At 42.3% G+C, this 576,716-nt stretch overlaps 1 protein-coding gene across 6 annotated transcripts; it reads right to left on the reverse strand.

The window, feature by feature from the left end:
- Nucleotides 1-20,500: 20,500 nt before the first annotated feature.
- Nucleotides 20,501-403,363, reverse strand: ZNF385D (zinc finger protein 385D). 6 transcript variants are annotated; one of them, XM_075586937.1, is made up of 8 exons: nucleotides 403,089-403,362; nucleotides 324,892-325,028; nucleotides 156,136-156,359; nucleotides 154,173-154,335; nucleotides 70,632-70,865; nucleotides 53,348-53,526; nucleotides 29,234-29,335; nucleotides 20,501-23,499 (listed from the first exon to the last, which is right to left on the reverse strand). In XM_075586937.1, exons 3-8 carry the CDS (start codon nucleotides 156,187-156,189, stop codon nucleotides 23,269-23,271), a joined length of 963 nt encoding a protein of 320 aa, XP_075443052.1. In that variant the 5' UTR covers nucleotides 156,190-156,359; nucleotides 324,892-325,028; nucleotides 403,089-403,362; the 3' UTR covers nucleotides 20,501-23,268. The 6 variants fall into 6 exon arrangements, with proteins under 6 accessions (XP_075443052.1, XP_075443048.1, XP_075443051.1 ...); XM_075586933.1 differs by lacking the exon at nucleotides 156,136-156,359 and adding an exon at nucleotides 212,035-212,145; XM_075586936.1 differs by lacking the exons at nucleotides 156,136-156,359; nucleotides 403,089-403,362 and adding exons at nucleotides 212,035-212,145; nucleotides 360,178-360,629.
- Between the last annotated feature and the right edge of the window lie 173,353 nt (nucleotides 403,364-576,716).

The following is a 576,716-nucleotide window of genomic DNA, read 5'->3' on the forward strand; positions in this document are numbered from 1 at the left end:
CATTGGTGCAATATTGTATCATAACACTATTATGGCATAACATTTGACTCAAATGTGAATTTATTTTACTATATGCAGAATGTTACATTCATATCAGCTGATTATGATAATTGAAAATGTCTTCATTATACTGCTATCTTGAACATTCAGCTGCACAAGCTAATGGAGACACAGCTGGAGAAAGAGCTGGAGCTTCTGGTGCAGGAGCTTCTGGTGCAGGAGCTTCATAATCTTCTGACTGCACTCCAGTGACCACTAGGGTAACTGTCACCTCTACTTGCTGCTCAAATTATCAAGACATATCCAGGGAGCTCTGTAATTTCCCTGAGGAGTGTCTGTCCGATGGTCCTTTAAAAAAATGAAAAGAATATGCAGTAATTCAATAAAACTATTTATTACAAATGTTAGGGTTTGTTTGTGGATATCGTGTCTTTTTGGAAGTATATTCTTTTAATAAAATGATTAATACATGATTATACTGTATCTTTAATGTAATTAGAATTATATGCGATAATGTTTGTTATGTAATAGGTATTTGTTAATCAAAAGTAATGTGGAGATCCATTTGAAGATGGATTCCTGGCAAATGAGTGTTACATGTTTGACATTTTAAGTTGTGGCCTGTAGTACACTTGAAGATTCAGCGACCCCCCCCCAGCCATGGGCGGGGGGGGGGTTTCATGACCAGGGGAAGCTGGCCTTCCTCCCCACTGGCCCACCCCCCGCACCACCCTCCCCATCCCAGGGGAGGGACAAGAGGACACTATTTATGGCCAAGCTGGTGGGGGCACATCCTCTTTGCCACCCACCAGCAAATTGGGAGGAGGATTTGCCCAGTGAGGGCACTTAGGGCATATTTATAATTGCAGCCCGACAACGAGGGACCATTACTCGTTCACAGTGAAGGTGTCCCATTATCCAGTTCTCGCACGTGTTCCGGGCTTGCCTTGAGCGCTTGGGGTTAGAAGCGACCAAATTCAGGACTCACTCGTTCAGGATCGGGGCCGCGACTGAGGCGGCACGGGCTGGGCTGGCAGGGGAAGTGATACAGAGGATTGGGCGTTGGGAGTCCAACAGGTACCGGTCCTATGTCAGGCCCGGGGCAGGCGCGGAACGGGTGTCGCTGGTATGATTCTCTCTCCCTCTCTCCTTCTCTCCCTCCCCCCCCCATCCCGCAGATGCGGAGGAAATGGATGTCTGGGTCATCGGTGACTCATTGGTACACTGGGCAGAGAAGCACGCGGCACAGCGGCCTTACGGAGCGGACCTCAGTTTGGGCGAGCAGGCTAGGGTTTCTTGGTGGGGCAGGAGGGGGTTGCGATGGGGACAGCTGCTACCGCGGCTCTTGGTTCTAGCTAGGGACAGGAGGCCGCCGCAGATCCTACTCATTCACACGGGAGGGAATGACGTGGCAGTGGTGTGGTCGGTCGATCTAATTGAGACCATTAAAAGGGACGTGGCGCAGATGTTCGTTCGCTGGCCGGCGGTGCAATTGGTATGGTCGGATATTGTCTACAGGAAGGCCGGCGGGGCGCCAGGTCAACGTGCGCGGTGGATAGGGCGTGGAAAAAGGTGAACAGGGCAGTAGGCAAGTTCGTGGCGCAGTGCGGGGGTTAGGGGATCAGACACCCGGATTTTGATGCTAGTGCAGGGGGGTTGTTGAGGGCGGATGGGGTGCACATGTCGGAGGTGGGGATAGACCTGATCAACATCGGGTTACAGGAGGGATTGGAGAGGGTCTTGAAGTGGGTGGCGGTACGGCCCTAGTTTAAGGGGGGTTAAATAGGGTCATCGGTGGCGGCTTGTGGGGGGTAGGTGCTTGTTCTTGCCAGACTGGGAGCTGGGCCGTTTGAGCCCGGGGGGAGCACGAGTGGGCGAGGTCAGATGTTCATGACGTTGATTACCCGCTCACGCGGATGGCAGCGGCGCGGGGGCCGGCTGACCATCCCCTCCCCCTCCTGTCAAAGGTACACTCTGGCAGGGAGTACCATTTACCCCTCTTAATTTAATAAATAGCCACGGCCATTTACCTCCAGTTCTGTCTCCTGTCGTTATTTGGGGTAGTTAGGGGGTCGAAGCGGGAGGAGGAGAGAACCGCCTGGCAATCTCCATTGTCAAGCGACCCCCCCCCCCCAAGCCATGGGCGGGGGGGTTTCATGACCAGGGGAAGTAGGCCTTCCTCCCTGCTGGCCCGCCCCCGCACCGCCCTCCCCATACCAGGGGAGGGGTCAAGAGGACACTATGGCCAAGCTGGCGGGGGTATGTCCTCTTTGCCACCCGTCAGCAAATTCCCACCCGTCCCCTTAGTTAGGATAGGGCAATCTGAGGGCAACCAGCAGCAAAATGTGAGCGGGGTAGGCTCGGGAGCAGGGACACATGTCTGGTATGTGGTGTTAATGCTTCTCTGTTCTGTTGCAGTATGGAATGCTGTTACTCTGCTGATCTTGAAAGGAACAAGGTTCCAAGCAGGAGGGGTCGTTGTACGGTTTTGCCTTTGTTGCGGCGGCTCGTGGGGCGTGGGTGCTTGTTCTTGTCAGACTGGGAGCTGGGCCATTTGAGCCCGTGGGGAGCACGAGTGGGCGAGGTCAGATATTCATGACGTCGATTACCCACTCGCGCGGACGGCAGCAGCGCGGGGGACGGCTGACCCTCCCCTCCCCCTCCTGTCAAAGGTACATTCTGGCAGGTAGTACCATTTACCCCTCTTAATTTAATAAATAGCCACGGCCATTTACCTCCAGTCCTGTCTTCTGTCGTTATTTGGGGTAGTTAGGGGGCCGAAGCGGGCGGAGGAGAGAACCGCCTGGCAACCTCCCTGGTCATGAGGCATTCAATATATGCATATTACATATAGTTTATATTGAGAAATATCCACCACATGTACTGTATGTGTGACCGACACAAAATTAATACTGTAATCATATGTATGTAATTTGGATATGGAGTGGTTTTTCACTCTGTCGATGGGAGTATACATGCAATAGTGTAATAAAAATCAAAGTAATGTAATGGAGGTTCTTATGCGGTATAGTGGTTCCTTAGCCTGTGGAGGGACTACGAGCTTTGTAAGGTCCGAAGCTGCACCTCAGTGTGGGTGATACAGTTGTGAGTTACCGTGGGAACTTCCAAAGTCATGCCACACATTGCCTTGCATCAACCCCTGCAAGGATTTGTGGGGAGTTCCTTTGGGATCTCCTGCTGTGATTAACAGCTATACTATCAATGCTGCTTTAACACAGGGAGGTGTGGTTTGGAACCATACTAAGTGATCAGGACACTATCCTTTCCAGGATTAGTCAAACTGTTTTCTTAGCAATATGTTGGTGAGTAGGCATGGTATATTAATTAGAGGTTCACAGAACAAATATTTTCTTGCAGGGGGATCAATATGTAAAAAAGTTTGGGAATCACTGCTCTATTCAATCTGAATAATTAAAACTAAATACATATGCAGCAGATGTTACTACAGCTTCTGGAATGCGTCAGTGGGTACAATAGCTTAGCAGCTGTACCCCTTTGTTACACGCAGCCATCCTTTAAAATGGCGTCTGCTCTCTCTGGCACATTGTGTATGTCCCACTGCAATGTGTCAGCATGAGCAATAATGTCTGCTACATCTGTATTTAATTTAGAAAACAAATGTATGTGTGTGTAAAAGAGGTTGGTGCGACTACTAAAATAAATAGTGCTTTTAAGTATGTACACAAAATTTATATAAATGTGACTAAATAATATGGTGCTGTGATAATAATAACTTGCAAAATACACATAGGGGCCTATGCAGAGAGCAGCGCTATTTCGAAATTCGCCATTTTTTGGAGAAAATCGCGCAGAAAGCAGCAGAAAATGGCGAGTTCCGAAAAACGCGCCAATTTTTCTTTTCTATTTGTAAAACTCGCCTCGCGGCTGGCGAGAACCTCAATCTCGCCAGTTTTAAAAATATCCGTATGCAGAGAGGCGCGAACGGCATCTAGCGGCTGTTCGCGCCAATAAAATGGCGCGATTGTCTCCGTTTTGCCTCGCCAAAAAAAACTGCCGCTCGCGGCCATTGCAAAGGGAAAAAAAAAGGCGCGAATTTGTTTTAACACATTTCTGAAGCGCGCATCTCGCCAATTTAAACTCGCCACACGCATCCATGTTAAACATAGCAGAATTCGCACTTTTCTGCATATGGAGATTAAAACTCTCCAAAAAAGCTACTTTTTAATAAATTCGCCAATTTTAAAATTCGCTGCTCTCTGCATAGGCCCCATAGTGTATGTAATATGATAATTAATATTGAATGTGAAAGGGGTACAGCAGCAGTCCAAGCTGCCTTCCCCCCTTTAATATGTACATCAATACAATACACGCAATGATAAGTACCGTATTTCCTCGATTGTAAGACGCACCATCAATTTGGCCCTTATGATCGAGGAAAATTACTTTTTCAATTTTTCACTTACCATGTTTCAGGAGAGGTCCCATGTCAGCGGAGGATGAAGCGGGTGGCGGAAGCAGGAGAGGTCCCACGTCTGCAGATGGTTGAAGATTGATAGTGGGCGGGAGTGCGGCAGGATAGGTCCCAAGTCTGCAGGTGAATGAAGATAAGAAGACAGCGGACTGGCATACGGTGGCGGCGGCGGTGGCAGGAGAACATAATAGCAGGAGAGCTGAGCAGGAGCAGAGCGGCATACGTGAACAGCTTGGGAGGTGCACACTGTAACACCGGAAATTGACCGGTGTCTGACTTCTGGTTACAGTGTGCACCTTCCAAGCCGTTCCCCCTATGCCGCTCTACTCCTGCTCAGCTCTCCTGCTATTATGATCTCCGGCCGCCGCCGCACACCCGCTGTCTTCTTATCTTCATTCATCTGCAGACTTGGGACCACTCACACCACACTCCCGCCGAACATCCGCTGCCCGCTTCGTCCTCCGTTGACTTGGGACATCTCCTGAAACATGGTAAGTGAAAAGAGGGGGTTAGTGCTATAGACACTTGTTTTTAATATTATTTTTTTAATTCATCGATTCTAAGACGCACCCCAATTTCAGACTTGTGAAAATCGGAAAAAAGGTGCGTCTTAGAATCGAGGAAATAGGGTAATTAGCTAAGTTGCCAATGGATCATGTAACGGGACTTATCCCTGTTAAGAAACGTGCCTCTGATCCAGCAGTGTGCTGGTTAATTGCACACTAGCAATTACCAACTCCACCTGCCTAATCAGAGCTCTGGGAAATAGTGTCATGTGAGACACAGGAGGAGTATTCCTGAGCTCACAATGGGGGCTGACCCAAGGAAAGACAGACCATATTATTCCTTAGCCCACACTGGACTGACGAGAGGAACATATGTCTTAAGCTGCAGAAGGACTGGACTGTATGCTGATAGCAAGACAAGGGGACTAGACCTCTACACCTAGACAGAAATTGCCTTAGCAAACAAGAGTGCTGACCCAGGAGAGCAGAGAAGCCTTCCACTACAGCTACAAGATACAGATAAGACTTTCTTATGGGACTGTTATATATCTGTATATATTTATATATATATATATATATATATATTTGAGCTGGTCATTAGCTTAGCTAACCACCCAGTTAGAGAGGTCTGGACTACATGTGTAGATATTCTCCAAAGAGGAGTAGGTTTTTCTTTGGCTTATTGTAAATGTTTTGCTGTGTTAAAGGGACAGGCGCAATAAAGCCTAATTTTAGTTTCACTTTAAATGGTCTCCATTGCGTACCTCTGAACATGTCTCTTACAGATCCGTTATCCTGTGATCGATTGCAAAGATTCGGCTTGGGGGTTCATTAAATGTCTGTCAGTGCAGCAGAAGAGGACCAAAAATGTAAAGTTCTGTGGGGAATATCATGTGACCAGGAAGTAACTAGATACATTTGGTGCACTGCTATAGAGAGGACAGGGCTCAAAAAGGGGTGTGCCAAAGCCTATTTCAGAAGACGTAGGGGATGTGACTTTGTAAATGGTTGATATAGCAACCAAAAATGCTTGTTACACTATAATACATTAAAATGTAATTTAGAGTTGTTTTTAAAAAATGCTACAAGTATTTTCTCATAGTACAGAACTTATTTATTTAAAAAAAAAAAAAAAACATGTAGGATATTGTTTGGTCTGCAGGTTTAAAAGGAGAGGGAAAAAAGGAGAGCGGAGGATGGAAGGAAAAAAGGAAAAAAGAAAGGGGGAGGAAGGAAAAGAATAAAAAAGAAAAAACAAAGAGGTGGAATAAAAATAAATAAGAGGAAAAAAATGGAACAATGTCAACTTGTAAAAACATATATAAATCTAAAAATAAAGAGTCTGTAGGTAAATCAAGAAAAAAGTATTGCAGTAAAGGCTGCTTTTCTAAAGGATGAAGCCCATCCATAAAGATTGTTTAATAAGAAAAAATGAAAAGTGCACACTACATGTATTAATAAAAAAATATTGATCTCTAATTTGTATACAAAAGACAATGCTGTTACGCCGGTGCTGCCCGCAGACCAGACCCGTCCCCTGAGCTGAAGGGGGAAGTGGTAATACACGCACCCGCAGCAAAGGGAGCGTGTCCGGAGTGTGGTATAAAGTGTTGCAAGGCCAGGTGTAGTAAGGTAGACAATACTTGCCGGTACCGGTTGTAGAGATAGAGTGAAGAATGCTTTGCCGAGGTCAGGGAGTGGAGAGCGGAGATAGGTCGTAGTCCAAGCCATGTTCAAGGGGTTACCAGAGTGAGCGTCGTCCAAGGAGTGCCGAGATCGAGAGCCAGAGGGAGTAGTCGTACAAGCCACGTCAGAACCTGTGAAAACACTGAGAGAATCCAGAAGTACTTCCATACAGAGACTATGACGAGCAAAGACTGAGAGCAGAGAGGAGCTAGATAAAGCAGGAAGGTCCAATTAGGAACGGAGGCGGGACAGGAAGAGTTACAGGGAGACACTGCAGATTGGTGCAGGCATAACAGGCCAGGTGAGTCTTGTTGGTAACCTGAGTATGCTCGTGTGGTGTGCGGGGGCGGAGCCTGAGGTCCGGGGGATGGGAAGAAGAGTGTGCAGAAAGAGCGCGCTCCGTAGCGCGTGTACGCGCGTTGACCGAGCCAGTGGATAGTGCAGGTGTGCACGCGGGAAGGTGTGGGCGCGCCCGGCGCTGAGCAGAGGAATCGCCGAGGGGAGTGATCCCGCGACGGCGGCAGGGGCGGGGAGCCGCAGAGGTCGGTAAGGCAGGATTGTTTTGTGTGTCCAGGGGCTCCCTGCGGGGAGGGAGTGCTCTGTGTGTGGAGCAAGGAGAACGCCGATTCCTGACAGTACCCCCCTCTTCAGGAACGGCCTCAGGACAGTCCAAGAACGGTTTCTCTGGAAACTTTTTCCTGAAGGACTTAAGAAGGGCCGGAGCATGGATGTCCTTTAAAGGTACCCAGGATCTCTCTTCAGGGCCAAAGCCCTTCCACTGCACCAAGAACTGGAGCTGGCCCCTGGATAGGCGAGAATCCAAAAGTGAACTTCGTATTCCTCGTTATTTTGGACAGTAATGGGGTCCGGTTTACGCGTTTGATCCGGAAAGAAGTGACTGGAGATGAATGGTTTTAAGAGGGACACATGAAAGACATTGGGAATCTTCATACTGGGTGGTAGTTGGAGCCGGTATGCCATGGGATTGATTTGTTCACAAATAGGGAAGGGACCCAGGAACTTAGGTGCCAGTTTAGGAGATGGTACCTTGAGGTGGATATTCTTAGAGGAGAGCCATACCAAATCCCCTGGTTTGTAACTGGGCCCCCGAACGACGACGACGATCGGCCTGTAGTTTCAATCTGCGGGAGGAGTCGAGAAGGGTAGACTGAATCCTGGACCATGCGGTTTGAAGGGAAGAAATGCGTTCATCTACGGCTGGTACTCCAGAAGGGATGTTGGGGATGGGAAGACAGGGAGGGTGGAACCCATAATTTAAAAAGAAGGGCGACTCCCGGGTGGCCTCGTTTTTGGCAAAATTGATGGCATACTCTGCCAAAGAAAGGAGTTGAGCCGAATCATCCTGGAAATCGGATATGAAACATCTCAGGTACTTCTCCGGGGATTGATTGATTCTCTCCGTTTGTCCATTGGACTGAGGATGATAGGCGGAAGAGAAAGAAGAAGAGATGCCCAATCTCTCCATGAAAGCTCTCCAAAATTTGGATACGAACTGAGAACCTCTGTCAGAAACAATGGACGAAGGTATCCCATGAATCCGGAAAATCTCTTTTGTAAAGATATCAGCAAGGGCGGGGGAGGTGGGTAATCCTTTAAGTGGAATAAAATGGGACATCTTCGAGAACCTGTCCACGACCACCAAGATAGTGTTCATTCCTCTGGACCTGGGTAACACCACGATGAAGTCCATCGAAATGTGGGACCAGGGGCGGTCGGGAACTGGAAGAGGTAACAGAAAACCCTGAGGCTTTTGACGGAGACTCTTGCTTTGAGCGCACGTGGGGCAGGCGCGGGTAAACTCCAGAATATCTTGAGACATCCTTGGCCACCAGAAATTCTGACGAATGAGATCAGTAGTCTTCTTAAAACCTGGATGACCTGCAGATTTAGAGGAGTGACCCCAAGACAGGACCTCTGGAACAAATTTCGAAGGTACGAAGAGTTTGTTGTCGGGAACGACCAAGTCCTTGGGAATGCGTCTCTGGGAGTGCAAAATCTTGTCAAGATTCTTGAAAGAAGATGTGGCGAGAATCCTCTCTTGTGGAAGGATAGTCTCCAAAGGTTCCTCTGGTCTCTCTTCAGAAGAATGTATTCGGGAGAGCGCATCTGCCTTTACGTTCTTGGTCCCGGGGATACAGGAACGGTGAAAATCGAATCGAGAAAAAAAAGAGCCCAACGAGCCTGTCGTGGATCAAGGCATCGAGCGTTTTCTATGTAAAGAAGGTTCTTGTGGTCCGTGAGAATAGTAAACGGCTCTTTCGACCCCTCCAGCAGGTGTCTCCACTCTTGAAGAGCCATCTTCACGGCCAGAAGTTCCCTGTTACCCACGTCATAGTTCCTCTCGGCGGATGAGAATTTCTTGGAAAAATATGCACAGGGATGTAACTTATCTTGAGGCGTGGGTCTCTGAGAAAGAACGGCTCCAGCGCCGCAATCAGAAGTGACGACCTCCAGGACGAAGGGAAGTTCAATGTTGGGATGACGGAGAATAGGTGCGGATATAAAAGCTTCCTTGAGTGTCTCGAAGGCGGAGATGGCCTCGGATGACCAAGCAGAAGGATCAGATACTTTTTTGGTGAGCGCAATGAGGGGTGCCACAATGGTAGAAAAACTCCGTATAAACTTACGATAGTAATTAGCGAACCCTAAAAAACGTTGTATGGCTTTGAGAGAATTGGGTCTTGGCCATTCAGTGACTGCTTGAAGTTTACCGGAGTCCATTTTAAACCTCTCATCGGAAATGATGTACCCCAGGAACGGAGTAGAGGTCGGATGAAAGGTGCACTTCTCCAGTTTCCCGGGCAAATGGTGTTCACGGAGACGGGAAAGGACGTAGGAGGTGTGGCGTACAGTATATGATCCTGGAGATCTTTGGAAAAAATCAGGATATCCTCCAAGTATAATATAACAAAAATATTGAGTACCTTACGAAAGACGTCGTTGATGAAATCCTGGAAGACAGCGGGAGCATTACCTAAGCCGAAAGGCATTACAAGGTACTCGTAGTGTCCACTACGCGTGTTGAAGGCCGTTTTCCATTCATCCCCCTTCCTGATGCACACCAGGTTATAGGCACCACGGAGATCCAACTTGGAGAAAATCTTGGCCCCCTGTAATTTATCGAACAGTTCGGTAATAAGGGGAAGGGGTAACGATTTTTGATAGTTATGTGGTTCAAACCCCTGTAATCGATGCAAGGCCTCAACGACCCGTCCTTTTCTTGACAAAGAAAAACCCAGCCCCTGTTGGGGAATTGGAGTGACGAATAAAGCCTTTCTTGAGATTCTCCTGGATATATTCATCCATAGCGTGAGATTCTGGTAACGACAAGGGGTAGGTCTTGGACTTGGGTAGGGAGTAACCTGGAACCAGATCGATCGGACAATCGTAAGTCCTGTGTGGCGGCAAAAGGTCTGACTGTACCTTATTGAAAACGTCCCGGAATTGGTGGTAAATAGAAGGTAGAATAACTTCGGGAACAGAGGTATTGGCCAGCAGTTGATGAGTCTCGTCTGACCTCGGCCTCCAGGAGATGGGAGCAGAGGAAGTCCAGTCAATTAGAGGATTGTTAAGCTGTAGCCAAGGAAGACCAAGAGTGATGGGTATCCCAGGAGCGTGAATGGCATCGAGAACTAAGATCTCCTTGTGCAGATGTGAGGACAGAAGCAAGGGGGCCATCTCTAAGGAGATGTGGGACGGGGAAAGAGGACGTCCATCGATACCGACGAGTGCGATGGGAACCTTCTTCCTCACGAGCGGTATGCAGTTTAACCTGGCGAATTCAAGGTCCACGAAGTTTCCTCCAGCTCCTTAGTCAATGAAAGCGGCGGCAGAAGTCTGGAACTTATCGCCTGAAAGGGAGACTGGAAATGTAAGTTTCTTAGGGAGTTCACCTTTATGAAGGGGACGTGGAGACATTACACCCAGAGAGAGCCCCTCTGTACTCACTGGGTGTTCCCGTTTCCCGTACGCAGTGGACACTCCCGAACCAGATGCTCCATGGATCTGCAGTAGAAACACAATCCCCCGGCGTGGCGGAACTGCCATATCGGTGTGCGGATGCATTGTACCCCCAATTGCATTGGCTCTGGCATCTCCAGTGCAGGACGAAGAGGTGTGGTAGCACTTGGGGGAGCAGGAGTGTTGCTGGGCGTACTGGAGAACGGAACCTGAAAGTTATGGAAGCGAGTGCGCTGACGCTCTGAGCGGCGTACCTGGATACGTTGATCCACTCGGATGGCCAAATCAATGAGGGCCTCCAATTGATCCAGCCTGGATTGGCGAGAGAGTTCATCCTTGATGGGATCTGCCAGGCCTTGCCAGAATACGGAGACGAGAGCCTCTTGTCCCCAGTTAGTCTCGGCTGCTAGAGTCCGGAATTCCACAGCATACTGTGTCATCATTCACCGTCCCTGAGTGATCTGGAGAAGAGAAACAGATGCAATCTCCCGACGAGCGGGGGAATCGAATACTTGTTGGAACTCTGCTTTAAATGCCAGGTAATCTTGGGTAAGATCAGAACGTCGCTCCCAAACCGGGGAAGCCCAAGCTAGGGCGCTGCCAGTGAGGAGGTTATAAATGTAGGCTACCTTGTTGCGACCAGTATTGTAGAGATGGAGGGCCATTTCAAACTGTACCTCACACTGGTTTAGGAAACCCCTACATTCTTGCGGTTCACCTGCAAAAGGCTTGGGGGAGGACTCCTTACATCGGAGCTGCTAACTGCGCTTGCGGAGTGGGGGCTTACAACTGGCGAGGTCGCGGTCGGTACTCGGTCTGAGAGTACTGCGACCTGGCGTGTAAGTGCCACAATTTGATCCGCCATGGCCTGGTTTTGCTGAAGCAGATTGGAGAGAAACTGTTGAAGTTCGGTCTGGTCTGCGTCTTGTGGGCTCGTTATAATGTTACGCCGGTGCTGCCCGCAGACCAGACCCATCCCCTGAGCTGAAGGGGGAAGTGGTAATACATGCACCCGCAGCAAAGGGAGCGTGTCCGGAGTGTGGTATAAAGTGTTGCAAGGCCAGGTGTAGTAAGGTAGACAATACTTGCCGGTACCGGTTGTAGAGATAGAGTGAAGAATGCTTTGCCGAGGTCAGGGAGTGGAGTGCGGAGATAGGTCGTAGTCCAAGCCGTGTTCAAGGGGTTACCAGAGTGAGCGTTGTCCAAGGAGTGCTGAGATCGAGAGCCAGAGGGGGTAGTCGTACAAGCCGTGTCAGAACCTGTGAAAACACTGAGAGAATCCAGAAGTACTTCCATACAGAGACTATGTCGAGCAAAGACTGAGAGCAGAGAGGAGCTAGAGAAAGCAGGAAGGTCCAATTAGGAACGGAGGCGGGACAGGAAGAGCTACAGGGAGACACTGCAGATTGGTGCAGGCATAACAGGCCAGGTGAGACTTGTTGGTAACCTGAGTATGCTTATGTGGTTTGCGGGGGCGGAGCCTGAGTTCCGGGGGACGGGAAGAAGAGTGTGCAGAATGAGCGCGCTCCGTAATGCGTGTACGCGCGTGGACCGAGCCAGTGGATGGTGCAGGTGTGCGCGCGGGAGGGCGTGGGCGTGCCTGGCGCTGAGCAGAGGAATCGCCGAGGTGAGTGATCCCGCGGCAGGGGCGGGGAGCCGCAGAGGTCGGTAAGGCAGGATTGTTTTGTGTGTCCAGGAACTCCCTGAGGGGAGAGATTGATCTGTGTGGGGAGCGCGGAGGTCGCCGATTCCTGACAAATGATCACTAACTGAGACAAAAAATAGTTTATTCATAATTGATAATAGTGTAACAGAGCAACAGGTTCTGTCCCACATGTGATGAAATTAGATACGATGTAACCACAATGTCCTTAATATTGTGAAATATGAGCAACTGAGTAACCAGATCTCCCCTCCGATAGAATAGTCAGCAGTAAAAGTCCCACAGAGATAAGCAGGGGGAGAAAGACGGTTCTTGATTAAAGTCCCATTCAGTAGTAACCTCAGTACTGTATATTAGTTCATGTACAGTGAAAACACCTCTAAATAGGTTAATTAATCACATCACCTCACAGGTAGCTATATTGATGGAAAGGAAACAAACTCTTCATGTTAAAGCACTGGGTCCATCCGAGATCTTTGTTATTATATAGGTAGGGGGTGTATGGAATCCCATATGCTCACTGCAATTTCACCATAAGAAATCACAGAAGGGATAGTTGGTACACAAGGTCCCTCTGTACTTGAAAGGCTCTGTGTAGCTCAGTGTGGTGCTGTATGGAGCTCGTGCCTATACAAGTACAGCAGGACCATGTGTACCAACTATCCCTTCTGTGATTCCTTATGGTGAACTTGCAGTGAGCATAGGGGTTTCATACACCCCCCTGGAGCAACCTGTATAATAGCAAAGATCCCTGAAGGACTCAATACTTTAACATCAAGAGTTTGTGTTATTTCCACCCATATATCTATCTATTTGTGGGGTGATTAATTAACCCACTGCATTTAGAGGTGTTTTCACTCTACTGTACATGAACTAATATACTGAGGTTACTACTGAATGGGAATTGAATCACATACTGCTTTTCTCCCCCTTGTATCTATGTGGGACTTTTACAGGTGACTCCATTCTATCAGCAGGGAGAGCTGGTTACTCAGTTGCTCATATTTCCCAATATTAATGACATTGTGGTTACACCGTATCTAATTTCATCACATGTGGGACTGAACCGGTTGCCCAGTTATTATCAATTGTGAGTAACCTATTTTTTGTCTGTTAGTGAACATTGTCTTTGTTATATGAATTAGAGAACATCAAAAAAATATATATTACTACATGGAGTGTGCGCTTTTCATTTTATCTTTTTAAACAATCTTTATGGATGTGGTTCATCTTTTAGAAAATAAGTCTTTACGCCAACACTTTTTCCTGGATTTACCTACAGGACGTACTCTTTATTCTTAGATTTTTATATGTTTTGATATATTGGTTACCCCATATCTAATTTAATTACATGTGGGACTGAACCTGTTGCTCTGTTATCAATTGTGAATCAACCATTTTGTCTCAATTAGTAAGTATTATCTTTTTTATACAGATTAAAAGAATATCAAGTTTTGTATTAATACATGGTGTGCGCTTTTCATTTATTTTATATATATACAGTATATATAGCAAATGGAAATATTACTGTATGCTCATTTGCATGTCTTAGACAGGTCTGCAACCCCAACTTTCACCATTATCACAGCACTTCCACTGCAGCAAGGGATTCTGGGAAATTACATTCAAATGAGCACACAGTGCCACCTTTTGCTTCAAAACCATTTTTAACATGGTTCCCTATAGGCTTAAGCTTGATGCATGGTCACAGCTTTGAGCACACCCAGAGTTAAGATGCATAGCCAGTAAACCCACCCACAGACAGACAGCTGTTTCAAACTTAATGGGTCTCATCAGTGTGGGGTTGGTTATTCTGGCTATGCAAAAAATGAAGCAATGATAATGGTGAAAGGTGGGGTTGCAGACCTGTCTAAGATATGCAAATGAGCATACAGTAATATTTCAATTTGCTACAGTATATGCTTTGCAGTGGAGGGTTTTTGTCACTTTTTTTACCCACAATAACTTAACTAAGTATGGTAAAACCTATCCTTGCTTAATTTTTGCATAGCCAGTATAACCAACCCCACACTGATGAGACCCATCAAGGACAAAATGGCTGTCTGTGGGTGGGTTTACTGGCTATGCTCAAAGCTGTGACCATGCAGCAAGCTTAAGCCTATAGGGAACCATGTTAATGGTTTTGAAGCAAAAGGTGGCACTGTGTGCTCATTTGCATGTCATTTCCCAGAATCCCTTGTTGTAGTGGACGTGCTGTGTGCTGGGTGATAATGGTGAAAGGTGGGATTGCAGACCTGTCTAAGACATGCAAATGAGCATACAGTAATATTTCCATTTGCTATATGTTTTGCTGTGGAGGGTTTTTGTCACTTTTTTTTACCCACCATAACTTAACTAAGTGTGTGTGTGTGTGTGTGTGTATATATATATACAGTATATATATATATATATATATATATATATATATATATATATATATATATATATATATATGTGTATATGTGTATATGTGTATATGTGTATATGTGTATATGTGTATATGTGGTTATATATATATATATATATATATATATATATATATATATATATATATATATATATATGTATATATGTATATATGTATATGTGTATATATATATATGTATATGTGTATATGTGTATATATATATGTATATATATATATATATATGTGTGTGTATATATATATATATATATATATATATATATATATATATATATATATATATATATATATATATATTAAACACAAAATAGATGCCGCAATCAAATCCCCCCTGCATGACTAAATAATCAAAGATAACCAAAGGTCAGGGTAGAAAATGACCCTCTGGTGGTGCTACCGACCCATAGGGAATATGTTTCACAAAGAAAAAGAAAAAGGAGGGTCAAAAAGGTGCACTCAAACAATATATAATGAAAAAAAATGGAAAAAATGGACTTTATTAGCAAAAAGTATAAAAAACACACAAGACAGACCCACACAAATCATATAATAAATTGCTGTGTGACACAATGATGGAAAATTATACACCAAAGAGGCACATGAAGTCTGGTAGGAACCAAAACAAGAAAGTACAGATATACAAAACCAGGGGAAAGAAAATTCCCCCAGTAGTGTAACTAAGATCGGCCGATCTATAGCAAGAAAAATTAAAAAAAAACGGCTTATGGGCTCACATAACCCTCCTATACCCGATACGATAAGTATCTTGACCTTAGTATCAGTGTTGCTTCTGATGGACGCATAGTCACCGATATTTATCGGAAGACGACATCCTGCAAACACTATACTACATGCAAGCAGTTTCCATCCCCCGCACCAGATCAAGGGAATACCCAATGGAGAGTTTATCAGACTCCGCCGTAATTGCTCGACTATGGATACCTTTAAAACCCAAACAACAGAGATGAGCAATAGATTCAAGGCAAGGGGCTATAGTCAATCGGCCATAAAACGGGGTCTTAATAATAGCTATAAACTAGAAAGACAAGCTCTATTACAACCAAAACCAAAATTAACATCTACTAAAACAATCAGGTTCATTGGAACTTATAATAATAAATGGAACAGTCTCAAAAACATCCTCCAGAAACATTGGGACATCCTCTTGGTAGATCAGGATCTCCGGGCCATTCTGGGTGATAGAGTCAACCTCACTAGTAGAAGGGCTCCTAACCTAAAGAATCTGCTAGTCAGGAGCCATTACACTACCCCTCCAGGAGTTACTTTCCTTAACCAAGTTAACCTAAAAGGATTCTACAAATGTGGACATTGTTCCGCTTGTAGACATATGAAGCAGAATAATGTCTTTAATAATTCTAAAGGCACCCGAGATTTTAGAATTTTTCATTTCCTTAATTGTAAATCCAAGAATGTCATCTACCATCTGAGCTGTCCTTGCGGCCTGATCTATATTGGCATGACCACCAGGGAATTTCGTGTAAGGGTTCTGGAGCACACACGGAACATTAAAAATGCAACCAAAGATCTGGCATGTTTTAAAAAAATCACCAGTGTGGCACGCCACTTCCGTGATGTGCATAACTCAGACCCTTCATCCCTGGTGGCCTTTGCCTTTGATAAAATTAACATAGGCATTTGAGGTGGTAATGTGGAGCAACTTCTCCTGAAAAAAGAATGCAGATGGATAGTTCAAACTGGGACTATGATTCCAACAGGACTAAATGACTATCTCAGCTTTGCAATGTTTCTTTAGGTTTTCATTTATCTATTTTATGCTTTTAGGTTTTCCCCAAATTGCTTTGCCTTTCTGAGATATCTAACTCTGAGTTTTATCTTTTTTTCTTAGTTCATCTTTCTTTTTATTTTTTGCTCATTTGTAATATTATCAGTCTACTTAATTTTACTTTGAGAATATCACTTCTTTACTTATTCTTTATGATATTATTATTACTCATTTAATCTATCCTCATCCATTTCTCCTTGCTTTTAAACATCCTGCTTAGTAATTATGTCTTTTTTTTAATCACATTGTTATTTTCTATGTCCCCCCATGTCTGTCTCTTTAAGGTTCATTGCCCTCTAAGTTCTTCTCGCCTTCACATAGCAACAGCTGACGCGGTTCTATTTTTCAGAAATTCCTATTGGCTGTTTGCCGCGAGTGAACTTTTGGCGCGAAAACGGAGCCCTTTAAAGAGTGCTTGTGAATGCTGACATTGTACGCTCCCGGAAGAAGCCTTTTTGGAGAAACGGCCGTCGGAGCAGAGCTGTGACAGTACCCCCACCTCCTCCTGACCCATGTGCTGCATCAGATTGCCCAAGATTTTCCTTTGTGATGTCGCTGATGCCCTAGCTTGGGACGCTGGTCTGTATTGCGGGACTTCCTCATTGCCCTGTTCACTACCCATCTGTAGTGCTCCCTGTCCCTGGGCTGCTCTAGCATAACCTCTGCTCATTATTATTGAGCTTTTACCTCTGGGGACTTGTGATGAGTGCTACCAGTGCACTATTTGGACTCCCTTCTCTTGCTTTTTATTTCATGTGTGCAGCATAGCTTTGGCATCAGCTTTTCACAGTCCGTTTGCAGCACATTATAGGGTCACATTTTTATTCACCTTCAGCTGTGTGTTATACCATTTCTCACCATTTTTAAGAGGTCAATTCATTTTTTCTGTGTTCTGGTTTGTTTTACCAATTGCATTTATATTTTTTTGAATTTTTCTTGCTATAGATCGGCCGATCTTAGTTACACTAATGGGGGAATTTTCTTTCCCCTGGTTTTGTTAAGGTATATCTGTACTTTCTTGTTTTGGTTCCTACCAGACTTCATGTGCCTCTTTGGTGTATAATTTTCCATCATTGTGTCACACAGCAATTTATTATATGATTTGTGTGGGTCTGTCTTGTGTGTTTTTTATACTCTTTGCTAATAAAGTCCATTTTTTCCATTTTTTTCATTATATATTGTTTGAGTGCACCTTTTTGACCCTCCTTTTTCTTTTTCTTTGTGTAATATATATATATATATATATATATATATATATATATATAGTGCTGTGTGCTGGGTGATGATGGGGAAAGGCGGGGTTGCAGACCTGCCTAAGACATGCAGATGAGCATACAGTTGTATTTACATTTGCATATTTGCTTTGCTGTGGAGGGTTTTTGTCACTTTTTTTACTGACCATAACTTAACTCAGTATTATGGTTGGCCCATCCTTTAGCTTCATTGCATACCCAGTTAATCAACCCCACACTGATGAGACCCATTAAGGTCAAAATAGCTGTCTGTGGATGGTTTTCTGGGTATGCACCTTAACCCTGGCTGTGCTCAAAGCTGTGACCATGCAGCAAGCTTAAGCCTATAGGGAACCATGTTAAAAATGGTTTTTGAAGCAAAAACTGGCACTGTGTGCTCATTTGCATGTCATTTCCCAGAATCCCTTGCTGCAGTGGAAGTGCTGTGTGCTGGGTGATGATGGGGAAAGGCGGGGTTGCAGACCTGCCAAGACATGCAGATGAGCATACAGTTGTATTTACATATATATATACAAACAGCTGTCTGTGGGTGGTTTTCTGGGTATGCACCTTAACCCTGGCTGTGCTCAAAGCTGTGACCATGCAGCAAGCTTAAGCCTATAGGGAACCATGTTAAAAATGGTTTTTGAGGCAAAAAGTGACACTGTGTGCTCATTTGCATGTCATTTCCCAGAATCCCTTGCTGCAGTGGAAGTGCTGTATGCTGGGTGATAATGGGGAAAGGCGGGGTTGCAGACCTGCCTAAGACATGCAGATGAGCATACAGTTATATTTGCTTTCCTGTGGAGGGTTTTTGTCACTTTCTTTACTCACCATAACTTAACTCAGTATTATGGTATATATATATGCAAATACAACTGTATGCTCATCTGCATGTCTTAGGCAGGTCTGCAACCCCGCCTTTCCCCATTATCACCCAGCATACAGCACTTCCACTGCAGCAAGGGATTCTGGGAAATGACATGCAAATGAGCACACAGTGTCACTTTTTGCCTCAAAAACCATTTTTAACATGGTTCCCTATAGGCTTAAGCTTGCTGCATGGTCACAGCTTTGAGCACAGCCAGGGTTAAGGTGCATACCCAGAAAACCACCCACAGACAGCTGTTTTGACCTTGATGGGTCTCATCAGTGTGGGGTTGATTTTAACTGGATATGATTAAGAGGCTATGGGATAGGCTATACCATAATACTGAGTTAAGTTATGGTGAGTAAAAAAAGTGACAAAAACCCTCCACAGGAAAGCAAATATGCAAATACAACTGTATGCTCATCTGTATGTCTTAGGCAGGTCTGCAACCCCACTTTTCCCCATTATCACCCAGCATACAGCACTTCCACTGCAGCAAGGGATTCTGGGAAATTACATGCAAATGAGCACACAGTGTCACTTTTTGCCTCAAAAACCATTTTTAACATGGAGCATGTGAGCATGAGATAAAAAGTGGCACTGTGTGCTCATTTGCATGTCATTTCCCAGAATCCTTTGCTGCAGTGGAAGTGCTGTTTGCTGGGTGATAATGGTGAAAGACAGGGTTGCAGACCTGTCTAAGACATGCAAATGAATATACAGGAATATTTACAGTTGCTCTCTCTCTCTCTCTCTCTCTCTCTCTCTCTCTCTCTCTCTCTCTCTCTCTCTCTCTCTCTCTCTCTCTCTCTCTCTCTCTCTCTCTCTCTCTCTCTCTCTCTATATATATATATATATATATATATATATTGGTTTGTAAAATAGACTAACATTTAGCTTTTCATCTCAATTTTAAGATTTTAGACAGGGAGGAAAATTATTTTAAATCAGCCATAAATTAATCAGGATTACCTACAGTAATAACTAAAAATCCATAGAAGACACTCAGGGGGTACGTATCATTTTTTTCAGTGGCATATGTAAAAATTATATTAATCTTGCTTCTCTTAATGCAGATATTTTCAGGGCAGACATTATCACAACCGAAATCTTACAGATCTAACTGATACAGAGGAAGGAAAAGTGCACCAAATAGGATACTCAATATAATGTTGTGCAGTTTCTTCCCTACTCTTGTAACCAGTCTCCATAATACACCCCGATGCCAGTGGAGTGAAATTGGTGCAAAGCACCCTGATGCAACAATGCTAAATACTGTAATGCACTGGGAATAACGCAATGTGCAGCTGTTTATGGAGTAATGCTACAGTTTGCCATGCTTGATTCATATGGCAAACTCCATTGACTGGCATGACATGATCGATTATAGCTTTTTAGTCCAATAAAACCAGCTACTCCCACCCCCTCCTTTGTTTCTAGCTTACCAGTTGTGATATTCGGCAATGTTCAAATAACAGAGTTCTTCGTAGAGGCCGTTTATAAACATAGTTGTCCACGTTTTTCCAAATTTCACAATGCTCTTGCTCGGCTGTAAATTTTATTTAAGTAGAATAAAGCTGTTCAAAGTTCAATTGTTTTTTGATAAACACATGATTAACAAATTCAATTTATAGGCCCAAATCAACACAAGGTTGCTAAGCTTTAGCATGCCTCAGCTCCCACCCTTTTGTGGATCTGGCCATAGAGTTTAGCTCTAGGTTTTTTTTTGGAAGGTAGTTGTAAGCAAACATCTACTACACAGAATCACCTGTAACATTCATTATCAATGGTCTAACAGCGACCACTGAAACATATCATATATCCCCTTTTGTTGCACAATTGTCTCACAAAGTAGATTAAAAAGTAGAAGCAGGTAATATGTCATTCAATCAACTTTTATTCGCAGACTACAGAATAAAGGTGGAAAACATTTAACAGTTTAAAAAGCTAATACTGTTGTAAGAGAAGGAAACACTTACAAGAAATTGCCTCTGTTACAATGTTAAGTTTTGTGAGATAATATTTGTGGACCAAGGAAAAACATTTTTTCTAGAACATTTGTGTTTTCTCCAAAAGTTTTATTTGGTGATATAAATTGCGTTGGAGCATTTAGAAATGAAGTATGTTGATTTATGTCCCAAATATTTATGTTATGATTGTACAGTCTAAAATGCAATGGCTTCTTGTGAATGAGGTAACTGGACATACAATAAGCAAGCTATGGCAAATTGCATAATTGTAAAAACAGACAAACATAAATTAGACCAGTTTTTGTGCCTTTGTATGCTGGCTTATAACTTATAACTTTATGGTGGCCATTTAAAGAAAAAACAGTGGCAGAAAAATGGAAAAATGTGAACAGGGTAAGGTGATATAAGGGGTGTAAAGACAAAATTTGTATGGGAAAAGCTAGGCAATTCATTGGTAGAAAAATAAAAAAGAGTGGTTTATATTACAGGTGAGATTAAACTTTAATACAATATTGGTAGGAGGCTGTAAGATAAATCTGACAACAAATAAACCAGTGGGTTTTGATTTTTTAGACTTGCTATCTTAGTAAGACATATGTTCAACATTTCCTGAGGAAATAAATAAAATTAAAAATGTGTTCTTGTCATTTAACTTGATATAAATGTAATATTGTAAACTGTAAATTCTAAACCACAATAATTTGATATAATATTGATTTATTTTAGGGTCAAATGCTCAAAAGTGCAGATGTAGTACTTTAACAAACACGTGATGAGAAATGGAAGGAAAGGATGGAAAAGTACAAAAAAGTTTTATAAAATGAATGCATATTTTTAGAAAGTTATTATGGCAGCATCTAAGCATTGACATGAATTGATCTTGGAAAAGTTAGATGTACAACATTAAAACCAATTAGAGTTAAGAAGTACTTCTACAATTATATATTCTCAATTCCAAGAACTTTTTATTAAAACAACATTTGACCTTATCGTACATCTGCCCCAAATGAAATACCAATATTCTCATTATTTTAGATAGTTCCTCTAAAAAAAACATTCTCTGTAAAAAATAAAGATTTATATAACATGTTCTCATTGCCTAAATTATATCTGCCAGTGCACAAATCAAAAATTCCATCAACTTGAATAATGGTAAATGATGTATTCCTGGTATATCCATGATATATCACAGTACTCTTCTCAGAAGGCTGGAATGTATCATTTTTACTTAGCCCATTGACAGTTACAATGCATTTCTACTATTAAAATATTTCAAATATTACAGGATTAATTCACACTACGGAAATTTGATTCAATAACTGTAATCGCTCTAATCGTATTATCATACTTGCTGTGTCCACAAAAGCCCCACTAGAGCATGAAATAGTTGTCTGTGATCATATGGAAAACAATATCATAAAGATATAACTAACAATTACTAACAGGAAAATAGCCTGTACATACATGGCACATATATTTCATACGGTATTCCATCCATCGCGGAATGGCACAACAGCAGTAAATATTTTCCAGATGAGTACGCATGAAACCTCTTCCAAGTTTCAATTTTGAATACATGTTCTGTACTTCCTGTTGAGTACACACAGGGATGTGTTGACCACAAAGACCTTAACAACAAGATTCCATTTATTCTGTGAGATGCTTACCAGGGTAAGGCAGGCTGTTCCGTTGTGTCTTTTGTGACTTGGTAATCAACTTAATAGAAGGGAGACACAGCACTATAATATTACAAGACATCCACCGTATCGAATGAGTTCAAATAAATACCCAGTAATTTCTGACTTGGCATGAAGATTGATAAGGGTACTATTCACAGTGTTTCTTCCCTAATCTACAGAATGAAAGATTGTATGTACATTGGAACCTGATAATGCCCTTAACAAAATGTATAGTTGTTTCATAAAGCAGGAAAGACACTGGGCCTCATGCAGAGAGCATCGTTATTGCAAAACTCGCCATTTTTTGTTCAATTTCCCTCAGAAAACGGCATAAAATGGCGAGTTGCGAAAAACGCGCCTTTTTTTTATTTCTATGTTTAAAACTCGCCTCGCGGCTGGCAAGAACCTCAATCGCGCCATTTTTAAAACTCTCCGAATGCAGAGAGGTGCGAACGGCAAGTAGCGGCTGTTCGCGCCAAAAAAAGGCGCGATTCTCGCATTTTTGCCGCGCCACGAAAATATGGCAAGATGGCGCTCGCCGCCTATAGTAAAGGGGAAAAAAAAGGCGCGAATTTGTTTTTACACGTTTCTGAAGCGCGCATCTCGCCAATTTAAACTCGCCAGACGCATCCATGTTAAACATAGCAGAATTCGCACTTTTCTGCATATGGAGAATAAAACTCTCCAAAAAAGCTACTTTTTATGAAATTCGCCATTTTTAAAATTCTATGCTCTCTGCATGAGGCCCACTGACAGGGAAATAGTTTTGTATTATCTACAGATCACCGCAATGTAACATCAGAGGAAGCTGCGCATTAAGGAATGCTTTCATTTAAGAAAAGACAACCCTTCTTGCTTAACCCCAACCTTTGAATCTACGAAAAGTCCTGGCTTGTATTTATTTCAAACTATAAATAAACACTGCATAGTTCATTTAATATTGTTGTTTTTTTTTTTTTTGGAAAAATTATTGCAGTACAATTATCTGTGCTTGCAGTTCAATAAGGAGCGAACAAAAAAGGTGTGTGGGTGGTCCGTATTGGCCCAGGAGCTGCTCGCAGTAGTGCTGGAAGTGCTGAAGTCTGAAATAGAGTAGCTGCTGGGTTGGTTCGGAGACTGAAAGGTGAATTCACTGCAACTGCGGCAGCGGCTGCAGCTGCTGCCAGTGGATTTGTTAGAATCCGTGGAGTCAATGGCTTTAGATGCTGTTTTGAAAAAGCTAATTTTATCTGCAAACACAAAGAAAAATGTATCAACTTTTCCATGTCTCTTCAAAACAGGTGAACATCCTGAGAACTTGCACATGAAAACGTTTCACAAAGGCAAGGACATTCATTTTCATTAAGAAATAGGAGTGATCATTGTGATATAGCTTTGAGAATTTTAGGCAAGACTAGGTTGGTAATTATAGAAACAAATAGTGAACTGCGCTCTAATAATCGTAATAAAGTGCTTAATGGTGAATATTAAGTGATATATAAATTATATATATATATATATATATATATATATATATATATATATATATATATATATATATATATATAAAAAACCTGTTACTTTAATTGTGAGGTTGTGCTGCTGATTTCGTGGAATGGCTCCACAGACCAAAACTAAAGAAAAAACAACAAAAGTAACAGCGCAAAGAACCTCATAGTGTAGTATATAAAATTATATTGTGATAAAACAGGTGAGTATTGCACGTACATCAGATTAAAAATTACTAGCAGGACATGTATATGGACATGTTACCAATCAGCAATAGATGGTGGGTTAGTAACGATCACCGGATGGAATCTCCTCTCGCGTCTCCCGTGAGTAGTCCCAGCACCGCTCCACTCGCCCAGATGGAAGTCAGCTGCCGCACGGCGTGGACACAGCAACCAGATGGAAGTCAGCTGCTCGCACGGCGTGGACACAGCAACTGTTGCGGAGAAGCAGACTCTCTCTCCCTGGCTCTCTGGCATCAGTTAGCGTGCACGGCGTCCACTAGGTGCGCGCATCAGTGATGTCATCAAGTGGCTCCGGTGGTTATGCAGTCTCGGCCAGCCAAAGGAGCAACGGGGGACAACGGAGATAAAAACGAATGGTAGATAGGGTAAATCCACAGCGGGTAGTGCTAGGAATGCGCCCTCTTTATCCAACGCGCTTCATACATGTGGTGTACTTCGTCAGGGATATCAGAGGTCTCTGGTAGGGCGCTTTATATACCTATCCTCCTCCTGTGATTGGCTGTTGATTTTGAGTCCAGCCTCTAAACAAGGAAAGGAAGATTTAAAAGAATAGGCTAATTTTTAGCCCTCTACATACACATTTACATATTAAAAAACTTTATTAAACACTGGATACTCCAAATAGAACATACAGTACCGACACACTTTAATCGAGTGTGGTCGGTACCGCAAGCCGGGAAATCTCCCGGCTTGCTAGTGGCCGCCCCTCGGCGTGCCGCGCGTCATAGACGCGCGGTCACGCGTCTTCGGGAGCGTGCGCCCCCTGCACGCGCGTCCAGGGGCTCCCCGAGGGAGCCCTGGTGTCCCGCGATCGCGGGACAGCGGCAGGGGGTTCCGGGGGACCCGGCGGACCCGGCAGCGGTAGGGAGAGCGCCCCGATCGGAGGGCGCTCTTCCGCTGCTTCGGCGCGCGCCCGTCACTCTCGGGCGCGCGCCAGGCTACTGCTGCGGCAGAGAACGGGCAAATGCTCGAATAAACTCTGCCGCAGCAGTACTAAAAAATAAAGAAACATGTATTAATAAAACACAATATAATGCTATGTATTAAATGTTAAACATGATATATGGACTAACAGAAAGAAAAAGAAGGAATAGAATGGAAAGGACAGATCTAACCCTTTACAGAGATATATTTATAATGAATTGTAGTGAAGGAACTAGGAATCATACTAAATTCAGGTAATTGTAAATCCAAATTATGCTTCACAATATACCAAAGAACAATTTAATAACGCTAAAAGGATTCTTATGCAAAATAAAAATTGATGTTAATATAAAGACCAGATATCAATTTCCTCTTTTAGTCCCAATGGGGACAATGTTTGTAGCTTATAGATCCATAAGCTCTCCTGTTTGGAGAGCATTTTCTCTCTATCGCCACCACGCCGTCCTACCGGAACAGTTTGGATACCCATATATCGGAGACAACCAACATCACTATTGTGTTTTATCTTAAAGTGTCTGGAAACACTATGATTCTCTAATCCCAATCTTATGTTTCTAGCATGTTCCAGAATTCTAACGCTAAGATAACGTTTAGTTCGTCCGACATACTGGTATCCGCATGGACATTGGAGGAGGTATACTACATGCGTGGATTTACACGATATGCAATCTTTTACCACAAAGCTCTCTTTTGTAGGATTCGAGGTAAATTGTTTACGTTCTAAGCTGAGCATTTTACAAGCTTTACATCTTCCACAGCTGTAATTACCGCTTGTTTTTTTTGGCAACCATGGAATCTCAAGTACAGAGATACTTGGAGGTCCAATATCGCTAGGTACCAGATAATGTTTAAGGCTTTTAGCTTTGCGGTAAATAAAACTTGGCTGTGGAAGAAGAAATGATCCAAGGATGGGGTCATTGCACAAAATGTTCCAATTTTTCCTGACAATTTTCTGAATTTGTGTACTCACTGAATTGTATTCTGTTATAAAAGGGACTTTAATTTTATCACCTTCTATATTGTCATCTATTAATTGTTTAGAATCTTTTTTTCCAAACAATTAATAGATGACAATATAGAAGGTGATAAAATTAAAGTCCCTTTTATAACAGAATACAATTCAGTGAGTACACAAATTCAGAAAATTGTCAGGAAAAATTGGAACATTTTGTGCAATGACCCCATCCTTAGATCATTTCTTCTTCCACAGCCAAGTTTTATTTACCGCAAAGCTAAAAGCCTTAAACATTATCTGGCACCTAGCGATATTGGACCTCCAAGTATCTCTGTACTTGAGATTCCATGGTTGCCAAAAAAAACAAGCGGTAATTACAGCTGTGGAAGATGTAAAGCTTGTAAAATGCTCAGCTTAGAACATAAACAATTGACCTCGAATACTACAAAAGAGAGCTTTGTGGTAAAAGATTGCATATCGTGTAAATCCACGCATGTAGTATACCTCCTCCAATGTCCATGCGGATACCAGTATGTCGGATGAACTAAACGTTAGCTTAGCGTTAGAATTCTGGAACATGCAAGAAACATAAGATTGGGATTAGAGAATCATAGTGTTTCCAGACACTTTAAGATAAAACACAATAGTGATGTTGGTTGTCTCCAATATATGGGTATCCAAACTGTTCCAGTAGGACGGCGTGGTGGCGATAGAGAGAAAATGCTCTCGAAACAGGAGAGCTTATGGATCTATAAGCTAAAAACATTGTCCCCATTGGGACTAAAAGAGGAAATTGATGTCTGGTCTTTATATTAACATCAATTTTTATTTTGCATAAGAATCCTTTTAGCGTTATTAAATTGTTCTTTGGTATATTGTGAAGCATAATTTGGATTTACAATTACCTGAATTTAGTATGATTCCTGGTTCCTTCACTACAATTCATTATAAATATATCTCTGTAAAGGGTTAGATCTGTCCTTTCCATTCTATTCCTTCTTTTTCTTTCTGTTAGTCCATATATCATGTTTAACATTTAATACATAGCATTATATTGTGTTTTATTAATACATGTTTCTTTATTTTTTAGTATGTTCTATTTGGAGTATCCAGTGTTTAATAAAGTTTTTTAATATGTAAATGTGTATGTAGAGGGCTAAAAATTAGCCTATCCTTTTAAATCTTCCTTTCCTTGTTGAGAGGCTGGACTCAAAATCAACAGCCAATCACAGGAGGAGGATAGGTATATAAAGCGCCCTACCAGAGACCTCTGATATCCCTGATGAAGTACACCACATGTACGAAACGCATTGGATAAAGAGGGCGCATTCCTAGCACTACCCGCTGCGGATTTACCCTATCTACCATTCGTTTTTATCTCCGTTGTCCCCCGTTGCTCCTTTGGCTGGCCGAGACTGCATAACCACCGGCACCAATTGATGACGTCACTGATGCGCGCACCTAGTGGACGCCGTGCACGCTAACTGACGCCAGTGAGTCAGGGAGAGAGAGTCTGCTTCTCCGCAACAGTTGCTGTGTCCACGCCGTGCGGCAGCTGACTTCCATCTGGGCGAGTGGAGCGGTGCTGGAACTACTCACGGGAGACGCGAGAGGAGATTCCATCCGGTGATCGTTACTAACCCACCATCTGTTGCTGATTGGTAACATGTCCATATACATGTCCTGCTAGTAATTTTTAATCTGATGTACGTGCAATACTTACCTGTTTTATCACAATATAATTTTATATACTACACTATGAGGTTTTTTGCGCTGTTACTTTTGTTGTTTTTTCTTTATGTTGGTATTTGCAAGATTTTATTAGATCTAAAAAATCTAGGGATATCCTCATCGGGAAAGGATGAGGTCATGTCAAAGTTGTACTATTAATTTAACTTCAGTTTTCAGCTTTTTAGGAATCAAAAATTGATTTTTCTATTAAAAAATCTAGTCAGTTTAGTGCCGTACAGAGCTTGAATAAGAGTTTGAGAAATTCCCTCTCTTCTGTAAGATTAATGAGTGAGTTAGAATAGAAAGCAACAATATCTAGGGATGAAAAAGTTCAAATGGAAAGAGCAATTAGAGGACAAATTGAAATGGGATTTTCCTGGATACAGAGGATAGAGATGAGGTAAGAGTTTATTCCAAAATAGTAAATATGCCCAAATCATCATATGATTAGTCAGGAGAAAGAGCTCGATATAAAAAAAATAATGTTGTGATATGTTAAATAAAGAAGCATGAAAAACTTTTTTTAGGAGACATGTTATATTTAGATAAGAGAAAATGCCTTTACAGAGTGCTTATCTCAATTTTACAGTGAAATACCCTGGAGGACTCAAATCCATTCTTATATGCGGTATGTTTTAATAGATGTAGTTTCTTTCATAGGATGATTGAGAACATTGCAAAGATGTTCTCTTAAAATAATAATTTCTATCAAAGGAGTTCCTAATGTGAAAATCCAAGACTGCTGGATAATTATTTAGGCTCCTGCACAGTTTATCATAGAAAACTGTATAAAACAGAAGGAAACATTGAATTATATTGACAGTAAATACTTATACAGTAGGAACAAGGACATATCAGTTTAGGTTTTCAAAAATGACAGAAAACAATAATGAATTATATTTTATTTCAGGGCCCCCGATATTATTTAAGGTATGAATATATCGTTGTTGTGGACGTAAGACTCATTAACTTCATTTTGGGCAAAACCTAAATGCAATTCCTGACTTGCAATTAATTGATATTTCTATTGAAAAACGAATTAAGTTTCTATTTAGTCATAGTTCAGAGTTATAAAAACATAAAACTCATAAAGTATAATTTTGAAATAATATCAAAAAGATCATTTAATTTGCCTTTTCCTCAGTACTCAAAGAATTTAGTTAATGACTTTTACCTCTACAACGTATATGAACGGTAAATATAAATATATTATTTACTTTGAATGGGAATATAATCTTATTTTTATACACAGTCAGTGAAATAACCTTACTGTACTTAATTTTAGTAGTATAATGAATCTGTCTGCACATCATAAAAATGTTCCATTGAATGAGGTACAAGTAAATCAAGTGACAAAAGAGAACTCAGAGATGGTACTGGTTAGCCATACAGGACTTTGTCTAAATCATAAGATCCTTACAATTCTTGTCCCCTTCTCCATTAAGAAAAATTACTCTTAGCTGCATTGGTGAGCACAGGGGGGCTTCTTCCTGCAGCAAGGGTATATGTTTTTGGATTATCTTGCAGCTTTTTCTTTAAGATAAATGCCCTTTAATATATATATATATATATATACAGTACAAGATAATATTGACTTACCCCAAGTGGAGTGGTTCCCCTTTGTAATTTATTGTAGGGGCTAAATTTGGGTTTAGGGGGCTTCCCGGCAGCTCTGTCTTTGTGCCTTCTACTACTAATGTGCTGTAACAAATATCAAAAGAAAGTATTAAATTACCAGTATGAAGTTAAACTCCACTGTCAACAAAGCAACGTATTATAATCCTGTGACGGTATTACTAGAAAACTATTGATATAAAGTATAATTACAACCAAACATACTTTCCATGCTATATTGTACTGAAAGTATAAATACACACACACATATATATATATATACTGTAAAAATTGGATCTATATAATGAATTGGAAAATGGGTTTTATAAATATTTCCATTATTATTTTATTATAAATTCTAACCAACACCATTGTAATATTGTAAGGTGATGATTGAGAGGGGGTTTATACAATTGTTTTCATAAAACTCTTTTTCAATATGCAGTACAGCTGCACCATGAAGAAAAATGTCTAATAAAACTATTTACTGATTTATTAACAACTTTCGTTTTAAGGATTGCTCTTACTGTATATCAGACCTTGCAGTTGCTAATTGTTGCCCCAGAGACCCTGTGCTTGTCTTATCCTCACTAAAGTATTTCTTGGCTTTCCCTCCCTGGTAAGAACAGTAACAGTAATACAGATAAGCACCCCTAAAATGTAACTAAAAAAAAGTCGCATACAGTATTCATTCAGTAGCAAACTTTATGTTTTTGGTCTATACAAAAACCTTAAATTGGGACTATATTGTAGCTTGGTTTCGTGTGAAAAATGTTGCAAGCATTTTTCTATTTTGTCAAAATTTGCAACATTGATCCAGACCCTGAAATACGGCTTTTGCTGGAGCGGAGAGAGTGTGTGAGAGAAACCTGTTTCCAATTCAGCTATTTTTCAGGTACAGTATCTCTGGTGCGCTCCCATGTACAGTATCTCTTCACATGTATAGCAGAGGGTTTTGGGAAGTATACAAGTCAATGAATAAATAAGACAATTTTTTTACAAGGGGGAAAAAAAACTAAAATTGTCACAAAAACACATCTCAAATTAGGACAATGTGAATATACAGTAAAATGCAAGTAGAGCATCCAGACATAAATTAATAATAAAAGAGCTGTCAATTAATAAATAGACACATTTGAATTATTTGGCTGTATACACAAGTATATATCCTCCATTGACTGTGCCTTTTGTTGTTTTGTATTTTTTATTTGTGATATTTTTACTTTTTGGGATGCAGAGATTACTATTTCTGAAGAACTGTAAAATCCCTGGATTGGAATTTCAGTTTTGTATAATTCTGTTTTACCATTATTATTATTATTATTATTATTATTATTATTATTATCATTTATTTGTGAAGCCCCAACATATTCTGCAGTACAGTACAATGGGGGTGCAGAGTTATGTATATTACATAAGCAGTTACTGTGCATACTGTACAAGTGAGAACAAATATGCACAGACAGATACAAAGAGGCAATGAGAGCCCTGCTCAAGAGAGTTTACAATCTAGAGGGAATGAGGGACAATATTGAAACAAGAAGGTAAAGTGGCTGCTCATTGTAGGACAAGGTGTGGCTCAGGTTAGAATATGGCCCAGTCTGACAGCTGAAGCCATTATGGTTTTCTGGGGGAGATTTTACATAGGGTGGAGATTTGACGAGCCACACAGCTGGTCCCAATGGGGTTGAAGGGGGAGGAGAGTTGGATGTGGGGAAAGTAGTATGCCAACTCCTCTGCCCTGTCTATTCCCTAGTCTGAGGGTGTTGCTGAGGGTGAGACCACCATAGCAGAGTGCAGCAGGAGAGACAGTGTCTGGGGGGAGTGAGACAGATTTCTGTAATTGCTAAAATATTGAGAGAGTTGTAAATGAACAGGTCATGTATTGCAATGAGCTTGTTGCAGACAGATCGTGCATTCCATAGGGCACAAGAAAAGGGTAGGGAAGGGAGAGGTGTAATTGGGGTGAAATTAGAGTGATCAGCAGTGTGTGGTGAGGAGACTTTGGGGCAGGGTGTGTGACGTACACTGGCGACACACTTTATTCGAGCTCGGCTAGTCCCACGAATTCGGGTATACCCGGGTGTATTGAGGTTTGTGACTGTTTTCTGCCCGAGTGCATTGAGGTATTTTCCAGGCAGGGATAGAAGCATTTTATTCCCGCTGGCTGCAATACTGCACAGTATATATATATATATACTGCATTACAATTCATGAGTTTATGCCACCTGGTAGACACGCGAAGCATTGCAGCCTATTAAATCCTAATCATTATCATTTAACAGATCAGCCGCCCGTCAGCCAGGCATGAACCCAGGCTGGGAAGGCAAACGCAACGGGGCTTGTCAGAGGTGAGGAGCGGCGCATTCCAGGTATCTGCCAGGTACATACTGGGTATTTGCTCGAATAAAGTGTGTCGGTGCAGTAAATATTGGTATGGGGGTAGAGCCAGGATTGGGAGACATGTTGCCACAGAGTAGTAGGGTTTGAGGAAAGGAATTTGAATATTGGGTAGTCATGGGAGTAAGATATGATGAGTGTGAGTGGATGAGAAGTTTAAGGGGAGACTGCAGTAGGTGGAGGGGGTGGCATAAATGGTGCAGGCTTAAAATGTATAGATATGAGTGCAGAGTAGTGAGCTCACCAAAAGCTGTCAATTGATATGCTGGAAGATTCAGATAGACTGAAATCCACCTCTTGTCTATCTCCTTTATAACACTTTCAGTCCTTTTGAAATGTGCCCACATGAAATGCTATGTTAACCTAGCTGTGCTTCTCCCATGTTATCTGCAGATTTAGGCTACGACCGCAGTGCACGTGATGCGCGCGAGGGAGCACCTCCCGGTGCTCTCCACCTCCAGCAAGCGATCTGATGGACTTGCGACTGGGGGGTGTGGCGGGGGCATTGCTATGATGTCACGCGGCTGGTGTGCCCTCATTTGCTGAATTGCCGCCATCACGTGGCCAATGCTCGGCCGCCAGTCCAAAAGACAAAAATCTTGTCTTTTGGCCAAGGCGGTCGCGCATCGCGGCTTGTGCGCTCACACACGCTGACTGGGGCGTGCCCCATAGAGGACTGTGCCTTGTGTGCGGCTCGCATGTCTTAGTGCACGCCACAGCAGCCACTGGGGACCTGGCCTTATGTTGTTCTATCTGAGAGAACAGGGATTTACAAAGGGAGTTCCTACCTGTAATGCCTGTATGCCTGCAGACCTGGCCAGTCCCCAGTACTGAGGTGGGTAAGGGTATAACACGCACCCACAGCAGTGAGGGCGTGCCCGGAGTGTGGTAAGATGCGTTGCCGGGCCTGGTGAGAAAAGGGTTAACGATATACTTGCTGAGTCCGGGGTGACAGAAGTCGGAGGGTAATGTCCAAGAGCCTAGGGTCAGGGACAGGAGAAAGCAGCGTAGTGAGGTCCAAAGCAGAGTCCGGGGATAGTACACGTAGTCAAACCGAGCCGAGATCAATCCAAGGGTATCCAAACAGGGGCAGGGACAGGTACAAGAGCTGTAACAGAGAACAGAGCTTGGCATAGACACTGCACACAGGAGCCACAGAGAAGCTATGCTGAGCGACAACGGAGAGAGCAGACTGGGGTTATAAAGGAAGGAGGGCCAATGGTAACAAGGGGTGGAGCAGAGGCCTGTCTGAGTGATCCCAGGGATAGGTCCAGGTGAGCAGGGAGGGAGACAGGGGTATGATTCCTCGTAATGGTCTGCAGCCGATGGGGGGCGGCGCCAGCGGCGCGGGATGGCTGGTAAGAGGATCGGGTGCGTGCGCCCTCTGTAAGGCTGCCGTGCGCGCGCCCCGGTCGCGTGCGTGCGGATGTGGCCTACGCCGCGGAGGAACGGCTCGGCGTGGGACAGGTAAGAGGCTGAGGAAGCGGGGAACCGGGGTAGAGAGCCGCCGTGGGGCCAGAGGTGACGGGGACCCGCTGAGAGGCACGTGTCCCCTGATCCGTTAACGTTACACTACCACTTTGAAAGGTTCAAGGCTCTTTCAAAGAGTGAAGAATACATTTTATTTTTTGTAGATGTTATTGTACATTCAACAATTATTGTACATATAATTTTATACTGGGTCCAGCTCCTTACAGGAATCTGTATTTCCCACTAAAACGGCGTTGCAATCACTTGTATTGAATCTCTACAAAGGAAATTAGTTTAATCCAATGCTTTGATTTTTCTTTCAAAACCTCATGGAAGATATAATAATTGTAATTTTATTGTATTTTAGAAATATATTTTCACTGCTACTGATTGCTATTTGAAGACATACTGTATAAAAATAAATAAATTGTAGTTGATCTATTCACTGCTGGTCTGCTTACAGTAGTTGTTATTATGTTAACATTTGAACAAACCCTAACAGGATAAAGTACTTACTGAATCTAACCTAAGGACACCTTGCAAAACTCAAGTTATATAATTCTTTGGGATGTAGACATTTCCCAACACTTTAAAATAAATTCATATATTTATTTTGCAGCTAATTTTGGACATGTTATGTATTAGCTACAGCAGTTAAAAACATTCACGTTACAAGTATTATGAGCTATTTACTAAATCTGAAGTCTATGTGGCTGTGAAGGTTTTAAACCATTGTTTTCAACATCAGTATGTCCATGAATTTCATTTGTGTCTTTCTTTCGTTATTTTCTATTGCAGCATAGACTTTACTCTTAAAAAAAACCCACACACACAAAACACCCTCTAACAAAGAGTAACCATGAGTTTATTGACAATTTTGTGAAGTTCTTACAATTGAACGTAATAAAATTGACCGAAGCAGAAGTGCAACTACATTGTAACAATGACACTCAAAGGTTTAAAGTATTAAAGCGTATTAAATATTATATGTTGTAAACAAAATAAATATGGCATTGTTCAAAGATTTCATGGCAAGGAACCATGGTGCTCGTCTTTCAAACATGATGTGAAGTAAATTACATTTCACTTTAAATTGTATTTTTAGCAGATGTTTACTCAAAATGCAATCAATATCAAAAAGATGTGCAACAATTTATGAACAATTCGAGCTTAATTACAACATATGTAAAATTTTATAGCTTGAGCTTTAAAAATTGAAAGCATGTGTAAGGATGTGCATATATATATATAAAGGTTCCGCGCTGTTGCATCACATAGGCAGCGCCATATTGTCCCTGTTTTGCCAGCAAGGTCACTGCGTACAAGTTGGGCTGCGCATGCGCGAGAGAAGCGCGCGAAGGGTAACCAATCTGTAGAGACTTGGAGGAACTCTGAACTCTGAACTCCGAACTGTGAGAGGGTCAGCTGAGGCTGAGGACCAATCGGATGCGAGACTTTGTATAGAGGAACCGGATGCGTGTGGGCGGTGGGTCAGAGCAGAGAGGGAGGTGGAGGAGGAGGTTGGCGGAACCTCGTGTGCGAGAGCGGAGGGTCAGTGACCCGTCCGCTTAGGTAAGGGTATTTCCCCGGCCCGAGGAGTCTTCCCCCTGCCACAGTAGGCTGCTGCTTTTGTAAGGACGCCCATAGTTGTCAGGGACGTTTCCCTTTAGTGAGGTTTATCTGCGGAGCTGCGGAGCTGCGGAGCTGCGGCCGCCATCTTGGATTAAACAACTGACGGTGCTGCAGAAGGGAGAGACGGCGCAAGGCTGGACTAGCCCCAGAATAAGGTGTGGAGTGTCACGGTCATCGTAATGACCGGAAGGTATCATTATCTACAAGTGCACCTACCCCGGGCACCAGGCGCTGATCCCGCCTCCCACTAACTAATTGGGCTTACTGAGTGAATCCATATGGTACCATACTTTACCGGTTATACGATATACTCCTTGGGAGAGTGGCAGAGCCACCTATGTACAGAACATTACCCCTAATAAGGTGTGGCCGAGCCACGATGTGTGTGTGTAATGTTATACGATGAGTCTGCCGATCATTTGTTATTCATGTGTGATATATAAAAGGTTGCTGTTGCATACTGCTGTTGTTATGTTCTTGCTCAGGGTATAATCTCTATACTGGGGATCCTGGGTAAGTGGAGGCGCTGCACCGCAAGTGATAAAGGTATATGACCCCAGGCTCCCAATTAGCGGAGGCTCAGAGCTCCTGAAGCCACAGGTACATGCACCACCGTAGTCCCTTAGTATAGGCGTTAACAAAAAGGGCTACATTTGGAGGCGCTGCTGAGATCTTAGACCTGGGGTGCCCCCACATTTTTTTTTGTCTCTATTGTGCAACCAACCCACATCATGTCGGTGCCCTCGGCGCTCGAGGTGCGCAAGTGGGCCCAACGGCGCGGGATTCCCTTGAACCGTGTTTTCGCGCTGGGCCATGTCCCCGCCATGATCTCGTTAGGCACAGTGACCGAGCAGGTCCGAAAGCTTCCTCTCCTGGACAATGCCCAAGTACAAGACCATTTTTATGACCGCGACCAGACCTGGCGCCGGATCTTGTATGCCACTGAACAAGATATATGCCCCGAGGCTTTGCCCCGTATACTGCTGCTGCCCGAGGCCCCGGGGGTGCGCTGTCCCATAGTCCAGGCAGACACCCCTGCGCCCCTGGCCACTTCCACCCCCCGGAGAGAGTATACCCCCACCGCTGGCGCCGCGACGGGAGGCCCCGACCACTCCCCTGACCGTGGCCTGCACCCTCACTGGCCCGCAGCCCTGAGCCTAGGCTCCTCCTCTACCCCGTCCGGCCTGCGGGCTAGCCTCAACCGACTTAGCCTATCAAGATTGGACGCTTACCCCGCTGTCGGGGATAGCTTACCGGGAGACACCTCTTTGCCCGCCTTAGCTGCCGTTATCCACAATACCACCCAGTCGCTCCAGTACAGGAAGTTAAAGGCCTTCTCCGGGGAGAAACCCACGCCCCAAGGGGAAGTAGGGATAGAGGACTGGCTGGATCATACCGAACAGGTACTACCTGAATGGACCTGCACGGACGCGGTCCGTAGACAGCGCATCGTCGAGTGCTTACGGCCCCCCGCGTCCCACATGGTGCACTACTACCGAGACGACAACCCGGAAGCTGATGCGGCAGACCTCATCTACTGCCTAACCAAGGCGTATGGAGCTCCGGTGGACATGTATACTTTGATGTCGAAATTTCATGCGTTAGCCCAGAAGGAAGGGGAGATGGTATCCGATTTTCTCAGGCGACTACACCTGGATCTCTGGAATATGGTCAGGAAAGGCGTGTTGCCACGGAAAGAAGCCAACGGAATACGTACCACTCAGTTGCTGAGGGGCCTCCTACCCCTACACCCCGTGTCGGTGCGGGTCAGTAGCTGCATAACGCCCGGGCAAGCCCTGTCGTTTCACGACTTAATGGATCGGGTCCAAGCGCACGAGATGGTGTTGTTAGGGCGTGACTTAGCCACCGGGAAGAAGCCACCGCCCGGGGGTAAAGAAGCCAAGAAAGTGGACCCAAAGCCCGACGTGCCCGAACCTGGGGATCCTGATCCCGAGGATGTCCCCACCCCAGTGACACCCAGACCTCGTCCCCCGACTGGGCGAAGTCCCCCAACCAGGAGAGACGAGGCTTACCTCAGCCAAATGCAGTGTTACGCATGCGGAAAGATGGGACATTTACGGGCCCACTGCCCCACCTCGCGGAGGACGTCGTCCTGATCGGCGCAATCAATGCCGTGCCGGCCCCTGGAGGATGAAAAGGTGTTGCCATCCTCTACGAGCCCCCGAATTGGCCCCGCCTCCATTATTCGAGTGGTTATTGAGGGCATCTACGCCGCCGCATTATTGGATACGGGATCTCAAGTGACCATCGTGTATCGGCCATTCTACGACCAACACCTACACCAACTACCGTTGCTATCTGCGGATGCCTTGCGATTACGGGGACTGAGTCATGAAGATTACCCCATAGACGGAGTAGTAAAGGTGCAGTTAGATATTCTCCAGCTGAATACTGGTAAACATCACCCCATGGAAGTGGAGGCCTTAGTGTGCCCCGAGCCGCAGGACCACCCCAGCGCCCCAATCATCTTGGGGACCAACGCTGACATTGTGCGCGCGGTATTCCGCCAGTTTTTGCAGGAAGCAGGAGAAGCCCCACTGCTGGCCCTAGCGGCCTGTCCCGCCCTTCAAGAGGTCTGCGGTAAAATTGCGACCGAAGAAGAGTATGGCGTCCTTTACAGCCAAGAATGGGGGCTGACCCAAATTCCCCCGGGGGAAGGACGAATGATGGTCGCCGCTTGCCATTACCCCCGACGACGGTTAGAGGATCAACTCTTCACCGTGGAGAGCGTGGCCCAAGACGAACAACGGTTGGGCTACAAAGTACTGGCCTCTGTTAAGAAATGGCCCGGGAAGATTCCGGATCGCACCTGGGTGTACGTGCAGAATATATCCCCGTACCCCATGACTATTGACAGGCGGCAGACGCTGGGAAGGATCTACCCCGTGACTCCCGAAGAGGAGGTTCCGACGAGACAATCAAGGTGTTCATCTACTATCGTTGATTCAGTATTGGAATTTGACTTCGGCGACTCACCACTTCCGGATGAATGGAGGGAGAGACTGCAGAACGAGCTTCACGACCGAAGAAATGTGTTCTCCACCAGTGATATGGACGTGGGGTGCAGTCGCAGTGCCCACCATACCATCCGAATGAGCGACGCTACCCCCTTCCGGGAGCGCTCCCGGCGGCTTGCCCCCAGGGATGTTGAGGAAGTGAGGAGATTACTCGCCGAGATGGAAACGGCTGGCATCGTGCAGGAATCTCGGAGCCCTTACGCCTCACCCATCGTGGTAGTCCGCAAGAAGAATGGGACGGTCCGTCTATGTATGGATTTTCTCTGTGTCGAGCCCGACAGTCGGGGAGTTAGTAATGTTCTTGTGATCACTGACCACTACACTAGGTACGCCCAAGCGTTCCCTACGAAAGACCAGAAGGCCGTAACGGTGGCCCGAGTACTATGGGAGAAATATTTCATTCACTATGGATTACCAAATCGTCTTCACTCCGATCAGGGCAGGGACTTTGAGAGTACACTGATACGGGAGTTGCTCACTCTACTGAACATTGCCAAGTCGCGTACTACCCCGTACCACCCTGAAGGGGATGCTCTGCCTGAACGGTTCAATCGCACTCTGTTAGATATGTTAGGAACCTTGACGAGCCCGAAAAAGACGGAGTGGAGTAAACACGTCGAAGCATTGGTACATGCGTATAATTGTACCCGACATGAGTCCACCGGGTATACTCCGTATTTCTTGATGTTCGGAAGAGAAGCCCGTTTACCGGTGGATGTGCGCCTGCGGATATCTACCGATGGGGTATCCAATAGGACGCACTTTCGATATGTCCAGCGGCTAAGGGACAGTTTACAGCTGGCCTATAGATTGGCTGAACGGACGACTGCGCAATTGAATGCGGGAAATAAAAGGCGCTACGATCACAAAGTACGTCACAAGGAAATTCACCCCGGAGATGCGGTCCTCTTACGCAACTTAGGTGTTCCTGGGAAGCATAAATTGGCCGACCGGTGGCGGGAGGGTGTGTATGAGGTGGAGTCACAGATGCCTGGTCTTCCTGTGTACCGGATCAAGGATTCTGAAGGCCGCGTAAAAGTGTGGCATAGGAATCATCTGCTTCCCATACCTCAAGTAGGGACGGACGACTTGGAAATCCCAGCCACGCCCATAGATGGAGAAGTTGAACACACAGAGGATGGCCCAGAGACTGTAAAAATTGCCACCTCTGAGGATCCAATGGAAGGAACCTCTCAAAGGGGCCTTCCGGCCGTGGAGGCATCTCCCGAAGGAGCCACGGGTAAAGAGCCTCTTGGCCCGAACATTGATCATTTGACTCCCGCGAGTCAGCCTCTAGACCCACAAAGCCCATGTTTCACACCCCAAAGAGACTGTACTAATGCTGAATACCCCTCAAGGGTAGAGATGGAAGTACCAGTTGAGACTGGACACTCTGCAGAAGAAGCAGAGGAGAATCAACCCCGGCGAAGTCAAAGAAACAGTCAGCCTCCCATGCGAATGGCATATGATCAATTTGGGGCACCCCATTATGAGGCTCAGCAGTGGGCTTGGCATAGGATGCAAGCTATGATGGTACTGTTTAATGAAATGTGTAACCTAATCTAGGAGGGAGAGGGTTGTGTAAATAGTTATATATATGTGGGTTAGGTAGTCCAGCGGGGACGTTGGATTCTGGAGAGGGGAGAATGTAAGGATGTGCATATATATATATAAAGGTTCCGCGCTGTTGCATCACATAGGCAGCGCCATATTGTCCCTGTTTTGCCAGCAAGGTCACTGCGTACAAGTTGGGCTGCGCATGCGCGAGAGAAGCGCGCGAAGGGTAACCAATCTGTAGAGACTTGGAGGAACTCTGAACTCTGAACTCCGAACTGTGAGAGGGTCAGCTGAGGCTGAGGACCAATCGGATGCGAGACTTTGTATAGAGGAACCGGATGCGTGTGGGCGGTGGGTCAGAGCAGAGAGGGAGGTGGAGGAGGAGGTTGGCGGAACCTCGTGTGCGAGAGCGGAGGGTCAGTGACCCGTCCGCTTAGGTAAGGGTATTTCCCCGGCCCGAGGAGTCTTCCCCCTGCCACAGTAGGCTGCTGCTTTTGTAAGGACGCCCACAGTTGTCAGGGACGTTTCCCTTTAGTGAGGTTTATCTGCGGAGCTGCGGCCGCCATCTTGGATTAAACAACTGACGGTGCTGCAGAAGGGAGAGACGGCGCAAGGCTGGACTAGCCCCAGAATAAGGTGTGGAGTGTCACGGTCATCGTAGTGACCGGAAGGTATCATTATCTACAAGTGCACCTACCCCGGGCACCAGGCGCTGATCCCGCCTCCCACTAACTAATTGGGCTTACTGAGTGAATCCATATGGTACCATACTTTACCGGTTATACGATATACTCCTTGGGAGAGTGGCAGAGCCACCTATGTACAGAACATTACCCCTAATAAGGTGTGGCCGAGCCACGATGTGTGTGTGTAATGTTATACGATGAGTCTGCCGATCATTTGTTATTCATGTGTGATATATAAAAGGTTGCTGTTGCATACTGCTGTTGTTATGTTCTTGCTCAGGGTATAATCTCTATACTGGGGATCCTGGGTAAGTGGAGGCGCTGCACCGCAAGTGATAAAGGTATATGACCCCAGGCTCCCAATTAGCGGAGGCTCAGAGCTCCTGAAGCCACAGGTACATGCACCACCGTAGTCCCTTAGTATAGGCGTTAACAAAAAGGGCTACACATGGTTTATGCTAAGGATTCACGGCATAGAGGTGCAAATGTTCATCAGAACCAAAACCAATTTTAACTTTGTGAACCCTTTTATGCCCAGGACATACTTGAAAACGAGAGGTAACTCAATATATTACTTCCTGGTAAAACATTTGATAAATAAACTTACATTACTAAGAAGGCCACAAGTAGGCCTGCACGTTCCATGTAAACCCTTTTGCTAAAACCCCAAACCATTTTTTTTTAAAGCAACAAAAACCCTAATAACATAGTAATTTAAAGACTACTGCAAATTACAAAATGTACCATATAAACCCTTAGTGTGCCCTTATTACTATAAGGTATATGTATGCCATAATTGCTCGTTTTCTATTGGATGATCACATTTACTGCTCCATGGGAGTGGTAGACGCGATGGGAACTAAAATCGAGCTCCCGCCACTTCCGCTTGTGCCATTGGAGGCTGGCTGAAACCAAGTGTTCCTAGAAGACTGTCAGGAACCAAAATAGTTAAATGTCCATATACTGTACAGTACAACAATGTACACAACCTGAAAATGCCACAGGTTAATCCTAGAGGCTTTGATAACTACATTGGGCTCTTCAAGCTTCTCCCTGCTTAATTATCTAAAGCTATTAAAAGCATTTCCAAATCAAAAGCCTTTTGTGTCTGTAGTGTCAGTATCATGTGTTTAGAATAAATTGGCAAAGGCCACCGTTGAATGATCTGGGGTAATCAGTAAGAATGAACCATGCATGGTGTTTATCATATCAGTGATCCAATGTGCACTACAAATCTATATCCTTTCTTCCCAAGGATAACCGCACATTGAAACAATTGGATTGCTTCTCCCAGCTGTGTGGAAGTCTTGGTGGCCTATTCTCTAATGTCTGAAAATTCAGTTTCTGAGCAAAAACAAGCAACAGTGCTCGAAAACAAATGTCGCCATGTTCATTAAACAGTTGTATGTCCAAAGTGTTACAAAATGCATTTTTAAGGTCGAGATTTGGTTCCAGCTGTGCAATACAATGCAGTATGCATATAAGGCAATCCAAGCATAAATAAAGTATTCACATGCTATTCAAAACAAAAAGAAAGACAGACATCTCTCCTTACATATCTATAGTTAATCTATTCAACTCATGGTGAAACATACACAAATAAGAATGATATACTGTACTGTATACAGTATATAAAAAAGATGGTTCCACATCAAAAACATACAGAAAGAAAAACAAATAGCGCACAACCTCTCTAATAGTGTAATATGTATTAAAAATTGAGCAAATAAGAGGTGAGTTTATCTCGAGGGAGACTCTGCCACTTTTTTAACGATTATTGGAATCCATACGTCTCCTATTACAGAGAAAGAAAAAACACAATATCCTATGTGTTTGTAGCAGTCCAAAAAAAAGATCTCTAGATGAAAAGTAGCCCGATAATCTATTTCATTGAATGGATTAATGCCCCATAAATATATAATAAATCATAATGCTAATGATATACAGTATATGAGCAGCGCGGTACACTTGGGGCTTATCGAGACTTGCACAGCCATTTCCTTTGCCTGTGACTCTAGTTGTGAGCGATCTAATCCCCAGTCGCGTTTTAAAACTATGGATGGCGAAAATCGGTGAGGGTCCAGAGCAACGGCAGAATATGCGTGTACAACTCGGAAGTGCAAACTGTCTGGGGTAAAAATATGAAATACAAAAAACAATCAACAAAATAGTATAAATCTGTGTTAGACCATATCAAAATGCTTGGTTATTGCACCAGAGATTGTCAGATTATGCATTCTTCATGGATACTTTTTTGTATTGCTGCATGAAAATATACTGCCCCATGATAATCAGGCTTTACATATATTCAAACTTCTCATATGACCCAATCTTCCTCCAAAAAAGAGAGAACAGCTCCTCAAAAGGGAAAGATTGAAACAGGAGAACATAGTATAATATCAATTACCCAAATAGGGAAAAAAAGGATACATTTGCACTCACAAAACTTCCAATAAAATAAAAAAAACTCTGAGTGTGTTATGGCACCCAGCTCCAAATGCCTGTATCACTTTCCTCCAGCTGTTAAGCCTCAGATCAGTCTGCGTATCATGACTTCTCGATCTTCTTCATTTCTGGTTTCGGGAGTTCCTCCAAGTTCCGTATGGTGTCCTCTAAGTGACGAAGCTTTCAATTTCCATTTCACATAGATTTACACTAATTTGTCGCTAGTTTTTTATATTTCATATTTTTAGCCCGGAGAGTTTGTGCTTCAAAGTTGTACACGCAATATTATATTGAACAGAGGAGACCGTTATTTGAAAGCAGCATCTTGTATAGGGGTTGTATTTACATAGTTACATACTGTAGTTACATAGTTGATGAGATTGAAAAAGACATACCTGCTTGTTCTATCAAGTTCAACCTACAGTATGCTAAATTTGGATGACAGGGATTTCTCTTATATCCCTACTTACAGTATATTGATCCAGAGGAAGGAAACAAAAAAGCATGGTGAGCATCGATGCACGCATCACCACTCCAGTCACAGAGAATTCAACAATCAAGCGGTTGGTCATGGGAACATAAGGGTTCACCAGTCACTTTAAGAGGCAGAGTTTCCAGTTCCCTCGGATAAGCTCATTTTTAATGTCTTTTTTTTTGTACATGTGATACCCACCTTTTATATGTGTAGCCATGTGCAAAATTGGTGTACATATCTCTTTCATGCTGGCAGTAATCCTGGTAAGTATGCAGGGTTGCCAGTAACGATCATGGAGGTTTGCCCTCAAACCCTGGTGAGGTGTCATATGTCCCAAAGGAAGTGACAACATGCTTGGTGTCCACCCTTAGTGACATCAGAGATGTGCCTGTTCCTGAGGTGATATAAGACACAGCACTGACTAAAGCTGGTCTGTTCAGTTGAGTTGGTGTGCTGCCTCTGTTCAGTGAGAGGCATGTGAAGGTCTGCAACATTGTTGCATTGGTCTCATGCTAGCTGTGAGTCTGTGCAGCTCTGAGCAGAGAGACAGAGAAGCTGTTGAATCTCCCTAAGGGGAGAGGTGGAGAGCAACTCTATTAGAGAAGAAGGAACCTTCCAGATGGAGTGCAGCAAAGGAATGAGCGGCTAGACTGCAGGCTGTGAGGGGCAGCTGGCCCATACCACCATGCCAATAAAGATGCCCTGTTCAAAGACAACCCCACTGTGTGAGTGTGAAGTTACTCTCCAGTGGAAGGCACCACCAAGAAGGAGTTCCTCATCAGAACCATCTTCCTGCGAACGCAGAGATCCTGATGAGGTGGAGGCGCTGCACTGGATATAGGTAGGACTCGCACACACTACCTCAGCTGCCTGTCTGGGTTGACATTCCCCACACAACATCATGCGGGAGACTCAGGAGTCCTGTTGCCAACAGGTGCACCACCAGACACGACCATGTAATGGGGACTGGTTAGACCACAGGGGTCAATGTGAGATTGGGTGGGTCAGTCAGGTCAGAAAATCCGTTACATTTGGAGGCACTGCTGATAGACCTGTCAACAGGACAGGCTTTTGCTAGGCACACTGGGAAACAGGAGAGTGTATGCTGCCACTTTATGCTGTGTTGGGACGGAGCCTAGGGGTAGTCAGGGGGCTGATGGAGTATTGTCAGCTCGCAGGGACGACCTAGGGGCCAGAGAGGAGTTGGAGGTTTGGAGAGGGGCTATAGCTGTCCTAGTCACCTTGAGGCAGTGCTAGTGATAGGATGCCTGAAGGGATAGCCTGTTAACGAGGTCAGGAATTCTGGACAGGGTCTGCGCTAGGCTAGCCAACAGTAGGTAGACGCCCAAGTACTGCATGGAAGAGCCAGAATACTCTAGCCCATTCCAGACCACTTACCGAAGGGAGCACAGACTGGGAGGAAGGAGATACAGCAGACACAGGAAGAGTGAGCCTAGCCTGAGGTAGTGAAAACACGAGTCAGATCTACATTAGGTACACAAGGTGGTGCACAAGGCATGTTTATTGTATCGGTGTGGCAACTGCCCCGCAGAGAGGAGCTCCATGTACAATCAGAACGAACACAATAACCAAATGGCGACCGCAAAAATGGAGGATCCGCGTGGTGCGGATCCTCCATAATGGCAGACGGAGGCCGATGGAGAGAGCGCACATGGCGTGTGTGCGGGTGAAGGGCAAACTACAGAAACGACTTTTGCGAGCCTGCTGTGGAGCGGCGCCAAGGCTGTGGCCGCGCTGTTTTTGTCCTGTCTAGGACCTAGGGGTACTACCCCTGAGGACATTGAGGAGGACATTGTAGTGATGTGTGGGGAACATGATGGATTTGCTTGTCAGTCGGCGTACAAACAATCAAAAGCTACCTCAACTGTTACAGAGATTGACAGTGCAAACCAAAATGGCGGCTCCCGCTTCCCTGGGAGACCGCGTGGGCCAGTTGCAGATAATGAATACAATACTGGACTTGCAGAGAGTTGGCCAGGAGTGGCGCCAACAGGAAAACCCCACCCTGATGGGGGGTATGGCGCGAAAGCTGAAGCCGCGCCCTCATGGACTATGATTAACTCAGCCCCAGTGCTGGGTCACCCGATAAATCTATGGGATCTCCCCCTAATCTCAACCAGGGGGAGTGGTTTCCAATTATGCCCCTTGGGCATGAATCCAGCGGAGCAAGGAGCTGGTGAACTGGCCGTACTCTTACAGAAAGTAGTTCCTGTAATCAGTGGTGCCCGCGGAAAAGAGGACAAGGATTTTGCAAGCAAGGTGGCTGCAGGAAATTGGGCGGGATTGGCGCCAAATAAGGAGTTACGCTCAGGTTTCAGTGGCGTGAAATCGGAGGCCGCGCCCCCGAGGACTGTGAAAAGTTCAGCCCCTGTGCCGGGGCATCCAATAAACTTGTGGGACCCTCCCCAAATATTCACCAGGGGGAGGGGTCTCTATCTCTGCCGGGCGAGACCCGAGTTGTCTGAGGGAGGAGCTGGATATGAGCTTCCTGTCCCTCAGTTGCGAGGAGCTGGTGAACAGGAGAGACCACTGTGCAAAGTGTCTCCCGTAATCAGCCCTACAAAGAGCGAGATGGACATTGGGGTATATCCCTATTCATTGCCAGGAGGCTTCCTGGTAGACAAGGCTGGGGACAAAGAGACATTGCGGTGCCTGTGCATGCAGTGCAGGTTGCCCGGTGGAGAAGCCAGCACAACAGCTATGTACCCCCAATGTGACATCCACTACTTAGGGGCCGTGCAGCCCTTTGTACCAGGGCAGACCATGGAGGCGGGAGCGGACACAGCCAAGCTGACGGCTGAAGCCTCACCCTTGGTCAAGCAAGAACCAGTTGATCCCGGAGAATGGGGATCGCTCCTAATGATTGCGATGGAGTCTGAAGAGAGAGGGGTCTAAAACCGCGGTGAGAATCTGGAACATCACCGTCGGTCCCCTATGGGAGTGCCACTCCCTGAATCGGAGTTCGACTCCTCGGACGAGGAGCAAGCAACCCCGACGACGGTGGTGATGCGCCTACCGGCGGACCACTACAGCGGTGCTGGGAAAGAATCGGCACTTACAGTAGAGGCAACTCTTATTCGAACAAAAACCAGTGGCAATTCCCCAAAAAACCCAGGAAACACCCAGGTACATTCTGAATACATGCCTTAAACTTTCCTTAAACTAGCCCCAGCATTTCTGCATTGATTAATGGCCTATCAGATTAACAGCGGGGGTCCCTGGCAGTCCCATTCAAACTGAATTGGAATGCCAGGGATCCCTGCAGTGTTAATCCTATGGGTCGTTAGTCAATGCAGAAATGCCTTAAACGTGCCTCAAACTAGCCAGAACATACCCAGCACATACCCAGAATGTAACCCGGCTAGTTTACGGCAAATGTTAGAATAAACGTTGCCTCTACTGTACCTGTGTCGATGGCGGAGGAAGAACCATCCCGAGCCGACGGAGCGGTAAGCAACATCCTTGCCCTCCCCAGGCGGCGGTGGTGGCAACGGCGGAGAGAGGCCTGGCCCAGGCCCGGGCAGAGTGGCGAGCAGAACCATCACTTCCGGCGGCGGACGTCATTCTGGAGGAAGAGGTTCCGGTGGTGAACCCAACGCAAGATGGCGGCGAGTCCCACGAGATCCATGACATCATTTCCGGTGGGCACAGCGGAACCGGATGGAACAAGGACACGAGTGAACCGGAGTGCTAGTCCGATGGTACCGGGCAAGGTAGCGAGAAGTTGTGGGTCGTAGCCCCGCGTATGCCGGCAGTGTTTCCCTATGCCCAACCCCCGGCCATAGTTAAAACCCCTGCCCCTGTCACTTTTTCCTATGGGTCCCAGTCTAGTCAAGGGTTGTCTGGGGAGTCCCGAGCCACTTCTGAAGAACGGACTGGGGAAAATCTGGACTGGGGTGACTGTTTTACCTCTGATGAGGGATCGGGGAGGGAAATGTCTATGCCAAGAATGTCATCCAGCACTAATGATAACAATAGTACTGTTAGTGTAAGGTGTAAGCCTAAGAGCATTGGGTCCAATTCTGGGGATTTAGGTAATGTCGCTCATATTGTGCCTATTGCCCGGGGAACCCCCTATGTACCTCCAGTGTCGGCAAGAGTTGCCAGGGATTGCCAAAAGCTATTACTTTATTTTCACCATCCATGGGAGGGAGAAATTGAGTTCGAAGTGTCAGACAAGAAGTGGCGTAATCAAGAAAAGATGGCTTACATCTCCAGGAGATGCCTTGGGGAAGTGTATGGGCATGATCCTCTCAGCCCACTAGCATCCATGCCAGAATTATGGGCTGATTGTGGGTGTCCAGTATGTCACCCAGAGGGTTATATCATTGCTGCTCTAAACCCAGTGGACCATGCTGTGCCCAGGCCACCTTAACAGGGTATGGTAGTACCAGTAATGGATACTCCATCAGGGAGTAATCCTGGTTGTTACACATCTACGTTAGGATGTATCTGTTATTATGTTTATGATGAAAAGATATGTACTGTGATATGTATTGTTATGTTTTGCAGTGCTACCTGAAGGAAGGTTCCGCAAATTTAGATCCCAGCCGGGTTGTTGGGTTCCACCAGGGGGAGAATGTAGCCATGTACAAAATTGGTGTACATATCTCTTTCATGCTGGCAGTAATCCTGGTAAGTATGCAGGGTTGCCAGTAACGATCATGGAGGTTTGCCCTCAAACCCTGGTGAGGTGTCATATGTCCCAAAGGAAGTGACAACATGCTTGGTGTCCACCCTTAGTGACATCAGAGATGTGCCTGTTCCTGAGGTGATATAAGACACAGCACTGACTAAAGCTGGTCTGTTCAGTTGAGTTGGTGTGCTGCCTCTGTTCAGTGAGAGGCACGTGAAGGTCTGCAACATTGTTGCATTGGTCTCATGCTAACTGTGAGTCTGTGCAGCTCTGAGCAGAGAGACAGAGAAGCTGTTGAATCTCCCTAAGGGGAGAGGTGGAGAGCAACTCTATTAGAGAAGAAGGAACCTTCCAGATGGAGTGCAGCAAAGGAATGAGCGGCTAGACTGCAGGCTGTGAGGGGCAGCTGGCCCATACCACCATGCCAATAAAGATGCCCTGTTCAAAGACAACCCCACTGTGTGAGTGTGAAGTTACTCTCCAGTGGAAGGCACCACCAAGAAGGAGTTCCTCATCAGAACCATCTTCCTGCGAACGCAGAGATCCTGATGAGGTGGAGGCGCTGCACTGGATATAGGTAGGACTCGCACACACTACCTCAGCTGCCTGTCTGGGTTGACATTCCCCACACAACATCATGCGGGAGACTCAGGAGTCCTGTTGCCAACAGGTGCACCACCAGACACGACCATGTAATGGGGACTGGTTAGACCACAGGGGTCAATGTGAGATTGGGTGGGTCAGTCAGGTCAGAAAATCCGTTACATTTGGAGGCACTGCTGATAGACCTGTCAACAGGACAGGCTTTTGCTAGGCACACTGGGAAACAGGAGAGTGTATGCTGCCACTTTATGCTGTGTTGGGACGGAGCCTAGGGGTAGTCAGGGGGCTGATGGAGTATTGTCAGCTCGCAGGGACGACCTAGGGGCCAGAGAGGAGTTGGAGGTTTGGAGAGGGGCTATAGCTGTCCTAGTCACCTTGAGGCAGTGCTAGTGATAGGATGCCTGAAGGGATAGCCTGTTAACGAGGTCAGGAATTCTGGACAGGGTCTGCGCTAGGCTAGCCAACAGTAGGTAGACGCCCAAGTACTGCATGGAAGAGCCAGAATACTCTAGCCCATTCCAGACCACTTACCGAAGGGAGCACAGACTGGGAGGAAGGAGATACAGCAGACACAGGAAGAGTGAGCCTAGCCTGAGGTAGTGCAAACACGAGTCAGATCTACATTAGGTACACAAGGTGGTGCACAAGGCATGTTTATTGTATCGGTGTGGCAACTGCCCCGCAGAGAGGAGCTCCATGTACAATCAGAACGAACACAATAACCAAATGGCGACCGCAAAAATGGAGGATCCGCGTGGTGCGGATCCTCCATAATGGCAGACGGAGGCCGATGGAGAGAGCGCACATGGCGTGTGTGCGGGTGAAGGGCAAACTACAGAAACGACTTTTGTGAGCCTGCTGTGGAGCGGCGCCAAGGCTGTGGCCGCGCTGTTTTTGTCCTGTCTAGGACCTAGGGGTACTACCCCTGAGGACATTGAGGAGGACATTGTAGTGATGTGTGGGGAACATGATGGATTTGCTTGTCAGTCGGCGTACAAACAATCAAAAGCTACCTCAACTGTTACAGAGATTGACAGTGCAAACCAAAATGGCGGCTCCCGCTTCCCTGGGAGACCGCGTGGGCCAGTTGCAGATAATGAATACAATACTGGACTTGCAGAGAGTTGGCCAGGAGTGGCGCCAACAGGAAAACCCCACCCTGATGGGGGGTATGGCGCGAAAGCTGAAGCCGCGCCCTCATGGACTATGATTAACTCAGCCCCAGTGCTGGGTCACCCGATAAATCTATGGGATCTCCCCCTAATCTCAACCAGGGGGAGTGGTTTCCAATTATGCCCCTTGGGCATGAATCCAGCGGAGCAAGGAGCTGGTGAACTGGCCGTACTCTTACAGAAAGTAGTTCCTGTAATCAGTGGTGCCCGCGGAAAAGAGGACAAGGATTTTGCAAGCAAGGTGGCTGCAGGAAATTGGGCGGGATTGGCGCCAAATAAGGAGTTACGCTCAGGTTTCAGTGGCGTGAAATCGGAGGCCGCGCCCCCCAGGACTGTGAAAAGTTCAGCCCCTGTGCCGGGGCATCCAATAAACTTGTGGGACCCTCCCCAAATATTCACCAGGGGGAGGGGTCTCTATCTCTGCCGGGCGAGACCCGAGTTGTCTGAGGGAGGAGCTGGATATGAGCTTCCTGTCCCTCAGTTGCGAGGAGCTGGTGAACAGGAGAGACCACTGTGCAAAGTGTCTCCCGTAATCAGCCCTACAAAGAGCGAGATGGACATTGGGGTATATCCCTATTCATTGCCAGGAGGCTTCCTGGTAGACAAGGCTGGGGACAAAGAGACATTGCGGTGCCTGTGCATGCAGTGCAGGTTGCCCGGTGGAGAAGCCAGCACAACAGCTATGTACCCCCAATGTGACATCCACTACTTAGGGGCCGTGCAGCCCTTCGTACCAGGGCAGACCATGGAGGCGGGAGCGGACACAGCCAAGCTGACGGCTGAAGCCTCGCCCTTGGTCAAGCAAGAACCAGTTGATCCCGGAGAATGGGGATCGCTCCTAATGATTGCGATGGAGTCTGAAGAGAGAGGGGTCTAAAACCGCGGTGAGAATCTGGAACATCACCGTCGGTCCCCTATGGGAGTGCCACTCCCTGAATCGGAGTTCGACTCCTCGGACGAGGAGCAAGCGACCCCGACGACGGTGGTGATGCGCCTACCGGCGGACCACTACAGCGGTGCTGGGAAAGAATCGGCACTTACAGTAGAGGCAACTCTTATTCGAACAAAAACCAGTGGCAATTCCCCAAAAAACCCAGGAAACACCCAGGTACATTCTGAATACATGCCTTAAACTTTCCTTAAACTAGCCCCAGCATTTCTGCATTGATTAATGGCCTATCAGATTAACAGCGGGGGTCCCTGGCAGTCCCATTCAAACTGAATTGGAATGCCAGGGATCCCTGCAGTGTTAATCCTATGGGTCGTTAGTCAATGCAGAAATGCCTTAAACGTGCCTCAAACTAGCCCAGAACATACCCAGCACATACCCAGCACATACCCAGAATGTAACCCGGCTAGTTTACGGCAAATGTTAGAATAAACGTTGCCTCTACTGTACCTGTGTCGATGGCGGAGGAAGAACCATCCCGAGCCGACGGAGCGGTAAGCAACATCCTTGCCCTCCCCAGGCGGCGGTGGTGGCAACGGCGGAGAGAGGCCTGGCCCAGGCCCGGGCAGAGTGGCGAGCAGAACCATCACTTCCGGCGGCGGACGTCATTCTGGAGGAAGAGGTTCTGGTGGTGAACCCAACGCAAGATGGCGGCGAGTCCCACGAGATCCATGACATCATTTCCGGTGGGCACAGCGGAACCGGATGGAACAAGGACACGAGTGAACCGGAGTGCTAGTCCGATGGTACCGGGCAAGGTAGCGAGAAGTTGTGGGTCGTAGCCCCGCGTATGCCGGCAGTGTTTCCCTATGCCCAACCCCCGGCCATAGTTAAAACCCCTGCCCCTGTCACTTTTTCCTATGGGTCCCAGTCTAGCCAAGGGTTGTCTGGGGAGTCCCGAGCCACTTCTGAAGAACGGACTGGGGAAAATCTGGACTGGGGTGACTGTTTTACCTCTGATGAGGGATCGGGGAGGGAAATGTCTATGCCAAGAATGTCATCCAGCACTAATGATAACAATAGTACTGTTAGTGTAAGGTGTAAGCCTAAGAGCATTGGGTCCAATTCTGGGGATTTAGGTAATGTCGCTCATATTGTGCCTATTGCCCGGGGAACCCCCTATGTACCTCCAGTGTCGGCAAGAGTTGCCAGGGATTGCCAAAAGCTATTACTTTATTTTCACCATCCATGGGAGGGAGAAATTGAGTTCGAAGTGTCAGACAAGAAGTGGCGTAATCAAGAAAAGATGGCTTACATCTCCAGGAGATGCCTTGGGGAAGTGTATGGGCATGATCCTCTCAGCCCACTAGCATCCATGCCAGAATTATAGGCTGATTGTGGGTGTCCAGTATGTCACCCAGAGGGTTATATCATTGCTGCTCTAAACCCAGTGGACCATGCTGTGCCCAGGCCACCTTAACAGGGTATGGTAGTACCAGTAATGGATACTCCATCAGGGAGTAATCCTGGTTGTTACACATCTACGTTAGGATGTATCTGTTATTATGTTTATGATGAAAAGATATGTACTGTGATATGTATTGTTATGTTTTGCAGTGCTACCTGAAGGAAGGTTCCGCAAATTTAGATCCCAGCCGGGTCGTTGGGTTCCACCAGGGGGAGAATGTAGCCATGTACAAAATTGGTGTACATATCTCTTTCATGCTGGCAGTAATCCTGGTAAGTATGCAGGGTTGCCAGTAACGATCATGGAGGTTTGCCCTCAAACCCTGGTGAGGTGTCATATGTCCCAAAGGAAGTGACAACATGCTTGGTGTCCACCCTTAGTGACATCAGAGATGTGCCTGTTCCTGAGGTGATATAAGACACAGCACTGACTAAAGCTGGTCTGTTCAGTTGAGTTGGTGTGCTGCCTCTGTTCAGTGAGAGGCACGTGAAGGTCTGCAACATTGTTGCATTGGTCTCATGCTAGCTGTGAGTCTGTGCAGCTCTGAGCAGAGAGACAGAGAAGCTGTTGAATCTCCCTAAGGGGAGAGGTGGAGAGCAACTCTATTAGAGGAGAAGGAATCTTCCAGATGGAGTGCAGCAAAGGAATGAGCGGCTAAACTGCAGGCTGTGAGGGGCAGCTGGCCCATACCACCATGCCAATAAAGATGCCCTGTTCAAAGACAACCCCACTGTGTGAGTGTGAAGTTACTCTCCAGTGGAAGGCACCACCAAGAAGGAGTTCCTCATCAGAACCATCTTCCTGCGGACGCAGAGATCCTGATGAGGTGGAGGCGCTGCACTGGATATAGGTAGGACTCGCACACACTACCTCAGCTGCCTGTCTGGGTTGACATTCCCCACACAACATCATGCAGGAGACTCAGGAGTCCTGTTGCCAACAGGTGCACCACCAGACACGACCATGTAATGGGGACCGGTTAGACCACAGGGGTCAATGTGAGATTGGGTGGGTCAGTCAGGTCAGAAAATCCGTTACATATGCTCAATTTTTTAATACATATTACACTATGAGAGCAGTAAATCCTGCTTAAAGCTGCAGTTCATGCAATATCCGGCATGTGTGTTTTTTTTTTAATAAATCAGTTCTGTAGTAAGAAAAAATACTTTTAGCTTTTTCTGTTTTAAAAAAAAACAAATTTGAAAGACCAATTTTCTTGTATTCTATTTTAACAAGCATGTTTGTTCCTATAGCAACCATTTACATTCCCCAAATCTAAAGATGTCGCCAAACTTCGCCGATCAATAGACTGAGAACGAATTGACCGGCAGCTATGCAGTTCTTTAGGTAAGTAGAGATTGCCCACCTGAAACTATTAAAGTAAAAAAAAAAAACGGGAGCTTGAACTGCAGCTTTAAGTGTTTTTTTGTTATGAATAATGGTTGTTAACTTGCAGTAAGTTAACATCACATTAAATAGGCTAACAAAGCTTAATAAATCTGGGCCTGCATGTTACATTATTAGTCAGTCCAGGTATAATTTATTCTAATCTATATTTGTAATAAGTTTTAGCAATATTCTTATATTTTACCTAGAGAGTAACATACCTGTTTTAGTTGTGTCTCAGAGTTAACATGAACATCACATATTTCACAGTGAAATGTTTTGTTTTGTAAGCCTGTGTTTATCTTGGTAATAGGTCCTCTGCCCTTTATTCCTGCCCGGGGAAATGCTTTAATAGTTCCACTTCCATTTCGAGCTTCCACCATAGTTTTGTGCTTTGTCCCTGCAGGTATATAAAAAAAAAAATGAATAAAAATAGACCAGCAAGTTATCATCCACATATTTTTCCACAATGCAGGCATTTCTGACATTTAATGGGTTAAGTGGTGAATAGAGTGATTTATATTGCATGCAACTGTTTATTATAACAGGGCCATTGCATGTAAACACAGGCACTTTAAAGCAAACTGTAAAACTTTGGGACCTTCGTGAACCATATATATTGAAAGTATCTAACATTTTCATATACAACTCCTTTTAAAAAGATGCGAAATTTTGAACCACAAAACAGCCAAAGAACAGTTTAAAACATGAATCTATTCTATCTAGATTTGCTATGTAACTGGAACCAAATAGTCAATTGGTGCATGACTGCAGAATTCATTGGATAGGGGGAAAAAATAGTTTGCCAGCAATTTTCCTGCTGGTGAATGATCCAATCAGTTATGGAAATTTTACTGGAATGAAAAAGTGGATCAAATATGCATCCATTGACATCATCACACTGATTTGATTTCTTTGCAATTACTTTTTACATGTGAGGTAGAAAATGTGAATGTTTAAAATCTCTGGAATTTAAAGGCAAATTGGAATAAAAATAGACCAAAAAAGTGGGAAAAAAAGGTGATTTACCAAGAAAGAAAGCACAATAGATTTTTTTGATAGAGGAAATATATGGCTGTGCCATCTAACTGAACTTGTTACATTTATTATTTTCACTTACTCAGAAATGTTGGAATGATAGGGAGAAATATTTTTTGGCAGGATAAACAAGTACTTTTTTCCTTAAATAGGCCTCTAGCTGAAGTTAGAAATATTATTAATGATTTGTTCCTTAACACTGTTCAAGTGCTTGTGCTTTGAGATGGTGAAAGTAACAGTGTCTCTTTACATTTTAAAATTATGAAAAATACAAAAATGTGTAAACAAAAACAACATTATGATTTAGGCAAGATCTGCAAAGCTTATTACAAAATCAGTGCAATGCCATCAAACAATATATGTAATAAAATGCTTATGAAAGCAGCAACGAATTTGACTAGAGATGTGCGAATGTCCTCAGAAGTGCTTTGCAAAATGTTTCACATATATTCCATACATTTCGCATTATTCTCAAAATGTTTGAAAACGTTCACACTGCTAGAAAATGAGAGAAATTTTGCAATTTTGCCAAATTTTTTTTTGCCAATATCAACAAAAATAAAAAAAAAATCTGCATTTTGCAAGATTTTAATAAAAGTTCACACAAATGGTAGTAAATAGTAATAGATAGTAATGGGCCAAGTGACCTTGCACATTGATAGAAATCAGTCAACTGACACCCACTCTACCTCTTAATTAGGTTGGAAGGTGGGTAGGTGCCCCAGGGGAAGGTAAATACAAAGCAAGGAAAGAACCATAGCCAAAAAGCTTCTCCACTGGGTGGAGAAATTGGCAGGAAAGCCTTTACTCTAGTTAAGTGCACTCGGTTATGCATTTGTGTGTATTATATATTCACACACTTGTCTATCTATTTAGTAGAGACTGTTTCTTATATACTCTGCTCGGATAGAGTAGTCTAAATTAACTGTTACAGTGCTGGTGATGCCGGTGCTGGTTAAGAGTTCTCTATGTTACATGATAGCTAAAATGAGTAGTACTTAGAATGTCCACTGTTCCTGATTAAGTGGTTAAATACCATGAATGTACTTTGCCTGGTCAATTACCAGTTAATTACATGTGAAATTGAAAACAAAACAAAAAATGTCATGGCAAATTTCTAAAAATGTACAGGCATACCCCGCATTAACGTATGCAATGGGACCCGAGCATGTATGTAAAGCAAAAATGTACTTAAAGTGAAGCAAAACCTTTTTCCCACTTACTGATGCATGTACTGTACGCCAATCGTCATATATACTTGCATAACTGATGTAAATACGGCATTTTTAACAGGCTCTATAGTCTCCCCGCTTGCGCACAGCTTCAGTACAGGTAAGGAGACGGTACAGGCATACCCCGGTTTAAGGACACTCACTTTAAGTACACTCGCGAGTAAGGACATATCGCCCAATAGGCAAACGGCAGCTCACGCATGCGCCTGTCAGCACGTCCTGAACAGCAATGCCGGCTCCCTACCTGTACCGAAGCTGTGCGCAAGCGGGGAGACTATAGAGCCTGTTACAAATACGTTAATTACATCAGTTATGCACGTATATGACGATGGCAGAACAGTACATACATCGATAAGTGGAAAAAAGGTAGTGTTTCACTTTAAGTACATTTTCGCTTTACATACATGCTCCGGTCCCATTGCGTACGTTAATGCGGGGTATGCCTGTATTGCTGTTTAGGACATGCTGACAGGCGTATGCGCGAGCTGCCGTTTTCCTATTGAGCGAGATGTACTTACTCGCGAGTGTACTTAAAGTGAGTGTCCTTAAACCGGAGTATGCCTGTATAGATCAATCTGATATGTTGTTTTCTTCTATGACTATGGTTGTAGGATATTTTAAATGAAATGCTAGTCTATCTTTGAATAAACCAGAAGTGTGTAATGGCAGATGAATGAGAAACATCACCATGTCTGTAGTTAAATATTCAACGATGCAGACATAATTTTAAATGTTCAGCATGTTAAAAAATTCACAGAATTGTTACATAAAAGCATTTGTTTGCACACTGTTAGGCATTATTTAAGCAGAAATCTTTCTTAAATGCACACAGAGTTAACCCATTCATTGCCTGTGGATCCAGAAGTTCATTTGCAGCAGTGCTGTTGCTTATTGGTCGACATTTCCCTATGAAATTGATTCAATTTATGAATGGAGAAATCTTGGACCTACAAAAAGCTGACTGATACCAGGCACTAATTGATACTGTATGTTGTGCTGACAATACCAGACAGAGTTTTTTGTAGGTCAAATCATTCTTCTTTCCTCTATGCTCAGTGGCATTGGGTAATGAATCACAGTTGGTAAGAATGGACCTGGTATGTGTGTGTGAAAAACGACTTCTTTTAAAAATTGTATTATTCAGCTAAATCACCTATATTTTCTTATACTCATTGGGGGTCATTAATTAGATTGTGATTGTGGCACTATTAAATATAAAAACTCAACCTGAAGTCAATTGGAGTTACTTTGTCATAGTTTTGATCAGCACTAGAGATGTGTGACACTGTCCCAATTGTATTTCAATATTATTATATATTTGCGTATATTTACGGGGTTAAAAAATAACGAAAATTAGTCTGTAGGATTCTGCAACATTTCTCAAGACTGAGAGATCCAGACCCTGAAGTGGGATTTGAGGGGAAAGGAAGCGGGAGATGTGGAGGAAGGAGATAGAAAGTGTTCTTCATACAGAGATACATTGGAATTAAAAGTCAATTTAAATATACAAATGAGCTAATTTAAATATGAAAAATTGTCTTTTCCTAGGTATCTTTCCACATTTTGTATAGATTAGTGTTTTGGGAGGTATATAAGTTAATGGCTACTATAGTATACTATAGTATACTAACTAGGTGTCAACCTTTCCCTGTCTTTCTTCTCCCCCTACTATCCCCACTCTCCCTCTCCAGCAAAGGCCGTTTCAGGGTTTGGAACAAAAACAAATTCAGATTAAACCAAGGGTCAATTCAGCATGGTTCAAAAACCGCTGCAAAAATCTCTAATCAGTACCATCATAGCTTAATGAAAAATCTTCATAGAACATGCACAACATTTTTAAATTTTTCAAGATTCGAGATGTTTATTAGGTCCCTGTTTTTTAGAATTAGGATTTTTATGTTCCAAATCAGATTTTTATTTTGTGGTTAGTGCTCATCAAAAATTGTGGTCAAGCCTTTTTTGCCTTAAAAAAATGGTTTAATATCGCACAATGCCATACAGTATCTCTAATTTTCTGCTTTCTGCAGTCAGAATAAATATAAATTTAGACATACACATACAAAACCCAGACCCAGATATTATATATGTTATATGTACAGTATATATTTACTTATGTCAATTGGAGTTCTACTGGGAAAATGACCTTAAGTACTGTATACTACAATAAACAAAGGAGCCTCAATGCACAACCAATATGACAAATATAGTTCATTACTATATGTTTTTTCTATATTATCTAGTGTGTGTGTCAGTCAGTCAGTGTGTGTCAGTCAGTCAGTGTGTGTCAGTCAGTCAGTGTGTGTCAGTCAGTGTGTGTCAGTCAGTCAGTGTGTGTCAGTCAGTGAGTGTGTGTCAGTCAGTCAGTCAGTGTGTGTCAGTCAGTCAGTCAGTCAGTGTGTGTCAGTCAGTCAGTGTGTGTCAGTCAGTCAGTGTGTGTCAGTCAGTCAGTGCGTGTCAGTCAGTCAGTCAGTGTGTCAGTCAGTGTGTGTCAGTCAGTCAGTGTGTGTCAGTCAGTGAGTGTGTGTCAGTCAGTCAGTCAGTGTGTGTCAGTCAGTCAGTCAGTGTGTGTCAGTCAGTCAGTCAGTCAGTGTGTGTCAGTCAGTCAGTGTGTGTCAGTCAGTCAGTGTGTGTCAGTCAGTCAGTGCATGTCAGTCAGTCAGTCAGTGTGTCAGTCAGTGTGTGTCAGTCAGTCAGTGTGTGTCAGTCAGTGTGTGTCAGTCAGTGAGTGTGTGTCAGTCAGTCAGTCAGTGTGTGTCAGTCAGTCAGTCAGTGTGTGTCAGTCAGTCAGTCAGTGTGTGTCAGTCAGTCAGTGTGTGTCAGTCAGTGAGTGTGTGTCAGTCAGTGAGTGTGTGTCAGTCAGTAAGTGTGTGTCAGTCAGTGAGTGTGTGCCAGTCAGTGAGTGTGTGCCAGTCAGTCAGTGAGTGTGTGCCCATCAGTGAGTGAGTGTGTGCCAGTCAGTGAGTGAGTGTGTGTCAGTCAGTGAGTGAGTGTGTGTCAGTCAGTGAGTGAGTGTGTGTCAGTCAGTCAGTGTGTGTCAGTCAGTATGTATGTATGTGTGGGCTTCTCCCCCTTCTCTCCTGACTCCCTTCCCCCCCTCTCTCCTGACTCCCTTTCCCCACCTCCACCCCTCTCTCCTGACTCCCTCCTGACTCCCCCCCCTGCAGACTGGCGGTGGTGCGCTAGTGTCGGCGGCGGGTGGGCAGGTGAGGTGCTGCTGAGAGAGGGTGGGGGGTGGTGGGGCAGAGGCGGTGTCGGTGGTGGTGGTTGCCCCCTCCCCCCGCACGGAGCTGTGTCGGCGGTGGGTGGGGAGTTGAGGCGCTGCTGAGAGACGGTGTGGTGGGGCAGAGGCGGCTGTCAGCGGAAGTGGTGTTGTCATTCCCCCCCGTGAGGAGCTGTGTCGGCGGTGGGTGGGGAGGCTCTGCTGACAGAGGGTGGGGGGTAGTGGCTGTGGTGTGTGTGTGTGTGTGAGCGGAGGAGGCTGCTCACGGTGTGCGGTGATGGTCAGAGGCGCACGCGGTCACGATATGAGGAGGCTGTGAGTGTGCGTGTGTGTCTCTTCTCCCTGCCTGGCTCCTCCCTGCCTGGCCCGCAGGCCAATGAGCTGTCCAGCACAAATACAAACACAAACATTATTTCAGTCTTATATATATAGATTCAGATTGGTTCAGAAATTTACTTTTACTTCTTCAGTGCCAAACGGCAGGGCCAGCAACAGTTTTTTGGGAGACCCAGGACAAATTTGAAGAATGGTCCCCCTATACTTTGCTCATCGACAGTTACCATAGTTATATTTTGATCTACTTTGTCCAGTCATGTCTCTTTATTTCTCTTCCACTCCTTTATTTCTTCCTCTTGCCACCCAACTCTTGCATACATTTCATGTCATTCTAACTGTCCCCCTTATGTCTCTCTGTTCTCCCCTCCTCATGTATTTCTCTTCTCCCTCCCTATGTCTCTCACTTGTTTCCAGGTATTTCCCCCTCTGTGCTTTCTGCTGCAGCTCAAGGGTCTGTGCAAATAAATTAAGTGCAGGAAGGGGACTGGTCCCCTAATTCCACTGGGCTTGGGACAGCACCAGTTGTCCCACTCTGTCAGTGGCACTGCTAGATGGTCCTACCACCTCTGTGGCCACTGACCCTCTGGCATGGACAGAGTATGCAACTGCTCTTCACAGTGATAACGTGATCGTTTTCGGGTTCCAGCGGCTGGACTGGAAGTGAAAGGGAGGGTCCGCTCATTCAGGGTAGTTCGCAATCAGCGTTTCCAATCGAGGACAATCCCTACAAAATTAGCGAAGGCCATGACAGTAGAGTGCACGTAATTAGGGCATTTAGGGTTGCACTTTTGATAATAAACGCTGTATGCCATTATTGCACTGAAGGCATTTAGGACTAGCAAGGATAGGTTTTGCAGTAAGCATCCACATGGGAAATAAGTACATAAAAATGAAACTATATTTAAGCTTCTGGTTTCAAATAACAATGGTTTGTACCAAGATACGACTTCATGACTCATTATGGCAATTTATAACATACTTTCTTCATATCTGAGAAAGTGCCAGCAAAACCGCCTAATACCTCTCCACACTTTTTCTTTTTACCACACTCAGACACTTTAGCTCTTGTTAATTTATAACTGCCTGAAGACTCCCTGCAGATTATATATCCTCTGGATACTGAACATACTGTATAACTTTCTTCCCTCTGTCACATGTCAAAAGCTCTGTACACTATATTTTTATCTATGAAAAACTCTCATGTTGGTCCGTTAAAAGTTATTACAACAAGTTATCTTACAACAAATCTGCTATGCTCTGGGACTAATACATGTGCAAGAACTTTGAATAACTGTTATATTCAAATAAATTAAACTAGTTCAAATAAAAGGTATTTTAATAAACACTCATTGGAAAAAAATATGTGAATCACCTATAGTATTTTCAAAATATAGTACTATACTTGTAGTACAGTACCTTTTAACAAACCAATACATTTAAAGAACTGTATGGTAGCACAATACTGCAAGTGTTTAAATTGTTGCACTGAATCACAGATATGGACAGGTTGATTATCCTTTTTGGTCAGTTAATGGGAATAATTTATCTACTTGTAGCGGTCATGTAAAATGCCTACAGTCATCTCTCCTGTTGGCAGTAAGGCCTGGTAAGTGTGGGCATGCCAGCAGTAATTATGGAGGTTTCCCCTCACACCCTGGTGGGGTGCTCTGTGTATGGCTGGGACTGGTCACATGCTCTGACTCCATGGTTAGTGATGTCAGAGATGTGTCAGCCTCAGAAGCTTACATAAGGCACAGCACTGTGTTCTAAAGTTAGTTCAAGTCTGGGAGGAGTTCTAGTTGCTGGTTAGTTCTGAGTTCTGTGAGTGTTGCTGGAAAGCTCTTGTCAGAGCTGAGGAAGGAGTTAAAGTTCTATCAGAGTGTCAGTTATGTTATAGTAACTCCATGGGAGGCTGTGTCCAGGGACCTGGCACAGGACAGTGATTCCTGCGGGAATAGTGAATCCCTGATCTGGGTGACATACCTAACTAAAGGGAGCACTGGCGAGATGAGCGGCTGAAGATACTCCTTGTGGAGGGCAGTTGCCCTGCCGTGTCAATAAAGATGAGTTCAGCCAGAAACCCTCTCGTGTATCTATCAAGAATGAGTGTACAGAGAGGAGCACCACGGAGGAGTTCCTCGCCAGGATCATCCCCTTGCGGACGCAGGGACCCTGGTGAGGTGGAGGCGCTGCACTGGAACTAGGTGAGACTCAGCACACTACCTCAGCTGCCTGTCTGACGGGTTCTCCCCACACACCATCATGCGGGAGACTCAGGAGTCCTGTAGCCAGCAGGTGCACCATATGACATATCCACACTGTAATGGGGTCCGGTTAGACCACAGGGGCCAATGTGAGATTGGGTGGGTCAGGCCGGGCCAGAAATACCGTTACATTTGGAGGCGCTGCTGAGATCAGATCCGTCAACAGGACAGGCTTTTAGCTAGGTCACTTGGAAACAGGGAGAGTGTCTGCTGCCACTTTGTGCTGCGTAGGGACGGACCTAGGGGTGGTCAGGGGGCTGACGGGATATTGTCAGTTCGCAGGGACAACCTAGGGGCCTGAAGGGAGTGAGGGGTCTGGAGCGGGCTATAGCTGACCGAGTCACCTTGAGGCAGTGCTAGTTGGTAGGATGCCAGAAGGGACAGCCTGTTAACTTGGTCAGGAGTCCTGGAGAGGGTCTGCGCTAGGCTGACCAAGACAGGTAGACGCCCCAAGTACTGCATGGCAGAGCCAGCCAGAGTACCTAGCCATTCCAGACACTCACCGTAGGGAGCACAGACTGGGAGGAAGGAGTCACAGCAGACACTGAGAGAGTGAGCCTAGCCTGAGGTAGTGCAACACTGAGTCACACCTAGAAAAGGTACACATGTGGTGGTGCATCTGAGCTAATCTTTATTGTACCGGTGTGGTGGCTGCCCCGCAGAGTGGAGCCTCATGTACGACAACTGTTATGAGAGAGTGGAGGAGCCGCGTGGCGCGGAGAACGTAAAATGGCGGACAGAGGCTGATGGGGAGGGCACCCGTGGCGTGCAACCCACTGAAGAGCAGACTGTCGCTGAATTGTCCTTAACGAGTTTGCTCTGGAGCGGAGCGAAGGCTATGGCTGCCCCGTTTTTATCCTGTATGGGACAGCGAGGGGCCACCCTTGAAGAGTGTGAGGAAATTGTCATAATTGGGGGAGAACCCCGTGAGGAGAGCAAACAGACTGACTTTTTGGGCTTAAAAGCCAACCAAAATGGCGGTTCCCGCTTGCTAGGGAAACCGCATGGGCCAGGCGCAGAAAAAATGGCTGCTGCAGGACTTGCAAAAAGCTGGCCGGGAATGGCGCGAACAGCAGAGCCCCGCCCTGAAGGGGGGCATGGCGCGAAAGCTATGGCTGCGCCGGGATGGACAGTGACTAATTCAGCCCCTGTGCTGAGCCAACCGTTGAGTTTATGGGACCCTCCCCTGATTTCTACCAGGGGGAGTGACTTTCAATTATGGCCTGTGGGGATGCACCCACTGGGCCCAGGGACTGATATCCAGACGGCGCCACTACAAAAAGTAGTTCCGGCCGTGGAGGTGATTTGCAAGCAAAGGTACCTTGTGCAAAAAGCTGCTGCAAGGAGAAGGCGGGAACTAGCCGCGGGAAAGGACTCCAGCTCTGGGGAGGAGACTGGCGCGAAAACGCAGACCGCGCCCACCAGGACTGAGAGAGGTGCGGCCTTAATTAAGGGGCATGATATTCCCCTGTGGGACCCGCCCATTATTGCAACCCCTGGGGGCGGGTTCCAACTCTGTCAGAGAAGGGAGGAGCCGAAGCAGGGAGTGGCGGATCCAGCAACTTCCACCAGTCAGTTGCGAGGAACCACAGAGAAGGAGAGACCTGTACAGGAAGTGACTCCTGTACCAAGAATGGCCTGCTCCTCCACTGTGGGCACTATGGTCTCCACCCAGCCCTACTCAGTGCCCGGCGGGGTGCTGGTGGTGAGGGTGGCCAATACAGAGACGGTAGTCGGGCTCTGCCTACAATGCGGGCTGCCCGGAGGTACAGTGAATACGATGGCACGTTGCCCTCATTGCGGGACTTTGTATCTGTGGCCTATGCCCACGTTCGTCCCAATACAGCCTGCTGACCCCCTGGTGGATGTGACACGGCGCTCTGCTGAGTCCCCGGGCGCGCTGTGGATTAACCGCGCGAGTCCCGGAGACAGGGGACTGGAGACGGTCAAGTCGGCTGGGTCACTGGCCATTGAGGCGGCTGGATTAAACCCCGCGACAGGGGCAAAGAGACTTTCACCCCGCCCCGAGACCCCTAGGTCGGGGCGAGGGGACTACTCTGATGAGGACCTCCGTGAGCTGGCGGTAGCAAGAACGGAGCGGAAAAGACAGACGGGGAGAACGACGCCCCGTGGGGTGAGTGACCGGACGTCACCCGCAGATCGGCGATCCGACCGACGGAGTCCCGCCATCCCAGGACCTGGCGGAGATGGGAGAGGGACGCCTACACCCCTGCGGACGGGTAAGCCAAAAAGCCCCATCTCTTACCTGGTCACAACAGACGGCGAAGCGCTGGAAGGGCCGCGCCAGGCCCAACGCGCACGTGGAGGGACGGCATCACTTCCGGTGGCGACGGCGGAGCAACCGGATGTCGTCGTGGAAGAAGAGATCCCGCATGGGGGTCCAACGCGAGATGGCGACGCTTCCGGTTCCGGGGAGGACGTCACTTCCGGTGGCGACGGCGGAACCCAGGAAGGGGAAGCAGCGACGCTTCGGCGATTGGGGGAAGGCCCCCGACCGCTCGTATTGCCCAGAAAATGGAGAGACGGTGTCAGGACTGAGGAGGGTGAGACATCATCCTTGGACCAGTCTACGGACAGCCAGGAGCGGGTCGTAACCCCGTGGGGTCCCGTCCCATGCCCCTATACCCAACCCCATGCCCTAGCTAATGCCCCTACCCCTATCACACGGTCACCGGGTTCACCGCCCAGCTTGGAACTTGTGGACATACCTTTGGGGGGGGAGGAAAAACGGACTGGGGAGAGGCAGCTCAGTGGAGCTACGGAAGGTGATTCAAGGGGAGGAGGAGAATTGAGGGTGGCGGATACAGCACCCCAACCGGCAGTAAAGGCTCCGGGGTCCTCGAGGTGGTTCAACTCGCGATCTACAAGGTCGTCAGGGGTATTTTCGTTTGATGATGACCGGGAACCAGGGCCTAATCCCTTTAAGGAGACCCGGTGGTGGGCTCCACTATTTGAGGGGTACTCCGCATGGATGGACCGTACTCGGTTCCTCATCCGGCGGGAGGACGTGGTAGATTTCTGGTGGAAAGAGGGAGAGTTTACACCAGAGCAGAGGGACACAGAGCAGAGCTACAGAAGAGGTGGTTCCAGCTGGAGCGTAGGGACATAGCGCCCATGGGTCCGGACACACTGTCAGATCCAGTGGATCCTGATGAGCCCCTATCATGGGTGTTACCTGGGAGGGCAGGTAATGCTGATCTGACCAGGGTCAGTAGGGCAGAGAGGGCTATAATAGTCAAATATAAAAAATCTCATGGGTTGGAGTATCCCTATGTTCCGGAGCCCCTGATGGATGAAATTGAGGACAATAGGGAAACGTGGCTCCAAGAAACTATAGAGCTGTACTTAACCAATAGGGGGAGCGACATTGTAGGTAAAAAGGCGGAAGAAAGAATAGACACCCTGATGCGAGTGTGGAGCATAGGGAGAAATGTTCACAAACATAGGGTGACCTATGTGCCAGAGAGAGGATCACCTAGGCATTATTATGTTACGGTCCTGGATATGGGTAACCGGGAAGTGAGGAAACCTGACCCAGATCACTATTATTAAGGGGGTACTGAGACATTACGCGGGGTCGTGGCTGCTGGTCGGGGCGGGCTTGGCGGATGACTGTATTCATATGTACTGTATTATGAGGAAATTTGTGTGATGTTAATTATGTTTTCCGTTACAGTGTTTCCTGGAAAGAGGTATACAAATTTAGGTCCCAGCGTGGTCGATGGGATTCACCAGGGGGAGAATGTAGCGGTCATGTAAAATGCCTACAGTCATCTCTCCTGTTGGCGGTAAGGCCTGGTAAGTGTGGGCATGCCAGCAGTAATTATGGAGGTTTCCCCTCACACCCTGGTGGGGTGCTCTGTGTATGGCTGGGACTGGTCACATGCTCTGACTCCATGGTTAGTGATGTCAGAGATGTGTCAGCCTCAGAAGCTTACATAAGGCACAGCACTGTGTTCTAAAGTTAGTTCAAGTCTGGGAGGAGTTCTAGTTGCTGGTTAGTTCTGAGTTCTGTGAGTGTTGCTGGAAAGCTCTTGTCAGAGCTGAGGAAGGAGTTAAAGTTCTATCAGAGTGTCAGTTATGTTATAGTAACTCCATGGGAGGCTGTGTCCAGGGACCTGGCACAGGACAGTGATTCCTGCGGGAATAGTGAATCCCTGATCTGGGTGACATACCTAACTAAAGGGAGCACTGGCGAGATGAGCGGCTGAAGATACTCCTTGTGGAGGGCAGTTGCCCTGCCGTGTCAATAAAGATGAGTTCAGCCAGAAACCCTCTCGTGTATCTATCAAGAATGAGTGTACAGAGAGGAGCACCACGGAGGAGTTCCTCGCCAGGATCATCCCCTTGCGGACGCAGGGACCCTGGTGAGGTGGAGGCGCTGCACTGGAACTAGGTGAGACTCAGCACACTACCTCAGCTGCCTGTCTGACGGGTTCTCCCCACACACCATCATGCGGGAGACTCAGGAGTCCTGTAGCCAGCAGGTGCACCATATGACATATCCACACTGTAATGGGGTCCGGTTAGACCACAGGGGCCAATGTGAGATTGGGTGGGTCAGGCCGGGCCAGAAATACCGTTACATTTGGAGGCGCTGCTGAGATCAGATCCGTCAACAGGACAGGCTTTTAGCTAGGTCACTTGGAAACAGGGAGTGTCTGCTGCCACTTTGTGCTGCGTAGGGACGGACCTAGGGGTGGTCAGGGGGCTGACGGGATATTGTCAGTTCGCAGGGACAACCTAGGGGCCTGAAGGGAGTGAGGGGTCTGGAGCGGGCTATAGCTGACCGAGTCACCTTGAGGCAGTGCTAGTTGGTAGGATGCCAGAAGGGACAGCCTGTTAACTTGGTCAGGAGTCCTGGAGAGGGTCTGCGCTAGGCTGACCAAGACAGGTAGACGCCCCAAGTACTGCATGGCAGAGCCAGCCAGAGTACCTAGCCATTCCAGACACTCACCGTAGGGAGCACAGACTGGGAGGAAGGAGTCACAGCAGACACTGAGAGAGTGAGCCTAGCCTGAGGTAGTGCAACACTGAGTCACACCTAGAAAAGGTACACATGTGGTGGTGCATCTGAGCTAATCTTTATTGTACCGGTGTGGTGGCTGCCCCGCAGAGTGGAGCCTCATGTACGACAACTGTTATGAGAGAGTGGAGGAGCCGCGTGGCGCGGAGAACGTAAAATGGCGGACAGAGGCTGATGGGGAGGGCACCCGTGGCGTGCAACCCACTGAAGAGCAGACTGTCGCTGAATTGTCCTTAACGAGTTTGCTCTGGAGCGGAGCGAAGGCTATGGCTGCCCCGTTTTTATCCTGTATGGGACAGCGAGGGGCCACCCTTGAAGAGTGTGAGGAAATTGTCATAATTGGGGGAGAACCCCGTGAGGAGAGCAAACAGACTGACTTTTTGGGCTTAAAAGCCAACCAAAATGGCGGTTCCCGCTTGCTAGGGAAACCGCATGGGCCAGGCGCAGAAAAAATGGCTGCTGCAGGACTTGCAAAAAGCTGGCCGGGAATGGCGCGAACAGCAGAGCCCCGCCCTGAAGGGGGGCATGGCGCGAAAGCTATGGCTGCGCCGGGATGGACAGTGACTAATTCAGCCCCTGTGCTGAGCCAACCGTTGAGTTTATGGGACCCTCCCCTGATTTCTACCAGGGGGAGTGACTTTCAATTATGGCCTGTGGGGATGCACCCACTGGGCCCAGGGACTGATATCCAGACGGCGCCACTACAAAAAGTAGTTCCGGCCGTGGAGGTGATTTGCAAGCAAAGGTACCTTGTGCAAAAAGCTGCTGCAAGGAGAAGGCGGGAACTAGCCGCGGGAAAGGACTCCAGCTCTGGGGAGGAGACTGGCGCGAAAACGCAGACCGCGCCCACCAGGACTGAGAGAGGTGCGGCCTTAATTAAGGGGCATGATATTCCCCTGTGGGACCCGCCCATTATTGCAACCCCTGGGGGCGGGTTCCAACTCTGTCAGAGAAGGGAGGAGCCGAAGCAGGGAGTGGCGGATCCAGCAACTTCCACCAGTCAGTTGCGAGGAACCACAGAGAAGGAGAGACCTGTACAGGAAGTGACTCCTGTACCATGAATGGCCTGCTCCTCCACTGTGGGCACTATGGTCTCCACCCAGCCCTACTCAGTGCCCGGCGGGGTGCTGGTGGTGAGGGTGGCCAATACAGAGACGGTAGTCGGGCTCTGCCTACAATGCGGGCTGCCCGGAGGTACAGTGAATACGATGGCACGTTGCCCTCATTGCGGGACTTTGTATCTGTGGCCTATGCCCACGTTCGTCCCAATACAGCCTGCTGACCCCCCGGTGGATGTGACACGGCGCTCTGCTGAGTCCCCGGGCGCGCTGTGGATTAACCGCGCGAGTCCCGGAGACAGGGGACTGGAGACGGTCAAGTCGGCTGGGTCACTGGCCATTGAGGCGGCTGGATTAAACCCCGCGACAGGGGCAAAGAGACTTTCACCCCGCCCCGAGACCCCTAGGTCGGGGCGAGGGGACTACTCTGATGAGGACCTCCGTGAGCTGGCGGTAGCAAGAACGGAGCGGAAAAGACAGACGGGGAGAACGACGCCCCGTGGGGTGAGTGACCGGACGTCACCCGCAGATCGGCGATCCGACCGACGGAGTCCCGCCATCCCAGGACCTGGCGGAGATGGGAGAGGGACGCCTACACCCCTGCGGACGGGTAAGCCAAAAAGCCCCATCTCTTACCTGGTCACAACAGACGGCGAAGCGCTGGAAGGGCCGCGCCAGGCCCAACGCGCACGTGGAGGGACGGCATCACTTCCGGTGGCGACGGCGGAGCAACCGGATGTCGTCGTGGAAGAAGAGATCCCGCATGGGGGTCCAACGCGAGATGGCGACGCTTCCGGTTCCGGGGAGGACGTCACTTCCGGTGGCGACGGCGGAACCCAGGAAGGGGAAGCAGCGACGCTTCGGCGATTGGGGGAAGGCCCCCGACCGCTCGTATTGCCCAGAAAATGGAGAGACGGTGTCAGGACTGAGGAGGGTGAGACATCATCCTTGGACCAGTCTACGGACAGCCAGGAGCGGGTCGTAACCCCGTGGGGTCCCGTCCCATGCCCCTATACCCAACCCCATGCCCTAGCTAATGCCCCTACCCCTATCACACGGTCACCGGGTTCACCGCCCAGCTTGGAACTTGTGGACATACCTTTGGGGGGGGAGGAAAAACGGACTGGGGAGAGGCAGCTCAGTGGAGCTACGGAAGGTGATTCAAGGGGAGGAGGAGAATTGAGGGTGGCGGATACAGCACCCCAACCGGCAGTAAAGGCTCCGGGGTCCTCGAGGTGGTTCAACTCGCGATCTACAAGGTCGTCAGGGGTATTTTCGTTTGATGATGACCGGGAACCAGGGCCTAATCCCTTTAAGGAGACCCGGTGGTGGGCTCCACTATTTGAGGGGTACTCCGCATGGATGGACCGTACTCGGTTCCTCATCCGGCGGGAGGACGTGGTAGATTTCTGGTGGAAAGAGGGAGAGTTTACACCAGAGCAGAGGGACAGGGAGCTACAGAAGAGGTGGTTCCAGCTGGAGCGTAGGGACATAGCGCCCATGGGTCCGGACACACTGTCAGATCCAGTGGATCCTGATGAGCCCCTATCATGGGTGTTACCTGGGAGGGCAGGTAATGCTGATCTGACCAGGGTCAGTAGGGCAGAGAGGGCTATAATAGTCAAATATAAAAAATCTCATGGGTTGGAGTATCCCTATGTTCCGGAGCCCCTGATGGATGAAATTGAGGACAATAGGGAAACGTGGCTCCAAGAAACTATAGAGCTGTACTTAACCAATAGGGGGAGCGACATTGTAGGTAAAAAGGCGGAAGAAAGAATAGACACCCTGATGCGAGTGTGGAGCATAGGGAGAAATGTTCACAAACATAGGGTGACCTATGTGCCAGAGAGAGGATCACCTAGGCATTATTATGTTACGGTCCTGGATATGGGTAACCGGGAAGTGAGGAAACCTGACCCAGATCACTATTATTAAGGGGGTACTGAGACATTACGCGGGGTCGTGGCTGCTGGTCGGGGCGGGCTTGGCGGATGACTGTATTCATATGTACTGTATTATGAGGAAATTTGTGTGATGTTAATTATGTTTTCCGTTACAGTGTTTCCTGGAAAGAGGTATACAAATTTAGGTCCCAGCGTGGACGATGGGATTCACCAGGGGGAGAATGTAGCGGTCATGTAAAATGCCTACAGTCATCTCTCCTGTTGGCAGTAAGGCCTGGTAAGTGTGGGCATGCCAGCAGTAATTATGGAGGTTTCCCCTCACACCCTGGTGGGGTGCTCTGTGTATGGCTGGGACTGGTCACATGCTCTGACTCCATGGTTAGTGATGTCAGAGATGTGTCAGCCTCAGAAGCTTACATAAGGCACATCACTGTGTTCTAAAGTTAGTTCAAGTCTGGGAGGAGTTCTAGTTGCTGGTTAGTTCTGAGTTCTGTGAGTGTTGCTGGAAAGCTCTTGTCAGAGCTGAGGAAGGAGTTAAAGTTCTATCAGAGTGTCAGTTATGTTATAGTAACTCCATGGGAGGCTGTGTCCAGGGACCTGGCACAGGACAGTGATTCCTGCGGGAATAGTGAATCCCTGATCTGGGTGACATACCTAACTAAAGGGAGCACTGGCGAGATGAGCGGCTGAAGATACTCCTTGTGGAGGGCAGTTGCCCTGCCGTGTCAATAAAGATGAGTTCAGCCAGAAACCCTCTCGTGTATCTATCAAGAATGAGTGTACAGAGAGGAGCACCACGGAGGAGTTCCTCGCCAGGATCATCCCCTTGCGGACGCAGGGACCCTGGTGAGGTGGAGGCGCTGCACTGGAACTAGGTGAGACTCAGCACACTACCTCAGCTGCCTGTCTGACGGGTTCTCCCCACACACCATCATGCGGGAGACTCAGGAGTCCTGTAGCCAGCAGGTGCACCATATGACATATCCACACTGTAATGGGGTCCGGTTAGACCACAGGGGCCAATGTGAGATTGGGTGGGTCAGGCCGGGCCAGAAATACCGTTACATACTCAACACTATTAAATTGAGGAGAAAAAAAAAAGAAACGCAGATAATAATTGAAACTGAAAAGCTTCAAAGATTGCAAAGTTGAACAATGAATGTCACTCTTAAAGCATGCATTTTAGTACTGTACAAAAATGTTTTTCTCTTCCCTAAACCTGCAGTGTTTATGCTAGTCTCCAAGACTTGTCATTTTCTCATACAATACTTTAGTAGTTAATGTATTCTATGTAATTGCCAGTTTTCTGCCCCCTCGTTATCTCCCACTGCAAGGGACCTAATCTATTCAGGGGAAGATAATTACAGAGCTGTTGTAACAGTAAGGAAATTGCAACATCTCACCACTATTGTGCGCCTCCAGCTGTGAGGCAGAGTTGACAGCAACCTTGCATAGTGAACAGTAAAGCAGTCGTTTTGCCTTTTCCTCCTCCGTTTCTCCAGAAGGACATATGCTGCTGCTAGTGATCATAGTGATTTTCTTGTCTACCTTTGCAGTGGTCTCTGTTGTCAGAACACTGATTTTCCGTATTTCCACTGTTGTACTGGTTGATATTGCGGGTATCCCTGTGGTAATTTCTGAAGAAAAAGAAATGAAAAAAAAAAAAAATAGAAGGTTAGAAAACTGGACAAGTAAATGGTTTGACCTCTTTCAGGTTTATTGTTAGAACTACAAAGCATAACATTTTGATAGAGTTTAGCTCCAAATATGTTTGTATTACAGTATTATACTGTACTGCTATATGAGTAAAATGTTCTTCAGGGTAGTGAGAAGATTCACAGTGTACGCATGTTTTAACACACAACTAACTTCAAAACAATAAAGAATTAAAAAAACAACATAAAAAATAACAAAGAAGATAAGTAAAAGGACAAATTAAGTGGTGATAGGAAGCTGGAAAATATTGAAATATATGTATGGGAAACAGTAAGTCATGTAGTTTTTAAATAACTCACATACAATGTAAACCATGCATATTCTATACAAATTATAGAATAAAATGGCCTAGGTATTTATGGGAGTCTGTGATGGTTACCATAAAGTTTGGCACTCCCACTCCCTGATTTCTCAGTGGTGGTGTAATCCCTAGGCGTGCACACTACAGTATTTTTTATCTGAGTTGACTGGTAAATTGGTAACCCCTGTGGTCATGTTAAATTCCTATTATTTTTTTTTTTTTAAAAGAGAAATACAACCTAGGGATTCTGGGTCACCTGCTTTATTATTTGATGGAGAGAGAAAAAACAGGATTATGTTTATTATTTTAAACAACTATTCAGCATCATAGAACTCAAGGCAATGCTGAATAGTAGTCAACCAAAAAGTTTTTATTTAACTAGTTTAAAACTCAATTCTAAACTCATAAAAATAAATAAACGTAAACTCAGGTTGGGAACGCCTGCTGTGATCAGTGCAATAATATGTTTTGTTAAAATATATAGGCAACTGAACAAACGTTGTTTTTAAAATTAAGAGTAGACTGTTTTGACTGACCATCTGCTATATATGCTTTTATAATTAGTGTCAAACAGTCAACACACTAATTAGTGAAATATAATTGTATTTTAGAAGCGACACATTATTTTTAACTGTGTACTGTGACTGAGCACCTTAGACCAAATAAACCCATTCCAATAATACAGCTATCTGTCATAGGATAAATGTTAACTATAAAGATCAGTATCACCTTTACAAAAGCTAACCTAACATTTATCACGTTTCAGTTTGTTTGTCTTCTCTTTCTTTTCTATTTCACTTTTAACATTCTATTATTATAGCACCTAAAATATCACCATCAACATGTAAATGTAATGTTCCCCATATTGACAATGTAAAATGGTAACCTGTCAGTGCCTAGTGTTCTTTCAGAAGACTGGACAAATGATAGCCCCTAGCCACAAACATAATGTTGTTTTGTTAACTCTCCTGACTAAGCACACAATTTAATTTGATAATTTGAAATTGTACAGCATAAACTTTAAAGGTGTTATTCAAAATGTCGCACTTATACATTTAAACTATTCCTAGTCTTTACAATTTACCTTAAAGCAGAAAACAATGGAAGCCAAGAATTGCCATTTAGGGAATCACTGTACAGTACATAAAATAAAGCATCATGTGCAGGGCCGCTGATAGGGGGGAGAACAGGGACAAGTGTTCAAGACCCAGCGGCTGCAGGGGAACCCCGCAGCCACAGGCCCCCGCTCTCCCCAGCTGCTGTGGGCCTGCCTCTCTCTCAGGCCCAGCTTCTTGTGCTCATGGGCGGGAGAGAGGCCGATGTAGAAAAGAGACAGGCCAGCATGGGAGGACCACCAGCAAGGTGTGTGTGTTGTATATTGTGTGTGTGTGTGGGGGGGGGGAGGGGGTTGCATTGTGTTGGGGGGGGGGGTTATTGCATAGTGTATGGGAGGGGAGGTATTGCATTATGTGCATGAAAGGGAGGGTATTGCATTCTGTGTGTTAAAAAGAGGGGGGATTGCATTTTGGCTGTGGGAAGGGGGGAATATTACATTTTGGGTGGGAATATTGTGGGGGATAATTCTTGTGAAGGGGAATTGTGTGAGGGAGGGGGGAGGAAAAAGTGTGGGAGCGGGAATGAGTAAGAGGGGGTAATTAAGTGAGGTGGCTCACAAGGTGGTGTGAAGGGGTGGCTCACAAGTCTACCAACACAGGGTGTGTGTGGGGGGGGGGGGGGGGGGGGTCCTTGGCTCTGGGAAATCTGTCGACGGCCCTGATCATGTGTCTCCCTAAATAATATGTAACATGGTTAGTATTTTCTGCCTGTCTCTTTCCCCTGTCACTTAAGTCCTTAGCAGTCAAGGGCTGTGACAGGCAATCTTGTGGGTTTTCGACCCCCCTTATGTTCCTTTCTGAGTGACAGAAGTGTGGTGGTGACTCTTGGCCTGGTAACAGCCTATCTGGAATAGGTGTAGACCCTGAGCCCGCCCTTCTGGTTCAGAAGGGAAGAGCCAAATGTAATCAGTCTGTTCCCCTCCTTCCTAAGGAGAGGATGTGAGTTCCCCCTCCTCCCCTCCAGGGAGTGGGAGAGGCCAGTCAGTCCGCAGGGCTGACTGGCCTGAATCATCAAGGCTCCAGACTCATGAGCAAGCACCATCCAGATGCCTGGGATCATCTGCTGTAATGCCATCTATGCAGTGACTGCAATAAAGCCCCTTAGTTACTCTTTTACACCTGCCTGGATTGAGTCAGTGCGTGGGTGTATGAGAGATGTGCGTCAGAGGGGACTGCCTCCAATCTACTTGGAGCCCAAAGAAGCTGTAGGCGCTGATACCGAATCCAGAACCCAAGATGACACCATAAGCGTGTCCTGGTCTCCACCTCATCGCAGACCACTCAGCTCTCCTGAACCCTCACAGATATGCCACACCACAACAGCTAGTAGCCGCAACTTGTATCTCCTAGAGGGTGGGGGTACATGTGCTACAAATAGATAAAGCCTTTACTGGGATTGAATAGGAGTTAAGTATGCTAAAGCTTAGCACCTTTTAATGAATCAGGGCACAAGCATTTCAAATAAAGATTTTTCCTATTGCAAACAGAGCTTCTTAAAGAGCAATCCAAACCATTTTTTTTTCTTTTATTTTTTTAATACAGGATTAAAGCATGAGGTCACCAAAGCTGAGCCCCTTTTTTTCAGCCTTGGGGGGGGGGGGGGGGGGCTGGTTCCGGAGGTACATACTTCCATAGTGGGTCCTGTAGGAACTTCTGGGTTCACTATATGGCTGCTTTTCAAAGCTTCCAGCCCCTGCGGGCCAATAGCAAGTTGTTATGTCACCTTTTGGCCCATGTGACTGGTGGCTTTAAACTACAGAAAACTGCATGAGCTACTGTCACCCCCTGCGGAGGTAAGTAACCGAAGCAGGGAGTCCACTGAGCTTAAATTAATGGGGTTCAGCTCCGGCGAACCCCTGATTCATACCGCTTGTAAAAAAATGAAAGGAAAAAACTGCATGGATTGATCCTTTAAATCTGAAATTGCATTGCTTTTTCATTTCACTCTACAGAGCCCAAACAGAGATACATACAAAACTTGCATTTGGCTATGTGTTTTATATTAGTTACTGTACTTACAAATACTATAGCATTTGAAAGAAAATAGTTTTTAGAGCCATGAAACTTTAAGGAAATGCTCATGTTAATAATTTTAGAGACTTTGTTAATCATTTCATCTACAGTACCTCAAAAGCAGTAGATATGTATATGATTGCAGATGAGGTTTAATACAGACACATGTAAGGTTATGCATTTGTGAAAGAAGAACAAACAGGCAACGTACAAATTAAATGGGGAAAAATTAGGTTAATCCCTGATGGAGAATGATTTAGGAGTGCTTGCAGAAAGCAGGCTTAGCAATAGTGCCCAAAGTCATGCAGTAGCTGCAAAGGCAAACAAGATCTCATCTTTTATCAAACGGGGAATGGATGGAAGGGAAGTGACAGGGGTAACATCCCACCATGAATATGGATTACAATTGTGGGCACTACTCCATTATTGAAATAGAAAAAGTGCAGAGAAGAGCCACCAAATTAATAAAGTGGATGGAAAAATCTGATTTCTGCAGAGTAGCTAGCTAATATAGATATCTTTATATTAAAAAAAACGGCATCTAAGAGGGGATATGATAACAATATGCAAATAGATTTGGGGTGAATACAGGGATCTATCAAAAGAACTATTCATCCCGAGCAGTACAAATGACACAAGCCATCCCTTAAGGTTGGATTTAAGGAGATTTCACCAGCAACAAAGGAAAGGGATCTTTACAGTAAGAGCAGTTAAAATGTGGAATTCATTACCCATAGAGACTGTGATGGCAGATACAAAAGATACAGGTAAACCCCGTTATAACGCGCCTCGTTATACCGCAATTCGGTTATAACGCGGTTTTCCCGTGGCTCCCGTTTAAAAAAAAAAAAAACACACTCTCACTGCACACACTCTGCTCACTGCACACACTGCACACACTGCACACACTGCACACACTGCACACAATCTCACTGCACACACTGCACACACAATGCTCATTGCTCACACTGCACACACTGCACACTGCACACACACTGCTCACACTGACACACACACTGCTCATTGCTCACACTGATACACTGCACACTGCACACACACTGCTCATTGCTCACACTGACACACTGCACACTGCACACACACTGCTCATTGCTCACACTGACACACTGCACACTGCACACACACTGCTCATTGCTCACACTGACACACTGCACACTGCACACACACTACTCATTGCTCACACTGACACACTGCACACTGCACACACACTACTCATTGCTCACACTGACACACACTGCACACTGCACACACACTGCTCATTGCTCACCATGACACACACTGCACATTGCACAAACACTGCTCATTGCTCACACTGACACACACTGCACACTGCACACAGCACACACTCTCACTGCACACACAGCCCAAGACCCACACACACAGACCCAGCAGCTGCACTATACACACTTGTAATGGTATATCCCTGTGTGTCACGTTCTACAATGTTAAATGCAAATCCATGGGTTCATGGGTATCTCTCCTCCTATAAAGCCCATATTTCAGGGTATATTCTTCTCTTACGAAATTTGAGGACACTCACAGTGTAATAAAATCAGAAATATACTGGACTGTATATTTTTGTGCTGTGTGAAGCACAGAGTAAATTGGCAGCGCTGTATAAAAGTAAGTACAGTACTGTACTGTACCGGCTCTTACCTGTCTTAAAACGAGCAGCCTTACTAAAGCCCTCCCCTCCAGTCCACATCTTAACAGGGGATGATGCAGCAGAATGATAAGGGGGATAACAGCACATCCCGACAGCCAACAGTCTTACACAGTGATTCAGGCACCCCTCACGTTCGCCGTGCGCATGCGCATGCGCCGTGCAGCTCGTGAGGTGTGGATGTTGGCTGCCAGTTCCCTCTGCTCCTCTGCGATTCATCGTGTAATGACCCAGCGGGGTCATGTGACGTCACGGCATGGCAACGTGACCCCGCGGGGTCATTTTACACCAGTTAAAGTTGCACAAACATGACATTAAAGTTTGTTAAAAATATTAAAAATTGAATAAAAATTAACACAAATGAAGTGATCACATATACCCTGTATAATACAAAAAAAATACTGTGTGTAAAATAGAATCAAACATTGTAATAAAGTGACACGTACACACACCTCTGACCCCTCTGCCATTTTAATCATACAATACACTGTGCTGTCTGAGAGCTGGTAAAATACATACTGTACTCAGGTACTGTACTTAAGCCCTCCAGATCAGTTGTTAAAAGCCTCAGGTTTTCAACACTAGGAAAAGGCATACTGAAGACCCCTGGCAGGTAGAAATGGCGGAAACTTCAACCAAACGTAAGAGGTTTACTGTCCAAGAAAAAATTGCTGCGCTTGACAGAATAAAATCTGGAGTCACGCAAACCAAAGTGGCTAGAGACCTAGGACTGAATGAGTCTACAGTTCGCGGATGGAAAAAGAAGGAGGAGAAACTTCGTGATGCTGTAAAATCCATAGAAACAGACGTTGGACTGAAGGGTAATCGTTTGCGTGAACCTAAAGACAGCCAGTTGGATAAAGCTGTTTTTCAGTGGTTTGTCCAAGAAAGATCCGAAGGCATACCTCTGTCTGGACCCCATCTGCAAACGCAAGCCAAAAAAGTTTCACAGCCAACTTCACGGCAATGCTTCAACCTCCTTCGCGGCAAGTAGTGGATGGCTTGATCACTTTAAAAGGCGACATGGAATAAGTAAAACCGCTATATCAGGAGAGATACGGTCAGCTGACGATGAAGCTGCATGCACATACCCTGCCCAACTTCAAGAGATAATTGAAGATGGTGGCTATACCGCAGAACAGGTTTATAACTGCGATGAGACCGGACTGTGTTTCAAAATGCTACCGAATACCACTCTGGCCTGTAAGAATGACGACAGCGTACACAAGGATTTAAACAAATGAAAGACAGAGTGACATTACTTTTTTGTGTGAACCAATCTGGAAATCACAAACTGAAGCCACTTTGTATTGGCAAGTTTAAGTCGCCACGGTGCTTCCACCATGTGAACATGGGTACTATGCCTTTTGCGTATGACTTTATCAGAAATGCCTGGATGACTGCCAGTATTTTTGAAAGGTGGTTTCATCAACAGTTTGTATCAGAGGTCCGTAAAAACTTACGTCAACAAAGGCTGGATACAAAAGCTTTGTTGTTACTTGACAACTGCCCTGCACATCCCCCGGCCGAAAGACTAATAAGCCGAGATGGAAAAATAAGGGTCAGCTACTTGCCCAAGAACACGACATCCAAAATACAGCCGCTTGATCAAGGCATTATTGCAACCTTTAAGATGAACTTTCGGAAAACAATGATACATCGAATAATCACAAGTGAAGATTCTGTTATGTCATTTTTAAAGAAAATGAATCTAAAAGTTTTTTATATTAGTGGCGAAGCTTGGGAAGCGGTCACACAAATGTGCATTGCGAAATGTTGGCGAAACATAACAGGTGCACGTCCTGTGCCGGCTGCCGCCGAACTCGCCAGTGACAGTGAGGACGATGCTGATTTTGAGGGGTTTACGGAGGAAGAAGTCACCGCCGCCAATCTGTTACTTGCAAACTATATGAACGAAGGCCTCACAGAGCAGGAAATTGCCAATGCCGAACGAGTCATGGAACCGTTCCTTGAAACGGAAAGTGGGGCTACAATTGACTCTTGGGTCGATGGGGACAGCAGCTGTCCTACTCATGAACATATGACGGACTCAGAAATCATTCAAAGCCTTACAAGTGAAAATACTGATCTGGATACTACTGAAGACTACTGAAGACGATGAGGATGAGGAACCAGAGCCGCCACCAAAGATCACAGAGGCACTGGTGGGATTACAAACAGGACTTCAATTTCTAGAGACAGAAAACGTCGATTCAATAACAATCCTACAATTAAAAAGAATCATTGAAATCGTCAAAAAGAAGAAAAGAGATGCACTGAAACAGACAACACTTGATAGGTTTTTTAAAGTGTAATCTCCAGCTGGTTTTATTACAGTATGTTCAGTACAGTATGGTTTTTTTTTGTACAGTTGTTACATGAGCACAGAGTGCATTACACGGTTTTCAGTATGTGCTGTATCTACAGTGCATACTACAGTATATGTGTTTTTTGTGTGTTCAGTACTTTATTTACAGTACAGTATTTATGAGAAATTAACAACACGACAATTGGTGTTTTAAATACAGTACTTTATTGTTCAATGCATCAACAAATGTGTTAATACTGTGCGATTGTGCATTTTTCTGTATTTTTCATTCACACACTTACACACACTTACACACACTCACAAACACTTACACAAACACTTACACACACTCACAAACACTTACACACACTCACACATACTTTCAAACACTTACACACACTTACACACACTTACACACACTTACACACACTTACACACACTTTCACACACTTTCACACACTTTCACACACTTTCACACACTTTCACACACTTACACACACTTACACACACTCACAAACACTTACACACACTCACACATACTTTCAAACACTTACACACACTTACACACACTCACACATACTTTCAAACACTTACACACACTTACACACACTTACACACACTTACAAACACTTACACACACTCACACATACTTTCAAACACTTACACACACTTACACACACTTACACACATACTTTCAAACACTTACACACACTTACACACACTTACACACACTCACAAACACTTACACACACTCAAATAAACTTTCAAACACTTACACACACTTACACACACTTACACACACTCACACATACTTTCAAACACTTACACACTTACACACACTTACACACACTTTCACACACTTACACACACTCACAAACACTTACACACACTCACACATACTTTCAAACACTTACACACACTTACACACACTTTCACACACTCACAAACACTTACACACACTCACACATACTTTCAAACACTTACACACACTTACACACACTTACACACACCTAGACACACTTACACACACACAGCACACATATACACACACACAGTTTCTCTCCCATATACTGTATACTGTACATACACACACACACTCTCTCACTTTACACAGAAGGGGTGGGGGGGGGGTTCAATTCAGATGAAAGACCGCGACCAGCACCACCACCCGCTCCCCCCCCCCCCTCCTCCCATTCAGGCAGCGGGGACGACGGTGGGGAGAAGGTAAGCGGTGACAGGGTTCAGCGGTGATCAGCGCTCCCATCTCCTTCCCCGCGGGCTGTCATGCGGTGACAGGGGGAAACGGGGACCGGAGGGACATCCCCGCTCCCATCTCCTGTCCCGCGGGGTGAAGGGTGCTGCTGGGGGGAGAGGGTGAAGATGCGCCGATGCGGCGGCCATTTTTTTTTCCGCGACCCCGTTACTAACGGGTGGACCCCGAGGACCGCGTTATAATGGGGTTTACCTGTATTAAAAAAATATTGGGCATCTTGCTAGACAGGAAAGGTATACAAGGATATACCAAATAAGTAAACAGGGGAATTATGTTGATCCAAGGAGAAATCTGGAGTTAGGAAGGAATTTATTTTTCCCCTTATGAGACAGCATTGGATGATATTTCACTGCTTTTTTTTTGTCTTCCTCTGGATCAAAATACTGTAAATGCAAATATAGGATAAGTTACTGTCGTCTAAATTTAGCATAGGTTGAACTTGATGGACATGTCTTTTTTTTCAAGATCTACTATGTAACTATGTAATGTATACATGACATGCCAACCATGTACACAGAGCTTCACAGCAGTAATACTGTATATGAAACATAATACGGTAGTTAAGCTAAGCAAAAAGCTAAGAAAGTAATGTAGGATTGCAGTATGAAATAATATGTTAGAGATATTACTGAGTCTTATGAGGTGGTACCTAAATAAATCAGGGTGCAATGTGTTAATTTTTGGATTAACAAATGGCATACAGTATGACCAAGGAAAGTGAGATTCCACTTAAACAGCATTTAAGAATGGTTCAAAATATGATGCAACAGAAAGATAAACACAATTAACTCATTGATATCCAAACTCATTGCTCCTCATTATAATGTGCCTATAATATTAGTTACAAAGACAGGTAAAACAACTTAACTTGATTTGGACAAATATTTGAGGAGGTTAATATTTTGTTTTTATTAGCTTCTTATATTTGTTAATGTTCTGCTATATGAATTTAATTTATTACAGAAATGTATGACAAAAATCCTATATTTTTAGAAACTTTTTCTGGGTCAGATATGGTTAGCAAGGCCGCTAACAGGGTGGGTCTGCCAGGGTTGGCGTCCCGGACCCGGTGAGTTGAGGGGACCTGGGTGGCACTGCAAGTTGGGCCTGACCTCTGGCCAGGCCCGTCTGCCAGTCCTCTCACAGCGGGGCCCCGGCTCTCCCTTTGCAGCAGACTGCATGACTCTATCCCTCTGTCCCACGCTGACGAGCCTCTCTGACGTCAGCACAACAGAAGCGGGGAGGGAGGGAGTAAGAGTGAGACGCAGGGGAGAGAAATACATGCGAGGTGGGAGAGTGAGAGAGGGTGAGATGAGAGGGAGAGAAATACATGGGAAGAGGGGGGGTGAAATGGAGGGGGGGCGAGCTCGCAATACCGCAGACACGGGCTGCTTAAAATGTTTGTCCTGGGCCCCACGATTTCTATTGACAACCCTGATGGTTAGGATATGAACCGGACAAATCAGGAGTCTGATTGTGATATGAGGATATTGAATTCTCAAAAGGCCAAAAAGCAACACACATTAAAGTCTTGAAGAAAATAACGTTCATAATAGTTTGCTGTTCAGCAGCAATGAACCCTGTTTGTTTGTTTGTTTTTTTCAACATATCCATTGTGTCTCTTGGAGCATGACTGCCTACTCTTACAGTACCTCAGGGAGACTCCCTATTTAGCTGATGTCTGTCCCAGTTCTCCTGGTATGGTAGGGAAGGCATTAATCTGCTAGCAATATCACTGGCAACAAAAATAAGCAGAATTTTGTTATAAACCAATACCCTCTTTATTAATTTGTATGGCTATATGACTGTGGATGCTGTGATCACTACAGCAAGGAAACAGCTGAATCACAGATATGATCAAGGCAATCATCACATAAAAACATCTTTGGTTCAGGAAATGTTTTCAAATAAATGAGCAACACAGATCTGGAAAAGTTAAAAATATATATTATTTGGTGGTGGAAAGTGATTGCGGCATGTAAAACCATTTGGCTTACCGTTTTAAAGGCAGAGCTTCCCTTTTAAAGACATTAAAGAAATTGAAATTGCTCATTAATTTTTTTACTTATGCTACCGGTTTGATTATTAGGCTGCGGCCACGCTAGCGCTGACCATGCTCATGCTTGAGAGCGGTGACCTCACCAGCTCTCCAAGCATGAGCGCCGGGTGTCCTGCCTATTTCGCAAGCGCGTGCAGGGGTGGGGGGGGGGGTCTTTGCGGGTAATTTGAGCATGGTTGAAAGTCTTTTTTATTGTTTACGCAAGCAGCAAGCGTGTGTGAGCACCGCGTGAGCGGGGATGGGACAATTTCACTTGCCGAAACTAACCTTGCTAAGCACCAAGTGGTCAGCACGCTCAGCACTAGCGTGGCCGCAGCCATAGGAATCATCTATTATTACTATGCTATTCTATAATTCTGCAAAGGACTTTCCCTATAGGATGCAACGGCGACTGCATCAAGCCAACAATTATGAATACATTGGTCCCTATTAATTAAACTCCAATATTTGTCAAAACAATCATCCAAAATGGTTATTTGATGTGATGAAAATCTGTATTCATTAATAATTATCTGTGCTTAAAATTCACACGGTTTGACTTCTCATTTGCATGCATATTTTCTCCTGATTTGCTGCAGTACTGGACAGAAATTAATACATACAAATAACACCTCTTTCAGGTACATGTACTGTAAGAAGGTTGGGAGGGTGGGAGAGGAAGGGAGATCGGAAGAGGGGTAGAGTGGGAGAGGCGCAGAGGGAGTGAGTGAGAAAGAGAGAGAGAGAGAGAGAGATAGAAGGTGGAATTTCTGGCTGTGACTTTCCAGGCTATCTGCAATCGCGCAGCTTGATGAATAACTCATGAATATGTAATTAAGAGTTTGCCTAATTTGCATACATAATTTGCATAGTGCACTGAATTGCATAGCCTGAACCAAATCACATAAAAAAATGTCTGTCTTTAAACAGTTTAGACTTAATGAATACTGTGAGATGCACTTATCAGAGTTTAATGAATAGTCCCTATTGTTAGGAGATGATGCAGGACGACAGAACAGTGCTATTTTCATACCAAAAGCCCGGAGCAAAAATTCCTCATCCTGACTGTCATTGCTTGGCTTTGGTAAAGAAACAGATTGCTAATATTGTCTGGAATGGGACTTGAGACAGCTAATGCTTAACACTTCATAAAACATCTCTAGCAAGCACTTAAGTGCATAAAAGAGAAAACATACATCAAAGACTTATACTTAGTATTTTTGCTTACAACACAGACATGGTAAGAATGTGAAGTATAAACAGTAATACACTGAACTCTTAAATAAAAAAGGATTATAATAATATGTTTTCCCCAAATAAACCAATCAGAAATGTGTCTGACCTTCACATAAGCTTATTATTGTATTATCACAGCTTTAACAAACATTTGTAAGTATATTAAATTGCACTGTAGTTCACTGATTAGTTCATGGTCCCCCACTAAAGAACTCTCCCCCCCATCCCCCCACCCAAAGGCTGAAATTAAAATCTGAGAATTCAAAAGTTTTTCTGAAGAGCTGGTTCAGAAAAGAATGAAAGATAAGGCATGAGTAGGGATGTCTGTAAGTGCCTTTCACTTTCTGGGAGGTAGACAATTCCTCACTGTACATAGACGAGAGGGGAAGAAGTGAGACCCGATTGTGCAGAAGGGTAAGTGATCTCTCTAGCACAGAGCAAAGTGCACCAGGAAGAGAGAATATGTATTAGGTCTAGGCTGAAGGACATAGAGTTTATAGAATTAGAATTTAACCCATTACAATATTTGTACTGGTACTGTATTTACCAAAAACAATGTAATAAAAAATATATAGTAACATAAAAGGTGTGGCAGCCATTTGTTTTAAAACACAGCTTCGGGTGACTTCCAGAAGGCATGCTTCCAACACGGCCAGTACCCTGCCTGGCTGCTTACACTCGCTGACATCCTGTATTGTTTCCTCGGTGGTCCAGTGACCTGTATTAGATTCCTGCCAACTGCATTAACCATGAGCCCTGTGCTGTCAGCACAGCTTGTGCCATGATAGCCTGAACCTTGTCTTCTTCTGCCGATAAGTGTAGTCTAAATGAAACCATTTGACAATACTTTATTTCTGAATGTAAGAGAGGACAAAAATGGAGAGAAAAAAAATCAACAATGAGTAACATATTATCTTGGCACGTTTATGTCATGATTAATAAATCCTTTACTGGCAGCATGGTAAAGATCTCTAATGCAAAATCTGACAAGTCAGAAAAAGACATATTTATGAACAAACTGAAAGCATATCACAGAGAGGAGGTCTGGAGAATAATTCACTCACACAACAAATTGCTAATCAAGTACTTGACACAGCGGTGCCATCTATCACTCAGATTTTCTCTTCACTGAAAAATGATCTTGGCGAATTAAAGAATAATTTCACGCAACAACAAGTCAGTCTTCCAGAGCTGGTACAGAAACAATCTGACAATGAAGACCAACTCACTTTAAATTGCCATACATTAGATGCGTTACAAAGGCAAAATGCTCTCTTACAATCAAAGACTTTGAAAATAAGTTTAGATGCAGCAATCTTTGTATAATTGAACTAACAAAATCAGTGGATAATCAAGTTTGTGGCTAATGAGCATCCTCATCTACTTTATCAGAATAATTTCCCTTCTGCAATACCAGTTTATACACCCATAGGCTTGGTCCAGAGAAGTTACTCGTCACTCAATTTTTTTTTATTATTTCAAGATCATTCTGTTTATAAACAATTAAAAGAAGAAGAGCTTTCTCCATAACTTGTCCACCACTTGTCAAAAGAGGTATTTGTTTTTTGCTTTTCTATCCAGCTACGCTACATACGATCACTGAGGGCAAACTTTCAACTGAACTGGGGAGGTTCAATATTTTCTGCATACTGTAGGCTTGGGTTACACGATAACTCCTCTAATAAAAATTATTCCCTACATCTTCACAAGCAGAAGAAAGTTGACTCCTATCTTTTAGAACTGTTAACATTCTTGTTGACGTACCCTCCCAATATTCTTAACGATGTTTGTTCAACATAAAAAACTATAGAGAGCCTGTGAAATCATAGAGAAAGATACTAAGGGAAATATTCTATAAGGCTTCATTTAAAAAAAAAACGCTGGGCCAGTACGGTGCCAGTTTTTTGAGCGTTGCTATCATGGTATTCAGAAAGCCTCGATTACCAGTGGTAGCAAAAATCCCAAAATGGCTGAGTAGTCAGCGACGTGATGATTGTCTCTCTCAAAATGGCTTACCGGCAATTTGTTCAAGCTGCAGAGAGAGCAGCAAAGAGAGAGCCGCCTCTCCCTACGCATATCACGCCAAGGATTGCAAGATTTTAATATAAATTTTAATACTAGGGTATATGAGCAGAGGGTCTCTGAAGAAGAACCACGTTAATTTCAGGTATGGGGACCCCCTTTTTCCCAAGATACAGGCCCGTTATGGGGTGCCAGTATCTCTTATGCATTTAAATGTCTCGCGTCATGTGACCGTGGGAATAAAATGCATAGGAGATACCGGCACCCCATAACGGGGCTGTATCTCGGGAAGCAGGGTGTTCCCGGACCTCAAATCAATGCGGTTCTGCTCCGGATACCCCCTGCTCATCTACACGTATTAAAATTTATATTAAAACAGCTTCATTACCTCAGCGGCTAGCGGCTAAGGCAATGAAAGTGTTAAACCTCAATAGCTTGTTTCTTGGGCACAGGGGGTAGTAGTCCGAGGGTGGGTGCTTAGGACTGCCTGGAAAGTTGCGGGAGGAGTTAACCCCTTCACTACCATAGCGGTGGGAACTGCTATGGTAATGAAGGGGTTAACCACTCCCGCTATCCCCCGGAAGGCATAAACACTCACCCTGGGTCTACCTAATTCACCCAATCTGTCAAACCCCCCAAAAAACAAAAATAAATACAACAACCCTACTACCCACCACCTCTACCCCCAACAATCCCCCACAACACATACAGAACATTATGCAGATATGGATAAAAGCTTATTTGCCCATTATAAAATCAAGCATTAGCCAGCCAGCATAAATAAAGTAAATAGAACTTTCTACTTGTCCCTGCCATCATGAAGGGCGTCCTCATCAGCATACTCCAGGTCCATTTCAAACTCCTCCCTCCTGGCCCACACCTAACATCACCATAAACCCTGGATTACTCAAAAGCCTTGCACTATCTGCTGAATGTTGGCGGAGGACTTAAAACCAGCACACCAATCACTGCTCACTCTAATGACAAACATCACAAATTTACAACTTGCAAACAAATACTCAAATTTCTACTCATACTACAGCTCAACCCCCTTATAACACTGTGCTTGAGGTCCAAAGAATCACATTGCGCTATAAGCGGATCGCATTAGAAATAATGTACAATTGTATGCATTGTACAATAAATTATTTAAGATACCAATAATCGTGTTGTAAAATATTCATAAATACAAAAATTGGGAACCATGCTTGCATCGTGTTATAAGCGGATTCGCGTTGTAACGGATTGCGTTATAAAGGGGTTGAGCTGTATTACTCTCTTTAGAGTAATTGAAGTTAACCCAGGCCTTCCCTTTTCAACTCTGTCCCATACCCCTGAGAATACTGCCTTCAAATTCCAAATAAATCTATTTGTCGCCCATATAAATATCCGGAGCCTGTTTCCCAAACTGGATGAACTAAGGGCATGGTGCCTTATGCATAAACCCAAAGCCATCGTTCTCACAGAAACATGGCTAACCCCTAAAACCCTCAATGCAAATATCGCCATTCAGGGATACTCCATTTCAAGGAAAGATAGGTCAAAGAGAGGAGGAGGGGTGTTATTTAATATTGCAGACAGCTTACAATTTACACTATTAAAGCCCACCCTCTTGAAATCATAGCAAAATCTGCCTTCCCTTTTCTAAGCCTATCTTGGTTGCTGGCATCTACCGCCCCACTACAGTCCCAGACTAATATCACACAGTTTCTTGGCTCCATTTCCTCTCTGAATGAGAAGAATGAGCTGCTAGTTCTTGGGGATTTCAACTACAATTGCCTCAACCCTAAAAAACACAAAATCCAGATACAACTCAAATCACTTAAACTAACGCAACTCATTTCCCAACCCACGCGGGCAAACCTGACATCTCACAACCATTCCTTGCTAGACTGGATTGTCTCCTCAAATCCCAACAGAGTCCAATCCTCTGGCACCCTTCCTGACATTTTCAGTGACCATGCAATAGTGTACTGTGTAAGGAAAAATAAACCAGCCCAATCAAGCCCTAAAATTCTACTCACTAGAACATTTAGCAACTTCAACCCACAACAGTTTCTGGCTGACCTTACCAACTGCCCTTGGTACAGAATCGACTTAATTCCCGACCCTGATTCTGCGCTCGACTATTTCCAATCCGAGTTCTTAAAACTTTGTGATACGCATGATCCACTACGGAGAATAAGAGTACGAGGGCACCACCTTCCGTGGGTTACAACTGACCTTATAGCACTCTACCTTTTCAGGGAGGCCTTGTGGAAAAGCTTCAAAGTAACTGGCACTATCAATGATCGTAATAACTACTTATGCCTGCGGAATATGTTCACAAGGTAAACAAGACATGCAAAAGCACAATAATACTCTGAATCTTCACCAGAATACATCAAACCCAGCTAACGTCTGGAAGGTTATCAACAATAGATGCCAGCCTTCTAGCCATCAACAACCAAATAACAACCAAGTAATATCGCTGAGGATATTTCTCTGACAAATCCCATTGACATTGCAAATGCATTCACTGATAACTTTGTGGGGTGTGCTACTAACGTATTAGCGAAACGCAACCCAAACCACAAATATGAACCTCATTCTAAGAGTACCTCTATAGCCCTATCCTCTCCCTAAACTGCTCACAATTTTCAATTTGTCCCAGTATCCGAAGAGGAGATTACACAAGCGCTCCTCAAACTAAAACTAAGCAACCAATGTGGAGCTGACTTACTACAATCTAAGTTCCTGAGACTTGGTGCCCAACCATTGCCAAACCAATTGCTTCCATAGTCAACTCTATTCTGTCTGCAGGTTATATCCCTAAAACCTGGAAAACTGCCAGTGTCCCAATCTTCAAAAGTGGGGACAAAAACACTGTCTCAAACTACAGGCCAATCTCTCTTCTCCCAATACTAGCCAAAGTCATGGAAAGACGTGATCACTCCCAATTAAGCGATTACTATACCAAGACAAATTTTCCTAACCAATTCCAATCTGGCTTTCGCCCCAAAACACTCCACGGTAACTACCCTGCTAAACGTTTGCAATGAAATCCAGTGTGGAATGGAACTGGGACTGGTGCAATTTTCCTAGATTTTGCAAAGGCTTTTGATACTGTTGATCATGTTAGCTTCCTTAACAAACTCCAGTGCTCTGAAATAGAGAAGCATGCTTTAAACTGGTTTCATTCCTACAGTACCTATCATGTAGATCCCAACATGTGTCTATCTCAGGCTCTAACTCCAACCCCTTGGAAATCAACTTTGGTGTCCCGCAAGGCTCTGTTCTGGGGCCCCTACTTTTCTCAGTGCTCATCAGTGATCTTCCTACAGCTTGTAAGGGAGCTTCAATACACATGTATGCAGATGACACAATCTTATATGCACACAGCCCTATCCTCCCCGACCTTGAACACATACTTCAATCTGACTTTTTGAGACTTGAAAATTGGATTTCCCATAACAAGCTGTTTTTAAACACTGACAAGACTTAAAATGGTTTTTGGGACCAAGGCTACATTTTTAAAGCTTCCAGTGACTAAGCTGCAGATCAGAACCAAAGCTAATACCACCCTAACTCCTGTTACTAGTACTTGGGCATATGGTTTGACTCCCATTTCATATTTGGTATGCACATTGATATCCTAACATCCAAAACCTATGCCAAACTAGGTGTACTTTACAGGAACAAATCCTCCCTAACTCTGCTGGTCAGAAAGCGTATCACACAGCAGATGCTAATGCCAATTATCGACTATGGCAACATAGTATACGGCTCGGCACCCCAAACCCACCTTAGCAAACTTGATACTCTCTACATATCAATATGCAATTGTGATATCCAATGCAACTACAACACACATCACTGTGAAATGCTCAAAAAACTAGACTGGTCATCACTTGAGTCTAGGTGCAAAGTTCATCTTTTCTGTCTTGCCTTCAAATACTTTCTGGGCAAGCAACCCATTTATCTGAACAAGCTCCTCACCACTACCACATGCAGCACTTATCAAATGAGATCTGACTCCAATAGACTGTTCATGGTCCCAAGGTTCCGCGAAGTATTCGGCCGCTCCTCCTTCTCTTACCATGCACCCCAAAACTGGAACAATCAACCAGAGACTCTCACAGCCACCACCAGTCTTAGTTATTTCAAAACTAAAGCTGTCTCACCTTTTACTCTGGTCTGTAACTGTATATATATATATTACAAAAGCTGATGCTGGGTGCATACAAGCAGAGAACTATACTCATAAAAAAGTAATATATACTTATCAGAAATCCAGGTGCTAGCAGATAGACAAGGAACACCAACCGGTCTGTAGGATATACAAAAGGATAGAATCCGCAGCACACTCAAAATAAAAAGTAATTTAATCTTTAGAAATACATATATATATATATATATATATATATAGTTATACGTTACCGTTCCAAGGATTGGTAAACAAGAGACAGCACTCAATGTTGAAAATTAAAGTGTATTAGTGAAAGCAAAAATACATCCAGAAACCATTTTTGCTTTCACTAATACACTTTGATTTTCAACATTGAGTGCTGTCTCTTGTTTACCAATCCTTGGAACGGTAACGTATAACTACATTCTCTATATGGGATGTGCACCTGTGGCTTACCAGCACCTATTGGAGTGCCAACTGCCTTATCTGACTATATATATATATATATCCAAATGATTGTCCATTATATTCATGGGAAACATAGGGCTAACGCCAGCCAGGAGTAGGTGTTAAAGTTGCCTTATTTCTACCATTAACACCGTTCCGATAAATATCGAGATAGCCCTGACATAGTTTCCTAAATCTCCCTCTCTCCTGTTCCTTTATATGTCCACTGAGTGTGCTGCTGTTTCGGCCTGCTCTGGGTTTTCCTCTCTCTGTCTCCTCTTGGTGCTCCTGTCCATCTCTGTCTGTCTTTATAGTTTCCTGTATCTCCTGGCCTTTGTTCTGTGATCCTGACTCCTTCTCTTTCTGCCATTACCTGACCTGATCTGGCCTGTTCCTTGGTCCTGATTTCATATTAAAGGTCCTTGCTATTGAACTAGCTTGCCCCAGTCTGTTTCCTGCTAGCAAGACCCAGTCCTGTTCCTTAGTCCCAGTCCTTTTCCCTAGTCCAAGTCCTGTTCCCTATTCCCAGTCCTGTTCCCTAGTCCCAGTCCTGTTCCCTAGTCCCAGTCCTGTTCCCAGTCCTGTTCCTGAGTTCCAGTCCTGTACCTGCTTCCGTGCCCTATTCCTGCCTTCCTGCCTACGACCTCTGCCTGTGACCCTGACAACGTCACCTGCTGCTTGTCTCCGACATCTGCTTGTGAGCCCCGACCACGCAATCTGTCATCTGCCTGCGACCCTCATGAGTCTTGCCTGCTCCCCGCTGTTATGGCCACTGAGGTCCTACCCGCTCCTGGAGTCTCCCTCGTGACAGTAGGAATGCATTATTTTACTAAAAAGTGTGGAATTGTGACTATTTTTACGGTACCGATATAATTAATGCTTCTGATAAAAAATGCAATATTTTTGGTGGTGCAAAGTTGTTGCATTGCACAATAAAAATAATACACTTTTTTTGGCGATAATACTGCATTTTTTTCAAAACCAGAAGCAAAATAGGAAAATATTTGGAACCAAAACCACATCCATCGCAAAACATCAACATTTTTAGAACAGAACACGAGTGGAACTGCTCAGCCTTATTTGAAATCTTTTTTTTTTTTACTACAGTAGCACTCCAAAAATATCAGTTTCTATTTTTTTTTATAGCTCCAATGGAATAGAAAAGAAAAGTACAATGCGCTTCATACTGTAGGTAACAATTGTTTTTTTGTGTTGAAATATTACGTTTATTATTATCTTAAGAGAAATACAAAGAATAACATGGATTTCAAATTATCAAGGAATGCATATTAAAAAAAGTGATGTTATGAGTTTCCTATTAATAAAAACATCATATTCTTTAATTTCAAAAAACATTATCTAATCTGTAAGGGCTACTTTGAGCTTGTAGTTAAAACGAGTGTAAGAAAAATGCATTAGATTCTTTGGAAGTTTGTGTGTTCTTAGGGGCATAAAGAGACTTGTTGGATGAGTAGTCCTGGCAGCAAAGCTATTTGTTACAGATGTCTCTTCTTCCTCATTGATGCAGAAAACAACCTTCATTTTCAAAGTACACCCTGAATGAAAAATGTCCTGTTTATAGGGCTTTGTGGAACATCTCTGAATGAATTGCCTCTAAACACTTACTAATGAGGCCAGCACAAAAATAAAAAAAAGTTTTCACCAGCACAAGAATTTAGTATAAAGGATATACCTTGCTATTCATAGTAGGCACTTGTGAACAAATATGAAAACATATGTTTGGTTTCCACATGGTATCTTGGTTCTTCTTTGAATTTGGTGTAATCAAGAGTAGGCTGTAAAATTCACAGAAACCCTGTGTAACCTGACAGAAATCTGTAATTGACAAAAGAGTCAATAAGTTATAGTTATGCAAATGTAAACTGCCTTTTTTGACAACATTTGTACAAGTGAAATGAATATTATAAATGTGTTCAAATATAGCTTATATTTTTATTTATCAAATGTTTTACCAGGAAGTACATGAAAGACTCCTCCCGTTTTCAAGAATGTCCTGGGCACAGAGTTATAAAAATACATGGAGTATGATATTGTTTGCTTAGAAACTTATATTTGGCTTTCAACCCATAAAGACTAAAATAAATAATCCTGCAAAAGCAATAAACATACTGTACAGCACTGCTGCCCTTATTCTCAGTCACAGTATACTGTAGATTATGGCGATTCAGTCTAGTGAAAAGAAGAAGGAAGAGATACTGTATGCGTTTTGAGACGCCTTACAAGTGACATTGTGTTGTGTGTTTATGTATAACACAAACCCACAAATATACTGTTGTGTAATCTCTGGGAAGTCTATTTCTGTACTCAATGTACTGTAGTTAGAGCCATTGAATTTCAAAATCAGATACTAATTTTAGTATAATAGTTAACACAGTATATCCCCTGAAGTCAAAAAGTGTTCTAAATGTTTATCTGATATACTGAAGAAATAATTATGTTCCTATTAATAATAAAATTAGGATATATGTACAGTATGAACTGTATAGACATTCTGGGGTAATGGAGTTCCATAGGAGGGGGGCACAGAAGAAAACATATTTTAGAATGTAAAGAGAAGCTAGTAGAAGGATTTAAGAAGGAGATGAGCAGATACTGCAGAATTTTGGATATACAGATGTACCAAGACGTAGGGCCTCATTCAGAGAAGGTTGATAAAAATTATCGCCAGGGCTTTTAAAATTACGTTTTTTTGGGCACAGGTAATCGAGGCTTTCTGAATACCGTGATAGCAAAATTCCCAAAACGGGCGAGTTGCTGCCAGCGAGAGCATCGAGCCTCTGAAAAGGACTAAACCGGCGATTCATTTCTGCTGCAGAGAGAGCGGCTCTGAGAGAGCCATCTCTCACAGCGGAAATGTCGCCCGAAAATTATTTATTTTAATATAAATTTCTTTCATAGTGTAGATGTGCAGGGGGTCTCTGGAGCTGAACCGCGTTGGTTTTCTGTCCGGGGACCCCCTGCTTCCTGAGATACAGGCACCTTTATGGGGTGCCGGTATCTCCTATGCAAGGAAATGTCCCGGTCACGTGACTAGGGACATTTCAATGCAGAGGGATACCGGCACTCCATAAAGGAGCCTGTATCTCGGGAAGCAGGGGGTCCCCGGACATAAAACCAACGCGGTTCAGCTCCGGAGACCCTCTGCACATCAACACTATGAAAGAAATGTATATTTAAAAACATTTTAATAAACATCAATACACGCCCCCCCTCCCCCCTCCGCCCAAACCCATACAGTACAGTAATGGGCAAAATAACTATTATCCAGATATGGATAATAGATTATTTGCCCATTATTAAACACTGCATTAGTATACATAAATAAAGTAAATAAATACAGTTATACTTACCACAACAGCAGGTCCCTCTGTCCTCCGTAGCAGGAAAGCATATATACATAATAAAGACATTCTAATGGCCCCTAACCCCTTAATCACCTTAGCGGTTACTAACCGCTATAGTCATTAAGGGGTTAACCCACCCTGACCCGATACAAACCCGGGAGGCCTAAGCACCCACCCCTGACTGACTATACCCACCCTGTACCCATTGAGTAGTATAGTGGTACATCATACCCATATAATAATAATATGGGCATGATAAACCTCTATAGCACTCAATGGGCACCCTAATTACAATACATTAATACACAAGACACACAATAATAAAACATAACTAAACTCCAAAAAACACACTTCACTAAATAAAAACAGTAGCCAGTTAATCCAATGAATACAAACAATAACAACATCAACAATGAATTAATTAAACCATTAACCAATCAAAACAATTAAATCCTAAAACAACTCCGAATTATTTTATAAAGTAACCAATCCAACCAAATAATTACTAAACCAACTCAAAATTTATAGTAACACTAACCAATCAAACCAATTAATTACTACAACATTCATGAATTAATTTAAACATTAAAATACAAAGAAATAATTTCAAACAATATCTGAAATAACCATAAAATGCATTAGCTAACATTATACAACATTAACTACAAACGAACACCAATCGCAAACCTTGTATTATCATTAAGCAGGAAAAAAAACAAACAATGACATCCACATAAGAAACTGAAATTAAAAAAACCAACAGCAATACCAAACCGAAAATGCCCCCCAAATATTGTCATAATAATGTATTAATCTGTACCCTAAAGTGGTACAGATTAATATATTATCAGTCAATGTGCCTCCCCCAAATAATCAAAAAACACATCCAATGAAAAAACCTGTAAAAAGAGACATTTACAAACATTCAATATATTACTTATCATTAGAAGCGGTGGCCCTCCGACTCCCGGGGATACAGGAAACTCATGTACCTTGAAGGCCCCCAACAGCATCCGATGCAATCCGCCATGAAGATCCGGATCAGGTACCCAAATCTTCTTTTTTCATTCTTTAATCACCTTCTTCTATCTTCATCTGTCATCATTCTCTAGAGCAGAACTGCAATGATCAGGTCCGGGGACCCACTGCTTCCCAGGATACAGGACCTATTATGGGGTGCCGGGTGCCGGTATATCCTATGCATTTAAATGATCCAGTCACATGATGGGAGACATTTAAATGCATAGGAGATACTGGCACCCTACAACTGAGCATGTATCTTGGGAAGCAAGGGGTCCCCGTACCTGAAATCAACACGGTTCTGCTCCGGGGACCCCCTGCTCACGTACACTAGTAATAAAATTGTTATTAAAACAGCTGTTGGCTGCAGCGGTTGTCTGCTAAGGCAATGAAAGAGTTCAACTGCAATAGTCTGTTTATTGGGGGCAGAGTGGGTGGATGAAGGGGCCAGTAGCCCCAGGGTGGGTGGTTAGGCCTGCCGGGAAGGTTGCGGGGGGAGTTAACTCCTTCCCTACCATAGCGGTGGAAACTGCTATGGCAATGAAGGGGTTAACCAATCCCTCTTCACCTAATAAACAAAAATTAACACAACAACCCTAATACCCACCTCCTCTACCCAAAGAACACATACAGTACAGTAATGGGCAAAAATACTATTATCCAGATATGGATAATAGCTCATTTGACCATTCAAAATCAAACATTATCCAGCCAGCATAAATAAAGTAAATAAAACTTCTACTTACCCCAGCATCTAATATGGGCATGATTAGCCACTAAAGCAGTCAATGGCCAACCTATACAAAAAAATCAAGCACAGCAATACACAACAATTAAAGAAATACACAAGCACCTATACACCACAACAATAAAAGAACTAAAAAGCCTCAACTACACGTCAATAAAATTATTCTAACACCAAAACCGCAAACAAATAAAAATTATGTTATACCAAAATACTAGAATACAATTAAATATACAACTACAGTAACCAACAAAATAATTCAAGAAATAAAACTGCTAACCCATTCTAAAATGTAATAAAAGAAAGCCATCCAAATACCAAACAATTTAGTGAAAACAATAAACAGAAATTGAAGAAATAACAAATCAATTGTAAACAAGCATTTGCCAAAAAATGCATTGCATGTCACTGTATTTATCTGTACCCTAAAGGGGCACAGATTAATATATTATTGGCTTGTTTTTATTACATTTTAGGATTGGTTAGCGGTTTTATTTCTTGAATAGTTTTGTTGTTTAGGTGTTTATTTTATTGGATTCTAGTATTTTGATACCATCATCTTTATTCTTTTTCTGGTTGTGGTGTTAGAATAATTTAATTGATGTGTAGTTGAGGCATTGTAGTTCTTTTATTGCTGTGGTGTATATGTGCTTGTGTATTTCTTTAATTGTTGTGTATTTTTTGGCTACATGATTTTTTGTGTAGGTTGGCCATTGACTGCTACAGTGGCTTTCCATTCCCATATTATATGAGTATGATGTATCACTGTGCCAATCAATGGGTATAGGGTGGGGGAACTTGTGCCGTGGGTGGTTAGGCTTTCCAGGTGGGTAGTGGGTGAGGGTTGGTTAACCCCTTTATTACTATAGCGGTTATTAACCGGGGGTTAAGAGCCATTAGATTGTATTTTTTCTTGTACTCTTGCTGCCAACGGAGGACATGGACCTGAAGTATGGTGATGAGGATGCCCTTCATCATGGCAGGCGTAAGTAGAAGTTTTATTTACTTTATTTATGCTGGCTGGCTAATGTTTGATTTTGAATGGGCAAATGAGCCATTATCCATATCTGGATAATAGTAATTTTGGCCATTGCTGTACTGTATGTGTTGGGGGGAGGGGGGTTGTTGGGGGTAGAGGATGTGGGTAGTAGAGTTGTTGTGTTTTTCAATGTTTATTGTGGGTAGCGGGGATGGGTGAAGTTGGCATTTGGCCCTTGGTTGGTGTTTATACCTACGGGTGTGTAGAGGGGGGGGGCTAACCCCTTCATTACCTTAGCGGTATTAAAGTAATGAAGGGGTTAATGCCACCTGCAACCGTGCCGCAAGGCCTAAACACCACCAAGGGCCAAATACCACCTTCACTCACCCCCGCTACCCACAATAAACATGGCACCGGTAGTTAACCCCTTCATTGCCTAAGCGGGTAGCTCCTAAGGTAATGATGTTGCTTTTAAATGCATTTTTCATGCATCTGATTCATGCCGGGGGCCTCCAGTGCTAGTTTTAATGTGTATCAGCTCCGGAGACCCCCGGCATCAATCCGATGCAGGAAAAATTTATTTTTTTCGAAGTTCCTCTCTCACAACCGCCTCAGAAGCTTCTCACCAATTTCACGCCAACTTTTACAGGCGTGAAGAATTTGGGAGGGAATCGCCATGCTAGAGCCTCAATAACTTATCGAGGCTGCTAGACTTGCACAAGTTTCAAAACCTGCCAATAAGTGGCTTATTGTGGCTCACTTGGCGATATGTTTTTGACGAGAGCCAAAAATGTTGATTAATGCTGTCTCCACTCACTTATCGAGGCTTTCTGAATCGTTGTAGGTATTATACGCCGAAAACAGCTAAAAAGCCTTGATAATTGAGTTATGAAGGCTACTACCAGTGTTTGCAATATTTGTGCTGCGGGGGTCCATACTTCCGGATCAGACCCCTCACAGCAATAATGCTCTTGCGCTTGGGCAGCTGCTGTCATGCAGCTTGCCCCAGTGCCGGAGACAATACTGTAAGACAAAAAATTGTGAGGCCAGTAGACCTATTACTAGTAAATTACAATCTTCAAGATGGTAGAAAATATGAACATAGATTAGAGTGACAGACGAAAAGACAGAGCTTAACAATATTGTGGGAAAGGAAGCAACACGTTTTAGCCAGAGCACGAATTTGAAACGAGAATGAGAGGGAGTAAAATGTAATACATAAGCAACGTGTTTTAGTGACTATATAGTTGGACGTTCAATTTACTGTACCATACAAGGGGGTAGATCGGCAGAAGTCCATTCAATGTTTATCTATACTGTAGGAGATGTGTGCAGAGGTTTTAAAAGAGAAGACATGTTTTTAGGGGAAAATCAAAAGGCTTTCATACAACAAAAAATATGGCTTATGTTTCAGTAAAAAGGGAGCAGCAAAATAAACATACCTAGCTCCATGTGGAGCGTTGACTAACACTGATCTTAGGAGTGGAGGGCTTAGCCCCTTTACAAACCATAAAACACAACTTCAATGTGAGGTAAGTTTTACCTTTGGGCACCGGCTTGGTTTAGGCTGGGGTAGGAGAGGGGAAAGAGTCCAAGGGCTGGGTACTATTGACAGCAGTCCAAGGTGTCTTGTGTAGGGTGGTCTCTCTTGTGCAGTCCAGGTCAGGGTCGTTTTAAGAACTTCATAGGCCCTAGGCACTTTTATTTCTAGAGGCCTGTGTCCCCGATATTTTTACTCATTTTTATGCTAATTTCATTGTTTGCTTGTTTCTTTCGATACTAGCGATATTTGGCATCGATACTTTTAGTTCGATATTTAAGTAATAATCCCCTCAGGACAGGGCATTACTGGCCAATAATGCCCTGTTCTGAGGGGATTATTACTATTATAGGCTAAATGTAGACTTTTTTCATAAATAAAAGACACTTATATATAGTTAAATAGATTTTTTAATTAAAATAAAATGGTAAATACATGAAACCACCTCAATATACGCTTACACTGCAGATATCTATATCACACACTGCCGCCCTCTGTGTACACACACACACACACACACACCAGCTCAACACACACAAACTGCTGCCACACACAACACAGCAGCTCTACACACACACACACACACACAAACACACACACTGGAGCTCTAGACACACAAAACAGCACCTCCTCTACACTCACAACACAGCACAGCACATCTACACACACACACACACACACACACACACACACACACACACACACACACACACACACACACACACACACACACACACACACACACACACACACACACACACACACACACAACAAAGCAGCTCTACACACACAAACGCTGATGCTACACACACATGCTACACCCATAAACACTGCTGCTGACACTGACACACACACACACACACACACACACACACATTGGAGCGCTATACACACACATCAGCTCTACACACACAAACTGCTGCTACACATACAACAGCACAACACAACACACACACACAATAAAAATTGCAGTCACTTCCCCCAAACTCTGCACACAACATAGCACCTCTACACCCCCCCCCACACACACACACCACTGCACCTCTATACACAACACCACCTCTACACATACAACACACACACACACTGCACCTCTATAAACAGCACCTCTACACACACACAAACTGCTGCTACACACACTGAATCTGCTCAGAAAATCTCAGTCAACTCGGGAGGGGGAGGAGTCAACCCGTGGCTGATACGTCCTGTCCAATCCCCTGCCCTGTCTCAGAGCTTTTACTTCAATCAGACGAATCCCCTGCCCTGTCTCAGCTGTTCTGAAAGCCGATTGGCTGGAAATAAACCCATTGAAAACTACACATTCTGCTGCTTAAATTTTAACCAATCAGAGAGCAGGGTTTTCAATAATGCCCTGAATTTTACTGCTTTAACCTATAATTAAAGGTATCGATACTTCAAAGGCATTTTAAATAAAAATTTGCTGTTTTCTCTTATTTTGTGAATTTTTTTTGTTTAGGTATTTTTTCAAGTGAAATATTGTAGGCCCTAAAAGGTTCTTAGGCCCTACTGTAGGCACTGTGCCTAGTCGGCCTAATGTATAAAGTGGGCCTGGTCCAGGTGTAGCTGTTTCATGGACAAGAGAGATTTCAAACACAACCTGCTCTCTATAGTGGTCCAGGGTGTGTTTCTGGATCAGAGAGAGCTTTGAAGTGAGTCTAGGTTTTTATACCTCTAACCAGGCAGCTGAGAAGATTAATCAAGCTAGTCTGCTTTGGAGTTAACCTTCTCAGTGCTGTCTCAGGCTCTTTAAACAAGTTTCCCCTGTATCACTATCTGACAGGGAATCCACGCTGTAACAAATACTTCAAATGGGGTTAATGTGACGATAAGTCGTAACGCATATTCACAAAGGTGATTAGTGTTATGATGCCCTCACGTTAAACTGAAAAATATTGGATCGCTAACTTTTAACGAATGTCTGGCTTGCTCCTGTGCAAATTATATGCTAATGAGCCGTTAACCTAACAACCCAGATCCAAAAGCTCTGTTCATGTTAGTGCGTGGAAATAACGCTACTATATTTTGGTCACACCAAAATCTGCTGTAACTAAAATACAAACCATGATTATTATAGGATTATTTCTGGGAATAGTCTACTGTACGAGCAAAAAAAAAAACCAGATCTTAATTGATACCCACATGATTGTTCTGAGTGTAGGACCTTTCACCCTTTCATTATGTGTCTTACAAAGATATTTATTATGGAACATATTAATGTCTAAAACACAAACAGATGCAACTGATATTGTGTAATTTTCATGTAATGAACTATATGATTGTTTTTAGTGATTGAAGGGAATGTGGGATATATGTTTATGGCCTGATATACTGTAATATATAATATTGTGTATTAAGTATGGGTGTACAATAATGTGTCTAAATATTATAATAAGAATTACAAAGAGACAGAATTTGGGAACAAAACTTTTATTCACACTTAGGGGCCTATGCAGAGAGCAGCGCTATTTCGAAATTCGCCATTTTTTGGAGAAAATCGCGCAGAAAACAGCAGAAAATGGCGAGTTCCGAAAAACGCGCCAATTTTTCTTTTCTATTTGTAAAACTCGCCTCGCGGCTGGCGAGAACCTCAATCTCGCCAGTTTTAAAAATATCCTAATGCAGAGAGCCGCGAACGGCATCTAGCGGCTGTTCGCACCAATAAAATGGCGCGATTGTCTCCTTTTTGCCTCGCCAGAAAAAATTGGCAAGAAGCTGCCGCTCGCGGCCATTGCAATGGGAAAAAAAAGGCGCGAATTTGTTTTTACACGTTTCTGAAGCGCGCATCTCGCCAATTTAAACTCGCCACACGCATCCATGTTAAACATAGCAGAATTCGCACTTTTCTGCATATGGAGAATAAAACTCTCCAAAAAAGCTACTTTTTACTAAATTCGCCATTTTTAAAATTCGCTGCTCTCTGCATAGGCCCCTTAGGCTATTTGCCCCATGCCGTCCAACATCACATTTCTGTGCTAGCGCATAAAATTTGGCGTGATGTCCCCAAGACCTGCTCTCCTCTGCACAGGACCAGCGTGCTAAGGGTTAACATTTGCTTGTACTTTGTGGAACGTCAAACCCACCCACTGGAATGTTAATGAGCCAAGAGGACACAAAGAACTTTTTGTTCACAGCTGCATTGAAAATCAACCACCCCAGTGTACACCTGCGTTTCCCCAAAGCCGGACAGCCTTTGGCACAGCCAAAGGGCAGCCAAAGGGTGTGCCGTTTGCTGCCGTTCGCTGATGTTTAGTGATGTTAAAGCTTCTCTATTTCAGTCGAAAAATCACAAGCCCTTTATCCCCTGTACCAATTTCCCAACTCTATCTGTCCATCAAATGTCTGTGAATTTACTGTTTAACCCTGTTCTTTTAATAGGGGCTTTGCAGCCTCAGACAAGGGTCCTGGAAAAAAACAACCCATCATATCACAAAATACAATCATACAGAACGTGGGTACATTTGGATAGATTTGCTTTTCATATACACCTATTTTTTAACACGTCTCTTTATTTAGAGAACCTTTTAGCCGGACAATATATAGGGTCTGTGATCCACACACTGCTGCTAAACTTTAGAAGGCCTTTACTACCATGTACATGAATATGAGCTGAGGCACGCTACAGGTTATCACCTTTTTGAAGATTAATTACATTTAGTGACCTCTCATTTTCAAATATGTCTTAGGCATTAAGAACTTTCAAAGTGACTATTGCTAACATGTTTGCATGAAAAACATCTGAAGTCTGGAATGCATTTAGACAGGAAGTTGATTTGAGGGACACAGATCAATAGCTAAAGCAGTGGGGTGATCATTAGCAGAAGGAATAACAAAATTCATCAGTGAACCTTAAGAATAGAAGCAGGCTGGTGAATCTTAGGAAATACGTTCTGGGAATAGTGGGTGTTTAATAAGAGGATAAATCAGGTTTTACATTAGCTCTTTGAGATACTTAGGGGCCTATTCACTAAACTGTGATAAAATCAGTGCATTGCCGATCGACTTTGTATTGTTTTATCGCGCACTAAAACATGTTGGTAAAAATGGAATTCACTAAGAAAAAATCCAAGTTTTTTAAAGTTCAATAAAAAAAATGCACCATCGAACAACTTGTTCTTTTTCTAAGTGTTATCGCGAAATTGATTGAAACTGCAGCCTAGAAGAGCTGCACAGAGATGCTGCGTCGCCATGCACGGCTCTTACAGGCGATCGTACAGTTTCAATATTAATTTTAATACTAGTGTACAGGAGCAGGGGGTCTCCTGAGCTGAACCGCATTTATTTCAGCCTCAGGGACCCCCTTCTTCCTGAGATACAGACCCCGTTATAGGGTGCCGATATCCCTGCAAAGTTAAAATCCTTTGCGCCATGTGACCAGGGGATTTAAATCCTGCAGGGGGATACCGGCACCCCATACTTGTGCCTGTATCTCGGGAAGTAGGGGGTTCCTGAGGCAGAAATCAATGCAGTTCAGCTCAGAAGACCCCCTGCTACCGCATGTATGAAAAAAACAAAAACAAAATTATCATAATCGTTACGGCTAGCCGCTATGGTTATGAAGCTGCTTTAATTTTATTTTTACTAGCAGTGTACATGAGCAGGGGGTCTCCTGAGCTGAACCGCATTGATTTGAGCCTCAGGGACCTCCTGTTTCTCGAGATACAGGCCTCGGTATAGGCCTGCCATGCAATATTGTTATCTCCTGTGCGTTTAACTCTCTCGCGTCACGTGATGGCCTGTATTTTGGGAAGCAAGGAGTCCCGAGGCTGAAATCAATGCGGTTCATCTCAGGAGACCACCTGCTCAGGTACACTATTAATGAAAATGTAAAAAAAAATTCAAGCAGCCTCATTTCCTTAGCGGCTAAGGCAATGAAAGGGTTGAGGCACATTAGCTGGTTTATTGGGGGAATAAGGGGGGAGTGAAGGGGGTACTTGGCCCAGGGTAGGTAGTTAGGCCTACCCGGAAGGTTGCAGGAGGACTTAACCCCTTCATAGCGATAGTAACCGCTATGGTAATGAAGGGGTTAACCCCCAATGACCCACCTGGTAGGCCTAACCACCCGACCTGGGCCATGTACCCCCTTCACCCAAATCCCCTACCCCCAATAAACATTAAAATACCTATTACCTATCAATACACAACCCAAGCAAAATTACTCCACCCGGAGACACCTGGACACACGCGTGGACCACCCGGAGACCCCCGGACACACTGTGGATCACCCGGAGGTCGCCGGACACCTGGAGACCCCCAGACACCCACAGGGACCACTTCAACCCCTGAACACCTGCAGGGACCACCTGGAGACCCACAGACACTTGTGGGGACCACCTGGAGACCACTGGACAAAGGAGACCGTCTCCTCATCTGTAAACACCTGCTTCCATGGACAACCAGGATGCGCAGTCTCACGGCCCGTTACGTGCGCGCAGACCTTGCGGGGCCTGTCTGCCCGCCTACAGGCTCCACCTCCGCCCCTCGCCCCGGCGCGGCGAGTGTGCTCATCCAGCCTCACCTCTCACTCATGCCCCAGTCTCCGTCCCCATCCTGGTAATGGACAGGACCTGCGTGGGAGTGACTTGCGCTCCGGTCTCCGCCCCCTGACCTCTGTGACTCACGCGGGTCAGCGCGCGCTCGGTCCCGCCTCCGTTCCTGATCAAGCTGCATCATAGGGCACACCTGTGTGCACCATCAGCCTATAGGATTCGGTTTCCTGGTTCCGCCCTGGCTCCCAATTGGAGAATCTCCTCTTATATACCCTTTTGCTCCAGACACCCATTGCTGAGCATAGTCTTGTGTGACGCTGTACCTTGCTACTTCTTGTTCCTGTGTCTCCTGCCTTGCCTTGTCTGCCTTGCCTGTTGATCCTGCCGCTGCCTGACCCTGCTACTTACCTTTGACTCCGCACCTCACTACTCTTGTTCCGGCTTTGTAACTACCTTCCTCCTGTCTCCTATTCTGAACCTGGCTACGCACCCTGAGGATCCGATACTCTCAATTCTGAACCTGGATACGAACCCTGACTATCCGATACTCTCCAATCCTGAACTTGGCTATGTACCCCTACGATCCGCTACTCTCCAATCCTGATCTGGCAAGTACCCTCTACTACTCTCACATGTATACTCCTGACCTGGCTTTCACGACCAATCTACATTCTAGGTGCGCCCGTGTGGCTGTGGGTTGGTGTTACTCAATTCCCTACCTCAGCACCACGGTCGCGCTTCGTTTGTGGTGAGTTACGCGCTACATGTGGGTGATGATGCTGCCTCAAATCCACTGTTTCTCTGTTGTGCTGTTTCGGGAGCACAAAGCCCTATTGTCACGGGAGACTCCTGTGGTGGGTAGGATCTTGGTGGCCGGAACAGCAGGAGCGTAGTAGGGGTGACAAGCAGGGGTCTGAGGCAGGCGGCAGACAGCGCAGTCAGGTAACAAGCAGAGGTCGGCAACAAGGAGACTGGAACAGAACAGGGGAGCAGGAACAGGTCCGGGAGCAGGGACTGAGGCCGGGGAGCAGGGAACAAACAGGGACAAGCCAGATAGCAGCAAGGGCCTTTACTATGAACAGAATCAAATACAAGATTGGTACAGGAACAGATCAGGAGCAGAGACAGAAGCATGTGCATAGGAGTCTGACTCAAAACAAAGGCAAGGGAACAAACAGGAAGCAGAAGCTATAAAGCACAGAGACAGGAGCCACACGACAGACAGACAGAGGAACCCCAGAGCACACAGAAGGCAGCAGCACACCCGGTGGACAAAGAAGAACTATGGCTAGGCAGGAGGTCTAGGAGACCCTGACACCTATATAATTTGGAGTGGTTGTCCACCAGTCCATTAATTAATATTTCCAGCTCTTCCTCTGTAAATTTCAGGCAGTGAATCCTTGCAGCATCTGAAGCAGGAGCACTGGTTCCAGCAACAGAGGTGGATGCCTGCTCTGCCATGTCCAAAGTCGAGCTGTTTAGCTATTATGGTTTAGTAATTCAGTTTGAAAATGAATTTATTTGAAATTGCAACATGCTCCTGGATAATTTTAGGTAACACACATGCGTAATGTGTCACTAACGCATGAGCGTTAATTTGAACGCATATTTTTTTCTCAAATGTGCGTATGCAGTGTATTGTTAATGCGTCTCAGAGCAATCATAATCCCTGTGCATACAGGTAACATACTGTAACTGTTAATTTTAGGAATGGCCATTTTTTTTTGCATATCATTAGCTTTGAGGATACCCATAAATTGGAGGAAAACTAATGTTCATTACCTAACTAGGTAAGTAGCCCAGATTTAACAGAGCTTTGAGTATCTACTCCTAAGTATCTACTCCAGTGTACATCTGCATCGCTCCAAAGGCGGATGCCTGATGGGATTCCCCAGAAGCTACTTCCCTCTGCACAGAACCAGCATGCTAAAGGTTAACATTTGCTGTACTATGTGTAACATCAACCCCACCCACTGGAATGTTAATGAACCAAGAGGACAAAAGACATTGAATTCAAAGCTGCATTCAATCTGAACATTTCAGTGTACAACTCTATCGCCCCAAAGACGTAAAGCTGAAGGGCAGCCAAAGGGTGTGAGCCATTTGCTGATGTTTGATGATGTTAAAGCTTCTCTATTTCAATCTGAAACTCACCAGCCCTTTTATCCCCTGTACCTAATTTACCAACTCTGTCCATGTCTGTGAACTGACTGTATAACCTCTGTTCTTTAAATGTAACCATGTATTGTTATAACTCTGTGCCCAGGACATGCTTGAAAACGAGAGTTAACTCTCAATGTACAGCTCAACCCCTTTATAACGCGATCCGTTACAATGCGAATCCGCTTACACTACCGACACACTTTATTGAAGTGTGGTCGGTACCGCAAGCCGGGAAATCTCCCGGCTTGCTAGTGGCCGCCCATCGGGAGCGTGCGCCCCCTGCACGCGTGTCCAGGGGCTCCCCGAGGGACAGCGGCAGGGGGTTCCGGGGGACCCGGCGGACCCGGCAGCGGTAGGGAGAGCGCCCCGATCGGAGGGCGCTCTTCCGCTGCTTCGGCGTGCGCCCGTCACACTCGGGCGCGCGCCAGGCTACTGCTGCGGCACAGAACGGGCAAATGCTCGAATAAACTGTGCCGCAGCAGTATAATGCGATGCAAGCATGGCTCCCAATTTTTTGTATTTCTAAATGCTTTACAACACGATTATTGTTATCTTAAATACTTTATTGTAGAATGCATACAATTGTAAATTATTTCTAACGCGATCAGCTTATAGCACAATGTGATTCTTTGGACCCCAAGCACAGCGTTATAAGGGGGTTCAGCTGTATTACTTCCTGGTAAAACATTTTCATAAATAAATAAATAAGATGGAGAATGGGAAATGTGGCTAAGCTTCAGAGGAAATATGATTAGCTTTATTTTATTTGGCACAGGTAATGTACTGAAGCCTTTGTTTAGAAAAAGGAAATTGTCTTAGGAAATGTTCATTTATATTAACTAAATTCTTCAATTAGTTTTGTTGAAAACCTCAGCTGAAAAATGCAGATCTCAATAGCAATTCATTGAGAAATGATTTCCAGTCATTATTTTAACTGAAATGTATGTTTGTTATCATGCAGGTTAGGAATTGTTTATACAAATAGATTACGGGTTCAAAAACCTTTGAAAAACATATGATTCAATAACCAAAACCCGGTGTAATTTATCTGAACAGATGACATCTCAAACTGACAAGTAGTGAGGAGAAATTATTCACCCAGAACCTATACCAGACAGACATAGCGATTGAGAAACAGCATTAAATGTATCAACAAAGAAGTTTCCAAATAAAGTGTGTATCTACAGTGATACAATATATGTTGGTGAGTTTGACTGTTCCTTTATTATAGTTTATCCAACATGTAGTTGATTTTATGAAACCTTAAGACCGCGCTTATAGTCCTTGCTGTGGCGACGGCGTGACGTCATCCATCGCCGTTGTAGCAGCATATAGTGTTAGAGCCAAGAAATGACGACCGGGGGCGTGGCGGAGGCATGGTCGTGAGCGGTTCGCACTCATTGGCTGAACCACTCATGTGGCCGCTGACTTCATGATGTGGTTGCTGAAAAATCAATTTTCATTGACTTCCAGCGATCACGACCAAGTCGCTACTCCATCGCGCCGCTATTATAGGCACACGTAATGAATTTAATACATTTGGTTTGACGCAACGTCGCATCACTGGGACTACAAGCGCGGCCTAAGATTCCTAAATCTTTTTTTATACAGTAGGTAGACAGGCTAAGCTTCCCATGCAACTTTGGCCGGTATTGACCAAGCATCACTGCGGGGTAAAACACATTGATCTGGCATTAACTGTCTTGATTTGAAGGGCAGTTAATGCCAGATTCTGGTGCGTTACCACTGGCATTTAGTGAATTCACCCCTGCAATCAGGCCTTATAAAATCATGTGCTGTATGTATGTACACATACATACTGTGACAAACGGCTTACTCCGGGGCTCCGCCGTCTGTCCGGGACTGTTAGAACACGGTCTTTTAGGGTAGGTTAAATGATGAGGCGTCATGTGCTGTTCCTTTAAACAGGCTATGCCTGGTTTATTCAGTCCCAGGCACTGAGACTGCCACAGTGCATACAACAGAAACACAGCAAAACAAAAAGCTGCTCACCTGAGCAATAACTTAACTTAGGTTTTCCATGACTCAGGGTTGAAGTGGCTTTTCCACTTCCAACAACAAAACAAGGTACTTTGCAGTTTTAGACAAAAAGGAACAGAATGATTTAACCTGTTTGGGGAGAGGCTTTTCCCCTCTCTGCTTCCAGCAGCCTTCCTGTCTCCGGGCTCTTGGGGAGAGGGAAGAGGAACCAGGAAATCAGTCTTAAATACCTGATTTCTAATTAGCAGGACAGGTGACAGAAATCAGGCAGCAGACAAACTCTGGTCTGGATCCCTCATCCCTCAGTTCCAGCACTTGCCAAACTGTGGGATGGAGTGCATGTTTTATAAGGCTGCACTCCCAGGCCAAACAGGATAGAAACTGTTCAGTATCCTGGGAGCCCTATATATGGAATTTATTACCATCCTCTGGTTTCTGTCACAATACATACATACATACATACATATATATACATACATATATATATATATATATATATATATATATATATATATACAGTGTTCGACAAACCTATACATTTGCTTGCCCCGGGCGAGTGGATTTAACCCCCGGGCGAGTAAATATTGGCCCAAGCAGCACACGTTTGGTACTAGGTGGCGAGTAGATTTTTTTGTGTGGCGAGTAGATTTTTTGGTGATTTGTCAACCACTGTATATATATATATATATATATAATATATATATATATATATATATATATATATATATATATATATATATATATATATATGTATGTATGTATGTATGTATGTATGTATGTATGTAGATAGATAGATAGATAGATAGATAGATAGATAGATAGATAGATAGATAGATAGATAGATAGATAGATAGATAGATAGATATATATATATATATATATATATATATATATATATATATATATATATATATATATTGTATATTTACCAGATTGGGGTCCAGCAAAAAAAGAGACAGCACACTGCATGTAGTCTTCAGACAAAAAACTGTATTGAATCACAGGGCACTGCAACCAACGTTACGGTCACCCAGAGGGACCTTCATCAGGGTTGTGCAATGGTCCGACAGAAATTAAAAATGCCTTGGAGAAGGTTGGACAGATCGACAGGGACACCTTGTTAGTCTCAGCTGCTGCAGATCTTCCCAGTACTAGATTCAATATCATCAGTACCTTTAGCACAGCTTCTAACTGCATGAAGCGGTGCATACGTGACAACTGGCACATTATTGCTAATGATAATAGGATTGGCAGGATGGCTCAAGAACCACCACTATTCTGTTTCCGTAGGGGCCCGAGTATAGGGGACATGATCACCAGTGCAGACCCGATTGACAAGTATGCATAAACAAAAACGTGGCTGGCTAAATACCTGGGTCGTATCGGTGCCATGGTTGCACAAACTGTCAATTTATGCAACAGAGGCCAACGTATAATCATCCACATAATGGCACCCCTATTAAGATCAAACAGGCCCTTAATTGTGAATCTAGAGTCGTGGTGTATTTTATTAGGTGCCCTTGCGGTCTCTTTTACATCGGGAAAACCATCAGGATGTTGAAAGAGCGAATTGCCAACGATCAGGAAGGCGCTGAAGAGCACTGAAGATAGCATGGATCTTAAATGTCTCCCTGTCGCGAGACATGTCAAGGAACTAAGACACTCCCTTGCCACCTTACGTTGCATGCCCATTTTGCACGTTCCAATGCCGGCACGAGGTGGTGATAGGGGCAAATCTGTGCTGCAACAAGAAGCCAGGCTTATTATTGAGTTAAGAACTATGGCTCCTGGTGGACTCAATGAGGACCTCAAATTGGGTTGCTTTTTGTGACTTTTTTTTATAAATGTTTTCTGTTTAAAAAATTTATTTTTATTTAATTGTGCTATTTTTGTGAGAACTTTTTGACATTTTTCTGATAATATTTTTTAGTATAAGAAAGTTTTTTAGTGTGATATCTCTTTACTGTGTCTGTGTTTTGTTTATGGCTCTCTACCCTGTGCACTTCTCACTTTCCTCTTCTCATGTCATGTTGCACTTTATTATGTTATCAGCTGTTTCTAGCCCATTTTTTGCACCACCCCTTCTCTCTGATGACTGTTTCCTTACCATTGATTGTTATTATACATTCATTATCCATACCACACATTCAATAGTGAATATCCTCCACTAACTTAGGATCTCTTCTGAAGACATAGAGATTTTGCCAGTGACTATACTATGGCTGGTAATTATATTTCATTGAGTTCTGTTGTCACCGAGAATGGCAGGATAAGCTTTTTTGGGGGGCGCCCAAGGGAAATTGCAAGTTCAGGCTCCTTCTGATGAGGTCACACCGCTATTGCAGCTGTGGTGGATCATTGAGGTAATATGTTGATTTTTGTCTACTGGTACACTCTCAGAGACAGGTGGGTGCTTTGATTTAATTAAAGGTTCATTGTCCTTTTAACATTGTCTGCAGCTGTTATCACTTTAGTATGTTGATTTTCATTGGTTTGCTTTTCTTGGTAGCACTGGGTGATGGTATATAAAGAGGGTCATGGGCATTTGACCATTGCACAACCCTGATGAAGGTCCCTCTGGGTAACCGAAATGTTAGTTTCAGTGCCCTGTGCTGTCTCTTTTTTTGCTGGACCCCAATCTGGTAAATATACATTTTGTTCTATTCATATGGGATAAGTATCTGTTTTTGCCTGGTTAGTAGTGTGCCAACTGCCTTCTCTTTTATATATATATATATATATATATATATATATATATATATATATATATATATATATATATATATATATATATATATATGTCTGTGGGTGATTTTCTGGGTATGCACCTTGGCCCTGGCTGTGCTCAAAGCTGTGACCATGCAGCAAGCTTAAGCCTATAGGGAACCATGTTAAAAATGGTTATTGAGGCAAAAAGTGACACTGTGTGCTCATTTGCATGTCATTTCCCAGAATCCCTTGCTGCAGTGGAAGTGCTGTATGCTGGGTGATAATGGGGAAAGGCGGGGTTGCAGACCTGCCTAAGACATGCAGATTAGCATACAGCTATATTTGCATGTTTGCTTTCCTGTGGAGGGTTTTTGTCACTTTTTTTACTCACCATAACTTAACTCAGTATTATGGTTTAGCCTATCCCATAGCCTCTCTTGCATTCCCAGTAAATCCAACCCCACACTGATGAGACCCATCAAGGTCGAAACAGCTGTCTGTGGGTGGTTTTCTGGGTATGCACCTTGGCCCTGGCTGTGCTCAAAGCTGTGACCATGCAGCAAGCTTAAGCCTATAGGGAACCATGTTAAAAATGGTTATTGAGGCAAAAAGTGACACTGTGTGCTCGTTTGCATGTCATTTCCCAGAATCCCTTGCTGCAGTGGAAGTGCTGTATGCTGGGTGATAATGGGGAAAGGCGGGGTTGCAGACCTGCCTAAGACATGCAGATTAGCATACAGCTATATTTGCATATATATATATATATATATATATATATATATATATTACTGAGTTAAGTTATGGTGAGTAAAAAAAGTGACAAAAACCCTCCATTGCAAAGCAAATGCCTTAGACATGCAGATGAGCATACAGTTATATTTACATATATATATATATATATATATATATATATATATATTAGGGAAAAAAAGAAGAGAAAAAGCGCCCGATCCTTGTATAAAATCAGATATAAATTTTTTAATAAATCATGGACAGACAAATGCACACTCACACTTTGTCAATAAAAATAAGGCATGTTATGGGACCAGCCCATGCACCAGATCGAAAACTCCACAGTTCACCTCCGTACGATTGCGTCTGAAATGGCTTTAAATGAACGTTTGCTGTTGCTGCAATCACCGAAATGGGTTTTCTCCCTTTAGACCAGAACTTGTCTGTTCAGTGCGGCCGCCATTACTCTCACACGAATCAGGGACCAGGGAAACCTTCACTGACGTCATCAATCTGGCGTCTGGACTGCTCGACCACCGTAGTTTCAATGCCACGTAACCCTACGCGTTTCCTCCGTCTCAGCGGATTTCATCAGTATCCCGATGAAATCCGCTGAGACGGAGGAAACGCGTAGGGTTACGTGGCATTGAAAATACGGTGGTCGAGCAGTCCAGACGCCATATTGAGGACGTCAGTGAAGGTTTCCCTGGTCCCTGATTCGTGTGAGAGTAATGGTGGCCGCACTGAACAGACAAGTTCAGGTCTAAAGGGAGAAAACCCATTTCGGTGATTGCGGCAACAGCAAACGTTCATTTAAAGCCATTTCAGACGCAATCGAACGGAGGTGAACTGTGGAGTCTTCGATCTGGTGCATGGGCTGGTCCCATAACATGCCTTATTTTTATTGACAAAGTGTGAGTGTGCATTTGTCTGTCCATGATTTATTAAAAAAATTATATCTGATTTTATACAAGGATCGGGCGCTTTTGCTCTTCTTTTTTTTTCTAATAGGTTCGTTGGGAGGTTGGTGAGCCCAAGAAGAAGCAGCCTGGACTTTATTATTGTCATTTTCATGGACTCCTATGGACTTAAGTATCGACTCATTTATTCATATTTTTCATATTTTTGATGTTCAATATTCAATACCTTTTTTTTATGTAATCAATTGTTTCAATTATATAGTACATTTTCTAGTCCATAGGTCACAATAGTGTGATCATCCCATTTTTCATTTTTTACTCATTTTTTATTTTTATTTTTATGCACATTTTTTATTTTTTGGGCAATTTATTTTAACACATTTTTATTAATATTTGTTTCATACCATAAGTATATCGACATGTTATATTGCAAATAGGCATTTGTGCTGGGTGCAACATCTTGCCATATCAGATCAGGGCTGCAGCAATTTGGGTGTAGTGTGTGAAGAGCGCTGTCTATATATATATATATATATATATATATATATATATATATATGTATGTCTGCTCTGTCTACCAGAGATAGTTATTGGTGGAGGGAAGCTTTCTTGTTAAAACCTTCACTTTTTCAAATTCTCATAACTTTTGACTCACAGATAGGATTTTACTTCAAACTGGATGTTCTAGCAAAAAGTGTGGCATTCCTTTAGGTCTAGTTTGGTGAAAATTTAGTTATTTTTTTTTTTTTAATCTCCTTGTGTCCTCCAAAGAATATTTACTCTGAGGAATATGTTCACTAAAGACATGAGAGAATATTTATCTAAAGATGTTTGCATGCAAATGATGTAGTTTGCTTGCAGCAGTAAGCAGACTGCATGGTTTTATATGATAATCACCACAATAAAGTAAAACGTATATGTCATTCAGCTTTATTAAATGGTTAGCAAACTGCTTCTGCTATAAGTCATCACACATAATGCCTGCTCTCATTATGTGGCTTGACCTTCTAAAACGCACAGCTCTAGTGCAGAAGCAAAGTAAACTAATAGTGGTGAGCAGTGATTTAAAAACATAAGACATGGAACTGTAGTGGTTTTAGATTCCTTTTCTTCTGTTCTTTGTGTGTCATAACCTTTTACACTCAGTCCCCTGGGAAACAAAATACACTTTTCAAAGTTGCTGCTATAATAGAATAGTTTAAAGCAGCTGTCAGTCCTTGGACCCACTTGTTTTATATAGGTGGGAAGCAGGGGTCTCCACAGCTGAACAACAGTCATCTCAGCTCTGGGGATGCCCTAATTCCTGGTAGATGAGGTTGAAAAAAAGACATATCAAATTTAACCTTGAAACATCATCCAATGCTGTCTCATAAGGGGAAAAATAAATTCCTTCCTGACTCCAAATAATGGCAATCCGATTTCTTGCTAGATCCACATCCTTCCCATGTTTACTTATTTCGTATATCCCTGTATACCTTTCCTTTCTAAAAAAGATGACCTATATTACTTTGAAGTTTAAGGGATGACCCCGTGTTGTTTGTACTGTCCTTGGGATGAAAATATATCTTGAAACCTCCTTGTATTGTCACCAAATACAGTTACTTCCTGGTTGTTTAAAGCCCCACCGGTCAAATGGAAGGCCGCAACTGATGATGTTGCAGCTTCCTATTGGCCTGCTTAACACCGGAGAATTAAACACCACTTTGTTTCCCCTGGAGGGGATTCTACTGGTGGCATCTTCCCTGGTAAGTACCTTGTGAACCAGGGGGTCGTCGGAGCCGAAATGAATGTGTTTCACCCCCGGTTCCCCTGCTTCCTATCAATGTATACAAAACAGAGCAGGCAGAACTGCTGATTTAAAAGTAAAGTTTAAAATTCGTTAGTTTGCCTCATTTTTAAGACATCAGTTACTAACTTGTAAGTCATTACATCTACTGTATCACTTGTACTAGTTCTTTTTGTTCCTTCAAAGTCTCACTTTTCAGGTGAATTTTATTTACCAGCACTACAAATTACAGCAATAGCAATGATATGTTTAATGTGTGAACGATTGTTAATTTGTGAATTATTAATAAAGATCACACAACTGCATGCGTTTCTATATAAATTAGTGTTCCTATTAAAGTTGTGTTCCAATGAAATATAATTATCATTTAATAATGAATATTATATGTTTTTATTTGTCCCAAAGAGAAGAAGCCTACATTGCATAGCAGGTTGTGTTATTTAAAGTTTACATGAATTCTCCTAAAAGATAACACTAAACAGAAAGGATGGGGTAATATAAAGATCTCTTAAAACCTTCCTAAATTCAACTAAATGTGTTATACTAAACAGAAAGATTATAATCCGCAGCAGATTTAAAAATCTGTGTCCCATGGCACTTAGCTGTTGCAGCCGCCTCCTTGCCGCCGCCCCTCCCCCCTCCTTCTGAACCGTAGCATCAAATGACGCCGCAAACATCACCACTGTGACGTCGCAAGGTGTCGTGTTGCCATGGTAACGTGACGTCATAGTCATTTGAAGCTGCGACATTGCGTTGCCATGGCAATGGGATGCCGTGTGACGCTACGTTGGTGATGTCCGCTGCGGTTCCGAAAGAGGGGGGAGGTAAGGAGGTGGCAGTAACAGCTAAGTGACTTCCCCTCAGGCCCGATAGGCTCGAGAGCGCGTCAAAAGTATATGAAGCTGGAAATTTTTGCCGCTCCCAAATTTTGACACCTGGGCAAAATTGGAAAACTGTCACCGATTATAATACACTATCCCAGGGGTGCGCACATGTTTTCCCGTGCACACCCCTGCCTGCTCTCCTCTGCGGATCGCTCGGCCCCAGCGTCAAATGACGCCAGGTTACCATGAAGACGCGTTGCTGGAATGTAAGGTAGGTGTGTTATAGAGGCCTTGCCTGGTCCCCCGGCATTCGATTTAAATGCCTTGGTGGAGAGCACGGAACCTCTATAACTGCTGTGCCCCCCCAGAAAATCTTGCGCCCCCCCCAGTTTGTGCAGCCCTGCACTAACCCATACATATGGTAATATTCAAAATGTACTAATACTGAATATCACTTCTATACAAAAAATACAAAATCCATAGCCTGTATAGAGTGATAATCTCCTCTGGTATCCACGCTATATACAAAAGTGAATACCTCAAAAAATACATACAAAAACCCCCATTAAAAAAACAAGTATAAAATTCTTCTGAAGCAGGACTATGAACACAGTCACATATAGTATACGAAACATGTAAGATTTAACAACAAATTCATTATAGTTTTATAGTATATAAGAATTGTGCTTATAAGTAACTAGGCTACCTCTATAATTGAACATGCTAGTTCATTCAGAGATCTAGTTCATTAAGAGTGTCCTTTTTTCATTTTACCATTGCAAATTTAACCGGCAGATTATCTATCACAAATTATAGCAGATCCCATTGTAGCTAATTTGTATCCATTCATTTGAGGGACAGAGGTAACATTTCACACATTGGTTCACATGGCAGGAGGAGTTTAATAGCCACACTCGCCATTAGACTCCTTATCTCACATGGGCAGTTTGAATATGATGTTGGACTGGACAGTGACCCTCACGAAGATCCCCAAATGTCCTCTTGTGTATTCCACACCCTGGATTGTAGGGGGTATTCAGGTACTCACTGTAGAAGCAAATTAATGTACTGTATCTTCCGTTCTTAAAGAACCTTGATTGCCACATTCATTTCTGTATAGGGAGATGTGCTTCCCTCGGTCCACACATGCCCTGTGATGTCTATTGTCTGATTTTATAAGTGTCGTAGAGGTGTGCCATACCTTGTGATTTTGCTGATATACTCTACTCACTTATCTATGGTACATAACCCCACCTCCAGTGCCAAGTATATCATCTACTCCATGTGTAGGAAAAATAATTTCATTGCTGTTAAGATTTCTCACAACCTATTGGGCTGAAGTTTCCATTCCATTCACACTCTTAAAAATGATCTGCTTTAAAAAACCTCTCACATACTTTGCCTCACAAGTTATGCCTAAACCTCAGTTTTGACGTCACTCCACAAAATGGCTGACAAGTGTTTCACTCATAATCCTGAGCTTTTCCTTGAAATATTCAGAATTGTGAATAAACACCATATCCATGGCAAATTTGAATACTGGTGAATTATCCACCCATCTCTATTAGCTAAGATAGGAGGTAAGCAAGGATGAGAACAAGTAGTAACAAGAAATTACCAGGGTTAGGGGAATTCAAATATAATCTTAGAACATAGTGTTAACATGTAACACGAAAGCCAAATTGAACAGAGCTAATTAGCACATCATAAGCAGGAAAAACAGTTGAGAGGAAGTTAAATGTGCAGGCAGACTAACTTGGAACTCCAGTAAAATAGGTCTCCCTCTCACTTTCTATTAACATCTAATTGAATGGAATATTAATTTGTGTTTTTCTCCGCCTATGGGCTGCCACATCTATACATAGGCTAAAAGTGTTTTAAATACATTATTTGTGCACCTTTATTTCTGTATAATGGTTGGGCATCTGGCCTTTATTGGGTTGGTTGTGAGTGGGTAAAGCCCTGAGGAGGAGGATGGCCTCCATCCAGGGTGGGGTAAGTAACTCCATTTTTATTGCAGGTCATCATTGATAGCCACATTGGCAATCTAGAGCCCCACTGAGAGGGCCTAGGTAGCCCCACTGACAATCAATGGGTTTATGTTTAAAATTAAAAAATATATATTATTTGTAATGTCTTTTTTTTTTTTAATACATGTATATGTTTTTGTTTTCTCAAATGAAAAAAAAAAGCCCTATTAGCCCCTTGTTTGACTTAGCTACCTAAATGGCTAACTTTAATAAATGCTAAGGCTGGTAGGTAGTGTTGTTTAATGGTAATATTAACCTATTTGTAGCCCTTAGTAGTGAGCTAGTCATTGAAAGTCATTAAGTACAGTAGTTAGGGAACATGGGGCTAATGCCAGTCTCATGTAGGTGATAACAAAAAAGCAGTATTTATTGGCATTACCGTGGTTCGAGGACTTGATGCATGGCATCAACATGACTAAAAGGGCGGAATTTAGACATTTTGATGCCAGCCACAATATTTTTATCGTTTGCAGTAAAAAAAATTGTTATTTGTAGTTGTACAACATTGATGTATTGCACCAAAATAACACTTTTGGGGGTGATAATATTGCATTTTTAACTTTCCAGAGGTATCTAGACCAGGGGGGCGCAAACTTTTTTCCCTGCGCCCCCCTGCCGGCTGTCCCCTCACTCCCGCGCCCCCCCCCCCAACCCCAACTTACCCTCGCACCGGCGTAATGACGTCACGTTGCCATAGCAACGTGACGTCACATGACCTCACAGCGTCATTTTGACGCCGCGTTGCCATGGCGACGCCGGGAGGAAGCCGCCGGAGCCACGGGTAAGTATGGTTTACACAGGCCCTGCAGCTCCCCCGGCACTTAATTTAAGTGCCTTCGGGAAGCGCGCGGGGCCTCTGTAAACCCCGCGCCCCCCATCGGCAGTCTCGCGCCCCCCCTGGGGGTCGCGCCCCACAGATTGAGCACCGCTGATCTAGACCAAAGTGTTATAACATACGTCAATCAGCCCTCAGGGATGTTTTTTTTACAGTAATGGTCACTTGCCAACTATATTTATCATGCAGTTTGTATGGTGTTCAACCATATTGTAACACAAACTAATATTTCAAAAACTGGGACTGAAACCTATTAGTGAAAGTGATACTTTTCCAGCAACAATGTTTTCTACATGCACTGCAGCAATTTATTTTTTGGATAACCTCTCATCCGCAAGTGAGAGAACCACATGGTAGAAAAAAAGTATCTTACACCTTCAGCTTGCAGGGAGACACACAAAATAAGCCCCCAATAGTATGTACTCTAGACACCTATGAATCAATTGCTGGTAACCAGAAGGGAGGAAGTTAGATACAGTAAATGGATTAAAACCCATTAAGCTATTGATTGGAACATTGTTGTAGTAAGCAATACTCTCATGGAAGCAAGTAAGCTATCCTAAACTCGGGAGATGATTTGTTGTAAGTGGCCAGGTAGACATGGTGTACCTACTAATGAAGCTATGAAGTGAACATCACAAGACGGAACATTCAGTGTACCTTGGATTAGAGAAGTATCCCCAAATATAATTTTCCTGACTGCATTTTCTCAGGCTGCATTTGCTCACTTTACTTCTTTCATACACAGAGTTTTTTGCTTTGCATGCTTTATTTCGGACTCTTTAATGAGCGCAATTGCACTTTTTTCAGATGCTTTGACCAGGTTCCCTCCAACTTATGAATTGGTTCATGGTGTATGGTATATGTGTGTCTATGTTTGACTGTACTTTACCATGCACTATAAAATTATTTTGTTTGTGTATGGGTGTGACAACACTCTTTATGGTTTTATAGGGGTTTTGTCTCGTGATGTGACCTTGCAATTTTTTATCATTTACTATTTAGGTTTCTTTAGTGCTTTCCTTTTTGTCAGTCTTTTTCTTCCTTTTTATGAAGATGAGGATGGGCTTCATTCCATCAGCGGTAAGTAATTCATTTTTTTGCAACATTGATTGCCAATGTGACCATCTAGGCCCCCATTGAGGTCTTAGGTAGCCACAGTGACAATCAAGCAATGTAATGACTATTTTGTTTATTATATAATTTTTTAATACATTTTTTTTAACCTTTTTCTACATTTTGAAGCTTTTTAATGGGCAAAAGCCCCATTAGCCACATCTTGGCTAATGAAGGGGGGGGGTAGGTTTACTTGGGGGGGGATGAGGCTAGGGGGGTTGCTGATGGGAGTAGTCTACCTGGGAAGGTGTTAGGGGTTAACCTTAGCAGTTAGTAAACATTGCTTTGCTATGCTTTACTTGCCAATAAGGTAGCCAAGGGGGCCAGGTAGTGTATTTTAATATTGATAATGTATCCTATTTATATTACAGGTTACCACTGCTTGGCTTGGCTAATAGAGCTATTGGACATTACCTACAACACCCCCAAAAAAACCTACCCCCCACTGTAGACTAGAGTTGGTAGTTGAGGTTAGGGCGGGTGGGTAAAAGGGTAGTTGCCCTCAGATGGGTGGGTGGGTGGCTAGGCCGCCCGGGGAGGAAGGGTGGGGGGGGGAAAGGTGGGGTTGTCATTGCATGACAATGGTAATGTCATTTTTTAATTGTATACTTTCGTAACCACAGGCATCAAAAGGGTTATTGTTATGTCTACCATAGGGTTCTGTAATAGATATTACAGAACCCTATGGTATAAATATTATTAATGCGATCACGATGCAGTAATTAACACACTATTAATGTGTCACATTGATTCCCACATTGCAACTTCGGGTAAACTATCACACTCGGTAAATTATTACCTCAATGTTGATGTATTCAATAATAAAATTGTGGTAAAAAGACACGTTTTCTTTTTTTTTACCCGGGTGCGATATTACAGTATTGCATCTTAATGGAGGTTGATGTATCATAGAATGTTGTGCTAAAGCTTAGTACCCTTTAGTGAGTGAATGTATCTATGTCTATGTATCAAGGCAAAAGTGGAGCAAATCTGGGGCAAAAAAATCTGCACAATATTTATCAAAGCAAAAACTCCTATTTACAAGGGGGGTACCCCCAGAAGGGTGTTGAGAGAACCCTGCTCTACGTATAGGAGGGCATGGTTTGAAGTGTAAGTGATAGGACCCCAAAAATTAGAAGGGTGGTGCTAGCAGGGAGAGAAGGCAATATATTACTTGAAAAGAAAAGGGTTCCCTTTTTGCTGCACTGGAGAACACCCTACAGAAATGAAATGTATATATTGTATCTGTAGCCATGTGTAAGATTGGTGTACATATCTCTTTCTCATGCTGGCAGTAAACCTGGTAAGTATGCAGGAATGCCAGTAGTTATCATGGAGGTTTGCCCTCACACCCTGGTGAGGTGTCATATGTCCCCAAAGGAAGTGACAACATGCATTGTGCCCACACTTAGTGGTACAGAGCAGGTTTGTTCTCCGGGGGGTGATATAAGACACAGCACTGCCTAAAGTTAGAAGTCAGTTTCCTGTTGTTGTGCTGCTCTGTTCACTGAGAGGCACGTGAAGGTTTGCAACATTGTTGCAGTGTCTCCTGCTAGCTGTGAGTCAGTAAGCATACGCAGCAGAGTAAGCATACGCAGCAGAGTAAGCATACGCAGCAGAGTAAGCAGACGCAGCAGAGTTAGAGGAGCTGGCAGAGTTAGAGGAGATTACAGCAGCCAGAGAAGCTGGGGAATCTCTTTGAGAGTAAAGTGGAAAGCAGCTCTATTAGGGAGAAGGGACCTTCCTAATGGAGTTCTGCACAGAGATGAGTGGCTGAGCTGTTATCTGTGAGGGGCAGCTTGCCCATACCACCATGCAAATAAAGATGCCCTTGTTAAAGATACCTCCACTGGGTGAGTGTGAAGTTACTCAGCAGTGGATGGCACCACCAAGAAGGAGTTCCTCACCAGGACCATCTCCCTGCGGAAGCACAGATCCTGATGAGGTGGAGGCGCTGCACATGAAGTAAGTTGGACTCGCACCCACTACCTCAGCTACCTGTCCTGACGACATCCCCTAATAACACCAAGCGGGAGACTCAAGAGTCCTGTTACTTGCAGGTGCACCACCACACACGCCTTGTAATGGGAGACTGGTTAGACTACACGGGCCAATATGAGATTGGGTGGGTCAGGCCAGAGGGAACACCCGTTACAATTGGAGGCGCTGCTGAGATACCTGTCAACAGGACAGGCTTTTGCTAGGCACATGCTAGGGAAAGTGTCTGCTGCCACTTTGTGCTGCGTGGGACGGAGCCAGGGGTAGTCAGGGAGATGCTGGAGATGCATGCCGCAAAGACGCCTTGGGATCCGTTAGGGGTTAGTGAGTCTGGAGCCGGGGGCTATTGCTGTTCTAGTCGCCTTGAGGTAGCACTAGCGGGGGACGCCTAAGGGATAAACTGGTAACTGAGAGCAGGAATTCTGGACGGGTCCGCACTAGGCTAGCCAAAAGTAGGTCGACGCCCAAAGTACTGCATGGAAGAGCCAGAGTACTCTAGTCTCCATTCCAGATCACTTACCAAGGAGCACAGACTGGAGGAACGTGTTACAGTAGACACAGAAAGAGTGAGCCTAGCCTGAGGTAGTGCAAACACGAGTCAGATCTACATTAGGTACACAAGGTGGTGCACAAGGCATTTTATTGCATCGGTGTGGCAGCTGCCCCGCAGAGAGGAGCTCCATGTGCGATAACAGAGAAAAGAATGGCGACCGCAAGAATGGAGGCTCTCTCAAGCAGTGAGTCACACCAAAGATGGCGGCTCCCGCCAAGTCGGGAGAGCACCAGGACTGTGCAAGAAATTGTTGCAGAGTATTGTCAGGGTTGTTGGGTGTGGGTGCGAAAACCAGAGCTTCACCCCTGCACTGTGAGTAGTTCAGCACAGAGTCAGAACCTCTCCTTGGTAGAAAGTGTCCCTTCTCGAGAGAGCCCCGTCAGAATGGAGGATCTGCAGAGCGCAGAAGGTCCAGGATGGCAGGGGGCAGAGAGAACCGTCAGAATGGAGGATCTGCACAGAGTAGAAGGTCCAGGATGGCAGGGGGCAGAGAGAACCGTCAGAATGGAGGATCTGCAGAGCGCAGAAGGTCCAGGAAGGCGGGTAACCGAGGAACATGCATATGACCTGTGCGTGGAAGAAGAACAAGCTACAGAAGAGACTTCTGTGAGCCTGTTGGAGACTGGCGTGACAGCCGTGGCTGCGCCGGGGTTGTCCTGTCTATGCTCTCGGGAAAGTAACCTTGAGGCTAGGGAGGACGACAGTGTTGCTAGAGGGGAGGAACGAAATGGACTTTGTTATCATTCAATATACAAACAGCCAAACGCTACCTCAAATGTGATGCAGAAAGATAGTACTAACCAAAATGGCGGTTCCCGCGTTCCCGGGACACCGCGTGGGCCAGCTGCAGAAAGTCTTGCAACTTTGCAGCTTGCTAATTGTTGGCCAGGATTGGCGCCAACGAGAAAACTCCACCCCGTTGGGGAGTTTGGCGCGAAAGCTGGAGCCGCGCCCTCATGGACTATGACTGACTACGCCCCTGTGCTGGGTCAGCCTACAAGTCTACGAGACCCTCCTCTAGAGTCCACCAGGGGGAGTGAGCACATTGAACTGCCCGTAGCAACTTCTGTTTCCCCTAAGAACGAAACAGAATGCAGCAAAGCACAACCTCAGCTACAAGGGGCATGGCGGGCCAAAAGAGTGACTTACCCCTTTCTTTTGTGCCCGTGTATACATAAAAGGAAGAGGGGTGATAGGATCTTTGCCAGTTATTCATTGCCTAAAGGATTCCGGGAAGTATCCAATGACGGAATCACCAGCTTGAGGTGTGAGGACTCTGATTGTGTATCTCTGGGAAAAGAACTTGTTTGGGGAGCTACTTTCTTTGCAAAAGGAGCAATCCTGCTTGTGTCTAGCTGTTATCTGCCTAAGCGTGAGGAGTTCCAAGCTCCGATGACAGAGACGGCTCCAGATCCGGTTCCAATACCGGAACCCCAGATGATGGAACCATTCCTGACGGAATCAACGAAGGGTAAGGTGACTGCCCAGGGAGAAGGGGGATCGCTACCACTGGTACCGCTGGAGCAGGACCGCTTCAGGCCGATGGCCACCAGCGAATGCGAAGCGCCCCGACGCTGTTCCCCTGTGGAGATGTCCCTATCCCCATCCTGTACTACTGAAGACAGTAGTCAACCCGCTGTGGTGATGCGCCAGCCGGCGGACCACACAAGTGAAGCTGAAGATAAAGAGACATTTATCCCATCGGCTGCGGACCATGATGTAGGCCCGTGTGCTCTACAACAGCCAGTCCGGCCTACCACAGAGGAACACATCGCAAGCCAGCGGAGTGGTGAGGAACCTCCTAACCCCCCACAGGCGCCGGTGGTGGCAATGGCGGATGTCGTTCTGGAGGAAGAGGTTCCGGTTGGGAACCCAACGCAAGATGGCGGCGAGTCCAGCGAGATGGCCGTGTCCTCTCGGTCAAGCAGCTGTACCCGGTTGCCTGGGTCCAAGAAGAGCCAGCAGGCCCTGCGGAAGCCTGGGAGTAAGGAAGCGAGTGAACCGGAGTGCCAGTCCGATGGTACTGGGCAAGGTAGCGAGAAGTTGCGGGTCGTAGTCCCGCGTATGCCGGAGGTGTTTCCCTATGCCCAACCCCAGGCCATAGTTAAAACCCCTGCACCTGTCACTTTTTCCTATGGGTCCCAGTCTAGCCAAGGGTTGTCTGGGGAGTCCCGAGCCCCTTTTGAAGAATGGACTGGGGAAAATCTGGATTGGGGTGACTGTTTTACCTCCGATGAGGGATCGGGGAGGAAGATGTCTATGCAACGAATGTTATACTGCACTAATGATGACAATCGTACTGTTATGGTGGGATGTGATCCTAAGAGCCTTGGGTCAAACTTTGGGTCCCCAGGGACATTGGGAGTTTCATCTGGGGATTTGGGTAATGTTGCTCATATGGTGCCTATTGCCCGGGGAGCCCCCTATGTGCCCTCACTGTCAGGAAGAGTTATTAGGGATCGCCAAAAGTTGGTACGTAATTTTCATCGTCCCTGGGAGAACGAACTTATGTTTGAAATGGGTTCCCTTGATTCAGAAAATTGGGATCCTGGCGGGTTAGATGAGACGTGGTGTAGTCAAGAGGGGGTAGTCTACATCTCCCAGAGAGGCCTTAGGGAGGTGTATGGGCATGATCCTCTCAGTCCACTAGCATCCAGGCCAGAGTTATGGGCTGATGGTGGGTGTACAGTATGTCCCCTAGAGTGTTACAGCATTGATGCTCTAAGCCCAGTGGACCATGCTCTGCGCAAGCCACCTTAAGAGGGTAGAGTAGTCCCAGTAATGGATACTCCAGCATGGGGTAATCCTAGTTGTTATACATCTAAAGTTAGGATGTATCTATTATGGTTATGATGAAAAGATATGTACTGTAATGTGTTGTTATGTTTTGCAGTGCTACCTGAAGGAAGGTTCCGCAAATTTAGATCCCAGCCGGGACGTTGGGGTTCCACCAGGGGGAGAATGTAGCCATGTGTAAGATTGGTGTACATATCTCTTTCTCATGCTGGCAGTAAACCTGGTAAGTATGCAGGAATGCCAGTAGTTATCATGGAGGTTTGCCCTCACACCCTGGTGAGGTGTCATATGTCCCCAAAGGAAGTGACAACATGCATTGTGCCCACACTTAGTGGTACAGAGCAGGTTTGTTCTCCGGGGGGTGATATAAGACACAGCACTGCCTAAAGTTAGAAGTCAGTTTCCTGTTGTTGTGCTGCTCTGTTCACTGAGAGGCACGTGAAGGTTTGCAACATTGTTGCAGTGTCTCCTGCTAGCTGTGAGTCAGTAAGCATACGCAGCAGAGTAAGCATACGCAGCAGAGTAAGCATACGCAGCAGAGTAAGCAGACGCAGCAGAGTTAGAGGAGCTGGCAGAGTTAGAGGAGATTACAGCAGCCAGAGAAGCTGGGGAATCTCTTTGAGAGTAAAGGTGGAAAGCAGCTCTATTAGGGAGAAGGGACCTTCCTAATGGAGTTCTGCACAGAGATGAGTGGCTGAGCTGTTATCTGTGAGGGGCAGCTTGCCCATACCACCATGCAAATAAAGATGCCCTTGTTAAAGATACCTCCACTGGGTGAGTGTGAAGTTACTCAGCAGTGGATGGCACCACCAAGAAGGAGTTCCTCACCAGGACCATCTCCCTGCGGAAGCACAGATCCTGATGAGGTGGAGGCGCTGCACATGAAGTAAGTTGGACTCGCACCCACTACCTCAGCTACCTGTCCTGACGACATCCCCTAATAACACCAAGCGGGAGACTCAAGAGTCCTGTTACTTGCAGGTGCACCACCACACACGCCTTGTAATGGGAGACTGGTTAGACTACACGGGCCAATATGAGATTGGGTGGGTCAGGCCAGAGGGAACACCCGTTACATATCTAAACTGTATAAATATATTTATATATTGGGTCTTAAGTACAGTAGCACAGTGAAAAGAAACAAAAAATAAAAAACAATTAAAAATGGAGATAGGTGCGTGTTTGAGTAGAATGCCGTTAATTGTGTTGTGCACCACTTATGTCGTAAGCTGAACACTTTAATAAAGATAAATATGATTAGACGTGGATTTGCATATCAAGGAGAAAGGCATCTTGTGCTTGAGTATATTGTGTTGCTATATTATGAGTGTCAGTGACTCCTGTCTAATTGACTGCAGGAGCATTGACTTTATCACCAAATGTAAGCAGAGAGAGGTGGACTATATAGGTATTTCAGCTTGATTTGAATTATATTCTGGTAGCCGAGTATACCTGAAATAGATAAGTCCCCTATTTAGTATATCTCACTAAAATAATAATTAGAATGGTACATATAGAGTGTAAATATTATTGAGCGGAGCAACTTATTTCCTCTCCAGACTAACAAAGAGTCTGATCTCTAGATACCATAAAGAGAGATTATAGGATAATAGCATCCATTAACTATCTGATGCTATCCCTAGTTCTGTTAGGCCAGGTCCCCGTTGCTACTGCAGTGCCTGCTGTGACAGACGCTGCAGCGACAAGAGCCCTTGAATGCAGTCTCCTTAAGCACTCTGACTGTACCACCACACACTCCTCTCCATTGAGCCAACGTCACAATGAAGTGACGTCAGACGTACCCAACGTACGTTGCACCTAATCGGCTTCATCGGGTGCTATAGCAGCACAATATACTCTACCATGAGATGCCTTTCTCCTTGATGTGCAAATCCAGGTCTAATCACATTGATCTTTATTAAAGTGTTCAACGTTAGACATTATAAGTGGTGCACTACACAATTAACGGCATTCTACACAAACGCATCTATCTCCATTTTTAATTGTTTTTATTTTTTGTTTCTTTTCGCCGTGCTACCCAATATTTTTTATATGTTATATATCAATAAAGTTTAGATACAATATACTGTATACACTTCATTTATGTAGGGTGTTCTCCAATGCCGCAAAAAGGGAATCTTTATCTTTTCAAGCAACAAAATCCTATTACTTTAATTGGAATTATTTTTTTCATACATATGATTAAGTTACTTTGCCCCAGAATTGATCCACTTTTGCCCTGATACATAATCCTAAAAGTGTCTATTGTAAATGCATGAGGACAATAATCACCAGTTCACAAAAAATCGCCAAGCATTAAATGTCAATATGCATTGAAATTTTAAGTTATCATTACAGCAGAGACTATATATAGTGCCTACACACACCATGTAGCTTGAGCAGCTGGCATGGAAGTGTTAATACACAGTAGACAGTGAAAAAAAATATGTCTAGTTATATTGGCAAAAGATAGTCATTGTGGCGTGACAAAATAAGACAATGAATGGGACCCTGGAGAAAAGACTAGAACTGCTATTACTAAAACACCAGCAGTTGTAAAAGAGCTCCAGCAGCCTTCTATCACTAAAATAAATAAAAGCTGAAAGGTAAGCTTCATCAACATGTTTGTGTTCAGCAACAGCAGCCAATGCCACATAATTTGTCTTCATCATCTTTATCAAAAGTGCATGGCCCTGATAAAGGCACTGCAGAAAGAAGCTAGAAAATCTTATCAGCCTCAGCTGCTACATTACATAAGTGTTGAGGAGAAGTATTGTGATGTTTCTATGACTGCTGCCACACAATGAGGGCCTACATTTTTTAATAATATAAGCCATTAGGCTACTGTAACTGTTAAGCAACAGCAGCCAATGTATGTATATCTATATTTATATAGTGCCCACATTGTATTCAGGGCTTTACAAAAGAGACAATACTATACAGGAAATTATAATACAATATGTGGCACAAACAAAATCAGTCAGTAGGGAAGGAAATTTCTGCACCGGAGAGCTTACAATCGAAGTGGTATGTTGGGAAATTAAAAAGAAAGCAGGTGAGGGAATAAGTGTAGTAGATGGCAGCACTTGGCCACAATCATTGGTACGAGTGACTGTGGGTGTGGGACAGTAGCCACGAGTCTAGGCTATTGACATGCTTCATTTAAGAGGTGAGTTTTAAGGTTTGACATAACAATGGGGAGAGAAGGTGCTTGGTGTATACAGAGAAAAGACAGCATGGATTGAATTTATGAATGTTGATGAGTCAAGAGAAATAGTGTAGTTTGGCCTTAGAGAGAATTTCCCACAGAATACGCACTGTATCTTAAATGATGTCCATAGATAAGGCATCAATTGTCTTTAACTCTCAGTTCCTGTCTTTATACTACAATGGTGATGGGGAATGTGAGTGTTGATATGAAGAGGCTCACTGTTGTAGGAAGAGTACTGTCTGTCTGAACCATACAGCTCAGTACTGGTGGTGGTTGCTCTCCTTCAACTACATACTGGGTATGGTGTTGGTAATCATCTGGCTTATGTATGGGTAACAGTAGATAGTGGCATAATCAGGTCTCCCTCTGATGCAGGACCCAGTGGTTGGATAGGGCAGTAGTTCCAAGATACTTCCATTCCTTACCTCTACAGTGTCACTGCATATATTATAGTGAGCAACTGTTGAACCCTGCATATTTCCTTGGGATGGCTAGCTAAAATATGACCACAACAAGGATTATTTGGCCTTCTGCTTACGTGGAGTAGTGTAATATGCTGGTTGTTTTCCCTCTTTCCACTACCCCCTTATGTCTCCCATGATCATCACCCTCCTCATCTAGTTCAGGTCCATGATGACTAGTTTGCACATTACTACAGTAGTTGCCTGACCTGGTTCTTATTACTAGATTACATCCTTTCTGTGCTTTTCTCCTCCTCTTCAACTGACCCAGCAGCTCTTAGTTTCTCTGCTGCAACCCATACTCAGACATTGGTTCTAATGAGTTTGAGAAGAGAACCTCCACCAGTGTCTGATTCCCCCCCCCCCCCTTGACCAACATCTGTAGAAGTTTGAAAGCACTACTGCTGTCTGGCTTTAAGGGAATGAGTAGGAAAGTGCCTTCCCCACTTCTTCCCCTAATGTTGCTGTTGATGTGCTGGTAGTCTCAATATTCGTGGTGGCAGTAGTCTCACCAGTTGCATTGGTCTCACTAGTGGCAATACTGGAGTCTGTGGCTCCCACTCCTGCTTTATCCTACAGCATGGCACAGGAGAGCACATGCCATGCTCCACCTCATCTCGACCACTGCTACATAGCCTCATCCTACACTTTCCTCATCTTGTTTTTGTCTGACTCCTCTTCACCCCTGGCTCTCATCCTCCAATATGAGTAAAATAAAATAAAAGTCCAGCTACAAATATAAATAACTATACAAACTATGACTAACTATATAGTAACTCTATACTAACTATACAACTATAACTATAACAAATTACAATTATAACTCTAACTGTTGCAAGTGATACTTAAGAACATGCCAATTTTCTTGGCCAACATACACTAACAAACAGGGGTTCTTGTTCTTCACCACTTTGTTTTAAACTTGTGGTTTGTTTCTTACATGTATGTTTTAACTCAAAAAATATAAAAAACAAGTAACCTTTCATTTAAGGAGCTGCAATCACCAAAGCCTTTCTTACATTAGTATTGTTGGAGCACATTATGAGGCATTTGTCATTTCTACAATTAATATTAATGTTACAGTTATACTTCAGTGAAACAAATTAAATTGGCATGCCAATGTACTATTAGTTGATGCAGTCATTCTCCTAGTTAATATTAATTGAAATCAGAGTCAATGGAGATTAATAACTTACATGAAATGTAATTTATGGGACTTAATAAAAATATCAGAAAAAAGTAAACAATATGTTTTTATTTCTTTGATGTAATGTAGCTATTTTTCCATTAGCTAATGATAATTGTATTTGTTTCCAATTAGTTGCTTTGGTGCATATTTGTGCTAAATATTTATTTCATAAACTTATTAGTAACTGATGTTTGTACAATGTATACTTCTAGTTCAAATTGAATTGAACAATGTAATCCACCCAAAACATAACTTTATTCCCCCATCCTAATTAATACCACTCTCTACGGCAATGTTTAATAACCTGTTATTTATGTAATTACTTAAGATTTCATTTATTACATTTATTTTTAAATAAAGTGCTGCACCTTTTAGGGCATCAATGCATTATAGTCCTGCATCTCTTTGCAACAAATCAATCTGATTCATTTGATTTTTACCAATTTTGCTATGTATTTTACCTGGCAATTTGGGGGGTGTCCATAGATGGAGTCAAGGAGGAGTCTCAGTTTTTGACTTTGTAAATACACCAGGTTTGGAGAGGTAGTAAAAACAGAAACAAGTAGTGCAATATGCCCTGTATATAGTGTACAAAGAAGGGAACAGTGGCACTTATGCAACAAAAATAGAAAATAACTTGCTGTGTACGTATATTCGATACATAAAAAGCAATAGATCACTCAAACAAGAGGTCTGCAAAAATGAAAACAGTTCACAGATTCTATGATTGTTGAACATTGTATTACATTCCAGAAACCATCAACATTTGTGTCCCGAACAAAATACCTTTCTGCTTTTATATACTGTATATATTACTGTATATATTTATATACACAGATGTGGCCAGGCTCAGTGTTCTCGGTGCTGGAGGAACCTATGATCTGGATCACACGGATTCTTCTGGCAGAACAGAACCTGCACAGACAGGCATGGTCTTTTACTGTCTCCGGAGCGGCTGCGTCTTGCTTTTCTTTTTGCAGAGACAGTAAGTCAAGCTACATCTGTATATGGTTATTAACAGAAGAAACAGGAAAAATAATTTAATGGGTTTGAAAGCAAACAAAAGTCTGTGTCTGGGAAGAAATTAAAATGGGAGCAATCCGGACATATTGTAAGAACAAAAAACACCCATCGTTGTACCAGAAGGAGCTTGACTGAATTCCAAAAGATATCAAAAGATCAAAAGTATGTTGAGAGGATGAAATAAAAGACAATTGTTAGAGCAACATGGAGAAGAGAGGCTTGCAGCAACGGTAGTACCTGGAAGATCATTAGGGAAGCTTTCATTCAGCAGTGGATTGACAAGTGCTAAAGATCATGATGATGATTATATATGATTTTGAAGAGCTTGAATTAAATTCAAATACCATTGTCAACTCTCCCTGACCAAGTCACTCTATGGCCACAGGCACTAAAACTAGATTGTAAGCTTTGAGGGGAAGAGACTCATTGTGCCTGCAAAATTCTATTTTAAGTCTCTAACAAAAGTAATAATGAGATGGTACAGATACAGCGGCTGTTATTCGAACAAATCATGGCGCCGTTTTCGTATGTGCTGCTGTACTCCACGCGGCATTAATGCCGCCAATTGCCCCAAGCACTCGTGTTTATCGCGGTTGCTTTGTTTGAATTTCATGGATTGTGTGCATTTAAATGCAATGAAAGGAATGAATTGTAATGTGTACAGTACTGTGCTTCTGTGTCAATTTCAGGTGTTTAAAAGCCAGAACACAAAAATGCAATTTTCTGCACTCGCGTCTAAAGGCGGTATGGTTGGAAGAAATTACGCGCCATCACATGGGTATTCCGAGGTATACATTGTGTGAAGTGTTTCAATAATGGCTGCTGCATCTGTGTATATATGTGTGTGTGTGTAGGCATGCCTGGTTTTGGCTACTACTCTGCCCTCCCTGTCATGCAAGCCCTGGTAACAGTGAGGGCAGTGGCAGGACCAATCATGAGTTTTCTCCACAGAGGCAGCTCCCTTGAGTGACAGGGGAGGAGGTGGGACAAGGTCTGTGTTCTGCCCAATCCTGGGTTCAGACCTTGTACCTTCCTCAAACTGTACTTAAGGGGCTGCACCACTAAATTTAGACAGTTGTCTCTACCATTGAGAGAGACAGGTAACACACAGGGTTGCCTGCGCATTGGCATCCTTTGTTCCTCTTCCCCTTGAGGGAGAGTGAGTGATTACCATTCCCCTGGCCCTGCTAGAGGTAAGGGAAGAGTAAGTACTGGCTCTGGAGGCCTCAAGCCCCAGAGTTGGATGTCCAGGGACCATCCGGAGGTTGGAGGGCTGTTTTTAGCTGTATTGGGCAGAAGCCTGTGAAACTGTGTATGCAGAGAAATAAACCGTTTCCAGTTAACTATAACTCCTGCCTGATGTGCAATCTTTCTGGGGGGGAGTGGAGTACGTTTCTTCTGTAGAATATTGCCTCCACACTTCTGGAGCCTACAGCAGATGGAGGTGCTGTATCACCAGAGATAAATGTCGGGTATGTACCCCAGAATCCTGTCCAGACGTCCCCACAATCATCGGCGGACCACTCAGCACTCAGTTGCCTTGGTAATGCTCCTTTTTCTTAGTGAGTTAAGCTGTACCTTCCTGCCCCTGCTGGTTGGCACAGCCTGACTTTATTTCCTGTTTGTCCAGGCAAGCATGCTCTCTCTTTCAGCCAGCAACCATCTTGGAGCAATTACCTTACTCATCTCCTCTGGTAAAGCTATTGTAATTTACCCATCCCTGATACTAAGCCATGCTATTTACCTAGCATTATCCCACTTGCCATCTTAGCCCCCTTCCCCCTCCATTGCTCCCATGCCCACGTGTTTTCCTTCAGTACTTTTTCCCATTTGTATTGTTGTTGCCCAATAAACACTTCAGCAAATAAGAAGATTTCTCTTGCTTGACATATGGGATTGAGTTAAGCTACCTGTTTCTACTAACTTGCTACAGTGAGCTTGGGACAGAACAACTCGTGGGTTAGACTGTTTTTCTTTAGATTTTTTGGACCGATCAATTGTGGTACTACACATTTTTTACTACTTTTTCTATTAGAGGTTGAGACTTCCTACTTTATGTGGATAGCTTTACAATTTCTCGTGTCTTTGATGTTACGTTTATAGAAGATGTAGGCATGGACTTTGTTTTTAAGAATATGTGATGTGTATAATAAATTGACATAGTATATTTTGGTATGTTGTACTGCTCTGATTGGGTTCATTTTCTATTGTGATTAATTTATATAAAACCCCAATATATATCTTGCCAGCAGACCAGCACAGGTACAAATGTTGTGTGGATTTATTAAAAACTGAAAGACACCATCTTATAAACCCTTCTCCTTTGTCCAAAACAGCACAAAATCGTAATTAATGACATCATACCCCTCCAATAAAGATCACAAATAAAGCAATAAATGACATGGTGAAATCAAAACAAGTGGGGTGTCAAAAAAAAAGATGAAGTCCTAAAGTGAAACAAATGATAACACCAAGACTGTGAACCGAATACCTGCAGAAAGAGACATGAAATTGTATTTTAAAAAATGATATAAATCAGTTGTAAGCAACATGATATACTTCATGTTGTGCACAGGCAGCAGGGATGTTGCAGCTGTGGGTAGGAGATCCTCCCCACCCCCTCTGCAAATACTTAATGCCAGCTTGCTGATGAATGCTATCCTGCTCCTCTTCTTACTGGGAACTGGTGATTAGCACAGTAGTGGAGAGGGACAGTATTTATTAGATATTTTTTTAGCAGCTGAGGAAGCAGGGGGTGAAGCTACCATCCCTCACAGCAACATATCTGCTCTCTCTGCACTGGGGAGAGAGGAAAAGCAAGGTGCTGGAGGCTACAGGTGTAGCCCACAATGGCAAAAAAATCACAAATACACAAGTATTGTTACAAGGTAAATTAAACCCATTGACTTCCTTTTTTCCATTCTAGAAATTGCACAAGATATAGCACACCTGTATACCCAATGACTTAAAACATCACATGGTATCAGGCAAGTATGAAGATGAGTATGGAGATGAATACTCCTACGTTTAGGGTGGGACATCCAGAGACATGTAGTCACATGACTCTGAGATCAACATGTCTCTGTTTTATATGATATACTGTAGGATATTTTTGCAGTGACAAGAATATCAAACAATGTGTATTTAAATGTGAAGCAGGGGCCCTGATCAATGGACACCTCAGATCTTTTTTCAGTAAAGTTTGCAAATTAAACACTCATTGCATGTAGACATGGACATTTTTTGCCCCATTTTTGCTGCCACATGACTGTTAAAATAAACGTGTAAAAAAAACAAACACTTAACATGTTCTGTGTTAATATGACATGCCAAAAATATATTTGATTTGGAAGTGAGTCTATGGAGCTCTTTCTATCTTGACAGCTTAATTATGTTGTTGGGGTATTTATGGGTCTTTCAAATAAAAGTCTCCATTCTGTAGAACTGCAAAATAGCATGAAACGATTCAACAACATCAACAGCAGGGAAACTTATAAATGTCTCCTTTATAGTCTCCACTTTGCTTTGCTTTTTGTCTACCTCCCACCACCCAGTAACAACCTCAACTTGCACTTTTTCTTCTATACAGTATAAACAACTCATATTTTGTTTCCTAATCGCAGAACAGAGCACTCTCCATTAATAGATGTAGATGTGTGGTTATTATACTGTATGGTTGCAACTAGTAAAATGGTGCTTTACAAAGGCAAGCAAAAATATCAACAATTTCACTTGACTTTTAATATGCAGATATTTTCTCGTCATCTTATTTTCTTGATTGATTCAGGCTTTCTATGGTGTAGAGAACAGGTCTGGCAAAAACTTTTCTTTATTGGCAAGGACAAAAGAAACAGCGCAAAAAACCTCATAGTATAGTATATAAAATTATATTGTGGTAAAACATGTGAGTATTGCACGTACATCGAATTCAATAGTTACTAGCAGTACATGTTTTGGACATGTTACCAGTCAGCAACAGATGGTGGGTAAAGATCACCGGATGGCTCCCCTTCTCCTCTCCCGTTTCGTTCAGGATGCCGTGATACAGGGCAGCAGCCCCTCAGCATGAATACAGCAGTCCGATGGAATATAGCTGTCTCTCCACGTGTAAACCGTGGCTGTTTGCGGTAGGAGCAGGCTCTCAGTCACTGGCTTCAGGCTTGCGTCTGCACGTGTGGCGTCTGCTTGCAGCGCGCTTCGGATGACGTCATCAAGCGGCGCCGATCACTCTGCAGTCTCAACCAGCCACAGTAGTTAAATGGCATAGATTGCAGTAACGGGGATGGGGCCAGGTGACAGAAATAGGGTACTGGCACACTGCGAGTAGTATCAGAATGCGCCCTCTGGCCCCATCCCCGTTACTGCAATCTATGCCATTTAACTACTGTGGCTGGTTGAGACTGCAGAGTGATCGGCGCCGCTTGATGACGTCATCCGAAGCGCGCTGCAAGCAGACGCCACACGTGCAGACGCAAGCCTGAAGCCAGTGACTGAGAGCCTGCTCCTACCGCAAACAGCCACGGTTTACACGTGGAGAGACAGCTATATTCCATCGGACTGCTGTATTCATGCTGAGGGGCTGCTGCCCTGTATCACGGCATCCTGAACGAAACGGGAGAGGAGAAGGGGAGCCATCCGGTGATCTTTACCCACCATCTGTTGCTGACTGGTAACATGTCCAAAACATGTACTGCTAGTAACTATTGAATTCGATGTACGTGCAATACTCACCTGTTTTACCACAATATAATTTTATATACTATACTATGAGGTTTTTTGCGCTGTTTCTTTTGTCTTTGTATCTATAGCTCTGGTCTGTGGAGCCATTCCTTGAATATAGCAGCATATCCTCACCAATTAAGTAACAGGTTTTTATTATATTAATATCACATTAATCTCACATTATAACACTAATCACGATTATCAGAGCGCAGTCCACCCTTTGTTTCTACCACTTTATTGGCAAGGCATTAAAAAGAGGGGCGCAACCCTTCAACGCGTTTCGTGCAAAGCACTTTGTCAAGAAGTGCCTCTACACGATATACAGCCACTTAAATACACAAAGTCTGTCAAATCTCGCGATATCTCGTGACGTCATCGGACCGCTACTATCCAATCAAAAGGACATTCCCCGCGCATGCGCGCCGCGATCGAGCCCAGCGCCAGCAAAATCACCGTATACCACGCCTATATCGTGTAGAGGCACTTCTTGACAAAGTGCTTTGCACGAAACGCGTTGAAGGGTTGCGCCCCTCTTTTTAATGCCTTGCCAATAAAGAAAAGTTTTTGCCAGACCTGTTCTCTGCTGGATGCTGTGCGCTACACACCTACATCTCTGGAATTCGTTTACATAGCAGCACGCATTGGAAGGGAGACTCTGGAGGTGAACAGACTGTGAGTACTCTTGAGGGGCTATCCCAATGAGGTGAAGGAGGGTGAAGGAGGGTGAAGGAGGGTGTCCTAGGACAACTTCCCTAATCTTCAGGGCTTCCTGGTGCCCCCACTCCCATCATTATGGACTGAGTATACCAATGCACAATACCTTAATACCCAGTGTCTCCCTCCCTTCAGAAGCACACACACAGCACTTTGAGCACCATTGTTCTATTCTGACTTTCTATGGTGTAGGCCTTTCTTTTGTTAACTTGTCAGGGATATTAAATATGTATGAAGATATAGTTTTAAAGTTATGTGCATCAAAAGCTCTGTCCCAAATTGAACATTTTCTAAAAAATATGAAAGGAAGATCAGAAAAAAACATCTTTGCAATAAATAAAACAATTTAAAAAAAACTTCAAAACGAATGTCATAATTACCTATTCTCAATTTGTAATAGATTCAGAAATATGCTTAAAGATTTACATTTTTGTAATAGCATACAAGTCAGTAGAAAAGTTTTTTATATATATTTATTTAAATATCAAAAAAAGCATACAGTACATTTGTTGAACCAAAAGCACAGTATTATAATATGTCTGGTTTGGAATAAAATTCAGTAATGTATTCACTGACCATGAATGTTTAGGGATGGGTCAATCAAAAATTCAAAGTTCACCATCACTCACCATTCTTAAAAATCAGTTCCTCTATAATCTGGTCAATAGTGAGGAAAAAATGGGTTTCAAGTACTGTATGTATTTATGTCTTTATTTATATAGTGCCATTAATGTACGTAGCGCTTCACAGTAGTCATACACATGATAATCATATAAATAACAAATAATGCAAATAACAGATCATGGGCATAAGTGCTTCAGGCATAAAGTAACATTTAGGAAGAGGAGTCCCTGCTCCGAAGAGCTTACAATCGAATTGGTAGGTAAGAAGAATGTACAGAGACAGTAGGAGGACATTCTGGTAAGTGCGTCTGCAGGGGGCAAAGCTTTATGTATTGTGTATAGTATTAGCCACGGTGCTACTCATACTGTATGCTTCTTTAATCAAGTGTGTCTTAAAGGTGGATAGAGAGGCTGCTAGTAGGGTATTGAGGGGAAGGGCATTCCAGAGGTGCGGGGCACTTAGTGAGAAAGGTTTAAGGCGGGAGAGGTCTTTAGATACAAAGAGGGTAGAGAGAAGACATCCTTGAGCAGAATGCAAGAGTTGGGATGGTGCATAGCGAGAAATTAGGGCAGAAGAGTGTAAAGCTTTAAAAGTGAGGAGTATTGAGTGTGAGATGCGGGATTTGATAGGAAGCCAGGAGATTGATTTCAGCAGGGGAGATGCTGAGACAGATTTAGGAAAGAGTAGAGTGATTCTGGCAGCAGCGTTTAGGATAGATTGTAGGGGAGACAGGTGAGAGGCAGGAAGGCCAGAGAGTAGGAGGTTACAGTAATCGAGACGAGAGAGAATGAGGACCTGAGCCAGAGTTTTAGCAGTCGAGCAACAGAGGAAAGGGCGTATTTTTGTAATATTGCAGAGGAAAAGCATCAGGTTTTAGATACATTTTGAATGTGAGAGGAGAATATGATAGAGGAGTCGAGTGTGACCCCTAGACAGCATGCTTGGGCTACTGGGTGAATGATAGTAATTCCAACAGTAATGTGGAAGGAGGTAGTAGGGCCAGGTTTGAGAGGAAATATGAGGAGCTCTGTTTTTGCCATGTTTAAGTCGGCGCAGGGCCAACGAGGATGATATCACAGAGAGACATTCAGAAACTTTGGTCTGTATAGCAGGTGTAATGTCAGGGGTTGAAAAGTAAATTTGTGTGTTGTCAGCATAGAGGTGATATTTAAACCCAAGAGATGTGATTACTGCACCGACACACTTTATTCGAGCAAATACCCAGTATGTACCTGGCAGATACCTGGAATGCGCCGCTCCTCACCTCTGACAAGCCCCGTTGCGTTTGCCTTCCCAGCCTGGGTTCATGAGAATGTGTGTACAGAGAAAAGAGAATAGGTCCCAGGACAGAGCCCTGGGGTACCCCCACAGAGAGATCGATAGAGGAGGAGGTGTTAGCAGAAGAGACACAATGTACGATGGGAGAGGTAAGAGGAGATCCAGAATAGAGCTTTGTTACAAATACCAAGAGTATGGAGAATGCGAAGGAGAAGTGGGTTGTCCACGATATCAAATGCTGCAGAGAGGTTGAGTAATATGAGCAGAGTGTAATGACCTCTATCTTTGGCAGCATGGAGGTCATTAGTTATTTTAGTGAGGGCTGTTTCAGTCGAGTGAGCCGTGCGGAAGCCAAATTGTAGAGGGTCTAGGAGGGAATAGGTGTTGAGAAAATCATCATTCCTTATCTTTCTTTAAGGAACGACAAAAATAAACGATTTGTATGTACAGGAGTCCAGCATATGTTCGTCAGGGCCTGAACAAAATATCAGGTTGGAAAAGTATATGCTGTCAATATTCGGTTAGTGTGGTCTCAGTCATTTTTAGTTTGCAGCATTTACATTTTAAGTGGTAAGTGGAAAAAAAAGTTTTTCTAAATGGCAGAGTTTCCATAGAAACAGAAAATTACTGTGGAAGAATGGTTTATGGTAAATTGCTTGATACATTCTATGATTCCAGGTTCTGCTTTAACTATATCCTTGTATAAAAGGAGAAACTTGTCCTTAACCATAATAGAGTTAACGAGGGCTATAGTGGTTAGACAATTTGTTATGAGGGCTATGTGTATTTATACCAAGCTCAATTTAAGAGGAATATCTGCAAATAATTTCAGATACTCTTTGCTTAATATTTACCGCATTTCCAAAGTCAATGTCATGCATTTTATTAATTTGTTTTTAAAAAGTGTATACATTTAGGAATACAATCTCATAATTTCAGGTTCTGTTTGCATTCTTGAGTTTGAGGATTTTTTTTTTTTTAAATAAGTGATTTAAAAAAAAAAAAAAAAAAAAGATCTATATTGACCACTTTTGCAATGTAATTATTTTTGCTTCTGTGTCCAAGGGAGCATGCTCATTCCTGCTGACAGAAACGCAAACCTGAGCTGTCGTGCATGTAATACTGTGCCACAGGCATGATTTGAGAAAAAGGACGATAAAAATTACTACTCCCTGCCTGTCACCTCCAATTTCCCTTTCCCTTTCTTACTGCTGATGAATTAATGTTTTTTTTTTTTAAATGTAAGATTTACATAGCAATATAAATTACACAGCATGGGGAAAAAATAAAAATAAAAGGGGGGTCAATCTTTTTTTAACTTTGGTAAATTTAAGTATGAGGAGAAAAGTCATTGATGTATATAATTTTTGTTATGCCTTGAGACATTTGAATTATGCACAGTAGATGTTACAGTTCTATTGTTATAAAATATATTCTCAATCCTAAAATGAAAGGAAACATCGAAATCCTAAATTAACAGATAAAGGATGCACCATATATTCATTTTGCTATTAATGTAAAATGTGATAATAGGCAAATAGTGATACATTTATTATGGAAAGGGAAATAAATAACAGCATAGGACAATAACACATGTGTTTATTAGTATTAAGTGATCCATGCCATAACTGGCAGCCAATTAATTTAACAGTATGAATGTTGAAAGTATATATTCCACCAAAACGTTGTGCATTTTATATGAATTCTGCTAAATAAAAGTTTGAAAGATTCAGCTAATGATTGAACAGTGCGGCAAATAAAAGGACAAGAGGGGAGCAATACATAGGAACATATGATCCTTTTTTAGTATTCAATCTTTAAAAGGTTGTGTACAAGAATTCAGAACAATCTACATTGGGGCACCTAAACAGTTTGAACTGGTGTAATTGCTGTGGCTATCTAGGTAAATCAAATTGGCTGCTCCCAGATTTACAGATACAAATTAACACAAAAAAGTTATGGCAAGTAAAAAGTGACCAAAAAAACCTCCAGTGTACAGAAAACAAAAATACTACTTGTGAGCAATCACGTCTCAGATAGGTCTGCAAAATGGCGAAAGGCAGACATGAATGTGCTCACAATGGTATTTTAATTTGCAGATGCAAGTAAACACAGAAAAAAAGTGCATTCCATTTTTAAGAATGTCCTGAGACACAGTATAAAGAGAAATAATAATCAACAATAGTTAACAAGTAGAATTAAATATGTTTTAATAATGTTGATTTTCAGAGAACCCGTTTTTGAGGGAACCTGAGAGTCTAAGCAAATTAGGTAAATCTTCCAGAAGAGAGATATAACATGAAACTAAAGACTAGAATACATTTTCTATAGAAAGTCAAGCTGAGAACAATAAAGTGCTATTTTTTTGATCTATTGAATAAGCAGCACAACAACTAACTGGGTTACTCATCAATGAAGTTTGGGAAGAGTAAAGGTGCGATCCTGATACACTACTTAAAAACAACATTTTGTAAAGAATGTAACAATTGTCTTCCTTAAACAAATGTACTTTAACTATGTGCAATGCCTCCTGGAAAATGAATTTTTTACTAAGTCATTTAGGGTGGATTTTGTTCTGCAGATTTTGGGTTTGTATGATGCTACAGAATTGGCTTTAGGAAATTTCACCTACAGATGCAGCGGCCGTTATTCGAACATATCACACGTTGTATACCTCGGAATACCCATGTCATGGTGCGTCATTACTGCATGTTGACTCGTTTTTATTGAGTGCAGAAAATGGCATTTTAGTGTTCTGATTTTTAAACACCTGCAAATTGACACCGTACTGTACTGTACACATTACCATTCATTCATTTCTGCCACGGGAACGCAAAGAATTCTACCTGAAGAAATCGGGATCCATGAAATTTAGACAAATCAATCACGTGATTGGCCGCGTGGAGTATAGCAGCGCACACGAAAACGGCTCTGTGATATGTTCGAATAACGGCCGCTGCATCTGTACATTCTCAGTCTGGGAGAAATAAATACGTTTGTCCCTCTTCCAATGGTGAGTATGTGAGAGGTGGTATCTAAAGGTGTGCGTATATGAGAGGTAAGAGGAAAGGAGGCAAAGTGAGAGTGGGCACAGGTATCTTTAAAAACAACAGGGAAACAGGCACAATGGATAATGTGCCAACTGGGACCTCTTTTTAACTTTAGAAGTTGGGTTAAATGTCTGCTTGAGGTCCTTTTTCTCCCTGATAATGACATACAAAAATGGCATAGGCTGAAAGTGTGATGACAAAGTCACCTGCAGCAGTCAGGATGTTAATAAAATCCTATAAAATGCACTAGCAGTGTAATCTACTTTGTGATTCTAATGCAGTAAAAACGGTATTCTCTTTGCATTCATTTCTTGTCTTGTGTTTTATTTTCTCTTTTATCCTAGCAGCATGTATCTGTCCATTTAATAGGTTAAATAACCTTGCTAGCATACTGTATATACGCAAATTATTTCACCTAAGGCAGAGAATGGAATAAAAACATGAGCTTTACAAAGGGCAGCTTTAAGAATGATGTGAAATGGAAATGGCTTGTTTTAATCTCTGTTTTACGTTTGATATTTATGTCATGACTACTGTATAATAAGCTGTAAAAAGGAACAAAATGTATTACATTGTATATATATTTTTTAAAAGGCATCACAAAAGAATTAGCACTGTGGTAGTATTACTTTTTCCAGGGCTTAAAGATGTAAAAACATTACCAAATACACTTTGTCACTTCCATTCACAGTAACACATTTAGTTGCTACTTCATTTTTTTTTATTAAGCATTCAGTAATGCATATTTACTATATAATATGTTAGAGCTGGAGCTGAAAAGTGAAAGAACATTAAGCGATAGTAATTGCCATTTTCTACCCTACTTAAAAGAGACTCTATTGGCTGTATGGCAACAGTCAATTTTAAGCAACATGAATATAATAAAATGTGTGTATACAAAACTGCATTAAATTAGATGATTTTAAACCAAAAACAAATGCAAAAGTTTAGATCATCTACAAACACTTCCATTGATGGCATGAATAAAAATATAAAATCAACTTTTCTCAGTCACCAAAGGATATCCGAATCTAAAGACAGTGACTATCCCATAACAATTATCACTTGTCTGTAGATGTATTGCACAATTGTAAACATGGTTTAGAATGTTTAAAACCAAAGCATAACCCATGACACCTGTATTCATTAAAATTCTATCAAGTAAGGGAAGGGGAGAGAGAACGGGGAAGGGAAAAGGGGAGGGAGCAACTCTCGCTTCAGCCTAAAAAAAAATGATTAATGGTAAAACATAAAGGTGCAAAGGGAATAAGGGATAAGTAATGAAAACTAAAGAAAGCAAACCCTATTGTGAGCATTCGATATGTTGCGGATGATATGATTATTTAATTAAGATACATTTTAATGGCTTTCGCGCGCTTGGGGCGTGACGTCACCATCAAGCGCCCTCTCATCGCGAGATCTCAGACACACCTGGATGACGTCAGGAGGGACTCCGATGAGGAAGACAGGCACTTTGCAGCCACCGCATCGGAGCAGAGCTGGAGGGGAGATGAGACAGCAACATCTCTTCCTCCAAACACCCAAGACTCCCTGAGTGACACAGACACAGTCACAAACATTTTCCCCATCCCAACCAATAAAAAATAAAAATAAAAAAAAACCATCCCCAACAGTAGCCAACCACAAACCAATAAAGAGATCTGGATAAGTCTAGAAAAATTTAACCAATTTCAAGGGTTTAGCCCTTACATAATTAATATAAGCTCTTTAGTTTAAAATTAAGCTGTTTATTTATAAATCTATGTATAGGTTACACATGTTTGGGGTTAAGTGTTTTAGGTTATACAATATATACGTTATATGTTTGTTATATAATAAGGGTTGAATGAAATAGGATATAGGATGTTAAGTATAGGTTATATGATGAGTTGTTTGAGATATAAGATATACTGTATATGATATATGTTGCCAGGTACTTGATATCTTATACCTAAACGTTTTTGAGGTACTATAGACACATCGCAGAAAGTTAGTAGAGATGCTAGTTAGGGTATTCAGGTTAGTTAGATTAGGATAGACAAAAGCTAGAGATATGTCATATACGTTAGATATAGGTTATGCAAATTTGTTATACGGGTTATATAAGCTACGTACATATAGGTTATGTGATATAGGACGTATATAATTTATACTACATGAAAGTTATATAGTTGTTAAGAAAGTTTATTAGGTTAGGTTAGTTAGGTTAGATAAGTTAATTATGCGAGGTGAACAAACAATATACCTCTCAGAAGCATCAACACCCTAATGAGAGGAGTTACTTCAAAGTACATCAGGTATATGAGACAAGACATAAAGAGTATATATGTTATGTACATTACAGGTTTTACCTTTATATACATGTTATGTCATCTCAGTTGACTAACATCACTATCGTTGCTATTTTTTTCGTTAAAACTCACCAGCAATGGTCATTGATTGTTAATATGTTAATGTCACTGTCTAAAGTTTAGATGTAGTTGACTAGTTACACACTGCTTTGAAAAGTGTCGTAGGGGCTTCCCTCCTTCGCACATGTGTTCCCTTTTTCGGTCCCCAGATTTGGGGGTCCGTTCCCAAGACCCAGGGTGGTCGTCCTCCCTAACAGGAGATTGGCCCATCCATAAAATGGAGCCCGACGACCCACCCTCTGGGCGCAGGAGCTACTCCCGGGGGCTCCCGGGATACGCTCCTGTCTCCTGCTCTTCCCTTTTTACATTTTTTCTTTTCGTTTCCTTTTTTCCCCCTGCCCGTTTTAGCCCTTGTGTTGCTTCCCCTGTTTTGTCTACCCTGCCCCATCCTCTCCCTCCCCCTTCCCTCCCTAGGATGCACGGTAACCGGCTAGAACATCAAGCGGACATAGCAAGTATGGACATATCCGGAAAGAACTCCAGGAATAATTTAATGAGTAAGTACGTAGATCACTGCACACGTTAACTCTTGTACCATAAAACATGGCGTTAACATTAATCTCACATAATGTAAAGGGCTTTAATAGCCCGATCAAAAGAAAGCTTGCTTTTACGGATTACAAGAGAAGGCATGCAGAGGTGTTATTCTTACAGGAAACACACTTCAGTAGTAATAACTCTCCTAAATTTCTAGACAAGGGCTTTTCCCAATTTTACATGGCATCAGCATCAGTCAAAAAAAGAGGTGTTGCCATCTTATTTAGTAACACAACCCCATTTGTTGCCCAGACAATCAAAAAGGACACAGAAGGTCGTTTTATCATATCAACAGGAACAATACATGAGCAGCCCATCACTTTGGCCTCCCTCTACACCCCCTGTACACAGGAGGCAGCTTTCTTCGAAAGATTCTTCCGCTTATTAAACTCAGTAGCTAAAGGATATACTATTATAGCAGGAGATTTCAACATTACAATGCAGTCTTCACTAGACAGATCAGTGGGAGGCAACTCTGATAATAAAACAGCTCAAGACACCCTGCGCGGTGCCTTGAAAGATAATCAACTAGTTGATATATGGAGGGAGCTCCACCCCACGACTAGGGATTATACATTCTACTCCCACCCACATACCTCATATAGCAGAATTGATTACCTCTTCGTTTCGTGCCACTTGGTTCCTAAGGTCAAGCATATGCTGATCCATGATATTTCATGGTCTGACCATGCACCAATTGAGCTCAGGTGCAACAATATACAGGCCAATCAACCAGGCGCAAACTGGAAACTCAATGAATCTATCCTCGAAATACCCGAAATCTGCGATACAATTGGCCAAGAAATAGCTCAATTCTTTGAGATAAACACAGGCTCTGTGGAGTCCCATACAGTTCTATGGGAGGCTCACAAAGCAACCTTAAGGGGCATATTAATCAATACTACGGCCAAAAGAAAAAGAATAAGAGACTCCAAAATTCGGACGCTCCAATCCAAATTACATTCCCTGTTATCAAATCACAAGAGCAACCCGGACCCGATCACGACACAGGAACTGAAAGACACAAAAATTGAATTAAATATGTTATTGACTTCCAGGGCAGATAATTCCTTATGTTGGTCTAAGAGGAAGTTTTATGAAAAAGCAAACAGGCCGGATACGATGTTAGCTCGAGCACTAAAGGATAGGCAATCTAAGTTTAATATCCAAGCTATACGCTTAAAATCGGGTACATTCACGGCCAACCCTAAAAAGATAGTAGAAGAATTTGGTTCATTCTATGGTTCCCTATACGATGGAAAGAAAGTGGCACATAATAACAACACGAGCAGAGCACTAAGAGATTTCTTAGCCAGCTCAAAACTGGAGAGATTGACAGAGCTAGACAGAGAAGCTATGGGCGCTGACTTCACATTAGAAGAAGTGTCGCAAGCTATCAAAGAGCTTAAGCCATCAAAGGCACCAGGCCCTGATGGTTTTTCGGGGCTTTACTATAAGAAGTTCTACGAGTCACTTGCCCCGCGGTTGCTCCAAATGTTTAATGCTATATTAGCAGGAGCCCCTATTCCTGAAGATATGCTGCAGGCGTCTATATCACTTATACATAAACCTGGCAACGATCCGCTAAATTGTAAAAGCTATAGGCCAATTTCTCTAATTAATACCGATATAAAAATATATGCTAAATTACTGGCCAACAGATTAAGTCTCATCCTACACAGACTAATACATCCAGATCAAGTTGGTTTTGGTAAGGGGAGGCAGGCAGCGGATAACACCCGACGATTTATTGATCTGTTGGAATTGGCTAACAAAAATAACACACAAAGTATGTTATTAAGTCTGGATGCAGAAAAAGCTTTTGATCGGATAGACTGGCATACTTAAAGGAGATGCTCGCGGCTTTTGGCTTCAGAAATCGGGTGAGTGGACGATTATGTTGCTGTACTCAGGCCCGACCGCCAGGGTCATACATCAGGGCTTCCCCTCGGTCCCATTTCAAATCCAAAGTGGCACAAGACAGGGATGCCCTTTATCTCCCCTCCTGTTTGCCCTATGTATTGAACCCCTGGCGGCACAAATTTGAGATAGTCCGGATATCTCAGGGTTAAATGCTTATTCCCAATCACATAAAGCGGCCCTGTACGCTGATGATATCCTATTAATCATTCCAAAACCCCTCAGATCATTACCTAACCTGTTTGACCTACTAGATAAATTCTCTAAGGTCTCTGGGTTCAAGATTAACCAGTCCAAGTCTGAAGCTCTGAATATCAACCTCCCTAGACATACAGAGAAACTACTTAAACTGAATTTCAATTTTAACTGGCAAAATAATTCAATAAAATACTTGGGGATCCATATCACCAAAGATGCAAAAAGCATTTTTAAGGCAAATTATCCCAACTAATTTGGACTCTAAAACAAGACCTAATCAGATGGTCTTCCAAGAAGATTTCTTGGATTGGAAGGATACATAGCGTTAAGATGAATCTACTTCCCCGTATCCTATACCTCTTCCAGACATTACCTGTGCCACTCAAACTGAAGGACATACTCTCCTTTCAGTCTGGAATATCTAACTTTATCTGGGGAGGTAAAAAACTGAGAGTAAATAAATTGAATATGAAGAGACCTACTTTAGCAGGGGGCTTAGCGGTACCCTGCCTGTTGTCATATTTTAAAGTGGCTCAATTAAGTCAGCTCATACAATGGCATTCTGACCCCAAATTAAAAATCAAGGAAAAACACTATATTACCGCTTACCTCAATGGCTAATTCCATTTCTGTTTGGGAAGTATCAAGATTAAAAAACTCACTCACCTCAGCAAGATCTCTGATGTCACCCATTTGGAATAATCCTAGCTTTGCACCGGGTCTTATTGGTCACAATCACTCAATTTGGAAACAAAAAGGATATAATAGACTCAAAGATCTGGAGGGCTATAATCTAAAAATTAAATCATTTGACCATCTCAGACTAGAAAAAGACATTCCCCACGCTGAATTCTATAAATACCTCCAGCTCAGAGCATTCTATAATAAATTCGCCCCATACCCCCCATTGACGAACTTTGAAAAGCTCTGTCGGGCAGAAACCGACACTAAGGGACTCATATCTACGATTTATGGAGAGGTAATCGAATCAGCAGTCTCAAGGCAACAAATACCATCATTTCGTATTCAATGGGAAAGAGACCTAGGGGAGACCCTGGAAGACGAAGAGTGGAACACTATATTCCTGGGAGCCGCAAAAAGTTCGATATGCACCACACTAAAGGAGAACGCATATAAAGTTCTTATGAGATGGTACCTCACCCCACTCAAATGATCTAAGTTTATACCAGGGTCCTCCCCACTGTTCCCTAAACAATGTGGAGGAACAGCTGACTTGTTACATATGCTGTGGTCTTGCCCGCAGATATCCCCGGTGTGGGAAAAGATCAGAAATTGGATCCAGAGAATATTTGATCTCACTATTCCCCCAGACCCTTGGCTGTTTCTTCTGAACAGACCCCTAAAGGGCCTATCAAAGTCACACAATAAACTAATTGCACATTTTGCATTAGCCACGCGGTGCGAGATCGCAGCATTATGGAAACGCCCCGATATTCCAATTATCCCAAAGATTCGGAATCGTATTTGGTTTATCTGCCAGATGGAAAAGTTAACGAGCTTAGTTAACGACACTGGTGACAACTATCTAAAAGTCTGGGCTCCTTGGCTAGCTCAGACAGACATCCCTGGGGTAGAGCGTAACACAATTTGGCTATAATAGTAATAAATGCGTTCTCCTTCAGGGAAGGGAAAACCAAGTCCACACTTAGAACCTCACACTCCTTATGATCAATCACTTATATTCTCACACGACCCCGTTGGTTGTTACACAGCTCTTGAACCATCTCAGTAGCCTCCAGAAGCCGTGGCATCCTCACCCTCTGAACCCCCTTCCCTTTTTCCGTCCCCCTCCCCCCCTCCCCTTTTTTTTTTTCTTCTCTTCCCCCATTTATAACAATTTTCATTTTACCCCAGTCCCTCACAATATGAATGACGATCTCCTCTCACGCGGTTAAGTAGGGCTCGAAAAACCGCGTGTGCTTGTTATGCTTATGTTATTGTACATTTTATGCTACCCTGCTCAATGTGCAACTGATTTGTTTTTTATGTATACCATGCATTTATTATTTAATAAAATACAAGTTATAAAAAAAAAGATACATTTTAATGATATTAAAGTAAAATATAACAAAGTGAATAAGTCACTATGGTGATCAAAACACATACAACAAGACAAACAATGTGTACATAATTAACAAAAACTGCAAACCAAGGTGTAACTAGATGGTGAGTACCAATACTCCAACTAAATGATAAGACTTAATAAGTCATAATGAATAGTTACTAACCCTTGGGTGCAGCACTAATATTGTGAGTTAAAAACTGTTTAAAACAAACAGGTGATAAGCAGACTGAGTCATATAAATATAATTAAATGACTGATATTGTTCCTCCAATAACAAAATAATTACCAGCAATGTTAACTACTCACATAAGCTAAAAACAAAATGTAATGCTAAGAGGCACGGATCAGTGTCCGTATCAGTTTATAGACCCTAGTAATGCCTAAAAATGAACACTGCAACTGACTAAAAAAGAGCCCACAAAATGTGTTTAAATAGCTCAGAGGCACGGATCGTAGCCATATCAAGTTATAGCCTCCTAAATAAACAAATAGTCGTGAAAAATAGTAAATGAGTAGCTATACCATATAATAAGAATACAATGAGGAACAAGGGTATCGCAAACAGGTAGGGTGAATTAATGCAGGTAGCCAGGAGTGTATAAAGCAGGAAGCATGACAGCTGCAAATGGAACCCAATACAATGAATAGGTTACACTCTGTATGATGTCTGTAAAAGATAGCCTCAGTAGTTGCTACTACCACCCTAACTAAGTGGAGCATGGCACAACCTAACATATATTGTTATATGTAGCCAGTGTAGTAATGTAGCAACAATATTTATAATATCCAGGCTCCTAGCAAGTATAGAGTATCAGACCTGCATCTCGGCGACTTGTGAGTCCTACCAGCACTCCGATCAGTTCAACCCCTTACTGTTGCGTCCCAGCGTCATGACATCAGTCTGGTCCTGCCTCCCACCTGACGTACGTTTCGCACGGGCGCTTTGTCAAAGGTGGTGACGTCTGTGTGGACTGAGAGAGTATTTGTATGCAACTAATCACCAATGAAACAGTGAGATACAGCAGCTGAGTGTAACCATCAATGGGCTATTGCACTAATGAGGACAACAGAGAGGCAGCTCAAACAAAGCAAAACCCAGGGAAGAAATAAATGCACAATAAAGTCTTATCTTAAAGACACAGTGTGGTAATTGTGTCCTGAAAGAAGCAGAAAACCCTGAGATGAAACCATTTCATAATAAAGCCTTTCTTAAAGACACAGTGTGGTAATTGTGTAAGAGAGAGAGAATTACTCATACATGCATGTTAGATGAGATAATCACAGCCAGGTAAGTAGGGTGAGTGAGATAATCAACCTTTTAGGAGAAAGGTGTATTGAAACCACTGTCAAAGTGTAGAAAAAGGGGTATTAACTTTCAAATAAAGGGAGAGAACAAAAAGCCCTCATTAATACCCCTTGGCGCTAGTGTTCCCAGGATATAAATCCATTTGGATTCTTTTTGCAGGATTAGACGGTTCCAATCTCCACCTCTCGGGTTGGGGGGAACACTTTCTATTACCAGAAATATTATGTCAGTGGTATCTCCATTGTGATTAGCCAAGGGGGTATCAAGATGGTTCCAGATAGCCCCCAGATGTTCTAAAATACGTTGGCGAAATTCTCTTATTGTCTTGCCAACGTACTTTTTATGACACTGGCATACAACCTGATAAATCACACCTTTCGTGCGGCAGTTAATAAACCGTAAAGGATTTGGTGTCATTCCAATTGGAAAATGTATTCGTTACAGAGAGATGTGAACAGGCTTTACAGCCCTGGCATTTAAAGTTGCCAATAGATCTATTAGTTAGCCAACTGTTCAGTAGAGGGGGTTTAAGATGACTATGAACCAATTTATCCTTGAGGTTCAAGGCCCTCCTACTGACCAATGTAGGGGTTGACTTTAGGACTTCTTTAAGGTCTTGGTCTTCAGTGAGAATATGCCAGTGAACAGAATATATTGCGCAACTAACAAACCTCTAATAATATCAGTGATCAATTGTGTATTAACATAAACGCTACTAGTTTCAACCAAATGGTAAAACCACAAAAAACCACTGTGTGATGAAAAAATTAAGAATTTTTACATAACCGTGTAATGTGGTACATAGAGCGTCTGCTGCTATAAATCAGGGGGTGGCTCGGCACCCCCAAACACTAAAGATACGGAGACAAAAAAACAGCGCACAACGCAAATAGTGAAGTATGAAAATTACAAGTGTATATTAAAATGAGGGATAAATATTCTGCGTACATCAAGGTGCTAGGACATAAGCATTGAGTGTGTACAACACACAAGTTACCACTCGGCAGCTTTTGGTACAGTAGTCAGGAGCTTGCATCCTTTTGGCCAGCGTCTAGGGCAGCAGCTGTGATGTTTTCCTTCCTAGGAACACCCCGGCACTCGATCACCGCCTCTATGGAAACCTTCCCTCTGGTCAGCTGGGCTCCAGGTAATCTGAACGATCTGCAGCCTGCAGTCGCACTCCGGAGGTCCCCGGATTGAGCAGTGAGGGCTTGGATGGTTCACAATGTTCTCCGGTTAGTGCAGCCACAAACGGAGACAAACTTGCTGGCTGAGAACAAAACTCCAATAAGCAACGCTACCGCTCCGTGCTGGGGCGCTGCGGAGTGACGTCACAGTCGCGATTTCAAAGAGCATAACACAGGAGTGAAAAATCGTCTCTAGAGTGCCCAATGTTCACAAGAATGATAAAATAGCAATGAAACATATAGACCAAAGTATATCCTACGCGTTTCGTAGTACAAACTACTTAATCAGGGAATAAAGTAATAATTTCCCAGAGGTAATATATACCTCTCAAACACATCCCATTGGTCAACCAATTTGGAGATAATTAATCAATCACCTGGGTAGTGTAGCAGTCAGGATGACTGGCGAAATGTGGGATTAGGTAAAACAACAACTTTATTAACAATGAAACTTAAAATACAACCTCACATATAAAAAACAGTTTAAAAAATCTGTAATAAAAGAAACACATAATTAGCATATTTAAAAACTAGCAAACAATAACAGCACAGATAGAGGAAGGGAGGAGATGTCACGTACTTTAATTAATCTGGACTACAATATTCAGTAAAGTGCCCAGATGTCAACATCCTCATTTAACCCTTTTGGGGACATTGTATCTAATTTAAGTATCCAATACGTTTCTCTAGAAGATAGGGTTTTAACCCTATCTCCACCCCTCCTATTTCCAGGAATTTGTTGGATCCCCTTAAAGGTCAAACTTGAGGGATCTTTATTATGGTGGGTCAGGAAATGCGTAGACACACTATGCTTATCAAAGCCATTTTTAATATTTCTGACATGTTCTTGTACTCGAACTTTGAGACTACGTTTGGTCCTGCCAACATATTGGTATACGCATGCACATTCCAATAGGTATACAGTGTATGTAGATGTACATAAAATAAAGTCATCAATGGGAAAGATCTCGTTACTAATTTTAGAAACAAACTTGCTCCTATCCGGGTGTAAAAATTTGCAAATTGAGCACTTGCCACAAATATGGTTTCCTTTAGGCTTAGAACCCAACCACCCTCTTTGACATAATGTATCCGGGGTTTGGTATATGTCACTTGGTGCTAACAGATTTATTACGTTTTTTGCCCTTCTATAAATAAATTGTGGTCTCGTGCTCAAATGTGGCCCCAGAATTGGATCATTGCACAAGATGACCCAATGTTTTGTAAAGGTTTTTTCTATATCTTTATGCACAGAATTAAAATCAGTAATAAAATCCACATTCAAAGTGTCATTATTTACAGTCTGCGTTTTATTTTTCCTATTTCTAGATCCACTTTGGATTAACATGTCTCTACGATCCATACTGCGTACCCTCTCAATTTCTTTCTTGAGCAGTTCTCTGGGATAACCTCTCTCTAAACCTATGAAGCAATTTGTTAGCCTGATCATTAAATACCTCTATATTACTGCAGTTACGTCTGAGTCTGACGAATTGTCCTCCTGGTATGTTATTTTTCCATGAATTTTTATGATTACTATTCGCCATAAGCAGATTGTTAGTATCCATCTCCTTAAAGAAGGTCTCTGTCTCTACGGTTCCATCCGCAAGGGCTGTAAGTCTAAGGTCAAGGAAGTCTACCTGAGCAGCATTAACCTTATGTGTAAAAACAAGATTGTAATCGTTTACATTAAGATAAGCTACAAATGCATTAGCTGACTCATGGTCGCCATCCCAAACACACAGGATGTCGTCTATGTAACGTCTCCATACTACGACATTCCTGTGGAAGGGTTTTTCTGGCGTGATAACCTGTGACTCCCATTCTCCCACGTACAGGTTTGCGAAACTGGGGGAAAATCTTGTCCCCATTGCAGTTCCGCAAACCTGTAGGTAGAAGCTGGATAAAAACAAAAAATAATTATGTTTCAATATAAACCCTATTGACTGAAGGATGAATTCCCTATTAAGTGGATGCAATTGGAGGTCTGATTCCAAAAAGGAACTCACGGCATTCATTCCCTTTTGATGGGGTATGTGCGTATAGAGGGCTTTGATATCACAAGTAATCCATAAATAGGAGCTTTTCCATTTGAACCCATTGAATAAATGTAAAACTGCAGTTGAATCTTTCAGGTAGGATGTTAATCTGCTCACTTATGGCTGGAGGAAAAAATCCACATACTGGCTCAGGTTGGCTGTCATAGATTGTATACCCGATACTATGGGGTGCCCAGGTGGATCTACTAGGGCCTTATGCATCTTAGGCAGATGATAGAATATAGGGATCCTAGGAAATTCAGTAAATAGGAAGGCAAACTCAGTTGTGGTAATAATGGACAAAGACACTGCATTGTCTAACAATACCTTAAGCTCTTTCAAATATTCAGTAGTGGGATCCTTGGACAATTTTGCATAAAAAGATATATCATTCATGAGTCTTAGTGCTTCTTTCTCATAGTCACATCTAGTTTGTACTACTACGCCCCCACCTTTATCTGCCTGTCTGATAATAAGGCTTTTATTTCTTTTCCATAGAGGCGGTGATCGAGTGCCGGGGTGTTCCTAGGAAGGAAAACATCACAGCTGCTGCCCTAGACGCTGGCCAAAAGGAAGCAAGCTCCTGACTCCTGTACCAACAGCTGCCGAGTGGTAACTTGTGTGTTGTACACACTCAATGCTTATGTCCTAGCACCTTGATGTACGCAGAATATTTATCCCTCATTTTAATATACACTTGTAATTTTCATACTTCACTATTTGCGTTGTGTGCTGTTTTTCTGTCTCAGAATATGCCAGTGTCTGCTTAGTATGGTATTGATTTCAGACCACTGATTATTATAAGTTCCCACAAAACTAATCTATTTTGAGTCCTGAGAGTTGGTTGAATTGTTACTTAATAGAGTGTTTCTATCAGTAAATTTGGCTCTTTGATATGCTTTAGAAATCGATCTATGGCTGTAGCCACACTCTGTAAACCTCTCTCTCATCTTACTTGCTTCTGTCTCAAAAGCAGTCAGTGTCGAACAGTTTCTGCGGGTTCTCAGAAACTGACCAATGGGAATACCTTCCTTTAATCGTCTTGGATGGTGACTCTCAAAACGTAAAAGGCTATTGGTAGCAGGCGTTTCGCGATGTATAGTCGTTTCGACTTTATCATCAGTTCCCCTCATGATTTTAAGGTCTAAGAATGTTATTTCATGTGAGCTGATCTCATAGGTGAGATGTAGATTAAAGTGATTGGTATTGAGGATTTTGATGAATTCAATAAACAACGCCTGTGTCCCCTGCCACAGGATCAGGACGTCGTCTATGTAGCGGACCCATAAAGAGATGTGAGAAGTGAATATCTCATTCACTACCTGAAAGACCACCTCTGCCTCCCACCAGCCAAGATAGAGATTAGCATAGGTGGGGGCGCAGGTGGTCCCCATCGCCGTACCTCTTAGTTGATTATATATGGTACCATTAAAGGTGACGTAATTGTGGGTCAAGATGAACCTCAATAGGTCCAATACCAATCGATTGTGTGTTGTATATTCGCAGCTCCTGCTACCATTGCTGGTAATTATTTTGTTATTGGAGGAACAATATCAGTCATTTAATTATATATATATTTATATGACTCAGTCTGCATATCACCTGTTTATTTTAAACAGTTTTTTAACTCACATTATTAGTGCTGCACCCAAGGGTTAGTAGCTATTCATTTTGACTTATTTAAGTCTGATCATTTAGTTGGAGTATTGGTACTCACTATCTAGTTACACCTTGGTTTGCAGTTTTTGTTAATTATGTACACGTTGTTTGTCTTGTTGTATGTGTTTTGATCACCATAGTGACTTATTCACTTTGTTATATTTTACTTTAATATCATTAAAATGTATCTTAATTAAATAATCATATCATCCGCAACATATCGAGTGCTCGCAATGGGGTTTGCTTTCTTTAGTTTTCATTCATTAAAATTCAAAAGGATCCATTGTGGAAATTACTATGGCACATTTCCCTGATATAGCTACAGTATACTTTAACTAATGCTTTATAGAGGGACATTTGTACAGACTACAATTTGAATATGGAGCACAGTTTTGGGCAACACTTCATAAAAAAGACATTATGGAACTAGAAAAAGTGCAGAGAAGAGCGAGGAAATCAATAAAAGGGATGGAAAAGCTGAACTATTAGGAGAGGATAGCTCATTTAGATGTGTTTACATTACAAAAGAGGCAAGTAAAAAGGGATATGATAACTATATACAAATATAATCCAGGACAATACAAGGAGAATTCAAAATAACTATTCATCCCAAGGGCAGTACAAATGACACAACGGCATCTCTTAAGATTGGAGGAAAGGAGATTTCACCAGCAACTAAGGAAGGGTTCTTTACCGTAAGGGCAGTTAAAGGTGGAATTCATTACCCATGGAGACTGATGGCACAAAAGATTTCTTCCAAAAAAGAGTGGAAATCTTTATAGAAAGGAAAGGTATATAGGTATACCAAGTAAGTAAACATGGTAGGGATGTTTATCCAGGGAGAAATCTGATTGTCATTATTTGGAGTCGGGAAGAAATTTAATTTTCCCCTTATTAGGCATCATTGTATGATGTTTCACTGTGGGTTTTTTTTGTTTGTCTTCCTCTGGATCAATATACTGTAAATACAAATATAGGATAAGTATCTGTCTTCTAAATTTAGCATAGGTTTCACTTGATGGACGCATGTCTTTTTTTCAACCTCATCTACTATGTAACTATTTTAAAATCCCTCAAGTAAGTCATGGAAAATGAAAACAAACTAGTTTAGCATTTTGCACAATACACTTTCTGTACATATCCATAGAGAAATGGAATTATAGCATTTGTGTATTCTAGACATCCTACAGAATTATGAGCTTCTTTTGAAGCGAAAGCAGCTGCATGGTAGTTAATTGTCTCAGTCTCAAAAGTGTATTGAAAAGAATGTGGAAATCAATACTGTAAGTAATGCTGAATCAAAAATGAATCAATGTGGTAAGCATAGCCAGACAGATACTTGAACAAGCAAACAAACAAAAATAAACAAACAAACAAAAGATTGTCGCTTAACCTGTGTTTTCAGAGCTGGTATTGATAGTATTGGGAGGGATGGAAGTGAAGATAGACTTTGCATTGTTCTTAGTAGCAACAGATTTCTGCTTATTTTTCATGGCTTCCAGTGCTTTGAGCTTCTTGGCATGTTTTGTGCCTTTGTAGTGGGATGTAGCCTGGCTCTACAAAAGGAGAACAAGATAAAACAATCAGGCTCATTTCTGAACTTTAATTTTCCATATAAATACAAATGCAGACACAATTTTACTAAAATATACCATTCGTTATTTTTAGGGGATACTAAACCCTAATATTATGAATTATACCATCTATTATATAGAGGCATTTCCTAGGCCTGTTGGTTCATTGAAAATGTGAAGTTGTTAGATTTAGCACAAAGGATGCAAAATAGTTTTTTGAGCCAATATAAACAAAAAGACAATGGAAATAAGTTGTTGACTGCAAGCAAACAAATAACCCCTAGATTTCTAGTAATTGATTTATATAGATACTGACTCAATGCTGAATAGGTTTTTTTTGTATCCTTTACAGAAAGTAGCTTGTGCAGTAGATTACATAAAGATGTGTGCTGTATGTGTTAGAAAATGCCTTGGGTAATGCCAGATGTTTTTCTCTGAGTATTGCCCACTTGAAGTGCTGCTGAACACAGTTCCCCCAGCAGACTTCACACGTCTAATGCTTTACACTATTGTCCCTTGTACATCTTCCCATTTACTTAAAAAGGAATAGTAAAAAAAAACAACACATAGCTGTTTGATTAGCCATGTGGGATCACTTCTTTTTAATATTAAATCCCAGCCATTTTCTAAGGTTATCAAAAAGTCTGGCATAGGAGCGCTACATGGAAAATGACATTCTTAATTAAATGGCTTAGATGTGCGTTTGTTTTTTACACATTCTAAAAAAAAGGCTAATAAAAAAAACAAATATTAAGTACATTCAAACATGATATGCTTTATTGCTCTTGAAGATGTGATCTTTTGAAAGATAGATTCAAGTTCAGATAAAAATGTAAGGAGCTTTATAAAATACTTGATTTCAGTATTCATTATCCTATTTATTTTAACTTGTGATTGTTGCAAGATCTAGAAATGTATAAAACAAAATGATGTTTTCTCGTTTTGACGGCTTTAGTTTTAGACTAGGAAACAGGATCTGAACAGATTCCGATAGCAACAGTATTTTGACTGTTGGTGTCACTAGTAATGTTAGATCTGAAATCAAATCATAGACATCCCAGTACAATGCCTGTAACTCAAACCAATTGTGAAGAAAAGTGAACAGTGCTTATTGTATGATTTAGTTTAGTATGGAAGGTGAAAGAATATACTAACTCAAGATATTAATTTCAAACCACAAAATATATGCTTAGGATAGTCTACATGTTTATATAGGGTGTATTTATGGACTTTATTCACCCTTACATCTCAACCTGTATTAACATCTCAGATGTTTTAGAAATATTTTTTATTACTAGATACAGAGTGTCTCAATTCCCTGATATCGCCTCTTGGATATCATATTGAGAACTATAGTAATACATAAAATTGTAGCGATGTGGAAATATTGCATCAGACAACAGCCTAATATAATGGGGCAATAAGGCTCCTTCTCTCTGAATGGTGTTTTTCAGGGAGAAAGAGCCTGGTGTAATAAAACCACATTGCTACAGATTTTTTACATGCAAGTTTTTTTTTTTTTTACATTTTATCTTTAGTGTCCAGGTTCCCACATTCAATTTTTGAAATAGTATCATTCAGGTTGTCAAGTAACAAATCAAAATGTGTACATAAGATGCTAAAAATTATGAGCTGAGGCAAAGTAGAAACTTAAGCAGCACCCACACCCCTCCCCTACTTTTTGTATATTTAGTTGGTCACATAATTCAAACCGAGAAGCCCTCCGGAGCTAAACCTCACTATTTTTAGCTCTGTAAACAACCCGGTTCTCAAGACACTTACCATTTTAGTTGCCGGTGTTCTTCCTAAATATTCAAAGATGGCCACCGATGACATTGTGGCTTCCTATTGGCCTGCTGGACCAAAGCTGACTTGGTGGCCATTTTGATTTCCAGAACCGGAGGGAAAACACCAGCAACTAAAACGGTAAATATCTCATGAACCAGGGAGGGGCCCAGAGCTTAGAATAGTGCGGTTCAGCTTTGGAGGACCACCCAGTCCGAATTCTGTGAAAAAATCAATATGAAAACAAACAAGTAGAAGGGATTGCTGCTGCAAAGTTCTATAAAAAATATATCATTGCAAAAACACTGTATTGTTAATTAAAGTTCCTGTAAATAAACATAAATTAGCATTCATGCATATTTTACACATAAACAGCAAAATGTACTGTAACATCAAACGATATACTGTAAAGTCAAAATATTAGCAGTAACCAGATAATGTAATTACTTTTAAATATAATAAAAATGTGTCATAGACAAATCCCTTTCTGAGACATTGCATATTTTCAGCTTTTGTATAATGTCTTTTTACATATCACACTTTTTTTTTTTTTTTTTTTTTTTTTTTTTACAAATAGTGAATTTTAGATAAGAAATGTCAGATGACTTCTTTTACATTATGGATAAATGCTCATTCCAATATCTTTGTAGTTTTAGTATATTATTGTGTGCAACCTTAAATGCCTGATTTTTGAGAGGAGGTATATGGCAGTAACGAATTAGAGCACAACATGAATTTAGCTGAATAGTAAATGAACTCATCATTAATCATGTCCTACACAAACCATATACCGAGTGAATGTGTATTCATTATTTCCAAACTGTAATCAAAATGTGATCTATCAGTCTTTTGGGTAAATGAATGTAAATTGTTTTAAGCTAGCATAAGCAGCAAGTTGATTACCCTTTTCGGCTGTGATGCAAAGTGATAGTTGAATAATGATCTGTACAATTATGTTCTGTCCTATTGTCTATGTGATTTGTGATTTAAATACTACACTTTGTAACCAATAATTTGTCATATATTCAAACATAATTTACATAGTATTCCATAATGTATCAAAGTAGAAGATGTACACCACCCTTTTTAAAAAACTGATCTAATCTCATACCAAAGTAGAACACACAGACAAAGGCACGTATGTATGTATGTATGTACAGGCATACCCCGCATTAACGTACGCAATGGGACCGGAGCATGTATGTAAAGTGAAAATGTACTTAAAGTGAAGCACTACCTTTTTCCCACTTATCGATGCATGTACTGTACTGCAATCGCCATATACGTGCATAACTGATGTAGCTAACGCATTTGTAACAGGCTCTATAGTCTCCCCGCGTGCGCACAGCTTCGGTACAGGTAGGGAGCCGGTATTGCTGTTCGGGACGTGCTGACAGGCGCATGCGCGAGCTGCTGCTTGCCTACGGGCGATATGTACTTACTCGCGAGTGTACTTAAAGTGAGTGTCCTTAAACCGGGGTATGCCTGTATGTAAAACCAGCACACCAACCACTGCTCACTCTAATGGAAAACACCACAAATTTACAACTTGCAAACAACTACCCAAATTTCTTCTCATACTATTACTCTCTCTAGCAGGTGATATTGAAACTAACCCAGGTCCTCCCATTTCAGCTCTGTCCCATGCCCCTGAGAATTCCACCTTTAAATTCCAAAAAGGGCTATCTGTTGCCCATATAAACATCCGGAGCCTGCTGCCCAAACTAGACGAACTAAGGGCATGGTGCCTTATGCATAAACCCAAAGCCATCGTTCTTACAGAAACATGGCTATCCTCTAAAACCCCTGATGCAAATATCGCCATTCAGGGATACTCCATTTTTAGGAGAGATAGGTCAAAGAGAGGAGGAGGGGTGTTATTTTATATTGCAGACACCTTACAATTTACACTGTTAAATTGCCCACCAAGTCCACCCTCTTTTGAAACTCTAGTTGGCAAAATCTGCCTCCCCTTTTCTAAGCCCATCTTGCTTGCTGGCATCTACCGCCCCCCTAAAGCCCTTCTACAATCCTTGACTGATATCACCCAATTTCTTGCCTCCATTTCCTCTCTGAATGAGAAGAGTGAGCTGCTAGTTCTTGGGGATTTCAACTTCAATTGGCTTGACCCTAAAAACCACAAAATCCAGATACAACTCAAGTCACTTAACCTATCGCAACTCATTTCCCAACCCACACGAATAAACCTGAAGTCGCATAACCATTCCTTGCTAGACTGGATTCTCTCCCCAAACCCCAGCAGAATCCAATCCTCTGGCATCCTTCCTGACATTTTCAGTGACCATGCAATAGTGTACTGTGTAAGGAAAATTAAACCGCCCCATTCAAGCCCCAAAGTTCTCCTCACTAGAACATTTAAAAACTTTAACCCACAACAGTTTCTGGATGACCTTACCAACTGCCCATGGCACAGAATCGATTTAATTCCCGACCCTGATTCTGCGCTCGACTATTTCCAATCCGAGTTCTTAAAACTCTGCGATACCCATGCTCCACTACGCAAAATAAGGGTACGGGGGGCCCACCTTCCATGGGTTACACCTGACCTTATAGCACTCTACCAGTTCAGGGATGCCTTGTGGAAAAGCTACAAAGTAACTGGCACTACCAAGGATCTCAATCACTACAGATGCCTGCGGAACGTGTGCACAAGGCAAACAAGGCATGCAAAAGCACAATATTACTCTGACAATCTCCTCCAGCATACATCAAACCCAGCTAATTTCTGGAAGGTTATCAACAATATATTCCAGCCTCCTAACCATCAACAACCAAGTAATATCACTAAGGGGGATATTACTCTGACAAACCCCACTGACATTGCAAATGCATTCAATGATTACTTTGTGGGGTGTGCCACTAACTTATTAGCGAAACGCAGCACAAACCCCAAACCTGAATCTCATCCTGGGAGTACCCCTATAGTCCCACCCCCTCCCAACACTGCCCACAATTTTCAATTTAGCCCAGTATCTGAAGAGGAGATTACACAAGCGCTCCTCAAACTAAAACTAAGCAGCCAATGTGGACCCGACTTACTACAATCTAGGTTCCTACGACTTGGTGCCCCAGCCATTGCCAAACCAATTGCGTCCATAGTCAACTCTATCCTGTCTGCAGGCCATATCCCTAAGACCTGGAAAACTGCCAGAGTTGTCCCAATCTTCAAAAGTGGGGACAAAAACACTGTCTCAAACTACAGGCCAATCTCACTTCTCCCAATTCTATCCAAAGTTATGGAAAAATGTGTCCACTCCCAATTAAGCGAGTTCTACACCAAGACAAATTTCCCTAGCCAATTCCAGTCTGGGTTTCGTCCCAAACACTCCACCGTAACTACCCTGCTAAAAGTTTGCAATGAAATCCAGTGTGGAATGGAACGGGGACAACTCACTGGTGCAGTATTCCTAGATTTTGCAAAGGCTTTTGACACAGTTGATCATGCTATCCTGCTTAACAAACTCCAGAGCTCTGGAATAGGGAAACATGCTTTAAACTGGTTTCAGTCCTACCTATCAGGAAGATCCCAACATGTGTCCATCTCAGGCTCTAACTCCAACCCCCTGGATATCACCTGTGGTGTCCCGCAAGGCTCTGTTCTGGGGCCCCTACTCTTCTCAGTGTTCATTAATGATCTTCCCACAGCTTGTAAGGAAGCCTCAATACACATGTATGCAGATGACACAATCCTGTATGCACACAGCCATAGCCTCTCTGACCTTCAACACATACTTCAGTCTGACTTTTTGAGACTCGAAAACTGGATTTCCCAAAACAAACTGTTTTTAAACACTGACAAGACTGTAACAATGGTATTTGGGACCAAGACTAAATTTGTAAAGCTTCCAGTGACTGAGCTCCTGATTAGAACCAACGCTAAAACCACCCTAACACCTGTCACTAGTTTTAAATACCTGGGCTTATGGTTTGACTCCCACTTAACATTCGGGATGCACATTGATACCCTGACAACCAAGACCTATGCCAAACTAGGGGTACTTTACAGGAACAAATCCTCCCTAAGTCTCCTGGTCAGAAAGCGTATTGCACAGCAGATGCTAATGCCAATTATTGACTATGGAGACATAGTATATGGCTCGGCTCCTCAAACCCACCTTAGCAAACTTGACACCCTCTACAATTCAATTTGTCGTTTTGTTCTCCAATGCAACTACAACACACATCACTGCGAAATGCTCAAAGAACTAGATTGGTCATCACTAGAGTCTAGGCGCAAAGTTCACATTTCCTGTCTCACCCTCAAATACTTTCTGGGCAAGCTACCCACCTATCTGAACAAGCTCCTCACCCCTACCACATGCAGTACCTATCACCTGAGATCAGACTCCAAAAGACTATTCATGGTCCCAAGACTCAACAAAGTATCCGGACGTTCCTCCTTCTCCTTCCGTGCACCCCAAAACTGGAACAACCTACCAGAGACTCTCATATCCACCACCAGCTTAAGTTCTTTCAAATCTAAGGCTGTCTCACACTTTAATCTGGTCTGTAACTGTTTCATACGCTCATAATATATATTTTCTTTAACTGTGCATGCAATGTCTTGTATATAAATGTATACCTTGTTCATTTATGTAACTGTATTTGTAACCATGTATTATTTGTTTTACTCTGTGCCCAGGACATACTTGAAAACGAGAGGTAACTCTCAATGTATTACTTCCTGGTAAAATATTTTATAAATAAATAAATAAATAAATGTATGTATGTACAGTATGTACGTATATACATATAAATATATATATACAGTATATATGTAGAGACTCCTTAACAGGCAGACCGAGAATCCTAGGACCACGTAGCAGGGACAATGGCACAATCACCAACATTTTGGTCTTACAAACAGGACCTTTATCAAGGTAGTACTACCTTGATAAAGGTCCTGTTTGTAGGACTGAAATGTCGGTGATTGTGCCAGTTTTTACAATATATTTCTTTGGATTTCTTCTTACTGAGTGTGCTGTCTCTTCCCTGCTACGTGGTCCTAGGATACCCGGTCTGCCTGGTAAGGTAAGGAGTCTCTACATATACACTCGATGGGACAAGCACCTGTTTTTCAGCTTGTGCCACCTGCCAAATAAATTTCTTGCAGTGCTACATTTTCCTCATTCATTTACACAGTGTACACTATATTTTTTCACTTTTCTGGGATGATCCTGCTTCTTCTGAACTTTGGAGGAGTGACGTTTGAATAGTAAGACTTTTGGAAACAAGTCCTCCCGAGAGGTTGTGAACAATTTTCACACCTAGAATCTATCACCTACAACTATATATTGTTTTCTATCCACTCTTATTAATTTATATGATCAGTGTGGGAGCGCCGTCCATTATTTTGGTGTGTGGTATATACATACATGACTTTGTCTGTTTTCTACTTACATGTATATGAGTGTGTGTATATATATATATATACATATATATATATATATATATATATATATATATATATATATAGTGCAGAATAAATGAGTTCTTCATTATTAGGTGATACCTTTTTTATTTGGACTAACAATTTATGTCAAAGGGCAAGCTTTCGAGAGTTTTCCTCTCTTCCTCAGGTCTTCCTTGTCCTATGACAAGCTTATCCTATGACATAAATTGTTAGTCCAAAAAATAAAAAAGGTATCACCTAATACTGAAGAACTCATTTATTCTGCACTATCGCAACTAGACTAACACGGCTATTTCCGTTATATATATATATATAACAGGGCTCGACAAATGTACTCGCCCGTGCAAATGCACTTGTGCATTTTGGCCGCTGCTGAGTACTTACCTGCAGCAGGGTTCAGTGGCGTGGTGCAGTGATCTCCGTCTTCTCCCCTGCAAATTTTCCCCCTGCATGTCCTGAAAAAATTACGCCACGTTGCCATGGCAATGGGACACTACGTGATGCTGTGACGTCGTGTGGCTTTAGGTAGCATGGTGGCGCAACGTCACGGCATCCCATTGCCATGGCAACATGGCGCTAATTGACACCGCACTGCCATTTTTTCATCACCTGCAGGGGAAACATTACAATTTGCAGAGGACAAGACGAAGATCGCCGGACCCCGCCGAAGGTGAGAGTTGTTAGGGGGGGTGAGGGTGAGGGTTACTTTTGGGGGGGGCAAGTGGGTTTTGCCCTTGTTTATCGAGCCCTGTTTATATATAATATATATAGTACACACATACATATATATGCTTGGCAATATAACACTTGCATTCTCCTCCCCTGACCCAACCAATAATAACAGCAGACACTTGCTTTATTTTTTGGATGAAAAAGGCCACAGCTTTATTGAATGCATCAACCTTAAAATATTGAATTCCTTAACCAACCCCCCCCCCCCCTCCCAGCATAGCACTGGCCCGTGTCTCCTGCATAGCACAATTGCCAATCAGCATACTTCCTAACCAACTTCCTTATGTTTGTATACATACAGGTCTATCTTTATTTATATAGCTCCATTCATGTATATCGCTCCACATAGTAATACAGGTAAAATATTAATATCACATAATCAAAATAAGCGCTTCAGACATAAAAGTAACAATAGAAAAGGAGTCCCTGCCCAGAAGAGCTTACAATCTAAGTGGTTTCTGGGCTCCCAGCATGGCAGGTCAACCCTGCTGGCAGCTGTGGTAAAAACAGCCCAACCTTAATAACCAAACTAAATGTACAGTATATGTATATGTATAAATCTTTTTTTTTATCAAATTTAACACCGAATATATAGTAATACATCCAAGCCAAAACACAGATGGGAGGGGAGGCGGGCATCTTACACTTTGGAGGGGCCATGAGATAAGAGTCCCCCTCCCTTCACAACCTTCCTTAATCCTGCTTTCTAGCACTCGTCCACTAGGCAATTCTCCCCAAAATTAACACCTTCCTAGTCCTAAGGCCTGCCTAACTGCAACAAACTGTATAGGGAGAAAGGGTTATTTCCTTTTTGCTTTGGTATTACACAAAATACAACACCTGCCAGTAGAATTACATTGGCTACAATTTAATTTAAGAGTTTTTGTTTTCCTTCTAAAAAATATTTACATGCCTAATAAACAGGCACACTGTCACAGCACTGGCCAGATGACATCAGTAACATGATGGTTACGCATCATTTGTAAAAGGATATGTTGTGAAAAGGGCTGCACAATAACAAGCATTCACTCTGGCAGTTGGTTTGAGTCAATATATCATTGTCTGTTGCTTCAGTGGTTTAGTAGCTGTGGTGGTATTGGGGTACTCCAGACACAAAAGCAAATATATTGGCTTGTCTGAAGCAATTAGAGCAGGAGTTGCCATCTCAATTCCTCAAGGGCCACCAACAGGCCAGCTATTAGGGATATCCCTACTTCAGTACAGGTTATTTAATCAGTGGCTAAGTCCTCCTGACTGAACCACTGATAGCCCCCTGTGCTGAAGAAAAGATATCCTTCAAACCTGGCCTATTAGTGGTCCTCGAGGACTGGAGTTGGCCACTGCTGGATTAGACCAAGAGTGCATGACAGTAATCTAATTTATAATTATTCTAACACACATAACATGAAGTTTATTTCCCCATAATTCAGATGCAGCGGCCGTTTTTCGAACAAATCACAGCGCCGTTTTCGTGTGCGCTGCTGTACTCCACGCGGCATTAACGCGGCCAATCGCCCTAGGCACACGTGTTTATCGCGGTTGCTTAGTTTGAATTTCATGGATTCTGTTTCTTTGGGTGCAATGAAATGAATGAATTGTAATGTGTACAGTACTGTGCTACTGTGTCAATTTCAGGTGTTTAAACACCAGAACAGTAAAATGCCATTTTCTGCACTCTTAAGGCGGTACAGCTGGAAGAAATCCCGTGCCATGACATGGGTATTCCGAGGTATACAACGCATGAAGTGTTCGAATAACAGCCGCTGCAGTGAAAGCATTGTATGCTGGGGATAATGGTGAAAGGCAGGGTTGCAGTCCTATGGAACGAAATCAGGGGAGCGTCAGTACCTGGAAAAATATATAAAAACTACCATAGTGTATACTGCTTACAAACAAAATACATAAAACGGTAGGGCTCCAAGGAGCAACAGAGTGCTGGATAAAGGATTATAGTCCATAAACAGCATATAGTTAGGGAGAAACGATATCCCAGAAGAGTGAAAGCATTGTATGCTGGGGATAATGGTGAAAGGCAGGGTTGCAGTCCTGCCTAAGACATGTGAATGTGCTCACAAGTGATCTTTTTATTTGCTATAAGCAATACGGGGGAGGTTTCTTGTTGCCTTTTTCACCCACCATAACTTAAAACGTGATGGTAAACCCTATAGTCTTGAAAATGCAAAGCCTGCGGTACAACCAACTTCACACTGATGATACCCATTAAGGTTGAAACATATCTGTGAATGTTTTTTCTGGCTTTGCATCTGATTCCCATGCTGTGTTTTTAAAGCTGTGTTAACAGCGAGCATTAGCTTATATGGGCTCCATGTAACAATGTTTTTTCAGACAAAAGGTGACACATTGTGTGCTCATTTGCATGTCATTTCCCAGAATCCCTTGCAGCAGTGGAAGAACTGTATGCTGGGGATAATGGTGAAAGATCGGGTTTCAGACCTGCCTAAGACATGTGAATGTGCTCACAAGTGATCTTTTTATTTGCTCTCTCTCTATATATATATACTGTATATATATTCAAATTAAAACAAATTTGATCTGAATGTCACTCTGAATAACACAGTAATCTACTGCATACACTGCTTTGTTCTATTATTTCTGCTTTTAGATGGAAAATCTGAGTAGTATGGTTTATTTTAGCACTACATGGAATGGGAACAAAAACATTATTAAAACTGAGGTCACGGCGGCAAGCAGCATGCAGGCACCAATAAATCAAGGTATCATCAAGATCTGTTCTTGGATCTGCTTAGAACCTTATATGGGATTTAAACAGAATTTCTTTATTAGGCAATGATAAGTATGGAGATGTAGTAGCTGAATTACACTTTATGCCAACTACAAATACAAGAAAATGTTTCTAAGTAAAAATGATGTACTAAATAGAAACTTCTCTTTAATAGTCTATATTATTAACACATTTAAAAATTGAATGATTGCATGTGTGAGTTTGGGCAAGCAGGTCACAGATTAGTGTCAACATAAATACAGTATTGAACATGTGAACATACTATAAATAGATAATGGTGTTAAAAGGAGCAATAAGGGACCTCATGGGAGCCAAAGAAGAGAACATTAGTTTGAAACATGTAGGCTTTTTTTTAAATAAATATTATTGATTGCATTTTTTTTACTAGAAGTGGATTTTTCCATATTTTAGTTTTTTGGTGATATACTCAAGGATAAAAGGGTTAAGGTGCCTGACAGATGTGGAAGTACTCAGTAACAGATATACACTTTGAAGAAAGAGAAGGGGAGCACAGGGATAAACATAGTGTATTAAAGTTTACTAATAAAAACATATAAAACCCTTGAACAGTAATGCCCTTTCAGAAAAAAAACATCTTTTGAGCAATATCCCGGGATTCCGGTGCTTGTGAAAGCGCGGTGTTTGTCCTGCACATCTATCTGCAGGCATTGGAGCAGCTGGGAGTTCTGTTTTGAATTTTCCACATGGGGAAAAAAAGATGGTCGTCATATACTATGTCCACACTCTGTGTCTCGCTCAGCGGAGGAGATGCCCACAATGGGGACAATAAAGACTCCCAAATTCCTTGAGAGAGTAATCCTTGTGTCACGCTTAGGTAGCCAGCTGCACAGACTGCATAGATCTGCAGCTTCTGTGACTGCTGCGTCACTACGAGTGTAGTCCTGGAAAGTTTTAGATACTGTAAGGCTCTAGGGATCAGAGATAGGATATCCCACAATACCCTATGTGTTTCGTGGAACCAGCCAACTTCATCTGGGGTGTGCTTAAAAGACACTATTTGGAATGCATGCACAACGTGAATACTATGTCTGGAATGGACAAGCTACAGCACTTGGTGATGCCATTCACAGAAGCCAGAGAGAGGGACCACATGGAGTAAGGTGTTATCACGCCGTAGGCCCAGACTGAGAGAGAACCCCAATAATGATGAAAAAAGATGACTAACTGAGAAGTGCTGAACTTTTAACAGGAATGTATATCCCAAACTGGAAGGAACAAAAGAAGATTGGGAGCTGTATGGATTGCTGCTTTAAGATGAACTGTGAATCTATGAATTAGAGTATCTAGTCTAAACATGCCAGCTCACTCATATTGATGTTCCTTGGTCCTTATTCTATAAAGTGCGAGATCGCTGATCCATTTATCTTTTTACATAATTGCAAGATCTCAATGGGAATTTAAATTATAATGTTGACCTATTTTTTCATCACAATCCAAGTATTGGATGGACATCAATACCATCTGAATTAAACAATGAGGACCTCAAGTGACCTAAGAAACCCTTTTTTGAATCCCTATTCACCAAGGTATTACAGTATATGCTTTTCATTTTTTTTAACTTGGTATCTAATAATTATATTATGCAGAGTGGATATACTGTATTTGTCTTTTTGTCCTACCAAGATTGTCCAAATACCACTTTTTCTATATACAGATTATTAATTGCGTTGGGACAACACTGTCAATCAATGTAGAAGTAATAACAAATATTCAACATTTGGGTAAAAGTGATCATAACATGGTCTCATTTGAAATACATTATCAAAAATCATATTACTTGGGTTCAACAAAGACTAAGCTTTAGAAAGGCAGATTTTAATAAACTGAGGACTAATCTACAAGGAATACTGTACATTGGGATAATATTTTTACAGGGAAAAATGTAGAAGATAAATGGGCAGTCTTTAAAACTATTGAAAAAGCACACTTATCAGTGTATACCCTTGGGTAATAAATATAAAAGAGAGAAGTCTAAACCAAAGTGGCTAAATAAACCGGTAGGGGAGGAAATGGAAAATAGGAGGCAGGCATTTAAATACTTAAAGTCAGAAATGACAGAGGCAACATATCATAATTAGGAACATAACAAAAATTGCAAAAGGGCAAACAAATGAGCAAAAATAGATAATAAAAAAAGGATTGCATTAGAAAGTAAGATCAACCCTAAAAGGTTCTTTAAGTACCTTAATAACAAAAAAAATTAGAAAAGAAAATATAGGACCCTTTTAGTGTGAGATGGGCAGGCGGATTATTGTAGATAAGGAAAAAGCAGAGATATTAAACAAATTATTTGCCTCTGTATTTACCAGGGCAGAGTCAATTACAACTATATTAACGAACAATTCATTACCGGTAACTGAGGAAGAAGTTCCTAGGCGGCTTGATAAAATTAAAGTAAATAAGGCAACTGGCCCCGATGGCATATATTCAAGAGTTTTTAAGGAGTTAAGTTCAGTGACAGCCAAACCATTACATTTAATATTCAAGGACTCCATTTCCACAGGCTCCGTACCACAAGATTGGCGTAAAGCAGATGTGGTGCCTATATTTAAAAAGAGGGCTAGTTCACAAATGGAGAAATACAGACTTGTAAGCCTGACATCAATGGTGGGGAACCTACTTGAAGGTTTAATATGGGACAATATTCAGGAATACCTAATTCCCCAAGAGCTTCTCTACTCTGCCCAGAAGCACTGTGCTAAGGGTTAACATCTGCTTTTGCTTGTACTATGTGGAAAGTCAACCCCATCCGCTGGAATGTTAATGAGCCAGGAGGACAAATGGCTTTGAATCCACAGCTGCATTCAATCTGAACCCCTTCGTTCTAGATCTGCCTGGATTCAGGCTATTGAGCTTGAAAATCCAGAAGCCACAATAAAAACACAGAGGGACTAAATATAATAGGATTAGAATATATCCCTCCTTCAATCTTGGCAGGATTCAAGGTTCTCTCCCTTGGGGAGACCTTCTGGATTTTGAAGCTTAATAGCCTGAATCCAGCAGGTCTTAACAAGAATTTGTACACTAGTACTATTGTCTAATGTCCAGATTCTTCGTCGTGAGCCTCTCCATTTCATTCCCTCCTGGATGAGTTCTGACCTTTTTCTACTTGTGGTTTACAGTAAATGCATGTGTGTTAAACACACTGCATTTTAGGGTGTTTCATAAATGTAATAATGAAATATAGTCTCTCCATGTTACCATTTCTTTTTAAATATCATTACCCCTATTTCATAACAACATTATTGCACATGAGTATTAAACCATTATTCACATTTTTAAATGTATATTTCTACTTATTTCATGAATGCACAATTAATTAATTCTATGATAGTTTATGGCAGCGGTGCGCAAAGTGGGGGGCGTGACCCCAGGGGGGGCGGGAGATTGTGCTGGGGGGGCGCGGGCAGTTGCAGAGGCCCCGCACTCTTCCCCCAGGCATTTAAATTAAATGCCGGGGGATCGCGTGAGGCCCCTGCAACTGTTTACTTACCGGGATTCAGCCGTCTGTGTTGCGTCGCCATGGCAACGCGGCGTCAATAGACGCCGCGGCACCATGTGACTTGACGCTGCGTGGGCGTGTGACGTCATCTGACGCGAATGAAGGTAGGCAGGGGGGCGCGAGAGCCGGGGGCAGAGTGACAGGGGGGCGCAGCACAAAAAGTTTGCGCTCCCCTGGTTTATGGTATAGATTGAATGTTGAATATATTTTTTATTCATTCATATTATTCACTGGGTTATTTATGTAATTGCATAAGATAATGTTGGTTTAAATATATATATATACAGTATAGTTTGATAAGAAATATTTTGTCAAGGATTCCTATAATTTTTTTTAGAACGTACAAAACAAAATACTTGTTGAAAAATGTAACCAAAAATAAACACCAAAACAGATACAGTATCTTAATCCTTAAGGTCTGTTTTGGGTGGATGGGGTGCACTAAGAAGAATTCTGTATAATCTGTGTTGCTACAGATGTAGCTAGCCGTAACGATCGAGGCCTGGAAGGATTAATGCTGTGTGAGATCCCATTGAAAAGCATGAACACCCCTGGCTACATCTGTAGTTACTATATGCTCACTTAACATTTGATTATTACTTATAAATATATTAAAACCAGATGGACTAAACATTAGTGAATAGTCCTCTAATGACATATGAAAATACAGAGGGGTACACATAGTGGAGACATTCTGGGACCAAAAAAGTGCACAACATGTATCAAAGAATAAAATCCTATTGATTTCAATGGGATTTTTCTCTTTGATACATACTGTGCAGAGAGTGAGAGAGGAAAGGGGAGAGAGCGCAATAGAGGGAGAGGAGAGAGAAAGAAAGAGAAAGGGAGAAGGAAATATAAATACTTTTATTTGGTGTTCACTATTATCAGTCACTGGCCACGTGTTTCATGGGCTGGAAAGATGATAGTAAGTCCATGGGACAGGGGGACACTGCATAGGGTCCAGCATTTGCTAAAGCTGCCCCTGAGTCCTCTGTCAAATTATATGCTTAAAATCCTAAAAGGAAATTCCTTCCGGTAATAAAACTCTGACTTTCCCATGAATGCTTTCTTACAGTGGTGAGAAAGTTTGTGAATCCCCAAGGATTTTGACATATTTCAAACCTAAAAATGTATTAGATCTTATTCTGAGTCCTAATAATAGATAAAGATAACCTGATCAAACAAATTACACAAAACCATAATACTTTTGCAACATTTATTTATCTACAAATTATTCGATATTGAATATCCATGCATGAAAAAGTATGTGAACCTTCAGATTCAGTATAGTGGCACCCCCTTGACCAGCATTTTCTTCAAAAAAGTGTTTCCTGTGACTGCTGGTCAGACTCTCACAGTTTTGAGGAATTGTCGCCCATTCCTCCTTACGGAACTGCTTCAACTCTGTGACATTTGAGGGCTTCCTTGCATGGACAGTTCGTTTCAGGTCCTGCCACAAAATGTCGATGGGGTTTACATCCAAACTTTGACTTAGCCTTTCTAAAATATGGAATTTCTTCTTCTGCAGCCATTCTTTTGTACAGTAGATCTGCTTGTACCGTATATTTAAGATCATTGTCTTGCTGTATGACCCAATTTCGCTTCAGCTAACGGACAGATGGCCGGACATTATCCTCTAGAATCTTCTGATACAATGCAGAATTCACGGTTGTGTCAATAATGGCAAGCTGTTCAGGCCCTGAAGCATGCTTGACGGTTGGGATGAGGTTTTTCTGTTTGAATGCAGTGTTTGGATTTTGCCAAACATAACAACATCTCTCATTGCGGTCAAAAAGTTCTACCTTTGACTCATGTGTCCAGAGAACATTGTTCGAGAAGTCTTGTGGATCTACTGTACAGTATGTGCTCTTTGGCAAACTTCAGATAGGCAGCAATGTTATTTTTAGACAGCAGTGGTTTCCTTCTGGCTCTCCTTCCATGAACACCATTCTTGTTCAGTCTTTTGCAGATTGCTGAGTCATAAACAGTCACATCAGCCAAGGTGAGAGTGGCCTGCAGATCCTTGGATGTTACTCTGGGTTCTTTGTGACTTCCTGGATGATTTGCCAGTTTGTTCTTGGAGACATTTTGGTAGGGCGACCGCTCCTGGGTAGAGTGACTGTGCTCTTGAACTTTCTCCATTTGTCTGACAGTGGATTGGTGGAGGCCCATATCCTTAGAAATTGTTTTGTAACCCTTTCTAGATTGATGAGCACCAATAACTGGTTTTCTGATTCTTCAGAGATTTCTTTTGATCGTGGCATGACATTTTTCCACACATCTGTACGGTGAAGACCAAACTCACAAAGTTCCTGATCTTTATATACTGTAGGGTGGGGCCTCCCAAACTCACACCTGAAGATTTACCTAATTATTTAAACAGCCGATTCTAATTATCTCCTTTAATTTAGCTGCTTTCACTTACTTTTTCACATACTCTGACTCTTAATTACTCATTGTTTGTCTAATTCATACATCATTTTATTTCAAAGGCATGGAATTGGTTAATATAAACCCTATTGGATATTTAAGAAAAGACTGGTATTGATTCAAGAAGGTTATCATGGAAAAACTGTGGAATTTCTGTAATTATCATTGGTGTTCACAAAAGTTTTCTCGCCACTATACATGTTTGCTTGATAAAACTAATTAAAACCTACTGTTAGATTACTCATAAATGGCCAGATTTAAAGTATGAAGCCACGCAAGCAGTTTTCCTAATGCTACAGTACTTGCCTTGAACTGAACAGAAATAGCATTAACAAGAATGTTTGCACAGTGTATCTGGCTGTTACAGTATTGAACAGTATAGGCTAAATGCACTTTTCTGGTTCACTGAATTAAAGTATCAGAAAAAAGAGAAGCATTATGAGTTGGAAAATTATTAATATGGGATTACTGTCTTTTGGTTATAGGTCAGTAACTGGCTTCCAATGGTTAGTTAATATGTCATGTGAAAACATATTCTTCTTTGTAGGGCAAATACATAGCAATAGATCTTACCACAACTGCATTCTATTATCTAATCTAAAGCAAAGTGAGAAACAGCCCAGACAAACTAAAAGTATGATTACAAGCAAAGACCTTTTGCTTGGTGACTTTTCATGATTTTGTTACCTTCTGGTTTCAAGATATTTCAATATTTCCAGACATTAGGGTTATTAGAGATAGCATTAGTTGTAGGCTATGGTGGTTTTATCCTGCCAGTTAAACGTATGGCAGCTTGATTGAATGTTAAGTGCTTAATTGCACACACTTATGTTAGATTAATCTAACAATAGCAAATAATCTTAAAGAATTTGGTATTCAGAAAAACCCAGAAACAGAGGCAAGAGTGCTTTATAAATATACGTAGGGAGTTGCGATGGACAAAACCTGGTTTTGCCATCCAGACCCTAAAATGGGAAGGGAGGTTGGAGGGACAGAGAAGGAGGGAGGGAGGTGAATGGAAAGGGGAGTGAGAGGGAAAGGAGGAGGGATAGAGTGAAAAGTTAAGGGGAGGAGAAGGAAGGTAAGGGAGAGGAGGCAAAGGAAGAGCGAGAACCTACAGTATACTCCATGTGGAAAGATACCTGTGAACACACCTGAGAAATATGCTTATTTAAATCATTTGAATGTATTTTGCATATTTAAATTAGCTTATTTTATGGTATCCCATGTGTGTTTACAGGTAGCTCTCCATGTGTATAGGTGACTCTATTTGGAGGTATTAGTCAAAAGTCGTATTTCATAGCGAAACAAATTTTTGATCATTTAAAATTCCAAAAGGGTATAAACCAATTTTGAAGATTTTTGCACAAGGAGGTAACCACAAAAAAAATATCTTCTAGAATAAAATGTTAAGGAGTTCTAGAGGCCACAAGGTCACATCTGCCAAAAAGGTACAGGCAGAAAAGAAAGAATTATAGAGAAGGCCAACTGAAATGGTCCAGGGATTCTAGCAAGGGTCATATGAGAAAAGACTGATAGATCTCTAAACTATATATTCGTACCGTACATTAAGTTACAAGTTAATGCAATGTAATATACTGTAGGTATACAGTATATTACATTAACGTATAAAATTTACTTCAAATTAGTGAGAGGTAAGAGGAAATCCAGAATAGAGCTATCTTATGGATACCATGTGTCAGAAGAATGTGAAGGAGAAGGGGGTTGCCCACAGAATCAAAAGATGCAGAGAAGTTGAGTATTATGAAGAGATTGTAATAACCTTTGTCTTTGGCAATATGGAGGTCATTAGTTATTTTCGTGAGAGCTGTTTTGTTGGAATGAGCAGTGCCAAAACCAGATTGTAGAGGATCTAGGACAGAGTAGGTGGTGCTAAAATGGATATGTAAAACCCAAACGATGTGATAAGGTCGACTAGAGAGGGTGTGCAGAGAGAAAAGATAAGAAGTCCCAGGACAGACCCTGGGTTACACTCAGAGAGAGACAAACAGAGAAGGTGTTAGCTAGAGATGGCAAAACCTTTGCCAGTTCATTTCAGCTGCGGATTCACATTAATCAATCTCAGAAAGGATTTTTTTTCCGATCACTCGTAATCCGCCCAACAAATCATATTACATATCTGTTAAAATAAGCCGCATCCACAAACGTAATCCGAATATGTCAATTATAACGAGGAGTGTATAAATAGAAGTGCAGCGTTACATTTAAACCATTGTGTTGTAGTCATGTTTTGGCTGTGGTAGGGTGGTTAGGGATGTTACTTCTCTAGTACTATAGTTTAAACTTTTAACATTGTTTACGTAATACAACTTGTACCAGTAACCTGTGAGTAACTGGGCTGCCCCCTGTCTGTGTGTTTCCACTGTCCTGTCTATTCTCTGGGATGTGGCCTTCCTGGCTACAGTGGCCACTGGCCTATGCTTTGGGAATATACGTTACGGATATCGATACCTAAAATGGCGATAACGTAATGCGAAAAATTTAACACACTTCTGAGGATCAACACCTAAGAGTACTTATGGCATGCTAGAAATGCTAATTTTCCTTTACTTCCTTTCACATCATGCTCGTGGCCACATGATCACTATACCAAGCGGTCACGTGGTTAAGATCTGGAAGACTGGTGGCACTCAGATGACACCAGTATTCTGGCATTCAAAGGTTAATGAAAGTAGGGGAATTACAAAATAACGACATTGTTTGTGTCAGGACTTTGATTCACTGGCAACTGCTCTATAATTAGCTGTGAGAACATGTATTTTAGTTTGGCTATTTATTTTTAGGCATAACATTTTCAGAGAGTGTAAATGGTAAGCAGTGGAATTTGTCACAAATAGCTGTTTTACATGAATATGTGCCCACTCTGTTCAGAAGCAAAATGAAAGCATCACATAAAAATACATGGGAATTGCACAAGACTTAACATTAGAATTTGAGTTACAAGGATTTTCTTTTCAGTTTTACTGTCTTTATATTATCTTGATCTTTATTATGTGATAATAAGATGTTCTTTTAACGACTAAATAAAACACATTAATATCAGATACTATCCCATCCTGAAATAAATAGTTACGTACTGTTAATCCCCGAAATTACACATATTTGGCTAATATTGCTATATTAAACAACGTTTTGTGGCGTTATAGCCACTTTTGTCTTATTTACAAAATGTCCACTTAAGAAATAAGAAACAGAAAGGTAATAAAAACAACTGTGAAACATAGAAATAGTGATCTAGTAAAAGATATAGTAAAAAGAAGAGATGTTGCCTTTTTTTTTTTATATGCAATGACCTTTACTCGGTTTTCTAAAAGGATGACATATAGAAGCAGTTGCTAAAACATCTTAATATGTATCCCCTATTCCCGCTAAAGATAAAAACATAGCAATCCTAAATTGTCAAAAGTCTTAAAAAGGACTAGTCTGATATTGGCTTAAAAAGCCTAGTATGCTATTGTATCCCTGCAACATCGCAAATTTAAGCATGAAGAAAGGGTAAAAATTACATAAAAAATTAGGGAACCTATTATCATATGAACAGAAAATGCATCTTACATAAACTGTGTGCAAGGTAAAAAAATAAAAATGCAACCCGTGGACGTATTAGTAGAATCCAATCCACAGATTCAGCAATCCGATGGCGGATTCTTAAGAAGGGTAGCGGAATCGTGGAGTGTATTGGCAATAATAATAACAAATCTAAAAACACAAATCGCCTTTTTTCAAATTGATCCGCCTAAAATCCATGGAACAAAGGAACCAGTCAATCCGCTGTGCACCCATATCTGCCCCCAAAAATTGCCCATCTCTAGTAATGTTTCCCTGGTGCACAAATTATTTATCAAAGTTGGTGTGAAACTTCAATAGATCTTGATAAAAAAAAAAAATTATCATTGCTGTTCCAAAATGATATGTGCTGATGCAAATAACTATTAGGGTTCTTCTGAAATTTTAAAACCATCTGGGGTTGAGATTCACATTTTATGTAATTATAACGGGCACCACTCAAAGTGGGTTGGAGAGAATAGCCATTCATGAGACATTAAGGACACATTGTTACTGCTAGTGTGAATGAGATGGAAGTGTTGAGAAGGTGTTGAGAAGGAGGGGAGTAGTGAGGCTTCAGCTTCTGGGAACCGTCAGAATCTCATACTCCCCTTTCGCCTGTGCAAGGCACCTCCAATAAATTCATATTAACCCCTTACTCAATTGCAATCATATCTATACCCTTCCACCGCCAGGGATATGCAAATAAGAGATGTCAAATTAATATTTACAAGGGTGCCAGGTCACTGTTTATGATAGAAAAAAACTATGCACTTTAACACACAAAAACCCAGTGTAGCAAAATGTGTTTAAATACTCTCCCCAGAGCGTGCAACAGTTCATTCAGAGCCCTAAGCATTACTTAATAAATGTGTTAATATATATATAAAAATACAGAGCTTAGGTTACAGAAAAAAGGATTACAAGAAACATACAGTTACAAATAAATGCAGAACAGCTTCTTAACATAAAAGGATAAAACATCCAATAGAAATCCCTATATACTGTAGTACATTACCCAAATGCTATAGGTTTTCTCCCAGAGAGGTCACTGGTACAGAAGATGAGATCTCATGTATTTGGTCCCAAATACAGCTCTGATGAGATCTAATTTTCATCATCTTCTCCCAGACTTAAATACATTCTTTCCTCATGGAACCAGCATAAGACCACCAAGTCATAAATCGGCTGTTCGATTGACAGTTTCATGAGAGTGAAAAAAACTTTTACAAACGATGTTTGAATCTTTTCTCAATAGCTAAATGTATTCATAAATTTCCTTAACTAACACTTACCCACACGTGTCACATCAATACATTCAGGTGCTCATGGTGGACTCAATAAGACTAAATGTGACCATCTTAATCCTAAAGTTAAGTGGCAAATTAATATCTGTCCCTTACTACCTCTTAAACATGCCGTGCGTGATGTGAGAACGTGCCATTCGGTGACATGATTACAGATTTATAACTTTTATTATGCAGAGGAGATTACATCACATGATACTCATTTTTAAAAAAGTCACTCTTGGATTGATTCGTTCTTAGCCACGCCCCCTGGCCATCCATAAACCCCCTCCAGAGATTGCGTTGAAGCTCGCTCTTAAAGAATCGTGTTTGGAAAAGTTATCACAGGGGCTATATTTTATTCCCACCTCTGCCCTTTTCTTGAGACTATCAGCAACCCATCTGACATATTTAGTGGGCCATATAGGATGGAACCCACCAACTTAAGCTCCCTTTGAAGATAAGCACACACCCAGAACAAGTCCTGAACTGTTACGCGCCCAACATGTGGTATTTTAAAATACAACTTTAATCACATTAACCTCTGAAGCACCAGATGGATTAAAATACCTAATATCTCATGATATTATCATAACAGAAATGTTTACTTTCCATTGTTTATACAAAAGGATCTGCAGGTTATTGATAAGCTCCCCCCGGTGTGACAGAAATACATCCTTTTAGTTTCCTGTAGATTATCAATTGGCTCATACTCCCAGATAATCACTAGGAGGGGGCACTGAAGTGCTAAAACAAATGAAGACCATAAAGAGAACCACAGGATGTAGGGCTAAAGAATACTTTACCCCTAGGATAAAGAATGCAGGACCAATCAGCTCTAACAAGGTAACTTAATAGGCAAGGTGCATCACTATTGTGTTTACCATGAAGGGCCATTTATTTAAATATTGTACAGTATATTTGATCAGACCCTGAAATATTGTATGGAGGGCCATATTCCTATTTTATAAAATGACTAAATGCTATATATCCCCTAAACACACCATTATACAATATGCAGCGCTTTTTCAAAGAGTGAATATTCTTGGCGTCTTGCCTCCTTACATAGAGATCTGTACTGGAAGTGACACAGTGCACAAGACACGTCAGCAGCAAAAACCGAAAACCAGTTCAGCAGGTGGCTGTACGTAAAGATGTATACAGCGGCTCCGCTATTTGACAAAGCGCTGCATAGCGCAAAACGGGACAGTTTATCTGCTCCATATTGCATTCCATGATGCCACAAGTTCAATACATTTTCTTCATTTCACCATATTTTTGTGCTTAGCCCATTGTTGCAGTGCACCACTTTTTTTTCTTCGGTGGATTTATCTGCGACTATAAGCAGGAAGCACACTCTTGCAGTTCATCACCGCGTAAGCCGTGAGTATGCATCTCTGTGGCATTTTATTTACCACTGGACTGTTTTGGGACTGAGTATCAAGAGTTTACATAAACAAACATATTTTTCCAGGGTCTGTGGTTCATCAGAAGTGAGGGGATCCGTCCCACGCGACCCTGACCATCCAGGTTGGATGCCGGTTCCCCTCACACATCCCTTTGAACCCTGCACTCTTGCATTGGAGCTTCTCATTGATCTATTACATTACAGTGCCTCTGTTTGTTCATGGTGATCATCATATCATTCTCCCTATGAATTTCTATCTTATACTCAACTTATACCTACACATTTGGGTTTTTGTTTGTCAACCAGGTTCTGCAGCACTGATCATGGACTTTGTTGTTCTATTTGTTTAACCCATCACTCATACTGCACTGCCAGTGAGGCATGCACAGACATTAAATCCATGTTGGTAGAGTGCTTGGCTTCTTCTATGTATTTCTTAACTTTTTAACCTCCAACACAAGTGCAAGGGAGGGCCCAAGGAAATACAGTATGCCTGTGATTTAAATTTTTCCCCTGTGAAAAACTTGCACAGTAATTACAGATGTAGCAGATGTTATTGCAGCTTTTAAAGGTTAATGCATTATTTAATAGTAGTGCTATTGAAAAAAAATGGTTAAAGAAGCACTCTGACCTAACTTACCTCCATATATATATATTTTATTTTTTTAAGAATTGAACTAGGGGAAGTAGGGGAGAACTGAACAACACTATTTTCAGCTTTAGGAACCCCCCAGTTTCTCGAGATACTTCCTGTGAAGTTACCAGTGTTACTTCATGATTTGTAAAGGGGATTTAAATGGGCATCCAAAAAGAAGTGACAACCAATGATGTTGCAGCTTCCTATTTGCTCAAGATTTTGGAGTAATTTTATTCACAGGTAAGTATCTCAGATATCGGGGGTTAGCTGGAGATTAAAATAGTAGTGTCTGACTCAGGAGAACCTCCCGGTTACCACAGTATAAAAACAAAATAGAAGTCAATGGGGCTTTTTAGCTCAGATCAGCAGCTTTGCACTATAAACAACCCCAAGATATGAGATTTGTACCGATGTAGCAGGACATATTGTTTCCGCCACCGGGACAAACAATGTGTGACCACGGTTGCCCCAGTGCCAGAATAAAATTGCTGTGGGGGTCCAATGTGGAAGAATTGACCCCTGCAGCGATGTAGTAGCAGCACTATCTCCAGAGACGCAGCTTTAACCTTTTTCAGCTGTTGCTCCAGAAAACATAAGTCCTGCTGCATCTGTAGGGGCTCAGATAAGTCCAAGACTTTGTCATTTAAATTCAATTAGATTGCTCTCGTTTCAGTATGTTAGACTGTAATTTGCACAGTCATGAAGTATGCTGATTATTTAGTAGAAGGTTACAGTAGTAGAAATCAATATTTACGAAGTAACATAGGACTTTTCATTATTTTATTTTTTCCATGTGATTGGGGTAGGAGAATGCATGTTTGTGTGGCACTATTGCACCCTTTAAAACATTGAATATCACTGCATTCATGAATTGTTACAGAAATATTTCCACAATTTTGCTAAAGTGAAAATAAAATACATAGAAAAACATAACAAATTCTGTAGAACTTTTCACAATAGTTGTGCCAACACCACTGTGACAGCTGAAAATGGATGCCCAACTATAATAATACAAATATAAGATATGTTTGGTGATTTTAAATATTGTGATAGAGGATATTAAAAACCTGCTAATAGCCTCCTACAGTACGTATTTAAATTGCTAAGATTCTCAGTGACAGAGAATAGGTACACTGATATATCTTCTGGTATCATTTTAATAATCTGTGGTATACATGTAAAAGCATCAATAATGTCTAACATTCGTTTTTAGAAATAAAATAAAACCCTCTGAGAAACTGATCTTCAAAACGGTATGATCATATTTTATGTGTTAAATGCATCGCTATAACATATAAAGTAGAAATTAGGAATTTCCAAATGTACTCTTAAGTAGGGCAATGAATTGATTTCTGGAGAAATATTATTTAATTTGTGAATCCATTACTGCATTATGTATCACAAGGGAAATATCTAATCTTAAAATGTATAATTACAAAAATTCCTTCTCAATATTACATCTCTAAACTAATTGTCTAGCAACACAGGTTGTGCCAGTGTCAGAATGCTTACGCAATAACTTCTGAGTTTTATTTTCAATTCACAGGTGACTAGCATATTTCACAACATGTGTTCACTTCTTTGAATTGTTACCATTGATTACCCACTAATGAGCATCAACATGATTAGGACAAATGGTAAAACAAGATGATTAGCAGGACATCTTCTACAACATTGTGTATGTTTACATTGTTGGGCAAAATTTATCATTGCTGTGTAATTATTGTTTCGATCGGGACTATGAGTAAATTTAGATAACTGTACCCAAAAAGTAAAACTCCAAGTAGCAATGCAAATTAATGGTATAGATGTATATATGTGTGTGTGTGTGTATATATATATATATATACAGCTGAACCCCATTATAACACAATGCTCGGGGTCCACATAATGAGACAGCGTTTTAACCGGAAACGTGAAAAAAATGGCCGCGGCGATCAGGGGTTCCGCGTCCATTGGAGGGAGAGCTGGGATAATCTCCCAGCAATCCCAGACCTGCGTGAGAGCCAGCTCCTTTAAAGGGACCGTGTGTCTATGTCTGTGTGTCTGAATGTTTGACTGTGTGTGTGGCCCGACAGGTCCAACCTCATGCCTCTGCTGCACAGAAATCAGGTTAGCGCTAAGGCTGACACTGATTAATTGGGGACTTGTGTTATTTGCAGAAAAAGTAATGTACATCAATCAAGCAAAGCCAGCCAATCAATGACCAGCACCTGCACTAAATGAAGAGGTGGATGTGAAAGGATGTCCAGATGGAGAGATACCGTATGAAGAAGAGCACCCAACTCAAGGCCCCCTGGTAGGTGAATTATGTAACCTACCCAGTGACAACAGCATGGGGGAGTGCACAAAAGAATGAAACAGAGCCTTTACATGCAAGGCAAGCCTCATCAGCTAAACACTGCCTCCTGGATTTATAGATAGACAGCTTTGCTAATGTCAGGAGCAGGTTAATGAGGAGCTCCATTACAGAATAAATAGTAGGAAATAATTTATCTCAAAGTTTTCATGACTTACCAACTCCAGTTTAATACAGCTAATTCTCTCTTTTTTTTCCCTCAAAAATTGAAAATCAATGGTGACTATGAATTTTGGCCAATTAGCCAATTTATCCCTTATATTAATTCTAATTCCCCCCTGTTGAAGTTGGTGCAAAGTTGTGAAGTGAGTTTCAGCTAAATCATTGAAACCTTTGCATTTGCAACTTGCTACAGGCCAGTTGAATAGAGGTGTTATGCCTCCATTTGTCTGCATAGTGCTTAAATACTCCAAGCAAGGGGGTAATTGTTTCACGGCATATAGAATAGGGCTTTCAGGACATATTTTGAACATATCAATGTCAAGTCTAATTTTGCTTTCACATTCTGTGTCCCATTTATGGTGAATTTATGAAGAACTATAGGGGAAGTTTTGGGTTGGACATAATAGGATTGGTCAAGTTTTGTTACTGGAATCAACCCTTCTATCTCTTATCTGTGGCAAAAATCTGTCAGGTGTGACTTGGTGTAAATCTCAGCATACACAATAGACATGGACCTTTTGAATAAGGTCATCAACCATGTGAAATTGGCCCTTTTTTTAGTCGAAAAACAGCTGCAGCTCAGTCACGGTTTCGCAGACACTTTGCCAAGTTAATGTGCATTGCAATTTCATTTATTATGCCAATTTGCTAAATTATTTATAAAACACTAAATTCACTTACAGCTGCGGCCGCCTTTATCCTAATGCGTCCAGATCCGCGGCGCTCTGCTAACCGCGGCCAGATGCGGTATATTTTCTTTTTTTCTGTAACGCTATCCGGTATGTTAGCGCTCGGATTTTTAGCGCTGTCCGCTATACTGCAATAACGTCTAAAAACACAGGTGGGCGTTCGCGAGCTGTTGTCTTAAAAGTCTAATAAGTCTAATGCATGTCTAATGCATTATGTCTGTGTGTGCGTGCGCAGTATTTGTAAAATGGAGTATTTACAGTATACAGTATTACAAATACGTCGCGTCTTCTTCGAATATAAAATTATCACATTTCTATTCAGTACTGTATGTACTGTATTATTTTGTAATGAGTACTTTTACTTGTTTTCATACTCTTTTTATACAGTATTATGCGTGTACCATACATTGTTGAAACGCATAGGCGTGTTACAGTATCACATTTCGGCGCATACAGCGCTCTCCCTCTCGCCCCCGCACACACACAGCTAGAGTACTATTTCAACTTCTTATCTACAGTTCAGTACACCTCTCCCAGCCTGATGGCTTTCTGACATCAATCATCCCGAACCTGTCATCACATTCCTACGTGTATAACGTACATAGCCTGATGTCATATTTCAGCGCCTGCGTGTAAATCATGTGGAAGTTGAAGTCTGGAAAAAAAACATCTTTCTTATTTATTTTTTTATGTTTCGTTTCCAGACTTGTGCCTGCATAAAAATTCTAGTTATTCTGATATTCTATCGGTACTGTAGATTTTTAATGTTACACTGGTCATTCACATGCTTTATGTAATTTTTATTGATTTGGGGGTCTGGGGAACAAAACATTATGATGACCTGTTGAAATATGTCTTTGAACTACAGTTCACTACTGCTAATCCTTCATGCAGCTTTACCCCCCTCCCCCCTGCAGACACACACAAGGCTCAAGTATTTCAATTTCTTATCGACACCTCTCGAAAACCATTAATTTTCAAAAGCTTGGCTTTGTGCTTTTAATCTTCCCGTGCCAAGCGTCACATCTCTGCGCCTGCGTGTAATCCTCTTTGGGAAGGGACCTAGTTGATGATTAATGTGCATGCGTATATAACTTCACAATCATGTGGAAGTTGAAATCTGTAAAAAAATATATTTCTTTTTTTTTTTTTATGTTTCGTTTCCAGACGTGTGCCTGCATAACAATTCTTGTTATTCTGATATTCTATCGGTACTGTAGATTTTTTATGTTACACTGGTCATTCACATGCTTTATGTAATTTTTATTGATTTGGGGGTCTGGGGATCAAAACATTATGATGACCTGTTGAAAATATGTCTTTGAACTACAGTTCAGTACTGCTAATCCTTCATGCAGCTTTACCCCCCAACTCCCCGCAGACACACACAAGGCTCAAGTATTTCAACTTCTTATCGACACCTCTCGAAAACCATTTTTTTAGGATAAGTTCCATCAATAATATAAAAAAAAACAACTCACCAGGGGATCCTGAATAGGTGGGTCAGACAGGATGTATGCCCTAGATGCCTTAATGCCTGTGTTATGTGGAATGCTGTGTGTATAACCTGGAAGCATCCAGCATCACTAAGATCGTGTCTGGTGCAATATCAGTGAGTGTTCTAATGTTATTAATAAATTGAGTCGAATCCTTTAAATAACTAGTTATTTTGGATACAGCTGGATGACGAACAATATCAACATATTGAGAAATAGGGGGGTTCAATGAACCCCTTGCAGAAATTATAGGCCTACCAGGAGGAGCCACCAATTATTTATGTACTTTGGGCAAGGAGTACAGAATGGGCACAATCGGATGTGTTTCGCTTAAGAAGGATTTTGTTTCGTCTGAAATCCCTCTATTTTGTAAACCCATTAACAAAATGGAGTCAATTTCTGTTTTGTATTGCCAAGTCGGATCAAAGTTCAATTTTTATAACAGTCACTTAACTGCGCCTAAATGTCTGCTCTATTCTGCCCATAGTTCATAACTACTATCCCCCCCCGTTTTTGTCAGTAGCCGATAATCTCATCAGACTCCGATGAAAAAGACACAGCATTGTAAAGTTGAATAACAAAATGCCATCTTTATCGTCCAAAGTACAGAAACCAATGTTTCAGTCCTGTATGGCTGACTTCAAAGAGAGAGGACATACTTTGGCTGGAAGTGTATGACCATCGCACATGTAATACGTCCCCAGAGACATGCACCACGTCCACAGAGAGGAGGTGATCAGGAAAGGTTACCGTAGGTTACTGGAAGCAAGACTGATTTTCAATTTAAGCACCTTGTCCCCTAGAGGCCTGAATGAAGACCTTAAACGGGGGTGTTGCTTATATAATGATATGACATGCTGTAGTTCCTCAACTGTAACTTTGCAAGTCAAATAAAAGGTGAAGACAATAGAGCTGAATTAAGGAACGTTGCCAATATTACACTGATGGCAATACTACCTAAAATGTTATCCATGATCATGCAGGATTGGATGTAAGAGAACACCATCGTGATTTCGGTTGGGCAGTACAGCTACTCTTTTATGTGGAATTGATGCTTGGATTTCCATCAGCAGCATTTATCTAGAATTTAAATTGGCTGTCAGGTCACACATATGGGGAACAGCAGACTTTGATTAAGATTATGTTTTTTTGAGAACATGACCTGTACATACACTGAAGCAGCTGTGTACTTTGAAAACATATCTGGACGTTATAATCATGATTAACAGTGTGCGTGACATGCAGGAGTAGTTGCAAGAGGATACCATCATGATATCGGATGGGCAGTACAGCGACTCTTTTTAGGTGGACTTGACATCTGGATTCCCAACAGCATTATGGAAGAATTAAATTGCCTGTCAGGCATAAGGGTAACAGCAGAGTTTGATCAGGATTATGTTTCTTTTAGAAAATGACCTGGATATTTTTTTAAATAGTTGTGTACTCTAAGAATGGACACTGGATGCTATAACTATGATCAGATCAACAGTGTAAGCACTGAGATAAAGTGATGGACCAGCAGAGACTGGGTATTCGCAGGATTGGTGGATCTATGTTATACAGAGTACTCAACAGTAATACATAGATTGCTCTGTGACATGAAATTTCATCAGAAATGAATATGACATATTTACAAAAAAAGGAAAGATATTTAAAACATCATATGAGTGGACTCTATAGAAATAGCGGATCGCCAGAAATCAAACAATTCAATTTGATATGGATATTGCTTTGGTCTGTTTGTGTGCCAAGTGTCTCAAATGCATAATATTACACTGTAACCGAAATGCTATATATAAATTAATGTATCTTTTTAAACGGTGAAAAAATGCAGGTAGAGCCCAGCCTCAGTATAACATATATCTATATATATTATACAGTATAAAAATATATAATCTTGTTTGACTGTGGGTCTGCCACGCCTCTCACACTCATTGGCCTGCGGGGTGGTGTGACGCCACGGCCAGAGCTACGCAGACCGTCAGACTCACACCACCCTCACGCCGCGTGCGCCTCTGAGACAGGAGACAGTGGCGACCCACACGCCTCCAACCACCTCACACTCTCCACCACAGCCTCACACCCTCCACCCACCCACTGAGCGCGCCGGGGACTGAGGTAAGCTAAGTTACTCACCACACTCTCCTCACCCCGCGGGACCTCCGAGACAGAGGTGAGGGCTCACTAAGCTAACTCACCACACTGCTGCCCGTTTTAGGAGCACCAGGGGGGGGGAGAACGAGGGGGGGATCGAAGTGAGCACGCTGCCTCACACCCTCCAGCACAAAATCACACCCTCCACCCCTCCACCCACCCGCCTCTCCTCCTCACCCCGCAGGGCCGCCAGAACAGAGGTGAGGGCTCACTAACCTAACTCACTCACTACACTCTGCTGCCCATTTTAGGAGCGCCGGGGGGAAGAACGAGGGGGGGACCGACATGAGCATGCCGCCTCACACCCTCCAGCACAAACTCACACCCTCCACCCACCCGCCTCTTCTCCTCACCCCGCGGGACCGCCAGGACAGAGGTGAGGGCTCACTAAGCTAACTGACTCACTGCACTCTGCTGCCCGGGAACATTTTCGGAGCGCCGGGAGGTGGGGAACGAGGGGGGAGACCGACATGAGCGTGCCGCCTCACACCCTATGAACTTATTCTTACGCTATATATAATTTATACTACCGATTACAGATTTACATCCCGGGCAGCGCCGGGTCTATCAGCTAGTATATATATATATATTCACTTTGCACTTATTTAGCTTCAGCTAAATTCAGCTATACAGTATAGAGCTCAAGGTATCCACGGTGAGATGATCTGTTGTTATAACACTTGTCTGGTAGTCAGGGGCATGATTTTGTGACTGACAGCATTGTGGGTATTTGCCGTGGGCTGTCTTTTTTCACTCCGCGTGAAACTAGTATATATACATAGAATCCACAGAAGCAGCCGGCACTCCACTTGCAAGTAAAAAAAAATGGGTGCTTGTCCCATAAAGCAATAATAAACCATACGATATTGTTTGAAGCACGAGATCAGGAGACAGCACTCTGGTAAGTTTGATCACAAGTTTTTGTATTGAAAAAGACACATAAACCGACGTTTCGGTCCCTCAGTGGGACCTTTCTCGTACCACATTGAGAAAGGTCCCACTGGGGGACCGAAACGTCGGTGTATGTGTCTTTTTCAATACAAAAACTTGTGATAAAACTTACCAGAGTGCTGTCTCCTGATCTCGTGCTTCAAACGGTATCGTATGGTTTATATATATATACATATATATATATATATTTTTTTTTTTATTAGTATATATTTTATTTTATTGATATTTTCTTTGTACTCTTTGCTTTTATTATCACTGAATAACATGTATCTAGATCAACAGTTTCTAGGCAGCAATGACTCTTTGTTATTAGTGAGTTGACAAAGATGGGAACTCTGGCACAGGAGAAGCCGATTTACTCTCAAGGTACATCCCAATGCACAATAATGAGGAATTGAGTGGAGTTTTAGACGGTTTTTAATGTAAAAGTCTTAATTATAGCCCTGATGAAGGTCCTGTTGACTCTCCGATCATGCTCTGCAATAAAATATGCTGTTTTGCTAATCAATAGTGTGCCTCACTACTACTGATTGATTATCCCATTGAATTCTGCTTATGGTGAGCTAGGCAACCTGCTGTGAGGAGTTTCTCACATATGGTCTACATATGCACTAGTTTGTATCTTTTTCCCTCTTTTAGGGTTTGATATTTTGTGTGCAGTATTTCATTTTACACTTAATGAAAAAGGTTACAGTAATTTAGATCGACTTCAGAGGAGCTTGAAAGAGAACCCATAACCTCCTATTTTTATTTTTTTACCCCCTTTGACAATTGAGCCATACAGTTAGAATAACTAACAAAAACAGTACAAGTAAAAAGATATTAGCACATATAATAATTACAAGGATCAATAGTTGACAAAATGAAGTGAATTACTACCAGATTTATGCCTCAATGATTGATTTTGATAGTTTCTTCAAATCAAAACACATCTGGTGACAATGGAAATCAGACAATCTCATCTATGCTCTAAAATAACTAGTCTTATATTTCTATGTGTGTATTGCAGTAGATTTTAAATCCTAGATCTGATGGTGAAAATATGCTTAGACAATAAAACCACAATGAAAATCAAGCTCAAAATGATAATATTATTCTCCAGAGCATTATGACATACTGTAGCTTAGCTGTGAAGAGATATTTTAGCACATGCATAATTCAAGGATCATAATGAAGGTTATAACAATACCAGGTGCATCCAACTATTTTAAACAATCCTTAACATTTCATCTGATTTGTCATTGGGTAAGTACATTTTCCGTTAATTGTTTTTAAAAAATATTAAGAATATATATTGTGACAAGTCGGCCACGTTGCAGAATCTTTGCTCTCATGTTAAAGGCAAGAAGCATATGAATCTAGTTTAGCAGGTTTATTGTTAAAGGCATAAAACAAAGCAACAATCAAACAAAATGCTTAGCTCCTCTCTGAGAACTAACTACACAGTACACATCTTGCCCTAACTACCCCGGATGGCTACCCTGCTTATCGGTTAAACAAAACTCAGGGATAGCTGAATCACAGGCAGTGCAACAAAGCAGACTAAATTGTCTTTACTTTAGGCTCCTGAGGTAAATCCATCTCCTCGGTCAAGCACATCCTCTGGGAGCTTCACTTCCTCCCGGCTCACCTCATTCACGGCTTCAGAGTCCTGAAGTTCCCAGCTATACCCTTCTGGGCAGTCCTCATAGCCTCTTGACCTGTCTCTGCAGGTTCTGGAACAGGTAGCAATGACAGGGAGCCACTTCCTGCCTTTTAAAGCCCTGCTCTGGAGCTAATTGTCCACATCCTAGCACAGAATACATATAGGGTGTTGCCTGCCTGCCTGCCTGCCTTCAGAGTGAGGGAGTTTAACCATTCAGTCCATCACAAAATATAAACATATATATAATATATATATATATATTATTACAGTGTTCGACAAATCACCCAAAAATCTTCTCGCCAAGCAAAAACTCTACTCGCCACCTAGTCCTGCCCCCAACCCCGCCCCCAACCCCACCCCCGCTTTAAAATAAAATATATAAATAAAATACATTTAATAAATTCCTAGTCAGAACAACATTCGTTTTTGACATAAATGTATTTATTGTATTACATTATACTACAATTAGTCCTTGTTACGTGTGTGTGTGTAAGTAAATGTTGGATCTAGAAATAAAAGCCAGATGTGAATGACTGGTTTCCTGAACCCCTTAACCAGTGTCTGGACGTCCCCGCTTCACAATATCTAAAGCAGCAATCCCGCCTGGGATCTTACCTGATCCGCAGTCCCTCAATGTTTAGGTACTCGCATTCCCACAATGTTATACATTAGAGGGGATGTGTTCCCTACCTGTCTTCTGGGTTAGGGGGGTTCCGATGTCTTCCGTGTGAAGCTTGAGTCAGATCTGGAAGGAAGCAGTATAAGTTATGTCGGTGTAGTATAGGGCAGTTAAGATATATAGGGTAAATAAGATATCCAGATCCAGAGAGTGTGGGTGAGAGACATAGAGAGTGTGGGTGAGAGACAGAGAGAGTGTAGGTGAGAGACAGAGAGAGTGTGGGTGAGAGACAGAGAGAGTGTGGGTGAGAGACAGAGAGAGTGTGGGTGAGAGACAGAGAGAGTGTGGGTGAGAGACAGAGAGAGTGTGGGTGAGAGACAGAGAGAGTGTGGGTGAGAGACAGAGAGAGTGTGGGTGAGAGACAGTGAGAGTGTGGGTGAGAGACAGAGAGTGTGGGTGAGCGACAGAGAAAGTGTGGGTGAGAGACAGAGAGAGTGTGGGTGAGAGACAGAGAGAGTGTGGGTGAGAGACAGAGAGAGCGTGGGTGAGAGACAGAGAGAGTGTGGGTGAGAGACAGAGAGAGTGTGGGTGAGAGACAGAGAGAGTGTGGGTGAGAGAGACAGGGAGGAGAGAGAGACAGGGAGGAGAGAGAGACAGGGAGGAGATGGGGAGGGGGGCCGGCTGATGGGGGGGAACTGGGTGGGGAGATGGTGACTGACTGGGTGACTTTGACTGACTAGGTGGGGGGGGTGACTGATTGGGGGTACCTCTGGTGTCCTACACACACACCCCCATATACACACACACACTCCCATATACACACACCCACACTCCCATATACACACACCCACACTCCCATATACACACACCCACACTCCCATATACACACACCCACACTCCCATATACACACACCCACACTCCCATATACAAACACCCACACTCCCATACACACCCACCCACACTCCCATACACACACACCCACACTCCCATACACACACTCCCATACTCCCATACACACACTCCCATACACACACACCCACACTCCCATACACACCCACACCCACTCCCATATACACACACACTCCCATATACACACACACACTTTCTCTCCCATATATATATACACACACACACACGCACTCATACATACATCACACACTCTCTCACTCTACACACACACGGGGGGGCGGAAGAGAGGAAAGGCCACGACCAGCACCACCACCCCGCTCCCCCTCCAGCACCAATCTCCTGCCCTGCGCAGGCAGCGGGAGCACCGGGCCTTGTCTTCCCGCTCCCCCCTACCCCCCCCACCACCACCGCACGTCAGGCAGTGGGACCGCCGAGACGTGGGGAGAAGAAACCCCTCCCCCGCTAACACCTCCATGCAAGCAGCGGGACCGCCGGGGATGTGGGGGGATCGGGGTGAAGCTGGGACCTGAGGGACATCCCCGCTCCAATCTCCCGGCCCCGAGGGCTTACATGGGGATCGGGGTGAAGCGGGGACCTGAGGGACATCCCTGCTCCAATCTCCCGGCCCCGCGGGCTGACACGGGGGGAAGCGGGGACAGGAGAACACCCCAGCTACCTCCTCCATAACTGCGGGCAGCGGGAGTGCCGGGGACAGGGGGAAGGCACATATGGTACTTACTGTGTCCTCCATGGGAAAAGAATGGCCGCTCGTTGGGGGCTGGCTCATATAGAGCCTGGCCGCGTGCCCATAAAGCCTGGGAGCGCGCGCCAATCAGCAGTCAGGTAGGGGGAGGTTTTTTTTCAGCGCGAGCAGGGAAAATTTAGCGCGAGCAGGGAAATTTAAAAAAACAAACACGTGTGCTGCTTGGGCCAATATTTACTCGCCCGGAGGTTAAATCCACCCGCCCCAGGCGTGTAAATTTATAGGATTGTCGAACACTGTATATATATATATATATATATATATATATATATATATATATATACTGAATCATAAAACAATATGGGGACAAAATAATTGTATTCTTTTTTACATTAATTATTTTAGTATTTTATTTTGTACCCTCTCCCAATGTATTTCTCTCCCCCATCTCACTCTTACCCCTCTCTATTCCTCACTACCTCTTACACCCCATTTCCCTCCCTCCCGTCTGCAATCACTCAATTATCCCCCTCTCACTCAATCCCCCCTCCTCACACTCATTCCCTCCTCCTCCCCTAGCAACAAACATAATTCCCCTTCACAAAATTCCCCCCCAAAAAATTAGTCACCCACAATACCCACACAATCCCCCCACAAAATACAGTCAACATTACCCCCCAATACATACTTACATTACTCCCTTCCCCAAAAAACATACATACACTATCCCCCAAATACATACTTACTTTATCCCCCCAAATACATACTTACACGAACCCCTCCCCTAAATACTGTCCATACTTACAGTACCGCCTCCCCCAAAAACATACTTACACTATCCCCCTAAATACATACTTACACTACCCCTCCCCCAAACACATACTTGCACCACCCCCTCAAATACAAACTTACACTTAACTGGGGATGGTCTCAGGCCGCCGGGCTCGGGCCCTCTCCAACTGCTGTGGGCCTCCCTCACTCTTCGATGCGCCGAGCCTCCTAGGCCGGAACCAACATCTAGTGCCAGCTGGGCCCCCTATAGGTTCCGGGACTGTGACATTTGTCCTGGCTAACCCCCCTGAGTGTGAAGGTTTTTGGGGAGACATTGCTCATTTTGAGAGCCCTGTGCAGAGGTAAGTGAGTCAGCAGGATAGCTGGATGTATTAACCACTTTAATATACACAAGTCACATGTCCACAGGTGTACCATACGAGACATACTTTTTTTCAAAGAATACACGCAAGTATATTATTTTTGGCCTAAGGAAAACCTACATTTGTTTAAAAAAAAAACCCATTAAATTGTTTTAAATATATTTTGCCAGTTAAGTTGCTGGACCACTTTAACAGATCACGCATGTTAATTTAAACAGACTGTTATCTTTAAGAAACTAGCCATACATCATTTAGAACTGTTGCCCACCATTTTAAAGCAAACCCTTTTCTCTTCTACACTTTCGTTTTTTAATGAGGCGACAATTAATAGTGAACTTGTCTTTTATGAAAGCATTACAGTTTTAGTTATCAATTTAACACAAAAATACATCATGTCCCAAATGGTAAGTATCATACCAACAGTATGTTATTTGAAGGTCAAATTAGTATTATGCCTGAGTATTAAAATTACCAACAACTATTATTTGTTTTAAGCCGTTCTGTCCAGTAATCGTTTGAAGAAAATGTTATCTATAAAATAAGAAAAATCTTGCATTTGTTTTAGCAGACATATAATTAAAAACAGATTTTACACTGTAATGTTAATGGAGTATTCTTAATCTCAGCTAGTTCTAATTTATTGATAACAGCTGGTTGACACTGCTTCAAGAATAAAAAATATGCTTGCAAATATGTGTGATAAGGAAACTAGATTAATTTGATCAAAAGTACATTGGGACGAGGCGGAGCTACACCGAGGTGAATGGAGTCCTGATCCCAGAGCTCCTCACCCGTCGGCATTCTTAAACATAATAAAAGCGGCAATTTCAATCACTCCCCGGCTCACTATACAGCAAAAGTTTTATAAACCTGCAGAGATGGCCTCAGGCAGAACTGCCCGCACCAAAAGCCAGCCAGTTTCTACATATTTTAAGCGGAAAACAGTGCCCCCAGCAGATAAGCAGAATAAAATGGTGTCTCCCCCCCACCCTGCTATGGATGACCCGGAGGCAGATCCCTTCACGGAAGATGAAGGAGATGAAGAAGTGGTTCGCAGAAAGGACTTAAGAAAGGACTTAAAAGAATTCTGTTCACATATGAAAAAGTTTTTCAAATCTGAACTTTGGGCCCTCAGGAAAGACATTGATGCCCTGGGTGAAAGAACTGACACTCTTGAAACAAAGGCTGATGAATCAATGGCTGCCATCTCCCATACACAAGAACAAATATCCTCTCTGACTGACAAAGTTAAGTACCTGGAGGATAAAGCAGAAGACGCAGAGAATCGTGACAGGAGATGCAACATTAGATTACGTGGAGTGCCAGAAAGCATCAATAACCCAGAAGATTTCACCCTCAGGTGGCTAGAGCACCTCTTCCCGGACAAACAGGAGGCAGAGTTAAGGCTAGACCGCTGCCACAGAGCTCTCCGTGGGAAACCGCAGAGCGGGGACCCCCCCAGGGATATTGTCACCAGATTTCACCACTTCCGCACAAAGGAAGAAGTGTGCAGAATTGCCCGAGAGGCCAGGTCACTGGAGTTTGAAGGAGTTAAGCTTCAGGTATACCAAGACCTAGCCCCAGCTACCCTTTTGAAGAGAAAAGCCCTGGCCCCCACCACACGTGTAATGAGAGACAACAACATTAAATATAGGTGGCTGTTTCTCTGTGCCCTTCTTAGCATCAAGAACGGAGTAGCCCATACACTAAAGAATCCGGAGGATGGGGAGAGTTTCCTAACCAAATTAGGCATCCCCAGAACCACCCGAAGCACACCGGGTTCCCCATTACCAAACCCCCCTTCCACATCTACCAGCCCCTCCTGGTCCAAAGTGGGAACCAACAAACCTAAGGGGATGACTGCCCCTGAGGCATCAGGATCAGAATAAACCAGCTTCCCTGATTCCTGATACAAATAATGAACTGTTGGCGCAGAATACCCCTCCCCGCCGCTGTCCCGACCTACCTACGCTCTCAAAACCCTGATCGCCGCCTGGAGCTGAGCCGCACACCACTTTCGAGCGGCAGCCATCTTTCCCTGGTCCTCCCTGGTCCGGCGCGGGAGCTGCAGTGAGGATGGCGCGAAGCCAGGTATGACGTCGCCGTCGCGCTGCTCCCTCTCGCGGGATCAGGGTTCCCTTGAGTGATCAGACGCCACCACCAAGATGGCTGCCGCTGGATGCCGCTGACGTCACCGAGGACTCGCGGGATTGGAGTCTCCTTAAGGGATCCGACGCCACCACCAAGATGGCTGCCGCTGACGTCACGAGGTCTCGCGAGATCGGAGTTTCCTTAAGGGATCCGACGCCACCACCAAGATGGCTGCCGCTGGATGCCGCTGACGTCATCGAGGACCCGGATGCAGGAAGAGCCCAAGCTGAAAGGAGGAAGCCGGATGCCAGACGAGCAGAGAGAAGAAGAAATTCAACATAGCAGCATTCTCCCCAGTATCCACCTCACTCACACCTACACTGTACACCACACACTAACAAACTAATAAACTAATAATCTAATACATTACATAGTTATATACATATGAGTGTATGTGGGTGTATGTATATATGCGTTCGTATATAAGTATGAGTGCGTGGGTATGTATGCATTTGTGCATATGTATGTATATGTATGTGTATGAGTATATATGTTTATATATATGTGCGTATGTATGTATGTATGTGTGCACGTGTATGTTTATGCATATGTATATATGTGTGTATATGTGAGTATATGTGTTTGTACATATGTGCGTGTGCATATATATATGTGCACATATGTGTTTATATGTATGTGTGAGTATATATATACCTGTGTATGTGTGTATGTGTGCATGTATGGATATGTATATATATATATGTATGTACATGAGCGTATATATGCGTTTATATGTCTGTATGTGTATGTATGTGTGAGTATATATGTATATGTGTAGGTGTGCCTATGTATGAATATATATGTACAGATGTATGTATATATGTGTGAGTTTGTATGTTCGGGGATATATGTGATGTGTGTGATGTATATATGTGGATACGTATGTACGTATATATGTGTGCATGTAAGAGTGCATTTATGCACATATATATGTATAGATATATACTTTGATTCTGGCTCATCACCACAATATAGCCGAAACATCTGGCTTTTACCTAGCAGGGAGAGATCCGAGGAGGCACACTCTCTCTTCGACTGCATCGCAGATGGGTTGGGAATCTCTTCATGAACTATACTCCCCAAGGCTTCCAAAATATATAATCCAATCCTTAACTCATTACTTACACAATAACTACATTTTCTATTGCAGGAAATTTTACTATCTATACTGATCCCACAATAAGCAGCTATCACTATATTCAGTCCTTAGGTGTCCTCCCTCACGTTCGTTCCCCCATACTTTAGTATGTATACACATGCTTGTTTATCCAGCAGTAGGTTTATGTATACTTAGGCGGAGCCAGATGACAGACAATATACTTTAATACATTCTCCAGTTACCTAGGCTACTCTCCCAATCGGGATTAATCATAGCTGTAGGAGGTCTGGGCTCAAAGACTCTGGCGGGATCTGGGCGGTTTTCGCAATACGCTTTATACTCACCTACAGAAAGAGCCAAAATTCTGTACTTACAGTTCACAGTTTAGGGTATATAATCTGTTTAATACCTGTTTAATATGTTCGAGCTATTTGCCGCAAGTTTGATTTGTTTTCCCAATAGAGGAGTGCCGGCGGGCCCAGCCTCGTCGTGGCATATGCCTTCTCTAACCTGGTCCCCTAGTTTACGGGACCAACCTCAAGACCTAGGGAGATCTGACTCCATTTTTGGAGGCAGGCTCATCCAGGTGATGAGACCTGAAGTCCCTCCCTCTAGGCGCAGGAGCCGTCCTCGGGGGCCCCCGAGGCGAGCTCTTGTCTTCCCTTTTTTCCCCTACCTTTTTTTACTTTGCATATGTTGCACATTACTTAATTTATTTTGCTCTTTCCCCCATGTAGCTTTCCCAGTATGTTCAACCTCTCCCCACCCCCTCCCCCCCCCAACCACACTCCTAAGACTCAAGGATCCAAGGGTCACGCTCCAGACGCGGGCAGAAAAAGACAAAGCTAAGACCACTTCGGGCATTGATAACAGTAAGTACCCATCATACGACACATCGTACCTCCTCCATATTGCACAATGGCATTAAACTTAATCTCACACAACGTTAAAGGCTTTAATAGCCCAATTAAAAGAAGACTAGCCTTCTCTGATTATAGACGAAAACAGGCTGAAATATTGCTCCTCCAGGAGACACACTTTAGTAAAAACAATACACCTAAATTCCTAGACAAGGGCTTCTCCCAGTTCTATACAGCTTCGGCGCCCACCAAAAAAGGCGGTGTAGCTATACTCTTTAGCAATAAAACTCCATTCGTAGCCAAAACAGTGAAAAAAGACGCGGAAGGACGTTTTCTAATCCTTGTAGGTACACTGGCGACACACTTTATTCGAGCTCGGCTAGTCCCACGAATTCGGGTATACCCGGGTGTATTGAGGTTTGTGACTGTTTTCTGCCCGAGTGCATTGGGTTATTTTCCAGGCAGGGATTGAAGCATTTTATTCCCGCTGGCTGCAATACTGCACAGTATATATATATATACTGCATTACAATTCATGAATTTATGCCATCTGGTAGACACGCGAAGCATTGCAGCCTATTAAATCCTAATCATTATCATTTAACAGATCAGCCGCCCGTCAGCCAGGCATGAACCCAAGCTGGGAAGGCAAACGCAACGGGGCTTGTCAGAGGTGAGGAGCGGCGCATTCCAGGTATCTGCCAGGTACATACTGGGTATTTGCTCGAATAAAGTGTGTCGGTGCACTACTATACACGAACAACATATCACCTTAGCATCCTTATATGCCCCATGTGTACAAGATGCTGCATTCTTCAATAAATTTTTCCGAATTCTGCGCTCAATATCCCAAGGCAGCATAATCCTCGCAGGTGATTTCAATATAGTAATACAAGCTTCCCTAGATAGATCAAGGGGAAAGGACTCAGACAACAAAAAAGCTCACTCCTCCCTACTTAAAAACCTAAAAGATAACCAATTAGTGGACATTTGGAGAGAGACACATCCGACAAGTAAGGATTATACTTTTTACTCCCATCCACACACAACATATAGCAGAATCGACTACTTCTTCATTTCGGGTCAACTGGTCCCTATGGTCGCTCGTTCTGAGATCCATGATATTTCATGGTCCGACCATGCACCTATAGAGCTACGGTGCACTAAAATTCAGGCCTTTAGACCAGGGGCGAACTGGAAACTAAATGAATCAATCCTAAAGATACCCGAACTCTGTGATGCTATAGGTCAAGATATTGATCAATTCTTTAAACTTAACACAGGCTCTGTGGAATCCCATATTACTCTTTGGGAAGCTCACAAAGCTACACTGAGGGGTCTACTAATCAGCATCACCGCTAAAAGAAAACGGGAGAGAGACGCTAAAATTATTATTCTCCAAGACAAACTCCACTCTCTACTAGTATCTCACAAGTCTCACCCAAACAAACAAACACTTCAGACATTAAAAGATACCAAAATTGAACTAAACATGTTATTAACTTCCAGGGCCGACAACTCACTAAGCTGGTCAAAGAGGAAGTTTTATGAAAAAGCTAACAGGCCGGATACGATGCTAGCCCGCGCGCTAAAAGATAGACAATCTAAGTTTAATATCCAAGCTTTACGCTTAAAATCTGACATCCACACATCCAACCCCCAAAAGATAGTAGAAGAATTTGGCTCTTTCTATGGCTCCTTATATGATGGGAAGAAAGTGGCACATAACAGCAAAACGAGCAAGGCTCTAAGAGATTTCTTAGCCAGCTCAAAACTAGAGAGATTAACAGAGAGCGAAAGCAACAAGCTGTGTACTGACTTCACATTGGAAGAAGTGTCACAGGCTATCAAAGAACTCAAATCTTCAAAGGCACCAGGTCCGGATGGCTTTTCAGGGCTCTACTATAAGAAATTCTCAGAATTACTTGCCCCAAGGCTGCTCCACATGTTCAACGCTATCTTAGCGGGAGCCCCAATCCCCGGAGATATGCTGCGGGCGTCTATATCTCTCATACATAAGCCTGGGAAAGATCCGTTGCATTGTACAAGTTATAGACCTATATCATTAATCAATACGGATATCAAATTATTCGCTAAACTCCTGGCCAACAGATTGAGTACAATCCTACCCAGACTAATACACCCAGATCAAGTCGGCTTCATAAAAGGAAGGCAGGCAGCGGATAATACCCGACGATTTATTGATCTGCTAGAATTGGCAAATAAAAATAACACCCAAAGTATGCTATTAAGTCTGGATGCAGAAAAAGCCTTTGATAGGATTGACTGGCCATATCTTAAGGAAACGCTCGCAGCATTTGGATTCGGGGATCAGGTGAGCAGAGCAATTATGTCTCTATACTCAGGCCCAACAGCCAAGGTTATACATCAGGGTTTCCCCTCTCTCCCATTCCAGATTCAGAGCGGCACGAGACAGGGGTGCCCTTTATCCCCTCTCCTGTTTGCCCTATGTATTGAACCTCTGGCGGCACACATCCGAGACAACCTAGATATCTCAGGGTTAAACGTATATTCACAAACTCATAAGGCGGCCCTGTACGCAGATGATATCTTATTAATAATTTCAAAGCCCCTCACTTCCCTCCCAAACCTATTTGACCTACTTGACAGATTTTCCAAAGTCTCTGGATTCAAAATCAACCAATCCAAATCAGAAGCTCTAAACATTAATCTCCCTAGTCACACCGAGAAATTGTTAAAGCTCAACTTCCAGTTTAATTGGCAAAAGAAATCCATAAAATACCTAGGTATTCAAATTACAAAAAACGCTAAAAATATCTATTCCGCAAATTATCCCAACCTAATTCGTTCCTTAAAAAAAGACCTCTCCAGATGGGCCTCCAAGCAAATTTCATGGATAGGTAGGATACATAGCATCAAAATGAACCTACTACCCCGTATCCTATACCTCTTCCAAACCCTGCCAGTGCCACTCAGACTGAAGGATATACTCTCACTTCAGTCTGAAATATCCAAATTCATCTGGAAGGGGAAAAAACCGAGAGTCAATAAAATAAATATGAAAAGATCTGTGTTAGCGGGAGGCTTGGCGGTACCCTGCCTGTTATCGTATTATAAAGCGGCTCAATTAAGTCATATTATACATTGGCACTCCGACCCTAAATTGAAAAGATGGGTGGAGTTGGAAGGTGCTGCTAGTTCCCCATTGGACCTTAGCAGTTTAATTTGGCTACCTAAAAACTCAAGAAAACACATAGGTCTGCCGCTCACCTCAATGACTAACTCGTTGTCGATCTGGGAAGCTTCCAAAATTAAGAACTCTCTTACATCAGTTAATTCCCTAATGTCCCCCATATGGAATAATCCGAGGTTCGCACCTGGTCTAATAGGCAGTAATTGTTCAGTATGGAGATCAAAAGGATACAATAGGATCAAGGACCTAGAGGGTTTTGATCTTAAAATTAAAACATTCGAACACATCAGATCAGAACAAAATATCCCCCACTCAGAATTCTTTAAATATCTCCAGATAAGAGCATTCTACAACAAATTGGCCCCATACCCCCCCCTGACTAAATTCGAAAAGCTCTGTCGGGCAGAAACCGACACTAAGGGACTTATATCAACGATATATAAAGAAGTAGTCGACCTCTCAGCATCACACCAACACACCCCTGCTTTTAGAAACCAATGGGAGACGGACCTAGGAGAGATTCTAGAGGAGGACGATTGGAACACCATATTTTTAGCCACAGCCAAAAGCTCTATTTGCACCACACTAAAGGAGAACGCATATAAAGTACTCATGAGGTGGTACCTCACCCCACTCAAATTATCTAAGTTCGTGCCAGGTTCCTCCCCCCTATGCCCCAAACAGTGCGGAGGAACGGCCGACTTGTTACATATGCTGTGGTCTTGCCCACGAATAGCCCAAATATGGGACAAGATTAGAAATTGGATACAGAGGATTTTTGACCTCACTATTCCCCCAGATCCTTGGCTGTTCCTCCTGAACAGACCTCTAAAAGATCTAACAAAATCCCAAAATAAATTAATTTCTCATTTTGCAATTGCAACGAGGTGTGAGATCGCAGCACTATGGAAACGCCCCGACATACCAAACATCCCAAAGATTCGGAATCGATTATGGTTTATCTGCCAGATGGAAAAGTTAACGAGTCTGGTTAACGACACTGGTGACAATTATCTAAACGTCTGGCTGCCTTGGTTAGCACAGACAGACATCCCCGGGGTTGAGCGTAACACAATTTGGCATTGATAATGGTAGATGCGTTCTCCTGTAGGAGTGAGCGATTTCAAAGATCCCGCTCTATCTTATATACTTCAACACTCAGGCACCAGCTTACTCATTCTACGACTGACAACTGGAGTATCTCTCGTGACCCGACGATACCAACATCTAGTAATCAATTACCTCCTTTCCCTATCCCCCCTGCCATTTCCTAACCCTCCTCCCCCTTCCCCACCTCCCCCCCCCCCCTTTTTTTTTTTTCCCCCCTCTTTTCCCCCCTCAACCCCGGTTCTACCCCATTTTCCACGGCTCAGTAGGGCGCGAAAAGTCGTGGAACCCCCACTTTATATACAGCACAATGTTTCAAAGATTGTATTTATTTTACTACGATGCACAAAGTAACTATGTAATGTATGTTTTATTGTATTTCTTACGCAAAAAAATATTTCAATAAAATACAAGTTATAAAAAAAAAAAAGTACATTGGGACAGAGAAGATAGGATATACCAACATTGCAGTATGTAATACTAAATGTAAGAATGGCTACTGTATGATTCCTATAATGAGATACTATTTAATACTCTAGAAATACTTAAAAAATTATGGTGAAAAGTTAATATTGTTAAATCATTAAATAAACACATTTGGGAGATCAAAGGGTGAAATTTAGCAAAACACCCCTTTAGATACACAAGATAATTGGGTTATGGAATTATGTAAGTGATTAGTGTCCTTACAGGATGTCTGATCACAAAAGGAGATACAGATTAATTACAACCTATAATTAAAAAAGTAGTAGGTTCCTGAATATGATCTGGGTTTTAAAGTTACAGGTCAGAAAAGTACTGTACAATATGTAACATGTTCTTGACATAAATTGTAAGAACGAACCATAAGCATGAATGCAGTTTTTAATAGATACCTCGCTGACACCAATTGGAGCAGAACTGTTAATTTGCTTCTTGCCATAAACAATTTCACGGCGACCTTTTGGTTATTTGCAGGAATCACTGTGATAACTGAGATGCAGAATACTTAGTCCCAGATCAACAAAAGGGTGCTAAGCTTTAGCACACTTCAGTTCCCATTCATACAGTATGAATGGGAGTAAAGGCATGTTAAAGCTTTGCACCCTTTTGTGGATCTGGGTCATAGCTCTCAGTAGGGCACATGTGATCAGAAAACTGTTTCTACGCAGCATTGTATTAAATAGGTGAAACATGGATAGAAAGCTATGCAAGAGAAAAAGAAAAAATATATCAAAGTTAGAGGTACAAATATGAAGAAAAGTAACGAAAGGCAGAATATATCTAGTGTATATATCTGCTGGAATTTCCCCATATGGGGACAATTTTTACTAGTCTCCATGTAATTTATTGTCTAGACCTATGAACTGAGGGATTTATGGCTGGGACCAGACACTTTATTATCTAGTGTGATGGAGTGCAGACGGTAACTTATTCTGGAATGGACCAAATACATTCAGAAATGTCCTTCTAAATAGTTAAAGAAAAAATAACATTAATGCTTACAGTATGAGTCAAACATAATATATAAAATTTAACCTGTTTTACCATTTCGTTTTTTTTTTCAAATGCTAAATCAGGTTCAGGATACAAACTGTTACAGTGTAATCCTGCTAAAATGTAACCCTAAAGATAAGGCATGGTTATTTGCTGAATCTCACAATCTTTATAAAAAATATGTTTCTGTTGAAACCGAACAGCTAATATTACTTTGTGAAAATTGCATGCAAGTTAAAATGGTAAATAAATAGTGAAGAGGACTTTATTATTATACTTTGTCATTTAATGCTAACACTTTATATAGCCCCACATGAATAACAAGTATTGCCAATATAGTGGTATTATAGTGGTATAATAACACATATAAGCTCCAACATAAATATAAACATTGTGAGATAGTAATTCCAGCTGAATGGGCATCGAGAGAAACCGAGACATGATTACATGGAAGTGCATTTAGCGTATCAGTTAAAGAAGGTAAACAAAGAGAGAGTGCATGAAGACTAACTGCATTACATTTGCCCTACAGTATGTAATTATAATGTGGCCAACAGTATTCATCCGAACATCACTAATCAGTCTTCACCTGAAAAGTGTTGTGTTCAAAAGGGACTGATGATATGTAATTAAAAGGGAGCACCAAATAAAGAAGCTGGTAATGAAAACAAAAAAAAGGTTTCACTTAAGAAAACATTATGAAACAGATAGCAGAAAAGAGATTGGCTTGTGCAAATGTATAAATGTAGGTATTGAATGTCAGCATAAACTGTGATTTCAATATTGTAAACTCTCTGACCATACCACACCACGCGACTCTCTTTGAGACTTTGTTCCCCGTGGTTTTAAAGGTGCTTAATTGCAGCACCTGGCTTGCAACGTGGTGTGTAGAGAAATCTGTCCTGGATGTTCAAAACTCTGACTGAACTTCTTATCTGTAGCCCCAGCTGATGTCCCTGATGGCCACTGGCGCACTGCCACAATATATATACAGTACTGCATGTTTCAGTGATTGCATTTGGAAGGGAAAATTGCTTATATAACCCTGAGGAAATCAGTTTAATCTATGTCTGGGTGTAAAATCGACAAAGAAACTGATTTTCAAAAGCATCTCATTCATAAAGAAACTGTCATCCTCCGTCATTTATGCGAGAAACGAAATTTCAAAGTAACTAAGCAATAGCTGTATGAGCACAATAGGGCTATAAATACTTGATAGTGGTGGATCGCATACAGTACAGTACAAGCTTTTCCCATCTAACCAGTTGTCAGTAAATGTTGAAATTAGCTTGATTGAGGAGGTTTTTCCACTGACTAATCGGAGCTTTACACATGGACATCTGCTGGGAAAGTGACCCCAAACCCAGTATAACACCTAATTAGGGAATCTCTAAAAAAAGAACAGCCCCAGAAACACAAGAGCCCTAAAGAGAGAGAACGGCCCTAGGGAGAGAAGCTCCAGAGGGAAGTAAGGATGCAGTGAAGGAAGTTTCAAGTACACAAAAGACATGGGCAGGAGGATATGAAGAGCAATTTTTAATATGCATCTTTATGTAATCTGTAATTGTATAATGAATATATATATTTTTTATTTTAGAAAAATACAATATTTTTATATTCACCCGTGTATGTGTTTCTATGTTATGCCTCCCCCAGAAGACCCTGAAATACATATGGCTGTATTTCTTACAGCTTTGGTGACCCAAGGCACGGAGAAGGGTAGTGATGTCAGACAAACGCATTTATAAGCGAATGGTATAGTGTGATAAATGAATCTGCTGTTCAATTAAGCTTGAAAAACAATTTGAGTAATAGTTTTAATTGATTAAATAATGGAGGGTCTGATAAACGATTGCCACGGTCACAAACCCTGAAGTGATTATTAAAAGTATATGGAAGGATTCTCAGATCCATGGTTCCTAGCTCAGGATTATGTGACCACGGCCAGAACAGAAAAGCACCTTTCCAAATACTACATTGGTTTTTGATCCCCACTAAACAGCAGATCAGAATAAAATCCTAAATATACAAAAACTGGATTTAGAAGGAAAAGTGCAGGATTTAAAGAACAAAATTGAATCACTTAAACTTGCTGCTAACACTGCTGCTTCAATGGAAGTAGGGAACCATCACACACAGTTCGAGAATAAGCACCTTCACAAGTAAAATGGGCAATTTGTAGAAAGGCTGAAGGATGCACAGGGAGCAATTACGTCCCTGGTGACATCTTCCAGCAATACAGAGGCAGATCACCTCCACTGTACAAAGCAAATAAATGGTTTAAAACAACAGCTGAGACAGGTAAATGTGTGACTGCTTTTAATGTGCTTGAAATAGAGGAAATAAATCTGTATGAAATGGATTGGGATGTGTTAGAAAAAGCTGAAAGAAATGTTGAGTACAGGACAGAGTATGACTGTGGTATACCTGTTAGAATGGCCTCAATTTCATCTGAGCACCAGATAGATGCACAAGGACTCATAATTTCAGATACCACTGTGTCTCGACTCTCGGCCTCTATCTAGCACTGAGATTGTTGCATTAAGGCAAGAACTTGGGCTCACAGAATTTGGGGATGACCCAGTGGATGTTATGACGAGAATCGGTCAGTTTGATAGTGTCCACAGAAGTTTAAATGATAACACGGATAAGTTTGATGTGATGGAGGCTTGTTTAGACAACTCTTTAAGGGCAAGTCTACCCCTCGTTGTATTTATAGATCCCACAACTAAGCAGAACATGTTTGCAGAAGTATTTAAAAACACTAGGTTTAGACGAGGCAAATCATCATGCAGCTTTTGGGAGCCGTACACAAAGCAGGGGCGAGAGTATGTGCACTGATATTCTGAGAGATTATTTGCTCTGTACAAATTTACTTTACCAACTGGAGCACAAGAGAGTCAAAATGACAATTTACAAAAGAGCATTATTGAAGAAAACACTATCTGATATTCTTTGGTGGAAATTTACTGTGTCCACTAATGATAATTTTGCAAAGGTTTTTGTCCTGTTTGTAGAGGTCATAATCCATTTTAAAGGAACAAGGCAGAATAAGCAAAGGAAACATGTTTGCTGGCCTCCCTCTCTAGCACAGTATGATCACTATAAGCCATCTAAGAATTCTAGAAAAGCTGAAGTGTTTAAATATTTCTCATACACGTCTGGCCATATTGCACTCCCATGAATGCCTATGCAAGTCATCTTCAGAGTAGGTAATAGAGAAATGAGTGGAGAGGAAACCAACATAGTTAAAGAATGTGGGACACAGACGACAGACAGTAAACTCAAAAGTGAACAAGGTTAAAAAAAGAAATAAATATTCTGAAATCAAAATTATCTACAAATAATAATAATAAAAGTAAGTGAGATTAGTGAATCTACAGCAGGATTGGAATGAAAAAATGCAACTCTCCTTGTCAATTTATTTTAGATTGTTTTTAAAGATAAAATTATGAAGTCTACGAAACCACCAACGATGTACTGTGCATCCTTCCAGAAGAAGTAGCAAAAGCAATAAAATCCATGACGATTGTGAGTGAAGGCTCCCGGGAAGATGGAATTACATTTCAAATTTTGAAAGCTGCTGGGGAAGAAGTAGAGAAAATCCTTGCAAAACTCTTTACATGCTGCTTGAAAAAAAGGAAATTTCCATAACAATTGAGTACATCAGTATCAGGTGATACCTTTTTTTATTTGGACTAACAGTTGATATTTTAAGACAAGCTTTTGAGAGTTCTCTTCTCTTACTCAGCTCAAGCAAATCCGACATAACAATCTAAGACAGGAGATTTGGAGAATACATTGCGGAGGGTAAATAAACAGATAGGGCAATAAATGGATGCAAGGGTTACTGAGATATTTGGAGAGCATGTAGGACCATATATCCATCAGCAGTGTGAAGATGGTGTACACCGGAGTAGAAGGGTTTGGAATTAAAATTATGGCGGTCGGGAGAAACATTACAAAAAATTCAGCATTGAGTCCTCTTGTTTTAGTGTGAAAAAGCATTATCATTTTGAGTTCAAATGTTTTCCGTTCTTGAGTGCTTCTAAACATTCCATTAAGAATTTTGACGTTTAAATCATTTATGAAATGATCTGGCTGTGAGAGGTGGTGTCACACTGGAGTGCAATATCTTCCTTCATCATGGTGTGTTATTGTGTGTCTGTCTAGGATAATTCTGGTTTGAAGTTTTTGGCTGGTTTCACCAATGTGGTACCCTTGGTCACCTAGGTCATATTTGCTGCATTGAATCATATATACTGTACTGCATTCCTGAATGTGCAGTAGTAGGGTCCTTTAACATTGAATGTTCTCTGTTTGTGACTGGTTGTGGGATCTTGGCATATATGTTTACAAAGTTTGCAGCGTGTGTTTATGGACGGTTTTGTGCCATTCTCAGCGTCCTTGAGTTCGTTATAAGGTTTTCTGTTGACTAACTTCTCTCAATGGTTTGACGATTGCTGGAATGCTACAGTAGGATGGGACGTTTGGGGAAGATGTCTTTTAATGTTTCATGCTCTGTCAATATAGGTTGCAGATCTTTGATTTTTTTTTTGTATTCCCTCTATGGCAGGGTTGTATGTAGCCACTAGTGGTATGAGTGTGGTTGAGCAATTGAGCGATGCCATAGTTATCTTCAAGCAAGACTTACTGTCTGGTTACAGTGTCTGCCATAATGGAGCTGCGGTGGGTCCATGCTCCTGAATGGGACCCCCTGCAGCATTAATCCTTTTGTGCCACAGCCATATGACACGCAGAACTGAAGACAAAGGATTGCTACATCTGTCTGTCACACTATCCCAAAACAACCGGAAATATGTAAGATTGAATTTCGTACACAAATGGCTTTAGTGCCATTAAAGGAATGTGGTGCATGGGATGGCAAATGCGATTGAACCCTCCATTACCCTATAGATAAACAGAGTACATAATGAAGGGTGCACCTTGGGACCCTTATAACATATGCTGTTCATCATAAGGGTTTGCTCATTTCCCAGGAATGGCAAACAAAACAGAAGGGGGGGGGGGGGTGGGCGCTCCTCCCATTTTATTTACCTCAACAAAAGGAAGAGATTGAGCAGGTCTTCATATGCCTTCAGTTCTACACCCAGAAAAATTGTTTGCTGTAGCAATCCACCGGTTTCCCCTCCTAATTATTTTAGCCCTAGAGATCCTCTGGTTCCCGAGATTTACCTTTTTTTTTGTACCGTATTCCTTCATGTAAAATCCAATATGGCTGCAAGGCTTGCTGAATAGGAAACTGCAACTTCATCCCATGATGACTTTGTATATTCCTATTGGCCCGTGTGAGAAGTTGAACGGCCGTTTTGAAATAGATCAGGATCAGTAATGAGTATATTTTTAGGGAGGTAAAAGAGGTGCAGCAGAAGATAAGGGGGGGATATTTAGGTGGTCAGCAAAACCATGGGCAACAAAAAATGATGAAGAACATACAGTAATGAATGAAGAAAGATGAATGAAAATTATATGATAATTTGGGGAGATAACTGGAATGTAGAAATAAATGATGTTTAAGTAAAGCCACCAATTATACACATTTACTCATTAAACATGTCACTATTCCATTGGTTATAGGTGGACTGCTCCCTTAAGTGTATTTATTTGAGCAAGGATTGCACAAATTACACAAGCTGCATGATGCTTACATATTTGTAAAAATATTTATTTTCATGTTAATTTCTAGCCATTAATAGTTAAAAATAAAATTGTGCACACCAAAAGCTTGATTACAACTTAGAATAATAAATCAGAACATATGTCTACACCTTGTTTAATACAATATAATTTCTATATAATTTCCAAGATGATACTGTAAATTCTCAGAGCTTTTGAAAGCTGCACTTATTGTTCCATTAAAAATATTAAAGCAAAAAGTACATTCTTTGTTTCTCATTGCCAGAATTACATGCTGCGTGACCATAGCAGATCCAATAAAGAATAGCAGCAAATAACTAAACTTAGTATAAGGATTTTAAACTGGGAATAATAAAGGACACAAATTGTGTTACAACATTTTTTAACACTGAGAACATAAACTGTTTGGACATAATATGACCGTGAAGCAGTTGTAACAGCAGTAATATTTATATGATAGGAATATTATAACCAGTAGTAAGATTGTTTTTCAGCTGATCTTCAAATATGTCTAGGCCCATAGTCACACAAGTATCCCAGGAGCCACTTGTCTCACATTTTATTGCAGTCCCATTTTTATGTCCACATTTATAAATTGTAGTCAATTCATTCCATTCCACATTGATGTGAACATCTGACCCACAATCTGCTTTTATGTATCAGGTTCTCCAAGTTTTAATACTCTTTTGAAAAAGCTTCAGCAGGCAGGAACTTACTTTACATAGCCCAAAATTATGTGGGCGGCAGCATTTACCAGGTGGCGTGGCCCGCATACAGTACATGAAGTCCATCAGAATTTGTGGAGAGTGCTTCAGTGATTATACCTTCAATAAAGTATGTACAAATGTATATGTTAATTCCCACACCCAAAGGAGAATGCAGAAATCAGTAAAACCTTGTAACAAAGTAGTTGAACATGCCTTGGAATGTCGATCCAAGCGGGATCACAGAAACTGCCACTGAATTCAATGGCAGATTCCATGAAACGCTTTAGGTTCGGCCAGAGGTTGTACTATACAGTAGTTTTTTTGCATGGAATATTTGTATTCCAATAGAAGTATGAATATATATCTCCTTCCCTCAAATACTTATCTCACTACCTCTTCCCGGGGAAGATGCCACTAAAACCTTGAAAGAAGCTGGGGAACAAGTAAAAGAAATCCTTGCAAAAACTCTTTACATGCTATTCAAGAACAGGGAAATTCCAGAATAATACTGCCATAGTTATCCTCATCCACAAGAAATGAGACAAAGAAGACATCAAGAACTACAGGCCAATCAATCTACTTACAATAATTTACAAGGTTTTAAGAAGATACTGCAGCATTGGCAACAGGATAACCCCCTGAGGAAGGTCCCATTTTGGAGGACCGAAACGTTAGGTTTCTTGATGTACCACCATTTTCACTAATACACTTTGTGAAGTTTTCTACAATTGAGTGCTGTCTCTTGTTTTACCAGACCTTGGAACGGTAATGTATGTCTATATTATCCATATGGGACAAGCACCTACAGTCAATCAGCACCTATGGAGTGCCAACTGTTCTATTTGACTAAATATATATATATAAAGAAAGCATATATATAAAGAAAGCAGTATTGAAAGGTGAAAACAGCACAAACATGACCATGTTTGTGCTGTTTTCCCCTTTCAATACAGGTTTTTTCACTTACCTCTGAGTGCTGTCTTGTGTCTGCTTTTGCGAGGGTTGACTGCTTTCTTTATTTATCCATATAGGACATGCACCTCAATTGTTGTTTTGTATCTGGAGTGCAAGCTGCCCCCCATTTTGTACCATATCTAAGTCTATATAATTGAAAACGTTGTATGTTTGCTGTGTTTATGGGCAATCTGATTGGTCCGTCGGTCTGTCACTCAGCCTCTGGCCAATCAGATTGGTCCGTGGCCCGCCCCCACCCACCTCTCATTGGCCTGCATGGTTTGCTGACCACACCTACCCATCTCACACACTCTCAGAAGAATCAATCCAGCAACACTTTCCAGCCTCTCCGCCTGCTTTCACCGTAGAAAGCAGCCAGAGTGTTGCTTCAGTTTCCTTATGGGCACTATGTGCTAATAAATTTGTATTATTTTTGACTTTTGATCCTGCCTACAGTTCTCTTTTTTGCTGTGCTTCATTTTACTTTTTGTACTCTTCTGGATATGGCTCGACGGGACGCACGCACACAGGGATGAATAAATATTGAAAAAAGCAGTGGTACCGTGGTATAGTTTTCTCATTCTCTGGCTATCTTGCCTTTGAGAGCTGCTTTGAATGCTCAATTGGATCTAGGTTGCTGGGTCTTCCTGTGATTCCTAAAGTTGTCTTGGCTATCTGCAGGGCTACAATTGGTTTCTATCCCAGCATACTACATATAGGATCCAGCATTTATACTATGAACTTCATCCTACTATATACTAAGGATTATATCTACAGCACTGCCTTAAAATGGTTTGATTAAGGATAACCTACAGCACTACTTGGAGATTCACTTCTCCTTAAATCTACATTGCCCTGCAAATAAACCCTGTTCAACAAACCTTTAGGTTTATTGCCTTTAATACGGGACAAAAGACCCTGCAGCGTGACTGAGGCATCACTGTATGTATGTACTGTATGTATGTACAGTATGTATGTATGTGTGTGTGTAACCCCTTAGGTATTACTGAGAGCATAAAGGGTTATATAATGCCCAGGTTTCCTCTCTAATATTTTATCTAGCCAGACAGAGTACCTGAGTATGATATAGTAGCACTGAAACAAACAAACTCTGTAGATTTGTGTAGCCCTACTCCTGCTGCAAAGCACCACCAGATTTATCAAAGAAATGGGTCCCATAGAATACAATGCAACTTTTTGCTTTGATAAATACTGTATGGTGCAATTTGTTTCCTCCAGTTTTTAAGCCAGGAGACTTTGATATAACTCCCATTCGCATAAACATAGGAGTAAGTTAGTCCTTGCTCCACTGCCAAAAAAATAACTTTTATTTACACTTACTGTCACGTAACAATGTCCCATTTCATGTTTATCTACAGTATATGCTGTGTGCCTGTCTCATGTGAAAGCAATTTATCTAGATTTCACTTGTGAGGTTCACGATCAAACAGACATAACTATATATAATACTTAGACACTATTTTCATACTGATCCAGACAGAGATTCACAAATTCCAAGAATCTGACTTTAGGCTAGCAGCAAGACATTTCCCCCAACAATATAACATGGCCAATCTTGAAAGGGAACTCAATGTATTGTCTTGTAAAGCAGATGTACTCCCTTAAATTTTATTTTTTCAATCTTATTTAATTTTGTATTTGCAAAGGCCCGAAGCTTCCAAAACAGTGTTGACATGGTAATCTTTTATAATCACACACTCCAGCCGGCCAGGCAAGACAGACCTGATTTTCATATTTTCTTGATAAGGTTGTTTGAAGTCCAGTGATGTATGTAAGTCCAGAAGCCCTGTGGAAGTTGGTTTAAGGCTTATTCTTTTGAAATAAAACACACTGTTTCAAAATAATACTTGTTATGATCTTGTCGGGAATACGAGCGATACTCAGCTTTCCATATTTGCCTAATATAATTGAATTCACTATACTATGAGAGTTGTGGGCTGTTTGTTTTTTCCTTTTACAAGTTCAACTTGTATGCTGAGACATCTTGATGGAATAGCAGCAGACTCTCTGATTGTATACGCAAGATCACTTATTGCTGTCTTTTTTCTTATTGTATTTCACATCACCTAAGTACATTGAACACTTTAAATCACTCACGGTTGAAAGGTATACAAATATTTATCATATATATTTTTTAATATTGCACTTTATGCTAATTATATTATATTACTGAATAATTATTCACGTATGACTTGCACTGCACAATTTGATGCCCAGATTTTCACATTTTTCTTTTCTTTTTCAGATATGAAGAAGTTGAATAAATACAATCATAACTAATGTGATGGTTAACTCAATGGTTTGGATGTACAGACAGTTTCTATTTTTCTGTTTTCCAGTTGTTTACCAAAGTTCACCCTTACTGTACCCTTGCTTTCCAATTTGGCATATTTAATAGCTAGAGATAGGTGAAATTGTCCAAATCCGATTCCCGGAATTTCCCGAGCTTTCCATTCAAAATCCGTTCTGTGGTGACAAATCCGTTGATGGATTGCTCCAGTTTCAAAACTGCCGTTGGATACAATCCTCACGGATTTTTAAGAATCCAATCTGTGGATTTGCTCAATCCGTTAGATAATTTGTTAAAATCCTCCAAAGTATTGTGGAATCCGCGGATTGGATTGAGAGTGATTAAAAATAACCAAAAATACGAATCGCCCTTTTTGAGATCCAAGGCAGCTCCAAATCCGCAAAACAAAATTGCACATCCCTCCTAATAGCACCCTCCCTTGTCCTTCACAGCCACTCCTTTTATAACAATAGTTCAATTGTTATACTTAAGGGATGAGTGAGCAAAGCCAAATTAGCCATTCTGCATCTGTTATTGTATGTTGCATCAGTTCTAACAAGGCACACATAATAATCCAAAGGTATGTAGCTGTCATGCGCTCAGGTATCCCACTGAATGAATCAAACACTTAATTGTGTGTGTGTCTATTTCAATAAAGCTTCTTTTGTACAATCCTTGGAACTGACGTCAGATTTGCTGTTTGCTGTTTGCTGTTGCACCGGATACTCTCTCTTCATTCCTACACATGATAATCCATGTTATGTATTTGCTAGAGAGGAGCCTGTGATGTTGCCATCCCAAATTGTATGCAATTGAATTAAATATTACAATGATCTGCCTCTAACTTTTATTGTGCAGTGTTTTAGGTATGGTTTAGATTTAGTTTTCATATGTATAATAACTTCATAAGAAATTATTGCAGGTCATGTGTATATCTTTATTGTAGCTGTCAGCTTGTTGTGACAAGCAGATGTTTATATGGCATGTTATAGTGAGTGGCTGTTTGAACTAAAATTGCAAGTAACTTCCTAAGTGAATGTACATGACATGTTGATATTGATGATCATAACATAAATTTTAACAAGGATTCCTTAACCCCTACAGTGTCCTTATGACGTACAATATTTGGTACCGCATGGGGTCTGGCATGCCATAGGCCCTTATGGTGTACATGCATTAGGTATGTCATAGGTACTTTTGGTTTTCTAGAGGGTGATCAGGCTGATGTTCTGATGGAGCACTCTCCATTTCTGTTTCCCGCATCCATGCCTGGTTATTTATGGAACAATCACATGACATGAAAGTGATGACGTTCCGGCAGCACCAAACCCAGCACTCCAATGGCTATTAAAGAATCTTAAATGCTTTCTGTTTACTTCTTGCAAATTGTTAAAGAACTTTTATTTACAGCTAAATAAGTTATTAAATAATCTTATGTATGTGCTGAATAGCCTCAAAGGAAACATTTCAATGTTATCTGGTAAATATGGACAATGGATTTGTCCTCTTCAGCAAAACATGATAGGAGATTTGACAGACAATAAAACTACATTAATTTTGTGCCAATCTGCACTATTGCAGTTTCTAAAAGATTTAATGTTTGTGTCGAAGCAACAGCGACTATGATTGTTCTATAGAAATTAATTAAAAAACAATGTCCTTCTAAGTAAATCTCAACATGCTTTATTTACAGTATGTTGAGTCACTATAAATTGAACTATAGTATTAGTGCCATTATTTTGCAAGTGAAGACCAAAAATTGGAACACTTACTTCAGAATTAAATCTCAGTTGGCAAATATTGCATGATGCGATTTGCTTTCTTCGGTGTGGTAGAGGAACCCCAAAAGTATGATTTATGACTGCTTTTTGAATTGGGTCCATCTGCAATAAAAAGATAGAAATGAGTCTTGTTTTATTCCAAATTATCTTCATGTGATGAAGATGATTTTACTGGCACACCATGCCTTTTAAACTTTCCAAATTGTTTAGCAGAAAGCATGATTACATGCCTTTGTAAATATGTCTATGTTTTTTTTAATATATTCAGCTTTAGGAAAATGTAAAAAAAACAAAACATTTACTTAATTTAGTAATAATTATGTCATTTTAAAAAACAATTCTTATGATTTCCTCCACCACTCTATTTCCTTCTTTTTTTTTTACCATAAGCCTTTCTGAAGACATTTTCATACTATAGTTATTTGTTTTATAGTTATAGGGCTTTCCCCATGATAAGGCATTCATTTTCATAAATTAAGGTAGCAAGAAGACCTACTTGTCCATATATGTATATTGAATAAAATGAACCGGTCAAAGACTTATGTTTCTTGTTTAAAGGAATTCGGGATGGGTTAGGGCCTCTACTCTACACTTTTCTGCTACAATGAGGCAACAACTAATCCTTCAGATGTGTGTGCTGTGTCAAGCTGCCCTTGATACTGGATGTTCTTCATAAGGAAAGACAAAGGATACCTATTGATTTAAGCTTAGACACATGAGTCACTCAATCTCAAATGTCAAACAGGCACATTTTGCTATATGTTGTATACCAATTATTCTTGGAAAATGTGCCAGTATAATATTATTTGTGAAGCAATAATGTCAAGCACTGGTGGAACTACAATATATGCAGCCCGTTCCGTTGCCCCATGTCCTGACAGGTTAGGGGCCCTTCCTCTCAGCTGTTCTGCAGGGTTGCCACCTTGCCGACTCCCCCTCTTACTCCAGGCTCTGATTTCATGTTGGAGGGGGATGCCCCTGCAATGCCCTCCAACTGAGCTAACCCCGACCGGAAGTCGGAACAACATCTGCTTATGAATGTGGCCGCATTGTTGGGCTCCATCAGCACTCTGACCGACCATCAGGTAGGGCGCCAGGGGTGAGAGCATGATGAAGGGGAAGTGAGAGTATGGTTGGTGAGGAGGGAGTGAGAGCATGGTGAGGGAGGGCGGGTGCAGTGCTGTACGGTAGATGAGAGAGCAGACTTTTTTTTTCATCGGGACACCCCTATCACTAATTCTGCCTCTGATGTCAAGTGTGATTACCAGATGTATGTTACCTTAGAGAACACAAAGTGCTTTTGCTTACATCAATGGTTGATTAAATCCCATGTGAGATTACACAATTTATATGTTACATTTTCTACCATTTTCATTATTTGTTGGGGTTTTGGTGAGATTTGTCAGAATTTTCAGCATTGATTTATCGAAGCCAACAGCAACAAAATTGAGCTTGATGATTTAATTCCTATACAGTAACATTTGTGAGTCTGTCTTCTCCATAAGGAATTCTTATGTTTTACCTGTGCAATCTGGAGGGCTGGTTTACTTTATAATCTCCTATATTTTAGCATACAAAAGTATTTTTAATTACATGGTGTCAGGATTGCACGGAAGCCCCGCTTCCCTGATGTGTCACGCCAGCTTCCCAGACACACGGTCCCCTTGCTAAACGTGAGCACGGCCCCAAACAGACACACGCCGTGATGATGTCCCCTCGCCCAGCTCCACCGGCGCATCTGCTGTAGGTCACGCACCTTCCACGCGTGCACATCGCACGCCTCCCGCATGTGAACACCGCGCGAGATCTAAGAACAAGAAGACTCTCAGCAGCTGTGCCACACCTGAGTCACAGGTAACATCCTCCTATCGGTTATCCACTTACTTCTAGTCCACTCCTCCCTGCTCCCTCCCCCCATTGGTTGCCTGTCCCTTCTTATGTCCCCTCAGCCCTCTGCTGGTTGCTGAGCATAGACTGTTGTTTGTGCACCATGCTCATTGCAGCCTGAGTACCTGTTCCTGTTGTCTTAAACTTTGTTGTGACCCTGCTTGTGCCTGACCCATTCCCTTTGTACCCTGGACTATGGTTTGTTATCAGATTTCTGCTCTCTCCCTCCCACGACCTTGGCTAATGGACCACGACGATTCTACTCTCTCCATTCCACGACCTTGGCTCAAGGACCACGACGGCTCTCCTCTCTCCAACCCCGGATCACAGCAAGTACCTTAGTCTATCTACACTCTCCTACCCTGACCCGACAACACGTCCCTGACTCTGTTATCCGGACCAGTCCCCGTGTTTTAGGGCGGTGGTTATACATTCCCCACCTCAGCCCCGTGGTCTAGTCCAGGTTGTAGTGAGCATCCGTGACACATGGTAAATAATCCCTCAATAACTCCTTATTAACAAAAGAAGATTTTGAGCTGTACAGACTCATTAATTGCCTTATTTTTAAACCTTAGCATGTAAATCATAGTATCGGTATGTTTCTTACCTGTCATTCACAAGCTTCATGTCAACAGTTGGCAGTATTTTACAGTATATAGTATCTGTACTTTTTATGCATAGTGGTCAGATTATTTTGTTGGCAGGGATATAGATTATTTATTTACAAGTTTGAATAGCGGTGTTACTAAGAAAATCCTAACTAAACTGACCAAAGCAATTAAATACTAGACAACACCTGACTTTGTGATTAGCGTATTTAAGGTATTCAAAGGTCAAACCAGTGTAATGATAATGCAGAATGCAGAAAACAGACTAAGAAAATACACAATGAAGAGCAAACAAAATTGTCAAAGAACACTACACAAAGGTTACAAATGGCATTCTAAAACCTATATTGATTTTGGGCATAGAAAAAATAATGGCTATGTTGCTGGGATTCATCAAGCTGTGATGCAGAGGACAAGCACCCTGATACAGCAGTAACTGCCACTGATTTGAATGGCAGTTAACATTGGATATACCCTGCATCGAAGCTCAATAAATCCCAGCCATAGTGTCACAGCTGAAATGTAGGCACAAAGTCATTATTTTATCTAAGCCCGAGTGTCTATATAAATCTTAGTTCCATCATTTCCTGGTATGTCTGCATCAGTCTCCAATGAGATTAGAGAGTTACCTTTGCAGGGAGAGGGAGTGGCTCAGTGAGTAAAAGGCACTGACTGGCACTGACAGTTTGAAGCAGGGGAGCCTAGTTCAATTCCCGGTGTCGGCTCCTTGTGACCTTGGGCAAGTCACTTTATCTCCCTGTGCTTCAGGCACCAAAAACATAGATTGTAAGCTCCACTGGGCAGGGACCTGTGCCTGCAAAATGTCTCTGTAAAGCGCTACAAAAACATGCTATTATTATTATTATTTTGGCACAAAGCTTCGGCTTACATTACTTTTATAGAAGTTGGTTTTCTCTGACCTTAAACTTAAACCTTGACCTTTTCTCTGACCTTAAATGAGCCTCAGTAATATTTCTACAACAGTAGAAATATGCGCGTGTGTTGTGCATAAAGGCACAACTACTTCTTGATACATTGATCTCATTATGTGATGCTAAAATAGCATGACGACATGGAGGTATTCACTCGTGTTACAACAGCAAAATGAATTATATTTTTTTTCTCGGAAGGACAAGAGGACATTAGATAATCGAGCACGAGGTAGGAATCTGAAGAAGAAAATGCATGCTATTTTTAAAATTGAGGTTAATTATTTCATTAGAATATGACTCTTGGGAAACTGACAACTGAGGATGAAGCAAAGATGGAACAGCTAATTAAAATCGAAAAAATTAATCTGTACTCTTGTTGTTACATATAAATAAGATGCCAGCTGTGATTTATAGAAGTTAATGCTCTTTAGACTAAACTAAACTAAACTCCCAATACAGTATCTGTCTGTTATGATAACTATAACGTTAACTTTATTTCAAATTAGAGATAAGCCAAAGCAGATGTGATAAATCAGAACCTACCAGAACCTTAACCTCCCAAATCAAATACGAAACCAAACCCCGTAAAAGGTGCTTAAATCAATTACAAAAAAAAACAAAAGCCAAGTGGGGTGTTTCCCACCGTACCATCCTAAATTATATTACATTTTTAAGATATATTATTTTCATTTCCTAATTGTTTTTAGGACACTTAATTTTTACCTAAGTGTTTACTTATTTGAAGCAGTTCATGCTTTATTAAGCTTTTGTAGCATTCTCTGGCAGTTTGAGTATTTTTTCCATAATTTGTCAAAAATCCAAACCTCAGTTTTAACAAAAACCAGAACAAAAACACAAACATATTTGGAAACAAAACACGAAAAAAGTTTTAGAACTGAAGTAAGGGAAAGTTTTTTTTTATTTTGCAGTGACATTCAAAGTCCTTCAAAATTACAATCTAACACGCTGTACGTATGTAGAATTTTACAGGTAGAGTCTCCTGACCTGATAGTCTCTGGTTGGTACCTGAGGCACATGGAGATAAAGTGACTTGCCCAAGGTTATAAGGATCCGACATGAGGTTTTGAATTAGACTGCCCCACTTCAGTCAGTATCACTGTTTTTAGAGTTAGTGTCTTTATTTACTAAGCCATTCCATCAGCCCTAAATGATCTGAGTATAGTTCATTCATGAGACATCCAACCAATGTACCTATTAGCAAAGGTTACATTTGCATGCTTTAGTTGTCTGTTTTCCTGAGTCACTGGGATATTCTAGTAGCTGCAATACCGATATGCACGTCCGCATATTCTGAAAGCCCTTCTAGCATGTCCAAACCTGTGCGAGAAAGGCTTTTCTGGAAGTGGTTTAATTCTGGCTCCGCAAATCGAAGCAGTATGACAAAAAAGTCTCAAACTTATAATTGTTGATGGAATTATAGTAGCTCTGTTAACTCAAAAAAGGCAAAAAAAAAAAAAAAATACAGTAATTTGCAGGTTGTTTCTCACCACCTCAATGTTGGCGAGAGCCTCAAAATATGTAGAGCCACACCGCCTACAGTACTGGCTAACTCCAGATGTGCATTGCTGAATTTTTTGGAAAACCTATATAATTATTATTACAAACAAATACATACATACATATGAACTACCTGGGCCTCATTACATGCCTGATTGTCTCATTAACGCATGCAAAAACACAATATTACACTGTCTTCACCAGAATACATCAAACCCAGCTAACTTCTTCAAGGTTAACAAGCCTTCTAACAACAGAACAAAACAAAAATATTAAGGAGCGCCTATTATGACAACCTGCCTAACTGTGAGTGAGTATGCTACTGTGTTGATACAACCAATGGGGTGGCTAAGGGGGGGGTGATAATAAAAAGTGGATCCTATGTTGCTAAGTATAATGCATATAATATAAAGTCTTTTATTGAAAAATTGCTGTAAAAAATATTTTAAAAAGTATATTTAAAAAATATATAAAAATAATATTAAAATTCTAAGATACCAAAACAAAAACCTTAAAAAACATAGAGTCCCGTTCCAATAAATTGCATCCAGGTACAGGCAGCCCGTTTGAAAGGGATCACAACTCCCTTGGAAATACCTATGAGAGAAAAAGAGAAAAAAACAGGCGCACACCTAGTGCATTAAAGTAAAACAATGATTTTATGGAACATTAAAAAACAGACAAATGCCCACTCACAAATCAAACGGAAATAACAAGCAGTTATGAGATTGGCCCTCATAAGCCTCCGGTAGCGTCTGGAACAGCAATCGAATCTTCTCCTACACACGTGTTGCGCAGTCTCCTTCACCGGAAATGACGTCCTCCCGGCGTGTGCCCCGCAACAGGACAGGAAATCCCTCCGGGAGCCTCAGACTTCGCCTCCTTCGTTCTGGCTGCTGCACCACCAGGAATAGTGGAGATCTGCCCGCTCCTTCTGGTCTGGCTTGCCGCTCTCAATACTGCATCCGCAGTGCACTGAGTTCAGTGGGAAAGTGCCTCCTCCGTCTCAGCCACGCCCTACGCGTTTCGTCATCAGGATGACTTCATCAGGGGATACCCATTGGCTGTAACTCCACAGTACTGATAGACAAGTTAATTTGCATACATGATTGAAAGATACCTATTAAAACGTTGATTACATGATTTTGAACCTTTCCAAGATGTGGTGTTTCCTTATTACATAAATTATTATGGAAAGGTTATGAGGACACCACTGTTTTTGCAAAAGATGAAACATAGCTCATTTATATATTATATTATATATTATATCCTAATTTAAGTACTAATTTAAATATTGCAACATATCCCATCCCCCTCTTTTTATCATTTTTTCATTTTTTGACTATCTATTGCAATATAGTAAAACTAAGAATTCCATATAAATGAGCTATGTTTCATCTTTTGCAAAAACAGTGGTGTCCTCATAACCTTTCCATAATAATTTATGTAATAAGGAAACACCACATCTTGGAAAGGTTCAAAATCATGTAATCAACGTTTTAATAGGTATCTTTCAATCATGTATGCAAATTAACTTGTCTATAAGTACTGTGGGGTTACAGCCAATGGGTATCCCCTGATGAAGTCATCCTGATGACGAAACGCGTAGGGCGTGGCTGAGACGGAGGAGGCACTTTCCCACTGAACTCAGTGCACTGCGGATGCAGTATTGAGAGCGGCAAGCCAGACCAGAAGGAGCGGGCAGATCTCCACTATTCCTGGTGGTGCAGCAGCCAGAACGAAGGAGGCGAAGTCTGAGGCTCCCGGAGGGATTTCCTGTTGCGGGGCACACGCCGGGAGGACGTCATTTCCGGTGAAGGAGACTGCGCAACACGTGTGTAGGAGAAGATTCGATTGCTGTTCCAGACGCTACCGGAGGCTTATGAGAGCCAATCTCATAACTGCTTGTTATTTCCGTTTGATTTGTGAGTGGGCATTTGTCTGTTTTTTAATGTTCCATAAAATCATTGTTTTACTTTAATGCACTAGGTGTGCGCCTGTTTTTTTCTCTTTTTCTCTCATAAGCCTTCTAACAAGCCTTAAAGCAAGCCTTCTAGCCATCAACAACCATGTAATATCATTAAGGAGGATATTACTCTGACAAATCCCACTGTCATTGCTAATGCTTTAAATGAATACTTTGTGGGGTGTGCTATTAACTTATTAGCGAAATGTAAACCGAACTACTACATGAACCTCATTCTGAGAGTACCCAAATAGCCTCAACCTCTCCCAATACTGTCTACAATTTTCAATTTATCACAGTATCTAAAGAGGAGATTAAACTCTAAAGATGAGATTGCTCCTCAATTTAAATCTAAGCAGCCAATGTTGACCTGACTTACTGCAATTTAAGTTCCTACGACTTGGTTCCCTAGTCATTGCCAAACCACTTTCTTCCCTAATCAACTCTATTTTAAGACCTGGAAAACTGCCAGAATTGTCTCAATCTTCAAAAGTCAGGACAAAAACAGTGTCTCAAACTACAGGCCAATCTCTCTTCTCCCAATACTATCCAAAATCATGGAAAGATGGGTTCACTCCCAATTAAGCGATTACTATACTAAGACAAATTTCCCTAGCCAATTCCAATCTGGCTTTCGCCCCAAACTCTCCGCGGTTACTACCCTGCTAAAAGTTTGCAATGAGATCCTGTGTGGAATGGAACTGGGACAATTTACCACCCCCCCCCCCCACCCCCCTTCTTTCCTAAAAAAAAGATTACACATTCATATCTACGGGAACTACAGAGTGTGTCAGAATTGGATTGAGCTAAGCTACAGTAGCTGTTTACTTTATCAATATTTACTTGCATTAGTATAATAATTACATATGTAGTAGGGGACTGATAATAAATGGGCTAATAACTGCAGAGAGGAATCCAGCGGGTCTAGGGATGGGTTAGGAACATTATTTATGTAAGTAGTTTAGAGAATCAATTAAATTGTGTATATATATATATATATATATATATATATATATAGTATTTTAGTATCATTTGTATTACATATGTTCTGTACTGTATGTTTATTGTGTTATTTGTCACAGGGGGGTGTCATTGTCCCCTAGAGCATATAGTATGAGCTATATGGGAATTCTGCCACAAGGTGGGGGGCATGGTATAGTGGCAGTAACGTCATTAGCTTTGCAGCTTGGGTTTCACATTAATCTTTGGTTGGCTATTGTGTACATGCAATCTTGGCCTGTAGGGTCAGTGGCTGGCATTTGATGCTAAAATGGTATTGATAGGTTAATGGTTGTTAACTGGCAACGTTCATGTTTGTATAACTTTAATAAAGCTGTGGTAATTTTCATCTAAATAAGTGTATGTGTCTAATTTCAGATCTGGGTGGGATGGTGGGAAGAGGCTGGTGATGAAGGAATCTTGCAGTCATGTATGCAGTGCGGTTATCTCTACGTGACATGTTATCTTCTGATAAAGAACAAAGGGACCATCAACAGCCACACAGTATAAAAAATACTGTATACAGGAATCCTTTAATTTGACAGAAAAGAAATACATGAATATGTTACCTAGACGCTTTTGATTTTCCTCAGTAATTGCAAGAGAACGAATATTACATCATATTTGATGTACTTTCTCTGCTCACACAAATTGTCTGTCAAATATTAATTGAGACACACTTTATTGTACTTTTTATACATATGTGCCAGATATTAGATTGTAAGCTATAGAAATTGTTTCAAATTTAAAGATGATGTTAGAGTTTACTTACTAAATTGCAACCAAGCTTTGCCTGGTGGAAATGTATACAGACTAACCCATATCTATAGCACACATTCTGCATGATGTAAGCCTCTTTCTCTGGTAGTTTGTGTTATTGGCTGTATGTCCCTTTCTGTCTGCACAATCAGCCTGCATTCATGATAGCAAATATTCCAAACCTTTAATGCAGATTTTAAAGGGTAAAAAGATGCGCATGCAATAAGTAATGAGGTCTCATTAAGAAGTTCATAGAAAGTGCAAATGCATATTGTGTACATATGTTATTTCTGAACTGTTTTTGTCCTCACAAGGTGAATCTCCCTAATGTGAGTTTATCTTCCAATGATGTGTTCATCCATATTGCAGTACCCTCTGAGATGACAACCTTGAAAGCTGAAGGTGATACACTTTAAAGCATGACTAACCCACATTTTATTTTTTTCCTGGCTGTAAACTGTTTTCAGCTTATTTATGTTATCTCAGCTAACTGTCGAGTGAAGTCATAGAAAAGCATATTTTAATTGTGAAAACGTATATCACTCTGAGATTTATTTATGAGTTCTTTAGTAACTTAAAATCTATAAATCACCCACATTTCAGCAATAAAACATCTGAGGGTGATTATTTTACTTTGATTGTTGGAGGCACTACAGGACCTTGAGTGGTGATCTGACTTGTGTACTTCAGTTGTTACAGGTCCACTGATGTTGCACTGTCACAGACACTTGAAAGGGAGACTAAACCTTAGAGTGTTCCACATGCACTACTGTACATGGGAGTGCATTTTTAAATCTTCTATGATTCTTTATCATGAACGTTATAATGCTATTGTAGTGTTTCTTTTGGGTTTTTTTAGAACACAAAACCATTTCCACTTTGCTACATTTATAGATCACAGATATTTGCCTACTATACCTCCTATGACTTAAATTGGCATGAAACCCTGAACCCAATTCTAGTCTTAAATCTATTTTAATATTCAACTATCTGACCCGAGCCCAAAAGATATTGTATGGCATGTCACAATGTTATCCAATTCCATGCAGCTTTTATTGAACGCAGCAATTCCGGCTTGCTCGTTTTTTCCTCCCATTTGTTTATTATTATTATACAAGATGGGAACCTTGGGCATCCTGGAGCTGAACCGCTCTATTTTCATCTTCTCCATGGAAACCCAGGTTCCCGAGATACTTACTGGTAAAGGAGTTTCAGTTGCCACTAGTGGAAACAAAATGACGGTTTAAATCTCCCATGTCACGTGGGCCAATAGGAAGCAGCAATGTCATCTGTGGCAGCTTCCTATTGGTCAGCGAGATGCAGGAAATTTAAATCTTAGTGCCCAATCAGGCAGTTATACCTGCAACTTGTCAGGAAGTATCTTGGGAGCCAGTGGGTTCCCGAAGCCAGAGGTAACAACATTGCACAATTCTCCCCAAACGTTAATGTTGAGCAGTAACATCTGCTACATTCGTACAGTTACATTTGATCCACGTTCTAATTGATTGTCCACCTACAGAAAGTACACTAGTTCCTGGTGCCCTCCCTCTGTGAGACTGAGGATGGATTTTTCAACAAACTCAGCTAACAGTGTAGGTAGAACAACAAGAATAGCAATAGATATACAGTTGCTTTTTCTGGTGCCAGCAGTAGGAGTAGCCTACTATTAAGGATATAAAACATATTGTCTGGTGAATCAGGTTGATGAGGAGGTCCCTGACTCCATTGTTCCAGGTCACTGTGCGGCAAAAAATAAGTGTGAGGGGAGAAATGCAGCCAGAACTATAGAAGGAGGCTCCTCAAGAGTGACAAGAGGGGCTTCTGTCTGGCACATGCAAAATAATGATGGAACATTATTCTTCTGCGGCAAAATGGGAATGCGGCCGGGGAGTATCTGAAATGGGCCAGTTATTCTCCCATGTTCAGTACACTGTGGAGCACTCTCCACCCTAAATCCTTGGTAGGGGGAATGCATTGCAAGGGTAAGTCCCCTAGCCTGCTGAGGCTGGGGACAGGAAGAGCCTAATAAGGTTGGCTGGGCTATAGGACTCACGCATACAAAAGGAGGCAGGGGGGGTCGAAAGGTGAACATGGTGTTGCAAATATTGCATACCCACGAGCAACACCCACAGAGACCCTATGCTTTCCCATCTAAAGAAAGTCAAGCAACTTCTGGATTCTGCTAATAAATTCAGGTGTTGGACCAGAGCTAACAGGCCACCAGCTGATTGATCACCTAAGGGAAAACTTTTTTGTCAGACCCTCCTACGATCCCAATTGTCTGGAAACGGAAGCTCGACAGTGAACAGAGATAGCTTTTACCTCCCACAAGATGTTGCAAAACGTGGGACAGAAAGTGTCTACCGGTATGGGACCTCAAAAGCTTGAGCACTTGGACCAGTTAATTTGAGCCACACTATAGACCATTACAGATCAAGTAGGTCCTGGGCCACAAGGAGTATATAGTGCATAATCATCATAGGCTGAAAAAAACACCTGCAAGTCCGGTTCTCTTAGCACTAGCTCAATGAGATTTTTCCTTAGCAGACAGGAAAGGCTTGTTGGTCAGTGCATAGAGTTGACCAGACACAGGGCAACCTTGGCACACTCCTCAACCAAATGCCAAGGACGAATTAATCCTAATTATATGCTCTGCAGAGGGGTACAGAATGTTCAAGTAGCTCACAAAACGTGGGCCAAAACTGTATACATGCAGAGTGGCTTTAAGGTACCGGTGATCGATCCTATCAAACACCTTCTCTTGATTGAGGGAGAGGAAGGCGAACGACAGACCAATCCTGCATTCATAGTGCAGCAAATCCTGGACGAGAAAGATATTCAAAAAAATTATCTGTTTAGGGATCATATAGGACTGGTCTGGGTGAATCCCCTCTGCAAGTCTGTACTAAAGCATCAGTGAAATTGCTTTGCCCGTAATCTTATAGTCTGTGCATAGCAGCGAAACTGGTTGCTAGTTCTTAAAATGGTGGAGATCCCCCTGTAAGGGCAGCAAAGCTAGAACTGCAAACCTATAAGAAAGGAGCACCTTACTGGCTTTGAAGGCTTTCTCGAGGACCTGCTGGGAATCAGGCCCCAGAGTCTCCCAGTAAAATTAGAAGAAATCTACATTTGGGCCATCTAGCTTCGGAGATTTCACATTGGGCATGAGATGGAGGGTGTCCTGGTGCCAGCTGTGCCTTCTTGTGAGCATGCCCCAGTTCCTTACACAAGAAGCATCTTCCTCTATATAGTAAGTACAGTAAAACTTTAAAATAAATTGTAGAAGAATTAAAAAAGGAAAAATCAAATGACTACACGTGTCTATATTATTGTTTATGAAAAATGAAAACAAAACATACATTTAGCCTATAGTAGAATAGTAGAGTAGATGATGAGGTTGAAAAAAAAGACATTTGTCCATCAAGTACAACCAATGTTAAATTTAGACGACAGATACTTATCCTAGATTGATCAGATGAAGGCAAACAAAAAACCCTAGTGAAACATTCAATTAAGTCTTATTTTTTCCTGACTCTTTGAAGATATCCGTTAGCATCTGTTAACATAAGTTAGCTCATCTTTAAGTCAATAACAGCGCTCTGTGGATCTGAGCCACAGTTACCAAGAATAATGAATTCCACATTTTAACTGCTCTTACTGTAAATAACTCTTTACTTTGTAGCTGGTGAAATCTCCTTTCTTCCAATCTTAAAGGATGACCCTGTGTCATTAGTACTTTCCTTGGGATGAATAATTCACTTGTATTGACCCTGAATATATTTGTAAATAGTTATCATATCCCCTCATAGACACCTTTTTTTCTAAAGTAAACAAATTTGATTTAGCTAGCTTTTACTCATAAGTCAGACCTTTCGTCCCATTTATTAATTTTGTGACTCTTCGTCAGTTCAATAACTGTATTTTTCATGGAGTGGTGCCCCAAACTGTATTCCATTTTCAAGGTGTAGTCTTACTAAGGATTTATACAGTGGCAAAATTATGCTTTCTTCTTTTCCATCCATACCCCATTTTATGCAAGATAATATATTATTGCCTTTGCAGCTACTGCCTGACATTGAGCACTATTGCAAAGCCTGCTGTCTACAAGCTATTTTAAATCTGTCTCCATCAAGGATTGATCTAATTGTATTGCATTTAGTTTGTAAGTAACCTGTAATCTTGCTTCCCAAATGTATAACCTTTAATTTATCTGTATTAAACCTCATCTGACATTTACCTGGTCAAGTTTCCAGTTTATCAAAGTTCTTCTGTTCCCTGCTAAGGGCAGGTTTCCAGGAGTTATCATGGGATTCTGCTCTGATTTTATTACCTTACATAATTGTGTGTCCTCATCAAAGATAGAGGCTTTGCTCTATATGTCAACCTCAAGGTCATTAATAAACAAGTAAAAATAGATAACCTTATGTCTATAATAATAATAGCATGCTCTTGTATAGTGCTACTAGTTTTACATAGCGCTTTATAGTGACATTTTGAAGGCACAGGTCCCTGCTCTGTGGAGCTTACAATCTATTTTTTTGTGCCTGAGGCACAGAGAGATAAAGTTACTTGCCCAAGGTCACAAGGAGTTGACACCGGGAATTGAACCAGGTTTCAAACTCAGTATCAGTCAGTGTCTTTACTCACTGAGCCACTCCTTCTCATCTATAATAAGTATGGGTCGGGGGGTATTCCATGAATCCACCATCCCATTACGTCCACCTTCCAGCTTCGGAGCAGGACTTCTGTATCTATCTTTTCTTTCTGGCACTTTTATAACTATCTGTATCTATCTCTCCACATGGTATATACAGTACAGTAAATAACTTTAAACAGCTATACTAAATAAGTCAATGTGCTAGGGATGGATTGAACCTCAATGAAGCTAGGTTGGAGAATGTTAAAAAGGTTGGAGGAGATTTTAAACTAGGATGGAGAGGGGAGGGGAATGAAACCGATAACAAACTAAATAGAATAGATGAGGAAACAAGGGGTTATGGAGGTAGAATGGGACAAGTGCGAGTTTGACAAGCAGCGAGACACTCATAGTAAATACAGATAACACTAGAAAACTTCTAAAGACTAAACCAAGTTGGCACAGAAAGGAAGAAGCAGATAAGATAATAGTACAGGCTGAAAAAAAAACTTAAATGCATGCTTGCTAATGCAAGAAGCCTGACAGATAAAATGGGGGAGCTTGAATTAATAGCTGCAAGGGAGCAGTATGATGTCATAGGTATTACTGAAACATGGTGGGATGAAACTCATGACTGGGCAGTTAATTTAGAAGGTTATTCCCTTTTTCGGAAGGTTCGAGCAAATAGAAGAGGAGTATGCTTATATGTTAAACAGGATCTAAAAACTATTATAAGGGAAGAAGTTTGTGAAGGGAATGATGAAAATATAGAGACCTTGTGAATAGAAATTGGAGGTAAAAGTATAAAGAAATGTTTGTAGTGATATATTATAAACCACCAAATATCGGTGAGATTGACAAAGCTAAAATACTTTTGCAAATGGAGAAGGCATCAAAACTAGGTCATGTTTGCATTATGGGTGATTTTAATTATCCAGACATAGACTGGGGCAATGAGATTAGCGTTTTTAGGGGTGCTTACAGACAATTATATGACCCAAATTATTGAGGAACCAACCAGGAGAGGGACAGTACTGGATTTGGTAATATCAAACAATGTAGAAGTAATACCCAAATGTTCCAGGACTTGAATATTTGCTAACAGTGATAATAACATGGTCTCATTTGAAATAAATGATCAAAAAATAGATTACTTGGGTTCAACAAAGACCTTAAACGTTAGAAAGGCAGATTTTAATAAACTGAGGACTAATCTACAAGTAATAAAATGGGATGATGTTTTTGCAGGGAAAAATGTTGAAGATAAATGGGCACTCTTTAAAACACTGTAAGAAAAGCACACTTAGGGCTGTTCTATACAGCATGCGGCCGTGCGGCCGCACATTCCTATACGAACGCGCGTGCACGTGCCGCATGCTTTTCATGTATATAGAGCCGGGAGCTGCAGGTTAGTGTATATGTGTGCATATGTGTGTATATGTGTGTGCATGGGTTGTGTGAGTGAAAGGAAGTCCTAGAAAAAATTTTTAAAGAAAAAAAAAAAGTTTAATAAATATTTTTTTTTGTTTTACAATCCTTGACACACACACACACACACACACACACACACACACACACACACACGCACGCACGCACGCACGCGCACGCACGCACACACGCACGCACGCACACACACACACACACACAAACACGCATACACGCATACATAAATACACACATACACACATATACATACACTTGAGCGCAGGTAGCGGCGCGAAAAGATGAATTTCTTCATCTTCGCCGCTGTCTGTCGGCTCCCCTCTCCCTGCCGTGCACACGCGCGGCCCTTCTATAGAAAGGCTTACTAACGTCAGCCAACTGAAATTCCGCGCGCACACGGCACTATAGAACGTGCCTTATCAGTGTATACCCTTGGGTAATAAGTATAAAAGAAATAAGTCATAACCTATGTGGCTAAATAAACAGGTAGGGAAGGAAATGGAAAAGAATTACCTTGAGGTTGCATCGAGAGCAAAGTCTCCATCTTTGCTGATGACACTAAATAGTGTGTAGCCCTGGTAAGAAATGGGGCTATAGTTCTATCCTCCTCCTGGTATAATCCCTGCTAAGGGCAGGTTGCCAGGAGTTATCATGGGTTTCCCCCACTTCAAGCACTTGCTCTGAATGGTGGAGGTAGGTCACCTGACCCTGTGTCCAATCAAGAGACACAGGGGCGGTGCCTGCTGAGATCATAAAGAGCAGTGCATTTCCTATTTAGAGTCAGTCTGACAGTAAAGAGTCAGGAGTGAGAGTTAGTTTTAGGGAGCAGAGGAGTGAGCAGCTTATGAGTAGAGCTGATAGGATATAGTGAGGTGGACCAAATACCTCTCACCCTGCTTAGGGGGTGAGGGAAGAGCTAGCCCCACTCTGGATGGCCCTAAGGTCCAGAGTGGAGGCAGGGACCATCACTAAGGAGAACAGCTGGTGGCATTGTAAATCAACTGTACCTGTCTGCTGCTGCGGGAGACTGAGTAATAAAGTAGTCTGCTGTTTAAAGAGAACCTTGTGTGAGACTGGAATCTCTCATCCCTGGGAGGGGGATTTCTGTGGTAGGGATTCCACCCCGCGTCCCTGGGGCTTACTACAGATGGAGTAGCTGCACCATTGAAGGAGAACGAAGGCATCCACCCCAGTATGTAAAGAAATAAGGTGCGCAACTAATAAACCATTTAACCACAAAGTGATATAATATCAATAGTGAAAAAGATAGTTACAACCCTTAATTCTTAGGGTGTAAATACATACAAATTCTGTAAGTACAGTGGCAGCTGCAGCTGTTAGATGGTCAGGGTGGCTCAGCACTCCGACAGCACTACAGACAACAAACACAAAAAAACAGCGCAAACTGCATAGTGAAGTATATCAAATATTATTGTTCCATAAATAAAGGTAAGTATTAGGCATACATTAAGTAGATAGAACAAGCGCATTGAGTGCTAAAAGCACGATGAGTTACCACTCAGCAACAGGCGTTATGCAGCTCTTGGTGTCGCAGCAACAGAGATTCCTGTGGTCATCAGCACGTCCTCGGTTCACGATCCTGGAGAAAACGACTCGATCCGGTGGGGCTGTCTCTTTCGGAGGTGAATTCCTCCCAGCGGTGTCGTCAAGCGTGTTCCCGTCGGACTTCCGGGTCGCGTCTGGATGACGTCACAGCGACATGCGTAAAAGTCCTCGTGGTACACGTAGATCGTGTAATGAGTCCGGTATGTACCAGAGTCCCGATACACCCAATCAGTGGGGATAGGAGGTCGTAGCACCAAAAGTTCGATAAGCCACCAGGCAGTATAACAGAAAGGCAGTATACCACCAATAGAAATAATTAAAATAGAATAATAAAATCAGCTAATGCTACGCGTTTCGTAGCTCACGCTACTTCATCATGGAATAGTTTGGCAATGAATTCAGTCTGCATTAAGTATACCTCCCTCTGTCCGTATTGGACAGTGATTAATTAGTAGCTCCCAATCAGAATAATAATAAGAAGGGGGTGGAAAAGAGGAGGGGTAACCCAAGCAGATCAAAAACTCACTGGCAATCAAATCACATTACACATTATTTTATTAACATAAAAAATCCCAAATCTAAAATATCAACCTAAAAATGAAAAGAAAACAATATTAATAACAGCATCTTAATCCATAAAATGTCAGACAAATTTTCACATTAAATAATGTAAAAAAGATGGTAAAGATACCAAAACTAGGATCAAGCTAGAGATAGAGAGGCACACTCCTAGTGAATCAATACAGAGCCCAGACATCTATGTCCTCGTTCAATCCCTTAGGGGACATTGTATTTAGCTTAAATATCCAAAACGTTTCTTGAGTGGAGAGTTTCTTAACTCTATCACCTTTCCTCCTTTCACAAGGTATATGTTGAATACCAATAAATCTCATGCCTGAAGGATCCTTCCTATGGTGTAACAAAAAGTGTCTGGAAACACTATGTTTCTCATATCCACTTCTGATGTTTCTGATGTGTTCCTGAATTCGGATTTTTAGGCAGCGCTTAGTCCTGCCTACATACTGTAAACCGCATCCACATTCGATTACATATACCACAAACATTGACGTACAGAGTATAAAGTCATCCACTGATAATATTTCATTATTACTTTTCGAAATGATCTGTTTTCTATATGGGTGCATATATTTACAAATAGAACACTTCCCACAAATATGGTTGCCACTAGGTTTACTACTTAACCAATTACTGGGGATTACATTACTAACACTCCTGCCAATGTCACTGGGGACCAAAATATTTTTTAAATTTCTAGCCCTTCTATAAATAAATTTAGGTGATTTCACGAGATGAGGGCCCACATCATTGCACAAAATACCCCAATATTTGCCAATAATGCATTCAATCTCTTTTTGAGCTACGTTATAATTTGTAGTAAAAGGCACACTAATCTCACTATTCGTGTTGGTTTCTTTCCTCTTTTTAGGTAACAGCATGGAATCACGATTCATATTCCTAACTTTTAGAAGTTCTTTCTATAAGATGTGTGCTGAGTAACCCCTCTCAATGAACTTATTCATGAGTTTCCCTGCTTGCTGATCAAAGACATCAACATTATTACAATTTCTCCTCAGCCTTGTGAATTGTCCCCCGGTACATTACGTATCCAGGAGGCTTTGTGGCTACTATTCGCCATTAACAGATTATTCATATCCACTTTCTTGAAATGTGTTTCGGTATTGACCGTGTTGTTATCGGAGATCGTAAGTTTAAGATCCAGAAAATCAACGGTTTTAATATCAGTTACACAAGTAAATTTAAGGTTATATTCATTTTGATTCAGATGTGTAAGAAACAATTCCATAGACTCAAGATCTCCATCCCAAACACAAATTATGTCGTCTATATACCGACGCCATATAATAACCTTCTCTGAAAATGGATTATTAGTCCAAATCACATGGTCCTCCCAATCTCCCACATACAGGTTTGCGAAACTAGGAGCAAACCGTGTGCCCATCGCTGTTCCACAAACCAGTATGTAGAAGTCGGAGAGAGGAACATGAAATAGTTGTGTTCAATTATGAACTGAATTGAGTCAGTGATGAACAACCCATTGAGATTATGCAAATGTGGATCTTTTGAAAGAACACTTGAAATAATTTCAATGCCTTTCTTATGAGGGATATGTGTGTATAATGCTTGAATGTCGCAGGTTATCCATCTGAAAGTGCTCTTCCATTTGAAGTCACTAAACAGAGTAAGAACGGCAGTGGAATCTTTCAAATATGAAGGAATATTTAGTACATAGGGTTGGAGGTAGCAATCAATTAGTTGTGACAAATTTGCAGTAAGTGATTGGATTCCCGATACAATTGGTCTACCGGGGGGATTTATAACAGATTTATGCATCTTTGGTAAGTGATAGAAGACTGGAATGGTGAGAGAGTCTGAATAAAGAAAATTAAACTCATTACTCGTAATCACAGATTTAGAAAACGCATCATCTAGTAATACCTTTAATTGCCTCAAAAAATCATGAGTCCGATCTTTTTGTAATTTACCATAGAAGGAGGTGTCCTGAAGTAGTCTATGTGCCTCATTTTCATAATCTAACCAATTCTGTAACACGACACCTCCTCCCTTATCCGCTTGTCTTATTAAAAGGTTATCATTATCTTTTAACATTTTCAGTGCAACATTTTCCTTTTCAGTAAGATTTTGTTTAATCCTTCCAAACTTAAAGTCACGTGACAATGTTGTGAACTCATTACAAACCATATTAAAGAAAGTGTCAATGTGATGGCCTTTAGAATTTGCCGGGTAAAACTTAGATTGTGGTTTAAATGGTGCATGCTTAATGACAGGAACAATCTCCACATTCATGCTTAAATCAGATGGCATATCATTATTTGCAACAACATCCAGTGGAATAACATCAGAAACATCAGAAGTAGAATCCTTTTCACACTTGAAAAAATGCCTTTTTAAGGTTAGGTTTCTTGTGAATTTATGAAGGTCCTTAAACAATTGAAAAGAGTTGGGGCCACAGGATCTAGCGAATGTTAAACCCCTTCCCAAGACATTTATTTGGTCATTGGTTAGGATGGTTGATGAAAGATTAAATATTCCCGTCTTTATTGGGGAGATCCTTCTTGCCCCAGCTCTTTTCTTTTGAATTCTGGTTCCCCCTCTTGTCCCTCGTCTGATAGTGCTCTTTTTTTCTTTGAGCCCTGAGGTGTATCCTGAATTGGGCCCAATCCCTTGTCTTTCTTTTCTCGTGGGGGGCTAATCTGGTTTTGATCAGCTCTAAAAAAGACGGGGAAGAGGAGGAGGAAGGAGGTGGACGTTTAGGAGAACGTTGGGGCGTTTTTTGAAGTGTGAAAAGGATTCTACTTCTGATGTTTCAATTTTGGGCACCAGCCCTTAGAAAACACATTATGGAACTAGAGAGAGTGCAGATAAGAGCCACCAAATTAATAAAGGGGATGTACAATCTAACTTATGAGGAGAGGCTAGCTAAATTAGATTTATTTACATTAGAAAAGAGGCGTCTAAGAGGGGATATGATAACTATATACAAATATATTCCGGGACAGTACAAGGAGCTTTAAAAAGAACTATTCATCCTAAGGACAGTACAAAGGACTCAGGGGCATCCCTTTAGGTTGGAGGAAAGGAGATTTCACCTGCAACAAAGTAAATGGTTCTTTACAGTAAGAGCAATTAAAGTGTGAAATTCATTACCCATAGAGACTGTAATGGCAGATATAATAGGTAGCTTCAAAAAAAGGTTGGACATCTTTTTTAGAAAGGAAAGTCATACAGGGATTTACCAAATAAGTAAACATTGTAAGAATGTTGATCCAGGGAGTAATACGAGTTTCATTTCTTGCAGTCAGGAAGGAATTTATTTTTCCCCTTATTAGATATCATTGGATGATATGTCACTGGGGTTTTTTGTTTACCTTCCTCTGGATCAATAAGTAGGTATAGATATAGGATAAAGTATCTGTTGTCTAAATTTAGCATAGGTTGAACTTGATGGACGTACATCTTTTTTCAACTTCATCTACTATGTAACTATGTAACAAATTACATTAACTGAATGAGACTGCAGGGACCCCAGCTTTGTTAATCCGATGGGCCATTTAGAATCTCACAGAAATGGTGAAGCAATGTTGCGGCATTTACTGTGAGACTGCCCAGAACTCACCAAGGCAAGAGTTCTAATACTCGTGGCTGCATCTGTATGTCTTTTTTCAACCTCATCTACTATGTAACTATGTAACTATGTAATGTTCCCTCTACTAAATGAGTCTCTCTTGAAATCTGAAAATACAATCAGAAAAATATTTTGAGAACACAGTTTGGACACTTTTGCACATCTCTAATTCAATTACAAAGTTTATTTTTGTAAAACCCTTCTGAATTGATTTTGAAAATCTTCAAGATAAGCATCACTCTAAAAATCACCCAAATGAAAATTGGTTCATAAATCCTGGAACATTCAGTAAAGATCCACATGAATGATAACTTTTGGAGCATATATGTTTAATGCATTTAAAAGGTCTTACAGTAGTTGCAGGTATGCTTAGAATAGCAATGATTCACATCACAAATGACATATTGGGTTATGGGGAAAGTATAATTACTTTCTGTCTGAACTGTACTTTAGGGCCGGTCAGTTGTTGATGACATGTCTTTCTCTTCAAAATAAATATATCCTATCACTCTAAGAGGAAGTCCAGGCCAATACAAAATATTCACATTAAGGCATAAAAATGTCAACTTCAATAATTGCGTGAATGTTTTTTCTTTATTTTCTATAAACAAGAAGATCGGAATTTCCTGTGCATTTTTAAAAATTTACAAATTACAAAAATACAGTTGAGCAACATTGTATGTGTTTAAATAGATATTAGCAACAACAAAAAAGAATTTAAAGTCATATTCCAAATCTAGAATGCCAAATACATGGCATCCCGCTATAACAAAGTCAGACTTTTTTCCCTTTTTATCTTGTCAGAGAGATGATTTTACAATAAACCCAGTCTCAGACCACATAACTGTTTTTTTCCATATACTCCTTTTTCCTAATGTTACTTTTATGCCAAAAACGCATTATGTGCTGTATTATTCTGCCACAAGTATTACTGCTCTGAAGCGCTATGTACATATATATATTGTGACATAGTCCAAAGATGTTAGGCAGCTTTCTGCCCCGTTTTAGGTCAGAAAGTGCAGGAATAGTTCAAAATGATCCATTCCACAGCTTCACATTAACTCAGACTGCTGGATGGAAAATCCAGACCACAGATTACAATGGGTCTAGTTCTCCCTCACCTGCTCTTCTAATCACTTGCACAGGTATTTAGAGCAGAGAGGTTTGCATTTCAGTCTCTCTCCTTAGAGCCTGGAGGCTGGGGGTATCGCTGCTCCCCTGTTTTCAGTTTCGGGTGGACGGCCCCTCCAAGTATCACAGTACCAGAGGATTTGCCTGGACACTTGGGACCGTGTTCCCACCACGAACAGATAAGACAAAACAAATGTTTATTGCTGTTGCTAAAAGACTGTGCTGTATCTAGTGACCCTAAATGAGAGGGCATTGTTTTAAGCTGGGGAACCAGGTTAGTTGGCCCAGTTAGTTCGCAGTTAGAGGCTGATTCTGATGTGTAGTTAGTTCCCTGAAAGGGATAGGATTTCTTTATATGATTTGGTTTTTATTTCTTAAAAGTGACACTGTGTGAAATGCTATAACACTGATATGAGTAAACCGCTGAAGGTTAAATGTCTGAGTACCTCCTGCCTACACATGTTAAAGCTGCAGTACCTTACTTGGATGAAAATAAAGCAGGCAGAAGCCTGAGTTAAGCAACGTAATACTTTGCATGTTCCTGTTTGTTGTATAAATAACCCTAGAAGACTGTGTCGGGAAGAACCCAGACAGACGTCAGCGCTACAAAAGAGGGGCGTTTGTCACAATATATATATATATATATATATATATCCAATAAAGAATCACTTGTGAGCACATTCACATGTCTTAGACAGGTCTGCACCCCTGCCTTTCACCATTATCACTTAGCATACAGTGCTTCCACTACAGCAAGGGATTCTGGGAAATTACATGCAAATAAGCACACAATGTGTCACCTTTTGCCTGAAATCCATTTTTACATGGAACCCTTATAAGCAAATATTCTGCTGTTCACACAGCTTTTAAACACAGTATGGGATTAGACACAAAGCCAGTCAAACCTCTCACAGACAACTGTTTCGACCTTGTGGGTCTCATCAGTGTGAAGTTGGTTGTACTGGCTTTGCGATTTTCAAGGCTGGGTAGGTTTACCATACACATTTTAAGGTATGGTGGGTGAAAAAGGCAACAAAAAACCTCCACCATTAGCACCATTCTCCACCAATGAAGAATATAACTTGTGAGCACATGCACATGTCTTAGACAGGTCTGCAATATACCTATAGATATACATATAAGAAAATAGCAGGTGAGTCCAGGTAAGCGACTATGGCCCAGGTCCCTAAAAGGGTGCAAAGCTTTAGCATGCCTCAGATCCCATTCATAAAATTAGAAGTATGTTAAAGCTTAGCCCTCATTAATGGATCTGGGCAATGGTGGTGCAACCACTAGGCGACATAAGTGGTTGCCTAGGGCAGCACATTTTGGGGGTGGCAGCAGAGGAAGCATGTGGGAGGCCAGTAGCTGAGCAGAGCAGACTGCTTTCCTACGCTGCTGCCACACTCCACTGTGGAGCAGCTACGACTTGCTCACTCTTCTGCACACCACTATTCACGGTAGGGGGGGGTGCAAAAATGGATTGAGTTTTCAAAAATGGAGTGGTGGAGTGAGAGTGACAGAGGGGTGGGTGTAGTAACAGATGGGTGGGGTGAGAGAGGGAGCAGTGGAGTGAGATAGAGAAGAAGGGTGCGGGGGAGTGAGAGAGGAGTGGTGAGAGAATGGAGTGGTTTGTAGTAAGAGAAAGAGAGGGGGTGGGGGAGTCAGAGGTATGGGTGGGGGGAAGTGATAGGGAGGGGTGGGGGGGGAAGAGAGAGGGTGCGAGGGGGGTAAGAGAGAGGGGGTGAGGGGGGAAAGAGAAAGTGGGGTGAGGGGGAGGGAAAGAGAGTGGTGGGGGGAGTGAGAGAGAGAGGGGTGAAGAGGGGAGCATGTGGGGAGAAGATGTGAGGAGGCAGAGCGGGTGCAACCACTAGGCAGGCTAGGATCGCCCATCTTTGAGGAGGAGGGGCAGAGGGTGAGGTGGGTGATGGCGGCAGTGTGACTTGTGGTAGGCCAGGAGCAGAGCAGTTACAGAGTGAAGGAATAAGTGTGCACTGCAGAGGAGGAGGGCAGCGGCATCTGTGGCGACAGAGGGAGGATGCCCCAGTGCTCCAACCTCAGTGACCCAAAAGAAAGTTAGAACCTCCACAGCCAGGTAAGGTGTTATAACTGGGGGGAGAAAGGATGAAGAGGGTAAGAGGACCTCCTCCACTTCCTGTCAAATGAGACACGACAGGCCTTGTATAAGGCCTGTGACATCACATTTGACAGACACATGGTACATCCACCATGTGAACAGGCAAAATGTTTGGCAGAGATGATGGAATCTCATGGTACATCCACAATCCAGTTGGTGGATGTACCATGTGATGCCTTCAATTTTGGGGGTGATGTGACATCCCCTTAAAGGGAGGGAAGCATATGGTACCTGATTGGTTGTGCTTCCCTTCCTTTAAGGTAACGTCACATCACCCAAAAAAGGGAATTCATCACATGGTACTTCCACCTATCGGATTGGTGGATGTACACCGTGTCTGTCAAATGTATGTATGTATGTATGTATGTATGTATGTATATATGTATGTATGTCTTTATTTATATAGCGCCATTAATGTACATAGTGCGTCACAGAAGTAATACACAAGACAATCATATAAATAACAAATAAAACAAAAAACAAGTCATGGGAATAAGTGCTTCAGACATAAAAGTAAAATTTCAGAAGAGGAATCCCTGCTCCGAAGAGCTTACAATCTAATTGGTAGGTAGGAAGAACGTACAGAGACACTAGGAGGGCATTCGGCTAAGTGCATTTGCAGGGGGCCAATATTTATGTATCATGTGTATAGTGTTAGCCACGGGGCTACTCATATGCTTCTTTAAGCAAGTGTGTCTTAAGGTGGGTCTTAAAGGTGGATAGAGAGGGTGCTAGTCTGGTATTGAGGGGAAGGGCATTCCAGACGTGCAGGACAGTCAGTGAGAAAGGTTTATGGTGGGAGAGGGCTTTAGATGCAAAAAGGGTAGAGAGAAGACATCCTTGAGCAGAACGCAAGAGTTGGGATGGTGCATAGCGAGAAATTAGGGCTGAGATGTAAGGAGGGGCAGAAGAGTGTAAAGCTTTAAAAGTGAGGAGGAGAATTGAGTGCGAAATACAGGATTTGATAGGAAGCCAGGAGAGTGATTTGAGCAGGGGAGATGCTGAGACAGATTTAGGAAAGAGTAGAGTGATTCTGGCAGCAGCATTTAGAATAGATTGTAGGGGAGACAGGTGAGAGGCAGGAAGGGCGACAGCTGGAGGTTACAGTAATCGAGATGGGAGAGAATGAGGGCCTGAGTCAGCATTTTAGCAGTCGAGCAACAGAGGAAAGTGCGTATCTTTGTAATATTGCGGAGGAAAAAGCAACAGGTTTTAGAAACGTTTTGAATGTGAGAGGAGAATGTGAGAGAGGAGTCGAGTGTGATCCGCTAGGCAGCGTCTTTGGGCTACTGGGTGAATTATAGTACTTTCAACAGTAATGTGGAAGGAGGTAGTAGGGCCAGGTTTGGGAGGAAGTATGAGGAGCTCTTTTTTGCCATGTTAAGTTTGTCGACGGAGGGCCATCAATGATGATATTGCAGAGAGACATTCTGAAACTTTAGTCTGTACAGCAGTGTAAGGTTTAGGGGTTGAAAAGTAAATTTGTGTGTCGTTGGCATAGAGGTGATATTTAAACTCAAGAGATTTGATTAGGTCACCTAGAGAAAGTTTGTACAGAGAAAAGAGAAGAGGTCCCAGGACAGAGCTCTGGGGTACCTCCACAGAGAGATCGATTGAGGAGTAGGTGTTATCAGAAGAGACACTGAAAATATGATAGAGGTAAGAGGAGATCCAGGATAGAGCTTTGTTACGAATAACAAGAGTATGGAGCATGTGAAGGAGAAGAGGGTGGTCCATGGTGTCAAATGCTGCAGAGAGGTTGAGTCATATGAGCAGAGTGTAATGTAAATGACATCATTACATTGATCACAACCCAAATACCAATACATAAATCTGTGATACCTTAACTCGTTGGATGCCCCATGATGTAGTCACCACATTATGGGGCACACCAGGGCCCATGACGTAACCACTAATTCTATTTTTTTTTTTACAGGAGATTGCATTCTGTGCTCCGGTGGAATGCTGAATGCGATCCTGCCAGCAGAGGCTAGCACTTGGGACTTGGGTAAACTAGGACTCTCTCTCCTCTCGATTCCACTCCAGCAAACACCAGAGCTCAGGGTTTTGACCTCTGCCTGGCTACTCTAACAGGACTCTCTCTGGTTGGTGATCCTCTACCTCAGCCCTGCGGGTCCACTTCCTATCAGTGACGAGAATCGTTATAACCAGGTTTTAGGATTATTCAATGCACATGCATACAGATATGAATAGAATGTTGGGTGGTTGTCCTGGACAATTGGCCTATCAAGGCCCTGAGGAGAGGATTGAGAACCACTCGCCTAGTGAGTTTAGGGATAATGCAATCTGCTTATGCTAAGCCCTGGAAGATATTATTGGTCATGTCCATTTGTACATTTGCTAATAAATACTTAACAAAAGACAAGAAGCCCAAAGCTACATCCAATATGACAAAAATACACTGTTAAATACCCATATATTCTCTTGAAAAAAGGTAATTTAGTTAAACCCTTTGGCCACTGCAAGCCATATCAAGGCTATATATATATATATATATATATATATATATATATATATATATATATATATATATATATATATATATATACAGTGTTTGACAAATCTATACATTTGCTCGCCCCGGGCGAGTGGATTTAACCCCCTGGCGAGTAAATATTGGCCCAAGCAGCACACGTTTGGTTTTTGGTGATTTGTCAACCACTGTGTATATATATATATATATATATATATATATATATATATATATATATATATATGTGATATGGTTTGGGGTTTATTTGAGCTTGCTGGGATTCTGTGTATTTAATAAAAACCTGTTATTAAAAACCTTGTGTTGGTGTGATACATTGATGATACTGCATGCTGACTGTTAAAATATGGGATCAGAGGTGGAATTTTTCTGATTTGTGCAAATATACACTCACTCCAAAATGCATTTAGCGGTAAGGTCAAGACAATAATATATTACGGAATTCATATTATTTTCACTCCATTTGACTTCTTTGGCTTCCCTGCCAATCCAAGGTGGTTGATTTTATCTATTCAGGGAACGACTTTCTTCAGGGTTTTTTATCATAGGGATGGAAAATGCCAGGAGGGTACTGAAAGCAATAGAATGTAACAAGCTGTTTTAAAGGATACCAGATAAAATAAACACACTGTAAATACTGCTGCTTTAATTTCGACTTCATCATTAAATGATCTCTGCACTCATTTGGAGAACTGCTTAACTGAGAATAAATGTATGTAATTGCTTGAAATGGTGACATTTTCTCTTGCAAATGTGCGAGTGGATATTGGCTTTCAGTTACCAGTTCATGAAGGGGTATAAGCTTGCACCGACCAAATGTGCAAATGCAAGCTTAATAAAGAAGCACAAAAATACATAAGTCGGGAGAGGCATTAGTTGGCACGTGTTGTTGCCTAAGTTTAAATTGCCTAAACTAGAATAAACCTTGTCAAAATAGCATGTGAGAAATGTAGCAATCTTCAGATATTTAACATCTGATTCACTCACTCCCTTTATATGCTCTTAATAACACATTTTTGTACCAATCACTTTGATGTTTAGCCACTATTATATTGTTTCTATTGAACATTTGAGGGTTTAAAACAAAGATAAATTCCATAAAACCTTTAAAAAAAATTAAGAATGCCGACTAATGGCTTTGTAAGTTAATGCCAGTCAGAATTCTTTCAGAACAATGTAAGGAGATGGTTTTCCTACTGAGCTTAAGCAGCAGAATAATAGACACTAAATTCAGTCATCTCAATGACATATACATCGGGTGTACATTACTCTAACAACTCCCACACCACATTGATATGTGGTTATTTGTACACATTGGAGAGGTGCCAAGTAACAGATATAATGCTACTTTACAGGAGTTAAACAATGTATAAGTGTATGTGTGTGTGTGTGTGTGTGTATGTATATAAAAGCATTTCATTAGCCACAGAACGGTATCATCTATTTATTTTTTGATTATTGAAGCTCGGCTAACACGGTACTGATACCTCTACATGTATATATATATATATATATAGATGTAGCCAGGTTCCCCTTGCCTGTCACCCCCCCACCTTGCTGGCGATGGCGGGGGCCGCCGAGCCCAATGGCGGTCCCGTCGGCCGATCGCAAGAGTGGGAGCGGTGAGGATCTTGCTTCAGGGGGGTTGCCGGGGACGCGCGCGGCCGGTTGCCAGGGCCGTGATCGCGTTGCGAGGGCTCCCGGCGTTCCCGAAGCAGGGCGGCAGGGCGCTGCCATTCCCTATGCGCAGTGATAGTGCGCGAGAGGCAGCCAACCAGCAGAGGGCTCTAGAGAGGGACTACAAATCCCATGAGCCTAAGCAGCGCCCCACATGACCCCAGGGAGCCAATAGGGCTACAGCATCTCCCTGCAGAGGAGATTAGATACATTTTGCGGGCTCTGAGCACGTTAGGGAGTCGGCGTCAGGAGCAGCTAGGGGAAGGAGGTAGGGTGCAGGAGTCAGTGACTCCCTGCACTAGGCCAGCAACCCCCTAGGCCCCAGATAGCCCTGAGTCACCAGTAGCTTTGTGTGTTTCAGGGACAGGCCCCAGGTTAGAGACCCTGCCCCTTATTATCCAGAGTCAGTTAGGGACACAGCGGATGCTGTGAGTCCATCCAGAGGTCTGGGCTCAGACCTTTGCTGTCGCTGCAGCAGCCATCCGGGTGGGATCGCCCCGGACGGTAGTTCCTGTGGTCAGCTGTCATCGGATCCTTTGTGAAGCTCCTTGGCAAGCCCGGGCACTGGAGTGCTCGGCAGGTAACCATCACCAAGTGCACCAACTATACTATATTATACTTACACGGGACTAGTGGCTGCGCAGTCACACATATCTATCTCACGTGAAGGGACATATTGTGTGGGGTTACTGGACACGGGGTGGGATCACCCGGTGAAAGGGGGTAGCATCCTGCGAGACGCAGTAGTAGTGTCTCCTCTAGAGAGGGACACCTGTTGATATATATGAATAAGTACGTTTGCACTAGTAAAGTCATTGGTTGTTTACATGCCGTGTGTGGAATATATATATACTAGCTGATATACCCGGGGTTGACGGGATTTAATTTTCCAGCTCCCCCTCTGTCTCCGCTCACCCCCTATCTCCGCTCCCCCTCTCTCTCTCTGTTCCCCCCTCCCTCTCTCCCCATTTCCATCTCTCTCTCCCCCTTCCCCTTTCTCCCCCCTTGTCTGTTTCTCCCCCGTTCACAGCAATCTGGCCCCCACCCCCCCGTTCACAGCTCCATTCTCCCCCCCCTTCACAGCTCCATCGTCATCCCCCCGTTCAGATCTCCATTCCCCTCCACCCCCGTTCACAGCTCCTGTCCCCCCCTTCACAGCTGCGTTCCACCCCGCCTTCAAAGCTCGCCGACGGCGGGTCACTTTAGGGTTGGGATTCCCCCCCTCTTCACAGCTAGGCGGCGGTGGCGGCTCACTGGGGGGGGGGGGGGGCTCACTGGGGGGGGTGGCTCACTGGGGGGGGTGGGTGGGCAAGTTGTAAACCCCCCTTCAGAGCTCAGCAGCGGTGGCTCACTGGGGGGGTAGCTGGGAAGGTAGTGATCCCCCCTTCAGAGGTCGACGGCGGCGGCGCAGGGGGGGAGGGGGAGACAGTGAGCGAGGAAGCGGTGTGCGGTAGGACGGCACCGGTGGCAGCATCTTAACCTGGCTCTCCCAGGCTTTCCCTCCCCTTTTCTTCCCCCGGCTCTCCCTGGCACTCCCTCCTTCCTCACCCCAGCTCTCCCTCTACCCCCCGGCACCCCCTCCCCCCGACTCCCCGGCTCACTCTCCCCCCAAGGGCCCGCTCGCAGCCACTCTCTAGCAGTGCGGCACTTCCGGTGGGGAGTGGCGAGAGGGGGTTGAGGGTGTGAGTGGCTGTTCGGTCTGGCCCGCGGCGGCGTGCGGAGTGGCGAGGGGGGGGGGGGGTGTTAGCGTCATGTTTGAGGTCTGGCGTTGGCGGTGTAGGGTAAGTGTGTTGATCGAGGGTGTTGTTAGGAGGGTAGATCTTGCTCGTTTTCGAGGACACGCGGCTGAAAGTGCCGCATGGTGTAAGAGCGTAGCAAAGGGGCCGTAGTGGTGATAGGGGGTGGTTCAGCGCCGGGAAGGGTGGAGGGTGGATGGTCAAGGGCGGCTAGCCGTTGAGGAGGGCCAGAGGGGTGATAGTGGGGTGGGGGGAGTGTTGTACTTACTTTTGGTGTCCTGTTGAGCGTCTCGTCAGCGTCTCTAGGGGTGTGTGTGTGTGTGTGTGTGTGTGTGTGTGTGTGTGTGTGTGTGTGTGTGTAGATATATCCTTTAGCCCGTCACTCCGCCTCAGGCCAATGAGAGGTGTGCGGGGGCAGGCGGGCCAAGGGACCAATGAGATTTCCCCTAGGGACACAGGAGATTCAGACAGGCATCACAAATATAGTATAAGATTGTCCTGCGACGAACCACTCCCCCTATGGTAGGAGCCATCGCAGATGGAGGCGCTGCACCGAGTACGAAGTTACTCCTATTATTTATACGTGCCCCAGGCTCCCCGTGGCGGAGGTTTAGGCCTCCTGTGAGCCTAACAGGTAAAGCACCACACCTGGTAACATTAGGTTCCCCGCACACACTATATGCGATTGGGTGGGGGAATACCCGTTACATTTGGAGGCGCTGCTGAGATTCTACCTGGGGTGCCCTATTCCATATCAAATTGACTGATTTAAACGCCATCATGTCTGTGCCGTCAAAGCAAGAAGTCCATGACTGGGCCTTATAGCGCGCCGCATGTCCCCAAGACGCGTGGCTGCAGTGGCGGGAGTATCAAACGACACGGACTTATTCTCAGTGTGCAGGCAAGTAAGAAATTGTCTGGGACTGACCACCGCCCGGGTGGTAGACTATAAACTTGATGCTGACGGCCGGGGGACCATCTACCTCCTGGCCACCGAACGCGACATATGTTCAGAGACTGTTCCCCATGTATTAAACCTACCAGAGCCCTCCGCAGAGGACTGTCTCATGATATATCCTGACACCCAGGCTCCCGAAGAACCGTCCACCAGTACTCCTCACAGGGTAGGTCCCCCTAAGGTCTCCTTCACTCCGAGCGGTGTAGGAGGAGTTAGCAGTTGGGCGGGGAGGCAGTCCCCCAACCATGCCTAGCGTAGGAACTGGAACCAGTAGTCAGCCCCTTAGTGCAGGTCTTTCCTTGAATATGACAGCCTCCCAACTAGTAGAAGCCATAACCATCTCGTCTCAAGCACAGAGCTACTGGAAACTAAAAGCCTTTTCTGGGATTCTACTGACGCCTTCAGGGGAAGAAGGGATCGAAACATGGCGGGAACATACTCTCCAAGTAATAGCGGAGTGGTCGTGCTCCGAAGCCAGCAAAAGACAGAGGTTGGTTGAGTGTCTTAGAGCCCAAGCCTCCCAACTGGTATGGACGCATCGTGAAGTGGAAGGAGAAGTTACAGCACAGGAACTGGTGGAAATGCTCACTCAGTCCTATACCCGAGAAGACGACGAGGATGAGCTGATGGCCCAGTTCAAAGCTCTTCGCAAAAAAGAAGGAGATGATTTGTCTGCCTTCGTCCGCAAACTACAGCTGTCGCTGGGGAACCTCCTGTCCAAAAACATCATTTCAGTCGCCGAAGTGGACCGGTACCGACTCAAACATCTACTAAAGGGGTCGTTGCCTAGCAACTCCATAGCGATAATGATGCGGGCCGCCCCGATCGCTGCTGTACCGCCCAGCTACATGGAATTGTTGCGTCACATCAGAGGACATGAGGTGCAGCTACATTTTCATGAATCCAAAAAGACCAAGGAAACCATCAAGGTTGACACATCTGTCCCCTCCGCCTCAAAGGGTAAGAAATCTTCCAACCAGGAGGAGGAGGTGACTCACAAATCGCTTGCCAGGAAGGGCCGTGCCTCCGATAGATCATCTTCCACGTACAAGGGTCATCCTGAACGCCGCGAAGTCGTTTGCTATAACTGCGGGAAGAAGGGCCACTTCTCCAGTGATTTTCCGGAGAGGGAGGATCCTCCAGAGGAAAAACTACCCGATAGAGGAGGTAAGGACGGATAACAATCCCCTCACGTACATCAATACCTCGGCCAAATTGGATGCAGCAGGACACCGATGGCTGGCAGCTCTGAACAATTACCGCTTCTCCCTGAAGTATAAGCCGGGACCCTTGAATGTCGGGGCTGATGCCCTCTCCCGACGGCCAGGGCTAAGTGCTACTCAAAATGATGAGGAATGGGAAGAACTTCCAGGACACGGGGTGCGAGCTATGTGTAGCACCGCCGCCATCATCAACGATCAAGTAGCCTTCTCAGAATTACGAGTTGCGGATTCCTTGGGATGCCAGTCGCAGGCTGTCCCAGCCGCCTACTGTGATCCAAAGGGGATGAACATAACTCATGACAAAGTGCTACGTTGGAAAGATCTGGTAGACTACCAAATACGAGATCCTGTCATTAGTATCATTAGGCAAGCCGTTGAAAAGAAGAATCCAGCCCTTCTGAAGCATGCTCCCAACGACTTGGTTGCCTCACTCATGCGGGAAGTGGACAAATTGGAAATTGATAACTGTTTACTCTATCGGGTGGTGCGATATCACAACCACCCGGACAGACGACAACTAGTCCTCCCTAGGAACTTACAGTACATGGTGTTAAAGTCCCTACATGATGAGCATGGACATCTCGGTGTAGAGAAGACATTTGGGTTGGTCCGAGACCGCTTTTTCTGGCCCAAGATGCGAGAGGCCATAGAACGCCATTGTCGCCATCGTTCGCTGTGTATCCAACGCAAGACCCTGCCTACCAGAGCAGCGCCTATGGGCCATCTGAAAAGTTCGGCTCCCATGGACCTTGTGTATATGGACTTTCTGTGCATTGAGGTAAGGAAAAACTCGGCGGTCACTGCTCCTTTGAAAAACTCCAACCAACCGCATTGAGCCTGATAGCCGAGGAATATGCAACGTGCTGGTCATCACGGACCATTACACCCGGCATGCCCAGGCCTTCCCCACTAAAGACAGAAAGCTATCATGGTGGCAAAGATATTATAGTAGAAGTACTTCGTTCATTACGGTCTTCCAAATGTTACAAATGTGTTATTTACAACAGTTATGCACGTATATGACGATTGCAGTACTGTACATGCATCGATAAGTGGAAAAAAGATAGTGCTTCACTTTAAGTACATTTTCGCTTTACATACATGCTCTGGTCCCATTACGTACGTTAATGCGGGGTATGCCTGTAGTTGCTTAAGTATGGCCCAAGCGAGGCCGTTGGGGTTTTTACCAGGGGGAGTGTATAGCCCTGGGCTCCTTCGTGCTCCGTGACCCCGCCTCGTTACCTCCGCTGTCGGGAACGATGGTGAGTGCTGCCGGAGCCAAGCGGCAGACCCGCTGGAGTTTCTGGAGGGTGGGGGCCGAGCATGGAACGCTCCAGTGCTCCGGAGGCTCCGCGGCGGCAGAGACATTTCTCCCCTCAAGGGAAGAGGTTGAGCCTCAGGACTGTGTTTATTACTCCCCCAAGGGAGTTGCAGAAGAACAGCTCCGAAGGAGCCAAAGAGTCAAGTACCCTCCAAATCGGGTAACCTATGATCAAATTGGGGCACCTCATTATGAGGCTCAGCAGTGGTCTCGGAGCAAAATCCAATCTGTGATTGTGATGCTCACAGAATTGTGCAACATCGTATAAAGTCAATGCGAATGTGCTAAGTTATATATTGAACTGCATTTTTATTATATCATTTCTGTACATGGTTGAGTTGTGTCCCAAGCAAGGTCATTGGGGTTTTTACCAGGGGTTTTTACCAGGGGGAGGATGTAGCCAGGTTCCCCCTGCCTGTCACCCCCCCCCCCACCTTGCTGGCGATCGCGGGTGCCGCCGAGCCCAATGGCAGTCCCGTCGGCCGATCGCAAGAGTGGGAGCGGTGAGGGTCTTGCTTCAGGGGGGTTGCCGGGGACACGCACGGCCGGTTGCCAGGGCCGCGATCACGTTGTGAGGGCTCCCGGCGCTCCAGAATCAGGGCGGAAGGGCGCCGCCATTCCCTATGTTTTCGCGCATGCGCAGTGAGTCCCCGCATGCGGCAGCCAGCCAGGGACATTGCACATGCGCGGTGATAGCGCGCGAGAGGCAGCCAACCAGCAGAGGGCTCTAGAGAAGGACTACAAATACCATGAGCCTAAGGAGCGCCCCACATGACCCCAGGGAGCCAATAGGGCTACAGCATCTCCCTGCAGAGGAGATTAGATACATTTCGCAGGCTCTGAGCACGTTAGGGAGTCGGCGTCAGGAACAGCTAGGGGAAGGAGGTAGGGTGCAGGAGTCAGAGACTCCCTGCACTAGGCCAGCAGCCTCCTAGGCCCCAGATAGCCCTGAGTTACCAGTAGCTTTGAGTGTTTCAGGGACAGGCCCCAGGTTAGGGACCTTGCCCCTTATTATCCAGAGTCAGTTAGGGACACAGCGCATCCATCCAGAGGTCTGGGCTCAGACCTTCGCTGTCGCTGCAGCAGCCATCTCTGATTTACCTTTCTGAGTGCATTCAAGGAGGAACTTTTTGTCTGTTTATGTTGTCACTATAGTATCTATCCTCTATTGCACCAGTTTGTGGTTTTACTTCATTTACATACTATCCATATTTTTGCTGATGCGGGAGCCTCCCTTTCCCCTTCCCTTCTTTCCCATTCCTTGATTTGTTTATATATACACACACAGTTTTGTGAAAAAGAAAGTACACCCTCTTTGAATTCTATGGTTTTACATATCATTTATTATTTATTCATTTATAAAATATTTTAACAGGAAGTAATACATTGAGAGTTACCTCTCGTTTTCAAGTACGTCCTGGGCACAGAGTCATGATGACATATACATGATGCATACTTTAGTGTACTGTACACTACACAATTCCTTATCAATACCAACATGGTTACAAATGAGCAGGGTATACATTATATACAAGACATTGCATGCACAGTTAAAGATAATATATATTATGGGCGTATGAAACAGTTACAGACCAGATTAAAATGTGTGACAGCCTTTGATTTGAAAGAACTTAAACTGGTGGTGGATTTGAGAGTCTCTGGTAGGTTGTTCCAGTTTTGGGGTGCACGGTAAGAGAAGGAAGAACGTCCGGATACTTTGTTGAGCCTTGGGACCATGAACAGTCTTTTGGAGTCTGATCTCAGATGATAGGTGCGGCATGTGGTAGGGGTGAGAAGGTTGTTCAGTTAGCTGGGTAGCTTGCCCATAAAGAATTTGAAGACAAGACAGGAAAGGTGAACTTTACGCCTAGACTTGAGTGATGACAAATCTAGTTCTTTGAGCATTTCGCAGTGATGTGTGTTATAGTTGCATTGGAGAACAAAACGACAAATTGAATTGTAAAGGTGTCAAGTTTGCTAAAGTGGGTTTGAGGTGTCGAGCCATGTACTATGTCTCCATAGTCAATAATTGGCATTAGCATCTGCTGTGCGATATTTGGTTGTCAGGGTATCGATGTGCATCCCGAATGTTAACTGGGAGTCAAACCATATGCCCAGGTATTTAAAACTAGTGACAGTGGTTAGGGTGGTGTTAGTGTTGGTTCTAATCTGGAGCTCAGTCGCTGGAAGCTTTAAAAATTTAGTCTTGGTCCCAAATACCATTGTTACAGTCTTGTCAGTGTTTAAAAACAAGTTTTTTTGGGAAATCCATTTTTCGAGTCTCAAAATGTCAGACTGAAGTATGTGTTGAAGGTCGGAGAGGCTATGGCTGTGTGCATGAAGGATTGTGTCATCTGCATCCATGTGTATTGAGGCTTCCTTACAAGCCCAGAACAGAGCCTTGCGGTACACCTCAGGTGAAATCCAGGGGTCTGGAGTTAGAGCCTGAGATGGACACATGTTGGGTTCTACCTGATAGGTAGGACTGATACCAGTTTAAAGCATGCTTCCCTATTCCAGAGCTCTGGAGTTTGTTAAGCAGGATAGCATGATCAACAGTATCAAAAGCCTTTGCAAAATCTAGGAATACTGCACCAGTGAGTTGACCCCGTTCCATTCCACGCTGGATTTCATTGCAAACTTTTAGCAGGGTAGTTACGGTAGAGTGTTTGGGGCGAAAGCAAGATTGGAATTGGCTAGGGAAATTTGTCTTGTTATAGTAATCGCTTAATTGGGAGTGGACACATTTTTCCATGACTTTGGATAGGATTGGGAGAAGGGAGATTGGCCTGTAGTTTGAGACAGTGTTTTTGTCCCCACTTTTGAAGATTGGGACAACTCTGGCAGATTTCCAGGTCTTAGGGATATGGCCTGCAGACAGGATAGAGTTGACTATGGAAGCAATTGGTTTGGCAATGGCTGGGGAACCAAGTCTTAGGAACCTAGATTGTAGTAAGTCAAGTCCACATTGGCTGCTTAGTTTTAATTTGAGGAGCGCTTGTGTAATCTCCTCTTCGGATACTGGGAAAAATGAAAATTGTGGGCAGTGTTGGGAGGGGTGGGGCTATAGGGGTACTCCCAGGATGAGATTCAGGTTTGTGGTTTGGGTTGCATTTCGCTAATAAGTTAGTAGCACACCCCACAAATTAATCATTGAATGCATTTGCAATGTCGGTGGGGTTTGTCAGAGTAATATCGCCCTTAGTGATATTACTTGGCTGTTGATGGTTAGAAGGCTGGAATTTGTTGTTGATAACCTTCCAGAAGTTTGCTGGGTTTGATGTATTCTGGTGAAGATTGTCAGAGTAATATTGGGCTTTTGCATGCCTTGTTTCGGAGGCATCTGTAGTGATTGAGATCCTTGGTAGTGCCAGTTACTTTGTAGCTTTTCCACAAGGCATCCCTGAACTGGTAGAGCGCTATAAGATCAGGTGTAACCCATGGAAGGTGAGCACCCTGTACCTTTATTCTGCGTAGTGGAGCATGGGTATCACAAAGATTTAAGAACTCGGACTGGAAATAGTCGAGCGCAGAATCAGGGTCAGGAATTAAATCGATTCTGTGCCAAGGGCAGTTGGTAAGGTCAGCCAGAAAATGTTGTGGGTTAAAGTTTCTAAATGTTCTAGTGAGGAGAGCTTTAGGGCTTTATTGGGGTGGTTTAATTTTTGATTGGGGTGGTTTAATCCTTACACAGTACACTATTGCATGGTCACTGAAAATGTCAGGAAGGATGCCAGAGGATTGGATTCTGCTGGGATTTGAGGTGAGAATCCAGACAAGCAAGGAATGGTTGTGCGATTTCAGGTTTGTCCGTGTGGGTTGGGAAATGAGTTGCGATAGGTTAAGCGATTTAATTTGTGTGTGGATTTTGTGGTTTTTAGGGTCAAGCCAACTGAAGTTGTAATCCCCAAGAACTAGTAGCGCACTCTTCTCATTCAGAGAGGAAATGGAGCCAAGAAACTGGGTGATTCAGTCAGGGACTGTAGAGGGGCTATATCAGGGCATAATAACAATCATCTGTTCCTTAGCAGGTCTTAAAATTAGGTAAATACAACCTCAGATGAACAACAACACATGACATATTACACTGTGTCACGATTTATTTAACAAAAATAAAGCCAGAATGGAGAAGCTATGTGTGAAAACTAAGTACACCCTTACTGCTTCCATAGGAATTAAGATTCTAAGTAGCAGACAGGTGCTGCCAATCAAATGCCCTTGATTAATTGATCATCAGTAAGTGTGACCACCTCTATAAAAGCTGAAGTTTTAGCAGTTTGCTGGTCTGGAGCATTCAGGTGTGTGTTAACACAATGCCACGGTGGAAAGACATCAGCAATGATCTTAGAGAAGCAATTGTTACTGCCCAACAATCTGGGAAGGGTTATAAGGCCATTTCCAAACAATTTAAAGTCCATCATTCTACAGTGAGAAAGATTATTCAAAAGTGGAAAACATTCAAGACAGTTGCCAATCTTCCCAGGAGTAGACGTCCCAGCAAATTCACCCCAAGGTCAGATCGTGCAATGCTCAGAGAAATTGCAAAAACCCCAGAATTACATCTCAGACTCTACAGGCTTCAGTTAGCATGTTAAAATGTTAAAGTTCATGACAGTACAATTAGAAAAAGACTGAACAAGTATGGTTAATTTGTAAGGGTTTCCAGGAGAAAGCAATGTTCCCTCTAAAAACAACATGACAGCATGGCTTAGGTTTGCAAAGTTGATCTGAACAAACCACAAGACTTCTGGAACAATGTCCTTTGGACAGACGAGAACAAAGTGGAGATGTTTGGCCATAATGCACAGCGCCACATTTGGCGAAAACCAAACACAGCATATCAGCACAAACACCTCATTGAGTCGACCATGAACTCCTCTGTATACCAAAGTATTCTAGAGTCAAATGTGAGGCCATCTGTCCGACAGCTAAAGCTTGGCCGAAATTGGGTCACGCAACAGGACAATGATCCCAAGCACACCTGCAAATCTACAACAGAATGGCTGAAAAAGAAAAGGATCAAGGTGTTGCAATAGCCCAGTCAAAGTCCAGACCTCAGCCCGATTGAAATGCTGTGGCTGGAACTTAAGAGAGATGTGCATAAACAAATGCCCACAAACCTCAATGAACTGAAGCAACGTTGTAAAGAAGAGTGGGCCAAAATTCCTCCACTATGATGTGAGAGTGATAAAGTTGTACAGGAAACGATTACTTCAAGTTATTGCTGCTAAAGGTGGTTCTACAAGCTATTGAATCATAAGGTATACTTATGTAGCCAGGGTTCCTGCGGTCCCCCTGGTTCACGGTTCTCTTCCCCCTTACCTCCAGCTTCGCAGGTGCGCTGCGGGGGTGAGCGCGTCACCGGGGGCTCCTGTTGGCAGCTGTGGCAGGGCGCCACCATGTTTGGTGTGTCCGCTCATGCGCGGAGTGTCTCGCGTGCGCAGAAGTTGTTCGGTGGCCATGTTGGAGTTGGCGCGAGGTTCGAGCATGCGCAGTCAGTGTGTGGAGTCCCGGCGGCCATTACAGATTGCGCAGGAGCAGATAGTGCTAGCGGCGGCCATTAGAGCTTCGGACATGCGTAGTGGAGATCGCGCACGCAGCCCCAATGCAAAAGAGGAAATACAACTCCCAGCAGCCCCAGGGGCTGGAGCACAGGTGACTCATTACAGCCAATAGGGCTCTAGGATTCTCTGCAGCTGGATAGAGATACCGTGCTGTGTGATGTGTGTGAGGAGATGAGCTGGGAGTGAGACAGGGGAGGTTGTGTGTGCAGGGGTCAGGGACCCAGTGCATTAGGCCCGTAATCCCCTAGGCCCAGCTAGGCCCCAGTCATTGAAAGGTTGAAGCTGTTACAGGGACATGCCCTAGACAGGGAATGGATCCCCTCAGCAGTAAGGTGTATTCTAAAATAGTCAGGGACACAGCTGTGTGCACGTGGCCTGACAAGTTTGGTTTGGGAAAATACCTCTTCAGGAAAGAGACTGTCTTCATGGTGGGAGCGTCCGGCGGGACACCATCCCACACGGAGGCGGATTCATCGCGGGATCAGCGGATCCTTTGTGAAGTTTCATCATACCTCGTGTAGACACACACGGCAGGTACTGTCACCAAGTGCACCACCATTACCGGTAACAAACAGGCACTGATCATGCCTAAGGGGTGGGTTGCAGAACACTTGGGACTCTGGGAATAAGGTGTGGGTACCAAGCCCTGTGAGGTGTGTGGGTAGTTGTGTCTTTAGTGGGTAGAGTGATATTACCATAGTCATTACATTAGAGTGTTAAGAGATATGTTATATTCAGTAAAGCCCTTTTCTATTTTACCAAGTTCATTGTAAGAGTGTCCTGTGAGGGGCTGCTCCCACTCTGCTGGGATCTCTAACAGGTGGAGGCGCTGCACCATATAGTAGTAGTAAGAGTAATTCACCCCAGACTTCCAGCGGCGAAGGCTTAGGCTCCTGCGAGCCAAACAGGTAAAAGGGCAGCACCGGTAGCTAATTATAGTCACCACCCCCTGATCTCACTTAGGGGTGGGGGAAACAGGGCTATACTTAGTTTTTCACATATGGCTTCTCCATTTTGGCTTTATTTTTGTTAAATAAATCATGACACGGTGTAATATGTCATGTGTTGTTGTTCATCTGACTTGTATTTACCTAATTTTAAGACCTGCTAAGGAACAGATGGTTGTTATTATGTCCTGATATGTAAAACCATAGAATTCAAAGAGGGTGTACTTTCTTTTTCATACCACTGCGTGTGTGTGTGTGTGTATATATATATATTAGTTTTTTAGAGTCTCTATTCTGTCCCTCTCTTTCCCCTTTTCCTTAATGCCAGCCTCCTCACACACACACACACACCAACCCTTTCCCTGCTGACATGAAATGATGGCAGGGGAAGGGAGGGCGGCTGTATAGGAAGGGGGAAATACCACAAGATCTTAACCGAGTGAGAAATTAAAATTAGTTTTGTCTTGTCTTTGGTTCAGGCCCAACACAGGCTAAAATGAGTCTGGTTCGCAGAAGTTAAGAGGGGCATAGATTTCTGCATTCTGTAAACACTTATCCCTAATTGTAATCTTTCATGCCCGAAAGCAAGTACTGTATTTCACAAAACATACATTATTCTACACAAACTATACGATATTTCCAAATTCCATGTAATCAGAATTATAAGCACTAACATATGCTCTATGTATGTGAGTACTATGACCATCACTTGTGGCCTCTTTGACTTCTTGACCCAGTGCACAGCCTTCCGCTACATAATAAACATAGAGTACTGTCAGCTTTGTTTATAGTAAAGGTAGGCACATTCACTTGTGATTTGGTTTTCATGTTTTGGTTTTGGATGTAGTCATAAAAAAAATAGGAAACGAAAATAATATAACTGAAAAACTTAAAATAAAAAGATAACATACGAGGAACATAAAGAGATGGTGGAATGGGACCTTTTGCCACCACCACCACCACCACCACTCTGCCATTGCTATTATTACAAGAAAATACAGCGACGCTGAATGCAGAACAGCAACTTAAATTAAAAGGATAAAACAAACAGAAATCCCTATACAGTACATTACCATATGTCATAGGTCCTGTCCTGGAGAGGTCACTGGAGTAGAAGAAAATTCAGGTGTCTGATCCCAAAACACACCTCTGTTGAATTCTGATTTTCATATAACCTTGGTGAGACTATTGTACTATTTCTTCCCAATTGAAACAACATATGCCCACCCCTGTCGTAAATCAGCTACTGAGTTGTCAGTTTTACGACGTAGAAGAAAACAACAACCTTTCTTCATGTTTAAAGTCTGCCTAAATATATGAAAGACCTCATATCTTAATTTATCTAATACATATAAAGACGCCATCTTCATTTAAATTTTTGACAGCATAACATCTATTTTTGCATGAGAAAAATATATGTCTTTGACAGCCCTTAATCATGAAGAGTGTGCACGAAACAGAGAACAGAAACCCAACTTGACGCACTCTTCCTCCTGGAGCTGTGTGATTGGTAAATTGGTTAAAATAAAACTTTAATGATCATAATTACTAAAATAATGGGTATTTTCGCTTTTCTCTTATTTTTTACTTCCACTTTTGCTCTCTTGATTTTTTTTACTTCCCATTATTTTATTTGAATTATTTTAAATATATACACTGTAGGCAGTTCTAACATTGAAACTAAACAGCCAATGTGGACCTGCCTAGTACAATCAAAGTTCCTACGACTCAGTGCGACAGTCATTGCCATAACGCTTGCCTCCCTAATCAACTATTTTATCTTCAGAACTGCCAGAGTTGTCCCCCTTCAAAAGTGGGCACAAAAACATTGCATCCAACTATAAACCAATATGTCTTCTCCCAATACTATCTAACGTCGTGGAAAAATGTATCCACTCCCAATTAAACTATTACTATACAAAGGTAAATTTCCTTAAACAAATCCAACCTAGTTTTTGCCCAAACAACCCCATGATAACTACCCTCCTAAAAGTTTACAATAAGATCCAGTGTGGAAAGAACTGGCACAACTTACTTGTGCATTATTCCTTAATTTTACAAAGGCTTTTGATACTGTTGATCATGTCTACTTGTCTACTTGTTAAACATGCTCCAGTGCATGCAATGCACAAGTCTAACCCACGCCGACTGTTCTCTGTCTTTGATACTCTACTCAAACCACCCTCAGCTGCCTCTCCTTCCTCCATCTCCGCTCAGGATTTTGCTGACTATTTTAAGGAAAAGGTGGAATCCATACGGCAGAACATCCCCTCTGTTTCTTCCTCCCATCCTACACCTCTTCCTAACTCTCCTCCTGCCTTCCTTGACTCTTTTTCCACTGTCTCAGAGGAGGATGTGTCGCTTTTGATCGCCTCCTCTCCTTCTACCACTTGCCCTCTTGACCCCTTTCCCTCCCATCTCCTAAAACCTCTAGCTCCTACTATAATCCCTACGCTCACACACATTTTTAACTCCTCCCTCTGCTCTGGAACCTTTCCATCCTCCTTCAAACATGCAACAGTCATACCATTACTCAAGAACAACAAGCTTGACCCTACCTGTCTTTCTAACTATCGACCTGTCTCCCTCCTGCCTTTTGCCTCTAAACTCCTTGAACGTCTTGTATTCTCTCACTTGCTCCATTTTCTCAACACCTATTCTCTCCTAGACCCTCTACAATCTGGCTTCCGCTCTGCTCACTCCACCGAAACAGCCCTCACTAAAATAACTGACGACCTCCATGCTGCCAAAGACAGAGGTCATTACACTCTGCTCATATTACTCGACCTCTCTGCAGCATTTGACACAGTGGACCACCCTCTTCTCCTCCACATTCTCCATACTCTAGGTATTCGGAACAAAGCTCTATCCTGGATCTCATCCTACCTCTCCCATCGTACTTTCAGTGTCTCTTCTGCTAACACCTCCTCCTCTATTGATCTCTCTGTGGGGGTACCCCAGGGCTCTGTCCTGGGACCTCTTCTCTTTTCTCTGTACACACTCTCTCTAGGTGACCTAATAACATCTTTTGGGTTTAAATATCACCTCTATGCCGACAACACACAAATATACTTTTCAACACCTGTCCTTACACCTGCTGTACAAACCAAAGTTTCTGAATGTCTCTCTGCTATATCATCCTGGATGGCCCTCCGCCGCCTTAAACTCAACATGGCTAAAACAGAGCTCCTCATACTTCCTCCCAAACCTGGCCCTACTACCTCCTTCCACATTACTGTTGGAACTACAATCATTCACCCAGTAGCCCAAGCACGCTGCCTAGGGGTCACACTCGACTCCTCTCTCACATTCGCCCCTCACATTCAAAACATTTCTAAAACTTGTCGCTTTTTCCTCCGCAATATAACAAAGATACGCCCTTTCCTCTGTTGCTCGACTGCTAAAACTCTGACTCAGGCCCTCATTCTCTCCCGTCTTGATTACTGTAACCTCCTGCTGTCCGGCCTTCCTGCCTCTCACCTGTCTCCCCTACAATCTATCCTAAACGCTGCTGCCAGAATCACTCTACTCTTTCCTAGATCTGTCTCAGCATCTCCCCTCCTGAAATCCCTCTCCTGGCTTCCGATCAAATCCCGCATCTCACATTCCATTCTTCTCCTCACTTTTAAAGCTTTACACTCTTCTGCCCCTCCTTACATCTCAGCCCTAATTTCTCGCTATGCACCACCCCGACTCTTGCGTTCTGCTCAAGGATGTCTTCTTTCTACCCCCTTTGTATCTAAAGCCCTCTCCCGCCTTAAACCTTTCTCACTTTCTGCCCCACACCTCTGGAATGCCCTCCCCTCAGTACCCGACTAGCACCCTCTCTATCCACCTTTAAGACCCACCTTAAGACACACTTGCTTAAAGAAGCATATGAATAGCACTGTGGATATTCTGAACACGATACATAAAGCTTGGCCCCCTGCAGACGCACTTACCAGAACTCCCTCCTACTGTCTCTGTACGTTCTACCTACCAATTAGACTGTAAGCTCCTCGGGGCAGGGACTCCTCTTCCGAAATGTTACTTTTATGTCTAAAGCACTTATTCCCATGATCTGTTATTTATATTATCTGTTATTTATTTGATTACCCCATGTATTACTACTGTGAAGCGCTATGTACATTAATGGCGCTATATAAATAAAGACATACAATACAATACAATACAGTGCAATTGAATAGGGAAACTTGCTTTAAACTGGTTTCCTTTCTACCTATCGGGTAGAAAATTTGTGTACAGTATATCTCAGGCTCTGACTACAACTCTTTGGATGTCACCTTGGCATCCTGCAAGTCTATTTTCTATGCCCCCTATGCTTTTCTATCTTTATTAATGATCTACCTACAGCTTTTAAGAGAGCTTCAATGAACATGTATGCCAATAAGATGACACAATCTGATATGAACACAGCCCTTGCTGACCTTGGACATGCACTGTACTTGAATCTGATTTTTAAAGACTTGATTACTGGATTTCCCAAAACAAACTGCTTTTAAACACTGACAAAAGTGTAACAATGGTATTTGGGCCTAAGGCCATTCTGCCCCTGTCACTAGTTTTACGTATCTGAGCATATGGACTGAATCCCATTTAACATTTTGGTTTGCATATTGATACACTGACATCCAAAACCTATGCCAAACTAGGTGTACTTTACAGGAACAAATCCTCCCTTAGCCTGCTGGTCAGGAAGCACATCGCACAACCACTGCTAATGACAATTATAGACTATGGTGACATAGTATATGGTTCAACACCCCAAACTCACCTTAGCAAACTAGACACTATGGGGATATGGTCAATATGCTGCTTTGTCCTACAATGTAACAACAACACACATCACTGCAAAATGCTCCAAGAACTAAATTTCCCTTTAGTCCAGACACAAATTATGTTTTTCCTGTCTTGCATTCAAATACTTTCTGTTAAACTACATGCCTATCAGAGCAAACGCATCACCCCTACCACACGTCATTCTTATCACCTGATATCTGAATTCAAAACTTCTCATGGTCCAGTGGTTCAACAGAGAATATTGTCACTGCTTCTTCTATTACCGTGCACCTCACAACTGGAACAACTAATCAGAGACCCTCAAATCCGCATCCAGTTTAAGTTATTTCAAGACTTTAGCTGTCTCACATTGTAATCTTGTCTATAACTGTTACATAAGCACATAACATATATTATCTATAACTGTCCATAAAATATCTGTTACTGTAATATAATGTATAATCTCTGTTAATGTAATGTATTGTGAAATCAAAACAGCTAAATATTTGTTTTAAGCAAGTGGGATATGATGGAGGGGGGTGGAGGCCTGAGGCAGCGCTGGAAGGGTTGATTATCTTGGATACATTTGGTCAGAGCTAAGGGGCTGGGCATAAGGAGAAGGCATATGGAAGGTTAGGAGTACTCACCCTCTTCACCTGCTGTTCCTGTGAGGATCAAGAGATGCTGCCAAACAGACTATCCCATGCAGCCTCACCTCATGCTTCTGTGCTGAGCCAAGCAGTTCCAGGCTTTCCCCGATGTCAGAGAGGCTGCTTCTGGTTGCCATCCAGGAAAGATCCAGTGTCTGCGGGTCTGGCTGGCTCTGGGGAATGCTTGAGGTTCCTGCTTCTGCTGCGTACTCTACTGCGACTGCTGCTGGGAGAAAGAGGAGGGATGTTCCAGTTGGGGAGGAGGTAGTTCCTTTGTCGGACCCACGGTCTGTACATGAGCCGGTAGCGGGGCCTTCCAGCACCAGGAGTGCTTATCACAGGGAGCTCCAGCAGGACGAGGGTGAAGAGATTAGTGGAGCGCCTCCCAGATAAATGGAGATAAATGGAGAGATAAAGGACCGGGTATGGATGGCAGATTTGAAAGGCATGAGAATAGGAGGTTTGGACTAGTGTTTATGTGGATATTTATACATTGCTCCCGGAGTATAAAGATCTGTTGGTGAGAGTGGACAAAAAGGGGAAGGCTAAAGATAATTAAAAAATGTAATTCTTGCTAGCCTGATCTGTTTAAATACCAAGATACAATTTGGGAGGCTTTCAAAATGTACTGTATGGGGGAGAAGTCAGGTGGAAGTACAATGAGGTATTTCCCAACAGATGTCTGTGCAAATGAAGACTCAATGGGGGTTTAAGGACATGCAATTCATGGCTTTCACTCATGGTGCTACAGCACCTTCATCCTTTCAGAGAAGGGTCAGTGGTCTACTACACACCAGGCAATCGACCAGCCCTACAAAAGGCATGTGCTGGTCCTTCGATAAGGGAAATTGTAAGTGGGGGACTTTGTATTGATTCAAGCATGCATGTTCTGGGTACGAGTGAATCACTTCTCCCAGAGGTGTTATAAACAAGGAAAAAGTTGGATGAGCCGGTACAACTAAGGATGCTGCAAAGAAGGGCGATGTCACCAGTGAATGCCAATGCAAAGGAGGAGTGGCTCGCCGGGTACCCCATTGAAGACACAGCAAGGACATTACGACAGTTTTCGGGAGGGGTTCTGGATTCCATTTACAGAGTCAGTCAGGTCAAAGAGACAGGAAGTCAGCGTCAGAACATTGGGAGGTGGTTCACAGCAAGTTTAAAAAAATACTGTAAGGGAATCTGAGGCGGATGGCAGGACTATTTGTGACTCCTCCATTTGCAAACCTCATGTTGTCACCATAAAGCGTGGTTTCCAAGAAGGATCCTGGTGCCTTATACACCATCTGTCATATCCATAAGGCGTGTCTGGTAATTATGTTAATTATGAAAATCGACAAAGATATATGCAGAGTGACATTTGCCTTGTTTAACGGGGCTGCGGAGCGGGTGAAAAGGTGTGGTCCAGGCTCGTTGCTTGCCAAGATGGACATTGAATCGACCTTTCAGTTGCTACCGGTCCATCCTGACTGCTTCCCCCTACGGGGTGAGAATTTTGGGGGTCATTTTTCATTTACCATTACCTGCTAATGGGTTGTTCAATTTCGTATTTTTATTTTGAACTATTCAGTTCCTCTTTAGGTTCTTTGGCAACTGGCAGTGAAGAAGGAGTGCAGCACTACCATGATGATTTCTTATTTGTCAGCCCAGCAGAGTCTGGGATGTGGGAAAAGATTCCAGGAGCTGGCGGATAGTTTTGGGGTGCCACTGCAAAAGAGATTGACATGGTTGAAATGATATGTCGATTGCCTTGGAGAAAGATGGTGGAGCTGCAAGGGAATATTGAGGGAGCAATGATGGCCTACAAGATAACACTGCAGCAACTGCAGTCGCTCCTGGATATCTGGTGTTTGATTGTAGGGTTCTGCTAATGTGTAGGGTATTTAACCGCAGATTGGCTTTAGCTTCAGCGGGGGTTAAGAAACTGCATCATTTCATCAGGATGACAAAAGCATTACAGAATTATTTGGTAGTGTGGCAGGTTTTTCTTGAGAGGGGATGGGAGGACCTTATGGCTGGAGCTGGAGGTGTCAACTTTTTACGGATGCGTCTGGGTCTCCAGTTTGGGGGCATTTTTTCATGGTCGATGGTATGCAGATAGCTGGACGCAAATTTGAGTGGCGGAAAGTTTGGTCCATAAACTGACTTTTGAGAATTCTTTCCAGTGGTGGCCATGGAGCTGAGGGTTGTGCTGCTGCATAACACAAGGGTGTTATTCAGATCTAATAACATGGGGGGGTGGAAGCATTGCATGGGTTAACAGCCAGCTCTCCCCTTTAGAGCGGTTGCTGAGAAGATTACTGCTAATCTGCCTAATGGTGAACATTTATTTCAGAGCTAAACATGTTCCGGGGCTGGAGAATAACATAGCTCTCGTTCCAAGGTGGAGTTGTTCCGGGAGCTGGTGCCAGAGGAAGTGGTGCATATTTTTTTAAACCTTTGAAATCACAATGGCTTATGAGGAGCAGGTTGGGGGCATGGTGGCATATTTATGTGGGTTGTTGGAGCAAGGGTTGTCTCCCGGCTTCATGGAAAGGAAGTTAGTGCGTATATCATTTTTCTGTAAATTGTACAAGTTAAGGGATGTGACAAATAAGTGAATGCTGCTGGGTTGGAGAAGAATAATACCTTTAGGGGAAAGAAGGCCGGTGTCAACAGGCCTACTATGGCTATGCGAGGCACTGGCAACAGTGCGCTTTTCTAGTTTTGATCTTGGTTTATTTAAAGTCTCCTTCATGTCAGCATTTTTCAGGGCATTGAGGGTTGGGGAGTAAGTTTTGGCTTCCTGTTTAAGGCCTGGAGAGTTATGGTGGAATGAGGTGGATGGTGAATAAGACAGCAGTAAGGTTTTTAGTTAGGAGATCCAAGACTGATCAGCCGGGTAGTGAGTTTTAGGTCCCATTAGCATCTATTGATAAAGAGGTGATCTGCCCTGTGAGCATGATTATGGACTTTATAATGAATAGAACTCCAGTCCATGGACCATTTTTTGTTCATTTTGATTGGTCACTTCTTACGCGATTCCAGTTTACCCGAGTTTTTAGAAAAGCTTTCCAGCATTTGGACTTTGACACGGCTTGGTTTGCAACTCACTCTTCTAGAATAGGAGCGGCCACAGATGCGGCTAGCCTGGGCCTAGTGAAATTGATAAGGAGAATTGTCGGGTGGGAAATGCAGCGCTTTAGGAATTACATTTGTGCTGGCTGGGAGGTATGCTAAATCATGTCATCATGTCCTGGACTGTTCATAGGCCATATAGAAAGCAGCTTGAGCTATCAGGGTCAGTGGCTTAGGTAACTTGTTGGGCCTGCGGCGCAGCCTATGCATTGGGTACAAATGCTTCCGGAGTTGTTGACAATGTGAAGGTCATTTGCCGAGCCAGCTGTGTTAATTTTTCATTTCAGGGGACAAACAATCTACTCAACGTGAGGACAATTGATCTGTTTTTTGCAATAAAGAGAGACATACAGTATATCAGATATATTTGGCATTCAGTTTGACAGTGTTGGTCTGGTCTGAAGTGGTGGTAAAGAAGGTTTGGCCGAGAGCAAGTGATGTCAGGGCAGTTGAAAAAAGTAACGTAAAGCTTAATAAAGGGGAGGTGAGCATAGGGTTTGTATAGGGAGAATGCGTTCATTTTTCAGACATAGCCCTGCACATCTGTAATATGGGTCTTCAGGATGGGGTAGAGAGAGCTCTGCGGGGTTCGAGGCAAATTTTACGGGTTAAATTGCCCAACTTTTGTCAGAGGTTAGTGTTCAAATGGCACGTGGTAAGGATGAATCAGTGATCCCGTTTAAATAAGGGGGGAAGGTGTTGCCGGGCTGTGCTAAGGCAGCTGGATGGGTGATATCTATCCGGTTTGGATGGTGGAATATTATACATTTTCTGCTTGGCTGGTATGGTCGGTGGGTTCTTCGGCATCATAGGTGACGCAGGTGGATCATCATATGTGAGTGTAATCTGATGCTGCTATTTGGTTAATGTTGTTTTAATAAACGCTGTAGCCATTTTACCGCAATTCTGGAGTCTGTATTTTATTGGGGGTGGTCTAGGTACCGAGGGATAACTCGAGACCTCCTGATGTGATGATGTGTACAGGAATAGGAGCACTCACAGTACTGAAGTTCTTCCATGGGTGCACATTCAAGTAGCCAGCGAAGGAACTTATAGCTCAGAAATTATATTAATTAAAAGAAAAAGTATCCAGGAACTCTAGTGGTATTGATAAAAAAAAAAAGAGATGACAAAGGTCCGAGGTTAGACCAAAACATTGATTCTGTTCTAATAAAACCTTTATTTTTATCAAGACCACTGGAGTGCCTGGATACTTTTTCTTTCCCTTGCTTTAAGCATGATAACATTTATTTTAGGAACACAATTACATTATGTTTAAAAAAAAAATCTTTTTTTTGTAAACCAAGAGAGATTGCATCTTTAGCCGTGTATCTGAGTTTGTGGTGTTGTTTTTATCATCACAATGCTACTTTTTGTTGTTTTTTTAAATTATGATTTTCAAATGCAAATGGTATATTTTGGCAATAAGTACTAGTCTGTAAAGTCTGTATTAAAAGCATACAGCTCTTTGAAGGGCACAATAGCACAAAGTACTTACTTTAATGCACCATAAGATGCACGCACACAGCGCTAATGATGCCCAATTACTATGCAAATACACTATAATTGCACTAATCAAAAGCACAGCATAAAACAGAAATACAGGGCACATGTAATATTTTTAACCAAATAAGAAATTGCTAATGTGCTAAAATAAATGCAAAAGAAGAATTTATTTTCTTTTCAACTTTGCCATTAAAATATATTTTTGAGTAAAAATACTGAAATTACTGCAAGCCATGCTTTTCTCAAATTTGTCTTTTACTGCCTCAGATTAATCAAGCAAGTTAATGATGCAAAAAATTACATTTATAATCCAGCCTGAATACAGCATTACTGGAAACTCGGCTCTAAACTCTAGAGGTAAATTGGATTAATGGACTGTCCCTAGCAATCTTTAAATCTATTGGTTACTAATTAACATATTTCTGTAAAGAAGAGTTAGTGAAAAAAAGCTACTGGAATAGAAGTGCTAAAATTTGCAATAGACATTGTCATTACAGGCTAGTCATGCAAGCGATAGGCTCTACATTGGGGTCATTACAGCAGTGAATAGGCAACTGCCAGCTGGCACTATAAGCACTGAACTCTCTTGTTTCACAATCAGTAAAATCTTTAATGTCAAGTCATTTGTTTCATGCTACAGCAAATTAATAGTAACAAGCATGCAGTTTAGATTAAATACCCACTTTAGCTAATATGTCGAGCTGAGAAGAACAAGCAATAAAACTATGTTGACATTAGTGGGATGTTATAAGAGCTATGGAACAAAAATCTCCCTACTTTCTACATTGTGAACAGTGGTACATAGTGGTTACATGTGAAGATCCTGACAAGCCCTACAATACCATGTGGAAATTGTAGCATGTTGCATGTTTTGTTCAGGCCTATCTTAGTTAGCATTTATTACAGCTAGTTTTTTCTACATAGTGATAACATCTCAATAACTCCCACTACCATGTCTTCATTGGTAATGTTTGCACTCTACGCTCCTAAACGGAAATAATTAGTATTCATTAATATTAATGCATAAAATGAAAAAAAAAAATGCTTCAACTCGCATCACATCTAAGAGTCCTATGTAACTAAGTATGTGCTTATTTTATGATTTGTAATGAGAATTGGAAAGAAATACACTGTAGATAGGTTTGTATTTCCCCAAATAATGACCACTTTGTTAAATAAGAAAAGCAGTATTCACTTCTTAAGATGTGCATTTAGGTCATTTGTTAGGTGAGGAACCTTGCATACTGTACATGTACAGGAAATTAACGAAAGAGAACAGTAACAAAATTGTAGAATATACAAAGCTAAGCCCGTGTACTGCCATACAGTATATATATATTTGCTAAATTCTTTACTAAATAAAATAAAAATATCACTTGTGAGAACATTCACATGTCTCAGACAGGTCTGCAATCCTGCTTTTCCCCATTATCTATTACCATACAATACTTCCACTGCAGCGAGGTGTTCTGGGAAATAACATGCAAATGAGCACACAGTGTCACCTTTTGCTTCATGTCCATTTTAACATGGACCCCTATAAACTTCTGCCTGCCGCATTACACAGCTTTTCAGCACAGCCTGGGTTAAAGAATTGCATAGCCAATCAGCAGAATGATGGTGCAAAACCTTTCATTGTAATGAATCAGTCCCTAAAAAAGCAGAAATAGGAATTGCCAAACAAGCCAAACAGATCTGTTAAAAATTAGAGATTGTGTTACAACAGAAAAAGTAATCATCATAAAATAAATGTAGATCTTATCTTGCATTAAACAGGCTGGAACGGATGGAAAGGAAGTTAACATATTTATGCCCTTTTATAAAGCATTAGTAAGACCACGCCTTGAATATTGTATTGTATGTCTTTATTTATATAGCGCCATTAATGTACATAGCACTTCACAGTAGTAATGCATGTGGTAATCAAATAAATAACAGATAATATAAATAACAGATCATGGGAATAAGTGCTTTAGACATAAAAGTAACATTAAGGAAGAGGAGTCCCTGCCCCGAGGAGCTTACAGTCTAATTGGTAGGTAGGGCGAACATACAGAGTCAGTAGGAGGGAGTTCTGGTAAGTGCGTCTGCAGGGGGCCAAGCTTTATGTATCAGGTGTTTAGAATATCCACAGTGCTATTCATGTGCTTCTTTAAGCAAGTGTGTCTTAAGGTGGGATTTAAAGGTGGATAGAGAGGGTGCTAGTTGGGTACTGAGGGGAAGGGCATTCCAGAGGTGTGGGGAAGTCAATGAAAAAGGTTTAAGGCAGGAGAGGGCTTTAGATAAAAAGGGGATAGAAAGAAGACATCCTTGAGAAGAACGCAAGAGTTGGGATGGTGCATAACGAGAAATTAGGGCTGAGATGTAAGGAGGGACAGAAGAGTGTAAAGCTTTAAAAGTAAGGAGAAGAATTGAGTGTGAGATGCGGGATTTGATCGGAAGCCAGGAGAGGGATTTCATGAGGGGAGATGTCGAGACAGATCTAGGAAAGAGTAGAGTGATTCTGGCAGCAGCGTTTAGGATAGATTGTAGGGGAGACAGGTGAGAGGCAGGAAGGCCGGACAGCAGGAGGTTACAGTAATCAAGACGGGAGAGAATGAGGGCCTGAGTCAGAGTTTTAGCAGTCGAGCAACAGAGGAAAGGGCGTATCTTTGTTATATTGCGGAGGAAAAAGCGACAGGTTTTAGAAATGTTTTGAATGTGAGGGGCGAATGTGAGAGAGTCGAGTGTGACCCCTAGGCAGCGTGCTTGGGCTACTGGGTGAATGATCGTAGTTCCAACAGTAATGTGGAAGGAGGTAGTAGGGCCAGGTTTGGGAGGAAGTATGAGGAGCTCTGTTTTAGCCATGTTGAGTTTAAGGTGGCGGAGGGCCATCCAGGATGATATAGCAGAGAGACATTCAGAAACTTTGATTTGTACAGCAGGTGTAAGGTTGGGTGTTGAAAAGTATATTTGTGTGTCGTCAGCATAGAGGTGATAATTAAATCCAAAAGATGTTATTAGGTCACCTAGAGAGAGTGTGTACAGAGAAAATAGAAGAGGTCCCACAGAGAGATCAATAGAGGAGGAGGAGGTGTTAGCAGAAGATACACTGAAAGTACGATGGGAGAGGTAGGAGTACAATTTTGGGCACCAATCCTAAGAAAATACATTATGGAACTAGAGAGAGTGCAGAGAAGAACCACCAAATTAATAAAGGGGATGGACAATCTAACTTATGAGGAGAGGCTAGCTAAATTAGATTTATTTACATTAGAAAAGAGGAGTCTTAGAGGGGATATGATAACTGTATACAAATATATTCAGGGGCAGTACAAGGAGCTTTCAAAATAACTCAATAATTCATGAAAAATGAAAAATAACTGAAAATAATTCATGCCAAGGGCAATACAAAGGACACAGGGTCATCCCTTAAGATTGGAGGAAAGGAGATTTTACCTGCAACAAAGGAAAGGGTTCTTACAGTAAGGACAGTTAAAATGTGGAATTCATTATCCATTAAGAGTGTGATGGCAAATACAATAGGTATCTTCAAAAAAATGTTGGACATCTTTTTAGAAAGGTATACATGAATATTCCAAATAAGTAAACATGGAAAGGATGTTGATCCAGGGAGTAATCTGATTGCTAATATTGGAGTCAGGAAGGAATTTATGTTTCCCCTTAAGAGGTTTTTTTCTTTGCCTTCCTCTTGATCAATATACTGTAAGTACAAACATAGGATAAAGTATCTGTTGTCTAAATTTAGCATAGTTTGAATTTGATGGGCGCATGTCTTTTTTCAACCTCATCTACTATGTAACTATGTAATCAGTAGTTCTGTGTAGCAAAAAATAATTAAAAGATAAGGTGTTTAATTAACAATTCTGTTTTCTTTTAGGCTTCATATAAAAGTCTCTGACCACAAAAGTATGATACTGTAAGTTGCCTTCTGCAAGCTACGGTCTCATTTCATACACGAAAGTACAGGTACCTTCTGTATATGAAAATTCTATGTAAATTTAAAGGGCAGAATGTTGCAGCAATTGAAAATACTTATATTATTGTAAAGAAAGTGAAAATAGAAGTTTGTTTAAACGCATTGGTCCATTTTCTGGTCGCATGTGCATAAGATATGTGAAAGTGTCACCTTAGACCTGTCAGATTTTTTTGACGCAAATACAAAATAAAAACGTGATGCACAGATATAGAGTATGCTACATCTCACTACAGTCTGTGCACCATGTAACTACTCCCCCTATTGCCCCAAATCATACGGTGGCATAAAACTTAGGGCAAAGACCTTGATAAATTGATGCAAAGAGTTTCAAGATGTAAAAAGGATGCAATTTGCATCAAGCTTTCTTCAAATTTGCTATGATACATTATCGCCATGCTACAGATGACGTCTTCAGTTTCCGACCCGTGCTCCAGGGACGCTCCGTGTGCTGTTCACCGGCTGCTGGCGGGGGATTTTGTGCCCCCCTGCGGCATGCGTTCACCTTCTACTGCATGAAAAAAGCCAGGTGAAGCGCGTGAACACTTTCCGTGAGCGTGGTGCGGTTCCCATGCGGTTGCCGCATGGAGGCTAAGACCGACCCGGAGACCTCATCGGTATGGGGTAGATTCATCAAGCACCAATGCCGAGTTTCACACCCCTATCTAACTGCCATTCAACTCTAGGGCAGTTAATGGTGGTTCAGAGTGCAAGCCCCCATCTGAGCTTGATGATGAATCCCGGCGTATGTGAGGACCAAAGTGAAAAAATAGACTGGCGTGTTTTTAGTAGGGTAAATGCTTAAGTCAGGTGACCTGCTTGGGAGCCACCGTATCCATGGGCTTGGGTTTAGCGTAATATGGCTAAAAAAGTGATTAATAAAAGCTGTGGATTTGTGTCTCCATTTCATGGTTTTGTATCTTCATTTTGTTTGGGGGAGGAGAGGGATTAGTTATGGAACAGTAGTTCAGTTTGTTTGGGGTGCCCCTTAGTAAGCCCAAAGTTAAGAATCGGGATCAGAGATTTGTTTGTTGTCTTTCACGTAGTTAAGCAAGTACATCGTGTCCAACTTGGTATTTCTAAAACATGAACACATCTTTTTAGCTTTCTGCAAAAAGAAAATATATTTACACGTTCAGTGTAGTATTTCTAGAAATGATGTCCGAGTGTAAGATGTTTTAAATTACACTGAATCCATAGAGCTTTATCTGCTTCAGTGTTACAGTGGCTTTGCAAATGTGAATCTTGAAGTGACAATCTTAAAGGCAACTTTTTATCCAGACATTTCTATTTCAGTACATTTTAAATAATCTTTGTCATGCTGTCAAGTCTCTTAAAACAATAGCTTCTGTCCAATTTTGCAGTCAAAATCCCTTTTTAATATATCATTTAATTGCGTAACACAAGTGAATCCCTCTCCTAGAAATTGCATATAGGCAAAAATGGATGTTTTGCCTAAATATAGGTAAAATAAATTACATGGATCTAGAAGCAATTTTAAAGCCTAAGAAATAAATCTGGGACAGCTGCTGCATATACTTATTGTACTAGTGAGACCCAGACAGTCAGAGATCCTTCACAACAGGTATCTTTATTTCCTGTCTCACACTTTCCTTCCTTCTTGGCTATTTCTCTTATACTCAGTGTCTCTCCTTTCCATATCTTATAAACGTTAAAAAAAAAAGAGGCTCCAAGAATTGTGCTCCACTGTTCACTTATCAACTTGACATTCTGTTAATTTACCAAGTATTGATATGCTTTCTGAAGTCATTTCTACATTTGTCCTTCTTCCTTTAGAATATTGCAAAGTTTTTCACTGACCATGCTCAGTTTGCCGATTTTCAGACTTTTAGTGACATGAAAAATAACAATGTTTTTTTGATAATGCATACCTAATGTTTAGCACTTGGTGAATGTAAAAAAATATGATAAGTGTGAGTCAGGGACACTTTGAAAACTGGTTGACCTAGACAAGCCGATGTTAGAAAATGTAATAACACTGAATCTGAATTGTATGCATGTCTGTATGTATAATGTTATTTACACAGCGCAAATAATGTACGCTGCACTTTATAAAATGACAATGCAAGGTAAATACTTGACAAACAATGTGGGTAAGATCAACTGGTTAATGACGACATGAGGCAAATGAGACCCTGTCCCACAGAGTTTACAATCTAAGCAGTATGTTGGCAGGATTGCAGACATAGTAGGCATAAACGTGCATTATTAAAAGTGCAGTCAAGAAGGTCAAGTACATCAGGAGTTCAAAGTAGAGGCGTAGAAAATGTAATGAAATGCTTATTTTAGGGGTGGATTTTTAGCTGGGCTTTGAATGTGAAAAGTGAAGGTGCTTGATGAATTTTGAGAGGAAAAGCGTTCCATAGGTAGGGAGAGATTAGTGAAGAAATGTAAGACAGTTGAGCTGTATAGTTAAAAGAAGGGAAAACGTCCCGAAGGAGAAGAACTGGAGCACAACTAATCAAATTGACTGGCAGGCAGGATACAAAATAAAAAAAGTTTATTAACTAAAAAATAGATACATAGATAGTCCTGGCAGGTATTCTGACGCGTTTCACTCACAGGGCGTTTTATCAAATGCCTTTGTGTGAAACGCGTCAGAGTACCTGCCAGGACTATCTATGTATCTATTTTTTAGTTAATAAACATTTTTTATTTTGTATCCTGCCTGCCTGTCAATTTGATTAGTCGTGCTCCAGTTCTTCTCCTTCGGGACGTTTTCCCTTCTATTGCGCATGTGCATGGATGCACGCTCTACTGAAGATCATCACTCATTCTTTATCTGCTGTGCCTTGCGGACGGCGCAGTTTATACTACATCAGAGAAGCCGTGCAGTAGTCAGCTGTTCTCCGGTGTTCCAGTCGTAACGGCGTCGCACACATGGTGCTTAAGAGACGAAGATGGAGCCCAGACCGGAGGGACTGACGGACATTTGTCAGTCCACTGAAGAGGTTCACAAGCAACCAGCTATTCTCTTCATCAGCTGTTCTAACAGCCTGGAGCTGCAATGTCTCCAGGGCTTCCTTCTCCTTCTCCCTCCTTTCCAGGACTTACAAAGGGTCAATCGTGAGTACCTTTGAGGCAAGCTATTGGTGCTATTGAGATTAGCCAGTTTCCTTTCCTGTGACTTTATTTATATTATCTTCATTACTGGATAAGAGGAGTTATATATATTGATTATATGGACACACATTACAATATTTTCTTCTACAGTTCTCCAAGTATCAAATTGGCTATTATCATATGTTCTCATTGAGCTCCGATATATTTCTTCAGGGCTGACATCAGCACTGAGCACAAACTTCTACTGTATAGCTACAGTAAAAGGTGCAAAGATGAGACAACCTTGGGTTAAGTGTAAGAGACATGCAGGGATATAACAAAAGATATACAGTATGGAGTTGCAGAGGAGTGTAGAGTTTTAAAATAATGTTGGAGTTTATATGGAGATTAATAGGAAGCCAGCAGAAAGAGTTCAGGAGGTCAGAGGCAGATACACGCCTAGAAGAGGTGGGGATGGTTCGGGCAGCAGCATTTTGAATAGATTGTAAAGGAGAGAGGAGTGAGGCAGGGAGCCTAGATAAAAGAATATTGCAATAATCAATACGGGAGAGAACAAGGGCATGCTTTACTGTTTTTGTGATAGTGCAACATAGTGTTTATGTGAGGGGAGAAGGAAAATGGGCAATCAAATGTAACCACTTGCGAGATTGGGTGGATAGTGTGTTATTGACTGCAATGGAGAAAGGAACAATGGGCCTGGTTTGGGAGGGAATATGAGAAGCTCTGTCTTAGCCATGTTAAGCTTTAGGCGATTAAGGGCTGTCCAGGCTGATATTCCTGATACTGTAGACACGCTGTCCTTTCTGACTGGACTGCAGTTGTAAAGGCAGATGTAGGTAAATATAGTTGTGTGTCATCAGCATAGCGATGATAGCTGAATCCAAAGGAGTCAATGAAGTCTCCCAGTGAGAGTGCATAAACTGTAGAGATAAAGTAAGGGGCCTAAAGCCGAGCTTTGAGGTACACTAATAGAGAATTCCATAGCGAACAGAGAGCAGTGGGAATAAGAGACACTGAATAAATGGTGAGAGTGGTAGGAGTGGAACTAGTAGAGGGTCAAGGGATGCCAAGAGAGTGAAGAATGTGTAGGATAATAGGGTGGTCAACTGTATTGCAAGCTGAGCAGGTCAAGAAGAAACAGAATTGAGATTTGGCAATATACTGTAGAAGTTATTAGTTACCTTTGTGAGTTTGGATTCTGTTGAGTATGCTGTGTGAAAGCCTGATTGGAGAGGGTCAAGTAGGTTATGGGAATTAAGAATGTAAAACATTCGTAAATAAACAATTTATTCCAGAAGTTTAAAAGCAAAAGGCAAGGAGAGGTAGGGTCTAAGGCAGGGGTCGGCAACTTGCGACTCCCAAGCTCCCAAGCTGCAAAGGTGGCTCTTTCCGCATCTACTTGCGGCTCTCATCCGCAGGTTGCCGCTCCCACACTGCCTCTCTCCCTCACTATCCTGGTAGTGGATGCAGGGGGGGGGGCGGCGGGTGCTGGTCAGGCCTCTTGTTGCCACAGGGCCCGGCGTCTCCCCAGCTGCGGCCCTGCCTGTCTCCTGCACTGTCCCACGCTGGGCTCTCTCATGCCTGTGGATACTGGAAGTGTGTCGCAGCTTCCAGCATGTGCCGTCACAGACAGCCCATCTTGTGACAGTGCAGAAGACAGGCAGGCCAGCAGCTGGGGAGACGCCAGGCCCAACAGCAACAACAGACCCAACCAGCGCTGGCCACGCCCCACAGGAGCCACCATCAGGACAGTGAGGGAGAGAGGTCCAATGTAAGTGCGTGTGTGTATTTGGGGAGGGTAGTCTGTGTGTGTATTTGGGACGGTAGTGTGTGTGTGTGTATTGGCGGGGGTAGTGTGTGTGTATTGGGGGGGTAGTGTGTGTGTATTTGGAAGGGTAGTGTGTGTGTGTGTGTGTGTGTGTGTGTGTGTGTGTGTGTGTATTTGGGAGGGTACTGTGTGTGTATTTCTGGGGTAGTGTTTGTGTGTGAATTTGGAGGGGGTAGTGTGTGTATTTGGGGTGTTGTGTGTGTGTATTTGGTTGGTAGTGTGTGTGTATTTGGGGGGGTAGTGTGTGTTTATTTGGGGGATTGTGTGTGTGTGAGTATTTTGTGGGTAGTGTGGGTGTGTGTGTATTTGGGGGTAGTGTGTTTGAGTGTATTTTATTTAGGGTTAGTGTATGTGTATTTGGGGGGGTAGTGTATGTGTATTTGGGGGTAGTGTGGGTGTATTGGGGGGTAGTGTGTGTATTTAGGGGGTAGCGTATGTGTATTTGGGGGTATTGTATGTGTATTTGGGGGGGTAGTGTATGTATTGTGTATTTGTAAATGACTGTTTTGCACAGAAAAACAATGAAAATAAACTAAATAAAGGAACTTATTATTGTGAGATGCATTTAATTCCCCCACATATTTTTCCTTTCCCTAATTCTGATTAAATTAAGTTTGTCATATGGTAATGCTTATACAGTATATAGCAATTCGTGTGTGTACAATTCATGCATGTGTTGCGGCTCTCTGAATATTTTGTACAGGCATTTTTTATAAAATGGCTCTTCTTCCTTGAAAGGTTGCAGACCCCTGGTCTAGGGTGTTATTCTTGAGTAGGTTGAGCAATAGCTTTCTTAAGAAGAGATCGAAATGTACCAGAACAAAGAGATGGATTAAAGATATGTGAGGATGCAAATTAACTACAAGATGTAAACCACATACAGTAGAGGCAACGTTTATTCTAACATTTGCCGTAAACTAGCCGGGTTACATTCTGGGTCTGTGCTGGGTATGTGCTGGGTATGTGCTGGGTATGTTCTCGGCTAGTTTGAGGCACGTTTAAGGCATTTCTGCATTGACTAACGACCCATAGGATTAACACAGCAGGGATCCCTGGCAGTCCCATTCAGTTTGAATGGGACTGCCAGGGACCCCCGCTGTTAATCTGATAGGCCATTAATCAATGCAGAAATGCTGGGGCTAGTTTCAGGAAAGTTTAAGGCATGTACCCAGCATGTACCTTGGTGTTTCCTGGGTTTTTTGGGAATTGCCACTGGTTTTTGTTCGAATAAGAGTTGCCTCTACTGTAGGGGGAAAAGTACTAATAAAGACTCAGAGACAGCTGGAAATGAGTGAATTAGAATGTCAAAGGCAATTGTAGGGAAGGAGGAAAAATAAATAAAGAACTCCACATAGAGAACACAGATATGACCCAAACAATCAGTGAGCAATCAATTGATCGTGGAATCCTATACAATAAGTCGGTAAGCTGAATTAATTTGCCAACACTTATTGGTCATTATGAATATATATATAGCCTGGCCTTCGGCAGCTATTGCTAATTCTGGGCCTTTCCTCTGTAGTCCTGTTAAAACAGGCAGTGGAAAGGTTAATTCCTTCAGTTAGCCTGTTTGCATTTCAGCTCTGAGTATTGTAGCAATATTCGGGGGTAGGCCTAAGCAACCTTTGAGCATGTTAATCCAAAGGGTGGATATGGGTTGGAACACCCCCTGGTGTGTGTGAGCCAATCGGTATCCAGCTTTGAGTTGTAATGATTCAACGCTAGAGACACTCCCTGAGGATATTCAAATTGAGACATGTTTCCTAAAATAAGTTAACAGTTAGGATGAGGAGTCAGTCTGAGGGGGCTATTCACTAAGCAGTGATAAGTCGTTTTAAGAGCGCAAAGTGCTCTTAGAACGTGAAGTTCCGCCGAGCGCTATGCACTAAGCCGCGCAAACGGGCACTTTGCGCTCTAAAACGGGCTTTTCATTGAAATTTTTTCTAAGTCCAACTTTTATCGTACGATCAGCTGTTTGCGCTGAATCCTGCCCTTCTGCGGGATTCACTAAGCAACGCAAACTGATCGTACGTTAAAGTTGCGCTGAATTAAGCTCACCAGCTAAAGGCGGGTGATAAAAGAAGCTGGACTTAGAAAAAATTCTTTGTTTACCTTTTTGCAGACGCAAAACCAATACAACAGGCCGGCGGGTGTCCCCAGCTGACACCGCAGGTGTCCCCGAGGGAGGCCGGGGGTCGCGCGGGTGTCCCCGGCTGACCCCGCGGCTGTCTCGGGTCCCCGCGGGAGTCCTGGGGTACCCGCGGGCCTGTGGTACCAATGTTGTGCCAACAAAAATACTAAACAATATTTCTAACTAAATACACCCCTAACACATACAGTACATTAATGTGCAAAATTACTATTATCCAAATATGGATAATAATGCTTTTGCCCATTAAATATACATTAATACAATAAATACATTACATACATGTTGTACTAACCCTTGTTCGGCACCCACGATGAAGGCCAGCCGCATCTTCCTCCTCATCCATACACTGGGGTGCTGAAAAATATACAAAATAAGAACAAGTGCCAAACTAATGTCCTCTAACAACTTAATGACCTTAGCGGTTATTAACCACTACAGTCATTAAGGGTTAAGCCACCCTGACCCGATACCCACTTATTTGTACAGTGGCTTCATCATGTATATATATATATTATATACTGTATATGCATGATTAACCAATATACAAATAAATACACTACATGGCCTTATACAAATCTCTCCCAATATCAAACATCACCAAGCTCAATCAATATCTAATACATCTAAATACAAACACTCAATTTGACAATGTGTACACGATACAAATAATCTTTGCATGATATATACTATGTCAAACAATGCTCCAAATCAAAGACACTAATCCAAACAAGATACAGATACAATCATTAAAGAAAAACAAAGCATCAACACAATTAATTTACCATCAATTAATCCAATCACCAATCAATTACAATCCAATTCAATTACACACTTCAAATCCTACAATCAAACCATTGTGTAAATTAATCTATGACAAAGTAACCATCAAACAACATCTATATGCCAAAAATAAGTCAATAAAATAATCTAGAGAAACCAGCCTTTAACTAAACATTTGCAAACATTAAATGTACATTAGCAACACATTTTTACACAAAGCAGCAAATTACCATTCAAAAAAACATCCAAACAAGGCAAGCCAACACGTTTTTATTATACCTGTATGTATGTCCATCTATAGTTTACAGACATAAATACAGGTGCAATAAAAGAGCATTAAAAACACTTTATTCACATTAAAAATGAACATACAATACAACCACTGATTTGTCCTGTACGTATGTACAGGAATAGTGACATACATACATTCAGGGCAAATAAATGGACATAAAAAAAAAATGGACGTCAGGGAAAAAAGTCCAAAAAACCTGTAAAATAAAATTAAAATACATTTTCTTTTTTTACTTACCATTAGATGAACCAATCACAGCAATCAAGGGTAACCGGAACCACTGGAGCAGCTAATCCAACAACAGGAACCAGGTAACCATAAAATAAAAAATCCATTACAATCCATAAGTGTCTTTATCTTCTTTTTTCTATTTGTAATCCATAGTGGGGTCTTCTCCGTCTTCTTCTGTCTTCTTCTGGGGTCTCCTTTCTTCTTCCGGGGTCTTCTTATCTTCATCCGCCACGCCCTGGTCTTCTTTCATCATAGGAGGTCCTTCCTCCTCGGCATCAAGCCTGAAAATGAGACGACATATGCTTTTAAAGGCCTATGACGTCACATTTTCGTCATATGGTTCTCACGGCCCAATCACCATGTGTTTTGGCCGGGAAAAAAAATGATGACGTCATTTAAAGGCAATGAAAGCACAGCCAATCAGATTTGGCTGTGCTTCAATTGCCTTTAAGATGACGTCATGAACTGAAAGATGGCCGGCCTCACATGGTACGGTAGCCAATCAGAGCGTGGGAACTCCATCCCAACTCTGATTGGCTCAAGTAGACCATGTGACAGAGGCTTTGGGGAGAACGGATGTGACGTTCTTGAAAGCCTGTCACATGGTACTTGAGCCAATCAGAGTTGGGATGTATTTCCCACGCTCTGATTGGCTACCATACCATGTGAGGCCGGCCATCTTTCAGTTCATGACGTCATCTTAAAGGCAATTGAAGCACAGCCAAATCTGATTGGCTGTGCTTTCATTGCCTTTAAATGACGTCATCATTTTTTTTTTTGTCGGCCAAAACACATGCTTTTAACGGCCCAATCAGGGCCGTGAGAACCATATGACGAAAATGTGACGTCATAGGCCTTTAAAAGCCTATGTCGTCTCATTTTCAGGCTTGACGCCAAGGAGGAAGGACCTCCTATGAAGAAAGAAGACCAGGGCATGGCGGATGAAGATAAGAAGACCCCGGAAGAAGAAAGAAGACCCCAGAAGAAGACAGAAGACCCCAGAAGAAGACGGAGAAGACCCCACGATGGATTACAAATAGAAAAAAGAAGATAAAGACACTTATGGATTGTAATGGATTTTTTATTTTATGGTTACCTGGTTCCTGTTGTTAGATTAGCTGCTCCAGTGGTTCCGGTTCCCCTTGATTGCTGTGACTGGTTCATCTAATGGTAAGTAAAAAAAGAAAATGTATTTTAATTTTATTTTACAGGTTTTTTGGACTTTTTTCTCTGACGTCAATTTTTTTTTAATGTCCATTTATTTGCCCTGAATGTATGTATGTCACTATGGGTATACATACTTACAGGACAAATCAGTGGTTGTATTGTATGTTCATTTTTAATGTGAATAAAGTGTTTTTAATGCTCTTTTATTGCACCTGTATTTATGTCTGTAAACTATAGATAGACATACATACAGGTATAATAAAAACGTGTTGGCTTGTCTTGTTTGGATGTTTTTTTGAATGGTAATTTGCTGCTTTGTGTAAAAATGTGTTGCTAATGTACATTTAATGTTTGCAAATGTTTAGTTAAAGGCTGGTTTCTCTAGATTATTTTATTGGCTTATTTTTGGCAGATAGATGTTGTTTGATGGTTACTTTGTCATAGATTAATTTACACAATGGTTTGATTGTAGGATTTGAAGTGTGTAATTGAATTGGATTGTAATTGATTGGTGATTGGATTAATTGATGGTAAATTAATTGTGTTGATGCTTTGTTTATCTTTAATGATTATATCTGTATCTTGTTTGGATTAGTGTCTTTGATTTGGAGCATTGTTTGACATAGTATATATCATGCAAAGATTATTTGTATGGTGTACACATTGTCAAATTGAGTGTTTGTATTTAGATTTATTAGATATTGATTGAGCTTGGTGATGTTAGATATTGGGAGACATTTGTATTTGGCCATGTACAGTATTTATTTGTATATTGGTTAATCATGCATATACAGTATATAATATATATATATACATGATGACGCCACTGTACAAATAATTGGGTATCAGGTCAGGGTGGCTTAACCCCTTAATGACTGTAGCGGTTAATAACCGCTAAGGTCATTAAGGGGTTAGAGGACATTAGTTTGGCACTTGTTCTTATTTTGTATATTTTTCAGCACCCCACTCTATGGACGGGGAGGAAGATGCAGCTGGCCTTCATCGTGGGTGCAAGACAAGGGTGAGTACAACATGTATTTAATGTATTTATTTTATTAATGTATATTTAATGGGCAAATACATTATTATCCATATGTGGATAATAGTCATTTTGCACATTAATGTAGTGTATGTGTTAGGGGGCGGGGGGATGTGTGTGTATATTGCTATGTTTATTGGGGGCAATTGTCCCCAATAAACATGCTATTATGCCTTAATCCCTTCATTGCCTTAGCGGATAGCCGCTATGGTAATGAAGCTGCTTTAATGTATTTTTATTAATATTGTGTGGTAGCAGGGGACCCCCTGCTCCCACACACTATTATTAAAATGTACATTAATGCAGCTTCATTACCATAGCTGATAGCCGCTATGGTAATGAATTATTATTTATTGTTATCAGATTTTTAATACTAGTGTAGATGTGCAGGGGGTCTCCTGAGCTGAACCCCATTGTTTCAGGTCCGAGGACCCCCTACTTCAGGAGATGCAGGCCCCGTTATGGGGTGCCGGTATCCCCTGCACTTTAACGCTACCGCGTCACGTGACCAGGACATTGAAATTCTGCAGGGGATACCGGCACCCCATAACGGGGCCTATATCTCCTGAAGTAGGGGTCCTCGGACCTGAAACCAACGCGGGTCAGCTCGGGAGACCCCCTGCTCATGTACACTATAATTAAAATGTATTTATTTATTGTACGATCGCCTGTAACAGTCTTGCATGGAGATGGCAAATCTCCATGCAAATGTTACAAGCGGCTTTTTTTTCAATCAGCTAGCGTACGGGAACTTTAAGTGCGATAGCAGGGGGGAAATACATTGCACGCACGATAAGCCAGTTTTGAGCACGTCCGATAAAAAATTGGCTGAGGGCCTTAGTGAATCGCGCCGCCAGCTTCATTTTTTTATCGGACGTGCTAATTTTTTTCAGGCCAGCGCAAAAGCTCGGAGCTTAGTGCATAGCCCCCTGAGAGAGAGCTGAGAGAATGACAGAGAATAGTTCTCTCCCTCTTACCCCACCTGGGTGAGAGGGAGGGAAATCATGTTGCTATGAGCAGAGGGCAGAGAAGCAAGAGCAGGCCTATGCTGTGTAGGCTGACTACTGCATGCTGTGTATGCTGCTCTGCCAATAAAGAACAACAGAAAGAAGCTGCTGTGTGTGTATCACTGTTCCTGGTGTGAGAAGGAGAAAGTATCAGTGGGGGTCCCTCCTCTGGAGACCCCAGAGGATCCCTACTGGCTGGAGGCACTGCACCACCCAGAGAGGACAAGAGAAAGGTAACCTGTCCCACACCATCCCCTGTCCCTGTCCTGGTTCTCCCCACAACACCGCAGAGCCCTCAGCCCTCCTGTTTGCCAGCAGGTCACAGCACCAGGACCGTGTACAGTAACCAGGAGTGTACCCCCCTCCCCCCCCCATCTCATGTCGGATGGGGTGAAAGAGGGTTACATATATAAAAAAAATTGTCTCCGTATGAGTTATCCTTCTTAATTTACTTAACCAATACAGGATTTCTTAGTATAATCCCTTAGGAAATAGATATTTTGTCTTCTATGAAAGATAAATAATATATTATAATACTAGAGAAGCTCACATAGCGAGATTGTTTTATGTATTCAAAAGTTGGCTTTAAAATTATAGATGGTTATTTTGTGTTAATAGTAATCTATAACTACAATCTCTGCCAGTAATTGTGCATACATACAGTATATTCTGTCTTCTAATCCATTTAGCATTTTAATCCTATCCAAATTCATGTTTGTCTCCATGTTAGACCTCTTATAAGAGTAAGTTTAGTCAATAATACTCAAGCAACTTGGAAATATTGGTCTTAAAGTAAGCAATGTGTATAGGGTGAGCAGATGTCCCGGTTTAGCTGGGACAGTCCCAGATTTGCTGCACGCGTTCCAGTGTCCTAATAATTAGTTTAAAAGCTTTCAAATGTCCCGGTTTTGGTGGCAGAGAAAAGGGGGTGGGGCCAGTATAGTCAGGGGGTGGGACCAATAATAGCAAGAATGGAGCTGCTGTGCCTGAAAGCATGCATGCTCCTCACAGGCCCTCCTGTTATAGCTGTTGCTCTAGGTCAGTCTTTGTGTATGAGTGTGTGCTGGTCAGTGGCTGTGTCTGTGCTGGTATTTGTGCGAGTTAGTTGTGTAGGTCAGTATCTGGCTGTTTGTGTCTTGTGAAGATCAGTGTCTGTGTGAGTTGTGTAAGTCAGTATCTGTTGTGTAGGTTGGGGTCTGTGTATATGAGTTGTGTAGGTTAGGGTCTGCGTGTATGAGATGTGTAGGTCAGGGTCTGTGTGTGTGAGTTGTGTAGGTCAGGGTCTGTGTGTGTCAGATGTGTAGGTCAGGGTCTGTATGTGTGAGTTGTCTAGGTCACTGTCTGTGTGTGTGAGTTGTGCAGGTAATGGTCTGTGTATTTGAGTTCTGTAAGTCAGTGTCTACGTGTGTGAGTTGTGTAGGTCACGGTCTGTACGTGAGTTGTGTAGGTCACGGTCTGTGCGTGAGTTGTGTAGTTCAGGGTCTATGTGTGTGTTGTTCAGGTCAGTGTGTGTTGTGTAGGTCAGTGTGTGTTGTGCAGGTCAGTGTGTGTGTGTTGTGCAGGTCAGGGTCTGTCAGTGTTTGTGTGTGTCTTCAGGTCAGTGTGTTTGTTTGTGTGTGTGTGCGTGTGTTTAGTTTTCAGTAAACGAGTGTCTGCAGGTCAGAGTGTGTTTCTGGGAAATACATTGTGTGTGTATGGGGAAAGTGTTGATTGTTTATTTGTATGTGGTGGAGTATCAGGTGTGTGCTTGTGTTTATGGTGCCTCCATACAGATAGAGCTGACATTGTTGCATCCATTAGTGTGATAACGGCTGCAATAATGTTGGCTACAGCTGTATGTAGTGGGTGTGTGTGGACAAGCGGCCCCCTAATATCAGGGCTGGTAGGATTCACTTACCCCCCAAGTCAAAATCCACCAGCCAGTCCCTGGGGAGAGTGGGGGAGAAGGTAGAGCAAATGGTGGGGGTGAGGGGGGAAGGGGCAGGGAGAATTGTGTGTGTGGGGGGGGGGGAGAGAGACTGAAAGAAAATGGTGGGGTGGGGAAAGACAGAGAGAGAATGGCAGGGGGAAAGACAGAGAGAATGGCGGGGGGGACAGAGAGAATGGGGGGAGGGAGACGGAGTATGAATAGTACAGCATGAATGGGGACGCTATTAGACAAATTCGTTTATTTTTTAGAGGTGGCATTAGTTTTATAAATTCCTTTTTAATGTATTCCGGTTTTTAATTTTTCAAATCTGGTCACCCTAAATGTGTACCAACTTCCCCTTTCCAGGAGGGATAAATAATTCCAAAGCATTATTGGGCACGTCGTACTCCTTTTTTTTTTTTAATTAGGAAAGGCATAATTTGAGGACAAACTAAAATGTCCCAAATGCATTAAAACTTGAAAAGACAGGACTAGGATAATAAATTATTCTTGAACTACACTTGGGAATTTAAATTGGTCATATTGGACCGCAATCTGTATCAATATAAGTGCTAACGTTTTCTACAAAGCCATTATATTAAAAATGCAAGTTTAAAATCAGGGTCGCCTGCGTTTTTCTTCTGCAAATCAATGCCGGCAATTTGAATGACAATAAGTAATCTACATTTTCAAAAGAATGTTAAAGCACCAAGCGAACAACGTATGTGCATTTCTGTGCATGTGCATTCACTGACAAATTACTCAGCATATTTGTATCAGGTGAATATGGATTATATAAACTATTCTATGCTGTCAGCTTTAGAGTAATAAGCAAGGCAATATGCCAGGAAAAGCAGCAGCTGCTTGAAAGTTTGAAATACCCTTTGGGGCCTATGCAGAGAGCAGCGCTATTTCGAAATTCGCCATTTTTTGGAGAAAATCGCGCAGAAAGCAGCAGAAAATGGCGAGTTCCGAAAAACGCGCCAATTTTTCTTTTCTATTTGTAAAACTCGCCTCGCGGCTGGCGAGAACCTCAATCTCGCCAGTTTTAAAAATATCCGTATGCAGAGAGGCGCGAACGGCATCTAGCGGCTGTTCGCGCCAATAAAATGGCGCGATTGTCTCCTTTTTGCCTCGCCAGAAAAAACTGGCAAGAAGCTGCCGCTCGCGGCCATTGCAAAGGGAAAAAAAGGCGCGAATTTGTTTTTACACGTTTCTGAAGCGCGCATCTCGCCAATTTAAACTCGCCACACGCATCCATGTTAAACATAGCAGAATTCGCACTTTTCTGCATATGGAGAATAAAACTCTCCAAAAAAGCTACTTTTTAATAAATTCGCCAATTTTAAAATTCGCTGCTCTCTGCATAGGCCCCTTTATGTTTGTTCAATATAAAATGTATCTAGAAGGCCTTCTCTCATCTGAAATGATATTGATATCATTGTAAATAAAAGTCTATTGGATAATAATAGCATGTTCTTGAATAGCGCTACTAGCTTTACATAGCGCTTTACAGAGACTTTTGCAGGCACAGGTCCCTGCCCTGTTGAGCTTACAATCTATTTATTTTTTTTGGTGCCTGAGGCACAGGGAGATGAAGTGACTTGCTCAAGGTCACAAGGAGCCGTCACCGGGAATTTTACCAGGTTCCCCTGCTTCGAACTCAGTGCCAGTCAGTGTCTTTACTCACTGAGCCACTCCTCACTGTACTGTATGTGAATGTAACTTTAAAGTGGCTTTATATCTTTTTTTATTTTATTTTATACTGTGAGGGTAGAAAATATTATGTGAATATATGTTTATCCATTATTCCGAAAGTTATCCAACTCAGCAATGCAAACAGATATTGTACAGTAAAGATGGTGCCTGTATCCGGGAACACACCCTGAGATTATCCTGTAATGGAGACATCCGGCTGATGAAGAATGTGAAGAATGTACAAACAACTGGCTTATCAGCACGAGCTGACTCACGAGCTGATCACGCACCCATGCATGAAGGAATGTACACCAATGAGAGATGAAAGAGTGTCCCGGATCAAGATATAAGCAGCTTAAGCCCAACCCTTGGCTCGCCCCATTGCTATGCTACATAAACTTTGTGAGCTGAATAATAAAGCAGCAGTTCCTGTGTTACCCCTGGGATGACGCATGTACTGAGATTGAAGCTGAACTTTGTGTCAGAGTCTTTCTTAGTGAGCTAGCGCATGCATGACTGAATTCGGAGCAGGTGACTGAAGAGAGAGACCCTGATATAGTGAGATTCACGACCTCATTATTTGGCGCCCAACGTGAAAGGGGGGAGCGTGACTCCGGCTCACCACGAGAGACTGACCTGTCGCTGATTTTGCTGCAGAGACCGTGACACACCGAACCGAGGATTGATCACCCTCATTGTCAAGGTAAGCTCTTGCATACATTTTGTGTGTTATCTTGCCTATGACAAGTCGGTGGGTTGCTGCCTAGGTAGTATAATCTGTTTAGGTTTTTCACTCACGTTGATGTGATACAACGGTGTGATCTTTAGAGTCGCGCTCTGTTTAGAACTGTTAAAAATATCATACTCTTCAGTTGCTTGTGGTCACCTATAAGTTGCTAAGTTGTACGAATGTTTACATCTTATATATGCTAGTCAGTGCCGCAAGTGGGAGCCCGAAGTGGAGTGGGATTTTTGTCGACTGACTGGAGTTCGTATATGTAGGTGTATTAGTGCATTAGTGTTGGGAATTTAAGAGACCGAGTGGGTATTAATGGGAAATAGACTGCGGGTTGTCTGATTGATTTTCTGATAAGTAATTGCAAAATCCCTGAATGAGAGTGCAGGCTGTCAGCCCAGTAAAGGGGAACAGGACAGGCACCGAGAAGTGCAGGCTGTCAGCCCAGTAAAGGGGAACAGGACAGGCACCGAGAAGTGCAGGCTGTCAGCCCAGTAAAGGGGAACAGGACAGGCACCGAGAAGTGCAGGCTGTCAGCCCAGTAAAGGGGAACAGGACAGGCACTGATGCTCTGAGGGCGGTAACCTGGAAAAGTGGTTCCCTCGAGACGTAGAAATAGTACTCTGTCTCCGGTACCGGGTGTCTGGGGTCCGGGACCCAGCGTCTGAGGGCGGTAACCTAATAGTTGTTCCCTCGAGACGGTGACACAGGACCGGCCACGATATATTGGTGGGACGAACAGAGAATTCAGAGATGTTGCACTTATTTAAGAAAAAACATGTGTTACCCAAAGGGGCACAGACAGCACTAGATTTAGTCCGCACTCGAGAAGGAAAGAAATATACCAAACATGCTACTAATCTATATAAACTGGCTGGAGTCCCGCCTACGGGAAGGTTACAACCCAGCATATGGTCTAAAATGATAACCGAATCCCGGGGAATGCTGGAAGACAAAGGTCTTTTAGAGGTAGCACAGGCTCATCTCCGGGTAGCAGGAAAATTGTGTGATGAGGGTTATGAAGAAGTACGGGGGGAGGGTGGAGCAGAAAATACTGATCCCCTATATGGATATATGAAGCCTGTTAAAACTGAGGAAACCCCATATCCGCCGCCATACCAAGATGGCGCCCGCCCTAGTCCAAAGGGGTGGGTCTGTCACCATTGTGGTGTGCAAAACCCGGAATGGCGAAGTTTCTGCTATAATTGTGGTGTGCCCCGTCCCGGCCCACCGCCCATCTCATCCGAGAAGTCCGCCCCTTCCGCTCCCGCCCAGACGCTCCCTCCCGCCCCTCTATATCCTATCCTCACCCCTTCCGGTTCCTTTTACCAAGGCCCGAATGCAGGAAAAGGACCTAGTGACACGCAAGGCCCTAAGCCTGCTGGAACGCAAGGCCCGATGGTCAGTGGAACGCATGACGCTATGTCTGCACTACAAGTACTTTTCCCCATGTTTCCCTTCACCTCGCTTCAAGAATTTATTAATACCCCAGAAGCAATCGCTGCGAGTCGGCAAAGGCGACAGGCAATACGACCTGATAGTAGGTCGGAGTCCGAAACATCGGATCTAGCGGAATTTGACCCTTTATATCCATACTCTGATCCGCCACCACCCCCCCACCCACAAACCCCATATCCGCACACCAATCCGCATACATACTCTAATCCACCACCCACCTCTACGCCTAGGGCTCCGCCGCTCATAATCAACCCCACGCCAGTAGTTCCTATCAGACCACCGCAGTCCCTCCCGCTTTCTGACACACTTCCCCGGGCACCGGAACAGTGGTTTCCGGCACTATCCAAACCGTTTGTCACACGACAAGGCAAGCAAGTTATTGTCACTATAGGAATTGGGAACATAACGACAGCGGTGGTAGATGTAATAGTTAACCCTGCTAACTCCCAACTCCAACACGGGGCTGGATTGGCCCGGAGTATCTCTCATGCCGCAGGCCCCTCCATGCAGCGGGATTGCAATCTAATCATTTCACGCACAGGCCAAGTACCCCCGGGACAAATTGCTGTCACTGGCCCCGGCAACTTGCCTATAGCCCTTATAATACATGCCGTAGGTCCCCAGTATGACCCTAATTTTGCCGAAGTATGCGAATCTCAATTAAAGTCCGTCGTCTGGAATACCCTTATTCATTTGTCGGACCAGGCCTGTGCTGAGCGCGGAATCTCCTCTGTTGCTTTCCCCTTGGTGTCCACGGGGTTATTTAGGTACCCACCCGAACCTGCTGTAAATACTATCATATCTACCATATTAGAATTTGTGGCCACCCAACCTACCACACTCTCAGAGATCAGAATAGTCACTGATGATCCCGATAGAATACCAATCCTTAGGTCAGCTTTGCAATCCAAGGGCCCACTTTCAGATATAGTGCCCTCGGCTGTGCCCCCACTTCCCAGTTCCCAGATTTATCATACCCAAGGGATATCAGCTATAAAAACGGAGCCCACGGCAGAAGGCCAAACCAATAATGCGACACATAACACATCCAAGCTTGGTCTTCAGTATGTTACGTTCAACCCTACACAAGTTTCCACTCTGGTGTCTGGTCTACCTGACCCGGAGAAACAACCTATGCCATTCTACAGACGAATGTGCCAGATACAGAAAACCTACGGATGCACCTGGCAGGATCTACAATCTCTCACGGAGATTAAATGCACAGACAGTTTCCTGCCACTGATGGCCCCGGCATTTGACCAAAGTCAGTCACAACCTACTGATACATACTCCTCGGGACTCACTTATTGTCAACAACTCAAACTCTGGGCCCAGGAAGCACTCACAGAGTTACAGGGCTCACTCCAAGAAATTACACAACAAACGGATGAATCTGTGGAACAGTACGGCTCCAGGATTAAAATACTGTTCGAAGATCTTGGCTTTGCCACTCAAGCCAAGGCTCACCGTATGATCCTGACTAAGGCTTTTATAGATGGACTCAATGAACAGCTGAAAGACAAGATTATGTCAATACGCCCAGATTGTATTGGTGGAACATTGCAGGACGCGATATTAGTCGCTAAAGGGTTTGCCCGGTCACAAGCGAAGGAACTCAAAGACAAAGATAAAAAGAAAGCACTCGCGCTGATGATGCAAGAAAATGAATGCACGGATGCAGTTTTATGTCCATCTCTTACTGCCTCGCCTCCTGCACCTGCATCCTTCCCTCCACAGTCCGCCCCCGCCCCTTTCCAAACTCCCAGTTATCCATACCCACCCCCTACTTTCCCCCCTTACCCACAGCCATACCCTGCCCCTGCCCCGGCCCCGGCCTACGCACCTTTCTATCCACAACCGATTCCCCAACAAGGATATTACCCATATAATGGGCCTCAACAAGACAGGAGGCAAAATGGAGGAGGCCGCAGCCAAGGCAGACTAACTTGCTGGAACTGTGGAATAGTTGGACATATCAGGAGAGACTGCAGGAAGCCCAGACCAGACCAACTACCAGAGGGACCTCCGCCCCGGTCCTGAAAGGGGGGACAACCTGGGACCGCCATGGCAGCAGTGGGGCAAACTGCTGTTTGTGGGAAAGTCACTCTCACAGTAGCAGAGGTCCCTATGGATTTCCTGGTGGACTCAGGGGCGTCCACGTCAGTTATATCAAAAAAATTGCTCCCCCCCACTATAGAACTTTCTAATGATTGGATGACATCGATGGGGGTAGAGGGAAAACCGCAAAACAGCCGCCTTACTGTTCCTGTACCTCTCGGACCGTTCTCAGAAGTCGCTGCTAGATTTCTGGTCTCGAACACCTGTCCCCTAAATTTACTGGGATCCGATATTTTACAAAGATTAAGGGCCAATATCTCCTACGATGAGTACGGTATGCAACTAACTCTACACCGTCCCGATGGTGAGGACACACCGGCGGATATCTGTGTTCTCAAAGCTCTACCATTGATGTTCCTACAAGAACAATCAAACCCTGACACTGGCTTCCCGAGCCATATTGAAGATCACGTTCCTTCAAGTTTATGGTCTGTGGGACCGGAAGATGTGGGACTTCTCCCTGTTCCCCCAGTGGTTGTACAGTTGAAATCTGGAGTCCCTTACCCAAGAATCCCGCAATACCCTCTCAAAGCTGCACAGGAAGCCAGTCTGAAGATACAAATTCATGCATATTTGGAGAAAGGGGTGCTCAGGTATTGCACTTCACCTTGCAATACTCCTCTGTTTCCTGTCAAGAAGAAAAGTGTCAAAGACCAACCTGATAAATATCGATTGGTACAAGATCTGCGTGCTGTCAATGCAGCAACCATATTGGAAACCCCTGTTGTCCCCAATCCGAATACTCTCCTCAGCGGAGTCCCTCCCGAGGCCAGTCTCTTCACAGTTATAGACCTGGCCAATGCTTTTTTCAGTGTTCCCCTTCATGTGGACTCCCAATTTTTATTTTCTTTTACTTTCCAAGGAGCTCAACTGACATGGACAAGAATACCCCAAGGGGCCCAGAATAGCCCTAACCAGTTTTCCCAAGCTTTGAAACTCTCTCTTACACCATGGGTGTTAGCTCACCCTAAAGCTACGCTACTCCAGTATGTTGATGACCTTCTACTATGTGGCCCAATCGACAGCCAACAGATGGAATCACTCTCCGTCTCCCTGTTGCAACATCTGTTCTCCATCCAATGTAAAGTCTCTAAGTCAAAACTCCAATGGTGCCTCCCTAAGGTCGTTTTTCTGGGGCATTGTATATCACAAGGAATCAGACATCTGACAGATGAAAGAAAACAAGCTATTGTATCTGTCTCTTATCCATCCACAATCAGCCAACTGCAATCATTCCTTGGACTTATCACCTACTGTAGACAGTGGATACCTGATGCTTCCAGGCTTATGCAACCGCTGTATGATGCGCTGAAAACTGGCCCCAAGGAAGACGATGTGGCCGACCCAGTTGCCTATCAATTATATCAACGCTGTTACAATCTTCTGAAGGAAGCCATTTCAAGTGCACCAGCACTGGGCCTTCCAGATTATACCAAGCCATTCAATCTATATGTGTCCGAGCAAGAAGGCCATGCTTCTGGAGTTCTTACACAATCCTATCGGGAAAAACAGCGCCCTGTTGGTTACTACTCCTGCAGGCTGGATCCGGTCGCACGAACTTCTCCGAGTTGTCTCAAAGCCGCCCATTCCGCCCAAGTACTGCTGGATAAAGTGGCGGACATCACTCTCGGACATGATGTTGTTATACAAGCTCCACATGACTTGGCTGCTGTTCTCTCGCTGACATTACCTCGACATCTCTCGCATCAACGCCATTTGAGACTTCAGTGCTCATTGCTTCTTCCGTCTTACGTTTCTTTTCAACGATGTACCACTATCAACCCGGCAACTCTTCTGCCACATATCCCAAAGGGGGGAGAGGAACCACTGGAAGAACCGAACCCCCCCCCCTCAACGATGTCCCCCCATGACTGTTTACGCACCTTACAGCAAGACACATCGGAACCACAGAATATGTCTACTACTGCCATCTCAGGTGCTGACCTAGAACTCTGGACAGATGGCTCAAGGTATGCCGATGATAGCGGCAGATTTCATACTGGTTTCGCCGTCACCACGGAGAAAGAGATTCTCTACGCTGAAGCATTGCCACCAAGCAGGTCAGCCCAGGAGGCGGAATTGATTGCGTTACAAACAGCATTAGAGATGGCAGAAGGAAAAAGGGTGAATATAAGAACAGACTCACGATATGCTTTTGGCATTGCCCATGATTTTGGTACCATCTGGAGAAATAGAGGATTCATAACCTCCTCAGGAACACCGGTGAAGCATGCCACCCTTATCCAAGGACTTATGCATGCTATGGGGCTACCTATCCAGGTAGCGGTTCTCAAGGTCAAGGCACATGGAAAAGTGGACAACACGGAAACAAGAGGAAATCAATTAGCTGACCAAGCCGCCAAACAAGCTGCCTTGGGATCTGTGTCAGAGAGATGGCTAGCCATGGAAGACATGGAAGTAGCAATGGTAAGCACGCGGGCACAAGAAAAGAAACAACGGGAGGAAACAGAGGCACAAATCAAGGCTGAAGAGTTTCCCGAAATTAATACAGCACGACCTCCAGTTGTTAAACTACAACAGGAACAGGCAAAAGTATTATCAGAAGAAAAGAAGCAGTGGAGGAAAGATGGGGCGACCGTGGAAAAGAAAACTGGTCTGTGGAAAAAGGATAATGTATACTGTCTTCCAAGAAGAATGTATCCAGCTGTAGCAACATGGGCACATGGGGCCACACACCGAGGAAAGAATCAAGCCCTAGCATATGTGAGAAAATTCTACCATGCTCCTGGAATCAGTACCACATTGGCCGCATACAACCGAGCCTGTCAGGTTTGTCAGACCTGTAATCCCAGCAGCACACAGACCGTACCCACCCAGCATTTAGCCAAGCCCGACTACCCATGGCAGAGAATCCAAGTGGACCATATTCACATGCCCCCGGCCGGGGGATACGAGTATGTATTGGTAGTAGTGGATTTGTTTTCAGGATGGCCCGAAGCTTACCCAGTCAAGAACATGACGGCAAGGGTGACAGCGAAGAAAATGCTTATCGAAATAGCATGCAGGTTTGGTATACCTGAAGTGATCGAAAGTGACCAAGGACCGGCGTTCACAGCCTCTATTTTTGGGGAACTATGGTTTATGTTGGGATCTCATCAAGGACTCCACACTCCCTATCACCCACAAAGTTCGGGAAAGGTGGAAAGGATGAACGGCACACTGAAGACCAAACTACTTAAGATGAGTCAAGATCACCCCCTCCCTTGGCCAGATCTATTGCCTATAGCGTTATATCATGTCAGACACACGCCCCAGGCCAAGCATGGGCTTACCCCATATGAAGTCCTATTTGGGTCCCCTCCCCGGATACCAGAGATAGATAGTCAGGAATTACAAAAGGGTCAAGATAAAGTAGTACAATTTGTAATTTCACTTGCTCAAGAATTGTCTAACTCTCGTTCTGTAGTGTCTGCTTCTCTTCCAGAGTCCACAGGAGACACGGTACACCCCTTTCTACCTGGGGATAGCGTGTACCTAAAGAAACACGTGAGACCCGATTGTTTGGAGCCCAGATTTGAAGGTCCATATCGAGTTCTGCTGATCACACCTACAGCAGTGAAGCTTGAAGGGAAGGGACCGTGGATACACGCCTCTCACTGCAAGAAGTCTTCCGTTGAAGCTCCATAATGTATATCCTTTTTATCATTACACTAATGATCACTGTTGAAGCTGCCCCAATCACTTTCTGGGTAAACACCTCCCTGCCCCTACAAACCTTTACAACTGATTTCTGTAATATTGCAGATTGCGGTAGTATTCTGCCCAATTACTCTGTCTGGTCCCTTAACGATATTAATTACCATTACGATCCATCATATAATTCGAGATCCCCTGAAAATAAGCAGGCCCAGATATATCTGTGTGTCACCAGTACAGGAAACGAATGGTGCTCCTCCTGGTCAAATGTAGGATGGAACACAGGAAACGATTGGGCGTACAGGCCAAAGGGGGGACTGGATAGAAAAGACAAGAACGGGAAATCTCTCCTTACCCGTTTAACTCTCGCTAAGGGATCTTGGGATCCTACCAGATGCAAAAATAATGCACGACAAGATTGTCTGCCCTTTTATTTACAATTGGAAAATCCTTCAGAAGGAGATATGGGAAAATATGTGCTTGGTATGTACGGGGGTGCTCTCACCAGAAAGATGGGACAACTGGAGTTGAAAAATACTAACAGTAGACCCGTGTCACCAACCTCCCGACCTAGTAATAAAGAAAAATTAGATGCCCGAATTCAAGAGGTATTACCTATTCCGGGCTTGACATGGGAAGATGTATTCCGAATAGAAACACAGACAGATGTTAGGAAGAATCTGTGGCTAGAATGGGTAAAATATACGGTTAAAAGTTCTGGCCAGAATGTCAGCTGTATAGCCTGTGCAGCCGCTAATGCTCATTTAACTACGGTTCCCCTGTTACTCTCCGACAATGAAACAGAATGCCTGATTACTCTATTAAGAGGTAAGAACTCTACTGACTGTCCAGAGTTAAGACCACTGGTATCCCTGAAAACCAGCGTTAAACCCCCTAGGGAAGTTATAGTACATAACGGAAATTATACATGCTTTATAGCAAATAACGATACGGGAATAAATTTAGGAAGATTTAACCCAGGGTTTTGTGTTTCTAACTCGTCTACACCTTCTGCCGACCTCCAGGATCACACTGGCCATATGCTTGATATATATTGGTTATGCGGAAATGGTAAACTCCGAAATATTCTACCCCAAATGTGGCAAGGACAGTGTGCATTAGTTAAGGTAGTTATGCCTTTCAGAATACTCCCATGGGAACCAGAAGAGCAGTGCCTATTCAGGAAGTCTCTCTCTCTGTCGAGATCAAAAAGAAGTATAGCAACAGCCCTGCAAAGTGATAATCTGGTATATAGAGATGCCATAGGGGTCCCAAGGGGGGTCCCTGACGAATTTAAGGCCCAAGACCAAATTCTTGCTGGATTCGCATCAATGGTTCCCCAAGTACAAATTAATAAAAATGTTGATTGGATCAATTATCTGTATTACAACCAACAGAGATTTATCAATTATAGTAGGGACGCTTTCCAAGGTATAATTGAGGAACTAGGACCAAATACCCGAATGACTCTTCAGAATCGAATGGCCTTGGATATGCTTTTAGCAGAGAAAGGGGGGGTATGTTCAATGTTTGGAGAAGAATGTTGCACGTTTATCCCAGAAAACTCTGTGATAGATGGAAAGACGGTCAAAGCACTAAACCAGATCAGGGATCTAGCGGCAGAGGTTAAGAGAAATTCAGGGGTGGATACCAGCTGGGCCAACTGGCTGGCAGATTGGACTGGAGGCTGGAAGTCAATTCTCACGACTATTGGATTGATTTTGTTATGTTTATTTGTCTTTGCTATCCTTGTGCTTTGCTGTGTCATCCCTCTTTATCGGAAACTAATGTATAAAGTGGTCGGAGCAGAAACAATGATGAATACAGGAAGTGAACTGGAATCATTTTTGCAAACTAAAGCTAAGTCGGATATGCCTATCCGAAGCCCCCCGAAATATATTATGCGTAATTCTCTATTGTGAGGTTCAAGGTATCTGGGGAGAGAGACTCCTACGATGTTGACAGTCTTGATGGAAGGTATGAACATCTGTTAGGGATGTATTGTGCCAGTAGTCAAGTGAAGAAGTCCTTTACCCATTCCCCACATCGTAGGACAGCTTGTATCCCCTAGGGAGTGAACGAATAAACATAAATTCAAGGGGGGATTGTGAGGGTAGAAAATATTATGTGAATATATGTTTATCCATTATTCCGAAAGTTATCCAACTCAGCAATGCAAACAGATATTGTACAGTAAAGATGGTGCCTGTATCCGGGAACACACCCTGAGATTATCCTGTAATGGAGACATCCGGCTGATGAAGAATGTGAAGAATGTACAAACAACTGGCTTATCAGCACGAGCTGACTCACGAGCTGATCACGCACCCATGCATGAAGGAATGTACACCAATGAGAGATGAAAGAGTGTCCCGGATCAAGATATAAGCAGCTTAAGCCCAACCCTTGGCTCGCCCCATTGCTATGCTACATAAACTTTGTGAGCTGAATAATAAAGCAGCAGTTCCTGTGTTACCCCTGGGATGACGCATGTACTGAGATTGAAGCTGAACTTTGTGTCAGAGTCTTTCTTAGTGAGCTAGCGCATGCATGACTGAATTCGGAGCAGGTGACTGAAGAGAGAGACCCTGATATAGTGAGATTCACGACCTCATTAATACCAGGTGTGAAATAGGGGTCTCCAGAGCTGAACCACGTTGATTTCAGCCCCGGGGACCCCTACTCCTTAGATACTTACATCGGAAGGTGCTGCCGGGAGCCACTCTGGCTGCGCAAAGAAAATGTCTGTTTAAATATATATATTTATTGCAGGATTGAAGCCGGGGGTCTCTGGAGATGAACTGTTTTCATTTCTGCTCCAGGAACCCCCTGCTTCCAAAGATACTTACCTCCGTCGGGGGTGCCGGTATCTCTTTTCAGTTTAAATGTTCTGCTCACGCTGGCCAATAGGAAGCCTCACCTCATGCCATCACAGGTTCCTATTGCCCTCATGACATTATGTTAGGCACACGGTTTCCCTGACTGCATAGATAATGGCACCCCCTACAGAGGTAAGTATCTCTGGAAGGAGGTGATCCCAGGAGCTAAACACAGGTCAGCTCCGAAGACCCCCTGCTCCAATCCTGTATTAAAAAAAGAGAAAGCCATATTGCTGCTTTAAAGGTCCTGTGTTCCGTGGGCCAATAGGAAGCCGCAATGTAATTTCTTGCACGAGATACTGGTATCACCTTCCCATGTAAATATCTTGGACAGCAGGGGGTCCCTGGAACGGAAATGAATGCAGTTCTGTCCTAGAGACCCCTGCTTCTCACTGAGTGAAGAGTTATTAACCTGTGTCTAAAGGAAATCACACACGGGTGTCACGTTTCCTGCCTAAGCTGCGTCAAATTAACTACTAATTGAACAGTAGTGTTTAAAAGGCAGGAAGTAACTGCTTGTCAGTGTTCCTGCTCCAGCAAGCATGGAGGGTCACACTGCCGCTGACCACGCTTGGCGCAGTCAGCACAATCAATTTACATTTGTCCGGCCATGCTCACGCGGCGCGTGCTCGTGAGCGTGTATGTACGCTCACAGGCGCAGGGCGCTTGCCGAGACAAATTTTATTGACTTTGAGGCACGCTGAGGGGGTCACATGACCTCCTCAGCAAATCAGCACCAGTGAGTGTTTTGGCCTCGCATCCTCCCCGCTCATGCTTACACGAAAAGTTGCCGGACACCTGAACGCTCATGCTTATAGAGTTGGTGGTCATGAGCGCCGTCCGCGGCAGTCTGTGACCGGCTGGAATCCAAAATCAGCAACAGCTCCAAGTCTGCAGGGACCCAGGCTTCTTGTTTCCAGAGGGATTTACCTGGGAACAGCAGGGACCTAAAAGCCGTGCACCACCGAGAAGACTGCAGGAGTGGACCTGATAAACTTCCTGGGAGCAGCGGGATTGCAACGCCTGCATCTGACGTTTGCCTGGAGAAACAGGAGATGCCAGACCATCACAGTTAGATAAGAACTTTTAATATTGTTCCCATATATTGTTTTATGGGTTTCAGACTGGGTACTGACCTAGCAACCAAATCAGGTAGCTAGGACCCGTCCAGTCTAGTAAGTCTCCCAAGGTGGAGTAGGCTTTGTTTTTATGATTTGTGTTTGGCTTAAAGGGACACTGTACCTAATATTTTATGTTGACTGGTGTTCTGAATGAACCCTAAAGGGATTGTTTAAACACAAGTACAGCATGTATATGTTTATCTGACCTCACCTAAAGGCCAGTTGTCCCACTCTTTTGTTTGTTTTTTAAATGGAATTGTGCACTACTTCAAGTGCTCTTTGAAGATGACTAGAATGCATGGTTACCCAGAATAAATAGTCGCCATAAATACTGTAAAATAATATTATAAGAAAACAGATGTTGATTTAACTATTCTGTTGAGACTATGCTTTTACATGCCATATTGGGAGAAACATTTACATTTATATATTTTATAGGAATTTTCTGAAAAGTTTGCTGTTGCATAAGTTATTTGGAGGTATATTAATCAAGTGCTGTACAGGTTACCACACTCGCTCCGTGTAAAAACTCCCTTAGATAGTTAACACCAGAATAGGTACCGGCACTTGATAAATGTGCACCAAAACTTTTATATTACAATTGTAATTCATAAAACGACAGGGAATATATATTAGAATTGTGCAATGTACGTAAAAAATTAGAAATATTTACATTTGGTCAATTTGCATTACTGACATACATATGAAGCTTGGTAATCTTATTACTAACAATTGGCCAAGATTTATTTTGACCAGAAATTAATGCCACCTAAACCTGTTAAATTATTTGTTATAGAGAGGTAAACTGTAATAGTTATAGGCGCAACTGTTGATACATCTACAGTATTTATAATATTGCTATCTCCGTCCTTAACTTGATACATTGACATAAAATCGCAGTGTAAAATGATGTAAGGTTTATCTGATCTGGAGTAATGCTGCAGTATGCAACACAATACAGATCACCTAAGCATCTCCAAAGTAGATATACAAGTACAACGGGAATGTAATTAAGAATGAGAGAGTTATTCAATAAATTGCAATAGATCTACAAAGCACTGTTAAATATGGTCTCTACACTCGGTTACCTAAAACAGGAAGGGACGTTATGTTCCCTGAGGTTAATGAGTTCTGTATTTCAGATGTAGATGTGATCAGACTCCCTGTTTTTTGTGCCGTGACCAAAACAAAATGTGGCACTTGGGGAGGTGGCAGTGGCACAGCGCTGCATTGGGTGCATTCCTTTAAACGGGGCGTTAATCCTCTTGGGCCACAATTAGTACGATCGCGGCGCCAGCAACAGTGAGTCTGGTCAGATCTATATGTCTCAGCATTACTCCAATTTAAACCCTAGAAGAGAGCGGAGAGGAGAGGCAAATAACACTGTTAGTTAACTCGTATACCTAAGGACCGGATCAACACAGCTTTTTAAGTCAGTTAACATGACTAAGGGGCCTATGCACTAAGCGTTCATAAGTGATTTATAAAGGCTTTTAAGGCTAAAATGCCTCTGGTATTCAGTAAGCCTTGATAAGTCGGTGATAAAGGGCTGAATCGACAAATTTTTCTCTCGTTCAAAACACATCACCGGGTGAATGGTGATAAGCTCTTATCACCAGGTTCTAAAATTCGTGCAATTCTAGTAGCCTCGATTAGGTTATGAAGGCTTATTGAGGCTCTAGAACTGTGAATTTCTCCCAAAATCCTCACGCCAGGAAAGTTGGCGTAAAGCTGGCGAGAACCTGCAGAGAAGACGGCGATAGAGGACTTAGAAAAAAAATTCATTTTTCCTGCATCAGATTGATGCCGGGTGACTCCGGATCTGATACACATTAATACCAGCACTGGAGACCCCCGACATCAACCCGATGCAATAAAAATGCATTTACAGGCAATTTCATTACCTTAGCGGCTAACCGCTAAGGCAATGAAGGGGTTAACTACCGGTGCTAAGTTTATTGTGGGTAGCGGGGATGGGTGAAGGGGGTATTTGGCCCTTGGTGGGTTTTTAGGCCTACCGGTTTAGGCTAGCCGCTAAGGTAATGAAGCTGTTTTAATAAAAAAATGTATACTTGTGTGCGTGAGCAGGTGGTCTCCGAAGCAGAACCTTGTTGATTTGAGGTCCGGAGACCCCCTGCTTCCCAAGATACAGGACCCGTTATAGGGTGCCGGTATCTCCTATGCATTTAAACCCATGGTCACGGTCACGTGATGCGAGACATATAAATACGTAGGACCTACCGGCACCCCATAATGGGGACTGTATCTCGAGAAGCAGGGGGTCCCCGAACCTCAAATCAACAAGGTTCTCATCTGGAGACCCCTTGCTCACGTACACTAGTAATACATTTTTAATTAAAACCCTGCGATCGCTGGCGAGATATGCGCAGGGAGAGGCAGCTCTCTATGCAGCTGGGCCAGATTGCTGCAGATCCATGGTGAGCCCTTTTGATAGAGGCGAATATCACATCGCCGATCCTCGTAAGATTTGGTAGAGGAAAGAGGCCTATTCTAGTAGCCTTCATAAAGTCTTTGTGAATACCGTGATAAATGCACTGAAAAAAACGGCGGCGTAAAAGGCCCGGTGATTTTTTTTTTTATGAATGCTTAGTGCATAGGCCCCTAAATGTGTAGCATTAGAGCGATTAACATACATTCTAAAACCTTAATCTATGCAAAACGTGGAGAGATACCTGTTAACGTGTGAGTTACCTGGGAAATAAGCCTATTCAAATATATAAATAAGCTAATTTAAATATGCAAATAAGTTTATTTACCAGGTATCTGATGTGTTCACATCTCTCCACATGTTTTATAGATGAGTGTTTTGGGAGGTATATATGTGAAAGGGTACCCTACTAAATGAGACCTCCCACATTTTAACAAAATTAAAGTTTATTTTATATAATAATTTTGCTCCCCAAAAAAGGGCTAATTTCACAAAGCTGGGCAAAGATTGTGCACAACTCTAGTACAAACTAAGACAAAATGGAGCAGCTGCATTCAAAAATGTTTGTGCAATGTAGATTTGCATTAGTGTTTCTTCAAAATTGCTTCATAATTATTGGCTTTTCAATATTGCTGCCAATATTAGATGTAGCCACAAAAAGCACTTAGTTTATGTTTGCATCTAATTAGTTCTAATCTGTTGATTCATATTTAACTTTAGAAAAAGATCCAGGTCAGCTCTTTGCAACTTCCAGATCAATAACTTGAACTGGTAGACTTTCAAAATTCTACTCAGGGCATTGAGCCAGACCTGTCGTTTTGCCCAACCAATTAATATCCTACTCATATGTAATTAGCTTCATTGTTTGTAAATTTATTGTTGACATGTGATGTTGCTACTGTAGTTGACCCCAAGGAGAGTTTAGAGAAACCCTGATCTGATCAATCTATTGAATTCAAACTCTAAAGACTTTTGCTATTCTTTTCATGGTTTCTTAACGCTCGATCTCGAGCATGCCAATAGATTTCGTCTGTAATGCACTCTCAGCCTATAAATACTGAGGCATTTCTGTGGCATTTTGTTGGAAGTAGGGGGAAAACGGCACAGCCAGAGAGATTTGGGGCCATTTACTAAGCAATGTTAAATTTTAAGATATAGTACAGTCCATTTATATTGTGTCTTTTGACATTGCACTACTTAGTAAATATAGCCCTTTATTATGTCATTGGTCGCCTTTTATGTTTTACTCTTTCAGTACTTGTGCTGATTTCACCACATTTCCATCCCTTTGCCTGACTGTTAGTCCAAGATGCTCAGTCATGACACAGGTTGTGCAAATACCTTGTTCTATTTGTCAAGCTGTTGGTTTGTATAGTAGGCAGCAATTAATCATCATTTGTTCAGCTCAGCTGTGAGCATGTTTAAACGTTCAAGCTAAGAATGTCCTTTTGACCAACTGATAAAATCATATTCACCAGTGAAGAAACAAACTGAAATTAGGTTATTCATTTAACTGTGGAAGTGCTGATTGGGGCATTGTCACAAGAAATTCTGAATTGGTACTATCACACAGTAGTTTAATGAATAACCTAAAGCACGGCCTTTCCAGCCCCACCCAATCTCACATTGGCCCCTGTGGTCTACTGGCCCCATTACATGTCTGTATGTCGTGTGGTGCACCTGCTGGCTTACAGGACTCCTGAGTCTCCCGCTGGGTGTTAGTGGGGAAATCAGCATGACAAGCATCTGAAGTAGTGGGGATTGAGTCCTACTCACATCTGATGCAGCGCCTCCACCTCATCAGGATCTCTGCGGCTGCAGGGGGATGTGTCTGATGAGGACCTCCTCTGGTGCCTCCTTCTGTGTAATGACTCCACACATACACAGCAAGGGTTTGATGAAACTGGGCATCTTTATTGACATCATCACGCAGACTGCCCCGCACAGTGGTCGTCCTAGCCGCTCATCTCCATTTGTTGCTTCCCTCTCAGAAGTTCCTTCTGCCTCATAAGAGTGGGATCACCTCTCCCTTTAAGGGAGATCACCCCTGTGTCAGATCCCTGAACACAGTGTAGGGTATGCTATCAGTTGAATCTGACAGCCTAACTGCTGTAGACACTTCTTTAACCTTGCATTCTGTAGAACCACTGATTAACCATCTTTTGAACTTGAACTCCTGAATTCAACCACTAACTTTAGGCAGTGCTGTGTCTTATATAGACTCAGAAAACAGCCACACCTCTTGTGTCACTAATAGTGGACACAGAGCATGTTACCACTCCCCTTGTGTACATATGACACCTCACCAGGGTGTGAGGGCAAACCTCCATGATTGATGCTGGCAATCCTGCATACTTACCAGGTTTTACTGCCAGCATGAGAGAGAACTGTACACCATTTTTAAACATGGCTACACAAGATACAGCCCAAGTGTCCAACTTCACAGGTTGGCCTCGTGTCCTGGTTTTAGTGTTGGTTCTTAATAATGTTAGTGAATTGGTTCTAAAAGTCTTAAGGTTGTTGCTTTTGGAATGCAGTTCTCATTGCCCACACCCGGTTTTTCCCATCTCTAGTTAAAAGATACTTATTTAGACAAATTGAGCTAGTGTCTTTTTATTTTTTAATTACTAGACCAAACATGCCTCATGTATTTATATCATTAAAATTCAATTCAAGTTATTTCTTGCAATAAACAAAGCCTTTCAGAGATGATCTATTAACATAAAATGATGCCAAAAACAAACATAGCTTAGAGCTTGTACAGTGTGCCAATTTCTCAAAGTGGTGGTGTAACAAGAAGAAAACATTGAGCAAGATCTCCACTACACGTTTTTTCCCAATCTGCCTAAAATTAGATGGTTTCAAATGAACTGAATGAAATAATAAAACATACCATTTTGTAAAATAAATAATTTTGTGTTTGCAATCAATGTACTCTCTGTTGTCTAATATTTTTCGTGGTATGTATGATACTTATGTTGATTGATACAGATTTGATTTCCCCCTTCTAATGCACAAGGTGCTTTGCAAGCTCATCTTTCATTAACATCAGTAACTGAAAGTAGAACTGTTCTTTTACATGCTTTCCTTTGATCAAACGAATCCAGCAAGAATTGAAAAAAAAACACAGTGGCATTGACTTGCAATGTACAGTACAATTTAATTGTTGTTTAAAAGTTTTACAATAATTTTGTGCTTAAGATGGGATTCATCCAACCTAAAAATGGGAGAATCTGTCGAAATGTGGTCTGCGGGGTTTTCTTGCATGTAAAATAAAACGTTTTCACATTTTGAGTAGTCACCGTTTTGAAAAACTCAGTGGCGTCTTTTTTCGAGCATTAACAAATTTGTGAATATTTGAAAATGTGGAAAAATATATATTTTGACGGCAAATGCGAATTTTGGCAAAAAATTGCCCCCTCTAATCCAGTTCAATTGGCGGTAACTGTCATTCAAGCAGATACCTCACATTGCAACTTTGGAATTTTTGTTGAAATAAATGTTACATTTCACTTTTGTAGCCAGTGCAGATACTGTTACCTGGGCTCATCTTTATTCAGAGATCCTTGTAAAACAGGTAAAATTATCCGCAACTATAAACCTCAGATATTGTATATGACGCGTTTATAGCAGTTATGGTGGCCCACGAAGATTTTTTTTACCCTGTTTTTTTTTTCTCCTGCTGACACTAGGACATGAGTGCTCAAGACCAATCCTAGATGGGTACCAGCAGGCATAGTTTTTGGGGCAATACATACCTAAGCATGTTGTCTTGGTATAAAATAAGACTAACTGCAGTGTTCTGTCTTCTTCAAGCATACTTTAATGTGGGAGGCCCTAGCAAATAATACCAAAATCCTCCAATGCAATCATGCATGCACATGAATGCTTTTTAGTTTAGGTTTTATTATTTGCACTGCAACTTAGTTTTGTTACAGATTTCTCTCTGTACACAAATTGCTCATTCACTAAAGTATCTTCATTAATAAATCTTGATTTTCTTCATTTCCAAGCGTGGTACGTGTTTTACTAAGTAAACAAATATGTTACTAGACACTTTCCATAAAACTCTACAAGCTAATTTTAAAAATAGTAACAAATAAGTGATTTGCCATATGCAAGCATTTCAGCACTGTCGTGCCTAATACATTTTCAGTACTCTCTTATTTATTTCAGATGAATATGAATTTCGCTATGGATCATGCAAGTGATATTACCCAAATGACTATTGAAGCAGCCGGACCTTAACGACACTCATTTGAGGTTAATTATGTGTGCAAACCAAATGCAAATAAAAACGAAAACAGGAGTAAACAGTTTTTCTGTTGAATCTACTATAAATGTAATGTAAAATGGTGTAATATATAAGGGTTAAAACCTTTTACTTGAAATGCATTACATATTTGGAATTTGGAAGAGATACTAGAGCACTAAAAGTGCAGTCCCAGTTGACAAATGTTTGAGTTGGATTAAAGAATATGAAATCACTCAACCTTGCAGCATATACATTTAACATATTGAAAGCAATACACATTGCATTTGCTAAAGGTGTATTGTAAACTACAGTATGGTAAAATGTGACTGTGTAGTTAGGACTTTTGTTTTTAACAACTAGTTATGCAGTCAGTATTAAATGTATTCCGCAATAATATTTTACATTAGTATTTCTACAGTATGAAATTGGAAACGGCTGAATTAAGGCAACGAAAATACCATTTTGGATTTAGTGTTGCATCCTGCAGAATCATATCAAGCATTAAATGAAATGGAACATCTATGCAACATGTCTGCAGACTACATTTTTATGTGATATGTGTAATTTTCAGTGTATAGTACTGATCCCTTACTCATTCTCTTAATTAGACAGGGCTCATAGAACTAATTCAAATATTATTTTGTATTAAAAGCAACAGGTTAACATCTCAAACTGTACCAAACTTGCTATTTTTAAGTTGCGGAAAAAGCCATGGCTGAGTCACACAGTTCGCAAACGATTTCCCAAAGCATTAATTCAATGTATATATTGTAGCAATATCATTTAAAAGGCAAATTTGCGAGATTCTCTACAAGTGATGAGACTTTAAATACAGCCATGTTTCTTTCACTATCTGGCAATATTTTGCTGAAAGCCTTCTAATTCATCAGCATTATTAGTCCTTTGAGGCTTTGCAAAACGCAGAGAATCGAATTTGGAGAAAAAAAACTTGACAATATGTGAATAAAGTTTTGAAATGCTAATTGCAGTTTGCAGCTATGCATACCTGCGTATTGAATAAACTGGATAAGCGTCTTTTTTTATATATATAGATAGGTTGGAAAGATGAAAATAAAGCTAACTGTAGAAAGTACATGTTGCTTCTACTGCACCTACCAAGCTGGTTTGTGATTATGCATTAAAACATGAAGCAAGAATCTACTGTACACCAATTTATAATACACTGTCCCAAAAATATTTCAAAGAGTTATATTAACTTGTGAAGCCCTTTAAGACCAGCAAATAGAGCAACACTTACATTTAATATAGACTTGAAAATTGTTTTTTTTACAGTGATTCAGAGTAGAGATGTACAAATCTTTCACACACGTTGATGAAACACGTCAATATTGGACTTTGCGCTTGTGAAAATGTTACTAAGTTGTCAACAATCGCATAAATTGTTTACTGCAAATACCATAAACAGAGCACATACAGTACACATGTCATTAGTATATAGGAGTTTGGGTTGGAACTTGGGATTGTGAGTGATAGTGGCAGAGCTGAACGGATGATGAGCCCAGATGAGTCAATGAGAATTCGACTAATGACTGACTTTACAGCAGCAATCACCCCCCAATTAATTTTTCTATCTTAAATAAATCCAGAGTGCTTTGGCCAGATGCTCTTGGCTACAGAGATCCTGTTGCCCATAGTTGCTTGTAAAATGTGCTTTTATTATTTTGTAATCTCTTGCAAAAAATTACAGATTTTTCCATTTGAGTAATTTATAGAAAGCATTGTCGTCACAGGGAGATGACGTTACAGCTTTCCATTTGTGACCTCCACAGCACAATACATGCAGTTTTTTTTAAATTATAGACCCAGCAGCCTTATGGAGGGTTATTCAGGGATTTATTTAATGGCCAATTTAATGACTGGAAACAGGAGCATTGCAGGTCAACCCTGCAGTATCCACAGAAGCCTCTAAAGAAAAATTCCACCCTCACTCCCAACCCCCCCCCCCCAAAAAAAAAGAATGAGCTGCTTTAAACAGTAATAGTGAAAACAGACGAATGGAGGTGCACAGCACGGAAGTATCCCAGGCTGGACTGCAGAAGATGACTAAAAAATACTTTATTGGCACATGTAAAAAAGTAACAAGGGTGGAAACACTAACGCGTTCGCGCCTGGGACAGTGATTTTTCATAGAGTAAAGCATTCTGACTGACCACCGTTCCCTAAAAGCATCAAGCCGACCTGATTACTTAAAATAACCTCAGGTGAGGAAGAGGGGGTGAACATTTAACACAAGCATGTATACCAGCTCAGGTAACCGCTAACAACCTAAATATTGGTGTCATCCTTTACACCCTTCACCATCATGTAATGTGTATAACAAAGTGCATTGGTGACTATTTATAAAAACATACACTAACTTAAATCGACAGATTATTATTAAAACACCCTTTTAGAAAGAAATCAGTATATATAAATCCAACTGTACTAACATATTAAAGTTCAAAATGTACCAGTTTGGAGCAATAGTATAGTGGCAACAACTATCCACTCACTTGAAAAGATGAAGCATGTACAGTACACAGAAACACCACAACCAAGAAACAAATCATGACTACAGTATCATTACATGCTTTAAAGCTGTAGACAAAGCACTATCCTACAGTACATGTTTTTTTATATATATATATTAGTTCTGTACTATGAGAAAATACTTGTAGCATATTTTTTTCTAAATCAACATTTTTAATGCATTACAATGTAACAAGTATTTTGTTGTTTCTATTGTTTCAAGTCACATCCCCTTCCTCTTCTGAAACAGGCTCTGGCACACCCCTTTTACCATACCAAAGTGCGATCTATGTGTATTAGCACAGGGGAGTGCAATCTTTTTTCCCTGCGCCCCCCTGCCACTCTGCGGGCCCCCCTCTTACCTCGGCTCCGGCGTCTGCGCGTCATGACATCACGTTGCCATGGCAATGTGATGTCACATGACCGTGCCACGTCATTTGACGCTGCGATGCCATGGCAACGTGTCTCCAGAAGCCGTTTGAGCCAAGGTAAGTGCAGTTTACAGATGCCTCACCGTTTCCCAGGCACTTAATGTAAGTGCCGTCGGAAAGCATGTGGGGCCTATCTAAACCAGACAATGTTGCACCCCCGGGGGGGGGGGGGCGCCCCCCAGTTTGCGCAACGCTGTATTAGCAGATTTAACACATATTTTAAAAGTTCCAATTGCTGGAAGTGAGGATACCGGAAGTGTTGCAGATGGGGAGACACTGGACTACAGAGGACGTTGCATGACAGCATACTACATGCCAGTACCCTTACGATTTATGTACAGTAAGTGCGTTTCTTCTTATATGTGTTACATCTGCTAATTCACATAAATCGCACTATGGAATGTTCCCTTTGTTTTATTTGCATCTGAGACTTTCATGCCGCTGAGGACTAGTGACCAGACCTGAGCGTATCTACTCAAACACCACCAAGCACTAATATACCAAATCATATTCGGAGAAGGAGTGGCTAAGTGAGTAAAGACACTGACTGGTACTGAGGTTGCAGCAGGGCAATCTGGTTCAATTCCCAGTGTTGGCACCTTGGGCAAATTACTTTATCTCCCTGTACCTCAGGCACCAAAAAATAGATTGTAAGCTCCATGGGGCAGGGACTGTGTTTGCAAAATGTCTCTGTAAAGTGCTACATAAAACTAGCAGCACTCCCCAAACTCCATCGCCTATCACTTTATTGAAGGGATTCTGGACCAGCCTCTAAAAGGGTTTTTTTGAGCTGCATTTTGTATTATCACCTTACTGAGCACTATGTATAACAATATATTTATGTTGATATCACATTAATTATATATCACACTTCCAGATGAGAGCGCCTTTTTCACTTGTCTTTTTTTCAATCCCATGGTGTGCAGGATCCGTTGAGAATAGATATCCAAGAGGTGTCTGGGAAATGAAGCACGACCACGGCCTCGGTTGTGCTCCGTTTCACACAGACACCTCTTGGATGTGACTTAAATTTTTTATTTTTATTTTTTATATAAATTTGATAAAATTGTGAAAGTGAAAGTAAACTGCAATGCCCATTGACTTTCCAGTGTTAATTGAATTTGTCACAAACTTTGTATTGAAGCAAACTTCTTTGCCGAATCGATATGGGTGATATTCGCCAAATTCTACTAAATTTATCTAGGTGGGATTACACTGATGAAAGTTCTGTAGTTCTATTGAAAGTAGATGGGTTTTTTTTGTTGAGTTTTTGAGATAGGGAGAAGCATGGAATGAATAGAGTAGGTGCATGGGAGTACGGTGTATCAGTGTGTGATTGGTTGCTGCAAGTGAGAATTACAGTACTGTACATACTATAGCTTGAATAAAGAGAAGGCATTTTTTGGCTGATTAGAGTGTAACGGTTCGACCCCTACCCAATCTCATATGGGCCCAATGGTCTGAATCTGCCCCCAGTTACATGTCTGTGTGGTGTGGTGCATCTGATGGATCACAGGACTCCTGAGTTTTCCGCTCGTTGGTAGTTGGGATTTCACCATGACAGGTGCATGAGGTAGTGCTGAGTTCTACTCACAGTTGGTACAGCGCCTCCATCCCTTCCAGATCCCCATGATAGCAGGGAGGAGTCTCTGGAAGAGAACTCCTGGGTGCATAATCTTCCTGATTAACTCCAGTCACAGGCAAGAAGGGTCTTTGAATCAAGGGCATCTGTATTTGCATCATGCATGGCAGACTGCCCATCATAGCGGCCGGTACGTAGCCGCACATCATGTAGCTGCACACCTCAAGGAAGTTCCCTCCTGACTCTGTACGAGACAGGGATATCTGCCACCTCTCCCCTAAGGGAGGGCCACCAGCTGTGCCAGAGCCCTGGACACAGTGTGGGGTCAGCTTGCCACTCTGCAACTACTGACACTTGAGCTGTACAGACTCACAACTCTTGCACCAGACACTTGCACTGTCTGGATCTGATCTGACACACTAACTTTAGGAAGTGATGCGTAGTATATAGCTTTCAGAAGGCCCACCCTGAGTCACTAATAGTGGACACAGAGCATGCTGTCACTTCCTTTGCTACACCTTACAAATCAAAGGGGTTGAGGGCAAACCTCCATGATGACTTCTGGCAAACCTGCCCTCTTAACAGGGATTACTGCACAGAATGAGAGAGCTATGTAAACCCAAAATTACACAGGGCTACAAGTGCTCAGAGGGGTACAGTAAGAGGTTAGAGGAGCTATATACAGAAAAGGAATGCACTGTACTGTATGTAATGCACTGAAGATCAAAATTAGTCTGGGCAATGTGACATTTGATAGGGCGTCAGTAATGAGATTTGAGGGAGAATTTAATAGAGATTTGTATCTTGACCCCGTGTTTGGTTTTGGTTCTAAAAAGAAAAATTGTGTTTTTGATAATATTTTTATAAATGTTGTACTGTATACTGATACAGTAGAAACATGTCAGGTGTTGGAACATGGTATTACCGCCTAGATATTAACATAAAAAAATAATAAGCAGTTAAGGGTATAAAAAAAAACTGGAACTGATTGACTGGGTTAAAGTAAAGAACGGTCAGATGGTGCTTTCATTTTTGGAGACTCCTTATACATAATATATATATATATGTTTCAATTTATATTTATTATTTAAGCCAATATATATGGGTATTACAGTAATGCAAGTTCAATTTATTTATTTAAAACAACATTTATTAAAACAACATTTATTATAGCACCCTTATCCATGATTGATTGACTGACTGGTACAGTTAACTATTACATATACTGAGAAGGTAGGACTGGAAATAAGTTCAATGTCAGTGTATCTTTGATAACCTATATAGTTACTCAACAAGTATCTAACAGGTAAACTCGGGAACAATGTATGTGTACTTGTAGTTAATGGAGATGGGTCAGTTTTCTGACTAAATCAGAATCCGATGCCGATTGGCCAATTCCTCAAGTCTCAAAAAGACTGATTCATTCCTTTGGAATCCGCTTATTTTAAAACCGAAGGCGTATTTGAATACCCGAAACATCATTTTTACGAGGTTAGTTCCCATTTAGTAGTGTCTCCAGTTATATATATATATATATATATATATATATATATATATATATATATATATATATATATATATATATATTTATATATATATATATATATATATATGTGATAAAAAATCACTGGCACTCCAATAGAAATTCAATAATGAATAGGTGCATGTCCCATATAAATAATAAAAGTATACATTACCGCATAGCAGCAAAAAGGGAGACAGCACTCAGGTGAATGAAAATAAATGTATTAAATACAGCACATAACTCCAACATTTCGATCCCACAGGGGGATCTTCCTCAGGGTGGTGCAACAGACACAGGACAGTGAGTGACTTATATACCCCAACACCCAAGTGACATAAACATCTCCACATCATCAGAAAGCATCATCATCGGGCGACAAAACAGCTGTGCATAATACAATTTAATTAGATCATGCTCCAACTCCATGTCTGTACTCCTATTGGGGAATCCAAGTCACATGATCAAACCCAAGCTGTCAGTGTCATTGCATGTAAACAAACTGATGCTGCATCAGCAGGCCCGGTTTTCAAGGCAACAACATGTGTGCTCAACTCTTTAAAGGCAGCAGACACCGGTGGTTGTCATGTGTACTGCACGTGTATAGATACACCACTGCAAATGTGTATGTGCTGTAGCAGTGATGAATTTACTTCTAAACAGCACCTAAGAATAACAGATACTGGCATGCGTATATCAGTAGAATCCTATGACAGATAGAACCCGCTGTAATCCCAGTCGGGTAACCCATAATAAACCTGTCGGCGTCACATGCTGCATGGATATACATAGGTTGCTAGTTAACCCCTAGTATACCAGTACTGCTAAAGACACAAAGTGCGATCAAATAAAGGAACATACTGTCTGTAGAACTACATAAATATACAATATACGGACCTGCAAAAATGTGGAATAAAGAACACCCAATACACAGTGAGAGTAAAGTGAAGAGAACCGGGAGGGGAAAATAAAATCAATGGAAGAAGCTGAACGACAAGAATATACAAGCTGTAGTAAAATATACTGTATAATAAATTCCTTTTACATAATCATTTTGAACTACGCTGATCCATGTATACATACAGTTGATGTTGAACAGTAATAATTACAAAAAATTACAAAAAATTACAAAAAACAACCCAAGTTCATGTCCTCATTCAGGCCTTTGGGGGCCATAGAATCCAGTCTGTGAATCATCCTCGCCTCAAGCTGGAGCAAAAGCCTGTGTCTATTTCCTCCCCTGGTTGGAGTATGGGCTTGTACAACGGGCATACAACGAAAGATGGCTAAGCTGTGCTGTTTAAGCTTAAAGTGCCTTGCCACTGGTAACAGCTTACACTGGCGACACAGTTTATTACACTGCGGCCAGATCCGCAAGCCGGGAGATTTCCCGGCTTGCTAGTGGCCGCCCCTCGGCGTGCCGCGCGTCATAGACGCGCGGTCACGCGTCTTCGGGAGCGTGCGCCCCCTGCACGCGCGTCCAGGGGCTCCCCGAGGGAGCCCTGGTGTCCCGCGATCGCGGGACAGCGGCAGGGGGTTCCGGGGGACCCGGCGGACCCGGCAGCGGTAGGGAGAGCGCCCCGATCGGAGGGCGCTCTTCCGCTGCTTCGGCGCGCGCCCGTCACTCTCGGGCGCGCGCCAGGCTACTGCTGCGGCACAGAACGGGCAAATGCTCGAATAAACTGTGCCGCAGCAGTAAGATCATCAGAATTGGTGGGGTCAGCAAGGGCCTTGCGTATTGTGGAACGATGCATTGCTATTCGTTCCTTAAGCATACGCGATGTCTTGCCCACGTAAAGAAGCCCACAGGGGCATTTGATAATGTAGACTACAAATTTTGAGTCACAATTGAGAAAATCCACAATTTTAATTGGATAACCTTTATGCGGATGCATAAAAGTGTTGCCCAGCATTAAATACTGGCAATTTACACAACCTCTACACTTGTGCACCCCCGGAGCTTTTGTTAGCCAGGTCGTTTTCGCTGCATATTTATCCACTGGGTCCGCCTTTATGAGGTAATCCCCCACATTCCGACCCCGCCGATAGCAAAAGAGGGGTGGGGACTCAAAATGTTTTCCGATACGTTTATCATTCGCCAAAATGTGCCAGTTTTGCTTTATACTGCGTTGTACCTGGCTTGAGGCAGTACTATATGTTGTTACTATGTGAAACCGATCATTTTCAATGGTTGTCACCGTAGGTTTCAGTAGATCACCCCTTGTTGGTAAACGTGCTTTGGCTAATGCTTGATCAATTTCTGTCCGATCGTAGCCCCTCTCTCTGAAGCGATCTGCCATTTTCTGTAAAGCTGCTTCAACATGCGTAGGATCGCTTGTAATTCTCCGTACCCGGAGCATTTGTGAAAAGGGGAGTCCCCTCTTTAGAGGGGGAGGGTGATGACTCTGAGCGTCTAAGAGAGTATTCTTATCTGTGTCCTTTGTATGTATTCTAGTACACAGTACATTATTTTCCTTGTATACAACGGTATCCAGGAACACTATATTAGTGGCACTGTACTGGTACGTGAAGCGTATGTTTGATGGTATGAGATTCACATAATGAATAAATTCCAACAGATCATGTTCGCCCCCACCCCACAGGAGGAACACATCATCGATGAATCTAGCATAATATAAAATAGACTCAGCGTGTGGAGAATCATGTAGAAGGTGTGTCTGCTCATATGTGTCCATATAGATATTCGCATAAGATGGGGCCATATTAGACCCCATAGCAGTTCCCATGAGTTGGAGATAGTACGTCCGTTCGAATCTGAAGTAATTCTTATGTAATATAAGATCTATGAGAGTCATAAGGAACTCTGATGGAGGACCATCTCCTCGGCCGGTACTGTGTAGATGGCTCCTGACAGCTTCCATCCCCTCCTGGTGGGGGATGTTAGTGTACAAGCTTGACACGTCAAGTGTCACAAGCAGGACATCTGTTAAATCCAATGTTAGTGCTGACAGTTTAGTTATGTGCTGTATTTAATACATTTATTTTCATTCACCTGAGTGCTGTCTCCCTTTTTGCTGCTATGCGGTAATGTATACTTTTATTATTTATATGGGACATGCACCTATTCATTATTGAATTTCTATTGGAGTGCCAGTGATTTTTTATCACATATTCTATTTATGCACTGTGCACCCATAGTGTGTACATTACGGCTTATCAGCTGCTTTTTCATTATTGATTATATACCACTACTTTGAGGCTCAGGACTGTTAGATATGGAAGAATTTGCTGACGCAGCTGAAATATTTGCTGACCTTTCTGAAACATTAGGCTACACGGATGCAGATGTAGCCAAAATACGCTATACAGAATCAGTTGATGCTGTTTTTGGACCGGAGAAACCCTCTGATGTTTATAATGATCTAATACGTTTAAAGAAGAGAGAAGTGGATTTCTACCTTCATGCTGTAACGCTATCTCATTACCACAAGGAGAAACTCCTTCCCCGTGGTTTTCGGATAAAAAACCAACCTACGATTGGACGCACGGATCCGGAAATCTGTAAGAAGTGGGTGGCCATTTTAAATAAATGCTCCTTTGACCTGACCCTGCTGGTTATTGAACAGTCCACGAAGGAAATAACGAAAATTAAACAGGACATTGCTGACATCAAGGACAAACACGGACACATTCTGGAATCAGACTCTTCAACTAATTGGATTGACAAACTCCAGACCGCAGTTGACCTACACAGGGCCAACCTTATCAAATACAAACGGGATAAGTTGAAGCAGGTCAAATCTGATTATAAAGAACGCAAAGTGTATAAATGGCTTTTGGGGCTTAGTGACAGCACTCAGGGTAGACCAGGGCAAAGGAGATACTATTCCAAATCCAGAAAGGCAGCTTTTGGAGGGTCAAGATATAATACCAGTGACACGGACCTATCTGACACCCAGGACAACACCACTACTGAACCTTTTTTAGCAAAACCACAGAATCTCGGCAAGAAACCACCGTTACCAGATTCAGACGCCGGGGACCAATCCGGAGGGGCGGTTGGAAATCAAAGGTCTCTACCACGAGAGTCGAAGACGAAAGGGGCGAGGGGAAGAACACAGAATCGGTAATCTTTAATTTATCGGACTATACCCTCACCCCGGCAGAGGTGGCGGTACTCCATAAAGGGCTCTCTTTTGTTCCCACTAATGCACAACAGCCCTTTGACTGGGAAGTAGACCTATACAGGATGCACCGTCAGCTGAAATTGAAAGACTTTTTCTGCAAGAGAGATGAGTCTGCTACCACTGGCAGAGGATTGAGCGTCTATTCGGATACTAAGAAATTCAGACCCAGAAGTGTTTTTGATCCGCAGATTACTAATCATAGCATTTCCACCTTCATGGGACTGGTGAATCAAATACTAAACCACGAGTTATGAACCGTCAGATTAGCTATCACAATCTCACCAAGAGTGAGCGTCTGGCATTAAGATCCCTTAACAACAGAAGGGAAATTATCATCAAGCCTGCGGACAAAGGGGGAGGCATTGTAATAATGCCATACTCCTATTACCGCAATGAGATTCTGGGTCAACTCGCCCACCAGGACCATTATAAAAAGCTAACCGCAGATCCTACAGCGGTATATAAGCGTGAGGTGGATTCAATTAACACAATGGGACTAAATAATGGCTGGATCTCAGAGGATTTGGCTACATTCTTGACCACTGACTTTCCGATTATGCCTGTACTCTACACCTTGCCTAAGGTACATAAATCTCTCATAGCACCGCCGGGTAGACCAATAATCTCGGCGCGGTCATCACTATGCCACCCACTGTCACAGTTTGTTGATTTTCACCTACAGCCTATGGTCCTACAGATGTCATCATATATTAAAGATACTACGGACTTCATAACTAAACTGTCAGCACTAACATTGGATTTAACAGATGTCCTGCTTGTGACACTTGACGTGTCAAGCTTGTACACTAACATCCCCCACCAGGAGGGGATGGAAGCTGTCAGGAGCCATCTACACAGTACCGGCCGAGGAGATGGTCCTCCATCAGAGTTCCTTATGACTCTCATAGATCTTATATTACATAAGAATTACTTCAGATTCGAACGGACGTACTATCTCCAACTCATGGGAACTGCTATGGGGTCTAATATGGCCCCATCTTATGCGAATATCTATATGGACACATATGAGCAGACACACCTTCTACATGATTCTCCACACGCTAAGTCTATTTTATATTATGCTAGATTCATCGATGATGTGTTCCTCCTGTGGGGTGGGGGCGAACATGATCTGTTGGAATTTATTCATTATGTGAATCTCATACCATCAAACATACGCTTCACGTACCAGTACAGTGCCACTAATATAGTGTTCCTGGATACCGTGGTATACAAGGAAAATAATGTATTGTGTACTAGAATACATACAAAGGACACAGATAAGAATACTCTCTTAGACGCTCAGAGTCATCACCCTCCCCCTCTAAAGAGGGGACTCCCCTTTTCACAAATGCTCCGGGTACGGAGAATTACAAGCGATCCTACGCATGTTGAAGCAGCTTTACAGAAAATGGCAGATCGCTTCAGAGAGAGGGGCTACGATCGGACAGAAATTGATCAAGCATTAGCCAAAGCACGTTTACCAACAAGGGGTGATCTACTGAAACCTACGGTGACAACCATTGAAAATGATCGGTTTCACATAGTAACAACATATAGTACTGCCTCAAGCCAGATACAACGCAGTATAAAGCAAAACTGGCACATTTTGGCGAATGATAAACGTATCGGAAAACATTTTGAGTCCCCACCCCTCTTTTGCTATCGGCGGGGTCGGAATGTGGGGGATTACCTCATAAAGGCGGACCCAGTGGATAAATATGCAGCGAAAACGACCTGGCTAACAAAAGCTCCGGGGGTGCACAAGTGTAGAGGTTGTGTAAATTGCCAGTATTTAATGCTGGGCAACACTTTTATGCATCCGCATAAAGGTTATCCAATTAAAATTGTGGATTTTCTCAATTATGACTCAAAATTTGTAGTCTACATTATCAAATGCCCCTGTGGGCTTCTTTACGTGGGCAAGACATCGCGTATGCTTAAGGAACGAATAGCAATGCATCATTCCACAATACGCAAGGCCCTTGCTGACCCCACCAATTCTGATGATCTTAAGCTGTTACCAGTGGCAAGGCACTTTAAGCTTAAACAGCACAGCTTAGCCACCTTTCGTTGTATGCCCGTTGTACAAGCCCATACTCCAACCAGGGGAGGAAATAGACACAGGCTTTTGCTCCAGCTTGAGGCGAGGATGATTCACAGACTGGATTCTATGGCCCCCAAAGGCCTGAATGAGGACATGAACTTGGGTTGTTTTTTGTAATTTTTTGTAATTTTTTGTAATTATTACTGTTCAACATCAACTGTATGTATACATGGATCAGCGTAGTTCAAAATGATTATGTAAAAGGCATTTATTATACAGTATATTTTACTACAGCTTGTATATTCTTGTCGTTCAGCTTCTTCCATTGATTTTATTTTCCCCTCCCGGTTCTCTTCACTTTACCCTCACTGTGTATTGGGTGTTCTTTATTCCACATTTTTGCAGGTCCGTATATTGTATATTTATGTAGTTCTACAGACAGTATGTTCCTTTATTTGATCGCACTTTGTGTCTTTAGCAGTACTGGTATACCAGGGGTTAACTAGCAACCTATGTATATCCATGCAGCATGTGACGCCGACAGGTTTATTATGGGTTACCCGACTGGGATTACAGCGGGTTCTATCTGTCATAGGATTCTACTGATATACGCATGCCAGTATCTGTTATTCTTAGGTGCTGTTTAAAAGTAAATTCATCACTGCTACAGCACATACACATTTGCAGTGGTGTATCTATACACGTGCAGTACACATGACAACCACCGGTGTCTGCTGCCTTTAAAGAGTTGAGCACACATGTTGTTGCCTTGAAAACCGGGCCTGCTGATGCAGCATCAGTTTGTTTACATGCAATGACACTGACAGCTTGGGTTTGATCATGTGACTTGGATTCCCCAATAGGAGTACAGACATGGAGTTGGAGCATGATCTAATTAAATTGTATTATGCACAGCTGTTTTGTCGCCCGATGATGATGCTTTCTGATGATGTGGAGATGTTTATGTCACTTGGGTGTTGGGGTATATAAGTCACTCACTGTCCTGTGTCTGTTGCACCACCCTGAGGAAGATCCCCCTGTGGGATCGAAACGTTGGAGTTATGTGCTGTATTTAATACATTTATTTTCATTCACCTGAGTGCTGTCTCCCTTTTTGCTGCTATGCGGTAATGTATACTTTTTTATATATATATATATATATATATATATATATATATATATATATATATATATATATATATATATATATATATATTTCTTCAAACCTCCCTCTAAATAAATTAGGGAGCGATGCCTGTGCTGAATGGTACACACCGAAGGTCCCCAAGAGTTTTGCAAAGTATATTTCAATGAGTCACATACTACACTTCCCAAAAGGCTGTTCATAACAACTATTGTACACTGAGTTGACAAGCCTAAGGCACCTAATGACTAGACTGGTGTCAGACCTAATAGTATTAGAACCCACAGCTTTTGTTACTCTGGGCATCAGCTCTAGCAGTGCAAGCTACTGTAAACTGCAAGCTGATGACATTGACTAGCATCACTGTCAGTTACCATATCTCACAGGGATATCTCATTTGTTGAACTCTGATAAGGATTGTAACCTTCAACAGACTTCAAGCACGAAATAATATCCGTACTGAGGGCTATGACTGAGGCCAGGTGAGATTACAATTTACTCATTGGTACTGCACAGGGTGGAACGAGATTGAATCTGTAGAATATTGTATGTGTTTTATATTCCTGTGTGCAAATCAGGATGCTAAACTTGTGGCTGATATACTGCGTTTTCCATTGCCCATTGTGGACATACCATGAGTATTGGTCACGTGAAACTTTTATTTGTATTTACTTACCTTTCTATGACTACAATAGGTACGGGGTTCATACTCCCCTTTTCTCAGACTTTATGATATATTTCTTAGAGTACTTTTGACTTCCTATAATGCCTACATGAATTGTGTGTGATACTGTTACCTATGTCCCCCTTTTTCTAATGATCTACCTAAAAATCTAGAGAGGTTAGGTTCCCGGAGGACAAGAGGAGAGGGGCCTCGGGAGATTAGATGGGGATGTTCATAAAGTAGTAGCACAGGCCAGGTCCCCCTGCTTTACTATGTTGTAGATAGGGACACTGCCCGTCTAAGTTAAGATACCAGAAGAAGGCTAATGGAGTCCAACATATCTACAAGATAGGGAAATGGCATGCCACAGAGGGCCTCAGGAAAGAGGGCTCCAAAGTGTCGGCGGATCGTCTCTAACCATGGATCTGCACTAATAATACTCTCAGTCTGTACGGATGTAGAAGTTCTCAAACAGGACAAAGATATTTTGGTCACTTTCAAAGGACAAACCAGGATTCCCGTTTGGGCCTTGAGTAACCGGGGAAATACTGATAATGGCCCCGAAGCAGCAAAGGTCAACGCACCTCTATTTGAGCGTTAAGAGTTGGCACTAATGCAAGCATCGTATTTATGTACGTTTGTTATAAAGCTAGTACAGCGATGTCATGTGACTGTGAGCAGTCCCCATGCACAAGGACATAAATAAAAGTTTGTTGTTCTATAAATGTTCATGGCGCCCATTATTTTCCATTCTTACTACCTCATCACCCGGCTGCCTAAATCCTGCACCCTGAGGCAAGGTAACCCATACTGAGAGCCAAACACAGTACACCAATGTTATCTCAATAGAAGTGTAGGGGTTACATAAGGTCCATACACCAGGTAAGCATTTAGAATTTGAAAGACTCACTAATGTATAGTTATTTTATTCATCTACTCTATAAATGGCAGGCTGAGATAAAAAAAAAAAATCTTCTATGATAAGACTAAAAAATCAGCAAAAAACCCTAGCATTTGAACAAAATACTACAAATAATCCACAAAACTGTACCTTAAATTGAATCTTGAGTAAATAATGTAAAATTCTGTATTTTAATATTTTAATATTTAAGTAAACACAGTTGCAATCGCGTATAAAGTATAGTATATTTTACTCATAAATATGAAAATAAAAGTCAAAGACTGTACAATGTAAGCATACAGATAACAGAGCAATCAAACATAGTTTGAACAGGAAGGACAAATGAATAGGGAAAAATAAGTGAAAAATTAGAAAACATAACACAATAATATTCAAAAAAAAGTGTCAAAAGGGGCAACGTTAACGTTTCAGGGTAATAAACCCTTTCTTCTGGCCCACTCATACATGCATAACAGTTTCAAAAGAGAAAGTACGCCTGGCTTGTATGCGTGTGGGGAACACCGGAGCATCATCATTTGTGATGCCTTCTGCCTGAACACTAGAAATAAGGCTAAGTATCAGTGCTTTCTCTTTTGAAACTTCAGATTGGACTTTGTTTGATGATTTTTGCTTGATTATTTTTTCCTGTAGGAATGGGCCAGAGGAAAGGGTTTATTACCCATAAACGTTAATGTTGCCCCTTGACACTTTTGTGAATGATTGTGTTATTTTTTTCTTATTTTTCCCTATTTGTTTGTCCTTCCTGTTCACACTATGTTTGATTGCTCTGTTATCTGTATGCTTACATTGTACAGTATGACTTTTATTCTCATATTTATGAGTAAAATATACTATGTTTAAGTATTTTTTACTTAAGTATTTTTGAGTGTGGGGTTGCTATTTGTTTCAATATATTACCCTTTTGGAGTTGGTGGAGACTCCTTGTCTCCCTGCACCTTATCTATATTAGCCCTATTGGGCGTTATTATCCATTTAGGTGGTGCTGTTTATCTTATTTGTAATAAAAAAAGAACATGCAATAGGGCAAAGTACACTTGAGGTTTTCAAATCTCATTATTATTAATTATATTATCTTTTATTTGTATGGTGCTAACACATACCACAGCACAGTATAATTTGGGAGGGCAATAACATTGTATGACAAAAGAGTACACATACTGTCCTGTATGTTAAGACAAGATGAGGCAGTAGGAAGCAGGTCCCAGCCCCTATGAGCTCTGTACTGACCGTTTGGCAAAGCACCAAATTTGAAAACAATTAATAATTCTATAATTGATCATTAATTTTGGCCTCTCTCTGTGCAATCTCCCACCATCCCTTTCTTTGCGTGCTATGCTGCTACCAAATGGTGGCAACGGGAAGATAGAGGGTTTATTAGTGAGGTGGAATATTGCAAGAACTGAAGCAATTGGGAAACCAAAACAAAGCTTTAACTCGTTTTCGTGAGGCCCAGCAAGGAGGATTCTAAAAAGCAGAAAATCCTACAGTATATCTTCAATTCTCCAGGACTAATATGCCTACAAGAACTTTTAATTATAAGCAGCATGTAGAAAATGCATGTTCTACAGAAAAAGCTATAATGAAAGGATACCATGTATAATTAATACAAAGTAGTGCCTATAAAATGATCAATAACTCTAAAGTAGATAAAGTATTATGTTAATTCATACAAATGTGAAATTACACAATCCTGTATTTTTAAGAGGTGATATTTGAAACACGCATACATCTTCTTTGAATACAAAATAAAAAGATATAAAGGGTGCTCCCAATTGAAATAATGGTGCAATAAATATGCAAACTTCTATATACAGTAGAATGTCAAATAAAGTGCAGCAATATAAAAAGTGTAAACTGTGCAATAAATGCTACATAAGCAGTGAGTAAAAAATGTTTATCTCGGGAAAAAATGCATAAACCGTGTATAAAATTAATATTTATATTTATCAACATGTGCAAACAATAAGGCATTCTTCCAGTTGTAATAGTCTTCAAAGTTTGGCGAGTGCAGGGTGCGGAACCGAAAAATAGATTAAAAAAACCACAACATAGAAAACGATCATATAGGAGTGGTGGTTACTCATTCTGTAAGGCATAGGTGATCCTCCTATGAATCTAAGGCTGCCGCTGACCGCGCGGTGCTTGGCGAGGTACTTCTAGAAATTTACATTTAGACGTCCCCGCTCACGTGGCGCGCGCGCGCTTGTGCGCGAGCACACACGCTCACCCACGCTTGGCGCTTACATAAACAAATAAAACTGACTTTGAACCGCACTCAGCTTGCCTGCAACGCCCCCCGTGCGTGCTTGCAAAATAGCGCGGACACCCGTTGCTCATGCTTCGAGAGCTGGTGACGTCACCGCTCTCCAAGCATGAGCGCTGTCAGCACCAGCGAGGCCGCATCCTTAGAGACAGAAGTTTCCTCAGAAGAAAAGACAATAACACAATAGTGCACAGAATCCAATTTGTAAAAAATATATATTATTAAAAGGTAAGGCACATCAAAGTGTACATTCACACTTTGCAAAATTAAAATGTGCATATACAGTACAAAAGATATATTCAATAGAAATGGGGCAAAGTTTCTACAATCTCACCGCCATCGACTCCGTCTTTGGAGTCCACTGTGACTAGCCTCTATCACTTCCTGTGCAAGGGTAACCGGTTGAAGGGGCACCTGATCGTGTCCCTCCAACAATACTCGACTCGATGCGTTTCGCTGGATCAGGTTCGTCAGGAGTTTCTTTGAAGCCTTTTTTTTCATCTTTGATGTTATGTTAAAAATCACTTGTAAATTTGCCGTTTTGTAAGTACGAAATTATCAGAGGCTAGCAGACTAATTATATTAATTATATTGAAGTTATTAAGAATGTATTTGGATATTTATTTATAGAGATGCAAAATAACCGTGCTCATTTGATGTGATTATTTCATACTAAGTCACCCCCTAAGGAAATCATCTGCTGTACTCAATGGAAATTCAGGAATTATTCATACTTCTGAAAGGTTCCAAACTTAGCATAGTGAAGAGCAACTAAGAACACGAAAACACATGCTGTGCCGGAGTGTTAGTTTTACAAAATGACTTTGAGCTTTTATTATGGAACACGCCCCAGGAACTACTATGGCTGTTGTACACTTACTGTACAGTACTTTATAGAAATTTGTGAAAGATATTTAGTTTAAAAGTCCCCCCTTTAAAAACAATGCAATAAAGCATAATCAGTTCTAATTTAAGGAACTACACATAATGATGTACTAAGCATTTGACCAATTAATCCTTTGAGTGCCAGAGGGAAAGCAGGGTCCTTCCGGTGCGCGTGATCAACTGACCAATTGTCACTAGTCCCCCTTCTGTTCCTCATAAGTGTAGATCGTATGGAGCATAGAAAGCAATCTACCACCACAAAAGGAGCATTTAGAAAAATGTTTTTACGTACAGTAGATATTACATTGTGGGACCCCAGGAGTGTCAGACCACATGATGTAACATCTACGTCTCGGGGCACTTGAAGGGTTACGAGTTGTCCTCGAAACAGAACATCAACTTAAATCAGCATTTCATTAAAAATCGTATGCGTTTTTTTATTTTATTATCATTTGTGTAGTATTAGATATTACTTACTGTAGTTTCCAACCCATCACTCTGTATGTCCTTTTTAATGGTGCTTTTACAAATAAAATATTGCGCAGGAGGAAATGTCCTTTTAATTCTGTGAAAATGCCTTTTTCATTAACTTTATTCTACTAAAAGGCAGGATTTGTATATTTGTGTTCAACAATAATTACACATCAGTAATGATGTATCAATGTTTAATTGGTACCAAACATAACATCAGAGTTATTAAAAGCCATTGCTTTAAACGTAGATACATGAGCCTCCAAAACTTTATCATTTAAAACTATACATGTCAAAGTATACCTGACTATTACTCAAAAAAATATCTTATTTTACTTTACTGCCACTCTGTTTCAAATGTGTTTGTGCTTATTTTGACAAACAAACTCAAAAGGTGATAGCCACAAATAGATGGATATAACATGCCAAGGCAAAACTTGAGATAGTAATCAAGGGTTTGAAGCAGAAAATACACAAAGTCAAAACAAACCTTCCACCTTCTAAAACCTTCAGTATTATTTCTATTATTTATTTATAAAGTGCCAACATTCTAAAGCACAGTGACATTTGACAGCAGCATAAAAAAGTATGCTGAAACAAAACAAATATATGAAGGTATAACACTCATATAAAAGGTGAAGAGATCCTTACTTAAAGGATCTCAATGTTGGCGTTATGCTGAAATCATCCTCTACACAGCCAAACAAAGTTTATGTGCAAAAGTTTGTAAATCAAGAAACATGAACATATATTCAAACTTAACATGACAGACTTAAATGTATGTACAGTATGCTTATCTTTATCTTCACAGCAGTAACAGACAAAACAAAATAATATTAGACATAATGTGAAGAAATGTAAACATCAAAGTAAACCAAAGAACTTACAGAAAAAGTTGGAGGGTATTTTCCTAAGTGCATATGCACTGAATTTTTGGTAATCACGTATGCAAGGAGCACATTGGAGCTACTGAAATACTTGGTTTAAGAGTTGAGTTTAGAGAAAAGGTTTGGTGGAGAGAAGGTGCTTGGCAGCTATTAAGAGAGAGGGCATTCCAGATGTGACAGGCAGTAAGTGATAAAGGCTTTAGGTGGGAGAGAGTTTTAAACATCCTTGAGAAGAATGCAAGCAGAATCTAAGAGGCTAGTAGGGATATAGCAAGAAATTATGGCTGAGATGTAAGGCGGGACAGAGGAATGTAAAGGTTAGTGTGAAAGAGAGAATGAGAGTTTTATAAGTAATTCGAGACTTAATGAGTAGTCAGGAGAGGGATTTTACAAACTGAGAAGCAGAGGCAGATTTAGGAGAGAGAAAAGTGATTCTAGCGACAGCATTTAGGATATTGTAGGGGAGAAAGGTGAGAGGCAGGAAGACCGGAGAGTAGAAGGTTACTATAGTCAAGACAAGATAGAATGAGATGTCCAAAAAATGGGGAGTGCTAATTCTTGAAAAAGCTATGGCGAAACGCGTAGAATTGTGCCTCTGAGGACCCCGTACCGAAGTGCTGGCAGCCGGACTGACCATAGACGCTCCTTCCGCCAGGACCTGTGATGTCACTGACGACGTTGAGTGCGGATAAACAGGGCAACGCAGGGATCGGCATTGACTATTGATCGGCAGGGTCCTAGACACTTTGTGAAAATGTGAGTTGAAATTGCAGCTACTACAATCATTTGGGCAATATATTTATTTGATCATGTTACCCTATTAGTGTATTCCTTCTTTCTTTCTCTCATACACTGAATCATTACTGGAGCAACACGCCATACAGGACAGATTCTACAGAGGTTTTTTTTTACCAAGGAGCACATATCAGAGGGAGAAGTATCTCTGATCTGCATATATTTTCTCTACCATATGTGAGTGGGATTGCCATAAGAACATTTTTTCACACTTAGAATTTGTATTTTAACTGGTCTGCACTATTATCTTTATTTTGATATCTTCCACATATATTCGTCACTGTTATTGAGAGCGCACCCCATTTTTTGGACATCCAAGTTTTTCCGGGACCAGAGGACAGTCTATAAAGGGTTGTTTGAGCTGCCTAATTATATTATATATTTACTCTTTATCACACTTGTCACTGTGGGGCAAAGGTAGATAAATTTCCAATATAAAGTTATTATATTGGTATTTATATTCATTATCTCTTAGTCACGTTTTTATTTTTTGCACAGTTATTGACACTAAGTTTGTTGGGTTTGATTTGTTTCTTCTAAATTAAGTATTTCACTTTATAAGCAACCCCTTCACTTGATCGCCCGGTTATACCCCCTTTGCTATTACAAAGATAGAATGAGAGCATGTGTTACAGTTTAAGCTGTAGCGCGACAGAGGAAAGGGCGTATGTGAGAGGAGAATGTGAAAGAGTAATCAAATATGACACCTACAGATGCAGTGGCCGTTATCCGAACATTTAACGGAGCTGTTTTCTTGATCTCTGCTGTATTCCACGCGGCATTCACTCGTTATTCTTCCGGGAACGCTGCCGTGAATGTCGCCAACACACCAGTCACACCTATCCCAAACCAGCAATGTGCCAGCGCTGGAACTAGTAAAAACACTAGTAAACACGTGTCTTAACGCGGGAAAGTTTGAAGAAATCATGCGGCACGACCTGGGTATGTCCAGGAATACAAATCGTGAAATGTTCGGATAATGGCCGCTGCATCTGTAGGCATCGTACTTGAGATACTGGGTGCATGATAATGCACCCAATAGTAATGAAAAGGGGGGTAATAAGGCCATGCTTGGGAGGCAGTATAAGCAACTCTATCTTTGACATGTTAAGCTTGGGTTGGCGGAGAATAATCCATGATGATATGCAGAGATATATTCAGAAGCTTTGGTCTGGACATTAGTTATAAAGCTTGAGGTTGAAAAGTGCATTTTTGTGTTAGAATAGATGAGATATTTGAGACCAAAAGATGGGATATACTCACCTAAAAAGGGAGTGTAGACAGAAAAGAGGAGATATTCTTGGACAGGCCCCTTGGGAACACCCAGAGAGCGATCGATAGAGGAAGAGGAGGTTTTCAAAGAAAAGACACTGAAGATCGATGGGAACGTAAGAGGAAATCCAGGATAGAGCATTGCTATATATACACCAAAAGTCGGGAAGATACGAAACAGAAGAAAATGAACCATGTTCAAAAGATGCAGAGAGGTCAATAATATAAGCAGAGTGTAATGACCTTTGTCTTTGCCAGCATGAATGTCATTAGTTAGTTTGGTAAGGGCTGTTTCAAGTTGAAGTGAGCAGTGTGTAATCAGCATTTTCCACCAATGTACTTAGGCCAGGATTCACTGAAATTTGAAAAATCTGCGATAATATTTGATGTTAGGAAAAACATATAACCGCACAATATTTTTGCCGATACAAATACCACTAAGCATAATATTTGTACATTACTAACCTAATTTGCATGTGGGTATTTAGCAGTAATGAGATCCACGGTAGTCACTATCACAAATTTAAATCTGCATGCACATACAGTAGCTAACTTGGCTACCATAGTGTAAAGTAATAATTTAATTACAATACCCCAGCATCATCAAATAAGTTAACATACTGCACCGACACACTTTATTCGAGCAAATACCCGGTATGTACCTGGCAGATACCTGGAATGCGCCACTCCTCACCTCTGACAAGCCCCGTTGCATTTGCCTTCCCAGCCTGGGTTCATGCCTGGCTGATGGGCGGCTGATCTGTTAAATGATAATGATTAGGATTTAATAAGCTGCAATGCTTCGCGTGTCTACCAGATGGCATAAATTCATGAATTGTAATGCAGTATATATATATATACTGTGCAGTATTGAAGCCAGCGGGAATAAAATGCTTCAATCCCTGCTTGGAAAATAACTCAATGCACTCGGGCAGAAAACAGTCACAAACCTCAATACACCCGGGTATACCCGAATTCGTGGGACTAGCCAAGCTCGAATAAAGTGTGTCGCCAGTGTAGAACACAACCATCCAACAATAAACATAATTAAACATTTTAAAATAATATTTTGAAAATGCAGATCTTAGTAGCACAACGGGCTAACTTAGACATCCCTATAGTAGGCCCTATGGACTGTAATTAATACAGTCACTACTCTACATCCCTAACACTAACTAATATAATCTCCCACAAGGAGCCTGTTAACCATGTCCATAGTGGCCTTTTTACTTTGATACAAGAGCCTGCAAAATGTTGGCATTTTAAACCATGCATTTCAAGCTTAACCAGTCAAACAATTGCTCAAAAATATAATTTAAGTCATTGCTACAATTTCAAATGTGATTCCACTTATTCTGACAAACCAAATCCGAAGGTGATAATCACAAGGAGGTGAATATAACATACCAAGGCAAAATCATGGTTTACAGGTTACTTTGGTGGAGTCATGTTATTTAGTGTTGGAATGTTAGAAGATAAACTGTATTAATACCTTCTTAGGCCTTGGTGACTAGCCATCCATGGATTTACGATGGTTATCTGGCACCTTCAGCTACTAAGGATTTAATATGGCAACATATAATAATATGTTTATATAATGCAGTTGGTATCACCTACTCCATGTTGCGTAGTGTTATCTTAACTACATATATAGTGACCATTATATACAAAGTTAAAATAGGCCTAACATCAGTTCTGAGTAGGTGAGCAAAATTGCCTGTATTCTTTGTGACAGTAGCCTGTTGTTGCTGGCGCTGGGTGTAATAAACAGCATGTAAATAAGTTGTCTTTTGATTTGAATATGCCACAAGAAAAATATCAGACATATCGTCACAGTTAAAGCCTCTTTTCGCTGCTTTACCACATACCATTATATACCTTTACTGAATAGGTTGCTAAAAATAATTTGTGATATTTCCAGGTATTGTACATTTCCTCATTTATCAATCTTTCCGGAATCTCCCACGTAGAGTTACGTTCCAAACATGTTGTGCCATTGTTAACAACGCTTTATCATTTTCACGTGTTAAAAAATTCCCTATTGTAAACAAAAACCTACAGTAAAACACGTAAAGGATCTCACATATAAGCATACTGTAGCTTGAAACTTTGTAAGACTGACATGATGCTGGGCACATTCTCTGAGATTGGGAAATCACTAAATTAATCATTTTTAAGACCAACATTTTAATCTCAAAGGGAACGTCAATTTTATTGTTTGTGTTTCTGTTTTCAGTTATAAACGTATTACTACCCAACATGGACTCTTACTATATGAATATAATGCATTGGTTGGCCCTGAATTGTATTCTTTGATAATGTTTTAATAGAATAAAGATAGAGGGAGGTGAGCATTTCAAGAGAATATGGAGGGGAAAAGAAGAAAAAACTCTAAAAGACAGAGCTAATGATGGTAAGTAACCTGTTTTGCAGCCAAACCACATTTGCAGATATATAGTTTTACTCATTTTGTTTAGTATCAGTTTACTTCAATTTCTGTAAGTTTTTATTTAATACAAAATGTACACTGTGAGATGTGTTCTGTGTATGGGAAAGTTCAATTAAGTATTGCACTTTAAATGAGCGACATATGCAGCCACGAAACACTTAAAGTAGAAATCTAGGCTAATGTAAACGTTTCCCGGATTACATCTCCAAAAATGCAATGCATCTAACCTCTATACCAATGACGAGTAGATTTGGGTAAACGATCCCCCAAGATGACGAGTGCTGCAGATTATATAGTCCCAAATTCTATAAGATATCAATTTTGCCAATACATCCGGACGCTTGGGAGTGAGAGCTGTGATATAAATGAATACAAGATGCTGAGTCTAACAACTTTAACCCCTATATTGGGAAGTTGCCTAGCGATCAGAAATGAATGAGACAGGGATGACCGGGGAGGGTCTCTCAACCGGCAACGGACCCTAGTCTGCAAAGTCCCACAAATATGGCCAATTCACAATTCAATGGCAAATCCCCATAGGGGTGAAACACGTTAGAGTTTCGCAGGGGGTTTATCCCTTTTTTTTATCCATTTTTGCTCATGATTTAAGAAAGTAACTTTCTTTTGCAACAACACAGTCCAGCCTTATATTTTTGTCTAGCGGTGCCCGCTGATCCTCTCTCTTCATTGAGAAGTTTTTCTGTATACCAATGACATTTACTAAATATATATTTTAAGAAATATGCACACAACCACATTGAAACAGAAGTGCCAATTACTCAACCATTATTAGGTAGAATAAGATTTTTAGTGAAGAATCTCTTTTCAGTTATCAGTACTAGAAAGTTAGGGCCATGTATACTATACTGAGTCACTTTACAACTGTATATGTGTCAAGGGACAAATCATTAAAGTTTGTAAATTGCTTGCAGATAAAAGTAGTTGCAAAAGGTTTGGAAACAATCTCGAAAAATTTGTGACATTCACTACAGGTATTTTTGAAAGAAATGTCAGATTCAGAGATTCCTTCCAATGATCTTTATATTTTATAGCAAAGTACTGCTGGTTATGTTCATTAGATGAGAAGGCAGCTAATAACTTAGCTGTAGTTAAACTACAGTCATTGGAAAAACGTTATGCCTATAGCATCAGTGATAATCTGTGGGCAAAATTTAGATAAATACAGTTCCTCTCATTAACATGCAAAAACAGGAAAAACATTTCAGAATGGTAATATACTTACTGCAGTGAAGTTTGGGAAGAGATTAACTGCTGCTGCATTGTCCAAAGAAAATTGAAAGAATTGTTTAATATCCAGTGGTTGCTGCAAAGTGGGGAAGGGAGGACGGAGCAGGGCAGAGAGTGCCGGGCAAGAACCTCCTGTAAATTAAAGACAAAAGGGACTGTAAGCAAGCAATTCTAGATTCTACTGTGAAAAATATTAGATGCAAATTTACCTTCAGTAACTTTACTTGTATGGGCCCATTTACTAAAGTATTTCGGCTGTAAAACTAGGACAGAAGCAGTTAAAAAAAACAGCACGGTTTTTATCAATTAAAAAGAATCTTAGTCAAAAATATTGGGATTTTTCCCTTGCTAAATCTAATGCAATTCTTTGCACTGGTATTACTCCAGTTTTCCATTTAGTAGACTCTAGTTAATAACACCCTATGTTTCAAACTACAAATGATGGGGGTGATGTATCAAAGCAAAATTAACGCAGATTTCAACATTTTAATTTTGCATATCTTTATGACAATGTACATACAGATGTAGCCAGAGGAACTTTCCCTGCTGCCAGGGAAAGCTAGAGGAATTCGCAAACATATGACCTCTGGGAGAGGAGGCACCTGTGTATTGTGAGGATTAACCTGTGTATCCTCACGTGTCCCAGGATATGGTGATTCTGCTCCCGATTATCGATTAAAAGCCACCACCACCACCCACCAACTGAGGAAGTCACCTTCTCCTACACCTCGACGGCACAGCAGGCCTCCTCAATCTCCCCCACATCTACCACCACAGAGACAATAGGGTTAGGGAGTGAGTGTGAGAACTAGTAGGCATCAGAGTGGGAGTGTCTGGTGCCACAGAACAGACATTGAGTTCCTTTGCATGGCATTATGTGAAGTTAAATGCCTGTACTTTGGGCACGTTGATGATGTGTGGACATGGGCCATCAGTGAGCATTTCAGACTGCTAATCCCACAATCAGAATAGTCGTGGTTAGTCTCAAAATGTGCTAATTATCCTGTCCCTTTTGTTGCGCTTCCTCAACTAGGTGGCGAAGGTTTTCCTTCATCATCTCCATTCTCACTGTCAAAGCAATTGGCTCAATTCAATTCCAAAAATTGTACTAGAGCGTACATAGAGCAAAGAGATCCCTTCGGGGTGCACTCCACCACAGCAATTAATGAGATATTGGTAGATAATTAAATTTGTAATTTTAAAAGGCATAATAAAATAATATAGAGATAGATATACTGTATGACATACATGTATAATGTTGCTCCTAAAGCTACAGTGAATTAAAATGATGTTCATCCCCATGGAAAGATGCCAGACTCACGGCTATGTTAGTGATGGTAGCTAGGTATTAGACGTATACGTATACACTAGCAGTTGGAATGGCTTGAATTAGAGCCCCAGTGCTCAGCCTGTTTCCAAAACGTATTTATAGACAGTGAGTTGGCTGCAGGCCTCTTAGAAAAAAATTCAGTGGAAAAAAATACCGATTTGTATCTAGGTCTCAATATTATGTATCTGTTGTCAAAGTAACAACAGTGTAGACACTTGCCTGTGGACCGACTTAATTATCGGTGGTCCTCAGTAAAGGAGATAGTGGGGCCATTGAATAGTCCTCTCATTGTGGAGATAACTGAAATGATTAGTGCCCACTTCATACATTGTTTAGCAAAGGGTCCTTTATACTTCAAAATAATCCTTCATCTATGGGATTAATCTATGGGTGGAGCGAGTGCATAGTCCCATGTTCAGTGAAATGGACATAATGATTGTGTCCAGACACAGATGCAGCGGCCGTTATTTTAACAAATCACGCAGTGTATACCTAGGAATACCCATGTCATGGCGCGGGATTTCTTCCAACCGCACCGCCTTAAGACGCGAGTGCAGGCGAGTGCAGAAAATGTAATTTTAGTGTTCTGGCTTTTAAACACCGGAAATTGACACAGTAGCACAGTACTGTACACATTACAATTCAATCATTTCATATAATTGCACACAAGCCATAAAATTCAAACAAAGCAACTGCGATAAACACGTGTGCCTGGGACGATTGGCTGCGTTCATACCACGTGGAGTACAGCAGCGCACATCTGTAAATGTAAAACACAGAGTTTATGTGCCAAATTATATCAGGAATGGCAGCAGATTACTGATAATAATAAACCAATTCCCACCTAAATGTACTGACCTGTCTATTGGGAGCAGATAGCAGCAGGATGGTGTGTGCAAAGTTAATTGTGTTTTAACCCCCTGTATAACAGCTGTGTAGGTGAATAGATTCCCTGCACGTAGGAGCTGCTCACTGTGGGTGCCTGAAACAGGGGAAGTCTGATTGACTGAATACTATGGCTACGCCCGGATTAGAACCAGTTTTGCTAGGTGAAACTGCTGGTGTTATTGGCTGTAAGGTGAGGCTGCTGCCGAGGGATAGGCAGACATGCTACAGAGAACAATGAAATTGTCTCCATTGGTTTAGAAGCAGCCGGTGTTTGAATTTCATGGGTTGTGTGTAATTAAATGCAATGAAATTAATTAATTGTAATGTGTACAGTACTGTGCTACTGTGTCAATTTCAGGTGTTTAAAAACCAGAACACTAAAATGCCATTTTATGCACTCGCACACTCGCGTCTTAAGGCGGTACAGTTGGAAGCAATCCCGCGCCATGACATGGGTATTCCGAGGTATACACCACGTGATTTGTTAAAATAATGGCCGCTATATCTGTAACATCGATTAAGGATTCTTTTGAAGTATAAAGGACCCTATGCTAAACAATATATGAAGTTGGCACTAATCATTAAAATTATCACCACAGTCACAGGACTATTCAATTGTCTCACTATCTTCTTTACTGAGGACCACCTCTAATTAAGTTGCTCCATAATATCGGCCAGGGGTGCGCAAACTGGGGGGCGCAAGATTTTCATGAGGGGGGTGCAGCGGTTAGAGAGGCCCAGCGTTCTTCCCCAAGGCATTTAAATTAAATGCTGGGGAGGTGTGAGGCCTCTGTAACTTCTCATACTTACTTTCAGCCGGCTCTTCAGAGACGACTTGCCATGGCAACATGGCGTCAAATAACACTGCATGGTTATGTGACGTAACATCATATGACCCGCGGCATCATTTTACGCCGGGGGAGGGGCGCGAGTGCTTGGGCTGCCAGGCAGGGGGGCGCAGCTCACAAACTTTGCACACCCCTGCTGTAGGCAAGTGTCTACACTGTTGTTACTTTGACCACAAATAGTATTGAGATACAAATCATATTTTTTCCACTGAATTTCTATCTAAGAGACCTGCAGCCAACTCACTGTCTATAAATACGTTTTGGAAACAGGCTGAGCACTGGGGCTCTAATTCAAGCCATTCCAACTGCTAGTGTATACGTATACGTCAAATACCTAGCTACCATCACTAACACAGCCGTGAGTCTGGCATCTTTCCATGGGGATGAACATCCTTTTTATTCACTGTAGTTTTAGGAGCCCAATTATATGTAAGTCATGTACAGTATCTCTCAGCTGTATTTATTTTAAAATGCCTATTACAATTACAAGTTTTATTATCTACTAATATCTCGTTAATTGTTTTGGTGGTGTTCCGTCCGAAGAGATCTCTTTGCTTTATGTATGATCTAGTAATTTTTTTGATATTCTCTATATACATCCCAGGGAGCACATGCCTTTTCATATAAATACCCTGAGACTTGGAGCAAGGTTTTCTCTCTGTCTCCAATTCAATTCCTCAAGCATACTTTGTCTTACTTTTACTCCTTCACCTCATCCTTTCTGTTGAGGTCTGTCACTATACAGAACACCAAACTATTTGACAGTCATAATGACACAGATGGTTGCATCTTGGCTATTTTGAAAGTTTGGGGTTGTGATGAACCATCATTGATTTTTCATGATGGTGTTGGATGTTACAAAATCATACTACTTTCTGCTGCTTCCGACATACATAGTTAGATAGTAGATGAGGTTGAAAAAAGACATATGTCCATCAAGTTCAACCTATGTTAAATTTAGACGACAGATACTTATCCTATATTTGTGTAGCTCGGTCCTCCCTTTAGCTCTCCTCACCTCCGCTGCAGGCGGGTAGCCGGTAAGGGCGCCGTCATTTTGTTTGTGCGCTCGCATACGCAGAAAAGGTTTGCGCATACAAAAGTTCCAGCAGCTCCAGGGGCTGCACAACACATGTAGGATTGGAGATAGAAGATCCGGTGCAACAGCAACAGCCAAAATGACGTCAGATCCGAAATGCAACAAAAGTAACTTTATTGATGTAGACACACACTAGTGAAACAGCAGGCTGCAGCACAGCCTCCTCCTCTACGCGTTTCACGCTATACTAGCGCTTCATCTGAGAGTGAGTGTACAACACATGACACAGTACAGCCAATAGGGCTGCTAGAATCTCCTGAGGGGACATTGGAACTTTGGGTGTGCTTGAAGGTTGAGCTGACAGTTAGGAGGGAGGCATATTGAGCTGGGACAAGGAAGGAGTAAGTTATATGAGCAGATGTCAGTGGCATCTGCACTAGGCCATATACCCCCTATTATGCCCCAGCTAGGCCCCAACAACCACATAGTTTGTGGCTGTGATAGGGACTTGCCCCTCAGATAGGACCCTGCCCTGCTTAGCAATATTAGTGTTAGGGACACACAGGGAGATGCAGCACGGTGGCTGCGGCCTGTGGTACAGAACACAGATCGCCCTACATTAATAAAGACATTGTTTATGGGTGTACAATCTACAAGGGACCCACCCAACGTGGAGGCGGAGGCTTCCCGGTATCAGCATTGGATCCATGGATCCCAGCACCCCCAATGCATCAGTGCACCAACTCAAACACTATAGTGGGGCAGCGCAGTCACACACAACTTGGGTGGGGGAGTGGAGCATTGGAGGGTACAGCTGTGCGTGGCATGGTTGGTGGTAAATATATATCCTAGGTTATTTATGTTCAGTAAAACTGATATATTTCATAAGTGTGTGTTTTATTGTATGCGGGTCCTGTAGCGGGGTTATTCTACATCATAGAATCCTGTAGAGGTGGAGGTGCTACCGACCGAACATCGACTCAGGTATACCCCAGGTTCCCAGTAGCAGAGACTCAGATCTCCTGTGCATCACAGGCATTGTACCATATATACACACCATAGCCAAATATCTCTCAGGGGGTGGGGAAAGTTCACTACAATTGGAGGCGCTGCTGAGATCTCAGACCTGGGGTACCCTGCTCAGTAGTCTAAATTTGTGAAACCCTTCAGACCGACATGTTCATACCCACTGGGCAACAGGTCCATGACTGAGCCCTAGAGTACCGCGTATCCCCGCGCCACATGGTTGCGGTGGGAGGACTATCCCTACTTACCTCAATAACTGCTGTCCGTGACTACGCACAAAACTTCCCGGGTCTGGCCAATGCCAGGGTCTTAGGCCGCAAACTTGATGCGGATTTTGTTCTAGCGCCATACTATTGGCCACGGAACATGAGATATGCTTGAACACAGCAGCTCAGGCCCTAAGCCCATCCAAGGCCCTTCCCACAGGGCACCCACTGATATACCCTGTTACCAACATCCATAGGTGCCTTCACTCCGAGACTCACCTCCGAGGTTCCCTATCAGGCTAGCTAGACTCAGATTTCCTGTTCATCACAGGTATTGCACCATATATACACACCGTAACCACACATCTCTCAGGGGGTGGGGAAAGTGCGCTACATTTTTATTTACAGTATTTTGATCCAGAGGAAGGCAAACAAAAAACCTCAGTGAAACATTATCCAATTATATCACATAAGGGGAAAACAGTTATTCCTTCCTGACTTCAGAAATAGCAATTAGATTTCTCCCTGGATCAACATCCTTCCCATGTTTACTAAATTGGTATATACAGTACCTGTATACCTTTCCATTCTAAAAAGATTTCCAACCTATTCTTGAACATACCTATTGTATCTGCTATCACAGTCTCCGTAGGTAATAAATTCGACATTTTAACTGCCCTTACTGTAAAGAACCCTTTCCTTTGTTGCTGGTGAAATCTTCTTTCCTCCAACCTTAAGGGATGACCGTGTGTCATTTTTGCTTCCCTTGGGAAGAATAGTTATTTTGAAAACTCCTTGTATTGTCCCCAAAGATATTTGTATATCATCATCATTTTCATAATCGTCACCCTTATGCTGTATATTAATTTCTGTTTTTTTAAGGAGGAAAATGAGTGGGATAATCTGTTTTTTTACCATCTTAATCACTGCTCACAAAAATAGTGGCTTCCTCAAAGGGCTTCAGCAACCTACACAGCTCTCCCATCAAATTCCACTGTCTAGGGCGCTAGACAAAGGCATCATCCAGCTGCCAGGCATGCTCCATTACGTAATCATTGACCACCATTGCTGCTCATGGAGACACTCAAGCATATACAATGTGGAATGCCATTATGTAGTCACCTCAATTTTTAGCTGGTGATGAGGGAGATTGTTTTGCTCCTGAAGGGCATTGCGGGCTGTGTACGATCATCTAAAGTGAGCACGTATTACTGGAAACTGACAAAATGCCCTGGACATTCATGCACTGAGCTAGGAAACAAGTGACTATTAAATTGAGTGTGTGTACAAAACAAGGAATGTGTGTCATGTTTCCTTGCTTCGGTGCGGCAACCAAAGTTGGAACCATTATTACCAGCCCCAAAGCCAATCTCAAGTGCCCTGGGAATTAACAACTGCTCTATCACATTCTGTAATATTACAAAGATATCAGAAGCTGTGTGTGTCTTTTCTTCTAAACTCTATACAGATTACATAAAATAGCATGTTTACGGAACGTCTTGCAGCTGCAGAAGCAGACTATCTTTTTTTTCACCGCCTTTTGTTGTTGAACAATACTAAAACATACCCAATGGGTGGTAATGGTCAGGTAGTCACTACCTCCATGACCACTACTCAACATGTCAGTAGTGCGGTATACCCTACTTCGATCTGACTGTGCAAGGGCCTCAACCACCGGTACAACAACTTTGCTGTACAGTTCATGAATCGCAATGTTAGAGAAATATGATCTGCTTGGGATAGTCAACCATGACTTCGCAGTTTGCGTAAAGCTCTCTGAACCCGTGAGATTCAACACATTTTAATGGCAACAAATCTATAGCAAGCAGTAGAGCTAAATTGCTAGTCAACACCAGAGCTCTGTCATGGAATAAGTTCAGCTTTTCAACATCTTCTCAGACTGTGGCTGCAGCTTTGGCATTAGGCTGCTTGTACTACTAGAAGCAATACTGTAGAACTTACATCAGGTTGTCTGGTTTGCAAACTGCTGGGACGCGGGCTAGCACTAGCACCCACAGCATCATCATCATCATCGTGATCATCTTTGTTATACAAAGATTATCTAAATCACCATCATCAAATTCGTCACCACCGTTTGAATATAGTGACTGTGTTGGTGGTGTGTGTCTGCAGTACTGATGGTGACCTATTTTCTCCATCTCCATCTGTGCCATTACACTGTGTTGTCTGGCTTCAACCCCTCCTTCTCTTACCCTGACTATCTAAGGTTGTCTGCCACTTTATGTGGTGCTGGTGGCGGGTCATGGGAATTCTTAATGCAGAGGTACCAATATGGGTACCCGATGTACCCCTTTTCACAATTGTTCGGCATAAGTTACATGTAGCTGTAATATGATACTTTGAAAGTTGAAAAAAACGCCACACAATACGGCATTTTTAATCTAGCGGTTACAGTTAGAGATGCATTAACCAAGGCCTTAATAGAAGAAGGCTTTGAGACAGAGAATCCTTGCTTATACCCAAGTCCTCTCAGGAAAAAAGAGCGCAAACAGGTAGTAAGGTCTTAAAGTTTAATGGAAACTATAATGACCAATGGTCAAATCTGCGTAACATACTCCAAAAATATTGGCATGTCTTATTAACAGACACTGATCTAAAAGATGTACCAGGGAATTGAATAAGTATCACCTATAGACATGCCCCCAATCTGAAAGATAAAATGTTTCGCAGTCACTTATCGCAACATACTGTTCAACACCAAACCTTTTTGAAAAATGACAGAAGGGGGGGTTTCAAATGTGGAGGCTGCTCAGCCTGTAGATATAGTATGAAAACTACGAGTATTTTTGATGATGTCTCCGGCACAAATCAATATTCGATTAAGCAGTTTATGTAAATTGAAAGTAGTCTGCTACTTATCCTGCCCTTGCAACTTGTATTTGTAGGAATGACAACCAGGGAGCTGATATTTTGTGTGTTGGATCATACTAGAGAGATTTGTAATGTTAAACAGGATCAGAATGCTTTAAAAAAAAAAAAAAAAAATACTACGTCGTAAGACATTTCTTGCTACATCATGGTGCAGATGCAACCTTACTAACTACATTTGTAATAGACAGAGTCTCATTGGGAATTAGAGGGGAAGATTTGGAGAAAACATTCCTTCAAAGAGAATGTACTGTAGATGGATTGTAATGTTGGGTTCACTTGTGCCTGCAGGCTTGAATTAAGCTCTGAATTTCTCCATGTTCCTGTAATGTAATCTATCTTAATTAAGCATGTAATCCATCTGGGAAATGTATATTGATTTTTACATTTGTACTTCAGGTTTTAGCTGACTGAGTGCCTTGTGACGTGAGTAGAGAATCATAATTGATGGGTAGACCTGATTGGCACTTCACTTACACTGAAGCATACAAATGATTGGGTCCTAGAGCGGTCACTCAAGCCCCCGGAAGAAGCCATGGCGATACGTGTGTTGGGGCGGGTCTTGTCTATGTCCTCTCTGACTCTGGTGATGCGGGCCTGCACGCACGCATGCACCTTATTCCAAACAGAAGTTCTGTTCTCTGTGATCGCAGTAAGATTTACTTCAGACGTCCTTTTAACTGTAGCACAAGAAAGTGTGAAGTAATGTCCGCTGAGACTACGTGCATTCTCCACAAAAGAACCCCTTATAGTGCACTCTCTTTCATATTATTAACAATGTTTGCCACAATACGACTGGTCTTGGACTGAGATAATGGTGATGGTGGGGAGAAGTATTGGTCAAATTGACACATAACCACATTATGTAAGCTATGTGGATTTAGTTAAAATGAAATTCTTTAATAGTACAATCTATAAAATAAAGTGGGGTATAAAAACATCTATAAACATATAAACACGGACATGGGTGTGTTAGTGGAAAACACCCAAGAGGGATTGTCCTCTCTCTAGAGTATACCCTTCTTATATTTAGATATAGTCTCTATATTAGTATAGTCCCTCTAGGAAACAGACTACTCAGGGTATATTACATTGTGTGTTAATTTAATATAGCTGACTTTATTTTCTGATGCTGACTGTATCAATTTTAAGGATTATTATATGATATCTAAACTTAATGTGGTATCATTTGTTTTTTATTTTTCTCATATTTATTCCTTGTTGTGCATGTCTGCCCAGGCAGTGTATTTCCATCTCTTGCTAGTAGTGTTATTACAGGATTTAGGCTTTACATTTACACTTCTCTCTGATTTGACCGTCCGGTCTAGGTCTTATGTATATTTCTATACAGACCTTATTTTTGATCAGGTAGACATTTAGCCTATCGGGTTGCTTACATAAGAGTCATCTTGCTGTTTAGTGCCAATTTATATTAGAGCTCTTGCCTCCAGAGTCTATTCTGTTAATTAGAGAACAATGGTTTTAATAAGTGTTTTTTATTTTTTGTGTAATAAAGATTTTGTCTTTTTTTGGCACCTTGAGTGCTTATTTGGGAGTTCTTTTCCTCTCTTCTTGTTACAGATGCAGCCACCAGTATTAGAACTCTTGCCTGGGAAATTCTGGGCCAGTCTCACAGTAAATGCCTCAACATAGCCTCATCATTTTTGTGAGGTTCTTAATGGCCCATCGGATTAACACAGCAGGGGTCCCTGCAGTCCCATTCAGTTAAGAATCTACAGAAATGTTGAGGCATGTTGAGGCATTTACGAAAGGTTAATGGTTAAGCTACATGTTTTATTAAGTAAAAAATGTATAAATGTGTGTGTGACATAAAGTACTTCAGTAGCAACTTTAATTTGAATGTTTTTGTCTAAATTTATAACTGTGTGCTTAATATATCAAAAAAGGTTTAAATATCAATATCTAAGTCATACAAAAAAATTGTAGTTTATGTATTTCCTCTGTCTGTTATGTTCAGTGTTCTGTATCATTTATATATCATGATCAGCATTATCGATCCCTATTTGATGATGACCTCCCCAATGATCTTATAGTTACTCCGATTGCAAGCCTCGGTTTTCCACATTGCCCCCAAAAAAATTCTGATGAAATCCTCACGTCTTACTTTTGGTCATCATCTCTTGGAATCTAGTTGAGTGCCATCCCTGTCCAACGATGGTTAGTTTTTCATGAAATATGTCCAGCCCACTGCCATTTTAATTTCCTCACCCTTGTGATGATGCCACAGACTCTTGTCTAGTTTAGAACCCATTATTTAATTTTTCATGTCTCTTTGGGTAATAACCAGCATACATTTCTACATACTTCTTTCAGTTGTCTGAAGCATTTGAATTGTCTTCGCATTTAGGGTACAAGTTTCACATCCAATTGTGAGCTCAGGAAGAATACACTGGTCGAAAATTTTCTTCTTAAGGCACCTTGGAAAGTTCCCTTGAAATATTGTCTTGTTTCTTCCAAATGCAATCTATCCCATCTCCATTCTCGTAATGATGTCATTCAAAAGGTGTCCATCCATTGTTATTTGCTGGTCAAGGTAGACATACTCTTTAACTTCTTCTAGTTATATTCCATTATCTTCAATCTTTGCAGACTTGACACATTTGTTGAACATCACTTTGGTCTTGTTGAGATTCATATGGAGGCCCACATTCTTACTTGCTTTGTTGAGTTCTCCAATTTGTTACTGGAAGGTCTTCTGTGGCAAAAATAACAATGTCATCTGCAAATCGTGGGTGACTCAAATATTCACTTTTGATTTTGATTCCTGTTTCTTCCCAATCTAATGTCTCGAATAATTCTTCAAGTGTTGCTGTGAAAAGCTTTGGTGACATAGTGTCTCCCTGCTGCACTTCCTTACTCATCCTTATCTTGCTTGTATTTTCATGTAATCTAATGGTTGATGTGGCATTCTGGTAAATGTTCATTATAATATGAACATTTGAACATTTTTTCTTCCTAATGCATCTGGGACCACTGAGGTGCAGACAGAATCAAATGTTTTTTTCGTAATCTATGAATCCTAAGTGAGTGATAGATCATATTCATTACTTTGGGAAATCTCTTCTTGTATGACTTGGATGTGATTCATTGTATCCACTGCTACATACTGCTGCGGCACAGTTTATTCGAGCATTTGCCCGTTCTGTGCCGCAGCAGTAGCCTGGCGCGCGCCCGAGTGTGACGGGCGCACGCCGAAGCAGCGGAAGAGCGCCCTCCGATCGGGGCGCTCTCCCTACCGCTGCCGGGTCCGCCGGGTCCCCCGGAACCCCCTGCCGCTGTCCCGCGATCGCGGGACACCAGGGCTCCCTCGGGGAGCCCCTGGACACGCGTGCAGCGGGCGCACGCTCCCGATGACGCGTGACCGCGCGTCTATGACGCGCGGCACGCCGAGGGGCGGCCACTAGCAAGCCGGGAGATTTCCCGGCTTGCGGTACCGACCACACTTCAATAAAGTGTGTCGGTAGTGTACCACTTGTTCTCTAGGCTGGGCAAAGTCCAGGATCTGTTGTAGCCGATTAGTGAGTATCTTTGTAAAAAAAACTTGTAAATTATTGAAAGTAGACTGATTGGTCTGTAGTTCTTGAAGTCTTCTTTATCTCCTTTCTTGTAGATGAGGATAACTACTGTATGGCATACCTCCAATGCTGTAAAATTTTCCTGTTTTTTAAGCAACATATAAAGAGTGTTGAAAGGATGTTTTCTACTTTTCCCCCAGCTTCTTTCAAGATTTCAGTTGTACAGATGCAGCCACGAGTATTACAACTCTTGGCTGGGAGAGTTTTGGGGCAGTCTCACAGTAAATGCCTCAACATTGTCTGAACATTGCCTCAACATTTCTGTGAGATTCTTAATTGGCCATCGGATTAACACAGCAGGGGTCCCTGCAGTCGCATTCTGTTTGAATGGGACTGCAGGGACCCCCCACTGTGTTAATCTGATGGGCTATTATGAATCCCACAGAAATGTAGAGGCAATGTTCAGACAATGTTGAGGCATTTACTGTTAGACAGCCCCAGAATCTTCCAGAATTTCCCAGGTAAGTGTTCTAATACTGGTGGCTGCTTCAATAAGTCTATCTTCCCTGGGATCCTTCTCATTCTTCATGGATTGTATTACTTTTTACACTTCTTCTGGAAGGACGCATGGTACATCATTGGTGATTTCTTCTTTCTCGTCCTCTGCTGGATTATGACCTGTTTTATCTATGTTGGCATACAATTTCATGTAGAAGTCCTCAACTCTCTTTATGATACAGATGTAGCCAGCCTTACCGTTCACGTGGCCGCGGGTAACATGCTGAGAAATCGAGGCACTGGGGAAGTTGACTGCTGCAACAGCGCTGTGAGTGGTCCATTCTTTTCAATGGGACCACCTTCAGTGTTAATCCTTCCGGACACCTCTTATCTATTTGATTCAAGTTATTCCTTGTGGAGGGCTGTTTCCTTTCTCCTTTTTAGTTATATTTTCTTATATCTTTAGTTACACATTTGCATATATATACATTTGAATATATTTGTTATACATTGTTTTACACAGCTCTGCATATTCGATTCTTATTCCTGCATTTTGGGATTGCTTAATTTCCTGTCATTTCCTCATTAATTGTTTTATCTCATCAGATATTTTCTTATCGTGTTTTTTTTGTTGTTACAGATTTCTCAATTTTCTCCTGTGTTTTCAACTACAATCTTCATTGAGTTCTTCATAATCATTTGTTAATGTATCCCCATGAATTGTGAGCATTTTTCAGTTCTCTGCTGTTATTCTTGTAGTTATTAATGTCGATTGCTTTTGTGTTCTTTTTAATCAGTTCTTTCGAACTTCGCAGATGTAACTGCAGTGAACTAATCGATGATTACTCCTTATGTCAAAACGGTTAAGAACTGTGCAATCTTCAATTACGTGTTTCTCTTTAGTTAAGAGATAGAACATTTCATTCTTGTCTCCACTGTGTTCATTCCATGTCTATTTTCTATTTGCATTCTTCTTGAAGAATAAATTCATGATGTAGAAGTTTTCATATTCTGCAAATTCTACCAGTCTGTGTCCATGTTCATTCCTGTTACCGTAGTCATACCAACTGATGCCTTGTCTTTCTGATGTGCACCACTCTTTGAACTGAAATCTTCCATAACAATCTTGAAGAGACAATTTCCTTTGTTGTTAAATTGGTTGATTTCATAGTACAAAATCTGTCACTTCATTGTCTGCATGACTTGATGTTAGAGCATACACTTCGATTATTTGAAGCCTGTATCTCTGTCGACTGAATGATGATTCTGGCTGCTCTACCTGATAAACTTACATACTATATGTTGTTTCACCATCTCTTATTAATGATTCTTCCATTATCTGTATACAACAATCAACAGAGAAGCCCAACATGACAAAAATACACAGTAAAATACTTATATATTCTCTTGAAAAGGGGTCATTCAGTTTAACCCTTTGGCCAAAGCATTATTAGCCTGCGAGCCACGACAAGGCAGACCCAGTTCACAGGTCCTAACACTACCAGATAAAATACTAATAAACGTTTATTAGGACTAAAATTCTCACTTACCTCTATTAGGAGGGAGCAAGACCAATATTGGATCTATATCCAGTAAAATGAAAAGGACCTGCTGACCTGCTGACTTGGGAAGTGGGGAGGGCGGGCTTAAAACCTGGGAGGGAGGGGCCACTAACCTCCAACAGCTGAGACAGCTGAAAATAAGTTAGCAAACAACACACAGAACCCCAGCAAGATCCCTCTTAAAATATGTGTAAGTTTTATTATATTCACAAGGGAATTGTGCACCCACAGTTTGCCTCTCAGTAAGGTAACTATGATACTGGCTTCAGCCAGATTTTAATTGCACTATTCACATAAACTTATGTTTATATATTCCCTTCAGAGCTTTTACACATTTTTTCACCAGTCCATGGGACAACTATTACATATATTCAGTGTAGGTACCTGCATACGGTTATGCCTTGTCATGGGATGCGGGCTTATAAATGCTTTGGCCAAAGCGTTTAACAAAATAACCATTTTTCATGAGATTATTATTTTATTTTAGCTTAATTGATAGGAGCGCAGGAGTCGTTCTTTTTGTTTTTCTATATGTAAGGCCTATCTTTTTATCAGCAGCAAACTTCTATAGTGAGGAGCACGGTATTATATACAGTTCCTCTATATCAGCACCTCACAATAACTATGTGATTTTATCTGCATTAGATACAGCACCGACAATGTTTATTCGACTAAAAACCGCACGGCTGGATGCGTGGCGGCAGCGTGGAGAAGCGTTGGGAAGCGGCTCGTTCGCGTGACGTCGGTGACGTCACAGTGACGTGCGCGCCCGGCTTCCCCGGCTTCCCCGGCTTCCCGACTCCCCTGAAGGTTTGAAATGAGGTAAGCGGGGGAGCGGGGATGCAGAGGGGCACAGCAGGAGCCGCTAGGGGGTCGGGAAGGTATTTAAATTGCGCGCCGATTGGAGGGGGGGGAAACGGAGGGGACGCGGCTGGATGCGGCTGGCGCACTGACTATTCTTAGCACCAGCCGGAGTAAGTCCTGGTCAACCGGCGGCTTTTGCTTCAATAAACATTGTCGGTACTGTACACAAAAAGTTAAATAATTTTATACATTAGCTAAAGATGCACCTGTGGGTGTACAAACAAGATGTGACCAAGTAAATCACAGTTTTTAAAAAGTAAGAATGTCTAGTCAAGTAATATTATCAAAATATTAGTTTCTTATTAGTATAGTATACCACAATAATGCCAGCAGTATAATCTTCATTTATAATCTAAGGGGGTTATTAGTTAAACTGTGATAGTGTTGATTTGACTTCAGTGTCATTGTGCTTCAATCTGCAATATGGCAAATTATCTTTGTATAGAAATCGTTAGAAATGATAGAAATAAATAAGTCAGAGCTCGTTGAGCCATGCTACTGTACATCAAAGGCAAAGCCATTGTGATTAACTCTCAAAGCTGTAGTTTTTCTTACAGAGAAAGTGGCTCAGTGTGTCATTTTGTACTGCAACTTTATATAGGCTCTTCATTTAATAGGTTGAATTCACAGCGTCAGATCCTCATGACCTTGGCAAGTTACTTTTACTCTAAGCTCCACAAACTCCAAAAATGTGATTGTAAGCTCTACATAGCAAAGACTTATGCCTGAAAAATTGTAAAGTACTATACAACCAAGCGTAGAATGCAGCCCTACGGTATTCAGGAACAAAAATACCCACGCCAAGATAGGCAGGTCTAAAAGCAGCAATCCACACTGCTTGTTGTTTCTTGTATTTTTTTCTTTAAATAACCTTTCCATGGAATGCTCTGGACCTCACAAATGGTACCAGACATTGCTAAGGACCACTGTTTCCTAAACAACAAGACCTTTTGTCCACTGAGAAAGAATATTTCCTAGTAAACCAAAAATTACTATGGAGGGCTCATACCAATAATCTTCCAGCTTTCTATTGGCTACACTGGCACCCATATTTTTTTTTTTTTGCAGTTTTCTTAACTACAAAAATGTTTAGCTTTTGCCACTCGGGAACCAGAAGGTCCCCTGTAGATCGGGGAACTATGGATGAGCTCCAAGCTATAAAATAACCTCATTTTAGGGGGGAATGCTGCTTTAATCTTTTGGTATGAAATGGTTATGTTACCATGGATTGTCTTTGATAGACTTTGCAGGACATCAATTGAGAATGACCTTGTTTTTGTGATTATACCTTGTTTATAATCTGTAATCAGCTAAAGTCAGAAAGGATATTTGTCATTATAATTTTTAGGTGCACCTGCTTGTTTCCTTTCTTACACCTACATTTGACTTGATCTATAGTATAAATTTAAAAAAAAAGTTGTATGATACTGTACCTAAGTAAGTAAGTACTTAGAGAATAAATTGATAGAAATTATGTTCCACTCTTCTTTTATTGTTATTATTACTTACAAAGTACTAACACAGACAGGTTACAGCAGTTTTCCTTTATTCTTTAGGTTAGTTGGAAGTACAGTTTTATGAGCTCAGAGAATCTCTTAGTTTCTGTGATACTAATGTAGCACTGTTACCCCTACCCTCTAGGACAGCGATGCGCAAAGTGGGGGGGGAGGGGCGTGTCCCCCAGGGGGGGCGTTAGAATGTCTGGGGGGCGAGGGTGTTACAGAGGCCCCCGCGCTTCCTCGAAGGCATTTTAAATAAATGCTGGGGATCGCGTGAGGCATCTGTAACTGGTTTACTTACCTTTGTTCCAATGACGCGTATCCATGGCAACCGGCATCAAATGATGCAGCGGGGTCATGTAACATCACATTGCTATGGCAACATTATGTCACACGACCCCGCAACGTCATTTGACGCTGGGGCTGTGCGGGGGAGGGGGCACAAGCCGGAGGGGAGAGAAGACAGGGGGGCACATGAAAGTAAGTTTGCGCACCCCTGCTCTAGGAGATATTCTACTGACTACAAGGGTTGCTGGTGCACATACCTGTGAGGGTCAGGAGAGCTGAGTTGATCTGCGGTATAGTGGAGATCAGGACAGGCTTTTGTTGATCCTTGAGATTCTTTCATGGTGCTAGCGCCTCCAGTTGTAGCGGACTCCAGGGTTCCAGAGATCAGCCCCCACCACAACATACCTTCCATCTGCCCAGGCACTGACACTCAGACAGAGGTATAAAAGAACCAGGGCTTTATTGGCATTCACTGCACATGATGGTGATACAGCGTTGCAGGATTTCCTAGGATTCAGTCCTATGGATGGTGCTGGACCTCCAATGGTATAGGGTCCTGTCTCAAAATCAGATGTTCCACCAGCCCCAAGGGCTGAGGGGGGGGGGGGCATGCTTATCGCCGATGGGAGAGTCTTACAGCCCTACCAGTCTCTTCAACCTTCAGACTGGTTCTGACTAAATGTTAGGCACTTCCTCTCTGAGATCTGGAAGGGGAGGGCCTAGTGTCTGCATCATTATTGGCTGCTTGCAAACACCAGGTGTCTCTTCTGTCACTCAGAGAGTAGCAGGAGGGGGTCAAAAGCCCCTAAAATGGGCCTGTCATAGCCTGTAGCTATCAGGACTTACATGACAGGAGGCAGAGAGGCAGACTTGACCAGCCTGGGCTACACTCTCCCCGAGGTGGAAATTTCAATGTCCTCACTGGAACCACTGATTGCACCATCCATCAGTCTGTATCCTGCAAAATAATACATCTATACATAGCAGATATTACAACATAACCATATATTTCAAAGAAACCCATCTCACTCACTGATTACAGCGGTGATAGTCTAACTCTTTTTAACTTAAAGAGTATGGTAGCTATTTGTAATACTTTGGATCTCCTAACCACGGAGGTATAGGACCACACCAAGCCAGGCCCGGCAGAAATAGGGCAAATGGCCACAGCTTCCATGGATACAATGGAGTGGTCACAGCACTGTCCCGAAGCGGGGCCTGAGAAGGAACATATCCACTGAAGGCCAGGGATTGAAGCCTGATAATAGCCTGAACAGGGGTAGCATGGGAGGGAACATGGGGTGGTAGGGTCGGTGGTGGGGGCATAGCAGAGTCCATGGTCTGTCCTGCATAGCGGGGCTATCCTTTGACCCATGAATGTGACAAGGGCATGGTGGCAGGGACACGATGACCCTCTCCCATATAGTGGGACACATAGCAGGGGGCACTGGGTGACCTTTGAGAAAGCGCACACTTGCGTGAAACGTATGTCAAGTAGGAGGTGACTGTGATGTGACGTCACCACGTGGAAGTTCCTTCAGGAGAATTGAATATGAAAGACTCAAACGCTACAAACACTGTCAGATGCATGACTCAGATAAGTTAAACTGTCCCTGTATTATTACGAAGGTGGACATGTCATGGTTAAAAGATACATGTTAACACTATGTTGGTTTAATAACATTGAAAACTGAACATGCTATATACTAAACATGTGGGGAAATATACACCAGCACATTTAATGCCATTAACAGCTATCGCTTTAACTTAGGAAATCTTTGAGTTAAGCTGCAATAACTACATGTGCCTATAACAGAAAGTGCTCCTGGTTTAGAGGTCACTGATTTAGTTTTAACCTCTAGTTACATTATATTTATAGGGCTATAACTGGATGAGGTCCTTTTGAATCACGCCCCAAGGTATAAGACTACTTGATAGAGTGTGCCTTTATATTATTTGTAATAAGATACCAGAATTACTTTAGAATTAATTATTAAACTACTTACAGCGACTCTGAGAAAGATATGGGTCCTGATTGTATATTAAGCAATGGGACATATGATTAAAGCATTTTTTAGACACATGTATTGGCATTTTTGTAACATCATAAACGCATGTTGACACTATATTTGCTTAAACAAATAGTAGCATTGCAAGTATCTCTTTCCCAGCCAAACTGACACAGGGTATACGCACAGCAGGCTGAGCACACATCTAATTAATGAGTGAGAAACAGCACTGGCTGATCTCCAGTCATCTAACATTATACACAATATGTGTCTAAAAATGCATGTATATCTCCATACTCTGAGATATCGCCACCTCAATTTTTTGAATTGCTAAATATTGGCTATTGTGTCCAAATATTTGGTTAGAACCACAGTATACACTTTTCACCAACTAGTGCTATTTCTAATAATATGGTATTGGCACATGGTACCTTTATAATTGGAGGGGCTTTAATTGGATGCGGCCTGTGAACCGCGCCCTGAGGCATAAGAAAACACTTGGTAGAGTGTGCCTCAAAAGTAAGTGTACCAATTATACCACAAGGGGCTATAACTTGATGTGGTCTTTGAACTGCGCCCTGAGGCATAGAAACACCAGATATGGTGTGCCTTTAAGCATCAACCATTAGGGTTGTTAACTGTGTGCTAAGTTATATTAGATTTAACACTATTATACCAGTAAGTCAAACATTTCTGTGGCTTTTGAACCAGTTCATGAGGTGGTGAGATATTAGGTTTAATATGGAGACATACAGTAGACCTTACAGTTATTCCTTGAAAACTTTACTGGAATATAATTGGTAGTGTGTGTAACCAGGTGGACAGTATTGTGCTGGGAAGTGATACTTCATGTATAGTGATATTTAGGTACATATTTCCTTCTCACGCAAATAGCGGGATCTATGTGAACCCCTAAAATAACTGGAGGGGTTTAGAGAATCTTAGGAGGATTATTCACGGTAGATAGATAAATGTGAATAAATCCTTTGACCCTGATTTAACAGCTGTAATACATAGCAATACGCGTGGTATGTGTTGCCTAATCCAAGTGTAGCAGCGTGATACAAGAAAACTTTTTATTCATTATGCTCAGATGTCACAAAGAAACTAATTTTCTGTAACATATAAAGCCTTGGCATGATTTTTTGTGTCTTTTTGTGTATTTTACTGGTGTCAACAGTTCACCTAGCATCACATTATAGTATAAATCCAGGTATGTATTAGACTGAGCATACAGAGACCAACAGGTCTCACATGAATATAATAAGTTTTTATTTTGATCTTAATAAAAAAGACAAATATCAAGACAAATCAATTACCATATCTCTGCTAAAAGTGACACTTGTATAACTAAGAGTTCTAGTGGATAGCGGTTATATAGGGACAGGTCCTGGATGCATATACCTAATCCCTCTTTCCAATCTCATTTTTAATACTCAGTAAAAGGGTTTTAGATTTAAATAACTATTACACATGCTCACACAGTGAGTGCATTCTGAAGGGTACTTATCTTCTCTCCATTGCTAATACCTTTAGTCCTATATTGCATCTCTGTGTTACTACTATTTTTCTATCTTTAATTGCTATAGGCTGATGCGGACATATCCCCATTCTCTCTACCCTATCCCATTCTGCATGGGCATTGGGTGGAAGCAAGCTCCCACTCGCTGCTGACTCTAGCGGTGGTGCAGATGGCTTCATAGCCTCCGCGGATGCCATCTTGGTGACGTCATCTGCCATCAACAGTCTCACGAGACCACCGGGAAGGCCCAAGACCGGCGGCGGTGACAATGTCCCATCCGGTTTAACTGGAAGTTCATCATCACGTGGCGCACCGGATAAGGCCACACTCGGTGCCTCCTCCACAATGGAACCCTGCAAAGCAGAGAGAGCGGGAATCTCACTGGACGGCAGGTATGCGAGGTCCCTGGATTCCTCCACAGGGAGGTCTGGAGCAGTGCTGATGACATCAGGGGTCGCAGAGCTCCTCTGATGAACCAGAACCTCCACAGCCTCTTGGATGGAAGCATCTGGACCGAGCTTCGCTGGACACGGTAAGTGATAGATGGGCTCTTCTCCTCAGGTTCCACCTGGTAGATGTAATCATGGACAGCAACGGATGGTGACACCTCCACCAGGACGCGATGCTGGGGCTAGTCAGTCGCCCAGACAACCATGCTTATAGAGCTCCCTTGCTCTATAATTGTGAATTCACAATTTTTTTTACAGATATGTGGATCGGCGATGGGCACCAGGTTCGCCCCGAGTTATGCTAATTTATTTATGGACAGTTGGGAAGAAGATTATGTTTGGAACAACTGCCCTCTCGGGGCTCACCTGGTGCTCTGGCGCCGTTTCATAGATGATGTGATTTTTATTTGGTCTGGTAGCCAGGAGCAGTTAGATTTGTTTTTTGTTTATCTTTATAATAATGATAGGGATCTTTCATTTACTTTTAATCACAATAAACAACAAATAGAATTCTTGGACCTTAATATCTCTGTGAATAATAATAAGATCCAGACAAAGACTTATTTTAAATCTGTTCAGGCGAACAATTACCTTATGGCGGACAGCCAGCATAATCCTGGCTGGATACGCAATATTCCTAAGGGACAGCTCATTCGCCTGAAGCGCAACTTCTCAAATCAGGAGGAGTTTGCTATTCAGGCGAGTGAGCTGAAGGAAAAATTTCGGATTAGAAATATCCTGAAAAACTGCTTGCGGAAGCATCTCTGCAGGTAGATAAAATGGAGAGGAATACCCTTTTAGAATATAAGAATAAGAATACACTAAAAGACGAAGAACCTAAAGGAAATTTGGCCTTCGTTACACAATATAACGAAATGGCACCGAAAATGTGCCAGAGTTTTAATAAGCATTGGCCAATTCTTCTGAGTGATAACACATTGGCACAAAGTCTTCCAACAAGACCTAATATTATTTTTACAAAAGCTTCAAATATTAAATCTCGTTTGGCAACTAGTTGTCCTTTAGATCACTTTTAAATCTATATCAACAAATACCAGTAAGGGCTTTTTTTAATGTACTAAATGCACTGCTTGCTCATTTAGCAGTAACACTAAAACCTTTACATCCAATGTGACTTCCAAAATCTATACCATAAAATCTTTAATTAATTGTCATACTTCCTTTGTGATTTATTTATTGCAGTGCCCCTGCGGGCTACAATATGTGGGCCGAACAGGGAGATGCTATCAAAGAAGGGTATATGAACACATTTACAATATTAAGAGGGGTCTAACGACACATAGTGTTTCCCACCATTTTCTCACACACAATAACCAGAATCCGGTTGGACTAAAATGTCAAGCTATTGAGACAGTGCCGGCCAGTTGGAGGGGGGGGGGAATCAGCTCAATCAGATCAGTAGGCGTGAAGCCTATTGGATTTATGAGCTGAAAACCCTCTCTCCTAATGGCCTTAACATTGATTTTGAATTAGCAGTCTTTTTAAAATACTGTAATATTTATATTTTTACATAATTTATTTTTTATGATAATAATTGATAGCTTTTATGTACACTTTTTATGATAGACTACTAATAGTATGTCACTTCTCCTCTATCCATCTGGTTAACGTGCTTTTTTATATGACTATGATTATTATTAGTATGTTAGGATAGGATGTATAATATATGTTGATTTTTTATTATATAACTTCATGTGTGTTTATTCCAGGTTCTTCTGTGTGTATTAGAATTATTATGTGTGATCGTTTGTTAATTGTTATTGATTGTTAGTAAGGCTGTGTTTACATTTTGACATGACTGACAGCCATTTAGACCAATCACAGTAGGTGATTTCGATATGTGTAGTCCTTTTGTTATCCAATAGCATTAGTCCTGTCAGTATATATATATATATATATATATATATATATATATATATATATATATATATATATATATATATCATGTCTTAGTGATTATTACCCCTGAAGAAGTGCGCATGCGCATGAACGCGTTGGGCAGTTCATTTGAGTTATTTTTAGCACTGTGGCAGGACTGCAAGAACGCGGCCGCAGCTTCACATCGAGAGGAGTTTGGTGTTTGTCCCGCCTCTGGTGACGCATTTCCGGCTACGGACTGTCAGTCATCTCGTGGAGAGCTCCAGAGCTCCAGATTTACCCCCGGGTGACGCACATCCGGTCGCGGGCGACGCACATCCGGTCGCGGGGTAGAGGAGTACAGGAGACTGTTTGGAGCTACCTCTGGACACTACGAGCATACCTGAGGCGGAGGCCGATCACCATACATTGTTTCTCTGCGTGTTACCTGTGGCAGTCCTGTAAGTAGGATTCCGGTTTTTACCCACCGGATCCAACATCTGCTATAGTCATTTTAGTGTGTTTAATTAAATGAACTCTTATTATTAGTCAGCCTTACTTCTGTCTTGTCTTGTTTGTCCTACATGTGTTCATATTTTAGCAGTGTTGCACTATGATGTGTTTTCTCTGCTTTTTCTCTTTCTGCATTACATGCTTGGATTAACCCCTTGCTGTGGAGCTGAGAAGTACAAGATTTGATTCCACTCCTTGAGACTTCATACCTTTGGACTTTATTACTCCCTTGGACTCTTTAGGCGCCGGTCTGTATTGTTTGTTTTTGTTCACATTTACTAACTATGTTTTGGGGTTAGTATCACCTGGCAGCCTAGCCTTTATATTAGGTATTGTGTAAGATCACACAATATTCACTCACTATTATTAGATTTTTAGCGCTTTTTACACCCTCTTTTTTTCCTTTGACATTTTAGAATGGTAGCACAGACGAACACGTGGTGTCCGCCATCTTATAATGATCTCGTTTTGCCTTTTTAGAAGGCCAGGATTCACAATCTCTGCATACACTGCAATATGTTGTCCCAAAATAGCAAAGGCAATATTGGGGTTCACACTTCCAGGATACCGGCAAGCACCTCCGTCCCGTACGACTCCCCCACGGCACATACATTGCGCCATTTGGGTGAATGGGTGCCTAGGGTCATGTTTCAGACAATCACCTAGCCCCAGCCTTTCACAGGTTAGCTCAAAGGATAAAGTAGCACACTCCCAATAACATGCCCTCGGGGGGTCGCCCGTATAATAACCTCCAAATGGGGTTCACACTACCGGAGACTGCTCCACCTGGTGTGCCTCCCTCACAGCACAGTACATCGTGCTAGTTGCTGAATGAGTGCCCAGAGTTTCTTACACTTCTCTGATCCCAACCTTTCACAGGAGAGAATGAGAAGGATCCAGCTCTCCCTGGGGTTGCCTCAGGGAAAATGTCCTTCTTTCTTAATTGTAGTGGATACCCAAGGGACCTTGGGGTAGCATCAGGGGCCCTGGTCCCTTTCTGCGCCCTTTTCCATTCCATTTCCACCTTCTTCCATTACTGCTGTGAAGACCTGAAAGCCTGTCCTGATCTCAGCAGCGCCTCCAATTGTAGCACTGCCCCCCCCCTTCTCTGGGAGATCTTACAGCTGCTACCAGTGTTGTGGTCCTTGCATACCTGCAAGGGTCCAGGAGATGCTGAGTGGTCCGCGATGGCATGGGAAACAGGACAGGATTTTGTTGGCTTCTCATAGTTCGATCTTGGTGTCAGTGCCTCCAGTTCCAGTGGCTCTAGGGTGGCCAGAGTCAGTCTCCAACTTGTGCACATTACAGACATACTCCTACCTGATAGACTGAGAACTCAGTATATATAGAAAAAGGGTACTTTATTGCAGTCACTGGCAAATGACACACACAGCGATGCAGATGCTGGTCAGAGGTTTCCAGGCTTCAGGATGGTGTATGACCTCAGGTAGTACTGAGGCCTAATTGTCAATCTTGAGGCTTTTGTTGCAGTAGATGTTCCCCAGCCCCCTAGTGGTTGGAGTGAGCACGCACATCCCTGATGATAGAGACTCACAGCCCTTCCTCCAGTCTCAAGCTCCAGACTGGACTGCCCAACTAACTTTTAGTACCACCTCCTGATATCAAGTGTCTGTACCACAATTGGCTACACACACACACACACACACACACACACACACACCACACACACACACACACACACCATGTCACCTCCTCTCCTGTCAGAGGATAGAAGAAGACCAGTCATGTTACATTAATATTTCTTTACGGACATCACATGGAAATTTCTGCTAGATCATCTGAATGAAGCTGACATGGGGTGACGTATTAATTTCTATAATTTTTCAACAAAAAGGAGCACACCTGTGATACCTGGGATATATGCTAATAGGAGTAATTTAAATATACTTTGCATATCTTATTGGCTCTTTTTTGTGCACAAGTGCCTCTCCACATGTTGTTTCTCTTTCTTCCCTACAGATTCATGTGTGCATGATATCATATTTGCAAAAAGGGGGGAGGGAGCGGTCAAGGGGTTTGAGGGTCATAAGTTCCAAATGTCTTAATGACAAAAATGCCCTCAAAATAGCAAAATATTTGCATACTTGAATTTTGACACATTTTCCCATCTCTAGCAGAGCGTAAAGAAAACTCAAACAACAGAGAGGAACATTTGAAAAAATGATAATAATAGATTATTTATCTTCTTTTAGAGGTCTTTGTCTATTCTCAAGAGGATATCAAGTATTGCCAGGTAGCTTCTGTGCATCAATAGAGCAGCAGCAGAAGCCAAGGTTCTAGAAAATGTATGCTGCAAATACTGGGTCCCTATAGTGTTGTCTGATTAGCACTTGGTCCCTATAGGCAAACAGCCTTTACTCCAACTCTTAATTTGATGCTAATATAACACAGGTGAAAGTTAACATGTGCACGTACACCCATGTTGAACTCATTTAAATAAATTATGAACAGTGGCCTCTGCTCCGCCTGTCGAATCGTTATGTTAATGATCTCCACATAAACTGTCTCTTTCACCTATCTTTGGTCAACTCGAAATTGGGGACTTATTTTTACGAGACGCAAAACGTCCATTTTTATCCCACTCAATGAGTTTATATTACAACTTCATTGTTGTTAACCAAATTTAATTTGCCCCTTATGTATACTGTATAATCATACAACACAAAATAAAAGCATGTGCTTCATAAATAAGGTAAGTATCCAAATGTCTATTCTTTGGTAGTTTAAAGCAATCTTTAAGCCTTATTTCAATGGTATGGTTTGATGCTATCTTTAAATGTGGGCCACATTCTCTTTATGCGACTATAAACATTCTACTTTCCTGCCACTTGCAGTAATTTAGGTCACAAGTTATGGTTCATTGTCAATAAAACCTTAAATGATTGCCCAGCAGCTATGAATTGGACGTCAATCTGTTCTGCTGCACTATACTTATTCCATTTGAAAATCCCACTAAACCATTGCATCTGGAACACAGCCAGTACTCATCTGGGGATGATATTGTGGAATTACCATCACAGACTCCTATTTATTGCTATGGTGAGTGATACTCTTTTATTATCTGCCTTAATCATCATAACAAAACCATAGGAATTTTGGGCAGCTATGAAATTAGTAGTCTTTAAAACAAGTGATCAGTCTAATTTCAGTCTTTTGTCAGCAGGTTGTTGCAATATCATTTGCAGATGTATTTACAGTACATTACCAGCTTAAATATTCTACATACATTTTGTCACTCAGCAATGTAAGTGTTTGCGACACTCAATTATAACTTGTGATCAGAGTTACAAGGATTATCAGGATAATGTAACTCAGGTTCACTAATTAATTTCTTCAAATAAAGGGGAGGTACTTGAAGTTACCAGATGTATTCCTTGATTTTAAATAATAAAATGTATATTTAAATATTAAATGTCTAGCCTTACAGCAGTACACATGTTTTACCCAGCAGTCTCAGATCCACTTTCTTTTACCTCCAACTTGTTGGATTTATTCTTTCCATTGCCACTACAGATGTATATCCTAAGGTCAACAAGCTGATCAAGAGGGTAACAGGGCAGAACACAAGTAAAAGTAAGTTGTGTATGCCAGGTAAACTTGTGTATGCCATAGAAACTGGGCATATGCTTGTTTTATATAAAACCAGGAAGATGTGCTACAAACTATCAAATCTCTACTATTTCCCAAATGGCCAAAAAAAAAATAGGCAGAACCTTGCATCATTAGATTTGTTGTTCGGTGCTGGGAATATTTTTTTTATCCCCTTTAAAAAAAAAAAAGAAGGGAACCATGAGGTTAATTGTGTTATTTTAAGCTTCAGGGATTCCCTGGTTCCCAAGAGATTTACTGGTAAAAATACTGGCATTCAGTCCCCTTTTGGGGAAACAAAATGGTGTTTATATGTCTTGTGTCACACATATTAGGAGTAAGTCGCAACATAATTCATGACGCGGGGGATTTAGGAAGTGATACCAGTACTTTTACAGGTAAGTTAAATATCTAGGTCCCCGAAGCTGAATATACGAGGTCCCGTGTCTGGTTCCCAGCCTTTAAAGAAAAAAATGGGGTCAAATGTGCCTTAGCCTTTACATAGTTACATAGTTACATTGTAGATATAGTTGAAAAAAAAGTTCAACCTATGCTAAATTTAGATGACAAATACTTTATCCTATATTTTTATTTAGAGTATATTGATACAGAGGAAGGCAAACAAAAAAAACCCCAGTGAAACATAATCTAATGATATCTCAAAAGGGGAAATAAATTCCTTCCTGATTCCAAATAATGGCAATCAAATTTCTGCCTGGATCAACATCCTTCACATGTTTACTTATTTGGTATATCCCGATATACCTTTCCTTTCTAAAAAGATGCCCAACCTTTTCTTGACGATATCTATTGTATCTGCCATCAGTCTCCATGAGTAATGAATTCAAAATTTTAACTGCCCTTACTGTACAGAACCATTTTCATTGTTGCTGGTGAAATCTCCTTTCCTCCAACCTTACGCGGTGACCCCATGTCATTTGTTCTGCTCTTGAAATGAATAGTTCTTTTGAAAGCTCCTTGTACTGTCCCCGAATATTTTTGTATATAGTTATCATATATGCTCTTAGACCCCTCTTTCTAATGTAAACAAATCTAATTTAGCTAGCCTCTCCTCATAAGTTAGATTGCCCGTCCCCTTTATTAATGGTGGCTCTTCTCTGCGCTTTCGCTAGTTCCATAATGTCTTTTCTATGGAGTGGTGCCCAAAATCGTACTCCATATTCAAGGTGTGATCTTACTAATGCTTTATAGACGGGCATAATTATGTTTACTTCCCTTCTGTTCATTCCCCGTTTAATGCAAGATAATTAGTTGCATCTACGGCATGACCTTGGGCCCTATTGATAAGCCTACTGTCTACAAGCACTCCTAACTCCTTCTCCATCACGGATTCTCCTAATTAATCCCCATTTAATTTGTTAGTTGCCTATTTATTCTTGTTTCCCAAATGCATAACCTTACATTTATCTGTATTAAACCTCATCTGCCATTTACCTGCCCAAGTTTCCAGTCTCTTCAAGTCCTTTTAATGTAAGAAATTACATCCTGCTCTGATTCTACTACCTTACACAATTTAGTATCATAAGCAAAGATGGAGACTTTTCTCTCTATGCCAACCTCATGGTCATTAAAAAACATTATGACATACCTGATATGTTATGGGCCCTGGGGTCCTTTTGACGTACAAGCTAGTGTGTGTTATGGCACAAATGCCTGTTCTCTAAGAGATTATCAGTTTAACCATTCCAACGGAGCTGTCAATCTAATTGAAACAGAAGTGGAGTCCCCCTCTACTTCTGTTTCTGTCAGCTGCGGGGGAGGAGTTGTCATGTGATCACTGCTGAAGCAATAATATGACTGGAAATACCGGCACTGTAAAGGTTAAAAGTAGCACGTAAAGAAGGGTATGATCAAAAAAAAACAAAACATATAATATGCTTAGGGTGACCAGATTTACAAAGTAAAAACCAGGACACATTAAAAAAATATTTATAAAACAAATGACATCAACAACTGCACCTTGTTCCCCTTTATGTTTCTCTGCCCCACTCTATCCCCCTTCTCACCCCCCCCCCCCCCATTCTCTCCCTCTCCCCTCCATTCTCTCTATCCCCCCTCCATTCTCTCTCCCCCATACTCCATTCTCTCTCACCCCATCCCTCCATTCTCTCTCCCCCCTCATCTCTCCATTCTCTCGCCCCATCCCTCCATTCTCTCCCCCATCCTTCCATTTTCTCCTCCATCCCTCCATATTGTCTCCCCCCATCCCTCTATATTGTTTCCCCCCATCCCTCCATTCTCTCCCCGTCTCTCCACTCCCCCCCATCCCTCCATTCCCCCCCATCCCTCCATTCTTTCCCCCCATCACACCATTCTCACCCCATCCCACCATTCTCTCTCCCCCCACATCCCTCTATTCTCTCTCTCCCACTCTCTCTGTGTGTTGCTCCCCCTATTCTCTGTCTCTCTCTCCCCATGATGTATCACTCCTCATGTTTATTCTCTCTCTCTCCTCATGTTGCCTCTCTCTCTCTCCCTCCATGCCGTGTCTCTCTCTCTCCCTCCATGCTGTCTCTCTCCCCACCCATGCTGTGTCTCTTAACCACCATGTTGTCTCTCTCCCCACCCATGCTGTGTCTCTCCCCACCCATGCTGTATCTCTCTCTCCCCATTCTGTGTCTCTGTCTCCCCATTCTGTGTCCCTGTATCCCTGTCTCCCTATTCTGTGTGTGTGTCTCTCTTTCCCCATTCTGGACACTACCTGTCACTGTGGAGCACCTCACTGACTCACTTCCGTGTCTTACTGCTGGGGCTCTACTAAAGCTAATCCTGCCCCCACACTCTGCAGCTGCAATCAGACTCAGCCTCTGCTCTCTTTTTGCTCACCTCCCTGCTGCATCCTCCGCTCTCTGCTGCCCCCTCTCTGATGTTCAAAATCGGGACAGTCAGAAAAAATGTGATTTTCTCTAATTATGCCTCAGGAAAACGAACTATGCCAGGACTTACACTTGCAATAAGCCTCATTCAAGACAGTGTATTCTATGTTTACTTCATTACATTAATGTTTACCCTCTTTAAGAATAGTAATTTGAAAACAGAATAAATGGATTATTAATAGTTACTATCTTCCACCTTCCATTTCTTATTATCTCATTAAGAAAACAAGGCTAGCCATCACTCTGGCATGTTTTAATGAAAAATCAGAGTTGGTATGAACTGGCCTTAAATATTTTGGCTAATAATTACGAAGCAGTGATTTTCCATAAGACACCTTCTGCTGCCAGAATCAACCTTGAAACCCATTCACTTAAATGGATTGTAACATGAATGGGCTGTAAAGGGTTTCCGGGTCGTAAATATGGAATAGCACAGCATTAGTAAGTCTATACCTTAGTGTTATATATATATATATACCTCCAGAAGAAGCCATATACTAATTAGCGAAACGTGCAGGGTGGGAGGTACCCGTTTGACTGAGCACTCATAGACGCGCTCCCAAGTGTTCGCAAGCTGCAAAAGCTGAAACTGGACGTGACGCGGCACCCTCCAGGAAGTGATGTAGCGGAGCCTGCGATCGTCAACAGCAAGGAGGCTACATGCTGAGGAAGGTTCCCATGACCGACTGGGCGTCACAACGGAGGCAGAGGCGGTGAGCGGCAGCATCTGGCGACATTCTAAATACATATACTTTTGTTATGTGCCTTTTTATATTCGCAAAATTGTAAATTCGATTTTTTCTCCTTTAATATAAAACATATTTTGCTAAATTAATCTGTGGTATGGATACATTTCTTCTCCTTTGCTGAGGTACATCTCTCCTGACATCCCCCAATCACGTACATCCTTATCTGGTTTATAAGAACAGAATTTGCCACCATTTTGGAGTTGCTTTATTACATCTTACACACTGGGTTAGTATCTTGACATGGAGTTTATTATAGAAGTCATATTGTATTGCATATTTTAAATTCAAGAATGTATTATTGTGGCTCACACAGCTACCTCCAAAAAATAAGATTAAACAAATGATGATGTGGGTGCACTAATCATAGTGGGTATCCTACGTATCCCATTGGAGAAAAGAATAGCAAACAGCAGGCACACCAAAAAGATTTCTAAACGTAAAATAAATCTTTTTTTAATATATATATATAGCCTGGCCTTCGGCAGCTATTGCTAATTCTGGGCCTTTCCTCTGTCAGTCCTGTTAGTACAGGCAGTGGAAAGGTTAATTCCTTCAGTTAGCCTGTTTGTGCATTTCAGCTCTGAGTATGTAGCAATATTCAGGAGCAGGCTTAAGCAACCTGTCAGCATGTTAATCCAAAGGGTGGATATGGGTTGGAACACCCCGAGGTGTGTGAGCCAATCGGTATCCAGCTTTGAGTTGTAATGATTCAAAGCTAGAGACACTCCCTGAGGATATTCAAATTGAGACATGTTTCCTAAATTTAGATGACAGTTAGTTAGATGAGTAGTCTGAGAGAAGAGATTGAGGAGAGCTGACAGAGAATAGTTCTCCCCCTCTTGCCAAGGATGGGGGGAGTTAAGCTGCCATAAGCAGAGGGCAGAGAAGCGAGATACAGGCATATGATGTTCTGCTGTATGCCGTGTATGCTGCTTTGCATAAAGAACAATAGAAAGAAGCTGCTGTGTGTGTATCACTATTCCTGGTGTGAGAAGGAGAGAGTGTCAGTGGGGGTCTCTCCTCTCCAGACCCCAGAGGATCCCTACTGGCTGGAGGCACTGCACCACCCTAGAGAACAAGGTAACCTGTCCCACACTATCCCCTGTTCCCTATCCTGGGATCTCCCCACAACACCGTGGAGCTCTCAGCCCTCCTGTTTGCCAGCAAGTCACAGCACCAAGACCGTGTACACTGTACAGTAGCCAGAAGGAGTGTAACCCCCTCCCCCCCAATCTCATGTCGGGTGGGGTGAAAGAGGGTTACATATATATATTTTAACATTCTTCCAATACACTCATTAAATGTTAAGCAAAGCCCTTATTGTATATCTTCAAAGTAAAAGATTCAACATTCCTATATTCAACTTCATCGTAATGTAGTAAGCGGAACAAAATCAGCAATACTCAAGGTTCTGCAAAGGCAGCCATGGCAACGATGCAAACTCCTAGCTTATCATCTCATAATATTTTGAGTCACCGACCCTTCATCAGATGGAGAACATTATATGCCAGATTATTCTCATCTGATGAGGGGCCTACAAGGGACAGAGGGGAGACAGCCTCGAGAAGAACATAGTGGCAAGCAAGGAAAATAACATATTTTCAATCAATTTTGTACTTTAACTTTCTAGTATGCCAAAAATGTCTATTTATCTATTTCCCATGCCTTTCACTGACCTTATGTTATAGCTCTCCATTACTCCTGCATCTATGATCTAATTCCAAGCAATCTCAGAGCTATTCAGTTCATTCTGCTCAATGTCCTCGACTCGGCTGCCTGTTTGCCTCCCTCTTTCCTCAACACGAAGAGGGCCTCATAGTTACTTTACAATTCATTCCTATAAACAGTACAATTCAACCCTTCTTCGTCTGCATTTAAATTCACTATGAAAGCCCACTTCTCCAAGGAAGTCTAATCTTTCCTCAGCTTGATATGCTCATCCTGTGGCTACTAAAATAATAGCATGCATATCTTTCGCCGTCATTTTTCTTCACCTCTCACAATCTCCATGTGTCTCCACAAAGTTCCTCAATATACTGTGTTTCTGTTTGTGAGTATGAAATGCATTTGTGCTTAATGTCTTGGAAAAATGTCTGAAATCAACAATTTAGTAACTGCAATTTTGAATAGGTTTTGCTTGTGACCTTAATCAAAATAAAATCTTAGAGAACCTAGGCTGAATACATAACTTAAGCGAATACATAACGCAAATTTAAAGGAGACTGGTAGAAGGTAAAGGGGAAAATGGTAGTACTGTATATACCCAAATATGTTTATATACTGTATGAGCCTATTTTTTGTAATGTGTCAGAGAATATGTGAGCTCACACATAATAAAAATATGAAAAGAACAGAAGAATTGTGAGAGAAATTACTATACAGTATGATTACAAAAAACAAAAGCAAATAAACAAGCCTAGATCAGAACAACAAAGCAACTACCAACCATATGAATTTCAGCAAAACAGACACTTTTTCTTTTGTTTAATATTCAATGTGATCAAGCAAGGCTGTTCCTTTGCTAGAGGAAACATAGAAGAATTCTGCTGCCAGTGCTCAAGGGCCAACAAGCGTAGAATGTCTTATTCTTAGGTCATAATGACACACGTCTGCAGCATTTAAATAACACTCTAATCAAGCATATTAAGCGGACCCAGTGGAGCAGGCTGGGGGGAGGGGTAAGGTGAGGTGACACTAAGAGTCGCCGACCATCCAAAGAACAGCCAGGCTGACGCTAAGTCACCCACCATCCACTCTGCCAATGAAGATACCTGCTGTCACGCTGCTTGATCCAGTGTAACCGATGAGATGAGGGTGAACCACCGTTGAGTGAATGCCTGCAGTGATGTGTGTCCTGGGATCCACGTGCAACCAGCAATAGTAACCGGAACAGCCAATCGAAGAAGCGGTGCACTGAGGTAAGTATGGAACCACACGCAAAGTCCCTTGCGGGATGAAACGCGTAAGAGGTTCCTAGCTTCGTGATGTCTGTTCCCTTTTTTTCAATAAATTAGTAAGTTTTGGTAGAGCTGCATGTGGTTCCATACTTACCTCAGTGCACCGCTTCTTTGTTTGGCTGTTCCTTTGCTAGCTTTGTTCCAAAGTTCCCGCTTTTTGACCCTAAACATCCATGTAAAGTTATTTGTATATCTTAGTCTGTGTGCAATAGGCGCAGTAATAAATACTTCAAAGAGATACTGTAAGACAAGGGTGCTCAATTCAAGTACTCAAGTCCCTCCCCAACAGGTCTGGTTTTCAGGATATCCCTGTTCAGCACAGGTAGCTCAATCAGTCCCTGTTTCAGCACAATCTTTGACTGCGCCTCTGATTGAGCCACCTGTGCTGAAGCTGCAATATCCGGAAAACCTGACCTGTTGGGGGATTGGGGGCTGTTGGGGGGGAGCTTGAGCACTGTACAGGCATACCCCGCATTAACATACGCAATGGGACCGGAGCATGTATGTAAAGTGAAAATGTACTTAAAGTGAAGCACTACCTTTTTTCCACTTATCGATGCATGTACGGTACTGCAATCGTAATATATGTGCATAACTGATGTAAATAACACATTTGTAACATGCTCTATAGTCTCCCCACTTGCGCACACCTTCGGTACAGGTAGGGAGCCGGTATTGCTGTTCAGGACGTGCTGACAGGCGCATGCGTGAGCTGCCGTTTGCCTATTGGGCGATATGTCCTTACTCGCGAGTGTACTTAAAGTGAGTGTCCTTAAAGCGGGGTATGCCTGTAGTTGAGCACGCCAGCTGTAAGATATTCACCAATTCCCTGTAGTTGTATTACTGTATGTTTGATGTGGTACAGCATACTGTACTTGATTTCAATGTTCTATCTTCTCTAAGATTCAGGACAAGTGCACATTAGTATTCATGGTATCAATTGAACATTTTAATTAATCATTATTTTCAATGCAGGAGATAAATATTAAATCAGCAAAGTGGAGCTAATGAATGAGGTTATTTTACTGATGTCAATTCGCTTTATATGGATGTTCTCTGAAATTATCTTATGACTAGTCAAATGCAGGGGACTGCATGAAAGTGATTTTTCAGAATGGCTGAATTACAGTATGCAGGAAATACCCAGATATATTGGAATAAGTGTTAGTGAATACATAGCTTTTAATAGTAAATGTCCTCCTCCCTACACCCCCCCCCCCCCCATTCTGGTGACTCAATATTGCTGATTTATGCTGTGCTACTACCAGATAAAATGCAAAATGTTTTCCACTATTCACAAGCAGTTGTATCGACCTATACTGTATATTTTGACACGACCAATAGCAGCAGAAATGTGAGAACACAGAGGCAATTTACAGTATGTAGAGCTTCCACCTGTGTGTGTTTCTGTGGGGGGGAAAGGGGCTGTGTGTGTATAGGGAGGGGAGCTACAGTATGTGTGCCTTGGAGCAGGGAGCTGTGTGTGTGTGTGTCTTGAGGAGAGGGAGCCATGTGTGTGTGTGTGTGTGTGTCTGTGTGTGTGTGTGTGTGTGTGTGTGTGTCTGTGTGTATGTCTGTCTGCCTGGAGGGGAAGCTTTTTGTGTGTGTCTGGGGGGAAGCTCTTTGTGTCTCTGTTCGTCTGAGGGGAGCTTTGTGTGTGTGCAGTGCCGTCTTAACGCATGGGCACGCTGGGCAGTTGCCCGGGGGCCCCACGAGCATAGGGTCCCCATACTAATCTATGCACAGACCAGAATTGAACACTAATTTTCCGATCACCCGCCTCAAAATTCAAATTTCCCGCTAATTCGGTAGAAGGAGAAAAATTACGAATTGTAGAGGAGAGTTGGCAGGGCCCAGTGCACTGCTTTGCCCGGGGGCCTATAATGCTGTTAAGACGTCCCTGTGTTTGTGTCTTGAAGGGTAGCTGTGTGTGTGTGTCTTGGGGGAGCTATGTGTGTCTCTGTCTGGGGGGGAATCTGTGTGTGTGTCTGGGGGGGCGGGGGGTTGTGTGTCTTGGAATCAACATCAAATGTGTATATATATATATATATATATATATATATATATATATACTCCCAACCCCCTTACACCAAGTGAGTGTCCCCACAGTACAAAGGGTGTTTGGCACCAATACCCTGATGTCCTTTTACCCAATGTCAAGGCTCACCCAAAAGTGTGTATGGTTGCGCTACCCGTGAACCGTTGGTGCACTTTAGTTGAGGTACCTGCAAGGTACTCCAATACCTGGAGTGGATGATTAACAACAGGGATCCTGGAGATACAGCGCCGTCGCCGTCAGCAAAGCCTCCACCTCTGCGTAAGGTGGGTTCAAGCAGGATGGTCCCACTAATAAAATATTCTTTAATGATGTATGCCTGGATCAGGTCCCAGACTGCAGGCTATGCTTCACAACGTGGCGTCTTCACTCTTCACTGGCACTATAAACTAACTATATACAGCTAATGGGGAAATGTCCTTAGCTAGGGGTTTCCCTGAAGCAGTCACAATCTAATTAGGTGATTGGGCACTATCTTGGACCTAAGTGGGTTAATATGACCTAGTCTGGGTGCCACTGACACCTAGATATTATCTTCCCTGTCTCAGACCTGGCTCCAACTGAACTAACTGTCAGCTTGCACTTCAAGTGCTCCCAAAGATCCAATCTCTTCTAGCAGCCCTATTGGCTGTACTGTGTCACATGACCTCAGCTCCTGGGACATTCTGGGGAGTGTAGTTCCACTACGGAGCAACATAGTGAGGAGGAAGGGGGGGGAGGCAGATGGTGACATGGCTACATCCTCCCCCTGGTGAAAACCCCAACATCCCCGCTTGGGAACAACGTAACCATCAACATATAATTACACAATAAAAATGCAGTGGGTATGTACAATCTTATCACATTGTATGGATTTACATAAGATTATACAACTCGGTGAACATCACAATCACCGAGTGTATTTTATCCCCAGACCACTGCTGAGCCTCATAGTGGGGTGCCTCAACATAATCATAGGTCATCCGATTGGGAGGATGCCTAACTCTTTGGCTCCGTCTGAGCGGTTCTTCAGCTACTCCCTCGGGGGGGGGGGGGTAATACACAGAGTCCTGAGGCTCAGCCTCTCCCATTGAGGGTGAATAGTCTCTCTGTGGAATGAAGCATGAGCTTTTAGGATCCAGAGGTTGGCTCATTGGAGCCGACCTAGTGGGCATTGTTCGTCACGGCCATTTACCCGTAGCTCCTGTGGGAGGTACTCCGTAATTTTCGGGTCCCTTTTGAGAGGGTCCCTCCATAGGATCCTCTACTGTTTGGGGCGGTTTCTTCACCATCTGTGTGATCTTTGGTGGTCTCACTGATAGTTTCATGGTCAACTTCTAACTGTTCCGGCTCAACGTCCAGGGGTGTTGCCGGTATTTCTGGCTCGTCGCCTCCCATCTGCAGGATGGGGAGAAGGCAGTCTTGGTGCCAGACCCTTACCCAGCACTCGGTGTCTCTTATGCGGTACACCGGGAGGCCCGGCATCTGTGACTCAACCAACGGTCAGCTAGTTTGTACTTCCCGGGGATTCCGAGGTTGCGGAGAAGCATAGTGTTTCCAGGGCAAATTTCCCAGTGTCTGACCTTGTAGTTGTATCACCTCTTGTTATTGGCGTTTAAGTGAGCGACAGCCTTCTCCGCTAGCTGGTAGGCTTGCTGCAAATTCTCTTGAAGCCTTTGCACATAGCGGAAGTGCATCATATTGGGTACCCCATCGGTTGCTACACTCAGACACACATCTACTGGAAGCCGAGCTTCTCACCCAAACATGAGGAAGTATGGCGTGTACCTTGTGGACTCATTGCGGGTGCAGTTATATGCATGCACCAGAGGCTCTACATGCCTACTCCACTCTGTCTTCTGCGCTCCTTTCAGAGTCCCAAACATGTCCAGGAGGGTCCGATTGAACCGCTCCGGTAGTGCAGTAAGCTGCCTCATAATAGTAAACGTATGCATACATGTACAGTATACCAGATTGGAAATCTTCAATAATATGGACTTTAATAATCACATGTAGACCGTGCATTCATGCTGACTAAATGGTGGTAAGCATATTAAGTGTCACTGCAAAATAGTCCCTTTGAACTAAGTATTATTTAAAGTTACGGTCTGGACTTGCAGCATACTGAATTAGTCTTTAAATGTTTAATTTAGGCAATCTATTTGACTTATACATATTGTAAGCAGAAAATTAGACAACTGTAAGAATTTTGAAATAATTAGCATTGTTCCCCTTCCTCATTGGCTCACATGCATGCTACTGCAGCTTGAGAGTGTCAGGAACGTAAAGAGCAATACTAAACGAACCAAAGAGAGTGTCAAGATTCCCTCCCACAAGACTCCCTGTTGACCTGTAGGGGTGCACAGAAGAGTCAAGTTCAGGCCCAGGGCTGGTAAGAATTAGATACTCCCATGAGGCCATCAGCCATTTTAGCTTGGGGTATACAAACCCCAGCCTGCAAGTTGTTGTGTGTAAACATTTTTTTTTGTTCCAGAGCTGCAGTCTGGCCATTCTCTTGCCCCCTGCTCTTTTGTATTTCCCTGGCTACCAATACGTACTTGCATGAAGCTCTGCAGACTTTGAAAATATCTTTTGGTTTTGCCTTGCTTTCCCCCTGTACTCTACTCTTAATCTTTCCTTGGCTATCATTGCTTTTGCATGTAGCTCTGCGGACCTTGCAAATACCTTTTTTTTTGCCCTGCATTCCCCTTGTGCTTCTTGTCCCCTACTTTTATTTTTCCCTGACTATTATTTCTTTTGCATGTAGTTCTACTGACTTTGCAGGAACCTTTTTGTTTTGCCTTTTGTGTTATTACTTTGGTGTGAGCATTAAACACTATCAATGGAATTGATTCAAGTCTCTTGTTGTTTTTGACGTTCCATGTTACCTCAAAAGGTTCCACATCTCTGATAGAGAGGGTGGTGAAGGGGCAAGACAGTGGTGGTCATACTCAGGATGTCATGGAACAGAAATACCCATGTCTGTCTTCTCTGTCCCCCCCCCCCCCCCTTTCCTTGGCAGTTCTGCCTGCTAGCTGTATTTGGATGTTACTTTCTTTGCAGTTTCACTCCCAGTGCAGATGGAATGGATACATTATGTTGCCCTTTTCCCTTCCAGTCTGTCACATCCCTGGTTGCCCTGGCAACATCTCCAGTCCTCCAAGTTAATGGGCTTTCCCATTCCCCTCTGTCCCTGCTGACAGTTAGTTTGGCCTGACCCCTATCCCTGTGTCACAAGCAGGACCCAATGTCTTTACTTCCTGACATTGGCAGAGTGAGTACATTCATGTTACACCCCTATGGCAAGGCCAATTCTTTTCACCTGCCCTTAACTACAAAGCATCCACAGAGATACACCTTTCCAACACAAACATCTTATCCACAAGTGCCTGTTTTTATTGCTGCTTTCTTAAATAAAGTGAAGAAAATATTCAGGACTTGTTGTGCTTTGGAAAGAGGGCTGAGTTGAAGCTAGCTGGGTTCATTCATACCCTAGATATGACCCTGGATCCAGAATACAGGATATTTCCGCTTTACCTACCCACATGGATGGAAACATCTCGAGTACTTGGTTACTTATGCAGCTAAAATTCCCTCCCTGGGGCCTGTGCTGTGTGCAGTGATGACTGACCTGTCAATCACTGCAGCGCTCCCAGCATCATCAAAGCCGGATCGGCATGCTGGGAACGGCAGTGGTGGTGATTGACAGGCCAAGTCCCTGCTCAATGAGGAAGGGGGGATCCTCATTGGAGAGCAAGAGGCAGAGGCTGTGTGAGGGCTGGGGACAGAGCTAGTCAGAGGGGGGAACAAGTCAGAGAGAGCGGAGCTAGTTGAAGCCCTCACGTACTCTGCCAGTCCCTGCTCTCAATGTATACTGTGACTGGGGGTGGAGAGAGTGTTTGTCTGTGTGAGAGAGAAAGACAGTGTCTGCATGTGTCTGTGTGAGGGAGAATGTCTGTGTATGTGTGTGTGTGTCTGTGTTACAGGCTGACACAAGCACGCTGATCGTGAGCAGCCGACGGGAAGGGGAGTAGCCTAACAAAATGCTGTTCACCCCTGCCTCCCAATCACGCTTTGCTGTTCATTCACAATTAACAATTTCACACTGCAGTGTAAAGTAAGGTAAGCGTTGTATCCATGTACTTGCTGTGTAAATAGGGTTGCCGGGTGTCCGGTTTTGAACCGGACAGCCTGGTATTTTGCCCCCGCGTTCGGTATAAAATGAAAGGTAATACCGGAGATGTATGTGTCCGTTATTACCTCTCGCCGAATGCAAGGGGCCGGCGGCCGGTCAGAACAGTTGCCGCCATGCCCGGCTCTCACTGCAGGCTTCTCTCTCCCTGTCTGTCCCACGCCGAGGTGCTGTGATGCTGACGCATGCCGGGTCCTCTGACGCCAGCGCTGGTAGTCAGCTGGGCTTCCAGTGCGCGCCGGCGTGAGAGGGAGGCCCAGTGTGCATCACACTCAGACACCTCGGCGTGGGACAGACTGGGAGAGAGAAGCCTGCAGCGGGGGGGAGGGGGGGGAGAGCCGGGCATGGCAGCAACTGCTCTGACCGGCCACCGGCCACTCCGCATCCAATGCCACCCCTCTGCATCTACTGCCCCCCCCCCCACTGCAGCCACTGGCTCCCCCTCCACAGCAGTGCTCCCCTCCACAGCCAGTGCCCCCCCCCCCGCAGCCACTGTGCCCTACCTGACACCATCCCCAAGGTAAGTCTGAATTTGATTGGGGAGGTGGGGGTATTTTGTATATGTATTGGGGAGGTGGGGGTATTTTGTATATGTATTGGGGAGGTGGGGGTATTTTGTATATGCATTCGGGAGGTGGGGGTATATTTTATATGTATTGGGGAGGTGGGGGTATTTTTTATATGTATTGGGAAGGTGGGGGTATTTTTTATATGTATTGGGGTGGTGGGGGCATTTTTTATATATATTCTGGGGCGTGGGGGTATTTTTTATATGTATTTGGGGGGCATGGGGGTATTTTTGATATGTATTGGGGGGGTCGCATCTTTTACCTTTGTGTCCAGAATTTTGGACAAGCCACCTGGCAACCCTATGTGCAAATAAAGTCAGATATAACCACCACCGATCACATTGTAGTGCTTAGATACAGTATGGAAAATAAATTACACTTCGTGATACTGAGAAAATAGATTTAAAAAGCTAAATGCATTGTCAAAGTATTCTCTCTCTAGAAAGTTAAAAAAAAAAGAATTGCAATTTTTCTTATTTTTATATTTGACTCTGTTCATTTGTGAATATTATTCACAGCATGCTTATTGCAAGATGCAATCTAGTTAATGCACTTTAAATCCAATTAGCAAATATGCATTGGCTTACATCCATGTCTAAAAAAAAAAACCCATGTTTTTACTAGATCAGACACTGATATTAATGGGATAAGTTACTTACTCAAATTGGAAGCCAAAAAATAATGCTCACTTCAAGAAACTCATTGAATCAAGAAATCAGAAAACTATATTTAGAGTTTTCAACGTCTAGGAGGATATTATTTTGTTAAGTAAAGACAACAATTGTGATAACAATTGAAAGTCAGACTTTTAAAGCAACAAAACTAACCCACACAAATCATTAAAGAGCTATGAAAAGCTGCCTAACCATATGGTAAACAGCACAGAGGGATTGAATATAGCTGCCCTTGGAGACACATAACAGTTATTATTGCAGCTTTCATAATTGTACGTCTTGTTATTGAAATATACTATCTGCCAGGACACCTTGCTCATGAAAATGTGGAAACAATTGAGTAAAATACTCACAAAAACAGCACAATATAGACCCATTTCAGTGCACTCATTCCAGATACTATTTTTGGATTACGCATTTGACTAATTTTGCAAATGTGATATGAAAACAAAAAGTAACCTTCTTTGTAAATCCTGGCTGGTGACATTGTGAGTATATTCAATTGAATTTCTTTACATTGAAATATTTTGTATGTTCCAGTCGACACATTTATACCATAATATCCAAAATCAATGTTGCTGTCTTTTATCCCTTTCTGCACACTCCAGTGTAATGTGCAATGACTTTGTAATATAATATTGTGATAGTTTTGCATAATGTCTTAAATGATGCTCCCTGATTATGTTAGGTTATAAACATAACCATTAAAGCATTGCTGTGTAGAGTAGCTTTTACATATTTTCTAACACTCAATATAATGGGAGATGACAGTGCTATCTCCCTACTACAAACAAGACAATCAAGAGGTTGTTAGAGCCACCAAACTGCTGCTTGAATGGGAAACTGTTTGAGGCATCTTCCTTATCATTTTATGAGAATTGCTTAAAAAGTGAGAACAATAAGTTGAACAATGATATCACAGAAAGGAAATGGAAATGAATAAACGTTGGTACAGTATGCAAAATAAAATCCTGCTATATAGGTGATGTGTATGTACAGAATATATAGTATTTCTAGGAATCAAAAAAGGTGACATTTCACAATTGAGTTTATCATTATCACGGTTGTGCCTCTAGACTAGAGAAAAGGTCCCTCTACGTGGACCGAAATGTCGGTTGTGGTGCCCTTTATTCACAGTACACGCTTTTGGAATACTAAAATCTTTGTGCTATCTCTTCATTACCGGACCTTCATCTGGTAACTATATCTATTTTATGCATATGGGACAAGCATCAGGACTTATTGGAGTATGTGAGTGCCAACTGTTATACTACTGATTATATATATATATATATATATATATATACAGGTAAACCCCGTTATAACGCGGTCCTCGGGGTCCACCCCGAGACCACCGCGTTAGTAAAGGGGTCGCGCTAATTTTAAAAAAAATGGCCACTGCACGCCTGATCGGGAGGGAGTGAGGAGGGAAGGAAGTTAATTAAATAAAACCAGCCCCCTGGTTTTGCGGTGCGCGGCAACGTGTGTCTGTGTCTTCCCAGCCAGATCTGCTACTGCAGCGTGTGTGAGTGTATTTCCCACCAGATCTGCTACTGCAGCATGTGTCCTCCCAGCCAGATCTGCTGCTGCTGCTGCTGCTGCAAGAGGTGTGTGTGTGTGGTGTGTGTGTGTGTGTGTGTGTGTGTGTGTGTGTGTGTGTGTGTGTGTGTGTGTGTGTGTGTGTGTGTGTGTGTGTGTGTGTGTGTGTGTGTGTGTGTGTGTGTGTGAGTGAAAAACGGGGGCTGCTGACATGTGAAAAACGGGGGCTGCTGACATGTGAAAAACGGGCTGGTGGGCTGCTGACATGTGAAAAACGGGCTGGTGGGCTGCTGACATGTGAAAAACGGGCTGGTGGGCTGCTGACATGTGAGGGGGGGGTGGGCTGCTGACATGTGAGGGGGGGGTGGGCTGCTGACATGTGAGGGGGGGTGGGCTGCTGACATGTGAGTGTATTGTGAGAGCTGAGTGCTGTGAGAGCTGTGTGCTGTGTGTGTGTGCAGTGAGTGTGTGCAGTGAGTGTGTGTGCAGTGAGTGCTGGGAGTGTCTGCAGTGTGCAAAAAAACGGGAGCCACGTGTAAACTGCGTTATAACCGTTTCGCGGTATAACGGGGCGCGTTATAACGGGGTTTACCTGTATATATATCCATGCCATCTGTGGCTACTAGTTTACCTCTCTCCTGGCAGTAAGCCCTGGTATAAGCAGGACTTGCCAGAAGTTGACATGGGGTTTTCCCCTCCTTAGTGCTGCTCTTGAGTGACAGCGGGAGGCGGTAACATCAGGCCTGGGCATGACCAATCATGAGTCAGACCTGATGCCCACCGCCTGGCAGTACTTAAGGGCAGGGTCTGTCCAAATTTAGCCGTGCCTTTCCCCACTTGAGGAAGTCAGGTCACACAGTGGAGAGGCTGATTATTGGGCTTTCTACAGTCCCCTTCCCTACGGGGGAGAGTGAGTGTGGACCATACCTCTGCCTCTGCTATGGAGACAGGGAAGAGCTAGGACGGCTGCAGGTGCCGTTGGCCTATAGTGACGGTCCAGGAACCATCCTTCAGTGGTAGCTGAGAGTTACTGGATCGGGCAGAAGCCTGCTTGTTACTCTGCTGTACAGAAGAGATAATAAACCGTTCCTGTTGTTATAACTCCTGCTTGGTGCGTGACATTACTGGGGGAGAAGTAATAGTTCTACCGTGGGAGATCACCTTCAGTTCCTAGAGCCTGCGTCAGATGGAGGCGCTGCAATGCTAAAGAAAATGTAGGGTATAAACCCCAGAAGCCTAGTCCTGTGTCCCCACTACCACCGGCAGACGACTCAGCCCTCCTGTTACCAGCAGATATCATGCACCACACGACCAATAATGGCCAAATCGCCCACCTTGTGAGAGAAACACCGATATATATATTTATATATATAAAACGGAAATAGCCGTGTTAGTCCAGTTGCGATAGTGCAGAATAAATGAGTTCTTCAGTATTAGGTGATACCTTTTTTATTTGGACTAACAATTTATGTCATAGGACAAGCTTTCAAGTGTTTTCCTCTCTTCCTCAGTATTGCTTCACCTGAGGAAGAGAGGAAAACTCTCGAAAGCTTGTCCTATGACATTAATTGTTAGTCCAAATAACAAGGTATCGCCTAATACTGAAGAACTCATTTATTTTGAACTATTTATATATATATATGTGTGTGTGTGTGTGTGTGTGTGTGTACATGTGTATTGTTGAGCGCATCAATTTCCTCTCTCTCTCTCTCTCTCTCTCTCTCTCTCTCTCTCTCTCTCTCTCTCTCTCTCTCTCTCTCTCTCTCTATATATATATATATATATATATGTATATATATATATATATAATGTATGTACACACATTTCAACACCATTTGTATACACTCCCCCTCCACACACACCTTTTGTAAAGCGCTGTTTACACTATGGGCACTTTATAAATTTATATTTACACGCACACAATCTTACATCACAAACATCCAGGGACCATTTAACACCTAAAGTCATAAATTGCATACTGCACAGGGGGGAGGGATACGTTTCATCCCCAGATAACATTTCAGACTGTTTTAAAGTAAAACTTGTCTTGCTTTATCCATTGTAACACCGCCCGAAGAAGAGATCAATGTTATTTATTTATTTATTTTATTTATAAAATATTTTACCAGGAAGTAATACATTGAGAGTTACCTCTCGTTTTCAAGTATGTCCAGGGCACAGAGTTAAGACAAATAATACATGGTTACAAATACAGTTACATAAATGAACAAGGTATACATTATATACAAGACATTGCATGCACAGTTATAGAAAATATATATTATGGGCGTATGAAACAGTTACAGACCAGATTAAAATGTTAGACAGCCTTAGATTTGAAAGAACTTAAACTGGTGGTGGATGTGAGAGTCTCTGGTAGGTTGTTCCAGTTTTGGGGTGCACGGTAAGAAAAGGAGGAAAAGCCGGATACTTTGTTGAGCCTTGGGACCATGAACAGTCTTTTGGAGTCTGATCTCAGGGGATAAGTGCTGCATGTGGTAGGGGTGAGGAGCTTGTTCAGATAGCTGGGTAGCTTGCCCATAAAGAATTTAAAGGCAAGACAGGAAAGGTGAACTTTGCGCCTAGACACGAGTGATGATCAATCTAGTTCTTTCAGCATTTCGCAGTGATGTGTGTTGTAGTTGCATTGGAGAACAAAACGACAAATTGAATTGTAGAGGGTGTCAAGTTTGCTAAGGTGGGTTTGAGGTGCCAAGCCATATACTATGTCTCCATACTCAATAATTGGCATTAGCATCTGCTCTGCGATACGCTTTCTGACCAGGAGACTTAGGGAGGATTTGTTCCTGTAAAGTACCCCATTTTGGCATAGGTCTTGGTTGTCAGGGTATCAATGTGCATCCCGAATGTTAAGTGGGAGTCAAACCATAAGCCCAGGTATTTAAAACTAGTGACAGGGGTTAGGGTGGTGTTAGCGTTGGTTCTAATCTGGAGCTCAGTCGCTGGAAGCTTTAAAAATTTAGTCTTGGTCCCAAATACCATTGTTACAGTCTTATCAGTGTTTAAAAATAGTTTGTTTTGTGAAATCCAGTTTTCAAGTTTCAAAAAGTCAGACTGAAGTATGTGTTGAAGGTCAGAGAGGCTATGGCTGTGTGCATATAGGATTGTGTCATCTGCATACATGTGTATTGAGGCTTCCTTACAAGCTGTGGAAAGATCATTAATGAACACCGAGAAGAGTAGGGCCCCCAGAACAGAGCCTTGCGGGACACCACAGGTGATATCCAGGGGGTTGGATTTAGAGCCTGAGATGGACACATGTTGGGATCTACCTGATAGTTCGGACTGAAACCAGTTTAAAGCATGCTTCCCTATTCCAGAGCTCTGGAGTTTGTTTAGCAGGATAGCATAATCAACTGTATCAAAAGCCTTTGCAAAATCTAGGAATACTGAACCAGTGAGTTGTCCCCGTTCCATTCCACACTGGATTTCATTGCAAACTTTTAGCAGGGTAGTTACGGTGGAGTGTTTGGGACGAAAGCCAGATTGGAATTGGCTAGGGAAATTTGTCTTGGTATAGTAATCGCTTAATTGGGAGTGGACACTTTTTTCCATGACTTTGGATAAATTTGGGAGAAGTGAGATTGGCGTGTAGTTTGAGACAGTGTTTTTGTCCCCACTTTTGAAGATTGGGACAACTCTGGCAGTTTTCCAGGCCTTAGGGATATGGCCTGCAGACAGGATAGAGTTGACTATGGAAGCAATTTGTTTGGCAATGGCTGGGGCACCAAGTCGTAGGAACCTAGATTGTAGTAAGTCGGTTCCGCGTTGGCTGCTTAGTTTTAGTTTGAGGAGCGCTTGTGTAATATCCTCTTCAGATACTGGACCAAAGTGAAAATTGTGGGCAGTGTTGGGAGGGGGTGGGAACATGTGGGTACTCCCAGGATGAGATTCAGGGGAAAATAACCACCTTTTGATATACAAACATACCAAGAGAGATCAATAGTACAAGCCGGGAGGGTAATTCTTATAAAACAGGACTTGCAGATCAGGGACATACCAAGAGAGATCAGTAGTACAAGCCGGGAGGGTAATTCTTTTAAAACAGGGCTTGCAGATCAGGGACATAAATGTGAAGAGAATGCAATTAGATCCATGTCATATCAGCTGAGGTTATTGGTCTTGCATGAAGAAAGTAAATATATAAACTATAGTCTAACTATATATTGTCACTTAAATTGATCACTTTAAATGCATCACTCTTAAGATGCCGATGCTAATGTATCTCGAAAGCTCGCACAAATAAAAGCATTTCGTTTGCCACAGAATGATATTGAGCATTTGTTTTTTATTTTATAGATATATAACGGAAATAGCCCTGTTAGTCCAATTGCAGACCTGAAGAAGAGGGGAGAACTCTCGAAAGCTTGTCCTATGACATATATTGTTCGTCCAAATAAAAAAAGGTGTCATATATTATATATATTAGTAGAATAAATGAGTTCTTCAGTAATAGGTGATACCATATATATAGAAGGGGGGGGGGAGGAAGGGGGAGACGGGGAAGGGAAGGATAATATATATATATGTATATATATATGTAACCCTTTTTGTGAACCGGCCGACCCACCCAATATCACATTGGCCCCTCGTGGTCTAACCGGTCCCTTTCCCTGCAACACACCTGCTCTAAGGGACTACTGGTACTGCATAACCTGTGTGGCTCCAGGAGATCTGAGCCTCCGCTAGCTGGGAGCCTGGGGAAAAACCCTTACCCTTACTTGGTGCAGCGCCTCCACTTACCCAGGATCCCCCGTTAGGAAAGATAGCCCTGAGTAAGAAATACAATAACACTTATAGATAAACAATACTAACTCTTTACTTAACACACATATAACACATTACATAACATAACCATAACCAGATGCTCTACCCGCATCACATCAACCCAATGTCTGGTGTACCCCAACCAAGTGTCCTGTGATCACCCCACACCCAATGTCTCGTAACTCCTACGGAGGTCGTGGGTGACTGCGCAGTCACTATTTAAGCTAGGGCCCAGTTGGTGCACTTAGAATATGGAAGATACCTTCCGAGCACTCCGATGCTCGGGACCGCAACACACTTTCTTCTAAAAGGGTCAGACGTCCGTCTGATCCTATTCCAGGTACTCTGCCGGTGGACCCCAGCGAGGGTCCCACCGCTCAACGGGAACTGCAACCGGACCACGGCAACACCAACCGCGTGGGAACAGCAACCGCCGCTATCCCTATCACTAACCACTGCTAGAGCGACAGCAACCCTAACCTAGGGCCTGTCCCTGAGGAACCGCAACCTGGGATGGCTTGGGGAAAACTCCTAGGGCCTGTGGACAATAACCGCCCCCCCTTCCCCTAGCTACCCAGTCTCAACTGTATCTGCTAATCCTAGCAGCCTAATACACCTGCAGCCAACATTCAGCTTACACTGTCAGCCTGCAGGTATTCACACCGTGCACACACACTGCACGCACTGCGCACAGCACATGCAGCGACACACACCCAGACAGCTGCAATCACACACAGCCACCTGGATCCCGCAGCAATTCCACTGCTTGCACACTGTGCCTCTTTGACAGTGCCCACAGCACTCTCCGCTGTGGCACAGCCAAACCAGCACCTTCCACACCTAAGGGTCACCTCCCTAGCTATGGCCGTCCCTCTTCAGTTACCCCCTGCCCTTACCGGGAATTGGGGCCTGCCTGGGGATCTAGGGAGAACCCTTACCTGATGCAGGAGCCACGCGCTCCCTGCACCCTTCCTACTCCTTCCTTCTCCTCTGCCTGACTGACTGTTGCAAAGCCCGGGAAATGTATCTCTTCTCCCGGGCTGAGCTTCCTCCAGCCCTATTGGCCACTAGGGAGCACCTGACCTCTGCCTCCCTAAGCCTCCTGGGAATTGTAGTTCCCAGGGGCTGCCTAATGCATTGGGGCCGCGTGCGCGCTTCCCTCGCGCATGCGCGAACCCCTAATGGCCGCCTCAACCTTCCTATCCTCTTCCCTACTCTCGCGCGTTCTCTTCCTGCTCTAGGGAACCCATCGCGCGCTTTTGTCCTACTGCGCATGCGCGAGCTAACGCGCAATGGCGGCGCATTCTGCTTAAGCCGCCCAGCCGGTGGCAACGCGATCGCGGCCCTAGCGACGGCCCGATCGCGTCCCCGGCAACCAGCCTGCACCGCTATGCCCCGCGCTGCTCCCTGCTCTGGCCCCCACCCTCGCGAAGTGCCGGCGGGTCCGTCGCAGCCTCCGGCGGCACCCGCTACCGCACGGCACTCGCGGAGGGGGGCCAGAAAGTGAAAATATACCTCGGGGCTACATATATATATAATACAACAGCACAGAAACAAGCCCAATTAAATGTTGATTTAGTTTAATTATCCTTAGTATATACGGGAAGGGACAGTGGGTATATACGGGAAGGGACAGTGGACTTTACCATCTCCCCTGATGAAACTAACTTGCAACATGCGTAAGGTTAACTCCCTGGATTGCCTGGTTTCACGTTTTACGCTCTAGTCTGTGCTTACATAACAGCCCGGCTATTTGCTGCTCGAGCGCCATACACCTCTCTATGGACGCTCAACTGACGGAAATCTACAAAGATGAGACGGAGCATGCACAGTACAGTGCCGGTTGCAGAGGAGGACTTTCCACATGCCGTTCTGGCATCTCTGGCTGAGCTCGATCAGCAAGCTGACTACAGCAACGGTCGCAGATAAAGACCGTGCTGGGCGGTTCCCAGTCCATGCATCATGTTTGCAATAATTCTGTAAGTGTACTTTTAACTGCGCAATACAACTTTAAAAAAAAAAAGAGTATTACACTGCTGTATATTCTGCTCCTCATTTTAGGAGTTTCCACTACTTCATCTTGATCCACAAAGACCACCTGTCAATTTTTATCCACTCGGACCCATCAAATAGTGAAAATTCACTTATTAGTGTGTATTATTATTACACTTAATTTAACTCACGATAAGAACATCTACACATTGCTGTAACTTTTTTTCTCCCTTTTTCTTTTTTACGCTTAGGTTCTTTTTGAACCATTTATACTTCAGGGATCCTGTGGGGACCCTGGACTTTTCGCTGCATTAAGATAGGCACGGTTTAGTCTAGCATTGTTTAGTTTAAGTGATTGTGTTTACGCGCTGTTATATTTCTCTTGTATTCTGTCTTTTCCCACATACACTGTATTAAAAGCTGCACCTTCACTCTAACAATTATGGCCACTAAGTCTAATATATTCACTATGAGATTATCACGCACTATCACACTCAAACAAATATTTGATGAAGATGTTATAGATAATCATATAGTAGTGAAGGATGGAGATATTAGTGATTAATATATATTACAAAAGGATTGGTGGGGTATTTCTACTCTTGAACAACATTTATCAGTTAGAAGGATCCCAAGAGGGTCAAGACTTTTAAAGTCACCATTAGATCTTGATAATATTGAGTTTATTAACAAATAGAATAGACTCTTAGATAATTGCTCGTTTCAGCTTTTGAGGCTGCTAACACACAGAAAAAAAAGCGTTAACAAACATAGAACTACAGATTAACAAAATTGCAAGATAAATTGGAACCCTTTGAAGATCTTGAGGAGTATAAAGGACTTGAAGAAAACCCTAGATAGAAGATAAATACTATAGGGAAAGAGGTAATTATAGTTAAACAAAATATATGTAAACGCGCTAAGGATGACTATATTAATCAATGTCATAGAAATTGGAAAATTATCACAAGATACATTTGTTTTGTTTTTTTAAACTAAAAATAATACTTCTAGATCATCTTTTAATAGTAGAGAGATCAGACTATCTACAAGAGGCACTATAATAATGTGAGTGTGTATTATTATTACACTTAATTTAACTCCCGATAAGAATATCTACACATTCCACATCAAAACCTTTTTTTTTTTTAATCTGTCATTAAAATGTATGGGATCTCCACTTATCATTTGCAATTTACTACAGTTAGATTACTTTTATGTAATTTCTAAAAAATATTTTCAGTAATGTACTACACAAAATTAGTATTATCTTGACTGTATTCTAGTGTACACATACAAAAGCATTGCATGGCTGTCTAAAAAAGTTTGTTGTGTTCTAAAGTACTTTGCCACTTGACCCTGATTGCACATGGTTTGTAATTCCAATCCTAAACTATGGTACTTTTTTATTTAGGATTTGCGTATTACACTTGATTTCTCTTGGGTTTCAAGGGATCCTGGTGATAAAGTTCACAGAGTTTTCATGTATGCAGCAGAAAATCCATGTTTTTTTTTTTTACAGAAACTTGTAGGTATTGCAAAGGGAGCAGAATTTTTCACCCAGATCTGAGCCAACAAATTAGTAAAATCTCCAATCTACTGTATAAGGACTACTTAGGCACATTATTTTTACAATGTTACACAGTAACAGATTCAAAATATGGGTTCATTATTTGATAAATGCCTGGGAGTTTAGTATTGTCATAATTTAGAATAATCTCCCAACTATTTAAAAAAGGGTCCACAAAATGCAGGCAGTTCCGATTGCATTCCTAATAAAGCACGTTATTCCTTATTACACACAATCATAATTAAATTGCTATGTGCTTTAGTTGCTAAAATGAAAGTAAATTGTGGTAGCTATCTGTGTTAAAATGTTTATTTTTTTTGCCCAAATGTTGTTGCTAGTTGCTTATATAATAACCTCCTCTTTTAATCATATGACACATGTTAAAAATTAAACCTTTATTTCATTTACATGATTGAATACAGATTGCTTCCAACTATTCTTTGAACTTTAACCCCCAAATATATGAGACATAGCTTCAACCAGGGGGCTCAATCAGTGGCTCAGCCATTCTGACTGAGCCACATGTGTGGAAGCAGGGTTATCCTGAAAACCGGACCGGTTGGTGGCTCTTGAGGACTGGACTTGGCCACCCCTGACCTAGTATATATTATAAATAACAAAAGAACAAATGCTGTATCTAAAATATTTTCTCCTAGGTTGCTTCCTTATTGAAAGCATAACGTGTTACTCCCCTACCCAAATACATTAACTATTTGGGTGGTTTAATAATATATGTGATATGCTTGGACAAAGGGAAATGCAAAAAGAAGAAAATGCAGCAGTTCTTTTCATATGCTGCTCAGGGAAGCAATCTCTTGCAGCCCCTACTGTTGGAGAACTTGCTATTTCTAGCAGCACCACTTATCCATAATAAAGGAAAAACAAAGTTGGAGTGTGTTGTGCACTACACAGAATACTCACAATTGTAGCAAATTAAATGCTGTTAATAGCTAGTCTTTGACAAAAACAAATTGGCCCAGCTACTTACAAGTAAGTATTGGCTCACAAACACTATGCTTATGTACTGAATTCAGGGCAATGAAAAAGCACTATCACTTTATAATAAATACAGGATATAAAGACAGTACATTTTATATAAAAGGTATTTGCAGTCAGTACATATCTATATAAGGTCCCTACTTTTATTACTAAGTAATGACAACAAGTATAGTATTATTACCAATGACGTTAGTATGAGGGATGATGTTCTATTTATGACCAATACCATCAATAATATATGATGTTACTGAAAAAATAAATCGCTTTATCCTTTAAACTAATACAAATTCTGGAAAACAAGTAATAAACCTGTGCAAATATATAAAATCCAATTGTGCTTAAAAATAAATATATCTAAACTACGCTGAAAAATGCTATATTCTAAACAATACAAATATTTTCAATGAACAGATTGAACAGATCTTACAATATGGATTATTAAGAAGCTTCTAGCTTTCTATACAGAGAACATTTTAAAAAAATGACACAGAGGTGTAAGTTTCTGTGATTAAGGGTTTGACACGTCAAGAAACATCAAAAGAAAGAGACTGCACACGACAGATGTAGCAAAACTTACAGTACTGTCAAGAAAAAGTCTGCGGCGATCGCGTTGCGGAGGGTCCATGTTAACGCATGGAACCCCCTGCAGCACTAACAATTCGGCGTTGCGACTGTTTGTGGCAGCGCCACTGAAGACAGTTAGTATATTCAAAAACATAAATGTCTTAACACAGCACGGATAAATACTGTGCATATATTGTAATACACAGCATAAAATAGAAAGTAACAGAACAGATATAAATACATACTATATGTTATGTAAATTGAGCCTCTTTTCCATAATATATTATATATGTGTAGAAACCTTGGGGTACGCTAGGAGTTTCTTAGTAAATCCTGGTCCCTGCAGGGAGGTAAGGGTCACTTCCTCTTACAGGCCCTAAGGTAACCAATTCCAAGTAACGTATTCCATGTTACTTATTTCATGTTGTGAATGATCTAGATGGTGATGGGCTGGTTCATGCTTTCAGAAGGCACTGGAGAGGTCAACCCTTTAGGGCCGGGGTGCACATACTGGGGGGCTCAAAATGGTCTGCAGGGGGCATGGTGCTTACAGAGGTCCTGTGCCCTTCCCCAAAGCATTTAAATGAAATGCCGGTGGAGTGTGCAAGGCCTCTGTATGCCACTTACATTGACTCCAGCGGCTTCTGGCGACGCATCGTCATGGCAACGCAACGCCAAATGACGCCGCGGCGTCACATGATATTGTGACGTCAGAAAATGCCAAAGAAAAGGTAAGGGGGGGGGGGGGGGTTGTGAGCAGGGGCACAGAGCAGGCAGGGGGGCGCAGATGAAAACGTTTGTACACCCTTGCTTTAGGGGAAGACCTTCTCTTTTCCTGCCCAGCAACAGGGGTTAGGAGAAGGGTTATAAATATTTGGACTTGGATCTCTTCCTCAGATCTTAAGTGGACCCGTAGTGAGGGTATCTCCAGGGCTCCTAGACCTGTAATAGGGGTAAGCAACATTTCTAGTTTTCTAAGTTATGGCATGTCTCACAGACAGTACACTAAACCAGTAGCCTGCCACATTAAAAAATGGGTTCTTCATATAGGGGCTCATTGAGGAGACCTGGAAGTGTTGCTGAGAAATTGCAGGAAAATGGTTCTGTTTTTGGCAGCAGGGGAAAGGCTTGAAAAAGAGCTACTCTGCCTACAAGCCTCATGGTTGAGGAAACCTGAGTGTATGTGTCTGCATGTAACAAGAACAGATCTTTGTAACCTGAAAACGGTTCTGTTGCTATCCTTATTCGGACTGTCAATAAAAATCAAGACATTTCCTTGCAACATTTTCCTTTTCTTGCTCAACACACCAGCCTGCATGAGGTTCCAGCACCATGAGATACAAGGTGTCTGCTGAGCCTCACCTGCACACACAAGCAAAGCTCACTTTAGGAGACAGTGAAACACTTTGGTGTGGCCCCTCTTCACCTACCATTATTATAGTCTGGTCACACTGGGTGCTTTTCTGAAGATTGCAGAAAATTATATATCTCGGCCATAGTACACCAGAGGAATACAATTAATTTCTTAAGCACTTCTTTAACAAAGCATAACTCTGTGTTTTCCAAACCTCTACTAAGGCATGGGTGCGTAAACTGGGGTCCGCGCCCCACATGGGGGGCGGGAGATTTTTCTGGGGGGGCACGGGCGGTTGCAGAGGTCCCACGCTCTTCCCCCAGGCATTTAAATTAAATGTCGGGGGATCGCGTGAGGCCTCTGCCATAATAAAACTTACCGGGACTCAGACGTTGTGACGCGTCTCCATGGCAAAGCAGCATCAAATGACGCTGAGGGGTCATCTGACATCACAGGCATCAAATGACGCCGTGGGTCACGTAACCTGATGTCGCGTGACCCCGGAGCGTCATTTGACGCAGCTGCCAGGTAGGAGGGGGGGTGTGAGCTCCGGAGCAGGCAGACTGGGGGGCGCAGCAGGAAAAAGTTGCGCTCCCCTGTACTAAGGGGACCCCGGCAGTTCTTTTTGGGAGTATTAAAGCTTAAGGGCATTCTTCAGTTTGTTAATTCCTCAGTCATTGTCAAAACATTGGTTGGACTGGGGTTTCATGAAGAGGAAAAATGGAATAGATTGCTGCTTTAAGTTGTATCTTCTAGCTATTAACAGAGCGTTGCAAGTTCATACACAAATGGAGTCATTAGCAGAAAATAATACAGGATATGTGTATGTATGTATATCTTTATATAGCGCCGAAAGTGTACTCAGCGCTTCACAAAGACAACACAGTACAGGGAATTATAAAAAATACAATAAATGCAGCAAATTCAGACAATAGGAAATTAAAGGGAATCCCAGCCCCAAAGAGGACAGAGGGAGAGGGAGAGAGAGAGCTTTTTGTTGAGGTGTACTATAGCAGTCCTTGGGAAAGAGGTGTGTAAATAGTAGTGCGGTGTATGGCATAGGAAGAGGGGAGGAGAAAAGTTTACAAAGGAGTTAGAAAACAGCAAACAGAAAAAGCAATAGGGACGCATAATGGATGCAGGGAGAGAGGTAGGAGGAGAGATATCCCAGGTATTGGAGGATAAGAAGAGGAGGAGTTGAAAGAGAATGTGTATAATCAGGCCTAGGAGGGAAGTATAGCACTGAAGATTAAGCAGAAGCTTAGACACTGAGTCTATACACTACCGACACGTTTTATCCGAGCACGGCTAGCACCGCAAGCCGGGGGATGCCCCGGCGTGCTAGCCGCACTCCCTCAGCGTGCCGCGCATCACCGATGCGCGGTCACGCGTCATCGGGTGCCTGCGCCCCCTGCACGTGCGCCTAGGGCTCCCCGAGGGAGCCCTGGTGTCCCGCGATGTGGGGGACGGCGGCAGGGGGTTCCGGGGGACCCGGCGGACCCGGCAGCGGGAGGGAGAGCGCCCCGATCGGAGGGCGCTCTTCCGCTGCTTCGGCGCGCGCCCGGCACCCTCCGGCGCGCGCCAGGTTACTGCTGCGGCCGAGAACGGGCAAATGCTCGAATAAACTCGGCCGCAGCAGTAGATGTGTACAAGTTGTCAGAGCATTTAGAAATTCAAGTTCTCACAGTTGCTGGGATGTTGTTGAAGTGCAGAGTCGAATTCTTCTTGTATTCTTCATCTTCATATTCTTCAAGTTGACTTCCAATATTACTCCATAGACACTTCATATGTGACACTTAAAATGTTAGTCACTGTCCTAAACCAATATATATATATATGTAACGGTGTTTGCCGGGGCCAATCTCATATTGCCCCCCCCCCTATGTGGACACTGACCCGAGTTACATGAAGTGTAGTGTGGTGCACCTGCTGGCTTACAGAATCCCTGAGTCTCCCGCGACGATGTGGGGATGGCATAAGGACTGGCTTAAGAGGTATTGCTGAGTTATACTCACTCATGGTACAGCACCTCCATCTCTTCCAGACCCCCAGCGTAGTAGGGAGGAGTCTCTCAAAGAGAACCTCTATGTGCACCTTCTTCCCAAGTGACTCCACAATCAGGACAGAAGCGATCTCTTTCTTTGGCATCCTTTATTATCACCAGACATGGACACCCGCCCATCATAGCGACCGGTCTTCAAGCCGCTCATCTCAGGTTGCCAACCCAAAGGAAGTCCCTGGACACCACTCGTAGTCAGGGCCCTAGAAGCTGTCCTTGCTTTTCCCTTACTCCCTGATGGAGTAAGAGGAATAGCCTGCCCACACCTCTCCCTTAAGGGAGGGCCACAAAAGCTGCCAAAGCCTTGACAGTTTGCTGTGTCATACCAGTCTCACTCAGGGGGGTGAGACAACTAACTAAATACAGGATGTGCTGCATATTAAATAGATTCAGTAGGCACCACCCCTATGTCACTGTAAGTGGACACAGAGCCTGATGTCACTTCCTTCACTAGATATTACACAGCACAGGAGTGTGAGGGCAAACCTCATGATTACTCCTTGCAAACCTGCCCTTAACAGGGATTATTGCACAGGAGGAGAAAGGCATGTAACCCCAAAACTACACAGGGCTACATATATATATATATATATATATATGAGAATATCACTTGTGAGCACATTCACATGCCTTAGACAGGTCTGCAACCCTGCCTTTAACCCATTATCACCTATCATACAGTGCTCCTTCTCCAAGGGATTATGGGAAATGACATGCAAATGAGCATACAATGTGCCACCATTTGCCTGGACTATCCATTCACATGGAGCCCATTTAAGCAAATGCATCGCCGTTCACACAGCTTTTTAAGCACAGCATGGGACTAGCAAAGCAAGTTAAACCACTCACAGACATGTTTCAACCTTGATGGGTATCATCAGTGTGAGGTTGGTTTATACTTGCTTTGCAATATTTCTAGGCTGGGCAGGTTTACCATATACATTTTAAGTTATGGTGGTGAAAAAGGCAACAAAAAACCTCCACCATTGGCATATAGCGAATAAAAAATATCAATTATGAGCCCACTCACTTGCCTTTCAACCATTATCACCTTTTATCACCTAGCATACAGTGCTACCACAGCAGCAAGGGATTCTGGGAAATTACATGCAAATGAGCACACAATGTGTTTTTTTTGTCTGGAATACACACACACACACACACACACCCACACACATATATATATATATATATATATATATATATATATATATATATATATATATATATATATACACACACATATATATAGCCACTGTAAATATTACTGTATGTTCATTTGCATGTCTTAGACAGGTCTGCAACCCTGTCTTTCCCCATTGTCACCCAGCATACAGCGCTTCCACTGCAGCAAGGGATTCTGGGAAATGACATGCAAATGAGCACTCAGTGCCACCTTTTGTCTCAAGCTCGTATTACACAAGCCAATCCTCAAGCCAATGCATGCTGTTTTAAACACAGCTTTTAAACAGAGGCTGGGATGAGATGCAAAGCCATTAGACCTACTCACATACATGTTTCAACCTTGATGGGTATCATCAGTGTGAGGCTGGTCTTAATGGCAAGCAGGTTTGAGACTAGACTAGGTAATCACCACTGTCATTAAGGTTATGGTGGGTAAAAAAAGTGACAAAAACCCTCCACAGTAAAGCATAAAGCCACTGTAAATATTACTGTATGTTCATTTGCATGTCTTAGACAGGTCTTGCAGACCTGTCTAAGACATGCAAATGAACATACAGTAATATTTACAGTGGCTTTATGCTTTACTGTGGAGGGTTTTTGTCACTTTTTTTACCCACCATAACCTTAATGACAGTGGTGATTACATATATATATATATGTATATAAAAGCTATCTCCTAATACTGATATATATATATATATATATATATATATATATATATATATATATATATATATATATATATATATTATTTTTTTTTCTTTGTACAAACAATTTATATCATGGGACAAGTTTTCTAGAGTTCTCCTCTCCTCCTCAGGTCAGCAATACTTAAGTCAGCAGTACTTTATAATCCTTTAACATTGAATGTCCATGATTGTGACTGACTGTGGGATCTTGGCATATATGTTTGCAGAGTTTGCAATGTGTGTTGTTGTACGGTTTTGTGCAATTATCAGTGTCTTTAAGTTCGTTATGAAGTTTACTGTTGACTAAATTCTGTTTGAGGTTTGGTGGTTTCCGGAATGCAAGGATGGGAGGTTTGGGGAAGATTTTTTTTAATGTCACATACTCTGCCAGCATGGGTTGCAGATCTTTGATATTTTACGTATTCCCTCTAGGTTAGGGTTGTATGTGGCCACTAGTGGTATGCGTGTGGTAGGTTATTTCTGTCTGTATTGTAGCAGGTGTTCTCGTGGGGCTTTCAGTGCAGATGTAGTAGTTCTGGCAATAGTTTTTGGCTTGTATCCCTTCTGTCTCAACGATTCTGTCAGGGTTGTGAGATGCCTGTTTCTGTCTTCAGTATCAGAGCATATGCGGTGGTATCTTATAGACTGGCTGTGTATGATACCTCATTTTGTATGGGTGGGATGGAATATGGAGATGTGGAGGTAACTGCATCTGTTTGTTGGTTTATTGTATACAGATGTGTGTAGTTTGCCATTTTTCAGTGTTAATGTTGTACCTAGAAAGTTTACTAGGTGTGCTAAATAATCCATTTTGCGTTTAATTGATGGATGGAATGAGTTCAGGGACTCGTAGAATTGTTTTAGGTTTCCTTCACCCTCCGTCCATATTATAAACAGGTCATCAAGGTATCTGTAATATTTGTAAAGTTTGGGGGGGCATGTGATTAGGAATCTCTGTTCAAGATTTGCCATGAAAATATTGACATATTGCTGTGCCATCTTGGTACCCATTGCAGTCCCTATTAGTTTCCGTGTTGAAGCTGAAGTAGTTGTGTGTGAGGATGTATTCTATCAGTTTGGTAATTACTACAGCGCTGTATTTCTGATCCAGGGGAGATGTAAGGAATTGCAGATATGCCTCAATACTATCCTTGTGGGTGATGTTGCTGTAAAGGGATTCTATTTCCATGGTAATTAGCAGTGTGTTGGATGGTAGTTGGTTAACGTTGTTAAGGTTATTAAGAAAATCTGTGGTATCTTGTATGAAGCTGTTGGTGCTTGTGACTAAAGGTTTGAGGATATTCTCCACTAAGCCTCATATTTGTTCAGTGAATGTATCCATATCTGTTATAATTGGTCTTCCGGGGTTTCCTGGTTTGTGAAGTTTGGGCAGCATGTAGAAGATCTCCTCTGTAATCCGTTTGGTCAGTTGCTGTTTCATGCGGCTATATGCGGTATCTTCCATCATGAATAAAACAGAAATAGTCCAGTTGCGATAGTGCAGAATAAATTAGTACTTCAGTATTAGGTGATACCTTTTTTATTTGGACTAACAATTGATAGCACAGGACAAGCTTTCAAGAGTGTTCCTCTCTTCCTCAGGTCAACAGTACTGATTTACAAAGGATTCTATGGCTAAAAGAAAAATTAGGAAAGGAGAAAAAAAACAAAGATGTACTGTAGATAAGGTAGGGTGAGAAAGGGATGTTTGAAGACATTGGAAGGGTAATAAAACGGTGACAAACATCCTCCTGGCCTGCCATTTTTGATTTTGGCAAAATTGAGCAGCAAATGAGCATTAACCCAGCAGTTTTACTGGATCGTACAGCATGATTCATCACCTAGTTTTAGAATTAGCAGAAAGCCCTATTAATAGTTACTGTATGAGAAGTATTTGTGAAGATTTTACAAGCGGAATCATGCAATGGAACACAGCACAGTAACAGATAAAATGCTCCTCTTTCATTTTCTGATAGTAATTCGATTTGTGTGAGGTAATGCCGTGCCCTTTCGATTACATTTACATGATTTAAATGGACTTATACTCTATACTCTTATGTGCAAAGCTAACAGTACTAGAAAAAAGAAAAACGATTCTACAGAGATATCCTTTGTAACTTATTTCCTACTGCAGTAATACAGTACAAAGCAGCCATGGCAATGATGGGATTACTGTCACACATTTGGCCACCAATGCTTTATCCTGGCTGTTACTTATAGGCAAGTCTTTCTGCAAATGTGCATTTACAGGTGTATCACACATGTTTTAAGCTTTCTTGCACAGCCATGCATTTTGGGTTGCTATGGTTTCTCCTATGTAGCAGTGGGGATGTTTGGATTACAGTTCCTTGAAGAGTGACTTTCTTCTAAACAAAACATTCATAACATTTTAAACTATTGGTCAGACACAACACTGAAAATGAGAAATAAAAAACGTTAGTAATGTTATTAGTGTGAATACAATTTCGAGATGTGGGTGCGCTTGCTCAATGTATATAAAAAAAAAAGAACTATTTCATGTGTTTATGGGAGAGTGGGAGAATAAACTGATGAAACAGAAAAGAAACACATGTCAATGTGTAGTTACCGGATATATCTGAAATACTTTGTTTGTATTAGTAAATCAAACACTATTCCACATGAATAGCTTCACACCCCACTTCTCTCAGAAATATAGCTGACCCTCCTGTGCCCCCGAACAAAAGCTCAATTTACAGTTTATCATACTGATCCTTTCTCTCTTCACTTTTAAGACGCCTCCCTCTTGTTATTCCATGAGTCTATCTTAAAACAAAAGAATTTGTGACATGAATAATGAATGCTAGAGAGCATAGATTTTCAGTGTATCTATATCTTTCTACAGCAATATTTACAATCTGAATATGAATGAACTTTATAATCAAATCCAATTTGAAATACTTCATGTACAAAATGGGTATCACAACAACACTACCTTTCTTGCATGTTTCTAATCCATGCAGGAAGTAATCAGCTTTATAGCCAATGATTTTCAGTTAATTAAATAACCAAGTGTACTTTGTTTCAAGATCAATTGTTCCAATCTACCTGCAAATAGATAAGTATAAATAGAACTGTAATGAACACTATTTCATATTCATTCTTGTTGTGCTCTTTTAGTAGAATAAAAGCAAGATCAAACATGTGGAAGGAGAGAATCTATTAACCGTAACAGAAACGGATTGATTTTGTTTATTTCTAAACATTTTTTTTGTGGATTTATTCTGGAAGCCAGAGGGTCACGTGGTGATGACTTAGCTCAGATAGTGTCAACTCGGCCCTCTTTTCCAAGCACGACAAGGTCTGTTTCTTTTCTTACTTTATTTTGGAGAAAGCAGGGAAATACAGTCTCTTGTGTACAGGTGTAGGTCTAAATATCTCTGTGTGTGCTTAGTAGTAAAGGGAGGTGAAAAAATAATCTTGCAGTACCATTACAGGGGTTACAGCAAGGTATTCACGAGTCCAGAGGAATGGTGGAAAGGAAGTGCCAATGTATGCTGGGTAGTAAGATAGTCTGGGGACAGACCATCTGTGGGCAGAGCAGAGGGGGAGAAAGCAGACTAGCCCATTTGAGAGAAAAGTTGGGGCTGCTATGGCAACTCACAGGACTGTCTGGGGGAGCTACAACATGTAGCAATAATTTGCATCTTTAATAAAGCAAGCTGCTGGGAGAGGGGAAATGGCACTGTATTTATCACACAAGCACTGTGTTTGTGTGCAGAACCAAACACATACAGCTGGCACTAATAAGCTTGCAAGCAGGGCTGCGAGGAAAGGGAGGGGTGAAACAGAAGTGCAGACAGGGGTATTCCTGTTCCATGACACTCCCTGTCTGGTATCTGTAGATACCACTATATGACAGGCTATGTTGAACATATGTGCAATGCAAACATAACATAACAATGCAAAGGTCCATATTCCCATAGCAAGGTGATACCGGCCGGTACCACTGGCGTCAAAGTCCTTTGGCCAACCTTCCAGTAAGGGAAGCCAGGTGGGTGCACAGCTCTTGGTTGTTTGCAGATGGGAAAAAGCAGGCACTGGCAGCCACACAGGATCAGCAAATAAAGATTAGTAAAGAGAGCTAGTTCCCATACAAAAGTTTAATGGATACTACAAAAAGATTACAACAACATTGTGGGGTGCTGAGCCCCCCCACCAACGCGTTTCGAGCGAAACGCGTTGGTGGGGGGGCTCAGCACCCCACAATGTTGTTGTAATCTTTTTGTAGTATCCATTAAACTTTTGTATGGGAACTAGCTCTCTTTACTAATCTTTATTTGCTGATCCTGTGTGGCTGCCAGTGCCTGCTTTTTCCCATCTGCAAACTTTCAGGACCATAGAAAAAACGGATGCACACCCCCCTCAAGTGGATGAAGATACATCTACAGGGATGAGAAGGAGGACAAGCTGACTCTGAGTGAGTAATTATTTCAATCTACCATCTCACTATTTGGATATTATCTGGTTAATCTCCATTCCGACATTTATATGCTGGTTCACATATATGTGAGGTCCCTTACTGCAGTGATTGTGGGGACCCTAGTCCACTAGTCGGTTTATTATTGGAGCTATATCAGCAGCTTTCACCTATTCTACTTGGGCTTATTCAGCCATTCAACCACAGGGGGGTTGCACCACAGGATTCTCCTATCAAGATATATTTTTTGTCTTAAAAGGCTTTTTTTTGTAGCACCACACATTTGCTATTTTACCTTGCACAGCTCTTGGTTAGCTTGATGCACCACAATGTCTTTTGTAAGAGTCTCTGGCACTGTTTCCTTTTAGCCTTGTGAGAATACAGTCCTTTTGTCTCTGTAGTTTTATCCACAGAGTACATCCCCTTGTAAGTGTGCCAGTCGTGGTAGCTTGTCGCCCTATCACCTGGCGTTCGGCAGAAGGAGATGGCTTTTGGTTCCTTGCAGAAGCGGAACAACACTTCTGGAAGACTGGTTGTCGAATCTAGTCCAGTAAAGAGGGCGTCGTTCAGGGAGACTCCCTGAAACTGAGTGCTGGGGTTGAACATTACCCGGATTTGGTCGGGTTCCTGATGGTGGTAGGCCCCAGGTGATTGGAGGTACCGACATTCTTCACCTTCCTCCATTAGAGGTTCTGGCTTTGTGTGGCCGGTAAAGAATATCTTCTGGATGAAGGCCACAAAGTTGTTTTTGGTCTCTGGTTCCCTTTTTAGGTCACGGAGGTGCGAAGTGAACCTAGAGATGGCATGTTCTCCATTGTTTGGGAAGAGTCCTTTTGGTGAATGGGATGGTAGCGGAGTCGCCCAACTGCCTAGTCTGTCTTTAGAGAGCTCCTCGACAGTTAGCCTCGGGAATACTCTATCTTCCCTTGATGGCGTTCGTTTGCCGTCCCTTGTTGTTTGGAACGCTGTGCACCGTAGGTCATCGGTGCATTTTTCTTGCACGGGAACATCTCCACGTCGTTTGGTGAAACGCTTTTGTGTCTCTTTGTTTACTGCCATCGGGAGGTTATTGTCTCCCTGGACGTAACGAAGAACAGTCTCTTTTGCCCTAGTAAAACCCTTTATGAAATGTCTCTGTGGCTGTCTCTTTTAGATGTGTGAGAGGACAGTCCTTTTGACACTGTGGCTTCACCTGTGGGGCGCAATCTTTTGCGGCTATGCCAGCCGTGGCAGTTGGTTGCTTTGTCGCTTGATACTCTGTGGAGAGGAACCACTGTACACCTTAGTCGTGCCACTGCTCGCGAGAGGACTGTTTGATCGTTCATTGCCTTTTGGACGATCCCTTTGTCGGTCACCTTTGGGAGGTTACTTTCTTCCTTCGGTGGAATCGACTCATCATCCTTAGCTGTCTGGACTGCTGAGCATCCCAGGCCATTGTCACATCCCCCTGATGTGAGGATGTTTTTGTTGGTCTCAGGGGTATGACCTTGTCTCTTCTCTTCACTTGGCCCTTCGGTCACTTGGAGATGGCAAAGACATGGTTCAGAGAGAGATGTGTGTCCACATTCTGTCACCACCGTTCTGCGGGCATCAACGTAGTCTTGCCCGTGCTCTTTGTTGGTGCACGCATTGCCCACTATCAGCCATCATAGGTCAAGTCTTTTTGTGCGTATGGCGCGTTGTGGGGTCCGTTATGCTGTTTACGGACTTTATGTACCCTCATGATGTCCCTACCGAGCAGCAGCAGGATCTTGGCGCCTTGTTCTACCGGCCGGATGTGGTTGGCTATTCCTTTGAGGTGGGGGTAATGGAGTGCCACGTCTGGTGTGGGAATCTCGTCCCTGTTTGTGGCCATGTGGTTGCACTCGATGAGTGTGGGAAGGGGCATGTTCACTTTGCAGTCTATTGAGCATATGGTGTAGCCATTCACTCTTCTCCCTGTGGTCTCCATTCGCCCTGCACATGTTCTGAGAGTGTAAGGAGAAGCACCGTCTTGTATGTTAAACATGTCGAAGAACTCTGACCTGACCAGCGATCGGTTGCTCTGGTCGTCGAGGATTGCGTACATCCGAATAGCCTTCTCAGGTTGTCCCGGGGGGTGCACTGCGACAAGGCATGTTTTGGAGCAGGATATTTTGTCACCTTCTTTTCCGCAAACTTCAGTGCGCTGAGATGTGATGGATGTTGGTTCTCCTTCTCCTTCCTCCCCGCCATGCTCCGGTACGTTGGATGGGTTCTTGAGTTGGTGGAGTGTCAGCGCCTCTGGGTGTAACGATGTCACGTGCTTGTCACTTTCGCACACTGTGCATTTGATCTCTTCTTTACAGTCCCTGGCTAGGTGAGTCGTGGAACCGCAGCACCTGAAGCAAACTCTGAATTCTCCAAGTAACCTCTTGCGTTCCTCTAGGGACTTCATCCTGAACCCAAAGCACTTGTTGAGTGGGTGTGGCTTCTTGTGTATGGGACATTCCCTGTTTGGGTCCCTTGGTTCCTTGTCTCCGGCGACCGACTGATCGGGAGTAGTTTGGGTATTGGGAGGCACGTCCATCCTGCGGACCGAGATGGGTGTTTTGGTGTTACCATATCTCGTCGCTGGTCTATTGTTCCTCAGACTGCTTGCACTGTATGTGGTTTGCGCACCTAAGATGAAACTGGGGTCGTTCCTTGTCCTGGCTGCTTCGCGAATGAAGCTCAAGAAAACTGAGAATGGGGGGTAGACGACTTGCTACTCCCTTTTGTATTTGGAGCCTTGTGAGATCCATTTTTCTTGGAGGTTGAAGGGTAGCTTCTCCAGGATGGGTCTCACTCCACGAGCTGAGTCTAGGACGTTGAGACCTATTAAGGAATGGTCTTTCCTTGCGAACTCCAGTTCTTGCAGCAAGTCTCCAAGATCTCGTAACTTCGAGTAGTCTTTAGTTGTGATCTTGGGGAAGCTGTTGACTCTTTTGAAGAGCGAATCCTCGACGGCTTCGGGGCTGCCGTAGGAGTCTTCTAGCCTTTCCCATACTAGGTCAAGACCTACTTGGGGTTGGTGCGCGTTCGCTGCCCGCAGTCTATTCGCGTACTCTCTGGATTCGTTCCCCAGGAACTTGAATAGCAGGTTGAGCTCTTCCCTTGCTGAGAAGTCCAAGCTGTTGATTGCGTCTTTGAACGTGAACTTCCACGTCCGGTAGTTCTCAGGGCGATCGTCGAAGCAGATGAGCCTTGCTTGTACCAGGTCGCGCCGGATCATATACTTGGCTATGTCTGTCAGGCCTGAGGCATCGGCGTGTTTGTCCCGTTCTGAGGTTTTTGCTGGGAGGGTCCGTGCGGTAGCCTCTTCCTTGGCGTGGACGCGTGATGACTGCTGTTCGGTGTGAGGGGCTGTGTTTCCCCGTGTGGGCGTACCTGGATGGCGAGCCCGTTGTAGTGCACCCGTGTGCGCGCTGGCGTGTGGATCACTGTTGCGGCTGTGGCTAACCCAGGCAGCATGTGCCATTGGCGGAGCAGCGTCTCCTCCTCGTATACCTAGCAAGTCTTCGGTGTCTGTGGTGTCACTCCCTCCGTGTTGAGATGGTGCGCTGGTGTTTACGCTGAAGAGGCTCCTTACGTAGTCTTCAGTGCGTTGGGCTGGATCCTCTGAGGCTATCCGTCTGTACGGTAGCTCCCCGCCGTCCTCTCTCGCAGCTGCTTCTAGGACTTCGGCTTGGGCTATGGCGGCAGCGGTATCCTCTTCTTTGCTTAGAGCCTCTAGATCCGCGTCTAATTCGGCCTTTCTACGCGCATTGGCAGCGGCGGCGGTAGCAGCGGCGGCCTGCTCCTCCTCTTCTATGCGCGCCTTTTCTGCCCTTACGGCTGCCTCTCTCCGACCATATTCGGCCCTGGCACGTGCGGCCTCTGCGGTGGCTCGCGCCTTGGTATCGTTTGCGCTTGCGCTAGATGCGTGAGACTGCGCTAATCTTGCTGACCTTGATGAGTGTCTGGATGTGCTGGAGCGCTGTGATGCAGTTTCCAGCAAAAGGTCCTTTCTCTGGTCTTCGGCCTCAGTGATAGTGGTCTGCACGAAGCCGTCACGCTCCAGGTCAGTTGCCTCCTGCTGGTCACGTTCGCTGAGGCTTTCCTCCATGTTAATTCTTTTTAGGTATGCGAGATATGTTTGTGACAGCATTTGGTAACGTTTGTGACTTGACCTCAATTGGGCTATAGCTTGCCTAATTTGTTTCTCCTGATCGCTAGTACTTGCAACGTTACATATTTCACTTTTCGCGGTGTCCTTCAATGTCAGTCTCATATTTTTCGCGGGCCTTTTGTGTCAGTGTGACTGTCCGTTTGGGCCTTGCGCCTGCCCGCGCCTGTTGCACTTGCGCAGTGGTCTCTGTGTCTGAGTGATCGCTTTCCTGCGTGATGTCTGGTGAGGCTCTGAGTTCTGCCATGCTGTAGGTGTGTGTGGGCCTTTTGCCAGTGCGTGTGGCGTGCGGTCTTTTACCTTGTCAGTGATGGGCGTCTGTCTCAGATGATGCCGAGCGGTGTCCTGCAGCGTGCAGCGTAGGGGTAGCTGTACTCACAGGTGTCCGGTGGCTCTGACCCGTGTCCTGGTGGGTGTCCGGTAGCGTGGCCCTTGATGGCGCTAGCCGTGGGGACGTGCGCAGGGGTAGGTGAGATGGTGGCTCCTCACTATGGGGCTGTGCAGAGGGTGAACTCAGACAGAGAAAAGGCAGTTAGGTTTTGTGTGAGAAGCACTGTTTGTTGAAAAGCTGCTGTGCAGTGTAGGCTGCTGCTTGTCTATTAAGGCTGCAGGCTGTGTGCAGTTGAGCTACTTGGTGCTTCCTTTGTCTGTAGAGGCTGCCCTATTTTATCATGGAGTCTGGAGTAGCATCTCCTGTAAGTATCTGTAAGGCACACGATATATTTTCACTATTCTGGAAGCCAGAGGGTCACGTGGTGATGACTTAGCTCAGATAGTGTCAACTCGGCCCTCTTTTCCAAGCACGACAAGGTCTGTTTCTTTTCTTACTTTATTTTGGAGAAAGCAGGGAAATACAGTCTCATGTGTAGAGGTGTAGGTCTAAATATCTCTGTGAGTGCTTAGTAGTAAAGGGAGGTGAAAAGATAATCTTGCAGTACCATTACAGGGGTTACAGCAAGGTACTCACGAGTCCAGAGGAATGGTGGAAAGGAAGTGCCAATGTATGCTGGGTAGTAAGATAGTCTGGGGACAGACACTATGTGGGCAGAGCAGAGGGGGAGAAAGCAGACTAGCTCATTTGAGAGAAAAGCTGGGGCTGCTATGGTAACTCACAGGAGAGTCTGGGGGAGCTACAACATGTAGCAATAATGTTGCATCTTTAATACAGCAAGCTGCTGGGAAAGGGGAAATGGCACTGTATTTATCACACAAGCACTGTGTTTGTGTGCAGAACCAAACACATACAGCTGGCACTAATAAGCTGGCAAGCAGGGCTGCGAGGAAAGAGGGGGGGGGGTGAAACAGAAGTGCAGACAGGGGTATTCCTGTTCCATGACAGGATTCTTAGAAATATTCAGTGATGCCAAACACTCTAAAAGAAGGCAGCAGCCGCCAGCACCATTTCTATTTGTATAAATGACATTATTGCCTTAGAGCATGTTATAGACCACAATAAAATGTAAAAGTTGCAAGAGCATACCTACAGTATGCAGCAGCATGATAGGAGAGGTTACAGCAAATGCAAAAACATTTTCCAAAATTGGTAATGGAAACATTTGAATAGCATTATAAACCTGTCTGCTGTTTAAATGCTTGAAGGTTTTAATAGTAATAATGTATGCTGTGTTTCAAGTAAAAATCACAACAGGACATCTTGGCTTCTTATTGTTCCCAATGATTCGTGGGATTTAAATACCCGGAAGTAACGGCACTACCTTTACCGGTAAGTATCTCAGGAACCACTGAGTCCACGCAGCTGAAATTAGCCTGGTTCAGTTCCAGGGACACCCTCCTTCCTATTCTAATAATAAAAAAGGGGGGTCAGAGGGGAACTGCTGCTTTAATGTGCTGTGTAGTCACCGATGAGCCATGCTGATTGGCTCTGGAGCTCCTTCCTATTCTAATAATAAAAAAAGGGGGATCAGAGGGGAACTGCTGCTTTAATGTGCTGTGTACTCACCGATGAGCCATGCTGATTGGCTCTGGAGCTGCTGCTGAAAAAGCAAAACCTGTGCCGCCAGAGGCAGTGTTAATTCTCTGGTGTCGGGGCAGCCACAACTTGCCCCAGTGCCGGAGACATCAAGTCAGGCTACATCTGTAAGTTACTGTACATTAAGGCTACATCTGTAAGTTATTGTACGTTAATCATAACTCTTTATTCACTAAAACAAATCATGTGAACTAAACCAGGGTTTTACTCCCGTTAAAAGCATGGCATTATTTGTAACGGCTGCTATTTTAAATGATATGCAAATCAGCTCATTAAAGCTTAAATGATATTCATCTCAGATTCACAAAGCTCCATTAAGGTTCAAACTGGGAAATAATGCTACAGTATTTAAGGCTGCATCCATGGAAGGACAGGCAGCGCTGCACCGTGCGGACGCTCTGCGATTAGCCCCGGGATCCTCAATGAGGATGTCTTGAGAGGGAGCTCACGTGAGCCTCCTTAGGCGTGCTGAGGCGTTGAGATTTTCAGCCGACAGCCGAAACTGTTTTTCAGCGCGCTGTCGGCTGAAAACCTCCAATCACAGCAAAGCACTGTCAACGTTGGCGCCGTGACATTGACGTCGGTGCGTCGCGGGCTGTTGGCCCAGCGACATCACTGCCCCGCCTCCCGATCGCGCATGCTGGCTCGCCTGCCAGTCCATGGAATCGCTCCTGACCGGGCAGGCGAGCCTCAGCGTCAGCGCGGAGGAGCGCGGGCTGAGGCTCAATGGACGCAGCCTAAGTCATACCTATCTCTGGTATTTCCTGGAGTGGGAGAGGGTGGGCACACTCACTTATATACCCTACCTCCAACTTGATAAACCTATACTCCACATGGTGAGATACATACAATACAGTATGAACACACCTGAGGTACCTGAGAAATATGCTTATTTAAATGATTTTAATATATTTAGCATATTTCTGACTTTAAAAAGTTAGAATGCATAGACATTTATGAGATAACTTTTGTTTTTGAATCAGTAAGACGGAAACCTGCAAAGATGTTTCTAATGTTTTTTTCACTATGCTTGTATATCATTTTAGCAATATATCAGAACACACATATATGTCATGTAATTTTCAACCAGAGAAAAACTGGCAATCAGAATACACTAAAGTGTCATATTTGTATGCAAAGAGGCTGGCTAAGCTGTTCCAGTATTTTTTTTTTAAATGATCTCCTCAGTAATAAAAATGACACACAAAGCTTTGAAAATAAGTGGAATGTCTCAGTGCTAATTTACATTGTACGCTGATTATTATTCAGACTGGAGACCAGAGTTATAGTTTCAACAAGGAACCTTTGAACAGATTGAACAGTGAACCTTATTTGTAGGTCTTATTGCTTTTTGCATTCGATGCCAACAGGAGGCTTTTATAGCACCTAAAATTGGTTGCTGCCTGGAATGAGAGGTAGGGAAATGGAGTAATATCTGCTCATGACATATTACTTACAGCATTTACTTTGTATGCATTCCTAAAGATAATATAGTTCTGGGTATGAGGTATGTAGGTGAGTACACACACACACACACACACACATACTGTACACAAGTAACTCCCCCTGCCCGGCTATAAGGGACTTTACATAAATGTCTTTACTATTAGCCACTCAGGGTATATACAGTATTACCTTTGTCAGGGGTGTTGATTCACACCAGCTGGGTGTACTTTGCAGATGTTAAAGAGGAGCGTCAGGAACTTTGTAGTTATGAACAGGACGTGCTTCATTGATAATTTACAGGTTACAACTTCATCTCCATGTGCATTATTGCATCCCTGAAGAGGCACATTCTTAGAACTGGTTACATGAACAATATCTTTAAAGTTGTTCTTCTTTTAGTACTGTATTGCTATCTTCTTTCAGGGTCCCTTACTTGGGCTAACTGCATACTTGACTCAGAATTACTTCACTCGCTCTTTAAAGTTTCCTGAATGAGGTAACAGAGAGCATGGTCTACTTATCCTGGCTTATTTCCTTCTCTTGGGGGTGCTCACCACAGGGATCTTCTGCACACTTCTTTCCCTGGGGACTGCTCACCACAGGGATATACTGGCCCTTCTCATTCCCTTTGGGATGCTCACACAAAGGGTCAGGTCTTCCGGCGTCTGCCTGCTTCTCTATTAGAATTGTCCCAGAGCTACAGATTGGGCAGCTCCTGTTTTGTTGGAGCCTGCACTTCTCTTCTTACTTATTATAGGGAGCCTAACTAGAAGGGCACTTCCCTATCAACAAAACAACAAAGGGCTGTTACTATTAATATACAATTTATTTATGTTGCTATTGTAACACATGTTTCCCCCCCCAACCTCACTTAGGGACCAGTGTATGGGAGTGGGCGCATTACCAGGATTGTATGGTGCTCTACCTGTAGGTTTACAGGAGGTCTGAGCTGTCTGCCAGATGGTAAAGAGACAGGAACAGGACTGGCTCGCACAGGTCTGTGGGTTCTTCATGGAGGTGTCAGTGCCTCCAGTGGTGATGGAACCCACGGAGTGTAGGTGTCAGCCCCCATCACTGCACAATTACCTGCCCAGTAACTGACACCAGAGGCAGAGGTATCTTGAAAGGTATTTTATTGCAGGGCATTCTGCATCAGCTCTTCTAGCAGCATATATCACACTCCACTTGCCCCAGGCTGTCTAGACGGTGCACCTTAATCAATAGTGCTCTGATCAAGGTGATCTTTAGGCTAGCCAGCCTAAAGTGAGCAAGCTTGCCCCGTCATGGGAAAGACTTACAGCTCCCACCTCACTCCCTGAGAAGCAGGGAGAAAATACCTCGCCAGGGCTCAGAGAGGAACACCCTCACCATCCTTACTCCAGGAGGAGCAGGGGGCAAAGACTACCTCACACCCTGAGGAGCAGGGAGCAAAATACTACATTTCCTCACACCATGTGGTGCAGAGGCAGACTCTCTCCTAACTTTTGGCTATTCCCATAGAAAACTCTGGAAGGGGCGGGCTCATGGACTGTACCCACCAACAAGGGGGTGGTACAAAGGCCATGAGGCACCACCTACCTTCCTTCACTTTCTGGGGAAGCAGAATGGGATCAATGGCCCATAGATTAACCTGCTAAGGTCTTGATCTTAACAGCACTTACATAGCAGATACACTATGTGGAGAGAAACAGGTACAGGTGGACATACTCTCTTATACTATATACAGGTGATACCTCTTCATTCTCTCCTCCAGAGGTCTGAGGGCAGAATCCGCCTGCGCTCCTATTTGTCACCTCTCCCTTACTCCCTGTCACTAATCAGGAAAGGGGGGAAGAAAGCCTCTGCTTGTGTATTGTTACACACCTCCTCTAGAGGGACATGTGTTCAGCATACAACTCCTTTAACCCACAAAGTAACCCTCAGTAACCTCCATTGGCTATATGATTTACTGTGGAGGGTTTTTGTCACTTTTTTTACCCACCATAACTTAACTAAGTATACATGCATACATACATACATACCTGCATACATACCACATCTATTACTGTCTTTGATGGATTTAGCAACCTAAAGATCACATTGGTTAAACGCATTGGTTGGCATTGCAGTTCATGTCATGCACACAAACAGTACGCCTATACTTACACTACTTACAAGGAACGATAAAAATACTTGCTCACTAGTTTGGCACCTCTGGTTCTGGTATTCAAGCCTGTGTACAAATAACTTTTCAGAGGTTGGTCCAGCCAGCCCCGAGTTTATATCTACCAACCTTACTCTGAGTTAAATACATAAAATATGGAGTGGTTGAATCTGCTACAAGTATCTAGAAGATAAGCACGATCAATGCGAGACATGTATTGTACTACCTTAACTACACAGACACAGTCACCGACACTGTTAGAAGCTATCACTGGTGTGTGTGTGTGTGTATGTGTAAATATATATATATATATAGGCTTTTAATTCTTTTTTTTTGCTATATACAGTGTATGTATATACAGTTGTGTGCTAAAGAAAGTACACTCTCTTGGAATTCTATGTTTTTACATATCAGGACATAATAACAATCATTAGCAGGTCTTAAAATTGGGTAAATACAACTTCAGATGAACAACAACACATGACATATTACACTGTGTCATGATTTATTTAACAAAAATGGAGACGGCAGGTGTGAAAAACTAAGTATACCTTATGATACAATAGCTTGTAGAACCACCTTTAGCAGCAATAACTTGAAGTAATCGTTTTCTGTATGACTTTATCAATCTCTCACATCGTTGGAGGAATTTTGGCCCACTCTTCTTTACAACGTTGCTTCAGTTCATTGAGGTCTGTGGGCATTTGTTTATGCACAGCTCTCTTAAGGTCCAGCCACAGCATTTCAATCGGGTTGAGGTCTGGACTTTGACTGGGCCATTGCAACACCTTGATTCTTTTCTTTTTCAGCCATTCTGTTGTAGATTTGCTGGTGTGCTTGGGATCATTGTCCTGTTGCATGCCCCAATTTCGGCCAAGCTTTAGCTGTGGACAGATGGCCTCACATTTGACTCTAGAATACTTTGGTACACAGAGGAGTTCATGTTCAACTCAATGATTGCAAGGTTCCCAGGTCCTGTGGCTGCAAAACAAGTCCAAATCATCACCCCCTCCACCACCATGCTTGACAGTTGGTATGAGGTGTTTGTGCTGATATGCTGTGTTTGGTTTTCGCCAAACGTGGCGCTGTGCATTATGGCCAAACATCTCCACTTTGGTCCCGTCTGTCCAAAGGACATTGTTCCAGAAGTCTTGTGGTTTGTTCAGATGCAACTTTGCAAACCTAAGCCGTGCTGCCATGTGCTTTTTAGAGAGAAGAGGCTTTCTCCTGGCAACCCTTCCAAACAAACCATACTTATTCAGTCTTTTTCTAATTGTACTGTCGTGAACTTTAACATTTAACATGCTAACTGAGGCCTGTAGAGTCTGAGATTTGTAACTCTTGTGTTTTTTTGCAATTTCTATGAGAATTGCACGGTCTGATATTGGGGTGAATTTGCTGGGACGTCCACTCCTGGGTAGATAGGCAACTGTCTTGAATGTTTTCCACTTTTGAATAATCTTTCTCACTGTATAAAAAAATTTGGGAGGAGAGGGGGGAAATATGGGCCACGGTAACTGCAGAACGTTTTCAGAGGCAGAGCTGTCAATCACTGCTCTGCTTCCCGAAGTTGTATCACATAAATGCTCTGGATGGGTGCAGGTAGGGGAAATTGAGATATAGATACACACACTAAGTAAAGAGTGGGTATATGCACGTTTCTGTACCCCGGCCGATTATATGAGAATGATACTATCATTATTATCACTTCAATATCATTGTATCACTGGTTAGATCACTGGCTAGGCAGTGAGCACTGGCCTAGTGTCCTTAAGTAATTGGGGCCGGCCACAGCCTACAATGTAGTTGTCATTTGATGAAAGATACGAAGAGATTTTGCAACCAATTGTGATACAGTATGATTATATTTTCTCTAGGGTTAAGGCAGAGATGGGGGAGGGTCAGTGAAGAGACAGTGTGGATGCTGTGTTTGCAGAAAAGAAGCATGGAAGTGTGCTAAAAGTATTACCAGTATGAGCAGCACTCAGTAACAGCAAAAAGATACGGTCATAGAGAAGCCATTATTAGCTGCAGTTGAACAAGGCGGTATATGTGTTCCCTATTCCTTTCCAAGCCTAGGCTTCTAATGGGGGTGCGTTGGGGCGGCGAGTGGACCTGTTTTACTATAATCCCAATAGCTATATATACCACCCCAAACACACCTTTATACAACATATGGAGAGACACCTGTACACAAAAAGGAGCACACCTGAGATAATGGGATATATGCTAATTTGGATATTTGGATATGAAAAGTATATTTTTAAATTACTTAAATTAGCATTTAGCCTTGGTATCTCAGGTGTACTCCTTACTAGTATACACCAATGCTGATATTATCCTTGGGCTTTAGCTACGATTCAGAAAGCTTTCTCTCAAAAGTTTTCATCTGGACTCTTAAAGTTTCATGCAATTTTGACAAACTAAATGTAGTATATAAAGCAATTAGTTCACAAACATCACCTGGGGAGCCACCAGAAACACCAGGTTTAAGGAATAACCAACACATTTGCACCCAGGTAGATGCAAAATAAAGCATGTTAAGTTCAGAGCCCTGAAAACTGATTTGAGAACCACCAGCTTAGGTTTTTTACTACTGTCCTAAATATCTGCATTGGTAGTATTTCTTGGTGGTAAAATAAGATAAAACCATGGTAGACAAATAGAAAAAAAGTGGATCCTCTTTTGCATTTGTAAGTCTATAATATTTGTCGATATGTTTATTCATTTTTACTGCTAGATTTTGTTTCTATTATTATTATTTCTTCATATGATACCATCACAGGCTTGTAAAATTATAAAATAAAAATGTAAAATGGTTTTTTCTCTTGCATTGAGCTGACGGTGTAAACAGCGCGGTACATAAGATTTTTTTTTGTATGCATGAGTTAGGTTTACAATCTATTAAGTATTTTGGTGCCTGGGATAAAGGAACTTGCCCAAGGTCACAAAGAGTTGATACTGGGATCTGAACCAAGCTTATCTGCTTCAAAATCAGTGCCATTAGTTTTCAGGGTTAGTGCCTTTACTTACTGAGCCACACCTCCAACTTCTGTATGAGTCCTGCAATCCTCATTATACTTGCCAAGCTTTCTAAGCTGCAGATTGTCATTTCATTTTGGCCAGCGTCGATGTAAGTTTTATGAAGAATTGGAATAAAACAAATGGTCACTGTCATTTGTGCACAGCCATACTACCCTTTGCCCCAACATCTACCTTTCCTTTTCTATGAATGGGTGACCTTTCCATCAAGCCCTATTAATATTTGTCACTGTAACAGCTTGGTTTAATATGATCTGCAGCAGCTCAGTAGTCCTGCATTCTCAGCATGTTGTCAGTTGCGACCCATCTGAGTCAGAAGCGTAGATGTACAAATTCAAGAGTGGCAGTATCTTTACTAAAACCAAAGCTTGTGCTTCAAATTAATTCACATACATATATCAGTGAAGTTACATGCTTCTCATTATGGGACCACAATCACCCCCTTGTTTCTGTTTCTGTTTAAACCCTTGTTTTTAGAGGCTTAGAAATGTTCATCTACAAATCAGATCAGACAGAAACTATAAATAACGTCTAATGCAAAAAAAATTGAAGTTAACTCTTAAATTGCGAATGGTGTAATTTGAAAAATATGCTTTTGATAGCGGCCACATTTGGCATATCATCAACCTGGAAGTATAACCATAAGTATATAACCTACTTTGAAAAAAAACAGTATTACATTGAATGTTTGCTGTAGGATTTGTGACAGTGAAACATGAGCTCTTTTTACTGTTCTATTAAGAATGTTTACCCCATCTCACTTTTTATGTGGACAATACTATTGGCAATAATTTATTGAATAAGAAAGTTGGCTTTTATACAATTAGGATAAAATATGATGTGAAGAATATTTTACAAATGATTTCATATACATTTACACACAATGGGTAACAGTGGACTAAATAAAGCATATTCAGTCTTTAATAACTCCTCACTGACAAGTACCAGTGAAAACTCTTTGGAGATGGTGATTATTGAAGAGTGCTAGTAGCCGTATTGGCCAAAGAAAGAGTAAGATACTTTGTAGGTTGTGATACATTTTAATGGACCAGCATATCAACCATACAAGGTTGCCTTGTGCATAAGCTTTCAAGACTGCAGAGGGATCTTCATCAGATAAGTGATGAAATGGTGAGAAGAATTACAATGTAGCTGTTTGCAAGCTATTGAGACATGACTACTTTTGCAATAGAGCACTGCAGAAGAAACATTAAGTTCAGGTAATCTACCTATTTTAATGGGAAAAAAATCTGGATTCATGAATCAAAAGGAAAGTAAAATAAAGCTGAATTATCATTATTTGGGGCACTGGAATTTTTGTGTGACATTTACTGATGGACCTTACACCATTGGTTTAATGCAAGATTAACATTTGTCTTCCATTATGTTATAAACCAGCATTTTAGAATATGCATTCTAATGCTTTATAAAATTCATAAAAAAAATCATTCCTGTGAATGTTGACAATTAAGCATGTAAAAAGTAGTATGGTGGTTAGTATAAGAGGCTTTGTAGGTGATGTAGGATTTTGATACAGAACAGCAGAATCAAATAGCAAAGGGATAAATGCTTCAAGTCATCCTTCATTTGCCCTTCAGTAGCTCACATACTGCAACGGAATTAACACAATTGCATTACAAATATGTTTTCAAGGAACTAGTTTGGGTTTCACTGCAAATGATTTTGTTTTTCTCAGTAAATGTTGCTTGTACTGTGCACAACCTTGTCTTGCTATTCTGCTCTATGCCCCAAGTAAGCTATTTTACTTGATTTAGTAAAGCACAGAACTAGAAAGTAAATTTGGCGAGAAAAATATATAACAGTGAAGTGAATTACATTGCAATCGAGTAATTTCTGCAAGAACAGACAGCATATTGTACATTCAACAGAAATGTCGTTTCTATTAGTATAGATGCTTTAATATATCACAAGTTCTATCATTGTTATTGGTTGTACGTGTCAGCATATGCCTATTGTTGCAGCTGTTCACTTTAGATCACTTACAAGAAAAGCATATTACTGTACATGTGAAGTACTGCAACTTTAGAAAATTCCCCATGCATAATCATACTGTGCATAAACTTACGGTTCATTTGATATTGCAATGCATGACAAAAGGCATTTATATTATCCTTACAGATGTGCAGGAATTATCTAAAAAAAACAATGCATTTAAACTGTTTCATCTATATTATGAATTTGGCATTCCCAGTAACTTTTGCTACCAATAACATACATTATGAAATTGATGCAGTAGTTACATGAACAAATGATAATGCACATTCAGAGTGTATTACTTCAAAACGTTTTAAACATATGGCAACATTCCTGACTTTTTGTGTCATTAATCCAGTTCCTCTATTTCTAATCAGTACAAAACCAATATCTTCTGCATAGAAGAAGGGTTACCAGAGAAAATTCCCTCATAATGTACAGTAACTTCACCTTATCAGTGGTACTCAACAGTCTCATTTTTGAGATCAAGACTTTAAACCCTCCTTCCTAAATGTATGACAGATGACCATCAAAGCGTCACAAACTGGTACCAGCATCAAACAGTTTAATAATTTTAATCCAAACGATCCCATTTAAAAAAACACCTAAAACACATGTTGCTTAATGAGTCAAAACATGCGATTAACAATTTATTTAAAAAAATTAAGCATTGTTCAGTTCCACTCAGTGCATAGGAAACACAACTTCAATATATAATGTAGATGAAAGAAGTATATGATTATTGACAAAGTTTTCTTAAAGTTTTGTAACTATTAAATTGATATAATGTGATTTGATAAAGGAACTGTATATGATGACAGTAGGAACATTTCCATAATAATTTGTATATTTTCTATAAACATATTTGACTCCCCAAAATATTGTCTCCATTCTTGTTTGTGTGGGTTTTCATCTTAAAATGGTATTAATGTATGCTCAAGGTAGTGAATTTGCTCAGATATATGATGTACACAATACATACTGTATATACTTAGCTTTTACCATTTGTAAACTAAACTAATACATCTTAACAGTACAATGCCTCGTACAATACAGTACTGTAGTACTGTAGGAGACACTGCTTTGCACTGTACACAACTAAAACATGTTTCAGTTGCATACAGTCTACAGGCAGGTATTGCTGAGTTTAGTGGACGTTTTCAGAGCAAAAATAAAACCAAACTACACACACACGTTATTAAATAGCTTTGAGATCTCTAAAGGGTTATCATATTTCTCAGCGTATTTTATGGCTCTTTCTGCTTGTCTTCTTGAGTCATAATAATAAGTGGGAATCTGCTAGGCGCAGGGTTCCTCTCAAACACAGCATTAGGAATTAGAAAATGTTCCCCTTTTTCAGATTTCCATTTCAACACCTTCTAACAAAAAAAGCAATTGTATTACCCTCCAATTTAAAATCTTTACTATGGGTTTGTTATAGCGTTAACTTCGTTCCTAACTTTCTGTTCTGCTGTAACATAAAACAATATGTAGCCCAAACACAAGTTCATTTAGACAGCCCTTAGGAACCCTGACCCTCTGTGAATATCAGCTACATTAAACCATTACAGAGATCAACGCACATACTAAAGAACAATAAGAAAAACAAAAACACTGTTCAATAGTAGGTCAATGCTCACCCCCTTGTCAAAACAATTTCTATCACTGAGCATGTTTAAGTTAAAGAATAATCAAAGACAACACTTACCAAAATACATTATGTTTTTCATTCCAATCACAAGCCAGCTGCTGTCTATTTTGCATTAGCTCCCGCACAAGCCTGACATGTGAAACAGGGCTCTTTCATTCTACAGTAGGAGGAACATTTTCCAGCATTGCAACAGTGATCACATTCACTGGGTCTTCTCTTCAGGATGAGTGCTTTGCAGTACAGGCAGTCTTATCCCTGATACAATCCCTGTCTGATTTAGCATTTACTCTGGCTGCATGCTGCACTGCCCATTCCTACTGTAATCTGACTCCTCCTTGTGATGCCCTTGCAGTGCATGTGACCAGTTCTAAGAGTACTACAAACGGATTTTTTTTGCCTTCACTGGCTCCTTTAGAGGTGTGGTAATATCCTGTTAAGATAAGCGTAGGCTTTTAGAAATCTTATCAACCTGTTTCTCATTTGTTAGCAGTACATTTCTTCTATTCATGATCATGACATGCAAAGTTTAAAATCATTGCCTGCATTGCTCAAATGGAAAATGCATTCAAGGAAAGTTGATAAGATAAATAACTCAAATTAACTGATATCACCACACACACTTAGGTAAATTGCAGCAGTTATTAATGTAAATTCAGTATATACTGTAAGTAATGCATCAAATCCAGATTTATTACTAGGTTCTATTTTCAATGGGGCTAATTGCAAAGTGAAGTGCGTACTTGTTATAGTGTACCATGCATACTTTGCCTGCCTGACATTGAATCTGATGATCCAAGCCAGTGGTTTCACCCTCTTTTGGTTAAGGAACCTACGTATGTGAAATTCTGCGGAACCCAAACCCTCTCTAACAGCGAGCCTGAGATCAGATGCATTGTAAGGATTCTCAACCCTCTATAATAGCGCGTCTGAGATCAGATGCATTGTTAAGAACTCCAACCCTCTCTAATAGCGCGTTTGAGATCAGATACATTGTTAAGAACTCCAACCCTCTCTAATAGCGCGTCTGAGATCATATGCATTGTTAAGAACTCCAACCCTCTCTAATAGGGCAACTGAGATCAGATGCATTGTAAGGAACCCCAACTCTCTCTATTAGGGCAAAACGGGAGTGAAGGTAGAGCACTGCAATAGCAAAAAGGTCTGGAGGCAAAAAATAAAAATAAACTATTTATTGGGCATATACGCCATATGGACAGACACACAATTTAAAAAAACTCTGACGCGTTTCCCGTCGTGATAAAGCGCTTCCACGGCGGGAAACGCGTCAGAGTTTTTTTAAATTGTGTGTCTGTCCATATGTCGTATATGCTCAATAAATAGTTTATTTTCATTTTTTGCCTCCAGCCCTTTTTGCTATTGCAGTGCTCTACCTTCACTCCCGTTTTTCCCTTATCTATTATTGGTATGGTAGCACGCCCTTCCGGTCTATTTTTCACATAGCAGCTGCTCCACCCGGAGGATTTCCTCCAGAGCTGCATAGTGGTTCCCGTGTAGCCAGTGCAGAGACGGGACTCCTTCCACCCACCTGTACACCAGCAGGAGAAGAGATCTGACGGAGATGACCATCGAGGAGGTGTGGACGTCTGCCGGTTACCCTTCAGCCGCCACCCCCTGCACGATACCTGGCAACATCGATGCGGGAGGATTTGCAGGCACCCGGTGAGACAGCTGGAGGCTCTGGTTTACAGGCCTCTACCCTTACCTTGGTTCGGCATCCCGGGTTGCCATCCCTGCGGTCCGAGGTGGGAGGTTCGGCTCCCTTGGATACAGCTCCGAGGTGGGAGATTCGGCTCCTTCGGATACAGTGCTGAGGTGGGAGGTTGGCTCCCTCGGATACAGCTCGGTCAGGGGAGACTACCAGCAAGGAAGCTTGAGGGCCATTCCGACGGAGTCCAGGTGAGGTGGTGGCTTCACCGGCTTTGCACCTCCATTGGCTATGCAGGAGGAGCCACTTGCTTATTTCTTATACATACAGGTTTTTCTATTGATTGTTTTATATTGCATTGGCATCGCAGTATTGCAGCATCAGTTTGTGGGTACTACTCCCATTTTTTAATAGGGCGACTGAGATCAGATGCATTGTAATTTCTTCTGTATTTGGTACCATTTTCAAATGACCTGAAAATTGCAGGGAACCCTTTAGGGATGCCCTAGGAACGCTGATTGAAAAACACTGATCCCCACAACCACACAACGGCACAGCTATGAGTAAGTCAGGGCATATTCAATCTAAACACTATTTTTTAGGGGCTTAGATCTCTTTCAGCAGGCCCACACCATGCTCTGTAACAGGGCCAGTCATAATAATATTTGACAACATTTTGAGTAAATTCATTTTCTAGTGTTTTGAAATGAGAAGCTATAATAGAACCAAAAGTTTTGATTTTCTCTTTAATACAGAAGTCAATGCTCCTTTCTTTAACCAGCACATTAGTGATTTATTAGAAAATGAATGGTTTGCCCTGCACAGAAGATTATTTTTTTTGGCTTGCATGCAGTTGTTTTGAATAGACTACTGTCTTGTCAATGTAAATAATTAAAAAAAATACATATATATATATATATAAAAAAAATATATAACATATATATATATATATATATATATATATATATATATATATATATATATACAGTGTTCGACAAATCACCCAAAAATCTACTCGCCCAACCAAAAAATCTACTCGCCACCTAGTCCTGCCCCCAACCCCGCCCCTAGTCCCGCCGCCAACCCCGCCCCTAGTCCCGCCCCCAACCCCGCTTTAAAATAAAATATATAAATAAAATACATTTAATAAATTCTTAGTCAGAACAACATTTGTTTTTGACAAATGTATTTATTACATTATACTACAATTAGTCCTTGTTACGTGTGTGTGTGTGTGTGTGTGTGTGTGTGTGTGTGTGTGTGTGTGTGTGTGTGTGTGTGTGTGTGTGTGTGTGTGTGTGTGTGTGTGTGTGTGTGTGTGTGTGTAAATGTCGGATCTAGAAATAAAAGCCACAGATGAATGACTATTTTCCTGAACCCCTTAACCAGTGTCTGGACGTCCCACTTCACAATATCTAAAGCAGCAATCCCGCCTGGGATCTTACCTGATCCGCAGTGCCTCAATGTCCATGTACCTCATTCCCGCAATGTTACAAGTTGGAGGGGAGGTGTTCCCTACCTGTCTTCTGGGTTAGGGGGGATTCCGATGTCTTCCGTGTGAAGCTTGAGTCAGATCTGGAAGAAAGCAGTATAAGTTATTTTGGTGTAGTATAGGACAGTTAAGATATATAGGGTAAATAAGATATCCAGATACAGAGAGGGGGAGAGAGAGGGGGAGAGAGAAGGGGAGAGAGAGGGGGAGAGAGAAGGGGAGAGAGAGGGGGAGAGAGAGAGAGGGGGAGAGAGAGGAAGAGAGGGAGAGAGAGGGGAAGAGAGGGAGAGAGAGAGGAAGAGAGAGAGAGAGGAAGAGAGAGAGAGGAAGAGAGAGAGAGAGAGAGAGAGAGAGGAAGAGAGAGAGAGAGAGGAAGAGAGAGAGAAAAAAGAGACAGAGTGGGGAGAGAGAGAAAGAGACAGAGGGGGAGAGAGAAAAAGAGACAGAGGAGAGAGAAGGAGACAGAGGGGGGAGAGATAAAGAGGGGGGAGAGAGGGGAGAGAAAGAGAGAGGGGAGAGAAAGAGAGAGGGGAGACGGGGGAGACCAGAGAGAGGGGAGACCAGAGAGGGGAGACGGGGGAGACCAGAGAGAGGGGAGACCAGAGAGAGGGGAGACCAGAGAGAGGGCAGACAGGGGAGACCAAAGAGAGGGGAGATGGGGGAGACCAGAGAGAGGGGAGACGGGTGAGACCAGAGAGAGGGGGGAGACCAGAGAGAGGGGGGAGACCAGAGAGAGGGGAGAGACCAGAGAGAGGGGAGAGACCAGAGTGACCAGAGAGAGGGGAGAGGGGAGAGACCAGAGAGAGGGGAGAGGGGAGAGACCAGAGAGAGGGGAGAGACCAGAGAGACCAGAGAGAGGGGAGAGGGGGGAGACCAGAGAGAGGGGAGATGGGGGAGACCAGAGAGAGGGGAGACGGGGGGAGACCAGAGAGAGGGGAGACGGGGGAGACCAGAGAGAGGGGAGACGGGGGAGACCAGAGAGAGGGGAGACGGGGGAGACCAGAGAGAGGGGGGCAGGGGTGACTGACTGACCGGGACAGGGGTGACTGACTGGGGCATGGGTGACTGACTGACCGGGGCAGGGGTGACTGACTAACCGGGGCAGGGGTGACTGACTGACCGGGGCAGGGGTGACTGACTGACCGGAGCAGGGGTGACTGACTGACCGGGGCAGGGGTGACTGACTGACCGGGGCAGGGGTGACTGACTGATTGGGGCAGGGGGGTGACTGATTGGGGCAGGGGGGTGACTGATTGGGGGGGGTACCTCTGGTGTCACACACATACTCCCATACACACATACACATTCTCCCATATATATATATACACACACACTCCCATATATACACACACACACACACTCCCATATATATATATACACACACACACACACACACATACACACACACACACACACACACACACACACACACACACACACACACACACACACACACACACACACACACACACACACACACACACACTCCCATATATATATATACACACACACACACACACACACACACACACACACACACACACACACACACACACACACACACACACACACACACACACACACACACACACACTCCCATATATACACACACACACACTCCCATATATACACACACTCCCATATATACACACACTCCCATATATACTGCACCGACACACTTTATTCGAGCAAATACCCAGTATGTACCTGGCAGATACCTGTCGCTCCTCACCTCTGACAAGCCCCGTTGCGTTTGCCTTCCCAGCCTGGGTTCATGCCTGGCTGACGGGCGGCTGATCTGTTAAATGATAATGATTAGGATTTAATAGGCTGCAATGCTTTGCGTGTCTACCAGATGGCATAAATTCATGAATTGTAATGCAGTATATATATATATATATATATATATATATATATATATATATATATATATATATATATACTGTGCAGTATTGCAGCCAGCGGGAATAAAATGCTTCAATCCCTGCCTGGAAAATACCTCAATGCACTCGGGCAGAAAACAGTCACAAACCTCAATACACCCGGGTATTCCCGAATTCGTGGGACTAGCCGAGCTCGAATAAAGTGTGTCGCCAGTGTACACACACTCCCATATATACACACACTCCCATATATACACACTCCCACATATATACACACATTCCCACATATATACACACACTCCCATATACACACCTATATACACACACACACTCTCCCATATACACACACACACACACACATTCTCCCATGCCCACACACACTCACTTTCTCTCTACACACCTTTTGGAAAGGCTGCGACCAGCACCACCACGCTCCCCCCGCCCCCTACCCGCCCATCTCCTGCTCAGCGGGGACATACCCGCTCCCATCACCCGCCGCGCTCTCTAACACGGGACCGGGGGGAAGCGGGGGAAGCAGGCACATGAGGGGGCATCCCCGCTCCCATCACCCGCCGCGCTCTCTGACGCGGGACCGGGGGGTAGCGGGACCGGGGGGGAAGCGGGGACATGAGGGGACATCCCCGCTCCCATCACCCGCCGCGCTCTCTAACACGGGACCGGGGGGAAGCGCGGGGGGGGAAGCGGGGACATGAGGGGGCATCCCCGCTCCCATCACCCTCCGCGCTCTCTACCACGGGACCGGGGTGAAGCGGGGGGGGGAAGCGGGGGGGGGGTAAGCGGGGACATGAGGGGGCATCCCCGCTCCCATCACCCGCCGCGCTCTCTAACACGGGACCGGGGTGAAGCAGGGGGGGGGGGAAGCGGGGACATGAGGGGGCATCCCCGCTACCATCTCCATAACTGCGGGCAGCAGGAGCGCCGGGGAGGGGAGGGAGGTGGGGGAAGGCACAGATAATACTTACTGTGTCCTCCATCCTCCATGGGAAAGAATGGCTGCTCGTTGGGGGCGGGCTCATACTGCACCGACACACTTTATTCGAGCAAATACCCAGTATGTACCTGGCAGATACCTGGAATGCGCCGCTCCTCACCTCTGACAAGCCCCGTTGCGTTTGCCTTCCCAGCCTGGGTTCATGCCTGGCTGACGGGCGGCTGATCTGTTAAATGATAATGATTAGGATTTAATAAGCTGCAATGCTTCGCGTGTCTACCAGATGGCATAAATTCATGAATTGTAATGCAGTATATATATATATACTGTGCAGTATTGCAGCCAGCGGGAATAAAATGCTTCAATCCCTGCCTTGAAAATAACCCAATGCACTCGGGCAGAAAACAGTCACAAACCTCAATACACCCGGGTATACCCGAATTCGTGGGACTAGCCAAGCTCGAATAAAGTGTGTCGCCAGTGTATAGAGCCTGGCCGCGCACCCACAAAGCTTGGGAGCGCGCGCCAATCAGCTGTCAGGTAGGGAGAGTTTTTTTTTTTTTCAGCCAGCGCGAGCAGGGAAATTTCAGCGCGAGCAGGGAAAATTTAAAAAACACACGTGTGCTGCTTGGGCCAATATTTACTTGCCCGGGGGTTAAATGCACACGCCCCGGGCGTGTAATGTATTGGATTGTCGAACACTGTATATATATATATAGTTATACGTTACCGTTCCAAGGAGGTATCCCCCGAGGAAGGTCCCATTCTGTAGGACCGAAACGTTGGGTTTCTGGATGTATTTTTGCTTTCACTAATACACTTTGATTTTCAACATTGAGTGCTGTCTCTTGTTTACCAATCCTTGGAACGGTAACGTATAACTACATTCTCTATATGGGACGTGCACCTGGGGCTTACCAGCACCTATTGAGTGCCAACTGCCTTATCTGACTATATATATATATATATATATATATATATATATATATATATATATATATATATATATAAAGAGAGAGATAAAGTAGCGCCTCAGTGATAATAATATCCAAATGTAAATACAAATGTGAAGAGATAAAGCATATATAAATGCTAAGTGCAAGTGTATAATATATTGATAAATTAATAAATTGATAGATAGATTGTGTCAAAGGCGCACGATCCACACAAAGAATCCCTTTATAAGGCACACCACAGACCAAATATTTATAGTATAATTATTGGTTTTGTCAGGGTTGTACACTTACTATTAAAATAATCTTTATTAATATTTCTATAGTGAATTTAAAAAACTTCAATAACATCTAGAAGTACAGTATATGTTAATCTAAAAGTAGTGAGTAAAGTAGGTCACATCAAAATATAATAGTATATCATGTATAGAATGGACATAAATCCGTAGTGATTCTCTATTGGGTTTTTAGAGTTATCTCTAAATCTTTGTGAATATGTCCTGCACACTCTATCTACCTGTTTATAACACAAATGTAATTGATAGACCTATAATCTCATAAGAGATGTTTAATCTTTATTATCTCCGTTGTAAAGTAAGATCACCAGCTTCGGACCAAAGGTTTTTGGGACATAACAATATTTATTCCCATATCTTAGTATAATGCCCTTTCGGCCATCTGTAATAGGCAGATCCTGGTATAGATGAATATACCAGTGTCCAAAGTATAGCTTATGGGTGGACCACCGCTGTGTTACTAGGTAATTATATAACAGAACCCTTATGCATTACACAGTGTTTTAAAGAGTGATATCTGGTCCCCAGCTCATAAGCTACGTGTACACCATGTTTACCCTTATACCGTATATGATCTCATTTACAATAGCACACCAAAGCTCCAAAGAGCTATTCCCACAGTACATAATGTGGTAATGTGTGGTATACGTACATCATAATGGACATAAACGCTCGAGTGCCCAAAATGATACCACGATATCCGTCTCAATTGAAATGTTTGAGACCATGTTACATAGTAGGGCCCATATACACAGGTAAGTGTTGTATAGTGAGAGTGTGCTCCGGTGCCTGCCTTGACAGTTAGATGCGAGCCATATTTTGCTCTTGCAGCATCGTAATAACGTTCATACTCCCGAACAGGCACTGCTGGAAGCTACTATATATGTCTAACGATGCGGTTAGATGAATATAACTGAAACTCACTACCAAAACGAGCTTAAGGTTTAAAATTAGACGGCTAACCCGACTTACGTTTCGTCGCTAACAAAGCGGCGACTTCTTCCCGGATGCGACGAAACGTACGTCGGGTTATCCGGCTGATTTTAAACCTTAAGCTCGGTTTTGGTAGTTTCAGTTATATTCATCTAACTGCATCGTGGTACGCTACAGCAGGAGAAATTCAATGCACAAGCGGGAGAAGTTAGCCATTGTTTACAATCAGTCGTCTTGTGTGGGAAGGGCACGGACTATTGCACAATTTGCTGCAGGAGCACACCACAGATTACAGTAACGTTGGTTGCATTTCTGTGTGCATGTATATATATATATATATATATATATATATATATATATATATATAAACCAAGAGAAAAGAAGCCTGCTGAGAGCACTCAGGTGTACCAGGATAGAAAATACAATTTTATTGAATGACACATAAACATAAAAAATAGTGCAGAATAATTCAAATATGGCATGGACCCCTGACACGAGCACTACAGAAAACACTGGAGCTGAGGACTAGTGGACTAACACTATTGCCGCTAGTGCCTATTAACACAACAATGGGAAAGCACCTGCGTGCACAGTGAGGCAAATGGATGACCAAAAAGTGCACACAAATAACACAGGACCACACAATAATAAAGAGAAATGTGCTGAGTAGTGAAAAGAATGCAAATCAAACTCAGCATATGGATGGACCAGCTGCCTATAAAAAGATATACAGTACTCAATGTGAAGCCCTGTGTAATTTGGGGGTTACATGCCTCTCTCCTCCTGTGCAATAATCCCTGTTAAAAGGGCAGGTTTGCCAGGAGTAATCATGAGGTTTGCCCTCATCCCTTGTGATGTGTACTGTGTAGTGAAGGAAGTGACATCATGCTCTGTATAGTGAAGGAAGTGACACAGGGGCGGTGCCTACTGGAGCTATATAGTATGCAACACTGCCTGAATTTAGTGTGTGTGAGTGTCTCATCCCACCTGAATGAGACGGTCTGACCCAACACACTGCCAGGGCTCTGATAAGGATTGTGGCCCTCCCCCAGGGTAGAGGTGGGCAGACTATTCCCCTTACTCTATTAGAGAGTAAGGGAAGAGCAAGGACAGCTTCTAGGGCCCTGACTAGGAGTGGTGTCTAGGGAATTCCTTGAGGTGGGCAACCTTTATGATGAGCGGCTAGAGACGGGCCGCAATGATGGGCAGTCTGCCACTAAAGATGTTAATAAAGAATATCCAACATGAAAGAACCTTCTTGTCTGAGAGTGGAGTCATTCAGGGAGAAGCTTTCAAAGACTCCTCCCTGCTGTCGTTGGGACCTGGAAGAGATGGAGGCACTGTACCAGAAGTGAGTAGTTCTCAGCATTACCTCATGAACCAGTCCTGATGTATTTCCCATTATCACCACGGAAGACTCAGGAGTTCTATAAGCCAGCAGTTGCACCACACTACATTACATGTAACATGGGGCAGTTTTCTCACGTAAGGGGCTAATGTGAGATTGGGGGGGAGGGGGAAACACTGTTACACCTGTATCAGCGAGATAAGATCAAGTCCCAAAGTTGAGAGTGAGCTGTGTATTAATAATCCTCTCAGGCTGTAAACAATGGCAGATAGGCAATCAGCAAACCAAACAAAAATAAACAGGGGTGGACACAGTTGATATCGTGTGATGGTGTAAGTCCAATAGAAACCTCACTGGAATAATTCATGAAGATGCTAAAAGTCCCAATACAAAGCAACAGTGTTCTGAGGTATAATTACGTGTTCTCCAAGGGGAGAATGGTCCAGGCTTCCTGCCCAGCGCTCCCACTCCTACGCGTTTCGTCCTGCGACTTAAACTTGGAGTGGTAATATATATGTATTATATGCATCTCCCTGCATCTCCCTGATAAAGGGGCCCTGAGATGGCTCTGTAAACATGGATACCTGCGGAAATTGATTAAATATCCTTTTTTTTCATTTACCTGTATTGCTGTGTCTCCTTCCCTTTGGTGAGGTTTCTTTTTTATATACTATTTATGACACGTGCATTTGCCAATTGTGAGCTTTTTTTTAAATAAAAAATGCCGTAATGCTGATGCATGCACATACTGTACCATAAGAAAATAATGCAGAAGACCATACACTTCAATACATGTAATTGATTGACCAAACCCTGTTATGCTGTATGCTTTCTTCCATTCCATCAGTTTGATGAATGAGTCTTTTATATTTATTTATATAAATATATATATACCAGTAGTTTGACAAATTACCCAAATTACCCAAAAAGCTACTCGCCGAACCAAAAAAGCTACTCCCCACCTAGCCCGGCCCCAATTGAAAAAATTGAATAAATTCCAAATAAGAACTAATAACAACCTTTGTTTTTGGCATAACAGTTTAGTTATTGTATTACATTTATACTTTCCTACAATTAGTCCTTGTTACATAGTAGATGAGGTTGGAAAAATACATTTACGTCCATCAAGTTTAACCTAGGCCAAATTTAGACGACAGATACTTTATCCTATATCTGTATTTACAGTATATTAATCCAGAGGAAGGCAAACAAAAATCCCCGGTGAAATGCCATCCAATGATAACTTATAAATTCCTTACTGACTCCAAGAATTGGCAATCAGATTACCCCCTGGATCAACATCCTTCCCATGTTTACTTATTTTGTATATCCCTGTATATCTTTCCTTTCTCAAAAGGAAGATATTTGTTGGATAATATATAGTTTTCTTCTACGCAGCGCAGCACAGCACATAAAAACGGCACAGGGGGACTTTTCTGCTCAGAGCTTAGATAGAAGTAGAACAAAAAGTTCAAAGACCAGTACAGGATGGCAGTCAGGCGCCATGTAGCGTCCCGTCGTCATAGCAACGCGGTATCATTTAATGCCGTGCAGCTATTTTAACGGGAGATGGAGGGGAAGAAAGAACTAGATGAAGAAAGCCGGGAGAACGCTGCAACACGCCATTGCATCCGCCGCCGGTAAGAGACACGCCAGTGGACCAAATGCAGTCGCCCGTGGCGAGCGGGCAATTGCATTTGTCCAGTCATATATATATTTATATAATTTATTATATATATATATTTATTTATATTGTGATACAAAATCTGTCTCTAGGTGCTAGAATAGGGCAGCTATGGGACTTTCCACCGTACAGAGAGTTAATTCCCCCAGAGAAGCCAGCAGCAGCTGCAAACTAATTGAGCAGATTGATCTCCTGATTGCTCATGGAGTTTAAAAAGTCAGAAAGTGACTACACACGGAGAGAGACTGCTGTTCCCAGAGAACGGGGACAGAGAAGAGTTCTCCCCAGCTGTGGAAGCTGGCACAGTCCCCTAGGCCTGCTGGATGGTGGTCGCAGAGCCTCCTGGGACTGCCTGGTTTGTTAATCCCAGGTAGAAGGATGGACACAAACCATGCTGAAGCAGGGAATGTCCGATCCATAGTAATGGAATTACAGAGGAGAGATTCTCTGAGCTCTCGTGGGGCTGAGCTCCCCATGGAAGGAAAGACGTGAGACTGTACTGAAGCGGGGATGTCCAATCCTTAACATTGGACTTACAGAGGAGAGATTCTCTGAGCTCTCGTGGAGCTGAGCTCCCTTAGGAAGGAAGGATATGGGACCGTGCTGAAGCTGGGATGTCTGCTCCATAACTTTGGAATAACAGATGAGAAACACTATATTGGTGTGTGCAGAAGCTGGATATGTTTATCTACAATACTGTTTTGGGGTGGTAACCAGCTTAGCTGTCTATCCAGTTAGTAAGGGCTGAAGCTGCATGTGTAGTTAGTCTCCTAAGAGGAGTAGGCGTTCATTTTATGATTTGTTTTGACTTAAAGGTATGGTGGGCCTGTTAGTGTATTATTTATCCTTGTAAATAAACCCCATATAGAGAAATACTACATTTCCTGCCTTAATCTGGGACACAAGATCCTACGCTGTGACGGACAAATCACAATATTTATATATGTAATTTTACGTAAATTTAAGATGCTTTAAATATATTTAAATATTAGTTTTAAATTTCATGTCTAATTAACTGTTATAGGTAAGTACGCAAATCAATATAGTCTTACATCAAGCAAAACATAATGAGGTTACATTTTAAAAGATAGGAACTGTATTAACAAATCAAATTCTTTGCCTTTGTAATACGTCATTAAATCAATTCAAGCAATTGCTAAACTTTTAGTTAATTACATTATCCACAATTACTATATGTAGATGTCTTAGGTAAAATTTGAACTACAATTAAAATATACAAAACAATTAAGGAAAATGACTGGCCTGACAAGAAGGCAAAACCAGTAAGATTATACAGTATACTCATTGCTTTTTAAATAAATTACTCTATGTACTTCTTTGAGAACCATTCTCTTCACATTACAAAATAAATAATATACATCCCTTATATAAGTTTCTACACTAAGATTCTGTAATATCACAGGACGATAGGGCTTAACGATCCAACTGACATCTGTTACTAAATGTAAACATCCTTAAAGCAATACTTTTACAGTTGTCTCTAGAAACAAAAAAAATCACTTTTAAACAGGGACCCTGAAAAACTAAATGCATGTTGATAAATTGTTTATTTTAGGTGTTTCCTTCTCATTCCCTATCAGAGTACCAAACATTTGAAGGTTAGAACATTTTGTTTGTGAGAAGAGGGAATGCACACTTAAGGTTTTTAGTTTGCATGAATTAATGGATAGGAATCCATCATTGAAATTAATGTTAAGTAAAATGGGGAGTATATAAATAATTGTGTTCCAAAATGGTAGCTAAATACTTTTTAAACCAATGTATAAGCACAGGAATAATGTGTTTGCATTTAAAGGAAAAGGAAACATGAAGACACTTATTATACAACTATTAAACATCACCTTTTAGAATGTTCGCCATGTACAGTTTTAAGTAGCACAACAGAATGCCTAAACTGTAAAATGATACATTTCCTGTCTTTCAAAAACAGATCCACAATTTAGAGAAATATAGATTGAGCAGCTGAATTTGCCTTCCTCATCAAGTCATTTTGAAATATATATTTTTTCTTTTTGATGTTGCTTTCTCCAAAGGAAAGATTCAGTGCTTGTGCTTACAGCGACATCTATTTTGAAAATGAAAAGCACTGCATGTGCAGATGTTTGAATTATTTGCAAATTGAACCATATAGTCAAATTGTGCGGATTATCCACACATTTTAAATAAATCAAACAAATCATGGAAAGCTTTTTAAAATTCTACTTGGCCTTGTTTAATTTATTTGGAAGTAACTATTATACTAAAGACCTTTAATTGACAAAAATGGTATAATGAAGTACATGTAAAAGCACAAATTAGATGCCCTATATAAAAAAAAATACATAGAAATGTCACCATCAACCTCAGCCAATGAATTAACCCCAATGACAAACCTAAATATTGATTCTTTTTTCCATGTACGATATAGCATTTATAATACATTCCGGTGTTGCTGTTTATTTTATTATTATGTTTATCTTTTATTTATATGGCACAAATATATAACACAGTACAATCTGGGGGTAAGAACAAGAACAACACATAAAATACAAAATATTTAAAATATAATTTAACAATAATAATAATTAATGAGGTTACGGCTTTAAGGAGCTTGCAGTTTAAAAGGAATAGGAGTGATGACACAAAGAGAGCTGGGGGTATCCCCCCACTGTGCACAAAATGAGAGAGCGGCTCCATTCTCACCCCCTGTGATGATCCTGGTAGTATTTTTAGGGTAACTCTCAAGAAAGCAATAGGGGGTCATTCCCCGTTTTGATTTTGAGGAGTTAACTAACTAGCCCATAATTCTAATTATCGCAAAGAGTGCTTTCACACTGCACTAAGCTTGCTATATGCTGTAGCGGGGGATTATTCCATTATTATTCCTTTTGATGGTCATTGGGGTTACCCTCAGAATTACAAATTGATGAAGAGGGGGAGTCCCCACACTTTATCTGTGGATTAAGTGTGCTGCTTTTACTTTATTTTTATATTTTACACAAATATAGAACATTTATTTGATGGTGGGGGAAAGGGTCACAGTGACAAGTGCTCCTAGACATGAATGTATTCTAATGAATATATGAGTAGAAATAGGTAAATGTGTCAAAATTTGAGCTCAAATTTCGTTGCTGGTTTTTTAACAAAATTCAAATTGCAGATGTATATTTGTAGGTGGCTAGGACAGTTAAATATGTGGATGAATTCTCCTGAAACCGCCATTATTTTCACTTCGCAAAAAGGTTATACATCCATCTACGAAAGTCTATGACATTACCTCACATCAAACAACATGGGGAGGGACACCTGTGCTCAAAGAAAAACACAGCTAAGAAAACTGGGATGCAGGCTAATAAAAAATGCAAAGTATATTGTAATATCTCCTATTAGCATATCTGTCTGGTATCTCAGGTGTGCTCCTTTTTGGGCCCAGGTTTCTCTCCACGTGTTCTCTGTCTCTCTTGTCAAATTTTAGACCCACAAATGTCCGTGGCAGGGAAGAAAGGACACATTTGAATGTTGGAGAAAGATTAGCCCATCCCTACAGTATGTATGAGTACCATTGATTCATAGAGGACAGTCCATGTCATTCATGCGTACTTCTACATTTGTAGGACTAAAACTGTTAATAAGGGTGTCATGTGAAAATTAATTATAGAACATATGTTGCATATGCAATGTATTTGAATATTTCCATTTTACGAGAATCTACAGATATATTTTTATTCCTACAAATATGCAGTAAGTCTTGACTGATGTTGGTAGTATTCTGTGTCAATCAACAGAGTCACCTTTATATGACATGTCTCTTGTTAAGTAATCTATTACACAAGGATTACTTTATAGCAAAAACATTTGTCAGGCAGCAAGGATAGGGAAAGTGTAATGTTTGAATATATATATATATATATATATATATATATATATATATATATATATATATATATATATATATATATATATATATATATATATATATATATATATATATATATATATACTGAATGGGACTGCCAGGGACCCCTGCTGTGTTAATCCGATGGGCCATTAGTCTCTGCAGAAATGTCACTGAAATGTTGCAGCATGTACCCAGTATGTACCTGGATCTTGTTGGTGATAGCCCCAGATTTTCCAAGGCAAGTTTAAGGCAAGTTTTAAAATACTTGTCGGCGCACCTGTATATAAAGCAGATGAGCCAATAAACTTACCCCTATGACGTTTCAGAGATACTATATTTAATATGCCCTTAGGGAGTATGCAGGAAGGAAAAGGATTTTATATATATAAGTATATATAGACGTGTGGTAACCAGGGGATCCTGATAGCACTGCCCTGAGGAAGGTCCCGTTGGGAGGACCGAAACGTTGGCGGCCCTGCGGCCCTGTGTCACGTAATACACTTTTTTTGATACCAACTCTGCAGTGTGCTGTCTTCTTTTGGCTATCAGGATCCCCTGGTTACCACACGTCTACATACCACTTATGGGACAAGCATCTGCCTCGTACACCAAAACGTGAGTGCAAATCTCCACACTTTGACTATAAGTATATATATATAGAAATATAGTTACATAGTTACATAGTTACATAGTAGATGAGGTTGAAAAAAGACTTCCGTCCATCAAGTTCAACCTATGCTAAATTTAGACAACAGATACTTTATCCTATATTTATACTTATTGATCCAGAGGAAGGCAAACAAAAAAACCCATTAAGGGGAAAAATTAATTCCTTCCTGACTCCAAGAATTGGCAATCGGATTAATCCCTGGATCAACATCCTTCCCATGTATACTTATTTGGTATATCCCTGTATACCTTTCCCATCTAAAAAGATGTCCAACTTTTTTTTGAACAAATCTATTGTATCTGCCATCACAGTCTCCATGGGTAATGAATTCCACATTTTAACTGCCCTTAATGTAAAGAACCCTTTCCTTTGTTGCTGGTGACATTTCCTTTCCTCCAACCTTAAGGGATGGCCCCGAGTCCTTTGTACTGCCTGTGGGATGAATAGTTCTTTTGAAAGCTCCTTGTATTGTCCCTGAATATATTTGTATATAGTTATCATATCCACTCTTAGACGCCTCTTTTCTAATGTAAATAAATCTAATTTAGCTAGCCTCTCCTCAAAAGTTAGAATGTCCATCCCCTTTATTAATTTGGTGGCTCTTCTCTGCACTCTCTCTAGTTCCATAATGTCTTTTCTTAGGATTGGTGCCCAAAATTGTACTCCATATTCAAGGTGTGGTCTTACTAATGCTTTGTAAAGGGGCATAATTATGTTTACTTCCCTTCCATCCATTGCCCGTTTGATGCAAGATAAGATCTTGTTTGCCTTTGCAGCTACTGCATGACATTGGGTACTATTGCTAAGCCTGCTGTCTACAAGCACTCCTAAATCCTTCTCCATCAAGGATTCCCCCAATATATCTCCATTTAATTTTTAAGTCGCCTTTTTATTCTTGTATCCCAAATGCATAACCTTACATTTATCTGTATTAAACCTCATCTGCCACTTACCTGCCCACGTTTCCAGTCTCTCCAAGTTCTTCTGAAGAAAAATTACATCCTGCTCTGAATCTATTACCTTACACAATTTAGTATCATCAGCAAAGATGGAGACTTTGCTCTCGATCCCAACCTCAAGGTCATTAATAAACAAGTTAAAAATCAGGGGTCCCAGTACCGATCCATGAGGTACTCCACTCACGACTTTAACCCAACCTGAAAAAGTTCCATTTATGACTACCCTCTGTTGTCTATCCTTTAACCAGTTTTCAATCCAGGTGCATATACTATTACTGCGTCCAACTTTCTTTATTTTGTACACCAATCTCTTGTGTGAAACCATATCAAAAGCCTTTGCAAAATCTAAGTAGACCACATCAACTGCATTACCTTGGTCTAAATTCCTACTTACCTCCTCAAAGAAACAAATAAGGTTAGTTTGGCAAGATCTATCCTTCATAAATCCATGCTGACTATTACTAATAATTTTGTTTTCCATTAGGTATTCCTGAATATTATCCCGTATTAAACCTTCAAGTAGTTTCCCTACTATTGAAGTCAGGCTTACATGTCTGTAATTTCCCAGTTGTGATCTAGCTCCTTTTTAAATATAGGCACCGCATCTGCTTTACGCCAATCTTGTGGTACTGAGCTTGTGAAAATGGAGTCCTTGAATATTAAATATAATGGTTTGGCAATTACTAAGCTTAACTCCTTGAGAACTCTTGGATGTATGCCATCTGGGCCAGGTGCCTTATGTACTTTAATTTTTTTATTCCCTGGTAAACACAGAGGCAAAGAATTTGTTTAATACCTCAGCTTTTTCCTTATCTCCAATTATCTGCCTACCCATCTCACACTGAAAGGGTCCTATATTTTCTTTTCTCATTTTTTTGTTATTAAGGTACTTAAACAACTTTTAGGGTTGACCTTACTTTCTATTGCAATCCTTTTTTCATTATCCATTTTTGCTAATTTGATTGCCCTTTTGCAATATTTGTTACATTCCTTATAATTCTGATACGATGTCTCTGTCCCTTCTGACTTAAAGAATCTAAACGCCTTCCACTTCTTGTCCATTTCCTCCCCTACCTGTTTATTTAGCCACATTGGTTTTGACTTATTTCTTTTATACTTATTACCGAAGGGTATACACTGATAAGTGTGCTTTTCTAACAATGTTTTAAAGACTGCCCATTTATCTTCTACATTTTTCCCTGCAAATACATCATCCCATTGTATTACTACAGGCATACCCCGCATTAACGTACGCAATGGGACCGGAGCATGTATGTAAAGCGAAAATGTACTTAAAGTGAAGCACTACCTTTTCCCACTTATCGATGCATGTACTGTACTGCAATTGTTATATACGTGCATAACTGATGTAAATAACGCATTTGTAACAGGCTCTATAGTCTCCCTGCTTGCGCACAGCTTCGGTACAGGTAGGGAGCCGGTATTGCTGTTCAGGACGTGATGACAGGCGCATGCGTGAGCTGCCGTTTGCCTATTGGGCGATATGTACTTACTCGCGAGTGTACTTAAAGTGAGTGTACTTAAAGCGGGGTATGCCTGTACTACATTAGACCTCAGTTTATTAAAATCTGCCTTTCCAAAGTTGAAGGTCTTTGTTGAACCCAAGTAATCTATTTTTTGATAATTTATTTCAAATGAGACCATGTTATGATCACTGTTACCCAAATGTTCCAGGACTTGAATATTTGTTATTACTTCTACATTGTTTGATATGACCTAATCCAGAACTGCCCCTCTCCTGGTTGGTTCCTCAATAATTTGGGTCATATAATTGTCTTTAAGCACCCCCAAAAACCTGTTCCCTTTTGTTGTAACGCTGATCTCATTGCCCCAGTCTATGTCTGGATAATTAAAATCCCCCATTATGCAAACATGACCCAGTTTTGATGCCTTCTCCATTTGCAAAAGTATTTTAGCTTCCTCAATCTCACAGATATTTGGTGGTTTATAGCATATTCCCACAAACATTTTCTTTATACTTTTACCTCCACTGCTAATTTCTATCCACAAAGTCTCTACATTTTCATCATTCCCTTCATAGACATCATCCCTTATAATAGGTTTTAGATCCGGTTTAACATATAAACATACTCCACCTCCCCTTCTATTTGGCCGATCCTTCCGAAAAAGAGAATAACCCTCTAAATTAACTGTCCAGTCATGAGTTTCATCCCACCATGTTTCAGTAATGCCTATGATATCATACTGCTCCCTTGCAGCTATTAATTCAAGCTCCCCCATTTTATCTGTCAGGCTTCTTGCATTAGCAAGCATGCATTTCAGTTTTTTTTCAGCCTGTACTATTATCTTATCTGCTCTTTCCTTTCTGCGCCCACTTGGTTTAGTCTTTAGAAGTTTTCTAGTATTATCTGTATTTACTATGGGTGTCTCACTGCTTGTCAAACTTGCACTTGCCCCCATTCTACCTCCATACCACCTTGTATCCTCATCTATTCCATTTAGTTCATTATCTGTTTCATTCCCCTCCCCCATCCATCCTAGTTTAAAATCTCCTCCAACCTTTTTAGCATTCTCCCCCCAAGCACAGAAAATCCCTCTTCATTGAGGTGCAATCCGTCCCTAGAATATAGATGGCACCTCTCAGAAAAGGAGTCCCAGTGCTCTAAAAACCCAAAACCCTCCTTCCGGCATCACTTTCTTAGCCATGCATTAACCTCCCTGATCTCTGACTGTCTCCCTGCGGTAGCGCATGGCACTAGTAGTATTTCAGAAAATACTACCTTGGAGGTCCTTGCCTTAAGCTTTTGGCCTAGATCCCTGTAATCATTTTTTAGGACCCTCCATCTTTCTCTAACTTTGTCATTGGTGCCAACGTGTACCAAGACCGCCGGGTCAATCCCAGCCCCCCCCCCCAACAATCTGTCTACCCGATCCGCAATGTGCCAAACCCGAGCACCCAGGAGACAACAAACTGTTCGGTTCATGTGGTCCTGGCAACAGATTGCCCTATCTACCTTCCTAATAATGGAGTCCCCTACCACCACAATCTTTCTTTGTATCTGAGCATCCTGAGTCCCCTCTGTCCTGGAGGAACTATTCCCCTGGCTGCTAGAGGAATTAGTCTTCCCCAGCCTTGCCATTTCTGCCCCAACATTCCCAATATCTTCACTCAACATGGCAAATCTATTGGGATATGTCAGCTCAGAAACGACCTGCCTCTCCCTATTGACCCTGCTTCCCCTTCTAACTGTCACCCAGATACCTACCTGCTCCTCACTAACAGCAACCAAGCTACCTACCTGCTCCTCACTAACAGCGCCACCATCTGCACCACTAGTCGAAGCAAGGGCCTGCTCAGTGAGCTCCAATTCCCTTTCAAGATTGCCAATGTCCCTCAATATTGCAAGTTGCCTCTTAAGATCAGCAATCTCTGACTCTAAAGAGACCACCCACTCACACTTTTCACAGCGGTATGCTCCTTGGAACAGCTGCTCCAAGTGCACATACATGTGGCAAGATGTGCATTGAGTGGCATTTTCAATCCTGCTCATTCTAGCAACTATGAAGTTTAGAAGTACTAACAGTAAACTGTACTTCAATAACTATACCTTGTTTAACCGCTTCCTTGTTCAAACTGCTTCTGGTTCTAACTGCACACATTTTAAACAACCAGCACTTGAAATCAACCACACATATCAGTCAGTACACGCAAGCTCAGGATTCGTTAGAAGCCTCTGTATAAATAGGGACACCCACCAGGTGTGTTAGGTATAAATATATATATATAGGCATCGCCCTGAGGAAGGTCCCACTCCGAGGACCGAAACGTTGGCTGCCCTGTGTTGTTAATACACTTTGTTTGTTCATCTAAGCTGCGGTGTGCTGTCTCTTTGTTACCTTGATCCTCCTGGTCACCTTGTGTGTGTATATATATATATATATATATATATATATACACAGGTGAACCCCGTTATAGCGCGACCCGTTATAATGCGAAATCGGATATAACGCGGTTTTCACGTGGCTCCCGTTTAAAATAAATAAATAAATAAATTTGACATTTAAAAGAAAAATGTTTTTTTTTTTTAAATTGCACACTGCACACTCTCACTGCACACACTCTCACTGCACACACTCTCACTGCACACTGTACACTGCACACACTCTACACTGCACACACTGCACACACTCTCACAGCACACTGCACACAGCACACTGCACACACTCCCAGCACTCACTGCACACACTCTCACTGCACACTGCACACTGCACACACCTCACTGCACTCACCACACACCACACTGCACACACTCCCAGCACTCACTGCACACTGCACACTGCACACACACTCACTGCACACACACTCACTGCACACACTCTCACTGCACACACTCTCACTGCACACACTCTCACTGCACCCCTGCACACACTCTCACTGCACACACACTCACTACACACACTGCACACTGCACACACTTCCAGCACACTGCTCACAGCACACATGCTCACTGCACACTCTCACAGCACACTCTCACATCACACAGCTCACACAGCACTCACAGCACAGCACACAGCACTCACAGCACATTCTCACAGCACTCAGCTCTCACAGCACACAGCACTCACAGCACACTCACAGCACACAGCACTCACAGCACACTCTCACAGCACACAGCTCTCACAGCGCACAGCACTCACAGCACACTCTCACAGCACTCATAACACACTCTCACAGCACTCACAGCACACTACACCACACCTCACACTCCCCCTCCCTACCTTTGGTGTCAGCTGCTGAGATCGGAGCGGAGCTGGCATCAGGAGAGGGGGGGGGGGTGTCGGGTAGAGGGGGGGTGAGTGAGGAGCAGGCTGGGACTCGGAGGGCCGCGTGGGCTATGCCGCGGAGGGCCGGTAGGTGTGGGGGCCTGGAGACCGAGGAAATGGATGCCGGTGGTGGGAGGTAAGGAGCAGGTTGCGGCTGGACTCGCCGTTGCTAGGGGATGTGTAGGGCTTCCGGCCACCTCTTCCTTCCTTCCTTCCTCACTCCCTCCCTCCCAATCAGGCGCAGCGGGCATTTAAAAAAAAAAAATTAGCGCGACCCCGGTTCTAGCGCGGTCGGATCGGGTGGCCCCCGAGGACCACGCTATAACGGGGTTTAGCTGTATATACACACAGTCATGTGAAAAAGAAAGTACACCCTCTTTGAATTTGATGGTTTTACATAGCAGAACATAATAACAATCATCTGTTCCTTAGCAGGTCTAAAAATGAGGTAAATACAACCTCAGATGAACAACAACACGACATATTACACCGTGTCATGATTTATTTAACAAAAATAAAGCCAAAATGGAGAAGCTGTGTTAAAAACTAAGTACACCCTTACTGCTTCAATAGGAATTAAGATGCTAAGTAGCAGACAGGTGCTGCTAATCAAATGCCCTTGATTAATTGATCATCAGCAAATGTGACCACCTCTACAAAAGCCGACGTTTTAGCAGTTTGCTGGTCTGGAGCATTCAGGTGTTTGTTAACACAATGCCAAGGAGGAAAGACATCAGCAATGATCTTAGAGAAGCAATTGTTGCTGCCCATCAATCTGGGAAGGGTTAAAATGCCATTTCCAAACAATTTAAAGTCCATCATTCTACTGTGAGAAAAATTATTCAAAAGTGGAAAACATTCAAGACAGTTGCCAATCTTCCCAGGAGTGGATGTCCCAGCAAATTCACCCCAAGGTCAGACCATGCAATGCTCAGAGAAAATGCAAAATACCCAAGAGTTACATCTCAGACTCTACAGGCCTCAGTTAGCATGTTAAATGTTAAAGTTCATGACAGTACAATTAGAAAAAGACTCAACAAGTATGGTTAGTTTGGAAGGGTTGCCAGGAGAAAGCCTCTTCTCTCTAAAAAGAATATGGCAGCACAGCTTAGGTTTGCAAAGTTGCATCTGAACAAACCACAAGACTTCTGGAACAATGTCCAGACGAGACCAAAGTGAATAGTTAGTATGGGGAGTGACCCCCGTGGAGTCCGGTGCTCAATCGAGTTGTAATGCTGGGTGTAGAACTTTTAGCAACCTCAAAGGTGTATGGCCAAAAAGAAAACAAAGATCCCCTGTTGATAAGATATCATGTTGCTTTAAAAAACACACAGCTTAGGTTTGCAAAGTTGCATCTGAACAAACCACAAGACTTCTGGAACAATGTCCAGACGAGACCAAAGTGAAGATGGTTGGCCATAATGCCATAATGCACAGCGCCAAGTTGGACGAAAACCAAACACAGCATATCAGCACAAACACCTCATACCAACTATCAAGCACGGGGGCGGAGGGGTGATTATTTGGGCTTGTTTTTGCAGCCAGAGGACCTGGGAACCTTGCAGTCATTGATTCGACCATGAATTCCTCTGTATACCAAAGTATTCTAGAGTCAAATGTGAGGCCATCTGTCCGACAGCTAAAGCTTGGCCGAAATTGGGTCATGCAACAGGACAATGATCCCAAGCACAACAGCAAACCTACAACAGAATGGCTGAAAATAAAAGAATCATGGTGTTGCAATGGCCCAGTCAAAGTCCAGACCTCAACCCGATTTAAATGCTGTGGCTGGACCTTAAGAGAGCTGTGCATAAACAAATGCCCACAAACCTCAATGAACTGAAGCAACCTTGTAAAGAAGAGAGGGCCAAAATTCCTCCACAACGATGTGAAGACTGATAAAGTCATACAGAAAACGATTACTTCAAGTTATTGCTGCAAAAGATGGTTCTACAAGCTATTGAATCATACCGTGTACTTAGTTTTTCACACATAGCTTCTCCATTTTGGCTTTATTTTTGTTAAATAAATCATAACACAGTGTAATATGTCATGTGTTGTTGTTCATTTGAGGTTGTATTTACCTAATTTTAAGATCTGCTAAGGAACAGATGATTGTTATTATGTCCTGATATGTAAAACCATGGAATTCAAAGAGGGTGTACTTTCTTTATCACATGGCTTTATTTATATATATATTGACTAACAAACACATTAACAATATTTATTAATTATATTTGAAAATGTTCTAATCTATGTAACACACTTCTGATTTTAATTATATTTTGATGTACTAATTTACTAATTGTGATAATTTAAATTTGTTTACTTAATCTCTTATTTACTCATTTACAGGTACTAATTGACACATTTTTAGCACTTACTGTACATACCTTTTCTAATATTAAAATCCCTAATTTAAATATCTCAAAGTGATTTAGTGCCCGCTCTCTTAACATTTTACTTTTATATGACAGTTTTAAGTGACCTAACACAGAATCCCTCTTTTTGTCCAGTTAAATAAATATATAAATTAAGGCCTTGACTGAGTAACAGTATTAACATCCACACAAAATGAAAACACTGTTAGTTACTGTACATTTTATTCGAATAGTAGGTAATACACAGATGTCGAATATAAATACATACTGTATATAAAATATAAAAAGGGGAGAATAAGCGCAGACATGAAATGATAACGTAAGATTAACTTTACTGTAAGGCTAACATTTAAACTGCTTCCTGTCAGTACCATACTTAAATTCAAACAATGCAACCGCGATAAACACGGGTGTCTGGTGTTATTGGCAGCATTAATGCCGTGTGGAATACAGCAGCGCACACGAAAATGGCTCTGTGAATTGTTCGAATAATGGCCGCTGCATCTGTAGTTGTTGCATTTTTGTACAGTGAGTTCAGACGAGACAACGAGTATTCTAAAGCTTGCCTTAAACTAGCCCGGTTACATGCTGGGTACATGCTGGGTGTAATCTGGTTAGTTTAAGGCAAGATTAAGGCATTTCTGCATTGGCTACTGACCCATCGGATTAACACAGCAGGGGTCCCTGGCAGTCCCATTCAGTTTGAATGGGACTGCCAGGGACCCCCGCTGTTAATCTGATGGGCCATTAGTCAATGCAGAAATGCCTTAAACTTGCCTTAAACTAGACCCAGCATGTACCCAGCATGTACCTGGGTCTTTTTTGGCGATTGCCACTGGTTTGTGTTAGAATAACCGTCGGCACTACAGTATGTCTCTCCAGAAACTCTTTATTCCTTTTACTAGTTCCTCCATGTTGGCCGGTTTCACAACCTTTCTTAGATGATCTTTCAGCGCAAGCCACACCAGTTCAATGCAGTTCAAATCTTGTGATCTGGAACGGTAGGGAATTTTTTTTTTGCCAATTAATAGAAATTATCAAAACAGTTTAAAACATCAAGAAACAGTTTAAAGAAAAATGGAACAATTTGTTAGGCCCAAAATTAATTTGAAAGACAAAAAAAAAAACTCGTCTTTTGCAATGCATGAAGCTTTTGCAGTAATAATTGCTGCAAGAAAAAAATATCTTTTTTTTCTTCTAAGATTTGTAATTTTTAGACCCAAAACGAATTTCAAAGACAAAAAGTAAAAAACCCTAATATTTTGCAATTCTTGAACCTTTTACAGTAATAATTACAGCAAGTAAAATAAAAACCTTACTCTGTTGTGACTGGGGGCTGCACTTTACACTGTTAGTCTGTCCATGGGCATGATAGCAGAAAGAGCTATGTGATAAATTGATGCCCGAAGTATATAACCAGTGTTTGATCTGTACAATTCTGTGTCCTCTCTTGTACATATCCTGTATTCTTATGCTGAGATCTTTGAAATAACTTTCCTCTGCATAGCTGCTTTAGAAAAGATATCAGAGGCGCATGCGTGGCGGCTGAACTGCATGGATGTCTGAGCCATCTGCTCCGTCTTCAGCCGGCGGCAAAATCAATAAAAGTTAACATCATAACACGATAATTAAACAAACTGACTCAAAGCTGCCTCAAGACAGCAGGATGTCGAAGGGGACCCGTTCGAAGCGCACATCAACAGTCCTCACTGACTATTTTGCAAAAGGGGACTCTGCACATGCGAAGAGCCAGGAGAACATGGCGTGAAGCGGCTCTGAATCCGAGGAGGAGGAGGACAGGGAGGACAGAAAGAGGAACCAGAGGGACAACCAAATAATGAGAAGGAGGGACATGAAAGAATTCTGCCTGGACATTAAGAGGTGTCTACAGTCGGAACTAGCGTCACTACGGGCAGACGTGGGATTGGGGAGAGGACTGACTCCCTAGAGAAGAAAATGGACGCCACAGCAAAAGCACTCCATCGCACAGATAAACAGGTGGCACAGGTACAAGAGTCGGTCAGAGAGCTCATGGACAGGCAGGAAGATGCCGAGAACCGTGACCGATGGAATAATGTACCAGTCAGAGGGGTGCCAGAAACAGAGACAGACCCTGAGGAATTTATGGGGAGATGGCTACAGCACCTAATGCCTGACCGAGCAGAACAAGACCTACACCTCGACCGCTGCCACAGAGCGTTGAGAGCGCGGCCCCAACCTGGAGACCCGCCACGTGACATAATCGCCCGATTCCACTTCTTCAGAATTAAAGAGGCATTTGGACAAATGACCAGAAACGAAGTGGAATTCGAAGGTCATAAAATGCACGTTTACCAAGACATTTCTCCCACCACCCTAATAAAAAGAAAACAGTTGACCCCAATCACTAAAGTCCTAAGGGAGGAAGGAACCCGGTATAGGTGGCTGTACCCCTTTGGCCTTCTTGTGGTCCAGAACGGAAAGGCCCACACTATAAGGCGCCTCGAAGATGGAGTGACCTTCCTTACAAAACTGGGGCTCCAGGATAAAATTCCGGAGGGGATGGAAGCAGGAGAGCCAGTCCCCGAATCATCCTGGAGAGATGGCAGAAGAGGGGAAAAGAAGAAACCAGCCCGCAATCCAAAGTGAGACTCCGCGCGACAGTTCCAGTTTGACACCGTTACCTACCTGTTCCAGTTGGGGCCTCGATGTTGCGAGCCCAGTCCAGGACTCCCTCAGGTCAGTGGCACTCCTGTCCCTGAGCTCCGACGGCGCTCCTCTCCAAATGGCGGCCATCTTGGATCAGCATCCACCTCATACTGAGGGAGGGACGGATCGGGGAGGAGCCAGGGTAAGATCTGCCTCATCTCGCGAGAGTCCAGAATACCAGTAGCCCTGCCCCACACAAGATGGCGCCGAGACCAGAAGAGGAGATGATGCAGCAACCAACGGACGGTCTGCGTTCTGGATGCCAGCACTGGACAATGATTCTGCGATAGCACAGATCTGGGGGGGTGTTGGGGGACTAGGGGAGAAAGGGGAGATCAGGGAAGCGCACAAAGGGGAAAAATGTAGTAGAGGGAGAAGCTATAGGGTTAGGAATAGAAATTGGGGAAACAGAAAACATAAGGAGCCCCCTAACCAAAACCAAAGCTAACGGGAAGGGGGGAATAAATTTAAAAAAAAAAATATATATATATATATATATGAATGATGATAAAATAATACATGGCGCCACTACAAACCACACCCCAAATATATAAAGAATACAAAACAAAAAAAAACCTTAATACACCTATACAGAGTAGAAGGAGGGGGCGTGGACATACACGACACAGGAGATACAATAGGAAAACTGGAGCTCCCTGAGCACAGCACCCTCAAGCTCATACCCCCGGCCCCCTACCTAAGCCACACAGATAAGTGAAGCAGAGGGGACACTTAAGGAAGGGGACAACCCCCCCATGAGTTACACAAGCAGGCTGGATTAATAGATTACAGGTAGGGAACATATAGATTAGGGGTTAGAGTCTACGATTAAAGTTAGAAGTTATCATTAATGCCCACAGTTAAAACCAGGGATTTCAACTGGACCTAGGGCAAAACTATAGGGAGAAAGAGACCAAGAGAAGTAGAGTCAGTTCATTAGAAAATCAGTTGTTAACATCATACAAGCTACATATACAGATGCAGCCACCGGCCGGAGCTGCAGTCTGGTCGTTGCCATGAGCCTACATCCTCGACTCGGGGAGCCCACCCCGAAGTATGAGGAAGTCCTTGGGAGGAGGGGGGTCGGAGCCGCCAGACAGGCGGGAGGAGTACTGGAAGCGGCCCCAGTTGACCCCCACATTCCAAAGGCATGGGAAGGACAGTGGCCCGGAGCCATTAGTATCTTCCCCACTATATGTATCTTTCCCTATGTATCCTCCATCCCTTGTGTGTACCCCACTCCCCCCCTATCTTCTACCAAGGTGGAGCAACGTTGTGGCCTGAGGCACTGCAGGACATCGCAGGGTGGCGGGGGATCCCGAGGATCGACGTGTCACCTTGCTGGGGACCTCGACTGAAGACAGGTGAGACACAACACATACTATGGCGCTAAAGGTCATATCACATAATACTAAAGGGCTAAACTGCCCTCGCAAGAGAAAGGTAGCCCTCACGGACTACAGGAGAAAGGGAGCAGACATTGTACTACTACAGGAGATACACTTTAGCTCCACCAGCTTTCCGAAATTCTTCGATAAGCATTATACGCAGGCGTTCCTATCCTCCGCAAAGGAGAAGAAGCGGGGAGTAGCAATACTTATTCATAAGGGAATAGACTTAGTGTAGACACAATCAAGAAGGACAGAGAAGGGCGGTTCCTCGTGTTGACCGGAACTATCCAACAACAACATATTACACTTGTGACTATATATGCTCCAAATGGCCATGATACTGATTTCCACACAGCAACGTTTAAGGCAATCCAGAGACACGCCAAGGGCGCCATAATAATAGGGGGCGACTTTAACGCGTGCTGAACACAACCCTAGATAGATCAGGACCCCCCAGGACTGGCCTACAGGCAAGACCAAAAGCACTGGAAAAGGGCCTACGTGACTTAGAACTGGTGGACATATGGAGGGAACTACACCCCCTAGATAAAAATTATACATTTTACTCCCACCCACATAACTCCTTCAGCAGAATCGATTACTTCTTTGTCAACAGCAGATTGGTCCCGCAGATCTCCCACACAGGGATCCACAATATTTCGTGGTCAGATCATGCACCAATAGAGCTACGGTGCGCACAAATAGGGATGGACAGGCCAGGAGCAAATTGGAAACTAAATGAATCCTTCATTAAAATACCGAGTTACACGAAAGGATAGGAAATGAAATTAGACAGTTCTTTAAAGAAAATAAAGGAAGCGTTCAATCTCATATCACCCTCTGGGAGGCACACAAAGCAACACCAAGAGGGATTATTATCAGTATTGCGGCCAAGAGAAAGAGAGAGAGAAACGCAAAAATATTGGCGGATCAACAAGAACTGAAAAATCTCTGGGACCAGCATAAGAGGTCTCCTGACCCCGCTACCCTTCAAAAGATTAAAGACACTCAGATGAAGCTAAATTTGTTACTCACATCTCAGGCCGAGAAGGCGCTAACTTGGTCAAAGAGGAAATTTTTGAAAAAGCGAACAAGCCAGATACCTTGCTAGCCAGAATGCTCAACCCCAGGGGAAAGATTTATAGCATTCAGGCAATTAGAACACAATCAGGTGCAATCTCAGCTAACCCTCAGAATATTGTGGGAGAATTTAAAAAAATTTATGAGCAATTATATGATGGAAAGAAGGTGATCCGCTCCTCTGCCACAGATGGATGCGGGATTTCCTGAGGGGTGCGAACCTACCAGGGCTAGGGGCGGTTGAAAGAGAGGTAATGGGTAGGGATTTCACCTCGGAAGAGGTTATGGAGGTAATCACTCATTTGAAACCCTCTAAGGCCCCAGGTCCCGACGGATTCTCTAATCTTTATTATAAAAAATATAAAAAGCAATTGACTCCACATCTCCTCCGCATGTTCAACCAAGTATTAGGGGGGACTCCTTTCCCACGACACATGCTCCATGCGTCTATCTCAGTAATACACAAACAGGGAAAAGACCTGCAGGACTGTGGTAACTACAGACCAATTTCCCTGATTAATTCGGACATTAAAATCTATGCGAAATTGCTGGCCAACCGTTTGAGTCTAGTCCTACCCAGGCTGGTGCACCCAGATCAGGTCGGTTTTATCGCGGGCTGGCAAGCCGCAGATAACACCAGACAAATCATTGATCTGTTAGAAATAGCCAATGTTAGATTGATTCCAGTTATGGCGCTCAGCCTGATCGCAGAAAAAGCATTTGACAGGATAGACTGGCCATACCTAGAGGCCACGATTGGAGCATTTGGTCTGGGGGAGAAGGTGACAAAAGCTATTTTGGCCCTATATTCGGACCCATCGGCAAGGGTGACCCACCGAGGATTCGCTTCGGATCCCTTCACAATTAGAAGTGGCACGAGACAGGGCTGCCCACTCTCCCCACTTCTTTTTGCACTATGCATGGAACCCCTAGCTGCTCAGATAAGAGACAGCAAAGACATCTCAGGTATTATCATTGGAAGCCAGTCGCATAAAGTGGCACTGTATGCGGATGATGTATTCCTGACAATCTCTAGGCCCCTTACCTCTCTGCCAAACCTATTCAACTTACTGGGGAGGTTTAACAGGATCTCCGGATTCAAAATTAACCAGTCTAAATCTGAGGCCATGAACATAAATTTACCAAAACCACTGGAGAAGCTGATCACCCTCAATTTTAGTTTTAAATGGCAGCAGAAGCAAATTAAATATCTAGGAATAAACGTGACAAAGACAGCCAATCTGCTATACCAGGCCAACTATCCTAAACTAATAAGCACCCTGAAAGGGGACATACGGCGATGGGCTACATATCACATTTCTTTGATAGGGAAGATCCACTGCATTAAGATGAATCTGCTTCCCCGCCTCCTTTATCTCTATCAAACCTTACCGGTGCCAATTAGATTGAAGGACACCCTCGCGCTTCAATCAGAAATAGATACATTTATCTGGGGAGGTAAGAGAGCAAGAGTGGGCAAGCAGATAATGCGTAGACAAACAGGGGCAGGAGGGCTGGCGGTACCTTGCTTGTTCTCATATTACAAAGCGGCACAATTATGCCAAATTGCGCAATGTCACGCCGACCCGGACTCAAAACGATGGGTCGAGATAGAAAAGGAAATTTGCTCCCCAATTGAACTGAAAAGTCTAATTTGGCTCCCTAAAAAGGTGCGATCAGGCATCAAATGGTCGCTATCCTCAATGACCAACTCACTCTCGGTGTGGGAGAGCACAAGACTTAAATGTAACCTTACCCACCAAAAATCAGGTATGACCCCCCTATGGGATAATCCTTTATTTGCTCCGGGACTGAACAGTACCAATTTCGCAATCTGGAAAGCTAACCACCTTAATAGATTAACATATCTGGAGGGTAGAAGAGGCATACAAACTTTTGATATACTAAAAACTGACAAAAATATCCCAAATGCTGAATTCTTTAGATACCTCCAGATCAGAGCATTTTACCAGGCTCACCAACCGATAAATCAATTAACAAACTTCAAAAAGCTCTGTCGTTCAGGGACAACCACTAAGGGACTAATATCGCAGTTTTACAAGGAAGTAATGGGTTCGGGGGAAGCAGTGGCGGAGAAACTGGGTTACATGACCAGATGGGAGTCGGACTTGGGGGAGGTGTTGAAGCTGGAGGAGTGGACAAAAATCGCGACTGCGGTCTCCAAGAGCTCCATGTGCACGACCCTACGGGAGAACGCATATAAAGTTATGATGAGATAGTACTACACTGCCACAAAATTAGCTACATTTCTGCCCAGTTACTCCCCATTGTGTCCCAGACAATATGGACAGCAAGCAGACTTGTTACACATGCTGTGTTCCTGCCCCAAAATAGTCGGGGTCTGGGAACAAATCAAAGATTGGCTAAATAGAATCCTAGACGTAGAGGTCTCGTTAGACCCGTGGCTGTTCCTTCTGAACAGACCATTAAAAGGCCTACCCAAGCATGCCCATAAACTGATAACTCACTTTGCAACGGCAAGGCGGGGGGAGATCACAGCACGATGGAAACAAAATACGATCCCATTAATAGCAGCAATTCGGAACAGAATCTGGACGGTCTGTCAGATGGAGAAGCTGACCAGCCTCGTGAATGACACGGGCGAAAACTATATGAAAGTCTGGACGCCGTGGCTGGCCCAGATAGATATACCGGGGGTAGAAAGGTCCACAATTTGGCAATGATAGAGAGAAATGCGTTTTCTCCTGGGGCGATAGCACAAAAAAAAAAAAAAATGGACAGACGGATTGACTCATAGATGCTAGGAGGCCCCGGAGGGAGGGCACGGACGAGGCCGGGGAGATCCCAGCCCCCCCCCCCCCTGTAAGAGATAATCCAGAGGTAACAAGGCTCACAGCGGAACCACAGTAGAAGATACCCTTCCCCCCCCTCCCACCCCCCCACTTTCCCCTAGGTTTAGCCTAGATGCGTTTGTCTGTCAGTCACCCCAGTTTGTACTGTTCATAGTTAGACTACATGCACGCTTGACTCTGTTATGAAATTGATGTGGATAAAAATGTTTGCAATGTCTGATGTACATGTGACCCTTCAATAAAATTTAAGTTGAAAAAAAAAAAAAGAAAAGAAATCAAGCACAGAGGAATATATATTCGATGTGTATTCGATGTATATTCAATGTGCATTGAATCAACATAAGTGATGGTGTATTTACAATGTACTTCTACAGGTAAAATATACGTCCACTTTTAACACCTGTAGCTCGTGGCCACGCCCTCCAGCAAATGCCACAAGGGACATTGTGCATAAAAGGTGACACAAATTGCATAGCCTCCCACAAGCTGATCTCTATCTAAACGGTCTCTTGTCCAGATACTGTATTGTGCATTCTTACATCTTCTTCCTTGGATAAACCCCAATTCTACGGATGCAGGAACCAGCTTGAGTCTGCTGTCCTGACAATGAGAAATTGAATGGCAGCAGCTGTTTCCAAGCCTAAGGTGCCTAAAGAAAAGGTACTGAAGGCTCCCAAGGCAAAGATCCGTGGCCCTTTGTATGTAAAGAAGAAAATGGCCAAAGTCATTGATGAAGCTATTTGGGAGGGCCAATCGATTGCCTCTGCACCCACCGAACCTGAATTGGAAGTCCCACAGTTTTCACTTTCATCACCCACCACCACCGATTCCCAAACAGCCACCTTCTCTGACCCTTTGCTCATCGAGGCTTGTCCGGTCACCCTCCCCTCACCTCCACTACCCAGCCACATCGAGGCTCATCTAGACTCCCCCTGCTCACCTCCACCACACAGCCACGCCAAGGCTTGTCCGGACAGCCCCCACTCACCTCCACCACCCAGCCATGCCGAGGCTTGACCAGATGACACCATCACACCTTGCACCAGATCCAGCTTGGTCATCCGCATGCTGGATGTTTTTAGTGGTTTCGAAATCACTGACAACTCAACCGAGCAATACAGGGACAGAATGGAGACCAAGATGGATCTTCTTTTTTGAGAGAATGGATAGGTACATGGGTGTTTGCATGGAGAAGATTGAGAGGAATATCGCGGGGCTCTATTCTTTGCTTGGAGTCCCTGCCCCCGTGTGTCCGATACAGGAGCAGGAGGGTGACTGGGAGACTCCTTCTTCTCCCATGGAGGAACCGCATACACCCTCGCGTACACCCTCTCCATCCCTGGATATGAACGTCACAGTGCCAACACCAAGCACACCACAGGAACCCCCATGCTCACCTCCTCCATCTCCAGGATATACACTTCTGTTGGAGTCGTGGACAACCCCGGTAAGAGGACGGCCACTACAGGAGGAAAGCATCTTCCCAGATCATCTAGCCCCACCCACAGCCAGAATCACGCTGATCCGTGCGTTTATCTACACTTGGTGGTTATTGTGCGGTGTGTTTTAAAATTATTAGGGACATTACATAACATGTAATTTAGCAAACGTAACAACAACATCCATTCATGGAATATAGTGGTGGGGGGAGAGAAGGGGATAAACCCTGCTCAGCTATTGATTATGGGAGGAGAACATCCATTGATGCACATGAGCGATGTTAACACTCAATGCATGTTTGTATGAAAAGACCCCAATGTTTTAAACTTCATTAACATTGCAATGTATGTGATTAGTTGTTGTATCACTTCATCTTCATGTTGATTACTACATTGTCACATGTGTATGTATAAGTGAAAGATGTGTGTTGATTTGACGTACATGTAACATGTGTCAAAATGTTAACACCATTCCAAAGTATAGTTCTTTGGATTCTCAACTTTTCCTAATTCATTCAACACAATGACAATGTAGTTAATATAATTTTTATTTCATTCACGTTAGTTATTCATGATAATCATGATCCTTTATAACTAATGTCAACATATGAACATAAATGAAGTGGACATTTGCATACGCACACATTTCAGCAACAGTGTGTGTGTGTGTGTGTGTTGTAGTATTTGTGTGATGCATGTATTTCTACATGAAATAATATAAACCAACATAATAATGTTGCTTTTATCATCGGCCTCACTTAGCTATGTATGTGTTGAACGTTTACTAATAACACTAAACTATAGTTAGTCGTGTTAATAAAATGTACACACAAATGTTCATGGTTTCATGATCTTTAACTAACATTCATTAGCTCATGCATGTTAGGTTACCACTACAACTTAGGTGATAATATAAAATGCACACGACTAAACAGTTTCTATCACCTCACTATTGTTATTGTGTACGTTCTTATACAATGTCTACGAGTTGTTATGTAGCATTTACATTCTTTGAAAAGTCAGACGTGAGATTATAATAAATTATAATAGATTAATGTGTTTGCTGAGTGATAATGTTGGTTGCATATATCACATGGCAATACATATAATGTTAGTAGAAAAGAACAAAAAAACAATATAAGTTCGAACTTCAGTGCTTAGCAACATCATTATGTTAATTAAGTGCATAGTAAATATTTGCATAATAGGATAACATTATGTAGTGATTGTTAATCTGCGCACCAATCATTGAAAGCATTGTTACATATTTATTATAATAGTTGTTCGCTAGTCATCACAATCATCTAATATAACGATTGGCTCATCTGAAATCATACAGTACATTGGTCCCATGTATTCATCCGTGACATCTGTGAAATACAGCAAACACATGATGTTCAAAGATGGCACATTTATATATGTCTCAGCATGACAACGCTTAACACATCTCTATATGATTGTGGATATTTACTCATAAGTAACGTATATGTTTAAACTGCAAGGATAAAACTACAGATACAGAACTGTCTCATTTTTCTAATGGCGTTGCTGGCATTACTACTGATATGTTTTTTCCGGTGCCTGTATACATAATAATGTGCGCGCACAACGTCTGTTGCGCGCGCACGTCACGAATGTGTGGACTAAGTCTTAGCGCATGCGCAAAACGATGTGTACGCTGTGCGTTCAATACATGTCCCTCTATAGTGCTGCTAGCAATACACATATCATGACTGGAAGTTATGATATGGAAGCGAAACAAATTCACTTCTACACACGTACATATCTAAGCGTTGTAAACGGATGTGTGCCCACGGAAAAAACAGACGATCAGCCAATGAGCGAACAAAATACGTGTGACATCATGTTAAAGCACCGTGAAATGCACGCAAACACCCCTACCACTGAATGAACATTGGCCTCCAGCGCTGTGCACGCACCGCCCCACCGACGCGCGCATGACACACTGCACTGACGTAACAATAAGCTACGGGCACAGCCAATACGGTTTCACGCGCGCACATCGGTTGGGGGTGGGGCTTGCATCGGTAACCTTTTTAAGGACGCCTTGGGACATTACCGCGGTCCCACGTCATATGTGGGCGACACTTTGTTTTTATATGTTGAATGCTAAACAATGAGGTGTGTGTGTGTTACAGTTAGTGTAACATGTTGAAATGATACTTTAAAAGCGATAATAATCTAGAATTTAGGACTCCGTCACCAATGTGTACTAATGGTTCGTCATGTAGTATATTGTTATAGGAAATAATGTCTTTGTGCACGCTACATGTAAGCCTGTCTGCAATGTTAAGCTGTATCCACTCATTTGGCTAACAAATGGTGTATATTATTAATGTAGACATATATAATTTGAGTAAAGGTATAACGACATTTGTATTTACCATTCTTGTAGAAGTCAAAACTGATTTGGCTGCAACTGCTCGCTCCAGGAAGGAACAACAGTATCATCCATGGTTGAGGCAACCGTTGAATCCTGAATCACACACATCTTCATGAGGGCGTCATATGGATCTGCAGTGGCTTCTTGAAACAAGACATCCGGAGGTACGTACAGTTGTTGGTTGTTTTCTCATCCACATTGGTATTGCCCATATAAGTTTGGATACATATCATAGTAGTTATGTCCATCTTGCATCTGGTCTTGATGAATGGAGGGTGCAGATAGATCAGCAGACGCGACAGTCGGTGCGGCTTCAGTGTCACTGGTATTAGGCAAAAATATGCTATTTATCAGAAGATATGTTCCATGTTCCATGGTAAGTTTAAATGATGGCGCAACATGCCAGCATCCATATCGTTGATCTAGCCGATCATGGACACGCTCAAAACATTCATTTGCGGATAAAGTGAATCGTACAGAAGTTTTAAAATTTCTTTGTTTGTCAGGTTCTTGGTAGTATGGATATTTTTTTTGGATCAAGTCATAGATTTTGGCCACGTTTGCACTTTTCTCTGGCGTTGATTCGATTGCTTCATAAATCATAAATTTGTATGATTTACGTGGATGGCTGTGCAATGTGGAAGCTTCTGCCATTTCTTCTCTCCAAGTGTACGTTGTGTAAAGTTGAATGCATACGGATGTCTGCTGAATGTGTGAATAGTTACATGTTATCTTCGCGGTTTGTTCCAAGGTTATAATACAACCTAGCAGTTATACGCCTAGGTTTTCTCCCACAATAATTTTTTTACAATAATTGGCTGGAATTCTTTAGGTAAGATACTCTTTTCACAGGAATCGAAACTTTACTTTCGGCTTAGGCAATCAATATGTGCAAAACAAGTAGACTCTTTGAATTAGAATAACAATGTGTGTGAAATCATCTGCAGTGCTATGATGAACAGATTTCTGCTGACACTTAGCTAGATGTAACCATACACACACATCTCTATGTTTGTCTCTTTTTCTTTTTTTTTCTCTCTGTCTGTTTATCTCTCTTTCTTTCTCTGTCTCTCGCTCTCTCTTTGACTCTCTCTGTTAGTCTCTCTTGATACTGCACCGACACACTTTATTCGAGCAAATACCCGGTATGTACCTGGCAGATACCTGGAATGCGCCACTCCTCACCTCTGACAAGCCCCGTTGCATTTGCCTTCCCAGCCTGGGTTCATGCCTGGCTGATGGGCGGCTGATCTGTTAAATGATAATGATTAGGATTTAATAGGCTGCAATGCTTCGCGTGTCTACCAGATGGCATAAATTCATGAATTGTAATGCAGTATATATATATATATACTGTGCAGTATTGCAGCCAGCGGGAATAAAATGCTTCAATCCCTGCTTGGAAAATAACTCAATGCACTCGGGCAGAAAACAGTCACAAACCTCAATACAACCGGGTATACCCGAATTCGTGGGACTAGCCAAGCTCGAATAAAGTGTGTCGCCAGTGTATATACATAGATATAGATATATATATATATAAATAAATATATATATATATAATTAGATATATATAAATATATCAACATATATATTTATCTATATATAATGAACTATATATTGTGTGTAGATATATATATATGTATAGAGATATGTATATATATATATATATATATATATATATATATATATATATATATATATATATTAGAAAAAGAGATGACCCCGCATCCATGGGACAAATTAAGGCAACTCTATAACCGACAAGGAAATTTAGATGTAATCATCTGTCGGTGGTGCTATAAGGGCATAAATTATTGCAAAAGAAAAGGAAAAGAGCCCCAATGAAAGCACTCTAGTATGCCTGACAATACAAAACCACAATGTTTATTGAAAAAGTTACCGAACATAAAATAAAAATTAAAGCACAGAAAGTTTAAAACAAGGCATGGATCCCCTGAGAAGTGCAAACTTGATTGACCCTCAAATCAGGGAGTTACCCTGAAAGACAATTCAGAAGTCAAAGATTGTCTATGTTATATATATATGCAAATACAACTGTATGCTCATCTGCATGTCTTAGGCAGGTCTGCAACCCCACCTTTCACCATTATCACCCAGCATACGGCACTTCCACTGCAGCAAGGGATTCTGGGAAATGACATGCAAATGAGCACACAGTGCCACTTTTTGCCTCAAAAACCATTTTTAACATGGTTCCCTATAGGCTTAAGCTTGCTGCATGGTCACAGCTTTGAGCACAGCCACACACACACACACACACACACACACACACACACACACACACACACACACACACACACACACACACACACACACTGTGTGTGTATACATATATCCATAGAGATACAGAGATAATACAGATATATTCATACACACTTACAGATCTGTTATTGTAACCAAAAATGTGATCATGTATGATTTTTGGTTACAATAACAGATCTGTAAGTGTGTATGAATATATCTTTATTATCTCTGTATCTCTATGGATATATGTATACACACACACAGTGTGTGTGTGTGTGTGTGTGTGTGTGTGTGTGTGTGTGTGTGTGTGTGTGTGTGTGTGTGTGTGTGTGTGTGTGTGTGTGTGTGTGTGTGTATTAACTGATATTAATATACACACACACACACACACACACACACACACACACACACACACACACACACACACTGTGTGTGTGTATACATATATCCATAGAGATACAGAGATAATAAAGATATATTCATACACACTTACAGATCTGTTATTGTAACCAAAAATCATACATGATCACATGCCAACATTATGAACTATGAAAGAAGATTAAGGTAAGTAATGTGTTCAGAGTTAAGACACCAGAAAACACAACATCCAAATGTATGCTGTTATATGGGTAGTTACTTAAAGTTGTATGTCAATAATATTAGCATGCAATGACTATCTACATTACCAAACAAACCCACATACATCTCATCCTGAACAAGAGCTAAGTGAATGTCAGCTTCTATAAACATGGCAAGTGTGTAATAATGGTGTACCATTAATCAACTGATGATTAATACATATTCATATGTTATTAAATATGACTTAATTCAGTCAGTGAGCATTTCTAAACATTTATGTGTACAAGGACATAGTTGAATGTTATCTGTAGATGATCATACATACACTATGCATGAAATAGTCTGCAGTAAACACCACCAGGACACCAACACATTTAGTGAATGTGATTATTTATTTTTGTTTATCCTTTTGAGAGCGAGTCACAGGCCTGCTTGTTGGCTGTTGTTTTTGCCTTTTCCCTTTGCCAAGTACTTTGGCCTTAACTGTACGACTTGTACTGGCCTGTGGCAGTTCTGTGGCACTGGGTGTGGGCTGTTGCACTTCAGGGGCACTGGGTGTGGGCTGTGGCACTTCAGGGGCACTGGGTGTGGGCTGTGGCACGTCAGTGGCACTGGGTGTGGGCTGTTGCACTTGCAGGGGCACTGGATGTGGCCTGTGGCACTTCAGTGGCACTGGGTGTGGGCTGTTGCACTACAGGGGCACTGGGTGTGGCCTGTGGCAGTTGTGAACCAGTTGCTAAACATTGCACGACTGATGGTGGAGCAGTTTCTTGTTTTGGTGTTTTAATCTTTTTCCGAAAACTGGTTAGTAGTAATTGTTGCCCTAACTTTCTTTTTCGTGTCTCATTTGTAGGTGTCCGTTCCTGATTTTGAACAGATGTAAGCGGTTGGATGTTGAGAGAACTTGCACCTACTGCACAGAACTTGCACCTACTGTACCGGTATCATCCAGAACTGGGGAATGATGACTCTGGAGAAAAAGTAGCAGCATGTAAAGATCCATCCTCAGATGGGGTAAAGTGGAATTGTTGTTCTCTTGCAGTAATTCGCAACTGATTTGCTTGGCTTAGATTACAACTATTGCTTGTAATGTCCTGTTTACATTTTGGATTTCTTTAGGAACTTGGATGATGACTCTTTCAATTTGTGACATTTGTGATATTGACCTTTCCTGGAGTGATATCATCCTTTCAAGCACTGACATCATTTCTGAATGGCGACGATTTTCTTCACCCAAGATTCTTTCTTCAGAAGCTGCAATAGCTGAGTAGGTGTCACGAGCAGGAGGACTTGAATGCTGGGTTAATCCAGGAGTGGGAACATCTTCATGGTCACTTGAGTGAATTTGTCCTTGAGTGGCAACATCTGGTTCTACAAATAAAGATAGACATTATGAACTGCCATGGAACTTTCACTTGTTTTTCAATATAATGATAGTTGTTCTCATAGTGTAACACATAACATGTTTCCATAATTTTTAATTTGTGTCAAATTAAAAGTTTATGCTTGAAGTAACAATGATGTTTCGACTCAGTGTAAAAGAAGAATGAATGAAAGTTTGTTGTAACCTCACAACTCCTAGCTGATAGTTTACAACACACACAATACATGTTGTCAGGAAACACTACATCTTCTGTGACAATAACTGATGTGAAGTTAATTACATGTGAAAGGCACTTATTTAGCATGGCAAATTAACATCTAGAAATGTACACATTAGATGTGCTGCACCTCATACACTCATCTTCCATGCTTGATGATGAGCTGGATGAGCCAGGTGATGAAACATGTTCAGTGTCAGGTGACACATGAGCTTCAGGAGCAACTATATAGAAGAATAACATAAGAATTTTATTGACATGTGTACATAATTAACATTAAGTTTGTGTAGTGGGAGTATTTATGGCTAAATATCAGCATCACATAACGAAATGGCAATGATATGTTTCTGGCAAGCTGTACATTATCCATCTTAACATCAATGTACATGTGAACCTAATTGGCACATTTATTGTAAAAACCATACAACATACAATGTTCATGCAGGAATGCGTTGTAAAATTAAGTGTTCTGTTGTACATACACTGCATATGTTGTGTAGTAATCTAACAATAATAATGTACATCACTACCATGACAGCAAAGTTGACTCTGCTTATAATTCAGTACCTAATTATGGAAATGTGAATGAATGTTTTTAGTGATCTGTGTGAACATTTAAGAGAAGCAGGTGTAGCGCTCAATGTGGCTGACACTCATCAATACATGCAGCGTGTAGCTCACAGATGGTACTGGTGTGATAATGTGGCGTATCTATAAGGTAAAAAGAAGATATGAGTGAACGAATGACTAACATACGTTTTCATATATAGTGGCCTGGTGGGTGAAAGTCTTCAGAGAATTACCATTTCAAATGAATGTGATGAACTTCTGTTCACTTTGTCAGCTTCTAACTACTGCAGTCCCTCCCCCAAGATGTGACAGCACCCTGACCTTTTATTTGTTTCTACCACCTGTAAGCCGTCCCACAAGACTTGACCGTAACATGACCCTGTGATCTGGCTCGGTGCCCAACCCCACCCCCTGTGTTCTCCTCTATGCTGTGATTACATATTAATTGCAGCTGGTTTCACACACCGGTACATGAGCAAAAAAAAAATCTTAACTGAGCTACATATGAACACAATTAAATACCATATGGTACATGTTCCTATTTATGCTCTCAGTATACTACATGAAGCGAAAAAAGAGCTTTAATTAAACATAACGAAATGGGTTTGTGCAAATTACTTATGTTCGCCTTTGAATGCACAATCTTCCATGCAAGACTTGATGAGGCAGTAATGGCCTGTTTATAGGTGTAACATAGATTATCACTAATTTATATATATATATATATATATATATATATATATATATTATATGTATATACGTATATATGTATCGACACATACATGAAAAAGTGAATTAGGCAGTTGTGTGCACAGACCCAGTATAACGAAGTTATACATTACTGTGACAAACAATGAGTGCGGATGTCCTTTGTGGTTATGCATGTTAACCCATTGTTTGTTCAAATATTCACACATACATTCTGCTTTCAACTATAGGGCAAACATGTTGAATGCTTTGTAAGGTAGAAGGTTGCAGTGTGTGTTATTTGGAAGATCATTACACATAATCCCTTCATGCAGGTCAAGTTGTGTATGTTTACTCATAATGATGTCATCCACGATAGCTGAGCCAATACATGTTTCCAAACACACACATAGAGATATATATCTATTTATATATATATAAAGCAACTGTAAATATTACTGTATGCTCATTTGCATGTCTTAGACAGGTCTGCAACCCTGTCTTTCCCCATTATCGCCTTGCATACAGCGCTTCCACTGCAACAAGGGATTCTGGGAAATGACATGCAAATGAGCACTCAGTGCCACCTTTTGCCACCATGTATATTAATTTTTACTTTTTGTAGGACAACTAGATATAAATATATATAGATAGATATATAGATATATAGAGAGAGAGACATATATACAGATATATATGTAGGTATGCTTATATTGGGAAGAAAGTATAAGTTTCAGCAGAAATATAGATAAGAACTGTAACATACGACACGCCTAGTACAGTAACATTTGTCACCTGGTGGAAATGGAGCAGAATAAATTCCGATATCTCTGTCCCCGGGCAAACCCTCCACGACGACAGGAAGAAATTTTTCCCGCATCTGCTCCTCCAATGGTGTTAAGATTAGAGATTGTGCTGGCAGCCCACCTCCAGTGCCAGAAGCATGCATCCGTTGTGCTTGTATTTTTTTCTTTAAGTTTGCCCTGATATCATCGAATCTCTTACGACAATTCGCCCGGTCCCTGACATGATTCCCACACGCAGACACAGCCAAGGTTATTTGATCCCACATTTCTTTTTTTGATGCTGAACTTGTCCGCCCTTGAAATACATACAAAATATATGACGTTAATTATTATTATAAAAACGATCAGTTTCCTAAACTGCTACTTGTTCCAAGAGATACCAAACATGCTGGTTTAGGTGTAATATGTGTACCACATGAGCATTTACATGTAAACATACAAATGTAAGGAAGCTTGCATAAATATTGTATGAACTTTGGCCAAATTTTTAGACTGATTGTTATGGTCGTTCTAAAGCATGAAGGAATATGTGTGTAACAATTAAGTTTAATTGATAGATATTATAGAATAATATTTTGATATTAAGACATCTCACATGACCTAGGATAACATGTCTTTGAAGAATCAATGCAAAGATAGACTTACCTAGTAAATGCCCATACAGACAGTCATAGTGCTCCAGAATCCCTGTGACAAGAACTGTGTTTTCCTCTTCATTGAACCGAGGATTACGTGGCCGCTCCAGACGTTTCTTCCGAATACGTGCAGGCCCAGAGCTTGGCTGATGCTGACTGGACTCTCCTTCTTCCAATGGAAGAGACTCCAAAAGCGGGCCACCAGCAACCACCCCACCACCAGACACCCCAGCAGCACCAGCAACAGAGCCACCAGCAGCACTTGCACTCACAGCAACACAACTCGCACTCCCAGCAATACCATTTGCACTCGCAGCAACAGCACTCCCCTGAATCCTACGTTCACTCAGACGCGTACTCACACGACTACCAGTACCACTCACACCAGCATCACTCTTCCCACGCCTTGCGGCCATACCTCTAGCACTCACAAAGAACAGAAAAGAAATTTAAAGACAATCGCACTGAACACTTACAAAGTGAAAACAAGACAAAGATGTAAACAAAACAACACAGGACAAACCTCACAATACACCACAACTGTCTCAGTCAATATGAAATATGTAAATCGGCCAGCTCTGTGTGTCTCTCTCTCTCTCTCTCCCAACAACATAGAGAATGAATAAAAATACACGCTGCCTTTAAATGGGCCGCTCAATCCAAAACATGCTTGCTTCGGCAGATTCAGCAAGAAGTTTCATTGGGGAACCTAACACCACCTCGCCATGCACGCCGATACACCTGTGTGTGATCAGCAAATCATCGGCAGAGTGGGAGCAAATGTTTTCGGCTTGATTCGGAAGGGATTCGGCACTTATTGCATACGGAGAGGGAAAATCGGCAGAATCATGCCGATAAGGTATCCTTGGTGAATGCACTTTTTCGGCTCTTACTGCATAGAGCCGTTAGAAAGAAGTAGAACAAAAAGTTCAAAGACCAGTGCTGCACGGTGAGAACTTGATTCAGCGAGAAAATTCTTAAAAACCTCACAAAATTAAGACATTGATATTCATATAGCTGCACAGACAGGAAAATGAATATGAATCATGAACAAAGTTCTTTCATAATGAAAATGTGAGTGTAATACAGCCCAATCATGTCTCCTACGATCGATCGTAGTGTTTGCAAATGTTCAAGGGCAATGAGTCCCCGGTGAAACCTGTTGGCAGAGGGAGGATGAGGGAGGGAGGGAGAGGTGGAAAGACAGAACCGTGCCACAGAACAGCCCTCTTCACATAGTCATCCCACGACATGGTGGCGGCGGTAAGGGCTGTGGTGTGAGAACGGGAGACAGGGGGCTCCAGGGACCTGTGAGACCAGGACAGCGGGGGACAAGCTGTGCGGTGAGAGCGAAGGACCGGCGGCTCAGTGCTGTGAGACCATGAGACAAGCGGATCAGTGCTTTGAAACTGGGGGACCCCCCACCACTTTTAATCCCCCATCTCTCTCTCCCTCAACCCCCATTTCTCTCCCTCAACCCCCACTTCTCTCTCCCTCAACCCCACATCTCTCCCCCTCAACCCCCACTTCTCTCTGCCGCGGGTGCAATATGGGGAGGGACAGCTGTTCTCATGGTTGGTAAGAACAGGGAGTTAGAGCAGTGGTTTTCAATCTCTTATTGGATGTGGAACTCCAGAATTCAATTTTTTTAATTCTGGGGAACCGCAAACCGTCAACCCTGTATCTAGCCCGCTCGGTTGCCCCCGTTTCAAGCCCGCCTGGTCGCCTCCATCTCTTGCCCGCACCCCCTCATGTCACCCGGAGCAGCAGGCATGACAGCATGCCACTGGGGAACGTGGTCTGCTGTGCTGGGAGGTAAGCTGGTAAGCTGAGCTAGCTAATGGAGCTGACAGGTCTCGGGGAATAGGTGCCGGGAGGAGGACAGAGGCTGAGGAGGACAGAGGCTGATGGGGGAGGAAAATGAAGGTGGAGGAGGACAGAGGCAGAGGCCAAGGAGGCCTTCTTGGACTAAACCATGTGCTGTCCTGGTCAGTCAGTCACTCTGCCATACCTCCTTGCTCTGACTGCATGTGCAATCCATGCCGAGCAGCTGGCCTATCCGGTCATAGCAGTTGGGGTGTGCGAGGGGTCTGTGCACCTGTTCCCTCTTCCAGGCGCGCGCTCCTCTCTTACTGGGTCATGCTGCAGGGTGTCCGTCAGATGCCACGTAGCGTCCCAACATCATGGCAACGCAGCATCATTTGACGCCGCGCAGCCATTTTGATGGGAGCTGGAAGGGAAGACAAACTTGATGAAGAATGCCGGGAGAACGCTGTACCTCGCCGCTGCATTTGCCGTCAGTAAGAGACACGCCAGCAGGTCAAATGCAGTCGCACGTGGAGAGGGGGCGAATGCATATGTCGATCCCTGACAATGTACATTATCAACATTACATTACTGGAATGTCTGTGATAAAGATGGCACTGGGCTATGTTTCACTGAAGCAGGGATTTTGAAAGTGTTGTTTTTTTTTTCTTCAAATGTGCATCATTTTGTACATGAGGGTAACTCTATATACTCCTAAGTGGCAGTTCAGGCAGTTTTCGACCAAAAATCCCCATTGAAGTTTATGAGGATTTTTGTCCTGAAACAGCCCAAATGGCCGCTTCGGCGTATACCGTATAGAATATTGCCCTTAGGCCCAAATCCACAAAATAATTCTAAGCTTTAGCACGCTTTAACTTCCATTCATTTAAATATTGTAGGAGTAAAAGAATGCTAAAGCTTAACACCCTTTTGTGGTCTTGGCCTTAGTCAGACATTGGATATACTGATAACAATATTTTTCTTTCTTACTATTGTGCACTGTAGTGGAATATAAATCAGGCAGTCTCTTTTTATTTATTGTTACTTTATATTGTGTATTTATTTTCTTCAGCCTATCAGATCAAATTATGTTTTTTTTTTATTTGCAATCATTTTTGGTGCAGTTCTTTTCACTGTTGATCTGGTCTTTTCACACTGAATAAACTATAATATGTATGTTTACCCTTAACTCAGAGGTGTCAGTTGTAGAAAATGGCAATATTTGTCAGGATAAATACCATTTAACTGCAGCGGTACCCAAAGGAACTAAACACATCCGTATGTGAATACAGCTGGAGAAACTTAATTAATCTTGCTGTCACTTTCATGGAGCTTTTTATTAGTTTTGCTGCTATCTGATCTACTGGAATCTTGTCTCTTGGAAATGGCTATCAAGAAACTCCTGTTCAAGCATTTCACAAACACGGGAGAGTAATATTTTAAAAGAAAGTGTATGAAAACAGTATACCGTCATGGTAGAGGTAAAAGTCAATAACTACATGCTTTGAGTACTGAGGAAAAAAGCGTTTACATATTCTTTTTTACATTATTTCAAAATCATACTTAATGAGTTTTATGTTTTGGTAACTTTGAACTTTGACAAAATGGGCACTTAATGAGTTTTTCCATAGAAATATCAATACATTCCAAGTTAGGAAGTGCATGTAGTTCGTTTTTGCAAAAAAATACGCTTAATGAGTTTTACTTCCACAACGACGATATGTTGAATTACTGTATCAAGACAGGGCCTAATAAGGTCCTTAATTTATTATGTCACAGTGAATAACAACACATTTAAAAGTGTCCATGAAGAATAATTGTTGGTGCTACACTCAAAACAACAATTCCCCAAGATCTAATTCAGAGAATAAACTGTACCAAAATGTTATGAGTCACATCAAAGCTCCTCAAAATTGCTCTAAATAGTAGAGCACATGTCTTTGACCTATATTGTGTTGCATTTGTGTGACTAAGGAACATTTCATAAATGAAGCTAGAGGAATTTTTGAGAAGGCTATCAGTCTTTCTCATTTTAAATGTGATACAATTTGCAAGAATTCTGAGATTTGCAACTTTCTTTAAAAATATTTGTAAATATTTCTAGAATTTCTAAACTAATCTATCCTATATATTTTCAAATGTAAGTGGAAGAACAAGTCCTTCATAGAAAGTTAAAAAAAAAATGTTTTCATTTTATAACTTGCCTTTGTGTTTTCCTTTTCATTATAGTCATACAGATGCTGCGGCCGTTATTCGAGCATTTCACAGAGTCGTTTTCATGAACTCTGCTGAATTTCATGCGGCATTCACGCGTTATTCTTCCGTGAATGCTGCCGTGAATGCCGCCAATCACACCAGTCAAACCTGTGTTTACCTGGATTCTGATTTCTTTGGGTGCAGTTCGTGTATCCGCCAGATGGCAGAAATGAATGAATTCCCTTTGCACTATCCAGTGGATAGTACTGTCCAGGTATATACTGCAATTTGCAAGTGTTTAAAAACCAGATAAAAACCAAGTCTACCACATTGATCCATTGTGAATCGACTTTGATCCTTGAAGACGCTGAAGACGTTATCAAATGTAGGCGTTTCTCAATAAAAAGCTCTAAAACACAATTCTGTGGGCTTTTTTCTACATTGTTATCCCTGCACAATTATTGAATGGACACCATATCAACTCTGTACATGTATACCAAACCTGACCTTAGTTATGCATTTTTAATATTTTCTGCAATTAATGCTGGAACAGATAAGAGGGCGACTTTATCATAAATATATGAATATTTCATTTCTAACTATGATTTTATTCAAATTTTCACTGAAAGTTCATTGGTGGAAGCATTCGGTAAGGCAAACCTTAACTAATGATGATTGCTTTTTTCGCACTGTCCCTCCTCCGAGAGATAGAAGAGGGTATTGGTCTGTGATCCACTTTTTGACAGTATCTTGTATTGTATTGTATGTCTTTATTTATATAGCGCCAAAAGTGTACTCAGCGCTTCACAAAGAATACAGTACAGGGAATTAAAATAATACAATAAGTGCAGCAAAATCAGACAATAGGAAAGGAAATCCCTGACCTGAAGAGCTTACAATCTAAGAGATATGATGGGAGAGTTACAGAGACAGAAGGTGTGGGAATAAGTGCTGTGTATGGCAATGCTTGGCCACAATGGGTGGTAGGAGTGGCTGAGTGTGGGACAGTAACCATGAGTGAAGGCTGTTGGGATGCTTAACTTGTAGGGTGAATTTGAAGGTTAGTCAGTATTAAATCAGAAGGTTAACACCATTTAAAAGTGAAGAGATGACAAGCAGCATGGGTGATATCGGGTGTGTGTCTTGGTTCGGGCTTAGGGTAGAACCCCAGTAGCAGGAAGGAGTAGATAGAGGGTGTGAATAGAGGATTTGTGTGGGTGCTTTTTATTGAGGGGTAAAGAAGTTGTTGGGAGAGAGGTGTATAAATAATGGTGCACTGGGGAGTGGGGAAATTGGAGAGAACAGAGATGTTCACAAAGTAGTGAGGAAACAGTAGCAAAAAAAGCAATAGGGAGGGCATGGTGAGATGCAGGAGGACACAGTCCAGGTATTGGAGGATAGGAAGAGTACAAAGAATAATAGCATTTAGAAAATCAAGTTCTCACAGCTGCAGAGTTGTTGTTGTGCAGAGTCCAGATCTTCCTCCAATCTTCACCACCAATTTCAACTCCAAAATTAACTCCAGACACTTTCAATGTTACACTTTAAAATTTTAAACAGCCATATGGCTCACAGCCAAAAGAGACTGCCTTATATAGTTAAACACATTCAATTGACTAACAATTAAGGGAGGGGTCTGCCTATTCAGCTCATACAAGGTAGATGTTAATTTGATTAAAGTTCCTTCAGTTGTTAGATAGAAATAAGACCAGTCATACCTGTTTGAAGAGATCAGAATATTAGTCCAGATATTCAGAATGCATCCATGATTAAAGATTAATTAATATCTTATATTAATTATATATATATATAATATCTTTGCTCATGGCAACTACAAAAGGAGAAAGGTTGGGTTTAATCCATGTAAGATTTGTTTGCCCTGACCCAGAAACATACCAGCACCAGCTTACAATACCGGTCCGACCATCAGTGAAAACCTGTTGAACCACAATCCTTGCTACTTGGCCCCGCCAGATTACCAGCAAGATTTCCAGCCTGATTTCAGCAATGTACGACCAGCACTGGCTTACAATAATGGTCCGACTGTCTGTGAAAACCTGTTGAACCACAATCCTTGCTACATGGCCCCACCATATTACCGGCAAGATTTTCAGCCTGATTCCCAACATTATTATCAGTTTCAGCAGCTTCCATCTTTTCAGCAGGCACCAGTCAACAATAATGTAGACTACAGGAGTGACCCCAGCTTGTACGCACAATACACCTCTAACATTGGCTCATCTCCACACATTTGGCACAGTTTACAATGAAGGTAAATACTGAAGGATGTACTACAGTATACTGTATCACACTATAGAGTATCAGATTAGAAATATTCCAGTATTACTGGGAGATTGCCCCAGATTTTCCATGGCAAGTGTGTTACGCCGGTGTTGCCCGCAGACCAGACCCGTCCCCGGTGCTGAAGGGGTTAGTAAGGATACACGCACCCGCAGCAAAGGGAGCGCGCACGGAGTGTGGAGTAAAGCATTGCCAGGCCTGAGATAGGTAACGTAGACAATACTTGCCGGTACCGTGTATTAGAGTAGAATCGTGGAAGCCTTACCGAGGTCAGGGAGCATAGAGAGGAGAAGCGTTGGGGTCCAAGCCGTGATCGAGGGGTGCCAGAGAATACGAAGTCCGAGGAGAGCCGAGGTCGAGAGCCAAAGGGGGTAGTCGTACGAGCCGTGTCAGAATCTTTGGAATCACTGAGAGAATAGCACATTAGCTCCATGCAGAAAGTATGTCGAGCGATGAGTGAGGGCTCAGAGATGCCTGGTAAGGTATGAGAGACCAATCAGGGGTAGGGGGCGGAATAGGAGGACTGCAGGAAGCTCCTCAGGATAGGTGCAGCTGAAGGTGCACAGGTGAGCACTATAGAACTCAGGAAGTGTCTGTGCGGTGTAGGGAGGCGGAGATTCACAGCAGGAGTGGAGGATAAGGGATAGGTGCAGGCGCGTGCACTGTAAGCAGGGCTCGTGCCGGCCCGTGCCGGAGGGAGGCACACGCGCGCTCGCGGGACGGAAGGACCGCCTCTCCCGCCGAAAAGGAGCAGGAGCGGCGGAGTGTCCGAAGGAGGCGGGACCACGGCGACGGCCAAGGTGACGGCCCACGGGAGTGGCTGCTGGTAGGGGGAAGTTTCACTGTGCGCCCTGGGTAGTCCGAGGGTTGCACGGACGGTCCAGAGGCACCGGTATCCTAACAAAGTGTTCGGATACTCGTGGCTGCATCTGTAATAGCACTTTTTTTTTCAGAAAAGAAACATCGAGCATCAAAAGATACTGCAAGGAGAAAGTTCGATGGAACTCTAATATCGCTTTTTTAAAATATTGTTTTTTAACCTATATACAGTCAGTATTACAAACTTCACGTTTTTTTAAACTTTGCCACGCTATTCTTTTGGACAAAACACTATAATTGTAAGCTTTATACAAAACCTTATAAAGTATGATGCTATGTTTTCATATTCAATTCATTTTTACATTGTTATCATCACAACTGTTTTATTTTATCAGTGATGTTGCATTTTGCAGTATAATTACAGTAGACTTGCATGTGTAATTAATTCTGCTAAGAAACCTCAAAAATAAATATTAATAGCTGTTATTCTATATTTATTATTATATATTATTCAATACTTTCAACTTTTGCTAGGCTTGCAAAATGTTTATGGAAATATCTCAGACACACACCCATGGTATTTACTGTATGTACTGCAGTGAACCTTTATTGTAAAACTGTTTAAATGATGTCTTTGAACTACAGTGTATTATCCTGCACAACTGGAATGGCAAAGTTGCACCTTCCCCCCTCACAAGCATAGCAGAAAGGCATTCAACTGCTTATCGACACCTCCCCCAGAGCGTTACAGAACATTCACACATTCTCATTTTTTTCAGGCTAAATTGCATTCTGTAGTCATTGAGAGAGTGGGGGATGAGGACAAACTATTGTCTGATATTATGCACCTCCCCCAGAGTGATTAATTATTTCTCAAGCTTTGATTTTTGCCCGTTGAACATAAGTACTGTAGAGTCCTGTGACCAGTTTCACACGCATGTGCACGGCTGATAAGTCCTTCATTGGGACTGCCAATGTGAATTTCAACTCTGAAACAATAAATAAAAAGTCATACCTTTTTTCCCCTTTTTTTCTCAATAAGGGCTTAATAAATGAGTGATTTTAAAAAGTCATTATGTGAATTAATTATGTGAATCATGTTTTTAATATTTTATCAATTTTTACATTCTTAAAACACTTACTTTTATTTTCATTGTATACTGTACATGTATGATGAGGTGGCATTCTCTAAATTATTTGGGGGGGGTTATACTATTGAAAACATTCACTTTTTGCTGCCAGAAGCACAACCGCTCCAGCACCCAGGATTGGATGTATAATGATCCCAGACATCTTGTTGAGAGAACTGCCCCAGAGCGTCCAAGATAAAAACAAGATCAGATGTGGTGGTCTACCTCAGAAATATGGCCAGTTCATCTTTAAACACCACATTAGTTTTGAGCTGTACAGCGAGTGGACCCAAAATGTCAATTATGAAGGCAATAAATACAAGATTGGTCTTCCTGCAAATTTAAGGAACACAATTGTAGAAGAAGTGTGGCGCTATTTTAATGTTACCACGCTTCTTATGAGAACCGTGAGAGACAGCAACAATTGCCTTTTGAGGCATACAAGGGCTCTTCCCTGAAGGTCCATCGACCTGTTGAACAACTGCTTATAGATATATTTACATTTTGTAAATATAGATGTGCCTCCAATGTTTTTAATCTTAAAAAAAAAAAAAAAAAAAAAAAAGACAGTTTATTGTTTTAAATTGTTTAATTCTTTAATGCTTTTGGTATAATCATTTTTTACTGCTGCCCCCCCCCCCCCCCGGTGCAGGAAACACCCCCAGCAATACTGCCAGGTAAAACACAGTACTCCAATTCATGCATGCCAATTCCCTTCCCCCCAAACCCCCAAAAACCTAATGTAAACCTCTAGTCCTAATGTAAAGTGCTGTACCCCATGTCATGCATGCTTAATCTACTCCAACCCCCCAAAAAGCAGAAGATAATGTATAATAGTGGACTGTACTGGTGTCATGGTATAATATTCTTTTTCTTTTTTACATGTGCATGTCTGGAGCTGGGCGAAGACAACATACAGGAAATACCCCACCCACCCTTGGTGCAGGAAACGTCCCCAGAAAAACTACCAGTGCTCCACAGTGCTCCAATCCCCCCCAAACCCTAATGTAAACCTCTAGCAAAACCTAATACTTATTGTTACAGTAGAATGCATCATTTTGTTGGATACAATTTGATTATAGCTCCTTTTAGCCGAGGATACACAGTACCATTTTTCCCAATAGAATGCAACATTCTTGTGACAATACTAACTTGAAAGTTTGATACTTAGTATACCATAGCAGCAATAATACACACTAGTTGAATAAGTCCTGTATTAGTAGCCAATTAAAATAAATCAGTGACTCTTGGTGTACAGTAGATCATGCTGTAAACTTGATCATATAGAATATTGTCTCTTTCTTTCCAGACCCAGATGTCCAAGAAGCAGCAGCCATTATGAAGAAGAAAAAGAAAAGATTGTAATATTCCTTTTTCCTTTTTGTTATCCTGTACAAATAAAAAAATTCATTCTTTAAATGTACTGTTTGGTGTGTTCATGTTTTTACTGTCTATACACTTACAGTAGTATTACTGTATACCTAAATGCAAACACAAAATAAAAGTTCCCGGTGCTAAAAATATCCAAGATACCGTGATCCAATTGAAAGTCCCAGATGAAGGTTTCTGATGGATGGTATAAGGACTATAGACAGAGTCCTAGGGTGTTGTTAAATCCCTTAGCGATGTCCGCAGTGATTCTGGGGAAACAGAAGAGATACACACCAATTGCGCAGTATGCAACTACTCTTGACCCCAATCCGAACCAACGGACATAGAAACCCTACTTACAAGATGATAACTTGTATATTCGAGGGAGAGAATCTGTAACTGTGTCTTTACTTCGCCTCGGTAGTTCACGGATCCCACGTGACCGGCAGCAGTATTTTCTTATTCCATGCAGCAAACAGCACTCACAGGGGACGCAAGCAAGGCATGTCCATGCAGGAACAGAGAGATGACACAAATGGTGTAATACGTACACACTTTAATAAAAAACTTTAAAACACAAATCACCCTCACTTACAATATAAGGGGGATGACAATAAGACTCACGAATGCCGTCCGCAACTTGTCTACAGCCTGATGCACACTTGAGAGCCCTCCTGAATGGCGTTCTCTGCAACTCCCAAACCGATGACGTCAGCGGTAGGACGGTGCAGGGCGCTCTGACAGCGTCAGTTGGACTATGGTGGCTGGACCGGCACAAACACTAAGCTCCTCCTCCCTACGCGTTTCGTGACTCTGCGTCACTTCCTCAGGGGATAGGGGAGCTTAGTGGGAGCAGTGTTAAATACCATTTCACAATAGGAAGGTCAACCCACAAAGGGGAGGTCCTGGACTTCATGCTAATAGATATTCGTGTCTAGCAATTAACAGCGATCTGAACCTACTACAAATGGCTGCTGGGATCAATTGCATCTAACCCGTTCAGTGCAAACCTGGTGCTCTGGAAAAGATATATCGACGATGTGCTGTGTGTCTGGAGGGGGTCATTAGATGAACTAGAAAAGTTCCAAGAATATCTAAATACCAATACATGGAACTTAAGGTTCACATTTAATCATCACAAGTCCACTATAAATTTTCTTGACCTTTCCCTGTACATAGTTGAAAACATTATTCATACAAGGACATACCACAAAGAGGTTGATGCCAATACGTATTTATTGGCATCAAGCCACCATCACCCTAGGTGGCTTCAGAATATCCCCAAGGGCCAAGCACTACGAATTAAGAGAAACTGTTCGGAAGACTCAGTATACCAACAACAGGTTAAGGATCTCAAAGAGAAATTCCTAGATAGAGAATACAGGAGTAGTGAATTAGATTTGGCCATCACGGAGGTTAGCAAAATAGATAGAGCCACTCTAATATAAAAAAAAAAGCCATTACATCAGGGCATGGGACGGAACAAAAATTTCCCTGTTTCATCACTCAGTATAGTGGGTTGGCTCCAGTTATATCCAAAACATTCAACAAGTATTGGAGTATTCTCCAAAGAGATCCCATATTAAAAACCTGCCTTCCAGACAGACCCAAGATTGTCTATAGAAGGGCTAGAAATCTGAAGTCCTCCCTTGCTCCAAGCTGTCCTATTGATAGTCTCAGGGATCGCCATGTCACATGGCTTAATGGTCTTAAGGGATATTATACATGTCAAAATTGCATTGGGTGTAAGTACAGTATAAAAACTAAAATGTTTACATCCAGTGTCACTAGAAAGGAGTTTGAAATTGAGACATTTATTAATTGTAAAACCAACTTTTGTGTGTATCTGTTGCAATGCCCATGTGGGTTGCAATATGTGGGGCGTACTGGAAGGCCCCTCAAGCGACGATTCGCTGAACACGTGTATAATATAAAGAGGGGCCTCGAGACCCATAGCGTCTCAAATCATTTCAGATTAAAACACAATCAGGACCCACAAGGGTTGATCTGCATGGGCATTGACAATCCAAAAGGTACTTGGCGCGGGGGAGACAGATTAAATCTAGTATCCAGACGGGAAAGTTACTGGATTTATACACTTAGGACTCTGTCTCCCCTAGGTTTAAATATTGATTTTGATTTGGCAGCTTTTTTAAAGGATACGTAGATTTTTTTATCATTTTTTAATCATTTTTTATTTATTTACATCCAATTTCAATCATTGTGAGATTAGTATCTGTGTTGTGTTATACATATGGATGTGAATTAATTATATGTCATAATAATATGTATGTTTGTATGGCAATCAGCATATCAACCTCAATGCAATTGATACAATACAATTGAGATGTTATTATATGTAATGACAAAATGTATGTATGTATGTATGTATAATCAGCAAGTTAACTATAATGCAATTGATCCCAGCAGCCATTTGTAGTAGGTTCAGATCGCTGTTAATTGCTAGACACGAATATCTATTAGCATGAAGTCCAGGACCTCCCATTTGTGGGTTGACCTTCCTATTGTGAAATGGTATTTAACACTGCTCCCACTAAGCTCCCCTATCCCATGAGGAAGTGACGCAGAGTCACGAAACGCGTAGGGAGGAGGAGCTTAGTGTTTGTGCCGGTCCAGCCACCATAGTCCAACTGACGCTGTGAGAGCGCCCTGCACCGTCCTACCGCTGACGTCATCGGTTTGGGAGTTGCAGAGAACGCCATTCAGGAGGGCTCTCAAGTGTGCATCAGGCTGTAGACAAGTTGCGGACGGCATTCGTGAGTCTTATTGTCATCCCCCTTATATTGTAAGTGAGGGTGATTTGTGTTTTAAAGTTTTTTATTAAAGTGTGTACGTATTACACCATTTGTGTCATCTCTCTGTTCCTGTATGGACATGCCTTGCTTGCGTCCCCTGTGAGTGCTGTTTGCTGCATGGAATAAGAAAATACTGCTGCCGGTCACGTGGGATCCGTGAACTACCGAGGCGAAGTAAAGACACAGTTACAGATTCTCTCCCTCGAATATACAAGTTATCATCTTGTAAGTAGGGTTTCTATGTCCGTTGGTTCGGATTGGGGTCAAGAGTAGTTGCATACTGCGCAATTGGTGTGTATCTCTTCTGTTTCCCCAAAATCACTGCGGACATCGCTAAGGGATTTAACAACACCCTAGGACTCTGTCTATATTCCTTATACCATCCATCAGAAACCTTCATCTGGGACTTTCAATTGGATCACGGTATCTTGGATATTTTTAGCGCCGGGAACTTGTATTTTGTGTTTGCATTTGTTTCACAGGTTGGGAAAAATCTGTTTATCAAAAAAATCTGTATGGCAGCTTTCAACACCACGTATCAGTGGTGTTCACTTATATATCACCTATTGCATGTTCACTTTAAACTGTGATCATTTTGCACATTGTAGATTAGCGCTTGTAGAGGGTATAATATTGTTGTTTGTATAGTATTATACCTAAAGTTCTTTAGGCATTTCAATATATAAAAAAATGTGTCATTGATGAACTGTACGATTGACGTCATCATGCTCGCAGATGCAAACTAGTCGAAAATCAGCTGTACATCACGCGTATTGAGTGCTCTGTGTATCGTAAGGCTGTGCTTATAGTGCCGGCAACGGCGACAGCGACGCGACTTCACGGCAAAACAAATGCATTGCCGCCGTCATGTGTGCTTATAGTAAGTGCGACGCGGCGGTGTGATGGCGCGATGGATTGGTCGCGATCGATGGAAATCATCTCTATTTGATTTTCCAGGAACAGTCGCCTGACCGTCGCCGGCACTATAAGCATAGCCTAAGGCTTCAGTCTCTACACACGCTATATGGTAGCTGAGTTTATAATCGCTATTCAAGCTGCATGGGACGCACAAGGATCTCTCATTGCTGTTGTAATCGGAGGACTGATATCCGTTGCAGATGAGTAACAACTAGAGACACAATCTCTCTAACACGCTTATGTTCTAGCTCCGTTTGTTAGTGTGCTACCTTTTAATTTTAAAGTTTGGCATTAAACATTTTACAGTTTTACACTATGGGGTATGCGCTTCTCTTTTTTGTTTTCTAACAGATTTATGTGGATGCAGATATCCTATAAGAAGCTGCGGATCTGCTCAGGAGCATATATATCCTTTTTGGACATTCATTCATTAGTCATAGCATTTATATTGCCAACTTATGTATATGTAGACACTTCAACATCTTTTATACTATTTCTATAGTTGTCAAGTTCTGCTCTACTGTTTCAATCTACTGTCTATTATACAAATTGTTTTATTATTAGTCTATTTAGCGCTAATTACTGTATATATATATATATATATAGACTAATAATAAAACAACTCGAAAACCCATAATCAACAGACATATTGTATCACACCCCACTAGAGTGGGAAGATTGGCTTCCCAATGGGTATCCTGGCATGCAAGTCCCAACCTCAGAAGGTGGGTGGACCTTGAAGCCTCAACGATGCATCCTATTAGCATAGATAAAATCTTCTGGCTCCCAACTGAAACCAGAACAGGAAAACAAAAATCTACACCATCGCTCACTCTGTTGAACTCTGGGGAAAGCTCTAAATGAAGTATGAGTTCACAACTAAAATCTGTCTCATGACCCCTTTAATTGATAACCCAGATTTAACCACCCCGGTTTAAACAAACAGCCCTTCACAAGTTGGGTTAAAGCCGATATTACCAAACTACTAGACATAAGCTCTGACCTTAAAATTAAAAAATCTTGGATAGAATAGGGATAGGGAGGATTTGAAAAAGGTATATCAATCTGTGCAGCAAATTAATTTAACTGATTGGATTCTCCCTATCCAAAAGATATTAAAACTGGTCCAAATTTAGAGAGTGCTCTTGGACGGTCTTTTGTATCCAGGGATAATTATTTTTATAGAGCGTATCATAATCCTTGGGTCTTAACACCCAAGGTATTTTATAGCAGTCTGTTGCTACTTAAAGCCAACTCTTGGGGCCTATTCTAGTAGTTGAGGAGTTTGCTGCTATTTCGCAAGGTTTGGTATGTTCTCGCTGAATGGTTTGTCAGTTGAGTTATCACGGTATTCAGAAAGAATCTGAAACCCTCTCAAACCATGCGTCGGAAAATGCCAAAACTGCTTGGGATAGCAGCGATGAGATCTCAGCCTCTCTCAAAGTTCTCCCCATACAATCTGGCAGCAGAGCTGCATAGAGAGCTGCAGAGAGATCCGCCTCTCCCTGCACATCTCTCGCAAGCGATCGCAGTGTTTTTATTAAAATGTTAATACTAGTGTGTGAGAAAGGTCTCTCCGGAGCAGAACCACATTGATTTCAGGTCCAGGGACCCCCCTTGCCGAGTTACAGGCCCCGATATGAGGTGTCAGTATCTCCTATGCATTTAAATGTCCCGGTCATGTAACACGGGGCATTTAAACATTGCATGGGGATACCGGCACCCCATACCGGGGCCTGTATCTCTGGGAAGCAGGGGGTCCTTGGACCTGAAATCCACGCGGCTCTGCTCCGGAGACCCCTTGCTCACACACAAGTATTAAAATTTTATTAAAAATAGCTTCATTACCTTAGCGGCTAGCCGCTAAGGCAATGAAGGGTTTAAACTTGAATAGCCGGTTTATTGCGGGCAAAGGGGGTGGATGAAAGGGGCATTTGCCCCAGGGTGGGTGGTTAGGCAGGCCTGCTGGGAAGGCTGCAGGAGTGGTTAACCCCTTCACTACCAAAGCGGTTGGAACCTCCTGCTACCCACACTATAGGCCTAACCACCCTCGGGGTAACTACCCATGAACCCAATTGGGTGAACCCAATCTCTACCCCCAATAAACATTAAAAAACACAGCAATCTCAATACCCAACTCCTCTATCCCCAACAACCCCCCGAACATATAACCACCCATGGGGGGCAAATATCCCCACCCTCTACCCATTGATTGGCACAGTGGTACACCATGCCCATATAATAGACACTAAGCTACTATAGCAGTCAATGGGCAACCTAAAAAATAACAACAGCACCAAAAATACACAACAATAAAAGAAATACCCAAGCCCCTAAACACCAGAAGAATAAAAGAACTAAAAATGAATCTAACACAAAAACGCCAAAAGAAAAAAATTAATCTAACACCAAATAAACAAAAGAATAAAATTAATCAAACCCTTAACCCAGGGGAGCACAATCGTTTTTCACTGCGCCCCTGCTGGCTGTCCCCCTCTCTGCGAGCCCCCCTCTCTTACCTTGGCTCCGGCGTCTGGGCGTCATGACGTCACGTTGCCATGGTGACACATCTCCAGAAGCCGTCTGAGCCAAGGTAAGTGCAGTTTACAGAGGCCTTCCCTGCTTCCCCGACACTTAATTTAAGTGCCTTTGGGAAGCGCGAGGGGCCTTTGTAAACCCTACACCCCCTGCAGACAATCTCATGCCCCCAATGGGGGGGGGGGTCCCTCAGTTAGAGCATCCCTGCCCTAACCAACAGAACAATTAACTAAATTAAACACCTAAATAATCGTAAAATGTAATAATAACAAGCCCTTCAAAAACATAACAATTTACTCAGAACAATAAACAGAAATAAAAAACATAACAATTCATTCAAAACAACCATTTGCCAAAACAATCATTGCTTGTCACTGTATTTATCTATACCCTAAAGGGGCACAGATACATATATTAGCAGTCAATGGGCAAGCAAATACATAAAAAAAAACATTAAAAAACCCTAACATTTGAAAATGAAATACATTCAATATTTTTCTTACCTTTAGAAGTCTTCATCCTCTGAATCCCGGTGTATCTGGAAGCTCTCGATCAGCGACACCATCTCCACATCAGGTAAAAAAATCTTCTTTCTTCTTTTCTTGTAATTCATTGAAACCCCATGTTAAATCCATCAACAGATGTTGTCTTGTCTGCTTCTTAAGCTAAAATGAGACCGAACATGCCTTATTTAAGGCCTGTGATGTCTCATTTTAGGGTCAGATGGTACAGTTTCAACCTATTGTACGCTGTACCATGTGACAGGCTTAAAAAAAATAAGGATGTGAAGTCATCCCCAAGGGAGGTACGTTACATCCTTAAATCTACATGGCTGCTATCACATGGTACTACAGCCAATCAAATGTTGGACAATTTGATTGGTTCCAGTACCATGTGACATGTTCAATTTTTTTTAAAAGATGTAACAAAATGTTGCCATCACATGGTACAGGACACAATGTGGTTGTGAGATATACCACGTGGTACTCTCACAATCCCATTGGTTCCTCTAACATGTGATGGCAACATTTTTTTAAAAATGATGAGATATCATCCCTTAAAGTGATGTCACATCCTTTAAAAAAAGTGATTACTTCTAAAGGTAAGAAAAATATTGAATTTATTTTATTTTAATGTATTTGCTTGCCCATTGACTGCTAATGTATTTATCTGTGCCCCTTTAGGGTATAGATAAATACAGTGACTGGCAATTATTTTTTTGGCAAATGATTGTTTTGAATGAATTGTTATGTTTTCTATTTCTGTTTATTGTTTTGAGTAAATTGTTATGTTCTTGTAGGGCTTATTTTTATTACATTTTAGAATTGTGTAGGCATTTAATTTAGCTAATTGTCAGGGGTGATTAATTTTATTCTTTTGGTGATTTTTTGTTAGATTAATTTGATTCTTTTGGTGTTTTGGTATTAGAATAATTTTATTCTTTTGGTGTTTTGGCATTAGAAAATGTTTATTCTTTTGGTGTTTTGGTATTAAATGAACTTTATTCTTTTGTTGTTTTGGTATTAGATAAATTTTATTGATGTTGTGTTTCGGCTTTTTAGGTATTTTAATATTCTGGTGTTTAGGTGCTTGGGCAATTCTTTTATTGTTGTGTATTTTTGGTGCTGTTGTTTTTTAGGTTGCCAATTGACTGCTATAGTGACTTATCATGCCCATATTATATGAGCAAGATGAACCACTGTGCCAATCAATGGGTAGAGGGTGGGGATATTTGCCCTGGGGTGGTTGGTTAGGCCACCCGGGTGGGTATTGGGGACAGGGGGGTAACCCCTTAATTACTTTAGCGGCTATTAACCGCTAAGGTGAGTAAGGGGTTAGGGGCCATTAGATTGTATTTTTTTATTGTTCTGTTCCTGCCAATGGAGGACATGGACGCGGAGGATGGTGATGAGGACAGCCTTCATCCTGGCAGGGGTAAGTGCAAGTTTTATTTACTTTATGTTGCTGGCTAATGTTTTATTTTGAATGGACAAATGCACTATTATCCATATATGGATAATACTTTAGTAATTTTGCCCATAATTGTAATGTAATGTAATGGTTGTTGGGGGTAGAGGAGGTGCCCATTCCTTGCAATTGGTGCTACTGTATCTTTGCTCCCATTGAGGACATAGTTAACCAAAATGGCAATGATTGGGTGTATTGTTTAGTATTGTGTTTATATTTTGATTTTATGTTTATTGGGGGTAGCAGGAATGGGTGAAGGTGGTATTTGGGCCGCGGTGGGTATTTATACCTACCAAGTGGGAAGCGGGAGGGGTTAACCTCTCATTACCTTAGCGGGATTAACTGCTAAGGTAATGAAGGGGTTAACGCCTCCTGCAACCCCTCCCCCCCACCACAAGGCCTAAACACCCACCATGGGCCAAATACACCTTCATCCACTCCTGCTACCCACAATAAACATGGCACTGGTAGTTAACCTCTTCACTGCCTTAGCTGCTTGTAAATGTATTTTATTGCAATACCAGTGGTCTCCGGTGCTGGTATCAATGTGTAATATAGTAACCAGATCCGACAACACAAATATATAGAACCGGATCAATATACATGATAAAAAAAATTAAAACAATGGGATGTATGAAATGGAAATCCTGATCAGATGCAAGTATGTCCTAAGAAATAAACTGCCAGGAAAGAATATATAAGAAAGAAATATATACAAAACAGAATAATCTAATAATGAAATATATAAAATTCTAATCTCATGATAAGTCCTGTGTACCTAATCAAAAAATATCAAATATATGAAGCATATATGTAATTGATAATATAGATTTAAATCAAGAAACAAATTAGAATAGTATCATATATAATATAAAATAAAAAAAAAGGAGGCAGCATGACATGGCAGTTAGGGACCAGTAATCTACCAAAAGGAAAGAGAGCAATAACAAAAATTATTACAATGGTGCAGATAATGATTATAATAATGGGCAGAAAAAGCATATGAGGTATAAAACCTATTAACAGACGACAGAGAAGCCCAATGCTACATCCAACATGACAGAAATACACAGTAAAATACTTATATATTCTCTTGAAAAAGGGTCATTTAGTTTAACCCTTTGGCCAAAGCCTTGTAAGCTTGCGAGCCACGACAAGGCAGACACCCATTCGCAAGTCCTAACACTACCAGATAAAATACTAATATACCTCTATTAGGATTAAAATTCTCATTTACCTCTATTAGGAGGGAGAAAGACCACATTGGATCTATATCCAGTAGAATGAAAGGACCTACTAACTTGGGAAGTGGGGAGGGACGGGCTTAAAACCTGAGGAGGAGTAGCCACAAACCCCCAACAGCTGAAACAGCTGAGAATAGGTTAACAGAACACAAAACCCCAGCAAGCTCTTTTTGGGAAACCCTGAGCCCCCACAAAATATATGCATGTATTTAAGTGTCAAAATGGAGTGCTATTGAGCGTGGCATATGTATACGCTTGCGAGCCATGACAAGGCAGACACCCGTTCGCAATGAAAGGACCTGCTAACTTGGGAAGTGGGTTTTAAGCCCGCCCCTCCCCACTTCAAAGAGTGTCAAAGAGGAGTGCTACTGAGCATGGCAATATATATTTAAAACCAGAGACAGAACATGAAACACAGACAGAGCTCAGTGCTACATGCAAAGACTTATATATACGCATATATATATATATATATATATATATATATATATATATATATATATATATATATTTTTTGTGGTTATTTTGGGGGTTCAATATGAGCTTATAGGGGTCCTGTATGTTTTGCAATTCTTGTTCAGCTGGTCCTAGCTGATTTGGAGGGTGGCTCCTCCTTCCCTAGTTTGAAGCTCACCCCTCCCACTTTTAAATGGTTAAAGCTCACTCCTTTGCACCTTCCACACCCATGGGAACTTGCATCCAGTTTGATTGCGACAAATCTAATACAGAGTGCTTTTCCTGGTATTATACAGGTTAATAAAAGCTTCAATCAGACTTAGAACTATGCAACTAATTTTGACAGATTTATTATAAATCATTCTTCCTGGTAATGTACAGGTTATTAAGAATCTATTTTAGTGTTAGGACCCTTGAGATGTAGTCTGCCATGGAGGGGCTCAAGGGCTTACAACACTTTAGCCAAAGAGTTAAACTAAAAGACCATTTTATTCAAAAGATATCTATATATATATATTTAGGCACTGTACCGTGTATTAGTGTCTTTGGATGTAGCACTGAGCTCTGTCTGTGTTTCATGTTCTGTCTCTGATTTTAAATATATATTGCCATGCTCGGTAGCACTCCTCTTTGACACTTGTACGTATATATATATATATATATATATATATATATATATATATATATATATATATATTCATTTGCATGTCTTAGACAGGTCTGCAACCATGTCTTTCACCATTATCACCGAGCAAACAGCACTTCCACTGCAGCAAGGGATTCTGGGAAATGACATGCAAATGAGCACACCGTGCCATTTTTTATCTCATGCTCACATTACATGAGCAACCCTTAGCCAATGCATGCTGCTTTAAACACAGCTTTTAAGCAAGGACTTGGGAGATGCAAAGTCAGTTAACCCACTCACAGACATGTTTCAACCTTGATGGGTATCATCAGTGTGAGGTTGGCTTGCTGATATTTGCTCAAATGAGATAAGAGTAGGTAATCACCACCACTATTAAGGTTATGGTGGGTAAAAAAAGTGACTAAAACCCTCCACAGTAAAGCATAAAGCAACTGTAAATATTCCTGTATATTCATTTGCTTTGGGGGTTCAATATGAGCTTATAAGGGTCCTGTATGTTTTGGATGTTAGAGAAACTGATTTTAGTTTGATGGATTGGATGTTGTATTCTAGGTGTTTATTTCTTAGTTTGGCTGCTAGGAGAGAGCCAGCTTTATTGGCTTAAAAAAAAAATTGTTCTTCTCAGGTACTGTTCGGCCTTTGACATGAGGAATATATTTAGTTCTGCTCTTGACTCTTTTAGGGCCTCTAATGTTGTTTTATTTGGATTATTTTAAATTTCGCGTTGAAAGAGAATCAATTTTAGCTTGATGGCGATTTATTGACATTCGGCTCTCCCTTTTTCTGCCTGAGGCTATTGCTATAAGTTTTCCTCTAATTGTGGCTTTATGGGCTTCCCATAGAACAGATAGAGATGACACGCTCCCTGTGTTTATTTGAAATAATAAAAAGGATTCAAGATCTTGCTCAATTTCTCTAATAGTGTCAGGGGAGTTTCAGTAAATATTCGTAATAATAATAATAAAAATAAATTTACAATGTTCTTTTGGGGTCATGTTGTCAAATTTAGTGATTATCGTTTCCGCCGGAGCGTGGCCTGACCATGTAATACTATGAATTTTGGACAATGGGGTTTGGGGGAGCAACCTAGCGCTCATGAAGATGTAATCTAACCATAAGTATGATTGATGGTGGAAAGAAGAGGTATACTTAAAAATGAGAGATATAGAAAGTAATCCCTTTGAAGTTCGAGCACTCCTTTTAAAACCAATAGATACTCTAATTATTCATAATACTTCATATATTTATTTTGAAAGCAGTGCTCCAACTTCACAGAGATTACTTTCTCTGTCTCTCATTTTTCAACTTTTGTATATCATTATGAAACCCTAGGTAGCACCCACATATAACTAACTAATTAAAGGTTATATCATCATAGAAAGGTAATCCAGGTAGAGTGAAGTTTCCATTTGTTACTGTGTAATGAAAAGGAAAGGTAGATTACACCTTGTTTGGGGGTTCAGTTCCCGACATGTGTCAAATCCCTCAGACCTATTTTTAGTGTTCTCATGTTTGAGTTTTACATTGTTTGAGGGAGTGTTGGATGTACCATATCTATCTATAACAGTGTTTATGGCAAGATGGAAGTCACCTCCAAGTATTTGAACCTCTGCTGTGCTACTGTTGAATCTTTTTTTTTTTAAATGTTGGAACTTCTTTCATTCGGGGCATAAACATTTGCTACATACTCCCTTCCAAGCAACTCCCCATCTACTTTCAGAAAACGACAGTCTCTATTCAATTTTTTTTAAATTTGAGTATAAAAGGGATTCGATTATTTATAAGGATTGCTACTCCTCTTCTTCACCTATGCGGGGGAGAAGAAAAAGTTGCGAAAAGCTTTACCGATATATCCTGTGGTGTTTGGATTCTTAAAATGGGTTCCTTGGATAAGGAGAATATATCTGCATTTTTTCCTGAAATCTGTTATTTCTATACATCTTTTATTAGGGCTGCTTATACTGTACCTTCTATTTTTTGGGAAATAATCTTAAGTAACATTGAAGGGGAAGTTGTAGGAGTTTTTAATGAAAAGTGAGAATGTGACTTAATTATAGATTTGGTCCTGCTTTGGTCTGTGAGCAGGCTTATGGTTAGGTCGCGTGGAGTTTTAGGGGGTAGAAAAACAAGTCTCCATGGGTGGAAAAGATCCTGGGACTTGATTACCCTCAGTTAAAGTATAGGGATTATGGGGGAAAGGGGGTAGAGGGGGAGTGGGGGAGGATTGGATGAGAAACCATGTCGGTGGGGACACAGTGAAGTTAGGGGAGCACACTGAGGGAATTAGACAGTTTGAGAATGTCTCCAGTCTTGAGACTGCTGAAGAAATAATTTTAAAACTTCATATAACTAGTGATCTGAATTACGGTAGTTAATGCAAAAACTATGCAATATTCAATATGTTAGTACAGCGATACCATTCCAAGTTCTCCGGCATCTAACCCAAGGCAGAAGATGATCCCCGACACTTTAGGGTGTTTGAGTTCAAACATATCAATGTAGGTCGTTTGAACTGTATCAAAACATATAACGTTATAACACAACAACAATTTAAACTATTATCAGGGTCGTGTGGAAGCCCAATGCTGAGACTTCAGTGAGGTAGTGTGACGACTCAGGAGATTCCATCCTCCCCGCTCCCTCTCTCCCGCAGTGGCCGCTTTACCTTCCCCTGTGGTGCCATCCGTCACGTTGCCTCATCCTTACGTGGTGCCCGCGGCGCGGCGTTCCGCACGCCTGGTGACGCGTCCGGTGCGTGCGCTCCCTCAGCCCATGGAGGGCACGCGCACCCGCTCCTCCACTGCTCTCCCTGGCTCACCTGCTTCCTCCTCTCTGCCGCTGCATGCCATCTCACGGTCGCATGTCACGCGCGCGGTCCCCTTCTCTGGTCTCCGTGCTCCTCCTGCAGTCTTTCCTTGCTCCATGCGGTCCTCCTCTGTGTAGCAACCTGCGCGTGCGCATCCCCAGCTTACAGGGGGCGTGCGCACAGGCTCTTCTTATCCTGTTCCCCATGTCTCCGCCTCCAAATCCCTTCAGGCCATTCCCCTGACTGCCCCTTCTGTCTCCTCCTCTTCTCTCCCTGTCCTATCCCTGTCATCTCCCACTTCTATCTCTACTCCTCCCCTCTCTCCTATTGGTATGCCCTCCTTTATATCCCCTGTCTGTCCACTTCTTCCCCGCTCTGCATAGTTCCTGTTTCCCTGTGTGTACCTGACCTATGCTGTGCTCCCTCTGTGTTCCTGTTGTTTCCTGCTCCTGTGTTATCTTGGATTCCCCTGGCTTTGACCCCTGCTTGTCCTGGACTATTCTGCTCTCTGGTATCCCTTTGAACCCTGCTACGCATACTACTTTGCTTACCTCTGGCTTCCTAGGACCTGGCTTATACTCTGACGATTCTAACCTCTGGACTCCTGAACATTGGCACACGGACACGACTATTCTTACGGACATCCCCAAGTGTTAAAACCAGAGTCATAACATAAAACACAGACAAAGCTCAGTTTTTAGCACATCTAGTGAGACTCATACACGGTACAGTGCCTAAATATATATGGATAAATATCTAATAACTAATAAGTAAATGGTCTTTAAGTTTGACATTTTTGGCCAAAATTGTTGTAAGCCCCTGAGCCAACGCCAAGGCAGACCACATATCAGGGGGGGGGCTGATATGTGGTCTGCCTTGGCATTGGCTCAGGGGCTTACAACAATTTTGGCCAAAAATATCAAACTAAAAGACCATTTACTTATTAGTTATTAGATATTTATCCATATATATTTAGGCACTGTACCGTGTATGAGTCTCACTAGATGTGCTAAAAACTGAGCTTTGTCTGTGTTTTATGTTATGTCTCTGGTTTTAATGCATATTGCCATGCTCAGTAGCACTCCTCTGACACTCATATGCTTATATATATGTTGTGGGTATTTTGGGGGTTTAATAGGAGCTTGTTAGGTGTCCAGTATGTTTTACATCCCCAAGTGTTGCAAGTATAAACTAACGACTCTTCCAACAGGCCCAGCAATGCCATACCACACTCCGGGCTTGCTCCCACTGCTGTGGGTGTGGGGTATCATACCGTTCCCACCTCAGTTCTGGGGTCTAGCCAGGTCTGCGGGCATACAGGCGTGACATTATGCATAGCCCAACAAACGCAGACCCCCCTGAGGTGGGTACAGTGGTGGAAATTATTATTCCTCTGAAAACCTTACAATTCGTTAGTACTCAGCTGTCCACTGTCTCCCAGCAATTGACTAATGTTTCCCTTCAAGGAAGCCCTCCGGTTTCAATGCCACCAGTGGCTACTTCCTACGCCACCCCTGGCCCATGGATTCCCTCACCAAATCGCTATGATGGAGACCCCCTCAACTGCTAAAATTGCATACATATACGCTCTGCTCACCGGTGACGCTCTTGCTTGGGCCTCACCCCTATGGGAGCGCAAATGCGAGATAACGCAAGACTACCTGTTGTTCAGACGTGAATTTCAACTTGTGTTTGATACCCCCGCACGGCGTGAGACAGCCGCTTTTTCCCTCTTCCATATTACTCAGGGCCAAAGATCAGCTGCCAAATACGCCGTCGAATTACGTACTGTGGCCGCCGAAGTACAATGGAATGATGAAGCTCTCTATGCCGCGTACTGGCATGGACTCTCTGATACGTAAAAAGACGATCTGGCTACTCATGCCCAGCCTACGTCCCTGGAAGAGTTAATCACCCTGAGCGTACGCATGGATCAGCGTATGCAGCAGCAGCGGCACGAAAGACACTGTTCCTGTTCCTTTTCCCCTGTTGTTTCTCACAGGTCGCCCACTACTCCTCTCCTGGCCCTGGAGTCATTGGAACCTATGCAGGTCGTCAGCCAACAACTCCAGGCAACTGAGAGAGCACGGCGGTGCCAGAACAGGCTGTGTTTCTACTGTGCTTCCTCGGAACATCGTCTCCAGAATTGTCCCTTGAACCCAGGAAACGGGCACACCCAGTAAAGGTAGAGGGGCTTCTACTGGGTACTGTCTCTCCTAGCCCCTCTCCTTCCAAAGCTCTCCCAAAGAAGTTTATGCTACCAGCCACGTTGGAGGGTTCCTACCTTGTCGTAAAGGTTGAAGCGTTCATCGATTCTGGATCGGACGGTAATTTCCTAGACCAGCAGTTCGCATTGGAGAATCAAATTCCCATGGTGAGAAGGAAGAGCCCAGTTGGCCTTGAGGCCATCGACGAACGACTGCTCCAGCCGGCTTTCATCATCTGGGAGTCTATTCCTCTTACCTTGACCCTGGCTGATGGTCACAAGGAGGTAATTGTCTTTGACGTTTTAAAATCTCCTTCCGTACAAATTATATTAGATTGCCTTGGCTTCAACTCCACAATCCGCGCATTGATTGGTCCGGTACTCTGCCTATCCAGTGGCCCTCGTCCGCAGATACTACGTCAGCGGATCCTCCCGTGGTTGTGCTTGCTTGTCTGGACTCCGTACCTGCCGATCGTTTGTCCCTGCCTGTCGTGTACCATGAGTACTTGGACGTGTTCAACAAGGTACAAGCAGAGGTCGTCCCTCCTCACCGCCCATACGATTGCCTGATTGACCTCATCCCTGAACTGTTCTGCCGAAGTCTAAGTCTTATCCACTCTCCATCCCGGAGACCGAGTCCATGACTACTTATATTCAGGAAAATCTGGAAAAAGGATTCATCCACAACTCCACCTCTCCTGCCGGGGCTGGCTTTTTCTTTGTGAAGAAGAAGGATGGATCACTGAGGCCATGCATCGACTTCTGCGGTCTTAATAAGATCACGGTGAAAAACTGGTATCCGCTTCCGCTCATTTCTGAACTGTTCGATCGTCTCCAAGGGGCCTCTATCTTCTCAAAGCTTGACTTAAGGGGTGCCTATAATCTCATTCGTATAAGGGAGGGAGACGAGTGGAAAACAGCGTTTAACACACGTTCTGGACACTATGAATATCTTGTTATGCCCTTTGGGCTGTGTAACGCCCCGGCCGTGTTTCAGGAATTTATGAACGACATCTTCCGTGACGTATTGGGAACTTTTGTCATTGTCTATCTAGACAACATTCTTATTTTTTCTAAAAATCTGTAGGAACACATTCATAATACCAAACTTGTGCTCTCCAGGCTTCGTTCTAACCGTCTTTACGCCAAGATGGAGAAGTGTCTGTTTCACCAGTCTTCCACGGCCTTCCTAGTCTATATCATCTCCAGCCAAGGTTTTTCCATGGACCCAGAGAAGCTGAAGGCGATTCTCGACTGGCCACTCCCTAATTCGCTCAAGGCTGTGCAACATTTTCTTGGCTTTGCCAATTATTACAGGAAGTTTATCAAAAATGTTTCTTCTATTGCTCTTCCCATCACCGCCTTGACCAAAAAGGGCGCCGACGTCTCATCCTGGTCACCTGAGGCCATTGCAGCCTTTGAGACTCTCAAGAAGGCGTTCGTGTCTGCCCCCATCCTTCGTCATCCGGATACCTCCCTCCCCTTTACTTTGGAGGTTGACGCCTCAGACGTAGGAGCTGGCACAGTTCTTTACCAGAGGACTTCTCCCCAAGAGAAACTACATCCTTGTGTTTTTTTTTCACGGAAATTCTCAGCAGCAGAAAGGAATTATGATGTCGATAATCGTGAACGTTTGGCCATTAAGTTGGCTCTCCAGGAATGGAGACATCTTTTGGAGGGTTCCAAAGAACCAATCGCTATTCTCACCGACCACAAAAATTTGTTATATATTGAGGGGGCTCGTCGCCTGGGCTCCCGCCAGGCTCGCTGGTCACTCTTCTTTTCCCGCTTCAACTACACCATCTCTTATATTCCTGGGACCAAAAATGTTAAAGCGGATGCCCTTTCTCGTCAGTTTGCCTCTGAGACTGAGGCTAAAGAAATCTCGGAACCTATTCTCCCGGCCAAGTGCATAATCTCTGCTAACAACTTTGATGTATTGGATGAGATCCACAAGGCACAAGCACATATTCCCAGCAGGTTCAGGGTACCAGAAGGAGGTCTCTACGCGGCTCCACGTTTCCGCCATAAAATCTTACTTTGGGGTCATTCCTCTAGAGCAATTGGTCATCCAGGCTTCAAAAGGACGGCAGATCTCATTAAACGGACTTTTTGGTGGCCTAAGATGAATCAAGACATTCTCGAATTTACTTCCGCCTGTCTTGTATGTGCCCAGAGTAAAACCCTCCATCATAAACCTTCTGGACTTCTTCTACCACTTCCCATCCCTGAACAACCCTGGAAACACATTTCGATGGACTTTATTGTTGAACTACCTATTTCCAAGGGGATGAACACTATTTTGGTTGTGGTTGATAGGTTTTCAAAGCAGGCTCACTTTATTCCCCTCAAGGGTCTTCCCAACTCTGCCACCTTGGCGGACGTCTTCTCCAAAGAGATCTTCAGGTTGCATGGCGTTCCCATTTCTATCATCTCAGACCGTGGATCTCAGTTAATCTCAAAATTCTGGCGGGCCTTCTCCCAAAGATTGGGTATCTCTCTCTTGTTTTCCTCTGGATACCATCCACAAACCAACGGTCAAACTGAAAGGATGAACCAAACTCATGAACAGTATCTAAGATGCTTCATTTCTGACACAAGATAACTTGGTGGATCTTCTACCATGGGCCGAATTGGCCATTAATTCCTTGAGGAAAGAGTCTTCTCAGGAGTCTCCTTTTTTTATCAACTGTGGCTTTCACCCCAGTAGTCTCCCTCTCCTTCTGGTGTTCCTGCAGCCGACTCTCATATCACCAACTTACAAGAATCCTGGAAAAAGATTCTCAAGTCCTTACAGTCTGCGATTGCCAAACAAAAAACCAAGGCTGCTCGTCACCGCCAAAAGGGTCCTTCTTTCAAACCTGGTGATCTGGTCTGTCTGTCGTCCAAAAATATTAGGCTCACAACTCCTTCAGCCAAACTGTCCCCTAGATTCTTGGGACCATTCAAAATCCTAGAGAAGGTTAATCCAGTAGCATATCGTCTCGATCTTCCTCCCTCAATGAAAGTTCCGTCAGTGTTCCATGTTTCCCTCCTTAAGGAATTTGTGGTCCAGTCCTCATTATCCGGATCCCTCTCGGAGACCCAATCCTGTGTCCACCCTGGGCCAACAGGAGTATGAAATACAGTCTCTCATCGACTCGTGTTTGTCCAAAAAGGGACTTCAGTTTTTGGTAAACTGGAAGGGCTATGGTCCTGAGGAACGGTCCTGGGTACCTGCACACCACATCCACGCCCCAAGGCTGCTTTCTCAGTTTCACCAGAAATTCCCCCTAAAGCCGTGGTTGGATCACTCGGAGATTGATCCTCAAGGGGGGGATACTGTGACGACTCAGGAGATTCCATCCTCCCCACTCCTCTCTCCCGCAGTGGCCGCTTTACCTTCCCCTGTGGTGCCATCCGTCCCGTTGCCTCCTCCTTGCGTGGTGCCCATGGCGCAGAATTCCGCACGCCTGGTGACACGTCCGGTGCGTGCACTCCCTCAGCCCACGGAGGGCGCGCGCACATGCTCCTCCACTGCTCTCCTTGGCTCACCTGCTTCCTCCTCTCTGCCGCTGCATGCCATCTCGCGGTCGTATGTCACGTGCGCGGTCCCCTTCTCTGGGCTCCGTGCTCCTCCTGCAGTCTTCCCTTGCTCCATGCGGTCCCTTTCTGTGTTGCAACCTGTGCGCGCGCATCCCCAGCTTACAGGGGGCGTGCGCACAGGCTCTTCTTATCCTGTTCCCCATGTCTCCGCCTCCAAATCCCTTCAGGCCATTCCCCTGACTGCCCCTTCTGTCTCCTCCTCTTCTCTCCCTGTCCTATCCCTGTCATCTCCCACTTCCCTCTCTACTCCTCCCCTCTCTCCTATTGGTATGCCCTCCTTTATAGCCCCTGTCTGTCCACTTCTTCCCCGCTTTGCATAGTTCCTGTTTCCATGTGTGTACCTGACCTATGCTGTGCTCCCTTTGTGTTCCTGTTGTTTCCTGCTCCTGTGTTATCTTAGATTCCCCTGGCTTTGACCCCTGCTTGTCCTGGACTATTCTGCTTTCTGGTATCCCTTTGAACCCTGCTACGCATACTACTTCGCTTACCTCTGGCTTCCTAGGACCTGGCTTATACTCTGACGATTCTAACCTCTGGACTCCTGAACATTGGCACACGGACACGACTATTCTTACGGACATTCCCAAGCGTTGCAAGTATAAACTAACGACTCTTCCAACAGGCCCAGCAACGTCATACCACACTCCGGGCTTGCTCCCACTGCTGTGGGTGTGTGGTATCATACCGTTCCCACCTCAGTTTTGGGGTCTAGCCAGGTCTGCAGGCATACTGGCAAGACAGGTAGGGAATGGTGATCTTCCAACGGGCCCCTTGTCTGCACCCAGAAGGGGAGAAATGTGGCAGTATAGTACAGTTCACCTTTCTGTCCTAATCGCATTCCTACTTTCCAGTGGTCTATCCTTAGATCAAGAAGAAGTTTATGTTTTTAGAGTCCAGAAAATTATCCTTTCCTTTCTGGTGGAGAGGGGGAGGAGAGACACCCGTATTGTTTAGATAAACTGGGTTAAATTTTTCACTGCTGTCTCTCTTTGTAGAAGGTTAGGTGTCCAGTTCTGTTTCTGATTCAGAGTCTGATTGAGCGTGTGACTGAGTGAGGCTGCGGCCACGCTGCTGCTGAGCACGCTCATGCTTGAGAGCAAGCACGCTCATGCTTGAGAGCGGTCATGTCACGAACTCTCCAAGCATTAACGCAGGCGGTCCTGCAAAAGTTTGCGAGTTGGGGGCAGCATGGCAGTGCATTGACTGGTGCTGATTGGTTTCTAAAGGACCCTTCAGCGCACTCAAAAATCAATTTGCTTTGTCTCCTGAAGTGCCTTGTTTGGGAGTGCGTACGTGCACGCTCACATGCGCACATACGATAATGTAAGCGTAGCCATGCAGATTGATTTTTAATTAAGTGAGCGTGCCAAGTGCACTCAATGGGAGAGTGGATGCCCTGTGTCTGTTTTTTAAACACTCAGCAAGTTAGCTCTAGATGTTTAAAAAAAAAGTTGTGTCTCCCTTTGGTTCGATGGTGTTGTAGCGTTATTGTTAGCAAGGTTTAGGTTCATTTTAGGTTGAAATTATTATCTGCAGCTTATGTTAATGCCTGAGATGGTGCAAAGTTCATGTCTTAAGATGCCATCTTCTAATAATAATAATAATAATATATTTTCAGAAACCAAGTGGCCTCCCCAGAATTGCTTTTCCTACTCATAAATTACAAGGGACCTGAGGTTTGGATGTCTTGTGTGAGGTTGAGATTTGTAACACATGGGGCTCAACGAGTCCAGGGTACTGGTGCAACAACGTCATTGGGGCCTATGCTATAAGCCATTTATCGAGCACTTATCAGCTAAAATGCCTACTGCTATTCAGTAAGCATCGATAAGTGGGCGATAAAAGAATAAATCGCCAAATGTTTGGCCTTATCAGCCGGTTCTGAAACTCGTGCAATTCTAGCAGCCTCGATTAGCTTATCGAGGCCTTTCGAGGCTCAAGAATGGCGAGTTTCTCCCAAAATCCTCATGCTGAGAAAAGTTGGCGTGAGGCTGGTCAGAAGCTGCTGAGAGGCGGCAACTAGGGACATAGAAAAAAAATGTTTTTTTCCTGCATCGGATTTATGCCAGGGGTCTCCGGAGCTGATATCCATTAATATCAGCACCAGAGACCCCCAGCATAAATCCATGCAATAAAAATGCTTTTACAGTCAACTTGATTACCTTAGTGGCTAACCGCTAAGGCAATAAAGGGGTTAACCCCTCCCGCTTCCCAGGGCCAAATTCCCCCTTCACCCACTACCCACATTAAACACAAGGGAACAGATAAATACAGTGACAGTCAATGCATTTTTTGGCAAATGCTTGTTTTGAATTGATTATAATTTTTTCTATTTGTTTTTATTGTTTGGATTAAATTGTTTGCTATTTGGATGGCTTGTTTTTAGTACATTTTAGGATTGGTTAACATTTTAAATTAATTAATTGTTTTATTGGCTAATGGTTAAAATAAATTAATTGTTTTGTTGGATAGTGCTTTTATTTATTAAATTGATTGGTTGGCTAGTGCTTTTATTTATTTTATTGATTGCCTAGTGCTTTTATGTATTGAATTGGTTTGCTAGTGCTTTTTTTTTTTTTTCTTGAAATGGGTGTTTAGGTGCTTGTGTATATTTTTTATTATTGTGTATATTTGACCTTCATGCTTTTTTACTAGGGTGACCATTGACTGCTATGGTGTCTTAACATGCCCATATTATAAGCGTATTATGTACCACTATTCCAATCAATGGGTACATGGTGGGTATAGTGGTCCCGGGGTGGGTGGTTAGGCCTCCCGGGTGGGTAGCAGGGGATGCGGATTAACCCCTTAATTACTATAGCGGTTATTAACCGCTAAGGTGAATTATATGGATATAGATTGTATTTTTTATTGTATTCTTGCTGGCATCGGAGGACATGGATCTGCAGTTTGCTGATGAGGATGCCCTTCATGATGGCAGAGGTAAGTAGAAAGGTTTATTTACTTAATTTATGATGGTTGGCTAATGTTTTATTTAATAATTGGCAAATTACCTATTATCCATATCTGCATAATAGTTATTTTGCCCATTATTGTACTGTATGTGTTGGGGGAAGAGGGAGGGGGGTGTATTTATTTAAATGCATAGCAAAACAAATTTTGCCACAGGATTGGTACCACAGGTCAGTGTGGACCCATGGGGATAACCCCAGACACCCGTAGGGACCACCTGTGGACCCCTACAACCCCGGACACCCGAGGGCCCCCAGAAACCTGCAGGGACCACCCGAGGGCCCCTAGAAACTCGCGGCCTCTGGTATCAATCATGTGGGGGTAAAGGAGGTGGGTATTAGTGTTGTTGTGTTTTTAATGTTAATTTAGGTTGCAGCTGTTTTAATATAAATTTTAATACTAGTGTATGAGCAGGGGGTCTCCGGAGCAGGATTGCATTGATTTGAGGTCCGGGGACCCCCTGCTTCCGAGATACAGACCCCATTATGCGGTGCCGGTATCTATTATGCATTTAAATGTCCCGCGTCACGTGACCGTGGGAATAAAATGCATTGGTGTCATGTTCTAAGCCTGCTGTACCCATGCTTGGCCACTGGGATTGCTGCTGCTCTCTCAATGTCTTGTTCTAGCCTGCAGTGCCTATACTTGTCCACCGGGATTGCTGCTGCTAAACTAAGGAACATTCCAGACCTTGAAACCTGACACCTCTGCACCTGTGCTCTACCTCTCAGCCTGCCTATATAAACCTCCCTTTCCTGTTCCTCCCTTGCCTGTTTATACTGGTTCTTCAGCTCTTGCTGGTTCCTGTGTTTACTGCTGTGTAATTGATATATTGTCCTGTTCCAGTCTCCTCGTTGCTGACCTCTGCTTGTTACCTGACTACGCTGCCTGCCACCTGCCTCTAACCTCTGCTTGTTACCTGACTACGCTGCCTGCTGCCTGCCTCTGACCTCTGCTTGTTACCTGACCACGCTCCCTGCTGTTCTTGCCACTGGGATCCACTCCAGCCGAAGTCTAATCCTTGACAATAGGAGATACCGGCTCCCCATGAAGGGGCATGTATTTCGGGAAGCAGGGGGTCCCCGAACCTGAAATCAACACGTTTCTGTTCCGGAGACCCCCTGCTCATCTACACTAGTAATAAAATGTATATTAAAAAACATTAATTTCCAGCCAGATTTGTGCAGGGACAGACAGATCTCTCTGAGCAGCTCTCCCTGCAGCTGACAGAAATCGCCGGTGTAAGTGTAACGGATCCGCACCTTAGTTTGCAGTTTGCCTTGCTTTACAGACTTATGCAGCCCCGGAATCCTGCTCCTGACCTTTGCTGCAGCTCCACCCTGTGTTCACTCATTAAAGCAGTGCTGCCACACGCCCCTTCTGCTATTGGTTCACTGACCTTTAAAGACACCTTTCCCACAATGCTTCCCTGCCGAGCATAACCCTTCCTGGTTGTCACAAGTGTTCTGCCACAAGCCCTAAGGTTGTGTACTAATCTCTCAAGTTCTATTCCCCAGTTCACGCAGAGTTCTGTTCCTGTCTCCTGTGCTGAAGCGGAATACTCTTCATGTTAACTTCAGATCCCTGTTTCCTGGTGCTGAAGCAGAGTACTCTTCATGTTAACTTCAGATTCCTGTTTCCTGAGGTCAGCTGCTAGTCGCACGCAGCGGCCTGTTCCTGTCTTCTGTGCTGAAGCGGAGGTCTCTCCTGTGTTGACTTCAGCTCCCGGTTTCCTGAGGCTTGCTGTCCTTTCTCTGCAGAGCCTATCTGTTTGGTTCCTGGGGCCTGTGGCTCATTTTACATAGCAGAGGCCGTTTCCTGATTCCTGTGCTGAAGCGGAGTACTCTCGTGTATCCTAATCCTTCCTGTTTCTGTGGTCTGCTGCCCTACCCTTAGCAGAGGCCAATCACGAGTCCTGAGGTCTGTAGCTCTCTCTCTCCTTGCATAGACCGCTCTGGACTCCTGCGCTGAAGCACTGGTTTACCAGTACTGCCTGGCGGCATGCCCACTCCGGTCTGCCTATCCTTTCCTGAGACCACTACTATGGGCCGTGGTCATCACACGCGCAGAACCCATGCCCACGCTCACGCTCCTAAGCTGAGGCGGGGAACTTCTGATCACCTGTTGCCGAACGCCTGCTTGAATAACGTTTACCCTGATCTCTCCAGCCCTAACCATGGCTTGTCCACTGATGATGCTGCCTTCTCCAGTCCCGACCCTGCTACGTACGACTATGAACTGCGCAACCCGGATCAGCCTGCGTGGTCTAAGGTCGGTGCTTATACAACCCTACCTCAACCACGCGGTCCGACCCAGGTTTGTGGCGAGCACAACCGTGACAGTAAGGCCTTTTCAGAGAGGCAATCATCACGCCACGGCTACTCGGCCATTTTGGGAATTTTGCTATCACAGGTAATAAAGACTTTCTGAATACCATGATAGCAATGCTAAAAAAAATGGCGATTTAAATGGGCCGGCAATTTTTTTAATGAACTCATAGCATGGACCCCCTTGTGTTTTTTATACTACAGTAAGTAAGCTTTAATGACACGCTAAAAAGTCAGCATTTAAATTCCTTTATCACTAGCATTATTATTCTCCTTTTAAGGCCTCGGCCAGGGTGGCGCTGAGCGGGCGCTTAGAGCAAGCAAATTTGAATTTGCCGCTCGCAATCGCATCACTTGACCTGTTTGTCCAATAAGGGCGAACCAGCTTTGTGACGTTGTGGCTGCGCCAGCGAGTGCGCACTGATCCGGCAGGGCACAGCGCACAAGTGCCAGCGTGCCCGTTCCCTGCATGGCCGCAGCCTTACGCTCAACAATACTACATGTATTATTTCACTGTAGCTTATTCACAACTGCTCTTAGCCTTAATCATGTCATTTTCTTTGCTTTCTCAGTTTTATCAAATTGATTAAGTTGAAATGAAATTCAACAATTTTGATCGAACTTTTTTACCTTGTTAAATTTCACCAGAGAATAAGTTACCTTGTCTTGTACTGGAGAGACAGAGAGACACTATATCAGTACCGGTCAAAGGCTGAGAGACACTCACTATACAGTACCCCACAGCCATGTGGGTAACTGTTACCCTTGTATTGTATAATCATTATACCCTACCCCCTGTTATTCATGCTATGGCAATACTGAAATGTTTTTATCTCATGCCATTAAAGCTTATTTGATTTGATTGAGAGAGAGCTCATTCACTACCCTTCAAAACCCTCTCCATGTGTGGTATAGATTAGTGTTTTGGGAGGTATAAAAGTTCATAAGTACTCTATTAAGTAGGACTCTCCCTCCCATATTTCAGACTGTGAAAACTTTTATTAGGTGAACTGCTTGTAAAACTTTATAGAGTTCGTGAAGAAACAGCACACTTTGCACAATTCACAAATGAAGGTGAAGAGTTAGTAGAGATGTACAAACAGTTTTCAAATTCTGTATCATAAACAGCAGCACAGCTAATTAGATTTTTAAATGTAGCATTTTCCTCAATTCTGTTGAAGAACATTGAGATTTGGGGTCTTTATTGCCTGGAGTGGCTGTGTTTATCGTTTTATTGTGTCACTCCAGTTTTTGCTCTCCTGCATATTTTCTTTATAGTATAATTCAGAAAGTTTGTTTGATTGTTTGTCTGAATATACAAACCGACGACAGAGAAGCCCAATGGTACATCCAACATGACAGGGGTTCCCAAAAAGAGCTTGCTGGGGTTTTGTGTTCTGTGAATATACAAACCACCAAATTTGGCATGCTATCTAATAGGATCAAAAATATGAGCGTAGGTTGGGTTGCAAAAAAAGGATGGAAACCACTGGTTTAGCCCATACTGTAGCTCCGGGTACCCCCCAAACAAATGATCGGGAAAACTTTGTTTTTTTCACTTCAGCTCCTCTGGAAATTGTTTAATTAACTTCAAATTTGGATTGTAGGTATGTATTTGGAGGAGAAATAATTGATCCACAAAGTACCGGTTCAATTCTCCCGGTTCTGGTTCTAAAGCTGTTTTCTTGATTTTAGCTAAATGCCTCATACTTCTTACTTATATTCCACTGCGAACAGTGCGAACGAAACAAAACCATGTGAATAAAAAGCTTAAACTTTTACATTTTAGCTCTAGCGTAGTCTTTCTGCGTTTTTCTTGCCATTCTCAATTGTATTCTTGACTTGATAGGATGCAGTTGGTTAGAATACATTTAGGGTTAGTATAATTTTTAGATTTGTAATGCTTAGCATGTTTTAGCTAAACTATTATTAGAAATGTAAAAATATATATTTTGAACTCCCCCTACTTTGGACATTCCGGGCAACGCTGGGTAATTCCACTAGTAATCATTCGCTTTGAAAAAAGGCCATTAATGCAGATAATACATTATGTAATGTATAACATCACATATATATATATATTCCCATTCAATAAGAATGTTGATTTTTAGGCTTCCCTAAAAAATATTGGGTGCTGTGCAGTAACTATATATGTACAGGATGATATATATATATATATATATATATATATATATATATATATATATATATATATATATATATATATATATATATATATATATATATGTATGTATGTATGTATGTGTGTATGTGTGTGTGTGTGTGTGTGTGTGTGTGTGTGTGTGTGTGTGTGTGTGTGTGTGTGTGTGTGTGTGTGAAAAATAAAGTACACCCTCTTTAAATTCTATGGTTTTACATATCAGGACATAATAACAATCATCTGTTCCTTAGCAGGTCTAAAAATTAGGTAAATACAACCTCAGATGAACAACAACACATGACATATTACAACGTGTCATGATTTATTTAATAAAATTAAAGCCAAAATGGAGAAGCTATGTGTGAAAAACTAAGTACACCCTTACTGCTTCCATAGGAATTAAGATGCTAAGTAGCAGACAGGTGCTGCTAATCAAATGCCCTTGATTAATTGATCATCAGCAAGTGTGACCACCTCTATAAAAGCCAAAGTTGTAGCAGTTTGCTGGTCTGGAGCATTCAGGTGTGTTAAGGAGGAAACACAACAACAATGATCTTAGAGAAGCAATTGTTGCTGCCCATCAATCTGAGAAGGGTTATAAGGCCATTACCAAACAATTTAAAGTCCATCATTCTACAGTGAGAAAGATTATTCAAAAGTGGAAAACATTCAAGACAGTTGCCAATCTTCCCAGGAATGGACGTTCCAGCAAATTTAAGCCCAAGGTCAGACCGTGCAATGCTCAGAGAAATTGCAAAAAAAACAAGAGTTACATCTCAGACTCTACAGGCCTCAGTTTGCATGTTAAATGTTAAAGTTCATAACAGTACAATTAGAAAAATACTGAATAAGTATGGTTTGTTTGGAAGGGTTGCCAGGAGAAAGCCTCTTCTCTCTAAAAAGAACATGGCAGAACGGTTTAGGTTTGCAAAGTTGCATCTGAAAAAACCACAAGACTTCTGGAACAATGTCCTTTGGACAGACGAGACCAAAGTGGAGATGTTTGGCCATAATGCACAGCGACACGTTTGGCAAAAACCAAACACAGTACAGTATATCAGCACAAACAGCTCTTACCAACTGTCCAGCACGGTGATGGAGGAGTGATGATATGGGCCTGTTTTGCAGCCAAAGGACATGGGAACCTTGCAATCATTGAGTCGACATGGGCTCCTCTGTATACCAAAGTATTCTAGAGTAAAATGTGAGGCCATCTGTCCTACAGCTAAAGCTTGGCCGAAATTGGTTCATGCAACAGGACAATGATAATAGCATGTTTATGTATAGCGCTGACAGTTTTATGTAGAGACATTTTTGCAGGCACAGGTCCCTGCCTTGTGGAGCTTATAATCCATGTTTTGGTGCCTGAGGCACAGGGAGATAAAGTGACTTAACCAAGGTCACAAGGAGCCGACACAGGGAATTGAACCAGGTTCCCCTGCTTCAGATTCCGTGCCAGTCAGTGTCTTTATTCACTGTGCCACTTCTTCTCCCATGATCCCATGACACCAGCAAATCTACAACAGAATGTCTGAAAAAGAAAAGAATCACGGTGTTGCAATGGCCCAGTCAAAGTCCAGACCTCAACCTGATTTAAATGCTGTGGCAGAATGCAGAGAGGATGCAACGTGTCTCCCTGGTGCAGCACACACAAGCAGCGCACCTATGGCAGAGCCAGCTGCAAGAGCTACATGCAAGTCTGCAAGCGGCCAAGGAGAAGCAGCGAGTGCTACAGGAACGTCTGAGTACCCAGTATGTCCCCACAGAACAGCATGAGGAGCGTAGGGCCACGCTGTATGCCACAAGAGCATCGCTGGGGGCGGAGCTTGGAAGCCAGGTGATTCTGTATGAGAGGGAGCGCGAGAAGGTCCAGAGACTGGAGCAAGAACTGGAGAGCAGAGAGGCAACTCCATCTCCATGAGTCAATATGCTAAGTAGAAAGAAGCCTGGAAAACAGAAGCAGCGGCGATACTGGCGACAAAAACTGCAGAGCTCCAAAAGATGGAGGCGCTGACGCAAGCCCAGAGCAAGCACCGTAAAGAGGTGAAGGCCCTGAGAGGGACTTGCAGTATCAAACTGAAGTCCTGCAGACGCAGATTGTTGAGTGCAAAATACAGCTCGCCAAGAGGGAGGAGGTGACCGTCCGTCAGGTGGCTTGCCTGACATTGCGCTATGAAACCGAGAAGGCTGATACCTGCAAGCTGTTGGACCACACGGCCAATGAGAGGGCCCGACTGCAGCTGGAGATGGACAAGGTCTGGGAGGAGCACCGGCAGTTGCAGGTCATAAATAGAGGAAAAGAAACAGATTTAAGCCTTGCTCTGAACCAGCTAGGAGACGTGGAGTCGGGACTCAACGCCAAAGAAGATGAACTGGCCGCTGTACTGAGTGAAAAAAGAAATGCAGAAGGACAGCTTCTTGACCTGAGGAAGGACCTGGAGTCTGAGCGTGCTGGCCGCAAGATGGCAGAGAAACAAAAGCGTGACCTGGACGAGATACTCGAGGCCCTAAAGACTGAGCATGATACTATGTTGGACTCTACTGCTGCCCAGCAGGAGGTTTCTCAGCTGAAGTTGGAGAAAAAGGTATTGGCCCAGCCCAAGCATCTGTATCCCACAGAAACGAATGCCCATGAAGACAACGGTACCATGAGAACTGGGGACAACGCTCAGTTGGAATATAAGATTACAAAGCTTGAACTGCCTAGGCAAGTGACGCGCTCAAGGAAGAATGACTGCAATACCGTTGCAGTACTACAGTCTACTTTCCACAAGGCACAGAATGGGAAGACCAAGGTGCTATGGAGTAGCACAGTGGGAATCCAGTCATACTGCAGTGCCCAGGGGACCCAAAGTGGATTCCTTGCCATGAGGGCAGTCACTGTGAAGAGACAGCAGCGAATGAGACGGAAGTGTGCCCGTGATCTTAAGAAGAGAAAGACCGCACAGATGGCACAAGACAAGGAGATAGTGAGGTACCAGTCTTCAGGCCCAGATGGCCTGGTAATTACCCCCCCCCCCAAAAATGCCTAAATTGGAAGGCAAGAAAAAAACAAAATGGGGAGGGAAGGGCCAAAGTCTGACAAAGAAGTGGGTGCACAGGAATAGTGTACAGCCCGCTCACAGGTTGTTTCGCTGGGGGGAGGGATATGTGGTGCCATCGCTGTCCTCTATGGGCTGAATGGGGCAACTATTGGACAATTTCACCCCAGAGAGTTAATTTAATCCTCCCTAGAGAAAAGCAGCAGCTGAAGCTAATCTGCCTACTCTGAATGACCATGAAGTGCCTTAAGAGTATGGAAGCAGCATGGCACTGGGAGACAGTTTTTCCCCAGAGAAGGGGGGTGACAGTGGAGCTCCCCAGCTAACGGAGGCTGGCTAAAGAAGTGTGAGAGACACTGCTGAGAGAGGATTGCTGAAGCAGTGACGGCTGGTTACAGAGGAACACAGGAGTTTCCCTGAGCTCCCGTGGGGTTGAATCCCAAAGAGAAGAAGTAAGGACTATAGACTGTGCTGAAGCAGGAACATCGCCAGATGGACTAAGATAAGCAAAACCCTTTCTTTTGTTTACAAAGACTGTGCTGTTACCTTACTGCCTATGCCAGGGGATGTTTTGGGCTGACAACCGGCTTAGCTGGCGGCCCTGATAGTAAGGGCCTGAGAAGTCAGTTAGTTCCCTGAATAGGGATAGGATTTTATTTTATTTCATTTTCTTAAAGGGACGGTGGGCCTATTCATATTATTTATCACTGTAAATAAACCCAAGTATAGAGAAAAACAGCGTTTCCTGCCTCATTTGGGACAAAAGAGACTGCAATGTGGTGTCGGCATCTTGGGTCCTGGCATGGTTTTGTCCCGCATTCAGTTGTACTGCTGAATACTTAACTCCTCACCTGCGCAATGCTCTACACAGCGGACACAATACAAATACCACACAGGAATCGGGAATACAAAATCAGAGGAAGGTTCACCTGTTCTTCCAGCAATGTCGTGTACCTCATCATGTGCATGAAATGCCCAGGGGGCTGCTACTACATAGGTGAGACAGGGCAGGGGCTAAACAAGAGAATGAACCTGCATCGCCACAGCATCACACGCGGTACAAGAGACAGTCCTGTTGGCGAACATTTCTCTGACTCTGGCCATAAGATGAACGATCTGAGGGTTGCCATACTCAAAGGTAATCTTAAAACCCCGAAAGAGAGACGGTTGCATGAATACAAATTTATGCAACTGTTCGGGACACTTAGCAGTGGCCTAAACAGAGATCGAAATTTTATGAGTCATTACTGACAGTAGTGAACTCTCGTCCCATAAGTGCTAAAGGCCATGTCTGTACATACTGTGCTATATGTATGCACACACAGCTGTCTCTCACACATACTAATACTCCTTGTTTTTCCATCCCTATACACCAATAGGGACCACTAAGTATCCACACACACTTTTAGTTGTGCTACTAACTCTCACATTTCCACACCCACCCACACCATTTACATCCAGTCCCACTCCACACACACCTTGTGTAAAGCACTGTATATACTGTGGGCTCTCCATTCATTTTTATTCACACTGATACACATACACACTCTTTCTTCACTTGCTTTCAGTAACCATTTTACACCTCTAGCCATAAAACACATCCACACCGGGGGAAGGAACAGCACAGATAACATTCCAAGAGACACTGTTTTTAAGTTTACCTTTTGCTTCATTCATTGTAACATCGCCGGAAGAAGAGATCAGTGTATCTCGAAAGCTCGCACAAATAAAAGCATTTCGTTAGCCACAGAACGGTATCATCTATTTATTTTTTGATTTTTTTGATTATTGAAGCTCGGCTAACACGGTACTGATACCTCTACATGTATATATATATATATATATATATATATATATATATATATATATATATATATATATATATATATATATATATATATACTGTATATATATATATATATATATATATATATATATATATATATATACTGTATATATATTTATATATATATATACTATATATATATATATATATATATATATATATATATATATATATATATATATATATATATATATATATATATACTATATATGCGCATGCATGGAAACACATTCGTATCCCAAGGTGTTAACCATTGGCCACATAAACACATTTATGTGTACTGACAGATCTGTGTGGTTGATTTGAAGTGCTGGTTATTTAAAGTGTGTGCAGTTTGAACCAGAAGCAGTTTGAACAAGGAAGCGGTTAAACAAGGTATAGTATAGTGAAGTACAGTTTATTGTCAGTACTTATAAACTTCATAGTTGCTAGAATGAGCAGGATTGAAAATTCCACACAATGCACATCTTGCCACATGTATGTGCACTTGGAGCAGCTGTTCCAAGGAGCATACTGCTGTGGGAAGTGTGAGCGGGTGGTCTCTTTAGAGTCAGAGATTGCTGATCTGAAGAGGCAACTTGCAATATTGAGGGACATTGGCAATCTTGAAAGGGAATTAGAGCTCCCTGAGTAGGCCCTTGCTTCGACTAGTGGTGCAGATGGTGGCGCTGTTAGTGAGGAGCAGGTAGGTAGCTTGGTTGCTGTTAGTGAGGAGCAGGTAGGTAGCTGGGTGACAGTTAGAAGGGGAAGCAGGGGCAATAGGGAGAGGCAGGTCGTTTCTGTGCTGACACATCCCAATAGATTTGCCATGTTGAGTGAAGATATTGGGAATGTCGGGGCAGAAATGGCAAGGCTGGGGGAGACTAATTCCTCTAGAAGCCAGGGGAATAGTTCCTCGAGCACAGTGGGGACTCAGGATGCTCAGATACAAAGAAAGTTTTTGGTGGTAGGGGACTCCATTATTAGGAAGGTAGATAGGGCAATCTGTTGCCGTGACCGCATGAACCGAACAGTTTGTTGTCTCCTGGGTGCTCGGGTTCGGCACATTGCGGATCGGGTAGACAGATTGTTGGGGGGGCTGGGATTGACCTTGCGGTCTTGGTACACGTTGGCACCAATGACAAAGTTAGAGAAAGATGGTGGGTCCTAACCAATGATTACCGGGATCTAGGCCAAAAGCTTAAGGCAAGGACCTCCACGGTAGTATTTTCTGAAATACTACCAGTGCCATGTGCTACCGCAGGGAGACAGTCAGAGATCAGGGAGGTTAATGCATGGCTAAGAAAGTGGTGCAGGAAGGAGGGGTTTGGGTTTTTAGAGCACTGGGACTCCTGTTCTGAGATGTGCCATCTATATTCTAGGGACGGATTGCACCTCAATGAAGAGGGATATTCTGTGCTAGGGGGGAGAATGCTATAAATATTGGAGGAGATTTTAAACTAGGATGGAGGGGGGAGGGGAATTAAACAGATAATGAACTAAATGGAATAGAGGAGGATTCAAGGTGGTATGGTGGTAGAATGGGGGCAAGTGCAAGTTTGACAAGCAGTGAGACACCCATAGTAAATACAGATAATACTAGAAAACTTCTAAAGACTAAACCAAGTGGGCGCAGAAAGGAAAGGGCAGATAAGATAATAGTACAGGCTGACAAAAAACTTAAATGCATGCTTGCTAATGGAAGAAGCCTGACAGATAAAATGGGGGAGCTTGAATTAATAGCTGCAAGGGAGCAGTATGATACAGTATCATAGGCATTACTGAAACATGGTGTGATGAAACTCATGACTGGGCAGTTAATTTAGAGGGTTATTCCCTTTTTCGGAAGGATCAAACAATAGAAGGGGAAGTGGAGTATGTTTATATGTTAAACCGGATCTAACACCTATTATAAGGGATGATGTCTATGAAGGGATTGATGAAAATGTAGAGACTTTGTGGATAGAAATTAGCAGTGGAGGTAAAAGTATAAAGAAAATGTTTGTGGGAATATGCTATAAACCACCAAATATCTGTGAGATTGAGGAAGCTAAAATACATTTGCAAATGGAGAAGGCATCAAAACTGGGTCATGTTTGCATAATGGGGGATTTTAATTATCCAGACATAGATTGGGGCAATGAGATTAGCGTTACAACAAAAGGAAACAGGTTTTTGGGGGTGCTTAAAGACAATTATATGACCCAAACTATTCAGGAACCAACCAGTTCTGGATTTGGTCATATCAAACAATGTAGAAGTAATAACAAATATTCAAGTCCTGGAACATTTGGGTAACAGTGATCATAACATGGTCTCGTTTGAAATAAATTATCAAAAAACAGATTACTTGGGTTCAACAAAGACCTTAAACTTTAGAAAAGCAGAATTTAATAAACTGAGGTCTAATATACAAGTAATACACTGGGATGATGTTTTTGCAGGGAAAAATTGTAGAAGATAAATGGGCAGTCTTTAAAACAATGTTAGAAAAGCACACTTACCCTTGGGTAATAAGTATAAAATAAATACAGTAAGTCAAAACCAATGTGGCTAAATAAACAGGTAGGGGAGGAAATGGACAAGAAGAGGAAGGCGTTTAGATTCTTTAAGTCAGAAGGGACGGAGATATCATATCAGAATTATAAGGAATGTAACAAATTGCAAAAGGGCAATCAAATTAGCAAAAATGGATAATGCAAAAAGGATTGCAATGGAAAGTAAGGTCAACCCTAAAAAGTTCTTTAAGTACCTTAATAACAAAAAAAAATGAGAAAAGAAAATATAGGACCCTTTCAGTGTTAGATGGGTAGGCAGATTATTGGAGATAAGGAAAAATCAGAGGTATTAAACAAATTCTTTGCCTCTGTGTTTACCAGGGAAGAATCAAGTTCAATAGTAGTGCCGCAGGAGGAAGCCACAAACTACATATTAATGAACAATTGGTTAACAGTAAGAAGGTCATAAGCGACTTGAAAAAATTAAAGTACATAAGGCACCTGGCCCCGATGGCATACATCCAAGAGTTCTCAACGAGTTAAGCTTAGTAAAAGCCAAACCATTATATTTAATATTCAATGACTCCATTTCCACAGGCTCAGTACCACAAGATTGGCGTAAAGCAGATGTGGTGCCTATATTTAAAAAGGGAGCTAGATCACAACCGGGAAATTACAGACCTGTAAGCTTGACTTCAACAGTGGGGAAACTACTTGAAGGTTTAATACAGGATAATATTCAGAAATACCTAATGGAAAACAACATTATTAGTAATAGTCAGCATGGATTTATGAAGGATAGATCATGCCAAACTTACCTTATTTGTTTCTTTGAGGAGGTAAGTAGGAATTTAGACCAAGGTAATGCAGTTGATGTGGTCTACTTAGATTTTGCAAAGGCTTTTGATACTGTTTCACACAAGTGGTTGGTGTACAAAATAAAGAATATTGGACTCAGTAATAATATATGCACCTGGATTGAAAACTGGTTAAAGGACAGACAACAGAGGGTTGTCCTAAATGGAACTTTTTCAGGTTGGGCTAAAGTCGTGAGTGGAGTACCTCAGGGATCGGTACTGGGACCCCTGCTTTTTAACTTGCTTATTAATGACCTTGAGGTTGGGATCGAGAGCAAAGTCTCCATCTTTGCTGATGATACTAAATTGTGTAAGGTAATAGAATCAGAGCAGGATGTAATTTCTCTTCAGAAGGACTTGGAGAGACTGGAAGCATGGTCAGGTAAATGGCAGATGAGGTTTAATACAGATAAATGTAAGGTTATGCATTTGGGATGCAAGAATAAAAAGGCGACTTACAAATTAAATGGAGATATATTGGGGGAATCCTTGATGGAAAAGGATTTAGGAGTGCTTGTAGACAGCAGGCTTAGCAATAGTGCCCAAAGTCATGCAATAGCTGCAAAGGAAAACAAGATCTTATCTTGCATCAAACGGGCAATGGATGGAAGGGAAGTGAACATAATTATGCCCCTTTACAAAGCATTACTAAGACCACACCTTGAATATGGAGTACAATTTTGAGCACCAATCCTAAGAAAGGACATTATGGAACTACAGAGAGTGCAGAGAAGAGCCACCAAATTAATAAAGGGGATGGGCAATCTAACTTATGAGGAGAGGCTAGCTAAATTAGATTTATTTACATTAGAAAAGAGGCGTCTAAGAGTGGATATGATAACTATATACAAATATATTCGGGACAGTACAAGGAGCTTTCAAAAGAACTATTCATCCCACGGGCAGTACAAAGGACTCCGGGCCATCCCTTAAGGTTGGAGGAAAGGAGATTTCACCAGCAACAAAGAAAAGGGTTCTTTACAGTAAGGGCAGTTAAAATGTGGAATTCATTACCCATGGAGACTGTGATGGCAGATACAATAGATTTGTTAAAAAAAAGGTTGGACATCTTTTTAGATGGGAAAAGTATACAGGGATATACCAAATAAGTATACATGGGAAGGATCTTGATCCAGGGATTAATCCGATTGACAATTCTTGGCGTCAGGAAGGAATTTATTTTTCCCCTTATGAGATATCATTGGATGATATGTCACTGGGGTTTTTTGTTTGCCTTCCTATGGATCAGTAAGTAAGTATAGATATAGGATAAAGTAATCTGTTGTCTAAATTTAGCATAGGTTGAACTTGTTGGACGTACATCTTTTTTCAACCTCATCTACTATGTAACTATGTAACTATGTAACATTTGTATCCAGTGGACCAAATTCCTGAAATATGGTACCATGAAAGATAAAAACATTTTTTAAACCTTTTTCTGTACTATGGAAAAACACTTCTGATCTGTAAGTTTGAAAATTGAAGTGGTAAAAAGTATTCCAGCTTCATAATAAAAAGTAGTGGTAATCCATGCCTCTTATTGTCATCAACCTCTGTTTGTACACTGGCGACACACTTTATTCGAGCTCGGCTAGTCCCACGAATTCGGGTATACCCGGGTGTATTGAGGTTTGTGACTGTTTTCTGCCCGAGTGCATTGGGTTATTTTCCAGGCAGGGATTGAAGCATTTTATTCCCGCTGGCTTCAATACTGCACAGTATATATATATATATACTGCATTACAATTCATGAATTTATGCCATCTGGTAGACACGCGAAGCATTGCGGCCTATTAAATCCTAATCATTATCATTTAACAGATCAGCCGCCCGTCAGCCAGGCATGAACACAGGCTGGGAAGGCAAACGCAACGGGGCTTGTCATAGGTGAGGAGCGGCGCATTCCAGGTATCTGCCAGGTACATACTGGGTATTTGCTCGAATAAAGTGTGTCGGTGCAGTAACATCATCAAGCTTTACTATAAATATGTTTTTGAAAACTGGACATCATAGCATAGCCATGACAAAGCCATACAAGATATATGAGTTACTGGTAATCTGTTTGCTTGTTTGTTTTGTACCTTGTCAACATATCTTTGTATTTTGCAGTTTGTATTATACAGATGCAATTGCCTGTTTTGAGCCAGCGTGTGAGGAAAATTCACAAGAATCTCGCAAACATTCTGCAGCATAGTCCATAGACACTGTAATGACCCATCGGATTAACACAGCAGAGTTCCCTGCATTTTAATGGGACTCCCTGCCTGGTAGGATTCACACAGCGTGAGTCCCATTCAAAAGCAGGGAGCCCCAATGTGTTAATCCGATGGGCCATAATAGCGTCTATGGACTATGCTGAGGATTTTCCCTGACATGTTCATGGAATTCCTCAGAATCTGGGCCAAAAATAACAGTTGTATCTGTTGGCTGGGAGTGTTAAAAAATATATATATTTGAGAATGTAGAGTGTGTAAAATACTAGTCACAGAAACCAACGAGCAGCTGGGTTGCAGCTACCCCTGAATTGTACCTCAGCTAAAAGCATTTCCTAGCTGTATTACAAGGCGGGACATTTAAAAGCGCTTTACAGAGAAAGAAAAAACTAGGGAATGCAGGCCTTGCTACAACTGTATGTTAATATACTGTAATACTGTACGTTCATGTAATCACTACTCTTTTTGCTGGATGATAATAGAAATGTAATAGATTAGCACTACAGGCTATAAAAACATATCTAGTGGAAATACTATACAGTATTCAAAAACAGAATTATAGGCAATGAAATGTCCCTCTTTTTTTCAGATGTGGTTGTACATATGAAATAACTGCACACTTACTGTATTTCCTCTCTGCATTTGTGAGAATGCTTCTTAAAAATACACCTGATCAAATTCCACCCATCCAAAGCATTGCAAAATGTGCAGTACTGTGATATTTTTTAGGCATATATTTATGAATGTATGAATGACTCTTTGACTCCTGTAAAATGGAAACATTGTAGACAGACTGTAGACGGACGTTCACAGAGGTACACAATTGGAGTCGTTATAATGTGAAATTATAATAGGCTTTATTGTGCCTTTTCCTTTTTATCAGGAAATTATCCAAACACAGGGGGGGAACAAAGCTTCCATTCACTTGGGAGTATTTCTAGTGAAATCCTTGCAATTAGTTCACATCTCCATTAGTTAAGCATTTCTCCCATCCCAAACACATAGCATGAAAATAAGCAGATATAAGCAGTCTCTTAATAATGAAAGTCTTATCTGTTTATCAGCTGTAGAGTAAGCTTCTCTGCTCTCCTGGAACCGCACCCGTGCGTGCACAGAAAAATACCAGCATCCAGGTTTAGAAGTCTTATTGGGTGTCTTGCTCTGCTGTGTGGCTGGCAGAACTCAAGATATTGTGGTGTCTCCAAAGGTCAGCTCTCAGTCAGAGCTAAAGAGAGTCAGTCCCTGTCTCAAAGGCAGGCTTTTTGTAACAATCTAATCAGGCAGGTGGTGTTTAGTAATTAACAACCACACTGCTAGATTAAAGGAACATTACTGAACAGGGATAAGTCCCCTGTTACACAGACATTTTAATATTTTACACTAACAAGCATGTATTACAGTATATGTCAAAGTATGTGCTATTACAGTACATGTAATGCATATATTTTTACACACATTAAAACATATTGAATTAGGCATCTATTCATAATTGTTTTTTGTTTTCCAATACTTTTTTTTTTTTAGGTTTTCTCTAAACTTCAGGTAAAAATATGTCCATTCTAACCACAATAACTTACTATGTCCTTCATTCTCCATCACTTTTGTCTTAATATCCGGAAACATAATGCTAAAACCAGCTGTTTCCTACAAAGCACAGCTTTATCTGGTTAGTCACAGACCATATTACCTGTAAGCTTACAGCATGCACTTACTATATGTATATGTACAGTATCTATGCAATATGTTTCCATAGTTTTTATTCATTCTTATTTAGATGCTAGTGTACATACAGTAGGATACTAAAAACCCACGTGAAATGTCTCAGATTAGTACAACAAGCAAATGCTTTTGTTTTAACATTTTAAAATAATTTTATAATAAATAAGTCACTGACTTAAACTAATATGACTCTGCAATAAGGAATATTGCAAATTAAAGTACTACAAAAGCAAGTTGTTGGTATCCAACTATTATCTTCTGACTGTATTCTTATAAATCTGCTTTGTATAAAAGTTATATGTTCTCTAAATGAAGGAGAAAGTTTTGTAGATTTTACACAACCTGTTCATCTAATGAACAAAAAAAAAACTAAATGTGTCATTGAGGAGTCATGTTTCAATGAACAATAATACAATCTGGGTCAAAAACACCAGTGAAAGTGCTCCATATAATGTACATACGACAATACATATTTTCTGAGTAGTGATGTGCAGTTGTAGTCCATAATTTTGTGGCTGTCATAGACCCCTCCCACAATGTTTTAAATACTAACCTTTGTCTTTTCATTATTCAGTGATACAGAAGGTCAGCATTAGTGAGTCCTTCTTTGTCAGCAGCTTGCCTGTACATAGGCTTCACCGTGGTCTCGGCCTCTTTACAACTCAATTCCCCCCTTCCCTCTCCATTCTGTATGGCAGATGGCATGTCATTCCTCCTTCCAATCCCTTTTCCCTTCCCCCCTTTTACCATCCATCCTTAGCCACAATGCTTATTTCCCCCCTCTGTTCAGAAGCTTTCCATCTGCAGCAGCAGCTGACTACTAGCATCTTCCATCTATATTATTACAATTATATGTACATGGTTTACATGCATCCTAACCCCACCACCGGGGATTTTAACAATATATTTTGCACTGTATATAGATGCACTTAGAGAGTTTATAATTAATAATGTTTTATTATTTTTGCGAATTTCCTGGCATGATCACTTGTCTTATGGTTTCAATCAGACAGCTACTCTGATTTAAAGCCCAGGTATATTTACACCAGCTAAGATACAGCATTATTAGTAGACTGTCTTTCTTACTACTGTACATACATTTTTGTGGATGAGTGCAACTTCGGGGAATCTTTTTGATCCTTCTTGGATCGTTCTGTATCTACTTATATACTTTGTAAGAAAACATTTCCATCTAAATCCTCTTACTGTTTCATCTCACTCATTCACAATTGGTGCAGCTTCATTAGTCTCTAGAAACCAGATTCCATCCCACATAATTAAAAAACTCAGCAGCTACATCGAAATATACATCACAAACCCCATAAATGAAATTCGCCACACATTTCCATGCTTTTTCTCCTAATATTCCCTTAGGCAGCCACAGATCCCAACAGTTTCTCCCCAAAGGTTTTTTTTCCTCCCCGGAGTATTGACACAGGACTCTTCTAGGCTTCTAGGCTTGAGGCCAAACCTTTAAGTCAGATTTACGCCATGTCCTCCAATCCATATGGCACATATACCTGTACTAATGTAGATTTTAAGCCCATATTTGTGGGGGCAGTCACAGGCCCTCTCATAAAGTGACAGTGTTCATCTCAAATCAGGAGGTGGACCCACAGGGCTGAGGTAGGAATGCAGAATAACCGACCAGAGCCCTGGACAGAGTCTTGTATTGTATTCATAGTCGGTAAGCAGGCAGGGGTTAGGGCTGATGGCAGTGGTGCAGAGTCCAGGCAATAGGCAAAAGGTCAGGGCAGGCAGAAGGCAACGAGGTCGGGGTCATTGTCCGGGGTCAGCAACAGGGATTTCAAATAGGGGAAAGGGTAATGCGTGACAGTGAAGATCAAACGGAGCTGCAGCAAACAGAACTTTGCTCGGCGACTCCCACCAGGAACTGCAGCCTTATAAAGCAGACTGCCAGTACCCAAAATGCCCATAGTGAGCAGAAAGGGCAGGAGACAGAAAACCTGGACCGCAGTGAAAACCCGACACGGATCGAGCAGAATCCTTACATATAAATGCTTTAAGTACTATCCTGGCATTGTCCTCTTCCCATTTGTTATTCAGTGAGCACAACACTCGCCTCCTCCAGTTCAATTCTATCCTTCATAGGTTTCTCCATCTTTTAGGCCAAACCCTTTATTGCCTAGAGCTTTCCTAAAATATACTCCAAATCCTCTTATGCTCCAAATTGTGACTTACAGTATAGATAGTTCCAAGACTTGCTAGTGGTTTTAAACTCCCTCTTGCTAACGAAGCTGAGAAAAATCCCCTAATAAATACATGTCAAATACATGTCAATGTATCTATAAAATGAACAGAATATTTTACAATTGTGGTTCACACAGTTCATCCATGATCTGATAACTTTCCACCGTGTTGTAAAATAGACTAGATAAGGTATGCATCCTATCACAATTCACACACCACATAATAGTGGGAATATTTTAATTGCCATCAAAATGTCAAGCATTGAGAAAAAACATGAAGCGGTTCCCACATTAGAGGTATTTTGAGATGCCTTGTGTTCTTCTTCACATAATTTGATATATATTAGTAGTGAAACATTCTCATATTTAATTACTTTGTTTAGTCCATTCAGCAGTCTCAATATGACAAATCAATAGTCACTGACTAACTTCTTTATTGTACAGTATTATCTCCAGTTCACTCCACCATAAACTTCTGTAATACAACCATTTTTAAGACATACACTTCTACCTGAAAAATAACTGTTACAAAACCACTATTTGCCATCTGTTTCCATTATGTGTTCATGTCCAGTTTTTAAAATGAGTATGAGGAAAAAGAACAGATTTGTATCTGGAATCTGTTTTTTCCAACTTACAGTAATTACATTGTGGGAAAAATGGTCACATAGGCCCAAGGAAAACAAAATGCATGCTTACCCCTTAAAATGTAAAAATCCGCACAAAAGGGAGACTATGTTATTCCAAGAATAATTCATTTTTTACATTTGTAAATTACTTCATTTTTTATTATTTTCAACTGATTTTCTGGACAGTTTTGAATTATATTTGAATTGGAGCCTTTCATTTTCAGATAGTGGTAAAGTAACCCAGCATAGATTTAAAACAGAATTATTCCACACAAATTGTAATTATGGATGAGTGATAGAGACTTGGGAAAGGCTTGCTAAAGTTAGCGTACCAGGCAAAATGTAAGTGGTTTATTTTTTGTCACAAAAAGGTTCACATAAAATCGTCGCACTTTGCCTAAAAAAATTGTCAAGCATTAAATGTAAATGTGCAATGTCACCTGGCACTTTATACACTGTCATTTATTGCAATTTTAATGAAATGTCACACATTTCTGGGACATGTTGACAAAACTGGTGACATTCTGGGGAAAATTGCAAAATTGGCAACATTTTGTTAATTTTTAAGCATTGTAATCTTTTGAGACAATTTTGTAAAAAATGTAAAATGTATAGAAAATGTGAAAAAAAAATGCTAAGCTCTTTTGAAAACATTTGCCCATTTCTAATGTTACTATATTTTGTAGCGAATGGCCTTTAAAGGTGTCTTCCGGCAGCAGAAAGTGTCTCATTGAATATGAATAGCTAGGTCATATGAGCCAATAAGCAGTATTTCCTCTTTTTACTACTTTTTCATGAATGAGCTATCAAAGAAATGGTTAAATGAAGATATATGAATTAGGGGAAATGAAATAGCACAACAATACAGTATGACAATAAAAACATGATTAACAAGCATTTTACATTTGTGTGTGTCTAGATTCAGTTTTCAGGAGTTTAGGGGCTTATTCTAGTACTGTAGCTCTAAATTTGTCATTGTCAAATCCCACATTTTGGCATTTTCTCAAGAAGCGTAATGAAATGTGTGAAACGGTATTCTCTATTGCAAATTGCATTTTCCAAACCGCTTCTACTGTATAAAAAGAGAGGAGGTCTATTTTGTTCTGGTTTACCTGCTTCACCGGCCAATCATTTGAACAGCAATCCTACTTGGTTTTTCAGAACCAAATAAGTATGGTGATCATATTTGTCCCAGGAAAAACTGGGACAAATGTTGCGCATGTGCTGACTGTCCATGCGCCTGAATGTCCAGCGCCAGTTGCGCATGCGTGAATGGCCAGCGCTGACTGCGCATGCGTGACTGGCAAGTGCTGATCGCGCAAGATCGATGAGAGCTTGTAGGGAGCACATGCACAATCAGCGTTTGCCAGCCACTCATGCACATGTGCAATCGGCACTTACTGATTGTTCACGGCCACCAAGCGCCACTCGCAACTGCGCGGCACATAATAGCATGCGCACTAGCAGCAGGCAAGTGCCAATCGTCAATGCGCAGTTGGCAAGTACCATTTGCACATGCGCACAAGCGGCCGACAAGCACAGATCGCGCATCTGCAGCTAGCACCGATAAAAACCATGGCCAACCAAATCAGGACCCAGGACAAACGGCTTAAAACCGGGAATGTCCCGGCTAAACCGGGACATCTAGTCACCTTAAAAATACAAGAAAAAAAGACGAACAAATATCAAAATAAACCAATAGCAAGTGCACTGTAAAAGAAAATAAAGTGCACTTAAAATGGAGGTTTAATAAAAAGCAATCCATATGGGGGATACCAAGCAAAGCACCACACCTGGTGCACACTGGTAGGCAAACAGGAGCCAATCCATTGCACTTGCCGTACGTTTATTCTGCCCAGATATTGGAGCACACAAGCGCCCAGAACATTGCCACAATGTTGTTTGGGATCTTCCCCTCCAAACGATGCTCCCTAGTCTTATAAATGGCTAGCTTAGCCAATGCTAGGAGCAGTTTGATGAGGAGATCCCTAGGCTTATTAGCTGTGGACTCTGGGCACCCAAAACTACATAGATAGGGGTGGGGAGGGGGGGGGGAAGTGCAGCCAGAACTGTAGGAGAAGGTCCCTGAAGGTAGATAAGAAGGGCTGCAGTCTGGCGCAAATAAAATAAGTATGGTACATGGACTCCCGCTCACTCGAAAATGGGCAAGTGGTTGGGGAGTCCGTGAAATAGGCCAGGTACTCTCCCATGCTTAGTGTACCGTGGATGACTCTCCAACTCAGATCCCTGATGGAGTAGGAAACCAACTCGGAGTAGAGTTCCCTTCACCAGGGTCTTTTGCCCTCATTTGCTGGTAGTACCCACCTCCAGATGCTATAGGTGATCCACCCTGGTAAACACCTTCTCCTGATCTAAGGACAGAAATTGCGACTGACAGACCAGTCTTCTGCGCATAGTGCAGCGGGTTTCGGACCAGAAAGATATTATCATGAATGGTCTGGTCCGTGATAGTATAGGAAAAGTTGGGGTGAATCAGTTCTACCAGCATAGACTTGAGCCTCAGTGAGAGCACTTTGGCTACGATCGTATAGTTCATGCTGAGCAATGAGATCACTCAACACACAGAACCCCAAGAAGCTCATTTTGGGAACTTGACTTGACTTGAGCCCCCAGCGAGATCACTCACGAGTTAGAGATTTGGTGGAGATCCCACTTCTTCTGCAGCAAAGACAGTACTGCCAGCTAAAACATAAGAGACACCTCACCGGTCTAGATGGCTTTGGCCAGGACCCCAGTGAAATTAGGTCCCAGCATCTCCCAGAAATCTGGAAGAACTCCACAGTCAGTCCATCTACAACCATCACTTTTCTGTGGGACATGAGATGGAGGGCTTCTTAGAGTTCAACCAGAGTCAATGGTAACCCAAGTCACCCTTCCACCCCCACTGACCATTGAAAGTCCCTCCAATAAGACCCTGCATACATTTGGCTGGATGGACTCCAGAGAGAAAAGGTCTACGGTGAACCTCCGGGCTCTGTCCCACATGCTCTCGGGGTCCATCAGAGGGGAACCGTCCTCTGCCAGTAAGCAGATTACATGTTTACAGTTTTCCCTCTCTTTCTCCAGTGCGTACAAGAAGTACGACCCATGAATCATGTCCAAAAGGAACTGGACGTGGGAACGCATGTACGCCCCCCCCCCCCAGTTTACCGAACTTCTAAGTCTTGGAGAGCGCATTTCCTCTCTATGTGCTCTGCAGGTATTCTTCTCCTCACGCAGACAACTGCTTCTGGAGATCGAGCACTTCCCTTTTATGAGCCTCGATTCCAGAAACGCATCTGCTAGCACCTTTGGGGTACTCCTGACACACGAGGCACAGGCGAACCTTGCCCATGTCCCTACACTGCTATAACATGGTAAAGTTCCCCCTTTAACCTCTCCAGCCTGTCCAAAACTCTCGGACCAACATCGTGAACCCCTTGTCCTCCAGCAATGTACTGTTAACGTGCCAATCGGTGGATGCCCCAGGAAGTTATCTTGCCAGAGTACTAACAGGGGCTTGCAGGTGATATTCTCCCGCAGGGTGGAAGCAGAGTACAGGTGTGACTCTCTATGATTCCTGTCCAGAGCCTCGATGGGGCATTTGAAATCACCCCTGTACACCACACACTGTTTTCAGGTATTCAGTCTGGAGAAGAACTTCTTTTTCAAGGGTCCGTGGCAGGAGCATACACGTTCAACAAATTGAGATTGGAGAATGAGTGAGACATCCTTCCAACTCTCAAGGGCTAACTGCAGCTTCATCTTTCTTTGCCCGTCCTGCGTACTTTTCAGGAACTCGTCTAGTTCCTGGGTGAGGATTGAGACGGAAGGGGGTAACCAGGCTCTTAATAAAGGTTTTTTTTTGGTTACCCTTGATCCAAGTATAAGGGTTCAAGAGCGTCAGCTCTTGACCCCAGTAATGTTATATGCATAACCTGTAATTTGCGTTAATAAATATAGTTTGTGTTTTTACTTTTCCAGGCATGCCAGCGAGCAGGGATTGCTAGGGCATGAGATTCAATGGGGATTTTGCGGAGGAATTGTTGTCAGAATGTACATAGGTAGTTGGGGTCTGGAGTTGTCGGTTTCCCTAAAAATGTACCCGGGAATCATGTCTGATTCTCGGATACATGTAGGCACATTGTCCCAGCAATATCTCCCCTTGGAAACGCGTGTGCGACTCACCGCTAGGGTTCCCTGCTTCTGCACAGCTCAGGAAGGTAAATGGGACAAAGGGATGAAAAGTGTACCTGTAAATATAACGGGTCCCTAGGTTAAGGGGGATACGCCAGTTAATACCCAGGAAGCCCAGAACCTATTTTGTGTTCATGGGTGTTCCAACCATATATGAGGTTGTGGGGGAACTCTCAGAGTCCAGTCTAAGGGCCTCATGCAGTAAGCCCCGATACAAAATTTTCGGCACGAATTGCGAAAATGTATTTTTTGGGCGATTTGCCCTCGCAGTATTCAGTAAGGGCCGAATCCTTCCGATCCCTGCTGAAGCACTGCGAAAGCAAAGCTGCCGATGAGCTGTGGCGATACAGCCTGGCTCCCGATAAGGCTCCCGATAAGCCTTTGGTGCCGATAGATGTTTGCAGCTGAGAGAGACAAGCCGCTCTCTCAGCGCAAACTTCGGCACCAAAAAAAGTATTTAAAAACAACTTTTATTTATACTCTACATGTGCAGGGGGTCTTCGGAGCTGAACCGCGTTGGTTTGAGGTCCGGGGACCCCCTGCCCCCCGAGATACAGGCCCCTTTATGAGGTGCCGGTATCCCTCGGCGTTTAAAGGTCCCGATCACGTGACCGCGGCCTGTAAACAAACCAGAGGGATACCGGCACCCCATAAAGGGGCCTGTATCTCGGGGGGCAGGGGGTCCCCGGACCTCAAACCAACGCTGTTCTGCTCCGGAGACCCTCTGCACATGTATAGTATAAATAAAACACACACACATCAATAAAGACTCGTTCCTTACCTTGGCGGCTATGTGCAACGGTAATGAAGCAGCATGAATGTCTTTTTAATTATACTGTACAGTGAGCAGGGGGTCCCCTGAGCTGAACCGCATTGCTTTGTGGACCAGGGACCCCCAGCTTCCCGAGTTACAGGCCCCGGTATGTGTCATCGGGTGGCAGTGTCGCCGCCATGTTTATAGCGTCCCCGCAATAAACATGGCGTCCACACTGTAACCGATGGCCCAAACCGGGGCCTGTAACTCGGGAGGCAGGGGGTCTCTGAGCCACAAATAAATGCGCTTCAGCTCAGGGGGCCTCCTGCTTCCGCACAATATTATTAAAATACATTAATGCTGCTTCATTACCATAGCGGATAGCCGCTAAGGCAATGAAGGGGTTAACGCATAGTAGCATGTTTATTGGGGACAAATGCCCCCAATAAACATAGCAGCAATACACAACATACAGTATAGTAATGGGCAGAATGACTATTATCCACAAATGGATAATAGTGCAGTTGTCCATTTACAATACTTACACAACAATAAAGACTTTAAATACATATAGCACTCACCCATGTCCCACTGCCACGATGAAGGCCATCCTCATCTTCATCCTGCCCATGCCCCATCCGCTTCTGCAAAACAAACACAAGAATTACAACATCCAAATTAATGTCCCCTAACCCCTTAATCACCATAGCGGTTATTAACCGCTACAGTTATTAAGGGGTTAAGCCACCATCACCCACATACCCTCCCCCACAAAGCCCCCCAACCACCCTCACCCAATACCCACAGGGGAGTCCTACCAAATACCCTTGGGCCTAATACCCCCTCCCCCAGCACATACAGTACAATAATGTGCCAAATAACTATTATCCACATAGGGATAATACATTATTTGGCCATTATTAAACACATTCAATAACGTTAAAATGTAAATAAAATTGTACTAACCTCATCAATAAGAAGTCTCCGTCGCCAGCATCATCCTTGGGGTCCGTTGCCAACATTAGAAATAGCCACAACATTTCAATATCATTAACATAACACTGAACCCCTTAATCACCTTATCGGGTACTAACCTGAAAGGTAATTAAGGGGTGAAGCCATCCTGCAATGCCTACAACAGTTATGCATAACATCTTCAGTGAAATAAAAACCAATTGCCTAACCAAATTCCATTTAATCATTCAATCTGTAGGCTCACATGCCTCATAAAACATTGCATTTACAGTGTATACATGTAGCATAACATGTAAACTGCATGTACACGCTGCAAATCAATGTTAACAATACAATAATGCCACTCAAATCGCCATACATCACAAGAAGTATATTATTTAATACAATAAACTCACCATCAATGAATTACCACACATCAATTACATCCCTAAACAATTAAAATACCATCCATACCAATTACACAATGAACTAAAGCTATCCTAACAGAGAACCACTTCAAAACATAGAAAAAAGTACACCAACAAATACAATATACTAAAGCAAGGCTTTCCATATCCTATTGTACGGCCTGGAAGCCCAAAACTTACATCTGTCTAAAAATAAAATACATTTAGCACACATCAATGCATAGCCACAATGATTAACAATACAGAATTAGAAGCTTTAACAACACTATCATTTCTTACCCTGTATATATATCTGTACACATACATACAGACATACATACAGTGGGAAGAAATGATATGCATTATAAAAAATGAAAACATGAAAAAGCAACACAAAAAACAGTTACATTAAGTACATTTCTTTATTTAACTTACCATTACTTGCCCCCACGACTCCCGTTGATCAGCTTACTCACGAACCAATCCACGACACCATCCACGACACCATCCAGGAACAAATCCACGACACCATCCAGGAACAAATCCACGACACAATCCAGGAACAAATCCACGAACCAAACCAGGAACCAATCCAAGAACAAGTGCAGGAACCAATCCAGGAAGCAAGCCACGAAGAAATCCAAGAAACAATCCACGACACGATCCAGGAACAGGAACCCATAAAAGAAAAGAAAAAAACAAATTAAACATTAAAATAATAAAACATGACAATCAAGGGTTGTACTAGTTTTATTCTTAGTGAATCTGTATTACAATACCTTGTTCCGGGGTCTTCTTGACATCCGGTGCCACGCCCTGGTCTTCAATCTTCAGGAGGAGGTCCGTCCTCCTCGGCATCTGCCTTCAAAATGAGACGACATAGGCTTTTATAGGCCTATGACGTCACATTTGTCGTCATATGGCTCCCACGGCCCTGATTGGGCCGTGAAAACCATGTGTTTTGGCCGATGTAAAAAAATTGATGACGTCACTTAAAGGCAATGCCAGCACAGCCAATCAGAATGGCTTTGCTGCTATTGCCTTTAAGAAAACGTCATGAAATGACACATGGCCGGACTCACATGGTAAGCCAGCCAATCAGAGCGTGGGAACTCCATCCCTACTCTGATTGGTTCAAGTACCATGTGAGTCCGGCCATGTGTCATTTCATGACGTTTTCTTAAAGGCAATAGCAGCAAAGCCATTCTGATTGGCTGTGCTGGCATTGCCTTTAAGTGACGTCATCAATTTTTTTACATCGGCCAAAACACATGGTTTTCACGGCCCAATCAGGGCCGTGGGAACCATATGACGACAAATGTGACGTCATAGGCCTATAAAAGCCTATGTCGTCTCATTTTGAAGGCAGATGCCGAGGAGGACGGACCTCCTCCTGAAGATTGAAGACCAGGGCGTGGCACCGGATGTCAAGAAGACCCCGGAACAAGGTATTGTAATACAGATTCACTAAGAATAAAACTAGTACAACCCTTGATTGTCATGTTTTATTATTTTAATGTTTAATTTGTTTTTTTCTTTTCTTTTATGGGTTCCTGTTCCTGGATCGTGTCGTGGATTGTTTCTTGGATTTCTTCGTGGCTTGCTTCCTGGATTGGTTCCTGCACTTGTTCTTGGATTGGTTCCTGGTTTGGTTCGTGGATTTGTTCCTGGATTGTGTCGTGGATTTGTTCCTGGATGGTGTCGTGGATTTGTTCCTGGATGGTGTCGTGGATGGTGTCGTGGATTGGTTCGTGAGTAAGCTGATCAACGGGAGTCGGTGGGGGCAAGTAATGGTAAGTTAAATAAAGAAATGTACTTAATGTAACTGTTTTTTGTGTTGCTTTTTCATGTTTTCATTTTTTATAATGCATATCATTTCTTCCCACTGTATGTATGTCTGTATGTATGTGTACAGATATATATACAGGGTAAGAAATGATAGTGTTGTTAAAGCTTCTAATTCTGTATTGTTAATCATTGTGGCTATGCATTGATGTGTGCTAAATGTATTTTATTTTTAGACAGATGTAAGTTTTGGGCTTCCAGGCCGTACAATAGGATATGGAAAGCCTTGCTTTAGTATATTGTATTTGTTGGTGTACTTTTTTCTATGTTTTGAAGTGGTTCTCTGTTAGGATAGCTTTAGTTCATTGTGTAATTGGTATGGATGGTATTTTAATTGTTTAGGGATGTAATTGATGTGTGGTAATTCATTGATGGTGAGTTTATTGTATTAAATAATATACTTCTTGTGATGTATGGCGATTTGAGTGGCATTATTGTATTGTTAACATTGATTTGCAGCGTGTACATGCAGTTTACATGTTATGCTACATGTATACACTGTAAATGCAATGTTTTATGAGGCATGTGAGCCTACAGATTGAATGATTAAATGGAATTTGGTTAGGCAATTGGTTTTTATTTCACTGAAGATGTTATGCATAACTGTTGTAGGCATTGCAGGATGGCTTCACCCCTTAATTACCTTTCAGGTTAGTACCCGATAAGGTGATTAAGGGGTTCAGTGTTATGTTAATGATATTGAAATGTTGTGGCTATTTCTAATGTTGGCAACGGACCCCAAGGATGATGCTGGCGACGGAGACTTCTTATTGATGAGGTTAGTACAATTTTATTTACATTTTAACGTTATTGAATGTGTTTAATAATGGCCAAATAATGTATTATCCCTATGTGGATAATAGTTATTTGGCACATTATTGTACTGTATGTGCTGGGGGAGGGGGTATTAGGCCCAAGGGTATTTGGTAGGACTCCCCTGTGGGTATTGGGTGAGGGTGGTTGGGGGGGCTTTGTGGGGGACGGTATGTGGGTGATGGTGGCTTAACCCCTTAATAACTGTAGCGGTTAATAACCGCTATGGTGATTAAGGGGTTAGGGGACATTAATTTGGATGTTGTAATTCTTGTGTTTGTTTTGCAGAAGCGGATGGGGCATGGGCAGGATGAAGATGAGGATGGCCTTCATCGTGGCAGTGGGACATGGGTGAGTGCTATATGTATTTAAAGTCTTTATTGTTGTGTAAGTATTGTAAATGGACAACTGCACTATTATCCATTTGTGGATAATAGTCATTCTGCCCATTACTATACTGTATGTTAGGGGGGTATAGGTGTTGTTGGGTATATATATATATATATATATATATATATATATATATATATATATATATATATATATATATATATATATATATATAATTATTTAATTATTTATTTAATTCGTTATTGTGGTGCTGGGGTGTTTTTTTTTTATTATTGTGGGTAGTGGGGGTGTGTGAAGGGGGCATTAGCCCCAACGGTGGTTGTTTAGGGCTTGCGGGTGGGTAGCGGGAGGCCTTAACCCCTTCAGGACCATAGCGGTATTAACCGCTACGGTCGTGAAGGGGTTAAGTGCCCCCGCATCCCCCCCGCAAGTCCTAAACTCACACCCAGGGCCAAATACCCCCCTCACCCATCCCCGCTACCCACAATAACGCTGGCACGGTGGGTTAACCCCTTCATTGCCTTAGCGGTTAGCCGCTAAGGTAATGAAGTGGCTTTTAAATGCCTTTTTCCTGCCTCGGATGCATGCCGGGGGGCTCCGGTGCGGGTATCAGCTCCGGAGACCCCCGGCATCAATCACAGGCAGGAAAAAGGGCTGATTTTTCCTAAGTGTCGCCCTTGCCGATGCTTCTCCTTCAGCAAGTTGCCAACTTTAGTTGGCGGGCTGGATTGGCCATAAAATCTCCAATCTGGCCTGCCGATCAGCACCAAAAAGCTGATCGGGGCTTACTGAATTCAGGCGGGAAAAAAAAGTCCCGATAAGTGGCTTATCGGCAGCCGGGTGGCGAAAAAATTTTTTTCGCAAGAAAAGTTGCCGATAATTCCCACTTATCGGGGCTTACTGAATCAGGAGGGCAAAAAACGGCTATAAAATGCCGAAAAAGCCTTATCGGGGCTTACTGCATGAGGCCCTAAGTCCCATAGATAGTGTGTGGGGAATAAGGGCTGATAGAAATAAAAGTGCATTTTTTTATTCTATTCCCCATACCCAGAGATTTAGAAAGGTATTAAAGTATATGTTTTATTAATACTGTGATAGTGCTGTAATGTACTGTTGTGCACTGTAAATGAGCTGGGATTTCGGAACCAATGTTCAGACAGACTGTCAGGGCTACCAAGTTGGTGCCAGTAAGTCTGATGGACATCAAACTTCAGAGAAGCCAGAGGATGCCAGAGGTGTGAGAGCTATTTGGGTGGCGGGGAAGAGCTCAAGTACCTATGTCCTGGGAATAATGGCTGTCATCCAGGCTGCCATTTGTTCTGCCAGACCTGGAGGAGCCTGACCCAGCAGGTAGCATGAGATAGCCAGAGACGGAGGTGGCAAACTTGCGCATGTGCCTTGGCAATTTCATATTTCCTGCTGACCCGGCTTTCTAGACCGGCTGGGCTCTGATTGGCTACTAAGAAAGTTCCCACGCGATGATTGGCTGTAGTATTTGTGATTGAATCTCCAAATACTATAAGAAATGTCTGAGCCAATCAGGTTTGAGTTTTCTAGCGCCAGAAGTGCGGGCAGGATTTTCAAAGTTGCTCTTGTGCGAATAGCAGAGCAACCGGCTTTGATTTCAAGCCAGGAAAGTCTGCCCGCCAGATTTTAAATCCCGTTTTTAGTGCCCAAGTTCTAATAATCGAATGTACTGGTCATGGCTGAAATTGCAAGTAGATTTTAGTTCCAGGAGTTTGGAACTAACACCTGGTCAAGAGAGTCCAAGTTATCAGAAGAGAAGGGAGCGGTGGCGTGTGAAACTTTACGCCGATTTGGGAACCAGAGTCCCGGTCAGGGTAAAACTCTTATTTAGAGTTTCCTGCACCTAGAACAGTCCAGTTTTTGACCCTCAGGCCCCCAGTAAGTGTGCTTTTCATCTGTATTTTGTGTTTAACTGTGTGTATGCCTATTTCTGCAAATAAAATACAATTTATTTAATTATCTTCTTTTGCTCAATGAATGATCCTGGTAAAAAGGTGTAAACTACCTGGTCTCCCGTGACAGGGATAAATGGGGTCATGGGGTCCAGCGACTCCGCTGTGCCAGAGGACTGACCCTTACTGAGCCACCAGTCCCCAGGCTCCTCTTGACTGAGGATCTCAAATCTCGCACCCTTCCCTGTGAAGTTAATCTCCTCAGCCTTATTGGGCCCCCCTTGGGTATTTTTAGGATGGGCTCTATCATACCCTCTATTTGTGACCCTGGAGTAGACTGTTCAGGGGTAGCTGTTGGAGGTTGGGTGGAAGTAGTGGCCCCCTGAGTGACATTTGGTACCACAGAGATTAGGCTTCATTGATCTAGTCTCTATGATTTTTGGGAGCTTCTATGAGATGTACACTCTTAAATTTATCAATACATGATCATCTATTGTGTTTATATTATTAAAATATATATTTATTTATTTATTATGTTGCACCCATATTTCGTACAGCATTGTATCATTAGAAGAGGGATTATGATTAAGATTCATGCTCTCAAATCTGTATTCTATGTTTAGTTCGCTGTATTTTCAATTGTATGCATATTTCTACTGTAAATGGCTAATAAGAGTAACTTAAACAAATGGACATTAAACATTTTGAAGACAAAGTTAAGAAACTGGCTTGCATTGTAATGAATGCTATTCAGCTTCATGGAACCTCCTCTTTATCATCCATTAAATAAAATATGGGGGAGTAGGGTTGGGCAATATAGCAGCATGAAAAATAATAATTTATAATAATAATTTATAATAATAATTTAAAGATAAATATTAATTTAATATAATAAAAATAATAATTTATAATAATAATTTATAATAATAATTTAAAGACAATTTTAAATACACCCTCATTGGTTAATGAACATTGCATAAAGAGCTGAATTTAGATAGAAGGTAAGGCCCTTTCTTTTCCCCTCCTTTTCTCCCATGGGATTGGTGCCAGAAGAAAGTTGTACCATTATACTACATTACTTGGATAGTTTTATATTTAGGGCACAGAGGTTTATAACATATTAAAGAGATTTAACCTAGTGGTAAAAAATAAACCAAATTTTTTTTTAGTTTCTTTAGCTCCAGGTAAGACATAAGGTCCAGCTGAGGTAAGCTTCCTGGACATTGAAATAGATTCACAACAGATAATTTTAGGTGGCCTAAGGAGAATTTGATCAAATTACAGGACTTAATCAGAGAAGCACTGCCAGTCAAAAGTGTAAAAGAAAACAGCTGTAGTCTCTACTGGGTAATTTGACATTTGCAGTAGTGTTATGTCAATGGGGTTGGTATTGTTTAGGAGGCTTTATGGGCCCTCTCAGGTACGTGCTCATAACCATGTTAAGAATTAACAGGGATAGGAAGGATAACTTGGTAATTTGCTGTCTTTTTTACATCACTGCAATGGGTATGCCACTTGGAGGAAAAATATATAGCCAGGTACCCTTTGGGCTACTAAACTTCTTTCCCTAACATATAAGACCTGGTACCAGTGCAGGCAGTGTTGGGATAAATATTTTCCCTTGCTGCAGTAAAAACAACTCCCTAGTAGTGACAGAGGTGGGTGGACCCAAGGCCTAGGTACTGCCCATAACCGGGGCTATGACCTGGGACCCTCCTATGTAACAAAACGGGGTTGCAGCCTAAATTGTTTGTCTCTGTGCTCTCCCCTTAGGGGGAAGAGTTTGTGTTCTCTATCCTCTCCACTCAGGGGAAGGAGGTGCGTCTTCTAAGTTCTGTGCTGAGCCAGGGATCTAGTTTTCATGCCTTCCCTCAGAGGAGTTGAAGCACCTACCCCTTACTCCACCAGGGAGTAGGGGAGTTAAGGAGAGACTCCTGGGGCCCAAAGCTCTGTTGGTTGGCTCCAGGGACAAGAAGATGTATGCTGTATTCTGTGTACAATAAAGACCATCACTTATTTTACTCCTGCCTGAGGATGGAGTAATTCAGGGGGAGGGAAGAGAGCTTTCCTGCAGTCCTGCAGGGACTGCACCTATGATAGGCCCTGTTTGATTCCCTGCACCGAATAAGATCCGAAAATATGTCCTGTTTATCTCCACTACCACCGGCGAAAGCTCAGAGAGTATAACAGATGAGCAGCACTACACCAGGCAACAAGAACAAAATCTCCCTTAAGGGGGGGGGGGGGGAAGGGAAGGGTTTTTAAATTTAGAGGTGCTGCTGAGATGTGCGATGCAAGCAGGCAGGCTTTTGCAGCAGAAAGGATCTTACACTATGCCAAGTTTAGAGGTTCTTGAAAACCACTTTATCAGGGCCATTTATTGCAGAATTATGTGTAATATACCTGGGGGCTCTTGGGATCAGAGGGACCAGAACCCGTTGAAACTACAACATGAATATCCAAACTCCATGCCAGGCTGAAAGGTGATTGTATCAGGGCGATAACTGAGGAATTATGTGTAGGGTACCTAGGATCTCCAGGGATCCGAGGGTCCGGAACCCCCTGAAGGGGACTACAACATGATATCCAACTATTGTGCTCAAAATGTACATGTGTACATTATGTGTACATTATGTGTTAGGGAAAGAAGTTCAAAGGTCCTCAAATTTAAGGGATGTTTAGTCCACAGCCATTATGAGAATATTGAGAAAACCACATGTCTTGCTAAATGGGCATGTGGCAATCATAAATGCTGTAGGGCCTGTCAGTTTGCACAGTGTAACGGAGTGCTCACCACAAACAAGTCGTGACCAAAAGGCCGAGGTGGTGATATATATAAACACCAACCCACAGCCGTGTGGGCACGTCTGGAGTGTAGAATGGTCGAGGTAGCCGGGTCGGGGTTGGAGAGGTATGGATAGTCAGAGAAACTTGCAGAGGTTGGGGTTGGAGAGGTGTGGATCGTTGCAGGTACTTTAGCCGTGGTCTGGATTGGAGAGGTGCAGATTGTTGTGGTACTTTGCCAAGGTTGGGATTGGAAAGGTGCTGATCGTCGTTGGTAGCCGGAGTCAGGAGCGTAGAAGAGCAGAGTCCAGAGGAATAGCCAGTGACAGGAACAGAGAAGCTAGGAACCGTACAAGACAAGACTGTGGAGGCAAGGGTAGCAGTGAACACTTCGCACATAGGAAGGTTTATGCTTAGCCGATTTGCCAGTGAGCCGGCTGAGCATATATAGGAGAGGTACCAATGAGGAACAGGCTGGATGAGGCGTGTCAGTAAGGCAGGATGTGATAGCCTGAAGGGAGGCAGGAGACAGGTGTGGGAAGGATCACTGATGACGCCAGATGACGTGACTCATGCCCTGACTGCGCGCAGCGCACTGATGACGTCTCTGCATGGGCAGAGTCTGGAGACGGGACCGGACGCGTAATTACCTCTGTGCGCGACCATAGCATGGTAGCTAGTCACAGGAGGAGGAAAAAGAGCGTAACGGTTAACGAGTGGAGCGGGGGTACCGAGGACGGGTTGGGGTAAACACCGGTTGCGCCGAGAACCACGGATCCTGGCACACAGGTAACAACCACATTTTAAAACTGGGATGACTCTAGGACATTTAAGATCAGACACCGTACAGCAGGGGTTATTCACCAAGCTATCTGCCCCTGCGGTAAAAAATATATTGGTAAGACCAAAAGGCAATTTAGGAGGAGAGTCTTAGAGCACATTGGAACTATTAGAAATAAGGTTGATGTCCCTTTGGCGAAGCACATTAATGGGACACACAGTGGGGACTTTAGTCTCCTTATATTAAAAGGTATAGACCACCTACCAGAGTCTATTAGAGGGGGAAACTGGGACAAGGAGTTGTTGAAACGAGAATCTAAATGGATATACACCATTTGCACCCTTTATCCACAAGGGTTAAACAAAGGTTTCGTTTTTTCACCCTTTATATAATCAAGTCCCAACTTTTCAATTTAAGTTTTTTTGTGTTTCACTGTGTGTATGCCTATTTCTGTGAATAAACTACAATTTATTTCATTATCTTGTTTTGCTCAGTTAATGATCCTGGTAAAGGTGTACAATAAACCATGGTCTCCCATGACACTCTCCCCTTAGGGGGAAGAGTGTGTGTGCTCTATCCTCTCCCCTCTCCTCACTCCACTCAGGGAGTAGTGAGACACTTAGGAGTATCTTGTTTTGAGAAGACAACATAAGTGTTGTTCTGTCTATTAATAAAATGGTGGCAAGCTCCAGGTCGGTTGTTAGGTTACTGCATCACTTAATTTAAAAAAGTTAAGAGCACAATATTGTTCTTCAGGCTAAGCATGTTCCAGGTTTAAAAACGTTGTGGCTGACAGTTTATCTTCATAGGATAAAGTTAGAGCACAGCTATCAGGAGACATGTACTGATGCAGCCACGAGTATCCGAACACTTGCCTGGGAAAATCTAGGGCAATACCCCAGTAATGCTGCAACATTTCTGTGACATTTTTGCAGACAGACTAATTCAAACTGAATGAGACTGCCAGGGACCCCCGCTGTGTTAATCCGATGGGCAATTAGTCTGTTTGCAGAAATGTTACAGAAATGTTGCAGCATTACTGGGTTATTCCCCCCGATTTTCAAAGGCAAGTTTTCGGATACTCGTTGCTGCATCTGTATGAGACGAAAACACAGAAAAGTAGATATAGTGCAATATGTCTGATACAAAATAATATATACAATATGTGAAAAATTGGAACAAATTGGAAGTGTAAATCAGGCTCATCAGTAGTGTAGTAATATTCTTTATATTCTTAAATAATAGTGCGGAGGCAAAGAGATTTTGTAGTTTATCTGTCTGGTCTAGGGTTAAACATTTTCAATGTGATGTTAGAGGATGGCATTGAAAAAGCTCTATTATATAGGGGGATTGCTTTGGTCAATTTGAGGGTTCAAATGTCCCAGGCAGTGGCATCACTTTGGTCTTGCTGAGATTAATATAGGGGCCCACCTTCATACTTTCTTCTGAACTTGTGACAAAAAATATAATCTGCAAATCGGTAAGTGATTCAAGTATTCACTGTTGCTTTGTTTCCTTTTTCTTCCCAATTTAATGTCCTGAAAAAATTGTTATGTTGATTGAGAATTTTTTTTAGTGATATGGTGTCTCCCTGTCGCACTCTGTTACTGATCTTTATCTTGTTTGTATCTCGATTTAATCTAATGGTTGATGTGGAATTGGCTTAAAAGTTCCTTATATACAGTATCAATGTATGCTTCAAGCCTCGGTCTTCATAATTCCTTTTGAAACCACAGAAATAAATACTTTTTCATAATCCACAAATCCAAAGATGAGGTAGATCGTATTCATTACTTCCAGAAATCACATCTTGTATGACTTGGATGTGTTCCATTGTGCTGTATCCACAGCTAAGTCCTACCTGTTCTCTAGGCTGGACAATGTCCATGGTCTGTTGCAACTGATTAATGATTATCTACATAAAAATGGTGTAGGTGATTGAAAGTTGACTGATTGGTCTGTAGTTCTTGAAGTCTTATTTGTCTCCTTTCTTGTGGATGAAGATAACTATGACTAATGTCATTGTTCTGGAATGTTCCTATTTTTTAAGCAGCACGTAGAGTTTTGCAAGGATTTTCTCCTTCTTCCCCAGCTTCTTTCAGAATTTCAATTGTAATTCCACCTTTCCTGTGAGCCTTCCCTTTCTTCATAGATTGTTTTCCCCTGGCCACTTCTTCTGGAAGGATGCATAGTACAACTTTGGTGGTTTCTTCTCACTCTCTCTCTGCTGGATTGTGCCCTGTGTTATTTGTGTTCTTGTACAATTAAATATACAAATTCTTAACTCTCTTTATGATAATTGCACAGTGTGTTATTACACAGTATATATTTTTTTTATGTAAAAAAAAAAAAATCATTGTTTTGTTTGAGTGCAATTACTGTATTTGCTTCTTTTGAATCATAAATTGTTTTGTCCTCTTTGAGCTTCTGTTATCTTTGATAGCCTTCTTCAACATATCACATTTAAATGTTTTTTACATCTTCAGCTATACGCTTGCAGATCGTCCTGTACAGCTTTGAATATTCAATTCTTGTGCTTGCATTTTTGCATTGTTTCATTTCCTGTGATTTCATTAGTAACTTCTTTGTCTCATTTGAAATGTTCTTATTCTGGTTTTTTTGTTAGCGATTTCAACTATAATCTTCACAGGTTCTTCATTGTAGTTTGTTAAAGTGTGTAATAACAACTTAATTATGGATCCTTATTGTCTACAGCAGTGGTGCGCAAACTGGGGGGCGCGGCAGTTATAGAGGCCCCACGTTCTCCCCCCAGGCATTTAAATTAAATGTCGGGGCACTGCACAGGGCTCTATAGTACACTTATCTTCCCTTCCAGCGATTTGCCATCACATGACCGCATGCATCATTTGTGCCAGGGTGGACAGGGACGGAGGAGCAAGGCGCCGAGGAGAGCAGGCAGGGGTGCGCACGGGGAAAAGTTTGCGCACCCCTGGTCTACAGTAAAGGGTACAAAAGAAAAATAGTACAGGCACTCCAAATTTAAAAAGGCGAGATTTCATAGATCGGTTTGGGCTCCCACTTAAAAATATATGAACCAAGCTACATCTTGGGATACAATGGTTAATGCTTTTCATATATAGTCAGCGGTGAATTTCAAAATCCGCCACCTCTAGGCCCTTGCCTGTGCCGACCGCCTCATTGGTGCCCCCCTTCTGCTCCTTTGGCATCCCAGCATCAAATGACACCGCAGACGTCACCAACGTGACGTTGCACTATGGCATGTGGCCATGGGAACACAATGTCATGACGTAATTCGACGTTGCACGGCATCATTTTACTCTGGGATTCCAAACGAATAGGAGATAAAATTCGGAACAGAATTTGGTTCATTTGCCAGATGGAAAAGTTGACGAGTTTGGTCAATGACACTGGCCCAAATTTCCAAAAAGTCTGGCTTCCCTGGCTGGCGCAGACAGATATCCCGGGGATGAGCAATGCCTCCGTCTGGCTTTAATAAGATCAGGTGAGTTCTCCTTTGATATTTGATAATTGACAGGAGCCGGTGTTGGTGGAACACGGGGATGACAGTAGCCCCTTCCCGCGACATAACTGAAGGCGTTTGCGCCCCCCCCCCTACCCGGTGCCACGGAGACGCAGATGGGCGGGATTCCGGATCACCCGTACAGGAGAAAAGAGCATCAGAGATACCTCTTCTACCCCCCCAATCCCACTACCTTCCTGTCCATCCCTTCCCCCATTTGTCTTGATGTTGTATGTCATGCTTTATGACATTCATGAGATACTTGTATGCTATATTTGGAAAAACCAATAAAAAGAAAGTTGAAAAAAAAAAAAAAGAAGAAAACAAAATCATAAAATAAAACGTATTCCCTGTAGATAAACTTTGCTGTGGCCCTTTCGAATAGCGCTGGCCAGCTAAACTGGTTTCCAGCCCCACAAATATGCTATCCTATGCAATAAAACAATCTTTTAACATCGCAGAGTCTTATTGATTGCTTATCTGTATTGTAGGGGATTACTATCCCAGGATCTCTGTGTAGCTCCAACAGCAAACAAGAACACCATTGCTGGGAGCAGACTGTGTCCTGCCCGTTAAAATCTTTATCCTGGGTGGGAGTCCCAGCAGCCATGCTTCCTGCATGGCTGGGGAACCAGAACAGCCAGGGTCCTTCCTGGCTTGGAGAACATAAATCTCCCCCTTGCTGGGGAAAAGCAGTCTCTCTTATGCAGGGTACTTCCTGCCTTTTTATACCTTCACTTGGGAGTGCTGTCTTAATTAGTACCAGGTGCAGCAAGCTCCCATAGAGAAATTTAACATCCTTTACACTGGAACCTATCCACTCCGCTCGCTCTCTAGTCCATAAGGACAGTGACTCGGTCACAGAACATACAGTATAAGGTGGTATTTATCAAAGTTATATGACTGCAAAACCATGGCAGATCTGATGCAAAAATCAGCAACATGTTTATGAAAGAATCCCATTTAAAGGAATGGCCTTTTTTATTTTTTCATAAATCTGGTTGAAGTCAGTAGACTTTGACAAATACACCCCAATGACTTTCAAAGAATGTATCTACAGTAAGGAAATTCATTCCAACAATTCATTCCAGCATATATCATAAATAATGAAACAGGAGCATTTATTAATTCTTCTCTCAGGGGGGATATTTAAAAGTAAACCTAATCATTTTTAAGTCTTACTAATTTTACCCTTGGCACAAATTTGACAAAAAAAATCTAAATAATCCACTGAGACTATTAACAATTCTGCATGCAAATTAGGGAATACAAAATAAATCCCTGCTTGTATTAAAGCTCACACATCTTCATCATTATGCAGGCACAGTTGATTATACACAGCTTTTAGTACTAGTTAATACTATGTGATATAATGTATGTGATTTCATAGCAAACACTGGCAAAAGTTACATCTGTTTGCTATCTGGGTAATTTATTTCCTTAACAGTGATGCCATAGTAAGTCCGGAATGGGGAACATTGTTCATGTTGGAGTGTGTTCACTATATTGAGAATAATTGAGAGAGGACATTGTAATCAAGCAAAGAGAACAAAGGGAGAAGGAGCAGGTAATTAAAGGTGCACACATGTATACTATTTTATTTATTTATAAAATGTTTTACCAGGAAGTAATACATTGAGAGTTACCACTCGTTTTCAAGTATGTCCTGGGCATAGTTAATATGACAAATAATACATGGTTACAAATACAGTTACATAAATGAACAGGGTATACATTATATACAATACATTGCACGCACAGTTAGAGAATGTATATTATAGGCTTATGTAACAGTTACAGACCAGATTAAAATGTGAGACAGCCTTAGTTTTGAAAGAACTTAAACTGGTGTTGGATGTGAGAGTGTCTGGTAGGTTGTTCCAGTTTTGGGGTGCACGATAAGAGAAGGAGGAGCGGCTGAATACTTTGTTGAGCCTTGAGACCAGGAACAGTCTTTTGGAGTCAGATCTCAGGTGATAAGTGCTGCATGTGGTAGGGGTGAGGAGCTTGTTCAGGTAGCTGGGTAGCTTGCCCAGAAAGTATTTGAGGGTGAGACAGGAAAGGTGAACTTTGCGCCTAGACTCTAGTGATGACCAATCTAGTTCTTTGAGCATTTCGCAGTGATGTGTGTTGTAGTTGCATTGGAGAATGAAACGACAAATTGAATTGTAGAGGGTGTCAAGTTTGCCAAGGTGGGTTTGGGGTGCCGAGCCATTTTCTATGTCTCCATAGTCGATAATTGGCATTAGCATCTGCTGTGCAATACGCTTTCTGACCAGCAGGTTTATGGAGGATTTGTTCCTGTAAAGTACACCTAGTTTGGCATAGGTTTTGGATGTCAGGGTATCAATGTGCATTCCGAATGTTAAGTGGGAGTCAAACCATATGCCCAGGTATTTAAAACTAGTAACAGGAGTTAGGGTGGTGTTAGCCTTGGTTCTGATCTGGAGCTCAGTAAATGGAAGCTTTAAAAATTTAATCTTGGTCCCAAATACCATTGTTACAGTTTTGTCAGTGTTTAAAAACAGTTTGTTTTGGGAAATCCAGTTTTCGAGTTTCAAAAATTCAGACTTAAGTATGTGTTCAAGGTCAGAGAGGCTATGGCTGTGTGCATATAGGATTGTGTCATCTGCATACATGTGTATTGAGGCTTCTTTACAAGCTGTGTGAAGATCATTAATGAACACTGAGAAGAGTAGGGGCCCCAGAACAGAGCCTTGCGGGACACCACAGGTGATATCCAGGGGGTTGGATTTAGAGCCTGAGATGGACACATGTTAGGATCTTCCTGATAGGTAGGACTGAAACCAGTTTAAAGCATGCTTCCCTATTCCAGAGCTCTGGAGTTTGTTAAGCAGGATAGCATGATCAACAGTATCAAAAGCCTTTGCAAAATCTAGGAATATTGCACCAGTGAGTTGACCCTGTTCCATTCTACACTGGATTTCATTGCAAACTTTAAGCAGGGTAGATACGGCGGAGTGTTTGGGGCGAAAGCCAGATTGGAATTGGCTAGGGAAATTTGTCTTGTTATAGTAATCGCTTAATTGGGAGTGGACACATTTTTCCATGACTTTGGATATGATTGGGGGAAGGGAGATTGGCCTGTAGTTTGAGACAGTGTTTTGTCCCCACTTTTGAAGATTGGGACAACTCTGGCAGTTTTCCAGGTCTTGGGGATATGGCCTGCAGACAGGATAGAGTTGACTATGGATGCAATTGGTTTGGCAATTGCTGGGACACCAAGTCTTGGAACCTAGATTGTAGTAGTCAGGTCCACATTGGCTGCTTAGTTTTAATTTGAGGAGCACTTGTGTAATCTCCTCTTCGGATACAGGGCCAAATTGAAAATTGTGGGCAGTGTGGGGAGGGGGTGGGGCTATATTGGTACTCCCAGGATGAGATTCAAGTTTGTGGTTTGGGTTTGCATTTCGCTAATAAGTTAGTAGCACACCCCACAAAGTAATCATTGAATGCATTTGCAATGTCGGTGGGGTTTGTCAGAGTAATATCCCCATTAGTAATATTACTTGGCTGGTTAGAAGGCTGGAATATGTTGTTGATAACCTTCCAGAAGTTAGCTGGGTTTGATGTATTCTGGAGGAGATTGTCTGAGTAATATTGTGCTTTTGCATGCCTTGTTTGACTTGTGCACATGTTCCTCAGGCATCTGTAGTGATTGAGATCCTTGGTAGTGCCGGTTACTTTGTAGCTTTTCCACAAGGCATCCCTGAATTGGTAGAGTGCTATAAGGTCAGGTGTAACCCATGGAAGGTGGGCACCCCGTACCCTTATTCTGCGTAGTGGAGAATGGGTATCACAGAGTTTTAAGAACTCTGATTGGAAATAGTCGAGAGCAGAATCAGGGTTAGGAATTAAATCGATTCTGTGCCAAGAGCAGTTGGTAAGGTCATCCAGAACCTTTGTGGGTTAAAGTTTCTAAATGTTCTAATGAGGAGAACTTTATGGCTTGATTGGGGCGGTTTAATTTTCCTTACACAGTACACTATTGCATGGTCACTGAAAAGGTCAGGAAGAATGCCAGAGGATTGGATTCTGCTCGGAATTGAGGAGAGAATCCAGTCAAGCAAGGAATGGTTGTGCGATTTCAGGTTTGTCCGTGTGGGTTGGGAAATGAGTTTTGATAGGTTAAGCGATTTGATTTGTATCTGGATTTTGTGGTTTTTAGGGTCAAGGGCAGTTGGTAAGGTCATCCAGAACCTTTGTGGGTTAAAGTTTCTAAATGTTCTAGTGAGGAGAACTTTATGGCTTGATTGGGGCGGTTTAATTTTCCTTACACAGTACACTATTGCATGGTCACTGAAAAGGTCAGGAAGGATGCCAGAGGATTGGATTCTGCTGGGATTTGAGGAGAGAATCCAGTCAAGCAAGGAATGGTTGTGCGATTTCAGGTTTGTCCGTGTGGGTTGGGAAAGGAGTTTTGATAGGTTAAGCGATTTGATTTGTATCTGGATTTTGTGGTTTTTAGGGTCAAGCCAATTGAAGTTAAAATCCCCAAGAACTAGCAGCTCACTCTTCTCATTCAGAGAGGAAATGGAGCCAAGAAACTGGGTGATATCAGTCAGGGATTGTAGAGAGGCTTTAGGGGGCCGGTAGATGCCAGCAAGCAAGATGGGCTTAGAAAAGGGGAGTCATATTCTGCCAACTAGGATTTCAAAAGAGGGTGGGCTTGGGGGGCAATTTAACAGTGTAAATTGTAAAGTGTCTGCAATATAAAATAATACCACTCCTCCTCTCTTTGACCTACAGTATCTCTCCTATAAATGGAGTATCCCTGAATGGCAATATGTGCATCAGGGGTTTTTGGGGTTAGCCATGTTTCTGTAAGAACGATGGTTTTTGGTTTATGCATAAAGCACCATGCTCTTAGTTCATCCAGTTTGGGCAGCAGACTCCGGATATTTATATGGGCAACAGATAGCCCTTTTTGGAATTAGAAGGGGGTGTCCTCAGGGTTATGGGACAGAGTTGTAATGGGAGGGCCTGGGTTAGGTTCCATATCACCTGCTAAAGAGAGTAATAGTATGAGTAGAAATTTGAGTAGTTGTTTGCAAGTTGTTACTTTATGATGTTTGCCATTTGAGTGTGCGGTGGTTGGTGTGCTGGTTTTCAGGGTTCTCCACCAACATTCAGTAGAAAGTGCAAGGCTTTTGAGTAATCCAGGGTGTATGGTGATGCTGGACGTGGACTCCTCCTGAGTCATAGATAGAATGAAGAATATAAACAGTAGCCACATATTGTATTTAAATTCCCAGTGACAAAATAGCTAAGTAAATAGGACCTCATTTCAATAGATTTTAGCCTTCTTAAAGATGCATTATATGTATGAGATCATTGAGTATTTTATAATCGTTTTAACACTGTAGAAAAAAGTGAATCTCATTTTCATCTCACAATGGCACTAAAGTCAAATTGATGGCATTCAGAGTATTTTCTAGCCTTCATGGAATTGTTTTGCTTTTGTAAGCATTTCTAAAACTATTACTGTATGTCAGGCCCCTTGAATAAATGATTATTACAGAATGTACATTAAGAGACTAACAAGAGAGCAGACTGTATGAATATCTATATTAAAGTCTAGGGGCCTATTCTAGTAGCTTCGAAAAGTGACTTAACGCATGCAAAGTGCCCTTAACAAGCAATTTTGTATTTGTAGCTATTCAGTAAGCCGTTACCGCATGTCAAAACGCATGTAAACATATTTTTTTACATGCGTTATCACTCTTGCTCTGAAATCCGAGTGTTAGGTCAAAAAGGCTGAATCTCGCATTTTTGTCAGTATTCAAGTAGCTCTGTATTCCAAATTGCGGCTGAAATACTCGCTTTTTGCTAACACCACTTAAATGGTGGTGAGATTTGCGATTTGCATAAAGACAGAGTATAATTTATTTTTACTACGTAGTATTGAAGCAGGGGGTTCTGGAGTTGAATCGCATTAGTTTCAGATCCAGGGACCCCCTGCTTCAATCCAATGTAATAAAAATAAAATAACAGCAGAGCTTCATAACCTTGGTTGCTAACCGCTAAGGTAATGAAGGGGTTAAACAACAGTACCCTTTTTTTATAGAGAGGGTGGGTGAAAGTTGTAGATGCCCCAGGGTAGGTGGTTAGGTCTTCCGGGAGGGTTGCAGGAAGGTTAATCCTTTCATTACCTTATCAGTTACTACCGCTAAGGTAATGAAGGGGTTAACCCCAACCACCCACCCAGTGGCAACTACCCCCTTCACCCACTCCCTCAACCACCAACACCTCACACAGTAATGGGCAATAGCCCTATTAGCCAAATATGGCTATGAGTGCTTTTGCCCATTCAAATATACAGTACAGCGCAATAAAATAAAATACAAATTGCAATTAATACAATACAATACAAATACAAATAATACAGTTAAAAAAACCCACTAGTAATTGAATCCATTGATTGTCACTGCGGATGTACCATGTGATTCCTTCCCTTTTTTGGGTGATGTGACATCACTTTACAGAGAAGAAAGCATATGGTACCCAATTGGTTGTGTTTCCCTCCCTTTAAGGTGATGTCACATCACCCAAAAATGGAAAGCATCACATGGTACATTCACCAATCGGATTGGTGGATGTACCATGTGATTCCATCAAGTTTGGTAGAGAAATCTTTCCCTGCCAAACTTGATGCCTAGACAAATGGTACATCCACCAATCCGATTTGTGGATGTATCGTGTGTTTGTCAAATGTGATGTCACAAGCCTTATATAAGGCCTGTCACGTCTCATTTGAAAGGAAGAAGATGGCGAGGCAACATCTGTTGGACCTGTTGAAGAAAGAAGAAAAGAAAGAAGAAAAGAAGATCTACTCATCTGTGACTTCTCTTCAATCAGTGGGGGAATCTGGACATCAAGCTGAGTATCATTGTTTCATAGGTCAAGAGTTGATTGTGCCGCAGTTGGATGAGGAGGATGAGACTTTATCCAGGCAAGGGTAGATACAAATTTTGGGCTATAGTGTGTGCATTACAGTAATTGTCAATGTGGCTATCTGTGCCCCCGTTGAGGTTTAGATTTATTGGCTTCTGTTTGATTTAATTGCATTTTAATTTGTAGTTTATTAAATTAAAAAAAAAAATTAAGCAACACAAATGGGCAAAAGCGCTATTAGCCATATTTGGCTAGTACAGGTATTGCCCATTTGTGTGTGTGATGAGGAGGGTATAGGGGTAGGTCATGTGGGGTAGTTGCCCCGGGGAAGGTGGTTAGGCCTCCCCGGCGGGTAGCGTGAGGGGTTTACCCCTTCATTACCATAGCAATTACTACCCGCTATGGTAATTAAGGGGTTATTAGCCAGTAGCTAGTGTTTTAATGTAAATGTTAGTGCCACTGAAGAGGAAGAAAAGGACGAGGATGGCCTTCTCCTGGCCTTCACCCTGGCCATGGTAAGTACTATTACTAGTACTATCTACTATTCGATGGCTGGCTATTGATTGCTTTTGAATGGGCAAATGCGCTATTAGCCAAATCTGGCTAATAGAGCTTTTGCCCATTACTGTGTGATGGTGGGGGGTGGGGGAGGGACGTTGTTGGGGGTAGGAAGTAGGGTTCCCATTGATTGCCACTGTGGCTATATGTTCCCCCTTTGAGGGCATGATAACCACAGTGCCAATCAATGCATTGAATGGCTAATTTTTTTTATTGTAGTTTATTTTATTGTAATGTGCAGTACTGTATATTTGAATGGGCAAAACCGCTATTAGCCATATTTGGCTAATAGGGCTATTACCCACTACTGTCTGTGGTTGTGGGAAAGGGGGTAGGTGAAGAGGGTAGTTGCCCAGGGGTGGTGGTTAGGCCTCCTGGTTGGCTAGCAGGAGGGGTTAACCCCTTAATTACATTAGTGATAGTAATTGCAAAGGTAATTAAGGGATTATCCCCTCCAGAAACCCTCCCAAGGGACCAAACCAGTCACCCTGGGGCAACTACAACCTTTACCCAACCCCTCTGCCATCAAGAAACGAGGTACTGATAGTTAACTTCTTCATTCCTTTAGCAGTTAGCCACTAAGGTACTGCACCGACACACTTTATTCGAGCAAATACCCAGTATGTACCTGGCAGATACCTGGAATGCGCTGCTCCTCACCTCTGACAAGCCCCGTTGCGTTTGCCTTCCCAGCCTGGGTTCATGCCTGGCTGACGGGCGGCTGATCTGTTAAATGATAATGATTAGGATTTAATAGGCTGCAATGCTTCGCGTGTCTACCAGATGGCATAAATTCATGAATTGTAATGCAGTATATATATATATACTGTGCAGTATTGCAGCCAGCGGGAATAAAATGCTTCAATCCCTGCCTGGAAAATAACCCAATGCACTCGGGCAGAAAACAGTCACAAACCTCAATACACCCGGGTATACCCGAATTCGTGGGACTAGCCGAGCTCGAATAAAGTGTGTCGCCAGTGTACAAAATGTAATGTAGGTCTGCTTTAATTTTATTTTAATTACATAGGATTGAAGCATCGGGTCTCTGTAGCTGAACCACATGACTTTCAGGTCCGGGAACTCCCGGCTTACCAAGGTACAGGCCCCAGTATGGGGTGCCGCTATCTCCTGCAAGTTTAAATTTCCCGGTCACGAGACGTGGGAGATTTAAACTTGCAGGAAATGCTGGCAACCGAGGCCTGTACCACGAGAAGCAGGGGGTCCCCGGACCTGAAAGTCATGCGCCGGAGACCCCATGCTTCAATCTTATGTCTAAAAATGGAAATAAAAACAGCATGATCACCTGTAAGAGCTGTGCAGGGAGATGCAGCTTCTCTCTGCGCAGCTCTTTCAGACTGATGGAGGGAAATCGTATCTTATGTCATTTAGCTTGTAAAGCAACTACAATCTAGTGCGGTATGTCATTTTTTTTAAACAAACGGTATATAAAATTCGATTTTCAATAGTGAATATTGTTTTTTTCACAAATTTCATACCGTGAGGTACAGTAGGAACATGCCAACACATTTGATGTTGCAAATAAGATGTCAAAGCTACTAGAATAGACACCATAGGCCCTTATTCTGTAAGGTGTGATAGCGTAGATGACTTACTATAGTGTAAGAGGTAAAAGTTAGTGACACTTCCCTATAATAGAAAAGGTTAACTAGTTTGTTATTTGGTGTACTGCTGTACTATGCTCTTAAGCGAGATAGTGATGCCTTGTTATTCGGTGTACTGCTATACCAGGCTCTGGTTTTTCTTGTAAAGTAAGACAGTAGTTGCGCAATGCTGCACATTGTAGTGCTTAGTGCTAAAGAGGGCTGGTTACAGAATAAAGAGGCCCGGTGTGGGGGGCTTGTAATATATGTATTTTTAACTGCAACATTAGCTGTGATTTGCTTTAGGATCATAACTAAACAAAGGTATAAAATTGTGAGGCTTGGGGGCAGGGTTCGGGGAACTTCTCCGTGGACGTGAACATGCCAGGACTTGTTATCGTGTTCCTCGCTCTCCCAGGACATCGTAAGATTATGGGGCTCCTCCTGAGGTTTCGGAGCGTGATCTGTGTACTCCAGCTAATCGTTTGTGTAAGCGTATAATCACCAATAAAAGCTAAGTATATTAACACTATTCTATTTTGACTGGGGTTCTGACTCATAATATTCACTGACTAGAATCTGAACTGAAGGGTTGGGTTCATACTAGCTATACACCTGATATCGTCTGAAAAGTCTCATTGACTTTAACGGGACTTCTCATGCATAGCACGTCATCTGCGCTATCACACTTTATAGAATAAGGGCCTTAATCTGATTATTACAGATGTTGCAAGGGTTATTGCACTCACTCATAAAAGGGAATATCATATTATAACACAGAATATCTCTGATTTTACATAGAAGTCAATGGCTGTTATGATGCAGAATATCACAGAATATCTCCCATAATGTGCCAGTGGGTTCAATAAATCCTGCTACATCTGTAGATGCTGCAAAATTTTGTTTTCAGGATATATGCATGTTAGTCCTCTATCAAACATCTTCTTGTTCAGAAATAGATATTTCCTTTATACTATGGTAGAATGGTAAAAATGTGCTTTTATTTACAATGTTAAACAGCAACCTACTGTATGCTGCTTAATTTATTTTTCTGGTACGGATGCAGCAGACAATATTGCACCCCATAACAAATGTATTGCTTTAACTCTGGTGCATTATTTAACAGTAATGCCATTAAAAACAATGTTTAAAGAGATAACATACCTGTTATTTAACACATTTTTTTGTGTGTGTGCACGGGGGTGATAACTCCTGCGTCATCTGTATTTATATACCTCAAACTTATCTGAAAGAAAAATCCAAGATGATTGTAGACGGACGTTCACAGAGGTACACAATTGGAGTCGTTATAATGTGAAATTATAATAGGCTTTATTGTGCCTTGCCCTTTTCATCAGGACATTATCCACACACAGGGGGGAACAAAGCTTCCATTCACTTGGGAGTATTTCTAGTGAAATCCTTGCAATTAGTTCACATCTCCATTAGTTAAGCATTTCTCCCATCCCAAACACATAGCATGAAAATAAGCAGATATAAGCAGTCTCTTAAAAAGTCTTATCTGTTTATCGGCTGTAGAGTAAGCTTCTCTGCTCTCCTGGAACCGCACCCGTGCGTGCACAAGAAAAATATCAGCATCCAGGTTTAGAAGTCTTATTGGGTGTCTTGCAATCAGCTCTGCTGTGTGGCTTGCAGAACTCAAGACATTGTGGTGTCTCCAAAGGTCAGCTCTCAGTCAGAGCTAAAGAGAGTCATTTCCTGTCTCAAAGGCAGGCTTTTTTTAAACAATCTAATCAGGCAGGTGGTGTTTAGTAATTAACTACCACACTGCTAGATTAAAGGAACATTACTGAACAGGGATAAGTCCCCTGTTACAATGATCAACAAGGTTACCAAAATAAAGTTGCTATCTATCGGCCACCAGAGCGAGGCTGATACTGAGAGCCATATTGTGCTCCTGAGCAAGTATTCTGGAAGTCTTATGTAGTCACTTTCCCCCGTAACTAAAGGAACTACCGGTATTGCTGTTTGACTACCAGAGGGCTTGAGACACCGCCACTGGGAGACTGGGGTGGTCGCTTGTTCGCTTTGGTGCAGCACCTCCACCTGTGAGAAATTCCAGCGTAGTGGGATGACCCCCTCATAGGGACCAATACTAACAGTAATACACACACAGGTATATAAGAACTACACACAGGTATATAAGAACGGGTTTTACTGAACATATGTCACGGCAGCCTGTTCCACACAGTAAATGTACTTGGGTGCTAGGTACAAATACCCTGATGTCCTTCCCAAATGTCAGGCCCTCCAAAAAGTGTATGGAGTAGCACTGCCCCGTGAACTGTTGGTGCACTTGAGTGTGGTACCTGCCCGGGAACTCCAGTACCCGGTTTCTACCAAATAATAAACAGGGATTCGCTGATCCAGCATCGTTGTCATCCGCGAAGGTGTCCACCTCTACGTGGGGTGAACTCCCGTTGCAGGGTCCCATTTTTAAGAGTCTATATCGTGGGTGGTCTGGTCCCAGACAACAGGCCGCAATCACTGCGTGGCGTCTCACTGGTGCTGTACTCTAACTATAGGCAGCCACTGGGGAAATGTCCCTAGCTTTGAGTTTTCCCTGTAGCAGTCACAATCTGGTGTGAGTCGGGGCCTAGCTGGAGCCTAAAGGGGGTATCTGGCCTAGTCTGGAGCCAACTCCCCACAGACATTACCTTACCCCTCTGCATCCCTGCTCCTATTGACTGTGTACGATCCAAACGCACCAAAAGTATTTATTTCCACCTCAGGGGATCCGGGGAGCCCTATTCGCTAGGCTGCACCGCAATGCAGCCATCCCCCTCCCACAGCAAAGGTAAGGGGACCAAGGGGGGAACCTACTACATCTATAACATATATATAATTGGAAACATGGGGTTGCCGTAGGTTGAAATAACACTGTTCAGCTTCTGCGGAATCACAAATAATTTTTTTCAATGTGTTACCTTGTTTTGGGAGCCTTCTAATTGTGTTGTGGTTGCACATGTAATGGTTCCTTACAAGGTCGCTCTACAATCAGCTAAAGTGGGTTAAAAAGAGTACCTCCTACAGTATACACTTATACGGGTTGAGTTCAGTTCCCTGGAGATGGTAAATTATGGGGAAAAGTATCCATTTCCTGCAAGCTCTCTCAGCAACTGCATCACATGAATAAAATGGTTGAATGCAAATACAGTGCGTGTCTCCAACTAAAGTACCAAATATGATAATCAGGTTCTGACATACTGTGAGAGTTCCCTTGGGAATCTTCACAATATGTCAGAATCTGATTATCAATGTAAACTTGTTGAAAAGAACTTTACCATTTTATCTGTATTACCATAAATCGTATTTCCCTGATGAATCCAAATATAATCCTGCAGGAAGATACTGTATACATTCATTTTTTATGCATTTATAAACTGCAGAAATGTATATGAAATGCACCGTGTCCCCCTCATCCCCCCTTTTCTCATCCCTATTATTATTACATTTTTGTATCCCTCCCCATTCACCTTTATACTATAAGAAAATGTTCAAAATAAGCCGTTAAATAAGTACCAAATTGACTTTTTATGGTGACTAATTAGGCCTGCAGGAAAAAAATTAAATCAATTACAATAAACATTAAACTGCAGCTATTATAAATGAAATATCATGTATTGGAGTCAGAAACTTCAAATAGACGTTTGGATAAAAAAAAAAACCTCACCATTACATACTTTGTTTCTGGTTGTAACCACTACCAGTTGCATAACCAGTACTCTACCTCACAATGATCAGGACCAAAGGCCAAAACAGCTGAATAGGTTTACTGGCCATGCACTTCTTTAACCCAGGTTGTGAACAATCTGTGTAATATGGCAAACTTAATTTTGTAGGGATCCGTGTTAAAATGCATAAGAAGCAAAAAGTGACACACTGTGTGAGTGCTCCTTTTCATGTCATTACCCAGAATCCCTAGCTGCTATTGAATCATTGTACAGTATGATAAGAGCTAATTGGGAAAGGTCAGTTTGTGGACCTGTCTGAGACATGTGAATGTGCTCATACTGTAAGTGGTATTTTTATTTGCTGATAAAAAAAATACACTTTCTTATCTGGAACGAGGCTCTGCACAGCAAGGTATATAACGCAGATGCATGATAAAAAAAAATGTATCAACCTTATGAAACTCCCCTTTAGATTAAATCTGTAGGTATCAATATCCTTGAATATTAATTACAGTAACTGTGCAACACTGTGCACAGGTGCTGTATAGTGCAAGCCATGTTGCAGTAGCAGATGTTTTATACAGAAGTTAGAATCTTACTAATTAACACAGAAATACTAAGGAATAAAATATAATCATAGAACAACATAACTCGCAAACAAAATTAAATGGCAGTATATTTCTTACAATATAAACCCGGGGTCGGCACCAACATGTTGCGCAACAGACACTTGATAAAATGACCTGACTTAGTGATGGACATTTGGGGGGAGGGGTTATATTATTCAGCCATTCAACCTGTTAATTAGCGCACAATTTCAGCATGGTTGTGATTTCTGCTGTTTTATTACAGGGCCACATCATGCGCAATCCATAAAACAATCTGTGGGTCTTTTGAACATAAAATATTCTTTTTCCCAAGCTGAGTTGAACAATTTTTTTTTTTTTAATTCAGTGCCATGTTGTTTATTTTATTTTCCAACGGAATGTGGGGAGAAACGCGCACAGCTTTGAACATAGCTAAAGCTTGGTCAGATTAGGTAACAAAGCGTACTTTGTTAAGTCTTATCACGAGTCTAACCATAGTGAAAGTAGAATGTTGGCTTCACGGTCACTTTATGGGGAGCCAGATCTGGCTCATTCACATTTTAATTGTAAGATGTACAAAGATAAATCATATACTCTTTTTCAACAGAGCTTGTAATATGAATGTCTCTTGAAAAATGACCTCAACATTTTTACCATGGACACTTTGCCGACTCATGATATGAACACATTTGCTGCATGTTGCAAAAGGTATTTGTCCTCTCACCAGTGCACTCAAAAAAACCTGTACCAGATTCTGGTCCGAGTTAATACCACATTGTGGATGTTTACTAAAGTTAGTATGCGGTGCAGGGCTCTGGTATGAAGTGCCTTCATCAGTGAGAATACTATACTGGTCAGTGATCAAAGTAACATGCTTAATAAAACGAATTGCAGCAATCCAATGAAAGCTGACATACCTCGCGCACAGCCTGGAACTGCAGGGCGGCAGACAGGGGAAGACATGAGATTTTGTTTTGAGCAGACGACGGCCGCGTCACGTGAGCGGTTCAGCCAATGAGAGCAAACCGCTCACGCCACATCTCCGCCTCTCCTCCCTGTCTCCTCTGCTTGCCTCCTGCCTGCAGTTCACATGCTGCTCTGCGGCATCGCAAGGATGATGTCACCCGATCGCACACACGCCCAGCCGGAGCTGGTATGATCGTAGCCTAAGCCTGCTGAGAGCTTGAGCACGACAACAGCATCCAACCACAGTACTGTGAGCTCATGATATTAGCATCAGCATGCCTGTAACTATCTGTACGGGATTTCTTTCAACAAACCGCTATATGCTCTATTGAATTATAGAACTCAATGCAGTGATCATCCTGGCAGTTTGACATTTTATTTTTGAATTGTACTGCAAATCATCTCAAAAGCACCCTGTTTACAGACGGTTCTACTTTATTTTATGTATTACCTATATTAACCTACATTAAGTGTTACATTTTACTCATCTATTCATCTGTCCCCTGTGAGATTCAGTACCGAATTTAGAGATTTCATTCGCTCCTTGTGGTCTGTTGACCAATAAGCAAAATGTAGGTTTGCAATGCCATTTTTTTACCTTCTCCATTTTTTAGAAGTTATTCTGGAAATCCAGGTAACTTAAATTCCACTGTGAACTGTATGCTAAAGTGTAAAATTATAAAAAGAAAATCTTAAATTCTCTAAAGAAATGGAAAAAGACCAAAATAAAACCTATAAAACACACCCAAATAATGACATACTGGACATGAGGAGAGGGGTCTTGAATACACAGGAGGACTGTGTAAGACATAAGGGGACCAGACCTCTTTTCCTGGACGCAGAGGACCCAGGAACCTTGTTTGGAAAAGTACCCCGGTGCTCTCTCTGTGTGATGTGCATAGGATGTTTAAAAGTAGAGTGTAAGATAAGAAGGGTATAATATAATATATAATAAAAATTAATATATATAATATAATTTGGATATTGCGTATTTGTCTTGAGATGTCCTCATGTGACTCGAAACCCCAGCAGGATCTATCCAGGACCCTTCATTGTAATGGAACACAAGAAAAATGGGGGAGCACAGTATGAGGAAGGATGGATTTAAGGTGTATCTTCTTCAGCTGGTGATCAATGTGGTGAAAACACCTCTATTGAAACATCAGTTTGTGGGGTGGACTCAGTGGGTGGGAGGAGAACATACAATCGCGGGTGTATGGAGGTGAAAGAATAAATAAAAGAATAAATAACTTATACGGCCTTGTGTAAGTTCTATCACATCAAGGTTTCTTTGACTCTCAGATCTTCTTTGGGACGCGGATTTTTCTTCTGTCGTGTCTTTATCTTTCGCTGAATCTTGAATGTTCCTCGTTGTATAGGTGACTCCTTCCCGGTAATTCTCCTCTCATGAAAATGAAAAGGCAGTTAAATCGATATAAATACAAACGACAGCTATGATGCGGGGAGGGAATGGGAAGACAATGGAGCGATATGGTATTAAGATATTGTAATGTTACAATATTCATCACTCACACGGGCTAATGTGAGTGTTCTCCTGTATTGGTATCTTGATATCTCCTTTGCCAAATATTGGTACAAGGCTCCAGATGGAGGGGTCCGTAACTATCTTGCAATTATTGCAGATAGATAGGTGGATTTAACCTTATGGTCACCTGGTGCTGAGGTGAGAGGGAGGGTAAAATAAAAATATATAAATCCAAATACTCACACGGACCAGTGTGAGTACACACTAATAAAGGTTTCTTTCAGCTTCTGATTTCTTGGTTAAGTTCCCCTTGGTGCTAATGGGAAAACGTGGAGATACAGACTATGGGACACTGCTATCTACAGGATGTAAAGAGCTTTATTAAAAATAAACAAACAAAATGAATGCACAAAATAAAATAAAACAAATGGTGAAGCTAAAATATAGAAGAAAAATCCGCATCCCAAAGAAGATCTGAGAGTCAAAGAAACCTTGATGTGATAGAACTTACACAAGGCCGTGTAAGTTATTTATTCTTTAATTTATTCCTTCACCTCCATACACATGCAATTGTATGTTCTCCTCCCACCCACTGAGTCCACCCCACAAACTGATGTTTCAATAGAGGTGTTCTCACCAGATTGATCATCAGCTAAAGAAGATACACCTTAAATCCATCCTTCCTCATACTGTGCGCCCCCATTTTTCTTGTGACCCAGGAACCTGCCAGAGGCAGGAATCTCAAGCACACTTAGACACCTGGACACCACTGACCTGTGGGGCCCCCTGCTGTACGGTACCGCTGAGACTTTAGGGTGGCAGGATGGAAAGGGGCTTATCCTCTCAGTTTTCTAAAAGAGGGACTGGGGGAAATAAGTTAGCCCTTATAAAGGGATATGTGTTTGTTGTTTTTGTATATTTTTGTTTGCTGTTCTGTTTAAAGGGACAGGCTCACTATAGCCATATGTTAATTTCACCCCAAACAGGTCCAATTTGCATACCTCTGCACACATCTCTTGCATAGATAAAGATATTCAGTTCACCACCTGCCTGACACACACTGAACAGTAACAAGACAAATAATAATGCTTTATGACCACAAAGTTCATGTGACTCAGCAAGGCCGCGGATGAGGTGATCACTATTTGGTGACAATTACACATAAATCATGGTCCATCTGTATTTCTTGCTCCAACTTTTCTATCACAACCCCCTCACCCTGCTGCCCCTTCCCCCCTCCCCCCAGCACAGAAGATTCCTTTTCATTGATGTGCAATACATCCCTACTATAAAAATAGCACCTCTTAGAGAAGGACTCCCAGTGGGCTAAAAAAAAAAGGCACCTCTTTTTTAGCCATGCATTAACCTCCCTTAACCTCCCTAAGCTGCAACTTCCATCCAGGGGTAGCACAGGGCACTGGTAATATTTCTGAAAATACTACAATGTAGGTTCTCGCCTTAATCTTGAGTCATAGATTCCTGAAATTATTTTATTGGGCCCTCTATCTTTCTTTAACTTTGTCATTGGTGCCAATGTGCACCAAGACCGCCGGCTCAATCCCAGCCCCTCCTAACAATCTGTCTACCTGATCCACAATGTGCCAAACCTGATCACTCAGGAGACCACATGAACTGAATCATTTCTTGTCATGGCAACAGATGTTCCTCTCTACCCCCTTAATAATGAAGTCACCACCACCACCACAACCTTTCTTAGTCTCTGAGTATCCCGAGTCCCCTCTGTCCTGGAGGAACTATTCCCCTGGCTATAGAAAGCTGTCTACCCCAGCCTTGTCATTCCTGATGCCCCCAATATCTTCACTCAATCTGGAAAATCTATTGGGATGGGCCACCTCAGGACTAGCCTTCCTCTTCCTCCTCTCCTTGCCTCCCCTTCTAACTGTTACCCAGCTACCTACAGTAGCGGCCGGGCTGACTCTAATGCGGCTGCCCCCGCAGTTTAAAAATAGCTCGAGCATAGCGCGGGCGGCTCGCAGGCTGTCTTCGGCTGAAACCCGGACGGTTTCCCGCGCCTCAGGCGCTTTCAATAGTAAGCGCCATTAGCACTTATCTATTGAAGTGGCCGCCGCGTGGGAAACTCCGTTTTTAAATGGAGAACAGACCCGCGGCTAGCCCGCTATGCTCCCGGCAAGCTTTAGAATGAGCTTAGCCGGGACAGTACCTCTTCCTGGTCCTCAGTCACCACTCCACTCTCTGCACTACTAGTCCCAGTTAGGTCCTGCTCAGTGAACAATAAACTAATTTCAAGATTGTCAATGTCCTTAATGTTGCAAGTTGCCTCTTCAGATCAGCAATCTGAGACTCCAAAGAGACCACTGCTCACACTTTCCACAGCAGTATGCTACATGAAACTCCCGCTCTCTTTTTCTGCTACATGAAACAGTTGCTCCAAATGCACATAGAGTACATGTGACAAGATGTGCATTGAGTAGAATCCTCTATCCTGGTTATTGTTGCAACTAGAGAGGATTGCTAGCAATTTGCTATACTTCTGTATATCATGTTTCACACTCCTTTCGGTTACAAATCCACACTTAATCCAACTGTACTTCAACCAAACTGCAATTCAGTCACACAGCTCAAGATTTGCAGGCTCACTTACTCCTTACAAGCCTCTTTTTTTTTTAAAGATCTACATACAGACCAAGCAGGTTTGTTAGTTAAGCAATTGAATTACGCACACCCACAACAACCTATCAAACCAGGCTGACAATTAAAAGAAAAAGTTTGCTACAAACTCCCATATAATCAAAATAAATTTAACGCACTGTACACTCTCAAACCTCACACACCAATGCTAGTAATAGAGACCACACCACTTTCCTTCTGGCTTTTACTCCACACTTAATCCAACTGCACTTGAAACACACTACAATTCAGTCACAAAGTTCAGCGCTTGTTGTTCCATACGAGTGCTCATATTGATGATCCTCATCAGCCCACTTTACAATAAACAATTCTAGTTTATGTGCAGTATAATTTTGCTCTCTTTGTGAGATACTGCACCTGATAAATGCACAGGACGTAGAACTTCAGCTTTCACCTGATTCATAACATCTCCTAAACCACCCATTCACATGAAGGATGTATTGTTTTCCAGGGTCTGCACTTTGCAGATGCAAACACTTGACTTGGCTCATGCAAGCCTTCAGCTTTTTGAAAGATGCCTCACATTTAGCATTCAATCACATACGTCTCCAAAAAGTGCATTTAGCTTGAAATAAAATTGTTTTCCTTCATTTTTAGGAAGAAATCACCCCTGCCGAGGAGGAGGGTGAATCAGCGGGCACGACCACGCAGCAAAAAGTTGCAAAGGCTGGACTGAGCTATAAAAAATCTTTATTAAAGCATGGATTAAAAAAACAAGAGGATGGGGTAACAGCCCCCCTCGCCTCTAACGCGTTTCACCCAGTATGGGCTTTCTCAAAGAGTAGCGTTACTCGTGCATAGTCTCCTGAAATACCGGATGCAAACCGGACGTGACATCACTCAACCAATGAGATGCAAGTACTCCCTAGATGGTGTGCAGGGAGACCGCACTTCTGGCTAGCGTGTACTCGTATGGGATGCATTAGTACCGGAGTCATGCGAAATAGAAACAAATACAAGACAAATTAAAAACAAACCATTTTGATTTTACACATAGTATCAAATGCAACTAGTTAGTCTATAACTGCAAGTCTTCACTTGGAGTGGCACATGCATGACAATATATACATATAGGTGTATCGAAACCACTCACACCTGAGACTGCGGGTGGTAAGAATATTGCATAACAAAGATGCAATATAAAGTTAAAATCAAGTAAAGTCGGGCGTTTGAAGATTTTCAATCAATTAATTTCGTACATGAAGTGCATAGTTCAATAGTATACTGTAATCATAACTGTATTTAGAAATTGAAGTGTTAATAATGTATACCAATATAATAGGTATAACTTAAATATAACATAAACAGCATCACATTTTTATACACACAATTGCAACAATAAATATCAATTTTTTCAACATCTTAGGATCAATTTTCAATGTTTGTGGACTCCAAGAAACTGTGTGGACTTCCGTGAGCTATGTACCCTTCAAGACATGAACAGCCTCTTACATGAGCAAACCACAGAGGAGGAGGTTGATTGTACATCCTCCTTTTTGGTAGGTTCTAGAGGTTCAGGATTGAAGAATAGATCTAACTTTTATCCATCTTATGTAAAGGGTCCACACATAGCTACCTTTGAAAAATTAGTGGAGTCTTGGAGGTATGTCTATGGAGGTTCTAGAGATTCAGGATTGAAGAATAGATCTAACTTTTATCCATCTTATGTAAAGGGTCCACACATAGCTACCTTTGAAAAATTAGTTGAAAGGGAATTAGTTGACCTATTTTTGTTGGCAAAAGGTTACAATTTCACCCCCAATTTCGGCAATAATCTAACCAAACAAGATCGACTTAGTGTTCAAAGTTTGATGAGTAACAAAAATTTGGTCATAAAGAATGCCGAAACGGGGGGTGCCATTGTAATCCAGAATAATGTTAGATATAAAAAGGAAGCCTTACGACAGCTTCAAGATAGGAGTTCATATATAACTCTAAAGTCTGATCCTACTGATGTATTTCTTGCACAGCTAAAAAACATCTTAGATTTTGGTGTCATTTTGCAGATACTTAACGAGAAAGAGAGAAACTTTCTGTGTGTCAATATCCCTGTTATCCCCATTTTCCACCATCTCCCAAAGATCCATAAATCTCTGGTTGACCCTCCTGGGCGACCAATAATATCGAGTATTGGATCTTTGGAGATGGATTATCCAGATACTTTGATATCTTCTTACAGCCATTGGTCCACAAGCTTCCGTCATACCTCCAAGACTCCACTGATTTACTTAACTCACTTTCAACTTTCACTTGGTCCCCTAATTTTCTGTGGGTCACTTTAGATGTCACATCGCTTTAGACAATTATTCATCACACACAAGGTATCACAGCAGCACAACACTTTCTTAATCACTCATCTTTATCACCTGCACAAATCACATTTATCATTGAATCTATTCTCTATTTACTAACTCACAATTACTTTTTATTCGATACACTTTATTATTTACAGACACGAGGCACAGCAATGGGCACTTCATTTGCACCATCGTACGCAAATTTATTTATGGGATATTGGGAGTTCATGCACATTTTTAGTCACACAAATCCTTTCCGTAATAATATTATTTTTTACCGGAGATTTATTGACGATCTGTTTTTGATTTGGGAAGGTGATACGAGGTCCCTGACGGAGTTTGTGGACCATTTAAACAACAATGATTATAATTTACATTTTACTTTTTCCTATCATCATCAAAAAATTGAGTATTTACATCTACTGTTATATATCGATTCAAATCAATGTATTCAATCTGACATTTTTAGGAAATTGAATTCGAGAAACACATTTTTGAAAGCGGATAGTGGTCATCCTCAGCCTCTTATCAAAGGCATTCCAAAAGCACAATTTTTAAGGCTTAAACGCATTTGTTCAGATACAGATCATTTTATAAATCAATCAGAACAATTAGCCACTAGATTCCGCAATAGGGGATACAGTGAATTGGACTTACAGAAAGCTTTTGAGTACGCCTATTCTACTCCACGTACTGACTTGTTGAGAAAACTTAAAAAATCTGAAAGTGGGAAGGATAAAACACCATTATACTTTATCACACAACATAGCCGACAAGCTAACTCCATCCGTTCCAATGTAGCCAGACATTGGAATATCTTGACTCTGGATGCCAAACTTAAACCATACATTGAAGAATTACCAAAATTTGTTTTAAAAAAAGCAAAAACCTTGTCAAATTACGTTTCACCTAGTATATATACAAACCCTCTGACAAACACTAGGGGTTTTGTTCCACCGAAAGGTTTCTTCAAGTGTGGTTTCTGTAAGGTATGTACATATGCAAAATCCGTCAAAGTGATGCATTCCAAAGTAAATAAGGATAAAACAGACTTAGGAGTTTTATCACATGTAATACTAACTATGTAATATATATTTTGACATGTGGTTGTGGTATGAGCTACATAGGGAAAACAATACGTCCATTAAAACACTGTATAATGGAACATATTAGAAGTATAAAGAACAAAGATCAGAGGTTCCCAGTGGCAAGACACTTTCTGGAATGTCCTAAAGGGAAGTTAGATCTTCTTACTTTCAGTGGGATAGGTTCAGTCCACTCCCAGTCAGGCGTGGTGACCGCCAGAACATCCTTAATCAAAAGGAAATGTTCTGGATTTTTACAATGGACACAATGACACCAAGAGGAATCAACGTAGACTGGGAGCTAAAACATTTTCTCTGATTTTCTTTTTCTTTTTCTCTTTCTTTTGATAGTTCTTTACACTGGGAACCATTATATATGATATGAATTGCTCACCTATGTGGCTCTGCCACAACATACAAACTCCTACCTAAAAATAGCTATTAAAAAACATCGGTCGTATATAAGTATCATTTTTGCCTAAACTCTCACTTTTTATAACATTTGGTCATTCGGGTTATAATTCATTCCATGTGTAAATATATATGGATATTGAATTATTAAGAGTCAAATTGGTAATAACTATGTGTGGACTTGTTAGAGTAACACACGACATCTCTTGTGCCTTTGTAGTTTTGTTTTACCATAATAATATCTTTGTGTATACCCAGACAGGTGGTATGGACATGCCTTGTATCTTTGTATTTGCACATTTTTCTTTGAGACATAATATGTACTCTTGTTACTATCTATAAATACTAGCCCTCGTATTGGTTGAGAGCCTTTTATCCATTATCTGAAAATTGATGAGCCTTTTTCTGATGAATTGTTCACTCTGCTCTATCTCTCCTTTCCCCCTTTCCCCCCCTTTCCCTCCTTCTTTCCCTTCCCACATTCCTCCCTTTCCCCCCCTTCTTTCCCTTCCTTCCCTCACTCCCCCCTCCCCCCCTTTCCCATCTTCCCCTTTTCCCTTCATCTCTCTTTTTCATTATAACTTTAAGAAAACCTTGACAATAGGAATGACTTTTCCATATTGGTGTGGAGTTCATTGATAATACAAATAAGTTTCTTGGAGTCCACACACATTGAAAATTGATCCTAAGATGTTGAAAAAATTGATATTTATTGTTGCCATTGTGTGTATAAAAATGTGATCCTGTTTATGTTATTTTTAAGTTATACCTATTATATAGGTATACATTATTAACACTTCAATTTCTAAATACAGTTATGATTACAGTATACTATTGAACTATGCACTTCATGTATGAAATTAATTGATTGAAAATCTTCAAACCCCCGACTTTACTTGATTTTAACTTTATATTGCATCTTTGTTATGCAATATTCTTACCACCCGCAGTCTCAGGTCTGAGTGATTTCGGTACACCTATATGTATATAATGTCATGCATGTGCCACTCCAAGTGAAGACTTGCGGTTATAGACTAACTAGTTGCATTTGATACTATGTGTAAAATCAAAATTGTTTGTTTTTAATTTGTCTTGTATTTGTTTCTATTGCGCATGACTCCGGTACTAATGCATCCCATACGAGTACACGCTAGCCAGGAGTGCGGTCTCCCTGCACACCATCTAGGGAGTACTTGCATCTCATTGGTTGAGTGATGTCACGTCCGGTTTGCATCCGGTATTTCAGGAGACTGTGCACGAGTAACGCTACTCTTTGAGAAAGCCCATACTGGGTGAAACGCATTAGAGGCGCGGGGGGCTGTTACCCCTCCTCTTGTTTTTTTAATCCATGCTTTAATAAAGATTTTTTATAGCTCAGTCCAGCCTTTGCAAGTTTTTGCTGCGTGGTCGTGCCCGCTGATTCACCCTCCTCCTCGGCAGGGGTGATTTCTTCCTGTGTCTGCATACAGCGAGGAGCACACACACCCGGATGAAACAAGGACTTATGTGAGTACTTTGTCACTATTATTAAAGTGGGAGCTTCCCCAGGTGCACCGGTTTATTAAGTTGCTGGATTTATTTAAGGGATCTGGGTGGGTCTCAGGACTTCCCCCAGACAACCCTTCACATCCTTGCCGGACCGTGTCCCAACTAGGGGTTAATCTATACAGCTCCACACAGTACTTCATTACAATATTATGTGATCTGGATGCAGCAATTTATTTCAACAAGTGGATATAATGCTCTGCAGCACTCGTTAATTGAGGGGACCTTTACCTCAATATTCCTTTAGTTCCTTCATTTTTAGTCAGCTTATTTTCCTTAAGAAATAAGGAATATAAATATTGTCTAGCAATATTTTAGTATCCCTCGATAAAATGCTGGTAGTAATTACAAAAAGGAAAGATCTCAATTGATGGATTCTCCAGACAAGGCCAAGTTGTAAGAGCTTCAATCTTTGATGGGTCTTTGGCAATCCCATGTTCAGACACAGTGTGACCCTCATAGGACAAAAGTGTGACAGAGTTTTAACCAATGCATGCCTCAAAAGTTCTTACTATAAGACTTTGAAATGTGTCAGGGTACCACAAATTCCTTGAAGCGTTATTTGGAACTGGTAGACACCAAGAGGACATATGAACGCTACAAAAAGAAACCAGGTGGTTGAAGCAGGTTAAGCATGTTGAGTGAAGTTTATTGTTCCACGAAGACAATCCCCGCTTTTTTCTTTATTTTTAGTTTTACATATGAAGTAAGGAGACCCCCAAAGTAGGGTGGTTGGAGGAGGAAAGAGCACCATGAGGCATAAAAGAATAAGTGAATAGTGAGTAGGGTCTGTTATACAGGAGTTTAGAAAATAGTTCTAACTTACAAAGATGTTCAGGTATATACAACTTACTTCACTCTACTCTAAGTTTTAAGGGGGGATTGGAGGTACTACCCACTTTTTAAGCATAATACAGTACATGAATTTTGTAAGTTCAGTGGCCGAGCTATTCTAGTAAATATGGATGTCCAGTCATTATACTGGTCATTCGCTATGAGAGTGTGTTGTGGGCGGTTGAGAAGACTACGGACGAGACTGATAACCATGATCTAACATCATTGCAGTTATAAATGTTGGTGTTTATTCTTATTATTTTTTTACGTGCAAGTCTGACCACGCTTTATATTTGTTATGAGAATGTGGGAAAGCCTACAGTATATTAGAAAAATGATAAGAGCAATTAAGAAAAGGCTTACTGAACATGAGCATATTATATGACAAGCATTAAAAGTTCCAAATACAGCACGGTAGATTCCTAAGTGGAAAAACATTTTTTGGGAAATGAAACAATGGTATGTCTAATATTTGTCTAATATTTTTTAATAAGCTTTTTATGATCGAATGGTGGATAATATGTAATTCGCCTGAATATGCGAGTAAAATACTATAAATTATGGTTTGATAGATATAACACACATATTTACGACATTTTAATATAATAAAAATAATTCTTATTAAGAAATATTAGTGTAGATAATCTGTTAAGCAAATTGTTACTACACTATTATAAGGTTTTCACTTTTTGTGTCTGAATGTGTTGAATTTTCCTAGTGTTTTTGTTTATACCATATATTTTATTGGTACAGTACATGCATTATATTAGTGTCTTGCATTTCAGCAGTCAGTCGGGTGGAACGCATGATGTCACCTGAGACTGAGACATTGCTGACGTCACTCCTGGTCGCCATCACCATGCGTTCAAGGAGATTCTGTTGTGGAATGCTCCTTCTGTTATTGGGGGTTGGGCAACGAGGATCATATTGGCTAAAGGATGAGCAGGAGGATGTATTTGGTGCCAGAATTTAAGTGCAATTAGCGTAGATACAGGATATATAAAACTGATGTTTATTAGTGTAACCCTGCTTCCCCCCCCAGACTCTACGGTGGTGTCTAGGGTGCATGAGGGCAGATTACATGCGGTGTGGTGGTGCATACCTGTGAGGAACAGGAGGGCTTGAGCTTCCCGCTATGTAATTGGGGAGCCAGGACTGGGCTTCTGGGGTGGTAGCCTCCATGATCTCTTAGTGGTGCAGCGCCTCCATCTTCTATACTCCCAGGAATATAGGACAGGACCTGTATAGAAGAACCCTTTCGGTCACAGGGTAATAGCTTCCAATTCACACACAGTCTTTGGTACAAAGGATAGTCTCTTTATTTGCAGATCAGCAACTCCCAAATGTAGTGGCTTCCAACAGCTGCAACAATAACAGCAGAGCCTTGCTAATTACTCTGCTCTCCTCCCACACAGATATTTCCTCCTATCCTTCCCTCCAAGTCTCTCCTCAGACAGGATGGTCTGGGCCGGGGCTGCAATACCCCGCGGCCCACCTCCGAGGTTATCCTCGCGGTGGGGATTGGATTCTCCCCATCACCCCAGGCAAGGGGGTGAGGGGCATTGGTCCACCAGATCTATAATGCTTTCAGCTCTACTCAAAGTGGCTGAGTCTCTCCACTCCTCTCTCTGCTCCGGCACGGCTGCGCAGGTGAGATCGCGGTCTCATCCAGCTCCTTGGACCGATCCGCAGGACTCACTACTCCGACAGACCCACGGCAGACACCTGGCAGAACTCCTGGCAGAACTAGACTCCTCTCCGACAGGAGTTCGCTGCTAAATATAGAGCTAGCCCCACCTCTTGTGATGTCAGCAGAACCTCCCCTCTTGCTCACGCCTGCAGCAGAGTCCAGGCCTGCATCTACCACTCAGGGCAGGGCTATCAAGGGGAAAACCCATGATGATTACTGGTGCCTGATCTTAACAAGACTTACCACAGTAAAAGGGAGATAGGTATAGCCTGTGCTGTTTACAGGGGGCTACACTAGCATTAGTAGTGTTTAAACCACTTACCTGGGGAAAGGCTATTTGTGCCTGAAACATTGGATTTTTTTGTGTGCATGATTTCCTGAAAAGTAAAATCTTGATTTGAATGAGAACACCTGACTGCATCTTTTTTTCCCTTTGGAAATTAGTGTACAGACCAAAAATCTATCAAATGGTGTGCTGTTCCCCCTTCAACCATTTAGTTGCTTTTTGTACTGAATATGTGGTGTGCACACGGTAATGGGTACTAGCACCCCAACATTTCAAACGTTTTTGCATATATGCACAGTTGTATGCTCTCTTTTTTGGAGATACTGAATGAACGCTGCCTTCTCTTGAACAGTTTCAATCATTGGGATCTATCCCAATCTATCAATCATTGGGGTAGATTGTAAGTCAAGGACACAAAATCTGCGACTATGACAGAGTCTCTACAGCAAAAGCCCTTTATCAGCGTCTCAGTGAATGTTGTTGAAAAAAAGCTTTTGTGCTTTCTCTGGCCTATAGTGCAGCTTCTATTGTCTTATTTCTTTTAACAGATGTGGAAGTAAAGGAGGTCTCGTTGTACTTTCAGTCAAACAAAGTTAATGGTAGTAAGGAAGCTCAGTGGGAAAACAGACATTACTCTGATCTCTATAGGACACAGTTTTTGTTTCAAAGGTTACAGACCCCCTGCCTGCAATGCTGCTCTTGGACTTTAGCTGTTAACTTTGTTTCTTACAATTAAAAAACAGACATAAATTTAACCAATATTTTCTACCATTGAACTGTTGTGCTTGCTAATGCGTTTAAAAAAACTGGTCAACATCCTGAATCATTATTTAGACCTTTTTTTTTTACAATGAAGTATATTTATTGTTTACCTCTACATCTTCTCACCTAAGTAAGTGAGAAATGTTATATTATTTTCCATTACTGCAGCCTTTGTTTACTGTGTAACATAAATGCAATTTTTAAAACATATTTCTTTCCGGACTGTGGTTACATTGATTTTAATGTATGAACAGTGCAGTGTTGCAAAAGAAAAAAAAGAAAGAAAACTTCACCAGTACGTTTGTACATTCTTGGTGATATCTGTGTGGTTATTACATAATGCACTACAGCCGATACTACAGTAGACTTGTAGAAAACCCTAAAAAATGCATTTATGTTTTTTTTTTCTTGCTAATACTGTACAGTATGTGATTGGGGTTGATGTGTGGGTTAAATCCCAGCAGGAAAGCAGTACTAGAACCCACGCCTAATTAATGAGACTTTGATGTGCTACAATTAAATCCCAATATTTTACTGTATTCCTTGAACTTTTGCATCTTCCATCTCGAATTTCTGTCAATATAAAAAGCGCAAACTAATTTCTACACAAAATACAATAAATTAATTTAGTGCAGCCTACAAAAAACGGTCACTAGTACAATGTGAAACAATGTAAAGCAAATGGTGAAGGCGCAAATATGTGATGAGTGCTGGACAATGCACAATAAAGTGAACAAAATCACTCACAGCCAGTCTATTGGAGTCAATTAGCCAATAGGCAGAAATGTGGAAAATCTGCTAAAGCTGGTTAATTCCGTAGATTACACCAATGGCAGTGGTATACACCGCAGTATGTAGTTTTCCTCGGGAATAGATGAGAAAGAAACATGGCATAACAACATTTATTACAAGAAAGGGAACAGGGGAGTAGGGAATGCAACTCACATTCTCCCCTTTCTTTGGCGCAGTAAGTGTATTGGGGTTACACTAAGACCCCTCTCGATCACTCCGGTATCGCCTGTTAACGCCGCTTGTAAGGCCTTGCCCCCGCTGCCTACTACAAAAAGGGGGCCGCAGCGCTCGGGCGAGAGTTGCTCCTGCTCTCAATAGAATTGAGAGCTGGACTTGCGTCGAGCAATTAGGCATGCCCCCCGGCGGTTCAGCCAATGAGGGCAAACCTGCCGGGTGACGTCATGGCCGCGCCCCCATCACTCCCACGCCACCCCCCGGTCTCTCTGCCTGCAGTAAGCTGCAGACCGGGGAATTGGCTGAACGCGCCGCCAATGTCGCGGGCGCGCATTACAGCGGCGTTACCGGGGCCTTAGCCTTAGCCTCCATATTGTCCTTCCCCCGTCTCGATGACGGCCCTGGAAATCACATGCCTCTCCTAGACACCGGTACCTGAACTTTCGTGAAGCCAGTGAGAGTAAGGCCGAGTCCATAGAATGACAGGCCGCGCTGAGCCGTGCAGACGCTCCGCGCTGAGCCCCTGTATCCTCAATGAGGATGCCTTGAGAGGGGGCTCACGCGGGCATCCGCAGGCGTGCTGAGGCGCTGGATTTTTTAGCCGACAGCCAAGCTGTTTTTCAGAGCGCTGTCGGCTGAAAACATCCAATCAGCGCAGAGCAGCGTCAAAGTCACGGTGCCGTGACGTTGGCGCCGTGACGTTGACGTCGGTGCCTCGCAGGCAATTGGCCCAGCGATGTTACTGCCCCGCCTCCCTCAGTCTCCCCCCTCCTCCCCCCGCCTCCAATCGCGCCCGCTGGCTCACCTGCATGGGCATGAAATTGCGCAGATTTCAGCAGGCGAGCCTAAGCGTCAGCGAGGTCCAGCCCTGCTTCCCCTTCTATGGCCCCAGCCTAAAGGAGCAAAGCCACAGCCTATACCAGCTTTCTCAAGTCATCGGAGGAAAAAGCAAGTGGTGCACTGCAGAGGAGGGCGGCGGTGGATGGCAGGGGCCACCCACAGCTTTCCCCAGAAAGCAGAGGAGGAAGCAGCGAATGGTGCACTGCAGAGGAGGGCAGCAGTGGATGGCAGGGGCCACCCAAAGCTTTCCCCAGTAATCAGAGGAGGAATCGAGTGGTGTACTGCAGAGGAGGGTGGCAGAGGATGGCGGGGGCCACCCCTAAGATGTGCTACAGCTACCACTTTTACATGTTTTTTTTTAATTAAATCCCAATATTTTACTTGAACTTTTGTATCGTCAATCTCAAATTTCTGTTCACAGTATTTTTTTAAATTAATCTTAGGCTTAATATCAGTCTGAATATCTTCCCATGATGCAGGTATACAGTGCACTAAAACCACTTCTATTTATTTAAAAAATATATATGTAATAGTCTTCTGCGTAAACCTTTAAATTCTTGCGTGAAATTTGAGCATCTTCACCCCTGAAAACTTGCATAATAACCATACAGTATGTAACAAGTTAAATTATGGAAGCAACTGTAATGTAGGTAGATTTGTTGTTACATACTGTATCAATAAGTGGTCAACAAAATTAAATATAGCGGGTGATTTTTCTCAGGGAAAAAGAATGTAGAAATGAAAACACTCTAACATTCACTTGTTAATGTAACCTTTCCCATCTGGATGTTCCAGCAGTGGGTTTTGACCAAAGCAATAAATGAGCTAATGATGCATGGTGAAAAGGAGAAGGAAGAGAGGAGTCATATTTAGTAGAGTACCTATTAACCTCCCAAAACCCTCATCTATACAACATATGGAGAGGTACCCATGAACACAGCTGAGATACATACCTGGAAAGTAAACTAATTTGTGTATTTAAATATGCTTACTTGCATACTCAAATTAGTTTATTTCCCAGGTATCACGGGATTGCTCACATTTATTACATGTTGTTTATTTTTGGGAGATATTGAAGTTAATATGTACTCTACTAAATATAATTCTACAGATGTAGCAGGCATTATTACAACTGCTGGTGTTCACCAGCGGGTGCAATATCGTGTTAGCCCTGCCCCTTTCTCACATGCAGTGAATGCATTAAGAGTTGCTTCTGGTCCCGCTGATGCACTGTGTGTGTCACGTGTTCCACTGCGATGCACCAGTGGGAGCAGTAATGGCTGCTACATCTGCATCTCTATCACACTCACTCACCGTTTCATTTCAGGGTCTGGAGCATTGTTAGGAATTTAGGTGAAAAGAACAAATGCTTGCCAAATCCAGGATCAATTTTGCATGGTTTAGAAAGTGCTAAGGTTTTTTTGCACATCTTGAGTGGTAATATGCCATATAGGCAGGGTGGCACTAGTGGCAGCTTTATCTCCGCAGCAGCAGCAGCTTAGCTCCTTGTATCTGCCAGACTTACGGAATTTCTCTCGCACTACCCGTTGCTGCTGTTGCAGTGGTTATCAAAAAAACTGTTCTGTAATAAGAGTTTCTTGTCACAGAGCAAAAATTACTCCCTTCCCATGTCACCCACTCTCCCAATCTCACCCACTTCCCACCCATGCCACCCAAGTGGCTCGCCTCCCACGTCATCCACTCTTTCCCCATCACTCTTCCCCCATGACACCCACTCCCCTCCAATGTCATCCACATTCCACCATAAAACCCACTCCTCTCCAATTTCACCCATACTCCCCCATGATACCCACTACCCTCCTTTCACTTGCTCTCTCCTCTTTCCATGTTACTCACTCTCTCTTCACCATGGCACTCTCCCATCCCCGAGTCACTCTCTCACTTCATGATACCCACTGTTTACCTCCATGTCTCCTACTCTTCCCTATGTCACCAAGTACCTCCATGTCACCCACACCCCTCCATTTCACCCACTCCTCTGCCATATCACCCACACCCCTCCATATCACCCACTCCTCTGCCATATCACCCGCACCGCTCCATGTCACCCACTCCTTCAATGTCTGTCACTCTCTTGTCCTCATGTTGCCTGCTCTTTCTCTCCCATGCCACCTATCTCCCCTATGTCACCCAATACCTCCATGTCACCCACACCCTTCAGTGTCACACACTTTCTCCTCTATGTCACCCTTTCCTTCCATGTCACTCACTCCCTCCCATTTTACACTTCCCAAATGTCATCTGCTCCCTCTCCCACCGCACATCACTCACCCTCTCTCCCCATGTCCCCCATGTAACTCACTCTCCCATGTAACATGCTTCTTCTCTCTCCATATGATCCACTCTCCCCCATGTCATCTACTCACCCCCAAGTTGTTCCACCTCTTTATGTCACCCACTCTGCCCCGATCGACATTAAAGTAGTTTAATGAATAATCCCTAGAGAGCGAGAGAGAAAATGCATAAAATGGGTAAAAAAACAAACTGTTCCATCATTTCACTTTGTAGCCTACTCTAAACTGTACAGTAGGTTATTTGATAGTAATTTCAGAAGGTTTGCATTCAATGACTGCCATCTCAAATATGGAAAATTCTAATTAAAAAAAAATCTGATTACCTTTATAGTAGGTGTAAAAGCACAATATCCAATCATGAAAACATGTATCTCTCAATGATGCATGTAATAGAATTATACGTCTTCACATCCATTTAATGTCTAAGCTCTACTTCACAATTTATGATACATCAGGTTCCATGTAATGCAAATAAGCCTGTTATAAACATATGTATTATAGTCAGCTATTACATTGATACATTTTCAGATAAAAATGAATTAGAAAACTCCTAATAAGGATCTCTGTTTGCCCTATAAAACTTTCATCTTTTTTCGTGTGTTTGGAAGCAGTGACTACAAAAAAAGACTTTGCCGAGATGACATCAAGCACCGAAATTTCTTTATGGTGCTATAATTGTCTCCTCGGTCTCGAAGTATGCGTAGTGATAAGCATTTATGTACAGTATATAGCAATGTCACAGCAGATTTATAGAACAAGGTTTTTGTTTTTGCAGTCATTTCATTTTTAGAAAAATATTAGTGTAGACAGATTTTTTCCTTACTCTAGTGTGGGAATTTGTGGGCCTCCAGAGGTTAGGCTAGCTGGCATCCACAAGGCACTGGGGATATAACTGGCATTGCTCATCACAGACAAAACTCCAAGTTCCTTGCGACACACAGGACACACTTATTAAAAACAGATGAGCTCTTTGTTGAGAAAGGACTGAAAGATTAGCTGAATGATACTGCCACTGCCATTGAAGCAGGTGCATACCTAGTTAGAACCCCCAGTTTGAGCTGTGCTTGTGAACTTGGAAAAGTTGTGTTCTCCTGTGACCCTGGCACCACAATTACAGTGTAAGCTATTCAGGACAGGCACTTGCTGTGCCAGAAAAGTTCTCTGCACATTTTGGGAGTGGTGCAATTCAAATTCTTGGTACTGATAATTAAATATGTTATTGTAATAATCCCTCTCTATTCCTAGAACGTATTTACTTTTTATTTGTCTTCATTATCATCAAATGCAGCTACTCTAAACCGGGCAGAAGGAAAATGGTACTGGGGGTAATTTTCTGCTTCAGATGTCATCAAGCCTATCCTTGAAATTATGCTTTTATTGTAATGTGGGCTCATTTTGGGTAGACTGGGTATCAAAAGAATTCCATAAGGACCCAGAACAAAAAGTTCCCTCCAGCATCACTCTTATGAGTACTTTAAATAATAATACAAATGGGGTCACTTTTATCATAGGATTCAAAGTCATAATAAAAGTCCATAAAGTGCTGGCTCTATAGTACAGTTAACAATTCATTTAAACTCTTCCAGTATTTAAAATGTTAGTGAGATGTAGTTGTAGCTTCTTTCCCCATGGAGTTGGTAACTATCAGCAGGAACATTGCAATGCAATATAGTAAGTGATGTACAATTCCCAAAGCGGTTTATATCTTACTGTGACACACACAAATCCTGTTTATATATTTTGCTGAAAACAATTTTCACTATCTCTGGGCATATTAATACACTAAATCAAAACGAATAAAAATTAAGCCGTACATGCTCCTTAATAAATAGATATACTGTATTAAAGGAAAACCTTCTGTCTGCTTGTCAAATAATTTAGGCATTTCTATATATTAATAAAATGTAAAAAAAAATTGAAATATTTAGCAGATACAAGTTTGTTTATAAATATGTATCATTATATCAATGGTATAAATATTCATAGATGTATACATATACATGTATACCTGTTTGGTTCATGCTTTAAGTCACATACTGTATGCAATTTCATTGCTGACTGCCAAAGAGCACTACTGTTTGATGATGGGTCTCCAATGAATAATGAACTTGATTTTTTTTTTCCTCCCGTTTTGCAAGACTGCATCTTTGATATTGGGTGCTACAAATCCAGTACTGATTACATAAATCTCCAGCAATGCTATCATTAATTTATGTATAAATATGTTGGGAAAAATATAAAGGCTTAATTTCTACAAGGGTGGGAAAGTCAGTTAAGCAGTTGTCAAGAGTAGACGGTGCTGAAATCATTGATCCTACACATGGAATACAGGCTGTAGCCATCATAATACAAGAATTCAAACTGTTATTCCATGGTGTCTGGGAACCCAGGCCAAAGGTTTCTTGCAGCCTATGAATGTTGAAGCAGCTGCACCCAATCAAGCAAATCCAAAAACTCAAACATCAATTTCAGGATGGTCTGAATTTTTACAGCTGCTAGACTACCAAGGAGACCATGTGCACAGCAAACCCAATACACACCATAGCAGTGGCACTAATATTTTACATGGTATCTAGTAGAGTATCTAGCTCTGGCAGTGGACCGTTAGTCCTTTATAGCTGGAGTGTCACCAGGAAGAAGTTGTCTAAGAAAGTGTTCCACGGGAGGTAGGTTTTTCCATATAAATGTCTTCTTATATAGGTGTCAGTTTTGCAAAGAAAGCAAAGCAAAATATAATTCTTGGTGTGTTTTAATTCAGCTGACCTGCACAAACTGACCTCAGGAGTAATTTAAGATGATTTAGGGAACGTCAAATCAATATCTAAAATAAGTGTCCAAGATAAAATAGATGTCACCTACAGCTACAACTATATTCTATATTTTCCCTTTTTTCAATTCATATTTACAATAGTTTTAACCTGACATGCATTCCATGATAAAGAAACTGACAGCAAATGGAAGGAGTGGCTCAGTGAATAAATGCACTGATTCTGAAAACAAGCACACTAGGGGAGCCTGGTTCAAATCCTGGTACCAGCTCCTGAAGATTAGGGGCAAGTCACTCTATCTTCCTGTGCCTCTGACATAACAAAATAGATTGTGATTTGTACAGGACAGAGATGCATGTTGGTAAAAATTATATGTACAGTCTCAACTCTATACAAGAAAAAAACGTTATTACATTATTGATAACATCTGTATTCTTTTCAACAGCCATATTTTGAAAGAGCTGTAGATTTAGAAGAACAAATTGCTTTTTATGTGTCCATATCTCATGCTGGATAATTCCTAAAAACTATAGTCAGATCTACTGTGTCATATTTTCAATGGTATCCTTCCCAGTGTCAGTAGCACTGAAATATTCTAATGCACTAAACAATATTTTACATAACTCAGCATTATCTTTCAAACCAGAGCCAAATTCCTCAGTTTCCTATGCGTGAAGTACCCTTTTATGTTTGATTAGTATTTACTGCCTTTGCAAAGAAACGTCTTTTACTTTCATTAAAAGCTAATTACTTGTCTTTTAAGTAAACAACAACAATTATATATGTAGTACGACTATGCCAATCAGATTATGCTGATTCCATTCCTATTCACTCTAACTCCTATAAATGGAAGGCCTGTTTTCAGAGATATAATAGAGTGAGGATAGAGTGTCTGATAGATTATGTAACTGAGCATATTAAGACAATAATAGATGCAAACTCAAAAACGCTACAAACTTAATTGTCTATAGTTATAAAATATGGACGAAATTAGAGGTGACACTGTGTGCTCATTTCTATGTCATTTCCCAGAATTCCTGGCGGCAGTGGAAGCACGGTATGCTAAGAGCTAATGGTGAATAGCAGGGTTGCAGGGTTGTCTGAAACATGTGAATGTACTGACAGGTGATATTTTTATTTGCTAAACAAAAATAGATTTCCAAAATGAAAATAATTCTACATGCAAACTGCCTTATTTAAAACCAATAAAGTTGACACTATTTAATTCTGTTTGCATATGTTATTGAAATTAGCTAATGATAGATGCAATTAATTGTATTAGTGTGGTGTTACTAAGGGAGGTGTCCAGTCCATTATTTGAGTATTTAAACTGAAGCTTTTAGAGCATATGCTTGATTAGGAAGGTAGTCTCAAGTACAATTAAATCACATCGGTTACTTTTCTAATTAATACTGTGATTAGGGTTGCATACTGTAAGTGACAGCCATCACGCTAGCTGCTATTTTACACCTTTTTGCCAGTTTTAATAGAATTTAAACAATGTAGTCAGAGCTACAAATATTCTGTGCAGTTACTAATACACCTGACACCTGACATCTGGTGAGTAGTTTGCAAAATATGCATAAGCTGATAACTGCATATTTACTAAAGTTAAATGACTTAAATATATAGTCTGATTTTATGGGTTGAGTACGTTTTACTTGCCATGAAGTCAAAATACACATGTAGCAGTCGTTATTGCTCTGGCTGACGCGTTGAAGCAGGACGCACACAACACAGGAGCAAATGCCATTCAAAAGGCATTAGCCACGTGTCAAGCTAATGTGAAAAAGGGGTGGAGCTAACATGCCGCTACATCTGTAAATGATTTGTATTTTAATTTTGATTGTACCAAGAATGCCACGCCAAGTAGAATTCCCTCAAGTAGGAACTGGAACACATTTCTTTGGAATCTTAAATACATCATGTAGGGCTGGGTGAAAATATGCAGCTGTGTCAGTGCTTTCGTGTTTAGGCTTCATGGAATGGAATTCTGTAACCCTTTAAGACCTGTTTTCATTAAATGTAGACACATAGTTTTCATCCAAAAAATGTGATTAAAAAGAGAAAATTATTAGAAAAGCTTTAGAAAAAATGAAAGCCATTGCTAAGGAAGGTTCATAGCATATCATATAGCCCACACTAGCTATAAGATTTATAGGAATGTAACCATACTGATGTTAATTTTTTTAAATGACTTTTTTGTTCACGATTAATTAAAAAAGGTGAATACACTATAAAACCTATGTCCTATGATCATATATGTAAAAAAAAATAGGTGTAAAAAATGTTGTGCTAAAAAGTTGTACAAACCTTTATAAAATGTGAATCGTGACTCATTTATAGGAAGGCTTCATACTGTACATAAGATGCTGTCACCGGCCCGACGCTGGTGATTCTCAACCCAGCTTCAACCAGGGCCGGGGTCGTTGGCACTGTAGCTGCTCCGTCATCAGCGGGAGGGTGGGCAGTCTCAGGTGAGGCTTTTGCGGATGCAAACACAAACGTGTTAGGCACGGATTTGACTAAGGAGGAGAGGGAAAAATTTGGGCAAGGGAATACATAGAGCTCCTATCCCTGCTACCATATTACAGGGAAGCGCTGGCACGACCATCCAAGAAAGGGGACACTCGGAAAGACGAAGTTGAGAGACGTCTCTTCCCTCGCACATTTGCCAATTGGTCCCGCGCGTTCAGAATCCTGGCCGGGGTAATCGGGGAGAAGGCCCCCCACTTATGTTCGGCCCTTTTAAAATACTTGGATATGATTGGGCATGCCCACCAGAGGCACGACGGTATGGGCTGGTGGACTTATGATGTAAAGTTTAGGCAGAAAATGGCTTTGCATAAAGGTAAAATATCATGGGACATGAAGGCGATGGACCTTTCGATTGATTGGATTGGCATGTCGGACAAGCCAGCACCCTTTCAAGAAGGGCCGGGAGGGAAGGCCCAGCAGTCAGCTCGGGCAGGCAGGGAGATAGTCAGGCCAGGGTTTGCTGACCTTTCAATGATGGCAGTGCTCATACAGTAACTGCCGCTTCAAGCACCAGTGTGCCAATAATAATAATGTGCTATAATGAGATTTCCATACTCTAATTTCACTTAGAAAATGCCTTTTGTGAAGCCTAGAACATACTGTAGGTCCTGTAAATTGCATGTAGCAATTTACACTTTTGCTTTTGACTAGTGTCTTTGCTGTTCATTCATGTCTGGAATAAACCAACTTCATGCATCTCTTTGTTCAGATTTTAAACAATATTTATAAATCTGCCTGCATCGGATTAATTATTTCCATCGGGGGTTCTCCACTTCAGTTCTCAAGACGTCCTAGCCGATCAGTGTTTCAGGATAACCCTGCTTCATTACAGGTGCCTCAATCAGGGGCTCAGTGAAGCCCCTGATTGAGCCACCTGTGCTGAAGCAGGGATAGCCTTGAAACCTGACCCGTTGGGGGCTCTGGAGTTGAGAATCCCTGATTTACGTGTAATGTGTACAATTATTTAGAGTACTGTAAATACAGTAACTATTCTAATTTTGGGGTGGGAAGTTTGTGAAGAAAGATGCAATTTCACTCAATCCTATGGATCATCAAAGTAAATATGTTGCTATGTAAAGGGGAAGGGCAGCATAGCGCACATTCTTTTCATTTTTAGATTCAGCAATGTGAAAATATTATTTATTATCTGCAGTACAGTGGTCTTGCAATCAGTTACCCAGGTAATAAATCCAGACCCCATAAATAAAATACAGATAAACTTTGAGAATGTGTCTCAGTGACCTGATTGGTCACATTCCTCTATCCTCAAAATCTAGGTAGGATGTTTCATTTGAGATATACTAAGGGGTTCTGGCTTGCATCATGTTGCTGCTCAGGAATGTCTACTTGTCACTTAGAGATGTGTGATGATGGGAATCAGAGTTGTATAGTTCAGAATTTAATTTACTCAAAACTAGCGCCTAGGGTTTCCAATATATTGTCCATTCTGCTTTTATTTGTATACATCAAATGAAAAAGAAATGGTGATTTAAAGTTTAATGCTTTATTTTTATTTTTTATTTTCCTAAACCAGAACAATTCTAAAATGCAAACTTCCAACATTTATTCAATTTATTCATCATATTCAGATTTTTTTTTTTGAACAATGTCACTGGGATTTAACCTCAAAGGAAGCTTACTTGCAAAGATCCCCGAACGGCACTATCATAGCTTAGTGAACAACCCCTTTGAGACCACTTAAAAAAACATTGCAAATAATAATAATTGTTTGTTTTTTATCAAGCTAGCTCTGTCAGCAGCTGAAACTTTGCCTTGGTCCCATTATTAGGTACCCTTGTGATTGCACACAGCTGCCAATAAATACGTAACCATGACAATTCTGTACATACAATTAATCTATTGATGACTAGGGGGCCTATGTACTAAATGTTGCAAATTGCATTATGACATTAAATGGAATTACAGAAAAAAAAATTATATTCTTGTGGAGTGCATCTATGTACTAGACCTTAAGCAGACGCAAATGGGATGCAATAGGCACATAGATGTAAATGGTACGTACAAAGAAAATGTGTATATATGCAGCAAAACAGCTGAACCTGAAGCAAAATCATCCGCAAATTAACCTGATGTAAAACCTATGTTTCAACCAAAAATGTATTTGATGAAGCATGGATGTTTCCCTATATATAGTAGTGCACTGCACATGCCAACTAGAAGCACTACAGCATCAATCATGTTAAGTAATAACTTCAGCAACCTCACATTTGGACTACTCCCTCTGCTCTTGCACTTTTGCCTCTACCCCTATCTCCCACACTTTCTCCCCTAATTCCTAATTTCCCACGCTCTACTGTTCCATGCCTCATTCTGTAGCCAACTACTCCATCTGCTTATACATCACCCCCCAATTCCACCCCCCCCCCCATGCACAAAAATAAACCAGCCACTCCATGCCCTACTCTCTCTTTGTCTCCTTACTATTACCCTTACTCTGTGGTGGCATGCCCCCTAATCCTGGCCCTATCCACATTCCAATCCTTTCATGTCCCATACTCTGCCCCACAGCCTCCTAACCACACATGGCCAATCACTCCAATCTCATTCACATTTCACCTGTCCTTTTCCTTCTTATGTGCCCTATGAAATGCACAATCTGTCTACAACAAACTTACTGCAATACATGTCTTATTTGTACTGGGGTTTATCTCAGACCAGGAAGCTGAGGCAAGATATGGAGACTGACCACAGGCCTTGTGACTGAGTCCTGATAATGATAGTGAGGTCCAGGTCACAGGCAGAGTTCAAAGCAGGTGGCAAGGTTCGAAGTCAGGGTCACGAGCAGGGATCAAGGCAGGCGGCAAAGGTTTGTAGTCAGGTTAAAACGCAGAGATTAAAGTTGGTGAGAGAAACTGGAACAAATGTGGAGTACAAGAAACAGACACCTTTCTCGGGTACTGACTGAATCAAAATGACATCCTTGTAAAGGCCTAGCCCAGGTGTAGCCAATCTCATCCTCCCTCTTAGAATGGGGTGAGTGAAACCACGTCCTGTATTTTAAGTTTGGGCTACTTCCTGGTTTCAGCCATCTTGGTAGAGACAAAGCAACCTCATCGTAGCCATCTTAATTGAGGCACAGAGATGCCACAGTTCCAAAAGAACATGACCACAATAGCGGGTCTTTACATTATTAATTTTCAACTCTTTCAATCTTCAAGCCATTAGAGAAACCTTTCTCACTTCCACAAACACTACATTTCTTGCTGCACTCTCTTATGAGGGTCTTCCTTAGCCACACCACCAGACTAGGGAATAGACAGGGTGCTGAGTCTGCCTACTATTTTACACACATTGCACATTTCATGTCATCCCCCCTTTCCCCTCCCTCTCCTCATTGTACTGATGCTCATCTCACAACAGGAAGTGGACACACAGGGCTGAGGTAGAATATAAATTCACCTGACCTGAGCAGAGCCCTGAATGAGTATACTGGAGTTGGGGTCACAGGCCAGGGTTGAGGCAGACAGCAGAGGATCAGAGTCAGGTTTCACAGGTAGTGGTGAAGGCAAGTGGTAGAGGATTGGAGTAGGGGTCACAGACATAGGTCAAGGCAGGTGACAGAGGATCGGAGTCAGGGTCACAGGCAGAGGTCAAGGCAGGATGCAAGGAAACAGGGACAAACTGGAGACTAACAAGACCAAACATGAAATCATGCTATAGAAACTTCCTAGAGGAAGTCCAGCGGATTTATAGGCAGGATGCCAGTAACCAAGATAGTCAGTACATCCTCAGTGTAGGCAGCAGTGAAAATAGTATTTGTCAATATGCAAAATGGCCACCATATTGTCAGTGTAAGTGCAAAGGCCTCATAGTAGTCCCCTTCAAGAGTGTAGGATTTAGACAGCACTACGAGGACTAATTAGTACATCAATAGATGAAGGTGGTGCAATGGGAATGAGGAGGGACTTTAATCCCTCACAAAATATACATAGAATATACAGGGTTCCTATCTCGCAATGGTAAATAAATAAATTTAAAAAAACACTGAGGATAAGCTAAAAAAAATCGGTATTAACCTATATTAAAGAGTCACCACTGGATACTATCACTGGCTCTAGGTGCTGGAATAGTGCCGCTAGTGGACTTTCCAGCGTGAAGGAGGTTAAAGTCCTCTGTAGAAGCTTGTTGCAGCTGAAACTAATTGGGCAGGCTGGACTCCTGATTGCACATAGAGTTACAATTCAGGAAATGGCCTGTATAGAGAGAGACTGCTTTCCCTAGAGAAGGGGGAGAGAGACTTCTGCCCAGCCAGGAAGAGACTGACACAGTCCCCTAGGCTCACTGGATGGTGGTGCAGAGCCTGCTGGGACTGTCTGGGTTGTAATCCCATAAAGAAGAAGGACGTGAGAATGCGCTAAGCAGGGATGTCCTGTCCAGGATATTGGAACTACAGAGGGATTCTCTTAACTCTCACAGGGTCCAGAGGTAATTATATATAAATAAACAAGTGTCCAGCATTAAGCCTACACTAAATCCCTTACTATGCTGCACTCTAGATGAAGAAATATATTGAGACTTAAATAGTCATGAAATCTTAATATTCCTATTGTTGCAATGTAAAGCAGGTAATTAACTACTTAAATAGCAATATTACCAAGAAAAAAACAGATGAGTTTAGTAGAGTATTGAGGTCATCAATTACATACAGTAGTATGAAAAACGATACATTTTTAATGATAATAATAAACAACGACAATGGGAAATGGAGGGAAATTCACATTCTGCAACAGAACTCTCTCCAAGACTTAGACACAAATTGTATACCCCAGTCAGAGACAATCTCCAAAGGTACTCTGTGCAAGCAGAAGATTTATTTGATGAAGATTTCAGGGAGTTCCAAAGGTAATTTTTTAAAGAAGAATGAAGTGAGTTTCTTTCGTTAAGCAATCAAACACTACTAGGATGGTAGTCATTCTTCGAGAAGGTGGTAAGTCTGCAATAAAGTCCATTGCTAAATGGTTGCAAGGCCAATCAGGGATTGGCAATGATTGGAGTAGGCCGCAGGAAAGGTGTTAGGATCGCCGCTAAGCCTCACCTCTCTGACACAGCACGCCATGGCGTATGCAGTGCGCACGAACCCTAGTTTCCGCACGCGCATCAACGAAAGAACGCTGCCACAGAGGCACGCCCCCGGTGCGTTGTCACGGTGACCATGCCCACTGGCAAAATCTCTGCGCCGCTCGCCACCTACGCATGCATGTCGTGTGGCGACCAATACTAAGAGGATCATCAGCTGCCTCTCACCTGAACCCAATCCGTTCTCCTCCTATCGCTAAGAGCTATCCTGTGATGTCACTATGTATGCCTCTTCCTGATTGGTGGTTTTCCCTTTATATACCTTCCTGCTTCCTGAACACATTGCTGAGCATAACTAAGGTTTATGAGCTGTGCTCGCTGCTTGAGTCTTGTCTGTTCCTAGTGCCTTGCCTGATCTGGGATTGGACCCATGCTTGTACCCAGATCCATCTTTTCTCTACCCCTTGACTTCAGCTCATCTTGGATTCCCACTGTCTCCTCTCCCTGCCCACAGCTTACGGATATCGACCATTCTTCTCTCTCCTATCCCGGACCATGGCAAGTACCAAGACATACCTGAACTCTCCTACCCTGACCTGACTATACGAATCTGACAACACACTCCGGACTCAGCTCCGTGGTTGTAGGGCAGCGGTTATTTATATCCCCACCTCAGCCCCGCGGTCTAAGTCCTATTTGTGGTTAGCGCACGTGACAAAAGGGCTCAAGGCACCTTTGCATGTCCAAGGTATATTTAAGCCACCTCCTAAAGGTTTTTTTTTTTAATGCACTATAAATATTTTTTCACTTGCGTTGTTGTTCATGTGTAAAAAAAATGTTGTTTTTCTGTATTAGTGGGAGGCTAAAAAATATGTTTGGTGTTTACTCACATTGGCAATTAATGGACACCCTATAATAAATGTGATACTAAAGGGGTGTTGCCCCGGGGTAGGTTGTTAGGCCTCCCGAGGGGATAGAGGGAGGGTTTAACACCCTCATTGCCTTAGCAGTTAGCCGCTAAGATAATTAAGGTGGTAAGTAATGCACCATTGAATGCCAATGTGGCAAGCAAGGCCCACATTCAGAGAGCCTACTGTAGGTATCCACAGTGCCGATTAATTGGTTTATGGTTTAACATTTAAATGTATGTTTAATGTTTACCTGTGTTTATTTTCTATACCAGTCACGGCTACTGGCATCCCCTTACTAAGTGATACAAACAAAATTATCAATAGTGGCGCTCTAGAATAACCAAATAAAATACAACCTGCCTAAAGCCCCATCTTACTAGGTGTAATAAACAGTGTAATAAACAGTGTAATAAAGTAATATAAAGGTGATACCAATACAAACAAATATGGATGCTGCTATAACCCAGTGGAGGATCCTTCTCACGATCCCATGTAGATTGAAGAGGTGTAAGTCATCGGGAAGTGCAAGCCATGTAAAACAGAAAAATAATCTGATGGTGCAGTATACGTGATAATTCGTGAGTTCATATATTAAAAAGAGGTCTGTGTGCAAAATACTCACAAACATATAGTGAGTGCTGTTCACAAAATGGTATCTTTAAATCTCAGCCCACCAAGGATGATTAACACCAGGAGCTTCTGGAGACCTTATTTATAAAAGAAACGGACATAGTGCAGACTGGAAGGACAATTTATAAAAAGCAGGCAAGTGGTAAGGGATACACTCACATGGTAGTAGATTTAAAAAAGCACTTATATGTCCTGCGATCTGGATCTCGGCAAGCGAAGTGTGTGCTCTCTGCCTCCCCTGTGTATCGGCGTGCGTGTCACCGGTGCGTCTCACCGGATCCGGAAACCGGAACTGACGTCATCCGCCTGCAGGGGCTCCACTCGCTTAGGGATCTCTCTGGTCAGCGTCACTCTACGCGTTTCTCCGCATTCGGTTTCTTCAGGAGTGATTTGCTGACTAGTTCTGATTGACTTATATACGCTGTGCTACAGACCCATTGGTTGATACTAATTAGATAATCGGGTACTGCCATAACATAGGTATAATAATTAGGAGATAATACGTATAGTTATGAAATAGTAGTCACACATCAAGACATATGTGTGACTCCAAAGGATGCAGAAATTTATTAATACAGTGTACATGCAACATTGTTAAAAATTAAGTTAAAAATATATATAGATAATAAATGTGTATCGAGAGTGATACACCAAAGAATCCCCTTTGGATAGGCGCACTGCAGACCTGAAAATAAAGACGGTCAGGGGTAGGATATGGTGTGTATAAATAAAAAACTTTATTAAATATTTGTGTATAAATAAAAAAAAACTTTATTGAATATTAGTGTAATAGTGTACACAAAACAGTATATAGTGCTGTACTATACACTGACTAATAATAGACTGCTGTTGGTCTATGTCAACCTCCGTCAAGCGTCTCACTGTGCTCCCATTAGTTCTGTCTCCCTTGAGGTGTGAAAATCTTGGCAGATGCTCTAAATGTCAATAATCTAGATGGGTTATTGTAACCCTATGACATAGGGGCAGTGCGTGAAGTAAATGTTTGGACGGCCCGTATAAGGTTGGTAACGGGTAAAGGGAGTACTGGGTATCGAGGAAATGTTCAATAGTGATTACACATAGTGACACACAGAGCGTAGTGCCTATGGATCACTATAGATCGTAGTTTGATAGGATGCAGTACTCATGCATCACCACCTTACAGCATTTGGCGTCCCATGATCGCTATGGCAACTACAGGGTATAAAGAAGCGACCGGGAACCAAGCAACGCCCACCCCGGATGAAGTCACAGGAAGTGACGAAACATGCAGCATGTCGGGTCTTTAGCTGTATGATTCATACCTTACCACGCCAGCTATCTCTACTAGCTCCTCTAGTGCGCTGACCTGTGTCTTACTTTCATTTGATACACCCATTTAAAGAGGTGTTAGTGCTGCTACAGGGCAGCACTTGCTATTGTTTTAACTTACATGACGCATGCGCAGTGTGCACATTACGTTGATGTGCTGCGTGAACTTCTCTGTTAGTCTCGGTAGAGCCTATACCTACCAATATGTCATAGGGTTACAATAACCCATCTAGATTATTGACATTTAGAGCATCTGCCAAGATTTTCACACCTCAAGGGAGACAGAACTAATGGGAGCACAGTGAGACGCTTGACGGAGGTTGACATAGACCAACAGCAGTCTATTATTAGTCAGTGTATAGTACAGCACTATATACTGTTTTGTGTACACTATTACACTAATATTCAATAAAGTTTTTATTTATACACAAATATTTAATAAAGTTTTTTATTTATACACACCATATCCTACCCCTGACCGTCTTTATTTTCAGGTCTGCAGTGCGCCTATCCAAAGGGGATTCTTTGGTGTATCACTCTCGATACACATTTATTATCTATCTAGCCCATCCCCAGGCAGCACGCCTCTACCTTCTAGGGGTCTGAGCGAGGTCCCTTTCTATAGTTCTCCCTTCACCAACTGGTTTCTCTACCTGTTTTTCACCTCAGCTCCCCTCTTTCAGCTACACTTATTATAAACCTGAGACAATCATCAAAAATGGCAGGTTTTCTTTCACGCACTATGGATTTCAACGATTGGGAGGCTGACTCAGAAAACATTTTTTCAATAAACCCAATGTCTAGAGAAGAACCCACCGTTAGTAACATCAGGACGTATTTTCAAAACCTAGAACATCTTTATAAGAAACAATCACGCCTATGGTGGGAGGTGTGCAGCCTCCAAAAATATCAAAAAAGTAAGATGATACCGAGGGGTTTGAGAGTTAATCTCTCTCCATCATACCATAATTTACAGGAGACATTCATTAAAAAATGGGACGAGACCATAACAAAATGTTCACATGATTTAATGATTCTATTAGTTGAGAACGAACTGGCTGAACTCAAAAAGGTTAACATTGACATAGAGAGAAACAAAAAGGAGGCAGTCCAATGGAAGGAATCACCCCAGTTTGAGAAATATGAAAACATCCTTCAGAAAACAACTGACAACTACGTGAAAGGAATTAAAGAACGCAAGCGCGTACAATTCCTGAGAGATAGTGGGGATTACAAGAGTGGCAAAATTTATAAGCACCATTTCCAAGCCGAAAGGGCCAAAATACAGGATCATAGTGACTCGTCCACTGACTGGGAAATGTCAGAGACTGAAGACAGTAGTGGATATCAAAACAGGATAACAACGAGATCAAAATCACAAAGGGATAAAACCCCGGCACAAGGGGAGAGTCACAACCCTGAACATTTTTTAGGCCAGGCCCAGGAGGCAATAGATTATGGCCCAGAAAGACTAGAAGAGGAGGGGTATTGGAGAGGAAGAGGAAGAGGAAGAGGAAGATGGTCAGGATACAGGAGGCAGAGAAAAAGAAGACACTAAACAGGGAGAACCTATGTAACAACAAGAGTGAAATCATAAATCTCTCTGAAATAACCCTTACGGAGGCTCAACTCAGCCTCCTAGAAAAAGGTTTATCCTACGTTCCCTCCAATAAATTTGACCTTTTTGAGACCATTAAAGATATTAACCTCTTCGCACGCAAAATGCTCCTGCACAAATTCTTCAAGAGACGAGGAAGAAATGCGATACCTAATCTATATGAAGAATTTCTGCAAACCCAAGATAAAGAACATCTAGTCAACTTGATCAACCTCCTGGAAGATGGGGACAAAGATCCTGGAGATGGACCCCACACAACACTGAAACCTAAAAGCCGATTTACACCGCACCAGGACAGCTGCGCCAACATCTCTACATTCCTTAACTTGGTTACCAAGGATTTGGAATCCCTGAAAGAGACCAAGATACAGAGTAATTTGAACCAAGAAGAACAAAAGGCACTAAAAGAAATAAAAGATTTAAAGGAAATCACTATAAAGCCGGCCGACAAGGGAGGAAATTTAGTGATACAAAAAACAGAGGACTACAGAAGGGAAAACTTGAGATTGCTCAAGGATAAAAAATGCTACAGGACTCTCTCTGGTGACCCAACAGTACCATTTGAAAAAACTTTGGGCAATATATTACGTAAAGGTTTGGAGATGAAAGTTATATCAAAAAACGAACATGACTTCATGATGCAAAAAGACCCTACTATAGCAACTTTTTATACCATCCCTAAGGTCCATAAAAACATTAAAAAACCACCTGGATGACCTATAGTAGCGGGCATCGGCTCACTTACCGAACCTAACAGTATATATATAGACAAAGTACTCAGAGGATTTGTTACATCTCTACCTTCCTTCGTCCAGGACACCAAGGATGTCCTTAACAGACTTGAAGGAATACAAGTCACGCAGGGTACTTTGCTGGTAAGCTTCGATGTGGAGTCACTGTATACCAGCATAAAACACGAGTTCGGTCTCATGGCGGTAGCATACTTTTTATCATCACGTAGCTGTGTATACACTGAACATAATGCCTTCATTGTCGAGCTTTTAGAGTTTGTATTGGAACACAATTACTTTTTATTTGATTCCAAATATTATTTACAAATCCAAGGAACAGCCATGGGTACAACATGTGCCCCCACCTACGCCAATTTATACCTAGGCTGGTGGGAGGCCATCAGTGTCTTTTCAGAAGGAATGTCTATGTACACAGAACACATAGATTTGTGGCTACGCTACATAGACGATATCCTACTACTTTGGAAGGGCACAAGGAATGATTTGGAAATCTTTCTGCAAATACTTAACCTCAACGAACACAACCTTAAGTTGACATCGGAAAGTAGCCCTAACAGCATTACCTTTTTGGACTTAAGAATCACTATCAATGAGGATGGTTATCTCTCCACAACAAACCACAAGAAAGAGACTGCCACTAATAGTTACCTTAGAGCCGACAGTTTTCATCCTCAACCCCTCATACGAGGTATCCCCACAGGACAATTCTTGCGCATCAGACGCAACTGCACAGATATCATGGCATTTAAAGAAGAAAGCACAAAAATGCGGGATAACTTCCTAGCTAGGGGATACTCTAATTGCCAACTCAAGACGGCGTATCATCGTGCAATCAACACACCACGTATTGATTTACTAAAATCTCCATCACCGGATGACAGCAAGAAAATGAGTGAGATCAGATGCATAGCCACTTACCACAATCAGTGGAGAGATATCCACAGGATACTTACCAAGCATTGGCCTATCCTGACGAACGACGAAGATCTGAAGAAGGTACTTAGAAGCCATCCATCAATTGTCTGGAGAAGGGCACCAAATATTAAAGATTTGTTGGTGCACAGCCACTTTACGCTGGGAAACAACAGAAAAAGTACAACTTGGTTGAGCGTCAAAGGATCATATAAGTGCCATCACTGCAAAGCTTGTGGCTATATTAAGGAAAGCAAGACCTTTACAAATACTGACAACAATAAAACATACACCATAAAACAGTTTATCAACTGCAAGAGCAGTGGAATCATCTATTTGATAACTTGTCTATGTGGAAAAAAGTATGTTGGCAAGACAAAGCGAGAACTTCGGAGACGCATCCTGGAACATATAGGATCTATCAGGAATGCTTTGGACACCCCGGTCTCCCGTCATGTTAGGGACCACCATGCAGGGAAACTTGATACGCTTAACTTTCAAGGCATAGACCATGTTCCCCCCAGCATTCGCAGGGGGAATTGGGATAAGAAACTCCTGCAACGGGAGGCCAGGTGGATTTATCTGCTCAATACCCACTATCCATCTGGCTTAAACGAAGGTTTTGTCTTTAACTCTTTCCTATGAACCTATGTCAGATCACAGTCACATTTCAACTCATTTTAGTGTTGTCACCACCAACCCAATTTTTTGAAATCCAGCAAAGTTAATTCTTACTTGTATTACATACAATAACTTAGGTCAGTTTAGGATGCAGTACTCATGCATCACCACCTTACAGCATTTGGCGTCCCATGATCGCTATGGCAACTACAGGGTATAAAGAAGCGACCGGGAACCAAGCAACGCCCACCCCGGATGAAGTCACAGGAAGTGACGAAACATGCAGCATGTCGGGTCTTTAGCTGTATGATTCATACCTTACCACGCCAGCTATCTCTACTAGCTCCTCTAGTGCGCTGACCTGTGTCTTACTTTCATTTGATACACCCATTTAAAGAGGTGTTAGTGCTGCTACAGGGCAGCACTTGCTATTCACTATCATAATAGCCTGCCTGCTTTAAATACTACCGTGCATGTTTTTTCCATGCAGCCCTGTATAGACACAGCTGCTCTGACTACCTAGGTCTCGTGTGCTATACCATTTTCTCAATTGCAGCAGTTTACGAGTGAGCAGCTCTGCGGTCACATGGGCACCAAAAAACCCCGTTGAAAATATTACCAAGCAGCCCAGACCTGCGTTTACTATTTTTCACGACTCCTGCTACTAAAGGTGCACAGCATCCTCGTACCTACGCCCGTTTGAGACGCACACTATACCAGATACAGCACAAACTTTGACACATGAACGCACCAATGTACAAAGAATACGCATATATACTGGGTTCATATCAAACTACGATCTATAGTGATCCATAGGCACTACGCTCTGTGTGTCACTATGTGTAATCACTATTGAACATTTCCTCGATACCCAGTACTCCCTTTACCCGTTACCAACCTTATACGGGCCGTCCAAACATTTACTTCACGCACTGCCCCGGCGCATGCGCAACTCGCATATAAACAGACTCTACTGTTTTAACTTACATGACGCATGCGCAGTGTGCACATTACGTTGATGTGCTGCGTGAACTTCTCTGTTAGTCTCGGTAGAGCCTATACCTACCAATATGTCATAGGGTTACAATAACCCATCTAGATTATTGACATTTAGAGCATCTGCCAAGATTTTCACACCTCAAGGGAGACAGAACTAATGGGAGCACAGTGAGACGCTTGACGGAGGTTGACATAGACCAACAGCAGTCTATTATTAGTCAGTGTATAGTACAGCACTATATACTGTTTTGTGTACACTATTACACTAATATTCAATAAAGTTTTTATTTATACACAAATATTTAATAAAGTTTTTTAATTATACACACCATATCCTACCCCTGACCGTCTTTATTTTCAGGTCTGCAGTGCGCCTATCCAAAGGGGATTCTTTGGTGTATCACTCTCGATACACATTTATTATCTATCTAGCCCATCCCCAGGCAGCACGCCTCTACCTTCTAGGGGTCTGAGCGAGGTCCCTTTCTATAGTTCTAAAAATATATATATATGTAATAAAAACACTTAATAAACGCAACAAGAAATATACTAATACATTTGACTGACTAACTATTCATCTAGCGTGCTGAGGTGAAAGAGGCATTCTAATAGGGAGATACAAAGGCAAAATAAGAATAAATTACATAACAGGATTACAGAAAAGGTTTAATATCAAAATCAAGATTCAATCCTAATGGGGCAATGGTTTTCAATTCATACATCCTAAAGGATTCTCTTTTTATCAAAGTTAGGTCTCTATTGCCCCCTCTCCAGTGAGGCATCACCTGTTCTATAGCCTTAAAGGTAAAACTGGCGGGATTGGAATTATGGGCTATTAAAAAATGATTGGAAACACTGTGAGTTGTGAGTTTCCTTTTTATGTTACTAAGATGCTCTAATATACGTGTTCTAAGCGGGCGAGTGGTCTTCCCAATATATTGTAGACCACATTCGCATTCTGCCAGGTAGATTACAAAGTTTGATCGACAATTTAGATGTTGTTTTATATTATACATTTTACCAGTTATATTTGATTTAAAACTTAGAACCAACTTAGAACTATGCTGACATGCAGTACACATTTTACACTCATAAAAGCCTTTAGTGGGATCTAGCCACGTTGAGCATCTCTTTGCAGTGTTTTTTAGAGCGCTTGGGGATAGATAGCTTTTGATGTTTCTTGCTCTTTTGTAAACCATCTTTACTCTATCGGGTAGATGCTCCCCTAAAATAGGGTCGTTTTTTAAAACTGACCAATGTGCATTCAAAATAGTGTTAATTTTACCAGCATCTTTATTATACTGCGTAATAAAGGGTACTTGCAGAATATCGTTCTCAATAGGTTTCTTAGGGTTTGGGATAAGCATAGATTCCCTGGTAGTATCATTAGCTTTAGCCAAAGCTTGTCTGACAACTTCTTCTTTATAATGTCTCTCTGCGAACTTCCTAGAAAGTACTTCAGATTGTTCTTCAAATATGTGGTTATCGGTACAGTTACGTTTTAACCTACGGTACTGTCCATACGGGATATTTGTTATCCACTTGTTAAGGTGGCAACTAGATTGTAATATGTAGTTGTTGGCATCTACATTTTTGAAATAATTTTTGGTTTTAATTGACCCGCCTTCTGAATATATAGTAAGGTCTAGGAAGTTGACAGTAGAGCTGCTAATAGTGGATGTGAACTTCAAATTTAGTTCATTCATATCCAGATATTCCAAAAACATATTCAGATCTCCCAGGGTGCCTTTCCAGACGAATATAATGTCGTCTATGTATCTCCGCCATGTGACCAAATTCGCGTCCAGTCCAGGCCAAGACCATATATATTGGTCCTCCCACATGGCCATCAAAAGATTAGCATAACTGGGCGCGAATTTGGTCCCCATGGCGGTCCCACAGAGTTGCAGATAATAGATATCACTAAACCAAAAGAAATTTTTACTCAAGATGAACTTTATACACTCCACAAGAAAGTCAATTTGTATTTCAGGGAATTTGTCTTCTTTTTCTAGAAAGTGTCTAACGGCTCTGCAACCATCATCATGTCTTATTGATGTGTATAGAGCCGTGACATCTGTGGTGACTAAAATGTAGGTATCCTGCCACTGGATCTCTCTCAACATAAGGATGACGTCACTTGTGTCTTTCACATACGATTTTTGTTTTTTAACAATTCCCTGTAGGTAACTGTCTACGAATTCAGATAAATTGGCCGTTAGTGACCCAATCCCAGAGATTATTGGGCGTCCTGGGGGATGTGTAAGATCTTTATGTATCTTTGGTAAGAAATAGAAGACGGGAAATATTGGATCCTCCACATTTAGGAATTTAAATTCATGTTCTTCCAATATTCCCCGTCTTCTTCCATCCTCCAAGAGAGTCTGTAATTCTTTTTTATACACGGTGGAGGGGTTGGATGATAATTTAAGGTAAGTTTTTGTATCACCCAGAATTCTTTTAGCTTCAGACATATAATAGTCATGATCCATGATCACCACCCCTCCTCCCTTGTCTGCTGGCTTAATCACAATGTTTGTATCCTCTGAGAGTTCATCCAGTGCTAATTTTTCCTCTTTTGTTAAATTTGTATGATACCGTGTTTTATTATTACATAAGGTTTCTAAGTCCTTTGTGATTAACTGAAAGAAAACCTCTAAGTGGTTACCCTTCGCAAATTTTGGAAAAAAACTGGATTTGGGCTTGAATTTAGAATGAACACATTCCCTATTGATTGACTCTGGCATTGATTGTTTGTCAATATCATTAGTATTAACATCTATCCAATTTTTAGTTAGAGCATCTTTATTTAGAAAAAAACGTTTGAGGGTCAATGACCTAATGAATTTATGAGCATCTACATAGAGACCAAATTTGTTTGGTCCCGTAGTTGGGGCAAAAGTCAGACCCTTACTTATCACTCTTTTATGGCACTCAGTAAGAGTTTTTGTACTTATATTAAAAATATTTTTAGAGACTATCTTAGTTTTCTTGTTTTTATGCATTCTGCCCCCTCGTCTCCCTCTGACATGCGTCTTTTGTTTTTTGGTTTTGAGGAGGTGGTTGGGGTTTCTAAGGGGTGAAATGGGTTCCTGGTTTCCCATGAACTCATACACCCCTTTTGTTCCAAAAAAGGAAGTGGTTCTTTTGGGGTTTCCTTAGGTATTGCCTCATTATTTCTATTGGGCTTTCCTTTATTTGATGTACCTCTGATGTCACTAATTTCTTTATGTTTTGTTTTCTCTTTTGCTTTTCCTCCCGTGTTTTGGGTTTTTACTTCTGATTTTTTAATCAAAACTTGGGGCATAAATCCTGCATGATGTTTAGGGTAATTATCTGCAAATTTCCCTCTATATGAAGTGTCCTTATTATTAGTTGGTGTTGGACTTGTTTCTGGAGGATCAGAGACAGACTGCGCTTTTAGGCCTTTTTTGGAATTTTTGTTCCAAGTTCTTTCTATGCCTTTTGCGTAGTCGTCTTGATCTCTCCTGAATTTCTGCAGTTTGATTTCTATTACTTCTTTTTTGAAGTTATCAATATTTTTTTGCATTTTTGCATCTCGCTCATTATAGTCTTTAATGTTCTCTAATGACCCCAGTTCAAGTCTTAGATCCTCTATTTCTTTGTCTAGTGTCTTGAGGTGTTTTTCTTGTTGCGACATAATTAATTTGATTAAATTAAAAGAACAGTCGTCTTGTGCACTATACCATTTCGTTAAGAAATCTTCATCGCTAAGGTCCATAGATGGATTTTTTTGGACTCTCAGTCCTCTAGGGATGATTTTATATTCCACATATTTACGTAAAAACAATAGGTCTAACCATTTTTTGGTATCTCTTAATAGAGTACGTTCAAGTTTGATACAAGTAGCATTAATTTGCTCTTGATCATCTTTAAAAGATAAATTTGCATCCTTGAAATAAGTATCCAAATTGATATTTCTATTGGATCTATTCTGAAATACATTTGGGCTAGCCATTCAAAGCACAATTGTGTATAAGTGATAACTAGTGCAGCCTAGATAATAGAGAAAAAATACAAGTGATACAAACAAAATTATCAATAGTGGCGCTCTAGAATAACCAAATAAAATACAACCTGCCTAAAGCCCCATCTTACTAGGTGTAATAAACAGTGTAATAAACAGTGTAATAAAGTAATATAAAGGTGATACCAATACAAACAAATATGGATGCCGCTATAACCCAGTGGAGGATCCTTCTCACGATCCCATGTAGATTGAAGAGGTGTAAGTCATCGGGAAGCGCAAGCCATGTAAAACAGAAAAATAATCTGATGGTGCAGTATACGTGATAATGCTTATTAAATACGTGATATGCTTATCCCAACCCCTAAGAAACCTATTGAGAACGATATTCTGCAAGTACCCTTTATTACGCAGTATAATAAAGATGCTGGTAAAATTAACACTATTTTGAATGCACATTGGTCAGTTTTAAAAAACGACCCTATTTTAGGGGAGCATCTACCCGATAGAGTAAAGATGGTTTACAAAAGAGCAAGAAACATCAAAAGCTATCTATCCCCAAGCGCTCTAAAAAACACTGCAAAGAGATGCTCAACGTGGCTAGATCCCCCTAAAGGCTTTTATGAGTGTAAAATGTGTACTGCATGTCAGCATAGTTCTAAGTTGGTTCTAAGTTTTAAATCAAATATAACTGGTAAAATGTATAATATAAAACAACATCTAAATTGTCAATCAAACTTTGTAATCTACCTGGCAGAATGCGAATGTGGTCTACAATATATTGGGAAGACCACTCGCCCGCTTAGAACACGTATATTAGAGCATCTTAGTAACATAAAAAGGAAACTCACAACTCACAGTGTTTCCAATCATTTTTTAATAGCCCATAATTCCAATCCCGCCAGTTTTACCTTTAAGGCTATAGAACAGGTGATGCCTCACTGGAGAGGGGGCAATAGAGACCTAACTTTGATAAAAAGAGAATCCTTTTGGATGTATGAATTGAAAACCATTGCCCCATTAGGATTGAATCTTGATTTTGATATTAAACCTTTTCTGTAATCCTGTTATGTAATTTATTCTAATTTTGCCTTTGTATCTCCCTATTAGAATGCCTCTTTCACCTCAGCACGCTAGATGAATAGTTAGTCAGTCAAATGTATTAGTATATTTCTTGTTGCGTTTATTAAGTGTTTTTATTACATATATATATATTTTTAACTTAATTTTTAACAATGTTGCATGTATTAATAAATTTCTGCATCCTTTGGAGTCACACATATGTCTTGATGTGTGACTACTATTTCATAACTATACGTATTATCTCCTAATTATTATACCTATGTTATGGCCAGTACCCGATTATCTAATTAGTATCAACCAATGGGTCTGTAGCACAGCGTATATAAGTCAATCAGAACTAGCCAGCAAATCACTCCTGAAGAAACCGAATGCGGAGAAACGCGTAGAGTGACGCTGACCAGAGAGATCCCTAAGCGAGTGGAGCCCCTGCAGGCGGATGACGTCAGTTCCGGTTTCCGGATCCGGTGAGACGCACCGGTGACACGCACGCCGATACACAGGGGAGGCAGAGAGCACACGCTTCGCTTGCCGAGATCCAGATCGCAGGATCTAAATGCTTTTTAAAATCTACTACCATGTGAGTGTATCCCTTACCACTTGCCTGCTTTTTATAAATTGTCCTTCCAGTCTGCACTATGTCCGTTTCTTTTATAAATAAGGTCTCCAGAAGCTCCTGGTGTTAATCATCCTTGGTGGGCTGAGATTTAAAGATACCATTTTGTGAACAGCACTCACTATATGTTTGTGAGTATTTTGCACACAGACCTCTTATTAATATATGAACTCACGAATTATCACGTATACTGCACCATCAGATTATTTTTCTGTTTTACATGGCTTGCGCTTCCCGATGACTTACACCTCTTCAATCCCCTTACTAAGGTCATATTTCTAGAAGCAGGGATCCCCAGAGTTGAATTTACTGGGGTTCACCTCCAGAGACCCCTGGCTTCAATACAGTATAGAAAATAAAGAGCTCCTCTGCAGCTGTTCCAGCTGTTACAGACTCGTGGCTGACTTTGTAGGATTAACACTGTGGAGGTCCCATTCAAAAGCAGTGTATCCCACAAAGTTAACCCTTCTGGGCTGCATACTGCTTTCTTTGTTGCAATGGAGCCCCGGCCCAGCCGCATTCTGCATCTTGCAAACTTTTGCATTCACAGAGAAGTCTTGCTATATCTGTAAATGAATTCTTAAGCACTTTTGGAACAAAACTCACCCTAAAGGTTTAAGTACAGTAAGATGGAGCAAGATGTACTGTTCTCAATGAGTCAAAATACCAAGTATAAATTCCCAGCATTTATTTGCAATCTGTGGTTTCCCCGCGGCCTCCTTATGGCTTCTGAGTATCTTAGGGAAAGATTTTCAGTTCGCCACCTGCTGACAACACGTACTGAACTACACTAACATAGTTGTAGCTATTCCGTCTGACCTTAACTGAGCCGCAGACGAGCCTCGGCTCGCCCGCGGACAAGGTGCAGACAACAAAGTGTTCAGGCGGTTGTCATCTTGCACTTTCGCACGGTCACGGGAAGTGTACGTCTTGCTACATCTCTAGACTATAACAAAGCAACCAAGGAGACCACAAAATATTTAATTGTCTAAGTCTTGGAAGTATTGCAGGAGCATTGAACAAACCAAAGGGCATGGCCATGTATTCGTAGTGGCCATCCCGTGTATTGAAGACAGTTTTCCACTCATCACCATCCCAAATGCAGATGAGATTTTATGCCCCATGTAAGTCCTGTTTGGTAAAAAAAAGTCTGCTCCTAGCAGGCATTCAAAGAGTTCTGATATCAAATGAAAAGGGTACCAATTTTTTTTTATGGTGAGCTTGTCCAGAAGCCAATACATGGCCTTAAGAATGAAAAATGATCTGGCCCAGCAGGTAATGTAGACTTATGGATAAAGCTTCATTGAAGATTCTCCTGAATGTACTCTTGCATGGCCTTGGTTTTGGGCTCAGAGAGTGGATAGGTTCAGCAATTGGAGACACATATCCTGGCAGGAGGTTGATGGGGCAGTCATACAGCCTCTGTGGTGGTAGTCTGCCTGTTTTTATCAAAGACATTGGTGTAGTCCAGATAAGGACTAGGGAGCCCCATACCGAAATTGTTGGAAGAGTGGTGAATCTCCAATATGGGGCAAGGAACTGGGAGACTGGTCCAAGAGCAGGGTCTTCCCCTGCCATCACTTAATCAGCAACCAAATCAATGCTGGGGTTAGGAAACCCCAAAAGATGATACAGTTTTGGGAGTAAAGGATGTAAAAGATGAGAGACTCCTTATGAAGAATATCCACAGCAATGAGTATTGGAACTGTCTCCTGAGTGCCGGGAACAAGAGGTCCCTCATTAATGGCTTCCAATGCCAAGTGAGTTCTTTTGGGGCATAAGGGAATGTCATATGTAGCTTTGAGGAATCGTTAATAAAGTTGCCTTCAGCATCAGTCCACAAACACCTGTTTATGCACGGACGAAGTCCCACATGATACATTGACAGGAATCAGGAGCCGTTGATGGGACTTTGAAGGACAAATAACCAAAATGCCTAGAGAGGGTTTCTCCACACTGTCTAGGCACTTGGAGTTTCTTGGTTTAGCAGGATAATTCCTCTTCAGCTAGAGGTACCATAGGGGGTGCCAGGGGAGATGGAAGTAGTTCTGCAAAGTCTTTCCTGCTCCATTTGGTGCTCTCAAATTCTTAGGTCCATGCATACAGAGAGCATTTAGACCCTCCAAATCAATTGGAAAATATCGTCAAGTCAGCTCATCCTGCAGGGGCTTTGATAGCCATCATTTGAAGTCCATGCTATCCATCTCTTCTCCCTTTTCCCTCCATGTCACTGTCATCTATCGGCCCATAGGACCTACATCTCAATTTCTTCACAATTTTACCACCTGGGTTCTACTCTTCCTCTCCTCTGACACATCTACTGTGATCTTGGGACACTTTAACATACCTCTTGACAATCTCAATGCCACTTCAGTTGCCCATCTTATTTCTTTAGCCTCCTCCTATTGTCTCTCCCAGTAGACCACATATCCTCCTCTAACATGCCTTCCCTCACTCAGATCATCACCTCCTAACTTTTAGCCTTGTTGTAGCCTCTTTAACCTTCACAACCCCTACTTCCACATGAACATACAGAAATCTATATGCTCTATATCCCCTCCAATTTTCTGCATCTTAACAAACTCTCCTCCCTCGCATTTCTACCCTTTAAAGCCCTGACCTAGCAACCTCTCTATATGACAGTCTCAGAGATACTGTATACACTCTTACCAGCTTTAGACAAAATGGCTCTTGCCACCATGTCACCGAACAATCTAAGCTTCAACCGTGGTACATACACTTTACCCGTTACCTCCAAAAGTGATCATGCACTGCGGAATGTTACTGGAGGTGACCCCACTCTAAAGCAGACTTCCACTACAACAAAATCATACTCTCATCCTATAACACTGCCATTTCCCTTGCCAAAAAAAACAGACTTTTCTTCCCTCAGACAAATTCTGTCCTCTAACCTTCAAAGCCTATTTGCCACCTTTAACTGCTTTCTCTCCCCAAGTACACCTGCACCCCCTTTTAGCCTCATTGCCCAAGACCTCACCCCCCACTTAACAGACAAAATTACATAAATTAGACATGACATCTCTACATGTCAAATTCCACACACAACACCTTCCTCCATTCGAACAATTACATCCACCCTCAGCTACTTTTCCCCTGTGATTGAGAATGAGGTCTCCACGCTCCTCTCATCATCTCACCCTACAACCTGCCCCCTTGATCCTAATTCCTCACATCTCCACTGCACCCTCTCTGGCACACTAAGCCATACCCTAACTCACCTTTTTATCCTCTCTCACCTCCAGCCAATTCACATCTTCTTTTAAACATGCAGTCATCACGCCAATTCTAAAGAAACCTTCTCTTGACCCAGCCTCCATCTCCAAATACAATCCTATCTCTCTTCTCCCCTTTGGCCTCAAGGTACAGTACTTGAGAGACTTGTATACAACCGCCCAATTCACTATTTCTCCTTCAACTCCTACTTGACGCTTATCAATCTGGGTTCTGTCCTCTACACTCCACTGACACTGCACTAACAAAAGTGGCCAATGACCAGCTCTCAGAGTTTAAGGGTCACTTCTCCCTACTAATTCTACTAGATTTTTCTGCTGCCTTCAACACTGTTGATCACCCCCTTCTGACACTGTCCCCATCACTGCAGACTTTTGCTTTTTTGTCTGTGGTGCTGGGTACAGTAAATCTTGTTACATCTGTATCAATTAGGTATTCAAAATGATGCAATGTGTCAAACTTCATTTCAAACAATAAACCATGTGTGAAGTTACATTCCATGAAGTATAGTATAACTTTAAGCTAAAATTGTTGTGCAAAATTAATGTAAATATAATCTGAATACATAGGCCCCTGTGAACTTCTCTCCTGGTGTAAGTTTCTATCAGTTAACTAATAACTTAGAAGTTGTGATAGTTTTTAATGGAAAAATGGCAGGAGAGTGATACTTCTGTGACTCCAGTCTCCTCTACTCTTTACAGCAATTAAGTGATTGACTTTTATGCAAAAAAAATGACACATTTATACACATTTATGGACATTATATGTTTATTGGAGGCGCCTGAAAGTCACTTATTTCCTGTAAAATTGGCACATACTAATGTATTAAGCTAATGTTGCTTATGCATTTTCCTTAACAACTCTGTAAGTTGTGTTTATGAAAGCCCAAGTACTGTACAGTATGTTAAGTTACATTTTCCCACTATATAAAAGGCTAAAGGTATGGTATGTAAAGAAAAATCATTCCTGTGTGAAGAAGCGATTTACAAACAAACAGCAATATCTAAGAAAATGAACTTGGACATGAGGAAGACCACAAAAACTCTCTGATAAATAAAGGGCACCTTGTTCTAAAAAAGTAAACAGCATTCCTTAATACAAACGTGAAAGGTTTCCGTAAAAAAAAAAAAAACATTTGAAAGTTGCTCCAACTGCTCAGGGGTCGCCTCCCAGACCATGTAAAGCAACTAAATGCTGTTAAGAATTAAACCATCACCTATTTCATTCAATCTATTACATTTTGAAGGAATGTGCTGCCCATTCCAAAACTGATTGCAACATTTTCCCTGTACTGTATATAAAAAAAAATTCAACATTAATATGCAAACTTCAGTCCACAAAATATAGTACCACTATAGGGAGTACCACTAAATAGGAATGAGAATATGCATTTTCGAAATAACTTTTTTTAATTGAATGTAACGAGGTAGTTTTTAAACTGTCATATACTGTACACCTTTCTATGTCTACTGACTGTGGGTTTGTTAAATGCAACACAGAGCAAGAAATATATAGTTAGAGGCAAATGTTTCTTCCCTCTACTTCTGTTCTGTTGTAATTATTGTATCCTCACCAGGGGGATTGTGGCAGGACGGCCTGTAGCCGAGGTCAGGGAACAGCCCACACGTGTAGTTTCAGGATAAATGAAAACGTTCAGTGGCTTTATTTCTCCACAGCAACATAACATGCGGCTACACTGTCCCTTTAAGCAAATAAATCCTGCTCCACGTTGGGAGAAAACTGACTAACACAGCAGTCCTAGCTAGCAGGCTGGCTGGCTAAACCATACCCAAACCATAAGAGTCTTTTTAAGCAGTCATGCAAACAAATGAAACAAATCTTACTTTGGCTGCAGTAAGTAGTGTTCTGTATCTTCTGGCTAGCAGCACATATATCCATGTGATCTCATCTGAGACAGGCAGCTACTGCTGGTAACAAGATCCTTATCTATCTTCCTGGCTCTCAGGTGTCAGCTTACTTCCTGACTACCTAACTTCCACCTGAGTTAACCCTTATGAGTGCTGGATGAAGCACTCAGACATATGTTTCCCAGGCATAATTGATAGGGGTTGACTTCACCCTGTCACATACCTCCCCTGTTTGTGTGTAGCTAGTGTCGCACATGGCTGAAGCCCGACCTTCCACTCCTTCTCTTGAAAAAAAATCAGCATTTCCATGGTCCTTTGCAGGTCTATGCTGAATATCAAAAGAGAAGGGTTGGAGGGCCATATACCACCTGGTCAACCTAGGATTTGTGTCCTTCATGGTGTTTAACCACTTCAAGGGCGCATGGTCAGTGACCAGGGTGAAGTGTACTCCGGCGACATAATGTCTCAAGGCCTCAATTGCCCATTTTACAGCGAGGCACTCCTTCTCAATAACGGAATACCTCACTTCCCTTGGGAACAGCTTCCGGCTGATGAACAGTATGGGGTGTTCAACACCATCAAATTGCTGAGACAGCACTGCTCCCAGTCCTACCTCTGAGGCATCCGTCTGGATGATGAAGGGCTCTTTAAAATCTGGGCTCCAAAGAGCGGGGCCCTCTGACAGGCACTTTTTTAGCATGTCAAAGGCGTCTTGGCACTTCCAAGACCATGTAACTTGGGTCGGGGCACTCTTTTTTGTCAGATCTGTTAGGGGTGCAGATATTTCTGAAAAATTGGGA

This window comes from Ascaphus truei, chromosome 2, assembly GCF_040206685.1.
Source record: "Ascaphus truei isolate aAscTru1 chromosome 2, aAscTru1.hap1, whole genome shotgun sequence".
In the NCBI taxonomy this organism is placed as follows: domain Eukaryota; kingdom Metazoa; phylum Chordata; class Amphibia; order Anura; family Ascaphidae; genus Ascaphus; species Ascaphus truei.

Coding starts and splice junctions, on each gene's coding strand:
- ZNF385D (XM_075586933.1), bottom strand. CDS start 403,110: ATGAAAAACATAATGTATTTTG. Junction 29,336..53,347: donor CTGAGACACAACTAAAACAG/GTATGTTACTCT, acceptor TATTTGTTACAG/CACATTAGTAGTAGAAGGCA. Junction 23,500..29,233: donor GGGGAACCACTCCACTTGGG/GTAAGTCAATAT, acceptor TTGTGTTTGCAG/ATAAAATTAGCTTTTTCAAA.